The 576,716-nt window shown below is 43.2% G+C and overlaps 1 protein-coding gene and 1 non-coding gene across 2 annotated transcripts; both read right to left on the reverse strand.

Annotated features, from left to right (window-relative positions):
- Positions 1 to 8,874: 8,874 nt before the first annotated feature.
- On the reverse strand, positions 8,875 to 252,470 carry LOC124622946 (mucin-2-like). The gene is made up of 9 exons (XM_047148737.1): positions 252,410 to 252,470; positions 222,506 to 222,556; positions 111,468 to 111,697; positions 85,847 to 85,982; positions 56,867 to 57,034; positions 53,177 to 53,355; positions 27,446 to 27,581; positions 13,014 to 20,319; positions 8,875 to 9,497 (listed from the first exon to the last, which is right to left on the reverse strand). Exons 2-9 carry the CDS (start codon positions 222,536 to 222,538, stop codon positions 9,112 to 9,114), a joined length of 8,574 nt encoding a protein of 2,857 aa, XP_047004693.1. The 5' UTR covers positions 222,539 to 222,556; positions 252,410 to 252,470; the 3' UTR covers positions 8,875 to 9,111.
- A 192,718-nt stretch (positions 252,471 to 445,188) lies between these two features.
- Trnap-cgg lies at positions 445,189 to 445,263 on the reverse strand. The gene has a single exon. It is a non-coding gene; the product is annotated as a tRNA-Pro (tRNA).
- Positions 445,264 to 576,716: the final 131,453 nt, after the last annotated feature.

Below are 576,716 nucleotides of genomic sequence, written 5' to 3' on the forward strand. Positions count from 1 at the left end.
TCGTGTGCTGTTCAAGGGTAATAACTTGCTTCCCTTGGTGTAGAAACTGGGTATTTTCAGGCAGATGTTTCCTTGTCCTGATAAATGTGCTTGTGTAGAGAAGTGATAACTGCCAAGGGGCAGGTTAAGAAACCTGTAGCAAAACTGTGTCCTCTTCCTAAGCATTGAAACAGTGATGTATTCTATCCCATTTTTGTAGTGATGTTGTTGTACACAAAGAAAGGCTATTTACAGCAAAGAAAATCTTAGCTCATAAGCCCATCTGAAGAAGTTGTACATTTTCTCTTGTGGAATGACTTTTGTCAGTATGAATTTCGTAACTGTCTCGTCATGTGTCTCAAATGTTAGTGCCTTTCATGTTTGATACATGGTGTTACATTAATATTTTGTTTCATAAACATAACTACTTTTTACATCACGTGCCTTAATATTCTTCCTAGTAATATTTATTTGCATTGTTTTCCATGATTTGGAATTGAAATTTTTATTTTTATTGTTTTGTGAAATTTATGCTAAGTTGGTAAAATGAAAAGATGCATTTTACAGTGGCAGTATATTGAATTCTGTTGCTCACTTTTTTCACTCCTGGTGAGATCAAGTGCAGCATCTTGCAAACTGGCTAGGTCAACCTGTCAAGTATAATCTGATCCCTTTGGGAACTGTTATAACTGAATTGTGTGCTTTTACCTTTTCCAGCCCTCTGTTTAGGGCATACAGGTAACGTGGACACACTACTGTTCATGGTCGCTTTCTCAGCCCAGCCAGTTAAGTTCTTCAGCAAGTGGACATTTTGAGCATCTTGTTTTTACGGAATAAACATATTTTTACAGTAAATAATTTGTGTTCTTGTAATCAATAAGTTAAAAATCAGTTTAGTGTCAGCACATTACAAAATTAATAGTGCCATAAGTAATAAAATGAGAACCAGATCAGAAATCCAATATTTATAAAATGTAGTGGGAAGCTAATTGGTCGAACAAGAGTTTGTGTAATCTTATAGAGTTGTTTTATGAGGCATGAAAAGGTCAAGCATCTGTAAGAGAATCGATGTAATGTATCAGCTTTTAAATAGGAAGGCATATAAAGAAACAAATACATAAATACATGATGAGATATTTGTTTGAATAAATGATGTGAAAAATGATATATGGAGAGGCCAAGGAGCCTGGAGTAGTATTTTTATGTAGCTGTTGCAGCGAATATGGAGGGTTGATGTAGATTGAAGAGATATTTATATTTATTTATTTATTTTTGCAGCTGAAGTTGCTGATAAGTTGAGGGAGTTACATGTAATGGCGTGTATTGAATGTGAGATGTTCGAAGTATATCATTTAGCACACAAGCAACATCTGTATGTAGGTATTTGTAGGTATACAAGTTGATCTAAAGTATGCTGATAAAACAGAAAGTGTAACTCATGAGTATTGAGTAATTCATGTATACAATTAGCTATCAGAGTCAATTATGGTTATACTTAGGTTGAGCTTTGGAAGCAGAATTCTGGCACTGTGTAATAAATAATAAATATCCATATAGCAGAGTTGGATTAATGTCAGTATAATAGGAAGTATTGTACCTCTCATCTGAGCATTAGTGATAACAATTCACACATGGCAGTATAAATATTTGGCAAAATGAAATGATCAGTAATTTTTCATTGGGCAACCTCATTAGTTATAGCGATACAAATAGTTATGTAAGACATTTAGTGCAATAATGGAGCATTTAAGATTATTGAATCAATCTGTAGAGGTATGAGGAATTGTAAAACAATTGCATAAGTCAAGGTATAAATGCTATATTTCATTCTCATATTCAATGTCACTTGTGTTAAAGACTCACATGAATAAGTTGTGAATTTATTCTCTAACTTTTGTGTATGTTGACCAAGTGAGTTATAAGGTAGAGCATGGATGGCAGGAACCCCGCTGAAAGGACAGCAACCAAAGGGGTAGCTGGCATTCAACTAGTTTGTTTTCTTGTCTTTGCTGTAGCAAGTTATAAAAGATTAACCAGTAACAAATATGTAGTTAACGGCCCCTACAAACCTTTGAAAGTAAAGATTTTTGGTAATTGAATGTAAGACAAAATTTGTAAAAATATTTACCTTGCTATGTTAATTAAGATAGATTGATGTTGTCTAATGTTTCTGTAAGGGCAGTTTGCTACTGGAGTCAATAGGGTATTATTTGTGATACGTTGTAACTTTCAGTATGTGAACCAGAATCTAATGTTCCTTATCTTCATTTGTATGCTGTGTGATAATTTTTTCCTATTATTCTTTTTTGCCCGTGGCCACAAAGAAGGTTTTTTAGGGCTGGAATGTAAGGGATCTGTGATCCCATGTATATAGATATTAGTATCCGACACCTAGGTCGATAGCAGACAGGAGTCGATTGTCAAGCGCTGCAGGAGACAGTGAGATTAGTGTCGAGTGGAGGCAGTACTAGAAAGACGGGCAGGAACGGTGGTCGAGCTGAGTACGGTGTCAATTGCGGATGTGCCGACTGAGGAGTAAATTGTAAATTGACCAGAGTGTGACAAATGAGTGCATTCCCCTTATCTTCGTGGGGTTGATCTTCATCGATACTGATTCGCGAGTGATATAAAACCAAAAGTGACATGTGCCAAATTACGTGTTTCGTGTCAACTGTGTCGGTCAGCAACAACCATGGATTGCAGTGAGGATTGTTGTGAATGTTAACCATCATCATTGCATGCGACGAAGTACTTAAAATCAGCAACCAATAAAAGATATAACTGCAATTAAATGTGTAAGTCGAAGGTAACAACTGCGTCAGAATTTGTGTGTTAATAGATAATACATATCAGTTTGTATATTGCAACCTTTGTGGCCTATAATAATAGAAAAACTTTCAATCATCAACTATTCGATCTCAGAACAACCGCACTTGGTTGAAATAACCCCGAAACCACAGCAGAAAAATCAATGGCCTTTCATCCATTAAGCACACGGTCACATAATCATAATAATTAACTGTTTGTTGGCTTCGGTAAATCACACAAAACCCAATAAAGGACATAATGGGGGTGTTTCAACCTCTTCAATTTGCCTCCTATTTTGGACTAATAACCATAACGGTATTTCTCTCAGATGTTATAGGTATTTCAATGGCAAGAAATAACGCCATATAAATTTTGGACATGATGTTTACTTAATACGTAACTGTAACACAAATACAAAGAGTAATGAACAAAAGCCTACATCTGTAATAACTGCTCTCTGCCAAAACAATGATTCACCTTTTATCTCTTGCACGAACTGCTAGCACAGTAACTGATGTTGCCACACTAGCTCCCCCCCCATCTCCCTTTTTAAAGCTGGGCTCTCCAGAACTTAACCTGTTGGCCAGCCTTCATGATAACTGGTTGGAGACAAGGAGGATCATGGCAGCAGCTCGTGTCTCCTGTAAGGCTGCAGTGGCACTCAGCATTGTAGGCTCAGCACAGGCTGGTGGAAAGCTGACACTGTGGTGCTGTTGAAGTTTCCTGCTTGTAGAAGTCAGGCTTGAGTCACTCTATGGAGACTGCTGTTCCAAAAAAAAAAATGGTTCAAATGGCTCTGAGCACTATGGGACTTAACATCTGTGGTCATCAGTCCCCTAGAACTACTTAAACCTAACTAACCTAAGGACATCACACACATCCATGCCCGAGGCAGCTTTCGAACCTGCGACCATAGCAGTCGCGCGGTTCCGCACTGAGCGCCTAGAACTGCTAGACCACTGCAGCCGGCCTGCTGTTCCAGTCAATCTTGAAAGCTTTCTTCTCTTTTGAAAGCACTCTGTAGGGATCAATGGACATAATGTTGGGTGCATTGTATCATCTCTGAGCCAGAAAAGTGATGCTGTAAACAGATCTTCATGGATGAAAACTTTTCTCTCTCCCATGCCTGACAGGTTGGCTTGTATGCAAATGTCTCATCTGAGAGCTGAGCTGTCATGGTAACTCTGTTACTGTTTATGGAGCGATTGGGTGAAGTGGTGCTGGTACAGTGAGTTCACATGGCACAAACAATTGCTCACCATAGACCAAGTGGGCTGGTGAACACTGCAGATCCTCCTTTACAGATGCCTGCAGGCCTAAAGCATATACCAGTGGCAAGGCGTCCAAATACGTTGATGACTAACACATCAGCGCCGCCTTTAGAGTGTGATACAACCTCTCCACCATTCTGTTACTGATGGGATGGTAGCTACTGGTGTGAAAATGGTTGTAGTTGCATAGCTGAAGAAGCTCATTAATAGGTGTGAACCAAACTGGCATTCATGGTCAGTCATAATGGTTTGAAGAACACCAACATCGAAAACTATGTAAGGAACAATGCCTATGCAACTGTCTCTGTGGAGAAAACTGGTGTGGGAGTACCTTTGGGCCACTTTGTAAAATGATACACTACAGTAACTAGTTAGTGGTGACAATCAGAGTTTGGTAAAAGTCCTGCTATGTCCACATGTATGTGTGAAAATCGTGCTGTCGATGTTGAAAAATGCACAACCATTGTGAAGGAGGAAGGAGATTAGTGTTTAACGACCCATCAGCAGTTAGGTCATTAGAGATGGAACACAAGCTCAGGTGAGCGAAGGATGGAGAAGGAAAGCAGCTGTGCTGTTTTGAAGGAACCATTTCAACATTTGTCCTAATCAATTTAGGGAAATCATGGAAAACCTAAATCAGGATGGCCAGACATGGGTTTGGACCATCGTCTCCGTAATATGTGTCCAATGAGCTGACCACTGTGTTACCCCACATGGACTGTGCCAAGGCATGTCGGCTGACTTTACTGTGCTGGAAATTGAGGCAGAAACACGCCCACACTCAGCAGTCCTGGATTTCTAACCACAGTACCTTGCTCACCACTAACCACGCTGTAGCCCGGATTAACCTGGTGGAAGTGTATGGACATTGTTTGTCCTAGATGTGTCACACCAGAAACTCGTTGCACAATATGGAACAGAAATACATCACAGCTGCAAGGCTGTGTGTTCACTTTGGAACTAGTCATGCAGCCCTGTGTCCTCTTAATGTAGGCTAGTGCAATTTTTTGACAGGCCATCAGAGACAATGTTCTTTCTACCAGAAATGTGGTGCAATCCGTTGTAAATTGGGCAATATATTCTGCTTGTCTACACTCCCATGGTGTGTCATGATCTGCTGTGCATTGGAAGAAATAAGTTAGTGGTTCATGTTCAGTAAAAACTGTAATATGTCTTTCTTCCACAGATGATTGAAAATGTTTAACAGCTACCTCAATTGCTAACAACTTGCAACTGACAGCACATCATTCTTCACCTGCAGCATAAGGTGCTGTGAGTAAAAGGCAAGTGTTTGGCATTGACTATATCTCTCTGTTGCAGTGCTGCGGCAATTGCATTTTGGCTCGTATCCACTATTAGAGCCAATGCGGCACTAATGTGCAAGTGAGGCAGCCATGCTGCTTGTCCCAAACAATGCTTGAATTAATGAAATGCCATCTCATTATTCAATGTCCAAGATGCCTTTCAAATACTGGTTGTATGCATGCCTGAGTGCAGTGTGGTAAGTGATTCTTGCTGACTTGCCATTCTTGGAAGGTGTTGGGTAGTAATTTAACATTCCCAGAATTCTGCATAATCCTGTGTAGGTTGTTGGCAAAGGCATGTCTCGCACTGTTGCCACATGTCCAGGAAGTGGTGACAGACAGGCAGCTGAGATTACACATCCCAAAAATTGCACCTCTCACTTGCCTACACCATGTTCCTACAGGTGCTGAAAAAGCTGCCACAGGTGATTCAATGCTCGCCACAGGTGATTCAATGCTCCTCAAATGTAGGTGAAAATATGAAGATATCATTCATGTAACAGAATAGGAATGACAACCCATGCAACACTTCATGTATAAAATTCTGCCACGTCCGTTCAGCATTTCTCAGTCCAAAAGGTATAAATTTGTACTAGAAAATCTCTAAAGGTATTATAACAGTGGTTTCCTGAACCTCTTTTGGTGCTACTGGAACTTGCAAAAATGTCTTTGTACTATCAGCTACACTAAACATCCGAGCATGAACGATCGCACCATTAACAAGAGGCACAGGCTAACGATCGAGACATTGAGTGCCCTGTAATCCCCGCATGATTGCCAGGAGCCATCTTTCTTATATATCTTGTGTAGTGGGGATGCCCAAGAACTATGCCCCAGTTAATACCTGCTTTCAACAGCTCCTCAAACGCTGCTTGCTCTGCAAGGAGTTTGTGAGGCGGAAGCCTCCTCGGACAAGCTGCAACAAGTCGGCCAGATGATGTGTGGGTGTAGTGCAGTTTTGAGTGGTGACACTTAGGTGGTAGCTGGATGGGTGAACACTGGAAATTCTTGGAGTATATGCCCTAAAAGATTGCTGCCAGTTACTGTAGTACTGGTTTTCATTGGGCAAAAAACATTTAAACTCATGGTCAGCATCATGTGAGATGCACCAGGTGGTTTCCTATTTGCTGTACAGGCGTAGTTGACTCCTCATTTACCAGTACAGATGACAAGGTTGACAGATTGGGAATGCAGCTCTCTGTAATTAAATGATAGTTGACTAAATCCAGCGATAGATGTAAATGATACAAAAATCCACACTGAGTATGGGGTCGGCAACATTGGCAAAATAGGCTCATGTTGAAAACCCAAATCTAGTGTTATTCTTTGTTCACCTTAAAGTTTCAAAGCATGAATCGTTCACCATGGTGAGATTATGCTTTGTTGGTGTGGCAGGTGCAATATTCAGCTGTTTGGGGTAAACACTCACTTCAAACCCAGAAACTATGAAAAATAATGATCAAAAGTCTATATAAATAATAAATACTCTCTCACAAACCAGCAATTCATATTTTGTATCTTGTGCTGGCTACTTGCACAGTTACTGATGCTGCCACAATATCCTCTCATCCATCGCTGAAAGTTTGGTACATTGGAATGCTTCATCAGAGGAAAATACCTCTATTTGCATAGACTTCTGGTAACATTTAATGTGGTCTTGTTCCTGTCCATTTGAGTATTACTCAAAACTTTGTTGTGTCATGTTCTTCAACACTCGGCTGAATTTTGGCATGTGATGCTGCACTGAAAAAGTGTCTTATGTATCCACTGCCTTCATTCTATGAATGTGTAGGTCTGACTATTCATTGTCATTCCTTACCTTCTGCTCCAGGCATAACATTTGCCCCTGGATAATCCTGGAAGTGAAGAAATATTGTTCTCTCATTCTCTTTAGTATTTTGACTTATCCTTTCATATGAGTTTTCTGAAATGAATGTATAACAGAGAAAGGAAATGTGCATTGAACTAATGTTGATAGCATAATCTCAGGAATACTCTTAGGTTGATGTCAGGACATTTTCCACTTGATATTTGCTTCTATGTAAAAGAAACAACAGTACATTTACTGAGAGAACATCTAAAATTTATCCCACAGAAAGAAGAGAATGAGCACTAAGTTTTTGAGTCACCAGCAGCTTTACTTATTATAAAATACAACTTTGTTGGATTTTTATTTCCACTAAGTTTACCGCAAATAAGAAACTATGGTAAAATCAAACAATGGAAACTCCAGGTAGCGGTATCAGCAATTCAGGTAAAGATAGATTGCTACTTACTCGAAAGAAGACACATTAAATTGCAGGCAGGCACAATTAAAGGACAGTTACTCAAAGCTTTCAGCCACAGCTTTCATCAGCTAAAGGCATTATGGTCCAAGCTGCCAGAGTTGGTGTGAGGTGTGCTTGCTTATGGGTATGAATGATCTGTGTTTCTCTTTTGCTGATGAAGGCTGTGGCCAAAAGCTTTGTGTAAGTGTCTGTTAATTGTGCTTGTCTGCAGCTCAACATGCCTTCCTTATGGTAAGAAAATATGGTAATGTAGAGTTTAAGTTGTTTCAGCAATACTTTTGAGGTTTGGTTGTTTGAACTGTAGCAAAATGGAAGTATTACAAAATACTTAGTAAACAAAGGTACTTTTGTATAACTGGAGAAATGAGTACATTACAGCAGAGTCACCAATTTTATTTAAGTATTTGATGAAATTTTTATATGTGTTGCAATAAAAAACTGGTTTTTCACTTAGATACTGTAATTCTGTATTTGAAAATTGGCTAAGTAATGGCACAAGTATACAGTTTCCTTAAGGTATACAATATTGTGGAGAAACAAATGTTTATGTCAGAGTTTCTGAATGAATATTCCATTATGTCACAAAGTGTGCACTTGAGTGAACCTTCATGAGAGACTGAAGCACCTCAGTAAATTGAGATCATAACTTGATTTTATGCATATGTGCTCAGAGTTTTCAGGAAGAGAACTGAGGCACTGGGTTAGCAGTAGCTAGTGAACATTTAGCAGAACCCAATGTACCTGGGTGCACAGATTTAATCTGTCATAGAGGTTCAGTCTTATGTCTGTTGTTTAGAGAAGTTTTTGTTTGCCATATTAATTTGTGCTCAGGACAAAACAGTCTTGCTATAAATTTTAGAGACATTAATTTGTGCTTTTTGCTTTCAATTCTTTTTAAAGCTTTCATATTTATTGCTGAAGAACTGTCTCAGCCAGATTAAAAAACTTCAATTTAGTAGAGCAAAAGTAGGATAAAAAGCATTACTTTTATCATAATTTGAATATTGAGTGTATCAGTAACTCAATATGTAATGGAAGGTATTATCTGCTATTATCTAAGAGCACAAATTTTTATTGTTCTGTGAAAACTCCCTGAGAGCGAAGCAATTTGATCAAAATTTCACAATCAAACATCTGCAATAATCGCCTTTTATCTCATATGAATGTGTCCACACATAAAAATATTATTTTTGTTTTTCTATAATGTATAAAATACACACTGTCTGTGCTTAATTTAGGAACAATTTATATAAAAATTTATTGTGTGTTTGCACAAAACCAGTTTTCTCTTGAAGACATGTAGGTACTGGATTTGTGGTGTAAGTCAGGCTACAAGCTCCATATAATGGAGAATAAATATTACACATAACTTATACCACAAATTGTTAAAGTAAAAGATGCACTTTTGAGTGTTTCTTTGTAGAAACTCTTAGAAAAGACAGATTTGTTGATTTGAATTCGCTATTTCAGTTCCGGCATAGTTGTTATAACCCTTTCTGATCGCTGTATGTTGCGATTTTTATGAATTCTTAAAAAAATGTATGAAACAGCTGCAACTGCACTAATTATTACTGCAACTGTAGCTACAATTGTAACTGATGTATTTGTGAGCTCTCCTTGAACTTGTTGAGGATGGACATCATATTGAAGATCTCGTTTAACTAGTGAATGTGACCGAAGATCATTTTCAGTGCCAACCATAAGCCCACGTACTCCGATTGTTATGGCAACAACTTGCTGCTCAACTTCCCGTTTGGTCACGTGATGTGTTTGAGAAATGTTTTCTTCATCAATGCTGCGATGAAAAATTTTACGCCTGCGACCAATTTTTTGAGGTTCAAACAGCCCTGTGGAAAGTACTGTAATTTAGACATCATTCTTGAAGCAGTTTCTCATGAAAACATATATTAATAAAAGGTATATAAACATACATAAAAACCTAATGCTGTTTATAAGGATTAACTTTCTTACTGTCCCTCATATACCAAATATAGTTATGTATTTATGGATGATGTTTTACTAGAATATTCCACTGTCATGTATTATTCACTTAGGTATGTACATGTAATGACTGCATCACAACAAAAAGGACTTGCTTTTTATGTAAACTGCTGCTCAGTATTCATGTGATCTGCCAACTCCAAGCTAAGTAGAAAGATTTACGTTTCGATTTTGTTGTTGATTTTACACAGTTTATTATTTGAGCACACAAAATGTCTAAATCATATCATAAACTTTACATCACAGTCACAGAAATGTATAACAGTTGGTGTGTCTCTGCAGATTAGATACTCATGGAAACTTATTTGAATATTTAAAGAAATGTCCAATACTCCTTAGCATGGATGAGAATTTGTGGTGATTATCTGCAGGCATCACGCAAGAGCACACTCTGTCTCTCTCTCTCTCTCTCTCTCTCTCTCTCTCTCTCTCTCTCTCTCTCTCTCTCTCCCTCCCTCTCCCTCTCCCTCTCCCTCCTTCCCCCCCCCCCCCCCCCCACACACACACATGCAGTTAATGATGCACATATATAATTACCTAAAAATGAGGAACAGTGAAAAATGATACTGCTTTTCCATGAACATTATTCTGCTACTGGTGAACTGTTTGTGCAAATATAACAAACAGGATGATATACAGATGATTTTTGAAAGATAATACTTATTATTTGTATGAATGGGCCTTATTTACAGAGAAAAAAACTTTTCTGTAGTGAAATTATTTTTAAATTTCTCAAGATTCCCAATTTCTTGCAGTTTGTCTATGAGATATGAATAAAAAATTTTGCACAAGTGCAAATAACTGACTTTTTACCTAATACTATGATTGAGCCTCCACAAGAACATCACTTATAATCTACTTGCATATATATGAAAGTATGGCAAGATCCTCAAGGAATCCTCTGTATGATATTTAGCTGTCAACTCCACACACATAATAATTTAATTGTGACAATGCAAATGCCAGTATGTAATCAACAAATAAATAACTCTCGTTATGGTGTGGGTTCATATGTCTGGCCTTGCACCTTGCACTGTGAGTGGACCAAGGGTTTTGTCAGTGATAGGGTAGGATATCATACGTCTGAAGTCATGATTGATCTAGACCAGCTGGTCTGCCATGGGATTCTGCTGCTATGTCTCCAGACAGAACCCACAACTTCAGCAACACTGATCTATGTCCCAAAACCCATATATCATTGCCTACCTCCCTGCAGTGCCACCAGGTATTTGTCTAGGCCAGCACCATCTATGGCTTCAACATTCATATATCATTGCCTACCTCCTTGAAGTGCTGCCAGGTATTTGTCTAGGCCAGCACCATCACCTACACCTTCTCATTATTATAACCTCTGCAGTCCATAGCAACAATCTTAATTCTCTGTGCAGATAGTGTTCATCTGAGCAGAGGCGACACCTATTCCACCTCCAGTGCCACACCTGACACACAGACTTCACAGGTACACTTTTGATACAAATAACAGTGTCAACATGTCGTGGCATAGAAGCAATGAGGCCATGGTAGGTCCCTGGAGGGAGTTGGCTCCACATCTGCAGGCACAAGTCATCTAATTCCCGTAAATTCCAGAGAGGGAGTCAATGAGCTCTTATGCTAAGTTCAAACAAATCCCAGATGTCTTCAATTAGCTTCAGATCTGGTGAGTTGTGGGCCATCACATCAATTGGAACTTACCATTGTGTTCCTTGAACCACGCCGTCACACTCCTGGCCTTGTGATGTGGTGCATTATCTTGTTGAAAAATGCCGTTTCTATTGGGAAACATGATTGTCCTGACTGGGCGTATGTGGTCTGTATCTGGTGCCTGATACTCCTTGGTCATCATGATGCCTTGCATGAGCTCCACTGGACCCATGAATGCCCACATGAATGTTCACAAGAGCACTATGGAGCAGCTGCTAGATTGTTTCCATCCTGCAGTACAAGTGTTAAGGAGTGGTTCCCCTCGAACACAATGGGTTTGCGCCCTCCCATCAGTATAATAAAGAAGATATTGGGATTCATTAGACCACACAGTGCTCTGCCACTGCACCAATGTCCAGTGCCAATGGTCATATGCCATTTCAGTCAGAGTTGCTGATTGTGAGGGCCCATTGTATGAGTGTTTGGTGCACTGCATGTTCAGACATACTTGTACCTTGCCCAGCATTAAAGTCTGATGTTAGTTCTGCCACAGTGTGCTACCTGTCCTGTTTTACCAGTCTGCCCAGCCTACAACATCCGGCATGATGTTAGTTCCACCACAGTTCGCTACCTGCCCTGTTTTACCAGTCTGCCCAGCCTACAACATCCGGCATCTGTAATGAGGGAAGGCCGTGCAACCCCACGGTATCTGGATTTGGTTTCACTACATGTTGAAGATGTTCACCACAGCACTCCTCAAACATTCAAGTCATGCAGTTTCCAAAATGCTTGAGCCAAGTTTCCAGGCCATAACAATCTGCCCTCAGTCAAATTAAGTTAGATTGCATGTCTTCCCCATTCTGCACACGGACATCCCGCTCACTGATACTACATGCACTGTGCATGTGTCTGACTAGCAGTCATTCCTCACCAGGTGACAGTGCTATCGCCTGGGCATGTTTATATCAATAGTAGGTCAGAAGGGGTAATGTTCTGGCTGGTAGTTAATGATTTGGTTGTACTTGATACCCCCACCCTGTACAACTGGCTAATCCTGAAAAAAAGTGATACTTTGATAGAGATCCTAGCTCACTTTGTTCCTAAGTCATCAGTCCATATCAGGGCATTTTTAGCACCATGTGATAATTAAAGAGGGAGGGTTTTTGTATCCTCACTAAAAGACTACAGGCATAACTGGCACAAATTGTGTTGAGACTCAGGCCGCATTAAGATGCTATTCATGGTTCTGCTGTGATTTTTGGATTTCCTGTGATTCTGTTTTGGACTGGAAATATTAACCATCTGGCAGCTTCAACTTTTGGGTGGAGATTTGATTAGCCTTGCTCTTTTGACTGTGAAGATGTACCTTATGTAACCTGGGATCTACACTTGAACATGGATCACAGCACTCAGTTACTTTCACTATTAATGTTTCTATTCTTTTTTTAGCAGGACAGTAGAGATCAATAGGGTATTTCTTTAAATTCTGCATATACTAATGCCACGTAAGTGTACGATAGTGGCATCGGCTGCATAAAGAACCACATGAATGATTTTCAGAACTGAGGATTGAACTGTACACACATGAGTATGCACATATGTGCACATGCACATGTGTGTGGCTGCACACACGCACACTCACACACACACACACACACAAAACAAACAAAAGCAGAGACAAAAATTTTATCTAAAACAAAATATGTACTTTGTTGACTTACATGAATGGAATGCATGGTATCTAGGATCTTGATCCTTTCCATGAAAGTCATCCTTGGAAACTACTGGTACAGATTTCCTTGTTGTTGTCCTTATTATAGGAAATATAGCAGAACCATCTTCTCCATCAAAACAGTCTGCATCATCTGTTCCAGGGAAACATTTAGGGGGTTTCACATCTGTTTCAATATTTATTGTGCTGTCAGCTGCACAGTTCTTGTCTGGGGACCCTGGATAGCAGCCAGATGGTACCTCTGGCTTTACTCCAACTGTGGTTGAGACAACAGGTGGTAAATAACTTGGACCAGGAGTTGATGTCCGAGGTACTGTTGAGCATCTTGGATCTGGGGACCCAGGGAAGCATAGTGGTGATGAGGTTGTGTACGGAGGTGAAGTTTGGCATCTAGGATCATTTGAACCTGGAAAACATATTGGAGGTAAAATAGGTTTCTTAGTTGTCGTTGGACACCTTGGATCAAGACTACCTGGAAAACATTGTGGAGGATGTTCTGTAAGACATGGACAGTAGAATGGTGTTGTAAATGTAGGTGGTGCTATAGTTGTAGGTATTGATGGTATTTTAGGACACCGCGGATCAGGTGAACCTGGATAACATATTGGAGCACGTTCAGTAGTGGTTTGTGGGCATCGTGGATCTGGAGAGCCAGGATAGCATTGAGGTGGCGAAAATGTAGTAGTTGTAGGCCTAGGACATCTTGGGTCGGAGGATCCAGGATAACATACAAGTCTAACAGTTGTTGTGGGGATGGGGTAAGGAGTAGAAGTTTGTGGACACCTAGGATCAGAGGAGCCAGGGTAGCACTGAAGACTAGTGGTTCTTGTTGTGGTTGTTGTTGGCCTAGGGCATCGAGGGTCCAGTGAACCTGGGTAACATGATGGCTGTCTCGTAGGTGGCTGAGTAGTTGTTCTTGGACATCTGGGATCAGTTGAGCCTGGGTAGCAGACTGGAGGTTTAATAGTTGTAGGTGGTGGGAGGTAAGTGCTTCCTGGAGTACTTGTTCTAGGTCTCGTGGTCGTTTGTGGACAACGTGGATCTGGTGAGCCTGGGTAACACACAGGCGTGCTTGGTGTTGTATACGGTGGTGGACACCTTGGATCAGTTGAACCTGGGAAGCACCTTGGTGTTATGGGAGGTTTTGGACAACGAGGATCAGTTGAACCAGGATAACAAACAAGTCTTGGAGTAGTGGTAGGTGGTGCATATGTTGTAGTCTGCGGGCAGCGAGGATCTAAAGATCCAGGGAAGCAGCGTAATGGAGTTGTTGTGGTTGTGGTAGTGATTGGTTTAGGACATCTTGGATCTGTAGATCCTGGGAAACATCTTGGTGCAGGGGTGGTGGTAGTTGTTTTAGGACATCTGGTATCTGTAGATCCTGGGTAGCATCGTGGGGGTGGAGTTGAGGTTGTAGTTGGTCTTGGACAACGGGGATCTAGAGAACCTGGATAACAGATGGGTTGTCGTACAGTTGTGGTAACTGGTGGTAGGTAAGTGCTACCTGGAGTAGTTGGCCTTGTTGTAGGTTGTGGACAGCGGGGATCTGTTGAACCAGGAAAACATCTTGGTGTTGTAGGAGGTTTTGGACAACGGGGATCTGTAGAACCTGGATAGCAAACAAGTGGCTTTTCAGTAGTAGTAGTTGGTCGGTAAGTAGTGGTTGTTCTTGGACACCTTGGATCAGTCGATCCTGGATAGCAAACTGGTTTGCGAGTGGTGGTTGGTGGTGCAAATGTAGTTGTTTGTGGGCACCTGGGATCAAGAGATCCAGGATAGCAGCGTGGAGGGGGTTGTGTTGAAGTTGTAGTAGTAGGCCTTGGACATCTGGGATCTGTAGATCCTGGGTAACATCGCACTGGTGGGTTGGTTGTTGCAGGGCATCGGGGATCTGGTGATCCTGGGTAACAAGATGGTTGTCTTGTAGGTGGCTGAGTAGTTGTTCTTGGGCATCTTGGATCAGTTGAGCCTGGGTAGCAGACTGGAGGCTTAATAGTTGTAGGTGGTGGAAGGTAAGTGCTACCTGGAGTACTTGTTCTAGGTCTCGTGGTCGTTTGTGGACAGCGTGGATCAGGCGATCCTGGGTAACACACCGGTGTACTTGGTGTCGTATATGGTGGTGGACATCTTGGATCAGTCGAACCTGGGAAGCACCTTGGTGTTGTGGGAGGTTTTGGACAACGAGGATCAGTTGAACCAGGATAACAAACAAGTGGGCGCTCTGTTGTAGTAGGTGGTCGGTATGTGGTGGTAGGTCTGGGACACCTAGGGTCAGTTGAACCAGGATAACAAACAATTCTTGGAGTAGTGGTAGGTGGCGCATATGTTGTAGTCTGTGGACACCGAGGATCTAGAGAGCCTGGATAACAGCGTAATAGAGTTGTTGTGGTCGTGGTAGTGATTGGTTTAGGACATCTTGGGTCCGTAGATCCTGGGAAACATCTTGGTGGAGGGGTGGTGGTAGTGGTTTTAGGACATCTGGGATCTGTAGATCCTGGGTAGCATCGTGGGGGTGGAGTTGAGGTTGTAGTTGGTCTTGGGCAACGGGGATCTAGAGAACCTGGGTAACAGGTAGGTTGTCGCACAGTTGTCGTAATTGGTGGTAGGTAAGTGCTACCTGGGGTAGTTGGCCTTGTGGTGGGTTGTGGACAGCGAGGATCTGTTGAGCCAGGAAAACATCTTGGTGTTGTAGGAGGTTTTGGACAACGGGGATCTGTAGAACCAGGATAACAAACAAGTGGGCGTTCTGTAGTAGTAGGTGGTCGATATGTGGTGCTCGGTTTGGGGCACCTTGGATCAGTTGAGCCTGGATAGCAGGGAGGTCTAGCAGTTGTTGTGGATGGTACAAATGCAGTGGTTTTTGGGCACCTGGGGTCAAGAGATCCAGGATAGCAGCGTAGAGGGGGTTGTGTTGAAGGTGTAGTAGTTGGCCTTGGACATCTGGGATCTGTAGATCCTGGGTAACATAGTGCTGGTGGGGTGGTTGTTGTTGGGCATCGGGGATCTGGTGATCCTGGGTAGCATGATGGTTGTCTTGTAGGTGGCTGCGTAGTTGTTCTTGGACATCTTGGATCAGTTGAGCCTGGGTAGCAGACTGGAGGCTTAAGAGTTGTTGGTGGGAGGTATGTGCTACCTGGAGTACTTGTTCTGGGTATCAAAGTTGTCTGAGGACAGCGTGGATCTGTTGAACCTGGATAACAGACAGGAGTTGCTGGTGTTGTTTGTGGTGGTGGGCAGCGTGGGTCTGTAGAGCCTGGATAGCACCTAGGAGTGGTTGGAGGTTTGGGACATCGGGGATCTGTAGAACCCGGATAGCAAACAAGTGGCCTTTCAGTAGTAGTAGTTGGTCGGTAAGTAGTCGTTGTCCTTGGGCACCTTGGATCAGTCGATCCTGGATAGCAAACTGGTTTGCGAGTGGTGGTAGGTGGTGCAAATGTGGTTGTTTGTGGGCACCTGGGATCAAGAGATCCAGGATAGCAGCGTGGTGGGGGTTGTGTTGAAGTTGTAGTAGTAGGCCTTGGACATCTGGGATCGGTAGATCCTGGGTAACATCTAGCTGGTGGGGTGGTTGTTGCTGGGCATCTGGGATCTGGTGATCCAGGGTAGCAAGATGGTTGTCTTGTAGGTGGCTGAGTAGTTGTTCTTGGACATCTTGGATCAGTTGAGCCTGGGTAGCAGACTGGAGGCTTAATAGTTGTAGGTGGTGGGAGATATGTGCTACCTGGAGTACTTGTTCTAGGTCTCGTGGTCGTTTGTGGACAGCGTGGATCTGGCGATCCTGGGTAACACACAGGTGTGCTTGGTGTTGTATATGGTGGTGGACATCTTGGATCAGTCGAACCTGGGAAGCACCTTGGTGTTGTGGGAGGTTTTGGACAACGAGGATCAGTTGAACCAGGATAACATACAAGTGGTCGCTCTGTTGTAGTAGGTGGTTGGTATGTGGTGGTAGGTCTGGGACACCTAGGGTCAGTTGAACCAGGATAACAAACAAGTCTTGGAGTAGTGGTAGGTGGTGCATATGTTGTAGTCTGTGGACACCGAGGATCTAGAGAGCCTGGGTAACAGCGTAGTGGGGTTGTTGTGGTCGTGGTAGTGATTGGTTTAGGACATCTTGGGTCCGTAGATCCTGGGAAACATCTTGGTGGAGGGGTGGTGGTAGTTGTTTTAGGACATCTGGGATCTGTAGATCCTGGGTAGCATCGTGGGGGTGGAGTTGAGGTTGTAGTTGGTCTTGGGCAACGGGGATCTAGAGAACCTGGGTAACAGGTAGGTTGTCGCACAGTTGTTGTAATTGGTGGTAGGTAAGTGCTACCTGGGGTAGTTGGCCTTGTGGTAGGTCGTGGACAGCGAGGATCTGTTGAGCCAGGATAACAAACAAGTGGGCGTTCTGTAGTAGTAGGTGGTCGATATGTGGTGGTTGGTTTGGGGCACCTTGGATCAGTTGAGCCTGGATAGCAGGGAGGTCTAGCAGTTGTTGTGGACGGTACAAATGCAGTGGTTTTTGGGCACCTGGGGTCAAGAGATCCAGGATAGCAGCGTGGAGGAGGTTGTGTTGAAGTTGTAGTGGTGGGTCTAGGGCATCTCGGATCTGTAGATCCTGGGTAACACCGTGCTGGTGGTGTGGTTGTTGTTGGGCACCGAGGATCTAGTGATCCCGGGTAGCAAGATGGTTGCCTAGTGGGTGGTTGGGTGGTTGGTTTTGGACATCTTGGGTCAGTTGAGCCTGGGTAGCAGACTGGAGGCTTAATAGTTGTTGGTGGTGGGAGGTATGTGCTACCTGGAGTACTTGTTCTGGGTATCAAAGTTGTCTGAGGACAGCGTGGATCTGTTGAACCTGGATAACAGACAGGAGTTGCTGGTGTTGTTTGTGGTGGTGGGCAGCGTGGGTCTGTAGAGCCTGGATAACACCTAGGAGTGGTTGGAGGTTTGGGACATCGGGAATCTGTAGAACCTGGATAGCAAACAAGTGGCCTTTCAGTAGTAGTAGTTGGTCGGTAAGTAGTGGTTGTTCTTGGGCACCTCGGATCAGTTGATCCCGGATAGCAAGCTGGTTTGCGAGTGGTGGTAGGTGGTGCAAATGTAGTTGTTTGTGGGCACCTGGGATCAAGAGATCCAGGATAGCAGCGTGGAGGGGGTTGTGTTGAAGTTGTAGTAGTAGGCCTTGGACATCTGGGATCTGTAGATCCTGGGTAACATCGCACTGGTGGGTTGGTTGTTGCAGGGCATCGGGGATCTGGTGATCCTGGGTAACAAGATGGTTGTCTTGTAGGTGGCTGAGTAGTTGTTCTTGGACATCTTGGATCAGTTGAGCCTGGGTAGCAGACTGGAGGCTTAATAGTTGTAGGTGGTGGGAGGTATGTGCTACCTGGAGTACTTGTTCTAGGTCTCGTGGTCGTTTGTGGACAGCGTGGATCTGACGATCCTGGGTAACACACAGGTGTGCTTGGTGTTGTATATGGTGGTGGACATCTTGGATCAGTCGAACCTGGGAAGCACCTTGGTGTTGTGGGAGGTTTTGGACAACGAGGATCAGTTGAACCAGGATAACAAACAAGTGGTCGCTCTGTTGTAGTAGGTGGTCGGTATGTGGTGGTAGGTCTGGGACACCTAGGGTCAGTTGAACCAGGATAACAAACAAGTCTTGGAGTAGTGGTAGGTGGTGCATATGTTGTAGTCTGTGGACACCGAGGATCTAGAGAGCCTGGATAACAGCGTAATGGAGTTGTTGTGGTCGTGGTAGTGATTGGTTTAGGACATCTTGGGTCCGTAGATCCTGGGAAACATCTTGGTGCAGGGGTGGTGGTAGTTGTTTTAGGACATCTGGGATCTGTAGATCCTGGGTAGCATCGTGGGGGTGGAGTTGAGGTTGTAGTTGGTCTTGGACAACGGAGATCTGTAGAACCAGGATAACAAACAAATGGGCGTTCTGTAGTAGTAGGTGGTCGATATGTGGTGGTTGGTTTGGGGCACCTTGGATCGGTGGAGCCTGGATAGCAGGGAGGTCTAGCAGTCGTTGTGGATGGTACAAATGCAGTGGTTTTTGGGCACCTGGGGTCAAGAGATCCAGGATAGCAGCGTGGAGGGGGCTGTGTTGAAGTTGTAGTGGTGGGTCTAGGGCATCTCGGATCTGTAGAGCCTGGGTAACACCGTGCTGGTGGTGTGGTTGTTGTTGGGCACCGAGGATCTAGTGATCCTGGGTAGCAAGATGGTTGCCTAGTAGGCGGTTGAGTGGTTGGTCTTGGACATCTTGGGTCAGTAGAGCCTGGATAGCAGACCAGTGGCCTCTCAGTCGTGGTAGGTGGGAGGTATGTGCTACCTGGAGTACTTGTTCTGGGTATCAAAGTTGTCTGAGGACAGCGTGGATCTGTTGACCCTGGATAACAGACAGGAATTGCTGGTGTTGTTTGTGGTGGTGGGCAGCGTGGGTCTGTAGAGCCTGGATAGCACCTAGGAGTGGTTGGAGGTTTGGGGCATCGGGGATCTGTAGAACCAGGATAGCAGACAAGTGGCCTTTCTGTAGTAGTAGTTGGTCGGTAAGTAGTGGTTGTTCTCGGACATCTTGGATCAGTTGATCCGGGATAGCAAACTGGTTTGCGAGTGGTAGTTGGTGGTGGAAATGTTGTTGTTTGTGGGCATCTGGGGTCAAGAGATCCTGGATAGCAGCGCAGAGGGGTTTGTGTTGAAGTTGTAGTAGTAGGCCTTGGACATCTGGGATCTGTAGATCCTGGGTAACATCGCGCTGGTGGGGTGATTGTTGCTGGGCATCGAGGATCTGGTGATCCTGGATAACATGATGGTTGTCTTGTAGGTGGCTGAGTAGTTGTTCTTGGACATCTTGGATCAGTAGAGCCTGGATAGCAAACAAGTTTGGCTGTGGTTGTTTGTGGTGCAAATGTTGTTGTTTTTGGGCACCTGGGATCTAGAGATCCCGGAAAGCAGCGCAAAGGAGGTTGTGTTGAAGTTGTAGCTGTTTGTTTCGGACATCTGGGATCTGTAGATCCTGGGAAACATCTTGGGTAGGGGGTAGTAGTCGTAGTAGGGAATTGTGGACATCTGGGGTCTGTAGATCCTGGGTAGCATTGAGGTCTTTGAGTTGTGGTTGTAGGTGTTTGAGGGCATCTAGGGTCTAGTGAACCTGGATAACATCGTGATGGTGTCGTTGGAATTTGCTGGGTAGTTGGGATGGGGCATCGAGGATCTGTGGCACCAGGGTAGCAATTTGGTGGTAACTCTGTTTGTACTGTTGTTACCTGGGTTTCTTGACACTTCCCAGTGCATTGTCCGGAGCATATCTGGAATAAAACAAATAAATTCTTACAGTTAGTGAAGGCACTAGTTAGAGGAACTAAAAGGTGAATATCCCTGAATTTTACTTGTTATCTTAATACTGGTTTTTTAATTTATAATTTGTTATAGTGACTTCATCTCGTATGATCACTATGATATGTGTAGTACTAATTTCTATGTTGTTGAAATACATAATTGTTTGTCTTACTGCTTTGGGAAGCTGGAGTTGGATTATTTTGCAGTAAGGCAGACTGTTATTTTAAATGATCATCCAGAGCTTATAATTTGCTTCCAGGTTAAAGTTCCCTTCAACATCATTAAATTAATTGACACTGAATTATCAAATGACTTATTGTGAAGTTCAATACATTTGTATTTTGATTTCACATGTAATTTTTGCTTGTCAAAGATGGAATCTTGTAATCTTTTTTCCATTGCAATTCTGGATAGCAGCAATTATGATATTGATTCTGGTGATAATTTAACCTATAAGAGTATTTGGTAATTAATACAGCACAAATGTTCTGATGGCCAATGGAACTTTTTAATTTGAGCTCAGTTATTCCCCTTAAATGCCTGTTATGATAGTTTTTGTCTGTAGACTTTTGTGAGAGTTAATTTCTATGGTGGTAACGTGTGTGCACGCAATACACACACACACACACACACACACACACACACACACACACACACACATATATATATATATATATATATATATATATATATATATATAAAAAAAACAAAGATGAGGTGACTTACCGAACGAAAGCGCTGGCAGGTCGATAGACACACAAACAAACACAAACATACACACAAAATTCAAGCTTTCGCAACAAACTGTTGCCTCATCTTTCCTGATGATATGTGTGATCTTAAAGATCTTTAAATATGTCTGCTTGTGTCTGTATGTGTGGATGGATATGTGCGTGTGTGCGAGTGTATACCTGTCCTTTTTTCCCCTTAAGGTAAGTCTTTCCGCTCCCGGGATTGGAATGACTCCTTACCCTCTCCCTTAAAACCCACTTCCTTTCGTCTTCCCCTCTCCTTCCCTCTTTCCTGATGAGGCAACAGTTTGTTGCGAAAGCTTGAATTTTGTGTGTATGTTTGTGTTTGTTTGTGTGTCTATCGACCTGCCAGCGCTTTTGTTCGGTAAGTCACCTCATCTTTGTTTTTATATATAATTTTTCCCACGTGGAATGTTTCCTTCCATTATATTGTAATATATGTGAAATATATTTGACATGAGCATGTGTGGGAAAAGCCATAGGTAAAAACCTCATCTTTAGTTCCTGGAATGATTCCAGACAAATTTGGTACACATATTAGTTACATTCTGGAAAGAAACACTGTAGGGTTAAGGACCACAAGCCTCGTACTGGGTGAACATGATAACGTGAGGAGAGAATGAAGGAGGAGGAGATGTACAGTCGGTGGGGGGGAAGGAGGAGACAGGCACAAATAGGAGGATGAGGAGATGGATGGAGAGAAGGGAGACAAGGAGATGGACAGAATGGAAATAGGAGGTAGATAGAACCTGGTGATAGTTAGACACAGGGGAGAAAGTGATAGGCAGAGGGAGGAGGGAGGTGGAGATGAACAGGGATGAGGAGGAAATGGACAAAGGAAGGTCAGAGGAGGAGATGGATAGAGAGATAGAGAGAGAGAGAGAGAGGAGAGGAGGATATGCAGACAGAAAGGAAAGGGCAGGAGATGAAAAGGGAAGGGAGAGCAGAAGGTCGACAGAGAGAAGGGGGAGAAGGAGATGGACAGGGAGGGGGAGGAAAAGATTGGCCAACTATTTTGCAAGAGCCTTGGTACAAAGTTTCAAGAATGAGTATTAAGCCAAGAGTCTTAAGAATTGTCCACAGTCCCTTACATATTGTAAGGAAATGCAAAGAACACATTAGACTAATTACAGTGCAAAAGCATTGTAACAGTATTTTTTCCTGTATCTATACACTAATGAAATGGTAAAAATGCCTAGCAAGTGATACAGTGCCCTCTGCCATGGATTTCACACTGGTTTGCAGAGTACAGATACAGATGTACAAGCAGGGCATGAAATCTAGTGGCTCAACAGAAATGCAAGTAACTGAAGCTTGTACAGATACATACTGGCAAATGAACCTGACTAAAAACGGCTGCCACTCTCATTTTATCAGCTAATTTGATATGTGAAGCACAAAGGTTCTCAAATGACAATCAATATCATTAACAATTGCATCTACATGTTATCTGTACTCAGGTGATTCATGTGAAAAAGTTTTTGACATGATTATGGCCATGCGACGGGGATTAACAGACTTTGAATGCAGGATGTTGTTGGAACAAGATACATGGGACATTCTGTTTCAGAAACCATTAGGGAATTCAATATTTCAATATCCACAGTGTCCAAGAGTGTGTTGAGAAAACTAAATTTCAAGCATTAGCTCTTACCACAAAGAACTCGTGGGCTGATGGCCTCCTCTTAATGATAGAGAGCAGTGGCATTTGTGTAGTTGTCAGTGCTGACAGAGAGCAACATTTTGTGAAATAAATGCAGAAATCAATGTGGGGTGTACAACAAATGTATCTGTCAGACAATGTGGTGAAATAGGGCATTAATGAGCTATGGCAGCAGACGACCAATGCCAGTGCCTATGCTGATAGCACGACATGGTGAGAAACACCTCTCCTGGACTCATGACCATTTCAGTTGGACTCTAGATGACTGAAAAACGGTAGCCTGGCCAGACGAATCCTGATTTCTGTTGGTAAGAGCTGACGGTTGGGTTCAAGTGTGGCACAGACCTCATGAAATCCATGAATCCATGTTGCCAACAAGGCACTGTGCAAGCTGGTGGGGGCTCCATAATGGTGTAGGCTGTGTTTACGTGGAATGGATTGGCTCCTCAGGTCTAACTGAACCAATAATTGACTGGAAATGGCCATGTTTGGCTACTTGGAGACCATTTGCAGCCATTCATGGACTTTATGTTCCCAAACAATGATGGAATATTAATGCCACCAGGCTATTGTTGTTCGCAATTGGTTTGAAAAACATTCTGGGCAATTCAAGTGAATGACATTGCCATGCAGATTGCCTTACATGAATCCCATCGGACATTTATGGGACATAATCAAGAGGTCAGTTCGTGCACAAAATCCTGCACATTTATGGGCAGCTGTATAGGCAGCATGGCTCAGTATTTCTGCAGGGGCCTTCCAACAACTTGTTGAGTAATGCCATGTCGAGTTGCTGCATTTCATGAGGTGAAAGGAGGTCTGACATGATGTTGGAAGTAGTGTAATAGCTGTGGGTACACTTGTTACCAGTTAATGCCGATTACTACTTCTTTGTATCTTCAAACAATACTGATTTGACACGTCTGTCTGTGTGGTAGGTCATAATGCAAGCTCAGTTTGCAAAGATTTTTCATTTTTGTAGGTTTGGGAGGGGGAAAGGCCCACCCCTACCCTGCACTTTGCTGGATACACTCTTGTACCAGAAATGTCACTAACCACTCATTATGCTGGTGAAGCTTGAATGTCTGTGGAGTTGTGGTTATAGATTCATGAGTGATTTCCTTGTCCGGTAGTAAAATGTACATCCTGCACTGAGACATTTGTGTGAAGCTGCACCTCACAACATCTCATTGACATCAAAACACCAGGTATACATAACTAAAGGCAAAGGTCATCACCAAACCACTCAGGTAGTTCAGTGCACTGTGCACAAATTCTAATGTGGACAAATTAAATTATTAGCCACGTTGACCGAAAGCTTGCATGCTTAAGATACATACTGCCTGAACTTTAACAGCCCATAGCCACGAGGCTGTAGCCCCTACTCTAAGGTCAATTTTGGTAATAATGGACATAAAATGATGTGGTAATCTTCATCAGTGTCACATATCAGGCCTATCAGGTGAAGAATATAACCCAAAAACCTACTATGTGCCATTTTTTTTAGATACATTACCTTTGCTTTACAACGTATCTATATAACATTGCCGGAGCTATGTACAACAGTAGTTAGTAGAGGTCACATATTCATCACAAAATGTAACCTTTGCTATGTTGCTATGTCTACTATGTACCAATAGTTCGTCTGAATTAAAACAGGATGATGACCTTCCTTTTTGTCTATCTTGTGTCACTTGGAGTCTGTGACATCACTGAAGAAAAGTTCTTAATATCCGAATATAGCTGCGTGCCATGAGATAGGGTCTTTGAGAAGAGGAAGAGGCTGCGAATGGCATTTGTACCTGAAGACCTGTATGATACTGCAAGATCTGCTACATGTGTTAACAAATTTGAAGTTGTTGACAGAAGAAAATTTCTTCAATTTCTGTGTGCTGCAGATTCGTGGGTAACAACAAAACAGTTGCAGCTCCCAAAGGAAACAATGGTATGCTTCTCAGAGGGGAATCACAGAATCATAAAAGTGAAATATGCCTTCAGTGAGTTGGAAACTTGGAAAAATGTTAATATTCTAAAAAAGGGAGTGGAGGTTTCTGACATGAGAAATATATTATTCATTGGAACTGAAGGGGAAATAATACTTAGCAAAGAAAAAAAGGCAGACTCATTATCAATGATACCAAATTTTGATGAAATATACAGACCATTTTATGAGGAATTTTGTCCTATTAGTGGGGCTTGATTTGTACTTCGAGTTTCTTTCAATAGTGTACTGGTACTAAGACTGAAACTACCTTTGACACTTAGCTGATGTTTGAGTAAAAAGGTATAACCAGTTGCCTGTGTTTAGTATTTCTGACTTTAACAATTCATACTGCTTATGTAATATGCAATAAAATTAATTAAATATAAAATTCTGCCTACAATTGTCTTTCTGTTTCATATTAAAATTTAAAATGTAAACCCTTGTGATATATTTTTTAATATAATTCCTAAATAACGTTTTGGCACTTAGTGGGTTTTTGGGTTACACTCTTTAATTATGTTCAACAGCGAAATCCTAACAACAATAGAGCTAAGTGGAATTGTTGTTAAGGCATTGAACTCTCAAATCCCAATCCAGCCATTGCGATTCAGTTATTCATGATTTCCCTAAAATCAATAAGGTGTATTCCAGAGCCGTTTCTTTGAAACTGGGCTGTCTGATTGCCAATCTCAAACTTGCCGTATCTGAGCTCATACTTCATCTCTGATAACCTTGTCCGTGAACATTGAATTCTGCCTTTCTTGTCTTCAGTGTAGTACTCTTCATGCAGAGATTCATGATATATGAATTCTCCAAAGGATTGATATTTGTCATGTTATTGGAAACGAACATTAGTAAGCACATTATGCACTATCAGACAAGAATCATGAAGCAACCAGGATGTCAACGTAACTTGTACAAGTACATACCACCAGCTGGTATGTAAATGATTGTGGAGTTCCAATTCCCTGTGACAGGTAGAGCAATTTATAGGGAATTCAGATGTGTCAGCCTTCTGATGTTGGACTATATGGGAATGTGTGGGCTTCCATACTCGTCATCAAGTTTCTGAGGATCATCATATTGTGCTCTGAGAACATTGTCACACCTGTGTTTGCTATCTGAGAACAAGTAATGAGAATCATCATATTGTGCTCGGAGAACATTGTAACCCCTTCACACCTGTGTTTGCTATCTGAGGACAAGTAATAGACTCATTCAGTGTCATCCTGCACCATCGGTTGCTGAGTAGCAGCAGCCGGACTGGGGAATCACCATCTCGCATTCAGGCTGCCTTTACCAGCATAACACAAATGACTACATATGGAGATGTGCCATGACTGGGAAGCACAGACTGCTGATGAATGATGTCGGATTGTGTTTGACACTAAAATGTGGTTCTGCAGTATCCAGGATGACCATCATCTGCATATATTGTGGCGACCTAGGGAGAGGGCTCATTCTTTCAACATTTTAGAGAGGCACAGAGAGCTACTCCTGGCATCGCAGTGTGACTGAAGGTCACAGCTACTGGTGATTGAGAGAACAGCACATAAGTGTATCATTGACCTCCTGCATCCTCACCTCTCATGTGACAGTATTATGGTGCAGTTTCCAATAGGAGATGCTCATCCACACATGGCATGTGTCTCTGTGAATTGTCTGCATAACAGTGAGGTACTCCTGTGACCAACAAGGTCCCCAGATCTGCTCAGTGGAACATTTGTGGGACCAGATCAGACATCAAGCCCATCCCAGTGCCAGTATCTGGATATCAAGGACGAGTTACAACAGTCGTGAGCCTGCTTACCTCAGAACAGGATACAACAATGTTATAACACTCTTTCCAACCAAACCAGTGCATGCATCCAAACTTGATTGGGTACAACATCATACTGATAAGTGGGCTCATGCTGCAAAATTCTTTGTAAACTGGACTCCAGTTTTTAATCATTAAAATAACATCACATCATTTTCTCTGCCCCTTTCGGCTGCTCTACTTTTTTTGTCAGGCAGAATATTTAACTATAATAATCATTTCAGTCAATGATCATATAAACTATACTGATTACAACTGACTAGTCACTGTCAACTGCTTAGCCGGTTGCTGTGTAAAAACGTGGTAGCAGTTAACATTCCTATTAGCCTGATATTACAGGACTGTGAGTTAACTGCTAGCACAGTTTGATGCAGCCAACAGATAAGAAGTGTTTATAGGCTACTGATCGTGAGTAGTTGGTTGAAACCGTATAGCCAATAAACGGTCTATAGGATTATTGAGTGAAACGAACTTTATATTCCGATGATGCATTATGGTGGTGGATCAGGTGGAAAATTTAGATGTCCAAGAGTTTCGTACGGTACACAGCGTGTTCTTTTACAATGCACTCATTTTGCAAGATGACACTGTCAGATTTGACATTGATACCTTTTTACTGGAAGGGGTTAATGCAAATAAGTGAACTTCAGCACTTGGTCTTATTTACCCAATCACTTGACTTGAACATTATTGATCAGCTATGGTTGTCTCGATAGCATGTGTTTCGAAATATTTCTGCTCATGGCCTTATTGATATCCAGGCTACCAGAGTTGCAAAAAATGTAGGGAATCTGAAGCCTGTGCTCTGCCAAAGGAACTATCGTAACAATTCACTATTCATTCAGTAAAATTCGCCTTTATGTCAAGTTTGTCTTACCTCTATGTTACAAGTTAGGTAGACTTGCATTCTGTCAGGAAACTTGAAAGCCGAAATGTTGTTGTAAGCAATTATACTCGCATCCGTCTTTCCGACATCTGTTGTTGTCTGCCAGTAGCCGATCAGCTTTCGTTTCCTGAAATAAATATGTCATCATATTTTTAGAACACAGAGTTATAAATTCACAGTATTACAGTTTAAGTTTTTACTTTAATTTTGTAAGGCTAAAGCAGTTTCTGTACAAGCAGTGGCTCACCTTTCACTCCCTGTATTTTAGCCCTGCTATATTCAGATTTTCTGAGTGGCTTGTCACTGTAGACTAACATGGAGAGCTGCATGAAAGTGGTCTTCAAGTTGAAGACCACAACAATAACACCAAAAGATTATCCGGTATATGGGATTAATTCTGCCTATACCTTGGGTTTAGGTGTTATATTAATCATACACAATTGATTTTCCTGAGACATATTGAGTCTCACCTTTTCCTACAATAATGATGTAGGTCAAAGTCAGAATTAAAATTTGTATGAGCACCACAATTCGAATCCAGACCTCCCACTTACCAGGAAGGTGCACTGACTGTTACACCACATTGGCACTGTGAGTACCACCCCTACACAGACTATGAGGTGCATCAACTGTATGTGATATCACCCATGCTTGAGGTACAGGCAGGATTAACCCCATTTCGCTCATTGCTAAGGTGCTATTCCAATACTGGAGAGCTCTGGCAGTACTCGTGGAAGTTAAGTAGGGGATTATCAGTGGGGTGAGGAGTGACTTGGAATGTATCACGGAGGAATGCCTACTAGTGTAGCCCCTTGCAGTTGCAGTAGGCACAGTGCTAGTGTGGCATCCTGGCTCATGCATCTGCCCAGTAAGCAGCCTTCACGATAGCTTAGCATGTACTATCAGAGAACTGGATGCCTTTTGTAATAATAATAATAATAATAACTGAGTGAAGTATTCAACAGTGAACTTGAAGGGGTGCTATGTGATGTGTATCCAGAGCAAATTCCGGTAATAGTGACAAAAAAAAAGTAGTCAGGAGACTTCGGTTCAAATCACAGTACCGGTAGAAATTTTAATTCTTTGCTGCAGCCTACTCATTGTCATACGTAAAGGTGAGACTCAATATGTCTCAGGAACATCAGCTGTATATGATTAACATATCACCCAGTATAAATAAATTGACAGTCAAAGAGTGCTGTGCAATGTTTAGACCAAAAATGGCGTAAAACAGAAATTGTTTTGAACAAGTCAAAAAACAGTACGAAATGTGCCCGCACACCAGAAAATGTGGTGCAGTTCACCAGAAAATGCTTCGAAGTCCTACCAAGTCAAATCGACGGCTGTTGCAAGAGACCAGTATGGCACGTTGATCATGCGGACGAATTCTCCACAGGTGTACAAATTATCTTTCCAGCCTGCCTCCCCTATCTCCACCGCAACCATTAAAGCAGCTCAACCTCCCGAAACGAGGACACAAGGGTGCATGTGTACTGAACACTGTAGTTAAACTAGCCAACTTGGGTTGCCACAAGCCTGCAATCTTCTTGGGACCCATTCAGCCTGCTGCACCTGGCAGCAGGTTGCGCTATCAGTCCAGGACTATGTTCGTCTAGATAGTTTCACTGCAGCTCATTTATCATAAGAATAGGAGCATCAACATTAACAACCCAATCTCCAAGAAGACTGAGGAGAAATTAAGAATCGGGGAATATACAGAGTGATCCATTGATCGTGACCGGGCCAAATATCTCACGAAATAAGCGTCAAACGAAAAAACTACAAAGAACAAAACTTGTCTAGCTTGAAGGGGGAAACCAGATGACGCTATGATTGGTCCGCTAGATGGCGCTGCCATAGGTCAAACGGATATCAACTGCGTTTTTTAAAAATAGGAACCCCCATTTTTTATTACATATTCGTGTAGTACGTAAAGAAATATGAATGTTTTAGTTGGACCACTTTTTTCGCTTTGTGACAGATGGCGCTGTAATAGTCACTAACATATGGCTCACAATTTTAGACGAACAGTTGGTAACAGGTAGGTTTTTTAAATTAAAATACAGAACGTAGGTACGTTTGAACATTTTATTTCGGTTGTTCCAATGTGTTACATGTACCTTTGTGAACTTATCGTTTCTGAGAACGCATGCTGTTACAGCGTGATTACCTGTAAATACCACATTAATGCAATAAATGCTCAAAATGATGTCCGTCAACCTCAATGCATTTGGCAATACGTGTAACGACATTCCTCTCAACAGCGAGTAGTTTGCCTTCCGTAATGTTCGCACATGCATTGACAATGCGCTGACGCATGTTGTCAGGCGTTGCCGGTGGATCACGATGGCAAATATCCTTCAACTTTCCACAGAAAGAAATCCGGGGTCGTCAGATACGGTGAACGTGCGGGCCATGGTATGATGCTTCGACGACGAATCCATCTGTCATGAAATATGCTATTCAATACCGCTTCAACTGCATGCGAGCTATGTGCTGGACATCCATAATGTTGGAAGTACATCGCCATTTAGTCATGCAGTGAAACATCTTGTAGTAACATCGGTAGAACATTACGTAGGAAATCAGCATACATTGTACCATTTATATTGCCATCGATAAAATAGGGGCCAATTTTCCTTCCTAATGCCGCACCATACATTAACCCGCCAAGGTCGCTGATGTTCCACTTGTCGCAGCCACCGTAGATTTCCTGTTGCCCAATACTGCATATTATGCCGGTTTACGTTACCGCTGTTGGTGAATGACGCTTCGTCGCTAAATAGAACGCGTGCAAAAAGTCTGTCATTGTCCCGTAATTTCTCTTGTGCCCAGTGGCAGAATTGTACACGACGTTCAAAGTCGTCGCCATGCAATTCCTTGTCCATAGAAATTTAGTACAGGTGCAATCGATGTTGAGTAGCATTCTCAACACCGACGTTTTTGAGAGTCCCGATTCTCCCGCAATTTGCAGCTAAAACACCTACTTGGGCATCATCAGTGGTTGCAGGTCGTGGTTGACGTTTCACATGTGGCTGAACACTTCCTGTTTCCTTAAATAACGTAACTATCCGGCGAACGGTCCGGACACTTGGTTGATGTCGTCCAGGATACCGAGCAGCATACAGAGCACACGCCCATTGGGCATTTTGATCACAATACCATGCTAACTAGCTCTGTAGATGACGAAGAAATTGAAGAAATGTATGATGAAATAAAAGAAATTATTCAGATAGTGAAGGGTGACGAAAATTTAATAGTCATGGGTGACTGGAATTCGCTAGGAGGAAAAGGGAGAGAAGGAAACGTAGTAGGTGAATATGGATTGGGGCTAAGAAATGAAAGAGGAAGCCGCCTGGTAGAATTTTGCACAGAGCAGAACTTAATCATAGCTAACACTTGGTTCAAGAATCACAAAAGTAGGCTGTGCACATGTCAGAAGCCTGGAGATACTGACAGGTTTCAGATAGATTATCTAATGGTAAGACAGAGATTTAGGAACCAGGTTTTAAATTGTAAGACATTTCCAGGGGCAGATGTGGACTCTGACCACAATCTGTTGGTTATGACCTGTAGATTAAAACTGAAGAAACTGCAAAAAGGTGGGAATTTAAGGAGATGGGACCTGGATAAACTGAAAGAACTAGAGGTTGTACAGAGTTTCAGGGAGAGTATAAGGGAACAATTGACAGGAATGGGGGAAAGAAATACAGTAGAAGAAGAATGGGTAGCTTTGAGGGATGAAGTAGTGAAGGCAGCAGAGGATCAAGTAGGTAAAAAGACGAGGGCTAGTAGAAATCCTTGGGTAACAAAAGATATATTGAATTTAATTGATGAGAGGAGAAAATATAAAAATGCAGTACATGAAGCAGGCAAAAAGGAATACAAACGTCTCAAAAATGAGATCGACAGGAGGTGCAAAATGGCTAAGCAGGGATGGCTAGAGGACAAATGTAAGGATGTAGAGGCTTATCTCACTAGGTGTAAGATAGATACTGCCTACAGGAAAATTAAAGAGACCTTTGGAGATAAGAGAACCACTTGCATCAACATCAAGAGCTCAGATGGAAACCCAGTTCTAAGTAAAGAAGGGAAAGCAGAAAGGTGGAATGAGTATATAGAGGGTCTATACAAGGGCGATGTTCTTGAGGACAATATTATGGAAATGGAAGAGGATGTAGATGAATATGAAATGGGAGATACGATACTGCGTGAAGAGTTTGACAGAGCACTGAAAGACCTGAGTCGAAACAGAGTAGACAACATTCCATTGGAGCTACTGACAGCCTTGGGAGAGCCAGTCCTCACAAAACTCTACCATCTGGTGAGCAAGATGTATGAAACAGGCGAAATACCCTCAGACTTCAAGAAGAATATAATAATTCCAATCCCAAAGAAATCAGGTGTTGATAGATGTGAAAATTACCGAACTATCAGTTTAATAAGTAACAGCTGCAAAATACTAACGCGAACTCTTTACAGAAGAATGGAAAAAATAGTAGAAGCCGACCTCGGGGAAGGTCAGTTTGGATTCCGTATGAATGTTGGAACACGTGAGGCAGTTCTGACCCTACGACTCATCTTAGAAGCTAGATTAAGGAAGGGCAAACCTACGTTTCTAGTATTTTTAGACTTAGAGAAAGCTTTTGACAATGTTGACTGGAATACTATGTTTCAAATTCTGAAGGTGGCAGAGGTAAAATACAGGGAGCGAAAGGCTATTTACAATTTGTACAGAAACCAGATGGCAGTTATAAGAATCGAAGGGCATGAAAGGAAAGCAGTGGTTGGGAAGGGAGTGAGACAGGGCTGTAGCCTATCCCCGATGTTATTCAATCTGTATATTGGGCAAGCAGTGAAGGAAACAAAAGAAAAATTTGGAGTAGGTATTACAATCCATGGAGAAGAAATAAAAACTTTGAGGTTCGCCGATGACATTGTAATTCTGTCAGAGACAGCAAAGGACTTGGAAGAGCAATTGAACGGAATGGATAATGTCTTGAAAGGAGGATATAAGATGAACATCAACAAAAGCAAAACGAGGATAATGGAATGTAGTCGAATTAAGTCGGGTGATGCTGAGGGAATTGGATTAGGAAATGAGACACTTAAAGTAGTAAAGGAGTTTTGCTATTTGGGGAGCAAAATAACTGATGTTGGTCGAAGTAGAGAGGATGTAAAATGTAGGCTGGCAATGGCAAGGAAAGCGTTTCTGAAGAAGAGAAATTTGTTAACATCCAGTATTGATTTAAGTGTCAGGAAGTCATTTCTGAAAGTATTTGTATGGAGTGTAGCTATGTATGGAAGTGAAACGTGGACGATAAATAGTTTGGACAAGAAGAGAATAGAAGTTTTTGAAATGTGGTGCTAGAGAAGAATGCTGAAGATTAGATGGGTAGATCACATAACTAATGATGAAGTATTGAATAGGATTGGAGAGAAGAGAAGTTTGTGGCACAACTTGACCAGCAGAAGGGATCGGTTGGTAGGACATGTTCTGAGGCATCAAGGGACCACCAATTTAGTATTGGAGGGCAGCGTGGAGGGTAAAAATCGTAGAGGGAGACCAAGAGATGAATACACTAAGCAGATTAAGAAGGATGTAGGTTGCGGTTGGTACTGGGAGATGAAGAGGCTTGCACAGGATAGAGTAGCATGGAGAGCTGCATCAAACCAGTCTCAGGACTGAAGATCACAACAACAACAACAACAACAACAACCATACATCAACACGATATCGACCTTTTACGCAATTGGTAAACGGTCCATTTTAACACGGGTAATGTATCACGAAGCAAATACCGTCCGCACTGGCGGAATGTTACGTGATACCACGTACTTATACGTTTGTGACTATTGCAGCGCTATCCATCACAAGGCGAAAAAAGTGGTCCACCTAAAAACATTCACATTTCTTTACGTACTACATGAAAAGTAATAAAAAATGGGGGTTCCAATTTAAAATAACTCAGTTGACGTCCGTTTGACCTATGGCAGCGCCATCTAGCGGGCCAACCGTAGCGCCATCTGGTTTCCCCCTTCAAGCTAGACGAGTTTCGTTCTTTGTAGTTTTTTCGTTTGACGCTTATTTCGTGAGATATTTGGCCCGGTCACTATCAATGGACCAACCTGTATACCAGTCACGAAATGGAGTTCAAGTTCAGGAGGAGAAAAGCAGTCGAGTATTTATGAGGCAGGTTCAAATAAATCGGAAGGTGTCTCGCAAGCCAAATTAGAAAGTTACTAAACACTGATTCAGAAACCTCGATGATGTTACAACGTGTTTGTAACCTTCATCAGCAGCTTCGTCACTCCATAAATACTTTGAAAGAGGACAAAGTGTGTGGAAACGTGTGCTAAGGGCTTGAGGCCATGTAGCAGTATATAGGCTTTCTAAATTAAGGGCAAACATTGATTGAAACAGGAACAAAACATAGCTCAGTTGATATTAAAAACCACGTTCTGGTGGTATGCAACGTAGTGCAAAGAAGGCTTAATGAAGCTAAAGCTTCTTTTTTCAGACATGTACTTTTTAGATTAATATGAAAAATGAACTTTGTTTTCTAAAATTCATTTGGGGAGCTAAGAATGAACTATTTTGTCCTCTTAGAATGAATTCAACGAACCCCTAATACACATCCTGGGAAAGGTAATTAAAATTGGTATAATTGGTGTCATATTTGGCTGAAAACCTTATTTTAGTTGACGTTGCGATATAATAGACATTTTCAGGTACTTAGGCCTAAGTCCAAAAGACATCGATTTTCGGAGACGGTTCTACTTGATACAGAAAACATGTATTAGAGGTGACTTGGTGATGGTTCGAATTGAGAATAGGCAGGACTAGTCAAAAGAGGGTGAAGTTGCAGAGAAAACCTTTCCTATCGAAAGGAAAAAGAGGGCAGATAAAATCTACCGTTTTCTGGCCCACAATGACCCAACATGAACACATTTTTCTGGAGCCTCGTGTTGTGATACTCGGGTAAAAAATTTTTTTTTTTCATCATCTTCTATACTCTACTCAAAACAGTATAATGAAAGAGTACAGAAATACCTGCTGCGCAGTGAAGCACATCGGGAAGACAGGCAGGAAGGCAAGATTCCTTTAGCTTGCTTGGGTTGGGCATAGCTTGACTTGGAGTAAAGCGCGCTGGCAACATGCGGCAGCCTGCCCATCTAGCTAACAAGCAAGCAGGGCAGGTTAAAAGCGGAATGTGTACACCTCAGACCTGGACCTACACATGCATCCTTACTGAGTGTCTGTTGTTCATGATTAAAACCAGCAGATGCTCCTCAGCGCCTCCAATTTTGTGAGTGACTGTTAACTGAGATCACAATGAATGGCTTGGACATAGATCTGTTCTGTATGTCTGATGAAGCTTGATTTCACCTGAGTGGTTATGTCAGCTCACAGAATCAGAGGTTCTGGGCAGCAGAGAATCCACGTAACTTCCTAGAAATACGGCTGGATGATCAAAAGGTTTGGGTTTGGTGTGCAGTGTATGCATGTTGCGTTATTGGTCCCATCTTCCTTCATCAGACGCTGACTTCAGCGAGTTACATTTCCAATATTTTGAAAGCATTTGTGGCAGCATTAACGGAGGAGGGAAAGACCTACAGTTACTTCCAACAGGATGGAACAACTGGCCCATAGAGCTGGCTGAACCTTGGAGCACATTTACACAATCTTCAAGTGCTGAAAGAGTTGTTAGTAGAGGTGAGTCTGATCGAGGCCCTTGATCATCTGATCTTTTTTTGTGCGATTACTTCGTGTGGGAGCCCTCAAATTCAAGGTGGATCGCAACAACACTCATAGTCTTCAAGAACATTTCGGACGAGACTGGAGCAACTCAAGCGGTCCAGCTTCGATTCGCTTCCAGCAACTTGCTGACCAGTGCCCAAAAGTGCCAAGAGATGAATAGTCACTTCCAACGTCTCCTATAGTCAGGTCAGTACTATATTTCCGTTACTCTGCTGTTTCTTCGTACCCTGGAACTCTGTTCACTGGGCCACTTTTATTTGCCCCGCCCTATGTATCCGGGGTATAATAAGATACTATGAGGAAATGAACATTTATTTATCGTTATGTACGCGTATTTTAAATTTAATTCACGTTATGACTTCACTGCAATAGACCCATGCATATAAGCATGCGTGCATACCATGTTCATTTTATTACCATTCCTTATTACAACCCGATTAAATTTCGCCACAAATGTGTCACTATGACTGTCATTATTACATATTTTTATACTATTATTATTGTTGTCTCTTTCCGAGGATCTGTGATTCTTTGCAGCGGTGCTAGTGTTGGCACGATCAACATATAGGTACGAGGGGCGTTCAATAAGTAATGCAATACCTTTGTTTTCACGACTTATTTCGGTTGAAAAAAAAAGCGGGATTTGTTGAGGGACATCGTGGAATATCCCCTGTTTAGTCCGTATAGTTTCATGAAGTTCTGCTAGGTGGTGGCACTATATGTAGCCTTCAAAATGACATTTGCAAAGGAGGTGAGTTCCAAGCAGAGAGCTGTCATTGAGTTTCTTTCGGCGGAAAGCCAAAGCATCGCAGATATTCGGAGGCGCCTGCAGCATGCCAACGGAGACCTGGCAGTGAACAAAGGCATGCTGAGTCGTTGGGCGAGGCGTATGTCATTATCACAGCAACATTGCGCAGATCCGTCCGATCTCCTGCATGCTGGGCGGCTGCACACAGCCGTGACCCCTGCAATGCTGGAACGTGCAAACACCCTCATTCGAGGTGACCTACAGTTCACAATGAAATACCTCGCTGCTCAAGTGGACGTCTCTATTGGTAGTGATGACATACTTGTCCACCAGTTGGAGTACTCAAAAGGGTGTGTCTGAGAGGTTACTTGCCGCCTAAGACTATAAACAGCTTCCATTTGTTTTGTTCAATGAAGAGTACACTCCACAGGAAACACTACGTGGTTAATGGGGAGGTTATTGTTGTAGCAAGACGCTGGCTCCGATGCCGGCCAGTGGAGTGGTACCACGAGAGTATACAGGCCCTCCTAGTAAGGTGGCGTAAGACCGTCGCATTGAATGGCGATCATGTTGAAAAATCCTGAATAAAACCAACTTCCTTTCAGAAAAAAAATGTGTTGCATTACTTATTGAACGCCACTTGTGTTACAGAGATATTTTGGGAACTCAAATGGGAATTCCTGGAGCGAAAGTGACGTTCTTTGGAACACTGTTGAGAAAATTTAGAGGACTGGGATTTGAAGCTGACTGCGGAGCGATTCTGCGATCATCAACGTACATCTCGCGTAAGGACCAAAAACATAGGTGCGAGAAATCAGGGCTCGTATGGAGTCATACAGATAGGCGTTTTCCCTCTCACTCTATTTGAGAATGGAACAGGAAGCGAAATGATTAGTAGTTGAACGTGGTACTGTTCGCCATGCACCGTACAGTGGCTTGCGGAGTATGTATGTGGATGTAGATGGCAGCGAAGAGCAGTTGGTGCTCCATGCTACCAGCTCCAGCGGTCAGAAAGGAGTATGTGATGGTCTGAGATTTTTTAAAATAAAATATTTTACGCGGTCTGCACTGTTTGATTGTATTTTTAATAGTTGATGCAGATGTGGCCAGATTTTAAATTTCGAACAACCTTGCAGCCAGACTCTTAGTCTGCCCCCTTAGACAGTTGCTGTGTAGCTCGTTTTACATGAGCGACTTTCTGGTCAAAATCGACTACTCGTTGTGGCTACGCGCCACGTGCTTGCGTGTACGAGGGTTGGAACTTAAATAGTGGGAACTATGTATTCATAACCGATACAAAAGATTTACATGTTTGCACCTGTTACTGTTCTTCAAAGTAGTCACCAGCGTTGTGTATAAACCGTTGCCAGCGATGTGGAAGGGGTAGTGTGCCGTTAGCAGAGACTGTTCTGTTGATGGTGCGAATGGAGCGGTCTAAAGAAGATATGCTGATTCTCGTGTACGACTGTGATGGTGTTATCCTAACGCATTACTTTCCTCCACGGCAGACCGTCAGTGCACAGTATTACTGTTCGGTTTTGGAGCATCACCTGCGACCAGCTTTGCGAAAGAAACGGCGACACTTTCTGCGCAACTCACCCATCATTTTGCACAATAATGCGCGGACGCATACAGCGCAAGCTGTGGCTGCTCTGTTCGGTCGATGGGACTGGCAAGCACTGTACCATCCACCATACTCCCCGGACTTAAGTCCTTGTGACTTTGATTTGATTCCGAAGATGAAGGAACCACTTCGTGGCATTCGCTTCAGAGCTGTTCCAGAGATTCGACAGGCAGTAGACCACTCCATTCGCACCATCGACAGAACAGGCTCTGCTAACGGTATACTACGCCTTCCACATCACTGGCAACGAGTTCTACACAACGCTGGTGATTACTTTGAAGGACAGTAACAGGTGCAAACATGTAACTCTTTTGTATCGGTTGTGCATAAATAGTTGCCACTATTTAAGTTCCAACCCTCGTATATCAGCAGCCAACCGACAGTTACGTTAGTGATCAGTTGCCTGTGCTGAGTGTGTGGAGTTCTAAGATGAGTATGGTACAGACAAGGCAAACGCACAGAGGCAGGGGACTATGGTATTGCCTGTTAACATCGGAAGTTGACTTATTTTCGCAGTGTGCAGTAATAGTTTTTGTGCTTTTGTGCTTTCTTAAACATTTTTCTTCGTGGTTCCTTTGTTTTCGTGTCAGACTGTGAAGGCTGCACTACGGTCTGCTATTCCTCCTATTAGCATTCTCCTAGACGAGAAATGAAATAGCTGAAAAGAAAAAGTTTACATTGTACAATACATGGACACAGAAAAGCCCACACAATGCATAAATAAGGATTTAAGTACATGAACGTTATTTTTAATGAAAATTGTTGAAATAGTGAAAGTGAGGTCTAATAATTGAAAAAATAATTTTCGACATTATTTGGCATTTAAGAGCACAACCCTCATAGCAGAGCGGAGACCAGCAGTAGCTTAACGGTTGGACACAGTTTCCATACATCGTTTAGTTTAGTGGAATTCTAATTTACTTCCGAGTAAACTAGTGCTTACTAACTTAGCCTAAGTTTTTTGCGTAAATTTTGGTATATATCTCTGTGTAGGGCAACTTTCTCGGTTAGCTCCAAGCCTCCAGAAGTACCACATTACGTGACTCCATTTAAATCTCGTTTTATCTTGTTAGTACACAGTATATAGTTATAATCAGTGCTTTTGTGTCTGCGTATTTTTTTCTGCAGTAGCTTTTATATAAACAGAGTTTCTAGTAAAAAGTGACTGCGGACACACAAATTTTCAATAGATAAATTTATTTTTGTTTTAAAAACTTGTGGATCTTGTCTTAGGCCGTAGTGAGAAACGTCCAGAGTAGGTTTTAGTGTTTGTTTATTCTCCTCGTTAATATTTTTTACATTCGAAACTCAGTAGTGCCACAGTCAGGTAATTTTGCTTTTGCAGAGATCAGCTCGCACTTTCTCGGTTACTCTTGACTGCTTTGTATGTATTTTTTGAGATCTTATACAATTTTTTTACACAGTACGATATGGATAGGGTCTGTGCTTGTTGTGAGCGGACAGAAGTAGAACTGACTGCTGTTTTTGAACAGCTGAAAGCTGCGCTGGGCACAGTCGACAGGTTTCTGGGTGGTGCTCAAAGCTGCAGTGACATCGGGGCGCCAGTGACGAGACCTCCGAAACCTCTGGTGCCGTTGGAACCCCTGGTGACCTGGTTGTTGCTGTGTCTTCCAATATGCAACATCTGACCGAACAGTCTTCAAACGAGAGTGAGTGGCGGACACTGATGGGTACAGGCATCACTGGGCGGAAGGCGAAAGAGGGAATGGGCTGCATGGTCGGCTCCTTACATCTTCTCAAAAGGAACGAGTTGCTACCAAGTGTTGTTAATACTTCTGGGCTAGCACGGGATGCCTCTGTTGTTGGACCAGCGGTCGATTTTGCTGCCCAGTCCTGCAAACTGCACAGGACAGTTACGCTAGTCTTTGACAGCTAAAACTTAGGTCGGTAATGGAGTCCCTCTTTGAAATAGCAGGCAGGGCGTAAAAGAATTCCAGAGTGCACTTGGTCTGCTTGCCAGAGGGCCTTGTCTAAGATGTGGAGGAAGCTGTGCTAGCAGCTATCGAGTACGCTGGGTGCAACCAGCTGCAAATAGTGACACATTTCGCCGCGAATGATGCCTGCCGCTTGGGTTCTGAGACCAACCTTGATTACTTTCACCAGATGGAGGATTTGGTGAAGGCAGCTAGCATCGTATGTGAGGTGCAGGATAAGGTCTGTATTTGTAGCATCATACCGAGAGTCGATTTCGCTCCTCTGATTTGAAGCAGAGTGGAAGAAGATATAAACCAGAGATTCAGACGATTCTGGAGTGGTATTGGATACAAATTTCTCGATCTCCGCTGGTGAGTGCAGAATTGTAACGTTCCCCTTAATAAGCTAGGAGTGCCCTACACGCAGGAAGCGTCTAATATGGATAATGTGTTGCGTGCACATGGTTCTTTTTTTAGGTTAGAGGAACCCTACCTTGGGATTAGAAACGAATTGCCTGCCAAAATTGAACATAAATCAGCTGCAGTATTTGCAAAATAGAAGATAACTGATCGCGGAATAGAAAAGCAACTACAATCGCTTAGTAATGGAAAGGAATAAGAACCGGATGAGATACGACTAAGATTCTACAAAGATTATGCGAAATCACTTGCTCCCATTCTAACAGCAGTTTATCATAGTTCGCTGGAGCAACAAAATGCACCAAGCGATTGGAGAAAAATGGAGATGATTCCCATTTGGAGAAGGATCGTATGACAGAGGAATATAATTATGGGCCTATATCAGTGGCGTCATTCTGTTGTAGGATTGTGAAACGTGTGTTATGTTAAATAATTACGACGTTTTTGGAGAACTAGAGTCTCATCTATAAAAATCAACATGGATTTTCCATACAGAGAACTTGCGAAATACAGTTCGCTCCATTCCTCATGTGATCCATAGCGCTGTAGACACCGGCGTTCAGGTTGGTACTGCGTTCCTGGACTTCAGGAAGGCATTTCACACCTTCCTGCACAGCCGCTTAGTGAACAAAAAATCGAACTTACCGAGTAACGGACCAGATTTGGGACTGGATTCAAGACTGCCTTGCAGATAGAACACAACACGTCGCTCTTAACGGAACAAAATCGACAGATGAAAAGATAATTTCGGAAGTACCCAAAGAAAGTGTGATGGGAACGATATTGCTTGCAATGTATATAAATGGTGTAGCAGAGAGCGTCGGAAACTCTCTTAAGACTGATCGCAGATCATGTGTTTGTCTACGTGAAAGTAGCAACGCAAGCATACAGCATCGATTACAAAATGACCTGCAGAGGGCTGATGAGTGGAGCAGGAACTGGCAGTCAACCATGAACGTAAATAAATATAACATATTGCGCATACAGAGGAAAAGAAATCCACTAGCTTATAATACACTACTGATGACAAATTGCTGGAAAAAGTATCTGCCGTAAAATATGTAGGAGCAACTATCCAGAGCGACCTTAAGTGGAATGATCGCATAAAACAAATAGGAAAATCAGATGCCCGACTGAGATTCAAAGGAAGAATCTTAGGGAAATGTAACACATCGACGAAAAAAGTGGCTTATAAGGCGCTTGTTCGACCGATTCTTCTGTAGACCTATTCTTGATCAACATGGGTCTGTGGGACTGATAGAGGAGATAGAGAAGATCCAACGAAGAGCAGCGCGTTTCGTCACGGGGCGTTTAATCGGCGCGAGAGCGTTACAGAGACGCTCCAAAAACTCTAGTAGAAGACGTCTGTAAGAGAGACGTTATGTACAACGGAGAGATTTGCAATTGAAGGTTGTGGAGAGTACTTTCCGGGAAGAGTCGGACAATATATTACTTCCTTGTACATACAGCTCGCGAAGCGATCGCCACGAGAAAATTCGGCAAATTAGAGCAAATCTACATGCTATTCGTGAGTGGAAGAGGGCCGTTGACAGTTAGTGGTGCCAGAAGTACCCTCCGCCACACACTTCGGAAGGCTTGCGGAGTATTGATGTAGCTGTAGATGTGAATAAGATACAAAGGATGAAGTAAAAGGTGCCGTTTATTGCCTCCGAAATATTGTTTGACGTAATTGGAGAGAAATTTCACTTTAAAGACACCATTTGTTTAATTTCTCTTTATTCAGACATGTTTCAGCAATTGTATGCCACTGTCAGTGGGATTTTTTCCATGGTTCAGCCTGAAGTCGTCGTCTTTATAAAGGAGTGATACTTAGGAGTCGATCTTTTTCGTTTCTTTACAGATATAGTTAATGACACATGTTACATGATAGAGACACGAAGTGTTGTATGTTTATGCCATGTTGAGAGCTAGGCCTAAGAAACTGGTTTGGTAAACAAATATTACATGACGCTAACAAGTTTTTTCTGCTGGTAGCTTTATAACTAACAACAAAACAGTTTCTATACTTCCGTTTTTCATTTAATTCAGACCTAAAACAGCGTTATTTAGCTCTTTACTTGAGATCTTTTAATGTGTGTCCTCGTTCCTCTCATATTCGATTTGTTAAAGCACTTATATTCTTTGTAATGGATCTTTTGATGGTTGTACACGCATTTATATTTCTCATAAAAACATGATATTTCATTCGTCATCTACCGTATTACTGCGGTTGCATGAAGTTCATTCGTTGTGCGGTTATTTGAAAGGTGGCCCGCGAATTTCGAAGTGTTATTAGCATTTATTATATATTTACTGTGTGTGTGCGTGGGGGAGGAGGGGGGGGGGGAGGTATAAGAGGTGATTATTTATACAGTTCTTCTATAGTGGAAAATAGTATTTTACTGCAGAATGATGTATATTTATTTAGAGCACTTTTTTCCTTGGGACACTGATTTTTATATACAGCTGTTCCCTTCTATTGTTAATTTTTTTGCGAGCTCTTGCTAGTTTTAGGAATTTTCAAGTCGGTTTCCAAGCTTTTTGTGCGATTATTACGTGCCATTAAGTGGTCCGCTAATGTTGAGTGTGAAGCATCGCTTCGCTTTTCAATGTTCGTAAATATTGTGTATATCAAATTCCAGAGTTCTTACATGGCTGAGCCACATGTATAGACTGACTGCAACGTCAGGTTAATTGTTTACAAGTATGTGGGCCAAACATGCCAGAACTTCAGAACCAGATATGCAGAACATTTAAGAATATTAAAAAGTAATGAAATCTAAAGAACAGAAACCGTTTTGTTGTTTGTGTGGTAATTAAAAAGCTACCAGCACAAAACAGCTTGTTGGCGTCGTGTATAGCATGTGTAAAAGTAAAGAACAATATGTTTTTCAAGCTGGTATTCTAGTCCTAGCTATCGCCATACCATACACATATAATATTTCACGTCTCAGTCATGTAACATGTGTCATTAAATATACAAAGTGATTCACTTGCTGCTATCAACATCGTTTTATGCAACCAGAGATGCAATATCTGGCCTTTATACATCAACTGCGAAATTTTTCATATTCTCTCGCTCGCTACGCGCAAACTGTTAGTCTACAGAAAAAATGGATCTTTTTGTAGGAAATTTAACGTAGTTAAATTTTTTACTGGGACATGTTTTCACTGGAGGCCACAGTTTTCGAGTAATTAAAGAAATGCGTACAAAGTGACCTTCAAACGCACCTCCATCACAATACTCATCTACTCATCTCTCACGAGTAAAAATTTCTAGTGTGTAGTACGTGACACTCCCTTCTACCAATGTACAAAAATTTCCGACTACACGAACTATTCCCGACATTCAACCTCTTTTGGTCTCTATTGACTGGACTATTACGCCACCAGCATAATTGGCTATTTCGTTAACATGATTTATTTATACGTACCCGTGAGGGTAATAAAATAAAAACGACATTTGTAAACGTTAGGCTAAAACTAATTACGTTGACAATTCGATCCGAACTTAACCGTTACAAGCACAGTAGTTTCGTAGTCAGAAATCCTGAAGAATACAACGGTGTAATTGTTTATTTTATGCTGCTAAAATTCATAAAAATATTAGGTAAAATTTACACAAACATCAGTTTTACAATTTTTAAGTGCTCTACTAAGCAGGTGGAGTAATGAAGCCAGTCAATGAAGACCAAACAAGGTCGAACGTGGGAAACATTTCGTGCAGCGGCGGGAGGAAGTGCCACGAATAGCACACTAGAAATACTGACCAGTGGGGTCTGATTGTGAGTGTAGGAGCGCGTCTGAAGCTCACTTTTGTATGTCTTTCCTGAATAACACTAACTGCTGCCTTTAGAGGAAAGTATTGCAGTACAAAATTTCCTACTAAAGGGACCTGTTCATTTTTTCTGTAGGACCGAAAGTATGCGCGTAGCGATCGGGGGAAATGGAATTTCTCACAGTTGGTTTACGGAGACCAGATGTAACATTGCGAGTGGCATAGAACGACATCGGAAGGGGCAGCTCAGCGACCATGTATATGCAAACCAAGGGAAAAAAACTGACGTTCAGTTATCACTTCCTTATATACGGTGTTCCAAAATCACTGACGTTCAGTTATCACTTCCTTATATACGGTGTTCCAAAATCAATGACCTGATTTCAGAACTCCATATCTATTAATAAAAACATACTAAAACATGAGTTGAATTACAAAATGCAAAATCTTAAAGTTTTATCCATGTTATTAATGGTCTATGTGTCCACCACAACAATACGAACAACGTCTAGAAGATAGCTAAATTCGGCGTAAACCTTCTACTTTTACGGAAGTTATGGCGGCTGTTATTCTGTTCTTCAGTTCTTCTGTGTCACGAGGTAAAGGGGAGATGAACACACTTTCCTTCACATACCCGCACAAGAAAAATTACATGGGATCATATCTGGCGGCCTCGGAGGCCAAGAATACGGTGCAGTGTCTCGGGGTCCCGTGCGCCATATCCAGCGATATCTTCAAATTCTGCAGAATCAGCTTTTTCCACAGCTTAAGGAGGAATCCGATGACTCGATTTTCCAACAGGATGGAGCTCCACTACACTGGCACAACAAACATTAGTTTGTCAATCACACTCTGCCTCAACGCTAGGTAGGGCGCACGGGACCCTGAGACGTTGCCCTGCAATCTTGTCCTCCAAACTCGCTAGATATGACCCTAGGCGGTTTTGAAGAAAAGTGTGTTGGTTCAAATGGCTCTGACCACTATGCGACTTAACTTATGAGGTCATCAGACGCCTAGAACTTAGAACTAATGGAACCTAACTAACCTAAGGACATCCCACACATCCATGCCCGAGGCAGGATTCGAATCTGCAACCGTAGCGGTCGCTCGGTTCCAGACTGTAGCGCCTAGAACCGCACGACCACTCCAGCCGGCGAAAGTGTGTTCATCTCCTCTTTACCTCCTAACACAGCAGAAGTGAAGAACAGAATAACAGCCGCAGTAACTTCTGTAAAAACAGATAGACCTCTATTGTGTGAAGTTTATGTCGAATTTTGCTATTGTCTAGATGCTGTTCGTGCTGGTGGTGGTGGAGACATAGAGCATTTGTAATACCATAGTTAAAACTTTAAGACTTTGTGAATATCGTGCAATCCGTCAAATGTTTGTAGTATGTTTTCATCAATAAATATGGAATTACGAAGTTAGGTCGTTATTTTTGAAAAATCCCGTATATGCGAGTATAAATAACTTTAAACTGACATTTAAATATTGCCACATCGTAATAACTTTCAGACTGAAAAATTCAAAAATCCCACTGAATATAGCACAAAAAGTGCTGAAACATGTTTTGGTAAGCAAAAATTAAACTGAACAAACGGTGTCTTCCGTAAGACGAAATATCTCTTCTGTTTTTCTCAGCAAGGACGGAAAGAAAGAAAAAGTTATAATAAAAGGTGATTATCGTTTGACTATTCGTAAACATGTATTTTTTTGAGCTGATCACTGTAGATGTTTTGCAATGTTTGAACGACACTTTTCTTACTCTTTCAGTTCTCAGTTTTGTGTCAAGAACATCCACTACGGATTTTACATTCGTCATTAATAAACTCTACTAACATTGTTTGTTACTGCATTCTGTAACTATATTTTGATTTATTCATGAAAAAGGTGGTCACTCATAACTCCTCTTACACCGTAGAACTACACAGTAAACAGTTCCCACAGCACAAACAAATTTGGCGCTCAACTACACTCCTGGAAATGGAAAAAAGAACACATTGACACCGGTGTGTCAGACCCACCATACTTGCTCCGGACACTGCGAGAGGGCTGTACAAGCAATGATCACGCGCACGGCACAGCGGACACACCAGGAACCGCGGTGTTGGCCGTCGAATGGCGCTAGCTGCGCAGCATTTGTGCACCGCCGCCGTCAGTGTCAGCCAGTTAGCCGTGGCATACGGAGCTCCATCGCAGTCTTTAACACTGGTAGCATGCCGCGACAGCGTGGACGTGAACCGTATGTGCAGTTGACGGACTTTGAGCGAGGGCGTATAGTGGGCATGCGGGAGGCCGGGTGGACGTACCGCCGAATTGCTCAACACGTGGGGCGTGAGGTCTCCACAGTACATCGATGTTGTCGCCAGTGGTCGGCGGAAGGTGCACGTGCCCGTCGACCTGGGACCGGACCGCACCGACGCACGGATGCGCACCAAGACCGTAGGATCCAACGCAGTGCCGTAGGGGACCGCACCGCCACTTCCCAGCAAATTAGGGACACTGTTGCTCCTGGGGTATCGGCGAGGACCATTCGCAACCGTCTCCATGAAGCTGGGCTACGGTCCCGCACACCGTTAGGCCGTCTTCCGCTCACGCCCCAACATCGTGCAGCCCGCCTCCAGTGGTGTCGCGACAGGCGTGAATGGAGGGACGAATGGAGACGTGTCGTCTTCAGCGATGAGAGTCGCTTCTGCCTTGGTGCCAATGATGGTCGTATGCGTGTTTGGCGCCGTGCAGGTGAGCGCCACAATCAGGACTGCATACGACTGAGGCACACAGGGCCAACACCCGGCATCATGGTGTGGGGAGCGATCTCCTACACTGGCCGTACACCACTGGTGATCGTCGAGGGGACACTGAATAGTGCACGGTACATTCAAACCGTCATCGAACCCATCGTTCTACCATTCCTAGACCGGCAAGGGAAGTTGCTGTTCCAACAGGACAATGCACGTCCGCATGTATCCCGTGCCACCCAACGTGCTCTAGATGGTGTAAGTCAACTACCCTGGCCAGCAAGATCTCCGGATCTGTCCCCCATTGAGCATGTTTGGGACTGGATGAAGCGTCGTCTCACGCGGTCTGCACGTCCAGCACGAACGCTGGTCCAACTGAGGCGCCAGGTGGAAATGGCATGGCAAGCCGTTCCACAGGACTACATCCAGCATCTCTACGATCGTCTCCATGGGAGAATAGCAGCCTGCATTGCTGCGAAAGGTGGATATACACTGTACTAGTGCCGACATTGTGCATGCTCTGTTGCCTGTGTCTATGTGCCTGTGGTTCTGTCAGTGTGATCATGTGATGTATCTGACCCCAGGAATGTGTCAATAAAGTTTCCCCTTCCTGGGACAATGAATTCACGGTGTTCTTATTTCAATTTCCAGGAGTGTATAAACGAAAACGATCACTCGTAAGACGCAAGACTCATCAGTCAGGAATAAAACGCCAGTGGTGCTGCAGTACATTTACAGGCTGACAGTTATTGAACTATACGAAAAAAAACGTAATTTAGTTAAGAGCTGCGGCGTGCACACACTTTATTCAGCATGTAAACGTCACTACAGATATTCGGATTTAGGTTATGACATGTCCGATATGCCTGCCATCATTGGCTATGTGGCGCCGACGGATAGCGAAATTCTGCATGGCCCGCTCAAGTGTCGGAACATCGATGCTGTCGATGACCTCCTGAATGGCTGTTTTCAGCTCAGCAATGGTTTTGGGGTTATTGCTGTACACCTTGTCTTTAATATAGCCCCCCAAAAAGGAGTCGCAAATATTTAGTGCCGGAGAATATGGCGGTCAATCGAGGCCCATGCTAGTGGCCTCTGGGTACCCCAGAGTCACCAAAGTGCTCCTCCAAAACTCTCCTGCTTCGATGAGATCGAGCTACTTCTTGCATGAACCGCACCTTGTCGAAATCAGGATCACTTTGGATAATTGGGATGAAATCTTCACGTAACGTTCGGTAGTCACCGTGCCATCAAGGAATATCGCACCGATTATTCCGTGACTGGACATTGCACACTACACAGCCACTTGTTGAGAGTGAAGAGACTTCTCGATCGCGAAATTCGGGTTCTCAGTCCCCCAAATACGCCAATTTTCCTTGTTGACGAACCCATCCAAATGAAAGTGGGTTTCGTCGCTAAACCAAACCATACTAATTCCCATCATGCCCCGCGGTCAACCGTGCAGTTTGAACGTCCTAACGCAAACCGTTCAGTAGTTGATTTCGTATAGTTCAATAATTGTCACCCAATGCTTGCCCACGAGTAGTTGATTGAGACGATAAAGTCGCTCGTGTTAAAGGGGCTTAACACCGCCCCACGACCAGTGGCGCTCTCGTATGGCACGCAAACCCAATCACACAAGACAATGGATAGCATTGTCTCAGAAATAAATTAAAATAGATCGATTCCTCCAAACCGACCAAGGATTTTGGGAGGTTCATCTTGGTGATCAGGCAAATAATGGAACTGGAAATCCCCTCCACTCCCAATTGGCATTCCCTCTACCCCACTTACAGCCAGCTGGCGTATTTGGCTCATAAGAACGAAGTTCTACAAGTTAGCTGCCGCACTAAAATACCTCGGACTAACACTTAATCGTCGACTAAATGGAAGCTCCATCTACTATCCATTCAACAGAAAGACCACACTAGATTAAAATTACAAAAACTACTAACTGGCCGAAAATGGGGCTTGCACCCTTGCACAAGACTCCACACCTACAGAGCTCTGATCCGGCCGATTCTCTGCTATGCAAATATGGTGTGGACTTCTGCTCCTCATTTTTTTTTATAACGCCCTACAGAGTCTCAAACGCTATGCACTCCGCCTAGCCTTTCGGTTTCCCTTATCCTCCTTCACCCGCATCCTTCACTAGCTTATAAAATTCTAGAAGCTACGTCTCTATTATTTGAGCACCTCCGAATATCCTATGTTACCCGTAAACTCGACACTAACCACCCCCTAGTTTCCCCACATCCCTCCCTCCCTCCCCCCCCCCCCTCCCCCTCCCTCTGCTCGCTGAGCGCCTCTGTCACCACTTTCCACTTTCCCCCAACACTACACCTCCACACCTTCCACGTCCTCTCCCAACGAAACTTTAATCATCTTCCCTTACTCGCTCATGAAATCAGCCTTGATATGTACCTGTCCTAACAGATGAACCCACCCCACCTCCCCCCTGTCAGGACTCGCTTCCTCTCCACTCCTCTCCAGCCACATCCTAAACCCTCTTTTACGCGATCGACTTTCTTGTCTCAGTTGACTTGTCGAGACAAGTGTATGTACTGCATCGCCCCTGGCGTTTTGTTCCGGTGCTGAGTCTTGTCTGTTTTGAGTAGTCATTTGCATATATAGCACACGTTAGCATCAAAATTGCCGGTGTTGCGAGAGCTGTCTGCCGAGCAGTGTGGCACCTGATGTTGAAAACGAGGTTATGAGAGACTATCCTTTCTACGGAAAAAATATAGTATGGTAATAAAATGTAGGAACAAGCAACGACAATAGTGTTTATTAGCGACCAAAGCAGAATTCACTGTGAAAGTTCTTGTCAAAGGTCATGTGGTAAATTGTTCACACTCGTGAGAACTGAAAGAATCGGGAAAGTGTCGTCCCAACATTTCAGAACATATATACTTATTTGCTCGAGAAAATATGTACTAGCAAACACATCAGACAATATGTACAACGCAGTAAATAGCGCCTTTTTGCTTTATCATTTGTACCTTGTTTTCTTGCTAAGTGCCAAATAACAACGAAAATTATTTTTCTCGTCCAATAACCCTGATTTTATCACTATTCAAATAATTTTCATTAAAATATTTACGTTCTTACGTATAGATAACGTAGATGTTTTGTCTGTAAAAGGTAAATACATTTTGTTTTCAGATACGTCATATCTCTTGTAGAAAACTAGTAGGGAAAAAATACCAGGATCTTGTGTAACTTTTGAATGCGCCACGAAAACAAAGCACATAACACAATAAAGATTAAGAAGACACGACAGTACAAAATCCATTTCTATGACAGAAGTGTGAGTTCAATCAGAACAGGTTACAGCTTCGATGTTAGCAGACGTCGCCATAGCCCCTTGTCTCGTGCACCGTACTCGAAAATTTAGAACGCCACAGTCGGCTCAATGTATAGGTCATTGACATCATAGACAAACTCGTGTCGCGGTTGGATGCTGGTTTTACACGCAGGCACGAAAGGCGCATCCATTTAGAGTCATCGATTTTGAGCAGAAAGTCGCTTGTGAGGCTCGGTCCGAAACAGTGTCCCTCCTCCAAACATCCGCCCACGCAACTTCCTACGCATTACCCCGACTGCTAAGTTCACAGCCGTGTGGGGTAGCGTTGCGGTCCGCAGCTCGTGGTCGTGTGGTAGCGTTCTCGCTTCCCGCGCCCGGGTTTCCGGGTTCGATTCCCGGCGGGGTCAGGGATTTTCTCCGCCTCGTGATGACTGGGTGTTGTGTGATATCCTTAGGTTAGTTAGGTTTAAGTAGTTCTAAGTTCTAGGGGACTGATGACCATAGATGTTAAGTCCCATAGTGCTCAGGGCCATTTGAGCCATTTAGCGTTGCGGTCTAAGGCGCATTGTCACGGTCTGTGCGGCTCCCCATGTCGGAGGTTCGAGTCCTCCCTCGGGCAGAGGTGTGTGTGTTGTCCATAGCGTAAGTTAGTTTAAGTTGTGTGTAGGCTTAGGGACCGATGACCTCAGCAGTTTGGTCCCGTAAGACCTTACCAAAAATTTACAATTTTGCTACGTTCGCACGATACCCATCTCCCTAGCAGTCTGCACCGACTCATCACTTCACTTTTCTGCGTATCCGTCGTAATCAGTCAACACGCATGCTTTTCCTTCAAACTTATGCGACTGCCCATCAGTCCATCTGTCTTTTATACACTACTAGCCATTAAAATTGCTACACCACGAAGATGACGTGCTACAGACGTGAAATTTAACCGACAGGAAGAAGATGATGTGATACGCAAATGATTAGCTTTTCGGAGCATTCAGACAAGGTTGGCGCCTGTGGCGACACCTACAACGTGCTAACATGAGTAAAATTTCCAACCGATTTCTCATACACAAACAGCAGTTGACCGGCTGTGCCTGGTGAAACGTTGTTGTGATGCCTCGTGTAAGGAGGACAAATGCGTACCATCACGTTTCCGACTTTGATAAAGGTCGGATGGTAGCCTATCTCGATTGCGGTTTATCGTATGGCGGCATTGCTGCTCGCGTTGGTCGAGATCCAATGACTGTTAGCAGAATATCGAATCGGTGGGTACAGGAGGGTAATACGGAACGCCGTGCTGGATCCCAACGGCCTCGTATCACTAGCAGTCGAAATGACAGGCATCTTATCCGCATGACTGTAACGGATCGTGAAGCCACGTCTCGATCCCTGAGTCAACAGATGGGGACGTTTGCAAGACAACAACCATCTGCAGGAACAGTGCAAAAATGGTTCAAATGGCTCTGAGCACTATGGGACTTAACATCTATGGTCATCAGTCCCCTAGAAATTAGAACTACTTAAACCTAACTAACCTAAGGACATCACACAACACCCAGTCATCACGAGGCAGAGAAAATCCCTGACCCCGCAGGAACAGTTCAACGACGTTTGCAGCAGCATGGACTATCACCTCGGAGACCATGGCTGCGGTTACCATTAACGCTGCAACATAGACAGGAGCGCCTGCGATGGTGTACTCAACGACGAACCTGGGTGCACGAATGACAAAACGTCATTTTTTCGGATGAATCCAGGTTCTGTTTACAGAATCATGATGGTCGCATCCGTGTTTGGCGACATCGCAGTGAACGCACATTGGAAGCGTGTATTCGTCATGTCCATACTGGCGTATCACCCGGCGTGATGGTATGGGGTGCCATCGGTCACCTCTTGTTCGCACTGACGGCACTTTGAACAGTGGACGTTACATTTCAGATGTGTTACGACCCGTGGCTCTACCCTTCATTCGATCCCTGCGGAACCCTATATTTCAGCAGGATAATGCACGAACGCATGCGCAGGTCCTGTACGGGCCTTTGTGGATACAGAAAATGTTCGACTGTTGCCCTAGCCAGCACATTCTCCAGATCTCTCACCAAGTGAAAACGTCTGGTCAATGGTGGCCGAGCAACTGGCTCGTCACAGTACGCCAGTCACTACTCTTGATGAACTGTGGTATCTACATCTACATCCATACTCCGCAAGCCACCTGACGGTGTGTGGCGGATGGTACTTTAAGTACCTCTATTGGTTCTCCCTTCTCTTCCAGTCTCGTATTGTTCGTGGAAAGAAAGATCGTCGGTATGTCTCTGTGAGGGCTCTAATCTCTCTGATTTTATCCTCATGGTCTCTTCGCGAGATATACGTAGGAGGGAGCAATACACTGCTTGACTCCTCGGTGAAGGTATGTTCTAGAACCTTCAACAAAAGCCCGTACCAAGCTACTGAGCGTCTCTCCCGCAAAGTCTTCCACTGGAGTTAATCTACTATCTCCGTAACGCTTTCGCGATTACTAAATGATCCTGTAACGAAGGGCTGCTCGACGTTGGATACTTTCTATCTCTTCTATCAACCTTACCTGGTACGGATGCCACACTGGGTGGGCAAAAAAGTGTACTGTAACCTACTTCCTTTGTTTTCGGATTGCGTTTCCATAGGATTCTTCCAATGAATCTCAGTCTGGCGTCTGCTTTACCGACGATCAACTTTATATAATCATTCCATTTTAAATCACTCCTAATGCGTACTCCCAGATAATTTATGGAATTAACTGCTTCGTGTTGAAGCTGCATGGGCGGCTGTACCTGTACACGCCATCCAAGCTCTGTTTGACTCAATGCCCAGGCTCATCAAGGCCGTTATTACGGCCAGAGGTGGTTGTTCTGGGTACTGATTTCTCAGGATCTATGCACTGAAATTGCGTGAAAATGTAATCACATGTCACTTCTAGTATTATATATTTGTCCAATGAATACCCGTTTATCATCTGCATTTCTTCTTGGTGTAGCAATTTTAATGGCCACTAGTGTATTTTCTTTTAATTAATCAACAAATCAGCATTTTATATTTTGAGTTATGCAACTGACAATCTCTATTTTTATTGTGTCAACATTCATTATGTAAACCGTCCTGTCCAATTTTATAATAACCTTAAAATTTTTACTCTCATATGGCTTATGTCTGCTGACAGCTACCCCCTCCCATCCCACGCCTGAATGGGACGAGGAGGACGAACTGACAATAAAAAGAAAAGAAGTTCTACAGCAACAGAACTCGGACCTCGGTTTCTCGAAAGTGCTTGACAAGTGCCTCATACTACAGGAACATTTGTTACACCTACGAATGTTCCACTGTCGTGCGAAAGACGAGTAAAACATTTGACACGCTGGACGTGAGGAGCTGAGCGCGGTGACTCACTTTGGGCAGCCGTCGGGCCCGGTGAGCTGCAGCTTCTGCGTGTCGGCCGCCTCGTAGTCCTCGCTGTCGTACGCCCAGCAGTCGCGCACGCGCACGTCGTAGCGTCGCTCGCTGTCCTTGATGTACACCAGCACTGTCAGCGGCTCCCCAATCTTGATGATCTCCCCGAGCGGAGACGTCTGCAAAACAATGTTCACTAAGGGGCGGGCTCTCACGCCTAATACTACTCTCTCATACCATTGCGGTTAATCTCTATTCATTTTTAGGGTTCCTTGCCTCAGTCTGTAAAAACGGGACCCTTGTAGAATCGTTTTGTTGTCTGTCTGTCTGTGTGTCCTACTGTTAATAACCTTTCACCCGGGAACGGATAGACGTATCAAGTTGAAATTTTTTTCACATACTGAGATCTTCGGTCCCTTGGCGCTGTAAAACATTTAAGCTTCTAAGTCAATGCAATCAAAAGATACGGCCGTTTACGCCACATATTTTAATACTCTCAAACTCACTCATCGAAACCTGTGGTGTACTTCCCGTTGAACTAGTACCATAAAATTTGGCAAGAAGCAAGGTTTCACAGTACAAGTAAAGGAAAAAATGCTAAAATAGCTAATCTGTAATTATATCACACGAAAAAATATTTTTGGTCATTTTTCTTATCCATTGTTCGTTTGTTAAGCCCGTTTTTCCCTGGAACAGTTTGGCGCAGCAAGCTCAAATTTATCTCAAGTGATGAGGTCCATGGTTCCTTGGCGTTTTAAAAATTGTAAGCTTCTAAGTCAAAAGATACGGTCTTTTACGTCACGTATTTTGATACTCTAAAACTCACTCATCAAAAGTTGTAGGATACTTCGCGTTGACCTAGAATCACGACATTTGGTAAGAAGCAAGGTTTCGGCATACGTCAAGGAAAAAAAACCCGAAAATTGTTAATTCAAATTATATCACACGAAAAGTATTTTCTTTTCATTTTTTATCCGTCTGCCTGTCTGATCGTCTATTAAGACCATTTTTCTCTGAAACATTTTGGCGTATGAAGTTCAGATTGATGTCACATACTAAGGTATATTATCCCTTGGCGGTACATAAAATTTAAGCTTCTAAGTCAATGCAATCAAGAGATTCGGCCATTTATGTCACATACTTTGATATTCGCGGACTCATTCATCAAAAGCTATTGGGCTCCCCCCGTTGACATAGAATCATGAAATTCGGCAAGAAGCAATGTTTCACAGTACAAGGAAAGTAAAAAGTCTGAAACTTATTAAATTGTAATTATATCGCATAAAAATATCTTTTGACATTTGAACATCAACTGCTTGCATCATACGTTATAATCATAACGGAAAAACGTTACTGCACGCAGACATAAAATGTAAGCTTTAGTCATGTTTTCGTAAGTAAATAAAAATATATTATTAAATATTCTTTCTACATATATAAACTAAAGACCCTCTCATTTCTTTTTGTAGACCTGGTTAATCTAAGGAACGTCTGTACAGATTATGGTATGGCCTTGGAATTCTCAGGACCAATATCTTTCCAGTATCGACATACTTCTGAGAATTTTGTCCTTTCAGAATCACATATGACAGTACTGTCAGTACTCTTATATGTGGTTCTTAGCAGACAAGACGAGTTGCTGACGCAACTACTTAGATCTGAAGATGATCCAGAATGATCGCAACATGTAATGTAATTAAAAATGTGCACCTGAGACGGAACAATAAATGAGAATTATCTTCAGAATTTTAAATATTGCTCTTTTGCATTCCCTGTACCAAAAGTTTATATTAGTTTCCTCTGTAAAAATGATAATGCTAGTTCGTCCAAAAATTTTCTTCTTACTATTGGTACAGCCGTTGCGTTATAGAATACTCAGCAGTTGTTACCGAGCTAAGCACCTTTAACACTAACTCGAATAACAATGAGAATTTGAAACGCTGCTAATTCCAGAGAGTAGGCAGCTAGAATGAATGTTCACTGTGTAGTGGAGTTTGTGCTCATTTGAAACTTCTTGACAGGTTCAAGGTGTCTGACGGACCGTCACTCGAATCCAGGACCTTTGACTCTCGCAGTCAAGTGCACTACGGCTGAGCTACCCAAGTATGACTTACAGCTTTGCATCCACCAGTTTTCAGAAGATATGTACGTATGCGTTGTGTATCTCTCGGTCCTCAGCTACTTCAATTACTCAAGAGCTCGCGTGCACACAATTATTTGCCTGACAGTAAAGTGGGCTCTGGACACTGTTGCAGACACTGAAAATGTCTTCGTGAAACTGTTCACATGTTCCGTTGCTGTAAGCCTCCCAGGAACCACTTGTGCGTTGCTGAAACTGAATGCAGTGTCCCCTGAGTGGTAGCTATCCCACCTAACACAAGTGCGGTGCTGGTTGCCGGCTACGAGGCGCTTATGACGTTGTAGCTTCCCGCCTTTTTTTCCATCCTAATCTGTACAACTTGACATTATTGTATGTCATTTAGTCTAACTGATTCGCAGTCTACTCAGAACCACGTATGAGAGTACTGTCAGTACTTTGACATGTGGTTCTGAGTAGGCAAGACGGCTTGCTGATGCAAGTGCTTAGATCTGAATATGATCCGGAATGACTGAAACATTTAATTTGATTAAAAATGTGCAGCTGAGACTCAGAAATAAATGATAATTACCTTAATTTGCTAAACAGTTGGTGAATCTTTCAGGACAATTATGTTGACTGTAGCGATTTGAAATTATTCCCATCATTGTAGGAGAGACTGGAAAGCTCATCTTCTACCTTCCAAAATTCACAGAGGTTCTGCTGCAAAACTTGCGAGACTAGCACTCTGAAGAAAGGATATTTCGAAGACATGGCTTAACCACAGCCTGGTGAATGTTTCCAGCTTGGATGAGGACGTGAAGCACTGGCGAAAGTAAAGCTATGAGGAGGGGTCGTGAATCGTGCTTGAGTAACACACTTTCCCGCGAAAGGCAAAGGTCTCGAGTTTGAATCGCGGTCCGGAAATAGTTTAATATACTAGGAAGTTTCGTATTAGCGCACACTCCGCTGCAGTGCGAAAATTTTATTCTGGAAACAATCCCCTAAGCTGTGAATAAGCCATGTCTCTTCAATATCCTTTCTTCCGGTAGTAACAGTCGTGCAAGTTTCGCAGGGGAATATCTGTGAAGTTTGGAAGGTAGGAGATCACGTATTGGTGTAAGTAAATCGATAAGGACGGGTCGTGAGTCGTTCTTTGGTAACTCAGTGATTGGTTTGCATGCACACTCTGCTGCAGAGTGAAAAATCAATTCTACTGCGCATTTGTCGTATCTTAAAAAAATTGTATTAGGGACACTGTGACACCATCGCTTCCCCCCGAACCCAATCCTAGATCCGCATCTGCTGGAGTATTTGGTTAGAGTCTACTACAGGACATTCCTCTTAAAGAAGAAGAAAAAAAAAAAAAAACAAAAAAAAAACATAACAGTATGACACTGCGAGTTATCAACTATTTTGCAAGGGTAAGAATGATGATAATGACGCTTTGTGATGTTACACAAGGGAATCCATCAGTTATTCAACACGCATTTAATTAATCTGTCAGAGATGCCATAGAAATAGCTTTTCAAGCATGAGGATGCAAGTGGTGTCTCGAGACAGAGGAGTGAGAGAGTGGGTTAGAGTTGGACAGGGTAAGACAGATTACTCACGTTGGGGAAGTAGCCGCGGCGGATGTCCATCCAGCAGTCGACGGTGCCCGTGGTCACCGGCACGGAGACCACCTCGAGCATGTCGACGACGAACGGCCGGAAGAGCACCGTCTTCTCCTGCAGGCTCGCCGTGGCGCACGACACCTTGCGCGCGATGTCCCACGCCTCCTGCGAACACAGCCACGGACACCCGTCGCCATTTATAACTGCCACCCTGTCCCCACGTCATGATGACGGCGACGACGAATGTTTTTAGGTGCCAAACTGCAGGGTCATTAGCACTCTTGCATAGAACAAAACAACAGTAACAACACAAGAGCGCAAGTCACAAGTTTTAAAATAGATTGCTGCCGTACATCAAGAGCTCAGACGGCAAGCCAGTGCTAAACAAAGAAGGGTAAGCAGAAAGGTGCAAAAATGTGTAGAAGGGCTATAAAAGGAAAATGAAATTGAAGACAGAAAGGATATAAAAATGAGACACGATATTGCGAAAGGAGTTTGAGAGAGCTGTGGAAGACCTAAGTCCAAAAAAGATCTCTGGAGTAGACGACATTCACTCAGAATTATTGATATCCATGCGAGAATACCATTGGTGACAAATTCCTCGGTATGACTGAAACAAAGGACGGTTGAAAGAAAGTAAATATGTCTGGAACGGTTAGGTAGGGATTGGGGGGCGTAATGGGACAGCGGAGCTTGCGACAGGTCTGGACACGAATCTCAGTTTTGTGCCGCTCCCTGTGCATTGTCGTCACGTACAGGAGGCTCTATTGTGTTTTAATAGCCAAAAGTTAAGCATTTTTATTCTGTTATATCACGTATTTTATTTAACTCAAAATATTGAATGTCTGTTTGTGACTTTCATGTAGTTTGTAGAGTTCGGAATAATAACTAATTTTAATGTGTTACTATTACCACCAGTACTATAAACTGTATTTTGCCAAAGGTGGGGCTGGGGATGGTTGAAACAATTTTTGTGGGTACGGTTGAAACAGTCAGTATATTTATTTTTTTAAATTTATTTATTTAATTTTTTTTTACGGCGCGGTTTACTATTGAAATTCTGAGAGAGTACGTTCCGGGAAGAATCGGACAACATATTAATTCCTCCACATACGTCTCCCGAAATGACTGCAACAAGAAAATAAGAGAAATTAGAGCTGATGCAGAAGTTTACAGACAATCATTCTTCCCATGCGCCGTTCGCGAATGGAACAGGGAAGGGATATAAAAAAAATGGCTCTGAGCACAATGGGACTTAACATCGATGGTCATCAGTCCCCTAGAACTTAGAACTTCTTAAACCTAACTAACCTAAGGACATCACACAACACCCAGTCATCAAGAGGCAGAGGCCTGACCCCGCCGGGAATCGAACCCGGGGATATCAGATAGTGGTACCAGAAGTACGCTCTGCCACACGCTGTTAGATGATTTGGGGAGTACTTTTATTTATTTATTTATCGTATCCAAGACATCACCATTTTACAAAAAAAATTATATTACAATGCAAGAGAAGCAGTTATAATACCATAATACATGGTTATAAGGTAAATTAACTACAATAATATAGAAAAGTATGTAACATATAATGATAAGCGCTAAGGATGCGAAACAGAGCGATTTTCATATCCCACGTGAAGCCCAATACACTGCAGCTTGAATAGCCTTGTCATTTGCTTCAAATAGGTCTTGAGTCGAACACGGGTTGTTTAGTTTCCTGCAGACCAGTAGGTGTTGTGGGTCTTGCTGTTCTCCACACTCGCAGGGCTCGTCTGCGCTGATGTAGCCCCATTTTTCCAAGTTTGCTCTGCATCTTGATACGCCTGTTCGTAGTCTATTCAGGGCTTTCCAGGTCGTATATGGGAGTTCAGAGGCAGCTGTGGGTTCTTCCCTGGGGCTATTCCCTGGTCTTCCTGGGTCCACATTGTACCACAGCTCTTCTCGTCGTGCTCTAGGTGATAAAAGAGTTGCTTCAGTTGTTCGTAGGAAACTCTTCCTTGATTTAAGTCGGCGAGGTTGAAGATTGTATCCGAACATTGGATGCCTGGGATCTGTCTCCTGTTTATGTTTCTCGATTTCTGCGGCAGCCCTTCTTCTGATGTCTGGCGGGGCTATGCCCATGAGGTGGTACAGCTGCTTTGTGGGAGTTGGGCGGAGGCATCCTGTCACGATGCGTCCAGTCTCATTCAATGCTATATTTACTTGTTCAGCGTGGGTGGAATTTTGCCAAACGGGTGCCGAGTACTCCGCAGTGGAGAAACATAAAGCTAAAGCTGACGTGCGGAGAACTGTAGGTTGCGCTCCCCATCTGCTATTTGTTAGCTTGCGGATGATGTTGTTCCTGGCACTCACTTTCATCTTTGTGGCCAAACAGTGTTCCTTGTAGGTGAGAGCACGGTCAAGTTTAATCCCAAGATATTTTGGTGTGTCGCAGTGAGATAGATGTTGTCCCTTCCAGCTTATGTTGAGTTTCCTCCTTGCTTCCTTATTACGTAGGTGAAAAGCACAGACCTGGGTTTTTGCTGGGTTTGGCTTGAGGTGGTTATTATCATAATAGTCACCCAGCTTTTCAATCGCTAAAGTTAATTTACTTTCTACCTCTTCAAAGGTTTTTCCCTGGGTGGCAACGACTGTATCGTCTGCATAGATGAAGGAGCGAGCGTCCATGCTGATCGGTTGGTCATTGGTATAAATATTATACAGCAATGGGGCGAGGACGCTACCTTGAGGTAGGCCGTTTTTCTGGGTCCGCCATCGGCTCTTCTTCGACTGCAGCGTGACAAAATACCGTCTATTCTGCAACAGGCACTGGATGAATTGCGCCAGTCGGTAGTCTTTTGTGGTGTTATATATTTTTGATATTAACTTACTGTGGTTTATGGTGTCGTAAGCTGCTGTAAGGTCGATAAAGGCTGCACCTGTAATTTGTTTCCGCTCGTATCCATCTTCTATGTACTGTGTAAGGTTGAGGATTTGTCCGCAGCATGACCTTCCTGGGCGGAATCCTGCTTGCTCTTTAATTATATTCTTGTCTACATGTTCTGAGATGCGGTTAAGGATCATTCTTTCTAAGACTTTATAGAGCTGACAAAGTAGGGAGATAGGCCGAAAATTTTTAGGGTCTGTGGGGTTTTTTCCAGGTTTTGGTATAGCTACTATATTTGCCTTCCGCCAAGTCTTGGGGATTTTCATTTCAAGAACACATTTGTTCATCATATCTAGTAACCACCGTCTGGGAACAGGTCCGAACATTTTTATTTGTTCTGGGCGTAGATCATCTAGGCCAGCGGCTTTATTAATTTTCATTATGGAGATGGAATCTTCTAATTCTTTTAGAGTAAAGGAGGTGCCTAGGTGGTCTTTTTCTTGAGTGCCTCTCTGTAGTTTCTTTCTTGGGTGCTTCCTGTTGGTTTTACCATTAAGTAGAAGTTGATTTGCTATTTGATTTGGTGTGACCTTATACAAATTTTGTGTATTAGATGAGGGGTCATTATTGATGTTTTTAAGAAGTTTCCAGGCCTTTCGGCTATTCTGTTTCATGTCTAGGTTTGTGATTAGATTACACCATTTCATTGTTCTTGAGGCTGGTATGGCCTCGAGGAGTTCTTCTCCCGCCATAGTTGTTTCCTCTGAAAAAGGGTTTTCCTCGAAGAGCTGTTGGTAATGTTCCAGAAGAACCTTTGAGTTTCCATCAAGTCCAGGGATATAACTAGTTCTGCAGCCTCGGGGGATATTTCTTCGGGAGACAGTTTTAACTAATTCAATGAAAGCGTCATATTTTTCCGGGCTAGCATCAAGGTTCTGCACCTCTTTGTCAAGTTCTTCAGATAATTTGTCCCATAGGGCACGTTTAAAATTAAAACGTCTTTGGAAATGGGTGGTTGCTGGTTTAACAACTGCTTCAACCAGACATAATATAGCTCGGTGCTGTGTATGTGGGAGGGGGTCTCCCACATCCTTCCTGGTTTGATGTGCTACGTTTTCGCTGACAAAGATGTTATCTGGATTGTATCCACGGTTCCACCTGTTGCTGTTGAAGGAATATGGAAGTTTAGGGTCGTGTATTAGTTTAAGGCCAGTTGAGTCTGCCCAGGTTTCTAGGTCGTCCCCACTTTTGTCTGCCTGCCTGTACCCCCAGGCTGATCCATGACAGTTGAAGTCGCCCATTACTATTTTCGTTGGTTGTGAGTTGAAGTTGGTTGGCTCACTGAATCTGAACTCCCTGCTCGGAGGCTTATATATAGACGTCACAGTGCAGGACTGTAACTCTACAGTCAAGATTTCGATGTCATCTTGAGATGTCAGTTCTGCAGATATAATACCTATGCCCATTTTGGTGAAGATTGCGCTGCCATATTGCTCGTGTGGTCTTTCAATTACTAATTTAATTCCGTGGATCTTTGGTCTTCTATTTGTGGGGCCAATGTGGGTCTCTTGGATTAGTAAGAGATCACAGTTGTGAGTTTTACATGCTACAGCAAGTAGCACTTCTTTCTCATGAGAGAGCCCTTCAATGTTTATGGACATTATATTTAGCGCTGGCTTTGATGAAAGCCTTTTTGTGGTGTCTTGGTGTTGAAAGGATTGGCCGTTAGGCACAGGCCTAACGTTGTCCAGGGTACGCCCGATCGTTGTCATGATCTTCGGGGAGGCTCCTTTCGTGTACCCCCGGGGAGTACTGATGTAGATATAGAGAATAAATCAAGAAAAAAACCGTTAGTTGGCGTGCAAAACTTATGAGAAAGGCAAAGTGTCCTCGGATTACAAAAAGAATTAATAAATGTAATTCCAAAAAACGGTAGTTGCGGTCACGTGTGAATATTACCGAACTATCCGTTTAACAAGTTATAGTTGCAAAATACTGACATAAGTTATTTACAGAATACTAAAAAAAACTGGTAGAATCCAACCTTGGGGAAGATTCGTTTGGGTTCGGGAGAAATGCAGGAACATGCGAGTCAATATGACCCTAAGATTCATCTTAGAAGAAAGGAAAACCTATGTTTATAGCATCTGTATAAGGGTGATCAAAAATGTTTCCGTCCGAGGGCATTGCTGCGCCGTGTATGCAACGTAGCACGGCTTCGATGCGAGTATATAAGCACCGATATGTAGGCAAAAGGTTAATGTTGCCTTAATGTCTTTCCGATGTGTGTGCGGTAAACGCGGAAATGTGAACTAAAACGACGTTTTTCTCGAATGCGTCCAAAAAGGACTAACGTGTTATTCTTTTCTTAGCTGCCGAAGGACAAGCACCGGTAGGCATCTATCGGAGAATGAAGAACGTGTATGGGACAGCATGTCTATCGAAAACCACCGTTGTGGAATGGTGCGCCAAGGGGTGTTTCTGCTTCACGATAACGCACGTCCTCATATCGCAAACGTCATAACTGTAGAATAAGCCAACTAAAGTGGGAGACACTCGAGCACCCGCCTTGTAGTACTGATCTCTCCCCATCCGATTATCAAGCCTTCGGTCCCTTAAAAAAAGGTTTTGAAAGGTCGACCATTCCTGTTGCACGAAGATGTGCAGCAAGCAGTTACTAACTTCTTCACGAAGCAGGACACAGTGTTTTACCAAACGGGTATTTTCAACATGATGCGTCCGTGGGATGATTGCCTCAGTGCTCACGGTGATTTCGCCTGATTACCACACCGATTCTGGACAGCACGGCCTTCGAACAGAAACTTCTTGATCGCCCCTTGTAGATTTAGAAAAAGCTTTTGACAATTTCGATTGAACTAGATTGTTAGAAATTCTGAAGCCAGCAAGATTAAAGAACAGAGAAAGAAACCTTATTTACAACTTGTACAGAAACCGGGCTGCAGTTATGTCATTCGAAGGGCAAGCAATAATTGACAAGGGAGTGAGACAGAGTTGTTCCCAAACCCCGATGTTATTAAATCTGTACATTGAGTAGGCTGTAGAAGAGACCAAGGAGATATTTGGAAAGGATATTGAAATTCTGGGAAAAAAATAAACACTTTGAGTATTTAGGGATGGAAAATAAACAAACTCTGTTTTTGATTTACTACGAGGGCAGTTCAATAAGTAATGCAACACTTTTTTTTTCTGAAACAGGGGTTGTTTTATTCAGCATTGAAATACACCAGGTTATTCCCTAATCTTTTAGCTACACAACACTATTTTTCAACGTAATCTCCATTCAATGCTACGGCCTTACGCCACCTTGAAATGAGGGCCTGTATGCCTGCACGGTACCATTCCACTGGTCGATGTCGGAGCTAACGTCGTACTGCATCAATAACTTCTTCATCATCCGCGTAGTGCCTCCCACGGATTGCGTCCTTCATTGGGCCAAACATATGGAAATCCGACGGTGCGAGATCGGGGCTGTAGGGTGCATGAGGAAGAACAGTCCACTGAAGTTTTGTGAGCTCCTCTCGGGTGCGAAGACTTGTGTGAGGTCTTCCGTTGTCATGAAGAAGGAGAAGTTCGTTCAGATTTTTGTGCCTACGAACACGCTGAAGTCGTTTCTGCAATTTCTGAAGAGTAGCACAATACACTTCAGAGTTGATCGTTTGACCATGGGGAAGCACATCGAACAGAATAACCCCTTCAGCGTTCCAGAAGACTGTAACCATGTCTTTACCGGCTGAGGGTATGGCTTTAAACTTTTTCTTAGTAGGGGAGTGGGTGTGGCGCCACTCCATTGATTGCCGTTTTGTTTCAGGTTCGAAGTGATGAACCCATGTTTCATCGCCTGTAACAATCTTTGACAAGAAATTGTCACCCTCAACCACATGACGAGCAAGCAATTCTGCACAGATGGTTCTCCTTTGCTCTTTACGGTGTTCGGTTAGACAACGAGGGACCCAGCGGGAACAAACCTTTGAATATCCCAACTGGTGAACAATTGTGACAGCACTACCAACAGAGATGTCAAGTTGAGCACTGAGTTGTTTGATGGTGATCCGTCGATCATCTCGAACGAGTGTGTTCGCACGCTCCGCCATTGCAGGAGTCACAGCTATGCACGGCCGGTCCGCACGCGGGAGATCAGACAGTCTTGCTTGACCTTGCGGCGATGTTGACACACGCTTTGCCCAACGACTCACCGTGCTTTTGTCCACTGCCAGATCACCGTAGACATTCTGCAAGCGCCTATGAATATCTGAGATGCCCTGGTTTTCCGCCAAAAGAAACTCGATCACTGCCCGTTGTTTGCAACGCACATCCGTTACAGACGCCATTTTAACAGCTCCGTACAGCGCTGCCACCTGTCGGAAGTCAATGAAACTATACGAGACGAAGCGGGAATGTTTGAAAATATTCCACAAGAAATTTCCGGTTTTTTCAACCAAAATTGGCCGAGAAAAAAAATGTGTTGCATTACTTATTGAACTGCCCTCGTAATACGATATTAACAGTACAAAGATAGAGTATGTTTGTTTTTAAACATCAGATATGAAATTTTTCTACTTCTACATATACGTTTGCACTCTGCAAGCCAGATTATGGTGTGGCGGAGGTACTTTGATTACCACTGTCATTTCTCCCTTTCCTGTCGGCCGGAGTGGCCGTGCGGTTCTAGGCGCTACAGTCTGGAACCGAGCGACCACTACGGTCGCAGGTTCGAATCCTGCCTCGGGCATGGATGTGTGTGATGTCCTTAGGTTAGTTAGGTTTAATTAGTTCTAAGTTATAGGCGACTGATGACCTCAGAAGTTAAATCGCATAGTGCTCAGAGCCATTTGAACCATTTGAACCATCTCCGTTTCCTGTTCCAGTCGCGAATGATTCGCGGGGACAGTGAATATTTGTAAGCCTTGCTGTAAGCTCGAATCTCTCAGATATTGCGTCCATACTCTTTTCTCGACATACAAGTTGAGGAATCAACACAGAATGCTAATCACTTTAAAACTATATTAGATATTAACAAATGTTTTTCAACATGTGATAAGGAAACTCACAAAGTTTCTTTTTTACCTTCCAAGTGAATTAATTCTGATATCCTAGGCAAGAACAATACAAAGAATGACTTTTTCGAAAAGATTTGTTTCCCCAATGAGGCAACGTTTCGCGTATCCGGGAAACCAATCGTCATAATGTTCATACATAGGGTTCACAGCATCCTCATGTTACACGGGAAATGGAAAGAGATAGTCCCATGCTCAGTGTCTGGTGCACACAATTGTATCGCCGGTCTCTTCTTTTTCATCGAGTCTGCTGTCAGTGCTGGTATTTGCCAGGACAAGTTACAAGAGTTTGCTGTTCCACAACTGGGACACCTGCAAACCGATGTCATATTCCAGCACGATGTGGCACCACCCTACCGGTCCCTAAATGTCCGTCAATTTCTAGATGAAAAGTTTCCGGATAGGTGGACTGGACGAGATGATTCAGTTCGATGGCCGCTACGATCCTCTGACCTCACACCACCAGTCGTCTTCCTGTGGGATTTTGTAAAGGATCTGGTGTACCAAACCAAGGTTAGAGACCTACAGGACTTGAAGGCACTCATTCGCAATGTATTTGTACATGCCGCCGTGGACATCTTGAATCGTATGTGGCGAGAAATGCAATTCCGACTAGACATTACCTGCGCCACTGAGGTTGCACATATTGATGTGTATAAATGAGGAAATAAAGCATTATGAGTTATCTTATCACGTGTTGAAAACCACTTGTTAATATCTAGCAGAGTTTTAAAGATATTAAAGTCTTAAGTTGTGAAGACAGTTTATGGGAACCCTGTATAATAACTGACTCTTCTAGGAACGTTAGCTTTCGGAATTTTAACAGTGAAACACACCTCGATGCAAAACGCATCTCTTTGGACTTCTGTCAGTGGAATACGGAAGAATGTCATGAAGGTCTCCGAGATGCTTCTAAGCTTACAAAACGATCCTGTGACGAAACGCGCTGCTCTTCTTCATTTCCTCTATCAGTCCTATAGATACGGATCCCAGACTGACAAGAAATATTCAGGCATTGGTCAAACGAGGGGTTTGTAAGCTACCTCCTTTCTCAGTGGGCTACGTTTCCTGAGTGTTCTTTCGACGAATCTCTGTCTGTCATCTGCCTTACTTGCGATTAGTTTCACATGGCCGTTACAGATTAAATCTCTACATACGCATATTTTATGTATTTGACTGCTTCCAGTGATTGCTCTGCAATCCTGTTATCATACAAAAATGGGCCTTCGTGCCTCATTGTTGAAGTATCTTACATCTGTTTATGTTAAGAACCAATTTCCAGTGCTTACACAAATTATCGTCCCTCTGCAGGTTTGCCTACATTTCGGTACAATTTTCTATTACCACGACTTCTCTGTATATAACAGCATCATCCGCGAAAGCCTCGTGGAACTTCCAACGTCCTCCACTAGGTCATTTATATGCAGGGAGATTTAGCTGCCCCTACCGATAGATTTTATGCAACCCGCAAGACCTTCAAATACCACACACATGATTTTCATATTTTCTCGCTCGCTATGGGCAAACTATTAACGCTACATAAAAAGTGAACAAGGCTTTTTTGTGGAGATTTAATGTAGTTAAATTTTGTACTGAATGCTTTTTTGCTGCTTGCCCTATTTTCGAATTATTCAAGAAAAACATACAAAGGTGACATTCCAAAGCGTTTTTCTTCAATAACTCTAAAACTGTGGATTCCAGCGAAAACATATCTCAGTACAAAATTTAACTACATTAAATTTCCTACAAAAAGGTCCTGTTCATTTACTCTGTGGGACCAGTAGGTTGCCGAGCGGTTCTGGAACTGCGCTGCTGCTACCGTCACAGGTTCGAATTTTGCCTCGGGCATGGATGTGTGTGATGTCCTTAGGTTAGTTAGGTTCAAGTAGTTATAAGTCTAGGGGACTGATGACCTTAGATGTTAAGTCCCATAGTGCTTAGAGGCATTTGACTTCAACCAGTAGGTTGTGCGTAGCGAGTGAGAGAATGTGAAAATCTCACTATGTTTTTGAAGGTCTTGCGGGTCGAAAAAACACGTAGGTAGCGGCAGCTGAATCATCCTGTATATTGTGAAAATTACCGGACGTGTTGAGCCGTGCCGCGAATCGATCGATCTTGTCATGCTCTGATGTGTACTCATCTTTGGCCGTCCGCAGCTCGTGGTCGTGCGGTTGCGTTCTCGCTTCCCACGCCCGGGTTCCCGGGTTCGATTCCCGGCGGGGTCAGGGATTTTCTCTGCTTCGTGATGACTGGGTGTTGTGTGCTGTCCTTAGGTTAGTTAGGTTTAAGTAGTTCTAAGTTCTAGGGGACTGATGACCATAGATGTTGAGTCCCATAGTGCTCAGAGCCATTTGAACCATCTTTGGCCAGAGGGCGTGGCTGGCGGCCTGATTTGCCGCACGGGAGGGGCCTCGCTCTATTGACTTTCGACCATCGAAGATCGAGGTTGGCTGAGGAGCAGAGCCGGGAATGCGTCACAATTCTACTCCGTGTTGACTCGAGTGGCCTCGTGTTCTGTGTCTGTGGTTCGTCACTGAAAGCCCTCCTGGGGCATGCGGGCTATACTGACCGTGGGGACTTGGACGGATGAGAGTAGAGCCGGCTGAGTGGAGCAAGCTGCCCGGTGTTTATCGCCGTAACGGCGTTCTGGTGGGCAGCAGCTACCAGCTAAGGAGTTCTACCACTGGGGGAAAGCGGTACTTACACCGACGTCCATCTGTGTTCTCTAGCAGCTCGTCGAAACTTTCCCTGTGCTTAAGTTCGTTGTGTCGTAGCTTGTGGCCTTGGGACAAGACATTATTCTATGCGACCAATTCTTTTAATCTTTTCAGTGGCTTTAATCAGTGATGCTTGTATTACGTTCCTCGTGCTACTGACTGGTATACATTGGTTTTTCGTGGTCGGACAAGCATGCTTTAGACCGTTAAATTTGCTTGTTGTGCAACTCAACCTCCCTTAAAGTGTACTTCTGGTTCCTATAATTATTTTTTTAAAGAACCATTCCCTTCTAAATTTTATGATTTCTGAAAGAGTTCTGTAATGCATTCCCCAGTTTTGCTTCATCTATATGGGCTTTCCAATCTGTGCAACTTGTGACATACGGTGGGTGAAGTCCACAGCCCTTCCTGTGTGCGCTGATGGACGCTCTCATTCTTTCTTGGCTCTGTAACTCATTCTTAATACGACGAAGCTGTTGGGCGCATCCCGTCTCTTGTTTACTGCCATGCCATGCGAGTTGTTTGGGTTTATGTACACGGTGTGATCGAAAGTATCCGGACACCTGGCTGAATATGACTTAAATATTCGTGGCGCCCTCCATCGGCAATGCTGGAATTCAGTATGGTGTTTGCCCACTCTTAGCCTTGGTGACAGCTTCCACTCTCGCAGGCATACGTTCAGTCAGGTGCTGGAAGGTCTCTTGGGGAATGGCAGCCATTCTTCACGGAGTGCTGCACTGAGGAGAGGTATCGATGTCGGTCGATGAGGCCTGGCACGAAGTCGGCGTTCCAAAACATCCCAAAGGTGTTCTATAGGATTCAGGTCAGGACTCTGTGCAGGCCAGTCCATTACAGGGATGTTATTGTCGCGTAACCACTCCGCCACAGGCAGTGCATTATGAACAGGTGTTCGATCGCGTTGAAAGATGCTCTTCAACAGTGGGAAGTAAGAAGATGCTTGAAACATCAATGTAGGCCTGTGCTGTGATAGAGCCACGCAAAACAACAAGCGGTGCAAGCTCCCTCCATGAAAAACACGACCACACTCTAACACCACCGCCTCCGAATTTTACTGTTAGTATTACACACGCTGGCAGATGACGTTCACCGGGCATTCCCCATACCCACACCCTGCCATCGGATCACGACATTGTGTACTGTGATTCGTCACTCCACACAACGTTTCTCCACTATTCAATCGTCTAATGTTTATGCTCCTTACACCAAGCGAGGCATCGTTTGCCATTTACTGGCATGATGTGTGGCTTATGAGCAGCCGCTCGACCTTGACATCCAAGTTTTCTCACCTGGCGCCTAACTGCCATAGTACTTGCTGTGGATCCTGATGCAGATTGGAATTCCTGTGTGATGGTCTGGATAGATGTTTGCCTGTTACACATTACGATCCTGTTCAACGGTCGGCGGTCTCTGTCAATCAACAGAAGAGGTCGGCCTGTACCATTTTGTTCCGTACGTGTCCCTGCACGTTTACACTTCACTATCACATCGGAAACAGTGGACCTAGGGATGTTTAGGAGCGTGGAAATGTCGCGTACAGACGTATGAGACAAGTGATACCCAATCAACTGACCACGTTCGAAGTCCATGAGTTCCCCAGAGCGCCCCATTCTACTCTCTCACGATGTCTAATGACTACTGAGGTCGCTGATACGGAGTATCTGGCAGTAGGCGGCAGCAGAATGCACCTAACATGAAAAACGTATGTTTTTGGGGTTGTCCGGATACTTTTGGTCACATAGTGTACGCATATATGTGGTGTCTGTTGTTTCGAACATGTCCAAAAGAACAGACACCGTGTTGATGCAGCAGCCACTATAAATCAAGACACGAAGGAATTAAAGATATTAACTGTCAGTGGGAACTGATGTGCAGATGACGGAGATAATGAGCAGGGGCACTACATCAGCAGTGTGTAGTGTAAATTGAGGGTAGTCCATGCAGTTCTGTTAACCACTGTGCCCGGATGGCGTAGTGGTCAGCGCTTATGCTTTGTAAACAGGAGACCCGAATCCGAGTCCCAGTCTGGCACAAATTTTCAACTTTGTCCATTGAGATAAATAAATACCCACTGACATTTAATGTCTTTAAAACCTTTGCGTCTTGATCCGTAGTGGCTGCAGGATTAACATGGTGTTTGTCCTTTCGGACATGTCCGATAATCAACGTGATGATGGCCAATGACAACTTCAGTGCAGATGTACATCAAGGTCGACCTCTTACAGGTATCGGCGAGATGCCATGAGTAATGAGGACAATGAGCAGGGACACTACATCAGTAGTGTGTGGATACGTCGAGAATTTGGGTGTGAACGTAAGGCATACTGGGGCAGTCCGTGCAGTTGCAATGACCACTGTGTCCGGATGGCTCAGTGGCAGACCATCTGCCTAGTAAGGAGGAGACGCGGGTTCGAATCCCATTCCGGCACAAATTTCCAACTTTTCCCATTGATTTCAATCATTTCCTGCTCGCAGCCAATGTTGGTAATTTCTTTGTGTCTTAATTCGTAATGACAGGTGGATCAAAATGGTGTCTGTTGTTTCGAGATGTCCGAAAGATCGGACACAACTGATTTCTGTCACGAATGGTATTCAGGTCCTGTTTGCCCAGTCCTTCTACCCCTCCTCCCCCCTTCCCCAAGGCAACCAAGTGGTTGGCTGCGTTTCGCCTGCATCGCTCCGTTTGGGAATAGTCGAAGTTACTTTTACACTTTTACGTCTGGAGATTCCTCTTCGCCGGCCGCTGGTGGCCGAGCGATTCTGGCGCTACAGTCTGGAACCGCGCGACCGCTACGATCGCAGGTTCGAATCCTGCCTCGGGCATGGATGTGTGTGTTGTCCTTAGGTTAGTTAGGTTTAAGTAGTTCTAAGTTCTAGGGGACTTATGACCTCAGCAGTTGAGTCCCATAGTGCTCAGAGCCATTTTTAAGATTCCTCTTCGTTCAGAACCACACACTGTGTTCTGTTTGCTAGAAACTTCCTCAGTCCAGTCACACAGCTAATCCGATATTCCGTATGCTCGTATTTGGTTCATTAGGCGGCAGTGCAGAACTGTATCGACTGCCTTCCGGAAGTCAAGAAACACAGCATCAACCTGGAAGCCGGTACCCATTACTTTCTGGGTCTCGTGAGTGAACAGAACGAGTTCGGTTTATGGTTGCCGTTGTTTTCGAAACCCGTGTTGATTCCTACACAAGAGATTTTCCTTCTCCAGAAATGTCATCATACTCGAGGAAAAAATAGGTTCCAGAATTATACAACAGACCGCTTTCAGAGATGTAGACCTACAGCTTTGTGCGTGTGTTTGACGACCTTTATTGAAAACTGGAATGAGTTGCCCTTTTTTCCATTCAGTCCTACAGCGACTTACGGTAAACCGCTGTCAGAAGATGGCGAAGTTGTTTCGTATACTCTATGTAGTATCATGTTGTTAACACATCACATCAAGTGGCCTTTCATCTGTTGGAAGATTACAGTTCATTCCTATCCCATGCTCATTTGTTATTTTTGTTTTTGTGCTACGATTTGATACTGTACGATCTTCCTCAGCAAAAGAGTTTTGAAAAAAGGCGTTTACTTTTTCGGCCTTCTCTCTGTCATCTTCCGTTTCGATGCCATTATGTCCGCGGAGTGTCTTTACAGACAGCTTCGATCTGTTTATTAATTTAAAATGAAACGAAAACTTCTTAGGGTTTTGTGTGCAGTCGTTAGGCAGAATTTTCCTTTCGAGCTGGTTGAGTGTTCCATGCATGGATCTCCTTACGCTAATTTTGGTTTCACGATAAAATCTCTCTGCCATTATTTCGGGAAGAAGGCCAGGCAACATATAAAACACTAAAACTTGCACCACACTCATCTACTTAAAAATGGTGTATCGATATTGTAGGTTTCATTGTTCTCTTGGACAACATGTTATGTAAGCTCTGCCGAATTTTTAGGGAGACGTACTAAAAATTACTTCGCGATCTGAATGCTAGGGAGTTGCACCAAAATTAAAAGAACCGTCCAATAATACACTGAAACAGAATGGAAGTGGAAATGGATCGTGTACCTTTCTAAGGAACTGGCTTTATATTCGTATGAAGAGGTTTAGGAACTCCACAGTAAACTTAAGTGAGGACGACTGAATGAAAATTTGAGCCTCACTGACATCGGATACGACTTCAGAGTCATTTACTCTGTCGCTTATTACGCAGACATCACGAATCCTACGTTGTCAGCGACGTCTTACGACCTTCACGCTACTTCAGTGCAATTTGAGACGCCTGATGCGAGATTGGATGCGATTGAAATGTTTATTCCCCTTTACATCGTCTTGTTTATTTTCCGAACTAAGCAGGCGGTGACCTTCAGGATTACGCGATGTCACGGTGAGGTAACAGTGAGTTTCACAGTTACGGGCTGCAGCTGACTCGTATTTGTGGGTAAGGCAGAGGCTGTGTTGTCCGCGCGTTTGGCGAAGCGAGGCATAACGGCGGTCACTTTTTCTGAAGGAATGAGTTTCAGTTCGCTGTCCAGTCATCATAACTTAAGTCTTAAAAGCGCAGGTTTGCATACAATCTATTTCCTCGCTCTGTGTACGTTGTTGTCTCATCACGTATACAATACCTCATATATCTTTAAAGTTCATAGTCATATGACCAGCACACCAAAAGAACTAGTTCTCATCAGAGAACAATCCTTCCTATCCCGCTCCATTACACAGCCGTATTCTCTAAATTCGTTTTCTGTAGCAGAAACTCGACTTTGGAGTAATATCTCACAATATCAAAAAAACTGCATCTCATCTTCAACTCCGAGTGGCAGTTATTAATCAGGTTCCTAAAATAAGAGTAATGTCTGTACTTGTTTTCAAACACCGCTTCAGATCCCGGTCTAACATACCAGATTTACGTTTTCGATGGTTTACCTAAATCACTTAAGGTAAATGCTTGGTTGGTTCCTATGAAAGGTTAAACCGATATACATGGAGGTGACAAAAGTCATGGGATACCTCCTAATATCGTGTCGAGCCTCCTTTTACCCGGCGTAGTGCAGAAAATCGACGTGGCATGGACTCAACAAGTCGTTGGAAGTCCCTTGCAGAAATACTTAACCATTCTACCCCTATAGCCATCGATAATTGCCAAAGTGCTACCGGTGCAAGATTTTGTGCACGAACTGACCTCTCGATTATGTCCCGTAAATGTTCGATGGGATTCAGTTCGGGTGATCTGGGCGGCCAATTCATTCTTCGAAATTTGCAGAATGTTCTTCAAACGAATTGCGAACAATTGTGGCCCGGTGACATGGCGCATTGTCATCCACAAAAATTCCATAGTTATTTTGATCAAGAAGTCCATGAATGACTGCAAATGGTCTCCAAGTAGCGGAACGTAGCCATTTAAAGTCAATAATCGGTTCAGTTGAACCAGAGAATCCAGTCCATTCCAAGTGAACACAGCCCACACCATTTTGGAGCTACCGCCAGCTTTCACAGTGCCTTGTTGACAACCTGAGCCCATGCGTTCATGGAGTCTCCGTCGCATTCGAACCCTGTCATCAGCTTTCACTAACTCAAATCAGATCTGACCAGCTCACGGGTTTCCAGGGGTCCAACCGATATGCTCACGAGCCCAGGAGAGATGCTGCAGGCGATGTCGTGCTGTTAGCAAAGGCACTCGCGTCCGTCGTCTGCTGCCATAGCCCATTACCGCCGAATTCCTCCGCACTGTCCTAACGGAAACATTTGTCGTACGTCACACACTGATTTCTGCGGTTATTTCACGCAGTGTTGCTTGTCTGTTAGCACTGACAACTGTACGCAAACGCCGCTGCTCTCGATCGTTAGATGGAGGCGTCGGCCACTGCGTTGCATGTGGTGAGAGGTAATGCATGAAATTTGGTCTTCTTGGGACATTCTTTACACTGTGGATATCAGAAAATTCAATTTCCTAACGATTTCCGAAATGGAAATTACCATTCCGCGTTCGAAGTCTGTTAAGTCACGTCGCGCGACTATAATTACGTCGGACATAATTTCACATGAATCGTCCGAGTACAAATGACAGCTACCCCATGCACTGCCCTTTTATACCTTGCGTCCGCGATACTACTGCCACCTGCAAGTGTGAATATCGCTATCCCATGATTTTTGTCTCTCAATGTCCTTTCCTATCGTTCTCCAATCTGAGTTTCTGCTCTGCCTCTGATCACCACGAAGCGGGATGTTATACCCTCCGCCCTTCTGTCTTCTAACATAACTTCTACTCTGTGACAACCAAGTAACTGCCTTTCCCACCAGAGCTTCCCTAATTGCCAAAGTCTATAGCTGGGGCAGACCACATGAATTTCTCTCTATTAGAACTCGCTAGCTCATGCTTTCACATTTTTAACTCTACTCGTAAGTACACTTGAATTTTCTGCCGTCACTATTGTTGTTATTTTTACTATTGGTGCTAGCATTAGTAGTCGTATTAGTAGGACTCGTAGTAATATTGCTGTTGTTATTCATTAAAAGACAATACTGTTACTCTAAATAATCTCCGATGCATGCAACTTGTGTTTCAGGTCTCCGTCTTACTTCTGTTATTACCGATATCAGTGTTGTTTATGATTATTTATTTATTTCGTTAGTCGGTGAGTTAAGGATCACGGTAAGCTTGCCGGCCGCTGTGACCGAGCGGTTCTAGGCGCTTCAGTCTGGAACCGCGCTGCTGCTGCGGTCGCAGGTTCGAATCCTGCCTCGGGCATGGATGTGTGTGATGTCCTCAGGTTAGTTAGGTTTAAGTAGTTCTAAGTCTAGGGGACTGATGACCTCAGATGTTAAGTCCCATAGTGCTTAGAGCCATTTGAACCATTTGAACGGTAGGCTTACAACCATTATGGCCGCTGCTTCCATTTTTTTATTTTTTGTTTAAGTGAGATACTTTTTTTTTTTTTATCAAAACACTGAGTCTAGCAAAGCATTCATCTGACCACTTGGCACCAGCTGTTCTTTTCTCGCTTCAGAAACTCCGAAACGTCACTACAGCTGATCTGAATATGTACAGGTTTTGCGTGTCTTCCGGTTGTATATGCATTTCCTCTACATATTTCTTTAAGTCCATTTATCATGGTATTATTGTTTTCGGTTTAGAGTGACAGATGTTGACGATATGTTTCGTCCATTTTGAATCATTTGTTCTTTTCATGCGATCATAAAACCGAACGCTATGTTTACGCATTGTTTACGTAAATTTTAATAATTTAAAATATGTTCAATTTTTTCTGTGTGGGTCCCATTTTTTATAATTAGGACACAGTGTATTTTGTGAATTATTTGTAGCATGATTGTTATCGCAAAATTATAATTACAGTTATAATTAAATTGTGATTAAAATTTTTTGTACGTTTATAGCCCTAGTTCGATGCAACAATAGAGCTGAAAACTCTAATTCGGTCAGGTTAAATAATTATAAAAAACATAAGGTGAATGCTGGAACTGTTCCTTCAGCAAGACCATAGTTTATTCTCTTGCCATCCATTTGCAGCTCGTGCCGGGTTTCTGATAACATTGCTATGGATGGTACATACATGTCGAAAGGAATGATAGTTTCATTTTCCGTCAACTACTCATTTAAAATAATTACTGAATAAACACCGCCAATAGTCCGTTTGAAATTCATGAACTCTGCCACTAATCGGTGTGAAATTACGTTCGCTCGTGTGGTTTTCGTTTCGCTGTTACCAGTTCCCAGCGTTTGCCAAGCATCAGGCGGCGTGCATTCCTCGTTCTCTATTGTGGAGGCACAATACACTGTACTGGGTGGTTATAATTGAACTTTCCCTACTTGATGGGGCCGCCATGGAAAGCGAGTGATCGTAGCACAGTTAAACTCAGTTTAAACATGTCTAAGGACATACGGAAGAGAAATGACGAATAAACCATTGAAAGAAACACATTTTAAATTCCACACGAGAGGGGTAACAGTTGTTAATTGCGCACCACGTTACAAACTTTGCTCAGTATGATGACTATCTACATCCACGAGAGCCTGGGACCGCAGTAGAGATACCATTTCACAACTGAACTTGAATAAAAGCACAACAGCTGTTAGGTGACTATTTAATCACGACTAGTTTCGCTGCGTTACAGTAGCATTTACATTTGGTTAACAGTGTCACATACGTTATAACACAGACATATCTCCCCCCTCCCCCCTCAAAGCTCTTAGTCACGGAATCCAGTGCTATGAATAATAACCGCCACAGCAAATATAGCTGACCGCCTCCAGTGGTTTATCCTCGCGGCAACCAATTACAGGTGCTTCATCCCCTGCACTGTTCACCTCGGTGCTCTGCCTGTTATTATTTCTTGACGACTTCCCTTCTTCTTGGGGTTGGATTCTGTGAATAATAATGTTGGAGGGAGCTCCGTGTGTTAATCTATGTGACACTACTAACCCCCTGTAGATGCTGTTGTAACGCAGCGAAACCCGTCGTGATTAAATCTTCACTTAACAGCTGTTTGCAGTTTTATTCAAGGTCAATTCATCATGAATATCAGCGGCTGTGCCTGCCCGAATTAAAAAATCACAATTATAAATTTCACAATTGTTCGCAGCACTTTTCGAACGTTGGACCATGGAATATTTGTGCACTGCTTGAAGATCGTGCTTGGCGTCCAGCGATTTCGACGGTGGCAATAGTAATTTTTTCAATAATCTGAGGCGAAACTGGTGTCTCCCAGGAGCAGTTCTCAAAACACCAGTTAATTCGAACTTCTCGGTGTGAAGAGAGGACCTCTCCGAATTCCTTTCAAATTCAAGTGGCTCTAAGCACTACGGGACTTAACGTCTGAGGTCATCAGTCCCCTAGGCTTAGAACTACTTAAACCTAACTAACCTATGAACATCACACACATCCACTTTCATTTTTGAATTTTTGTGTAAGTGAGAGTTTTCGTGCTTTTTTTGTTTTTTTGGACAAATGTACAAAATCCCTAATGATGAATTAGTCCACGAATTAACTTCCGGGTTGAAAATCAGACAGTCTTACATTACACCACCACAACAACTTATGATATTGTACAATCCTTTGCTAAATATTTGCTTGTACAGAAGCTTATTTGATTTCATCACTTTCTCAATCAACGGATCTGATCTGGGAGGCCCTAATTCCTTTGCAGCTAACTTTTCCTGATCATTTTCTTTTCTGTTAGCGTCTTAAAAAGAGAATCGACAGACTTAATGTTGATGCTGTACACAAAAACCGATTCCTGCACAGTAAACAACCAACTCAGAACACAAACTGCCTTTTGTGGAAGTGAAATTCAAGTAGTAATGTCACTTGACTAGAATACAAATGAGGCACTGAGAACCATAAATGTCAAAAGCACACCATCATTGATCTCACACTTAAGTGAATATAAGAGTGAGACAGCTTTCGTGAATATTCATAAATATATTATGGGCTTACAGCACACATAAAAGTGACTCGCCACAAGATCAACAGTCATATGCATGAAACAATATCACAATCTCACAACTGATGTTGATGTGCTTTAGTGCCTTACGGTTCTCACTGCCTCAAATGGATTACTGTATGACAAATCCAAAACTTAATATAATGTAACTCATTCACAAACCCACAAATGTTCAAATGTTCAAATGTGTGTGAAATCTTATGGGACTTAACTGCTAAGGTCATCAGTCCCTAAGCTTACACACTACTTAACTTAAATTATCCTAAGGACAAACACACACACCCATGCCCGAGGGAGGACTCGAACCTCCGCCGGGACCAGCCGCACAGTCCATGACTGCAGCGCCTTAGACCGCTCTGCTAATCCCACGCGGCCACAAACACACAAACTAGGTTTTTGTATCAGTATAACTATAACATATACTGACGCCCGAAGGCAGGTTTCGAACCTCCGACCGTAGCAGCAGCGCTGTTCCACACTGAACCGCCTAGGACCGCTCGGTCACAGCGGCCGGCCCGAATTCCTTTAATGTGTCGATATTCACGAAGAGAGCGGCACTATTGCTGTTGTTTTGATAAAATAGCTTTACGCATAAAGCCCTGCTCACCTCGTCTACGCCCTTGTTTACTGTCTGCAACTATAATGCACACTGATACTTGAGTTTCAACCCCACGTCGCTGTACCAGTTCAGATGGCTCTAAGCACTATGGGACTTAACTTCTGAGGTCATCAGTCCCCTAGAACTTAGAACTACTTAAACCTAACTAACCGAAGGACATCACAAACATCCATGCCCGAGGCAGGATTCGAACCTGCGACCCTAGCGGTCGCGCGGTCCCAGACTGAATCGCCTAGAACCGCTCCGCCACTCCGGCCGGCGTTGTACCAGTACCGGAGCCTATCGGCAGTTCGTGACACTAACACTACGAGCAACGAAAATCCTGCAGCGCACTCTTTGAACAACATTCCTGTGAAGTTGGCTACCCAAAGGGTAAATAGTTTTCCGTCTACGTTGATTCAAGTAGCGAAAGTTTAATTGTGACCACACTGTCTGTCACATTGTCGGAGTGTAAACGAGGGCTATAGTGATAGAGCTTGCGCACATTTCCGCTCTTCGTAATACAAAATAGACAGTACGACATTGAAAATCAGCAGCTACGGTAAAAGAAGTCGAATTCCTTAAAGGTAGAGAAAAGTTTATTATCTCAACGATTTCAAGTAGAGGTAATCTATGACGGAGTCCTAACTTATTTGAAAGAGGCGAGGGAGTTATCGTCACAGACCATTCTAAAGGAATAAAACCCAGCTTGCTCTGTTCGTTCATGCGATCCAGAAGAACAGAGCTCAAGGCTTCTTTACTACAGTCCCGCACCACCGCCTAATGGACAAAATTCGTGTATACAAAATATCCGAACTGTTGGACAGACGTCCTAGCAGTCAAACCTCAGTATGTAATCGTAATGGGGAGGCGTGGTTAGAGGCGAAGGTAGCGTCTCATGCAGAGCAAGTGGCCCTCTGCTGTTCACGGCACACTTTCATGAGTCAAAACATTATGACGACCTACTCAGTACTGACGGTACGATATTGCAGTCCCTGCGTTGCTCAGAAGTGCGATACAATGTTCCTTCGGACATGTATGCCTAGTAAAACTAGTACATCGTCTTAGCAACAGAGATCACTAACGTTTCGATAATATCGTTACGCACCACAGAGCTGCATACACTGTGGCATGATTTCTGTAGTCGGTCACCTATTAATCTCCTGATTCTACCCTGATAAGGATCCTTCTTTAACCAGGAGGGAACTTTATAGGATGCCCTACGGCTGTGTGCAAGAGCAGGAGTTTGCTCGATTCCATTGAGGCTCTACCTAAATCAGACGCAGAGAGCAGCGGAGCACTCCTAATCGCTTATCTAACTGCAGATTCCGGCACCGATTTCTGCCCATACTCCTAAGTAAGATATACACACTACAGCAGCGAGAAAATTCCAAGTCCGAAAGGTAGTGGAGACAGACCGGTTCTAGACCTAAAATGTCCCTACGACATCTAGTAAAACTATGTCGTCGTTTGAGCTACACTGATCACTAACTTTTCGATAATGTCGACGCCCAACATAGAGCTGCAAATGCGTTGAAATGATTTCTGTAGTCAGTCATGCATGTCTGAAAGAACATGGCATCATACTTCTGAACAGCATAGGCGCTGCAAAGTCGTTTTCATCCGCCGATACCGGGCAAGCGACTTTCAATTAAAATGTCTCCCCTGTACGAGAACTGTATATATATAATGGATGTGCGAGTGCAGGTTGTCCACAGATGGTCGGTGACATTGGGAAGTTGCGGTATGGCCGTGCAGCGTACTCGAATACCCTAACGGTAAGGCGACCGCTCTGGATGAGGGGGAAATCCGGGTTCAAGTCCTGGCCCGGTACAAAGTTCTACAGTCGCCATTCCATTACCCAGCTGATGGCTGCCCATTTTCCCATCTGCGAATACATTTCATGTGCTTAATACCGTGTTGGTCTACCTTTAGAACGCAATACACAAGTGATTTTGTGTGGCATATATTTCTACAGGTCCTTGGTAGGTTTCCGAAAGTATGTGGCACTAGACGTCTACTCATACGCCATAAAATTCACGTAAATTCCGAGCCAGTGGCTTGCAGGCGCGGAACTGGCGCCCGACTGCATCGCAGATGTGTTTCAGCGGTTTTAGATTGGACCAATTTGATTGCCATAAGCATGAGTTCATTATAATGCTCCACAGACAACAGTAACAAGATTCTCGCCTCCTGCTGGAATGTGCCATTGCCGTCGGGAAAGATATCAAGCATGAAGGGATACAGATGGACCGCAGAAGTAATTCACAGGTGTCGTAGTGCGTTAGATTAGTAAGACAGGTCCCATATAAGGCCAGGGGACTGTCTCCCATAGCACAATACTCTTCCCCATCGGTCTGCATCCATGACGCGGTGTAATTTCGAGCAGCTGTTTCCCTGGATGACGGCGTATATGCACATGAAGATCAACCTGCTGTAGCACAAACCAGATGACGAGTTTTACTGATCCACTATGCAATCTCGATGATCCCGTGTCTACTGCAATGGTAACTGACGATGTCGTTGGGTCAACACAGGAACGCGTGGGGGTCGTCTGCTGTGGAGTCCTGTGTTCAGCAATGCTGAGGAAGCAAAGGCTATTGCACTCTCGGTTCAAAAGAGAATACGCAGATGACGACAGTAGGACGTTAGCAGAGATTCGGGCGTCTGTGAAAAGATCGATGCGCGAAGCATACAACAACTACCACCATCACCCCATAGCAACAGATCTGGCCGAGAATTCGAGACAGTTCTTGTTCTATGTAAAATTGCTAAGCGGGTCTAAGGGTTCAAAGTAGTCACTCATCGAGCAGTCTGATGTGGCAATTGAAGATAGCAAAACGAAAGCCGAAGTTTTAAATCCCGCGTTTAAGAAATCGTTCACGCAGGACAATCGTGCAAACATACCTCATTTGACCACCGCACAGAGTCCCATATGAATTACGTAGAAATAAGCATCCCTGGCGTAGAGAAACAGCTGAAAAAGTTGAAAACAAATAAGTCTCGCTGTCCGGATGGAATCCAAATTCGGTTCTGCAATGAGTACTCTACGGCACTGACCCCTTACATAGTTCCGATTTCTCGCGAATCTCTCGTCCAGCGCAAAGTGCCAAACGACTGGGGTAAAGCGCAGGTGACTCATACGCATAAGAAGGGTAAAAGAACGGACCTGCCAAATTACAGACCAGTATCCATAATCCCTGAACGTATTCTCAGTTCGAATATAAAAAATATTCCTAGAGAGCGAAAAGATTATGTCCACGAATCATTCCTATTTTAGATAGCATCGCTCGTGTGAAACTCAGATTGTCCTTTACTCACATGGTACACTGCGAATTACGGATGAAGGGCAACAGGCATAGTCCATTTCCCTAGATTTCCGGAACGCATTTGACACGGTGACTCACTGCAGACTCTTTAACGCAGGTATGAGAATACGGAACAGGTTCTCAGATACGTGAGTGGCTCAACGACTTCTTGAGTAATGTAATGAAGTATGTTGTCCTCGACGGCGAGTGTTCGTCAGAGACAAGTGTATAGTCAGGAGTGCCCCAGGGGATTGGGACAGGATCGCTTCTATTTTCTATATACTTAAACGATCTGCTGGAAAATGTAAGCAGCAGTTTGCGGCTGTTTGCTGGTAATGGCGTGGTGTAGGGGAAGGCGTCGCCGTTGAGTGACTTTAGGAGGAAACAAGATGACTTTACAAAATTTCTCGTTGGTGTGATGAACGGCGGCTAGCTCTAAATGTGGAGAAATATAATTTAATGCGGATGAGTAGGAAAAACAAACTCGTAATGTTCGGATACAGTACTATGCGTGTTCTGCTTGACAAGTCCTTTAAATATCTGAGCAAATCGTTGCAAAGCGGTATGAAATGGAACGAGCATTGTAAGGAGTGTGTCAGAACTCTCCATTACATTGATTAAATATTACACTGAGTATCGAAAACAATGTAGCAAACTTAAGGCTATTCTTTATGTTATGTAAGATTCTACTATTCTCTACGGAAAAAAATAAGCACTCAGATATCGATCGTAACAATCTCAGGGCGAAACATGGGAGCGCGATTCTAAGCACTGTTGTGAGACGAGGCCTGTCTGTGAGAGTGGAAATAGTAGTAGTGCCGGTCGAGAGTTCGGAGACAGAAGACGTGTCACGCTGCCCTCACGTCGGTGATGGCAGGTCTTACCACACTAAAGGCCTGATTTCATTTACATGGCCAGCAGAGATTTAGACGGGTTACCCACGCGTGAAGATGAAATTCAAGGTAAAATTCGCAAGCATAGCGCAAAGCGCAATTGCAGGGCTCGGCTCGTGATTGTTAGTCCGAGTTTGTAATAATCCCATGTTTTGCTTGTCATTTAAAGAAGCCTCCTTATCCTCCAAATAATAATAATTGTTCTCCACATCGAATTCATAAACATGCTGTGGTTATTACATGTTAATGTAACTTTGAAATTCAAATAACTTGTTAATCTGGCACTCACCCATTATTGATACTTATAAGATCATTGTCAGGCATTTCGACATTATTAATACTTGTCAAACTATTATTGGTCATGATGATTGCTGAAGTTTTAAATAGACTCAGTTTATAAAATTATTTCTTACGAGTTATTTAGTGGTTAACAGGACACAAGCAAATTCGTTTTAATTAAATTCATTCTTAGTAAGAATAAGCTTTAGCCGCTGCTGCTGCATGTTGCTGCAAATTGCTGTAAATCACTTGTAAAAAGGCAGTGATATAAAGAGGTGAGTGCAAAACTTAGGGCCAAAACAGGCACACTGACACACCACAACATGTCATGTACTCTAATCCTGTAAATTGCGTTGTACAAGCCACATTCTGTATCACTTGTAAATTCTTATTCAAATACGCAGTCAGATAGCTTATCCAAATGTTAGTTTTAAGTTTTCATGTAACGTTCTGTTGAGGGCTTAAATGACAGTGGAACTGACTCTCCTACAACACGTTAGATTCCGATTACTGATAGCTCAGGTTGCTCATTTTCACAGACGAACAAAGCCTTCACTTGCTGCAGGTACGTTACAGCATGTGAGAACTGCGGTAGGGAAGGCGAATTGTCGACTTCGGTTTACTGGGAGAATTTTGGGAAAGTGTGGTTCATCTGAAAAGGACACTGCATATAGGACGTTAGTGCGACCTATTCTTGAGTTGCTGCTCGAGTGTTAAGTATCTGCACCAAGTCGGATTAAAGGAAGACCGAAACAGTTAAGAGGCGGGCTGCTAGATTTGTTACTGGTAGGTTCGTACAACACGCAAGTCTTACAGAGATGCTTCGAGAACTCAAGTGTGAATCCCTGAAGGGAAGAGACTTTTTTTTTTACCCAGGAACACTACAGAGAAAACTTAGAGACCCGGCATTTGAAGCTGACTGCGTAACGATCCTGCTGCCGCCAACATTCGTTTCTCGTAAGGAAGACGAAAATAAGATCTGAGTAATTAGGGCCGATGCGGAGACTTGTGGATAGTCGTTTCCCCTCTGTCTGCCAGTGGAACAGCAAAGAAAACGATTATTAGCGGTAAAGCATACCCTCCGCCACGTACCCCACGGTGGCTTGCGGAATATGTATGTAGATGCAGAACAATGTACACTGAACGGGGTGCTCCAAAACAGTTTTAATTGCACCATATTCTGGTCTGTCGTCAGATCCGGGACGGATCGGCGCCTATCCTGCTTCATACAGTGAGCAACCTTCGGATTTCCATAGTCTGTGGTGAGGCGTGCGCGTCTTACAGAGTGCCGCCCACTCGTACAGTAGGTTCACCGTCCTTCAAACGCTTTCCATAGATCTTCACGGCAGTAGCACACGAACAGCCGGCCACCGTTTCCGAGATGGTCGTTTGCAGGCGCCAGGGCATAACAATCCTTTCTTTGTCGAATCGCTTAGGCCAGAGGATTCCACTGTTTATGGCCCTTATCGTTGCTGGAATGATTCCCCTTTCGTCTCTGCCCCTGTTATATATTTTCCTTATTAGGTCATGTGCCACCAGTACTATTAGGCACCATTCAGTCTCATGGTGGGCAGTGGTCGTAATGTTTGGCCCATCAGTGTATATATTGTGTACAGGGAGACAGGGAGCTGACACGGTTAGAAACTTCTTACGAAAGGTGTGAAGACTTGCAGGTAAATCAGTGTGTGATGTAAGTAACTCTAAATATAAGAAGTGATCAAAAAGTTCCCGTGTGTGGGCGTTGCTGCAGCGTATATCTAACGTAGCGCAACTCCGATGCGGGTATACAAGCACCGACATATAGGCAAGCGATTAGTGTGGCATTCACGTCTTTCTGATGTGCGTGCGGTAAATGCGGAAAATTGAGCTATGGCGACGTTATCACCAAATGCGTCCAAACAGGACTAACGTACTGTTATTCTTTTCTTGGCTGCCGAAGGACAAACACCGATAGACATCCACCGGACAATGAAGAATTTGTATGGAGCAGCATGTCGTCGAAAACCATTGCTGTGGAGTAGTGCGCCAAGTTCTGTGCTGGAGCTCCTGCTTCATGATAACGCACATCAGCTTATCACATGTGTCGTAACGCAGAATTTACGCCAACTCAAGTGGGACCCACTCGAGCACCCGTCCTATAGTCCTGTTCTCTGCCCATCTAATTATAACGCCTTCGTTGTCTTAAAAAAACCCTTGAAAGGTCGGAAGAAGATGTGCAACAGGTAGTTACTAACTTCTTCACGCTGCAGGATACGGTATTTTACCAAACGGGTATCTTCAACCTGGAGCGTTGGTGTGATGATTGCCTGAATGCTCTTGGCAATTCTTCCTGATTGGCATACTGATCCTAGACAGTACGTCTTTCGAACGGAAACTTTTTAATCGCTACTTATATCACAAAATGCATTGCAATGTGCGTATAGGCGAAAAGATCCGCTATGGTTTCTCAGTGCGGTCGGCGATCATTCAGTGAAATGAGTCACAATCTTCAGCTATGTAGGAGTATCAGTCCGGAGAAATTTAAAATCTAAGGACCACACAAATTCATCTGAGAGGAGGGGAAGGTGCCACATTCAGATCTATTGAAAGAATCCTAAAAAAAAAATGTCATTCGCGAGCGAAGTAGGTCGCTTACATAGCACTCATTAGATTAATTCTTAAGTATTGTTCGTCAATGTGGGATCCTTGCGAAGTTAATGGGAGAGATACAAAAGATTCAAAGAAGAACCGCTCTCGACAAACCGCCGGTGAGAGACGTTATAACTAAGGCGCTGTGAAACACGGAGATCTTGTTCTCAAAATTTTAGTAGAGTGCATTCTGAATGAGTCAAAAGAGATTCTATAACTTCCAATGTGCATCTCTCTTAAAGGCCACACTAAAAGTAAAGAAATTATGGCTCATACAAACTGCTGATAATAGGAAGAGGGGAAAACGATCTGCGTCACAACGTATAATGGCTTGCGGAGTGAAAGGAATCATCGAGAAAGTACCCTAAAATGTTTTAGGAAAATAACGAAACTGAAATCAGGATTGCCGACAGACATACCGGACATCCTACTGCTCAAAAGAAATGACGAACTCCAACTATTGCATCGCATACATAGTTCTTTCATTCTACATATGAGCAACTACTAAGATACTGCAATAACTGGACAACATTACCTACACTGATGTGCTTTGCAAGTTTCACTAGCTACAAACGTCGGCCACCTCTCCGTCTTTAACAAAATTACCTACACATTTTTTTTGATTGAGCTTCTCAATTTTAATGAACAGAATGTTGACGTGTTGGTGTTAGTATCAATGAAGCAGAAGTCGCCAATGAAATAACTTATGAAAGCGCCAAACGTACAATTTTGCTATAAATGGTTGATAATATGCTGTGCTGCTGTGAAAATGCGCTATGAAATAACTCAGTATTCACTAGCTGTCTATTCGCATTTTGACAATCTAAAAGAATGGTACATGAAACATTACTTTTTAACAGTGAAATGGTGTGCCAGCTAGGAACATTGTCCTAAATTGACAGCATATAAAGGAAACCAAGAAAGATAAATGTGTTAGCTGTTAGCCTATGAAGAATTTTTCAAGACTTAATTCTTTAACGCAACCATTTGGCAAGTGACACACTATCATATGACACTGTGACCCAGTCTTGATATTTACTTAAATTTGTGAGGTATTTAATATCATAGTGTGAGGCAGTTTAACTGTAATGTCTCGTGAGTAGAGTCCCACTGAAGCCAAATAATGTACCGTATTTGTTTGAAGGATTACCTGTACGTCATCTTCCGTCTGTATGACGATGATATTGTCGACTGTTTTGCCGAATCCTCCTGAAGGAACCGTTCCACAGCCTTTGACTGGAATGTTGAACTTGAAGGAAGATTTGTTGCTCCCAGCTTTCACGTATCTGCAAACACACAGAACGTTTACGTTAATACAGACAGAAAAGTGCAGCATTGCTCGAATGATCTTTATCTGCCACAAATATAGACATGTGCATTATTTCCTAAATCATTGCAGATAATTTACGCAGGTTTTTCTATCTACCATAAATATAGTTTTCTAACAGCACTACTGTCGTGAGATATTGTTTCTTCTCGTTCAGCAGTTACTTAGTCCAGGGGATTCTGTAAATGTAACGCCCACCAACTTTAAATTTCGTTCACTGTTAGTTTACTAATAAATGCGTGTCAGAATGTCAGCGTTTTAAAAATGAATTTCAGTGAATGTATATTTAGAATGAAAAACAGTTTTGAATATCTGATCGAATAGTTATATCAATGGCAGAAAATTGTAAGACCTCAAGATATTGGGACATAACAGCATCACGGATGATTAATTTGGTAATGATTATTCTTGATAATTACAGCCGATGAGCAGCGAAGAAGGCTGCAGCTTTTGAGCACATTGGTAACCATTTAAACCATAGACAGAGCAGATAATCAATAGTTCTTGCAGGAAATCGAAGGCGCATAGTTCGTTTCCGCTAGGTGTGAATTCATGGACAGAAGTTTCCATTACCATTTGATATGTTCGAACACTGTATTCGAACACTCCCTTCCATCCAAGTGGGATCACAGCAGCAACAGCGTTTAGAGACATGAAACTCGAATTTAACATAGTTCTCATAAACATGTGGTGTTGCTGCACCTCAAGAAAAGCGTAGCGAAAATGTAGAAGACATTCAGAGAATCGACGTTTGATTCAGGGACTGGTAGTTGATTCTCAACGTAAATATGCGTATCGCACAAAATATTGGTCATCCATTAAAAGAGGGCACTGGTCGCTTTGGAGTAGAACTGTCATGAGACACACCACCGCAGAGAACTCGTGTCAGTGAAGCGTTGTGTACATTCCAGTCGGTTGTATGGAATTATCGTAGTAAGATGCGTCGTCGCGAAGGCGTGACAGAACGGCAGAAAGAATATATGCGTTTGGACGTGATATTGATCACACTGTGAATCATGTTCCACTATTTTATGGTGTATCAATGCGGACTGTACGTGTCATCAAGGAATGCTGTCCTATAAGAAAGCAGCAAAGTCTGAGCTTACTATTAATATTGTCCGCAAGGTCATGAACAGCAGGGGTCACAACGCGCTTCTCAGGGTTTCACCCGAAGGGTTTATCTCATGATCACTCAATCCAAGGCAACATGCGGCGTCCCTCCTACCAAAACATTCCATCAGGATTTCTAAAATCAATGGGGAAGTGGCAACAAAACAACTATTCACGTTGGTATGTAGAGTATATGAATCTGGCAACATATCATCTGACTTTCGGAAAAATATCATCCACAGAATTCCGAAGACTGCAAGGGCTGACTAGTGTGAGAATTGTCGCACACTCAGTTTAACAGCTCATGTATTCAAGTTGCTGACAAGAATAATATATAGAAGAATAGAAAAGAAAGTTGAGATGTGCTAGATGACGATCAGTTTGACTTTAGAAAAGGCAATCCTGACGTTGTGGTTGATAATGGAAGCAAGCATAAAGAAAAATCAAGACACTTTCATAGGATTTGCCGACCTGGAAAAAGCGTTCAACAGTGTAAAATGGTGTAAAATGTTCGAAATTCTGAGAAAAATAGGGGTAAGCCATAGGGAGAGAGGGGTAATATACAATATCTAAAAAAAGCGAAGAGGGAATAATAAGATTGGACGACCAAGAACGAAGCGCTCAGATTAAAAACGGTGTAAGACAGGGATGTAGTCTTTCGCCCCTACTGTTCAATCTGTACAACGAAGAAGCAATGATGGAAATAAAAGGAAGGTTCAGGAATGGAATTAAAATTCAAGGTGAAAGGATATCAATGATGCGATTCGCTGATGAAATTGCTATCCTGAGTGAAAGTGAAGAAGAATTACAGGATGTGTTGAATGGAATGAACAATCTAAATGAGTACAGAATATGGACTGAGAGTAAATCGAAGAACGGTCAAAGTAATGAGAAGTAACAGAAATGAGAACAGCGAGAAACTTAACATTAGGATTGATGGACCAAAGTAGATGAAGTTAAGGAATTCTGTTACCTAGGCAGCAAAGTAACCAATGACGAACGGAGCAAGGAGGGCATCAAAATCAGGCTAGCACTGGCTAAAAGGGCATTCCTGGCCAAAAAACGTCCACTAGTATCAAACATAGGCCTTAATTTGAGGAATAATTTCTGAGAATGTGCGTCTGGAACACAGCATTGCATGGTAGTGAAACTTGGAGTGTGGGAAAACCGGAACAGAAGTGAATCGAAGCATTTGAGATGTGGTGCTACAGGCGCATGCAGAAAATTAGGTGACTGATAAGGTAAGGAATGAGGAGATTCTGCGCAGAAAATGGCTCTGAGCACTATGCGACTTAACTTCTGAGGTCATCAGTCACCTAGAACTTAGAACTAATTAAACCTAACTAACCTAAGGACATCGCACATCCATGCCCGAGGCAGGATTCGAACCTGCGACCGTAGCGGTCGCTCGTTTCCAGACTGTAGCGCCTACAACCGCACGGGCACTCCGGCCGGCTTCTGCGCAGAATCGTAGAGGTAAGGAATATATGGAAAACGCTGACAAGGAGAAGGGACAGGGTGAAGTACGGAGATTGGACTACATACATCAAGTAATTGAGGAGATACACTACTGGCCATTAAAATTGGCACATCACGAAGATGACGTGCTACAGACGCGAAATTTAACCGACAGGAAGAAGATGCTGTGAAATGCAAATGATTAGCTATTCAGGGCATTCACACAAGGTTGCCGCCGGTGGCGACACCTACAACGTGCTGACATGAGGAAAGTTTTCAACCGATTTCTCATACACAAACAGCAGTTGACCGGCGTTGCCTGGTGAAACGTTGTTGTGATGCCTCGTGTAAGCAGGAGAAATACGTACCATCACGTTTCCGAATTTGATAAAGGTCGGATTGTAGCCTAGCACGATTGCGATTTATCGTATCGCGACATTGCCGCTCAAGTTGGCCGAGATCCAATGACTGTTAGCAGAATATGAAATCGATGGGTTCAGGAGGGTAATACGGAACGCCGTGCTGGATCCCAACGACCTCGTATCACTAGCAGTCGACATGACAGGCATCTTATCCGCATGGCTATAACGGATCGTGCAGCCACGTCTCGATCCCTGAGTCAACAGATGGGGACGTTTGCCAGACAACAAACATCTGCACGAACAGTTCGACGACGTTTGCAGCAGCATGGACTAGCAGCTCGGAGACCATGGCTGCGGTTACCCTTGACGCTGCATCACAGACATGAGTGCCTGCGATGGTGTACTCGACGACGAACCTGGGTGCACGAATGGCAAAACGTCATTTTTTCGGATGAATCGAGGTTCTGTTTACAGCATCGTGATGGTCACATCCGTGTTTGGCAACATGGCGGTGAAGGCACATTGCAAGCGCGTATTCGTCATCGCCATACTGGCGTATCACCCGGCGTGATGGTATGGGGTGCCATTGGTTACACGTCTCGGTCACCTCTTGTTCGCATTGATGGCACTTTGAACAGTGGACGTTACATTTCAGATGTGTTACGACCCGTGGCCCTACCCTTCTTTCGATCCCTGAGAAACCCTACATTTCACCAGGATAATGCACGACCGCACGTTGCAGGTGCTGTACGGGCCTTTCTGGATACAGAAAATGTTCGACTGCTGCCCTGGCCAGCACATTCTCCAAATCTCTCGCCAATTGAAAACGTCTGGTCAATCGTGGCCGAGCAACTGGCTCGTCACAATACGCCAGTCACTACTCTTAATGAACTGCGGTATCGTGTTGAAGCTGCATGGGCAGCTGTAGCTCTACACGCCATCCAAACTTTGTTTGACTCAATGCCCAGGCGTATCAAGGGCGTTATTACGGCCAGAGGTGGTTGTTCTGGGAAGTGGTTTCTCAGGATCTATGCACCCAAATTGCGTGAAAGTGTAATCACATGTCAGTTCTAGTATAATATATTTTCCAATGAATACCGGTTTATCATCTGCATTTCTTCTTGGTGTAGCAATTGTAATGGCCAGTAGTGTAAGTTGTAATTGCTACTCTGAGATGAAGAGGTTGGCACAGGAGAGAAATTCATGGCGGGCCGTCTCAAAGCAGTCAAAAGACTGATGACTAAAAAAAAAAAAAATTGTTGTGGAGTATCTCCTCCCATTATGAACTGTTTTACTGGGTACATATATATCCAGTACGTGGTCAACAGCTCTTTTAAACTTAAACCATAGTTCTTCTACATGCTCCTGTCCCGAGCGAAAAGTGAGCCGAATGCCCAATCACGAAAATGCACCACAGACTTTAGGTACCAGCATCTCACCAAATTGCCATCTCGCAGGGCCACCTTCAACGTTTATATGCATAGCGACCATGGGTGCATCTTCCTGGATTGCAAAATCTCACGCCGATGCGTAGCTCTCGTCGCGTACGAGAGAAGTGTGCACGACTGTGATTCCCATGAGGTGTAGGCGCCCGCATTCGTGTCTGCCGAGGACAGCTCAGCACTTGGCGTGACGGGTAGACTGGCGAGTGTTGCCACCTTCGTGCCTGGCACTTCTCGCACTCGCCGCGTGCCGACACGCTGGTGGATTGCGTCTATGGGATCCTGTTGTCGGCACCGTTAACGCAGGCGTGACTCGGCGATCTGCGACTGGCGTCACGCGAGTGTCTGGCCGACAATAGGCGGTGCACGGGGTTTGGTTGGGGGACCCTGACATTTAGCTGGCCGCCCCGTGACTGTCCAGTTCCCAGTGGCCGGAGGAGCTGGCCGCGGCGGCGGCGGCAGCCGGTGAAAGGGAGGCAGGCGGCGCGTCCTCAGAGCGCCGCGGGCGGTGTGTGGAAAGCGGCTGGCATTGAGACCGCCCCCTCCTCTCCACACTCACTCACTGCACTGCTACAGCGCGAGGGCTCTCGCAGCACCGTTTATGAACGTAACGCTGCGTACTGCTGCTTACTTCCCCCGCTAGGGAAGGTAGCCACCGCAGAAAATAAGTAAATAAATAAAATCGTAGATCGACGTTAAAATGCTTTGTGTTTTAGAACATCAAGAGTGTTACCACAACGGCTCTTTCAGTCTGCAGCAGATTGCGCGATGTTTTGAAATTTCTTAACGGACCAAAACTACAAATGTTTTCAGAAATAATCGCAGACTAGTCGCCTTTTACGATGGTTTAGTTTTTATAACGGGTTGGTGCATAAGATTGTAACGTTTTTCCATAAGTTTAAGAAACACAACAGGTACACATAACAGAGACTTTAGTCATTAGTAATACACTACTGGTCACTAAAATTGCTACACCAAGAAGAAATGCAGATGATAAACGGGTAGTCATTGGACAAATATATTATACTAGAACTGACATGTCATTATATTTTCACGCAATTTGGGTGCATAGACCCTGAGAAACCACTACGCAGAACAACCACCTCTGGCCGTAAAAACGGCCTTGATACGCCCGGGCATTGAGTCAAACAGAGCTTGGATGTCGTGTACAGGTACAGCTGCCCATGCAGCTTCAACACGATACCTCAGTTCATCAAGAGTAGTGACTGGCGTATTGTGGCGAGCCAGTTGCTCGGCCACCATTCACCAGACGTTTTCATTTGGTGAGAGACCTGGAGAATGTGCTGGCCAGGGCAGCAGTCGAACATTTTCTGTATCCAGAAAGGCCGGTACAGGACCTGCAACATGAGGTCGTGCATTATCCTGCTGAAATGTAGGGTTTCGCAGGGATCGAATGAAGGGTAGAGCCAAGGGTCGTAACACATCTGAAATGTAACGTCCCCAGAGTCAAAGTGCCGTCAATGCAAACAAGAGGCGACCGAGACGTGTAACCAATGGCACCCCATACCATCACGCCGGGTGATATGCCGGTATGGCGATGACGAATACGCGCTTGCAATGTGCGTTCACCGCGATTTCGCCAAACACGGATGCGACCATCATGATGCTGTAAACAGAACCTGGATTTATCCGAAAAAATGACGTTTTGCCATTCGTGCACCCACGTTCGTCGTTGAGTACACCATCACAGGCGCTCCTGTCTGTGATGCAGCGTCAAGGGTAACTGGAGCCATGGTCTCCGAGGTGATAGTCCATGCTGCTGCAAATGTCGTCGAACTGTTCGTGCAGATGTTTGTTGTCTTGCAAACGTCCCCATCTGTTGACTCAGGGATCGAGACGTGGCTGCACGATCCGTTACAGCCATGCGGATAAGATGACTGTCATGTCGACTGCTAGTGATACGAGGTCGTTGGGATCCAGCACGGCGTTCCGTATTACCCTCCTGAACCCACCGATTCCATATTCTGTTAACAGTCATTGGATCTCGACCAACGCGAGCATCAATGTCGCGATACGATAAACCGCAATCGCCATAGGCTACAATCCGACCTTTATCAAATTCGGAAACGTGATGGTACGCATTTCTTCTCCTTACACGAGGCATCACAACAACGTTTCACCAGGCAACGCCGGTCAACTGCTGTTTGTGTATGAGAAATCGGTTGGATACTTTCGTCATGTCAGCAGGTTGTAGGTGTCGCCACCGGCGCCAACCTTGTGTGAATGCTCTGAAAAGCTAATCATTTGCTTATCACAGCATCTTCTTCATGTCGGTTAAATTTCGCGTCTGTAGCACCTCATCTTCGTGGTGCAGGAATTTTAATGGTAAGTAGTGTATATTCTTCTTCACTATTTGCTAGTCTGCCAGCGCTGGGGTAGTTTTTAGATTCCGAGACAGTAGAAATCACGTGGTTTTGAGACGAAGAGCCCATCGAACCACGTTCTGAGTGCATTTTCATCCGGGAAAGAAGTTCGGGGTTGTTCGATAGAGAGCAGAAAACGTGAAAATATGAGGGTGCAAGATCAGGTGAATAAGGGGGATGGGAAATGACTGCCCAACCCAACCCATAGTGTTTCTTGTCAGTGTGTCAGAATGCGGGCGTTATCCTGGAGTAGCGTCGCTTCACTCAGTCTTGCTGGTGGTTGTTCTTGGATTGCATTTGCTAGGCGTTCAGCTGTTGACAGTGAATGTCGGCAGTGGTGGTTACACCTCGGGGAAGCAATTCGTGGTACACCACACGGTCGCTGTTCCACCAGATGCTTAACAATATCTTTTGTGGATGCGCGAAGATCTTTGTACTCGGAGTTGCTGCTTTTTTTGGGATCAGTTGTTCCTTTATTTTCCTTATGTTAGCAGAAATACAGCTGCTTCAATCCGGTTTCTTAATTCAAGGAGGTGCGCTGGTAGCGGGGGCACGTACACACGATCCTTGATGAAGCTCCAAAGGAAAAAATCGCATGGCGTTAGGTCGGGTGAACGTGGAGGCCATGCAAAGCAAGCCCTGTCATTGGGCCCCTTGCGGCCTATCCAGCGCGTGGCTATAGACTTGATGTGTGCCGTGTGACAAATGGTGCTAACATTGAACATTTATAAGGTCCCTGGTAAAACTGCTTGAGTTGCTCTTTCATTTGAAATATCATTTGTAACTAAGTTTAACGTAATAAATACTATCAAGCGTTAAAACCCCAATATTCATCTATAAACACCCTGTATTTCTTGTCAAAAAATGGTTCAAATGGCTCTGAGCACTATGGGACTCAACTGCTGAGGTCATAAGTCCCCTAGAACTTAGAACTACTTAAACCTAACTAACCTAAGGACAACACACACATCCATGCCCGAGGCAGGATTCGAACCTGCGACCGTAGCCGTCGTGCGGTTCCAGACAGTAGCGCCTTTAACCGCTCGGCCACTCCGGCCGGCTATTTCTTGTCACCCTCAACGATACAAGATAGGTGTCGTTCATCTTCAAGTTGATGACGAGTAAGCAGAGATGCACTGATTTTCGGCATAGATCGTGCTGTACCTACACACGCGATTTTTGAACCTTCCCCACTGCATGCAAATATCGCACTGTGGTGGAATGATCAAAGTTCATCATATTTGCCCGTTCCCGATTGCACTAGCGTGTATTATTGTGGATTAATGCATTTAAACGATCTTCATCAAACCGGGAAGGTCTTCCTGAACGTAGAGAGTCACTAATCTCGAAACGATCCTCCTTAAAACGAGAAAGTCATTTACTTGCTATGCTCTGTCCAGTGGCATTATGCCGACACGCGGCGTTAAGGTTTCTGGCTCCCCTCGCTGCTACCAGCTCTCTACTGAACTCATGCGGAAGAATCCGTCGGAAACGTTCCGATTTCTCCACTTGGCACTCAATTTTTTTAGCGCCCGCAGCTCCACTCACTATCTCCAAATGCCAGATTGACAATATGCAAACTCAAATGGCAACAGTGAACTACAAATAAAAATGACAATCGATAAATAACCCATAGCTACCGGAATACCAACATACAAAACAAAAACGCTACGAACTTATGCATCAGCCTGATATGTCATGACCGGTTTCGAGTCGTAAAGCGACTCATCATCAAATGGTGTCCGTCCCTGGTGACTATGAAAAAATGGTTCAAATGGTTCTAAGCACTATGGGACTTAAACATCTGAGGACATCAGTCCCCTAGACTTAGAACTACCTAAACCCAACTAACCCAAGGACATCACACACATCCATGTCCGAGGCAGGATTCGAACCTGCGGCCGGCCGCTGTGGCCGAGACGCTCTAGGCGCTTCAGTCCGGAGCCGCGCTACTGCTACGGTCGAAGGTTCAAATCCTGCCTCGGGCATGCTTTTAAGTAGTTCTAAGTCTAGGGGACTGATGGGGAGGGGGAGTAGATTAGTGTTTAACGTCCCGTCGACAACGAGGTCATTAGAGACGGAGCGCAAGCTCGGGTTAGGGAAGGATGGGGAAGGAAATCGGCCGTGCCCTTTCAAAGGAACCATCCCGGCATTTGCCTGAAACGATTTAGGGAAATCACGGAAAACCTAAATCAGGATGGCCGGAGACGGGATTGAACCGTCGTCCTGCCGAATGCGAGTCCAGTGTGCTAACCACTGCGCCACCTCGCTCGATCAGGGGACTGATGACCTCAGATGTTAAGTCCCATAGTGCTTAGAGCCATTTGAACCATTCGAACCTGCAAGCGTAGCAGCAGCGCTCTTCCAGACTGAAGCGCCTAGAACCGCTCGGCCACAGCGGCTGGCTACGTCACTATCTTCTCAAATTTTGCCTCTTGGGGAAGAAAGGGCTATCTTTCCTCGGCAAACATTAAGACCTCTTATTCATCTCTAGCAGAGCTGACGCCACCATGGAGGCGAAGGGTAAACACACATTATTGATGCCCACTAATAGGTTTGCGGAGATTTTGATCAGATAGTGTGCAAACGACAGTAGTATCAGTCTCCAAAGTAAGCAGAGCTTGTAAGTGAAATACATGTGTAGATGAACGTGCATATGATGATAATTGCGCCGAAGACTTAGGTCCACGGTAAGGTCACGGTTTCGTTGGCGCCAAGGCTGCACAGAGATGGCGGGCAGTGTTGGGCCGGAAGGCGGCGGTCTGGTGGTCCTGCGGTCCCAGCTCCCAGGACGTTCCTGGGCCGGAGGACACGAGGTCACGAGGCGTCCTTGGGCGCACGTGTGAAGAGGAGAGGGCCCAAGGTGAGCGGCCGGTTTGACCGCAGGGCAGGGGGGCGCGCTGGTCGCTGCGGGCTGCGCACCTCTAACCTCTCGCCGGAGACGAATCCGCAACTGGCGCACGCCATTCCACGTACTCTATTAAAGTCTCCGCTTTTATGTAACCTTGACCAATGCTGATAGTGAAGGTAACGAGACAGCATAGTGTATCGTTGTCATATTTTCTGAATTTACAAGATTGAGCAGAATAATGTTCTGACCGTAAGCTAAAGAGTGCACTTGCAAGCCATCTTATGGTAGCCAGAGCAACTCAGCTGTCCAAAATCTTGTACATCACTTGTATACTATTTTTTGGTAATCAAAACATTTATTTTTGCAATGTTAATAAGGTTGGTGCGTGCATAAGTTCGTAGAGATTTTGGTTTACATGTTGGTATTTCGGGTCGTACTGGTTTATTTATCGTCTGTCATTTTCTGTTTGTAGTTCAGTGTTGCTATTTGAGTTCACATATTGTCATTCTGTAGCCGGCCGGTGTGGCCGAGCGGTTCTAGGCGCTTCAGTGTGGAACCGCGCGACCGCTACGGTCGTAAGTTCTAATCCTGCCTCGGGCGTGGATATGTGTGAGGTCCTTAGGTTAGTTAGGTTTAAGTAGTTCTAAGTTCTAGGGGACTGACGACCTCAGATGTTAAGTCCCATAGTGCTCAGAGCCATCTGAGTCATTTTGTCATTATGTCATTTAGAGACAGTGAATGGAGCTGTGGACACTAGAAAGTGGAGTGCCATGTGGAGATATCGGATTTCCGACATATTCTTCTGTTTGAGGTCAGTAGAGGGATTATAACAGCGAAGGGAGCCAGAAACATCTGTGCTGTGTATGGGGATAATACTATTGGTCAGAGCATGACAACAAAATGGTTTTCTCGTTTTAATGAGGATGGTTTTGACATTAGTGACTCTTCACGTTCAGAAAGACCTTCGGGGCTTGATGAAGGTTGTTGAAACGTATTAATCCACAATAATCCACGTCAGTGTACTCGAGAACTGGTAAATGTGATGAGCTGTAATCATTCCTCCATCGTACGACATTGGGATGCAATAGGGATGGTTCAAAATTTTACTGTATGAGTACCACACGCTGCAAGCCAAAATCACAAAAATTTGACGGTGGCCATATGTGCGTCTCAGCTTTCTCTTCATAAATGGCCTCGTGAACGACGCCGATCAATTGAAAACGTCTGGTCAGTGGTGGCCGAGCAACTGGCTGGTCACAATACACCAATCACTACTCTTGATGAACTGTGGTATCGTGTTGAAGCTGCATGGGCAGCTGTACCTGTAAACGCCATCCAAGCTCTTTGACTCAATGCCCAGGCGTATCAAGGCCGTTATTACAGCCAGAGGTGGTTGTTCTGCGTAGTGGTTTCTCAGGATCTATGCACACCCAAATTGCGTAAAAATGTCAGTTCTAGTATAATATATTTGTCCAACGAATACCCGTTTATCATCTGCATTTCTTCTTGGTGTAGCAATTTTAATGGCCAGTAGTGTATTATTGGTGACTAACCTCTCTGTTATGTGTATCTGTTGTCTTTATTAACTTATGCAAAAACTCTACGAACTTATGCGCGCGCCCGATATAAAGGATATTATTCATTTTACGTCGATAACGGCAGCGAACATGTGTTGAAGCGGCCAAATTGAGAATGAATGGGAATTCTGTGAGTGCCTATCTTGCCGCGGTCGTGTAGAATTTGGAGGTCCGTAATGGAGTGGTGTGACCGGCGAAAGCGTGTGACGTGACCGCCAAGGGCGCCGGCACGGCGACTCGCCTCAGCTTCGCGGATCCGGCTGGACAGTCGGGGCGGCACGCTGACCTTTGGCACCCCCTGGCACGGACTGGGCTGCCGTCTGCGGGCTGCTGCGTGCTGGGAACAGGCCCTCACACCTGCGTCTGCCTCCACAAGGCCACCGGGCTATTCCTGGGCAAGCCGCGGGCCGCCGACCAGCCTCCGTACCGTGTTCAACTGCATCTACATCTACGTCTACATCTATACTCTACATGCCACCATGCCGTAGCTGGCGGAGGACACGTGGGTAACAGCTTTTCAGAGACCGGTTATAAAATTTTATTGACTTAATTATTTAACTAAGCAACGTCCAGGTACAAACTTAATCATCAGGCTACAATGGCAAAAAAACCACATTTAACACAAGTAGACATAGATACAATAGTTACTCTTCACAGTCTTGGCATGGTTTTGGTCATTCTGTCGTCATTAACGTGAAATTGTCACAGTCTGTCTTACTGTAACATGCACCGTCCAGGCACATTATTGAGACCACCTGTCAGAAGCCCGAGTAGACACTTTTTTAGGAAGGGAGTCTGAGAATAATACAGTCCGCAGCTCCTGGTCGTGCGGTAGCGTTCTCGCTTCCCACGCCCGGGTTCCCGGGTTCGATTCCCGGCGGGGTCAGGGATTTTCTCTGCCTCGTGATGACTGGGTGTTGTGTGATGTCGTTAAGTTAGTTAGGTTTAAGTAGTTCTAAGTTCTAGCGGACTAATGACCAGAGATGTTAAGTGCCATAGTGCTCAGAGCCATTTGAATCATTTTTTAGAAATAATACACTGTTTAGACTACTATTAAATTAGGCCAGTGTGCCATTTAGGAACTTGTAAATGGCCAGTATGTAGCCATCCACTGGAACAAATCGTTTAAACATATCCTTTAAACTGACACGTTCCACATCATTTAGATAATAAATCTATCAGATAACCTGTGAAACATGTAACTAAATGAGACGGTTCAATTAAGTCACGCTTTGCATACCCGTTCAACAGCTGTGGCACGATTTGTGGCGTTGACGTCGCCCACAACTTGCTGAGAGGGAGCTGCATTGCCGGCTTGAGCAAACGTAAAAGCCTGCTCGGCTCCTTACCCAGCTACCTCCCCCCCGTCTTCCACCTACTAACAGCCGCTGTGGAAAGTGACGTCAAACTGACGTGTCACTCGGTGCAACAGACGCCACATTAGTTTCGTCGGGTCTTGCTTGTTTTTCTTTTATAACTTGCGGCATGCCTTCTCAATGGAATGCCGCATCGAGCATTTATCACAAATACGTCTCCATTAGTACGATTTCGAATAATTAAATGCCAGTTAGTGAAGCATTGGCGGCAAAAGCCTTCAGGACACTTTATGATGAATAGTAATATTACTGAGTGTACGTATTCATCGCGGCCGGAAAAAAACGTACTAAAAGGCGTAGAGTTACGAAACCAAAGAAAATAGGTACGCGTCCTGCGGTATGCCAATATTTTGCTTTCATCTTAGACTTTTTTAACGGGTTCTGAGACCAACAAACCTTGTGTGAGGCTAACATGCCATATCTGGTGGTTTCTTTATTTACACTTGCGTATTACGAAAGCCGCGCGGAGTGGCCGCACGGTTAGAGGCGCCATGTCACTGACTGCGCAGCCCCTCCCTCCGGAGGTTCGAGTCCTGCCTCGGGCATGGGTGTGTGTGTTGTTCTTAGCATAGGTTAGTCTAAGTAGTATGTAAGCCTAGGGACAGATGACCTCCGCAGTTTGGTCCCTTAAGAAGTCACACACATTAGTATACGAAAATACACAGTTTTAGCGACTCACCACATTAAAGATATCTCTAAAATACGTCGTTTTTAACAGGGTTTGTTCTGCTAAAGCGTGGGGAAATGTACGCAAACTTCAAATGTGTGGAGGTACTGCACTTAGTACTGAACTGCAGTTCCAGGTAGCGTTGAAGATATGTATTGTATTGTATTGTATTGTATGTTAACCGAGGACCTAGAAACGACGGAGAGGCTCCGTCCCCAGCGCAGCCGCAGTGGTCCACAACCCAACGACGACTACCGCAGTCCACGTCACCCCTCAGCCGCCCCACACCAAACCCAGGGTTATTGTGCGGTTCGGCCCCCGGTGGACCCCCCCAGGGAACGTCTCAGACCAGACGAGTGTAACCCCTATGTTTGCGTGGTAGAGTAATGGTGGTGTACGCGTACGTGGAGAACTTGCTTGCGCAGCAATCGCCGACATAGTGTAACTGAGGCGGAATGAGGGGAACCAGCCCTCATTCGCCGAGACAGATGGAAAACCGCCTAAAAACCATCCACAGACGGGCCGGTTCACCGGACCTCGACGCAAATCCGCCGGGCGGATTCGTGCTGGGGACCAGGCACTCCTTCCCACTCCGGAAAGCCTTGCCTTAGACCGCACGGCCAACCGGGCGGGCTTTGAAGATATGTAGTTTGACAATGTTTGCTGGTTTCTCATTACAACTAAGGCGGAAATTTAAAGCAGAACACGGAGTACTGACGATCAACATAACCTGAAGGAAGATTAGCATTAACACACTGGTTATATGTAAATTGAAGGAGTAGGGGGTGAACAGAAAGGCAGGGGACTGGTGATGTCAGATGTATCGGGACTTTTCGAGGAATCAGCGGCGACGCATGAAAATTTATACCGGACCGGGATTCGAACCCGGGATCTCCTGCTTACTAGGCAGTTGCGTTAAACACTGTGCCACCCGGACACAGTGTTTATCTTATTTGCACGGACTATCTCGGCACACCTCCGGACCGACCCACAGTCCCACCGAGCGCTACCTATCTGCTGTCCCTGTCCACGTTCTCCGTGCTTGTTACTCTGAGGTTCCCGGGGGCGGTCGGATGTAGTTGTGCATCTGCACCGAAGAAGGTGGATTGGTTACCCATCTAGGCGAATCAGTTACGACCTGTCACATTGGTTACTTGATAAAATCTGTTATATAGTTTTTAGAGGGAAAGAGCGTGACCCTGTATAAACCTTTATCATTAAAAATCTCTAACATAACAGTGATACATCAACAACATAATTACATGCAGCATCAACATAGGCAACGAGAAAGATCAGATCTTTCGGATATTTTTAATTTTAATCAGCATTATAGATACATATTCGCACTTATTTACTTGCACTGCATTCAGAGGTAGTCTCATTTCCTGTCGACCGGCCAACAGGGAAACACGTGATGGACAGCGTGTGCTGTACGGGCGCGGTTTGCTATGTGTCTAAGCCAGGAGTCTACTGAGACTCTCAGAACGTTTTCAGCCTGCGTGTGACTTGCGCTTTTGCCTTTGCTTGTACTTATTTATTCCGTTTCCGCTTGGTGCAAGCAAGATGATGAAATTATCGTCTTTCTCCCGTCCACAGTTGGCCCAAATTGCTGCGAGTCAAATATTTAGTTGCTGTCTCTGCGATTTCCCAGGGCCTACTCACAAACTTGAGAAAGTGGTGTCAGTCTCTCACTCAGCTTACTCGAAGTGTGCTGCTGGACACGTACACGACATTTTGACGACGCTTCCGTGTCTACCATCCGGAGCCGTGTAGGCTTTAAGCTCATCTGTCCGTTTCGGAGGTGCTGCTTTCCGAGGTAGTCTCATTTCCTGTCGACCGGCCAACAGGGAAACACGCGATGGACAGCGTGTGCTGTACGGGCGCAGTTTGCTATGTGTCTAAGCCAGGAGACTACTGGGCCCCTCAGAACATTTTCAGCCTGCGTGTGACTTGTCCGATCTTATGGGCTTGAGAGGTATCGGATTTATGGCTCCTTGGCTCGCTAGCAACCAGTTGCATCTAGGGTGCTCTGATCTGCGGATGTTGAATGAACTGCGGTTTCGTCAAGTTAAAAAGGTGACTATTTTTGGAACAAGCGCTTCCTATCCGTTGCCGATCCATAGTGAAAATCTGTGTTGCCTGTTGAAGGGCTGTTGCTGTCTGTTCTTCCGAAAAAGACCGTAATAACTGCTTACCTTTTTCATTGCTCTTGTGTTGTCTACCGTGTATTTGATGAACCTCCAATTAAGCTAGAGCGTTCCCTCACGAACTGAAGTTGGTTTTTGTAGCTGTCAGATTGAATCTCCAGTTTCATGTGAGAGCTTTGGATACTGATGTTGTTTTAAAAATATTGTTTTACAAACCTATGATCTCAATACTATTATCTTTAATTCTGCTGAGCAATCCAAACTGTTTATAAGTATATAAATAAATATAAATACGTAAATAGGCATTAGCCATAGAAATTCAAATCATAAAAATAACTCTAATAGCAAATAAGAAGGGTTGCAATTAGACAAGTTGCAGGCACTGGTGCTTCCCCACTACACACACCTCGGCGCGGCTCCACGATGTTCGGCAGCTGTCTAATGCAGTCACGAACCGACTGTTTAAACAGTTTTGCTTGATGAGCGTCTATGTTATTGCTTCTGCTTTTTAAATCGTTTTAGACTCTGATGATGTCTCCAGCACCGGAACACGAAACGTTAGGTATAGAAATAGGCCTTGGACCGCTGTCTAATGCCCTCAAAACAAAAATCAGAAAGGACGTCCTTTATTATCGTATGGGAATCGCCACTAGAAAAGAAACCTGCAAAGTGATTCTTGTGTGCTTTGGGACAGAGACCCGTTTTATGTTATGTTTACTGTTTGGAATTTTGATTTCTCCTTGTTTGTTACTATTTACAGTTGTAATTTATTTTCGAAACAGAATAAATGCCGTTATAGAGCAGTAGTGTAACTGTTTAAATGGTACATAAAGCGTCATGCAAGAGCGCTTCAATAGTGTCCCTACTGGTCGCAGAGATGCCATGCGATATCTCGATGACTCTTCAGAATACAAGTCATGTTTGTATTAGCATGAATGTTGTCAATGACCGATAACCATCTCCAGTAATAAGTTGCATTTCTCATTAGCAGCCACTGCTGTAACGGCAAACGAGCGCAGTTTTCCTGTTTTTTATATTATTTAGTGAGCGTGAGAAAGTCGCGAAAATTCTCAACAAAATGCAGTGGGAAACGGTACAAGAAAGGCACTGTGCGTCGCAGACAGCCTCATGTGGAATCGGCAGTGCTAATGCTGACCATACACGATGGTGCAATCACGACGATCCGAAGTGAACAGAGTGTAGTAATTCGAAATTAGCTGGCAGTTGGCGCTTCAGTCGTTCCGGAATGTCCGCTACTCGCCTCTAGACGGACGGGTGGCGCTACAAATGAAGATGGATGGATGGAAGTTCCGTACTCTTGGACAGAGCATAGGAGAGCGATACGGAAGACCCGCACCGCCGTACTAGGCAATGTCCTAGTGGAGGTGGTTTGCCATTGCCTTCCTCCGACCGTAATGACGATGAATGATGATGATGAAAACGACACAACAACACCCAGTCATCTCGAGGCAGGAAAAATCCCTGACCCCGCCGGGAATCGAACCCGGGACCCCGTGCTCGGGAAGCGAGAACGCTACCGCGAGACCACGAGCTGCGGACACAAATGAAGATACCTGTCGCCATTAATGGCCACGTCCCCAACGGAGCTACTAGTGTTCTCCCATGGGTGCTGCTACAAGTGAAGATGCCTGTCGCCACTAATGGTCACACCCCCAATGGGGCTAACAGTGTTCTCCCGCGGGTGGTACTACAAATGAAGATACCTGTCGTGATTACTGGTCACAGCCCCAATGGAGCTAATAGTGTTCTCCCACAGGTGATGCTACAAATGAAGATACCTGTCGCCTCTAATGGCTAACCCCCCCCCCCCCCCCCCCCCTCCTAATGGAGCTAATAGTATTCTGTTGCGCCTTTTTATAAGATGGCACATGCAGAGATCCGACAGAAGATATGACGATCGTTGGAATACTGCCATCGACGCCTGCTCCATAATAATGAGTTTCTAGAAGCGACTAGTTCTTGAACCAAGGACAGTATTCAGTTAGATGAGTAATTACAAACGCAACAGACAAAGTAAAGTATTTGCCTTTGCCAGCTTATCCACGTGCAGTTATTGTCAATAAAAATGTGTGAATTTTGTCTGTGGAACTGTATGTCTTCCGAGATCCTAAGTTTCGAAAAGCGTCAAGTAACATGTTACTTCCTCCAACATAGATATCGAGTAATGGCCATGGCGCTAAAATGAGAGGAACCCAGGCTCTTACAGGGAGTTCCTGACAGTCTTACTTCACGTGTACCATCTGTGAATGGAATAGGAAGGGAGGGAAGTGATCGTGAGATGGCAGATGGGATTGTTTTGGGTGGTTGAGAGGTGTTTGCAACAGTACTAAAAAAAAAGTTTTTTCTGTCAGTACAAAAGCATACATTTAAAACAAACTCCAGCCAAGCGAGGAAGTCCCAGTTAACCTTACAACTGCATTATCAGAATGTATAGCAATGGACTATAATTAAAAAAAAAAAAACAACAGCACTTACGTTAGATACGTGAGCTCAGGGCATTTTCGTTAGTATTCACCTAAAGATGGTCAGAAGACAGTGCCGAAATATCGTGGCAGGAAGTTGCAGATATTCGGCTGTTCTCCCGAAATTTTATGGATCATTCCGTAAGCCGGGAAAGTTTTAAATTTCGCAGTAGTGAGATGGTCGCACAAAATATTAGTCACCTCCTCAAAAAAAGGACACTGGTCGGTTTAGAGAACTGTTAATGTTGTGGAACTCGTACCAGGCTCATGTGGCCGAGCATGTCCTGCCAATGAAGTGTAACGTTCAAGTCAGTTGTATGGAATCAGCACAGTAAGACGGGTCGACGTAGAGAATGGCAGGAAGGAGCTGTCGTCTTCAGATGTACCCATGACAATACCATGAATGAATTTAATTAATACGTGGGAAATTTTGGAACAGCAGATACGTAGCAGTCAGTATTCCTGCAGTTTCGTAGCCCTGCATGAGAATCGCCAGATAGGCGGTTCTGACATTGCGGATGATGAAGGAAGGCTACAGAAAAACTAAGACACGCTCATAGGATTCGTAGACCTAGAAAAATTGTTCGACAATGTAAAAAAGTGCAAGATGTTCGAAATGAGATGCATATGAGTAAACTAATGGGAAAGACATGTAATATACAATGTGTACAGGAACCAAGAGGGAGCAATAACAAATCACTCGGATTGAAAAGGGCGCTAGACAGGGATGCAGTCTTTCGCCCATTCTGTTTAGTCTGTACATCGAAGAAGCAATAACGAAAGTAAAAGGAAGTTTCAAGAATGGGATTAAAATTCAGGGTGGAAAGATATCAATGATCAGGTCCGCTGATGACATTGCTATTCTGAGTGAAAGTGAACAACAATTGCATGATCTGCTGAATGGAATAAACAGTCTAATGAGTATAGAATATGGATTGAGAGTAAACCGAAGAAAGACGAAAGTAATGAGAAGTAGCTGAAATGGGAAGAGCGAGAAATTTTACATCGGAATTGATGATCATGAAATAGATGGCGCTAGGGAATTCTGCTGCCATGGAAGCAAAATAACCAATGGCGGACGGAGCAAGGAGGACATAAAAAAACGGTCTAGCACAGGCAGCGCGGGCATTCCTGGCAAAGAGAGGTCTACTAGTATCAAGCATAAGTTTCAATTTGTGTTCTGCTTTTAAATTTCCTCCTCAGTTGTAATGAGAAACCAGCAAAAAGATTTTTTTAACGTCTGGGTCACAGCACTGTATGATAGTGAATCATGAACAACCGGAAAACTGAAACAGAAGAGAGTCGCCACATTTGAGATGTGATGCTACCGAAGAAAGTTGAAAATCAGTGAACTGATAAGGGATGAGGAAATTTTCTGCAGAATCGGCGAAGACACAAGACACAGGATAATAGGACTTCTGCTGGGGTTTCAAGGAATAACCTCTGGGGCATTAGAGGGGACTTTAGAAGGTAAAAACTGTAGAGGAAGACAGAGATTGGAATACATCCAACAGGTAACCGAAGATTTAAGGTGCAAATACTACTCTGAGAGGTTACCACTTGCAGAGGTTGGCGTAGGAGAGGCATCCGTAACGGAACTCATCAAACCAGATGACTGACGACACAAAAAAAAAAGAAAAGTAATTCGTCTCCTAATCGAAGTTATTATCAAGGCTAGAGGCTGTGTTGCACGGTATTGAGTTGATGCCTGCTGTGGCAAGTGTGCTTATTTCTACTGCCAGTCATTGCCTCTTAAAGGGAGAGTCTCGTGTTCATGCCAGCAGCCGTTCCGGTGCTATGTCACAAGCCACGCTTTTCCATGACGTCAGCTGCGCCGTGTGTGTTACGTCCATGAAAGGCAAGCGGTCTCGTCTCCTGCAGTGCTGACAGTCGGCCCGTTTTCCTCTGCTGCTCAGTGGCGTGTCCGTTAAGGGGGGAGGGGCGTCGGGAGGAGGGGCAGCGGTCTGCGGGTGGTGCCCCGTTGCGTCACAGCGACCGGGGTCAAGGACGGCTCGTCGGCGCTGGCCATCTCGGGCGGGGTACGTATACACCGTTAGCGTTGTACATCAATGAGCCTGCAACCTGCGCAGTCGAACCGCGTTATTCTGTAAATTACCTGGTGTCGTACAGCACTGGTGCATGCAGCAGTTACCAGGAGAAATCAGACACTGTGACCCACCATTTTCGATGAGCTTCGTCTTTCTAGTAGCGGGCCATTGGTCTTGTGAAAGAGTTGAAGTCACGCTTTCGTTTCCGAAAACTTTTGGACCAAATGTCATGATGCGGGGTCCGTTTCCGACGATGTGAAATCGTTAGCCGGCCGAAGTGGTCGAGCGGTTCTAGGCGCTACAGTCTGGAACCGCGCGACCGCTACGGTCGCAGGTTCGAATCCTGCCTCGGGCATGGATGTGTGTGATGTCCTTAGGTTAGTTTGGTTTAGGTAGTTCTAAGTCTAGGGGACTGATGACCTCAGATGTTAAGTCCCTTAGTGCTCAGAGCCATTTTTTTTTTTTAAATCGTTAGACCCCTTGACATTAAGGAACTTTTATTTATCCGTATCAGGCCCGCAGTTTGATAGCTTCAACAAAGTGAGCAGTCAGTGATTACAATCCTTTGCAGATACAGTTAAGAAGTTAAGCTGCTGTTAATGTTTATGGTAGCTAAGGAGTTGAATGTTTTCTTTCAAATAGGACATATCCTGAGACATCAAGAAATAGTTATTTTGTTAATGGGGGAAAGTGTACGTATGTGGGGCGAAGCGGTAGGACTGTAGAGTGAGACTAGAATACAGAAAACGGGCTTAAGTGGATGTATTGTGCAGAAGTTATGCATAAATGAAGAAACTTACTCAGGATACACTAGCATGGAGAGTTGCATCAAATAAGACTGAACAAACAACTCATGTTGTAATACATTGTGCAAAAGTAGAGTATGACTTTTTGAACGCCCCCCCCCCCTCCATAATTGTCTCCCACTGCGACGGGTAAATTTGAAATTGAATCAAAGGCACCTTCCTCTTTAATGGTGGAACAGGAGGCGCCCTGCGCTGTAATTCTCGGTCCAGGCGATGCTTCAAACAGAGAGGTGTCGACAAATGCGAAAAAAAAACCACAGCTCAGAAGTACATGTGCGGTGTGTTAAATGACCTCACATTGGCGCCAAATTTAACCATAATACTGCCTAACGCCTCGGAGGATGTGCGACGCGATGGAAAGGTCGTCACATCCCCTTGTTACCCACATTTCACCCCTTCTTCTGACTCCTGTCCGGCGGAGATCGGAACCGCGACACCAATATTGAAATCACATGTTTTCTTATGGGTGATAGAGGAAAAAATTTCATACACTCTGCCGCTCAGAGTCGACACGAAAAGCCCTCAGGAGGGGGAATAAAGGGCGTCAGTGAAACCACCCTTTTCCGTAGGGCGTTGATTTCCACACGTTCCGCGGTCGAAAACCATAGTTCGCAGTGTGACGTTCTCGACAACGTTCGACACTGGTGACTTCCTCCTGGACGATTTAACCTTGCTGTAAGGACATCGTATGATTGCAACCCCACTGAACATGATCTGACCCATTTGGCTTTTAAGTTGTGCACTTTAGAGCCCATGTTCACCAGATTTTTTTGTTTTGTTTTGGTTCATACCACCACCTCTGGAATTCTAGTTCATCATGTACATTCTTGTCTTTTGATACTGAAATGAGCACGATGAACTGACATCGTCCAGAATTACAATGAGATGGTTACTTGCTTGCATGGCCCTTGCATAATTATACGTTACGTAGTTTTTTGGATTTACTGACGAGAGATACATTGCTACTGCATTTCTTGTGAACAAGATTAGTTTATTTGTTCGGTTTCACAACTTGATAGGAACACGTTGGAATCCATATCCATTTTCGATTCATTCATGCGAGTCTGCTATTAGTTTATCCTACTGCTTTCCCACTCGTTAAATTACATCATTGGCATTGATATGAAGATAGGAATATTTTTCTGACTTTGTGACTGTGTCGTCACGTAAAGTAATGGGCACTTACACCAATATACCCGTCTGTGGTGGTGTCGGCTACACTCGGCGTGGAATTTCATTGAATGGAGGAGAATTGCCGGCCGCGGTGGCCGAGTGGCTCTAGGCGCTTCAGTCCGGAACCGCGCGGCTGCTACGGTCGCAGGTTCGAATCCTGCCTCGGGCGTGGATGTGTGTGATGTCCTAAGGTTAGTTCGGTTTATGTAGTTCTAAGTTCTAGGGGCTGATGACCTATAGTGCTCAGAGCCATTTGAACCATTTGAGGAGAATTCTCTTCAGTGATGAGTCCTGCTTGGAACTGAGTTCAGCGAAGACAACTGTGGAAAAACGCTGGACAGCAGAGGGGTACCAACATGACTGTCGCCCGCCATGCAACCCGACAACCAGGTGTGATGGTCTGGGGTGCTATTCCATTTCATAATAGGACCCTATTCGTTACAATCCACTGTTTCCTTACAGCACTGCGGTAGGTCGACTATATTCTATGTCCCGTTTTGTTGCCCTTCATGTCAAGCTGTCCTGGGCTTATGTTTCAGTAAGATAATGCCCGCCCTCACAAGGTGAGAGTTTCTACTGCGTGCTTGCTAAACCCTATCGTGGCCAGGAAAGTCGCTGGATCTCTCCCCAACAGCTACTTGCGTAAGATAGACAAACGTCTTATTGACTTGTTCAATTTGTGAAGCTGTTTCTCTTGAATAAATCATGCAGTTTTTCTGAAACTGCAATAATTTGTTTTTGCTGCACATGCACATCGAATCTACCAATTTAAGTCCAATTCGGATAATTTCTTCATGGTGCGACGTCTTTTTATCTTACAGTGTATTTTCATAAAATGCATAAAAAGGAAAGGCAAAGGAAAATTTGAGATCGGATCTAGATTTCCACCAAGGGTATGTATATGAAGTTATCATTTTACAGTTCATGATTTACCCTTCCTAGGGTGATATTCACCATAAACGAGGGGAAGCTGTAGTTTTCTCGCCATCGTGCACAAGCTATAACCGTCGCATTTTTACACTTGGTTGTTTGAAATTTTTACAGATAAACAAAACTTGGTTTACATTCATAAAAGGTTCTCTCCAATCGCAAGTTTCGGCAGAAAACCATGCGTAAAGCATTATTTCGCTAATAATTTGCCAGGGTAGCTGGTGATATGCAGTGGTATGTATTTTGAAGCAGTCTTCTCGTGACGTGATTTCTTTTTGTCTCTCGATGAGAGAGGTGTGGCATCATGTACAAGTACCAATGTACTGGCGTCATTAAGTTTCCATCAGAGGGTGATAGCGCTCGTGTAGCATCCAGTGGACCCAATGGCTGCGCCACGCTCCAGCGCCTATGAGCGCCCTCTGCTGCCACAATATAAAAACAGACAGCGACAGCCACAGCACACATTCGCACTTGGTGCCACTTCGCTACGTGACACTACGCAGACCCCACATAGTCGTGGTTCTGACACCATCATTCGTGCCTTAGTTCAGAGAGCCTCTTCCTTGTTGAGACTGACAGCTGGACTATTTCTTACTGCATTATTTGTAATGAGTCTTCGTTCGCTTGGAGAAAAACAAGTTAAGTAACTCTTCTCTTAACTGCGTTTACTTGTTCACTTATCATTTCTACTCCTGTACAGCTTACACTATGTGATCAAAAGTATCCAGACACCCCCAAAAACATACATTTTTCATATTAAGTGTATCGTGCTGCCGCCTACTGCCAGGTACTCCATATCAGCGACCTCAGTAGTCATTAGACATCGTGAGAGAGCAGAATGAGGCGCTCCGTGGAACTCACGGACTTCGAACGTGGCCAGGTGATTGGGTGCTACGTGTGTCAGATGCCTGTACGCGAGATTTACACATTCCTAAACATCCCTAGGTCCACTGTTTCCAAGGTGATAGTGAAGTGGAAACGTGAAGGGACACGTACAGCATAAAAGCGTGGAGGCGACCTCGTCTGTTGACTGACAGAGACCGCCGACAATTGAGGAGGGTCGTAATGTGTAATAGGCAAACATCTATCCAGACCATTACACAGGAATTTCAAACTGCATCAGTATCCACTGCAAGTACTATTACAGTTAGGCGGGAGGTGATAAAACTTGGATTTCATGGTCGAGCGGCTGCTCATAAGGCACACATCACGCCGGGAAATGCCAAACAACACATCGCTTGGTGTAGGGAGCGTAAACATTGTACGATTGAACAGTGGAAAAACGTTATGTGGAGTGACGAATCACGGTACACAATGTGGCGATCCGATGGCAGGGTGTGGGTATGGCAAATGACCGGTAAACGTCATCTGCCAGCGTATGTAGTGCCATCAGTAAAATTGGTAGGCGGTGGTGTTATGATGTGGTAGTCTTTTTCATGTAGGGGGCTTGAACCCCTTGTTGTTTTGCGTGGCACTATCACAGCACAGGCCTACATTCATATTTTAAGCACCTTCTTACTTTCCACTGTTGAAGAGCAATTTGGGGATGGCGACTGCATCTTTGAACACGATCAAGCACCTGTTCATAATGCGCGACCTGTGGCGGAGTGGTTACACGACAATAACATCCCTGTAATGGACTGGCCTGCACGGTGTCGTGACCTGAATCCTATAGAACACCTCTGGGATGTTTTGGAAGCCGACTTCGTGCCAGCCGGCCGCGGTGACCGAGCGGTTCTAGGCACTTCAGTCCGGAACCGCGCGACTGCTACGGTCGCAAGTTCGAATCCTGCCTCGTGCATGGATGTGTGCGATGTCCTTAGGTTGGTTAGGTTTAAGTAGTTCTAAGTTGTAGGGGACTGATGACCTCAGATGTTAAGTCCCATAGTGCTCAGAGCTATTTGAACCATTTGAACTTCGTGCCAGACCTCACCGAACGACATCGATACCTCTCCTCAGTGCAGCACTCCTCGAAGAATGGGCTGCCATTCCCCCGGAAACCTTCCAGGACCTGATTGAACGTATGCCTGCGAGGGTGGAAGCTGTCATCAAGCTTAGAGTGGGCCAACACCATATTGAATTCCAGCTTTGCCGATGGAAGGCGCCATAAACTTGTAAGTCATATTCAGTTAGGTGCCCGGTTACTTTTGATCACATAGTGTACCAACGATGACAGTTGCCACACTACTCTGTAGCCCATTTATCCTTACCATTGTGTACGAAGTCGTACACAATGTGGAATTAGATTAGTGAAGTGCATTCTGGGGCGTATCATTTTAATAGTGCACAAGAGCAGTCTTCCTTCATCTTGAAAATACAATGTATTGAGCATTATTTCGGTTTATTTGCTGCGTAAGTAACGTAAAAGTTGGAAATAAAAAAATATGCAGAGGAGCTCGACTCCTCGACATTTAAATTACCATTCGGTACTCTTTTTGCTGCGCCAACCGCTGCCTGGAAAATACACTAACGTAAGTGGCTCATGCCTAGCCTGCCCTGGCCCAAAACGGTTGGTCATCTGAACCTCCCGTTTCCGTCACTTTCTTTTCTGCTTATAGCATAAATTTAAACGAGAAGGCGCGGACCCCTTATCAGAGCGGCCGGCACGCTTCAACTGCTGTCAGGCCTACCTGCAGCGTGAGTCGCTGAAGTGGCCCTTGCTGTAGACGACGCCGTTGAAGGGACCGTCGAAGTCGAGCGTGACGGTCATGGAGGTGGCGTCGCAGACGACGTCGAGCCTGGAGACGTGCGTGTGGTGGTGGTGGTGGTCGTGGTCGCCGCCGGCCGCGCCCGCCGTCTCGTCCAGCGGCGCCAGCGCGCTGATGCCGGCGCCCACGCGCCGCCTCTGGCCGCTCGCCACCTGCCGACATCGCAAGGGTCAGCGCTCCGAGCTTACGCTGAAGACAGCTACAGCGTCGCAGCCTACACGAAGACTTACAAGCAACCCCTCGAGTAGGAGGTCTCTAGTTCAATCTTTAGTAACTCTCATTTGAACGTTTCGTGTTAACAATGGACAGAAGAAATGTTAGCTCCTAATCATTCACCATGTGAAACAGTAGGGCGACAGAGAATGAGTGTCTGAGAGGTGCAGAGATCAACCTTCTATGGGATTTACAGAAGATAGGCAAAATAATGTGACCAGTGGTAGTATTGGATGGTTGTGTTTGATGGTCAACAACGCAGGTAAGGCACGTGTCGCGCTGGACTGTGCATGTTCAGTACGGACTGGGCATCAGTGCAGATTGCTTATGAGTAGTGTACACTTCGTATGTACATTCAGAAACCGAGGTCGACGTGCAATAAAAGACCTAACAGAGTTCCAAAGAGGACAGATTGTGGGGGCCTGATTTGCTGGAGTATCAGTAATTGAGACAGCCAGCTTATTGAATGTTTCAAGAGCAACAGTTTCAACAGTCATGAGAGCCTACACTAAACATCGAAAGACATCGTCATGTGAACGTAATTGTGGGTGCAAATCAAAACTAAATGACAGAGATCGTCGTGCTCTAACACGAATTGTGTCAAAACAACAGAAAACTACGTCGGCTAAAGTGACTGCAAAGCTCAACAGCCATCTTCGGGACCCCGAATCTATCGACACTGTCCGCCGAGAACTCCATAAAGCGAATATTCGTGGACGAGCTGCTATAATGAAATCATTGGTGACGACAACCAACACAAAGAAGCGTAAAACAAGGCGTCAGGGGCAAAAATCCTGGACGACTGATCAGTCGAAACACGTCATATGGTCTGACAGTCAACGTTTTCGTTATTCCCAACATCGAGTCGGGTTTACGTCTGGAGAGCACCAAAAGAAGCCTACTGTCCTGATTGCATGATTCCGACAGTTAAGCATGGAGATGGAAGTGTGATGCTGTGGACAGACATATCATGATATTCTGCTGGTTCCATCATTACTCTCAAAGGTCATGTTACAGCCAGCGATTATGTGAACATTTTAGGTGATCAGCTGCACCCCATGATTCAAATGTTGTTCCCTAACAATGATACCATATTTCAGGACGATAATGCACTTATTCACACAGCCACGACAGTACAATCGCGGTATAAGGAGCATACAACTGAATCACAGTGTCTTCCCTGCCCAACACAGTCCCCGGACTTGAACATTATCGAACCCTTGTGGGCGGTTTTGGAGAGCAGACTCCGAAGCAGACTTCCGCCTCTCTCGTCACCACAGGCGTTAGAAGAGGTTCTGATCGAAGAGTGGCATAGTATTCCACCGGAGACTATATAATCATTATATGCCAGTATTCCACCAAGAATCGCAGCTGTATTACGGGCAAATGGGCGTCCACCCTATTAATAAACCATTCCCAAGTAAGTACAGGTGTTCAAATTATTTTGCCTATCCTCTGTATGTATTACACTTCACAAAATGGATATCATCGACATTGAAGAGACGTTCAAAACAAAATCATTAACTTGTACCATGCACACCGAATGAAAAATGGCGTGTCACAGTAGTAACAAAGGTTCGCACCATCAAGATCGAAGGCGAACTTCCTGCGAGTTGCAAGAGGTTCAGTTAAGTATGCACTCTTAAAGAATGCGTATAGAATCATATTGGTGTAACGGGGTGATGGGAACTGATGGAATGTGATGGCATGCAACAGCAAGCGAAACAGTCTGTCGTGGAGCATATCATGAAACTGGCTATCTTTTAAAGCGTAGCTGCAGATAGTGCGATAATATGTTTTATAGGCACGGAAAAAACAAACCTTCAGAGACTGAAATCGTCCAGTGGTTCCAGGTGGTATGAAATGCAATGTCGGACACTTTTCAGGAGATTTGTTTGCTCTAAAGTAGTATTATTATTAGCGCAGACCAGGAATCAAACAAAATCAAGTTATTTTGACCAGCTATTGCCCAAAAACAGTGCTCATAATCGTAGTTATAGTTTTCTTATGCCCGTTTTCCCACTATTGCTTGCTGTGACCTTAATATTTCCTGCTGTCCTTGTAAGATCATGCACTCGAGAAAGAATGCTAGGCCGCAGAGCACTTCCAACGTATCGCAGCCAATTTGTTATCCAGGTTGTCAGTATAATTGTACACGAATGCGTTAAGGCATTGCTGTTAGTTGATCTTGATATAACTCTCTTGGTACCTCTAATTTTCAGGTTTTTTTAATATGCATTTCGTCTTAACATCCCGAGTGGTAAGAGTTAAAAACAAATTTCTTGCTGAACGACAGGATTAGTTTGTTTATCTGATTTGCAGATTTTCGGGCCATTTCGCAGTTTGTTGTGCATCGTCGAGTTGACACTTTCTTTTGAAATTTCATTATATTACGTTTTCCAATTCTATAGCACTGTTGGAAGTTAAACAACCATCCACTGCTTCCCTTGAAATCACCGTAATATATGTCGCGTGCAGTTTGATGTGCATAACGTAGTACGTCACTACGTGCACATCGCGTAAACGTGCATACTCCAGCATCTGTAACAAGTGCGCCTTGACCTCCCTTGAAAATCAGTAGTTTTTGTTTTACACTACACTGTCACATTGATGCGGACATATTCGAAATCTGTTCATAATGTTTTTTTTTTACTATTCTGCGGATGATATTCCATGCATCTAATTATGTTTAGTACCCGCTGCTTCGACCACCATTGTCCTTTACTATGTTTCACCAGAGACGAGACTTGTAGCTCCCTGTCTCATGAGGATGATGCACTATATGGCTCGACACCTGTTTCAGTATCGCTTTCACTTGTTAAGCAGGTATCGTCATCATTGTACTCCTCATATACATTGTCCGGACAGTCGAGCGTATACGACACCACAAATTCCACTGACTTTGTTTGCAGAAACGCTAATTTTTCCTCTGCCACTTACTTATCTCTCTGCGAAATTTCTTCGTTTCGTTTCTGACGAAATGTCAACTTCGGCAACTGTTGTTGTCGATATAATGCAATGTTTGCTTTGTTTACCGTCGCTATTGCTCTGCTTTGTACCAACACCACTAGCACTGTGTCACTGCTGTGAGTTACTCGTCGACTAAGCAGTGCAATTACGCCCCGTAGCCTCATGCTGTGCTCGCCGTTGGATATCTCCAGTACCGCCCCTTGTTGCCATTTGCAGCCAATAATGTCGTTGCATGGTAGAAAATATGTGGGGCGTCGAATGCCGTAAATATCATTGGCTTTTTGCGACCTACCACGCCTGGGGTTCCCTGTCAGCCTGTTTTCTGATGGAGTGTCTTCAGTCTTGGGTTGTGCAGTTTAGGATTTTCTTGCAAAAACTACGGTAGCTCGATTGGGTTGTTTCGTGTTCTTATCGCAATGATGAATATAAAACTTATCAAGAGCCTCATGATACGGTAAAAGTGATGGTGATGATACAAGGAGGGAGGGGGGGGGGGGGAGGGATAATGGGGGTAACGAAACCCCACCCGCAAAAAACATTCACACTTTTTCATCCGAGGCTGTGTGTTGTGAAGAGAGCCAGTATGTATGAAATCATCCGGCCACCTTACGGTTTAGATTAGATTAGATTAGATTAATACTAGTTCCATGGATCATGAATACGATATTTCGTAATGATGTGGAACGAGTCGAATTTTCCAATACATGACATAATTAGGTTAATTTAACAACATACTTAAGTTAATATAACAACTTTATTTTTTGTGTTTCTTTATTTTTTATTTTTATTTTTTAATTTTTTTTCCTTAATTTATATCTAAAAATTCCTCTATGGAGTAGAAGGAGTTGTCATTCAGAAATTCATTTAATTTCTTCTTAAATACTTGTTGGTTATCTGTCAGACTTTTGATACTACACTCCTGGAAATTGAAATAAGAACACCGTGAATTCATTGTCCCAGGAAGGGGAAACTTTATTGACACATTCCTGGGGTCAGATACATCGCATGATCACACTGACAGAACCACAGGCACATAGACACAGGCAACAGAGCATGCACAATGTCGGCACTAGTACAGTGTATATCCACCTTTCGCAGCAATGCAGGCTGCTATTCTCCCATGGAGACGATCGTAGAGATGCTGGATGTAGTCCTGTGGAACGGCTTGCCATGCCATTTCCACCTGGCGCCTCAGTTGGACCAGCGTTCGTGCTGGACGTGCAGACCGCGTGAGACGACGCTTCATCCAGTCCCAAACATGCTCAATGGGGGACAGATCCGGAGATCTTGCTGGCCAGGGTAGTTGACTTACACCTTCTAGAGCACGTTGGGTGGCACGGGATACATGCGGACGTGCATTGACCTGTTGGAACAGCAAGTTCCCTTGCCGGTCTAGGAATGGTAGAACGATGGGTTCGATGACGGTTTGGATGTACCGTGCACTATTCAGTGTCCCCTCGACGATCACCAGTGGTGTACGGCCAGTGTAGGAGATCGCTCCCCACACCATGATGCCGGGTGTTGGCCCTGTGTGCCTCGGTCGTATGCAGTCCTGATTGTGGCGCTCACCTGCACGGCGCCAAACACGCATACGACCATCATTGGCACCAAGGCAGAAGCGACTCTCATCGCTGAAGACGACACGTCTCCATTCGTCCCTCCATTCACGCCTGTCGCGACACCGCTGGAGGCGGGCTGCACGATGTTGGGGCGTGAGCGGAAGACGGTCTAACGGTGTGCGGGACCGTAGCCCAGCTTCATGGAGACGGTTGCGAATGGTCCTCGCCGATACCCCAGGAGCAACAGTGTCCCTAATTTGCTGGGAAGTGGCGGTGCGGTCCCCTACGGCACTGCGTAGGATCGTACCGTCTTGGCGTGCATCCGTGCGTCGCTGCGGTCCGGTCCCAGGTCGACGGGCACGTGCACATTCCGCCGCCCACTGGCGACAACATCGATGCACTGTGGAGACCTCACGCCCCACATGTTGAGCAATTCGGCGGTACGTCCACCCGGCCTCCCGCATGCCCACTATACGCCCTGCTCAAAGTCCGTCAACTGCACATACGGTTCACGTCCACGCTGTCGCGGCATGCTACCAGTGTTAAAGACTGCGATGGAGCTCCGTATGCCACGGCAAACTGGCTGACACTGACGGCGGCGGTGCACAAATGCTGCGCAGCTAGCGCCATTCGACGGCCAACACCGCGGTTCCTGGTGTGTCCGCTGTGCCGTGCGTGTGATCATTGCTTGTACAGCCCTCTCGCAGTGTCCGGAGCAAGTATGGTGGGTCTGACACACCGGTGTCAATGTGTTCTTTTTTCCATTTCCAGGAGTGTATTTGGTAAGTGACCAAAGACTTTAGTGCCAGTGTAATTCACCCCTTTCTGTGCCAAAGTTAGATTTAATCTTGAATAGTGAAGATCATCCTTTCTCCTAGTATTGTAGTTATGCGCACTGCTATTACTTTTGAATTGGGTTTGGTTGTTAATAACAAATTTCATAAGAGAGTATATATACTGAGAAGCTACTGTGAATATCCCTAGATCCTTAAATAAATGTCTGCAGGATGATCTTGGGTGAATTACAGCTATTATTCTGATTACACGCTTTGGTGCAATAAATACTTTATTCCTCAGTGATGAATTCCCCCAAAATATGATGCCATATGAAAGCAATGAGTGAAAATAGGCGTAGTAAGCTAATTTACTAAGATGTTTATCACCAAAATTTGCAATGACCCTTATTGCATAAGTAGCTGAACTCAAACGTTTCAGCAGATCATCAACGTGTTTCTTCCAATTTAATCTCTCATCAATGGACACACCTAAAAATTTGGAATATTCTACCTTAGCTATATGCTTCTGATTAAGGTCTATATTTATTAATGGCGTCATACCATTCCCTATACGGAACTGTATGTACTGTGTCTTATCAAATTTCAGTGAGAGTCCGTTTACAAGGAACCACTTAGTAATTTTCTGAAAGACAGTATTGACAATTTCATCAGTTAATTCTTGTTTGTCAGGTGTGATTACTATACTTGTATCATCAGCAAAGAGAACTAACTTTGCTTCTTCATATATATAGAATGGCAAGTCATTAATATATAATAAGAACAACAAAGGACCCAAGACTGACCCTTGTGGAACCCCATTCTTGATAGTTCCACAGTTTGGGGAATGTGCTGATCTTTGCATGTTACGAGAACTACTTATTTCAACTTTCTGCACTCTTCCAGTTAGGTACGAATTAAACCAGCTGTGCACTGTCCCACTCATGCCACAATACTTGAGCTTGTCTAGCAGAATTTCATGATTTACACAATCAAAAGCCTTTGAGAGATCACAAAAAATCCCAATGGGTGGTGTTCGATTATTCAGATCATTCAAAATTTGACTGGTGAAAGCATATATGGCATTTTCTGTTGAAAAACCTTTCTGGAAACCAAACTGACATTTTGTTAGTACTTCATTTTTACAGATATGTGAAGCTACTCTTGAATACATTGCTTTCTCAAAAATTTTGGATAAAGCTGTTAGAAGGGTCACTGCACAGCTTCCAAGCTCGTTGACTGATATTTCGGATCACAATTGTAGGCAGACCGTTATTCCCAGGCTCCGAGCTCTGTCTGCCCTGAAGAGATGTCTCCCGCCTGTTCTGCCGTTGGCATATTATAAAAAATTATGATATGGAAAAGATATAGAAAATAAGATTAAGGGTGGGGGACATTCAAGAAATTGACTGAAAATGTCATTTTTTTTGTTTATTAGTAGAACACATGGACAATAAGTTCCCATAGTTTTATTGATGATATCGCATCCGAAGTGCCTTAAACATAATTAAATGTGTGACATGACCTTCCTACCACTCCCAATTTTTGAAGCAACATTCAATACCAGCTCGGTGAACATATATTCTGTGGATTAATTCCAAGCAAACTTGCAAGGATTGCAGGTAGGAGACTGTGATATATAAACTTTGGTTTTATATTCACCTGTGACTGTTTCGTATCTTAGAAATAATAACAAACCAGCTGCTTTATTTATGAAGAAGCAATTCTTTGTCTGCCACATTTTCATGCTCTACAGCTGTCAGAATTGCAACTTATGACGCAGTTCTTGTATTTAATGATAGAAACGTAAGGAGAATGGTGGTATTGGAGAGAATGGGCTGTAAAACAGGAAATTCCACTCAGGGCTTTTCGAGTAAAATAGATTTACAGCGCCTTTCTGCAGCTGAAAAGTCAGTTGAAGACCTGGTGAACGAAAGAGGGCAGAAAATAAGAAACCAGAAGAGAAGCTTTGAAGGGAAAGAGGACTCGAGTACAAATCTGGGGTCTTTTGAAAACAGGACGTAAGAAAAAACATTCGCTTGACTTAAAATGCATTTCATGGAAATTATTTTTTTTAAGTTCATGTACGTTTTCCCCAGAACGTATGACGGTTAGAATTATGAAATTATGAACACTTACTTGTATATATCCAATAAAAGACGTCTCAAGAGTAAAATTCGAAATTCTGAGATATGGGTAAAGTGCTTGGAATTTTGCCTGGATTTTATATTATTCTTACAAAATTATAATTTTTTAAAAAATAAAAAATAAAATTCTCCTATTCGGTACGTTCAAAAAACCTCATGAGATAAGCTTACTATATGCAAATACATTAAACAGGTAAATTTTGTAGAAATCTCTTCAGTAGCTTCTAAGAAAAAAGTACATGTATTATTTTCAGAAAATAAAATTTTTAAATTCAATAAAAAGGAAGTTTAATATATATAATTTAAGGCAGTTAACAGTAAATGTGTTGATTTCATGTAAAGCATGGTACAAAAATTCATTGGCGTATCTTCAAAATTGTGCATTTGGTGCATGTTTAAAATAATGTGTATTTTTCATGAACATCCCCCCCCCCCCCTAACAAATATCAACCAGTAAGAGGAATGATAAACAAAACATTCCAAAACAAACTACTGAAGGAAAGAAATGAAAATTTTGTAAAAACATGTCTACACCTGTATTGCTGTATGGAAGTGACTCACAAATCCATAAAATACGTGATAAAAATCAGCGATAATGATATCTCTCAGGAAAGTGAGAAGTGTTACCACGGAAGACCATATAGTAAATGAGGATATTAGGAAGCAACTAGATATTTACAAAATTAATGAAAAGGTTGAAGAGAATAAAACATCTCCTAAAAATGAGTGTATCGAGAATCCCACGTCAGGGCACGCTTTACGGGCCAAGAGGATGAAGGGGTGTGGGAATCGACGCAAAACGAGATGGCAGTAAAAATTGAAGACAGATTACATACTCGTGCGTATCCCTTAGAGCGAAGAAGATCAGTTTTGAAGCTGCCTTTGGAGAATAAAATAGGGATGAAGAAAACCGACCGGTTGCAACATCGATTACGGTATTTTAGTTCTGAATAAGCGGTGTTTTTGGATATTTGTGTGGTCTCGGTTATAACAGATGTTTGTTATCTTTAATTGTAACCGCATAAAAAAATCGGAATGTGAATTAGCCACAGCAGCAGAGCTAAAATTTTTGTTTTCAAACAAACCTTTTTTAGAATGAAATTTTCACTCTGCAGCGGAGTGTGCGCTGAAATGAAACTTCCTGGCCGATTAAAACTGTGTGACGGACCGAGACTCGAAGGCAAAGGTCCCGAGTTCGAGTCTCGGTGCGGCACACAGTTTTAATCTGCCAGGAAGTTTCAAAACTTTTTTAACGGACAATGAATTTTTATTCGTTAAATTCCATTGCTTTGAAGTGTTGCATTATTAAAGAAAATGGAAGAGCGACCAGTGATATTTTCGTGACAATGCCAACAGAAAGGAGCAACAAACACATGGTATAAAAATCGGTACGGCATTGCTGAGACGATATTGCACCTGTTACCATGTGGAAAGGTCTGTTAGAGGCCACGCGTGTGCATGTAGTGTGAAGACAGATATGCCCCATCTGTTCTGTATAGTAATTACTCGCTTTCGGTGCCGAATGTCAGTTGTGTTACAGAATGGTACCATCCTTAGACTGGAAGTATTTTACAGAGTGCGGTAGCAATGAAGTACAATGCTACATTTACTTTAGAAGTTTCAAGAAAGGAGGAGCCACAAGAAACTTGCGACATCATACAGGAAGAAAACTTGAAATTTGACAATTCATTCTTAGCTTAAAATAAAAATGGAAAGTAGCTGCTCTGCTGCCTGTGTCCAAACAATATGACTTTGTGTTCTTGTACTCCTTGAAAACGGACAAATTAACGCGAAAAATACAGTTCTTCTACCGTAGTTCGCATCCTTTAGCACTAACTATTCATAATACCCAAATACTCGTAAAATCCTCGGTTACAACATGATTTTTGAGCAGAGTTTCAAAAAATTAGAATCAGTAGGAGACTTTTTGCAGTGTTCAACGAATTATCATTTCTCGAGAAAAGCAATTGACGATGGATGGACTAAATTTTCTTTTATTTGCCTGTTTAACTTAATATTTTGATTCTACCTATTTTGAAACTGCGGCAGTCAATTTTTTTCAATTTTTGTTCGATTTCTACGTTTATTACAGGAAATATTAGGAATAAAAACCGAGAAACTGTTATTTAAGAAGCCGGTTATTTGGAGCAGGTTTAACAGTTAGATTGAACTGGCGGTTTAATAAATAAATAAATAAATAAACAAAAAAACGATACAACCGAAGATGGATTGTTTCGGAGATAACAGCCATCCATAGAACAAAGTAGCATGAAAAGTAAGTTTCTTGGAAATGGCAGGGAATTCTAGAATTAACAATCTACATACATATAACATAGGATACTTTCCAGTTGCTAGTGTGTGGTCCAGCCCAATCATGGGCACATGGTCTGGCCGATAAAATTCCAAACGGGTATAGGAGCACCAACACATTCATGGGCCGACAGTACCTGGTTTCGACAACAAATCCGGCACGGTTCCTTAGTCTACAGGCAGAACCCGCAAAACACAACAACTTGAGTGAATGAGTACAGAAACGGAAGAAGCAACTTAGTAAAACAATAAAAGGAAGGCTGGATTTCGGAACGAAAGAGTAAGCTAGTCAAACAAATAGTATTCCACAATTTCCAGGCTCGCATAGCCATAGTCTGCAGACCTGTGTCCATAATCGTAGTGCTAAGTGATACGCTGATAATGGTGAGTGAATACTTCGATTTTACATGATTTAAATTATAACACAACCAAAGTTGTGAGAGTTTGTGACTGTTATTGTAGTTAAAATGACTGCATGATACACGTATTTCTCAAATTTTTGGATTATGCTTTCCATATCCTGTACATCTATGAATTGCAATTTCCTGGGGCTATGCTAAAACGGTGTAGTAAGCTTTGGAGTAAGCAAATTATTACGGTAACTAAATTTAATCCTTTCTTATTTTCATAGAAATTAAATAATTTATTGCTATCGTCATTGTTGCTGTTATTCAAATTGCGGTCATTTCTGGCACGTTAAAAGTGGGGGTGAAAGTGAGTTCTATTTGGAGGGGGGGGGGGGGAGAGAGAAAGTAAAAAAAACAAACTGTTGCAGTTACAATCCGCTCATTACAGTCCCGTCATAAATAATGTGTGCGCATCACGGGGCAAATGATTTTGAACCCAGAGCTGAGTTCTGTCCATTTTTTTTCATGCGGAAAACAGGAAGTGGCTGAGTTGTAAGATGGAGAAAACTGTGACTCGTAATGTGACAAATTTCCTGCGTTTGAGAGGTAACAGTGGGCGGGAAATCCATGGCGAAATGTCGATTTTTTTTAATGGAAATGACTGCCCGGATTATGACAAAGCTGTCAGGAGGAAAAGGCGCTTATAAAATGATCACATGTCCCTTACAGACGAGCAAAGTGCAAACGTTATTTGAGAAGATCATGCTGTCAGTTTCTTGGGACTGTCGTGAAGTGATCCACACGGAGTACCTTGCTAAGCATCAAGCCATCACGGCGGATATTACAGAAATCTTCTGGAGAAGTTGCGAAAAGCTCTGGCTAAGAAATTCCACGGTATGCTCTCCAAAAGTGTCGTTTTCTGGCCGACAATGTACCGGCTCATTCATCTAAACTTGCAGTTGACAAAACAAGGGCACGTGGCTTTAAGATCTTGCAGCATCCGCCTTTTTCTCTCGATCTCGCACCTAGCGACTTCTCTTCTTCCCAAAAATGAAGAATTCGTTGCGTGGTCGCCAATTTGACAACACAGATGGTGTCATTAATGAAGTGGACGAGTGGCTTACAACAAAATCTGTAGGCTTCTACAATGAGGGTATTCGGAAGCCCAATGAAAGCTCCCTCTCAGAATAGCAGCGCCCTCACACTGAGGTCAATATAGCGTCGAGCATGCAAGAGCTCAGGCCAGTTTGTGACACCAGCTACAGCAGCCAACACCATTGTGTAGGACAGTGACAGTTGTTAAGACTTCATATGAATTTGTACTATTGTAAATGTCGAAAATCGTACTTAAAAAGAACAATTTGTTACTTACCGCATCAAACGATGCTTCCATGGCCAATGAAAACTGTAAATTATTCACTACTTCTGTGGCAAAGAAGTGTGACAAAGTTAAGAGCTCTTTTATTCATTTACGTAATAAAGTGAACTAATACTTTATGTATTCTAGTTAGATGTGCCACCTCACTGACAAAGAACTCACAATTATGGCCTGAGGAAGACGGTTTCGTCTGGTCACAATAATAACACAGGCCAACGACGGAAAAACTTTTTTGCTGAAAATACCTTATTCTTATCTTTTTTAGGGTGGGAAATCCAAATATGATACTTAAAAAACGGTATCACCCACCATTTCTTCACAGTTTACAGTTAAATTTATGAAATTAAGCGATTTTTTTTAAAGAATTTAACAACCTTTATATTTAAAAAGGAGGTGTAATGAATGTTGATGACGTTGGTAGCACTGCTGAAAAACATATGCCGGCAAAAAAGTCAATTCTATTTTTGTGTTAACAGATGGTGTTTACTGTCAACCTAACCTCACTTTCCCGCTTCCTGTACATGTGCTTAGTACAATATCTAATCGTGGTTGTAAAAACTCTACTGACAGTTTTTGTTATATTTGTGGTGAATTTGTGATTAAAAACACCAAGGAAACATTACAGACTCTGTGAAAAAGTTTTATCTATCATACTTTGGATCTAAACTTGGTGATCAAGATAAATATTGGGCGCCGTAATAGGTATGTTATGTGTGTGTTGAAGATCTGAGAAAATTGTCCAAAAAGGAGGAAAAAGCCTTTAGATTTGCTGTTCCTATGATATGGAGGGGGCCAAGAAATCATTCCAATGATTGCTACTTTCACAGTGTTGATACTACCGATCATAATTCGAAAATCAAGAAGGTAATAAGCTACCCTAACCTTCCGTTCGCCATCCGACCAGTAGGGCATGGTGTAGATCTGCCGGTTCCTGAATCACCAGATGATTTAAATTCCATTCCAACAGAAGTATTTTTTGATGTACAATCTGATTTAGATGAACCAGATGATGATGAATTCCATTGTAATACAGAAAGTCTAGAGCGCAAATTGTTTATTCAGACCGAGCTTAATGATTTTGTTAGGGATCTGGGCTTAACGAAAGAAAAAGCTGAATTGCTTGGCTCTAGATTAAAAGAAAAGAACTTATTGGCTGTTGGAACCAGCATACACATGTATAGAAAGAGAGAGCAGCAATTTTCCAAGTTTTTTCAACAAGAAGGTTATTTTGTGTACTGCTCAGACATTCCCGGTCTGATGAATGAGTTTGGTGTTGAATACAAAAAGGAAGACTGGAAGCTGTTTATTGATTCATCCAGAACCAGTTTAAAGGCTATTTTATTACACAATAGTAACATGTATGCATCTATACCTGTTTGACATTCTGTACATACGAAAGTAAGTTATGAAAACCTAGAAATAGTGCTAAATAAAATAAGCTATTCTACTCATGGTTGGATGATATGTGGCGATCTAAAAGCAACATGCATGCTCCTTGGACAGCAAGGTGGCTCTACCAAATTTCTATGTTCCTTGTGTGAATGGGACAGTAGGGCTAGGGATCAATACTGGTGCAGAAAGAACTGGCCTGTGAGGGAGTCCTTAAAACCTGGTGAGAAGAACATTCTACGCAAAAACCTTGTAGATCCAAAAACCGTGCTCCTATCACCTCTACATATAAAGTTAGGCCTAATGAAACAGTTTGTAAAGGCTTTGCCTAAATATGGACTATGTTTTATGTATCTCTGCCAAACGTTTCCACACCTTTCAGCAACTAAACTAAAAGAAGGCGTCTTTGTCACACCTGACATTAGAAAATTGATGTTTGATGTTAACTTTGAATCCACAATGACCTTACATGAGAAAGAAGCATGGGTATCATTTAAGCAAGTCGTTACAAAGTTATTAGGACATGAAAAAGACCCAGAATATGTTTCTATTATAACTACCATGTTAAAGAGGTTTAAAACTTTAGGATGTTTAATGAACCTGAAAGTTCACTTTTTGAACAGTCACCTTGATTACTTCCCGGACAATATGGGAGATGTTGGTGAGGAGCAAGGAGAGCGTTTTCACCAGGACATTAAAGTGATGGAAAAACGCTACCAAGGCCGCTGGAACACCAACATGGTGGGGGACTACTGTTGGTCACTTCACCGAGAAGTTCAGCAAGCGACTCATGGTAGAAACAGCTACGCAAGAAGCTCCAGTGAAAACAGAGAAAGAAAATACAAACCAATTCCAGCTGACAAGTGAAACCTCTATTAACACATATCATTGTTTTAAGTAGCTTACTGTAAATATAAACCATGCTTATGTTGTAACAAAGCGTTTCATTAATTTCCCCGTTTACTGTACTGTATAGCATAGGATTTTATACTATATAATAAAAAGCATATTGCTCGAAAACTATGGGTGATACAAAAAGCACTGAGGCTAAATTTGGATTTGGCTCGTAAAAATCTATAAACATCAGCTATCAAAGTAAAAAAAGTTTATCAAAAAAAATTTTCGTTGGCCTGTGTAATAATAATAATAATAATAATAATGATAATAATAATAAAGAAAGTAATAGGTAATAGATTAGCAGTATCGAAGAAGCTAGGGGACTAATATACTAATGTATCTGATTAGGGTAGGCTACAACTTTCTAAAACCACTCAGGCCTTGATTTCGAAACGAGCATCACGAACTTAAGAGTTCGGGCTTCGCAGGGTCATTTCTGTTAAGCATGGATCATGATTTACTATAGGCACATCGACATATATGACGCAGCAGCTAGAAGGTAGTGTTAAGTAACAACGCTCATAAAGCTACGTAATAGGTTATATGTCTCCGACGGGAGTCAATACTTCTCTTCAAGTGTGGCGGCCGTTTAGCTCATTTTATAACCGTTAGCCTTAATGTTTTCCTCGTGTATCCGCTGATGATAGTTTTGCGCAAGAGGTACGGCATTTCGTCCTAAGGCGCTTCATCATGACCGCTACAAGAAGGGCAGAATTAATCCTGTGATGGGCATTTTTTACCAAGTGCGGAATGGGTTAACAAGGCACCTTCTGTGGATCGTCATTGATGGTGCCACGAAAGCTTCTTCTCGTGGCCGGACGTCAACCTACAACTGCGACCGCGGGTTTGTGTCCAGACAGATGCGCTGTTGCAAGACTCCAGTGGCTCAATCACGGGCAGTCTGAAAGGCAGCCTTGCATGCAAGTGCAGTTGGCTCGGCCTTGTAGGCACACTCACCTGCAACTTACGGGAAGGCAGCTGCTGCAGTGTGAACGCAGCATGTGTCAGACAATCCTCTACACAATAAACCGTCTTACACCAACCGAGGTACTGAAGCTCGTACTTTTATGAGGCGCATTTGAAAATTTCTAGGGAGACGAGTACAGTGATTCAACAATTGTTAATATTGGCGCTGAAACAATTCGTGTGCTGAAAGAGGAAGTCAAGGCGGCCAGAATGGTGCTGTGTAAACACAACCTAGTGGGGCTCTCGTGCCAGGCTCTGTTGTTCTAGGAGGTCTCTGACTATGTACTTGTTTCGGCTTTCCGGAGTGGGAAGGTTCCTGGTCCCCGGCACGAATCCTCCCGGCGGACTTGTGTCGAGGCCCTGTGAGCAGCCAGTCTGTGAATGGTTTTTAGGCGGTTTTCCATCTGCCTAGGGGAATGCAGCTGGTTCCCCTTATTCCAGCTCAGTTACACCATGTCGGCGATTGCTGCGCAAACAAGTTCTCCACGTTCGCGTGCACCACCATTACTCTACCACGCAAACATAGGAGTTACACTCGTCTAGTATGAGACGTTCCCTGGGAAGGGGGGGGGGGCGGGTGAGGGCGGGGGGTCCACTGGGGACTGAACCGCACAATAACCCTGAAGAGTAGTTCGGTATGAGGCGGTGGAGGGGTGAAGAGGACTGCGGTAGTCATCGTGGGGTTGTGGACCGCTGCGGCTGCGGCAGGGACGAAGCCTCTCCGTTGTTTCTAGGCCCCCGGTTAACATACGATACAATACATACAATGTACTTGTATCCGCAAATGCAGTCCACTTAAACAAGATCACGAACACACATTGTAAATAGTTTCCCTATGCCCTTTCTGGTAAGCTAGAAATGAGCATATACGAGAGCAACACTGAAAGTAACGAGCACTAATTTTTAAAAGTTTTAATCTTTAATTTTAAACATACTACGTACGTAATACATGGGAACTCATAAGGAAGAGAGGGTCGGGTTGAAGGCGAGGGGAGTGTGGGGTGGGCAAGATGGAGCACATGCCTCTCCTGGAATTTGGGGTACAGAAAATCTCACACAGGCTGTTCACGGACAATTATACGTTTTCTTTCGCGCGACGGTGATTTCAGCCTTGTCCTGCGTTAAAGGCGGATGTGAAGATCTACAGAACATTATAAAAGTAGTCCCCAAACTGTTGTCTGTCCCATCCTCATACAGTTGTTACGTGAATTCACGTGCCTATTTCCAGAATAAAATTAATGTGGGTGCAGTATACCTGCTTAGCGTTAGTTCCCAGTTTCCACAAGGACACACCCTCCCCCCTGCTGGACAATATAATCACAACAGTAATTTGCCATTTGTCTGTGGTCAAAAAAGGTCCGTCACAGCTTGCTGAAACCGCTTTTAGTTTCACAGTCACGAAGAGACCTTAGCAGTATTTATCTGTACCTATTAATACATTCTAAGGACAAAAAAAAAGGTGTATGACGAAGGAATTATCCGAACGGGACGGAAACCGTGATGCACATGGACGAACAGAAGCACTGAATGATTAGTCAAGAGAAAGAGCTTCATAAACTGAGCACGTCCATCTCTGTCTGTTATGCAAGCAGTTATTCGCCTTTGCACTGATTTGTAGTGTTGTTGGGTCTCCTCCTGAGGATATCGTGGCAAATTCTGTTCAATTGGCCCGTTATACCGTCCAAATCGTCAGCTGGTTGGAGGGCTTTGCCCATAATGCTCCAAAAGTTCTCAGTTAGGGAGAGATTCGGTGACTTTGCTGGCCAAGGTAGGTCTAAAAAGCACGCTGTAGAAACTCTACCCAAGGGCGTGTGGGCTTTGTCTTGCTGAAACGTAAGCCCAGGATGGCTTGTCGGAAAGGACAACAAAACGAGGCGTAGAATATTGTCGACGTAGCGCTGTGCTGTAAGGGTGCAGCGGATGACAACCGAAGGGGTCCTGCCATGAAGAGAAGTGACACCCCAGACCACCAATCCTGGTTAGCTAGCCGTGTGGTGGGCCACAGTCACGTCGGTAGCCCAGCATCGTCGGGGGCGTCTCCAGCAGACACGCCATTGCTGGTCATCAGGGATCAGTTCTTTACGTCTTAGATTCAATATGGACCCAAATGCATCATTCGACGAAAGAGAATACCATTTTCTGCTCTACAGGAGAGAACAAAATGGGCGAAAAATCAGTAACAGAGAGATCTGAGATGGGCAGAGTGATCTTAAAGTCCATGTGGTGTAACACACTACAGCATTCAGCCACACAGTTATGAATTCAACAGTCTAGTTGGCGTGACTGCACAATATGTGTCGAACTGGGGTCTTAGTCTACTAACAGTCGATTAGGTCTTAGTCTACTAACAGTCGATTATACCGAGCAATTTGTGATTTCGTCTTTCTTTTGGTTGGGGTGGTGGGGGGAAGTGATTTCTCATTCACTTGACGGACGCCGTTGAGTACAAGATCGGTCTCTTAGGTTTTCCGTTTTTCGGCCGGGTGACTGAGTACATTGCTATACGCCTTAAAAGTAGACACGACGACGTCAGGCGGAACCTCGAACGGGAATTCGGAAACACTGATCGTACGCAGGCCGAGACCCACGTGGTCAATCAACACATCACCTACGTGTCCGTCGGGGTGCTTAAATGCGTGGCGGCTCACAATTTCTGTACTCAGTTCGGTGTGCATCTTGACATATACAAAGTTCCCAGTGAGGGAAAAGCGAATGACAGTGACATCCTGCGGATCTACGTGAAGATCATCTCGTACAAAGTTCTCTGTTTCGTAAGATCTTGGTCGTGCAAATTCTGCGTGGAATACAATCTTGATCGTTGTCCGGCGGTAAGAGTGTGTTCGAAATTTTTGTGCTCCGATTGGAGTAATTTTCCGCAGGTTCCCTTCTTTGCCCTGATGCAGCAGGGCATGTAACTCATATGAAAACAAATGTGTATGGGGAGTGATTTCCCACATTAATCTTGTCAAATGCTTGCGCTGATTACACTCTACTTAGACATCCCAAAAATGTAGTTTTCTAAACGCATTTTATTATACTGTAACTATGTCACTCAACTTTAAAAAAAACAGAAGGCATGAAAACAGTACAATAGGTCCATTAACATCAGATATATTTTGTAAGCAAGCAATGATATTGGTGGCTTAACTTCAAAAATCGTTTTAAAGATTATTTGGAGGAGGATTAATCAGCAGCATTTTTGCTGATTATTTTTGTTAATAACTGACAAGAACTTCTCACGTTTTCAGACACTGAAAATGTCAATTTTAGAATCTTGTACCTTACTGCATAAATTTCTGTAGATGCCCATGACATCAGCTTAATCTACATTTTTTTCTGTCGCTTTTCAACATAGGTCCATTTCTTTGTATAGATCTCTTCCGTTGTTCTAGAAGTTAGGCAATACCCTTACGGAGGAACCCCCTTTCAGCTTCCCAAAGACATTGACACCCTGTTTGACGAACATGCTCCACCGTCCCGTATAGTTGTCCTCGCATTAGTTCCTTAACAGAACCGAAAAGTTTGCCGTCGGATGAAGCCAAGTCGGGAAAAATCTCCTGATCTGCTCCACAGCGACACGACCAGTGTGAGGGCGCGCGTTATTCTGTCGCAGGGTGATCTTCCCAGGGCGTTTATCGCGCAGTGCTCGACGGAGCTTCAAAAGCTCTCGATGTAGCGCGTGACATTTATGATTTGTCCACGTTCAAAGAAATCAGTCAGAACGCAATTTCACGGAGGCATTTCGATGGCGGAAACTGTGAGGCTCCTCTTGGACACTCGTGGTTTCATCTTGGACATGTATCAACCACATAACACGACTGGTGCCCATGCTGACGTCTCCACAGGCTGAAGTCTAAGATGAATTTGAGGAGAACATGTCCCCTCTTACAGAATTCAGTGTCAGCACGTTGTCGAAACGAAACATCGATGTCGACCATTTTGAAAGTACTACCTGTGGTCACGTGATAGATACTAATAACGCTACAATACACCAACATGTGATGTAAGGACGGTAGATTACGATCCTACAGTTGGTGTTGTTACTTTGTTGGAATTGCAACTTTAGCAATGGATTGTTTATAGATTTAAAAAAAATGTTCAGATGTGTATGAAATCTTATGGGACTTAACTGCTAAGGTCATCAGTCCTTAAGCTTATACACTACTTAACCTAAATTATCCTAAGGACAAACACACGCACCCATGCCCGACGGAGGACTCGAACCTCCGCCGGGACCAGCCGCACAGTCCATGACTGCAGCGCCTTCGACCGCTCGGCTGATTTACAGACTTCAATTTGGCCCTAGTAGTTCTAGTTGTCACAATCGTCAGTTGAGATATCTCAGCTGTAAGAAGCAGGGCCAAGAGGAGCCTTGAATGAGAGCTCCACCTGAGTGTGTTTAGACCACGACAACCGGTTCCAGACGCCTCTCTTTCAAATTTAGCATGTTTCTCACATAGGTTTGTGAAGAGTTCGAATGCCGACACTAGCAGCCGTTATATCATTGTACTCGCCATTTCAAGAGCTTTCGACTGTAATGATACGAGATCTATTTGGACAGTTCTCAGTTAATCCATTGTGGGTAAGGGACACCGGCCAGTCAAATATTTACCAACGGCAGTATGTTTCGAGAAGTTATTTTATGTAGACAACCAGTTTCGGCATCTCAATAATGCTGTCGTCAGGCCCCTACGGACTGTATGTATTTTCGGCGGAATTCTTTTTACGCACTAAGGAAAGCAGAGGTGCCAGTAGATCTTCTGTGAATGGTCACCATGAAAGTATGGGCTGGGGGCGCCAGACTTAATAGTTACAAAAAATGTGAGAGTAGACTTCACCTTAGAATGGCATTTCCCTTCCAGAGATCGTCATTTCTCCTACAACGCCCCCCGTAACACCCACCGCTACCGCTCTCCCCACCCTTCCCTGTCATTTGCGCATCTACCGGCCACGCCATTCTGCGCAGACTGTAACACACAACTAACTTGTAAGTGCTGAGACTTCGATGCATGGGTGGAACTGCAACTCGGAGCGCACAGCTGTAGCGTCACGTCCCCACGCACTTACTATTGCATCACGCTAGGCTGACAGACACAAAGCAGACACATGACTGCGCAGCGGTTGTCACGTAATGGCCTGACTCTCGAGGCGCAGGCTATTGCTCTCTGCTGCTAACGCTTCCTTACGTGACTTTCTGTTAGAAGACGGCTGACAGAATGTAATAATTTTTCGCGTAATCTACCGTTGTCTAGTATCTTAACAGCAGCAGCCATCTGCCACCATTGTTTCAGACTAGTGCCATTATGACGAACGCTATTTTGCATTAGTCGCGCTAAGCTCCCTAATCTGCGTGAACCTCCATTTACCTGGATCTTTGGAAGCTATTTTCTTGCTGCTCCTTCATTCGACGTACTGTATAATGTAACAAGGAACAGATCCTTCCTAACTTTCTGATAATCTCAAATATTTCCAGATCTGCAGTCTGGTCTCCACAATTAATGTATTCTGGAGAAGCTCCTATAAGAGAATTAAGTTTTAGGTGATATTTCAAATAATGTAGGCAACACTAAATTTTTCATCGACTCACCACAATACTGAGAAAAATCTTATACAAAATACTAGCACGCTTCTGGCTTGCGTCCATTAGCTACAACTGGTACCAGAACAAGAAGAACGAGTAACGACTTCTGTTTATTTCTCTTTCCGTCAGTGACAAATGCAAATGAGGCGGCAACAGAGACATATATACTTGCAAGTGAGCGTCTAATCGATATCAAAAGAAGTATGAACGAAAAACTTACGTTGCAGCTGTGAGAGATGAGAGATATTACGTATATACCCCGAAATACAAGTCCTAGACCACTGTTTCTGTTTCGGTATTGCTTTCATCACTGGGTTTTGCAGTGACTTGAGGTATTTTACCTACAACAACAGTTCGATTAAAATTACTTGATAGCTGACACCTCACGCGTTGGAGTTCTGGTTTCCTCAGTCAGAGACTGAGATTATGGAGACGAATTCCACGATGATTAACAGTAATGTCTTTGAAGGTCAACGAAGTTCAAAAAGGTGGCCTGAACGTCCATGCACAGAATGTATTCGAAGTTGTGACCATTGGTATCAATGCAGTGCTGCAGTCTTCGTACCAGGTATTGAGTGGTATTCCTGATCACTTCAGCACTTGTCGCAGCACACACTCTGACAATTCTCTCTCGTATATCGTGCAAATAGTAAACATTCGCCGAATACGGCGTATCCATCTAACGTCCGATATCAGAAAGTAAGTACCAAACTATTGCATCCCATTTTAAAAAACAAAGTTGACCTTCATATCTCTCAAGCGATCCCACCTAGCAACAAAAAACCAACGTCATATTATGGCCCCCGTTGTCCCATGCAGTTTTCGTCCCACAAACTTTTCAGCTACTATCATACTTTCGGAGTTATTCTAGGTGTCAATAGTTAGTGACTCACCCTGTATACATATATAAAGAATATCTGAAGGACAATACATCGTTGAAATCATTGAAATATACGTAATGCAAGCCTCATGTAGCTTGCGCACATTTTGGTTATAAGATACTAAACTAGTTGGAATTGATATAGGAAAGACATGTGACTCAGAAACTAATGAGCAACTATGAAAAGTAGTAAACACATTCATATAAGCAGAAAGTAACATTCTTATATCGACATATGACAACCAGGCGATATGTCTGTGCGAAGTAGCCCAATGTCCACATAAATGGTAGACGTAAAAATTGGATAAATATAGTAAGCCTGAGACTAACAATAGTATAGCAAAAATCTTCAAGCCATATTAGTCGACAATTTGTCGCAAACTGCTAGTATATGTTACGTACCCAATGTTTACACTGGACTCGCATTCGGGAGGACGACGGTTCAATCCCGTCTCCGGCCATCCTGATTTAGGTTTTCCGTGATTTCCCTAAATCGCTTCAGGCAAATGCCGGGATGGTTCCTTTGAAAGGACACGGCCGATTTCCTTCCCCATCCTTCCCTTACCCGAGCTTGCGCTCCGTCTCTAATGATCTCGTTGTCGACGGGACGTTAAACACTAATCTCCTCCTCCTCCCAATGTTTACGTGGCATGTAAACTCAAATGCCAGAAGTACTATGTGATTATCCGCTTTAATAACACATGCATCCTTGTTGTTCATAGATGTTACGTGTCATGGGTAGCTCATTCCGTAAACTGTGATGTTCATGCTGCGCTTGTGGAGTCCATATAATACAATACTTGTACATTAGATAAGACAATCTCATATAACCGAGTGAAAACTGTGTGTTTTTTTTCTGGTGCTACGTCTCTAGAATAGCGTAATGTTTTAATTGTGATCTCATTCTGCACTTGTCGAGGTTATATGATGTTACGAAACAGTGGATACGACAATCTATTAGTCTTGGGTAAGAAATATCTTGTCTCAACTTTTCCTTTTGATACGATGACGCACTGCGCCATAATATTTGTTCATGGTGTGAATATGAGGGCAGTGTAATATCCACGACACTATGTTCTAGCCACAAGATGTTAAAATGAACTAAGTGGACAAACTTCAACAAATATTATCGATACTACGTATAAAAGGACTGTATCGTGTAAAAATGACGATAATTATTTCATAATTTCTGTAATAATTTAATTTCTGTATGAATTAAAATTATCAGAGAACTACATTCATGGACAACGAAAATTATATATTTTTTTGTTATCTGTGATAATTGTGATTCAGTTGTTCTTCCTGTGCTCACGGATGAACTGTTCGGACGTGAGACGTGTGAGGTCTGTAAAGAGAAAACCTGTAATTATATATATTGTTAATTATTATTTGAAAAATAGAGTCGCTATTGGTTAGACGTGGATTTGTATTTATTTCAATTGTAATCCAATCTAATTAATATTTTTGAGTGTTAATTTTCACCTCCGCAATTAGGAGCGCAGTCATTAGCGCTAGTAACTTACAGCGGAGTTTACTAGTAGCTGGTACAAAAAATATGACGGTATTTATCATTGAATATGTTTTTAAATGCTAAAGAATAGAGAAAAAAGGCTTAAAGAGTTTTATCTAAATATATTACCTTGATAACATAAATCGAGAATAATAATAGACAAGCCGGCCAGAGTGGCCGAGCGGTTCTAGGCGCTTCAGTCTGGAACCGCGCGACCGCTACGGTCGCAGGCTCGAATCCTGCCTCGTGCATGGATGTGTGTGATGTCCTTAGGTTAGTTCTAGGGGACTGATGAACTAAGCTGTTAAGTCCTATAGTGCTGAGAGCCAATTGAACCATTTTGAACAATAGACAAATTGACTATCGTCTGTCTGCCGCCATCTTAACAAAAATATCTCCGTGGCAGTTTTGAATCGAGAATTACAACAAACATAAATGTTGTTAGGAATAAATGAATGGAAATAAATGTGCACTGGTGGTCCCGAATCTACTTTAAAAGACAGAATTCAACTCAGATTGAATCCTTAAATACAGTTGCAGCACGTTACGTAATATCAGTTTCTTATTTGCTGATGTATGAAGCCTAATTATTTCGGACGAATTACATGAAATATTTTAATAGGAGACATACGTCAGTGTTGTGCGCGGGTAGTATTTTGTGACTAAACGTTTCCTTTGCTAGAGAAAAGTGCTTCCATCTTAAGTAACAGTTGTGTGAAATCTGATAAATTATATGCAATTTAGTGCCACCCACACGACTTAACAGACAACATTTCTACACAAAGTCAAGTGGAGATTTCTTTAGCAGAGTGACAAATATTAGAGGGGATAATCATTTTTGAGATCAAACGAATTGTTACGCTGACAATAGGTACCTGGTTTTATATATTTTTTGATCTACCTTAAATATCATTTATAAGTAATTAAAGTCACGAAATACTATAAACCGGTTCCGCCACAGCAGTCAAATGAGAACCGAACATTCTCTACAGTGAGAATGTGGACTGGCTCCACTCAAAAGTGATCATCAAACTAGTTAATATGCTTATCCCATTGAGGGACGAGACGCTCAATTCCTGTTTCACAGAATGCTGTCTGCCGCTGACAGATCGACAACGGCACCCCCCCTTGCTTTTCTCGTCCGACTGAAACCGATGTCGACACATGTCCTTTTTAAGGTCGTGAAAGATGTGAAAATCGAACGGTGAAGATCAAGGCTGTACGGAGGATGTTGCAGTGTTTCCCAAACAAACCACTGAAGCGTAGCATTCGTCCTATTGGCAGACTATGGGCTGGAGTTGTCGTGCAACAGGATGATTCCGTCCGACAGCTTTCTGGCAGGCAGAGGGCAAACGGCAAAGCCAACAGTGGAAACTTCCCTCACCCGTCCCATCAATGGAAAAATTGGGGAAACACTGCAACATCCTCCATACAGCCTGGATCTTTCACCGTGTGATTTTTCACATCTTTGTCGACCTGTAGAAAGACGTGCGTGGACGTCGGCTTCAGTCGGACGAGGAAATGTAAGAGCGGGTGCGGTTTGGATCCGTCAGCTGACGACCGTGTTCCAAAGAACAGGAACTGATCGTCGCGTCTCCCAGTGGGATAAATGTCTTAACGCGTGTGGTGATCGTTTTGAATGGAATCATTTCATGATCCCGCAGTGGCGGGTGTTCGGTTTTCATTTCACTGTCCCTTTTATATCTTTTAGATGATTTTACATTAATGTTCCATCGACCTGTTCAATAAGAATGAGCTATGCAGCTTACACAAAATTTATGACTATGAGTCCTACCGGTTAGTGATTCTATACAGGATTCTTTTATCCCTGTGACACGTATTTACGCAGTGGACGTTTTTTTCCTTGCGCTATACTATTTCTCCTTATACGCAAATTTCTGTGTAGTTACAGATCTGAAGATGGCTACCAACTTGAGCTGAAACTAGTAATCAATAAAAATAATAATCTGTGCCTGACCAATGAAGTATTTTTTTTCTGAATCTGATAACTCTAAATGATTACAGATCGTGTATCTTCAACTTCACCGTGTTAAGAAGCAACAGAATTGGGATAGAAGTAACTAAGATGGAGGCCAGGCCATGTAATGAGGAGAGGACAGGAAGGGGTGGGGAACCCGGATGTGGAGAGATTAGGGAGTAGGTTGTATATAGTAGAAAATGACAGGAAGGGTAAATGTTACGGCGGATTTCATTGTCTGGAATGGGGAGGCTGTTAAAACTTCGTAACGAGAGAATGTGGAGAATGTGTAGATGTAGGTTTCGTGGAATATGTTGGTATAGACGGTGGAGAATACCAGGATTGGAAATTAGAGGAGAAACTATGGTGTTCCTTGGAGTCTAACTGGTGGAACGTGTTTGGTGTAAGGAAGTGTTTAGCGTGTAAGAGAGGGGAATGGAAGGTGGTGACCTGGTAGACTATTCGAGTTTGAGGGGTAAAGCAAGGTAGCGTGCGCGGCGTTCAAGGATTTGGTAGTTTGGGATTAGTTGTGTCAGAAGTTTGTGTGTGGTTGGATTGTGTTGTATGTGAACCGGGGACCTAGAAACGACGGAGAGGCTCCGTCCCCGCCGCAGCCGCAGTGGTCCACAACCCCACGACGACTACCGCAGTCCACTTCACCCCTCCGCCGCCCCACACTGAACCCAGGGCTATTGTGCGGTTCAGCCCGGGTGGACGCCCCCAGGGAACGTCTCAGACCAGACGAGTGTAACCCCATGTTTGCGTGATAGAGTAATGGTGGTGTACGCGTACGTGGGGAACTTGTTTGCGCAGCAATCGCCGAAAAAGTGTACCTGAGGCGGAATAAGAGGAACCAGCCCGCATTCGCCGATGCAGTTGGAAAACCGCCTAAGAACCATCCACAGACTGGCCGGCTCACCGGACCTCGACACAAATCCGCCGGGCGGCTTCGTGCCGGGGACCAGGCGCGCCTTCCCGCACCGGAAAGCCTTGCCTTAGACCGATCGGCTAACCGGGAGGGCTTGTGTGTAGTAGAAAATAGAAAAAAAAGAATCGAGAGTGAAACCTATAATAGCCTCATTAAAATTATTTGATAGTTCACGTCTGTCATTTGCAGCTACAGTGTTGCCACATCGGCTGCCGGTTACCGCTCGATTGTAAGTGACTCACAAACATGTCGGATCACTTCACAAATGCTGTTGATGTTGGAAGTGGCCACTGCGAGGTATGCCGGAAATGCAAGGTGCTCTGTCGATAGCTGTTTTTTAAGTGCCAGATAACTGAACTGCAGCAGACTATTCGTTTTGTAGCCCCAAATTTAAACTGATGTCCTAAGAAAATGAAAACCTCGTGATGTGCAATGTATCTGAGAAAGAGGCGATCAACAATGTGCAGCAGAACTAAAAATCATGATCGCTTTGTTCACGGCGATTTAAACCTAACCTTTACGAGCAAACTGAAGATAGAAAACATTCAGTTTCAGAGCCAGGTGCAAACTGTAATTTCTCACCATCATTGGTTACCTGAAACTATCCTTCCCTGGCTACACGATCTGCCACGTTACCAACCGACGAGCAATCCTAATTGGCACTTGGTTGCAGATTATATGCGACACAGGCAGATTCCAACCGAAAAAAGAATGATAGGGAGAAAAATAAGAGCAAATAAAAAAGTCAGTACGATGATGAAAATAACGCGGCCAAGTATTAGAAATAAAAAATTACATTTCAACCATGTCTCCCCTTTTTCAACGTCCAAGTGACCACTATAAATCGCGGTGACTTCAGTTAATTAATGTGTTTGAACAAAAGCGTCGTTTCTGTCCGTCTCACTGCGTATTTCTTTCTGTTACCTTCTTTACTACACTGTAGTAGTTCTTACTATGCATGGTCCACGTTTGATGGAGCTATGTTATTTGGCAATGAAACATCATACGAAAGTTATTTTCGTCATTAAGTTTTATGTACCAGTGTGTATTAAAACTATTTGTATTAGTGCTGAAGAGAGGCGTTCTGTACTACTGCCAGTCCATCCTCACTCGCGAGTGGTGTGTGTATCAAATAATAATAAAAAAAAAGCTAATGGAAAACTGACGGTACCAATTGTAGCCTACCCCACCTCTCCTATTGCAAACTGAGACTGAAATCCATTCTCTCCCTGATAAACGGAAATTCTACCATCTACCTATACCTACTTCCCAGCTATCAGTCCCTTTCCCGATATACAACCCTCATCCTTTTCCATATAACATTCTCTTCAGAACCACGCACATCCAAATTCCCTGTCGTACACTTAAAATTACAATTACAGTTACAGTCACCATCATAATCATCTTGAGCAGACAAACCGCCGTCGTCAGTACTGCATTAAGTATATCGTCATTGTTGTTACACCATAATTTTTTGTATTGCATTTAAATGGTAACAAAAACGATTTAGGTCTAATTTGGCTGTCGGCTCGCCTACCATAACAGTAATGTGAAGAAACAAATAAAGAATGAAAAAAAGATCTAATCTGAACCGGGAGTACGCTTGGTTCCTACTGGTCCACCACTCCCCATGCAAGTCTAATCCACAGACTGCTGTCCAGTCTCATCTCATTCGCCTATATACCACAGTTAACTGTACACAATTTCATCAATTTCTTCTAGATTTTAGATTCTTGTTTCCCACTGCATTTGAACTGGTAATAATAATGAGCGTATGGCATTGGTGGCCGGGAGACCCCTCGCGGGGCGGTTCGGCCGCCGCGCCACAAGTTCTTTAACTCCACTACGGCGACTTGCGAGTGAACGCGGATGAAATGATGATGAAAGACACACAACACCCAGTCATCTCTGACCCCGCCGGGAATCGAACCCTGGACTCCGTGCGCGGATCATTGTGAATATATTAACATTTGAAACCATTATGTAATACAAATAACCTAAACTACGAAAAATTAGTACTTATAGTGCATTCTGATGACAAAGTGCAACGCAACTGGCATGCACATTTCATAGCGGAACTTAATGGCGCAATGTAACTACGTATTAATGTGCTTGTGTGTTCTGAGTCTTTTATTGATGAGCTAACTTTCGGGATGTGTTGAATTTCACTGAACACAAAAAATAAAATAAGCAGCTCATAAAGTTTCTCTTGTGATAGCGATTGCTGCCAGAATAGCGAGTTAGATTGCACCGTGCAATCACTGACTATCTCCTAAAATGGCAACAGATTTACTGTCAGAAACTTTCCCATTTATCACCAGCAGCTGTTAAAATTTTTCTACACTTAATTACTATTAGGCAGTTGGCAATTTATCTTAGCCTGCTTAGGAAGTATTGCCGAGAGATTCACTCCGTCTGGAAAGGTTAAGAGTCGTCTGTGTTGCTGGAGAGAATCCGGAGCTTTCCCTCAGTGTGTCAGGGATCACACCATCTGTGTTCACCCATTGTAAAGCGGGACGCTTCTAGTGTATACAAACTACGGCCTGTTGAATAGTAACGTTATGGACACTGTTACAAGTCACCTGCTACAAGAACAAAACCGACAAGAAACTCGAACCGGAATTCCCACATCTTCTTTCACACGGACTGTACACGGGAAGATAGATTTCCATTACGTTATATGTGTGCCCTAAGCTTTAATTTTTTTTTACTACGGTGTTTGAGTAATACACAAATATGGGGAACAAGTATCTTAAGAATCTTTTGTAACGAGAGATTTTGTAATCTGGGTGGAAATTATTCACGTGATACGTGCCACGTTCTTTGCTGTTGTATACTGCTCTAGAGTTTACTGTGCACCTCGGTAATATTTTCGTGACCTCTCAATATAGGCTCCCCAAACGGTGCAGCTCAGATTTGATGTTTTACTTCATTTTACTTTATTTATATCTCCTGTGTAATAGACTATTTGGGATCCATTTGAAATGTTGCGCCCAAAATACTCGTGACGAATCACAGTCTGTCTTTTGCGTTTTTTATTGTAAGATTAACAAGCGTCATCAATTTTTGATCTGTAGCAACGGTCAGGACTTGATGCTTGAACGGATGTGCACAGATTCTATTTGAAGATGATACCATAAACTACGTACGATAGTTTCGTATAGTTGTGTGCTTTAATATGCGGTTGCGTAAGTGGATACCTCGCAGAAATCTTTCTGAGTATCACAACAACTCTGACGAGAGATCTGTCGCCTACGCAGCACCACAGCGTCCAACAAACATACACCTGAGTCCCCAAGCGTTTGGTCGTCATTGTATACAACTAACTAAAGTGTTTTACTCTGCTTTCAACTGTTCAGTATGATGATAAAGGTCTTTAGAAACGAATCGCACGTTTGAGATGTAAAGAACTGCAGTAATAATCAGAAAAAAAGTATTTAATACTGGATTATGGCGGAACAGTTGTTGGTCTCAGCGATATATCAGGTAAGCGTTTTAAGTTACTGTTCTCTAATGCATTTTGCACACAGTAATTATGATACGAGACATGATAAGCTGAAGAAGGATTTTAGGGACATTAGTATGGAGCTATCCTGGTACAGGATCTAAGTAAGTAAATGCTTGTATTAAAAAAAGTTAAATGGACATTTGTCCATAAGAGAGGGCCTCCCTGTTGTGAGCACAAATCTCGTTTATGTACTGTTTCCCCAAGAGCAAGTAAAAAATGAAGGAAGATTAGATTAAACGTCCCGTCGACAACTAAATCACCCGAAGGAAGATTTAGTTCTAACGTCCCGTCGACATTGTCATTAGAGACGGAGCACATTCTCGGGCTGTGTCAAAGACGGGGAAGGAAGTCGACCACGCTCTTTCAAAGGAACCAGTCAGGTCTTTGCCTGGAACGGAGTACGTAATCTGGATGGCCTAACGCGGGTAGCATTAAATGCAGAGCACAGCCTCGGGTTAGGAAAGACGGAGGAAGGAAATCGTCTTAAGCTATTTTAGGAAATGAAAAGATGGGAAACATAAATCTGAATGCCCGAACTGGGATTCGAACCATCGTCCTCCAGAGCAAGAGTTGTGTGTGCCCCAGCTCTCCCACTTTTCCCCACTAGTATACCCAGCAGGATTGGATGAAACTATGAATTAATTCTTACAAAAAAACTTAAAATAGTTGAAACGCTGTCCTTATTTATCACCAAACACACCAATGCTACCACTATGTAATAGGCACCTATCATACACTTACCGTTTTCAATGTAAGTAACTGCGAAATTTGTATCTATTATTTTGCTATCAGGCAGGTGTCGCTCCCACACGTGTGACTGATTTCTGTATTTATATTTTTAATAGTTTCGACATTGGCTGGTAATACGAGAAGAAACATTGCTAACTGACTAAGCTATGATAGTGAACGCTTTCAGGAAACCAGAACCGCGTTTTCGGTTACAAGGATAACAGTGGCGAATGGCGAAACGTGGCCTTTGGGGGGGGGGGGGGGAGGGAGGGGTGAGTGAGACAACTGCTCACCTTTGCCCGTCGCAGGGTATGCCCTGCCTGTACCCAGGAATTTTCAAATCTGATGCATGTATTATCATTAACCCACTTACTACGAAAGTTCAGCAAAAGTAGTACTGTACGTTGAAAGCTAAACAGAGAACTTGTGAAGGAGGAACGTGTCTTGGGTCCTGTATTCTGAAACTTCCTGGAAGATTAAAACTGTGTGACGGACCGAGACTCTAACTCGGGACATTTGCCTTTCGCGGGCAAGTGCTCTACCATCTGAGCTACCCAAACACGACTCACGCCCCGTCCTCACAGCTTTACTTCTGCCGGTACCTCGTCTCCTACTTTCCAAATTCCACAGAAGCTCTCCTGCGTACCTTGTAGAACTGGCACTCGTGGAAGAAAGGATATTGCGGAGACATGGCTTAGCCACAGCCTGGAGGATGTTTCCAAAATGAGATTTTCACTCTGCAGCGGAGTGTGCGCTGATATGAAACTCCCTGGCAGATTAAAACTGTGTGCCGGACTGAACCTCGAACTCGGGACCTTTGCCTTTCGCGGACAAGTGCTCTGCCACTTGCCCGCGATTGGCAAAGGTCCCGAGTTCGAGTCTCGGTCCGGCACACAGTTTTAATCTGCCAGAAAGTTTCGTATCAGCGCACACTCCACTGCAGAGTGAAAATCTCATTCTCCTGTATTCTGATTGGTGAGTACTGTGTCAGTTAAATCAATCGAGGTAAATGAAGCGAATTTTCCTTCAAGAAGACTTTCATTCGCTGCATGGTTTTGCTCACACGAAAGCAAATGAGGAATGAGTTCTAGTCTGTGTACGCCATCTCCAGCAAAGATATGATATTTTTCTGCAAGTGTGCGCTGCGTATTGACTTTCTGGAAGATGGCACCGCAATTAACGCATAGCGGTACGTGGACACTTCATAAAAAGTTAAGTGCGCTATCAAGTCCAGGAAAGTTGACGGATGGTAGCACTCTGTTGTAGGGAATGCCAGGCCTCATGTTGCCATGTTTGGTTCGACCACGCTGCAGAAGTTTCACTGGGAAGCCTTGACGTGTCTCCATACAGTCCCGATCTCACACCAAGCAATTTCCATATTTTTTCGATGTTGCAGTTCGTGTGTTGTTTACAAGTACGACGTAATGTTCCCCCGGACATGCATGCGTGTCCCAAGGAACAGGGACTGCGGCGACTACAGGCGTTATGAAATAAATGAAATATATTCGCAGTTGTGAATATGGACAGTCATCAGCTGTATAATAGAATGACAAAAGTGAAAATGTGTGCCGGACCGGAACTCCAACCCATATTTCCCGCATGTCGCGAGGGATCGCCTTACGATTAGGCTATCCGAGAACGTTCCACGGCGAGACCCAAGAAAAAATGGTTCAAATGGCTCTGAGCACTATGGGACTTAACTTCTGAGGTGATCAGTCCCCTAGAACTTAGAACTACTTAAACCTAACTAACCTAAGGACGTTACACACATCTATGGCCGAGGCAGGATTCGAACCTGCGACGGTAGCGGTGGCGCGGTTCCAGACTGTAGCGCCTAGAACCGCCCGGTCACCTCGGCCGGCGGGCCCAAGAAGTGTCTACAACTTGCACAGCTACATCTGTTATGTGTATTTGCATACAGGGAGAAATTTTAATTGAAAGTCGCTTACCCGGTGTCGGCGGAAAATTGAGATATTGCAGTGACTGTGTTGTTCAGAATTACAATGCAAGGTTCCTTCCGACAAGCATGAATATTCGAAGGAACAGGCACAGCGGCGACTAAAGCCGTTATGAAATACATGAGATGTATTCGCAGTTGCCAATATGGACAACCGCCAACTATGTAATGGAATGACAACACTGGAAATTTATGCAGGATCGGAACTCCACCTAGATTTCCCGTTTTCCGCGAGCCGTCGCCTTAACAGCTTCGGCTATCCGCGCAAAACTCACGGGCAGACCCAAGTTCTATATGCAGTCGTTCCTGCGTCACGACCTTTACTCATACACACATGTAATTCCCGTACAGGGGAGGACATTTTAATTGAAAGTCATTGCCTGATATCGACGGATAAATACGATATTGCAGTGCCTTTGCTGTTAAGAAGACCGATGAAATGTTCCTTCAGACCGGGCAGCGAATTTCAATTAAAATACCCTCCCCGGTACGAGAATTACATGATGTGTGTACGAGTACAAGTGGTGACGCAGCACGTATGACATATGGAAGTTTGGCTCTGGCCGTGAACCGTGCTCTGATAGCCTAATGGCAAGGCTACCACTCACGATAAGCTCGAAAACCGGGTTCGAGTCCCGGTCGCTGATGGTTGTCCATAGCCGCAACTGCGAATACGAGGGTAATCCCAAAAGTAAGGACTCCTATTTTTTTTTATAAGTACATAGACCTGTTTATTTCTGCAATGGTTTACGTCAGTTCACAGCTTGAACATTTAGCTATTTTTCGACATAATCATTATTTCTGTCGATGCATTTTTGTAGACGCTGTAGCAGTTTTTGTGTGCCCATGTCATACCAGCTCGCCGCCATGCTGTTCACAAACTTATGAACTTCTTCTTTCACCTCGTCGTAGGAGCTGAATCGCATTCCGGCCAAATGTTCTTTTAACCTAGGGAACAGGGATAAGCACTGGGGGCCAAGTCAGGACTATAGGGTGGGTGGGTGATTATGTTCCACTGAAACTGTTGCAGGAGAGCAACGGTTTGCCGATCGAGGTGTGAGCGAGCGTTGTCATGGAGAATATGTACGTCTTTGCTCAACATTCCTCTTCTCCGGTTCTGAATTGCCCGTTTGAGTTTCTTCATAGTCTCACAATACCTGTCAGCGTTAATTGTGGTCCCAGCGATTCAGCTCCGACGACGAGGTGAAAGAAGAGGTTCATAACTTTCTGAACACCATGGCGGTGAGCTGGTATGGCATAGGCATACAAAAACGGCCACAGCGTCTACAAAAATTCGTCGACATACATGGTGATTATGTTGAAAAATAGCTAAATGTTCAAGCTGCAAACTGATGTAAACCATTGTAGAAATAAACAGGTCTATGTGCTTATAAAAAAAATAGGAGACCTTACTTTTGGGATTACCCTCGTACGTTTAATGAATATCATATTTTTGGAGCTCTGAAGAAAGACATTCGTGACCGTAAATTCGCTTCGGAAGAAGAGGTGCAAGCCTGGGTAGAATCATTGTTCCGCAGGCAACCGCAAATATTTTTTCATGAAAGCATTGACCTTCTCGTCTCACAATGGGATGAATTTAACAATTATGGCGATTACTGCTGAGCCGGCCGCGGTGGTCTAGCGGTTCTAGGCGCGCAGTCCGGAACCGCGCGACTGCTACGGTCGCAGGTTCGAATCCTGCCTCGGGCATGGATGTTTGTGCTGTCCTTAGGTTAGTTAGGTTTAAGTAGTTCTAAGTTCTAGGGGACTGATGACCACAGATGTTAAGTCCCATAGTGCTCAGAGCCATTTGAACCATTTTGATTACTGCTGAAATAATAGACAGTTTACTTACATTTTTTTCCATCTGTCTCATTTTCGTTTGTCTGCCCCTTGTAAAAAACTGAACGATATGTAGATAAGCAATATGTTTGGCATATGCTCCAACTGGTTGCGGTTCGCGTCTGGCACACAGAGTTCCGGCAGCAGCAAGTACGCGTCAAGCGCGTGCACGCTACCCCGGTGGCATTTCGCCCGCGGTGGAGAGCTCACAGACGCCTTTACTCTCCTCTCCGTGCGGACACTATTAGCTGTACGCTTTCCGGTTTCGCAATGGTGAAACGCGAAACGCCGGCGCCGTTAGCTTACGTGCCGTGACGTCACTTTCCGAACAGTGAATTCGGAGGTCGGAGGTCGGAGCTTGGAAGTCGGTGAAGTCATTAGCAGGCCATGTGACAGCCCGTGGAGGGATCTCGCAATGACCTGCGTGACCCGTAGAATTCGTTTAGGTAAGCGCTAGACGAAAGTGGCGAACACGAGGACGCTGCGTGCGGTTTCTTTCTCCCATATCGCTCGTTTCATTTTTCTGGTCGGCGGCGGTCGGCAGTTGAGGACGGTGTCAACAGCTGCATAACTGCTCCTCAAACCACACAGTTTAATTAGATTACTTCTACACCTACGACTATATGGCTACTCTGCAAAACACACTTAAGTCACTGGCAGAGGTTTCACGAACCACCTTCGCCCTAATTCTCTATTATTTCACTATCGAACAGCGCGCGGAGAAAAAGAACACCTATATCTTTCCGTGCGAGCCGCGATTTCTCTCATTTTATTGTGATGACCGTTTCTTCCTATGTAGGTCTGCGTCAACAAAATACTTTCGCACTCGGAGGAGTAAGTTGGCGACTGAAATTTCGTGAGAAGATTCCACCACAACGAAAAACCCCTTTGTTTTAATGATTCCTACCTCAAATCCTGTATCATGCCCGTGACACTTTCTAGCCTATTTCGCGACAGCATAAAACGATCTGCCCTTCTTTGAACTTCTCGATGCGCTCCGTTAATTCTGTCTGGTAACGATTCCACAACGCGAGGCAGTACTCCAAAAGCGTAGTGTAGGCAGTCGCTTTAGTAGATCTGGTGCATCTTCTAAGTATTCTGCCAATGAAACTCAGTCTCCACAACATTTCCTGTATGTTATTTCCAATTTACGTCGATCGTAATTGTAATTCCTAGGAATTTAGTTGAATTTACCACCTTTAGATTTGACTGATTTATCGCGTAACCGAAGTTTAAAGAATTCCTTTTAGCACTCATGCGGATGACATCACGTTTTTCATTATTTAGGGCCAATTGTGAATTTTCGCTCCATACAGATATCTTATCTAAATCGTTCTGCAATCGGTTTTGAACATTGATGACTTTACTAAACGATAAACGACAGCATCATACGCAGACAAGCTAAAATTGTCTCCTAAACAATTTGTAAAGATAAGAATCAGCAGAGGACCTGTAACACTGCCTTGGGGAACGCAAGAAATCACTTCCGTTTTGCTCGATGACTTTCCGACAGTTACTACGAACTATGACCCCTCTGACAGGAAATCACGAATCCAGTCGCATAGCTGAGACGATATTCCACAAGCACACAATTTGATTACAAGCCGCTTGTGAGATACGGTGTCAAAAGCCGTCTGGAAATCTAGAAATACGGAACCAATTTGAAATACCTTGTCGACAGCACCCAAAACTTCGTTTGACTAAAAACCTAATTGTGTTTCACAAGAACGATGTTTTCTAAATCTGTGTTGGCTGTGTGTCAATAGGTCGTTCTCTTCGAGGTAATTCATAATGTTCGAACGCAATATATGTTCCAAAATCCTGCTGTATATCGACGTTAGTGATGTGGGCTTGTAATTTAGTGGATGACTCTTATTGCCTTTCTTGTACTGGTGTGACCTGTGCAAGTTTCTAATCTTTGGGCACGGAACTTCCGTCGAGCTAGCGGTTGTGTGTGATTGTTAAATATGGAGCTATTGCATCAGTATTGTAAGTAGGCTGTTTAGGTTTTTTTTATTGGTAACGCCACCTCTGTATGAAAATCACTGGCTGTGCTGTGTGCAGTCTGTGGCTGCTTTGCATTGTTGTAATACTCGCCATTGTAGTGTTAGGCAGCTGGCTGTGAACAGCGCGTAGCGTTGCGCAGTTGGAGGTGAGCCGCCAGCAGTGGTGGATGTGGGGAGAGAGATGGCGGAGTTTTGTAATTTGTCATGAACTGCTATATATATTATGACTATCAAGGTAAATACATTGTTTGTTCTCTATTAATATCTTTCATTTGCTAACTATCCCTATCAGTAGTTAGTGCCTTCCGTAGTTTGAATCTTTTATTTAGCTGGCAGTAGTGGCGCTCGCTGTATTGCAGTAGCTTGAGTAGCGAAGATTTTGTGAGGTAAGTGATTTGTGAAAGGTATAGTTTAATGTTAGTCAGGGCCATTCTTTTGTAGGGATTATTGGAAGTCAGATTGCGTTGCGCTAACAAAATATTGTGTGTCAGTTTAAGCACAGTCTTGTATAATTTCTCTAAGGGGACGTTTCAGTATCCTCAAAAATGTACGTAACTGGTAGGGGTCCGGAAGACTTACTTTTATTAAGTGATTTAAGTTGCTGTACTTCTCCGAGGATATCTACTTCTAAGTTACTTATGTTGGCAGCTGTTCTTGATTCGACTTCTGGAGTGTTTACTTCGTCTTCTTTGTTGAAATAATTTCGGAAGGCTGTGTTTAGTAATTCTGCTTTAACAACACTATTATCGAGAGTATTTCCATTGCTACGGCCCAGAGAAGCAAAACGATTTAAAAAATAATAATTTAAAAGAAATGTATTGACGGTCCGTTGTGAGTGCAGCTAACGATGTAGGTACGCAGGAGATATTGCATACTTTAGATGGTCATCTTAGATGATTGTAGATGGGAGAAACAGATAAAAGGGGGCGATATGACGGGATTCGCTTTGGGTGGAGGGAGGTGTGTTCTTTGAAGCGTGCAGCTCTAGAGGTGGCTGTGCTAGGATTGAAGGGTTGGCAAATATCCATCCGTCAAACAGTAAAGCAAAGGCTCCTATCTTCTTCCCTTAGCCCATGACGGTACTTTCTCTCCCTTTTTTTATTTACTTGTAATCCACCACGTTGTTCTCTCTCCCTCTTCTGTCACGTCCACTGCTGTCAGAGACCTCATTTTAAATCTGTCTGCTTGTAATTTCTCTTTGTTGTGCTACTTTTCATTTACGAATGAAAAGTGTATTATTTCTGTATTGTAGACACTACCGCTTTACTATTTCTGATCAAAAACAGTTTTGCATCACCTCGGTTCCGAAAGTTCTGGAACCTGTACAGAAAATTGTAATAGAGATTAACGTAAACATCATTTCCGCCCTTTTTATTGCTCATGAAGACCACACATTGCATGTTGTACCACTATACAGCGAGGCCTTCAGAGGTGGTGGTCCAGATTGCTGTACACAACGGAACCTCTAATACCCAGTACCACGTCCTCTTGCTTTGATGCGTGCCTGTATTCTTCGTGGCATACTATCCACAAGTTCATCAAGGCACTGTTGGTGCATATTATCCCACACCTCAACGGCGATTCGGCGTACATCCCTCAGAGTGGTTGGTGGGTCACGTCGTCCATAAACAACAGTCCTTTTCAATCTATCCCAGGCATGTTCGATAGGGTTCGTGTCTGAAGATCATGCTGGCCACTCTAGTCGAGCGATGTCGTTTTCCTGAAGGAAGTCATTGACAAGATATACACGATGCAGCCGCGAATTGTCGTCCATGAAAACGAATGCCTCACCAATATGCTGCCGATATGGTTGCACTATTGGTCGGAGGATGGCATTCACGTATCGTACAGCCGTTACGGCGCCTTCCATGACCACCAGCGGCGTACGTCGGCCAAACATAATGTCACCGTAAAACAGCAGGGAACCTCCTCACGTTAGATTTACCTACAACAAGGAAGAACAGGTGGAATATTTATTTACTTTGAACAGATAGATCTAGGGCACTACTCCACTACATTTCTTACGCGCCGTTCCTCCCAAATATTCGTGTAACACACTGATGAGCTAAAACATCATGACGAGTGTTTCATAGCGTGTTCGTTCACCTTTGGAATGCAATACAGCAGCGGTTTTGACTGATACGGATTTGACAGTACTTGGAAGATCTCCGGAGGTATGTGTCACTAGTTATGTGAGCACGCGTCACCTAATTTTCGTAAATTACATGTCTGTGGTTTGTGGGCAAGGAGCTGGTGTTCGATAGTGTCCCATGTGTGTCTCGTCGGGTTCAGATTAGGCGAAGTCAGTGGCCAAGGCATCAACATGAGTTCACTGTCATGTTCCTCAAACCACAGTAACACGATTCTAGCCATGTGACAAAACCATTTACCGTGCAGTAATATGCCATAAACGTCGTCAGAGACACCAAGCAGGAAGGGATGCAGTTGGTACGCAGTAACGTTCCCGTGGTCCATAGCTCTCATGGTGCCTTCGATTACTACCAAAGGTACCATGGAGGCCCAGGCTCTGTCTGCTGAGATCTTCTTCCGGATCATAGGGTGTTCAAGGTCAGTAGCTGAGCTGCTCAGCTAACCGTGAACACCATAAGATCCTGAAGAAGTTTCCAGCAGAGTGGTCGAAAAGTCTATCGTGTCGAAGGAACGTGACACGGCGTAATAACTTAGTAGATTTTACCTTCAATGACAACGGCCACGGAAGGCTTCACACTTACATATTTACCACTTGCTCGGTATGTACTAGGACTGACTCTTATAGTACACTGACGGAAAAAATCGCAACACCAAGAAGACGTTATGCGACATAACCGAAAGTTGGAAGGCATGTTTCTACATATGAAAGATGATGTATATTAAAATTTCGCGCCAGTCGCGTAAGAGTGGTGCTAGTAGCGTCACTATGAGGATGCAAACCAGATTTGCATGAATAGTTGTGAGAGCTAGTTATCTTTGAGATTAGACGCGGTGATTTGACGTTAGTCGAGAATGCCTTTAAAGCGACAATGATGCTATTATGAACACCACAGTGAGTTTGAACGAGGTCGTGTAATAGTGCTAGTAGAATATGGATGTTCTTTATGCGATACTGCAGAAAAGCTTGTCATGAATGTAGCCACTGTACGTGACTGTTGCCGTCGGTGGTCGCGAGAATGTACGGTCGCAAGAAGACCGGGCTCCGGACGGCCACGTCGCACTACCGAGAGGGAAGACCATCGCGTTCGGCGTATGGCTCTGGTGCATTGTAATTCATCTACAGCAGCAACCTGAGCAGCAATTGGCACCACAGTAACACAACGCACTGTCAGAAATCGGTTACTTCAGGCGCCACTCCAAGTTTGTCGCCCTGTAGCGTGCATTACACTGACCCAAATCAAAAACATTAGCGACTTCAGTAATATCAAGTGAGAGCTCACAGGAGGGCGGCGTGGAGGTCTGTTATTTATTTATTTATTTATTGTTCCGTGGGACCAAATTAAGGAAAAGTCTCCATGGTCATGGAACGAGTCAATACACGAAATTATAACACGCTAGTAGAAACATATAAAATGAAATATAAGTAACGTATTCACGCGAAAATTCGTAAGTTTAAATAAAGAAAATCAACAAATGGTTCAAATGGCTCTGAGCACTATGGGACTCAACTGCTGAGGTCATTAGTCCCCTAGAACTTAGAACTAGTTAAACCTAACTAACCTAAGGACATCACAAACATCCATGCCCGAGGCAGGATTCGAACCTGCGACCGTAGCGGTCTTGCGGTTCCAGGCTGCAGCGCCTTTAACCGCACGGCCACTTCGGCCGGCTGAAAATCAACAATGTAACACTGAAATTTACTGAGTTTTTCAGCTCTTCCAGGAGCTCCTCGACAGAATAGAAGGAGTGAGCCATGAGGAAACTCTTCAGTTTAGACTTAAAAGTGTTTGGGCTACTGATAAGATTTTTGAGTTCTTGTGGTAGCTTATTGAAAATGTATGCAGCAGAATAGTGCACTCCTTTCTGCACAAGAGTCAAGGAAGTGCATTCCACATGTAGATTTGATTTCTGCCTAGTATTAACTGAGTGGAAGCTGCTAACTCTTGGGAATAAGCTAGTATTGCTAACAACAAACGACATTAAAGAAAATATATACTGTGAGAGCGATGTTATAATTCCCAGACTATTGAATAGGGATCGACAAGAGGTTCTCGAACTTACACCACATATAGCTCGAACAGCCCGTTTTTGAGCAAAAAATACCCTTTTTGAATCAGAAGAATTACCCCAAAAAATAATACCACATGACATAAGCGTATGAAAATATGCGAAGTAGACTACTTTTCGTGTTGAACTGTCACTTATTTCAGATACTGTTCTAATGGTAAATAAAGCAGCATTTAGTTTCTGAACAAGATCCTGAACATGAGCTTTCCACAACAGCTTACTATCTATCCGAACGCCTAGGAACTTGAACTGTTCCGTCTCGCTTATAAAATGCCCATTCTGTCTGATCAAAATATCGGTTCTTGTTGAATTGTGAGTTAGAAACTGTAAAAACTGAGTCTTACTGTGATTTAGCATCGAATTATTTTCCACAAGCCACGAACTTATTTCATGAACTACATTATTTTATAATGTTTCAATATTACACACAAGATCCTTCACTACCAAGCTGGTGTCATCAGCAGACAGAAATATTTTTGAATCACCTGTAATACTAGAAGGCATATCATTTATGTAAATAAGAAACAGCAGTGGCCCCAGCATCGACCCTTGGGGAACGCCCCACTTAACAGTACCCCATTGGGACTGAACATCACTACCACTCTCAATATTGCGGAGAATTACCTTCTGCTTTCTGTTCTTAAAGTAAGAGGCGAACCAATTGTAAGCTACTCCCCTTACTCCATAATGGTCCAATTTCTGCAGTAATATTTTGTGGTCAACACAGTCAAAAGCCTTCGTTAAATCAGAGAAAACACCTAGCGTTCGCAACCTGTATTTTCTGATGAAGTCAGTTTTGCCTCGGTGCCAGTGACGGCCTTGTGTTGGCTAGGAGGAGGCCAGTTGAGGACTTGCACCCAGCCTGTCTGCGTGTTAGGTGTACTGGATCTACACCTGGAGTTATGGTCTGGGACGCCACTTCGGATGACAGCAGGACCACTCTCATGGTTATCCCATGCACCGTGACTGCAGATTTGTGCGTCAGTCTGGTGATTCGACCTGTTGTGTTGTCATTCATGAACAGCATTCAAAGGGGTGTTTTCCAACAGGATAAAGCTCGCCCACGTACAGATTTTGCAATCCAATGTGCTCTACAGAGTGATCACATGTTGCCTTGGCCTGCCGGATCACCAGATGTGTCTCCAGTCTAGCACATACGGAAAATAATCGCACGTCTCCAACGTTATCCTCAACCAGAATTAACCGTCCCTGTATTGACCAACCAAATGCAACAGGCATGGAACTCCATACCACAAAGTGACATCCGGCACCTGTACAACGGAATTCATGCACTTGTGCATGCTTACATTCCATATGCTGGTGGTTACACTGGTTGTTGATGTACCATCATTTCCCGTTTTTAATGGCTGACTCGGGCTTACATTAACCTGTGATCCTGCGATGTTAGTCACTTAAATATATTACCTAAGCAAATGTATCCCCAGAATTTCATCACTCTAAATTATTTTTTGGCACTGCAATTTTTTTGCTTAAGTGTAATTTTTTTCTGTGTCTTTTATCTCAGGGAAAGTACCCTGTCCCATGGCCCTAGAACTCCTTCCTTATTATCTGTGCATGGTCTCAAAACTGTCTCTATGAATTTAAGCTCTGTTTTATGCACCACATTTCTGATCACTTTTTCAATGTAATTGTTGTAAGGCGTTTGGTAAACAAAGTAGTATTTACTTCGTCGAGAGGACGTGCACACTAACTAAGACACTGGATTCATTTCCAGAAGGGGCGGGTCTAAAATCCTGCTTCAGATTTGGTGTGGATTTGAAGTGGACGCCAGCCTTGTTCCTGCAAGTAGGACGTGCTCGGTTTCCTTATCCAGTCGATGTAGAGCTCCAGCCCTAATGACCTGGATGTCGACAAGTAATTAATAATTTCTTTCTTTCCTATTGAAATTGACCTTCAGTGCTTTCCTCGTAAGTAATCGGAGATTTAGCTCTTCATTATCACTATTCGTTTCCTGTTTATGATCAGCTTCTGGAGTGTTTATCTATCTTTAGAGGCGTAGGTAACACAGCTTACAGCCTCCAAATGAGTTTCTACTTTCACTTGGCCTTAGCTGACCAATAATGTTGCATTTGCACGTTTCTCTTAACTCCAATCCTTTAGACAGATTCTGAACTGTTATTTACGCTACCCACCTGACATGTTAAGCACGAGTCATAAGAAATGCAGCAACAGTTACTTTTGACGCAACGTATTAGCATACAGTAATGAATATGCCGATGATATACGTACAGCATCCTCATATGGCGCCAATCTTAACGTGGCGTCACAATGGGATGGGTATCAAGTGAACGTGTTTCATCTTCTAGAACTGTTTGCTTCAAAGAGCGGTAAAGCTGCGGTTATCAAACAACAGGTAGGCGAGGGGCGGGGATGGGTGAGGTTGGGGGGCGGGGGAGGGGAGGGGGCTTAGGGGGAGCATAGAAAACAGGCGGGTCGAAAGAAAGAAGATTAGGTTTAGGCTTTAATATCCAGTCCATATCGAGATTATTAGAGATGGACCACTAGCTCGGATTGTTTCAAGGACGGGGCAGGAAATCGGCCGTGCTCTTTCAAAGTAACCAACATGGCGTATGCCTGGAGCGATTTAGAGAAATCACGGAAAACATAAATCAGGATCTTAGGACGCGGATTTGAACCGTCGTCCCCCCTGAATGCGAGTTCACTGTGCTATACAACGTGCCACCCTGCTCAGTATAGGAGCGATGGGAGAATACGAAAGACATCGCAGTGGAGAGGGAGCTGGAGGGGTTCATTACACCTCTTTCTAACTCCTTAATAGTATGCAATGCTCAAAACAGAGCAGGATTTAATTCATGCACGACATTGTGAAGGATGTGCTTGCTTTTACACCTACATCCAGACCATGCGAAATACTATGAAATGCAATTTCCTTTGTGCGCAGGAAGTATGTTTAAACCCCTCACTGTGTGCTGCGATCTCTATGGGAGTGGTACACAGGGGTTTGAATTCTACTCTTCAAAAATTGTAAGTAGACTTTCTAGGGACAGTTTACGTCTGTCTCCGAGCGACTGTCAGTGCACTTTTTTCGGTATCTCTGCGGAATTCTCCCATGGGTCATACAGGCCTGTGACTCACCGTCCAACCCTTCTCTGTAAACGTACAGCCCTGTTACTTCAATTTTGTATGTGTCCCATACATTTCAGCAATATTCTAATATGTCTGGCGCAAGTGTTTTATAAACAATTTCCTTTGACTGCAATTCCCTCCTGTCCTGTCAATGAACCGCAATCTGCCATCTGCTTTACCTACAATGAGATCTTCTGATCGATCCATTACCTATCCCTACAAAGTTATACATCCAGTTGGCCGATACTATTTGTGGCTCACTAATGTCTTAGGATTGTACACTCCTGGAAATGGAAAAAAGAACACATTGACACCGGTGTGTCAGACCCACCATACTTGCTCCGGACACTGCGAGAGGGCTGTACAAGCAATGATCACACGCACGGCACAGCGGACACACCAGGAACCGCGGTGATGGCCGTCGAATGGCGCTAGCTGCGCAGCATTTGTGCACCGCCGCCGTCAGTGTCAGCCAGTTTGCCGTGGCGTACGGAGCTCCATCGCAGTCTTTAACACTGGTAGCATGCCGCGACAGCGTGGACGTGAACCGTATGTGCAGTTGACGGACTTTGAGCGAGGGCGTATAGTGGGCATGCGGGAGGCCGGGTGGACGTACCGCCGAATTGCTCAACACGTGGGGCGTGAGGTCTCCACAGCAGTACATCGATGTTGTCGCCAGTGGTCGGCGGAAGGTGCACGTGCCCGTCGACCTGGGACCGGACCGCAGCGACGCACGGATGCACGCCAAGACCGTAGGATCCTACGCAGTGCCGTAGGGGACTGCACCGCCACTTCCCAGCAAATTAGGGACACTGTTGCTCCTGGGGTATCGGCGAGGACCATTCGCAACCGTCTCCATGAAGCTGGGCTACGGTCCCGCACACCGTTAGGCCGTCTTCCGCTCACGCCCCAACATCGTGCAGCCCGCCTCCAGTGGTGTCGCGACAGGCGTGAATGGAGGGACGAATGGAGACGTGTCGTCTTCAGCGATGAGAGTCGCTTCTGCCTTGGTGCCAATGATGGTCGTATGCGTGTTTGGCGCCGTGCAGGTGAGCGCCACAATCAGGACTGCATACGACCGAAGCACACAGGGCCAACACCCGGCATCATGGTGTGGGGAGCGATCTCCTACACTGGCCGTACACCACTGGTGATCGTCGAGGGGACACTGAATAGTGCACGGTACATCCAAACCGTCATCGAACCCATCGTTCTACCATTCCTAGACCGGCAAGGGAACTTGCTGTTCCAACAGGACAATGCACGTCCGCATGTATCCCGTGCCACCCAACGTGCTCTAGAAGGTGTAAGTCAACTACCCTGGCCAGCAAGATCTCCGGATCTGTCCCCCATTGAGCATGTTTGGGACTGGATGAAGCGTCGTATCACGCGGTCTGCACGTCCAGCACGAACGCTGGTCCAACTGAGGCGCCAGGTGGAAATGGCATGGCAAGCCGTTCCACAGGACTACATCCAGCATCTCTACGATCGTCTCCATGGGAGAATAGCAGCCTGCATTGCTGCGAAAGGTGGATATACACTGTACTAGTGCCGACATTGTGCATGCTCTGTTGCCTGTGTCTATGTGCCTGTGGTTCTGTCAGTGTGATCATGTGATGTATCTGACCCCAGGAATGTGTCAATAAAGTTTCCCCTCCCTGGGACAATGAATTCACGGTGTTCTTATTTCAATTTCCAGGAGTGTATGTGAATTTTTTTATGACTGTTGCTGTAGTTATATGGCCTTTGCTTTTGCTTTTAACAGCCGGCCGCTGTGGCCGAGCAGTTTTAGGCGCTTTAGCCCGGAACCGCGCGACTGCTACGGTCGCAGGTTCGAATCCTGCCTCGGGCATGGATGTTTGTGATGTCCTTAGATTAGTTAGGTTTAAGTAGTTCTAAGTTCTAGGGGACTGATGACCTCAGAAGTTAAGTCCCATAGTGCTCAGAGCCATTTTGCTTTTAACATGAGTAACCACTCATACACTGTGAAAGGGCACTGATGACCACGCTGTATACTGCTCCGCCATAGGATACTAGGCTTTTTTGCCTTTGTGAAGTGAACAGTTTTACATTTTGTAACATGTCAAGCAAGTTGCCTCCTTTTCATTCTTACAGAGTGACAATTGTTGAACCATATGAAATAAAATCGTCATAACTTCTGAACGATTCGCGTTAGGACGTTCAAACTGCACCATTGGGCGCGGGGCATGATGGGAATTAGTATGCGCCGTAAGGTTTGGTTTAGCGACGAAGCCCACTTTCATTTGGTTGGGTTCGTCAAGAAGCAAAATTGGCGTATTTGTGGGGCTGAGAATCCGCATTTCGCGATCGGGATGTATCACCCTCAACACGTGATGTGTGGTGTGCAATGCCTAGTCACAGAATAATTTGTGCTATATTTCTTGATGCCGAGGCGACTACCAAACGGTACGTGAAGGTTTTGGAAATTGATTTCATCTTCATTATCCAAAGTGACCCTAATTTTGAGAAGATGTGGTTCACACAAGTCGGAGCTCGACCCCATCGAAGCAGTAGAGTGCTTGATGTCCTGGAGGAGCACTTTGGGGACCGCATTCTGGCTCCAGGGTACCCAGGGGCCACTGGCATGGGCCTCGATTGGCCGCCATATTCTACGGATCTGAACATATACGACTTCTTTGCTTGGGGCTGTATTAAAGAAAAGGTGTACAGCAATAACGGCAAAACTATTGCTGAGCTGAAAACAGCCATTTAAGAGATCATCGACAGCATCGATGTTCCGACATCTCAGCAAGTCACGCAGAATTTCGCTATTCGTCTGCGCCACATCATTGCCAATGATGGCAGGCATATCGTACATGTCATAACCTAAATCCGAATGTATATAGTGACGATTACACCTTGAATAAAGCGGGTGCTCGCTGTAGATTGTAACTAATTTACGTTTTTTTTTCACTAGTTGAATAATTGTCACCCTATATGAATATTTGTGCAGTTTTTTTTTCAGATAATACTTCATTATCGATAACTGCATCACATGTTCAAAATGGCTCTGAGCACTATGGGACTTAACATGTGAGGTCATCAGTCCCCTAGAACTTAGAACTACTGAAACCTAACTAACCTAAGGACATCACACACATCCATGCCCGAGGCAGGATTCGAGCCTGCGATCGTAGCGGTCGCGCGGTTGCGGACTGAAGAGCCTAGAACCGCTCGACCACACCGGCTGTTGCATCACATGTTACGGTTAATATTGTCTGCAAGGTCATTAGCAGACAACACGAACAGCGAGGATCCCAATAGACTTCTGCAGGGGCATACCTGAAGTTAGTTCACCGTCTGTCGATGATTCTCCATCCAAGATATCATGACGTGCCCTGCCCACCAAGAACTCCCCTATCCAGCCAAAAATTTTGCTTCATTCCCCATGCGACCGTACTATCAATAATAAAGCTTCTAATACGTGACGTTCGAGAAGAGTATGCTGAACTGGGCAACTTTGTTTCGGAAACCTTCTATGCCCTCCCCTCTCCCTCCCCCTAAAACCCTCCTCCCGAAAACAAACCCAGTGCCTTGACTTCTGTACCGTCGCTCTCGTTGCCCGCACTGGAGGAAGGGCTTTGTTATGATGACGCATTCGCAGCACAACGGTGAACGGCGCGGGTCGCTACCTCCGCAAGGCGAGCGAAGGTCGTAGCGGGCTGGCGATCGCGGTCGCCTCGCAGAATGGGAGCAGCGGTTCAGTAATCCAGAGCAGGCGGTAGCGGCGCGCCAGTCGCCAAGAGAACCGCTCCGCGTTGCCTTGTGCCATCCTGTTGGGGTACAGCCTCCTTGAACACGTTGCTGGAGCGAGCTTCTGCAGAGTGGTACAGTGGGATATATGCCCCACGAGACAATATGATGCTACACGTCCTAAAATAGAGGGCGTTTCTCTCGTTATGTAGCTGCGCTGATGGCGGCAACAAGAGTGTTCGAACATTTAACAACGCAGGTGCTTCTGAAACAACAACGAACACGTGTCAAGTTTTACCATGGAGTGCTGAAGATGGACAAACAGAGTGGAGCCTTTGGTCTGGGTCGTGTATCTGGTCGCCTGTTCCAGTGACCGCGGAATGGAGTTGCGGCGATATGGAGAACCGGTACGTCCAGTGTTGCGACAGAAGACGAGGAGCTGACGGCATGCAACGCGAGCCTGTTCCGAGTCTACACGACTGGCGAACGACGCCTCGGCATCGGAAGTTTACGAAACGTAGTTGCGCAGTGCTACGAGCTTATGGCGTCAGTTGTTGTTGTAGTATTGGTTGACCTAAAGCTTATTCAGTTATCGAAAATTGTTACCAAGTGGCACGGATGCAGATTTTATAGAAATCATCACAAGGACACTAAATTTGTATTAAGCAACACGTATTTGTTAGCAGATCATTTGTTTGGGAACTGCGACCAGTCGCCTTTAACCACAGTCGTAATGTTGAACTCCAGCACGTAAGAAAACAATTGCTGTTGGAACAGGGTCTACTTTTCTCAAGCAGGTGTTGCTGTAGGTACCGCCAGTCATTTTATATATACCTCACAACTTTAACCGCGTAACACTATAAACTGCTGTTAGAAGTATTCCTTAACAGGTGACCTATTTCGACCAAAGATCATTTTCCGTCATAGCATGAGCTAACACCAAGATAAATAATAATTTATCACATCCAAGATCGCTTAAAAATTAGTGTTACCATTACCGGTTTCACCACTTGATTGAAATCTTCCCATGTGATTAATCCACTAATAGCTTCCAGGTAAGTCATGAAGTCTTACAAAATAATTCAATGGATTACAAATCATGTCATAACAAGTAAAAAGACACCGAAATTGAAATACTGTCATTTACTATTTGCACAGGGGTTTCATTAATGACTCACGTTTCTTTAAAAAATGTACTTGATTATGGTGATGTTAATAGCTTTCGATTTACATACATATAAGCGTTTTTAATATTAGCACTACTATTTTGATTGATGGGTTGTGCTATATTTTTACAGAAGTTCGCTGTGAATGTTAGCTTGGACATAAAAAGGTCTATTTATTATTATCTTAGAATATGACAGCTGCTGTCATGTGCTTATTTGTTCATATTACTTATTATTAAATTGTCTACAATTTTTAAAATATTTAAATCTTATAATTCTTTTACTCTTGCTTATACTTCTAGGCATTATTTAAAAAAAAAACTGCATGAGTAAAGTGCGCCGTTATCCGCCCAGCTTCTCTCCTGGTCTTAATTCTTCCCCAATTCTCTTTACCTAGTCTTCCATAATTTCTATATAAATAGCACACAAAGTATTTTAATTTCAATCGTTTTCAATGTGAATATGTGATGTGCAATTCGTTAACGTTTTTTATGACTTCTTGAGGCTCAGAATGCTTAACTGGAATTTTAATATATCTTGACGAAGCTGTTAGTCAATTAATCGCACCTGAAGATGGCAATCAAGTGCAGAAACCAGCAATACAACCATTCTAGTTTTTAATCTATCCTGTATGAAATGAATTATTATGTAAACATTTAAAAAGTCTCATACTTCTGTTTGGTAACTTGCCAATTTTTAATTAAGAGCATGAGTTACATTGTAACATAATAACGCCAAAAGAAGGAGACAATATCAAAAAGTCGATTGAAACTATATAGGAAGTAAATATGTATATGTGGTATAGAATACTCCCTAATACAGTTTCCAGCGGACTGCTTGAGATTGTGCTTCTTTATTGACGTCTTTGCATTACAACGTAACTGTTACTTCAAGCTGTGATGGAAAATTTTCTTTCACTGAAACCGGTCGTTCTTTAAAAAATACTTTTAACTGAAGGTGTTGCCTGATACCACTTCTAAAGTCAGTCAAAGTTTTGAAGGACGGTCAGCATACAATTACGCAAAAAAGCGCGCGCACACACACACACACACACACTATATATATATATATATATATATATATACATATATATATATACACATACATATATATATATTATATATATATTATATATATTATATATATAATTATATATAATATATAATATATATATATATATATATATATATATAATGTGTGTGAATGGGATAATCGACACTCTTTCTGCAGAGTTATGAATATAGCTTAGTTGTTGTCCAGAGAGTTAAAGCAACGAGTTATAATTTTTTAAATAGAACGTTATTTTTCCTACCTTGTAGCACATGTATTTAAACCAGCTGTGTACAAATCAGTTTTGATGAAGTTTCTATCACATTTAGCTGTGGAGCTGGAAACTTTCAAAGTTGTAGGACTGGATGCATCATGCTTGTATAATTGATTGAAATTTGATTTAAAATGATTTATACGCATTTGACTTAAATATGTCACCTACGTGACAGAAATGAATAATTTCCTATCTAAAAAAAATTTTAATTCATTGCTATAATTCTCTGGAAAATAATTAAATGAAATATGTTCATAACTCCGCAGAAAGAGTAACGTTTCTTAAGTTCGGTTATATAAATAAATATACAGTTTTGTTAGAGGGACATCCGCTGCTATTGTACAACTGTAATGGAAGTTTCAGTTATGAACAATGTAAAGAAATATTAATTTCCCTCATTATTTTGTAAGTTACGCTGGATCCAGTATTTTGCCAAGATGTCACACAATAAACTGTGGAACGTCGTGGTCGCTAATTAATTTATTGACGCATTTCCATATTTCATCATCAGACATAGCTGTGGTGAGAACATAGAAATACAAAATGCAGGAAGTCTCAGGAAAAATATACGTAACAGCGGACAACAGTTTCCATCGATACTTACAATGAAGTACAAAAACAAACCACGCCGGAGTGAGCATGTAAGGTACTGAAAAAATAGCGTTCACATATTTTGAGCCAGCTATACTTTAAGTACCGCATGTTCCCACTTGTTATTGTACTTGGTTGTAGGTTGTCCACTGTTGCATATGTTTTTCCTCAAATATTTTACATTGTATTTCTTTCTTTTAACCACAGCTATACAAGATGATGATGATGATGACGATGGTATCGAAACGCTCCAATAAATTAATTTGCGGGCAAGACCTTCCCGTATTTATTGTGTATCAACTCTGAATGGTCGCCTGCTTCCTAGATGGAAGCATTTCTCTATCAAGTGAAGAAAAGTTTGCTAAGAGGTGCACAAATTGCAGTTACAGTGAATAATGATGCCTCATTTTCGCCGCTTAACATTTTTCATTGACATGAAACCTTCGGTTATTTTCTGCTACAGCCGTATTATCTTAACTGCAAACGCGCAAATGTTCCTTCTCGCTATTATTGTTCAATCTGAAGTCTTAGTAGGTACTTAGTAACAGCGTCTTGCTTCTCATTGCAAGAAGAGATTGAAAACGTTTGTAGCTGTAGGCAGTGTGGAAGCACGTGCAGGAAGTGGGAAGCTCAAAAGAGCCCTCGCAGTTGTGTACGAGGTCGAACGCAGGGCCGTGTCACGGTCGGTGAACTTGGCACGTGGAGGATGCTGCAGCAGTGAAATTCCAGCAGCAACTGACGCCTCGTATACGACTGTGCTGTGATTGCCCAGAGTAGGTATTATTATACAAGTTCTCATGCACAGAGGGTGAAACCAACTGATCTTCCAAGTGATCAGCACTGAGCAATTTGGTTTTATATAAAAGTTAAACAGTGAAAATTGGTTTTTAAGCGTCTTGGGTGCAAATGAGATACACTGTTCACTTATATGCACCGCGTACTACGGATGCAATTTGGCGATAGAGAACACACATACAGCTGCTCGCTCTCACTTCCATCGATTAAATGAAACGTTCTGCGAACTTAAACTGCAGTGGAGTGCTGACTGGCTGCTTCTTTCATTACCGGTCCTCGTTTCTTGGCGGTGACCACAACGACAATGCGCATTCCTGTCGCCCAACAACTCCCCAGAAATGGTGCATTATATCAGTGATCAATTTTTTGTTATGGTCCCACTCTAATTACTATTTTGCGTAAGCCTTTTCTGAACATGCGAATTAATCATCAAATGTATTTCGTGAAAGTCAGCTCGTACACTATGCTATGTCTACAGCTGTGAGGACATTTGTAAGCTGCAGAAATATTATTTGTAGCTTTGTGATAGGCACTCACAGCTGGTTACACATCACGTGGTAAGGAGTTATATTTTATATTTCACTGAATAGCTTAGCAACAAATCTGGTGCACAAGGATGCAACGCTTAATTCAATATTTCTAACCGGCTTATTTCTATCCTTACATAAAAATATCACCCAGCCTAAATACAACACAAAATTCCCCAACTGCTCTGTCTACAATGTTTGTGTAAAGGTCATTTGGTATTTCCTTCTTACATACGTTGGTTGGGGCAAACGCGCTACTTTCTCACTTAGAGACTGGCGGCTCTAGTGAAATGTCTATTGTTGCAGATGAGAGTGAAGTTACTGGCAAACAGATTACTGGTTTCGAGTAACAGCAAGCTTTAGTCACACATTGCCGCAGTAACTACGGGCTAAAGACGGCGTCAAGACGTATCACTAGCTGCTAATTTTAGGTGGTGGTGGTGGTGGTTAGTGTTTAATGTCCCGTCGACAACGAGGTCATTAGAGACGGAGCGCAAGCTTGGGTTAGGGAAGGATTGGGAAGGAAATCGGCCGTGCCCTTTCAAAGGAACCATCCCGGCATTTGCCTGAAACGATTTAGGGAAATCACGGAAAACCTAAATCAGGATGGCCGGAGACGGGATTGCACCGTCGTCCTCCCGAATGCCAGTCCAGTGTGCTAACCACTGTGCCACCTCGCTCGGTGCTAATTTTAGGCTACTTTTCGAACAGTACTGTCGATCACTTTTCTTGTGACTGCCAAATATTTATATGATGTTGCCCGACCACTTAAGCAAGCACTGTTACTAAGTTAACAATTCTGATGGTTTCCTTGAACCTTCCTCGCAAACGAAACTGCATCCCGGAACCTTGGTAATAATCGTCGACAGCGGAATGCTGGGAATGCTTCTGCTAACATGTCCCTAAGCAAATGTCACATCAGTAATTCCCCGACATTGGACGCTGTTTCACTGATACTAACCGTTCATTTAATATCGACACACAGACTCCTCAACATGTAGACCAATATTTCTTCGAAATGAGTGCTCCAGCGCTCTGAGCTCAATATATTTCGTAATCTCTTCGAAATGACAGTTTCATGTCTCCAGCTGGCGATATCTTACGTTGTTAATAATTATTTTGGCTTCTAATTTCTGTGTGGAGTGATTGTGGACTTGAGTTTCGTATGTAATTCCATTTTGTGCTTCTCCATGATGATTATGATGTTTGGTTTATGGTGCTCAACTGCGCGGTTATCAGCGCACGTACAAATTCCCAACCGTTACTCAGTCCAATCTCGCCACTTTCATGAATGATGATGAAATGACGAGGACAGCACATACACCCAGTTATCTCGAGGCAGATGGAAATCGCTGACCCCGCCGGGAATCGAGCCCTGGACCCCGTGCTCGGGAAGCGACAACGCGACCGCGAGACCACGAGCTGCGAACAGCTTCTCCATCACTCCCTGAATTTTGGTCAGTCAACCTTATAATACAGGGTGTTTGTCCCTTTTAAAATTATTTCGATTAACATATCAGTCACATATCTTGTCATTGACAGTACTCTACAGGTTAGTTGTCTGTTATTTTTCTACGAGTAAAACTTCTGAAAAAAGTTAAAAGGGGTGAGGAATATTATAGTTTTATGGCTTTGTAGAGTTATACTCAGTTTTTTACTAGTGGTCTTCTGGGCGTAGTGCCATAAGAAGATTGGTAAGATTTCCGAGGATGTCGATCACTGGCTAGGAAAAATAGCCAGAGGAAAAAAAAAAAAAAACTCCCGAGAATGGCTAGCACAAGGACGGCCACGCCGTGACAAGCCGCACGCGATCCGGATGTGCGGGCCGTGTGCTGGACGAGCCTTAACCCGTCTCGCCTTTGCTCGGTCCTTCTCTGCAGTATCCGGTACAGAGCGACATTTCATTCAGTATTGCGGTGTGCCATTTTTCGGTCGGCAAAACACTCTTCATTTCGGCAGAGTCGTGGTGTCACTGCTGTTTGCCCTTCGCTATTTGTTCGTAGTATGAAAGACGTTGTCGAGTTTATGAAGGAAGAAGGAGTGTAGGAACGAGAATTACAACATTCGGAATCGATTGCGGATCTCGCATTGACTTGACTGCACACTGCCTGGACATTGCAAGGTGAGAAAGAACTTGTGTCTGACAGGATGAAAATCGCATTGTAGAGGAGACTAATTCTCATAAACACAGTCCAGGTCCCTAAGATCCCTGGAGCTGAAGAAAACGTGAATTTTAAAGGATTCATAGTGTTCTTTAACGAATTACAAGAAGAGTTTTCTAAGCGAAATTTAGAACATCCAGAATGCATTGCAGAATTCGCATTTTAAGTGGCCTTGACTGCACACTGCCAACAGTAAGACATTGCAAGGTAACTTTCTGATTTGATGGGGATGCATTTAAAACGAAAATCGAGTTTTAGAAGGGACACCTTCTGACAAAGACAAAAAGAAAATCTAGTTCCCTAAGCTCACTGGCGGTAAAGAAAGCGGGAGGTGTGAAGAAATCATTGTTGTTCAAATGGTTGAAATGGCTCTAACCACTGTGGGACCTAACATCTGAGGTCATCAGTCCCCTAAACTTAGAACTACTTAAACCTGACTAACCTAAGGACATCACACACAACCATGCCCTAGGCAGGATTTGAACCTGCGACCGTAGCAGCAGTGCGGTTCCGGTCTCAAGCGCCTAGAACCGCTCGGCCACAGCGAATTCATTGTGGCCTTGCAAGGATTACGATAGTTTTATAAAGGTTTTGAGGACATTGCCAATTTTACGTCTGTTTTAGAGCTGTTTCCGAGACATTTTCTGTTTCAGTTGAAAGCGCCGCGGTGCGTGTGCAGGTGTAATTAATTGATCTGCGACGTAATTTCCCTTTTGAAGACACTTTTTCGCTAAAACTGTCCAGAAGATGTACGTTGTTTTCCTCAGGTAGAGTTCCCACATCTCCATAACGAGGTTGCAAAAGTGTTACAATATTTCGGTCAACATATGTGTGTGTAAGACCTTTTTCGATTATGACACTAAGCACGATTACGTGGCAATCTGAGTGCGGAAATCTGTGAAATTGTCTGTACCTGTCCTTTTTACAGTGTTTTTTTAACATTGTCTTCGTCAAAAGTTTGTGTTATCTGTACACCTTCACGTTATTGTATGCCAAAGATAATATCTTCTTTTTTCTCTTTGTATTAATAATAGATTGATTTATAATTAGAAACCAATGACATTGTCAATAATCCGTTTTAGGAGAACGAACTTTACTTCATTTTTTTAATTCTTCGTTACTATTCTTCTTCTGACCACTGTCTGAATTAGACGTAATTTTCGCAAACTGTACATTATCCGTTCAGTAATAATGTTAGTACATTCAAGGTAGTGTGTAACTTTCTGATAGACGATCGTCTTTGATTCCTGTTGTTTGATTTAATATTCGGGTTTAATTTTCTCGCCATTTAAATAAGTTGATAGCAGATTGTTTGGTAACGATGAAGTGTTTTGTGCTCCCTATCATTGATTAGTTTTGATTACAACATGAATCTGTACCTATGTAAGCGAAGCTTGATAATTTCCATTTAACAATTTTATGTATGAGAATCTTAGTGAACTTACATGACACTGAACATTGGCCTGGTACGATAATTTAACAGCAATGAATATTTAATAAAATATGGCCTTTATCTACAGAAATCTCCGTAGTTTAAATAATATTAAAATACAAAATTACCGTTTTCTTTCCCATCGCTAGTGGAGTGTATCCTTTGGATGCACAATTCACGATTACGATCGAGTCATTCTCAATTGGTTGGTCGCCAGAGAATCTTATGTGACAATATCGCAAAAACTGTAAGAGGATACACTTCAGTACGCCGACAGTTTGTGCTAGATGAAAATTGAATTATGTCTTCAGCGCTCCAAAAATAATTAAATAATAATGAAAATTTGTTTTGTTTATGCTCTATTTTGTTGATAAATATCGAACGTGAGACCAAGTGGTATGCAGTGCGACTGCATTGTCATCTAAACACGGCGCGTTCTCAGTTTCGTCATCTTTCCTCTCCTCCTGCTCACACATCGTGGTGTGGCAGTGGGGAAGCGTGCTGACAGGCTTAACGCTGTGAAACGTGAGCCAGGGCCAGGTCCACGAGCAGAATTCCTGGCCACCCCTGGTCTAGCAAAGCAGAATCACCAGCAACCTCACACGTTTCCCGCTGCATGCACTTACCCCTGCTAGTAGGCGGTAATCACATGGTAACAGGTTTGAGATTCACAGGTTATACAGATTTGACCTGAACGTGTGCACCCGCTGTGAAAATTATGTGCTGTCCCATTTACGTCGTGTCGCTTCCTACCGATTACGTAATTACAATGTCTTACTACAGTAACAATCTCTTCTTCGGTTTCATTGATTAACCTTTCATAATGGTTATTGAGCTCATCAGCTGTGGACTAAATTACTTGAAGAAATACAGTAAGTGGTCAACTTTTATGCAGCTTTATTTACGCCAAGACGAGTTTCTGGATTTCACTCATCTTCATCAGTATGACAGTTTACCGACTACGTTTTGAATGCTCCAACTACCCTGTCTGAAACAATTAATGCTCTCAGAGAACACGTTTCCCGGGTTATATATTTACGTTCAATTAATACTTAACTATTTCACCGTGTAACTTGTGACTCCTTGTTTTGAATTCATGCATAATACTCACACTTTTAGCTTCATGATGCACGGATGTAATTCAGCTTTCCCTGTGTGGCCGACTTATTTTTTTGATAAGGTCGGAAATTACACCTAAAGTCTCGTTACAAGTTTATTAGACATTCATAAATAATTTCCGAAGTCGGTTGTGTTCATGCGCTTAATACTACCGACAATAAAAATTTGTTACATGCCCCTTAGGCCGGCCGCGGTGGTCTAGCGGTTCTAGGCGCGCAGTCCGGAACCGCGCGACTGCTACGGTCGCAGGTTCGAATCCTGCCTCGGGCATGGATGTGTGTGATGTCCTTAGGTTAGTTAGGTTTAAGTAGTTCTAAGTTCTAGGGGACAGATGACCACAGTAGTTAAGTCCCATAGTGCTCAGAGCCATTTGAACCATGCCCCTTATGATTTCATATTCCTTGCTTGAAGCGCAAAGTGTGTACTGTATGACCAGCGCAAAGTTATTTTACGTATCTGTTCGTTATTTTCGGTAAATTATGTGAAAATTGATTATATTAGCAATTAACACAAATGGTTACACTATACATTCATTACTTTACCTCTCTGTTGATTACTATAATAATTATTATTATACGATAAAACTAAAGAACATATACCTATAAATAGTCGTAGTCATTACAGTACACACTTAATATGTCAAACAAGGAATATAACACCTCTCATTTTTTTGTCATACATAGACAGGTATCAAATTCTAAGGTTGGCAATATAGTGAAGCTATAAGTAACAGAACAAAAGTCAGTGGTCCTAATTGAACTGAAGCTGATTAAATGTAAATATACAACCCGGGAAACGTGGTAACTGTAGGGATTATTGTTTTGCGCAGGTCAGCTGAGTGTTCAAAATGCAGTCGACAAAAATGTTGCATTGATGCAGATATACAGGTGTTATGCCATGTGAAGATGGGAGGAAGCCCAAAACGTATCTTGGCATAAATAAAGCTACATAAAAAGTGGCTTGTTCCTGTACAAGGTGAAAACGATTACTGTTTGTAACGTACCACAGTTGCAAAGGAAGTCAAGTTGAACAAGACACTTGTGGTCCACCATTCTGGAGACAGCCTCAAATTGGCCTACAAGAGGCAGCTAAGCTAACCTTTCTCTGAGGTTAATGAAAGAGAAAAGACTTTTGAAGATGTTATGTAAAAACTAATTTAGTTTACAAAGCGATCCGATATTAATCCTTACAAGCACAATAAGTCGTAGTAAGAAGGCCGGAGGAACAAAGCGATGTAATTGTTGGTTTTACGTATTGAAATTCACTAAACTGAAGCAACATTTACAGGAAAGTCGATTTTACAATTTGTAAGGGCATGAACAAGCCGGTGACGTAAGAGTACGAAATTATATACCAAAATTACGGTCATGTGGCTATCGTAGGCCAATTTGAGTCTATTTTGATAGGCTGCAAGTGTCTTATATCAAAGTTTTCGTCTCGTCTTCTCCTACACCACTGTGGTATGTTGTAAACAGTCGTCGTTTACACCCTATATTTCTTCGAGTAACCTGGTTTACAATATACTGGAATGCGTCTTGGGAAATAACCGAATGCTTCAGGATTCTGTACTCTCGTTTTTTTTATATTTTCTGGTAACTCTTATGCTGACGCTATTTTCAACAAACACACACACACCCTCACACAAGATCCCTATTTTAGTGAGGTATTGCTCGAATCTTCGTTGAGTCACTAGTGTTCATCTTTTCTTGGTGTCCAAAAAATCGGGCGAACGCTGTCATTCTTTCAGAAGAAGCTCACTGCCGATTCGATTCCTCGTCCTTGCCAATCTGAATTAGAAACAATGAAATCATTTGGCATTGTTGACTGGGAGACCACCTCACTGAAAATGTTTTCTATCTTCGCGTCACATAGCGTCCTCCCTCGTGAAGTGTGGGACTTGTTCTTATGTGTGTCTGTTGTATATCTGTCAGTGGTAAGTACGTATGGGGTTTTACTGTTGTGTTTACGCTTTTGCTGACTACAAGACACAAGCGAGTAAACTCGATGCCACTACCTATCCTTCTCCCCTAGAATAGCACCAAGGAAGACCATCTGCTGACTAAATAACCACCTGTCACATGCGCTCACTACACGATACATTGTAGAGAGGTTTGTAATTAAATCCAGTAAGGGCTGTTGATAAGGAACTGTACGTTACTACTCTTCGTAATCTTGCTTTCCAAATACTGCCGAGAAAATTCTTTTACCCGCTAGGAAAAAATAGACTCTTTGTGGAAACAAAGACAAATAAATTCCGTCTTGGAACTGTAATAAACGTCATCATCAGGGGAGAAATACACGACTCATCTGGAAGACCAAAAAAAGAAAATGCTCCTGAAGGCAAAACAGCTAATAGCAACTGTTCTTGAGAAAGCATTTAAAACATCTTGAAAATCACAAAGTGCATAGGCTCTTCATGGGAAACTGTACAGCTTTTGCCGGCCGTTGTGGCCGAGCGGTTCTAGGCGCTTCAGTCCGGAACCGCGCTGCTGCTACGGTCGCAGATTCGAATCCTGCCTCGGGGATGGATGTGTGTGATGTCCTTAGGTTAGTTAGGTTTAAGTAGTTCTAAGTCTAGGGGACTGATGACCTCAAGGCGGCCGGACCTGCCCCGTAGGAGGCCTCCCGGCCAATGACACCAAACGCTCATTTCCATTTACCATGATCGTTCAATCTTTGACGCTGTCGACGCCCCTTTATATACACTATCAGACGCGCCAACATTTTAAACACGAACAACGCTAATCCACTCTGGTGAACATTCTACTTGTCAGAAAGAATTACAACTCTAATCGTTTACATATCCACCGCTGGTATGCACATGTACGAAATTACGTTGACAGCGGACCATGCCTTCTGGATGCTTCACTGCAGCAGTGCCTTGAAGTAGATTGAAACATGTGAAGCAAGGAAGAAAAACAAGGGCTTAACGTCCCGTCGACGACGAGATCACTATAGACGCAGCACAAGCTCGGATTGAGAAGGGCGGAAGGAAATCGGCACCCTCCTATACACAGGAGCCGTCTCGACAGTCAGTGTAAGTGATGTAGAGAAACCACGGAAAACCTAAGTATGAATGGCGGACATGGATACGAACTCCGGTCCCCAGCATACGAGGCCAATATCTCAGCACTGCGTAGTCTCGGTTGGTTGGAATGTAGCGGTGTCTGTTTTTCAACAAGGCTTCGGGGCGTGCTCAGATGGGTCAGCTTGTGAAACTTTTCGATGTAAATTCCAAGTTTCATATAGATGATATTTAGGCTATCAGAGAGGTTGACGACATTACTTACTTTCAGAGTAAACATTCAGCGTACGTCATTTTTTGCTAATTCGTTTCACAACGTCTTCATGAACTCGTCCATCCGCATGCTACAAAGAACAATGTAAAACAATTATCTGTCTCAATAACTTTTATTTTCTTCCACGACGCGTTTCGATGGCTTACGCCCTCATTTTTAATTACATAACTGATGTATAGTTGCACAATTGATGCCTGCATTGCAGTACATCATCGCCAACATTGATTCATTAAAGTAAGCGCAACATCTGTTGGGAACAGTAATTACGTGAGTTAACATACAGATTATGCGAAATGTATCAGCAAAAATGAATTACTGCAATGAAGTTATGATAACAAGCGACATATAATGTATTATTTGTAGCAAATTTAAGGTTTAGACAGGCAACTGTGTAGATCCAGAAAAATAAATTCTAAAGTAATCCAATGATCGATCTGAAGATCAGTGTGAAAGTTCTCGAAACGCGTCGTGGAATAAAACAGAAGGGACTTACACAGATGATTGTTTCAATTTATCCTTTGGATGATAGATAGTCGCAGTATTGCAACCAGATTCGAACATGCACGACGTAAGATCATTCACTTTGTACTGAAATATGAGTAATTGTGCGGAATATATCCAATAAATTACGACAATAGACGAAAGCCAGAATAATACATTTGATCAGGTTCCTAAGTCTTTCTACTACTATTCTTGCACAGATCTCTTCGCATGACGACATTATTGTAGATTTTGCGTTATTCGCAGGCAAGCTGCGTAGCATTTTGGAAGTTTTCACTCTTGAATTCCTTTGTTGTAACATACTTCATGCGCGTCTATTCGTTGTTTTCATTTCTGTGAGACGTCGACGTGGTATTTCGCCTACTTCCATTATTCATCACGTTTACTTGTGACCTTAACGTAATCTTGCCCCACAACATATTCTACAACCAGCGTACAGTACGACAACTACCAAGACTACAGAAGGCGAACAAACATTTCGATGACCGGACGAACAGTTCATAATGTTGTGAAAAAAAAAAAAATGGAAATGAGAAACACGAGAAAAATTTGAACACGGCTCGTCCGCGTGGTAGCCCAGCACTGTTTTTTTTTAATTTTTTTTAAATTCATTTTGTTCGATATTGTTCGTTGCGTTTGGCCTGGGCGGCCGTCACAAGACATTCGCTCAAGTCGAACGTTGATTCTTGGACTCAGTTTTTTTATTACAGAGAGCACGCAACCCTCTGACCGAACACGCTGAGCTACCGTGCCGGCTAACACTGTAAGCTCTACACCACAACGCCGGTGCTGTTGTAGGCCCCTGTATATGGCACATCTAATGCTTCGACCGATCATTGTTTCTATTTTGCTTTTTTCCCAGTTCAGTATACCTTCCTTTTTTCATGCATATCTGTGTTCAGTATTTGACGGGCTACCCACTGACCCATCTTACCCAAAATCTGAAGGGGATGCGATAGGGGTTTCCCTTGTTAGTAAAGCTGCTTCCTCCTGATTAGGTTGCTCTAGCGACTCTTTTGTTCCCTTCTTCCCTGATATCCCTAGCGAAAGAAAGGTAAGAAACAAAGACATGAACAAAAACGTTGCGTGCGTCTGTGTCACTGCGCACACATTGGCGCCACATTCAGATTTCTACAGCAGCTAAGTTCACGCCTGGAAGGCCAGCTCTACAGTAAATCGTCACCAACATAGATTTATTGAAAGGAAGCACAACATCATTTGCAAATTGTAAGTACATGAGGTAGTGCACAAAATATGCAATATGTGTCTGCAAAACTGAACTCGTTTTCGAGTTCACCTAAATCTTGATCTTCTGTCATAAACAAAAGAGAGGGACCTTTTCGGACGAATAGTACTCTGCAAGATGAACATGTCCTCACTACAAGGAAGGCTAAGGTTCATCAGAGCCTAGAAAAGCATGAGCAACACAAACAAAGAGTGTGAAGAACTGATTGCGACTCAAACACACGTGTAAAACAAGCTAAAGAGCTACAAATACTTTTTCTGGGGGCTCTGCTACGGGTCTTAAAAAATTCATTCAAGACCGCGGAAAGCTGTCTGTTGATAGTTTTTATTATTTTCAACAAGTTTACATCTTAATCATCACAAATAAACAAACAATATGAAAACGTGAGGGGGTGTTCCAGGACGTCAAAAGTATAGGCAGAAATCGGCTGTCAACTGCATCAGGCATCATGGTTTTATAGTTCAGTTCTTTGACATCAGACGAACGACATATGAGTACCTATACTACAGTACTAAAGTGGCTCTAGAGAAATGTCGGAAAACAATAAAACTGTTAATCATGATCAAGCCGTAAACACGTCCACGTAGCAAAGTAAAATTCAAACCTGTTTACGACAAGTTTCAGTCGGGCGAGTCAAGAGAAGATAACACCACGCCCAACGACGCATCGACTCTAGTTAGTTGCGAGAACAGTTTATGACTTTGTGGTGAAGCTATTCTGGCGTTTATCCAGAGCCAGTTTCGGGCTATGCAGTCGACCCCTATGTTCTGCAAGCACGTTTGATGTCAACGAACTATCTATGTTACCTTGATAATATTTTTCAGTCCGATAATTTAAGATTGAAACAACAGAATTCTAATCGAAGGGGCCCGGGTTCAATTCTCGGTCGAGTCGGAGATTTTCTCTGCCCGGGGACAGAGTGTTATGTTATCCTTACGGTTGTATAGTTGTAATTTACATTTCATTGTTGATATAGCTGTATGGGCATGTACCGAACGCCAAAAACAAAAGATTGAAACAATGCGAAAATAATGACAGCGTTCTTGCCATTTTAAGATTTCTTTACTAAAAGTGTGATTATTCTAGGTTGTTAATGTTAGTTGTCAAGAACAGCGAATGTACAGTAGTTACATTACAGTGAGCCCTCGAAACAACGTACAATATCCTTTCCCTGCGTGTTCTGTTGAATATGCTAGCGAGAAAAAAATAGCGTCTGGCCTCGAGGATCTCGGCAAGTACGTTTGTGACGTCTGCGCTAACACCTAGCGAAGGGCTCGGCTGCAGGATCTCAAGTGTGAATCAGTGGGAAGGTCGCGGGGCGGGCTCGTCTCCGTTTAACTGTTCCCTCACAGTCGCTCTGTCATGCAAATTGAATGAATTTCACACGTATGTCAGCGACGTTTATGACAACAGCTTTTAGCGCACGCTTTGACTGAACAACTAAGCGATGACGCGTTGATTACTTAGTCATGTGATCGTAAGATGAGAGAGTAAATAACTGATCTCATTCCACGCGCAGCATATATGTGTGTATGTTTTTGCGTGTATTTGTCTACGTGTGCATCGGGAAGAAGATTTACAGGAAATAAGAAGCTCTGCAAACATAGTCCAGCCTGCAGTATTACCTATGTTATTTGAAACACGTAAATCTGTATGCATGTAAATGCTGACAATATATATTTTCCGTTGTGCCCTTTGTGTGGCGGAGTGTCAAGACAGAGGGTCTTATATTTTAAATGCTTGTATACACGTTATAGAACAATAGAGAGACCTTCAATTATCAAAACGAACTCTTTATCGAGGTGCAAAATGCGTTAAATTGGCGGTGTAATTTTTGAAGATGAGCTGTAACAGAAAATTTACACACACAGCCAGCTATTAAGGGTTACATGATGAGCTTCTCCGAACAAACCGTACTATATACAAAAGAGGGTTACAGCGGAGATGTTCTCTGTCAGAAATGATATCAGTCTAGTCTTGAACATACGAAAGTAGGGGAGAAAGCCTTTTAAAATTTTTCTGGTAGTTTTAAACCATTTGCCATTTGAGACTTGAACACGGTATCTTTCTTTTCGCGGGCAGTACTCTTCCGACTCAGGTATCCACGTGGGGCTGGCAAGTGACCGCTCCTCCTTACAACTTCATTTCTGCCCTCTGAAAACTTCACAGAAGTTCTTTTGCACATCTTGCGGGACCAACACTCCAGTAAGGAAATATGTCTACGATCTCATTACTCGAACAGTAGGAGGAAGGTGCTGGCAGATTTGAAGCTGTGAGGGTGGCTTAATAGCACTGTCGGTAAGAAAATTAGTCACGAAAAACTAGTATTTTCGCTCGAGTCCCGATCGAGCACCTAGATTTGAATCGGCCAGCAAGGCTTTGTTTTTTGTGAATGGGCATCATAAATTAGTGTTACAGCACCGGTAATCCTTTTCTGAAAGGCGGCTAAAGACAAGTTTTCCAACCCCTTACAGATTACTCATGCCTACCAGGGCCATTACTAGGTGTTTTGCCACACTAGACGAGAAATGAAAAACGACGCATCCTCTATTTTACTACAGTTGGTCTCTTCGGCACCCCCCCCCCCCCCCCCCCCCCACCCCATCTCACACCTCCAACATCCAAAGACACAACAATGCAAATACTCTATTATGTTTTAATTATTAAACTGAGGTGACAGTGTCCTCATTTTCTGGGGACAGTCCTCAATTTTCGTTCTTTTTCCACGGTTCCTTGAAAACTGACTGAGGACAACAAATGCCTTCGATTTTTTTGTCCCAAAATAACTGAAATACTATGAATATGCTGAACATTTTAAACTAGAAAGAAGAAGAAACTTACTGGCAGATAAAAACTGTGTGCCCGACCGAGACTCGAACTCGGGACCTTTGCCTTTCGCGGGCAAGTGCTTTACCATCTTAGTAACCGAAGCACGACTCACGCCCGGTACTCACAGCTTTACTTCTGCCAGTATCTTGTCTCCTACCTTCGGTAGCTCAGATGGTAGAGCACTTCCCGCGAAAGGCACAGGTCCCGAGTTCGAGTCTCGGTCGGGCACACAGTTTTAATCTGCCAGGATGTTTCATATCAGCACACACTCCGCTGCAGAGTGAAAATCTCATTCTAGGAAGAAGAAGTTCATCGTGCTCATACATAAAAAATGTGTATTTTTTATGTATGAGCACGATGAACTCCACTTGCTTTTTACTTCTTTTAGATATCTTGAAAGAGAAGTACAAACCTATCTTGTGAATACGTTATCCATTATTCACAGGAAATATCAGTAGAATTAAAAACATCAACTGAACTAACCAATACAACTGACGTTTGACAAGTGATCTGCAGAGCCAAAAACAAAAATGGTATCAAACCCCCCCGCCCTCCCCCCCCCCCCCCACCCCCATCCCCCACACACACTCGCATGAACCGTGGACCTTGCCGTTGGAGGGGAGGCTTGTGTGCCTCAGCGATACATATAGCCGTAACATAGGTGCAACCACAACGGAGGGGTACCTGTTGAGACCGAGCGAGGTGGCGCAGTGGTTAGCACACTGGACTCGCATTCGGGAGGACGACGGTTCAATCCCGTCTCCAGCCATCCTGATTTAGGTTTTCCGTGATTTCCCTAAATCGTTTCAGGCAAATGTCGGGATGGTTCCTTTGAAAGGGCACGGCCGATTTCCTTCCCAACCGTTCCCTAACCCGAACTTGCGCTCCGTCTCTAATGACCTCGTTGTCGACGGGACGTCAAACACTAACCACCACCCCCACCACCACCTGTTGAGAGGCCAGACAAACGTGCGGTTCGTGAAGAGGGGCAGCAGCCTTTTCAGTAGTTGCAGGGGCAACAGCTGCATGATTGACTAGTCTGACCTTGTAACACAAATCAAAACGACTTTGCTGTGCTGGTATTGCGAACGGCTAAAATCAAGGAGAAACTACAATCGTAATATGTTCCCAGGCCATGTAACTTTACTGTATGGTTAAATGGTGATGGCGTCCTCTTGGAGTAAAATATCTCGGAGATGAAATGGTCCCCCATTCGGATCTCCGGGACGGGACCGCTCAGGAGGACGTCATTATCGGGAGAAACAAAACTGGCGATCTACGGATCGGAACGTGGAATGTCAGATCCCTTAATCGGGCATGTAGATTAAAAAATTTAAAAAGGGAAATGAACAGGTTAAAGTTAGATGTAGTGGGAATTAGTGAAGTTCGGTGGCAGGAGGAACAAGACTTCTGGTCAAGTGAATACAGGGCTATAAATACAATGTCGAATAACGATAATGCAGCAGTAGGTTTAATAATGAATAAAAAAAAAAAAAAGGAACGCGGATAAGTTAGTACGAACAGAATATTGAACGCATTATTGTAGCCAAGATAGACAGAAGCTCACGCCTACTACAATAGTACAGGTTTATATGCCAACTAGCTCGGCAGATGATGAAGAGATTGAAGAAATTTATGATACGATGAAAGAAATTATTCAGATAGTTGAGGGAGACGAAAATTTAATAGTCCAGGGTACAGGGTAAGGAATGAAAGAGGAAGCCGCCTGGTAGAATTTTGCACAGTGGATAACTTAATCATAGCTAAAACTTGGTTTAATAATCGTGAAAGAAGGTTGTATATGTGGAAGAGGCCTGGAGACACTGGAAGGCTTCAGATAGATTATATATCGTGGTAAGACAGAGATTTAGGAGCGAGGTTTTAAATTATAAGACATTTCCAGGGGCAGATGTGGACTCTGACCACAATTTATTGGTTATGAACTGTAGATTAAAACTGAAGAAACTGAAAAAAGGAAGGAATTTAAGGAGATGAGATCTGGATAAACTGAAAGAACCAGAGGTTGTAGCGAGTTTGAGAGAGAGAATTGGGAAACAGGTGAAAGAGATACAGTAGAAGAGGAATGGGTAGCTTTGAGAGATGAAATAGTGAAGACAGCAGAGGATGAAGTAACTAAACAGACGAGGGCTAGTAGAAATCCTTGAGTAACAGAAGAAATATTGAATTTAATTGATGAAAGGAGAAAATTTAAAAGCGCAGTAAACGAAGCAGGCGAAGTGGAATACAAACGTCTCGAAAATGAGATCGACAGGAAGCGCAAACTGGCTAAGCAGGGCTGGCTAGAGGACAGATGTAAGGGCCGGCGGAGTGGCCGCGCGGTCCAAGGCGCTACAGTCTGGAGCCGAGCGACCGCTACGGTCGCAGGTTCGAATCCTGCCTCGGGCATGGATGTGTGTGATGTCTTTAGGTTAGTTAGGTTAAATTAGTTCTAAGTTCTAGGCGACTGATGACCTCAGCAGTAAAGTCGCATAGTGCTCAGAGCCATTTGAACAGATGTAAGGATGTAGAAGCATATATCACTAGGGGTAAAATAGATACTCCCTAGAGAAAAATTAAGGAGACCTTTGGAGAAAAGAGAACCACCTGTACGGATATCAAAAGCTCAGATGGAAAACTAATCATAAACAGAGAAGGGAAAGGAGGAAGGTGGAAGGAGTGTACATAGGGTCTATACAAGGGCGATGTACTTGAGGGCAATGTTATGGAAATGGAAGAGGACGTAGATGTAGGTGAAATGGGAGATTTGATACCGAGTGAAGAATTTGACAGAGCACTGAAAGACCTAGGTCGAAACAAGGCCCTGAGAGTAGACAACATTCCATTAGAACTATTGATAGCTTTGGGAGAGACAGCCCTGACAAAACTCTACCGTCTAGTGAGCAAGACATATGAGACAGGCGAAATACCCTCAGACTTCAAGAAGAATATAATAACTCCAATCCCAAATTGGTTCAAATGGCCCTAAGCACTATGGTACTTAACATCTGACGTCATAAGTCGCCTAGACTTAGAACTACTTAAACCTAACTAACCTAAGGACACCACCCACAGCCATGCCCGAGGCAGGATTCGAACCTGCCACCGTAGCAGCAGCGCGGTTCCAGACTGAAGCGCATAGAACCGCTCGGCCCCAGCGGCTGGCTCCAATCCCAAAGGAAGCAGGTGTTGACAGGTGTGAAAATTACCGAGCTATCAGTTTAATAAATCATGTTTGCAAAGTACTAACACGAATTCTTTACAAACGAATGGGAAAACTGGTAGAAGCCAACCTTGGGGAAGATCAGTTTGGATTCCGTAGAAATGCAATACTGGACCTACGACTTATCTTACAAGATAGTTTAAGGAAAGGCAAACCTACGTTTCCAGCATTTGTAGACTCATAGAAAGCTTTTGACAATTTTGACTGGAATGCTCTCTTTCAAATTATGAAGGTGGAAGGTGTAAAATGCAGGGAGCGAAAGGCTATTTACAATTTGTCCAGAAACCAGATGGTACTTATAAGAGTCGAGGGGCATAAAAGGGAAGCAGTGGTTGAGAAGGGTGTAAGGCAGGGTTGTAGCATATCCCCGATGCTGTTCAACCTACATATTGAGAAAGCAGTTAAGGAAACAAAACAAAAATTCGGAGTAGGTATTAAAATCCACGGAGAAGAAATAAAAAATTTGAGGTTTGCCGATGACACTGTAATTCTGTCAGGGACAGCAAAGGATCTGGAAGAGCAGCTGAACGGAATGGACAGTGTCTTGAAAGAAGGATATAAGGTAAATATCAACAAAAGCAAAACGAGGATAATGAAATGTAGTCTAATTAAATAAGTTGATGCTGAGGGAATTAGTTTAGGAAATGAGACACTTTGAGTTGTAAATGAGTTTTGCTATTTGGGGAGCAAAATATCTGATGATGGTCGAAGTAGAGAGAATATAAAATGTGGACTGACTATGGCAAGGAAAGCGTTTCTGAAGAAAAGAAATTTTTTTAATATCGAGTATAGATTTAGGTGTTAGGAGGTCTTTGCTGAAAGTATTTGCATGGAATGTAGCCCTGTATGGAAGTGAAACATGTACAATAAACAGTGCAGACAAGAAGAGAATAGAAGCTTTCGAAATGTGGTGCTACAGAAGATTGCTGAACATTAGATGGGTAGATCACATAACTAATGAGGAGGTACTGAATAGAAAAGAGAAATTTGTGTCACAACTTGACTAGAAGAAGGGATCGGTTGGTAGGACACGTTCTGAGGCATAAAGGGATCACAAATTTAGCATTGGAGGGAAGCGTGGAGGGTAAAAATCGTAGAGAGAGATCAAGAAATGAATACACTAAGCAGATAGAGAAGAATATAGGTTGCAGTAGCTATATGGAGACGAAGAGGCTTGCACAGAAAGAGTAGCATGGAGAGCTGCATCAAACCAGTCACTGGACTGAAGACCACAACAAGAACATGGTATCAGTTCGCAACATCATGGCAAGCCAGCGTACGTCCCTCGCTCTAGAACTCGATAGATATGAACGAAGGTCATGTTTGTTTCTGGTTAGTACTAAGTAGCTGCTGCTGTCTTTTGAGGTAGGTTGAGACAATACGTTTACTTCCGTCAGAGTAAGTAAAGACAATAAGTAACTGTTCCGTATGCTCGTGAAAATAGTTCGGTATTTCTGTGTTTCTTCTTTTTCATTCTTTCTCCTAATCTGCTCAATTTGTTCACTCTTTTATTTCAAATTAATTTTGGTCGGCCTGCCGCCCTAGAATTTTGCCACCCTAGGCAGCCGCCTAGTCTTGCCTGCTGGTAGAAACGGCCCTGATACACACGAATTACTACTCTCCTCCGATCGCCCTTACTGAGGAGCTTTACCACTCGTCAACTTGCCGTCAGTCAGGAGCTGGGAGAGCTAACAAAGCGGACGACGGCGTCTGTGTGTCCAGCGTTTCCGTGGTGCCGGCTCCAGCGGCGGAGAAAGTTAAGACGAAAGCTGACAGGCCACCTGCCGGCAGCGCCTCGTCACCCACGTGGCTCCGCTGGAAACTGGACCACTGTACCACGCCGAGCACTTCTCAGGGGAGCTACAGTGCGATTTAATCTCCTGAAGAACGGCAGGGGGTAGCCTATAGGCGGATCACTAACGCTGCAAATAACCTGCCTCCGTAGCCTTTATTGAAGCGAGAGAAAATTCCCCAGTATGTCGCCCCCAATAGGAATGCCCAAACTCAAGTGCCTCTTTCCATAAAGCCTGCACCACACGACGCAGGTGCTCACCTCTGCAGTAGCGCCCCAAGCGTACGTGTTTGGAACTGCAGACAGATTTACGTCGTACTATCACACGAAACACGCGGGCTATTTATAGAGCGAATCAACGCATGCACAGTAGACAGCAACAGCACGCGTAAATGGAAGGGCAGTATCTGATTTCTGTAAAGTCGCTGTTTCGAATTAAAATTTCTTGAGATTTCGAAGATCCTATTTATTAAGTAATTGTCGTTCTCTTGAGTAGCTATCACATAATTTTGTTATTACTGTTCTGAATATGGGTCAATTGTTGGTTGCATACAATTAGACTTGTTTGCTGAAGCATATGTTTGTATAAACTCACGTTTATACAGCATTTTGCACACGGAAGGCGCAGTTGGTTTTGGAGCTATAGCCCTGGCAGTGTCTGCTAACTTTAGTATCCCGCCTGGAAGGCGGCGCGTGGGTCTGCTCTTATAAACGGAATGGGTAGGCCGAATGTAGGAAGTGAGTAGGAGCAGGTGAGGTAAGATTCTCGGTACAGCTTTTCACGTGAAAGTACATTTAATTATTAGTCAGTGATATACGTAACTTAACACTGAAGAGCGCGTAGGTGCGAAACTGTATTCCCGTCGTAAGTAGATGCATAGTCTCAATATCAAGCTGAGGTTGAAGCGATGTTTTCAGGCTGTCTGCCGTTGATGAAATGGCAGAATCTGGAGCGGAGCTCGGAGAGCTCTCTCGCTCCGGCTGGAGTGCGCTGTCGCCTTGGTGCAGGTCTTATTACATTCGACGCCACATTGGGCGACCTGCGCGCCGGATGGGGATGAAATGATGATAAAGACAATACAACACCCAGTTCCTGAGCGGAGAAAATCCCCGACCCAGCCGGGGAACGAACCCGGGCCCCTTAGGACGGCAGTGCGACAGGCTGACCATTCAGCTATAGGGGCGGACAACGATCATGGTGAAGGACAAGGAGATGCCGCGTGCTAATGTGAGACAGCGTTAAGAACATGTGGTACTTTGATAGGGGCCTCATTGTGGGCCTCCATTTGGCCGGCTGGTCGATTCGTGCAATATCCGGATTTGTGCGGCAGTTCCCAAATTTTGGACTGCATGGGAACCTGAGGGCAGGCATACTCGCCGTCGCGGTTCCAGTCAACCACGGCTGCCCATCACCAGGCAGGACCGTAGTAGTATGCACCAAGCACGTTGTGAACCCCTTCACATCTCCGCCTGCCGTACGAGAGCAAGTAGTGGACTGCAGGTATGGCGGTTGTTAATGAAGCAACCGGTATTCGCTTATGTCTTTTCTTTTCAACGCCGATTTAACTTGAGTATTAAAAACACCCAAAATAACCAGTTTCTGAAATATGGCCACACAAATGAAGAATCTGAAATAAGATTTTAGGTTTTTTATTCATTCCCTGTAATAAATATAGGGATCAAACAAAGACTGAAAAATTTTGACATCCTCACTTTCAAGAAACACGGAATCAATATACATTGAAGAGCCAAAGAAACTGGTAAAACTACCTAATGTCGTGTAGGGCCCCCGCGAGCGCGCAGAAGTGCCGCAGCAGGACATGGCATGGGCTCGAATAATGTCTGAAATAGTGCTGGAAGGAGTTGACACCATGAATCGTGCAGGACTGTCCATAAATCCGTAAGAGTGAGAGAGGTGAAGATCTCTTATGAATAGAACATTGCAAGGCATCCAAGATATGCTCAATAATGTTCGTGTTTGGGGAGTTTGGTGGCTAGGCGAAGTGTTTAAACTCAGAAGAGTATTCCTGGAGCCGCTCTGTAGTAGTTCTGGAAGTGTGACGTGTCGCATTGTTTTGCTGGAGTTGCCCAAGTCCTTCGGAATGCACAATGGACATGAACAGATGCAGGTGATCAGACAGGATGTTTGCGTACGTGTCAACTGTCAGAGTCGTATCTAGACGTATCAGGGGTCATATAGCACTTCAACTGCAGACGCCCCACATCATTACAGAGCCTCTACCAGCTTGAACAGTCCCCTGATGACATACAGGGTCCATGGATTCATGAGGTTGTCTGCATACTCGTACACTTCCATCCGCTCTATACAATTTGAAACGAGACTCGTCTGACCAGGCAACATGTTTCCAGTCATGAACAGCCCAATATCGGTGTCGATGGGTCCAAACGAGGCGTGAAGCTTTGTGTCGTGCAGTCATTAAGAGTACACGAGTGGGCCTTCGGCTCCGAAAGCTCACGCAGATGATGTTTCGTTGAATGGTTCACACGCTTAAAGTTGTTGACGGCCCAGCATTGAAGTCTGCAGCAGTTTGCGGACGGGTTGCGCTTCTGTGCCGTTCTTGCAGAATCTTTTTCCAGCCGCAGCGATGTCGGAAATTTGATGTTTTACCAGATTCTTGATATTCACCGTAAATTCGTGAAATGAATATCCCCACCTCGTCGCTGCCTCGGAGATGCTCTGGCCCATAGCTCGAGCGCCAACTATAACGCCACGTTCAAACTCACTTAAAGCTTGATAACCTGCCATTGTAGCAGCAGTAACCGATCTAACATCTGCGCCACAGACCTGTTGTCTTATAGGCGTTGCCGGCCGCAGCGCCGTATTCTCCGTGTTTACATATCTGTGTATTTGAATGCGCATGCCTATACCAGTTTCTTTGGCGCTTCAGTGTAAAATACAGGTATTTGTTTTAATCGGGTGATTTTTTCCATCCCTTATCCACACATTGTGACATTCTGTTTCATTCAGCGCCATGGGTAGGAGACCAGTAACACCAGGAATGAGGAATTTGCCGTCCAATGTGTAGGTCGTCGTTAATACCAGAACACAAAAAAAAAAATAAAAAATAAAATGAAATGAGCGTATGGCTTTGTTGGCCAGGAGGCCCCATCCGGGGAAGTTCGGCCGCCAAGTGCAAGTCTTATTTGAGTCGACGCCACATTGGACTTGCTCCACGGTGATGAGGATAAAATGATAATGAGGACAACACAACACCAAGTCCCCGAGCAGAGAAAAATCTCCAACCCGGCCGGGAATCGAACCCTGGCCCACCTGCATTGGAGGTGAGCACGTTTCCACCCAGCTAGACAGACAGACACCAGAACACAAACCGATGCGTTTGGAATGGTGCCGTGGCCAGGAGGTATTCATTGCTCATGAATGGCATGGCATTATGTTCAACGATGAATCGCCGTTCTGTACAATCCTAGATGACCATCGTCGGTAACTACGGCGGCGACGTTGGGAGAAGTCCCATTCTTACAATGTCTTGGAGATGAACGACGGTGTTACTGCTGACATCACGGCGTGTGGAAGCATTGGGTATGACATCTGGTCACGTCTGGTTGTGACCGAGGGAACTCAACGGGACGTCACGGACATCATAAGTCCCCATGTGTTACCTGTCACGCGAAAGAGTCGTGGTGCCACTTTTCCACAGGGCAAAACTCATCCACACATGACATGTGTCTCTCTATGAGCTGTCTGCGTGGTGTTGAGTGCTCCACTGGACAGAAAGATATTTAGATCATTCCCCGATAATACAGGTGAGAGACCATCTCGGATGTACTCAGGGCATCAAGGGCGAGTTACAACAGTTGTTGACCAGCTCACCTCAGGAGAGGATACAGTCGCTTTGTGACACCCTTGCCAACCGAGTCACTGCATCCGTTCAGGCCATAGAGGGGCGGAATGTCATACCGATAAGTGTACTACGAAGTTCTCGATACATTTTGCTCGGTTTTGCAATCCCTGAAATAACATCACACGCCCTCACAACCTACAAAGTTTCGTTTTACTTACTCCTCCCCTTCTGAATCCTTCACTTTTTTTTCAGGCAGTGCAGTTAGGAGGAAAGGGTACTGCGGAGAATCACTAAATCACAACCTAAGAGTTGTTTCCACTCATATAACATTATACATATCGAACCTATACAAAATACGGCCTGAATGACCACGATTTTGTTTCAATCATGGGCTTTTGCACTCAAACACCGAAAATTCTAAACTTGTTATCAATGAAAAAAGACGTGCGTTATTTCACAGAAACAAGCATAAGAAACGTGCGGAAGAGATTTTTAGTTAAGAATCAAGAATTATTCTGCAGCTGAAGCGATCATGTTCGTGAGAGGATCATTAACGAAAGATTAAAATCGTAATAGCCTACACAGGCATTCATTATTCGTCATTTTCCCCATACCCTATGCTCCATATTTGATACAAAATGATCTAAATCTGTAGGGTCAAAATTATCTCTGTGGTTGGAGACACTAAAGATTATGTTACGATAAGGCATTAAAGATAATAAATTTCTGACTGGCTTACCCAACTCTGTTTTATTTATGTAGTTATTACAACTGGCAAAATTAGGGTCTTCAGATCCTCTCTTACATCTAATCAGATATCGTTAGTTAGTCAATGTTACAATTTTTATAGCACATGAACACTACATAATAATAATAACGGTAGTAATAGTAATAGGAGTAGGAATAGGGGCAGGAGTAGAAGTAATGGTAATACTACTACTACTAATAATAATAATAGTAGGAATAATGATATTTAGAAACATTACTATACGAACTGAACATGAACAGTACATAATAATGTTAACAGTAATAGTGCAGATGATTATAACAGTATTAACAACAATAACAATACATACAGTTGTATGCATACTTTAAGAAATTTCACTCCTATTAACATTATATTAAGCAGTTTTCTTATTACGCTCTGCCGAGTGTGACATTTAACGGAAATGCAAAACAGCAGCAGAGAAGTACTCAGATGTGAAGAAGAATTTAACTGATCAGATTAAGTGCGAGAGGTTCTAGGCGCTACAGTCTGGAACCACGCGACCGCTATTGTCGCAGGTTAAAATCCTGCCTCGGGCATGGATGTGTGTGATGTCCTTAGGTTAGTTAGGTTTAAGTAGTTCTAAGTTCTAGGGGACTGATGACCTCAGCAGTTAAGTCCCATAGTGCTTAGAGCCATTTGAACCATTTGAAGTGCGAGAAATATTATAGTAAGGTTAACAGATGAGGTGTAATGAAGAAAAACAAAAACAAAAAAAAACAAAACAAAAAAGAAACAGAAATAGATGGGGATGAGAAAAGCAAGACTAGTGTTGACAATGTAACACAAATACTGGTTCACTGTTGGACAGAAAGAAAAAAAATGGTTCAAATGGCTGAGCACTATGGGACTCAACATCTGTGGTCATAAGTCCCCTAGAACTTAGAACTACTTAAACCTAACTAACCTAAGGACATCACACACATCCATGCCCGAGGCAGGATTCGAACCTGCGACCGTAGCGGTCACGCGGTTCCAGACTGAAGCGCCTTTAACCGCACGGCCACACCGGCCGGCTGACAGAAAGAAAACTGCTGGGACTTGCCGAGAGGGAAGCTACACCGACGATGATAAATAAAGGTTTAATCAGAGCGATTTTGGATAAGACCCAGAATGCGAGGCAGTTTGTTCCAGAGTCGCGTGGCTGAAATGAAGAACGAGACGCAGAAAATTTAGTGCTATTCATAGGTACAGTCAGGATGCTGGACGTAACTGATCTGTTGTTGCATTTATCGAATAACGACAGGTACTTGATATTTGACAAGATCTCTTAGTGCACACTTACTATTGAATGTCGCAAGTGTACACTGGGGAGCACATTTACATCCACCCTCTACACTGCACAGTGAAGTGTGTTCAAATGGTACTCTGTGCCTGTTCTCCAAACGGCTGTTATCTCGCTACAGCAGGTACTTAACAGCAATAAGCTGTTTTTCAGTTAAGAATCTAGGATTATAGTGGAGTTCCATCAATAGAGTTTACGAAGGACAATAATGTAACATTAAACTCGCAGGAGTTTGCACAGTAATACGTCAGCCCTGATTTTTCCTGTTTCTCTTGCTTAATATATGATAAAATACTATGTGTATCAGTCCTTTAGGGGCAAAGCTATAGAGACTGCATATATTCCTAAATCGAGAATTTTTGGGACGTTAGGATATAAATATTTCAGGCAAAACGAGAACGTGAATGAGCAAGACGTGTGTTATTGAGAGTTATATAGATGTATACGATCAAGACGGACATTGAATGAATGAAGTGTCAAACGTGATCGGAAGCTCATTTACGATTTCGTGAATTGCTTATGTTTAATTAAATGCTACCTGTCACGTCGGCGTTGATGACTATCTCAAAAAAGCAATATAGTATTGTTTGTCGCTTTTTACATTTAATGGCTGGTTTTCGACGATGGAGCTTCATTTGTTACTAGACTTTCAGACCTGGATACAGTTCACGTGGCAATAGGATGTTTTGCCCAAAAATGTGGAACTACAGCGCTAAAGGAAAGGTTAGCATGAGTCGTACATTCCACGTCGAAGAAATTTATCGCCGTAGATGGAAATTTCCGATCAACTTCATCATTCAAGTTAGAGAGAAATGATCAAAGTTCGTGAGAAATAATTATTCGCACATGCTAATATGTAGAGTTAGTGTTGGAGAATGCGGGAAAAGATTCATCAAGCATCACTAATCTGACGTGAAATGCAGCATTTCGGAGGATACAGTGTGGGAGCTACGGGTGAGCAACAGTAACGTCATAAGCCAGTACGTAAATAATGGAAGCAAATCAAACTGAACTCAGAGTTTTGTCAATGAATCATTCACCAAAATACTGTAGTGTTGAACTTACAACAGTATATATTGCTCTATGTAACGCATGCATTGGAACTTGAGATATCACTTTCAACAGCTGTTATAACTACACTCCTGGAAATTGATATAAGAACACCGTGAATTCATTGTCCCAGGAAGGGGAAACTTTATTGACACATTCCTGGGGTCAGATACATCACATGATCACACTGACAGAACCACAGGCACATAGACACAGGCAACAGAGCATGCACAATGTCGGCACTAGTACAGTGTATATCCACCTTTCGCAGCAATGCAGGCTGCTATTCTCCCATGGAGACGATCGTAGAGATGCTGGATGTAGTCCTGTGGAACGGCTTGCCATGCCATTTCCACCTGGCGCCTCAGTTGGACCAGCGTTCGTGCTGGACGTGCAGACCGCGTGAGACGACGCTTCAAATGGTTCAAATGGCTCTGAGCACTATGGGACTCAACTGCTGAGGTCATTAGTCCCCTAGAACTTAGAACTAGTTAAACCTAACTAACCTAAGGACATCACAAACATCCATGCCCGAGGCAGGATTCGAACCTGCGACCGTAGCGGTCTTGCGGTTCCAGACTGCAGCGCCTTTAACCGCACGGCCACTTCGGCCGGCAGACGACGCTTCATCCAGTCCCAAACATTCTCAATGGAGGTCAGATCCGGAGATCTTGCTGGCCAGGGTAGTTGACTTACACCTTATAGAGCACGTTGGGTGGCACGGGATACATGCGGACGTGCATTGTCCTGTTGGAACAGCAAGTTCCCTTGCCGGTCTAGGAATGGTAGAACGATGGGTTCGATGACGGTTTGGATGTACCGTGCACTATTCAGTGTCCCCTCGACGATCACCAGTGGTGTACGGCCAGTGTAGGAGATCGCTCCCCACACCATGATGCCGGGTGTTGGCCCTGTGTGCCTCGGTCGTATGCAGTCCTGATTGTGGCGCTCACCTGCACGGCGCCAAACACGCATACGACCATCATTGGCACCAAGGCAGAAGCGACTCTCATCGCTGAAGACGACACGTCTCCATTCGTCCCTCCATTCACGCCCAGCTTCATGGAGACGGTTGCGAATGGTCCTCGCCGATACCCCAGGAGCAACAGTGTCCCTAATTTGCTGGGAAGTGGCGGTGCGGTCCCCTACGGCACTGCGTAGGATCCTACGGTCTTGGCGTGCATCCGTGCGTCGCTGCGGTCCGGTCCCAGGTCGACGGGCACGTGCACCTTCCGCCGACCACTGGCGACAACATCGATGTACTGCTGTGGAGACCTCACGCCCCACGTGTTGAGCAATTCGGCGGTACGTCCACCCGGCCTCCCGCATGCCCACTATACGCCCTCGCTCAAAGTCCGTCAACTGCACATACGGTTCACGTCCACGCTGTCGCTTCATGCTACCAGTGTTAAAGACTGCGATGGAGCTCCGTATGCCACGGCAAACTGGCTGACACTGACGGCGGCGGTGCACAAATGCTGCGCAGCTAGCGCCATTCGACGGCCAACACCGCGGTTCCTGGTGTGTCCGCTGTGCTGTGCGTGTGATCATTGCTTGTACAGCCCTCTCGCAGTGTCCGGAGCAAGTATGGTGGGTCTGACACACCGGTGTCAATGTGTTCTTTTTTCCATTTCCAGGAGTGTATAAGTTTTTCTGTACTGTGAAATCTCTCTCCTGCCTACAAGCAACCCAAAAATTTAGAAAAACACTTCCCCATTATATTAAACAAAAATAAGTCCAGTTCTTAGCCCTATGCACCTTGCAATGTTGACGTACTACGTTTGGTTAGATGGAAGAGAGACTCTGAAGGCCCCGATCGAGCCGGATGAAATAAATGCCCAAATAAATACATAAAAAACTTAACTGTGTAGGTACAATTACACTGTCGATTCTTTCGTGATGGACCATTATAACGTCGGACAAGCAAGTCTTATGGTACGAACTTTCTAAAGACGTGAGCCAAAGGTTGAGGCAGCGGGCAAACATCTAATTTGCACCTGCGTTCTCAGACATTTCAAGGACGGCTGCGCTCAAAGTGGCTCCTGGTTTTTAGGGACTGTTGATGTAACGGTTCGTGGCCTCGACTAACCCACTTCCGCCAAAGTACTAATGAAGTATTAAGACCCCGGCCCGGACCAGCAAATTTTGTTGGAAGGACGTATCTACCGACGGCCCTGGTGACCTGCAGTTGGCCAAAAGCCATCTTGAGGACTGGAATGGCTCTGCTTTTTGAGCGCGCGCGCGGCCTTTGGCGAAGCGGTCAGCGTGTGGCGTTACGTCACACGTCAGAGGCGCGCCGCGACCCAGCTTACACAGCACTCGTCCTTCTGGCTCGTCACGGGCTTACGAGCTTTCTGAGCCAAGGCGACACTTGAAATGCTCCGCTGATCACCTGTGGCTGCCCTTTAGTGGCACTTGGTCGAGTGTCGTTCACCAAATGTCAAACTGCTCATACGTTTGAAATTATGCAGGATGTGAACGACAACTGTTCACAACGTACCACAGTCGAGGAGAACATATTGACACAGGACGCTTGTGATGTGACAAGCCGGGCAACAGACTTAAAATGGCCTACAAAAGCCACTTAGTTAGTTTTCTCTTTTTCTATCGGATGGCCACAGCATTTACGAAAAGACTATGTAACAGCAGTATGTCCTTATTGTAAAGTTGTTTTTTTAATGCCATTTAGCCTGAAGATGAGGTATAACACTCGAAACATGTCGTTAAATAAACAGGTAATATAATAGTTGACAAAGTTTGTGACTGGTAGCGGTAATTTAAAAAAAATCTTTACGTACAGCGTAATATTTGTATTGTTGTGCATAAACGAATAACAATTTTGCTCTACTTTCCTTAGTTGTGGTGTGTCACGCTCCACGTTTTAGCAAAAGGTACCATAACGCTACGTAAAGTAATTATACTGTTGTTAATCGGCGGCCCGTATCCACTCTTCGCACAACTATGTTAATGAAATAGTTTTTGATAATAATCGGGTACCTCTCTTTAATCCACGGGACAATGTTAAAAAGTTGCTACATGAGCGCATGGTAGCGATCAAGACCGCTGTCCAGGAAATTCCGAGCTGTGTTAGAATTATAGAGGTCTAAGAACTCGGACTGCATCTGAACTGTCTACATTCTACATCCGCAGTCTCAACAAATAAAATGTTCTGGGACTACAGTTCAATGATAAGAAGGTCGGGAAGTCGCTCCAAAATCACATTTCAGTTCCTTACGGTAAAAATGTCGTTCATTACCCCTATAAACAAACTTTGCCAACTTTGAGATGCGTCTCCTTCATCTTACTATTAGCTAGACTAGATCAAAGTCGCCACTGCCGATCAACTAACACGGTAGCAAAGCAGTTGTAGACGAATCAAACGCGCATACGCTGAGAAGACACTGCCGTACGTTTCTCAGATCTGCCTTGAACACTTCCTGTTCCCGTGAGACTCGCCATCTTTCCGTCACTGGACTACTCAGTTTTTCGCGGGATCAGGGAAACTGTTAGACATATGAGGCCTTTCAGCCAGTCAACACTTCGGCTGCCGAATAAATCGTATGTTTCTCGTTCAAAGCCATTCTCATTGATTCATCCGCTCTACAACTAATAAAAAGTTTCTAGTCGGTGCTGTCGCCTAGCAGAACAAACTCGTATCCTAATTTTGCAGACTGACAAACAGAAAGATTTCCCTGATATCAGGTATAACCCTTTTAATACTGGCCGACCAAAGTCTAATTCAGAAAGCCCAGATTTGCGAGTGCCACACTGCGCTTAAATTTGAGAAAAAACCACGTCGTCCCCAACAGCTGCCGCTAAATCCTGTATACCAACCCCTAGTCGGTTCGGAGTGTTTTACGACAATCTCGCTGATTCTCGCGCTATTCTCTTTGACTGTTACTAATGGGCGACAAGTTGACACTCCGCACTGGAACCCGGAGTGGAAAATTGTGCCTTCGATTAAGCGACCTCCCTGGCATGACAAATATAGCACAAAATAAACTTCATCAAATACACTTTTAATCGACTGAGTAAGTATTTCTACAGGATGTCCCAAGAGGATTGGTCAATACTTGGATGTATGACAGGACGGTTATTCTAAGCAAAAAACTCTAGTAAACATGGGCTCTAAAATGCATACCTTACGGGCTCTAAGCACCTCTTCATCTTTCCATATTTTGGGAAGAGGAAATATGGACCAAAACAAGAAAATAATTTTTTGTAGACATGGGCTCTAAAATGCGTACCTTAAGATACCAGACCACGTTTTCAATAAAAGAAATGTGTTTCACAACAGCGAAAACGAAAAAAAATCCTCTTAGTCCTTAAGGTATGCATTTTGGAGCCCATATTTACAGACTTTTCTTGTGTTGGTCCTTCATACAACCTTTCAAAAAATGGAAACCGAAGAGCCTGCAGTACAAGAAATTTGTTTCACATTATCGAAGATGAAGAAGTCCTCTTAGCTATTAAGAGGGACGTTCATGAAAACACCCTCTATTTGAGATGCACAGAGTCCACAGTTTTAAGATATGGCAATGAACTTTTGTACCATGCTTTACAGGTTGAGTTACTTGGATTTTACAGATTTAACTTTTGTTATTGAATTTAAAAATATTATTTTCAGAAAACAATATGTGTACCTTTTCCTCAGAAACTACCCAAGAGATTTCTACAAAATTTCCTCTTTTTAATCTCTTTGCATACAGTAAGTTTCTCTCAAGAGTTTTTTTTGAAACTATCGGATAAGAGAATTTTAATACGGTTTAATTATAATTCTATAAGTTTAACTAAAAATTCATGGAAAACTCCACGCCCTTTGTCCCATAGCTCAGCGTACACCCCGAATTTCAAAATTTACTCTTTATACAACATTTATTTGGTTTACAGAAATAAGTGTAAAAAATTTCATAATTCTATCCTTCATAGATTATGGGGAAAAGGTACATAAACTTTAAAAAACTCAATTTCATGAAATTCAATTTAAACTTGAACCTAATGATTTTTTAACGTCACCTCCTCACAAGGCCCCAGATCAGTACTCTTTCCCTTCAGGGTTTCTCTTCTGATATCTTGTTTTTTGCCGTCTTTCCCTTACCAGAACTTCAGCTGACTATCGAGTTGCAGACAGATTGTGTAATTCCACCCTATGTTCCCAAGATTAAAGGCAAGAAATGCATCATAATCTGCAACCCTGGTAACTGTAGCAGATGCAAACGTGTTTTACGGCATCGTTTCCATATGAGTGAATGTAAAAATCCATTTGGATTCTGGGTTTTCCCACGAAAAAACGTGTTTCGAAGTTCAGGATCGGCCAGAAATCTGTGAGTGGGAGTGACAACATGCAGGATACAGTTTGGGAGCCTCTCCTTGTGAATGTAGGTGTTGTTATTCCTCTGAGCCTGCAAATATTTACACCAGCTAATGTGGCACAGACAATGAATGGGATGTTCGTCTCTTGACACTATGTGGAAATACGTAGCCCAAACTGCACTTTTCATGTCACATTTCTGAAAATGCAGTTTATTGGTTCAAATGGCTCTGAGCACTATGGGACTCAACTGCTGAGGTCATAAGTCCCCTAGAACTTAGAACTAGTTAAACCTAACTAACCTAAGGACATCACACACATCCATGCCCGAGGCAGGATTCGAACCTGCGACCGTAGCGGTCTCGCGGTTCCAGACTGCAGCGCCAGAACCGCGCGGCCACTTCGGCCGGCACAATGCAGTTTATTCAATTTCCTATAGACTCTTTGTGACTGTGGCATCATTTAATAATGAAAGACTTGAAAACTTGCGTAGATCTCTGTCAGTAGCGCGAGGCAAAACAGGAATTGCTTCTTCATAAAAAAAAGCAGCTGGTTTGTTATTGTTTCTAAGTCACGCAACAGAGTCGCATATGATCTGTAAAACCATGGAATATATATCACAGCCTTGTAGATGTATCCCGTGCAAGTTTGCTTGAAAGTAATCCACGGAATCGTTCACCAAGCTCGTATTGAAGCGTTGCTTCAAAAAGTGGGTTTGGTAGGAAGGTCAGCTAATAAATTTATTTTTCAGACACTTCGGATGCGATTTCATCATTGGAACTTTGGGAACTTATTGTCCATGAGTTCCAATAATAAAATGAAAATTGGCGTCTTCGGTCAAGTTCATGAATCCCCTTCGCCCCTCGCCTCCCCGTTTAAGGTGTACATCTTAGAGCCCACGTTTAGTTGACTTTTTTGCTTAGAACGATCGTTCTGTTAAGTGCGTGGCAGATGATCCTTCCCTTTGCACTATAAACTAGAAAAACTTCAATTTTTGCTTTTTCTGTTTTTTGGCTTTTTAAAGTGACAATTTTAGCCTCTTCTGGTGGATGGCAAACTTGGCATTTTTTCAAAAGTGAACTCCTATATGAAACGGTTACTTTTGGCATTGCAGGGAATCGAAGTAAATTTGAGAACGGTGACGTCAGAGCTTGTTCGTGTTTGCTAACCGCATTGGTCATGCAATACATGATCCATGTAAAATGAACGTACGGAGAGCGCAATAAAAATAGCATTCCTGCGCGTTTCATAAGATAGATTCCGAGGCATTTGTGCGATTGTCTAAGGCAGCCACTTTCAAGTCTCCCCATAATGCGTCTCGTCATTTTTTTTGGTTCTAATCTTCCACCGAATACTTGTATCGCTACAATTTTCATTTTCTTCGAGAAATAGCATTAATAATTAATAATAATGATAACCGTGATAGCAATATGCTTTGCAACTGCTAAGAAATAACTTATATTTGATAAGAAACAACTTACACTTGCTAAGGAGTGACTTACATTTGCTAAGGAACCACTGCCAATTGCTACAGAACAAACGAAAATGGCTACGCAACACCCGACCAATGTCAGTGAAAGGAAATGCAGAGAGCGGGACGTATTAACTGCAGCGAAGCCTGTACACGAACGTTTGAATGCAGTACGGTTTTTGAAAGAGGTTATTGTGGAACAGATTAATGCGGCATTCCGTGTGGTGTAGAAACATGTCTGCAAGACATCATACTAGTGCTTACGATAGTGGACGACCAGTTGGAAGGCTCGAGCCGGTCAAAGTGTCACTACTGTGGCCACGGTAGTGGATGTGCCGAAAAGTACCATCTTGCGATCAAATAAGCCTCTGAAGGTGGAAATGCTATACGAAGGCATGCTGGTAGCCATAGGCAGAACACCACACCTCAAGACGATAGGTACGTAGCACCAGTGGCGAAAATGAAGAGACATCTCACTCCCAGGCAGACAGTTGGAAAAGTTGCAACCGCTATCGGCACTTGTGTCTCTGCCAGAAACATTTCGCGGCGATTAAATCAGGCTGGTTTTGATGCTCAGAAGCCTGTTAAATGCTTCCCATTCAACGACGCCATCTTCGAGAAAGACTTAGTTGGTGCAGGGAGCATGTTGATTGGCGTCCGCAACAGTGGTCCAGAATGATGTTGTCCGACGAATCCGGCTACACTGTAGCAAGTGATTCTGGCCACCAGTTAATGTGGAGGGACAGAGAAACATATTACACACTACAGAATGTCTCTGAAGAGTTTGCTTGCTGTATGTAGTACATAGTGATGTAAAAAGTGTTCATATCTTTTCGCATTTAGCGTTTTCATAAGAGTAATTAGGAAACCACACTATAACCGGGAAAAAAACCTCCACATCATAAACTGCCTTCTCTGTACTTCACTGTTGGCACCACACTTCGTGACAGGTATCATTCTCGAAGCATTCGCCAAATCTAAACCTTCCTTTGGATTGTCAAAGGGTATCGCAAGTCACTCATTTTCGTCATTGATTGTTCACTAGCGTAGCTGTTTGCACTGTCTCAAGTGTCGCTTAGCACTGACTACGAAATCGTGTGGCTTACGAGGAGATTCAAAAATGGTTCAAATGGCTCTGAGCACTATGGGACTTAACTTCAGAGGTCATCAGTCCCCTAGAACTTAGAACTACTTAAACCTAACTAACCTAAGGACACCACACACATCCATACCCGAGGCGGGATTCGAACCTGTGACCGTAGCGGTCGCGCAGCTCCAGACTGTAGCGCCTAGAACCGCTCGGCCACTCCATTCTTTTTAACTCTCAAACGACGATCATTTTGCACGCTGCACTGCCGATAGCACTCTGCAACTCACGAGTAACTCTATTTGCTTATTTCATGCGATGTTTTACAAGAGCCACCCTCAATGCTCGCGGTCCCTGTCCGTCAATACATGGGGTCTGCCTGGTTTTGGTTTAGTTGTAGTTCGCTTTTCCACCTTACAGTCGCATCACCAACAGCCGACTTGGGCAGCTTTAGGATGGCTGAAATGTCCCTGATGGATTTGTTGCTCAAGTGACATCCAATGACTAGTCCGCAGCTCGTTGTCGCGTGGCTAGCGTTGCTACCTCTGGATCAAGGGGTCCTGGGTTCGATTCCCGGCCAATTCGCCAATTTTCTCCGCCGAGGGACTGGGTGTTTGTGTTGTCCTCATCATCTCATCATATTCTGGAAGCCGCGAGAATGGAACTGGAAAGATTGGAAACTTGTACGGGTGCTGATGACTTCGATGTTGAGCGCCCCACAAACCTACAACATCACCATCATCACCCAATGACTAGCCCACGTTCGAAGTCACTGAGTTCTCTTGATCGACCTATTTTGCAGTTACGGTTTCTCACTTAAAACACAATACCCTCCGCCTCCTTTTATGCTGGTGGGTAGGCTTCTCGTGACATCTAGTGGTCAATTCCGCATTACACAGGAGTGTCCGGATGCTGAGATGGTGTTCAAGCTAGAAAAGTCCTCCTTGCTGTCCCTGGGTACCAGAAGCCGCCTCTGGCTTTCACAAAGGCGACGAGCCCGTGGACGCCGCCAGGAAATGACAGGTTACAAGTCCACTACAACAAGACCACCACCTTACACGACAGCGCTACCTGACGGTCCGGAGGCAAGCAGCATGCTTACACACGTACGACCGATGCGTCGAGACGTGCCACATGGGAGATCACGTGACAGCGCTTACAAGTCGACGAGTAGGCGCGGCTGTTGACAGGCTTTCTCCGGCGCTTTCCCTGATCCGAACGGTTCTCGTCCGTAGCGCACTGCTCCTCCGGTGATAGCTGGAGGTGCGGTACGTGTTTACAGAAGAGCAGCCGCCGAGGCTCGGCCGTGGGACCGCAAGACGGCTGCCGCCGCATTGTGCAACCGTGACATAAGCCGCGCCGCGGGTCGGAGAAAGCTCCGCCCCTCCTCACCTCTACTCCCTCCTCTCCTGCTCCCTCCACTCTGCTTTCTCGCCCAGCGTTACAAAATACACCGGCCGTATGAGAAGCCACGGTTGAGCGTAATTACGCCGTAATCAGGGTGTGTGACGTCTTTGTTTCCGTCAGCGGAGACACCTGTCTGCGGCGTGAATGTCTGCGAGCGTTTCGGCATGTAATCACAGGCGTCGGGTGCCCATTAAGACAGCCGAGTGACTTACCTGTCTGTCAGGGCGACTCCACTTTCTCATCCTACACAGCAATTAACTGGGGAGGCTCGGTGTGGTGGTCACGAAAGCGACAGGTTTATGATTGATTCTATATGCAATTAGTTATTTGTTTGTACAATTTATCATATGTATACTAATTTGATATGTTGTGGAACGTATCAGTTAATTACAAATTCGGTACGTCTGATGTTTACGCGAGTGCTTTTAGAGCTACATGACGACCGCTTATACAGAATGTAAAAAAGAAAAACTATTGTTACATGAGTTTGTAATCTTCAAGATGGTACCCTTGTCCTGAGATCCATTTCTTTCGAACTGCACACATCAAAAAATGTTTTGCATCACCCGGTTCCCAGAACTCCTGAAGATAGACGTTGACTGTGGATATTGTATCACAGACACAGTCCCTTTGACTGTTCAGAGATGTCACTAAACCCGCCCAAAGATGTAAGCAACCATGCATGAGCAGCGCCTATTAGATGTATTAGATGGAGGGGGTCCGACAGCCGATCAGTTCCAGTCATTCCACCAAGAAGGAGGTTCAAGGCTGGTGTTGTCTGTAGTTCAACCATGCCTAGATGGTAAATACCGCGGTTCGATCGCGTCTGCATTGTTACTTTGTGCCAGGAAGGGTTCTCAACAAGGGAAGTGTCCAGGCGTCTCGGAGTCAACCAAAACGATGTTGTTCGGACATGGAGGAGATACAGAGAGTCATGAACTGTCGCTCGCTCAGGCCGCCCAAGGGCTACTATTGCAGTGGGTGGCCGCTACCTACGGATTATGGCTCGGAGGAATCCTGACAGCAACGCCACAATGTTGAATAATGCTTTTCGCGCAGCCACGGGACGTCGTGTTACGACTAAGCTGTGCGCAATAGGCTGCATGATGCGCAACTCCACTTCCGTCGTCCATGGCGAGGTCCATCTTTGCAACCACGACACCATGCAGCGCGGTGCAGATGGGCCCAACAACATGCCGAATTGAACGCTCAGGATTGGCATCACGTTCTCTTCGCCGATGAGTGTCGCACATGCCTTCAACCAGACAATCGTCGGAGAAGTTTTCGGAGGCAACCCGGTCAGGCTGAACGCATTAGACACACTGTCCTGCGAGAGCAGCAAGGTGGAGGTTCCCTGCTGTTTTGGGGTTTCAATATGTGGGGCCAACATACGCCGCTGGTGGTCATGGAAGGCGTCGTAATGGCTGTACGATATGTGAATGCCATCCTCCGACCGATAGTGCAACCATAACGGCAGCATATTAGTGAGACATTCGTCTTGATGGACGACAATTCGCACCCTCATCGTGCACATCTTGTGAATGACTTCCCTCAGGATAACGACATCGCTCGACCAGAGTGGCCAGCATGTTCTCCAGACATGAACCCTATCGAATATGCCTGGGATAGACTGAAAAGGGCTGTTTATCGATAACGTGAACCACCAACCACTCTGAGGGATCTACGCTGAATTGCCGTTGAGGAGTGGGACAATCTGGACCAGCAGTGCCTTGATGAACTTGTGGATGGTATGCCACCACGAATACAGGCACGCATCAATGCAAGAGGACGTGCTACTGGGTATTAGAGGTACTGGCGTGTGCAGCAATCTGGACCAGCACCTCTGAAGGTCTCGCTGTATGGTGGTACAACATGCAATGTGTGGTTTTCATGAGCAGAAATGATGTTTTGTTGATATCTATTCCAATTTTCTGTACAGGTTCCGGAACTCTCGGAACCGAGGTGATGCAAAACTTTTTTTGATGTGTATATAAGTGTGAAAGCGCTGCCTCCGAACCATCAGTGAGCGCACTGACAGTGCGTGAGAATAGCTTAGAAGGGAAATATACACCCAGGGTGTTACCGATTTTGCCCATTTTCCGCACGAATGTAGTACATACAATATCTGATAAAATTGTTCAGAAACTCATATGTAATGCGTAATTCAACATTACCTGTCACGAAAGGCGGATCCGCCACTAAAAAGCTGCGAACAGCAGAATGAGTCGCGCAGGACAGCTCTGTGCCTTCTAATGTGGACTAGTCATTGGCTGTCACCTGAGTAACAGATCCCACAAGGACATTTCAACCCTTCTAAAGCTTTCCAAGGCGGTTGTCGGTGATTTGGCTGTGAACTGGAACCACGAAGGAACAACTGCCACCTGAGTAACAGATCCCATAAGGACATTTCAACCCTTCTAAAGCTTTCCAAGGCGGTTGTCGGTGGTGTGACTGTGAAGTGGAACCGCGAAGGAACAATCACGGCTAAAGGAAGACCAGTTAGACCTCATTTACTGACGACAGATCGAGCATTGCAGAGAGTAGGTGTAAAAAACGCATGAAGTCGGCGTATGTAATTACTCGTTAAGTTCCAAAATGCTACTAGCAGTCCAGCTCTAGCACGGTTATTGCGTGTAGGTATTCGCCTTACCTACTGTTGGCTAGGTCCATGATGCTTTACCACTCAGGAACAGCCCTTGACGTAAGGACTATAGGCTTTGACTTTCTACTGATATCTACAGCATCAGAGAAAGAACAAAAGCCGGGATTGAACGATATTGCCAAAGAAGATTTGACGCAGCCTTGTTCAAGGAACCACCTTCTCTTGTACATGCTGCGATTCGGGGAATGCACAGTAGACATGATTCTGAAGTTTCCTGGAGGGTATGATGTGTGAGCTGAACTAGGACTCGCAATTCGAGTCACCTTTATAATCTCCCAGGAAGATTCAAAATAGTCCACATTACGCTGCAGACTGAAAGATTTATTTGGAATCATAAATACCGGTAGCCACTCTAGGACGTAAACCCTGGTCCTTACAAATTCTTGTCCAGTGTATTAATGAATGGTGTAAATAAATGCCAGAATGGGGAAATACAGCAATTTCATACTAGTTTCTTCTGGTAAACTGATTTGCATCGCAGCGGGGTTGTTCCCAACAGCACTTAAGACTTCTCGTGCAAACCACCGACCTCAGTTGCTGCGGCGCTAAGTTTTAACCGCAGACCACTCTACAATAACGAGGCATGTACGGTAGTAGCGAGCGGCTCTTAATGAAGCAGTAACTCTCCCACGTGGCCGTCGTCTTTAATGTGTTCTCTGCTGAGCACTCGCGTCGCGTCAGCAGTTATTGCTGTTGTTAGAGCAAGGAAAAATGGAATTTGACTCGGTCCAGCGCCTAGCATTTTATGCTTTTGTCCTTTCTTCTTCCTCAACGCTTAACTCTTATTACTTTCCTCATTCTAACGTTACTGAGATCAAGATGGCCTCGAGAATAACTGCGAAAGCGTGGCGACCGTTACCCTTTTTGTGAAGGATTTCCAGACAGTAAACTACCTTTAAGGACTACCTAGCATGGAACTGGACCACTCTCCATAAAACTGTGGGAATTCCTCGATCGGCGAACAGTGAAAAAAGAATATTACTGGAGAATACGGGAATTTGTTGAAGTGAAAGAACCTTCAACTCAGATTAACAGTGTGTAACAGGGATTGAAATCGAAATCGTGTTGTCTGCTTTTCACAAATATCGCTGTGGACTCTTAGCCATCGATGAGCGTTTAATGCTTTCAGCTTTTCAAAAACTTTATTCCACTATTTCCACCTTATCAGAAAATTAAGCTTCAGATTTCCAGTCAGGCACACAGTTCAAATCTATGTAGGATCTTCATTTCAACGTTACAGGCTTATCAGGTGTAGAAGTTCAAATGGTTCAAATGGCTCTGAGCACTATGCGACTTAACTTATGAGGTCATCAATCGCCTAGAACTTAGAACTAATTAAACCCAACCAACCTAAGGACATCACACACATCCATGCCCGAGGCAGGACTCGAACCTGCGACAGTAGCAGTCGCTCGGCTCCAGACTGTAGCGGCTAGAACCGCACGGCCACTCCGGTGTAGAAGTATGAAACCGGTATTTGGTTGCAATAATTAAACATCAGTTATTTGAAACTGATAAACAATATTTTATTCAAAATAATCTTTATTGCTATTCATACATTTCTCAAACCTTTCGTACATTTTCATACGAACTGAAGCACTGTTCAGCGAGAGTGTGTCCCAGTGATGCAAATAGATGATAATCGGACGGAGTCAAGTCTGGAGAATAAGCCGCATGCCCTAGTATTTGCCAATTGAACGCCTCGATCGTTTTCATGACCCGTTTTGCTCTGTGTGATGGAGCTATACGACTTTATGTCGCCTTTTTCCAAATTCCGGTCGTTTTTCACGTAATGTTCGATTTGAATCGATCATTTGCTATTGGTAGCGGTCAGTGTTAACGGTTTCACCAGGTTTCAGGTTTTAGCAGCTCATAATAGATGACACCCTTCTAATCCCACCAAAAAGAGAGCATTGTCTTCTTTCCAAAGCGATATGGCCTTGCAGTGGATGTCGATGTTTAGCTGTATTCATTCATAATTTACAACGAAAAAATGGCTCTGAGCACTATGGGACTCAACTGCTGTGGTCATAAGTCCCCTAGAACTTAGAACTACTTAAACCTAACTAACCTAAGGACAGCACACAACACCCAGCCATCACGAGGCAGAGAAAATCCCTGACTCCGCCGGGAATCGAACCCGGGAACCCGGGCGTGGGAAGCGAGAACGCTACCGCACGACCAAGAGATGCGGGCAATTTACAACGCTTAGGATTCTAAAAGTATATCCATTTTTCATCACCTATCTCTGTTCGACGGAGAAACGATTTTCTTTGTATCTGGCGAGCAGCATTTCACAAGTGGTCTTTCGATGTGCTTGCTGTCTTTCATTCAGTTCATGTGGAACCCATTTTCCCTCTTTCTGCACGTGTCCCATAGCTTTCAACCGAAGAGAAACGGCTTTCTGCGTCACGTTCAACAGTTCCGCGAGTTCCTGTTCAATCTGAGTGTCATCTTCATCCAATGAGGCCTACAATTCGTTGTCTTCGAACTTTTTAGGTGGTTTCCCGCTCTTGTCGTTTGTTACATACGTGTTAGCCGAAAGCTTCGACAAGCATTCGATGTGATTCTGCATCAGTTTTCTTCAAATGATAACAGAAAAGCAATTCCGTCCGCAAATCGTAGTTCGTATGCACAAAACTCGACATGTTTACGGATTTGAAACAGATACCAGTGTACGGAACTTGGGTTACTGTGTGTTGACATTCGTCGTTAGCCGTTACAGGAAGGAGATGGCACTGCAGACGCGGTTTCACGGTCCCTACACTGGCGGCTAGCAACATCTATAGGGAAATTCCGCTTTCATACTTCTATACCTGGTAGTTACTCTGACAATAAGTCTGATGATTCTTCGGTTTTTGCTTTTTTTTTCAATAATAAGTTCTTTTCATTTACGTGTCCAACAATGTTTTTCCTTCATCAGTATAGACGACGAAATCGATTATACATTTCTGAATTCTTGCGCAGTAACTTGTGTCGGTATTTGTCAAGTAAATATTGCATAATCATGCGGAAAATGAAACGCGTCGGTGGTCTTGATTTTGAGCGTGGTATACTTCCCAGTAATCTTAGAGAAACCGAGCGAGGTGGCGCAGTGGTTAGACACTGGACTCGCATTCGGGAGGACGACGGTTCAATCCCGCGTCCGGCCATCCTGATTTAGGTTTTCCGTGATTTCCCTAAATCACTCCAGGCAAATGCCGGGATGGTTCCTCTGAAAGGGCACGGCCGCCTTCCTTCCACATCCTTCCCTAAATCGATGAGACCGATGACCACGCTGTCTGGTCTCCTTCCCCAAACAACCAACCAACCATCTTAGAGAATAGTTTCATCGTGAAACTATAGGAGCCTTGTATCATTACTGTCCTCTTTTGGAGAAATTTCTAACGCCTTCGAAATGTATATGATAACATTTAAACGAAGAACGCAGTTGCGCTAATATTTTGTTGGGTGAAAAGAGAAGCGTTTAATATAGTGAAAACTACGCCTCACTGGGAACCAGCAGTTGTCAAAATATCGTTTCCAAGTTATCCGAGGTGCACGTGCGGCGTATTTACATAATATTACGAGGGTTATTCTGTATGTGAGGTCCGAATAGCCTTGGCTAATCGAATATCGCGAGAATATTCAAACACACACGCATACCGACCCCCGCATGGCTTGCTCGGCAAACGACGCGATTTCCATTGGTAGTATAACAGTGTGCTGTTTGCAGTGTCAGTTTAAAATGCGTAAAACAATTGATCCGCTCACTGCACGCTTAGTGCTTAGATTTTTAACAGCAAGGAAAGTTGCTACAGTGCAAGATCATCGACAGATAAGTGAAGTGCAAGGCCCCAATGCGATCAGTGGCAGCAAAACGTAATGAGAACTTTCAGGAATGGACGGGAAAATGTCCATGATGAACCGCAATCAGGCCGACCATCAGTGATCTCAGAAAATTTGGTCAAGGCTAGGGCGAAAAGATTCGTGAAGACCAGCGATTCAAAATTTCAACCCCTGCATTCGATTTTCCGAATGTTGCTGTAACAACTTCGCACAAAATTGTCTTTGAAAAGTCGCAGTTTCGCAAATTGGAAAGAATTGCTTGGCCTCTTGATTTTTTGAACCGATATCGTAAGGAAAGTGGTAAGTTTTGGGAGTACATTGTTACAGGGGACGAGAAGCGGGTTTCATCCCATGACCCCAGTCCACATGTCAGTCAATGGAACGGGGTCACACGACATTACCAGTCAAAGTCAAGGCCAAGTAGACAATCTCAACACGCAAGACAATAGCAGCCGTGTTTTGGGACAGACATGGAGCCTTGTTAGTCGATTCTATGCAGCAAGGGACAACAATAAACGCAGCTGCTTACTGCGCTATCAAGATTACATTTCGGAGTGCAATAGGCCTACAGAGTAAGAGTCTTTTGGGTGCGTATAGGTTGTCTACCCATCATACAGCCCCTTCAGAAATATTGAGCAATGCTGCCTCTAAAGCCACCCATAATTGCGAAAGTGTTACCAGCGCACGATATTGCACATGAACTGACCTCTCGATTACGTTCCACAAATGTGCAATGAGATTCACGTTGGATGATTTGGGTGGCCAAATAATTTTCTCGAGCTATCCAGAATGTTCTTCAAATCAATTGCGAACAATTGCGAGCCGGTGACATAGCGCATTGTTATCCTTAAAAATTCTGTCGTTTTGGAAAATGAAGTCAATGAATGACTGCAGACGGTTTCCAAGTAGCCGAATAGACCAGAGAACCCAGTACATTCTACGTAAATACACCCTACACCATCATGGTTCCACCACCATCTCACACAGAACCTTGTTGACAACTTGGGTCCATGACTTCGTGGAGTCTGCGCCACACTCGAATCCTAATATCCCTTTTTGCAACTGATATTGGTACGCTTCTGACCAGACCACGTTTTTCCAGTCGCCTAGGGTCCAGCCGATTTGATTACTGGCCCAGGAGAGGCGATGTGTCGCTGTTAGCAAAAGCACTCGCGTCGGTCGTCTGCTGCCAGTGCCCATTAACACCAGATTTCGCCGCACTGTCCTAACGGATACGTTCGAGGTACGTCCCACATAGATTTCTGCTTTTATTTCAAGCAGTTTGCTTGTCTGTTAGCAGTGACTGTTGTACGCAAACGCCGCTGCTTCTCTGTCGTTCAGAGGAGGCCGTCGCTCACTGCGTTGTCCTTGGTAAGAAGTAATGCCTGAATTTTGGTATTCTTGGCACAGTTTTCAACTGTGGATCTCGCAATATTGAATTCCCTAATGATTTCCGAAATGGGCAGGCCGCGGTGGCCGAGCGGTTCTAGGCACTTCAGTCCGCAACCACGCGGCTCCTAAGGTCGCAGGTTCGAATCCTGCCTCGGGCATGGATGTGTGTGATGTCCTTAGGTTAGTTAGGTTTAAGTAGTTCTAAGTTCTAGGGGACTGATGACCTCAGAAGTTGAGTCCCATAGTGCTCAGAGCCATTTGAACCTGGATCACTAAATCACCAGATCTTAATCCGATAGAAAATGTCTCCAACTATTAGGAGAAACTCCGAATGAAACGTAAGAAGCAACATCTCTGGAGATAGGTAGCTCTTACATTCGCTGTTTGTGAGATTTGCTCAGGCTGTTGTAGAAATATCCATGCTGTGTGGCGGTGGAGCAGAGAGGATTCCACTGGAAATATTGGATTGGCGCCATGTCTCCTTTTTTGTCCTGTGTACTTGTAAGTGATTGTTAGGACACTTCGGAACGTTTCCTCAAGCAGGTCACCATCTAATCATTCTCCCGCTGAGATTATTCTACCTTTTTATTTTTTATTTCGATTTGTTGGCTTTCGGTTCGTGCCCATTCAGCCGTGTCATAATAGAAACACGATACGACAGTGTATTGGAGACGATTGTCTTGTCAGGTATGACGATACGGACGTTAAGGAGAGCACAACGCCCAGACCCCAAGTGGAGCAAATCTCCCGCCCGGCCGGGAATCAAACTCAGTTCCCTTCGGTAAGCAATCTACCGCGCTAATCGCGCAGTTAACGGGGCGGGCCTGCTGAGATCATGCGTTGACGCGGTCGAGTCGAGCAGCCGCACTGCGAGTAAACACGGCGGGCGTCTAGCCTAGGCTGGCGGCCCGCTTTCCACGACGGCGGCCGGCAGACGGAGGTCGTCCGCGGAGAGCGACAGTGAGCTGCGGCCGCGCTAACAGCTTATCCGCAGCTTACCCTGCCGGCGCCGGGCCCCGCCTTCCCTTTTCTAGCTGCCACTTTGCCTTCCCATCTTAACGGACCAACACTACGTGGTCCCCAGAAACAGACTTGCTACGGCTTATACTTGTTGTAGCTTATCTGGACTTACAGGTTGAGAGAATCAATCCGTACATATCATGTACGTGTGTAAGATGTATGTTTCACGTCCCCTCCTAAACCACTGGACCGATTTTAACCAAACTTCTTACACCTACCAGTTACTGTCCAGAAATCATCGCTGTGAGCGTAAGAACCACCTAACTATCAAAGGAATGGCGGTGGAGCTGAAAAAGCAGGGTAGCACATGATGCGCTAATAGCCATATTTCAGTCATCCAGTATCTGAAAATGAGAGCGCTTAGTGACTTGGAAAAAGCTTTACATACAATTTCAAAACTTTACGAGGCTGTTTCTCGCTCCCAACCCCCATAAAATCATGAGAGGATAGAAGTTTATCGCTTAATACGTTTTTGCTACTCATACAGAGAAACTGCCACATGCAGCATGACGTTTTAATTTATTACTTCTTCTTTGCTAACAGTATTTGTTACTGATTTTTCAGAGAGTATTCACATATACCACTCAATGTACCACCAAATTATATCACTGCGCGGCATATCAATCATGGGATATGACGTCATAATCACTGAAATGTGTGAAAAAGTGCAGCATCATGCATGACGACCTTTACTACGAACTACACATTTAACAGACAGTAACCACATATACCATTGGATGTACATGCAAAATTATATCATTGTACAATACATATGTCTTAAACATCAACCTATGCGAAAATGAAACTGCAGGGCGAAATTCGGTAGAGATACAGGTGATATATGTGTACAAATACTTGTGAAATATGTTAGATATGTGTGAAAAATATTTGAAATGTATATACGTGGGCAAAGTCATGGATATAAAGCTCATTCTAAACCCCTGGAATGATTAAAACCAAACTGGATACACATATTAGTTAATATATGGAAAGAAAAAGTATGGCATAAGAATTACCGGTGTCCTTTTGGCGTAAGTGTGACAACGTGGAGAGAGAAGAGAGGAGGAGGAGATGCACAGACAGTGAGGGGAAAGAAAGAGATGAGTGAGGCTGGTCCCGACGGAGACGGAGAAATAAGCAGAGAGGAGTGAAGGGTAGGGACAGAGAGAAGGGGAAGGAGGGATGGGCTAATAAAATAATGGAATACGTACATACCTGGGCTATGCTGAGTGCTCACCTAGTATAAACATAAATACTGCGATCACTCGCTTCTAAACTGTTATTTCCATTAACCAATTTCTAAACATTTTCATCAGATGTGGTATGCATAAGCTACACATTCATGTTTGTGGCACTACGATGGGCGGAGCGCACACAATGTAACTCGGCCCCTACCTGTGCAGACGATGTGGTAGTGGAGGGGACTATGGTAGTGTTAGGGACTCCGCTGTGTGGAGTCACTGCGCAGTAGGGGACGTGCAGTTGAACAGCGGAAGCCTATTCACAAGCAAAACCTCTCATCTGCAGCTAACAATACCGCAAACGATCATATTAACAGATCACGCCAGTACGGCCAGAAATTGGACAAATCAGTAGTTTCTGACAATAGTACCATATAAAAAATCAGTGCATAAACAACTGAGATGACTGTTTCCACAGCTCGGCAGGTGCCAGCAAACTAAAGCAGTTGCCCCTTCGGAGCAAAGTGCCAGATATGCCCAGTGTGAGAACGAAAAGGCATTTCTGTGCCTGGGCCAAGTTATTTTCTGCGAGGTCTACTGGGGGTTGCCTTTTGCGATTGTTTCTAAATGGCTCTGAGCACTATGGGACTTAACATCTGAGGTCATCAGTCCCCTAGAACTTAGAACTACTTAAACCTAACTAACCTAAGGACATCACACACATCGATGCCCGAGGCATGACTCGAACCTGCGACCGTAGCGCCTAGAACCGCTCGGCCACTTCGGCCGGCAGTTTGCGATTGTGTTGGTGTGTGCCCTATATTAGTTGCTTGTCAGTTACAGCAACAAGCACTATTCTCTGTAAGAACTGAGTCGCCAAAAATCCACGAACATCTAGGATGTGTAGTTGTACACAAAATGCTGGATACTCAGCGGTGGAAAAGAAAGCCGTAAACAGAATATGGGGCAGGTTGCTCGGCGAATGCACTGGATGAACTGAGGAAAAGTGGCTGGACCATGATCATCTACATTTCTACTCTCAAACCGACAGTATGGCACTTCGCGGAAGATGTTTGTCTCAGTATTACAAATTTTCGGTCCTATTCCATTTGCGTATGAAGCTATACCAGTAGATTCAAATTTGTGTTCCCAGATAAAGACTTCTTAAAAAACAGAAGTCAGTATGTTGCCCTCGATAGCGAATCTTCATCAGAGACGAGAATATCGGCCGATTTTATTTTCTGTATACATAAATGGTCTGGCGGACAAGGTAGGCAGCTGTCTGCGGCCATCTGCTGAGATGCTGTGGTGTACGGGAATCCGTTGTCGTTGGTTCAACTGGGTGACTATAGGAGAACACAATATGATTTACACAAAATTTCTAGTTGATCTGGTGAATGGCAGCTAGCACCAATGTGGAAATAGTAAGTTAATGCAGATCAGTAGTAAAAACTTTTGCGAAATGTTCGGATGCAGAATTACTAATGTTCTGCGGGATACAGTCAGGTGGATTAAATATGCAGGCGTAAAAAGCTTCAAAGAGATATGAAATGGAACGAATCCGTAAGAACAATAGTGGGGAAGTCAAATGGTCGACTTCAGTTTATTAGGAGAATTTTGAGGAACTGTAACACATCTACAGGGTGGCGCAGATGGATCGGGTGGTTTTAAAATACTTGTCAAACTGTCAATTGTAAAGGTATTGGATTGAAATAAAGTGCAAAACGTGTAGTTACAATGGAAGTTTATTAACAAAAAAATAGTAATGTTAGTTTTTAAAAATTACATCCATCAAATGCCCTCCTTCTCGAGCGACGCATTCTTGGAGTCGGTCCTTAACGTTCCGCATTGCCCGCTCAAGCACATCACCAGGAATTGATGTGATTTCGGTGTGAATTGCTGCCTTCAACTCCTGAATGGTCCGGGGTTTGTTGATGTAGACCCTTGCTTTTAAATAGCCCCATAAGAAAAAGTCACATACCGTGAGGTCCGGCGAGCGAGGGGGCCAATGGACATCTCCATTACGGGAAATCAAACGGCCAGGGAACAGAGCGCGTACAGCTTGCATTGATATCCTAGCGGTATGTGCAGTTGCCCCGTCTTGTTGGAACCACATATTGCCCATGTCGTAATTGTTCTCTTCAAGTTGTGGGAGAAGAAAATCTTCAATCATGTTCACATAACGCTGCGAATTAACAGTAACCGCCTGCTCCCTTTCATTTTCAAAAAAGTAAGGACCAATTATCCCTACCTTAGAAACCCCACACCAAACCGTCACTTTGTCACTATGGAGAGGCCGTTGGTGTAGATCTCTTGGGTTAGTGTCGGCCCAGTAACGGCAATTTTGCTTGTTTACGTATCCGTTAATGTGAAAGTGAGCCTCGTCAGACATCATGATAATCAGGTTTACATCTTCCAATAACTCCAACATCTGTTGGCTAAACTGAAGCCTTTGAAGATGGTCTGTTGGGAGAATCTTCTGTACCAACAGGATTTTATAGGGGTGGAATTTCAGTTCTTCGTTAAGAATCCTTTGAAGGCTCCGACGTGACATTCCAAGAGCTTGAGCACGACGTCTCGTTGATCGACGTGGGCTCGCAGTGACATCGCGTCTCACACGCTCCACGTTCTCAGGCGTTGTTATTGTTGGCGGTCTAGGCGTCCATTTTGGAGCACATGAACCAGTAGTGCGGAAATTATGCACCCAACTCAATATCGTATCTCGCTTAGGAACACTACCGCGAGGTGGGATGTTGAAACGCCGGCGAAAGGCACGCGTCACAGCAACAATTGACTCGTTATTGCGTATGAACTCTTCCACTGCGAAAACACGATGCTCAACGGACCACGTAGCCATCGCGACTGACTGCCAGCCTGCAACTGAAACTTCCCGTCCCCCCCCCCCCCCCCCACCACAGGACGAAGTCGCCGAACACCTGGCTCCCCCCCTCCAGAAGTACAGTCCACTTCAAAACCACCCGATCCATCTGCGCCACCCTGTACAATGGAGGTTGTGCATCGAAATCTGGAGCGACCTATTTTGAGGAGTGCTCGAGTGTTTTGGATTCCCTTCAGATCGATTTAAAGGACTCCATCAAAGCAACTGAGGGTCAGGCTGCTAGATGTGTCACGGTAGGATCAATCGACAAGCAACTATTGTGGAAATGTTTCGTGAATACAAACGACAATCTCTGGAGGAAAGATAAGTGCTTTTCGTGCGACACTATTGAAAAATTTAGAGAACTGGTATTTATAACTGACTGCAGAACGATTCTATTGCTGCCAACGTTGTTGTTGTATTGTTGTTGATGTGGTCTTCAGTCCAGAGAGTGGTTTGATGCAGCTCTCCATGCTACTCTATCCTGTGGAAGATTCTTCATCTCCCAGTACCTACTGCAACCTACATCCTTCTGAATCTGCTAAGTTAAGTGTATTCATCTCTTGGTCTCCCTCTACGATTTTTACCCTCCACGCTGCCCTCCAACACTGGACTGGTGATCCCTTGATGCCTCAGAACATTGTCCTACCAACCGATCCCTTCTTCTAGTCAAGTTGTGCCACAAATTTCTATTATCCCCAATTCTATTCAATACCTCCTCATTAATTATGTGAACTACCCATCTAATCTTCAGCATTCTACTGTAACACCACATTTCGAAAGGTTCTATTCTCTCCTTGTCCAAACCAATTATCGTGCATGTTTCACTTCCAAACATGGCTACAATCCATACAAATACTTTCAGAAACGACTTCCTGATACTCAAATCTATACTCGATGCTAACAAATTTCTCTTCTTCAGAAACGCTTTCCTTGCCATTGCCAGTGTACATTTTATGTCCTCTCTACTTCGGCCGTCGTCAGTTATTTTGCTCCACAAACAGCAAAACTCATTTACTACTTTAAGTGTCTCATTTCCTAATCTCATTTCCTCAGCGTCACCTGACTTAATTCGACTACATCCCATTATCCTCGCATTGCTTTTGTTGATGTTCATCTTATATCCTCCTTTCAAGACACTGTCCATTCCGTTCAACTGCTCTTCCAGGTCCTCTGCTGTCTCTGACAGAATTACAATGTCAACGGCGAACCTCAAAGTTCTTATTTATTCTCCATGGATTTTAATTCCTATTCCGAATTTTTGTTTTGTTACCTTCACTGCTTGCTCAATATAGAGATTGAATAACATCGGGGAGAGGCTACAACCCTGTCTCACTCCCTTCCCAACCACTGCTTCCCTTTCATGTCCCTCGACTCTTATAACTGCCATCTGGTTTCTGTACAAATTGTAAATAGCCTTTCGCTCCCTGTATTTTACCCCTGCCACCTTCAGAATTTGAAAGAGAGTATTCCAGTCAACATTGTCAAAAGCTTTCTCTAAGTCTGCAAATGCTAGAAACGTAGGTTTGCCTTTCCTTAATCTAGCTTATAAGATAAGTCGTAGGATCAGTATTGCCTCACGTGTTCCAATATTTCTACGGAATCCAAACTGATCTTCCCCGAGGTCGGCTTCTTCCAATTTTTCCATTCGTCTGTAAAGAATTCGCGTTGGTATTTTGCAGCTGTGACTTATTAAACTGATAGTTCGGTAATTTTCAGGTCTGTGAACACCTGATTTCTTTGGGATTGGAATTATTATATTCTTCTTGAAGTCTGAGGGTATTTCAACTGTCTCATACATCTTGCTAACCAGATGGTCGAGTTTTGTCAGGGCTGGCTCTCCGAAGGGTGTCAGTAGTTGTAATGGAATGTTGTCTACTCCCGGGGCCTTGTTTCGACTTAAGTCTTTCAGTGCTCTGTCAAACTCTTCACGCAGTATCATATCACCGATTTCATCTTCATCTACATCCTGTTCCATTTCCACAACATTGTCTCAAGTACATCGCCCTTGTATAGACCCTCTATGTGCTCCTTCCACCTTTCTGCTCTCCCTTCTTTGCTTAGAACTGGGTTTCCATTTGAGCTCTTGATATTCATGCAAGTGGTTTTCTGTTCTCCAAAAGTTTCTTCAATTTTCCTGTAGCCAGTATCTGTCTTGCCCCTAGTGAGATATGCCTCACATCCTTACATTTGTCCTCTAGCTATCCCTGCTTAGTCCTGACAACGTACACTCTTTGACATAAAACTTGACCGGCGGCCGGCCGCTTCAGAGGCTAAGTCCGCGCCGATCGCGACATGGGACAAAAAAACTGGCCAACTCGCTAATTCTCTAAGTCCGGTTATCTGCACAATCTGGCAACACTGTAGACTGCGGCACTTCCTGGAGGAAAACTTGTCCCATGATACAGAAACTCTAGGCTGATTACGCCTGTGGTCTAGCGGTAGCGTGCGTTGTTTCTGTTCATAATGTCAGTGGATCGAGAGCAGCTGGCATAAAATATTTTTATAGCCTCTTCTGTCTGAATGCTGAAGACGTGAATGTAATGGTAGCGCAGATTCAATCTATTTCGCTTTGTGACACACCGATATCAAAATTTTATCCAGTAACGATTTTGCGGCAGATTTCCTGCAGACTGTCCTCCTCTGGACGCCGTATGCGGCAAAGCTCCGGGATCCATTTGCTAGCTACTGGCAGCGGCCGTGGCGACAGCAGCGGCGCTGCACTCCCCCGTTCTTTATCGAAAGTGCCTGCTACCGTTCATCGTTTTTGATGATTTAAAACGCCTTATTATTAAATGTTGCTCCACAGAAAATTTCTACAATTTCCATTCACGCTCAAAAGCAACGGAGACAGACGCCCTGATTAGTAGGCGGGTATTATATTACATTAATCGGCAAGAGCTGAGTATGGCCCGAAATTAATTTTATAGACTGGGACGAAATTAAACCACCTCACTACATTCGATGAATTTATAAATGCTTCATACCTCGTTTCTTTTCCTTTCAAACTCAATTATTTGTGCAACTTTTGGTCAATGTTCGGATGTTTTCGTCAAGCCAGAGTGAGCGTCTGTGGTGTAAAGTGTATTACAGTTCTTGTTTCATTCCTTATGGTAAGTCTATGCGATAAACTGCGTGAATACCTTGCAATGCATGCTCTGTAGCAGTGCAGGAACACTGCACATTTGGAGTTCCATGTATGGGTTCATGAAGTATTTATTGTTGATCGGAAGTGATAGTTAAGGTCATCAGATTTAAACCAGAAAAATTTGTCGTTTTGAAGGTTTCAGAGAACGGAAAGGAATTGCTAACGCCGGTGTTAGAAAACGTCTACTGTCAAATGCTATTGCAAAAATTTAGAACAAGGGAACTACGTTAATGAACATGTGCACTTCATAAACAACCTTCTGACATGTTAGACCTATATGACGAACAAAGCTCAAATTTATATCGTTGACAGTCGGTTTGAATCTTTTCAGGGTCTATTTTACAGTGAAGCACTTTGGAATTTGCAAAGCAGAAATCCATGATATTAACTTAATTTACTAAGTCGAAATCGGACGAAGATTGATGTTTAAAGGCATTCTTCAGATTTCGCATAAGAAATTTTTACTAGCAGTTTGCAACTCCATTAATTAAAATGGAAAATAAAAGGTTGTAGACAGCGGCTTCTACCGTGATTCGAATTGCTATGTCTTACAGTGCAAGCACTGCAACGCACAAGGGAACCTCTGAGCTAACGACACACTGGCGGCCAGAGGCGGAATATAGTCACTGCGATGTTGCCTGAGCCTCAAAACGCAACCTTAAACACACGAACAGAGGAGGTGGAGATTACTGTTTTAACGTCCCGTCGACAACGATGTCATTAGAGACGGAGCACAAGCTCGGATTAGGGAAGGATGGGGAAGGAAATCGGCCGTGCCCTTCCTAAGGAACCATCCCGGTATTTGCCTGAAGCGATTTAGGGAAATCATTGAAAACCTAAATCAGGATGGCCGGGCGCGGGATTGCACCGTCGTCCTCCCGAATGCACGCACAAACAGGTGTTACTTATGTGAAGAACGCCGTTCTTGGAGTCCAGAAATTAAATATACTTTCTAATTGTGTCATCTTGCAGTGGATTATATCGTACGAGTCTTCGATGTGGAAAACGAATGTCAAGTGAATTTAGCGAGGTAACGCCGACCTACACCCGGAAGTAAATGCACTATCAGAGTGTTGACAAATACTTGCTACGACGCTGCCATTTCTAGGCTCTCTGACGAGGCATTTTTTCAGCGAAATGCTTGCCGTGATTCTCCGATACGGTTCTTCAGAGTGGAGACGCGCGCGGACGTTTGGTTTTTATGCGGCGTTCTCCCCTGATGGTTTCTGACGTCGCCTTGTGGGCTATGTATACATATGAGACATTCAATTATCATTAATCCAGAATGATACAAGTTTCAGCTTCCGGCGTGGAAGAAGGCTGTTGACGCCGACATTATATCATTTCAACGTAGGGAAAGCAAAACGGATCATTTAATGTTTCTCATTCAACATAAAGCATGTGAGATAAATTTCCGTAACGTTCATAATCATCTAAAAATACAAACGAAGTAAAAATACACCGGAAGCTTATTCGAATTGAATATAACGCTTTGCACTTCGATGTCGAATTTGTCCACTTGCAATCTTTTGCAGCATACACACAGAATGTCATGATTACCACGAGAATGAAGAAATATGTTGGTAAGGATGGAAGCAAGAAGAGACACAGTCAACAAATATTCTATTACTCATGGCATTCATTTCTTTTGACACGTAAGAAGAGGTAAAGCGGGAATTTACTTTCGTTAACACGAAAGATATGCCGCACATATTGATAACGAGGAAGTCTGCGTCTTCATACGTTTCCTCCTTGAAATCTGTATGCTCTATTATATACGAAGTAGCCCGATCATTGTTTCAGTAATGTTACCCTCTTGTTTGACCCCGTAACGATGAACAGATTCCAAATGCATGTCTCCCTTCCTGTTTTTTGTGTTTTATTGCTTGGAATTCCTGAAGCAGACCACTGTGCCTTCCCCCCTCGTGGGTTAGGTCTCAAAACTAAACCACTTTGTATCCAATGGCATAATTTATTCAGACAGCATCAGCATAAGACTATCAAACAAAGCCTTCCATTTACAGTTGCAGCACTCTAACCAGCACTGACCAAAGTGTAATCCACGGTCATGGTCCTAAATTACCAGCTGTCTGCTACTGTGGCAAAGTCCGTACTACACTGTCGATTCCGCAGCACCATTTTATCTGGTAACACCGTGTAGTTGCACAGTTGTGCTACCAGGTCTGTCCTCACACTGTCAACTTTATGTATCTCACTTCTCCTGTAGCGTAGATCACGAGGAGCCGAAGTAAATGAGTGTATTCTGCATGACTTAACATTCAGTATTCCCTTCTTTCATAGCCACTCTTCATGTGCATCGATACCAAATAGGAATGCGAAAACTCTTGCGAGTGAGAGAATGACAATAACAATCGTAGCAAGAACAAGCAAATAATGAATGATGTTTATTCCAACGCAGAACGAGAATGGCTTTAAATATAAAAATCTGTATCTATATCTATATCCATATCTATTGATCTTTGAATTGGCACAATGCAAATATATTCTTAGCATTTAGTTACTGAATTTAGTTCTGGATGTTTGCAGAGAAAAGGAAAAGTCGGTACTTCTCGCTAGTGTAATATAATGTGAACCAGCAACTACCCTTTCCTTAGAAAACGACTCAAGCAGGTCCTCAAGTAGGTAGCAAGGCACTGCTGCATTCTGTTCCCTGACATTGCTCTGATGACGGTTAATGCAGATAGTTCCGATTATGAAATACAAAACGTATTGCAGGTTAGTTTCTAGGATAGTAACATTAAATTTGCGTTGTAGACGGCACATGAACGTGACGACTATCCATATTACTCATCAATATAAAAAGACAATATTTTGGGAATTTAGCAGGATTACTCAAAATGAATTCTGAAATTGGGCGACTGACTGCACAGGTGCTAAACGTCGTCAAGAGTATACAATGTCCTAATCGCATTAGGAATATGAAGATCGTCTTCGACAGCTCGCAACTTTCACATTGCTATCTCCACCCTACTCCAGACAGCCCTCGGTGGAGTTGCACTACGTTGCCGATGTTATGGAAGGCCTTCAAACCGACAACAGACCACATATTGAAAAATACAAGAGAATTCTCTTGCAGCGTAAGCTTATTGTAACTAATCTAAAAATTATTGGAGAGGAACATTGTCCTATTCAAAAAAAGTAAAATGTTACACACTGTTGACGTCAAACGGACATTATCTGTGTCCTGTCTTCTGTCCTACTCGTCTATAATATCAAGTGTACTGTGAAAATGATTATACATAATGGATGATAGGGTAATGCATTGATACCAGATGGTGGGGGCCGGCCGGTGTGGCCGTGCGGTTCTAAGCGCTTCTGTCTGGAACCGCGTGACCGCTACGGTTGCAGGTTCGAATCCTGCCTCGGGCATGGATGTGAGTGATGTCCTTAGGTTAGTTAGGTTTAAGTAGTTCTAAGTTCAAGGGGACTGATGACCTTAGAAGTTAAGTCCCATAGTGCTCAGAGCCATTTGAACCATTTGAACTATTTAACACAAAATGACATTAAAAATTAAAGTTATTCACGAGCAGCTAGTTGAGAATATGTATGAACATTAAATGACACGACGAACTGAAATAATATGACGAAGAGTTCAGCGCTCACTGGGAATAGAGCCCCACACATATCGTTGTTGACTACACACAAAGGGACGTCAGCTACCGAATTTTTCTCCACCAGCTGCTCAGAATAGCATCTTGAACTTACAGTCATCTCGCAAATAGTTCTGTGTCTCACTGGGAGTTAAAAACGTCAGATATCGTTAGTGTTGACAACGAATGAAAATACATTAAAAATCAAAATTATTATCCACCAGCAGATAGGTGTTCTCATGATAGAGCTTGATAATACATAATTAAATCTTTAGTGCCGGGCTAGGATTCGATCCCATTCACGCGTAATATGTGAAGGTGTTGAGGAATCTGCAGTTTTGAACAAACAACAAATTGTAGCCGAGCTGTATTGCCACGAAGGGATCAAATTCCGCGTTAAGGGCGGTCTGAGTTGCATTCCCAGTTTAGAACCAATTTTATCGACATACAAAAGCTCAAATAAAAGATGGAATAAGTGTCCTGTGACCATACATAGCGTTTGTGTCGGCACTTGAAATAAATAACTAGTATAAGAAAGGTTACTGGTGATAGAGTTTCTACATGTCACCACTCCAAACTTTATTGTGGTACAACCTACCGTCTACTTGGTAAAGAAGGAATATCATCTTTAATGTGAATTTTCAGACCACGCAGCCATTATACCTCCTTCACTTGGTGTAGCCAGGAGAGAATGGAATCTGTCTCTCCCTATCTAAAATCATCGACGGAAGTGGGAATCGAACCCAGACCATAGGTATAACAACCTACCATCCGTCCAACAGACCACGAAATCCTCTTCTCTGCGAGTCATTTTTCTATCGTAACGCAGTTGCGCCACACTGGATGAGAATTCTGACACACAGGCTCCCTGTAGTAATTTGCAGCATGTTCAGTAAATTCATTTACTTGGTTGAGCGAATCACCATGAACTAGCTGCCTCGGCTACCCAGTGCATACATTCGACTATTTTGTAATCACGGAAATAAAATCACGTAACTGCCACCTACACACAACTGCCAACAGTGTAGGATGCAGAAGTTTAAATAGGAAGTGTTCCTTTCCACTTGAGCTATTCTATTGCGCTATCTGTTACTAGAAAACGTCGTTCAGTCCAAAAGAAAAGCTGTAACTGTTTGTCTCTCAGAAGTCAAGACCTGTCCATATGCATAATCTCACAGTGCTGTGGAATCCAAAAGTTCTGGAGGAATAGTTGCCGAGCTCTGGAGCTGCTGTAGCTACGTGTCAGCTTGTAGCATAGATAAGATGTCGCGAGTTCGAATACATTCAGTGCTACTTTTTTTAAAACGCAATTCTGCTCTCTGCTGAAGGTATCAATCTAATGGAACTTTGAACATAATTCCCTTCACTTCTCAACCCAAAGTAGTCGCATGTGGAAAAAGGGCTAACTACTGTGACATTTTGTTCTATTCAGGTTTAATAGACAGCAGGCAGCAGATGCATCTCGAAGATGTGCAGGGAGAGCGCATCGTGCCATAATATGTCAGAAAAGTATTTTCTACATTAGCCGTCGTGTGGTAGTGATATTTTATTCTTCTTCAAACTTTGTTTGACAGCTTTAACTCAGAACAATTTTTCTACATGCATGTAATCAATAAACTGCATGTGCATTGTCAGACTGTCATAGGTAACATCTGAGAATTCGCATATATCGTTGATGATTAATTTCTCTCTCATGTTTACTATTGTTTTAACGACACTAAAGGAAACCTTACGAAAATTGTGCACTGTATTATAAGAAATTAAATAAAACTAACCATGATAACCTTACGACGAAAGTATCTGTACACAAGCATGCCTCTATCGACACGAATTAGTAAAATACTACTCACTTAGATTTTGATGGGGTCTGTGTTTAATTGGTATGCTGTGTCATACTCAAGAGGTATGAAAATGTGGCATTTCATAAATATAGTTATGTATTCCTAGAAACCCAAAATTCGCTTGTCAGCAGCGGAAAGAGGCCTTAGCTGTTGTGCAGCATTGTAAGTTTTTCAACATTGCACTATGAGCTGAAAGCATTTTCTTGCGATTTCCTTATTGATGTTTGATCTGACTGCTTGTAGCTCTTTCACAGAAGAGATAAAAACGTTACAGTCAGTGAGACTGGAACTGCGAACCGTAACAGACGCTTTTTCACAGGTCAGCACTTTACCACAGAGCTGGCGAGCAGGTACGGGTGTTAGCTTCCTATTACGAGGGCAATAGTAACTAGAACTCGTAAACCGCTATTTGAAGGTCGAGATTAGTTGCGGTTTCCACCTGCAACGACTTTCCTGGGCTGAAAACCGTAAATTTTCAATCTTTTGTTACCCTTCAAGCGATAATAACTCAGATTATTCAATGGAAATGACAGGTCAAATCAAGTGAACTTTGAGGCTTAATTCCGTGCACACCAGGAAGTAACTCGTCGATCACAGAGTTGCCAAACATACGTTGCCTTGTTGCCAAATCTCAGTTACAGTACCAGCAGGAAGAAGACGAACCGATGTGATCCTACAGCGGTCTGGGAAGTGACCATAGCTGGTGTCTCCAAGTCACGGCTGCTACGGCCTGGAATACGTAATGCGTCTGATTCGCTTTCTGTAACTAGGTTTAGGGACTGGAGCGTAGTTACTAATAATACTCAGAACTGACTGCAAACTGAGCATTATAAATCAGTAACCCTCATTGTTGTTTTTATATTTCTTTCGTAAGTGTACTCAAAACTAAGAAAGTCATTCACAGGCATTTTCGTGCCTCGCCGATAGTCGAGCACAACATACAAATAAAAATAAAAAAGAATGTGTGTGTGTGTGTGTGTGTGTGTGTGTGTGTGTGTGTGTGTGTTTGTGAGAGAGAGAGATAAATAAAAAGCAATGAGAGAGAGTGTAAAAAATTGTTGTAAAGAAATTGAATCATGGTATTTAAAGAAATCTTTCATTAAAATCACACGTTCCACATCATTACGAAATGTCGTATTCATGATCTATGGAACAAGAGTTAATCTAATGTAATGTAATCTAATCTAATCACATCATATTGATGATTAGCCATGAAGAGTCATGAATTACCGAAATTTTGGCCAATACCAGTAACCAAATCTAAACTTGAAAATAAAAGACGACAATTTTTGTAATAAACCGTGACTCCTATCAAGACCCTTTCGTCCCTGTTATCGAACCACGAAAGATGTCTGATATACCTCCATTCTGAAGTAACGAAGTGTGCATGCATTTAAGGATGAAGTGCATGATGTGAACTTCTGTGACGGAGATACGAACCCAACACGTAATCCGATTGTTAACTAAGAAAAATCAAATGTTACGTATCGGTTTTTCTTACGAGCCGCTAGGTGTCTGAATCTAAAATAAGGATACAAACTTTTGTACCTAAGCGACAATCGAACTGCACACCTACCGTGCATCCACGAATATAGCTTAAGTATCAGTTGCTTACTCATGAGCAGTAAGATGTGTGCGTGTTTGACCAGAAATAACGACACCTGTTGCGATTGTTGGAAACACATGAACAGACATTGAAATTGCGCGTTAATTTTCACTAGCAGGTGGGTGTGCACTTGATAAAGCTAGAAATGAAATTATAAATATTTTTGTACTGGACCAGGTTTCAGACCCACATACTTACCTTTGGAGGAGACCTAGAGAAGATTGCAGTCTTGGGAAAAGGAACGAAATGACTGAACTATACTGTTCCGAGAGATTCAGATCCTCGAAAGAGGAGATACGAATTCGAATCACAGTCCAGCACCAAATTTTTAAACGTCTCTAGTTCAATCAAGTACAAGTAAAATAAGAGCCCTGTCCCTTTAAATGGCTATCGGTTCATCAAATAAAATAAAATTTTCTAATGTAAGTAAGCTTACTGGCGACTGTATTTCTGTTTACCATGACTTCCGCTGTGTCATTTCCCAACGTAAACCGGCTCTGCCCAGTTGGTAATGAATGAACGTGATGTTTAATGCGGATTCTGGATTGTAACGTCTTTCTCTTGAGGTTACCAGAGGTAAAATAAATCTGTTTGTGCCTCTTAAAAGTAAATGCCTGAACCCACGCATTGCACCTGTGATAGCTCGTTCCACCATGCCATTGTGGCCACATTACCCAGCCCCAAGAGTGTGCTGTAACGGATGATGTGCTTAGCTTACAAAATTAGTCACGGTGGAAAAAATGCGAGTCTATTAAATGGTCGAGTAGAAGCAAGCTTCTGACGCAGAGATTATGCTATTCTCATGTCAGCAGGATGTAAAGACTCTTCTAGGCATCATAGGCTGGATGTGAAGCCATTTTGATTTTTCACAAATTCAGCAAATTTCTTAGTTCGAGAAAATCCACTGTGAAGTGTGAAGTTGCCGGATAATTCGATTATTACTGTTATTATTAATATCATTTTATTCATACCGCTGCTGGAACACGACCGTAGTCTTCGGGTAAAACGCGAGACCAGCTAATATGACGTCTGGCGTCAGAAGGTTGTTTATGAAGTGCACATGTTCATTAACGTAGTTCCCTTGTTCTAAATTTTTGCAATAGCATTTGACTGTAGACGTTTTCTAACACCGGCGTTAGCAATTCCTTTCCGTTCTCTGAAACCTTCAAAACGACAAATTTTTCTGGTTTAAATCTGATGACCTTAACTATCACTTCCGATCAACAATAAATACTTCATGAACCCATACATGGAACTCCAAATGTGCAGTGTTCCTGCACTGCTACAGAGCATGCATTGCAAGGTATTCACACAGTTTATCGCATAGACTTACCATAAGGAATGAAACAAGAACTGTAATACACTTTACACCACAGACGCTCACTCTGGCTTGACGAAAACATCCAAACATTGACCAAAAGTTGCATAAATAATTGAGTTTGAAAGGAAAAGAAACGAGGTATGAAGCATTTATAAATTCATCGAATGTAGTGAGGTGGTTTAATTTCGTCCCAGTCTATAAAATTAATTTCGGGCCATACTCAGCTCTTGCCGATTAATGTAATATAATACCCGCCTACTAATCAGGGCGTCTGTCTCCGTTGCTTTTGAGCGTGAATGGAAATTGTAGAAATTTTCTGTTGGGCAACATTTAATAATAAAGCGTTTTAAATCATCAAAAACGATGAGCGGTAGCAGGCGCTTTCGATAAAGAACGGGGGAGTGCAGCGCCGCTGCTGTCGCCACGGCCGCTGCCAGTAGCCAGCAAATGGATCCCGGAGCTTTGTCGCATACGGCGTCCAGAGGAGGACAGTCTGCAGGAAATCTGCCGCAAAATCGTTACTGGATAAAATTTTGATATCGGTGTGTCACAAAGCGAAATAGATTGAATCTGCGCTACCATTACATTCACGTCTTCAGCATTCAGACAGAAGGGGCTATAAAAATATTTTATGCCAGCTGCTCTCGGTCCACTGACATCATCAACAGAAACAACGCACGCTACCGCTAGACCACAGGCGTAATCAGCCTAGAGTTACTCTATCATGGGACATGTTTTCCTCCAGGAAGTGCCGCAGTCTACAGTGTTGCCAGATTGTGCAGATAACCGGACTTAGAGAATTAGCGAGTTGGCCAGTTTTTTTGTCCCATGTCGCGATCGGCGCGGACTTAGCCTCTGAAGCGGCCGGCCGCCGGTCAAGTTTTATGTCAAAGAGTGTACATAAGACAAATTAGGACTCTTATGGAGGCAAACAGATAGCGGTTTTTTCTTCGCTCCATTTGTGGATGAGACAGGATCGGAAATGACTAGCAGTGGTTCAAGAGACCTTCCGCAGTGCACCGTACGGTGGATCGCGGAATGTGCACAGAGATGTAGATGATATGTCACTTTTTTACTGAACTGTGATAGGCCTAAACTAAGCAAAGAAAACAGAGCCTAAACAACGCAGAGGCTTCGTTGAGTTCAAATAAACATTCTGAATAAAACTAATTGTTTAACAAGTTTTAAACTATTACAATACAGTTATGTACTACAGAAAACGTTTGATGGGTTTTATACTTTAAATTCGCTTCTCATACCGGCAGAGAAACGACAACCTTGGAAGCAGACAAGTGCGATTACTTCCCTACCGCGAGTCGATGCGACTGCCTACAGAGCAGCGGCTCGGCGAGCTGTTTACCTGGGCGAGCAGCAACAATGGCAGCCACCGCATGGCCGCCCGCCTGTGATCCTGCAACACAAAACAAGAAAAAATGTGTGTGAAATCTTACGGGACTTAACTGCTAAGGTCATCAGTCCCTCAGCTTACACACTACTTAACCTAAATTATCCTAAGGACAAACACACACACCCATGCCCGAGGGAGTACTCGAACCTCCGCCGGAACCAGCTGCACAGTCCTGACTGCAGCGCCTGAGACCGCTTGGCTAATTCCGCGCGGCCAACACAAAACAAGTCTGGTCACAATGAGCAGGGACGCCGGTCACAGAATTTCAAACTGTGGGAATCGGGAGGTTAAGTGGTTGATTATGTTATTTTATTATTTGTCTATTATTTGTATAGAGGCAGAATATGAACCTCTGAGAATGAGAATTGGAAGAGAGGAGCTGGAGGTGATAGAGGAAGTTACTTATCTGGAAAGCAAAATCACAAGAGATGGTAGAACCCGGAAAGAAATAGCGACCAGAATACAAAAGGCCAAAATCGCATTTAATCGGAGAAGTAACTTACTCAACAGCAACTACATCAGTCTGAAAATAAGGAAACGTATCATGAAAGGTTTCGTTTGGAGTGTGGCCCTATACGGATGTGAATCTTGGACAATTGGAAGGGAAGAGAGAAGACGGCTAGAGGCACTGGAGATGTGGTGCTATAGAAGGATGATGAAGATCAGCTGGAGAGACAAAGTAACAAATGAAGAGGTGCTTAGAAGAGTACAGGAAACCAGATCTCTGTGGAGTTACATCCAAACAAGAAGAGACAAACTTGTAGGGCACGTATTACGACACAACAACATGATTGGAACTATAGCAGAAGGAGCTATTGAGGGAAGGAATCGGCGGGGGCCACCAAGGATATCATACATGCAACAGATCATGAGTGACTTTGGCTGTAACACATACGTGGAAACGAAGAGGAAGGCAGACAGAAGAGACAAATGGCGCTCTGCTGCAAACCAACCTCAGGGTTGAACACTGAAAGAAACGAGATTCTTTGTCTGATGACAGTTTGAAGCAAGTCGAAACCGGTTACAGCATTGTCAAATGCACACGTGACTGAGCCGCAAAAATATAAAAGTAGAATTACAGGATCAGGGAATTTAGAAATTTGTACAGACTTATTAGAAGACAGACTGCAAGAAGGCAAATCTACGGTTATGGCATTTGTAGATGTAGATAAATGCTATCGAAGATGTTTCTTGGAACAGATTCTATGAAATACTGTAGACAGTAGTGATAAAATGCAGGGATCGAAAGCTTGTGCAGAAACCTGGAAGCAGCCGTAAGAAGGGAGTGAGACAGGGTTGTAGCCTGTTACCGATGTTATTCAATTTGTGTGCTGAACAAGCGTTGAAGAAAACCAAGGAGCAATTTGGAAAGGGCATATAAGTTCGTGGAGAAGTCAAAACTTTGAAGTTTTTCGAGAGAGTCCAATGGTTTCAGAGACTTAAAAGGAATTGGTGAAATAGTTGAATACAACAGGTAATGTCTTGAAAAAATATTGTAAGATGACATTAACCAAAGTAAAATAACGGTAATGGAATGTAGTCTAATAAATTCAGGCGATGATGAGGGAGTTAAGTTACGATGTGAAACACTAAAAGCGGTAGATGAGTTTTCTTATGAGACACTAAAAGTAGTGGATGAATATTATTATATATATAGATCGGATAATTAATGAGGAGATTCTGAATATAACAGAGGAGAAAAGAAATTTATGGAAAAACTTGAGTAAGATAAGGAATAGGTTGTTGAGATTCATCTTGAGGCATCGAGGGATGGTTATTTTTTCAGTGGTGTTTGTTGTGGGGTTTAAAATTATTGAAGGATACCGGGGATCGATAATGGTAAGTACGTTCAGATGGCTTGAGGATTGAGTAACTGTGCACAGAAGAGGAAATATTCATAGGGTAGGCCACCGTAAGGACCTGCATCAAACTAGTCAAACAACAAGAAAGTACTGCACACCAGCACAATGGTTCAAGTGGCTCTGAGCACTATGGGACTTAACTGTTGTGGTCATAAGCCCCCTAGAACTTAGAACTACTTAAACCTAACTAACCTAAGGACATCACACACATCCATACCCGAGGCAGGATTCGAACCTGCGACCGTAGTGGTCGCGCGGTTCCAAACTGTAGCGCCTAGAACCGCTCGGCCACTTCGGCCGGCTACCAGCACAATATTTCACCTTCTGCCATCTCTCATCACACATGATACTACCCTATACACACATACAGTCAGTAAAACCACTTATGACATAACACTCACACAGTGTGAGGAAAGGGGCAACTGTACGTTGAGAAAGAAAACTCTTTCTGGTCAGCCTGCTGAACCTACAGATTGGGGTTTCCCAGCTGATAATACCGTGCGACTCTTTCTTTTCTCTAGATTTATATTAATGTGTGGTGCTTGTGTCCTAAAGAACAGACACCACGTATTCATATAATTCATTCGCCTCGATGGGCAATGAATGCAAAACCTTCAGTACGGATGCCTATTTACGTTCGGCCTCCAACGGGAATCTAAAATTAGGGAGCCTGGAGGATGTAGTTGAGGACTGCGGGTAGGCAGCGCTAGTTGGGAGTGTGTGTCGGCCAGGGAGCGTACCGAGGTAGTCTGCGCATTTGCGAAAAGCACTCTGTAACAGTGGCTGACGCAATTGCCTAATAAGCAGGTAAGTGCGAGTTCTGGAGTTCAAATCGCGATCCGGCAAACATTTTCACTAGTCACCGCTGGTTCAGCATAAAGTTTCGATGCAGCTGATACCATTAGTTCCTTTACATTTCTTTCTCCCCTCTCCACCATCAGTTTACATAACATATTTCTTTTCTTTTAACTGCAGTTGTTTTCGAAGCCACAAGGCTTCATCTTCAGACATATTTCGGGAATCGACGCACATCTCATCAGTAAGCATATCATGTTAATATAAGGTAGCTCATCCACTCATGAACAGGTATAAAACACCTCAATCTGATTTTACTTGCCGGCCGGTGTGACCGTGTGGTTCTAGGCGCTTCAGTTCTGGAACCGCGTGACCGCTACAGTCGCGGTTTCGAATCCTGCCTCGGGCATGGATGTGTTTGATGTCCTTAGGTTAGTTAGGTTTAAGTAGTTCTAAGTTCTAGGGGACTGATGACCACAGATGTTAAGTCCAAAAGTGGTAAGAGCCATTTGAACCATTTTTTTCATTTGTACTTGAAGATGTAGCCTTCTGGCTTCAGTACGGTTATTTAAATGGAAATATAGCTATTTGAATACAGATACAAATAGGGAATTAATACACTGCCTGACAATAATAGTGAATTACCCAGATGTGGAGGAATAAACGAAATGAACTTCATGTGTTGAGAGGGTATGAGTTGTTATTCCAGTGACTACAAAATCTAGTTATATCTGCAAGGATCCCAATTATCAGTATGACGTTGCACTCCATCTGAGTTGAATGCATGCATTTATTTAGTTGGGAAAGGAGTCATAAAGCTGTCGTATTGTGCCCTGAGACAACATGGCCCATAACTTTTGTAACATTTCCTTCACATTCCGGATACTGGAATTGGGCGGAGTTGATGTTGGACCTGGTCCCACACATGTTCTGTTGGATACAGATCTGGAAATGTTGCCGACCACGGGAATATCTCAAAATCACGTGGACAGTTTACAGAGAGATAAATGCCATCTGTGAATTGTCCTGTTCAAATTTGCCACTACAATATTGCCGCTTGAGAGGTGACGCATGAGGACGCAGGTTGTCCATGACGTATCGTTGTGCCCTCAAACACTACCAGCTGCGACCTAAAACCATACGCAGTGGCTTTCCACACTACACCGCCAGAACTCTACTTCTTCTCCAGGAGAGTCCATGACGTATTCTCGGATGGCAGGCCCAGATGTGGGGTTCAGATGTGTTTGGTGCACAATAAGGGGGATTCTCCCATGTGGTCTGACGTGTTGCTCCAGAAGCTTAACGACTAATATCCTTTTCTCACGTTGCCACACGTTGCCACACAGGCCGCTGTCACATCCGATTGCCCCAGAAATCTAGATATTTTTTGATTCCATCAGTCAGGCAATGGAAACCCACAGTGAGACCCTTTTCAAAACCTGACACCTGCTGATAATGCCGTCCGACGCGAGTTCGAAGCATTTTCATGACCTTCACGGTGATCGCGTAACATCTGACGCAGTTCAAGCGCCTTATATACACTAGCAGCCCTGGTAACGACACTAAATACGAACGACAATAATACACTCTGATGGCCGTCCACATACAAAGAACAGTCACAGAGAACTGCAACTCTATTTAAATACCTGCTGATGGTGTGTAGGTATACGAAGATACATTGACATCCGACATTGTCTTCTTGGTGCTTCGCTTTCTTTGTCAGGCAATGTAGAATTTCTTCAAACAAAAAATACGATTCCAGTAGTCATCAGAAAATTTGTATTAATGTTAACGACTTTGTACACTTGGAGACTGATAAGTACAATATACGAGGTGTGGCTAGAAAAAAACCGGACTAGTACTGGTGAAACAATAAAACGAATGCAATAAGGCTGAAAGTCGCGTGGCCTGTCACGTGACTCTCGCTCCGCCTACTGCTCGAGTTTCATCTGCCTCCTGCACTCAGTCTGCCCGTGGCGTCTGCTTTAAGTAGTTGACGTTTTGTCTGTGCGTCGGAAAATGTTGAGTGTACAGAAAGAACAGCGTGTTAACATCAAATTTTGTTTCAAACTAGGAAAATCTGCAAGTGAAACGTTTGTAATGTTACGACAAGTGTACGGCGATGATTGTTTATCGCGAACACAAGTGTTTGAGTGGTTTAAACGATTTAAAGATGGCCGCGAAGACACCAGTGATGACACTCGCACTGGCAGACCATTGTCAGCAAAAACTGATGCAAACATTGAAAAAATCGGTAAACTTGTTCGACAAGATCGCCGTTTAACAATCAGAGCAGAGTCTGAGTTAACAGGAGTTGACAAGGAAAGTGTTAGGCAGATTCTTCATGAAAGTTTCAACATGAACAAAGTGTGTTCAAAAATGATTCCAAAGTGTCTCACAATTGAACAGAAGGAACGCCGAAGAATGATTTGTTCTGACATCCTGGAAAACATTGAAAGTGATCCCACCTTCTTACAAAATCGATGCATTGGAAAACTCCTGGTTCTCCACGACAAAAAAAAGCACGAATGTCAAAATCGAAATTCAAGGCAATGATGATTGTTTTTTTTTTTTTGACATCAAAGGGATTGTGCACATTGATTGGGTACCAGAGGGACAAACAGTGAATCAGCATTACTACATTAGCGTCCTGGCTACCCTACGTGAGCGAGTATGGAGAAAACGGAACGATTTGTGGAGAAAAAAGTCATGGATCCTTCACCAAGACAATGCCCCAGCTCACAGTGCGTTGTCAGTGAAGACGTTTTTGGCAAAACACAACATTCCCATCTTAGATCATCCACCCTACTCACCTGATTTGGCCCCCTGTGACTTCTTTCTTTTCCCTAAAGTCAAGTCAGCTTTGAAAGGAACTAGATTTGAGACTGTTGAAGCAGTAAAAGAAAAAGCGACGGAAGTAATGTGTGGACTTACCGAAAATGATCTGCAGCATTGCTATGAACAGTGGAAAATTCGTATGGAGCGGTGTAGAGACCGAGGAGGAGAGTACATTGAAGGAGATAACATGAAATTGTAAATAATTGTAAATAAATGTTTTTTCCAGCATCAGTCCGGTTTTTTTCTAGCCGCACCTCGTATATGATAAACGTACCAAAAAGGAAAAAAAGCACACTGGCGTTCTCGAAGAAGTGTATGTAGGGAGATAATAATAATTGCACGCCAGAGAAAGATGATTTATTAGGAGAAACTGCCAGTATTACCATTGTACAACTATCATAATCATTATTGCACTTAACTTACAAAGAAAGATCGATATCTAACTACACTATCTGGACAGCTCTGATAAAAGATATTGGAGTAAAATGATACACGTACTAAATGTGAATTGCCAGATTTCCATTTCCTGATGTCAATTTTGTAGCGTAATTATGCACAGGAAGAAATTTTGTTACATTTTTGTATTGTTACCATGCAAAGAATCGCGCTGCGAAATCCAAGAGCGTGAGTAGTTCTTCAACCAGTATTTCGTCTGGTTTCTACAGTGAAAAGATATGATGCACATGCTCGCTTCAAACTTGAGAAATAAGTACCCAATCTACTTCGTTCAACAGTCTAAGAGTTCGTTACTTTCGTACAGATGTACTATGTAGTCTACCAACCTTAGAACACGGATATGGTCGTAAATATCTTCAGACACAGGGATTCGAGAGGGTTACCGCTGGCTCACGAGCCACGGTGGTGGGATGTGTTAGTGGCCTAAGTTACAGAACCTCGTGAGGTGAAAGTGGTCGGCCCAACAAGTATGTAGGTGAAGCTCGTAAAAGTCTTTGAAGAATATGTGACGTTTCATTTGTCCCCGGATGATGAAGTGCCACTTGTGGGATAGCTCCTTCCCGTAACAGCTGTCTTATTCCGGTAAAGTAGCCATCTGTCCACTAAGAGTTAACAACGAGCATCAAAACGGATACAGATATTAGAGTACACAGGTTGTCGTAGCGAGATTGAATATTGTAACCCCCAAATCCTCCAAAAATAATACCATAAATATATCTATTCAAAAAACAGATAAAAATTCGCTTAATGCCTTCCTGAGAGACAATCTTCACTCCTTACAAATTAATAATACAAGAAAATATAAGATAAGGCTTGAATTCAAAGAAATAGTATCGGCAGCAATTGAGAGATTTATACCAAATAAATTATCAAACGACGGAGATGATCCTCCTTGGTACACAAAACGGGTCAGAACACTGTTGCAGAAACAACGAAACAAACAAGCCAAATTTAAACAGACGCAAAATCCCTAAGATTGGCAATCTTTTACAGATGCTCGAAATTCAGCGCCGATTTCAATGTGAGATGCTTATAAGTTTCCACAATGAAACTTTGTCTCGAAACCTGACAGAAAATCCAAAGAGATTCTGGTCGTATGTGAAGTACGTTAGCGGCAAGAAACAATCAATGCCGTCTCTCCACGATAACAATCGAGATACTATCGAAGACAGTGCTCCAAAGCAGAGTTACTAAACGTAGCCTTCCGTAATGCCTTCACAAAAGAAGACGAAGCAAATATTCCAGAACTCGAATCAAAAACTGTTGCCAACATGAGTAACGTAGAAGTAAATATTCTCGGAGTAGCGAAGCAACTCAAATCACTTAATAAAAGCAAGTCTTCTGATCCAGACTGTATACCAATTAGGTTCCTTTCAGAGCATGCTGATACATTAGCTCCATACTTAACAATCATATACAACCGTTGATTCGACGAAAGATCCGTACCCAAAGACTGGAAAGGCGCACACGTCACACCGATATTCAAGAAAGGTAGTAGGAGTAATCCACTAAATTACAGGCCCATATCATTAACGTCGATATGCAGAAGGATTCTGGAATATATATTGTGTTCGAACATTATGAATTACCTCGAAGGAAGCGGTCTATTGGCACACAGTCAACATGGGTTTAGAAGACATCGTTCTTGTGAAACACAACTAGCTCTTTATTCACATGAAATGCTGAGTGCTATTGACAAGGGATTTCAGATCGATTCTGTATTTCTGGATTTCCGGAAGGCTTTTGGCACTGTGAAACACAAGCGGCTCGTAGTGAAATTGCGTGCTGATGGAATATCGTCTCAGGTATGTGACTCGATCTGTGATTTCCTGTCAGAGAGGTCACAGTTCGTAGTAATTGACGGAAAGTCATCGAGTAAAACAGAACTCATTTCTGGCGTTCCCGAAGGTAGTGTTACTGGCCCTTTGCTGTTCCTTATCTATATAAACGATTTGGGAGACAATCTGAGCAGCCGTCTTCGGTTGTTTGCAGATGACGTTGTCGTTTATCGACTAATAAAGTCATCAGAAGATCAAAACAAACTGCAAAACGATTTTGAAGAAATATCGGAATGGTGCGAAAAGTGGCAGTTGACCTTAAATAACGAAAAGTGTGAGGTCATCCACATGAGAGCTAAAATGAACCTGTTTAACTTCGGTTACATGATAAATCAGTCTAATCTAAAAGCCGTAAATTCAACTAAATACCTAGGTATTACAATTACGAACAATTTAAATTGGAAGGAACATATAGAAAATGTTGTGGGGAAGGCTAACCAAAGACTGCGTTTTATTGGCAGGACGCTTGGAAAATGTAACAGACCTACTAAGGAGACTGCCTACTCTACGCTTGTTCGTCCTCTTTTAGAATACTGCTGCGCGGTGTGGGATCCTTACCAGTTAGGACTGACTGCGTACATTGAAATAGTTCAAAGAAAGGCAGCACGTTTTGAATTAGCGCTAAATATGGGAGAGAGTGTCACAGAAATGATACAAGATTTGGGAAAGGCGTTTTTCGTTGCGACGGAATCTTCTCACGAAATTTCAATCACCAATTTTCTTCTCCGAATGCGAAAATAATTTTTTGACACCGACTTACATAGGGAGGAACGATCACCAAGATAAAATAAGGGAATTCAGAACTCGTACGGAAAGATATAGGTGTTCATTCTTTCCGCGCGCTATACGAGATTGGAATAATAGAGAATTGTGATCGTGGTTTGATGAACCCTCCGCCAGGCACTTAAATGTGATTTGCAGAGTATCCATGTGGATGTAGAAATATGTTTGCTAAGTTCTGATACACTAAAGGCTGAATATTGTATAGTATTTCTAACATAACGAGGATATGTTATTAGGCGAATTTTTGAGCGAATCAGCCTTCACATTACATCCACTTTCACAGTTGCCACTTGTCACTATCTACCACCATAAACAACTAGGTCCACAGGCGCCAAGCTGCATGTCACGTCATGCTCTGTGTCTCAATATTGTGTCAGATCGATTTCAGTATTTCTCTGTCTCTCTCTCTCTCTTCTTAATTAGATTTCGGGGCGTGCCCATACGGCTGTCTCAATAGCCTAATGTCATTTATGACGGTACAAACGCAAGAACAACACAACACCCAGTCTCCGAGGGGAGAAAATGTCCGACCCGACCGGGAATCCAACCCGGGCCCCATTGGTCAACAATTCGCCACGCTGACCGCGCACCTGCCGAGGTGGAAATTTTTCACTGTTCCTCAAATTAATGATGGCCTCGTTTTCTTCTCACTAAGCGATATGCGTAATTCGTTCTTGCGATCAGTGGCTTCTGAACGGCACACGCAAGATAATCCGAGTCATATCAACATATCTACAGATCGCACTGCAACTAGACTCTAGTGGAATTGCTCGGCAGGAGATAACAAGTCTGTCCACGTTTGTTAAATGCTGTAGTTTTGGAGCTCGGCCGCCCCGTACGCTCTGTATCCCTCGTAGCGTAAACGTGCTGCGTTTTCAAATCTGACTCGCTTTCATAGAGGGGATCGCCAACACACGCGCAAGAGGTAGCGCTCTACTCGAAGCTAACCGGTTCGAAGTGTGGAAGCGGAACAAATTTTCGTCACTACTAGTCGGTTCGCCGGCACAGGGAAGAGATGTAGGTTCATATTCAAATTCCATATCATCGGACCTTGCGTCAATGTCCTACATCAGATTCAAAACCTTTTCGAGGTGTCTCGTGCACTGATGGCATGTGACAAGGTTGGTGGTGAACCGTGCGTCAGATGACGACTGTAAGCTCGGCGGCTCCCTTGGTGCTATTGCCAGTACTGGGATTCACCTTGTCTATTCTCTCATTCTCTCATCATTTTAATTTATTTCTACTTTTTTTTTTTTTTTTTTTTTGAAATCGTGCTTGCTATATGCTCAGCCTCTAAAAGACTTAGATATACAAACAAGATATTGAAAAATGGATTATCTATTGTTATATATGTTCTACAACTGTGCTGCGTTCTGTGTACATTGATGTACTTGTGTACTGGTGCAAGAAAATTTCAAAAAACGGTTCAAATGGCTCTAAGCACTATGGGACTTAACATCTGAGATCATCAGTCCCCTAGACTTAGAACTACTTAAACCTAACTAACCTAAGGACATCACACACATCCATGCCAGAGGCAGGATTTGAACCTCCGACCGCAGCAGCAGCGCGGTTCCGGAGTGAAGCTCCTAAAACTGCTCGGCCACAGCGGCCGGCCAAGAAAATTTCATCGAAGTTGTCCTTGCCACACACCTTAAACCACATGATGCTCCCGGAACTTTGTGACGGTAGAGAATTTTGAAAAAGTTTTGCCAATATAAGCTGTTCATTAATGTGACCACTTTTCAGATCGCCAAATAAGCACCTTTCGCAGCACGGACCGCTGCGAGTCGTGCAGGAAGAGAGTCAGTGAGGTTCTGGAAGGTACCGACAGGGATGTGGAGCCATGCCGACTCCAGAGCAGTGGCCGACTGCGCTAGTTTCTCGCTTGAGGATCAAAAAATGGTTCAAATGGCTCTGAGCACTATGGGACTTAAATGCTGAGGTCATCAGTCCCCTAGCACTTAGAACTACTTAAACCTAAGTAACCTAACCTAAGGCCATCACACACATCCATGCCCGAGGCAGGATTCGAACCTGCGACCGTAGCGGTCGCGCGGTTCCAGACTGTAGCGCCTAGAACCGCTCGCCCACATCGGCTGGCTGCTTGAGAATCCATGGCGCGAACAACCCGATCGAGGTGGTCCCACTGTTTCTGGGTTGGGTTTAAATCCGGGGGGTACACTGTGAGCTGTGTGACACATTGCATTGTCCTGCTGGAAATCGCCATCCTGCCAAGGAAAGACAAACAGCATGGTCCCTATGGTTTGGTGGATACTTCTGTTGATCTATTCAGCTTTCCAGATTGACGAGATCGTCCAGGGAATGCAAAGAAAACTAGTCTAAGACCATTACGCTCCCTCCACCGGTCTGGACACTTTCAACGATTGTTGCAGGTTGTTTGCTTTCTGGTGTTTCTGGCCGTACATGAAAAAGCCCCCTGTCTCCACTCAATGGTGCGGTGTTGGCGTGCAGTTTCCAGACTTCGTCGTCGATGAGTAGCAGTCTGTATGGTTGCTTGAACCAGGCGTCTGCAGCGGAGGCCCATATGCAACGATCGTTCAGGAGGCACTGTTCGTAGCCCCTTGGCTCATTTGGTCTGTCAGCTGTTCAACAGCTGCGCGTCTATACACCCGTACACATCTCTGGAGCTGTCGTTCACCCCAGTCATCTTATGGCTCGTGGTACACCACAGTTGCCTCGGTGCCGGTTTTGGGTACCGCCACTTTGCCATGCGCGGTGTACTTCAAATCACAGCGCCACGCGAACATGATACAGACTTGGCCATTTCAGAAATGTTTCGATCCTTGGCCCGAAAACCAATGATCATGTCCTTTTGAACGTCAGGTAAAGCGCACCGTTTCCGTGTTACAACAGCGACACTCTTTCCGTATCCTCCTCCTAACACGTTTTATATAACCTTCTGTGCTAGTGCTGCCACCTGTCGTCTGTGAGTAGTGCTTACACGTTGACGTCGTCATAGACTGTGGTTTATACTACACTGCCCGACAGAATATGTGATGTTATTTCGGTAATTAGAAAGTCGAGTCAAATTTACAAAGACCTTGGCAGTATGAGCCCACTTATTAGTATGTCACTGCATCCCCTCTGTCGTGGGGGCATGCACTGATTCTGTTGGGAAGGGTGTCAGAAAATCGTTGGACCCTTCCCTGAGGTAAGCTGGTCCACAGCTGTTGTAGCTTATTTCGTGATATCCTACGTATTGGCACTGGGATGGAGTTGACGTCCTAGAAGATCTCACACAAGTTCTATTGGGGACAGATGTGGGGGTCTAGCTGTCATCCGAGTACCTCAGCACCACGCAGACGGCTGATGGAAACACGTGCCATGAGTGAACGAGCATTGTTCTGTTGAAAAATGGCACAACGGTTCTATCGCATGAGGTGTAACACATGAGGACGTACCATTGCGCCACCAGGTTTTGCTTCAGTCTCTATCAACCATGACCCTATGGCTCCCACGGACCATGACGCCAGGGACAACACCGCTTTGCCTCTCCAAACATTGCAAATATAGGATTTTTTCCCAGATATCCGCCAGGCTCCCCGACGATGGTCACTCGTCTTAGTGCTTAGCCATGGTTCATTTCTGAACTGAGTGCGGCGTTATTCATCAACACTCCATGCCTCCTGGTCACGTCACCTTTCAAAACGCACTCGTTCGTGGTATTAACACTTTGCCGTCCGCACGTCTCGTACAATTTATTCGCTTGGCGCCGGCAGCGCTAATTCGGATTACTTGGCTTGTCGCCCGCCGCTTGTCACTTTTCCGTTTATGATAAGCTTCAAACACATTGACTTTTGTGCGCTTTAACTTTTCGGAAATCCTGTATTTTGCCGTATCATTCCACAAACTCGAATTTCCTTTTCAAGTAACTTCTCTGCAAGTTCTACACTGTTATAACAATTATCCATGCAGAGGTGATGCCACTTTCCATCAGAAGGTGCCAATAGTTCCATCACTCTTTTTGCTAAAGGCTGTCCAGCGCCGGAAAATATCTTGAATTAGGAAATGTCTTCCGTACTCGAATCACACAGCATCCGAATGAGTATGCTGTATTTCGTAATTTTAGACGGATTGTAAACTTTAAAATTTAACCGTCCACGCCACGGTATCATTCCTTCATCAATTGAGATGTTTTGACTTAGATTAAACGTTTCTTTAAACTTTTTGGAAAAATAATCAATTACGAATTGCAATTTGACAAGCCGATCGGCATTATCCGGTTTATTGTTGCTGTCGGAAAAATGTAAAAATTATAACATTTGTCTGAATCTGTTGCGTGACACCGTTTTGCTAAATATCTGTGTGTTGACCAATAATCATCGATCCTTGCTTTTTTTACAATTCCCATAAGGATAGCAAGTCCAAACCATTTTCTAAGTTCGGGTCCCGTAACGTCGACAAATGAGGCATTTTTTAAATCCAGTTTTCTTCCATTGCAATTTTGACTGTAGTACTTGTTGGTTTCGCTGCTAATATATTCAAATAGATCGTTCCCAATACGTAATTCTACGATATCGTCGACGCTCTGTGTATCTTTGAGAAATATGTTTGGACCCAGGAATCCTTCAAATTTATTATTGGTCCTCGGTAAATCAAAGTTTGACCACTGTGCATTGTCTTTTTCGTCTGATTCAGCTGAATCAGTTGGCAACCATAGCGTTCGCCGAATTCTTCTTGGATGTATTTCACGATCTTCCTAGATTCTGCTTCACTTCCATTTTTTTGATATCCAGTGCCTTCTTCCCAATCGACGAAGTCGTCTGGAACGTCAGACAAGACGTCCCTGCATTCAGCGTAAATAATCCTATTGTCTCTTTCGTCCGCCATGATGAAAGGACACAACTACTTATAAACACAAAAAACTTGTTGACGTGTGTAACTTATTGTTACTCGAACAAAACACCAACAGAATGCAAAAGATACTAAAGCGCTCTCGCTGGCCACTGCGCGATACTATGCTCACGACGCCACTGTGGTGTCCCGGCCACTGAGCGATACTATGCAGACGACACCACTGTGGTGTCGCCGGCCGTTGACCGCTATTTCGCGGACGACACCATTGTGGTGTCGCCGGACGGCATAGTGTCAACGGAAACTAACGCGTCGAACGGTAATTCTCTTGATTGGATGCTGATAGTCTCCGGCCAATGATACGAAAGATCCAGAATGTTGCAGAGTCTGAGATACCTGATACAGACGTATCTGGTGCAATACGGCGATCGTGCCTTGTGGTGGTCTGACTTGGTCGATCGGAACTCTAACGACGCGTAAGCCTGCACTCACGTTCCCGCGCAGTCCAATGCTACATCCGAATGCCTCACAAAGTTGCATATTGCACACGTCGACCAGCTGGCCAAATGGAAATCCACAATGAGGCCTCTCTCAGACTCTGTCATGTGCTGATAACGCTGTCTCACACGAGTACGCGGTATCTATGTGTCCTTCACAGTGGTGACTGGACGTCTGACGCTATTCACGCCTCTGACGTACACTACCAGGCCTGGTAACAACACTAAACACGAACAATACTAATTCTCCCTAGTCGCCGTCCTACTGATCACTCAGAATTTAGCTCCAGTTACTTACATACCCTCCAATGGTGTGCACGTGTACGAGGTTACGTTGACATCTGACTATGTCTTCTGGATGTTTCACTTTTTTGGTCAAGGAATGTGTTTCCAAAACTACAGAGGCATACGATCACGTTTTTTTTTTGTGAGTGAAAATGTAGCTGCAGGATGGAAGGTATGGTCAGTGGCATTTTTCTTGCCAGTATTCTAAAGCAATTGCGTAAGTTTTTTTTTTTTCCTTTTGCAACATTCATTACTCGAGTAATAGTTTCTGCGTCTTCTTAAATTTTAAATGAAGCATGTCTTCACATTAGGAAATATGGATTACAGGCAAAAGAAATCTCATTTCCGATGAACGGATAGGTTCTAAATTTTTATTATAGCTTCATATCATAACGAGAGCTCTTTGTATGTAAAGTAAAAAGTGCAAATGTAAATTAATCTTCGAAACTGGGATAAGATTCAGATTTTTAAGTTAGTTGTGTTTTGCAAAATTTGGCCCATATAATGAGCTGAAGATAAGTCTACACGGTTTACGCTATACTTCCTTAAGTATAGATATCATAAATTTACTATCAAGCAACAAATCCGTTACGTATTTGACTGGCTGCATGGGTCAGGTCGTAAAGTAACTGCTCTGTGAGGCGAAGAGTCCATATTTGCACCATGCAGCACGAAGTTTATTTGACTTATTTCAAATTCAAGTCAACGTTCAGCACGCGCTGTCTACAGTTCACATATAATATTATTCTCTATTATCCAACACGCATTGGTATTTTTTCTGTACAGGGTGGAAAGGAACAGTCGGGAGAGCTTGTTGGGGCGTTGCAGGGTAGGTTGTGCTGAGCAATACGTTCACAATTAATGTCAGTTGTTCTCATACCGTGGGCGACAGCGCCGGAGACCGGTCTGCCTTTGGCTCGGGCTCCAACTGTACTATCGTCTTATGTCCAGTTTTTGTATAGCTTTCTTGTTCCGTTAAAACGAAGAACACGTTTTGCGACACGTTCTATAGCGAGCCGCTTAAATGTCAGCGCTCAACTGGCTAAATGGGTAACTACAGTTCTAATTAACTCGGAAACGATGCAACGTATCGATTTTTTTTCTTAACAGTTATTTCTCATCAAAACCTACTCTGTAACACCCTTACAAGCATTTCAGACTGTTTCCGAAAATCATGTATACTGAATACATTTCTGGTCGTAAATAAGGGTGTGTTAAATCTCACATGAACAGTGACATTAACGAAATATTCCTGTTACATCGTATATACTTGACATACTACCAACCACTATCCGATAAAATGTTCTATTGCTCTGACGACGGCAGACGGTTATTCAGCTTAGTTCACTGATATCGTGGTGTTGTCTTTCCGACGATCTGCATCTCCTCCCTTACGCTCATAGACTTTCCGATCAGGTGGCTTAAATCCATTCGCAGTGTCCCAGCCACCAATGCTACACGACTCTATTTCTTTCTTTGACACTGACCAGAAACGGCTGGGCGGAGCAAGCGCGCCTAGCAGGGCGGCAACCCGCGACTCAGACCAGTTCGGCCACTGCACATGGGAACGCAGGCTGCGGTGTGGAAACTCTGCACTCACTAGGAAGTTACCCTATTACCCGAGGAGGTACCACACTATCGGGTAGCAACTATTTGCAACATTGGCCACTAAAATCGTAAAACCAACAAGGCGGCATGCGAGAAAAGTCAAACTATGACATGAATTGTGCTGCGTGCTTAGATATGCAAATGATTAGCTTTTCAGCGCAATTGCAAAGATTAGTTTGTGAAAAGATCGTGTTTGGCCTCATCTAAAAACGAGAAACTTCTAGGAGTAAGATATTGTAGTGCCAGTGTTATTCCGAATTACAATACAGTGTTCCTTCGGACATGCATGCAAGTCTGAGAACATCTCGTTTTTACAAGAAGCATGCATATACGAACAACATGGCATCGTAATTCGGAATAACACAGGCGCTGCAATATCGTATGTTCTTCCAGTCCAGCTTAACGGCCAAATATTTGGCACCAATCAGGCCTTTTTAGAAGTTATGAAATCGCTGTTATTAATGTAATCCTGGAGCTTTCGTAGTTCTGCCTAAATATGAGCCCTGTTCCTCTCTGGTCTTATGTCGTCTTCTTAGCAAAGCCATTAGGTTTTTTTTGACTCAAATAGGATACTTGCCAGTTTGTCGCTTTAAATGATAATGATGACGCATTTTACACATTTCAATGTAGCTATAAAAACAAGGGGGGGGGGGGGGGGGAGTTTACCCACATAACGTCCGTCTTCCAAGTTGGTGTGTATTTTTTAAGCCTAATAATTTTACTTGTATTTTATAAAAAAAAAAAAGTTTTCATGCTAGACGTTCTAGCTCCGAATGACGCAGTATTGAGTGTTATATGGGCGGCCTCTTTATTTGAAATTACGGTCCTGTGTTTTTAATGTTCTCGTTCTAGTGGTATATGATACGAAAAATCTGTTTATGTACTGCATCTGCGTGTTGTGGCCGGCCGAAGTGGCCGTGCGGTTAAAGGCGCTGCAGTCTGGAACCGCATGACCGCTACGGTCGTAGGTTCGAATCCTGCCTCGGGCATGGATGTTTGTGATGTCCTTAGGTTAGTTAGGTTTAACTAGTTCTAAGTTCTAGGGGACTAATGACCTCAGTAGTTGAGTCCCATAGTGTTCAGAGCCATTTTAACCATTTTGTGTGTTGTGTTATACACCTTGTTTTCTCATTTTAAATTTACCGCCTTCATTTATATTTTACTTCGTCAAAATTTTAGGATAAGTTAAGCACAGGTGTTACCCGTAGTAATTCCATCTTTTCAATGTTTTATGTGCATTACATTTATAAACTTTTAGTGGGTATGTATATCCAGTTTACGATCTCTCATTTTTATCACTGCTGCGTCGCAGCGCCAACTCTTGAGGTGATTCTGTATTAGGCTTCAGTACTGCCACACGGCGTTGTGGCGCATTATGCTTGCTACCTGAGCCCCCATCTTACTGTTACTCGCTCCTGTGAACGGAAACGCGTTATGGAGATCTTGGTGCCTCTTGCGTCCATCTAGAAAAGGTAATGATTTTACTATTTTATATTTCTAGTTTTTACTGAGTTTAACGAAGGCGATGTTGGCCTGATATATTCGACGATGCCCTTTGGCTACACTGACAAAAGGATTCTTAAGAAATACCAAATTAAGGTATTTGCTCTTTCAATAGGTGATCTGCTTATATTTTCAATAGGTGATCTGTTTATACATGCTTATAGGTTATCCAAGTTTACATAATGCGATCGCGATTTTTAAATAGATGTATTTGTTCTCTGTTTTCTATTTAGATAACCTGAAGATGCCTAAATAAGGCGAAACGCGTCGCTGAAAAATATAAAAAATTGCAACCAAGACTGTTTTTAACCAATAATATCGTATGTACACGCCGACAAGCGAATTTCAAGTAAAATACCTAACCTGAACGGGAATATACGTAATGCATGTATGAGTACTGGTTGGAGACACATAGCTCACGACATATAGAAGTTTGAGCGAGGCCGTGAGTTCTGCTAGGATAGCCAAGTGGTATGACGACCGCTCGCGATAAGCGGGAAATACGGGTTCGAATCCCGCTATGGCACAAATTTTCATTGTCGTCATTCCATTATACAGCTGATGATTGTCCACATTCGCAATTGCGAATTTATTTCATGTCTAGGAGTACGTGTCGGAAATCGACATCGCCAGAATCGTAGCCTACCCAAACTACTTTATCGTGCCGTAACAGCTGCTCGCCTCATTCGGGTTCTATATCCACATCTACGTACATACTCCGAAAGCCAACGTCTGGTGCATGGCGGGGGTTACCTTGTACCATTACTAGTCATTTACTTTCCTGTTACACTCGCAACTAGAGCCGGATTTCGCCGCCCCTATCTGAACAGGTACGTTCGTTTTGTGTTCCACATTGATTTCTGCGGTTGTTTCACGCAGTGTTGCTTGTCTGTTAGCACTGACAACTCTACGCAATACTCTCTGTTCGTAGTTTTTAAGTGAAGGCCTTCGCCATTGCATTCCGCATCGTGAGAGGTAATGCCTGAAATTTGGTATTCTCGGCACACTCTTGACACTGTGGATCTCTGCATATTACATTCCTTAAAGGTTTCCGAAATGAAGTGTCCGATGCGTCTAGTTTTACCTACCATTCCGTGTTCAGTGTCTATTAATTCCCGTCGTGTGGTCACACTCACGTCGGAAATCGTTTCACCTGAATCACCTGAGTACAAATAACATCTCCGCCTATGAACTGCCCTTTTATACCTCGTGTACGAGATACTATCACCATCTGTATATGTGCACATCACTATCCCATGACTTTCGTCACCTCGGTGCATATCATTCTTTCAAAAACCACACGCGAGTTTTTCATATTCTATCACTCGCTGAGCGCCAATTATTAGTCCTACAGAAAAAAGAACAGGATCTATCTATAGTAAATTTAAAGTAGATAAATTTTATACTGGGATACGTTTTTACTGAATGTCACGGTTTTCGAATTATTCAAATGCACCTCTACCCCCACACTCATCCCTCACCAGTCAAGATTTCTAGTGTGTTGTTGTGGCACTGCCTCCTACCACTGTACAAAAATTTCCTACTACACGAATCATTCCCGATATTCGACCTTCCTTTGGTCTCTGTTGATTGGCCTATTGCGTCATCAGCACAGTCGGCCATTCCGTTAACATTATGAATTTAAGCGTGCCCCTGACGGCAATAAAAAAGAAAACGACTTTTGTAAGTGCTACGCTAGGACTAATTGCGTTGACAATTCGGTTCAGGGTTAACCCTTACAAGCACAGTAGTTTCGCAGCCAGGAGGCCTGACGAATCTAACGATGTAATTGTTTATTATAAGCTGTTAAAATTCACAGAAGTGTTATGTATTATTTACACAAACGTCAACTTTACAATTTTTAATTGCTCGACTAAGTCGGTGGCGTAATAAGACCAGTCAAAGAAGACCAAAAATGGTCGAATGTGGGAAACAATTCGTGCAGTCCTAAATTTTATAGAGTGCTAAGAGGGAGTGCTACGAACAACATATTAGAAATCTGACTACTGACGGATAACTGTGAGAGTGGAGGTGCCTTCGAAAGTCACGTTTGTAAGTTTTTCTTAAATAACTCGAAAACTGAAGCCTCTAGCGAAAACTTATACCGATACAAAATTTAACTACATACATTTCCTACAAAAAGCTCCTGTTCATTTTTTCTGTAGGACTAATAGTTTGCGCGTAGCGTTCGAGAGAATATTAAAATCTCGCGCGTGATCTTTGAAGGCCATATATAACATTGCGGGTTGCATAAAACGACATCGGTGGGGCAACTGAATCACTCTGTATAAGCACGACTAAAATTTTCAAACTCTGTTTTCTCGAAAACAGTTGAGAGATGCATTTACGTATGATGAAGTCCTAGTCGTACATACACACCCTATCTTTATGAATAAAATTGGCGAAGGGAGATTCAGTTCGATCCCACTGTTAGTTGGTCTCTATGACCACCTGGTTTAATTCCATGGTCGCTCTAAGAGGTGGCAGTCCTGTGAATGAAATTTCGCATCTACAAATTTAATGTTGTATTCTTGCTACTATGTTGTAAAGACATAAGCTTAAACACCTTTCCTGCTCTCCTTACCCCATAAAAAATCTGAGAGGCAACAGGAATCTAACCTGGCTCCTTGTGAATCCAAAGCAGTGACGCTAACCTTTGCAAGGCTAATTTTTTTTAAATTTCTTATAAACAGGAAGTGTCGGAAGTTTATTCCATACTTTTCACAAGGAGAGCCACATTTAAAAAATTACAAAATGCCTTAAAAGGCAGAAAATTGCAACAAAATAATCAGGTATACACTCCTGAGATAAATTAAAATTACTGACTTGCAGCATTATGCCAAATAAAAGAGCATCTGAATCTCCAACTCTCTAACAGAAGAGGGCCAGCCGGCTTCTCAGAATTCACAGTCCGTAAGGATTAGTTGGTGTATCCAATCAAAACTAACTACACAACAAAACTTCTCACAACTGCTACACTCCAACTGTTGGAAAGCTTCATGAATACTCTTCTTAAAAAAAATTGACATAATGTGTTTCATATCTCGTTCAGTGCTGTATCTTCTCGTGTTGTTCGTGTAAGTACATTCAGAATTGCAACATTTCCACTCCATTTTCGTCACATGTGCGACTCACCGCCATCCCTACGATCCGAGTGATCGCATTGGTTTTTTGTCGGGGAAGTATGTCACATATTGGAAACAAAAACAAATGTTACCTCTGGGTAACGAATTACCGTCTGTGAGATCTCTGTGTAAATCTTGCGGTTAAGAAAGACTATAATACGACGTGTCAGAGTCCTCACTTCCATCGCCTTTCCATACACTAAACGGTGTTCATTCGTGTTCATCAGCCCGCAATATGTGCAAAGGAGCGGATTAGCCATGTTTATGACGCGCAGTATGGTTCGTGTGACGCACTTGTGACACAACGAGGATCGAGCCGCCGAGTTCAAGAACGGAGGGCTCACAGAATGAGAGAGAGTGGGCCAGGCTCTCATCGTATATCGCTGTTTCATCACGTTCCTCTCATTAAGAGACAATAAATAGTTCGCACTGTCGGGTTTCCGGGCGACGAAAGCTAAAGTTGAACGTAGCTATAGTCTACAAGAAACGGTGTAATGTGAACAAGTATTCGACGACATGTTGCCGATTAGGAAAGGTAGCACATACGAACATGGCATTAGTTCGTCAATCAGTGCCGATGTTATTGTATGCGTACAACGGCGCCATATTCAGAGCATCGGCCGCGTGAAAAGGGATGGAGACTTAAGGTGGACGTTTATAAGGCCAAGGCCACCGTTCCACATGTCGAATGTTAGTGGTATAACGAATCTTGAGTATCAGCCCATGGCTGACAAAATATTTCAAGGCCGTCAGAGGCGATCCGCAGTTCTCATCGGCAGTGGAAATATGTATGCAATATGTGGCAACCGCGACTCCAGATATACCGGGTGATCAAAAAGTCAGTATAAATTTGAAAACTGAATAAATCACGGAATAATGTAGATAGAGAGATACAAATTGACACACATGTTTGGAATGCCATGGGGTTTTATTAGAACCAAAAAATACAAAAGTTCAAACAATGTCCGACAGATGGCGCTTCATCTGATCAGAATAGCAATAATTAGTATAACAAAGTAAGACAAAGCAAAGATGATATTATTTACAGGAAATGCTCAATATGTCCACCATCATTCCTCAACAATAGCTGTGGTCGAGGAATAATGTTGTGAACAGCACTGTAAAGCATGTCCGGAATTATGGTGAGGCATTGACGTTGGATGTTGTCATTCAGCATCCCTACAGATGTCGGTCGATCACGATACACTTGCGACTTCAGGTAACCCCAAAGACAATAATCTCACGGACTGGGGATCTGGGAGGCGAAGCATGACGAAAGTGGCGGCTGAGCACACGATCATCACCAATTGACGCGCGCAAGAGATCTTTCACGCGTCTAGCAATATGGGGTGGAGCGCCATCCTGCATAAACATCGTACGTTCCAGCAGGTGTTTATCAGCCAGGCTGGGGATGATGCGATTCTGTAACATATCGGCGTACCCTTCAACCGTCAGGGTAGCAGTTACGTTTTGCTGTCCAGCGCTATTATCGGACATTTTGTGAATTTTTTTTGTTCTAATAAAAGCCCATGTCATTCCAAGCATGTGTGTCGATTTGTACCTCTCTATCTACATTATTCCGTGGTTCATTGAGTTTTCAAATTTGTACTGACTTTTTGATCACCCGGTACATTGAAGAGCCAATGAAACTGATACATCTGCCTAATACCGTGTAAGGCCCCATCGAGCACGCAGAAGTGCCGCAACATGACGTGGCATGGGCTTGACTAATGTCTGAAATAGTGCTGGAGACAATTGGCACCATGGATCCTGCAGGACTGTCCATAAATCCAGAAGTGTATGAGGGAGTTGAGATATTTTCTGAACAGCACGTTGCAAGGCATCCCAGATGTGCTCAATAATGTTCATGACTGGGGAGTTTGGTGGTAATCGGAGTGTTTAAACTCAGAAGAGTGTTCCTGGAGCCACTCTGTAGAAATCCTGAACGTGTGGGGTGTCGCATTGTCCTGCTGGAATTACCCGAGCCCATCGGAATGCACAATGGACGTGAATGGATGCAGGTGATCAGACAGGACGCTTACGCCCGTGTCATCTGTTAGAGCCATATCTAGACGTATCGAGGGTCTCACATCATTCCAACTGCACACGCCCCACGCCGTTACAGAGCCTTCGGCTCCGAAAGCCCATATCAATGATGTTACGTTGAATGGTTCGCACCCTGACACTTGTTGATGGCCCAGAATTGAAATCTGCAGCCATTTGCGGAAGGATTGCACATCTTTCTCGTTGAACGATTCTCTTGTCGTCGTTGCCCCCGCCCTTGTATGATCTTTTTCCGGCTGTAGCGTTTTACCGGATCCATGATATCCACGGTACACTCGTGAAATGGTCTTACGGGAAAATCTCCACTTCATCGCTACCTCGGAGATGCTGTATCCTAAATCTTGATAACCTACCATTGTAGCAGCAATAACCGTTTTAACAAGTGCGCCAGACACTTGTAGTCTTATATAGGCGGGCCGAGCGCAGTGCCGTTTTCTGCCTGTTTACATATCTCTGTATCTGAATACGCATGCCTGTGCCAGTTTCTTTGGCGCTAAAATGACATACTGCACGCGTTGCATCATTTCCAGGACTTGTAAGGAATTATGTCGCACCCTAAAGCGAATCATACGGAGTCATTCGGCTGTTCTTCCAGGGTAGTGCAGAACCGTGATTCATAGCTGATCACAATTCGACGCCATTCATTAGCAATCCAGGCTTCCTAGGCACTACACTACACCATCCGCAGCCATTATTATTGTTATACAAATGGCACACTAAGCATCGGATGGTAATTCCGTAGTCCAGCTGCTACTGGTCTTCGACCAATGGCGTGGGACGACACAGAGTGTTGCGGGGAGGTCGTTGCTTGTTTTCGGATGACAGGCGCATATGTGAAGGGGGCATATGCTTGGTACACAATATGGCTATCCTCCAAGGTGGTGGTCAGGCGTCCAACGTTGGGCCATTGTCACATCTGAATGCACCACAAATCGGTATATTCCACGATTCGACCAGGCCTGGTAACCCAACACTACTTAACACGATCAACACTAATGCACTCTGGTGGCCGTTCTATGTATCACAGAGAAATGAAACTGTAATCACTTAGATACCCGACGATAGTGTCTCACATTTTTGGCAGGGTATTTTAATACCTATGGAATACACGAGTTGTAAATATATTACAGTAGAGACATAGCTGTTTTACTTTTGCAAAAAGAGATTGTGAAGGGTGATATTGTGTGAACACGAATTATTTTATGGTAATTGAGAAAGAGGTTTTTTCCACTCATCTAGTGATGTTACTTAGCGAGCATGGAACCCTTTGACCCATGGCGAGCACGTATCAGCGACGTAAGTGGAAGGAAGGACGCTCAGAATGCGGTTGGCTCATTCCGTGAAGTGGAAGGCAGGCAACACGCGCGGCGGCTGCAGGCGGCAAAGGAGAAACGAGTACAGACGCGGCGCGCGTGGGTTTCACTTTCCGTAGCACGCGTCTAACAGCCAGGCTAACAAAACACTGTCGCTGCCTCGCGCCACGGGGCTTCCCCGACCCATTTCGCCGCCCTTCGACGCGCTCAGCCGACGCAGTGTTTTTCGTGGGTACTCACAACTGTCTTTTTAGAGTACTCGCATCTTGAGATCAGCTCGGAAATAACTACTTGAGGTCTTGAGAAACAAACATTAAACACAGCAGTCTGCGCGGCACAGGAAGGACGTGTTATGTTGTTTGACACTTGAAACGCCAAACTGTTGGTTCCGTGACGTTGGATAATTAGGACTGTAAAGTATTTTGTTTTGGAACACAGTCTATTTTCACACTAGCTCTCCCGTCAGCTGTGTTTTTTGTTTATTTACAACAGCTTTCGAAGATACTTATAGTATCATCTTCAAGTACTCACAGGTACAGAAATGAAGCAGAGCTGCAAGCCTATATTTAAAATGTGTGACTTATCCCGTCATTTCAATAAGTTTGGGAACTGGCTTAATTAAACGTAGAGAAAAGTTAAGGCTCTTGTTTTAATGCTGTGTCCTATATAGACCCCCCCCCCCCCCCCACCCACACACTTGATCACAACGCACACAAAGTTCATAAAAGCATGTGAAACTGCCAGAGAAGTCCTTCTTTGTGGTGTGGTACAACTCGTGCTTCACATTGGCTCGAATGTCGGTTATATCGTCAGAGCGATTTTCTGCAGTGTTTCGGTTTGTGGTAGGTTCGCACTGATAAAAACTGGTCTCGAAACTTGTGAAGTTGTTTCCAAAAATAATTGCGCGCATTTTGCATTTCAGTCGAGTCGCGGCAGGCGTCCGCTTGTTGCTTTTGCTCGGGGTCAAGGAGTGCGGGACAAGCAATGCACACACTTTTCCCTTCCTCAAAACATTCTGCAGAATGTCTTGAACATTTGATTTCGAAACGCTGCTCGGTTTGGATTTGTGACACAATAACTTTGACACACTACAGGGTATGTACACTACTTAACACTGTGCCTGCTCACAACAGTCTGGTTGAATGCGCATCTGTTGTTTATAGTTGTTAGTTCAAACTGCCACCGAAGTTACTGCGCTGACGTCGCTTATACTCCAGGAAAAAAATCAAACTTGGAAACTCTTTAACGGACGACGTAATCGCGATTAAGACCAGTGATCCAGGAAGATAGGGTTTGTTTAATTTCAGTCTATGGTAATAAGAAATGTCGTCAGACTATAGATTTCGGTCGGTTATGACCCTCCTCAAATCTGATTAAAACAGACGAAACCTCGTAATTAAAGCAAAGCGGTATCTTCAGTCGATCTCATCCAAATTAATTTCTTATCTTTGAACAGATATAATAATATAGAGCCAAATAGTCAACAATACCAGACCATTGTGTCCACTGCGTTACTGTTACATCAAACTTACTGCCAGACAGTAGCGCTCAAACTTTCTTTCGGTATATCTATGAACGGTAGAAGCGTTCACATAACGTTTTTCTCGGTACTGTGGCCTTATTGGCACTGTAATATTATATCTGTTCGATGACGCCAAGTTAATTTTTTCTATATCTATTGAAGATTCCACTTTCGCTTGATTATACTAGGATAATACAAGGATTCGTCTCTTTTAATCAGATCTGAAGATCGTCATTATGTGCTGAAACTGATAGTCTGGTGACAATCTTTTATTATGGACTGGAATTAAAGAAAAAAATACTGCAAGTATTTCTTGTTGATGTACCATTGTATCCATTAATGTGGTAAATCTAAGACTGAAAACTAGCGCCTAAGTGCCGAAGACGAAGCCACAAAATGCATCGAAATCGATTGCAAATAAAGTAAATAGCAAGCTGTGTGGAGAATTGAAGAGTGGAAACATCAAACGTTCTGAGTGCGAAACCTCATACTTGTAAGAGACTCAATTTATCTCTTTTTCCTCAAAACTTATTTGTATCCAAAAACCCGAGAAGATCTTCTGATACTATAAAATTATGCTGTTCACCTCATTACTGCAAAAAATGAGACAAATTAGAAAATGAATCATACATTAAGAACGTTGTAGGTGCAGTATTAAGGAACTAACTGGTTCTAAGAACCAACAAGAAAGTTCCTGATTCAGGTGCTGTTGATACTGAGGCTCCACGTTTCATTCACAATAATACAAGTGCACAAACACAGAAATAATCCTTTAATTATCAGAATTGTAGTTAGAAAAAAACCGTTGCTGATATCTTTCGTTTTCTTACAAAAGAATGAAATTAAATTCAAGAAAACATTTACCACTGTTGACTTCAGTTTCTTACATAACTCCATTCTTGTGATCAGATGTTGCAACGTTTACAAGTGCCAAATCTGTTAACGAATACATGGCTTTTCATAACATTTTAAAGTTTTTTTGTTTCTTCACTTCTCAAACATTTATTACTATTTTTGAAACCCAAATTATCTCCTTGTATTACAAAGATGTTTTATTGATACAAGCAAAACTTATATGCACCCCGTTTACCATACAAACTGTGCATCTGCTAAATGGCGGAGACGTTGACACATGGCACTACTTAGCAGATCTGTTAATGAATATTTGAAGCATTTTTTCCATAATTTGACACTTGGAGCAAGTTTAGGGACGTGCAACAGAGTACCGAGAACATAGCAGCAATGAAACCCTGGAAAAATGACACATGGAACGTTTTCCATTACCTCTCTTCAATCAGAAAGATAATAGTCTGTGAACTCCGAAACAAAATTGTGTTTTAAGTTAAATTCCAAGCTTCTGCCCAGTGTCCTATTGTATGCAGAAGAAACGTACGGACTGAAAAATGACGATCCGTGGATCACATGGGGATGTTATAGTGTGCAGTCCCGTCGGTGTTGTTGGAGAGGATTGGGCGATTTGCTGGCAGCGGGCTTTACACTCTGCCGTTCTCTCTGTTCACATCAGTCCGCACAGTCACACGGCACATAATGTAGTTTGTGCTCTAACACCCCCGCGAATCCGTGGTTCTTGTTAGAGACGGATTGCTGCCTCCGACTGTACAAAGAAGCATCCTTGTCGATAAAGCTCCTCGGCATTCGCCGGAAGCGATTTAAGCGGAAAACCAGTATCAGAACTGGAGGTCGAAGGAAGGAAGATTGCAGTTTAACGTCCCGTAGATGCCAGTGACATTAGGGACGGAGCACACGCTCGGAACAGGGAAGAGTAAAGAATGAACTCGGTTGTGCTCGTGCTTTAAGTGATTTAGGGAAAACCACAGACAATCTAAATCTGTATGACGCGACGGGGATTGGAACAGTCGTCCTTCCGATTGCGACTCCATTGTTTTAACCGAATGGATTGCAATGAGCTGGATCCTTGAACTTCTGCAGTATAAACGCTACCTGCTCTCCATGAAGATGTGCCCCGATACAGACATTTTCTGGGTACTTCCTTAATAGTTTCGATCACTGTCCAGAACACAAGAGTTAAGGGCTGCATTTTGCTCTATTCCTTTTCCAGTATATGCTTAACGCTTTCCTTGATGTTTCATTATTGATGACGATGAAACTCTTTTAAGATACAATAAAATACGTAGCATACGCTCCTTTAACGATTAATCGTACAGTGTAAAAGTGATCGAAGAAATTGTTGGTTAATGTTCAACACGCGTCTCGCTTCGAGGCACTTGGTGTACACTAGCTACTTAACATTAAAAGTGACTGAAGACATTGGACTATTACAAGTAATATGAGCTTCAGTCAGTTTCTCTCGGTTCATTAAAACGGATACTGATCACACTGTGATAGAACGTCAGGCTTCAGTATCACACACATTATCGTTACACAAGGCTCCATTGGAACATAGTAAATTACTTTCATATGTTGTCTATTCCTACGTTAACGGATGCTGTAGTGCTGTTGTATACGTATAACAGGCTTATTCAAGAACCTACCGTGTAGATGGACACGTTCATTGAGATGATGTTACACGTAGTAATATAACTTTGTTCTTGATGGCAACAGAGATATTCGGTTTTGTCGTCTAAAGCTGCAACCAAAGCAAATGACTCATTTACCGACAAAATGCCGTGCAGTTAACTCTACTTAAACGAAGCAGCGTCTGAAGCGAGGCGGACACGGCACTAGACTTCTACTACCGTGTCTGAATTTCGCGCCCTGCTCAAACAGACACAACATTTCGGACACGCTGTACGCAATGCTCTCAGTTTCTGAGCATATTTACTTTTGTTTCATAAACTTCAATTCATTCATCAACCGTATAATACTTGGCGCCTGTTTCGTAATCTACGTAATTAGCGAATTATATTGTCAATAAATCGAAGTAACATCCAAGTTACACAACCAGTTTTCGCTCGTTCTCGGCAATGCTATTCCGCCTGTATTCTTGACGACCCTTCGTGTGCCATGGTATTATTGTTTAAAAACAGGAATTTTTCATCGCATTTATGTTTACTGGTCTAAAACGCAGCGGTACACATAAAAGGATTTATACAAATTTCTGAAGTGTATTTTGTCATCGATGTTTCGGCCACAACTAGAAGGCTCTTATCGGAAACAGTTTCACTTGTTACAATGTTATTGTTGATAACAAGGAAGAGAAATGAAGGGTGTTTTCCTAAGTCTGTCATATTGCTTCTGTGTCTCCTTACATATCGTTGCGGTAGAGGTCGGACTGTTCTGTAACGTCAGAGGTGAAGACGGTGTTAGCATCTGAAACATAGTGGAGGTATGAAGATGTAAACAAAGGCTATCGACAATGATAGGAATAAGAATAGAACAGAATGTATCGTCTTGATCCCGTTTATTTTCTCAAGTATCACACACCTTTTCGCGTCTGAGCATATAGCAACAAAAGAATCGCATTTAGAAGGGTGTGAGATCGCGTCAAGTTTATGTGCACAAGCACATACCACAGACTAGTTTGTTTGAGTCTGACGCCAGCATACGCCAAAATTACAACGTAAATAAAAGCGATTATGATGGAAAATGTTATTTGTTAGTGTCATTCTAAAATTAAGTAATTTTTTTGGGCATGTTTTCTGTTTCGGTATCACGGACACATGATCTCTGATGGTTCATTACACAGTAATAATGTGATTTATTCAGCGTGTTATCTCTATTATGTTTATGTTGGTGAAAATACCTTCTTAACTGTAAAGAAACCAGTAACATGCAATTACCAAATCGTTCAATACAAAACACAAAGAAGTGCAACAACCTTCAGACGAAGCATGTACACTGTGAAGAGGTTGGCGTCGTTGCGGGAACAGTTCAATATAGCAACGTTGTGAAAATCTTCCATTGAATTCAGTGAACCCACGCACCAGAGACGTATGGGTCAACCCCTCATCAGGAAATCTATCTATACCGGTGTGTATTAGGGTTAACGTAGAACTGTCAAACGATCGAAAGAGAGAAAGAGAGAGAGAGAGAGAAGCGGTCAGTACTGAATGTAAGCTTGAGGGCGAAGAGGAAATGACGTTCCTGTTGTGAGCAGCAATTTCTCTGAATGGACGAAACAAATTTGTTTCCAAACAAAAGTCACACAGTATACCGGCGACAGTTGCACTGTTATGCTGACGTTTTCAAAGCAATACCGATACAAAGATAAATTGGGGTGACAAATCGAATGAGCTACAACTAGTCTGTAGCTAGCCAGCGGAGGCCACAGGTTCCTTAGACAAAAATACTTAGCAATTACCCCTGAACAGTCTCCGAAATGTCGGTGTTCGGTGCATCCGGTAAAATATAACGCGACACAAACGACGCCGATATATCGTTTTGCTACACAGTTACCCCTCTCGTGCTCACACCATTGTGGGGACATTTTCGCAACATCTTGATAGTCCTGTCGACGGTGCACAGCCTCGTGGTTTCGAGTTGACGTAATCGCAGGAGCAGTCGTCTGTCTGAGACGCCGGGGGCGGCGCGCCGCTGCGACGCGACGGCTCGCGCGACGCGGACTCACCTGTGCAGCTGCCGGCCGGAGAGAAAGGTCCAGACGCTCGGGATGAGCGCACGTGAGGACGAGTCCGACTAACGAAACATGAATGCCGGCCCAAAATATGCAGTGAAAGTATTTATACGGAGACGCGTGGCCAGACAATGGGATGAGACGGCGGTGGTGCGCGGTGGAGGGGGGCGGGAGCGCGCCTGCCGTGGTGGGGCCGCGCCGCGCCAATGAGGCGTCTCGAGTCTGCACGTCTCTGCCGGGGCACGGATGCGCGGCCGACCTCGGCAGGCAGAGGCTGCTGGCGCTGCCGGGGCGCGCTGGACCCTGGCACGGCCTCCTATCCTGAATCTGACGTGCGGGTCCTGCCGGGGGTGATATCGTAACGACCCACGAATTAAAAGCTTAAAACTCAGGATCACTTGTACAGCACTGTGACATTCAAACTAAACAACGGGTTGTATAAAATCCTCTAGAAATTCAGACCACGTCAAATTTAACTCGAGCCTTCGGAGAATATCGGCATTTCCTTAGTCCAGAGATGGCAGCCACCTTTCTCTTTTTCCTGGCTTTCATCCTGTGTCTTCACGAGGTCGGCATTTTAATTTGTGAATTTGACGGTGGTAGTGGTAGAGGGCTACACGCCAGGGTAGCCGAGCGCGCTAAAGTGTTGCTTCCTGGACTCAGGTAGGCGTGCCGGCCCCGGATCGAATCCGCCCGGCGGATTAACGACGAGGGCCGGTGTGCCGGCCAGCATGGATGTGGTTTTTAGGCGGTTTTCCGTATCCCGCTAGGTGAATACTGGGCTGGTCCCCACGTTCCGCCTCAGTTACACGCACTGCAGACACTTGAAACACGTCAGCACTATTTCACGATTTACACTAGACTCGGACAGTTGGGGTACACTGTATCCGTCTCTGGGGGGTACGGGGTGGCGGCATGAAGGACATCCGGCCATCCCTAACACTAACATTGCCAAATCCGTTGTAACCACGCCGACCCTGCGATCACTGCGGGACTATGGCGTAAGCGAAAGAAAGAAAGAAGGGGTAGAGGGTCACGGGATACCATTCCTATCATCAATCCGACCCCTCCCCCCCTTCACTCCCCACTCCTTGTCACTCCCTCCCTTACTCCCTCCCTCCCTCCCTCCCAGGGCGAAGGGTCCAGTATTCACCTAGTCGGGTGGGGCAAACCGCCTAAAAACCTCATCATCCAGGCTGGACAGAAAATCGGCCCTCCTCGTCAGTCCGCCAGGCAGATTCGATCTGGGACCGCGTTACCTAATCCCGAAATCAGCGTGCTAACACGCGTAGCTATCTGGGAGGCTTATCCATCGCAAAGCACTAGTGTGTTCACACAAGCCTTCCAAAAAATTTTCTCATTGGTCAGACCGCATCAAATTGGAATTACAACACAAGCTCCGGAAGATTACCACCACTTCTTCGTCAGTAGATGCAGCCACCTCCTAACGAAGAAGTTCGTGGAGTTGTAACTCCGATTTGACGCAGTGGGGCACTCAGAAGATTCTACATAAAAACGCTGCTGCGAAAAACTTTGAGGTCAAACTTTTGGTTTGAAGACAGGCTTACTTCTTTCAAACTCACCATTTAAGCCGATGATAGTTTGAGAATAGCGTGGCTGTTTTCGTAAACATCATTTAACAAACAACTGCAACGAGCTACGCTTTCTGAATGAATGACTTATTTCACCATTACACGAAGAAGTTCGTGGAGTTGTTGTTGTGTCTAGACAAGACAGCCTAGACACAATGAGAGGAAGCCAAAAGGCACGCGCTAAGCTAAAGCTGGATGGCGAGAGGTCTGAACAGGATACGTAATGAATGCTATAAAGAAAAGTACGTAGCTCCTGGAATACTTAACTTTAATCCATCATTGTATACAGCGTTCTTGATGATACAAGTGAGACTCTGTAGTTTCAGACAATATACTGCTAATGACGCCTTGCTAGGTCGTAGCCATTGACTTAGCTGAAGGCTATTCTAACTATATGCTCGGCAAAGGAGCGAAGCTTCGTCCATGTAGTCGCTAGCAAAGTCGTCCGTACAACTGGGGCGAGTGCTAGTCCGTTTCTCGAGACCTGCCTTGTGGTGGCGCTCGGTCTGCGGTCACACAGTGGCGACACGCGGGTCCGACATGTACTAATGGACCGCGGCCGATTTAAAACTACGACCTAGCAAGTGTGGTGTCTGGCGGTGACACCACAGTTGTAACTCCGATTTGACGTAGTGCGGGACACAGAAGATTCTACATAAAAATGCTGCTGTGAAAAACTTTGAGGCCAAACCTTTGGTTTGAAGACAGGCTTACTTCTTTCAAACTCACCGTTTAAGCCGATGATAGTTTGTGAATAGCGCTGCTGTTTTTGTAAACATCATTTAACAAACAACTGCAACCAGCTGCACTTTCTGTATATATGACTTATCTCGCCATAACTATTTTGGGATCTGGGCCCTTCCTCAGATAGCAGCGATGACACCTCGTAAAAATTGCGCAATATTATTTCTTTTAGAAGATCAATAATACAGGCCTCTTTGCTCTAATGTGCAAAGAAAAACTTTTGCTTAAGACAAAAATTTGAAATTCGTATAGGAAATCCTCTGTCCATCGAAATTTAGGATTACCGTGATTTACTTGAAACGCTCAAAGCAAATTCTCGGATTGTTCGTTCAAACAGGACACGACCGACTTCAAAAAAATGACTCTGAGCACTATGGGACTTAACATCTGTGGTCATCAGTCCCCTAGAACTTAGAACTACTTAAACCTAACTAACCTAAGGACATCACACACATCCTTGCCCGAGGCAGGATTCGAACCTGCGACCGTACAGTCGCGCGGTTCCGGACTGAGCGCCTGCAACCGCTAGACCACCGCGGCCGGCACGACCGACTTCTACTCCATCCTTTCTCAATCCAAGCTTGTGCCCTGTCTCGGGCGAACTTGTCGTCCACTGGACGTTGAACCCCAGCCTTCCTTCCACTTTCCAAATCCTCCTGCCCCTCCACACACACGGAAACTTATCTTGCCATCACCCTTAGATTTAATCTGCCACTGATGCATGGTGTTGTTAATGATAATACCAGTAACAATAAAATACAATAATACAGCACTCTCCCCATTAAAGGGGTTTATGCGGATCTAAAAACTGCACGAAAAACACAAAAACGTGGATAATAAAAAAAACACACATCCATTTTATCTGAAACTGCTATTCATTGTATTTACAAAGCATGCTACATGTCACATTTGACATTCCGCTACTTACATGTTACTCACCGGAAACAACGCTTTGAAAATTTTCAGGGCTGTGTAAATAGATAGGAAAGAAATCGGCTGCGCTCATATTAAAAGGGCGAAGTCCCTGTAATTTCCTGAACATGAAAAGGAAACAACAGAAAAATATTTAAGAGAGGCAAATATTGGGCTTTTTGTTAGTGTCTTTACAAGTGACAGAATAAAATTTGGTAGTAGGCTATTTCGAAGGTTTCTTGTCAACAAGGAGTGGTATCTCAGTTTCATTTTTACTCCTCTAGCATAGCAAGTATCATGTTTATGGGATATACCTTAAATATACCGTCCTGTATGCACTGTGGTGAGGCAACGATACATTTTTGCTCTTTGGATGTCTTCCTCCTCGCGGAGACAAAGGGCGACACCACAGAGAACAGTTTGAGTTCGTCAGATCGTTGAATTGTACGCTTTTGTTTTGAGCTCCACCATATATAATTAACAGCCGTTACGAGAGGCCTATGCATTTGAATATTATTGTTGAGACGGATACTGAATTCAAACCTAACTAATACAGTATACGAAAGCATGCTTGGAGCTGTGTTAACTCCCATGCTTGGGGCAATGAGAAACCAAATAGCTAGAAACGCTTTTTGTTCCTCTAATTCTGTGTTTATTAACCAGTTTAGAATTTTGTGTGCCCAGATTAATTGACCCTTGAGTGACGAAAGTAACCAACAGTTTTCTAATGTTCTACTATATCCTCTTCACCCATGCAAATAGGCGACACGGTAATTAATTGTTTATAAGTACAATAAGCGTGGGACTCGCGGCATTATATTGTCCAAGGCAGATAATATTTATATGTACAGATAATTTTCAGTTGTTGCCAAGAGAAGGAGATTTATATAATAGTACGTTTTTGCGTTAAGGGTGTTATGTGTCACTTACCCTGTTCAAAATACGTGTAGCTAAAGCTCTAAATCAATGAAAAAAGAAATTCAGAGGAATGGGTATAGATAGGCGTCCGGAATAGATCAAAAAGCTCAACACCTTAAACAAGTGATGATGATGGTGATATGGGTGAAACCTACTCGTATACGCCGCAGTTTTTGGACGACCATTTCGAGATTGCCAACGCAAATGATGATGTAGAATATATGACACGAAAACTACAGGAAACAAAGTATCTTCCAGTAGGGGCGGAACTATCCAGCATCCAACTCGATACAGAGGAAACTGCAGCTTGCCCTAGTTACACATATCTAAGAGTGGAATTTGATACCACACGTAAAGGTGTTAAAGAAATTACAAAACGAATAACGCAGGCTAGATGTCTGATTTCTTACCTAAACAAAATTCTTCCGGAGTAGTGAAACAAGAAAAAAACGGAAATGCACTATGTATCAGTCTCTAATGAAAATTTTCTTGATATATGTGGCAGACACATGGAGATTTACGGAGAATAAGAAGAGGAAGTTGAACCTCACCGAAGTAGATGTGTTCAGAAAGTCAGAGAAGAAAGGAAATACGCAACAAAGAGGTTCGATTACAAACGCATGCAGAAGGGTCTTTGAAACCTGACAACGAACGGAAACAATTATCGAACGGCCGATAAATTGGTCCCTATACATTGTTACGGGTGTAGGGTCCTTTAGTTTTAATGGGCTTTCAGTATCATGTTTATTTGCTATTGTGCTGGTAGGTCGGCTGCTGTTCTTCGTGTAGTGCTACCCTATTTGATTCGGGAGTTGGGCTGGTTTTGTCTAGTGTAGGCCTGAACTGGTTAGGAATTTCTACAGCAATGAAGAAGACACTGAGTTAGATACAGGAATGAATACAATGGGTAAGTTCTTTTCAATTACTTACCATGCTCACTATTAAGCGAAGTCCACTACTGGTAGCAGAGTGGTCAACGCGACGAAATGTCGTACCTAACGGCCTGGGTTCGATTCCCGGCTGGGTCGGGGATTTTCTCCGCTCATGGACTGGGTGCTGTGTTGCGCTTGTCATCAACATTTCATTCCCATCGACACGCAAGTCACCGAAGTGGCGTCAACTCGAAAGACTTGCACCAGGCGAACGCTCTACCCGACGGGACGCCCTTGCCACACGACACTTATTTTACTATTAAGCGAATGTACAGATTATTTCAGAAGTGTGTTCGTAGGTTCTATGCAGTTAACTTGCAATTAATATTCGTCCAGACTTATGAGAATATGCCTCCGCGTGACAAAATGAAACTGCACTTCTTGTTAAATGAAAGCTGATTATAATGTGTTAGTACAAAAGGCCGTAGTATTTCGCCATAAGTTTAAGAAACACAACAAATACATATAACAGAGGATTTAGTCATCAATAATACGTTCTTCGGGGAAATTCCCTGAAGGTTGTTCGATAGAGAGTGGAAAAGGTGAAAATATGAGGAGGTAAGATAAGGTGAAAGAGGTGGGTGCGGAATGACTTCCCAAGTCGTCTCTTGTATAGTGTTTTTTGTCAGTCTAGCAGAATGCGGGCAGGTGTTATCGTGGAGTATCATCACTTCACGCATTCTTCCTGGTCGTTGTGCTTGGACTGAGTCTGCAAGACGTCTCAGATGTTGAAAATAAACATTAATAGTGATGGATACACCTCGGGGAAGCAGTTCGTAGTACACAGCACCATCGCTGTTCCACCAGATGCGTAACATTATCCCTCGTGGATGCGTGCAGGTCATCGTGAACTGAAATGCTGTTTTGTTTGGGCTCAACCATTCCTTTCTTTTCCTTACGTTAGCTTAAAGACACCATTTCTCGTCACCAGAAACGATACAGGATGGCAACGGTCAGTATTATTCAAGAGTCAATTGATGACAAACAAGCAGAATTGTACTTTTGGCGCCGGTCGGTGTGGCCGAGCGGTTCTAGGCGCTTCAGTCTGGAACCGCGCGACCGCTACGGTCGCAGGTTCGAATCCTGCCTAGGGCATGGATGTGTTTGATGTCCTTAGGTTAGTTAGGTTTAAGTAGTTCTAAGTTCTAGGGAACTGATGACCTTTGATGTTAAGTCCGATAGTGCTCAGAGCCATTTGAACCATTTGTACTTATGACCCTCCTCTGATTTTTGTAATTTTGTCTTAGAGCATGCGGCACCCAATATGCGATTTTTTAACCTTTCCCATTACATCCAAATGGTGCACGATGGTGGAATGGTCACAAGTTATCACATTTGCCATTTCTCGAGTACATTGACGTGGATCAAAAAATGGCTCTGAGCACTATGGGACTCAACTTCTGAGGTCATTAGTCCCCTAGAACTTAGAACTACTTAAACCTAACTAACCTAAGGACATCACAAACATCCATGCCCGAGGCAGGATTCGAACCTGCGACCGTAGCGGTCTTGCGGTTCCAGACTGCGGTTCCACTTCGGCCGGCTGACGTGGATCATTGTGGATTAGCGCGTTAAGACTGGAACGTCACCAATGTCAAAAAGATCCTCCTTAAAACGCGAATACCATTTTCCTGCTGTGCTCTGTCCAGTAGTGTTATCCCCATACACATCGCAAATGTTTCTGACTGCCTCCGTTGCTGTAACCCCTCTATTGAACTGAAACAGAAGAATATGTCGGAAATGTGCTGATTTCCCCACTTGGTACTCCATTTTCTAATGTCCACAGCTCCACTCACTATCTCCAACTGATAAAATGACAATATGTAAATGCAGACAGCATCAGTGAACTACAGATAAAAAATGACAGTCGATAAATAAACCCTTAGAAGCCGAAATATGAACATGCAAAACAAAAACACTACTAAGCTGATAGTAGAGAACTTTATCTTTTCCATCCGTCGTATTGTAGATTAAAACTTTTCATCTCTTCCTGAGCTGTCAATCATTCAGTGCCACAATAGAAGCAATGCGTATAAATATTGCGTGTGATATTCATAAAATTTTCTTTAAATTATTTGTGTCCTTTACAACATTTACTTAAACTAACTGCATGCTGACTCGCCGCCATATTGAACACATATAGAAGCCGAATGAAGCGTAAATCCTATGAGATGGCACAACCAGTCAATTGAATCCGTTAAATTTTGCAATTGCAAACTACGTACAAGGCTGGCCGTCACGAAATTTGACACCTCTAGGTCACATGCGCTCCATGTAGTTCGCGGACGCTAAACTCCTGTGATTCGCCCGCCTGATAGTTTTGTTGACACACGTAAACTGTCAGCAGTGCAGTAGGTCAGCGCCAACTGGATGTTCAGTCTTTCGGTGTGACATCGTGTGTTCATGTGTGGTTTCAGTCTATTTTGGAACGGTGCGCTGATGTGTATTTGGTAGTGACTGAAATGCAGGACCAAGGGTCTACTTGTAGTGCTACCACAGTTGGTGTGCATACAGGGCGAAAAGACATTCGAAAACAACTAATATTGTCATATCGAACGTACTGAAGATCTTTTATGATGTTGTCGACAACGAAGAAACCAGGGATAGTATAAATTTTGCACAAGTTCATAAAAGTATTTCAGAATCTACTGTATTCCATATTAATATCGCAGTAACATCGGCAGAATCTATAGATGTGAGCATGAATTTTGATTCTGCAAGAAAGAGATGTAAATGAAATCGGAAATCTACGAAATTTGACGATTTTGAGAAGAAGTTAGCACGTAGAACTCTACATCGATACTACAACAGCGTAGAACATTCGACGGCTTGAAAAATATGGAGTGATCTCCATGAAAAAAATTAATTATTCTTGCTCAGAGACCGCCATTCTTTGTCTTCTCTGCTCACTGGCTCTTGATTCAGAAAGTGTAATGACGGACAAAAATTTTTGATGGAAAGCAGAGACATTGCAGCAGCAAGAACGAAGTTTCTAGTACAATGCATTTACTGCATGCTGATAACAATATTCGTGTATCACCCTTCGATAAAACTTGGGTTTCACAAAACCAAATGCAAAAATATATTTTTCTCTACTTCAGAGGAATTGTTGGCCTGAAAGTGCCTACAATTACGTTTTTGCAGCGTGTATCGGTGATCTGGGTGACTGTTTTCTTGACAGTTTTCTCGCAGAAAGTTTCTACAAAGTCCTACAGAACGCAAATTCATCAGTGACGACATTTTTCGTTACACAGGCGGAACAGTTTCATACCTCTTTTTTTATCGCGAAATACTTTTCTGTTTTCACGATAAAATATGCATGGCATGCATCTGTAATCTTTCAGGAGGTTCACCTAACATGTCAGCGCGGCAGTTACTCTGACTCAAGGAGAAGACATGTACGCCATTTTCAGATAGTTGCTGCCGACGTGTGCTTTATAGTGCTTCTTTATAATGTCAGCCGTAATTGAAATGCCGCCGGGTGCGAAATCAGTTCTGTGATTCGCTTTCTAAATGCAAAGAAAGTTAAATCAAAGAAAATTCATCGGCAAATCTGCGAGGTTTAGGGACAAAATGCTATGAGTGATTCAATGGTTAGAAGATGGGTTACACTGTTCAATGAAGGACGTGATCATGTGCACGATGAAGAACAAAGTGGACGCCCGTCTGTAGTTACTAATGAACTGGTTCACACAATTGAAGAGAAGATTAAGCACAACCGTAAGTTTACACTTAGTGCCATTGCTATGGAAGTTCTTACACCTAAAATCTGTCCTTGGTGGTCAAAACTTCAACGACGAAGACGAGCTGAAAGAACATGTTACCACATAGTTGAATAAACAGGCGGCAACCTTCTGTGAAGAAGGCATACAAAAACTTGTGCCACGCTATGACAAGTGCCTACAAAATTTCGGAAGCTATGAAGAAAAGTAGTTTAACAATTGTAGATTTTTGTACAATAAATATTTTTTCTGTATCTGTACACGTTTGTTTTGTTTAACCAAACAGAACTTACTTTGTGGACATACCTCGTACACACACGCACGCACACACACACGCATACACACACACACACATATATATATATATATATATATATATATATATATATATATATATATATATATGTTACTGAGAATATCCCATCCACCGGTATATCCGCACCCGCACATGCCTTTAGTAGCAGGAATATATGATGTGGCCAAACGTATTCACGTATGTAGGGACACTATTTGGAAGAGCACCCACCACTGCACTGTGAGAGTGTGAGAGGTGTGATCAAAAGCGTGTGGCACCGGTGCGACCTGTGGCACAACACCAACGGAAGGACTCAGAGTCATAAATTGTCTACATGTCTTCCTTGGTTAGAGGTGTTCGGACTTCAGCTGTCGTAATGAATATTGATTAAAAGAAGACTAAAACACGATGTGAGATACATCGTTATTGGCATTCTTATGTGAATGAACGCTGCTTTCGGAGAGAGCTTTAGTTAGAGAAAAATTCCACTTTTATTGCCTGCGTCATTTCTGTGAGACGTGTAACGAAATAAGGTCACAGTTATTTATAATTATTACTATAGGTGACCTAGTCCCATGATTTGAGACAGTTAGCTCCGGAATTAAGACAAAACTGAATAAATCAAATACTGGTGTGGAAGAATCTGTTTTGCTACTATAGGGATCAGAGAAAGATTCCTTGTCCTCTGTCTTGAGGCAAGGAAGCCTGCCACTCCTTTTGAAACTGAACCTGAGTGTTCACGGAAAAGTATGAGCCTGGTTTCTGCTCTGAAACATACCTCTATACACTGAATATGACCCATTAATAACGCTGTTTCAATGTGAGATTATTTTGGAGATGTCAATTAGTAGAAGGAGGGGGGCAGGGTGGTACTCGGAAGTAACACAAACAAAATTTAAGTTAGAACATTAAGGACAAACAACATACTGTGTCTTATAGGTTCTTCTTGTGTAGGACAAATAAGTTTGTCATCTATCGCCTATGTTGCTTGATTACCTATAAATCTACGAGCTGGTGTGACTGAAGAGATAACTTCCGGTGATATCGTCGCTACCGTCGCATGCCTCAAAGTACTGCGGTATGTGCTCTTACTTGCGAATGCTTAAAACTCCGTCCACAGGCCCCGGCTGGCCCATCGTACCGACCGATCGCCGCGTCGTCCTCGGCCAGCGGCGTCATTGGATGCGATATGGAGGAGCGTGGATTTACCACACCGTTCTCCCGGCCACTGGCAGTTTCCGTAACGTAAACTCTTACCAGTGGTGCTGCAAATTTCTAACAAAAGTAATTGGACAACCGCTGCGTATTTGTGCCTTGTTACCCTTCAATTAAGTGAAAAAAAGTGAATTATGCACTTTTTTATGAGTCTGATCTTACGGATCCACATATAGACGTTTGGGACCCTTAGTAGAACTCGAGAACAAAGAAATATGAGCAAGATAACAAATCTGTGAAAAACAAACGCATAAAATATGTAACATAACATCTAAGAGAGACAACAGAAATAAGATTGTCCGTAATGGCTAAATAAAAAGTATCAATTAATGAAACAACAAGTTCACTGTTACCAGTCACTGTTTATTTATCTACACGATGTCACAATTTCCTCCACAAAATCGTAACACAACACACACACATGTCATACTAACCAATGTAAATCCACCTGATGATGGAGGTTTAAACCTTTGAAAAGCGTCGTGGAGATAAATAAACAGTGACTGGTAACAGTAAACTTTTCGTTACATTTAATGTCAATAACAGTCACGGTAAAGCCTAACCTAAAACGTTCACATTACAAAAAAGTATCAAGTCAAACCGTTTAACATACCTACTAGACATCAGAGCGTGAGCAAAATTTAAAATTATGTTGTAAGCTTCTAAAACACGATCTTATAGGTGAGAGAAAGTGTTTATAAGTCACTTGAATTAACGGATTGTTAAATTAGAAACGGATAATGAGTACAACGTGTTCTGATGAGATCAAACGAGAGAACAAAGCATAACGTTCGCCACGCCAAATTCGAATGCAAAATACAACGTGAAAAGGATCTCAGTTCTGCATAATATTAAAGCACACGGACATTCCAACTACTTAAATGCAACCTAAATACACGTCGCTTGCTGAGATCTTACTGTAAGGCAGGTAGATGTCAGTTGAATGAAACCGTATCGAAAGCGCAAGACTCATATTTAAATCATGTCCATTCTATATGGTCTCTGATCTGAAATCATTGCCTCTATTAACTGAGAAGTCGATAATGCTCAGAAATATTGATCTATGACTAGTGCAAGAAAGTACGCAAACACTGCTTCTATCGGGTAGTTGTCAAACTCAAATTTTCTGCGCTGCCTGTAACTTTTACGAAACAGAAGGATTGTGTTACGTTCTAATTGATAAAACCTACCAACCTAATGGTGTACGTTTCGTAAGGACACAGCATGTCGTAAACATACAGCTTGTTTCACTAAATGTGTTTGCCTCTGTAAGTTAAGAAGTAATAGGCGGCGGAAATATTTATTGCGGTTGGTCACCGTAAGAAACATTACACTGTCTGAGGAGCTATGAATATAGTTGGTTGTGTTATTATCCAAAGAGTTACAGCAAAAAGTACAATTTTTTAAATGGAACAATAGTTATTTCTATCATGCACTGGAATCAGTAAAACCAGCTGTGTATACATCAATTTAAATTACATTTCTTTCACTTTTAATTTGGGAGCTACAACCATTCAAAGTTTCAGGGGCAGCTACCACACACGCTGCGCATAACGCAGTGCACCTTCTAAATGTGGTGCGGCCGAGTTGTAACGTCGCCGGTGTCACGGAGCGAGAAGCTACCTCGATGCGCTGTTTAGACTGCCGACTGTCGCCGCACACGGTCGTATACCTGACAGTTCGAGCCCCATAAACAAACGGGGCTCAATATACGATAGTTACTGACATCGGATGAAGATGGCATACTCGAACAACGAGTAAATTGACATGTTGCTGATGCTCGGCGAGCGCCGACACGATGCCACTGAAGCAGCCATGGCGTACGCCGTGAGATATCATAGGCGAAGAGCTCAGCAGCCATTACGTTCTTACGTGCCGACCAACGACTTCGGAAAACAGGCAGCTTGGTGATGCGCCGCAGTAACAGACGAAGAACTGCAAGAAGTGAGGAGACAGAAGTGTTTGTCTTAGCTGCAGTACACCACGATCCTCATGTCAGCTTACGAGCCGTTGCTGCAGTCGCTGGTGTCAGTCTCACATCTGTGTCGCGTATAGTACACGGCCACCAGGTTTCACCCGTACCGCCTGTCACTGACCCAGGAGCTGCATGGGAACAATTTCCGTGCGAGAGTTACATATGGTGAATGGGCCAAGCATAATTTCACGCTGCAGTCTTTACAAGGTGTTATGTTCTTTGATGAGTCCACGTTCACGAGTTATGGTGCAGTGAATCGCCATAACGTGCACTACTGGGCCGCAGACAATCCTCGGTGGTTACGACCAGTCGACCGTCAACGTAGGTGGTCTATTAATGTATGGTGCGGAATCCTTGAGGATGAAATCATCGGTCCACACTACTTCCCAGATACACTGACAGGTGAGTTATATTGCTCGTCTATAGTCGACAGTTTGAATGCAGCGCGATGGTCACCCAGCCCATTCTGCGCGTGGTGTTGTAGAACCAAACAACACGTTTGCAGGAAGATGGTTGGGGCGCCATGGTCCTCATTCATGGCACGCAAGGTCGCTGTAGTGGGACGAGAAATTGAAGCGTCACCCCTCCACTAGTGTCAGCCCAGTTTGCAGGTGAATATAGGTTTAATTTAGTTTTTTGTTTATGTATTTTTTGTAATATTTGTAATGGTTGTGAATTGTCTAAAGTTTGTATTTATTTTTTATGTTTCATGTACGGAGAGGGCGGCGCAACGAACGGAGACAGCATCTTCGTTGCCGGGACCAGAGAGAAAATTGCTGGCCACATACGTCGTGGGTCGACAGCCAAAGAGCAACAGAAGATCCTGAAACCGAGTTGTTGCGTCGTGCTTCTAAAAATTGAAAAATTGTGATTTTTTAATGTTTTGTACAACAATGACGTCATAGAAAGTTTAATCATGTGTAAATGGTCAGTTCTATCTTGTCAAGGCTCAGGTTCACGTCTATATGTATGAAGATAATAAAGTAGTGTATACTACAAAAGTTTAAATACGTGTTCCGAGAATTTATTTATGAAGAATTATGTGAATGAATTAATAATCTATTTGACAAGATCATTAATTTTGACAACGTTCATCACGAGTTTGAGTCTTGAAAGTTTATGCAATGTGGTTCTAATATTTATTAAATCAGATAACTTGCGTTAATATAATTTCTGAGAAGAAACAAACGACATCTAAATTGAAAAAGTGTACGCAAACCAATTGGACTGAGTGACGTAATTCTGCGCATATGACTCAAATGATGATGTTTTAATTACAGTTTCGTTCAAGAACCATTCAGAGACAATTTAAAAAGAGTTTAAATAATTTTTAAATGTGTTGTAACTGACGTAGGTGACGAAGTCTGCACATGGTCATATGTCCAAAGAAAATCATTTATACAAAACTTACGTCGTTACACCACATTGCCCGGTTTAACACCATTAGATTTCTTTTTGTGGGGATATCTAAAGGGTCGTGTGTATGTCACTGAGCCCTCAGCGCCAGGTGGTATAAAACGGCGCATCGAGGACGCATGTTGTCCGTGACACCAGCGATGCTACATCTCGTCCGCAGATCCTTTAGAAGGCACATTGCATTTTGCATTCAGGAACATGGCCACAAATTTGAACACCTCATTTAAATCAACTTCTCACCGCCTGAACATCCACCACCCACCACACAGCCATGTATTATGTACAGCGTGTGGTATCTGCCCCTGAAATTTTGAAGGGTTGTAGCTCCCAAACTAAAAGTGATAGGAATGTAATTTAAATTGACGTACACACAGCTGGTGTTACTGATTACAGTGCATAATAGAAACAACAATTGTTCAATTTAAAAAATTGTATTTTTTGCTGTATCTATTTGGATAATAACACAATAAATTTTGTTCATAGCTCCGCAGACAGTCTAATGTTTCTTATGGTGACCTACCGCAATAAATATTTCCGTCGCCTATTACTTCGTAACTTACAGAGGCAAACACATTTCGTGAAACACCCTGTATATGTGAATTATTTTTTTAACAGAACTGCTGTCATGATAGTCTTCTCTCGTCGAGCAGTTGGACTTCTTCTACAGGATTCTGTAAACGTAGCGTCACACACTGTTAGTTTATTGATAAGTGCAGGTCATAATTTCATAAAATGCATTGTAAAAGACTGTACACGAAAGTGGCACTTATTTTTCAAGTCTGATTTTTTCTTTGTCAGGTCCACTAGTTTGATTCCGCAGTGCAAAAAATATTTTTAATTTGGTGTACAGTCATATACACATTTTAAAAAAATACGAAAAGTATACGAAAATCTTATTTACTTTTCGTCTAAAATTATACTTAAGTAGCTGCTTAACCAATTACTTTTAACTTATTTGTTGAATTTATTGTATTAACTTTAATAACTCAATTTATAACACTACTATGTACAATGTTTGTGAGGAAAAAAAAAAGGAGAAAATATTTTTTTTTTTAAATCCGTATTCGTCTTGCATAGTCTCTTTTTTATGACCTATAAACTTAGTGCGATATACTGACAGAAGCTGAAGCACTTATTGCTTCTGTTTCTTGTCTTGTTTTTTAATATAATCTATAGAAATCCTGCGTGAACTTCACGCACCTTTCTGTAGGATCATTTCCAACTTTCAGTTCTTTCATTAGTGATAGAGCAATCTCTAAATCTTCATTTTCACGCCATTACGAAGAATCTGTCTTAATCAGATATCAGACTTAGGATCAAAATATGAGAAAGGACAGTTTCAGAAGAAATGTATTACAAATGGTTTTTCAGTATGTGTGAAGCCACGTGGAAGATATCACACTCAACCCCCTTATATTCACTGAGCTTCGAAAGCTTTGAAACTTCTTGGCATATTAAAATGCATGCCGGACCTAGACTAGAACTCAGCACCTTTACCTTTCGCGGGGCAAATGCTCTACAGACTGAGCTCCCTAGCACAACTAACGACCTTTCCTCACAGCAGTACTTCCGCCAGTACCTCATCTCCTACGTTCCAAACTTCACAGAAGTTCTCCTGTGAACCTTGTAAGACTAGCACTCACGGAAGAAAGGATATTGCGGAGATATGGGTTAGCCACAGGCTGGTGATGTTTCCAGAATGAAATTCTGATGCTTTGTCTACAGAGGGGAAGAGAACTACTCTACGGTATACACACTGAGAAGGGAAATACAAATACTACAAGTGCAGTCTCTTCTTGTGGTGGTAATCGAAATTCATTGTGCAATACGAACATTTTCAAGCTTTCACCATCCACCATACGTGATGGATAGTCCCTTGAGCACAGAAAGGTAATTGGGCATAACTTCTGACGTCCTTCTCCACTTGTAGCAATGGAATTTTTGGGACAGTGTTACAGGCTTCTGTTGCTGGAGCTACTCCTAAATCAAGTAACTAAGTCAAGACTGCAGAAACTCAGTCACCCATGTGTCAAGTCGGTCTCAGAAAAAACGGTAAGAAAGATCTGAGATAGCAAATTAAAAGATCGAAATTTACGTACGATCATCAGCACTGAATGAGTAGTGCGCTTTTCTTTTGTTTTATTTTGAAGTGTGTCTATGTATAACATTTTGAAAGGTGTGTGTTATAATTCACCAACTAGCTTAGATTATTTTTTACGTGTTGTAAAGATATGTCAGTTTTTTATTCAGTATTTTATTTACCTTATGTAATGCAATCTGATGAATTATTTGGAGACTTCTTTCTGATGTATAGGTAACTTCCTCATGTTAATGAGTGGTAGCTGTAAAAGCAATGGTAAAAAAGTTCACCGTAAACTATTTATATTAATAAAGTAATTAAAAATATAAAGAGATTTTAGTCCTCAGAGTCACTGAGAATGAAATGTACTCTTTCTAAAGAGATAAAACTATTGGACTCTACCCTAATGACTTAAAATGGCCATATCCTAATGAAAATCTTGGCCACAAAATGGTCAGATGAAATAATATAGAGATACTTTGGCTAGGTAAAATAATCTTTCGGCGTAAATAAAGTGGGTGATAAGAAAATTATCAAATTAACTTCAATTAGTAAATAATAATATGCTTGGTATGTTACACAGATGCTTCTGCCTAAATTTTTGAAGAAAGTGCGGAATGTAGAATAGTGCAAGATAATTGAAATATTTTTCTTATTTCCCTGATTTTTTGTAAATACGTAATACCTATTTGTAACAGTAAGAGAGTTGTCTCATATCAGAATAGTTATTAAGAAATTATCGGATATGTGCGTAAGTAGAGCAACAAAGTTACGGATTTAAAATGCCAGCTGGAGATGATCAGATAAATAAGAAATATGCATTTGCACTGATACATCAGAATTAATTTCATGCACAAATAAATAAGTTGGAGGTAGTATAGAATTCTAGATACGAGTCTCAAATGAATAAATTTTACTTCTACTTTATCCTTCCAATAGCTCCGCAGTTAGGGTTCTCATTCTTTTTCTCCTTTTATGAGACAGATTTCTGCATACACTGGTGCTTGTAATTTCCTTCACGTATTGGCAATTTGTTGCTTTCTCTTGTAAATAAATGAATGTATGGTATTATCCTGCTAAGTGTTATGGACGAGAATACAATATGTATTAAATTGTGTTGCCATTTGAATGGAAAGGTGACACAAAATATTAACCCTTAAATAAATCGAATCATCTCTTCCCATAAAGATAGAAAGTTACAATTAAATAAAAGATTTTAACACAGTGTAAACGCATCAGATGAATTTCTAGCTGAATAGTTAATTAAATTATTCGTCGCTGAGGCCTAATGCATATTAAGTGTTCTATAAGTAAGGCAAGATGGAAGAAATAAACTTATTTTATCCAGTCTAAGCAGTTCTTTGTGGTATGTGCATCTACGACTGTTTGTGGTGAATAAAAGATGGTAATACAAAATAACTGGGTGGCCTACTGAATAAACTACTTGAAAAAGAAAGTACGTGCCACCGAGCGGTGCTGATATATTGTGCAGGCGGACTGCAATTACAGCCGCAAAGGGAGTCGTCGCTTCATCCAGAGAACTGTGCCAGATACTGCAAAATCGGTGATCACGCACACGTCCAGAACATTAGCTGAATCGACGCTATATGTGAGCACAGGTCCTTCTGGCAGAATAGCGTGATTCAAACTGTGGCACGCACGTTGTGGTAATTTTAAATTCAATTATTGCCGGTATGTAGCCTCTGACACCTGCATTTCAATGTTCTACAAACAAAATGATGCAAACGATGCGCAGAGAAACGGCATACTGTGCAAGTGTTTGATTATTTCTAGACCGGTCCGTAACAAATAAAAACTATTTAAAACTGTGGTATTCTGCAAATAAACTGTGCTATATATTATAATATTATAGTCTCAAGTTATAGTCACTAGAATTTCTTACAAATAAATCCTGATGCAAGTAACAGCTATTATTTCCATACAAAAAAAAAAAAAAGAAACTGTACCACCGTAATATATCTTTTTCTTATCATACACGCAGATATTTCATGGCGCAACTATCCTAATCTGAATCCATTCGTTTTCTCATGTAATCCACAGTATGTGGTCGCCACCATAAACTCCAAGAAACCCTATCCACTAATTCCGAGTAAACTTCCTGGATGGTCCTGGCTTCGATGACGGGCTGCGGGACATCACGCCATAGCATCTGGAATCCCACGCACATGGTCCATCATCTGCAATGCCCCATCACCGGTCCTATTCAGTCGAATCTCCTAATTAAAATTTTAACAAATAGTATAACTAATTAAATCTTATCCAAACTTTTTAAAGAACAGACTATACATGGAATCAAACCATTGCTGATTTGGTGCTACGTATTAAATAACTGGGAGAACTAAGCTTGGTGTACATTTTCTGGTAATTACCCAACTGATGTTACTTTATAAAATTTGAGAGTACTTAACATAACGGTTCAACATACTGAAAGACAGCTTCGCCTTTTATCTTTGTGTATCTGAACAACGTATGGACTCCATAAGAAAAATAGTGAAAAACTTTATTTCTGCACATGGATAAGCACTCAGTTCAACTTTTGGTCTATTTAAGGTATTAAATATTTATTATTTACGGACACTGCAATTAATGAAAGACTTTTGCTTGATTTCGTCAAGTAAATATCATTACTTTGCCTTAATCAAAGGGGCTGTATAAGGACAGAACAGTATTTTTTCTTATGAATCCAGAGTCTGAAGAAAGTGATATAAATTTCATTATCTTTGTTATGTCATCTCTATTTTTTTGTCTGTCTTTCTTCGTGTGTCACTTCCTTCGGTACCTTTCCTCCTTCTGGCCTTGGTCTCTTAAAATGTATGTATCGTTGTAATGACATAAAAGTGCAGGTAATTATTGCTTTCTTTCAAGTAGTAAGTCTCGTTCTATTGTTTCTCAACATTAATCTGTATAATATGTTACTGATAGGTTCCCAAGTGGAAATGTGGGTGAGTCTTATTGCATGAGAGCGAATAATTGGCTTGTGCTATATTTGTTTCGACGCCATTGCGGCCATTTCACCGAGATAATGTCGAATTGTAGTAACATTTGATTTAAAAAGTCGGATTGCCCACATTTTTATTTAAATTTCGTTCCTTTCATCAATTTAATTAAATGAAATACATTTTTCATGATGGTGTCATTTAGTAACCATGAGGCCTTGCTCTAATACCTTGCATGGAAATAATAAGAGAAATGATCTGGTATCTTCAGCTTAATTATTAGTTCGATGATAACCACTACACACGTCTTGTATGGACAAATTATGTCTATTACTTTAATAATTAGCTCTCAGATGCCACTAGGTAAGTTTGCCTTGAGAATTCCAGACCACCAGTTTTTTCACCATACTGATACAATGTTCTGTGGGAACGTTGTATTACCAGATACGAACAGTCAAGAGCTAGAAACCATAACTGAATTCGCCATAATGATTACATCTTTCTTACTAGGCAGGGCTAGGTTCAATAATGAGAAATTTGCCGATTAAACAATAGTAAATAATTTCTGATCCCAAAAGGTGCCAAAAAATATCCATTGTGCTAAATAAGTGTCTGTATCGAATCATTCATGAAAGGAAGTCAGAAACCATAACAATATCATCCTCAGGGCTTTTCTCACTTGGTAAAAGGGTATCTTTAACCATGATAATTTTGTGTAAAACTTATTGACAAAACTACTAGAGTGAGTTTTACAGCTACCGTACAATTCGTTACAAATTCATAAATAAATTACTTACCGAATAATTGAATTTCATATTCGCTTCCCTCTCGCATCTTACAAGTTACGTTTCTTATCTCTCATGTTCCGTCTTTTTGAAGTAGCTGTTAATCGATTCCATGCATGAACTCCAGCCGTCCTGTCTGTCGTTGGTTATTCAAAAGCTTTTTTATTCTTCAATGGAAATGATATTTAAAAGTATTAACATGGGCCATGTCATAAAGGGCAACAAGTTTTTGAACAAAATAAGATATTTAAAGTATTGACATAGGCTATGTCAAAAATGTCAACACGTTTTTGAAGAAAAACTGTTTCTTTTCGTTTATGAACGTTCAAAGACTTTCCAGCACGTTCCTCTGGATGCTTACATTCTTGATACTGAAATTCCAATTTTGATACGCGGTTTCTTAGCTCCTATGTCTTACTTTTTGTCAATAAATCAATACTTCCTGCACAGATAGTGCGGCACTTTGGCGAGCAGTTCATTTTTTTATTTTATTAATCCTTTTAACTTCTTATTATGAGCAAAGGGCTGCAACAGAGGATCACCATCTTGTTCTGTCTCCTGCTAGTATTTTCACTTCTTCCCATCCTATCCCTTGCTGTTGACCTTCCGCTTCAACTGACCGCCTCCACGCAATTTTGGGCCTGCCTCATCTCCGTCGTCCCTGAGGGATCCAATAAAGTGATTCCTTCGCAATGTGTTCACCTGGTCTATGCCCTAACCACCTCCACTTCCTGCTTCTTATTTGCAGGTCAGTTGGCTTCTGGCTGGTTCTTGCCCAGAGCATTTCCTTTGAGACGACATTTGACCACCGTACCCCAGGATGTTCCTCAGACAACTGTTGTTGAATGTTTTTGCTGCTTTGTCACCCACATGCATATCGAAGCAAAGATTTTACATTACTTTCAAATATCTTCAATTTGGTCCTTAATGTTTTTCCATTGATCTACAAATAGAGCGGAGAGTTGTAAAAGCGCCTTTGGCTTTGTTGATGTGGCTGTTAATGTCCTCTGTTCCACAGCTATATGGTTAGCCATGCTTCCAAGGTAGTGAAACCTAGCCACTGTTTCGATTACCTGGCTCCCAAGCTTAAGATCTGCGATGTTTTTATCATTTGCCCGCATGTATTTTGGTTTTTGGGCACTAATTTTTAAACCGGCTCTCTTCGCCGCAGATTTCAGATCTAGTTTCTCTTTCGTGTCGTTGAGGCTATGGGATAGAAGGCAAAGGTTAATTTACACACCAAGAGTAAGAAAACTAATACGTTTGACAGATGACAATTTGTTTCCACTTGTTTCATGGGAGTAATACTCGATCAATGAATATTCTTCCATAAACAGCTGATGACGAAGACATTGCACTTGCTATAAGGGCTCTCCCAAGGATCTCAGTTATTGTGAAGGAATGTCTACTCCAGCGGTCTTGTTTGGGCTTGAGGCATTCAGTGCTGTATCAGTTTCCTCACGTAGTATTATATCTCTCACATCGTCATCAAGTATTTCCTATTCTTTATCTGTAATGTTGTCTTGAAGTGCATTTCCCTTGTATAGCGATTCTACTGTTCCTTCTACCTTTCTTTGCTTAATATTAACGTATCATCTGAAAAGTTGATTTCCATACAGCTGCTTCTCTTTTCCTAAATGTGTCAAAACACAGTGCCTTTAATACTTGTAGTCTTTGACGTTGAGTGCGCTAGCCGGTGAGACTTACCTTAAAGTTCTCACTATAATTACTCCTCTTTTCTGGCGGCTGGGGCTTTGTCGTGTCACATCCACAAAGCGTGCGGTGGCGAGCACGCACAGTCGGTAGCGATTTTGTGTCACAGAGTTAATATTTGGGGAGAGAGACGTGCGAATTGGATATAAGTTAAAGTGCAAAATATTTAGTAATTAAGACCGAAAAGATTTAAACCGACAATACTCCACCTCGAGCAGAAGCAATTTTACCGGGACAGATGCCAACTGAAATAATTAGTGTGAATATCAATTGTTAATTTGGATACCCACACTCTAAATAACTTGTAGCCGACCTTAGAATGCTTATAATTAGAGCGGTACTAAACCAGCATGTACGAAATGTGGCTTCTCCTGAGTAAATGAACTTTGATTTGCGAATTATATCAAGCTGAGTGAGAGGGACATAGGCGTATCCTAATGTCTGAAGATTAATCAGATAAATGAGGGTGCATTGTCTTTTATTGCAGGAAGCCTTTTCATCACTAGTTATTAATTTTGTGTGACAGTTAATTACAGGAACGTAAAGGAAAGTAGGCACACCGTTTCATCACTTTGCCGGCCGTGATCTGTCTGTCAGTTGTCTTGCTTCGAAAGATCTGATTGCCTTCCAAGTAAATGTACTGTCGTATTGAGGAAAGTCAAAAGGGGGCTTATAAGTTTCTCTTTAATTTTTCAGTAGGTGGTATCTATCTTTCCCCTAGTCATGCACGCTTCTTGTACAACTTTGCATTTCTTCTGTAGCTGTTCTTGCTTTGCCATTTTGCACATTCCGCCAGTCTCAATATTTATACGTCTGTATTCTCTTTCACCTGCAGCAATTCGCGTTTTTGTATCTTCTCTTTTCATCTTTTAAATTACCTAACGATTTCTACTGGATCTTGTCTTTTCGCCTATTTGATCCTATGCTGCCTTCACTATTTCATCTCTCAAGGCTTTCCATTGGTTCAAATGGCTCTGAGCACTATGCGACTCAACTTCTGAGGTCAACAGTCGCCTAGAACTTAGAACTAAGTAAACCTAACTAACCTAAGGACATCACACACATCCATGCCCGATGCAGGTTTCTAACCTGCGACCGTAGCGGTCGCTCGGTTCCAGACTGTAGCGCCTAGAACCGCACTTTCCATTGGTCTTCTGTTGTATTCTTTTCGGCTCTTTCAATCGTACCCTAACTCTCAACAAGCTGTGGTTTTTGCAGTTTGTTCCATATTAACCTAATTTCTACAATTTCCTCAGTTTTCATTAAATTGAGGCCGCAGTCCAGATCTGCCCCTAGATATGTATTGCAGTATAGAATTTGATTTCTTTATCTCTGTCTTATCATTATAACGAATCACAACCTTTATAGCACATATATAGCATATACTACCTTGTTTCGTTATTCTTAAACGTTAACAACGATGAAATTATTTTATGTTCGAAATTATGCTTGGTAGCTTAATCTTTCATTCCTTTTCCCCAGTCGGTGTTCTCCCACTGTTGTGAGACCACAGTGCTTAGATAAACAATTTATTCGTAGTTAACTGCGAGGCAGATCCATCCTCAAGAAACAGAGATGGATTAAATGTACACAACACACTAAATTAACGCTGCAGACGTTTGTGGACATAGCAATGAAACATAAGTTTGGGTATTTATAATTCTTTTATTAAAGACATAGATCATGCTAGAGGATTTGGTAGCTACGTTAATCATAAGAATGATCTGCGCAACTCTGAATTGATAACAAAAGTTCAAATGCATAAAAATCAGAAAAATCGTGATATAAAATTACTTACTGCACTGTCAAACATTGATTACGACGAAGTTTAGATAATTCAATTAACGGTTTGCAAAGTTAATTGGTGAGGAACTGGAATTTGCTGAACACAATCTCCGTTTACAAATGAATTTTCCACTATCTGCATAGGCATTAATAACAGCGATTGTATGGCTCAAAAGAGAAACTGAATATATTCACGTAACTGTGACAATACTGCCGAGCATGGAAAGCTAAACCAAAGATGGTGTTTAATCCATAAGTTACGTTCGTCCTGTTATTTTCTTTTACCGTACTCGTCGACGTAACGTGAGCAGTCTGCATAAGGGATGGCAGGTTGCCGTCAAATCTACACCTAGAAGTGCTCTGCTGTGAACTTGAACATGTCCATTCCGTCCACCTCCACTGCAGAGGAGAGCTGCCTCCGAAGTCGTATCATCCTGGTTGAGAGCAGTCTCCTATCACTCAGAAGCCACAGCCCTTTCTCAATCCACGTCCAGAGGCCAAGTACTTACTTTTAGAAGTTAGCACAAAATGTCTGCATTTTCTGCCTAGAATATTTCGTCCACCAATCCTTAAAAAGTTACATTTTTCCATCAATGGTGTAATTTTTCTGTTGTTAAAAATCTCCCATCAGTAACCGGCAAAATAGACAAATCCAGTAAGCCCACTTTGCTCACCTCCATTCTCGAAAACATCCACCCAGATACTGCATCATACTGACATTGCATTACAGCCACCAGTCAATGATATTTTTAGCTGCTCCATAGTTTCCTCTAGCTGTGGGAAAAGAATTAAGAGAAAAAAGCAGACCACTGGACACCTGCAAGCTGCAATTTTTTAGAGCCCTGTTTCTTGTGTTTTAGGATAGCTAACGGATCTCTGTCTCCAGGAATGATTCTCTGACACAGGTCTGACTGCTGATCACTGCTTCACCGAATTCCATGCTGCAGAACTAAAGCTTTCAGGACACCGTTCTCTGTCAGGACACAGTTGGACCTCGCCTTTTTAATGTGTCTCCCACTTTGCCAGACTGGCGTTGCTGCAGGTGCGTCCGGTCCTCAGCTTTTACACGAAGAATGCATGGAACACTTGCCATCTTTACCTGTGTCATCCTCTCACCAAATCTCAGAACACTTTACCTTTTATCCCATGAACCGTATTATACCACAGCGTACAAGTTCGCCCAAGGAAATCATTATAACAGCATGCACTAGGTTAATTGTAGCACAGTAAAGAAAATGAAATGAAAATGTCCCTAACAATCACTGTTGTCGCTTTAAGCAACATGAAAAATGTATTTGAACAATCTACTTACGTTTAATTACATTAAATCAAATCTCCGTATCAAGATGAATGAAAAGTGACCACCCGAGGTTTTTCATCACCCCCCCCCCTATTCACACTAAAATTTTGTGCTGGAGATATCAGACTGAAAAATATAGTGGAGAATAATCTATGGAAATTTTAACTATCCACTCCAGGTCTTACATGTTTAGCTAGATGATGCAACATGTCATTGTCTTAAATGAGAGTAGGAGACAAGTATCTATGTCAATAAGAAAACAAGGAATAAAACACAAATATCATCACACAATCGTCCATACGGAAATCACCTCATTCACTCACTTGTTGCTGAAGGATATTACTTGTTGTTGCAATTATTTAATTACAATATGATTTCTGTTAGCGAACATCACCAAAACTATCACAAATAAATATATGTTTACCATTGCGTCAATCGTTGGGGGCGACCTGAAGTTTATATTATTCTTGAAGAATCAAGTCTGCCAGGATCGTTAGTAATTCTTTATACTACTATTACCGTTTTCGACAGATCTACACTGTCCTCGTCAGATGTCATAACTTTATTAGATATATCGGGTGATCAAAAAGTCAGTATAAATTTGAAAACTTAATAAACCACGGAATAATTTAGATAGAGAGGTAAAAATTGACACACACGCTTGGAATGACATGGGGTTTTATTAGAACCAAAAATAAATTGCTATACCCGCGAAAGACCTCTTGCGCGCGTCGTTTGGTGATGATCGTGTGCTCAGCCGCCACTTTCGTCATACGTGGCCTCCCAGGCCCCCAGACCTTAGTCCGTGCGATTATTGGCTTTGGGGTTACCTGAAGTCGCAAGTGTATCGTTCAAATCGTTCAAATGGCTCTGAGCACTATGCGACTTAACTTCTGAGGTCATCAGTCGCCTAGAACTTAGAACTAATTAAACGTAACTAACCTAAGGACATCACACACATCCATGCCCGAGGCAGGATTCGAACCTGCGAGCGTAGCGGTCGCTCGGCGCCAGACTGTAGCGCCCAGAACCGCACGGCCACTCCGGCCGGCTAAGTGTATCGTGATCGACCGACATCTCTAGGGATGCTGAAAGACAACATCCGACGCCAATGCCTCACCATAACTCCGGACATGCTATACAGTGCTGTTCACAACATTATTCCTCGACTACAGCTATTGTTGAGGAATGGTGGTGGACATATTGAGCATTTCCTGTAAAGAGCATCATCTTTGCTTTGTCTTACTTTGTTATGCTAATTATTGCTATTCTGATCAGATGAAGCGCCATCTGTCGAACATTTTGTGAACTTTTGTATTTTTTGGTTCTAATAAAACCACATGTCATTCCAAGCATGTGTATCAATTTGTATCTCTCTATCTACATTATTCCGTGATTTATTCAGTTTTCAAATTTATACTGACTTTTTGGCCACCCTGTACATGCATTTCACAAAAGTCACATAGTGTTGTTACGTCTGATTGTAACAACAAGTGGCAGGGAACACCAGCATGTCGCAGATAAAATAGCATACTATTAAATCATAGTACATGTTGTGCTGATGTCCCAGCATACACTTATCTTCATTAGGCACTTCCAGACTGGCAACTCCTTCGACGCCCTCCAAACCCAGTTACACAAGAGCACGACTGTAGCGGGGTTCTGTCTCTACAGGTACATTTTTAAGATGCTCAGCAACCTGAACAAGCTCATGTGGGTTCTTCCTCTCTCAACAACTTCTCTTAATTATTTTACTCAGATGTGTTGGAGATGGTACTTTTACTTGATCTTATTCACATGTATTTCCTGACACTGCGCCTCATTATTCACACGGAGAAACAATCATTACTGTGTACATTACAACTGCACTACGCAATGTTACTGCTCAATCTAAATCGTACAGAAAATGTACCTCACCCTAAACTCATATACCACAAGGTAGGAAACATAGTTAAAATTTTTTGCCTCTTTTGTTTGTCCTACATCCTTATATTACTTCCCATTCTATGAAGGGTTTGATTTGGCTGATGTGAAGCACGCTAAGAGATTTTCCAGATTCGATCGTCTCTAATTCCACCTTATTGGCATGCACAATCCTTCAGATTTGTATCAGCTCAGTATACATAGAGAAAAATGTATGGCATAATTTCTTCTGTTTGTTGGAAAGACGGTATGATTTCACAAGGATTTTCTAGCCCACAAGATACTGTGTTATACTAGTTTTTTAGTCAGCAAGTTCCTTTCTTTTTCTGGATGCTGGTTGAATATTACACAAGATTCACTTCGTCTACATCTACATGGATACTCTTCAAACAACACTTAAGTGCCTGGCAGAGGGATTCATCAAACCACCTTCACACTAATTCTCTATTATTCCGCTTTCGAAAAGCCCACGGAAAAAACGAACATTTTTAACTTTCTGTGCGAGCTCTGGTTCCCCTTATTTTATTATGATGATCGTTTCTGCATATGTAAGTCGGCGTCAACGAAATATTTTCGCATTCGAAGGAGAAAGTTTATGAATGAAATTTCCTGAGAAGATCCCGCCGCAACGAGAAACGCCTGTCTTTTAATGATGTCCACCCCAAATCGTGCATCATATCCAAGAGACTCTCTACCCGATTTCTCGATAATACAGAACGTGCTGCCTCTCTTTGAACCCTACTCGATGTACTCCATTAATTCTATCTTTTAAGGATCCCATACTGAGCAGCTGTACTTCAAAAGAGGACGGATAACCATGGTGTAGTAGTAGGTCTGTTGGATCTTGTAAGTGTTCTGCCAACAAAATGCAGTATTCGGTTCACTTTTTCCACAACATTTTTCATGTGCTGTCTCCAGTTTAACTTGTTTGTAATTGTAATTTTTAGATATTTAGTTGAATTTGCGGCCTCTAGATTTGACTCATTTATCATGTAACCGATGTTTAACGGATTACGTTTAGCAACTCACGTAGATGACCTCACACTTTTCACTATTTAGGGTCAATTGCCAGTTTTCACACCATACAAATGTCATTTGTCAATCGTTTTGCAATCTGTTTTGATCTTCTGATGACTGTACTAGGCGGTAAACGAAAGTAACATCACCAAACAACCTCAGACTGCTGCTCAGATGGTCTTCCAAATCGTTTATATACCTAAGGTGCAGCAGAGGGCCTAAACACTACCTTGGGGAACACCAGAAATCACTTCTGTTTCACTCGGTGACTTTCCATCAGTTACTACGAACTGTGACAGGAAATCACGAATCCAGTCGCATACATCATTGGGCAGTAGAGCCTAATGGCTCCCTGACTCTTATCCTTCCATTTGTTCTTCAATTTAGAGAGCACTGGATCCTTAGTCTGCTCTTTACTGATATCTTTCATGGAAGTGGTGATGTAGTTCTCAAATATTGCCTTTCTGAGACAGAACAACCAAAAGTAATTTTCTTCTAGATCTTCGTTCCCCTCTTCTACTAATCCGACCAGAAAACGATACAATGCATCAGCGATAATGTTTGTTGAACCTGGTACAGAAGTAATTGTAAAACCAAATTTTTACAAATACGTAATCGATTTTTCTAACATTCTATGAATCAGTTTAGTAGTCATAAACAATTCTAGCACCTTGGGGTCCGTGTATATTCTAGTCCTGCACCCAAACAAAAACTACCAGAATCTATGCAGAATTGAATGGTATGTCCTGGGCTACATGGACGTCTAAGAATTGGTTTTCCTCGACAATTGTTTCCAAGAACTTTACAGGGCTTCTGACGCCAGATGGTTCTAAACCTTTGCACGGCATGATGTCCTATTTTATGCATTCCTCCGTTTCTCATAACCAGTAACTAGCAAGAAAGGCTTCTGTAAATTCCTTATATAAGGTACACGTTTTTGCTATTTCTCTCATTTTCTCTGGTGCTCTCCCTTCTACATATCCACATACGAATTAAAATCTATATGTCAATGGCCACGAATATAGCAGCGACAGACAGAATTGAGCAGTTCACCACTTTGGGTGCAGTGTTACAGTGTGTTACCATTGTGCTTGTAATTTTGGAATTTATGGACTGAGACAAAATGCTTTAAATCAACCGATTCTTCTTCGCTCCCTCATATGCTAACTGCTGTTTGTTAGGTTCTCATTTTATCTTCGTCTCGTGAATCAACTTTTAATCGTTACTGCTATTTTGCCTTGAACTATTTTCACTTGCTCCTCACGCATGACTTCTACTCAGCGTTACTTAACTACATCTTTCACTCGTTTCTGCTTCCCAACCTAATGTTTTCGATACTTTTCTCTTAAATATATTGTGATCTGTATCTGAAATCTCATTTCATCGCAGCTTCCATGCGTTGACCCTCTCCTGTTTCTTCTGAAACATAAGTGGCGACTGAAACTCGACAGATTTGGCTGCTGACACAGGGTTTGTGCTGTCTGTTTTGCACTTCCCTTGATAATTTCCTATGCCACAAGTTCACAGTCATGAATCTTTAATTCATCTATTATTTTTCTAATTTGCTATCAATCTGATCTTCACTTTGCCCAATTCACTCCTCAGTCTCGTCAGCTTTTTTTTTTTAATCTGTTATAGCTGCTCACAAATTTTCTTGTGATCTTATTGCATGTCCAAAAATTGCTCTTCCTCTCATTCCATTTTCTCAACTCTATACGTTAATTTACTCAAATCATTGGGAGTGGTGGAGGGATCTTCATTATTTTTCCCAGTTCTTTCTGTTGTTTCCTTTGCTTGCTTCCTTGCTTTCTGAGTTTCTTTCATTTGCTTCACTTGTTTTTTTGTTTTTTTTTCCTTGCCCTCTCTGCTCATCTCCCAGTCTTCCTTGTTTCTTCCTTTAGAACTTTTTGCACCCATATATATCTTTCTCAGAAACTCAAAAATTTCAAGGTGAGTGTCCCCTCTATCCCCTGGTCTACCTTGTGAAAGACTGAGTGGACTCAACTGAGTCTTTCTTTGGAGTGGTGTATCTGGCCTGTCACTCTCTCCTATTTCATAATTTCTAATTTTCACGATTGCTTTGGCGTGTCAAGTAATGACTCCATCTCTTTTTTGCTTCCTCCCCTTGCCTCATCTAATTCCATATTTTCTGCTGCTACTGTTTCACTGCTTTTTATGTTCAAACTTGATTTCAATAGGAAACTTTAACTGCTCTTCTATTTTAGCTCCATCTCCGTCTGGGCTTTGTTTGCTCCATGTCGCCTGTAGCCTTTCTTAGTCTGTACCTGTTCTGACTTCTCTTACCTCTTCTTCTCATTTAACAAAAACCAGTTTAAACAACGCCTTAAATTGAACAAAATACCTTGTCAAATCACATACTTAAAAAATAAACTCCTTCCAAATGTTCAACGCTGCTAATAACTATGCTGGTAATCATACGATGTAGAACAAAAGCCACAAAACTGAAATAAAAGTACATACATTAATTATCCACGTCAGAAATTATTCTAAAAATACTGTGGTTCTAAATGTTCACAAATTTAAAAACGAATCATTCAAATTATTCAAAAAAGTAAATTTCATGTCTACATCACAGAATCTTTCTATTTTAATTCGATCCTCGCGTGATAAACGGAAATTTATGTGATTCCCAGTGTTGACAAGAACAATCTGTGTCAGAATTAAGTTTAAGCGCACGAAAATCGGAAAGGCATAATATAAAATTACTTGGTGCACAATTAAACATTGATTACGATGAAATTTGGATACTTCATATAGCGGTTGGCAAAGAGAATTGGTGAGAATTTGGAATTCGCCAAACAGTATCTCCCTTTCTTATGAATTTACCACAACCACAACCTGCCCAAGCATAGTGATTGTGTGGCTCGAAAGAGCAGCTGAAGTTGTCTATGCAACTAAAACGATACTGGGAAGGCTAAACAGAAGGTGATGTTGGAGCCCCACATTCTGTTTATCTTAACATGCCAGTGCAAGTTGCTCTCACCATATCTGCTGACGTAACCTGAGCAAACCACTGACAATGTGGCTGTCAGCCATCAAATGTGTGCCTATAAGTGCTTTGCTGTGAACATGAACGTGTTCACTCAGTCAATCTCCACTGCAGAGGGGACCTTCCTTGAAAGTCTGCCGTCCCAGGTGAGAGTGATGCCAATCGTCTATTACCACCTGAGAAGCCAGAGTCCTTTCTCAGTCCACATCCGAAGCACAAGTCCTTGTGTTTTAAATTTTAGCACAAAGTCTCTATTTGTCCATCTTTACAGAGATGGTTGGACACTTGCGGCAAGTGATGATCGAAGGGATCGCCGTGTCCAAAATCTTCGGATACCAGTGACTGAATTCTGGCCCCTATTTTGACTGGCCCAGAGGCGGAAATCATCTTACCCATTGGTCAGTGGGTCTGAAGATGGCGTAATATGTCTCCGAACATGTTGCTCAGTAAAATAACAATTGGAAATTTAGGTGGCTGACAGGGGTTTTGTTTCGACATTCTTTTTAGCACAAGATGTCTGTATGTTACATCTAGAATATGTCATCTACAAATCCTTAAAAATTTACAATTTCTCTACCAAAAATGAGTTATTGTTGTGTTGTTAAAATGCTCCCATCATAAATCGGCAAAACTGTCATATCCAATAAGCTCGTTTTCCACTCCAGCGTTCTCCAAAAAAATCCTCTAAAATACTACATCATACTGACATCACTCTACTTCCACCAGTCCGTCGTATTTTTAACTGCTCACACAGTTTCCTCCAGCTGTGGGAAAAGAATTAAGAGAAAAAAGTTACTTCACTCCCTGGCAGGAGCCTGCCGACCAACTGCAACTTACTGTTTTAAGAGTCCTGTTCCCATGTATTTTAGGACGGCTAGGGGTGTCTGCCCCTCACACTGTTTCTTCGATACAGGCCCGTCTGCCCACCCCTGATTCACCGAATTCCACGCTGCAGAACTCTAGATATGAGGGCACTTTTCTCTACCATGGCATAAGCCATAAAAAGCACCTTTCCACGGCTGGACGTTTTTTTTTAATGTGTCTGCTGCCTTGACTCATATTGTTCCAGTCACTAACTTTGCCAGGCTGTAGCCGCTGGCCCTGCGTCCGGTCCTCTAGTTTCACAAGGAAAATTCTTGCAACTCCAGCCACCTTTACCTGTGTCAGCCACTTGCCAATTCTCAAGGCGCCTTGTCCCTTCCCTGCGGGGTTCCGATTCGTTCGTATTTCACTCTGAATGTACTGTCACACAAAATTAAACATGCCACAGCGTGAAAGTTCACACAAGGAAATCATTTTAACAACACGCACTAGGTTAATTGTAGTTGAATAAGGAGAGGAAATGAAAACGCCACAAACAATCACTGTTGTCGCTTTATGCAACATGAAAAATGTGTTTACATGATCTGAATAAGTTTAATTACCTAAAATCGAATCTACATATCAAGGTGAATCGAAAGTGAGCAGTCGAAGCAGCATGACGCTTTCACTTCCTTTTCCTAATACTCAATTCCGGTCCCCGTCACAATTACATTTTCGTCTTCCTTAACTGTATGACTAATTTCTTTTATCGCATCATACTTTTTACAATCTGTTCGTTATCTGCGGTGTTAGATGGTTATGAACTTGTAGCGGTGCTGGCTTCATGTCTATCTCATTTATAACAAAGCGTTCGTTGTGCTGTCCTACTCCTGCCTTTCTCATATTTAGTTTTGTATTTGTAATCTTGCTCTCGTCTGACTAGAAGTGCTGTTCCTTTCGCCAACGCATGTTATCTAACTTCAACCCATCCATGTCCCTTTTTAAATTTGCAGCCTTCTTATACAATTAAGCACTCTAATGTACCACGTTCTGGCCCCTAGAATGCTAGTTTTGTTTTTCTTGATGACAGCTCGCTAAATTATCTCCATCCGAAGATCCGATTGGGTGACTATTTTACCTTCGTAATATTTTCTCCAAAAGGGTATATTGCATTAACCCACATTGTAGAGCTTTATGTTCTCAGGAAAAATAAACTTCTGTAGTTTCCCCGTGTTTTCAGTCGTTCACAGCATCAGCGGAGAAAGAGCATGTTGGCTAATGTTACAAAACCACGTCAGTACATCACCCTGACTGTTGCCATTGCAGCTACTGAAACGACTGTTGCCCTCTTCCGGAAGCACAAACAAGTCAGGCCTCTTCATAGATACCCGTCTGTCGTAGCTGCACCTACAGTATATACGGCTATCTGTTTTCACTGAGACATGCAAGCCATCCCACCTTACCAATGTCTGTGGTCCACCGGAAAAAGCGATAAACCACATAAAAATCTTATTTTTCTTACCACAGAATATTAGTCAGAAGTAACAGCTTAACCAGTAACTTCCAGTAATCTTTCATTATTCCATCACTGATTCAACACAGTTAGGAAAACGCAATTTGACAATATAGTGAGTAAACAAGGAACTGTCAAACAGAAAACATAGCAATGATAAGATGCTCCTGCGGACCAAACAAAAACAAAGTACCCTTTGAATCTTAATCTGAAATCGATGCTTCGCACAAACTTTATCACTTTCAATTTATATATTAATATTGCTGGATTAGCTTTAATTATACGTCTGTAAAGCTGCTATGTACATCGTTAGAGAGGTAAATATGACGAGAAAATAGCATTTTATTTAAAAATACCAATTATTTCACAAAGTATCTTTTTGTGTTCTGGAAACTTTTGGCGGTACCCGGGTACTACCTGAAGCAATTAATACATATCTTTTTTGTTCATTATTCATTATAGTTCTCGATTAGTTTGGCCCGTCTCTTATGCTGATCGTTTAGAATTTTCAGTTTAATACCTAGGTGTAGAATGTTTGCGAAATCTTCATTTTTATACCACTTCAATGAAACTAGCTTAAGAAACTTGTAACTCAAATTAAACCTGCTCCAAAACACTCTTATTTTATTAGAAACAAAATGTGCAGCCCTGTTGTTGATTATTTCTGGGATTTGGTCGATTCCAACTTGAATCGTTTTCACATAGTCCTCTGATAATTTCATGGCCTTATCGATTTTCAATCTTGGCTCAGGAGACTAATAACGATAATCCTCTATCGGCAGCTGATCTCTTAAAGGTATTTCAAACAAACTGAAGGACTCGATACATATCGATTTGATCCAAGATTTCCTTGACTCTTCCGCGCTGAATTCCAGACCAAGCATTTAGATTTTTTTTTTTTTTTTATTTTTTTTTTTTTTTTTACAATTGTTGTAGTGTGACCAGTGATTACACGGCACATCACGTCCTCAAAAATGCTTATGAGAAGGATTTCGTGCATTTTATGCTTGCATTACAATCAGAAGAGGTCTTCTTCCAAAAAGTTCTCAGTCAAAACTAACACACCTCTAATAGTGATCGCGTTTCATGCTGTTTTGTCAATAATTGATGGTTAAACATAGGACTGTAAAACCCCTTAAGCGATAATTTTTAGACTACGTTTATCTCATTAATTTGAGCATAAAATACTTCATTGGGTCTACGGCCATGTTTGGCTCAATAATATACGCTTGTCTTGGTCGCTAAACTCTTTTCGTTATTACTCCTTATGACGAGTTACGCGTTACTGTACCATCGGATCTGTGGTACAAAAAAAGCTGTAGAAGTTCCGAAGCACACTTATAAAATAAAAAGATTTAGAATAATTGTGATGACGCATAAGTTGAATTACATACCTAATGACTATGTAGCACCTACTCAAAGCTAAATATCTTACTCAACATCGGATGCCAAACTGGCTGTAATCGTGCTGCGCGTTATGAAGTAAACATGTTCAGTCACCAGGTGGCTGATGACCGGCGTCTGTCGAACGTGACCTCCCACATAATTTTAATGTTGTTCCCTTACATGCATTCCCTCCCATAAACATTATAATTGCAGAATAAACATATTAAATTATAAAACAAATTGTTACTTTACAATAAACTTTACTGTGCATCATAAATGTGTAACTTGAATCATATAACGCAACACTTATAACAATAAGAAAAACAAAACCTTGTAATGGTCGCCTAGTCGTTGATCGCACTATTTCACTCCCGTTTACGGAGCTTGTTAGCACTTGATGTTTGGTTGGCGCCATTAAAATGCGTTGTAGTAATCGCTGCTGCTTGCTGGATCGCTGCTGTGTCTCGATGCTGATGCTGGCTCTAAATCTGGTTGTCTAGGGTTAAAAACATGAGGTCCCGTGTTTTTTTATGTGCTTTTGATGATAAAGAACGAGCGAAACCAACAAATATGTAAACCTCAAATATTTATTACTCAGGTGGCCATCTTAATTCCACTGTCCACCAAAGACCATGACACAAGACAAAGTAGTATTTCCGTTGCATGTTCTTTGCATTGTTTATCCACCTCAAACAATAACACACAAACACACTCTACCAAAGTGACATTCCGACTGCCCCCTCGACCCTTCCTGCTGCTTGTATTTATAACATTGTCAAAGAACTACTAAAAGGAGATATAGTTTACAAGTCACATGTACATCTGTTATCATAATTTGTGCAGAAAAGTTATTAATTTGCATCGAGTGACATAATTTAACATGTTATTAAAATGACAGACAGATTTGTAGACTTGACAGAATAATTCTTTGTTACAAAAAGGCCGTTTTTTAGAAGTTTGTCAATTGACTTCTATAATTTGCATAAATAAGTAATTAACATGAATTATTAAGAATTACATTGGTTTTCGTCTAAAACAGGATTGATTACGTGAATACTGAGTGAAAACGCTCCTAGTGAACAAATAGGTTTCACTGGGTGATTTTTATTTAAGGAGATCCAAAATACCTAAGTTGGCCACTATTTTTCGTACTTCATATTAATTATTTAAGATAAACTTAGTGTTTTTACATGATGACATTTGCTGTATCAGTGATCAAGTGATATTAACTTTTGTGTGGGTCAGTTATTCAGTATGATTTAATGGGTTGACTGTTTATGGAGACATGTTGTGCAATCATTGTTAACACACACAATAACTTTTCTATAATCATAAATACTCGTCAAACTGGTTGAATTTGGAGGGTATCGCATACTTCGGTAAAGTAAAGCCTTTAATATGTTCTGTTACAACCTGCAGCTGATAGATGTGTAGAAGAAACATGTAACTGCAATATAAATACGATGAAGCATAGGTAATGGTGTTATGTATACAGAGGTGAAAGGAACTTAATATTGAGACTGGAAGAGAAAATAAGGACATCATAGATAGAGGATCATATAAAAATACGAGTAGTAATGACAGTAATAAAGCAGTTACAAGCGGTATCGACAATAGTAACAAGCAATGCCACACAGCTGTAGGTATGGTTCAAAGTCTAACATTCTTCTACGATATTTAAATGCAGTAAAACAATACTGCGTGAAATTTATATACTACAAAAACAGTTTGTAATATCTGACGTAAACAGATGTGTAAGATATACACATCTGATCAGATATTCGACGAAAACAAAAACATCATCAGTTATGTACGATGCACGATACACGATTACAAGCGGGACAATGCACAACAAATCCTGCGTGGCGTTGATAGCCACCATTATATTTAGATACAGATAAAATAAATCTTGACGAAACACTGCTGTATGAGTAAATAATGGCTGAAAGATCACCGAAAACCTCATCAATTACAACAGTTGCATGAAAAGTAATGCCTCCACCTTCGTTAATTGTACTTGGATGGAAATATTTTAATAAATCAAACGCAGAAATAATGCTTAGAATGTGATCTTTAATTACCAATATTCACATAATCACCAGCCAATTGGATACATTTCTGCGAACGATGAACAAGTTTTCTGAAGCCGTCACGGAAGAAGTCGACACTCTGTTCCCGCAACCACAGTTTCACAGTTCTCTCGAACTTCTTCATCAGAAGCATAATGATGTCCCCGCAGATCGTCTTTCATTATTGGGAACAGATGGAAGTCAGACAGTGCTAAATCTGGACTGTGTAGAGGATGCCGTATGGTGGTGAGATTCAGTCTCTTAAGTTCTGCTGTGGTGGCACATGAATTGTGTGGTTTGGCATTGTCATGCTGCAAGAAAACATTTCCCTTTTACTTTCGGACCCTTTTTAGCCGTCGTTTCAGAGTTCGCAGCGTTGTGATGTAACAACCATGATTTTTCCGGCTGAGGGCTGCGTCTTGAATTTCTTTTTCTGGGGTGAGTCTTTGTGTCGATATTCGATAGACTGACGTTTCGTCTCCGGATCGTAGTGGTGTACCCACATTTCGTCTCCTGTCACAATTGAATGGAGAAAGGCATCACCTTCATTCTCGTAACGCGAGAGGAGTTCCTGGCAAATTTCAAGTCTCTGTGCTTTCGCTTTAGGAGTCAGCATCCGGGGTACCCACCGTGCACAGATCTTCCAATAGCGAAGCAAAGCAATAATGTGACCCACATGTTCTTGTGAAATGGCGATTGTGCTTGCAGTTTGTCTCTGAGTGATACGACGATCGTCCTGAATCAATCTGTCAACATTCTGTTTGTAAAACTCGGAGGTTGTTGTCACAGGACGTCCAACTCTTTGTTTGTCACGCAGGTCAGATGTTCCCGACTCAATATCTTTAAACTTACTCGCCCAACGATGCACAGTACTCACATCAACACAGTCACCATAAACTGCTTTCATTCTCTGATGAATCTCCTTTGCGGTGACACCTTCTGCGGTCAAGAATTCAATGACTGCATGTTGCTTAAATCGCATTGACCGACCGTCTGCGCACAGTTACATACTTTACGCTCTAACAGCACAACCGTTCAATGCTAAGGCAAACCGCCAACTACAGTTGTAGAGAAGAGGCTACGGAACACGCCAGTACTTGCCGCATACCAATGCTGCCAACTGTTAAAGAGTTACGAAGGTAGAGACATTACTTTTCAGTCTACCTTCGTACCATGTTAAGAGTAGCTCAATGTCAAACTTACGCAAGAGCAAGGACCCAATACCGAAAGGAAGCAGTTCCAGTGTGCTAAAAAACACGCCTGAAATACCATCCTGTATGCCAAAGTTTAAATGACACCATTTAATCCGCCATCCAAAAAATTCATTTGAAAACCACGTATTTATAGCCATACCCAAGAAAAATTATTCGTAGTTAAAACAGAAGCTTGCTGAAAGCGCGTAAATTGTCATGACATTGTCAAAGCCGACAAGCAATTCACCTGACATTGACACTCGCTAAAAAACAAAATGACGCTTACAGTGCCATCGAATCGAAAATTCAGTAAGTCTCCAAAACGAATCATCGAAAACTACGTCCAATGAAGATACGTCAAGAAACGTCAGCATACCATGGTGGTTATAAGTAGGAATTAAAAGCGACGCCATTATCGTTAAAAGAGTATCAACAGTCTAAACACATTTAGTCTCCGACGTTCTTTGTGCCACAGATTTGATGGTCCTGTAAAGTGAAACGCGTTATTAGGAGTAATAATAAAAAGAATTTTGTGACCAAGACAACATATTATTGAGACAACTTTTACGTGCTAGTTTCCCTATTAAGCTGGGTAAAATTATCGGCATTGAATGAGTACTGTATTTTTTGTTTTAGTTTCAAATACAATTATTTATGAAACGTATAAGTACGTGACTACACAGTTTAGTGAATTATTCAATTTCATTTTAGTTAACTCTCGCCTCTCCACGGATGTCTTTACTCGCACAGAAAGCGCTCTGCCCACATAAGTGGTGAGCGAATCAATGCATCAATATTGACCCTGCTTTCAGTTGTCGGTCGATCAAAAATTGGCTATCTTCTTCAATCTTTTCTTCAGCATTTTCTGTAGTAGCCTCCATTGCAAATCTTCTAGTTTTGGTATGCAGTTTCTCAGTTGCTGTGTTGGAATTAGTTCTTTTTCCCAGTTGTCCATCACTGTGTGCAGACGTAGTGTGCCATGTCGATGCACAATTAAGTTACGCAGCCGCAAATTACAACAGGAAACCATTCACGTCTTTCGCTGTAGATGATTGTTTACTTTCAGTTCTTAAATGAGAGTAATGCGCTAGAAAATATCTTATCTTGTGAAAATGTATGGAGGGTATTGAACTTTCTACGACTGCTGACTTCCCCTCGTGACCCCTGACATGCAAGCGTAGGTCCCCGTGATCGGACAACGGAGTGAAGCTCCCTGTGCAACCACGCGAATTAACTTTTGAAAGGTAATGAAACAAGCCAGGGAGAAACAGTAAGGGTGGAGGCAGCATCGGCCTTCAAGTCCACATTAAATCACACGTTTATGGCCATGCCAAAGGTACTTTAAGCTACTCGTTTACGGCCACGGCAAAGGTCGGTTACTTGCTTCTCTCCACCGTCTCTCTCTGCTAGGCTGTTGTGCCGAGTAAACGGAAAAAATACAGCTTCTCGCAAACAGAAGTGGACAGAATTCAATTCCCAGCTTGACCATAGGCAGTATGCGGAGCTCTATGTGCCTTTTGCAAGTAATAGTACAAATTATGAAAAGAACAAATCACTTACCCATTCATTTTGTTAATGGACCTGCAGAGTTCTATGAGTGTATAAAAGTATGAATAAAAATACACTGAAGCGCCAAAGAAACTGGTACACGATGCGTGTTGAAATACAGAGAGATGTAAACAGGCAGAATACGGCGCTGCGGTCGGCAACGCCTATATAAGGCAACAACTGTCTGGCGCAGTTGTTAGATTGGTTACTGCTGCTACAATCAAGATTTAAGTGAGTCTGAACGTGGTGCTATAATCGGTGCACGAGCGATGGCACACAGCGTCTCCGAGGTAGCGATGAAGTAGGGATTTTCCCTTACTACCATTTTACGAGTGTACCGTGAATATCAGGAATACGGTAAAACATCAAATCTCCGACATCGCTGATGACGAAAAAAGATCCTGCAAGAACGAGACCAACGACGCCTGAAGAGAATCGTTCAACGTGACAGGAAAGCAACCCTTACGCAAATCGATGCAGATCTCAGTGCTGTGCGATCAGCAAGTGTCAGCGCGCGAACCATTCAACGAAACCTCATTGATATGGGCTTTCGGAGGCGAAGGCCCACTCGTGTACCCTTGATGACTGCACGACAGAAAGCTTTAAGCCTCGCCTGGGCACGTCAACACCGATGTTGGGCTGTTGATGACTGGAAACATGTTGCCTCGTCGAACGAGTCTCGTTTCGAATTCTATCGAGTATATGGACATGTACGGGTATGGAAACAACCTCATGAATACATGGGCCCTGCATGTTGGGAGGGAACTGTTCAAGCTAGTGGAGGCTCTATAACTGGGTGGGGCGTGTGCAGTAGAGTGATGTGGCACCCCTGGTACGTCCAGATACGACTCTGACAGGTGACACGTACGTAAGCATCCTGTCTGATCACCTGCATCCATTCTTGTCCATTGTACAGTCAGGCGGACTTGGGCAATTCCAACACGACCGTGCGACACCCCACTCACTCAGATGTGCTACAGAGTGGCTCCAGAAACACTCTTCTGAGTTTAAACACTTCCACTGGTCACGAAGCTACCCAGACATGAACATTATTGAGCCTATGTGGGATGCCTTGCAACGTACTGTTCAGAAGAGATCTCCACCCCCTCGTACTCTTACGGATTTATGGACAGCCCAGCATGACTAATGGTGTCAGTACCCTCCGGCAGTACTTCAGACATTACTTGAGTCAATGCCACATCGTGCTGCGGCACTTCTGCGTGCTCGTGGGGCCCCTGTACGATATTAAGCAGGTGTACCAGTTTCTTTGGCTCTTCAGTGTATGAAAGCTGAGCTACATGAATAATTAACCAGCCTTACACCCAGATAGCGAAGATTGTGGACATAATCAGGAAAAGAAGGTCATGTTCTTCAGTCACGACACGTCCTCAGAGCGAAGCAGGGGAGCTTAACACACCATATATTTAAGCTTCTTGTGAATAATAATAGCAAAGTACGCCATAACCAAGCAGTATAAAAGGATATGGAAGAAATGGAAATACAGATGACAGAGATGCACTACAGCGTAACTCTGAAATGCAAAACTGAAACCGCTCCAGGTTTGCAGATAGGTTTATACCCAAATTAAAAACGTCAGGGACAAAGGAGCAATGGAGGTTTCAAAGTATGGGAATGAAAGAGCACTGGACTACGAGAAAGACTAGAAGAAAAGGGGATGATACGAGTTAACGTGGTTCTCAGATCTTCGATACGAAATGAAGACCAATTGTCTGTCTACAGTGATAAGTTCCTATTAACTAATATTATTTAGTCACTTTGATGGTAACTAGATTAGAGATTCCAGGATCGGGGGCAAACATGAGACTTGTGCAAAATTGAGAACACTAATACTATGATTCACTCAGTGTAAACTAAAATTCATTACTGAAATGGTTTTCAGTTTCCTGTGAAGGGAGAGTTATGTAACTGTGAATTTAGAATTCCGTAGCTGTACCAGGTAGGGTGAAGTCTTTCCATGATGAATGACTCTAGAAAAAGGACTACTCAATATGTTGAACACCTGTAACCGCAACCGTGATTTTTTTTTTTTCGGGGGAACACAGTTACAGCACCAGCCGTAATGAGTATATTCTTCTTGCCACATCTGTTGGATACTGGACAATTTTAATAACTGCAATTATAGTTAACGAAATATGGCTCTAAATGCGCACTTCGCATTAAAATTTTGTTGAAGATGGCAAAAAGGATAATAAAACTTAAAATGAGTAATGAAACTACCAATATCCATTGCAGGCGTTTCCCTTCACAACGCCACCACGGAAAAATTCTGAGATGATGCCGTTCGCTGACAGCAGAAATTCCTCTCGTATGTGAAACGTGAAATTCCTCTCCACCTCCAGTCGGTTACGATGTTTTTACGACCCTCGTTCTTATGCCGTGTTACGTGACTGCGACTGGTACACCGTTTCTTTTAGACGAGTTGGAGAGTAAGCGTTGATACGCCAACAAACCGGACTACTTCGTTCACTGTGTCGTTACGGACACGTCCAAACATTACAGCTCGTTTCAGCTGTACATCATGTGTACATGTGGACTCCTTTTAATGCGCTAATTTCTTAGAACTGAGTTGAACATACACACGACTTCGCTGTCATAACTTACTGGGCTTGGAAGAAAGTATCGAAACAAGACCAAAATATCATGCTTGAATGTAAACGCAGATGCTAGGCTAGTCTGCAGGTTACGCTGTTGTATCTGGGCACGAACAGAACCTGTGCAATGCTCTTAATACGTTGAAAGTATCAGTTGGGGTCAGAACAGTGTTCTGTGTAGATGTGAGGGCATTATGTAGGAGCTAAGTGACTTCGAACGTGGGGTAAGTGTAGGTGCCCGTATGGTGGATGCTCCTGTATCCAAGGCAGCCGAAAGCTTAGTGTTTCAAGAGTCACCACATCGAAGATTTATACCGCGTACAGAGAAAAATGCAAAAAAAGTGGCAACGCCGACTAAAGTATGTGTTGAGTGATCGTGACGGACAGTCATTGAAGAGGCTTTTGATGAAAACTAAGAGGACGACAACTGCAAAAATCACTGCAGAACTGAAGGTCGCACTCGAGAAAGCTGCCAGCACAAAAAACAGGAAGGCGGCTCTGAAATGGGCATAGAGCAAGGCGCTTGCGGACTGGTAGGGTCAGGCCCTCAAATAAGCATCATTCACACTATAAAAGAACATTTATTTAAGTTTTCCAGAACTGCGCACAACAATAAATAACAGTTAACTGGATTTTACAATGATGCAAATGTGGATGGCTCTCAAAGCCGGCACCTGTTCTTGATACTAGACGCGCCGCATTACAGGATCTCTTCTAGTGCAATGACTGGTACTTCTAGAACAAATAACAGACGAAAACCTTTTAACATCAAAAATATTCTACAGTTTTCAAGCCCTACAAAAGATGTTAACAACCAAGTTACAGGGGACTGCACTTAATCGAAGCCGGCCGGTGTGGCCGTGCGGTTCTAGGCGCTTCAGTCTGGAACCGCGTGACCGCTACGGTCGCAGGTTCGAATCCTGCCTCGGGCATGGATGTGTGTGATGTCCTTAGGTTAGTTAGGTTTAAGTAATTCTAAGTTCTTGGGGACTGACGACCACAGATGTTAAGTCCCATAGTGCTCAGAGCAATTTGAACCATTTGAACTTAATCGAAACGAGGTTTGGCAAACTGCGCTGAGCAGATTATATTCTATTTTAATATCACCTTCACTGCACAAGCTTAGTGCGAGAGACAAGTTCCAAAACGTGCTGACCGAGCATAGTTCTTTGCACTGAACAGAAGGTGTCGCAAGTGGCCATTGGTACATCAGTCTTACTCTGGCCGTCTCCCGCGACGCAGAGATTTCTTCGGTCAAAGTATGCTGATAAGACAAAAGTCATGGGATACCTCCCAGTATCGCCTCGGACCTCCTTTTGCCCGGAGTAGTGCAGCATCTGGACGTGGCATGGACTCAACAAGTCGTTGAAAGTCATCTGCAGAAATATTGAGCCGTGCTGCCTCTATACTCGTCCATAATTGCAAAAGTATTGCCGGTGCTAGACTTTGTGTGCAAACTGACCTCTCGATTACGTCGCAAAACATTCGATGGGATTGAAATTGAGCGATCTGGGTGGCCGAATCATTCGCTCGAATTGTCGACGATGTTCTACAAATCAGTCGCGAAGAATTGCGGTCTGGTGACAGGGCGCATTGTCATCCATAAAAATTCGATCGTTTGGGAACATAAAGTCCATGATGCTGTAGTATACAGAGAAGTTGCAGCATTAGAAAATTACAGCGAAATGCAGGAAGATCTGCAGCGGATAGGCACTTGGTGCAGGGAGAGGCAATTGACCCTTAACATAGACAAAAGTAATGTATTGCTAATACACAGAAAGAAGGATCCTTTATTGTATGATTATATGATAGCGGAACAAACACTGGTAACAGTTACATCTGTAAAATATCTGGGAGTATGCGTACGGAACGATTTGAAATGGAATGATCATATAAAATTAATTGTTGGTAAGGCGGGTGCCAGGTTGAGATTCATTGCGAGAGTCCTTAGAAAATGTAGTCCATCAACAAAGGAGGTGAGTTACTAAACACTCGTTCGACCTATACTTGAGTATTGCTCATCAGTGTGGGATCCGTACCAGGTCGGGTTGACAGAGGAGATAGAAAAGATCCAAAGGAGAGCGGCGCGTTTCGTCACTTGGTAAGCGTGTTAGCGTTACGGAGATGTTTAGCAAACTCAAGTGGCAGACTCTGCAAGAGGGGCGCTCTGCATCGCGGTATAGCTTGCTGCCCAGGTTTCGAGAGGATGCGTTTCTGGATGAGGTATCGAATATATTGCTTCCCTCTACTTATACCTCCCGAGATGATCAAGAATGTAAAATTAGAGAGCTTCGAGAGCGCACGGAGGCTTTCCGGCAGTCGTTCTTCCCGCGAACCATACGCGACTGGAACAGGAAAGGGAGGTAATGACAGTGGCACGTAACGTGCCCTCCGCCACACACCGTTGGGTGGCTTCCGGAGTATAAATGTGGATGTAGATGTAGAATGGCTGCAGATTGTGTCCAAGTAGCCGAACATAACAATTTCCAATGAATGATCGATTCACTTGGACCAGAAGACCCAGTCTATTGCATGTAAAATTGGCTTACGAACTGAAATCTGGAATCATCTGACCAGGACATGGATTTCCACTCGTCTAGAGTCCAACCGTAATGGCCACGAAACCAGGAGAGCCACTGCAGGTGATGTGCTGTTAGAAAAGGCCCTCGAGTCGGTCGTCTGCTGCCATAGCCCATTAAATCCAAATTTCGCCGTACCCCTAACGGATACATTCGTCGTACGTCCCTCACGGGTTTCTGCGGGTGTTTTAGGCAGTGTTGCTTGTTTGTTAGAAATGACAGCTGCTACACAAACGGTGCTGTTCTCGGTCGTTAAGTGAAGGCCGTCGGCCAGTTCGTTGTCTCTGGTCAGAGGTAATACTTGTAATTTGGTATTCTCGGCACACTCTTGACAATGTGTATCTCGTAATATTGTATTCCCTAATGAATTACCAAATGGAGTATCCTATGCATCTAGCGGGAACTACCAGTCGGCGCTCGAAGCCTGTTAATTCCCGTCGTGAGGCTACAATCTCGTCGGAAACCTTTCCTTTTATACCTTGTGTACGCGATACTACCGCTATAAGTGTGAGTGCATGTCGCTGTCCCACGACGTTTGCCTTCTCAGTGCATAGCTGCCCACTTTGTCCGCTGCCCGCACACTCGCACAGCCGCTACCTTGCCTCTCGACCGCCAGACCAAAGCCCGTTTTATACGAGCGACTTTCTGGTCAAAACCGACTCAGAGAGCGTCCGCCTTTCATGCCTGCGTATACATTAGCAACCAACCACAAAGCGAGTGTGTCTATGAGGTGAATGATATACAAATTGTGTCGAGTGTCGAGCTCTAAATAACGGAGTATCCTGCACACTGCATATGCGCAGAGACAAGGGACTTGGGCAGTGTCTGCTCATATTGGGAGTTATAACCCATTCTGGTCGAGCTCGCTCCTATTACAGAAACTGATTTTGTGCTTGTGTCTTCTCAGTCTTTATGTTTTCTGCTTTGTTTTCGCGGCACAACGAAAAATTATTTAAGGTCCTGGTATTTTTTCTTACTACTATTCTTCTACAAGAGAGATGAAATATCTGAAAGCAAGAAGTATTTACGTCTTACAGAGAAAAAAACTTACACTAAGCAAAAATAAGAATTTAAACAGATAAACGGGCTTTAGTGAAAATTATTAAAACAGTGAAAAAGTCAGATTTATTGGACGAGAAAAATAATTTTCGTTGCAAGAAAACAAGATACAAACGGTAAAGCAAAAGGGCACTCTTTGCTCTGTGTACATACTGTGAGACGTGTTTTTAAGTACATATTTTCTCGAGCAAATACATGCATAATACGTTCTGAAATGTTTGGATGACATGTTTCCTATTCTTTCAGATCTCAGGAGTATAGAGAATTTACCACACAACGGTTGGTAAGAACTTCCACTGTGAATTCTGCTCCGGTCTTTAATAAACTCTATTTTCATCACTTGTTCCTGCATTTTATTACTACATTTCGATTTTCTCGTAGAAAGGATGGTCCCTCATAACATCACTTTCAACGTTCGGATGAAAAACCACGCAGCAGAAAGTCCTCACAACACCGGCTGTTTTGATGCTGACGTGAAAACGAGAATGACCACTCGAAACTGACAAGACTCAGTAGGAGAAAAGGACGCCAGGGGCACTGTAGTAGACACGCCTGTGCCGAGTAGTCAATTGAGACGAGGAAGTGGATCATGCAAAAGGGGCTCAAGCTCGGTATGTCTGTAAAATGTTCGGCACTCCATCCGCACGGCGACTGTGGCGCCACACGAGAAGCCATTACAAGGTAACCGTCAAAGAGTCTAACCACGCACGATATCGACAGGAGCCAACACGGTTCAAGCTCGAGAAGCAGGGAATTGCAGGGTCAGCTGGAATGCAAAAGTCACTGATCACTGGTGAAAATGCCCATTACAGGAAAAAATGGTGGCAAAGCCACAAAACATGGTCTGTGGAGCAATGGAAAAAAGGTATTTGATCGGGTGAGTTCTCATTCACACTGTTTTCGACTTCTGGTAGAGTTTACCTCACAAGAACGAAACATGTTGGGCGTTCAGTGATGATTTGGGCAGCCCTATCGTGATATTTCGTGGGTCCCATGCAAGGTCACATTACTGTCAAGGAATGTGTGACCATTATGGCTGATTACGTCCCTTCCCAAGGAGAATACCATCGACCAGTATTGGTTTTGTGGGCAAGATGATGAATTGTCGCATCTCCCCTGGCCACCAATCAAGCGATCTCAATATTAATGACACTTTGTGGTCTACTATGGCGAGAAGCTACTACGGCGTAACAGCTATTCACCTTCTTCGTTATTACCTGAACTTGCCACCATTTTACAGGAAGAATTGTATTAGATTTTCTTGAAAAATTACACAGGATATTTATTTATCGAATCCGAGACGACTCAAAGCTGTTTTGAATGTCAACTGGTTTCCTACACCTTATTAGGCAGGTATGTGTGGTATTTTAGGTTTTTCCTTATTTGTGTCCTCTCCCTGTAGGTCAGCGATGCGGGGTGACACGAGGTACCAGTTATACGGAATTTTCAGCGCCACAGAGCGAATAGTGCGGTCTTTTTCTAATGCACCGTACACTGTTTTTTGCACAACTCTGAGCGATGTGGCGCGTTCATTAGTTTGCGTGTTTTAATCCACAGCGTGAGCAAAACCATGTCACGAAGTGTCGTCACCCCTCGACGAATCGTTCTGTCTCTGACTTAGGCATCTGAACTGCGATGAGGTATGTCGATAACAACCGATAAGCAAGTCTGACGATTTGCGGTACAATGGACTTTTAATTCGGCGAGTCTTGTCAGTGACTGTCCAGAGCCTTTAAAAAAATTCTTTATTTTAATATGAGTGCTATCTTCTTTTCAAGGTCTGAAAGGTCATGAAATCAAAACCACAGTGAAATTGTTGTGGAGACATATCAGAGTTGGAAGGTGTAAACAAACGTAACGAATCTCCTCTGGTAAGCAAAAAGAGCATATACTTGTAGGGGAAAAGTATCAGAGCAGCAGCAGAAATAAACTCTGTACACATGTCAACCCCCTGTTGCAGATCCCCACACGGTAGGGTGGAAGTCAGATGAACGTGTAGAACTGTGTCAGACTTTGAGTTTCCATCAAGTGCATCGCTACATGAGTCTGCAGACAAGCTCTCTGAAGTGTTAGCAGTACACAGATTTGTTTTCAGACTACGTGTTTCCAATCTGCACCACTCGCTGGGTCTCATCCAGGTACGGGGCGAGTGTTAGTATACTGTACATGGGCTTCCTGTTCAAAATGCATGCATGTAGATCATCGGGAAGAGAGGAATTCTTATGATTTTTAGTAGGCTGGTGTATAGGGCACGCAAATATCCTCGCATAAAATCAAACAGGGCATAGGTATGCCAGTAATATGACCATATACATAAGGAAAAATATCGAAAAACATGAGAAAATGACATGAAATCGGTAAAACCTCAGGGAAACCTGGTATAATTACAACTTGATGGAAAATACGTAACATTGAGGAAAATACGATGAAATATGTAAAACGGGGAAAATCTTGCAAAAATTGCTTAAATTGATTGAGAATACCTAAAATTAGAGAAAAAGTACCTTGAATTGAGACTAGTTGAGGGTGTACCTCGACACTCAAGACGGAGAAAAGCTTAAAAATTATGCTCTGTGTGGTGTCACCGCCAGACACCACACTTGCTAGGTGGTAGCTTTAAATTGGCCGCGGTGCATTAGTACATGTCGGACCCGCGTGTCGCCACTGTCAGTGATCGCAGACCGAGCACCACCACACGGCAGGTCTCGAGAGACTTACTAGCACTCGCCCCAGTTGTACGGACGACGTAGCTAGCGATGCACACTGACGAAGCCTCTCTCATTTGCAGAGCAGATAGTTAGAATAGCCTTCAGCTAATTCAATGGCTACGACCTAGCAAGGTGCCATTAGTAACATTGCATGTATCTACGGAGTCTCACTTGTATCATCAAGAACGATGTATACAAAGGATGGATTAAAGTTAAGTATTCCAGAAGCTACGTACTTTTCTTTATAGCATTCATTACGTATCCCGTTTCAGACCTCACGCCATCCTGCGTGAGCTTATAGCGTGTATTTCGGTCTCCTCAAACCACACTGTATCGGCACTTCTGTCGACACATCACTCTGGCTGCATTCAGTTTTAACCCTACCCCTCCCCCTGTAAACTACATGGGTTTTCGTAACATACTTCAACAAAGGCGACATAAGTATTACACAGAGGTGCTATATTAAAGCAGGCAAAACATATATATCCCATTCCCTAACTGTGTTCTCACATATGCAGTCGAATATCGATATTACCGAATTACGGTTGTTTCTTACGAGCAATGTTATCCCTTAAGTATTAAAGAGAAGACTCAGTGCTTTCATCGGACTTAAGCAATTCCCAAGAGCGTTCTCTAGGAGAGTGGACTGATGCCGTACATATCACATTTAACAGTGTGTGTGTGTGTGGGGGGGGGATGTACTCGAGAGACATGGTGTTAGGACGAAATCGCTATATTATCCTACACATGAACAGAATTACCTAACATCAGGCCAGGACTTCTTTGTGCAAGGCGAATGCTGCCAGAGCTGTAGTGAGCTACTGTAAACACCAATAAGACTTACATCTCCTTTGGCAACTGATCATGGTGCTTACTCCCTCATAAGAAGTTGCTGCTTCTTCGTGTGCATTTTCGTGCAGCGGTATATGGTGGTACCTCAGTGTATTAGCTACAAGAAATATTCTCGTCGGTTTTTCCTTGCTCTGTTTACTAGTGAGACATACACTATGTGATCAAAAGTATCTGGCCATACCCAGAAACAGACGTTTTTCATATTAGGTGCATTGTGCTGCCACCTACTGTCAGGTACTCCATATCAGCGACCTCAGTAGTCATTAGACATCGTGAGAGAGCAGAATGGGGCGCTCCGCGCAACTCACGGACTTCGAACGTGGTCAGGTGATTGGGTGCCATTTGTGTCATACGTCTGTACGCAAGATTTCCACACTCCTAAATATCAGTTGGTCCACTGTTTCCGACGTACCTCGTCTGTTGCCTGACAGAGACCACCGACAGTTGAAGAGGGTCGTAATGTGTAATAGGCAAACATCTATCCAGACCATCACACAGGCATTCCAAACTGCATCAGGATCCACTGCAAGTACTACGACAGTTAGGTGGGAGGTGAGAAACCTTGAATCTCATGGTCGAGCGGCTGCTCATAAGCCACACATCACGCCGGTAAATGCCAAACGACGCCTCAATTGGTGTAAGGAGCGTAGACATTGGACGATTGAATAGTGGAAAAAACGTTGTGTGGTGTGACGAATCAGGGCACACAATGTGGCGATCCGATGGCAGGGTCTGGGTACGACGAATGCTCAGTGAACGCCTTCTGCCAGCGTGTGTCGTGCCAACAGTAAAATTCGGAGGCGGTTGTGTTATGGTGTGGTCATGTTTTTCATGGAGGGAGCTTGCTCCCCTTGTTGTTTTGCGTGGCACTACCACAGCAGAGGCCTACATTGATGTTTTAAGTACCTTCTTTCTTCCCACTGTTGAAGAGCAATTCGGAGATGTCGATTGCGTCTTTCAACACGATCAAGCACCTGTTCATAATGCACGGCCTGTGGCGCAGAAGTTACACGACAACAACATCCCTGTAATGGACTGGCCTGCACAGAGTCCTGAATTGACTCATACAGAACACCTTTGGGATGTTTTGCAACGCAGTCTTCGTTCCAGGCCTCACTGACCGACATCGATACCTCTCCTCAGTGCAGCACTCCGTGAAGAATGGGCTGTCATTCACCAAGAAACCTTCCAGCACCTGACTGAACGTATGCCTGCGAGAGTGGAGGCTGTCATCAAGGCTAAGGGTGGGCCAACACCATATTGAATTCCAGCTTTAGCGCTGGAGGGTGCCACGAACTTGTGAGTTATTTTCACCCAGGTGTCCGGATATTTTTGATCCCATATTATAGCTGCATCTGTCAAATCTGATACTGCTACACAATTGGCCATTAAAATTGCTACACCTCGAAGATGACGTGCTACAGATGCGAAATTTAACCGTCAGGAAGAAGATGCTGTGATATGCAAATGATTAGCTTTTCAGAGCATTCTCACAAGGTTGGCGCCGGTGGCGACACCTACAACGTGTTGACATGAGTAAAGTTTCCAACCGAACTCTCATACACAAACAGCAGTTGACCGGCGTTGACTGGTGAAACGTTGTTGTGGTGCCTCGTGTAAGGAGAGAAATGCGTACCATCACGTTACCGACTTTGATAAAGGTCGGATTGCCCCGCGGGATTAGCCGAGCGGTCTGAAGGCGCTGCAGTCATGGACTGTGCGGCTGGTCCCGGCGGAGGTTCGAGTCCTCCCTCGGGCATGGGTGTGTGTGTTTGTCCTTAGGATAATTTAGGTTAAGTAGTGTGTAAGCTTAGGGACTGATGACCTTAGCAGTTAAGTCCCATTAGATTTCACACACAAAGGTCGGATTGTAGCCTATCGCGATTGCGGTTTATCGTATCGCGACATTGCTGCTCGCGTTGGTCGAGATCCAATGACTGTTAGAAGAATATGGAATCGGTGGGTTCAGGAAGGTAATACGGAACGCCGTGCTGGATCCCAACGGCCTCGTATCACTAGCAGTCGAGATGACAGGCATCTTATCCGCATGGCTGTAACGGATCGTGCAGCCACGTCTCGATCCCTGAGTCAACAGATGGGGACGTTTGCAAGACAACAACCATCTGCACGAACAGTTCGACGGCGTTTGCAGCAGCACGGACTATCAGCTCGGAGACCATGGCTGCAGTTACCCTTGACGCTGCATCACAGACATGAGTGCCTGCGATGGTGTACTCGACGACGAACCTGGGTGCACGAATGGCAAAACGTCATTTTTTCGGATGAATCGAGGTTCTGTTTACAGCATCGTGATGGTCACATCCGTGTTTGGCAACATGGCGGTGAAGGCACATTGGAAGCGCGTATTCGTCATCTCCATACTGGCGTATCACCCGGCTTGATGGTATGGGGTGCCATTGGTTACACGTCTCGGTCACCTACATTTTAGCAGGATAATGCACGACCGCATGTTGTAGGTCCTGTACGGGCCTTTTTGGATACAGAAAATGTTCGACTGCTGCCCTGGCCAGCACGTTCTCCAGATCTCTCACCAACTGAAAACGTCTGGTCAATGGTGGCCGAGCAAATGGCTCGTCACAATACGCCAGTCACTACTCTTGATGAACTGTGGCTATCAAGGCCGTTGTTACGGCCAGAAGCGGTTGTTCTGGGTACTGATTTCTCAGGATCTACGCACCCAAATTGCGTGAAAATGTAATCACATGTCAGTACTAGTATAATATATTTGTCCAATGAATACCGGTTTATCATCTGCTTTTCTTCTTAGTGTAGCAATTTTAATGGCCAGTAGTGTATTACTAATGATAAGCACGACTCATGCGCGAAGTGTGATTTCCGACTTAAAAAGACAATGGTCTCGCGGTTCTAGGCGCGCAGTCCGGAACCGTGCGACTGCTACGGTCGCAGGTTCGAATCCTGCCTCGGGCATGGATGTGTGTGATGTGCTTAGGTTAGTTAGGTTTAAGTAGTTCTAAGTTCTAGGGGACTGATAACCACAGCAGTTGAGTCCCATAGTGCTCAGAGCCATTTGAACCATTTTTTAAAAAGACAAATAAAATCCATTAATTTTCTAAGAGACAGAACAGTAATCTCCTGACTTCGTTCTAGTTGGCTTATAAGGAGTTCGAGCGGCGGATATACACTGACGATGACTCCCTAGGACGTCATAATAGGTTAGAAGCAAGTAGATTTATCATTTTAAATTTTGTCACCATAGTGCATTCTGCATGGCTAATACTGCTAATACCACATGGCTTTAACAATACAGCATTTTAGGTGCAGATCCGTGCAATTATAGGAGTGTGTGTTTATGCTCTATTATCATTTCTGTCATGCCGCTGCCTTCCTGGTACTGACTCTTGACAGTGGAATAATGCTTCAGAATTGATAGCACGGTTGATTTACGTGAAATGTTTCAAACACCACCCATCTGGAGCTCCATCATGTATAAACAGCTAGTTTTTTTCTTATGCACCTGTTATATCACCGTCCAACACTCTCATGTCTACAGAGATGAGAGGTGCTACCCTCCTCGACATGTCCGGGCGGAATGGCCGAGCGGTTCTATGCGCTACAGTCTGGTACCGCGCGACCGCTACGGTTTCAGGTTCGAATCCTGCCTCGGGCATGGATGTGTGTGATGTCCTTAGGTTAGTTAGGTTCAAGTAGTCCTAAGTTCTAGGGGACTGATGACCTCAGAAGTTAAGTCCCATAGTGCTCAGAGCCATTTGAACCTCCTCGACATGCACGCATCTGGACAAATCTTGAGCACTTGGATGGGTGCCATGGGTAAGATTGTTGTTGCAGGGAGGATTGGTCAAGGACAATGTGGGAGAGATCTTTCAATCTCTGACTCTATCCTACGAAGACGGGAATACTCTGTGGTGCCCATCCAGACAGAGAAATGTGGTCACTCATAATCTTAAATTCAGAACTATGATCGATGTAGTGGAAATATGTAGATAACCTAATTGTGTCGGTGTAGGGTGCTGTCTGATATACACTCCTGGAAATGGAAAAAAGAACACATTGACACCGGTGTGTCAGACCCACCATACTTGCTCCGGACACTGCGAGAGGGCTGTACAAGCAATGATCACACGCACGGCACAGCGGACACACCAGGAACCGTGGTGTTGGCCGTCGAATGGCGCTAGCTGCGCAGCATTTGTGCACCGCCGCCGTGAGTGTCAGCCAGTTTGCCGTGGCATACGGAGCTCCATCGCAGTCTTTAACACTGGTAGCATGCCGCGACAGCGTGGACGTGAACCGTATGTGCAGTTGACGGACTTTGAGCGAGGGCGTATAGTGGGCATGTGGGAGGCCGGGTGGACGTACCGCCGAATTGCTCAACACGTGGGGCGTGAGGTCTCCACAGTACATCGATGTTGTCGCCAGTGGTCGGCGGAAGGTGCACGTGCCCGTCGACCTGGGACCGGACCGCAGCGACGCACGGATGCACGCCAAGACCGTAGGATCCTACGCAGTGCCGTAGGGGACCGCACCGCCACTTCCCAGCAAATTAGGGACACTGTTGCTCCTGGGGTATCGGCGAGGACCATTCGCAACCGTCTCCATGAAGCTGGGCTACGTCCCGCACACCGTTAGGCCGTCTTCCGCTCACGCCCCAACATCGTGCAGCCCGCCTCCAGTGGTGTCGCGACAGGCGTGAATGGAGGGACGAATGGAGACGTGTCGTCTTCAGCGATGAGAGTCGCTTCTGCCTTGGTGCCAATGATGGTCGTATGCGTGTTTGGCGCCGTGCAGGTGAGCGCCACAATCAGGACTGCATACGACCGAGGCACACAGGGCAAACACCCGGCATCATGGTGTGGGGAGCGATCTCCTACACTGGCCGTGCACGACTGGTGATCGTCGAGGGGACACTGAATAGTGCACGGTACATCCAAACCGTCATCGAACCCATCGTTCTACCATTCCTAGACCGGCAAGGGAACTTGCTGTTCCAACAGGACAATGCACGTCCGCATGTATCCCGTGCCACTCAACGTGCTCTAGAAGGTGTAAGTCAACTACCCTGGCCAGCAAGATCTCCGGATCTGTCCCCCATTGAGCATGTTTGGGACTGGATGAAGCGTCGTCTCACGCGGTCTGCACGTCCAGCACGAACGCTGGTCCAACTGAGGCGCCAGGTGGAAATGGCATGGCAAGCCGTTCCACAGGACTACATCCAGCATCTCTACGATCGTCTCCATGGGAGAATAGCAGCCTGCATTGCTGCGAAAGGTGGATATACACTGTACTAGTGCCGACATTGTGCATGCTCTGTTGCCTGTGTCTATGTGCCTGTGGTTCTGTCAGTGTGATCATGTGATGTATCTGACCCCAGGAATGTGTCAATAAAGTTTCCCCTTCCTGGGACAATGAATTCACGGTGTCTTACCAGAACTGTTTCCGTCGGATAGAATGTGCATCCTCTTTCGGGCTTGCAGTCAAAGCAATAGTTCTTTTCGACTAAAGAACTTTACACAATAATACAGGGAGAACATTAATAAAACCGACAAACTGCACGGATGGATTCCTGACTGGACATGGAGGAAAAACGGTCCAGTTAACCTGTGTCCGGAAATGCATGGTTGCCACGGTAGATGGCGCTGACGAATGACGGCTCCTCTGACCACGTGCCGTATGTACAGTCGTGGACAAAATGAGCGAGACCCCTCGCCTTTTCGTTATGCTGATCTGCACAGCTTTAAAGTCTGCTACACAGCATAACAGGCAAGGCGACGAAGTGCTACCAACATACTATGCATGAAATTGAAAAACTATTCGAAATTTGTCAGATTGTTTTTAATGACGTGTAAGACTATATCAATGCTGATTAGTGTCTTAACCACAACACCTAAATATAAGATATAAATGAAAGAAGAAACGCTAATTAGTATGAACTGACCAATAAAAATGAATTTCAGCTTCTCGAGATAACATAACTGTTTTAGTAAGACAAAGTATCCCACATCGTTACGAATTAGCAAGATATGCGCATTCGGCCGCGAAATGGTCTGTGTCAACGTTCAGATCAGTCATACTGGGTTACCGTTGCTGAGCTACCATGAAAGTGTGCAAATTTAGCAATGCGTGAAGATTCATAACGAAATTCAGTTAAAAATAATTCAGTGCCACACTTAAGTCAATTCAGTTCTTGACAGAAGCGGAAAAAGTAGGGAGCAACAAGTATGAAATTCTACAAGAGTTTCATATCGACATCCACGGGGCGCCGGTGCAGAATAAAGGTAGCAATAAAACGAATTCGGGGTGCGAGAATTTCTTAAAATTCCTTTACTGATAGTCTATCTGCCTCCATCGAGATTAGAACCGAAAACAAACCAGACCTCCCCTGCAGTAGCAAATACCTTTCACCTACGCTAGCAGACAACCCAGGCAAACAGCCCTCTATTATTACCCCAGACATGAATAAACCGGCAATTTCGCAATGAAAATGGCAAAATTATATGCAGTTTCTGTTGCACAGAGCTTTCTGGATTCAAAAACATGAATTGTCTACCTTTATGTCACCGATTGTGTGACAATCATTCGGGATGTTTATCGAAATAACAAAAAACTGTTACAAGCGAGTAAATGTAGTAGGATAATTCTGCACAACCCCAGGAAATAAGGGGCGAAGTAGCTGCCAAATGTATTCTACAATGTCTCGAATTCTCCATTAGACGTGCCACAGCCAGAAAACGTTCATTAGCCGAAGTGTTCCTTAAGGTAGCTAGCAATGGGAATGCTCGCACATCTAAAACGCGGTGGCATTAATAGTGGGATCTGAATTATCACGTGTATAGGCAAATGGATTTTATTTGCATTCCTATAAACGTGATTTGGATCGAAAGCGTAGCTACGATTAATATGCTGATGTATCGACTGCAAGTGGAACATTTCGAATAAAGAGTAGGGGAAATTATCATGCGGCCCTCATCTTCAGTAACTGTGGAAACTTTTCGTTGTTAGGATATCGTCACGTAAATCGGTAAAAATGGAACGCTACTAGTCTCCCTTTCTTGCCCGTCTATCTGTCTACCCAACCCTTAAAACCCGTTTATCTCGAGTACGGGTGGACATAATAAGCGGAAATGTATCGCACTTCCTGCGGTATACGGTCCCTTGGTGGTGAAAAAAAGTGAGCCATGTCAACGCAATCTAAAGATACGGCCGTTTATGTAAAGAAAATTTACGCGAAAGGTCAAAAAATGACTCTAAGAACTATGCCACCAAACTGCTTAGGTCATCAGTCCGCTAGACCTAGAACTACTTCAACTTACCGAACCTAACACACATCCCTGCCCGGGGAAGGATTCGAACTGACGGCGCAAGGAGCCACGCGGTCCGCGATATGACGCTGTTGAACGCACGGCTAACCCGCGCCGGCAAGCTGTTAATATCATCTAGTGTTACTAAAAAGTTATTCACTTTTGGTGAATGATTTTCTGCGCAGTTCATTTAAGAAAGAATAACTAAAATATATTTGACGTTACGGAAGAGGAAGGACGCCTAATTCATTTCCCCTTGTCTTTATTCATGATGTTGGATTCGCAATCTGAGCATACGTACTATCCATAACCACACATTAGATCCAAGTCATAGTCACAGATATGCGAATACAACACGTTGGGTTATACTTGAGGTATTTCGTTTTTCACGAAGTGGAGGCAAACGATGCTGTGGCGTCTTCGAAGCGCGAGTTTCCTCAGTGCTAGCTACCTCAGCACGTCAGCTGAGCGAACTTGCATAGTATGTTGGTAGCACTTCGTCGCCTTGCCTGTTATGCTGTGTAGCAGACTTTAAAGCTGTGCGGATCAGCATAACAAAAAGGCGAGGGGTCTCGCTCGTTTTGTCCACGACTGTACCTTGAGTCTTGCAGGCTGTGTGATTGGCGCAGCGTGCTGTAAGCAGCAGAATGGTCCAGTATTCATGTGGGGAACAAACGAGATGATATTTGTGTGTGGCCTAGTAGATGGAAACGGTCGAGAGGCGGCACTGCTATCTCAAAACAAGTATCCTCACAGATAACCATCACATCACACAACATTTCTAGCTCTTTTTGGGCGTTTGTGTGATTGTGGGTCCTTTCAGACAGACGAAAGTGCAGGGAGGTGGCGGACTGTGCGTACACCAGATTTGGAGGGTCGGATTCCACAGTATATTGAAACGAACCATAATACAAGCTCCAGGCAAGTGACGCGCCAACATGGTATAAGACAATTATGTGTATCCTGCATAACAACCGTTACTAACCATATCACCTGTAGTCCCATGGAGATAGCTTTGAACATCTGTTGTGACGTGGCTGCGATGCAACTCTGTGCTGTGTTCCGCAACTATTAGTAGTTCATTTCCTCCATCTCCAGTCAGGAATCCGTCGCTGTAGTTTGTCGGTTTTATTAATGTTAATCCTGTATTTCACGGTTTCGATTCAGTCGCCGACTCACCTTGAAGATGGCTGTGCGATTAACAGTCGAAATATCCGAAGAGGGAATATTGCTGACACTGGTTCTTACTCGAAACATAGTTACAATTCTAGTTCTGTGAACTGAACGGTATAATCACCTTGTCGAGATCGATAATGAGACAAAGAAAATTTCTTGCTAATCTTTTCCATTATCACTTTCATCAGAGCAGTTGGTATGTTATATTTCTGACTGATACATGTGTGTCCATAGATGAGGCATAGTACAATACACATTCTGTGTAATGTGGTCACTTTCCTCTTGCTTTTCTAGAGTTACCGTGCCATTTTATTCGTGAATGGAGTGTCATAAAGCGGACACAGGTCTCGTCTGTGCACTAGAGTACCTGTTAACTGGCTCTTAATTTATTTTTTATATCATTCCTCGGGCCACCCCTCCCCCCTGCCCCGACAGTTTGGTTCCACTCCACATAAAGATTACGTACTTGAAATTTTGAGTCAGTAGGTTAAAGGGAAGGCTGCCGTGGACCTTTAGAACCGGGAAATTGGAATATCTAGAAAAGAAAAGAAAACTAGAAAATTAAAAAGATGATTCTATATCACAAACATTCATTTCTAATGAAGAACGTGTATTCATTTCAGAGATCGCTTTGATCGAGTGATGTGCAGGTGACGCTAAGATAGACTTAGAGAGACCAAAGCATGCAGAGCCATTCCTTCTTGCCACCCAATTTGCACCGCTATAATCGTGTTTCAAAGGAAGAGAAAAAGTACAATGCAAGTACTCGTACAATGCCTTCGGTTTCTGTTCGTTCACGGGAGAAAATTTGTTTGCTCGGATATTACCCGCATGAAACGACTGAAGGCAAACTACCTACGGTCAAATAAACGTTCATGGTTTTCTTTCACGACTTACTGGTGTTAAGTTGATTGCGCGTCAAAGTGCGTCACACTAGCTGCAAGTTCTAGCCGAAGCAACAGTCTGGTGGAGTACCTTTTCCTGCTCCAGTAGGTAGCCTTCATTTAAGGTTTGGGACAAAAAGTACTTATTGTTGAAAATGTTTATATTCTGTGACGACTGAATTATCGTGACTAGAAGAGAACACCAATTGTGAAATTTGTGTTTTTCATGTCAGTATTTATATCGAAACGAGGTTCTTACCCCTTCTGCAGACAAAGGATCTGGATTTCAGTATTCTTTTAAATATTATTTTACACTTATATCTCTCGTGTGGCCTTTCAAGAACTATAAATTCTTGCATTATACTTGCCTTATGCCTATGGAGGCTTGGTGGTCTTTGATCCTAACCTGCCTTTTGAAGAAAAACTAAAAGTGGTCAATGCAGTAAATCGTAAAATATTTTAAAATGATACCAGAAATTATCATAAATGTGATTGAACACTTATTTTTATTAGAAAAGGACTATTTATATCAAAATTAACTTGAGCGACGTGTCTTTTAGTACAGATCCTTTACAGTGGCGTAAGAACGTAGATTTTTGTCAGCGCTGTGCACCTAGTTAATAATTTGAGAGTTGTAAATGATCCGGAAGACAGACACAATGGCAGATCACAATTTCCGCTCAGAATGGACCATACCTAACATTATGACGTGACTTTAGTAATTGTAGTCATCGTAAACAGTGCTCCTCTAGCTAATGTACTTATTTGCATTGTATGCTACGATTGACACACGCTGTGCTGTACCGAAAGTCACGTGACGAAGTGTCGTATGCGATGTCAATGGAAACGTAACAGGCATTAGGCGTAAGAGCAAGGAAACCAGTGTGATAGTGACACTTGTCTGAACTGCGCCAACCTCGACAGTTAATCCGTCCGTTTGTGGTGTCACCGATTTCGTAGCGCGTAACGTTATTCTGTCAGCATGTTCGTGTTATAATCAATCCTGCAAATACAGTGAGCATGATTGTTAGCCATCACAAACACAAAAGAAGATCCACAGAAAGGAGAGAAATGCAGCTGCATTCATAATCAATGTGATAGATGTAACAGTGACAACCAATAGTAACAATATATATCATGAAAATGAAATAGACTATACCGAAGAATATGAATACGCAGAAGAAGGTGTGTCTGATTGTGAAAAACTTATTGATGATACAGAACCTGATAGTAACGAAGAGTTGCTACGAAATGATGGAAGCCAGTCGCCTGCTAATCTGACAAGCCTACCAAAGAGAAAGAAGTCGGGTGATATGTCTTTTGAAAAGGTAAAAGAAGTAATTGTATTCCATGAATCTGGTAAAACTAACAGTGCAGACACGATATCGTATGGTCCAAGACATATATCATCTACGATATTTACGTCATGTGGTAGAGAAAGGGGAGAAAGGCCATCGCTCATAACTTCTCGTGCTTGACGACTATGTAGCTGAAAAATTAAGATTTGCGAAAACTGTTCTAGGCATATTCGTGGTTGGGGTTTGGAAAAGGCCTGATGAATAAGACTGTCTAGATTCACAGGATACATCCATGGATAGATTGCAAAGTTTAATCGGAGGCACCATCTTGGTTCACGGGCAATAACAAAAGGTGTAACCACTAAATCCTCGAATACAGATAGTGACGTGAATGAAAGATGTGACAAGTTTCAAAATGAGGTCCTTAATGAACACCATGCAACGTAGACAAACTGATATACCGATCAAAGTGGTGCACGGAAAGAACTTCTCATCGCGAACTCTACGTTTCAAGGGAAAGAAGTTGGTAAGTAGTTAACTGTGGAATGATCATGCAACAACCCATTCTTACACCACCCAACCCCTTGTGTCGGGAAGTGAATACGTTTTTCCAAAGATGCTGGTAATTTACTAGGAACAAAATGGCTCTGAGCACTATGGGACTTAACTTCTGAGGTCATCAGTCCCCTAGAACTTAGAACTACTTAAACCTAACTAACCTAAGGACATCACACATATCCATGCCCGAGGCAGGCGCTACAGTCTGGAACCGCGCAAGAAAGAAAGTTATTGCTTTAACCGCTACTCTATACATTTGTGCAGGGATAAAAATATTAGATTTTCATGCAATATTTCAGATCTTTTTCAGACTTGGGGCAAGGAAGCACCCGTTCCACTTTTTTCTATTGGGCCCAAGTTACATACTTATTTTTTTCGCATGCTCGAAATTAATTAGGGGGTAGCAATGAGAAAAAATCAAACTTGATAAGTAAGAGCCACCATAGTGTCCACAGACGAATTATATGCTATTGTGGCGATTAAACTGCGCACCTCCTGTGATGGTGTTGGTGGGGGACGGGATCCATCTGGGGACTGACGATTCTCATGCGCGAGGCACACCGAAGCTCTTTTATATCGTGCTGGTGAGGACTAAATGAAGTGACGCTCGTCCAAGGGAAGCGACAGATAAAGACTTGGGGGTTCTCTTTTGGCACTGTTCTGCCAAGATCCGCATCCACGTCTTTCTGGGATGGCGTCAAAATACCAAGTGATACGAAAATGTATATTTTACTATGGATGGCATCAAAACCAAACAGCTTTAAATTGCGTAGCGATTGCTGTAACGCAGTATTTCCGAGTAAGATCGCCAACGTATTGTCAGAACAGGCTAAACCTTCCGATTATTAAAACTTCAGTCATTTCTAAAAAGGCATGAGAATTACTTTGCAGTGAGTTAGAATTCTTTACTTCTCAGTTATATCTAAACTGCGCAAACCATCTGATAGTGTGTGTTTTGGATAATATTTTCTGTCCCACTGTCACTTTCCCCCTAACCTGTTCCAGTCCCAAATGACCGATCGTCGGTGAGCCTCCGTGTGAGCTCTTAAAGTCTCTAATTTTACTTTTAGGGTCTTTCCGCGAAGTATACGTAGGAGAAAGCGATATATTTGTTGACTCTTCTACGAACGTGCGCTTTCAGTGATTTAATAATAAACCACACCATTTTGCACAACACCTCTCTTGTAATGTCTAGCAATGGAGTTGGAAGAGGATCTCCGAGATGCATCCCCACCTACGAAACGAAGCTGTGACGAAATGGATCTTCTGTATTTTCTATCTTAGTCCTGTCTGACATAGATTACAGATGGTGAAGTAAAATTCAAGTATCAGTGGAACGAGGGTTTTGTTGGTTCGTTGGATTAAAAGAGGGGGAAAGGGACCAAACTACGAGGTCATCAGTTTCTTGCTCCGAATAAAACACTGCCACAAGTCTGAGAATAAAGCAAACGTGACTGACAACTCAGAACGGAATGAAAGGAAAAATAACAAGGACGATGAAGGGCAATAAACATGTAAATAGGCAAAAGGGGACAAGAAAACCACAGAAACGCAATAAACGGAATGAAGAGATTAAAAGAAAGCAGATTACCATGGCTGGCTGACCATGAAAATAAAAAAAGAGAAGCCAGCCACTATACAACACATTAAAATCTCCACCCTAGAAGCACTAGGGTGGAGGACACAGAGGGACAAAGGACATGCGCTAAAATTAGATCAAATGATAAAACCTACCCTCACACATAAAATGTGAAACTAATTCAACCGATGAGGCGTTGTCAGATAAAATTAGCGGCAACGAGTCCGGTAACCCAAGATTTCGTCGCTGGGCAGTCAAAGTGGGGCAGAGCACCAGAATATGGGCCACTGTCAACCGGGCGCCGCACTGACACTCATGCGGGTCTTCACGGCGCAGGAGGTAACCATGGGTCGCCCAGGCGTGGCTAATGAGGAGCCGGCAAAGGACAACTGATTCCCTGCGAGAGGCCCGCATAGAAGACTTACACACATTCGTAGTCTCCTTAATAACACGCAGTTTGTTGTGCATACTGTTATGTCATTCCGTCTCCCAGAGCTGTAAAACACTACGGCGTAAGTCAGAACGCAGGTCAGGCTCAGAGATGCCCATCTCCAGAAGCGGTTTCCCCGTAGCCTGTTTAGCCAGCCTGTCGGCAAGTTCGTTGCCTGGGATGCTGACGTGTCCTGGGGTCCACACAAACACCACTGTACGACGGGATCGGACCAGAGCATAGATGGACTCCTGGATAAACGCTACCAAAAGATGGCAAGGGTAGCACTGGTCGATAGGTTGTAGGCTGCTCAAGGAGTCTGTACACAGAAGATACGATTCCCTGGAGCATGAACGGATATACTGAAGTGCACGAAAGATGGTGACCAGCTCTGCAGTGAATACACTGCAGCCATCGGGCAAGGAATGCTGTTCAAAATGACCTCTGTGGACGTAGGTGAAGCCAACATGACCATCAGCCATCGAGCCGTCGGTGCAAACCACTTCAGAGCCCAGGAACACCTCAAGAATCGAGACGAAGTGACAGCAGAGAGCGGCAGGGAGTAACTGAGTTCTTAGGGACATGCGAAAGGTCCAGACGAATCTGCGGCGTAGGTGTACACCATGGAGGTGTATGCGGACGGACCTGTATGGGAGGTGGTAAAGGGAAGGACTCCAGTTCAGACAGAAGGAATCGCACACGAACCACAATCGTTAGCTCTGGCCTGGGCCGCCGATGCGGGAGATGAACTGCATCGGGTAATTCGGATGCTCAGGAGAACTACGAATGCGTGCAACGTAAGTGGCGAGCAGCTGTGCACGCCAGATCTGCAATGGAGGGACTCCGGCCTCCACAAGGGCGCTGGCCACCGGACTCATCCTACAAGCTTCTGTTGCTAGGCGAGGGCCACAGTGGTGCACTGGGTCGAGTACACGCAACGCTGAGAGCGCCGCCGAACCATAGTCAAGGCGGGGTTGAACAAGGGCTCTGTAGAGCTGCAGCAGCCAAGAGCGATGTGCACCTCAGTAGGTGTTACTCAGGCAGCGGACGGCATTGAGGTGCTGCCAGCACTTCCACCTAAGCCGCCGAAGGTCAATCGAGCGTCGAAAACCAGTCCTAAGAATCGATATGTCTCCACTACAGTGAGTGGATCATTACAATAATACATTACATCCAAGAAGTTGGGTAGTGCAGTACGATAAAGTGCTACCAGAATTGGGGCCACGGAATGGCGTAGGCGACATACGAAGAAACGAAAAGGAAAGGAGACAGAAGTGTGGAATGAAGTACTGATGCTAATTAACTGAGGAGTGAACATTAAGTAGATAACAGAGTACAAGAGACAAAATAAATCATAAGAATCAGTGCTAATACACACATATCAAAAAAAGTTTTGCATCACCTCGATTCCGAGAGTTCCGGAACCTGTACATAAAATGGGAATAGAGATCAACATAAACATTATTTCCGCCCATTTTATTGCTCATGAAAGCCACACACTGCGTGTTGTACCACCATACAGTGAGACCTTGAGAGGTGGTGATCCAGATTGCCGTACACACCGGCACCTCTAATACCCAGCAGCACGACCTCTTGCATTGATGCATGCCTGTATTCGTCATGGCATACTATACGCAAGTTCATCAAGGCACTGTTGGTCCATATTGTCCCACTCCTCAACGGCGATTCGGCGTAGAGCCCGCAGAGTGGTTGGTGGAAATTGGAAATTTGTGGTAAGTTCTTATGGGACCTAACTGCTGAGATCATCGGTTCGTAAGCTTGGACACTACTTAATCTAACTTAAACTAAATTACGCTAAGGACAACACACACACACACACACACACACACACACACACACACACACACACACACCAATGCCCGAGCCGAGCGGTTCTAGGCGCTTCAGTCTGGAACCTCGCGACCGCTACGGTCGCACGTTCGAATCCTGCCTCGGGCATGGATGTGTGTGATGTCCTTAGGTTAGTTAGGTTTAAGTAGTTCTACGTTCTACGGGACTGACGACCTTAGATGTTAAGTCCCATAGTGCTCAGAGCCATTTGAACCATTTTGAACCCATACCCCAGAGAGGACTCGAACATCCGACGGGGGTAGCCGTGCGGACCGTGACAAGGCGCCTGCGACCGCGCGGCAGTGGTTGGTGGGTCACTCCATAAACAGCCATTTCAATCAGTCCCAGGCATGTTCGATAGGGTTCATGTCTGGATGTCTGGAAAACATGCTGGCCACTCAAGTCGAGCGATGTCGTTACCCTGAAGGAAGTCATTCACAACATGTGCACGATGAGGACGCGAATTGTCGTCCATGAAGACGAATGCCTCGCCAATATGCTGCCGATAGGGCTGCACTATCGGTGGGAGGATGGCATTCACGTATCGTACAGCCGTTACGGCGCCTTCCATGACCACCAGCGGCGTACGTCGGTGCCATATAATGCCACTCCGAAACAGCAGGGAACCTCCGCCTTGCCGCACTCGCTGGACACTGTGTCTAAGGCGTTCAGCCTGACCGGGTTCCCTCCAAAGTCCGGTTGAAGTTGAAGGCATATGCGATACTCATTGGTGAAGAGAACGTGATGCCAATCCTGAGCGGTCCATTGGACCTATCTGTACCACGCTACCTGGTGTTGTGGTTGCAAAGATGGATCTCGCCATGGACGTCCGGAGTGAAGTTGCGCATCATGCAGCCTATTTCGCACAGTTTGAATCGCAACACGACTTCCTGTGGCTGCACGTAAAGCATTATTCAACATGGTGGCGTGGCTGGCCTCGGCGGAGGTTCGAATCCTCCCTCGGGCATGGGTGTGTGTGTTTGTCCTTAGGATAATTTAGGTTAAGTAGTGTGTAAGTTTAGCGACTGATGACCTTAGCAGTTAAGTCCCATAAGATTTCACACACATTTGAACATTTTGAACATGGTGGCATTGCTATCAGGGTTCCTCCGAACCATAATCAGTAGGTAGCGGTCATCCACTGCAGTAGTAGCCCTCGGATAGCCTGAGCAAGGCATTTCATCGACAGTTCCTGTCTCTCTGTATCTCCTCCATGTCCGAACAACATCGCTTTAGTTCACTCCGAGACGCCTGGACACTTCCCTTGTTGAGAGCCCTTCCTGGCACAAAGTAACAGTGTGGACGCGATCGAACCGCAGTATTGACCGTCTAGGCATGTTTGAACCACAGACAACACGAGCCGTGTACCTCCTTCCTAGTGAAATGATTGGAACTGATCGGCTGTCGGACCCCCTCCGTCTAATGGGCGCTGCTCATGCATGGTTGCTTACATCTTTGGGCGGGTTTAGTGTCATCTCTGAACAGTGAAATGGACTGTCTCTGTGATACAATATCCACAGTCAATGTCTATCTTCAGGAGTTCTGGGGACTGGGGTGATGCGAAACTTTTTGTGATGTGTGTACTAAACTTCCAGGAAAAATACACTGACATAACATTTCCAGTAATTAACAAGTATTGTCGCATTTAACCTTAGACAGAACAAAGAAATCTGAAAATGTAATTGCAGCTGAAGAAGAACCCCTCATTTTGGAAGTACTGATCTGTTACGTAGCTGTGTTCAAAAGCGTTGCTGTAAAGCTTTGAATCAGAAATGTTTAAGGTGCTTGTCGCATGAAAACTTAATTGTCTTCTCACGCTTTTTAGTACTATCGATTTAATCTAAGTGCGCTGTCGACAAGTTCCTTCATTGTTAGTCTACGTTTTTTTTAGAACTCCTACAAGAATTAAAAGTAACTGGTATGTGGAACTGAGGCAAAGTGCCATCGTTTGGATTCACAGGAGAATCCGTGGAAGGCGGCTTCGTCGCTATGCGGTTGGTTACGTCCGGACAGTGGATAAGCTTGACATCTGTACTATGTTTGGTCATCTATTATGTGGTTCAACATCCTAGTCCGTATCTAAACAAGTCGGGTGTACAGCTGTTCACCTATTTCAAGAGTCCTGTCAACATCTGTCAGCGTCGTAAAACAGTATTAGCTGACTGGAAGACCTTGCAGACCATTATTTTACATAACGTTTCTGTTGTGCAAGTCACTGTTTGATGTGCAGCAGACGCTATGAATTACGAATGACATATGACTGTCCAGCTGCTATGTACCGATTTCTTTTTTAAAAAAAAGAGGTGGAGCTCTTTCACGCCCACATTGGCATGATGGCCAACACAAAAGGTCTACTGCCATTTTTGGTCCCGCAGGATGTGGGTAGTGCGATGTTTGTGTAAGTCTGGTTATGATTAACCATTATTACACGCTAATCTGGAGATATATTAGGTCGAAATTTGAACGAAGGGTAGCAGTTTGAAGGGCAGAGGAAAAAAAAGTGCCAAGGCAATAACAAAGGGGCAATAACAAGGGACTGCTTGCTATCTGCGACAGATTATACAAGGGTTGGGTAAGTAAGTGTTGTGTATCATGCAAGCGGATACCTTTGATGTTGTGAGGCGTTGTTACTCGGCGGCTGTAGCTGGGTAGCGGCGTCGAATTCTCGACCAGCATCAGCATACCTATAGCAGTTGGGTTCATCATCGGTTAGTGTCATATACCGGATTGACAGTGTAGGGCAGTGTTGGCGGTTTGTCTGTACGTTAGTGTGCGAGCTTGTCGGCTTCCCTGCTGTTGCCTGTTGGTCGGCTTTGATAGCAGCTGTCAAATCCAGTCAGTATTGCTAATGTCCGGGGGCTTGCTGACGTTATCGCTTGTGAGTGTGTCTGGCCTCGCCATAGATGGTTATGCCCTAGCTAGCAGTGTCTTTGGTCGCTTATGCTTCCACCTATGGTTGCGATCATACTTCCCCAGAGTGAGGATGAGAGGATTGTTGGAGTGGGAGGCACTGTCTACATCTACATCAATATTCTGGGAAGCACTGTGAAGTACATGGCAGACGGTACTTAGCATTGTACTATATACTAGTGTTTTTTGTCATTCCAATCAAATATGGAGTGCGAGATGATTGACTCCTTAAATGTTTCTTTGCGCGCTAAAATTAATATAATCTTGTCTTCGGGGAAAAATACGTATGACATTGTAGAATATTTACAAGTTCCTCTTTTAATCCTGGTTTGTGAAACTCTGAAATTAGACTTACGTGGGATACTTGCTGTCTACTTAAAAGCGTCTGTCTGATAGGTCAGTTTTTCGGAATCTCCGTGATGCTCCACACTGGACTCGTATTCGTGAGGACGACGGTTCAATCCCATCTCCGGCCATCCTGATTTAGGTTTTCCGTGATTTCCCTAAATCGCTTCAGGCAAATGCCGGGATGGTTCCTTTGAAAGGGCACGGTCGATTTCCTTCCCCATCCTTCCCTCACCCGAGCTTGCGCTCCGTCTCTAATGACCTCGTTGTCGACGGGACGTTAAACACTAATCTCCTCCTCCTCCTCCGTGATGCTCTCCTATAGGCGAGACAAACCGTTGACCAAGCCTTCCTCTCTTCTTTATATACATTTTCTAGCCCTTTACAGATCTGTATGGTGCAGGTTTCAGGCCCTTGAACAATATTCTAGGATGAGTCATCTGGAAGTAATATCCCTGACAGACGGACTGCATTTTCCTAGTATACTACCAATGAGTCGAACAGTACCATCAGCTTTACATATAACTGAGGGTATATGCTGATCCCCTTTCATTTCCCTGCAAACTGTTATAGCCAGGTATTTATAGGATTTGACGGATCCGACGGATACTAATTCGTACTGTAAACATAGGATAGTACGCTTTTTTCGTTTTGTGAATCGCACAGTTTTACATTTCTGAACATTTAAAGCGAATTGCCTGTCTTTGAACAACGTTGAAATTCTGCTAAAGCAATAATTCTTCATATACTACCTAGTTTTTTCATACTTTATTGCGAAAATAACGAACGCATACCTATTTTGTGCAGAGTGATTCAAAGTGAAACTGTTCAGTTTGTTAGAGATTATAGTATTCCGCACAAGAGCATGACAGATAGGCTATGTAACCTGCAATGCGAAAGTCCACGCGAATGACATTGTGACTAAATGAAAGAGTGCTCTTAAACTTCCAAGAGAAGAATTCCCAACACAAGTCAAGAACGTTAATTCCTTCTACATACTTCTCGTATAATGACTAATGCGGTAAAATCAGAGAAATTTGGACTTGTGTTGAGGAAACGTCGTGATCGTTCTTCCAGGACACAAACCACGAACGAAATTATAATGGTGTAACGTGATACAAGCGTACATTGTACTAAATTTAATACTCTGCTTTGCGGATTATACTATTTTAAAACACGCACAGGTGGTAGAACGTATTGTACTCGTAGCTCTCACCTAGACGATAACGGGGCCAATATCGGTTACGATAATTAAATCGAAACCCTTCGCTGCCGACAGGTGTTGTTGATATACATCAATGGGGACAGCTGAAAATGTGTGCCCCGACTGGGACTCGAACCTGGGATCTCCTGCTTACGTGGCTCTGTCCATCTGAGCCGCCGAGGGCAAAGAGGATAATGCGACTGCAGGGACTTACCCTTGCACGTTTCCCTGAGACCCACATTCCCAACTGTCCACAACCTACATTCGTAGTGTTTCTAATAGATATTTGCCCATTCACTCATTACTCGCGCCAGACTAAGCTGACGAGTCCCGTAAGAATTCGGGCAAAGCATGCGTATTCTTACAGAAGAAAGTCAATGGCCGGGTAGCCTTTAACTACAAGATGGTATCTGTTCCCGAAAGAACAGATACAATTGATGAGCGTGCAGCTTCTCTAGAATGAAATGATAATTAAATCGAAACCCCTAGCTGCCGACAGGTGTTGTTGCTATACATCAATGGGGAGAGCAGAAAATGTGTGCCCCGACCTGGCGGCAGCTAAGGGTTTCGATTTAGTTGTCATTTCATTCTAGTGAAGCTGCACACTCATCAATGGTATCTGTTCTTTCGGGAACAGATACCATCTTCATATATAATATCGATAATAGTTCATATTATTCCATAACAAGGGACAGGGTTTCTGAAATCGAAACAGTTTGTACGGTACTGCCGTTATTACTCATATTAATGCTCATTGTTGATACGCTTGTACACAGTACAACTTCATCATAGTTCTCATTTAGGTACTAGAAAGCGACATCACTACAGCGAAATTTCCGAAAAGACGTCAGGTTTTAGTTTCGCTGGCACGACAGTAACAGTATTTAATGATTTATTGTCTGTACTCCAATCCCATAATGGAACACACTATTCCCACCTTGACGCCTTTCCTTAAAAAAATATTACTTTCCGTAATTCGTATTCGGTACCATACCTTTTCACCTGTAGCCATTAATCTTCACTTTATAACAGCGATTATTTCAATACTTCACATAACAGAAGGCTTACGCGATTCCTCGCGCCTGCATACTTGACAGGTGACCTTTCACGACGACGTGCGACCCCCTCTCATGATAAAGCACGACTGCGCAGTGCCGAACACGTGCAACAATACCCCATTAAAAGACACGACAAGCAACGTACGCAAGAACTTGCCGAAAAGGCTTAGGCACTGAAGTAGCCGACCGGCCGCTGTGACTGAGCCGTTCGAGGCGATTCAGTCCGGAACCGCGCTGCTGCTACGTTCGCAAGTTCGAATACTGTCTCGGGCATGGATGTGTGTTATGTCCTTAGGTTAGTTAGGTTTAAGTAGTTCTAAGTCTAGGGGACTGATGACCTCAGATGTCCCATAGTGCTTAGAGCCATTTGAACCATTTTGAGCTGAAGTAGCCAACTTACGAAACAAGAGGTGCCACAGATAGCTAGTATGACTCAAGGGTGACAATGCAATGGAAACAGATCGTTGATCAAACACACACTGCAGCTTCTTTGGGGCCACATCTTCCTGCTTCAGATACTTACCTAGTTTTCCACTTCCTGCTTCAGATACTTACCTACTTTTCCAATGTTTATAGTCCTTGTAGAACAAGTGCCGACTTCATAATCAGCCTCCACTGAATGCGCCATTTAGTTGTTTGCATTGAGTTCTGACCAAGCGAGGTGGCACAGTGGCTAGCACACTGGAATCGCATTCAGAAGGACGACGGTGCAAACCCGCGTCCGGCCCTCCTGATTTAGTTTTTCCGTGATTTCCCTAAGTCGCTTCAGGCAGATGGTTCCTTTGAAGGGCACAGCCGAATCCTTCCCTAACCCGATGGGACCGATGACCTCGCTGTTTTGTCACCCCCCTCCGACCAACCAACCATTGAATTCGATTCAACCACGAGTTTACGATATAAATCTGGCATCCCACAGCGAGATCGACATCTTGCGATGTCCATCGTCGCTGGCCGCGGTGGCCGAGCGGTTCTAGGCGCTGCAGTCCGGAACCGCGCGACTGCTACGGTCGCAGGTTCGAATCCTGCCTCGGGCATGGATGTGTGTGATGTCCTTAGGTTAGTTAGGTTTAAGTAGTTCTAAGTTCTAGGGGACTGTGGCCTCAGATGTTAAGTCCCATAGTGCTCAGGGCCATTTGAACCATTTTGTCCATCGTCAACGACTCCGCTGGCGGCCAGCAAGAGGCGCCAGAGAGCTGTCAAATGCGCCTGGCCGATGATGTCAATCCGAAGTTTTAGCCCGGTCGCCGATCTGCTGCAAGACACCTCGAATCGTACTGCGATACTTTAGTGACTAGGATATTTACTGGATTTCTATTGGAGTACGTTTGTGGAGTGCCGTCCTAAGGGCTACTCATGGATTTGCTGGACGCGGACTGTCTGGATAATTCTTTTGGTGTGTACTGCAATTTACGACGACGTGCCACGGACTGGCGTTGTCAACTATCAAATAATTACAGCGTACCTATATCTTCTGTGTAAGTTAAAGTGTGTTGAACCATAGCAGGTGCAGTATTAGCGACAAGGACTCGAACGTAGGGTCTATGTGACGACAACAGACTAAAGTCAGTGGTCATAGATCTGAAATTCATGAAACTAAGGCAGCAACAGCTGCAGCTTCCATTGTGGCACAGCAAGAAGGACACCGACAGAAACAGATTCAGCTTCAAATGCAGTGTCAGGCACGACGAGAACAAGAAATGCAATTATATAAGTTCGTAGGCTTTCATGGCCGGTGTGATTTTGAATATAATAATTTTGGATGCTGGGCAGCGTCATAGTAAACTACTAACGCAACTAATTGCCCAACTTTTCGGCTGACTTACTGCGGCCTCTTCAGTGAACCGCCCTGAAGAGAACCGTAGCAAGTCGGTCGAAACGTCGACAATTAGTTGCTTTACTAATTTGCAATGGCGCGGCCCATAACCCAAAATTATTATATTCAATACAAATTCAGTTACTTTCACAACGACCAAGCGTGGACTTTCATTGTGAATTATCAAGTAATTACAGTGTATCCATATTTTCTATGTAATGGCATGTACAAACGAGTACTTTATGATACTACATTTATGTCATTAGGGAATTAAGTAAATAAAATTAAAATAAATTAGTGTTGTCTCCAGATTTCTATACGTCCCCTTTGCGAGAGAGAGATGGAAATTCCACATCGTCACTACCTCTGTACAGAAGTAATTTTGGGCCAGGTTAATTTTAATGCAACTTCTTTCGAACCGTAATTGTTGCGGTCACCAAGATGGTGATGAGCGTTAAAGAACTTCCTTCACGTGAAAAAGAAGGCCTTCCTGGAAGATAGTTGGTGTTTAGGGCAGCCAGGTAGTGACATCCTAAACATATCTGGAGAGTACCTTCACAACTCACACCAAGTGTCTCTTCAACGACCTTTCAGCAAGCGTTGCTGCTTAAGCGTATGGGCTTCCACAACAGGCTTCTGGTTCATGCACCAGTGCTGACTGCTGTTCATCGGTGACGACGGCGTAGGTGTGGCGACAGGTGGCCTTTTCAGATGAATCACGTTTTATGCTCCATCGGACTGAAAGGAAATACCCTGCAACAATAGTCGGAAGGGTCTAGGCCAGAAGAGGGAACATTATCGTCTGGGGCATGTTTTCGTGGTGTTTCCTGGGTGATTTCGCCATTCTGAGGACGTAATGGATCAACACAATGATGGATATATCCGTTGGGAACATGCCCACCCCTATATGCAGTTTTTTTTTTTCCTCGGCACGATGACCGTTACCAGCAGGACTATGCAACTTGTCACAGATCACGCAGTCCACGTGCTTGGTTCAAAGAGCATCAGCTTGAGTTAACTCCTCTCCCCTGGCCAACAAACTCCTCGGATTTAAATCCAATCAAGAATATGTAGGACCACCTCGATTGAGCTGTTAGCGCCACAGAACTTCAGCCGAGAAATGTAGCTCAGCTGGCCACGCACCCCTCTCCGACCTTTCAGAACCTGACTGACGCACTTCATGCTCGTCTCGCAGCGATCCACGCTGCGGAAGGTAGTTATTCAGGTTTTGGGCAGGTGCTTACATTTACTTGACTGGACACTGTAGATTCGAAACTGGTCTTATATAAAAAGCTACTGTTAAAAATAAAGTAGCAGAAGGTACCCTAATATAGCCTGCAGGGTGACGGGTAGGGGGGGAGGGGGGGAAGATAGGAAATCGTAGCTTAATGAGGCAACATTAGTAGCACACTGTAAATCAGAAAATGTGAGTAGTCCATCATTAAAAGGAATGAAACGTGTAATCATCAAGAACTCTGTTCCTCCTAGTCGCCGGCGGTGAGGCCGTGCGGTTCTAGGCGCTTCAGTCTGGAACCGCGTGACCGCTACGGTCGCAGGTTCGAATCCTGCCTCGGGCATGGATGTGTGTGATGTTCTTAGGTTAGTTAGGTTTAAGTAGTTCTAAGTTCTAGGGGACTGATGACCACAGATGTTAAGTCCCATAGTGCTCAGAGCCATTTGAACCATTTGAAACTCCTAGTCAGGCAGCTGTTTGACACTTTCGTAACCGTTAGATTTAAATATCGAGCTCCAGACTTTAAGTGTGTTCGCCCACCATGACGGTACAGAACGGCTTGCCCACGGGCACTGCGTGACTTGTTACGTTTCCAATTCACCCTTTTCCACATATTGATGTTCGTAGACGCCACTACACGTGTCATGGCCGAGCACACTCACATCTGGCCATGGCAAAGTGGATTGTGCTGTTAACGTAATTTCCAAAGTACTACACAAAGAAGGATGGGAGTCCCATCCTACAGTAATGTATTTTGTTTACTTTATGATATTGTTACAGATGAGAGACATCCGCTCATCTGAGTTCCGTTTAAGTACAGAAAAGTCAAAGTTTAAAGGCTATCATTCCTCTCCGTAACAATATTTTTCTATTGCAGTTTGTAACGACCAAAAAATCTTGCTCATCGGTTTCAGTGTATTTACAGAAATGTGTTTCTTCATTCAACATACTATTTTTAAAGAATTTCATTTATATGTCAATTCAAATGGCTCTAAGCACTACGTGACTTAACATCTCAGATCATCAGTCCCCTACACTTAGAAGTACTCAAACCTAACTAACCTAAGGACATCACACACATCCATGCCCAATGCAGGATTCGAACCTGCGACCGTAGCAGCAGCGCGGTTCCGGACTGAAGCACCTAGAAGCACTCGGCCACAGCGGCTGGCTTATATGTTAGTCTTCACATCAAGAAAGATCACTGGATGATGTAAAATTTATGAGTGACAATGTACATTTTAACTTCTGCATAATTATTTCTACAATAATTGATAGCACAAGGAGATATCAATGCAAATAGCTAGAAATACTGTACCTGAATTAGTTATGCCGGGGCATCCTTCTGTAGAAGACTGACGAGATCATTAGTCAGCAAAGTGCACTCCATCTTTGATTTTAGTTTCTTGGGTTATCATTTAGGTTGATAAGCATTCTTAAAAAGTTATGAAACAAATAATTCATCCGACTCACACATCTGGTAACACAAAATTGCGCGGTTCCCCCGCGTAGAAATTCAGAATATTATTCTAAGACCATATTAATATTTTGGTAGAATAAAATATTAGGGATCACTGCATTATCAATATGAGGGAAGTACTTGCGAACATCGTGGCTGACAGAAATTTTCAATTCCCAATATTTCATTACTTTGGGCGAAATGAAAGTGTCAGATTGAATCATGAAGCGCAGTTTCCACTGTTTCTCGTCAGTATTTCATGTCAAGTATGTCCGTGTTTTCACTTTGAAAAACATGGCGTTTGCTGTAAATTTTGTCTTTTTGTTACATTCTGGTATTTTCTGCGTTCCTGTTTACCAGAAGTGCAAGATCTCAATTATCCCTGTCAGTGAATTTTCAGAAACAGCTCACTAATTTTAAGTGAGTCTTTTGATCCAAGCAACCTGGTCCCAAAGGCATCTTACTTTTTTAAAGTTTTATACCTAGTTTTAATACATCCCTCTACAGTTGCTACGGTGTGTTATGCAGGTGCTTGTTGTTTCATTACAACATGTCTTCCTCACGCTTTTATTCGGAGTCGGACTTTGCACCAACGCTGTGATTACTTCCGATCGGAAACGTTGGTCAGAGATACGCTTCCAGTCGGGCCCACGTGACGTATGGTGCTGCCCTCTACTAGCTCTGTATAAGCGGGACCTACACGGCCTGGAAGCTGTAGTGTAATAAATGTAATGTACTAAATCGACTGTGAGAAAGCTGAGTGTCAAAGATGTTATCTGAGAGACTCTATGATAATTATCTCGTTGACTCGGAATATTAATTTCTCTGTGGTTTACTCGTAACTAAGGGTAACTAGAGTTTTCTGTTCGCTTCTTTTGATGTTATGTGGAGAATTGTACAAGAGACAAAATAAACCGTTATTATTTCATGAGAACAAAGGTGAGCGTCACGACCTTTATTAGTATGTTTGGAAGTATTTAAATAGCAGAATTGTTTCAGATTGAATGCGACGTGTACGGGAAGAGACGTGGACAACAGCACTCGAACCTGCAAGCTCATGTATGAATAGTTGCTAAAAATATCCAGCCGTCTCTCCCAAGACTTCATACGCGCAACAAACAGCAATTCTTTTAACAGCACTATCAGAGACAATTTTATCACGTTGTTACGACCTGTTAATGGATCATAATACATCGACAACAGAAAAAAAACAGACAAACACATAAAAGAATCTACCCCAAAGCCAGTCGTAGACTCACCTCGGAAGGTGTTGCCCTCAGTTGGCAACGAAACTTCAGGAAGAGGAAGTTTAACAGATCGACCACGGCCTCTCAGCCCGGAAGTTTTAACTAATGAAGACGCCAGCCGTGAAAGCCTACACGTTATGATTAGACGCATCTACGGGGAGGATATGTCGGTTATGGTACAACTACTAGAGGTTCTACGTAAGAAGAAAGCACAACAGCTTTGTACGCTCACTTTTTTGCTACGTTGTCGTGACACCGAAGATTTTGAAGGTGAGAAGACTGTTCCACTCTGCGCAAGCTAACCGTTATCTACTCACGCATGGAAATGGCGATGCTACGGGAGTGAATTCATCAAACACGTCGAGGACTGGCGGTAACTAGCTGTCAACTGTTAAATCTCCATTTATTTATTAGCAATACAATGCAGTTTTGTTATTGGAATAAGGTGGCCAGGCCAACAATTAGATGTATGGAACTAAGTTCAGAAGTATCTTCTAATCGGCAGAAGAAGAAGAAGTTCGAGAATTTACCGAAGGGCAGTTACAGATGATTCCCGTGTGGTTATTAACCTGTCGGGAAGGGAATAACCCTAGGAAAAATTTCTGTTCTCTCAAAAGGAGAAAACTGTGCAATTACTCTATCAAAGTTTCCTACGGAGGATATTATGGCTAATATAGAGGCGAGGATTCTGCAGTTATCACCACATTCTGCATTTCCTGTAAAGAACATCATCTTTGCTTTGTCTTGCTTTGTTATGCTAGTTATTGCTATTCTGATCAGATGAAGCGCCATCTGTCGGACATTTTTTGAACGTCTGTATTTTTTTGGTTCTAATAGAACTGTGGTGTCGCCGCCAGACACCACACTTGCTAGGTGGTAGCCTTTAAATCGGCCACGGTCCATTAGTATACGTCGGATCCGCGTGTCGCCACTGTCAGTGATTGCAGACCGAGCGCCACCACACGACAGGTCTAGAGAGACGTCCTAGCACTCGCCCCAGTTGTACAGCAGACTTTGCCAGAGATGGATCACTGACAACTACGCTCTCATTTGCCGAGACGATGGTTAGCATAGCCTTCAGCTACGTCATTTGCTACGACCTAGCAAGGCGCCATTACCAGTTAATATTGAGATTGTAAAACATGTACCGTCAAGAGCGATGAACACCAATTATGGATTAAAGTTAAGTATTCCAGCAGCAACGTACCTTATTGGCTATATTAATTACATTGTCCTGTTCCAGACCTCACGCCAGTTTGCGTGAGCTTAAACGCGTGCATTTCGGCCTCCTCTAGCTACACGGTGTTGGCTCCTCTGCCAACACATCAAGAACCCCAAGTCATTCCAAGCACGTGTGTCAATTTGTACCTCTCTATCTACATTATTCCGTGATTTATTCCGTTTTCAAATTTATACTGGCTTTTTGATGTCCCGGTATATAAAACGGAAGCTTACCCTCCTAGATTATATGGGCCACCGAAGATACATAAACCTAATGTCCCATTGAGACCGATAGTGAGTGCTATTGGATCGCCTACTCAAGAGTTGGCTGTTGCTACAATCGCATATTGGTAAAACTGATTATCACATTAAAAATTCTGTACACTTTATAGAAAAATTGAAGGATATTACTGTCAGCCCAGGTGATATCGTTGTTACTTTCGATGTGGTATCCCTGTTTACCATGGTTCCTGTTGACGAAGCTCTTTCATGCATAGCTGATATGTTTCCTACTGATATAGTAGCTCTGTTTCGACATTGCCTGTCCTCGACTTACTTCCAATATAATAATGAGTTTTACAAACAAACCGAAGGAGTGGCCATGGGCAGCCCCCTGACTGCACCGGTTGCTAATCTATTCATGGAATGTTTTGAACAGCAGACGCTGCAGTCTGCCATTAAAAGTTCTTTGAAGTGGTGTCGGTATGTGGATGACACTTTTGTGGTACGGAATCATGGTGAAGAGGAATTGCATGGTTTCTTGGTGCACCTAAATAGCATTAATCCAAAGATAAAATTTACTATGGAGTATCTTACTGTCGTATCGGCCGCCGCACAGCAGCCGTCAACTCGGCGTGGCGTGCTACAACACGCGCGGCACACAGCGAGTACCGCTGGCGCCGCACACGATGTCAACAACTTGCGCAAGTGACCGCGTCGTCGCGGGGTTAGCGGCAGCGTACACACCACTATCGATACGGATTACCCTAGCGGCGCTGCCCTTGCCACCAGAGTGAGCAACGGTATAAGGGCGCCATCTACCAACACTCTGATTGGCCGGACCTGCGGATTTAAGCGAGCTCCCTGAGCCCGTTTAACCAGTTCAATCTTCGCCGATGACTGTGCTACTACCCGGCTGCTGGATTCACGATGACCGAACCGTACTGTGGCCTCCCTGGCTGGAAACTTGCGACGCGTCGGTATCGACTGGTTGGCAGTGTTTTGGACTTGTATTCTCTACTAGTGACTCTGATTTCTCCTTGGCGCTACAGCCAGCGAAGTGTTGTGTAGTAGAACTTAAGTTTTGGTTTGAGTGACAGAAGGTCAAATAAATTTGGTTATCACGGAATATTCGTTGTGTTATAGTGCGGACATAACACAGCAGAAATGGCGACGAAGGAGGTCGAACCAACGACGTTGGAAGCGTTTATTGTGCAACTGATAAATCAAAAAGCCATAAATCAATCACAGCTGATGAGCAAGTTGGAAACAATACTTACCAGTATCGCCCTCAACCAGCAGAAGCAGCAGATCCCTGCTTTTCCATCTTTCGACGAGTCGCTGGAAGAATGGGACTCCTGCGAAACCAAACTGCGGGAGCATTTCCAAGCGTTTCAGGTATGCGACGCCAAGTTAATAAAATCTCTTTTCCTGTCTTGGTCCAAACCTACAGTATACCGGCTCTTGTGCAAGTTAGCTCCGCTCACGCTTCCTTCGGAACTCTCCTTCAAGAACATGTGTGACTTGCTAACGCAGTTTTATCAACGTCATTCTCATATCATTACGTCCCGAGTTCAATTTTACCAACGCAAGAAACAGCCCAATCAGTCTCATAGGGAGTGGGCAGCGGAACTACAGGGCCTCAGTCGGAAATGTCGTTTCGTTACCCCCCAGAACAAGGAGTGCTATGCAGAGGAAATGATTCGAGACATGATTATGCGTGGTGCCCCTGATAGGGAATTCCGAAACAATGCTTTACAACTGGAAAACCCGACACTCGATAAGGTCCTAGAATTAGCCCAAACGTTTGAAGTGTCCAGTGCCGCAGGAAAACGGTTAGAAACTTGGGCCGATATCGCCGCAGTATATACTCCCGTTTGCGGCCGCGAGACCGAGGAACTGCAACGCCATTTCCGCACGGAAGACGCAATAGATGTTGATGCTGTTCAGAAAGGCCGACCTCCTCCACGATCACGTCGCACGGTACAAAAAACCTTCTATAAGCGGCCGCCCCGGAAACTGCCTTCCTGCCCTGACTGTTTCAAACGACGTGAGAGAGAGGACTGCCCTGACAGGTGGGCCTACTGTACAAACCGTTCACTAAATGGCCATCTCGCCACCGTCTGTCGGGGAGCAAATCAGCGGCAAAACCGATATATGGCGGAACAACCGATGGACGTAAACGTGGTAGCTTCCATTGAATTCCAAGACCCAGCGAACAAACTGTGCATAGACGTCAGCATTCGTAATCATTCGATAAAATTACAAGTGGATACGGGGGCTGCCGTTAGTCTGTTGAATTCAAAAGCGTATGCTCGCCTCGGCGCCCCACCTCTCCAGGAACCCACCAGGCGGCTGGTAGCTTATAATAAGATGAACATTCCACTTCGAGGCCAAGTCGACCTGCAAACTACTTATCGTGGTGTGACGCGCACCCTAACTTTTCTCATTGGACACAGCGATTCCACTGCCATCCTGTTTGGACTGGATGCGTTCAGAGCGTTTGGATTCTCCATCAAAGACTCACTTAACTTGATCTCCGATGAAGTACCTTACGCAGAATTGGACGACTTATGCACAGAATTTCAGGAATTATTCAAGTCAGAATTGGGAACAGCGAAGAACTTTGAAGCTCACATCACCTTGAAAACTTATGCGCGGCCCCGATTTTTTGGTGCTCGCCCAGTGCCTTTGGCACTACACACTGAAGTCCAGGAAGAACTCGACCGTCTCACTTCCATGGTGGCTTTAGAACCAATTTCATACAGTTCCTAGGCGACGCCCTTAGTCGTCGTCAAGAAGCCATCTGGGAAAATCAAACAGTGTAGTGATTTAAAAGTGGCCATAAATGCTCAGACAGAGATCGACACGTATCCCCTGCCTCGCCCAGAAGAATTGCTAACCAAATTCCAAGGTGGTAAATATTTTTCCAAAATTGACTTGGCAGAAGCATATCTACAATTGCCTTTGGATTCGGCATCACAGGATTTTATGGTCATTAACACGCCTTATGGGCTGTATCGATTTAAACGCCTCATGTATGGTATCGCCAGTGCCCCAGCTATTTACCAGCGGTTCCTCGAACAACTGGTCGCTGGCATTGACGGCTGTGTCAACTATCTGGACGATATCATTGTGACGGGACGCACACCGGCAGACCACCTACGCAACCCTCGCCACCTGTTTCAAGTATTATACGATACTGGTCTTCGCTGCCGTAAAGAGAAATGCTGTTTTTTTTTCCAGCGGGAAATTGGATACCTCGGACACCGTATCTCCCAGGGCGGCGTCCAACCTTTGGACAAACACATAAAGGCTATCCTTCAGCTTCCACGACCGTCAACGCTCACTCAACTCCGCTTATTTTTAAGAAAAATTGCTTACTACAGGAATTTTATACCGGATGCAGCAACCAAAACTGCACCGCTCTCTCACCTATGCAAAAAGAACGTCCCATTTATCTGGTCACCCGCTTGTGAGCAGGCCTTCCAGTCCCTAAAAAGTCACCTTCTCACGGCTCCTTGTCTGGCACGGTTTGAGCCGGGCCGACAGGTACTGTTAGCAACAAATGCATCGGACTTCGGCATTGGTGCTGTCTTGACTCACAAATATCCTGATGGTTCCGAGCGTCCTGTCGCCTATGCTTCGAAAACTCTCACAGACGCTCAACGCGGATATTCACAAATTGAAAAAGAGGCATTGGCGATTATTTTCACCCTCAAGAAGTTTCACGTTTTCTTGTACGGAATCACGTTCCACCTAATTACCGACCACAAACCCTTAACAGCCCTTTTCAATCCGGCATCTAAAGTTCCGAACAGGACTGCTCATCGCCTGCAACGGTGGGCGCTGTTTCTAGCTCGCTACAATTATTCAATCCACTACCGCAAAACCTCAGAACATGCCAACGCCGATGCCCTGTCGCGACTTCCTTGTGGCCCAGATCAGGATTTCGACTCTGAAGAATTACTTTGCTTTCAGATCGATGAGGAGGCACAGGCTGTGGTGGATGCTTTTCCTATCACCAGTTCCATGGATGCAACGGCCACAGGCACCGATGAGGACCTTCAACTAGTCCGCAGCTTGCTCATCAGAGGTTGGCCAGAGCGGCCACCTCCACACTCTTCGCCTGCTTTCCGCCAATTTTTCTCTTTGAAACATCAGCTGCTCTTAACTGATGGACTGATTTTGCTGGCATCGGACGATGGTCATCCGCGGGTTGTGGTTCCCAAATCCCTCCGCCTGCAGGTGTTGAAATTACTTCATGTTGGCCACTGGGGCATAACAAGAACCAAACTCCTTGCTCGTCGTTTTGTCTACTGGCCGGGACTAACCACCGCCATCGAAGATTTGGTACGCACTTGCCCCGCCTGCCAGGACCAGCAGGCGGCGCCACAGCAGATGTTCACCTCTTGACCACCCTGCTCCCGGCCTTGGGAACGCGTGCACGCCAATTTTGGGGGACCTTTTTCCAACGAAATGTTTTTGGTACTCGTCGATGCTTGCTCCAAGTTTCCGTTCGTGGTTCGATGCAACTCCACGTCCGCCTCTGTCACTCTCGCGGCAATGGAGAAGATTTTCGCCATTGAAGGCCTGCCGGAAATACTTGTGACAGACAATGGCCCACAATTCGGCAGCCATGAGTTCTCTCACTTTTGCCTCCATCATGGCATCCGCCATGTCCCGACACCACCGTTTCACCCTCAATCTAACGGGGAGGCGGAACGCATGGTGCGAACCTTTAAGCAACAGATGAAGAAGTACGTGATGGAGCATAATACCGATACTGCACTAACGCTGTTTCTTAGTTCTTATAGATCCACACCCACGGGCGACAAGAGCCCAGCGGAGATGCTCCACGGCCGGCAGCCTCAGACACTGCTGAATCTCCTGCTGCCTGCCCCGAAGCCCGCGCCACCACCGCAGATGCCACGCTTCCGCCCCAGCATACATGTCTGGGCTTGGGGGTTCGGCAACCAACCTAACTGGGTGCCGGGCCGCATCTTACAACAACGTGGAAGGAAAGTCTTCAAGGTTCAGCTCTAGGACCGGGAGGTGATGCGGCACTCAAATCAACTCCGCCTCCGGTCTATGCACTCACAGACCGCGGACATCAAACAGCGGGAACTCCGAACGGCTGTGTCCCGGCCACCTCGCCCGCCTCCACCAATATCTGATCTCCTAGTTCCAGCGGGAGGCCTTCAGACAACCTCGGAGAGTAAATTGCTGTCGCGGACATCCATTGTGCGGCCCCCAACCTCTCCGCCATTCCGCCGCTCCGCACGTCTCCGCGGCGAACACCCACCACCATTGACGGGCTCGTTTTGGCAGCGCTCGGGTGGCCTGCACCGCATCCAAACCAGCCTCACGGCGACGGAGGAAGCCGAGGCCAGCCAGCCATCACATCCCCCTGCAGTCGACTCGGCTCCTGCACCGCCCCTCGCTGGACCTGCCCGCGTACAGCAGGAATATCCTCCACATAAGTCTCTTCCATCATCTGAGGAGGAAATGCCGTTACACCCACCTTGTTCCTTCCTTCCTCCCCGACAACCACGAGTCCCTCGCCACAAAAAAGGTCATTTCCAACCCTATTCCACAACCCGCCCTCATAGCTCTGATGAGGAACCAATGGATGTGTCATTCATACATTGTCGCTGTTTTACAGCTTCTCAAGGGGGGAGGAGTGTCGTATCGGCCGTCGCACAGCAGCCGTCAACTCAGCACGGCGTGCTACAACACGCGCGGCACACAGCGAGTACCGCTGGCGCCGCACACGATGTCAACAACTGGCGCAAGTGACCGCGTCGTCGCGGGGTTAGCGGCAGCGTACACACCACTATCGATACGGATTACCCTGGCGGCGCTGCCCTTGCCACCAGAGTGAGCAACCGTATAAGGGCGCCATCTACCAACACTCTGGCCGGACCTGCGGATTTAAGCGAGCTCCATGAGCCCGTTTAACCAGTTCAATCTTCGCCGATGACTGTGTTACTACCCGGCTGCTGGATTCACGACGACCGAACCGTACTGTGGCTTCCCTGGCTGGAAACTTGCGACGCGTCGGTATCGACTGGTTGGCAGTGTTTTGGACTTGTATTCTCTACTAGTGACTCTGATTTCTCCTTGGCGCTACAGCCAGCGAAGTGTTGTGTAGTTTTGGTTTGAGTGACAGAAGGTCAAATAAATTTGGTTATCACGGAATATTTGTTGTGTTACAGTGCGGACATAACACTTACTATGACTAATAACATTCAGCAACAACAACTGCCAGGTGGAAGACTTTCCTTCCATTTATTCGCAATATTACGGACCGTTTAGGGGAAAGTTCTGGCCAAGAAGATTAGTGAGTGTTTTAAGATCGGCGAAAGACGCACGACACCCCTTAGCAACTCCTGGGGTGTATAAAATTCCGTGTAGCTGTGGAAAGGGTTATATTGGAACACCGAAAAGTGTCAATATCCGCTTAACCGAACACAACAGTAAATGTCGACTAGGACATACAGACAAATCAGCTGTAGCGAACATTTTTCTAAGAGGGTGATCATGAAATAAAATTTAGTGAAACGAGCGTGCTAGCCAAGACATCGCATTATTATGCACATATGTATAGGGACGCTATAGAGATTGAGAAACACCACAATAATTTTAATAGAAAAGAGGAAGACCTAAAGTTAGACAAGATATGGCGGTGCGACAATCTATTACCTTCGACCGAGAATAATGACGTTAGTCAGAGATACACTTACAGTCCACCCCACGTGATGTATGGTGGTGCCCTCTACGCTCTCTATATAAACGTGGCCTCCAAGGCCTGGAAGCCAGTCGTTGACTCACCTCGGAAGATGGTGCCACCGACTCTACATACGCCCCCAAGAGTCGGGATGCGCTGGCGGTCCCCGCGAAGTGACGACGCGGCCGTCAGCTTCCAAAACACACGTAGGTGTCAGTTCGGGTCCCGCAAGGATGAGGTGGTGGCATCTCTTTCACACATGACACCCGAGAAATACCTGTCGAAACACGTGTTCGCCTAGACACCGTTGCTGGCGCGATGACGCATGCCTGCGGTGCGGGTCCAGCGCCGAGAGAGATGCTGCACTGCTTCCCGGAATAGCACAGGGTGCATTATTCCTAGCAATTTTAGAACAGGGAACGAGAGGTGATATCATGATCGCATGGGTAGAAGTGACATAAAAAATTGATAGAATTGCGAAAAATGACGGAAAATACGTATAAATTGCTAGAAAGTATACTGAAATGTGGGAAAATTGAGGAATCACTTGCGTGTCTTCTGATTGGCGCAGAAGAATTTTTGTACTTGGGAATGTGTATGCGACAGCAAGAGTAAAAAGAGAAAACGTTGGCATGGAAGCATCGGGAACCAGGGAAACAGTCACTTTTTCCTAGTGAGGCTACATTCTACTGTATGTCTATTGAGGTAATAGTGATACACCTGAGTTGACAGCTGTCTTCGATGCTTTCCTGAAAAAACAGAGAACCATCTCCCTCTAAACTTACTTGCATCTGTGTTGAAGGATGACACAGAATAGATGGGATGGTCAGTTGAGATGGAGTTGTAATGACGTAAGTTTTAATGGTAGACTTATGATGCACTATATAGAGAGAGAGGGTGAACTTGCTGCAGGTCAAGTTTTCTGCTGTTCTGTCAGGATGCAATGGGTGCATGACGTGGATTGCATTTGATTCATATACAACCACGTGTTCTGTGTGGGTCTTAGAGCAGCGTCTACTTTCGATCGACTTATCGGTCATCAGAGGACTTCCATCTCATGTGTGATGAAACGTGACACATTCATCTAAACGAATGCAATGTGCTCCATTCCCCTATCGCATCTTGGATATAAAATCAAGACTTCAGTTTCATAACTAAGATGATTCTAAGTTAGTGATAGGTGTTTGTGAGGCACTGCAATCCCTGTGTGTACATTTGCCTGACAGATGTCGTGTTTACACAGTTAGTGGTAGCATGACGTGTAATTTCACATGTCAAGCGCCGCTGCTATGTGTTTATCTGTTTCCTTCTAATAGATATTCTCCTTTACTAATTATTATTTTATATAGGACTGATGCGGGCGTAGCATAGTTTCTGAACCGTGATCGGATGTGAACAGTGGACGCTATACATGTCTTTAAAGCTGTATTGTGCACAAATCACACAGAATCGACATTTCAAGGAAGTAGTTTTTTTCATTTTACGGTTTGTTACCATAGTTTATCGATGAGAAACCGGCAAGAAGGATGTATGTCGTACGCTGGAAATATATTTCTTACATTGGAATATTAATAGCGTTACAATCCATATGACTAATAGGTCGGAAACTGCAGCGATCTAATATTATAGCCTGTTTTAAGCGCGGAACCTTACAGCCTTAGGGGTGTGTTTATGTTCTCTCTTACCAATATCTTCCAGGTACTGATCCCAGACTATAAGACAATACTTTAGAGTTGACAGCATGGTTGATTTGCGTAAAAATGCACAAAAACCAGTCGTTTCTTGTTCTTCTTAACCGTCTGCTATTACATCACAACGCTTTCAAATCTGTTACTATACACCAATAAGGGGTGCTAACCTCCTCAACAAGGGCATATCTGGAAAGATCTTGTGTACTTGGACGGGCGAGGATTCGGCTGGCACCATTCATTCACGAGACGCGGAATATAACGGTCTACTTCTGGTCAGCTACAGATTAAATCGGTAACAGTGCTGCAGGGCAGCCTGGTCAAAGACAGTGCGAGGGGGTCTTTCAGTCTCTAATTTTATCCTAAGACTGCGAGAATGCTCTGTGACTCCCACCCACATAGAGGTAGATAGTAAATTAAGCACTATGCTCGAGGTGCTAGAAATATTATAGCACTGTCTGATATACTTTGATGATGTATGTGTTCGAGAATTAACAATCAGTGGACATACTGCACAGTCATCTGTCTACATTCGCAATGATACTCACAAAGTAGAGAAGGGGTGCTTTAGCTATGATACTGAAATTGGGAAACATGCTGACGCATCATTGGCCGGTGTTGAAATTACTGTAAAATTGCCGAAATTGTTCGCACTATCAAATGTGATGCTTATTATTGCAGCAGATCGATGGTGCCTTTTCCATCCCATCCGTCCACTGGTATGCTGTTGGTTACCACATAATGATTCACTGACCTCGCTTTTTTGAGGTGGAGAAAGAGTTTTTGTGGAGGGGCAACACCTTCTGGGGATGGCTGGCACCAAACCAGTGATTGCGTACATGACTGCAATATGAGGAATCAGTCAAAATGGAATGCAAGGCCATCAGTTATTCCGTCACTGTGGCAGATGAGTTTAAATGTAGAGGTCGTCAATCACCTTTGAAGAGCAGTTTGGAAACTCTCCATAATGCCGCCAAACTCTTCCAGTCCTTATGTTGACACTGTCTTTTATTTAAAATCATCCAGTGTGTTTGGTGTGTTATGGTAGCAGCGGTTACAACATGACTTATACCGTGCGACGTCTAGTTTTCTGCGTGAGGCAATGGATCAGAACGAGCTAATGTCAGTTTAGAACCTGACTTAGACCTCGAAGTCGTGGCGGAGAAACAAAACGTATCGCTGTGTATGAAGCATGTTACAGCAGAGAAAACAATGTTTCAACCAACGACACATGGTCACAGGGAGAGTCGCTTAGACTTATAGTATAATTTGTGAGATATGGTCATCCTCCTACAGTACAGGCAACTTTACACTGGTCCGTGCAATGGACCAATAGTTGTAAATTTAATAGGATCGTCACATGTTGAAAGGTCTCTGTTGGATTCCTTTCATGTTTAATTTCTTAAATCTGTTGTCATTTACGGCATAAATTCCTCTTCTAAATTTACTGTGGCGTTTCTGACTATCTGGGAGGAGACTGAGTAGTGGAACGTGTTACTTTTACACATAAACAAGAACGATCTGTCACACTACTACACTTTAAAACACAGTTTATATGTAATTAATGTCACACAGTCTCATACGGAACCCACATCCGCTTTCTTTTATATACTGTATATGATAAGATACTGTCATCCCCCTTCCCTTCTGTGTGAGAGGATGAATGAGCAAATGTATTTCTAGTTGCATGCTTGAGGGTAGCAGACAAGCCTGTCTGCTAGAGAACAGTAGGACCAACGTCGGAACAGGTAGCTACGCTTTCTAAAAGCAAAGAGGTTTCTATCCTTAGTATGGTCCTGTCCGTCTGTTGTCATGTTGGTATAGGAAGCTGCCCCTCTGGCCACTTCCGTTTGTATTTGTGAGCCACCCCTCAGGAAGGGACCAGTCAGTCGGTCCGTGGCGAGCGTCTGAAGTGGTAAGATCTCCGGCTAAGCGCGTGTCTGCTAAGTCCATAGGACAATGGATTTCTTAAGTTCAGCCTAACTGAAAATTTAATCACCTTTATTTCAGGTTTAGCTCTAAAATATCTAATGTTATCTTAAATTGCAGCGCAGTGTAATTCTCGTGTGAAGTTCAGAATATATTCCGGTAGTTGCTTTGTCACTACTTTGTGAGTAAAGTGGAACCACGTGTTGATCAGTAACTCTAAGTTCATCAATCTTAAATGCGAATGTGCGTGAGATTAATACGTCTCGTCTTGACAATATTTTTCAATATAGCAACTTTTCTTTATGTTCAACCCACGTGGGGTGTACTTTGTGAAACCAGTACCACGTGCTTATACAATTGTTTGACCCATCAGGTTAATAGTAAGACGATAGTAACCAGTTCGAGGTTTTTCTTTTGTAAATTGCTTTTCGATCTAATTTATTTTAATTATCAAAATTATTGTGGAGTTACACTCTTTGTGTGAACCAAGTTGACCACGTGAAGCGTGTGGTGTAATCATCAAAATAGCCCTCAGCTATTCTTTTCGGGAAGATTTCACAAAGAGTTAATATGAATTTAGTATACTAGTGTGTGGTAATTACACGACGGACAGGATTGTGCTACGAATGTAACTTCTTTGGGTGAAAATTGAATCGGTTGGTTGTGGTTAATTTTCTCTTGCATATGTTTCTACGTTCTTCGTGTGTTATTTTATGAATGCAGTGTTGTACGCTGTCTCCCAATCTTGGCCCCCTATTTGATGTGTTCCGTAAGATTACAATCTTACATTTTCACAGTCCTAAATAAGGCACCAGTTTATTTATGAATCAAATTTAATAGGCTGAAATTTCAATGATCAATGTTAAAATAAATTTCCAAATATAAACTCATTTATTTCTTTTTATTTAAATTCTCTTTTTATATATATATATATATATATATATATATATATATATATATATATATATATACGAGGGCCGTTCAGAAAGTAACCTCCGGTTGATTTAAAAAAATACACCAAGTTAAATAAAAATATTTTAATATATACATCTTACAACTACATCTTTGCACTATTTTTCTACATAGTCTCCATAGCGATTGAGGCACTTATCGTATCTCTTCACAAGCTTTGAAATTCCTTCTGCATAAAAATCACCCGCTTGTGCCTGGAGCCAGCCTGTGATCGCATCTTTGAGCTCTTCGTCGTCATGAAACCGCTGTGACCCGAGCCATTTCTTCAAATGCATGAAGAGGTGATAATCACTTGGCGCCTGGTCTGGGCTGTAAGGTGGATGGTTGATAACGTCCCACTTGAAGGACTCAAGAAGGGCCGTTGTTCTGCGAGCAGAGTGAGGACGGGCGTTATCGTGCAAAAAAACGATACCGGAAGTCAGCATACCACGGCGTTTGTTCTGTATAGCCCGTCGTAACTTTTTTATTGTTTCACAGTACACGTCTTGATTAATGGTCGTACCACGTTCTATGAATTCAACCAACAACACCCCTTCGGCATCCCAAAACACCGTTGCCATCAGTTTTCTGGCAGAAAAATCTTGCGAGGCTTTTCTTGGTTTGGTAGGCGAATTTGAATGTGCCCACATCTTTGATTGTTCTTTTGTCTCAGGGTTCACGTACTTAATCCAGGTTTCGTCACCGGTCACGATTCTGTTTAACAATGGTTCTCCTTCGTCCTCATAACGTGACAGAAAGTCTAATGCAGAGGCCATTATTTGAGTTTTGTGGTGGTCAGTAAGAATTTTGGGCACCCATCGTGCACAGAACTTACGGTAACCCAATCTTGCTGTCACTATCTCGTACAAGAGAGTCTCAGAAATCTGTGGAAAACCAGTAGACAACTCCGACATTGAGAAACGTCGATTTTCACGAACTTTTGCATCAACTGTCTGAACGAGTTCGTCAGTCACCAATGATGGTCTACCACTCCTCTCTTCATCATGAACGTTTTCTCGTCCACTTTTAAATAAACGTACCCATTCACGGACAACTCCTTCACTCATAACTCTTGGTCCGTACACGGCACAAAGCTCACGATGAATAGCTGCTGCAGAATATCCTTTGGCTGTAAAAAACCTTATGACAGCACGCACTTCACATTTGGCGGGGTTTTCTATTGCAGCACACATTTCAAACTGCCACAAAAACTAAACTAGCGCAGGTACGACGTTCACTCGACCACGGCTTGATGCCGACTGACCTGTTGAGTGCGTGAACGCACAGATGGCGTCGCTACTCCCCCCACAACCCACACTGTGACCAATCGGAGGTTACTTTCTGAACCGCCCTCGTATATATATATCACCGGTTATCGTATGCCTATTAAAAGATTATAATTCATGTTAGTCTGGTTGGGAATTTGGTAAGCTAAACTGGATACCTGGTGAAACAGTTGCTCAGTAATGCAAGGTTAACTTCCCCAGACAGCTCACAGCTTTTAACCCGCTTTTATTGTCTATCAGTACCGCTTTCGTGGAAGAATCAAAGCAACAACGTTACAATGTGCTCGATGCCAACATGCAGATGGTATTTGTTTTCGGTATATGGGAGGAGAGAGATGCGGCAAATATCTTATCGAGCTCTCTATCGGATAGAGTTAGTAGAGCTTTCATAGTTCGTAGTTTTTCTTTGTTGGAGGTACAGAATAACGATGATAGCATGTATGGGTGATAGCTGTGAATGGGCCCTGAGGGACGCGGATCTCCTTCGGACACAGCACTTGTATGTAGTTTGGGGGTGAACCACAATGCAGTAGCAAAATCCTCATTCTTCCCCCCTCCCCCTCCCCTACCCTCCAGTTCCCATACTGTCTTTTATACTACTTCGTGTTGCAGGAGCAGGCTTCGTTTTGCGCTGATCTTACACTTCGTACATTGTTGGCAGAGCTACGACAATATGTTCCCATTTCCACCGGATGGTTGAAACATGGTCCTGTCACACTAACTCAGGTCACTGTTTCTACACACGTTGCAGGAGGTGGCAGATACAGCTCTCTCCGACTTCTGCTCAGTTCCTACTTAAACTGGAACAATCACATGTGCAAAGCTGCAAAAATGGCGGCAGCTGCAAGAGGCATAGGGACTATCTAAAATTTTACTGTAGCTGATAGGTTCGAAAAAGGTGACTCGTTTCTGTATATGAGAGTGCCAGAAATATGATTCACTAGTGGCTGTAATCATTAAAGGACTTTTCTATAGGATCCAACGCAGGATGTGGTTGAATAGAAAGACTTGATTCCAAATCATTGACATCATTTCCACCCGAAAGCGCAGCACTAAAGATCCTGAAAGCTAGTGTACATTTCTTACGACCTCAATCAGCACACCATCTACTGTTTGTGATCCTTCTCAATTAATCATCGCCTATAATCCAGTCGATATATCACCGAACCTCTGACATGTCATCGAGACAGAATGCGTTACAAATACTGGAGAAATATCAAGCGGTGGAGTGAGGGTTGTTGCAAATACCGGTTTCATACCACGTTCCTTAGCCAAATCACTTTCTAAATTCTCTAATTCTATTAGGAGGTTACACCGTTGGCAACGGTGTAACCGCACTGTTGGTCTGACAATACACACCCTGGCGATTACCGTCTGTATTCAGTGTCACCGTATTTGCCTGGAAAAACCACTTCATGTGGAGGTAATGCCAGTATAGCTTTTAACATGGATACTTGTGTGCACCAGTAGAACCAAGACAGCTTGTGATGGTAATATGGTTGTGTTTTTTAACATCTGGCGCTTTGTAAGACGATTATGCCTCTCTTTCTAAGACACAGTGATACCACTCGCAAGAAAAATCTTATGACCCATCGCTGATTTTCGGTCAGTATTATTTCGTATCATCAGCAATCAGCTATTGGCGTAGTATTATACTTAGTAGCAGGGCTTGCGTGATAGGTTCGCCTTGAGCATCAGGCATATAAAGTATGTGTTTGTGCTCTAACATGTGCAAAGGAATTGACTATTCCAGTCGTAAGGAAGGTATGGATTTGACGTGAAATATTGTGATAGCAAAGGGAAGAGTATATCAAGTCATAAGAATGGTACAGATATTTCTATTTCCAGAGCTACAGCCGTCAGCAGGGTATACTTCGCTCACTGTCGAATGCCATTCAGCTGAGACAGCAGTCATAGCATTTAATTGTAAGAATAGCGATCAAATACACTCCTGGAAATTGAAATAAGAACACCGTGAATTCATTGTCCCAGGAAGGGGAAACTTTATTGACACATTCCTGGGGTCAGATACATCACATGATCACACTGACAGAACCACAGGCACATAGACACAGGCAACAGAGCATGCACAATGTCGGCACTAGTACAGTGTATATCCACCTTTCGCAGCAATGCAGGCTGCTATTCTCCCATGGAGACGATCGTAGAGATGCTGGATGTAGTCCTGTGGAACGGCTTGCCATGCCATTTCCACCTGGCGCCTCAGTTGGACCAGCGTTCGCGCTGGACGTGCAGACCGCGTGAGACGACGCTTCATCCAGTCCCAAACATGCTCAATGGGGGGACGCATCCGGAGATCTTGCTGGCCAGGGTAGTTGACTTACACCTTCTAGAGCACGTTGGGTGGCACGGGATACATGCGGACGTGCATTGTCCTGTTGGAATAGCAAGTTCCCTTGCCGGTCTAGGAATGGTAGAACGATGGGTTCGATGACGGTTTGGATGTACCGTGCACTATTCAGTGTCCCCTCGACGATCACCAGTGGTGTACGGCCAGTGTAGGAGATCGCTCCCCACACCATGATGCCGGGTGTTGGCCCTGTGTGCCTCGGTCGTATGCAGTCCTGATTGTGGCGCTCACCTGCACGGCGCCAAACACGCATACGACCATCATTGGCACCAAGGCAGAAGCGACTCTCATCGCTGAAGACGACACGTCTCCATTCGTCCCTCCATTCACGCCTGTCGCGACACCACTGGAGGCGGGCTGCACGATGTTGGGGCGTGAGCGGAAGACGGCCTAACGGTGTGCGGGACCGTAGCCCAGCTTCATGGAGACGATTGCGAATGGTCCTCGCCGATACCCCAGGAGCAACAGTGTCCCTAATTTGCTGGGAAGTGGCGGTGCGGTCCCCTACGGCACTGCGTAGGATCCTACGGTCTTGGCGTGCATCCGCGCGTCGCTGCGGTCCGGTCCCAGGTCGACGGGCACGTGCACCTTCCGCCGACCACTGGCGACAACATCGATGTACTGTGGAGACCTCACGCCCCACGTGTTGAGCAATTCGGCGGTACGTCCACCCGGCCTCCCGCATGCCCACTATACGCCCTCGCTCAAGTCCGTCAACTGCACATACGGTTCACGTCCACGCTGCTACCAGTGTTAAAGACTGCGATGGAGCTCCGTATGCCACGGCAAACTGGCTGACACTGACGGCGGCGGTGCACAAATGCTGCGCAGCTAGCGCCATTCGACGGCCAACACCGTGGTTCCTGGTGTGTCCGCTGTGCCGTGCGTGTGATCATTGGTTGTACAGCCCTCTCGCAGTGTCCGGAGCAAGTATGGTGGGTCTGAAACACCGGTGTCAATGTGTTCTTTTTTCCATTTCCAGGAGTGTATATATGTGGCCGATTTCTTAGGACAATTCTGTCTATGAGTGCATGGCGTGAGAGTGGTGGCCTGTATTCACGTTCCCCGCTAACGGCAGGAGCCGTCCGAATGGAGAGGCCTGTTGCGATGCAGGATTGTAGTTGACTTAGCCATGTCGTCCTATAGACGGCTGCATAGCGGACTAATACTTTGTATGTGTTGGACAGTTTTCGTGATCACGTGGAAATTTGAGAAGATTGAATATGGACATGTGTTTGCATTGAACTATTATTCCCTCCCATGTAAATTGCCTGACTGACTGCTTCTCCTCATTTAGCACCTTTATTTAGATGAGAGAACATCGATTGTGGTGTGTGCATCTAGCAGGTGAAAGACAGATGGAAGACATGTTTGCTGGTTCTCTAGACATGAGAAACACCTTAGTTGACTCTGTAAATTATAGGGATGATTTGGAATCCGTTACATCACTGACATGAGTATTCACGAGAGGAAATATCAGTTTCCTCAATTTTTTTCGAGTTTTCATGTAAAGGTGATTGCAGACGGGATACGTTTCTAGTTACTTTGTGGTTTACAGCACGCTCCACCTCGCTAAAGTTTCGGGTTTGTAGAGAAATAATTTCCAGTCTATATCATTGGAATTATGTTGCGCAAGCAGTACTGCTGTGCAAGCGATATTGCTATGTGCTTGATATCGAAAGTATCACGTAAATGGTACGATATTCTGGCAGACCATATGAAATTATATATGTTCCTGTAATCCCAGAGTCTGGAGATGTGTGTAGAAAAGCTAGCGAGCAAGCAGGTCAGGACCAGAAACAGTAACGTGTTTGTGTCGACCCCAAATTTATGGAACAGTTCTGAGAGCGACTTCCGTCCACAGAGTAAACTCTGGTTATGCATTGGGAGCAGATGACCTGGCGGGAAATATGTAGTGCAGCGAGGAGTATACCTATGGTGCATGTGCTTATGCTGTCTGTCTTCATGGTATATATGTATGAGTGTCTGGCAGTCAATAGCTATACAAATGATGTAAAAGGGGCGATTTTGTATGGTATAGAATACGAATTCTATGTTTACTACATTGACACAGTACACAGTGGCATATTGCCGGGTTGGAGATCGGTTTCATGCTCTAATATTTAAACTACCACCATCAGTGGCAGAGCGCTGTAACTGAGTAAGAATCTTTGCGTATTTCACACTTTGCAGGACGTCCCTTCATCAACACCCAGAAGCATACCCTAGCATTTTCCTTGTTGTTCTACCGATAGTGGTGTTGATTACAGTACACAGCCCACATCGGTGATGTCTTTCCAAGCATTACATCTGTGGGTGTGGTATTCATTATCACATGGTTGCAGACACCTGTCCTTCATAGCACTTGTTTCAGAGAATCTTGGCAGGATGCACCACATTCCAGAAGCGCTGATTCAAACACTTTGTCAGATAATTTCCTAGGACTGAGGAGAATCAAGACATATAGCCAGTGTGAGTGTAGGTATACCATAACTTTTCTGAGTGCTGTACAGATATGAAAGATAACTGCACTGTTTGCGTAAAATGTGTATATATTGCAGTGTAACGTTACTGAGGCTTATGTTGTGGCATGACCAGAGAAAATGAGTGTGTGTCCTATCATGAGGGATGTGTAGATTCAGCGCATTGATAGTTTTGAGGGTATGAGAGAGATCTCTATGTGGAAGCTTATGTGTGCTATAGATACTGACATTCGTTCCAGAACCACAACAATGAAGGGGAGACATTACCTGTATATTGATCGGTGTCAAAATGGTTCAAATGGCTCTGAGCACTATGGGACTCAACTGCTGTGGTCATCAGTCCCTTAGAACTTAGAACTACTTAAACCTCACTAACCTAAGGACATCACACACATCCATGCCCGAGGCAGGATTCGAACCTGCGACCGTAGCAGTCGCACGGTTCTGGACTGCGCGCCTAGAACCGCGAGACTACCGCGGCCGGCAATCGGTGTCAGAATGCAGCAGCAAAAGTAATATTTAATTGCAGATACACTGGTAAATATGTTCCTGGTTCCCAATATTCTTGTGAGTCTTATATGATTTTTTAATCTTTAGATAACTTTTGCGGGTTTAACTGCCAGTGCAATATGGCAATGTGTACAAAATAGTTTTTTTGCTGCTGAAAGTCTCGTCTGCAGAAAAAAAAGTGGACAGTACTCCCACACTGGCAGCAGCAACAGTTTGAAGTGTAAACCCAATGACAGACAGGCTGTCCCATTAGGATTGCAAGGAAGAATGCACCTTGCGCCATTCTGGGAAGCACTGCAATATCTCTCTTAGCATTGGACCTGCACTGCAGCTATGCGTCATCATGCCAGCAACGGTGCCTAGGTGAACACATGTTCCAACAGGTATTTCTCGGGTGTCATGTATGAAAGAGATGCCACCACCTCATCCTTGCGGGACCCGAATTGAGACGTACGTGTGGTTTGGCAGCTGACGGCCGCATCGTCTCTTCGTGATGACCATCAGTGTATCCCAACTCTTGTGGGAATGTGCAGAGTTGGCAGCATTGGGGTTGGGCATCGAGTGGGGGAATGTGTTTTTCGTTATCGATCTTTTGTTTAAACTATATTCCATCTACTTCGCCTACCAATAGGATACTTCAGAATAAAAAAAAATTTGCCCCATACATGTGAAGAATATCGAATTAATTAATTTTCATAAATTTTTTATATCTATGTGGTGTTAGTGGTACAATAGTTAAGGGAAGGGTGTGTATGAGTGGGTGACATGGAGCAGAACAGCAGGTTAAGTGCAGAACACTGGGTTAATTTGCATAATTTTTATGTAAAATGCAGTACAATAGTTTAAAGGGGTGGGTTACAAAGAAGAATGCGTCAGAAATTACCTTCAAAAACATGTGAAATTCGAAAAGTGTATCAGAAAATAGTGGGAGGACATAACTAATCACTTAATTTGGTATCAAAGGCGGTACAATAGTTTAAGGAAATGGGGGTGACATGGAAAACCACTTAACAGAACAATAGGTTAGTGCCAATAAGGGGCCAAACATTAGGTTAAGACACCGAGAGTACAGTGCTGAACATTAGGTTATACAACATGTTTGCTCCATGGAATTACTTCTTACAAGACCTACATGTATCCCAACAGCAGAGAATAATGAACAAGAGAAATCCAACCCCACAAACTGAATTTTTTATAAATAAACAATATACCCTTTAATTTACTGTTATGAGATCCTTCCGACACACAAATTTCCTTATATTCCATACGCTGCCTTGAATCCCCTAAATTGTTTAAATAAACAATATTCCACACAATGTCTAAATTGTGTAAACAGTATTCCATAAACTACAATCGAAATCCCTCCAAATGACCGATAAACTGAGTCTTCTTCCCGCCAGTTTCTGGGAGGATGGGTGGGGACGGGTTTACCAGAGGGGGAGAGGTTAATTAATTGATCAATTTAATTAAGTAGTCTATCATATTGATAAGACAGAGAGGGGCTATTCCAATAACTCCTGAAAGTGTACCTGTAGCAGCGAGGGTGGGGGGAGGTTTCCTGAGGGGGGGAGGGGGGTGGGAATGGATGGGGGAACAATAGTTCAAGCGCCTGTCGATCAAAAGGAGGGATCCTTTTAGCAGAACAATAGTATAAGAACCTGTCAATCAAAGGAGAACAATATGATTGTCCCTGAGCGCATACCTCCCCCTGGTGTAGGCAACCCACAGTAACAAAATGTGCCACAACGTACTTTGCCCTATTACTGACATATCCTCATGTGATGAGAGATGGGAACATGTAATGCAGCCAGTCATTGATATGAATAACCTTTAACACAATCAGTGGTGGGCTGCGAGTGTGAAATGGCTGACATGTATAAAATAATAAAAAAAGAACCTAATTAGTACCAGAACCATATCCTTCAAGGTTCATTCATGTTTTACATCAAGGGATGTGATACTGCCAAAAAAATTAATGTCAGTTACCATAAAACCTGTAAAATATATGTATAGATAACACTTCCGAATGAAAGCTAAAATCAGATGAAAATGCAGTAGGTAAAAATCGCACTTCAGTAGCTTATAAGTCAAACTGTTTTTAGTTCTAGAAGGTACACCAAAATTGTAAACATATTTCATTTCACATCACTATTGAGGTTTTAAATGCATACAGTGAAGCGCGTTTCGTAGAATAAATACTCATTTGTGGCAGTAGCAAATACAGATTTTTAAACACCTTAAAAATGAATATTCTAGTTTATTATCAGCGGTTTGGCACCATAAGAAACGGTCAAGAACATACGACAGCTATGATGGGCGCCTATGGCCAGTATTTGCAGCCATGTGCTCCGTTAATCACTAATCGATGGTCCTTCATGCAAAAAATAGAAATTTACGAAGATTACTTCATGTTGTTGTTGTTGTGGTCTTCAGTCCTGAGACTGGTTTGATGCAGCTCTCCATGCTACCCTATCCTGTGCAAGCTTCTTCATCTCCCAGTACTTACTGCAGCCTACATCCTTCTGAATCTGCTTAGTGTACTCATCTCTTGGTCTCCCTCTACGATTTTTACCCTCCACGCTGCCCTCCAATGCTAAATTTGTGATCCCTTGATGCCTCAGAACATGTCCTACTAACCAGTCCCTTCTTTTTGTCAAGTTGTGCCACATACTCCTCTGCTCCCCAATTCTATTCAATACTTCATCATTAGTTATGTGATCTACCCATCTAATCTTCAGCATTCTTCTGTAGCACCACATCTCGAAAGCTTCTATTCTCTTCTTGTCCAAATTATTTATCGTCCATGTTTCACTTCCATACATGGCCACACTTCATACAAATACTTTCAGAAACGACTTCCTGACACTTAAATCTATACTCGATGTTAACAAATTTCTCTTCTTCAGAAACGCTTTCCTTGCCATTGCCAGTCTACATTTTATATCTTCTCTACTTCGACCATCATCAGTTATTTTGCTCCCCAAATAGCAAAACTCCTTTACTACTTTGTCTCATTTCCTAATCTAATTCCCTCAGCATCAACCGACTTAATTCGACTACATTCGATTATCCTCGTTTTGCTTTTGTTGATGTTCATCTTATGTCCTCCTTTCAAGCCACTGTCCATTCTGTTCAACTGCTCTTCCAAGTGCTTTGCTGTCTCTGACACAATTACAATGTCATCGGTGAACCTCAAAGTTTTTATTTCTTCTCCATGGATTTTGATACCTACTCTGAATTTTTCTTTTGTTTCCTTTACTGCTTGCTCAATATACAGATTGAATAACTTCGGAGAGAGGCTACAACCCTGTCTCACTCCCTTCCCAATCACTGCTTCCCTTTCATGCCCCTCAAGTCTTATAACTGCCATCTGGTTTCTGTACAAATTGTAAATAGCCTTTCGCTCCCTGTATTTTACCCCTGCCACCTTCAGAATTTGAAAGGAGTATTCCAGTCAACAATGTCAAAAGCTTTCTCTAAGTCTACAAATGCTAGAAACGTAGGTTTGCCTTTCCTTAATCTTTCTTCTAAAATAAGTCGTAAGGTCAGTATTGCCTCACGTGTTCCTATATGTCTACGGTATCCAAACTGATCTTCCCCGAGGTCGGCTTCTATCAGTTTTTCCATTCGTCTGTAAAGAATTCGCGTTAGTATTTTGTAGCTGTGACTTATTAAACTGATAGTTCGGTAATTTTCACATCTGTCAACACCTGCTTTCTTTGGGATTGGAATTATTATATTCTCCTTGAACTCTGAGGGTATTTCGCCTGTCTCATACATCTTGCTCACCAGATGGTAGAGTTTTGTCAGGACTGGCTCTCCCAAGGTCGTCAGTAGTTCTAATGGAATGTTGTCTACTCCCGGGGCCTTGTTTCGACTCAGGTCTTTCAGTGCTCTGTCAAACTCTTCACGCAGTATCGTATCTCCCATTTCATTTTCATCCACATCCTCTTCCATTTCCATAATATTGTCATCAAGTACATCGCCCTTGTATAGACCCTCTATGTACTCCTTCCACCTTTCTGCTCTCCCTTCTTTGCTTAGAACTGGGTTTCCATCTGAGCTCTCGATATTCATACAAGCCTCTACATCCTTACATTTGTCCTCTAGCCATCCCTGCTTAGCCATTCTGCACTTCCTGTCGATCTCATTTTTGAGACGTCTGTATTCCTTTTTGCCTACTTCATTTACTGCATTTTTATATTTTCTCCTTTCGTCAATTAAGTTCAATATTTCTTCTGTTACGCAAGGAGTTCTACTAGCCCTTGTCTTTTTACCTACTTGATCCTCTGCTTCCTTCACTACTTCATCCCTCAGAGCTACCCATTCGTCTTCTACTGAACTTCTTTCCCCCATTCCTGTCAATTGTTCCCTGATGCTCTCCCTGAAACTCTGTACAACCTCTGGTTCTTTCAGTTTATCCAGGTCCCATCTCCATAAATTCCCACCTTTTTGCAGTTTCTTCAGTTTTAGTCTACAGTTCATAACCAACAGATTGTGGTCAGAGTCCGCATTTGCCCCTGGAAATGTCTTACAATTTAAAACCTGGTATCCAAATCTCTGTCTTACCATTATATAATCTATCTGATACCTTCTAGTATCTCCAGGATTCTTCCATGTATACAACCTTCTTTCATGATTCTTGAACCAAGTGTTAGCTATGATTAAGTTATGCTCTGTGCAAAATTCTACCAGACGGCTTCCTCTTTCATTTCTTAGCCCCAATCCATATTCACTACTATGTTTCCTTCTCTCCCTTTTCCTACTCTCGAATTCCAGTCACCCATGACTATTAAATTTTCGTCTCCCTTCACTACCTGAATAATTTCTTTTATTTCATCATACATTTCTTCAATTTCTTCATCATCTGCAGAGCTAGTTGGCATATAAACTTGTACTACTGTAGTAGGCATGGGCTTCGTGTCTATCTTGGCCACAATAATGCGTTCACTATGCTGTTTGTAGTAGCTTACCCGCACTCCTATTTTTTTATTCATTATTAAACCTACTCCTGCATTATCCCTATTTGATTTTGTATGTATAGCCCCGTATTCACCTGACCAAAAGTCTTGTTCCTCCTGCCAACGAACTTCACTAATTCCCACTATATCTAACTTTAACCTATCCATTTGCCGTTTTAAATTTTCTAATCTACCTGCCCGGTTAAGGGATCTGACATTCCACGCTCCGATCCGTAGAACGCCAGTTTTTTTTTTCATGATAACGATATCCTCCTGAGTAGTCCCCGCCTGGAGATCCGAATGGGGCACTATTTTACCTCCGGAATATTTTACCCAAGAGGACGCCATCATCATTTATCCATGCAGTATAGCTGCATGCCCTCGGGAAAAATTACGGCCGTAGTTTCCCCTCGCTTTCAGCCATTCGCAGTACCAGCACATCAAGGCCGTTTTGGTTAATGTTGCAAGGCCAGGTCAGTCAATCATCCAGACTGTTGCCCCTGCAACTACTGAAAAGGCTGCTGCCCCTCTTCAGGAACCACACGTTTTTCTGGCCTCTCAACAGATGCCCTTCTGTTGTGGTTGCACCTACAGTATGGTCATCTGTATCGCTGAGGCACGCAAGCCTCCCCACCATCGGCAAGGTCCATGGTTCATAAACATAGTATACTGCGAAGTGGCCAACTTTGTTTGTGCTGCTAGCTTCTAGCCTAAGAACAACTCCCACATAGTGCCCATGGCAAACAGTGCACTGGATGGCCTATCCATTAAGCTCTGCTCTCTTGTCTTTAAATATTACTTTAGGCTGAACAATGACAGCAAGCTTATTTTGATTAGGAGAGAAACCAAAACTATGTAGTAATCCATCAAGTGGCCTCGCAACGCTTCATAACAAAAACAAAATTTCATTCAGGCCGAGAATCTTTTCTCCTTAATATAATATTTCCCAGCGATAAAATGTTATTAACATCGTTCTTCTTATAGTGTGAGGGAGAAGCACAGATGACGAAGGATCGCACCTTTTCTGGATAAATTGGCTGTTGGTAACAAGGACTGGGAATCTCAATAGCTGTCTCGGCTATGTCTACTGCAAGCACATGAGAGCAAGTGCGTATACTATGCAAGGCGTCATTGTGTGATACATTCGACCATTAATCACGGAGGGATCTTGTAACATAAACACCTACTGCACAAGACAAATCCTCAGGTGCTTATGTTGCTGCGAGAATACTATGGCGACAAATAAGGGTTGTTTTTCGTGTACTGATAAAGATTTAGAGACTTTTATTTCTTCTTGAAGTGTGAGTTGCACTAACTCTAAATGGCATTATAAGAGGTTTTTCATTCCATTTACACGTTGTATCATATCACACGTTACACAATGGTTCTTCCACTCAAAAGCGCCATTTTGAAACATCTTAGCAAATTAAAACTGTGTGTCTGACCCGGGCTTGAATTCAGAAGCTCGCCCTTCCAGGGCAATGATTTTCTCATTGAGCTATCTAAGCATGAATCAAGCCCCATACTAGTACCTTTATTTCTGCCAGTAAGTCTTCCCTGACATTCCAGACTTAGCAAAAGCTCTCTTGCTGGGTTAGCACTCCTGGAAGAAAGAATATTTCGAACAAGTGGCTTATCCAAGGCTTAGAGGATTATTTTCAAAATGTCTGAAGAAGTTTCAGAACAGTGCACATTCAGACGCAGTACTAAAAAGTCCTTCTCCAAACAACTTCATAAACTGTGGCTTAGTCACTTTTCCATAATTATCTTTTTTTCCAAGAGTGATAGTCCTGCAAGGTACGGAGGAGAGCTCTAGATTTGAGTTTTTAATTCAAAAATATGAAAAAGCTCTGAGGAACTGGAGGTAGAGTTACGACTAAATATTTATATGAGAGTAATACTGAGTTTAAATGAAGTACATTATCATAATAGTAGTAGGGGTGAAAGTGGTATCGTGGGCACCAGCTAGTGATTTGGGGCCTCTTAATATCTACTAACAAAGCCATGCATCCTAGTGGTGAATGTATCAATTACAAGTACCAGTTCGTAGTTACGCCTGTAGAGCGCCCTCCTGCAGTAGCCAGTTTTACCTGTGAGCAATGAGGCTATCATGGTTTCATTGCCTATAAAAACTTTTAGACACAACCATTTGTGTCAATATCACTACACCTATGCCTATGAAAATACTCATTATTATAGTTTCGTGTATTACATGCCTATCAAGGTTTAAGTTCCAGTATTAATACTGTGCTTTATACTAAATGTTAGATAATGTTGAATTTTTGTTTACAAAGATGGTGTTGGCATAATGATCCCTTTGATGCTGCGACCATAGGTCTCAATATAAAAGGGCATAAATTATAAGTATTACTGAAATTCTGCTCACTTTTGTATTACAGATAGCTTGTAAACAATTAACTCAGAAGAAAACAAAACAGAAAGATTTGTGCTAAACAAGACATGATAATAGCACAATCAAGTAAAGGATGGGTCTAAAGAGGTAGCAAAATACGGGGACAGCAGTCAATAAGAATTTTACATTGTTTAATCCTATACATGATTTAATAAAAATGCTTCTCTTGTAATTTATTGCCTAATTTTTTGACTTTATCTCATACAGTCCACATTAAAACTGCAATTATTTTTCACAGAACCTGTAAGATTCTGTAAAACAAATTATTTTTTTTTGTGTCATGCATAATATCTCAAAAAATGTGTGATGAATAAATGACATGCTCAGCAAGTTAGAGATAAACAGAAAAGAAATTGTGGCAATAAGCACAAAAAAACAGCATTTGGGGACTATTCTTCCACTGCTTCCTGTAGTAGGAGTAGCAACATGTTTCATGAATGAATAGCTACTGCTACATGGCCATTCATTCATGAAAAATCTTTATAAAGATATGGGACATCTCATAGTATTACCGGTTCATAATGTTAAAAAAACATATTCGTATTCTTGCAGGTCTAGTTTCACAAGTACCTGACAAGGAGTCAGCCATTCCTTAGAAACCATATCGGCATGTACTTTAAATAATTTAGGAACACCACAGAAAATCTGTATCAGAATGCCCAGATGTTGACTAGAGCATCCATCTTTCAGAATAAAAGACCTGTCTCTTTAAAACAGGGCTGTCTGCAACTTTTATCCTAGTCACAATATTCACAGACATAAATGTTATACAGATATTAACTTTAATTGTAGTTTACTCAAGTAAATTTACAAGTATTATTGCAATTTTTTAAGTTTTTCAAGAGGAAAACCGATCATTTTTGGTACTTCATGTCAGGATCATCATGCTGCATGTTGTATACAGGCAATACATTATCTCCTGGAAATTCATGGATTAATATTTTTAACTTTCTAAAATTTCACATGTTTGATGAAGAAAACTACTTAATTATTACCTCCACATTGTTCACCTTTTAGTACTCTTCGTCATTCTAACCAATCGAAAATGTAACTACTTACCAATCTCACAATCCTCTTACACAAACATCTCCCACGGAAAAAACTCACGACAACAAGTCACATCAAACAAAATTGAATGAGATGCATTACAAGTATCAATTTTTTTTGAGTTAATATAAATTAATCTTGTTACTTTACGGTTTTTATGTACTTGTAACAATAATTTGAAATTATAAGAAGAAATAATGACTGCATATTGCAACTGGAAAAGCTAAATAAATAAAATAAAAAATACCCACAGTTGGTTTCTTACATGTGACAGAGAGAGATGTAGAATGATTATACATGCAATCCCTGTTTCATAAATGAATCTACAGTGACTTAGCACAAATCTGCATACAAAGCTAACAAATTGAACTTACTGGTACAGTGCAATGATTTACAATAATGACACTAATACCTGCTGAAATTAAGTGTTGCATCTTAGAGATATGACAAACGTCATTCGGTTTATCTCTAGAGTACAATAGTGTCTCATTTATATATCCTTGCAAAGAAGCAGAAAGCTAATGCTCCACTGTTCACTAATTTCTCAGCAATAATCACTGACATATTATTTCATAAAGAAAAAACCTGATGTTAGACTGTTCCTTCATATCTCAACACCAATAACTTCAAACATTACACACACACAATTGGCTGGCAACATGTCCACGACAGTAATGTTTGATTTACGTTTCTTGTACCATAACTTCCCATTTGCTTCCTTGAAAAACTGAGTCAGCATCACTCATTAATGAGCGAAATATTGAGGTCAGAAAGGTGTTAGACTTATCCATTGTGCAGCTTTGATTTAGTGTAAGGTTTTAAAGGAAAGACAGAAAGAAAATGCGAAAGTGTGTAGTGAAATGACAGGTTCTTCGTAATTGCAAGTCATTTTTTACCAAACCCCTACTCTGGATTATCAAAGGAATATTTCATTGTACAGAATTTATTGCTTACAGTAGTTTTAACAATCTTTTTAGGTAAGTTCATTTTAGGAATCTCTTTAGCATTTTTAAGCAACTGGTTGTATGATTAATTCCTTCATAGCAAATGCTATTCTAAGATTTATTGTTTATTATTTCTTCGTAAATGCAAGTTCAGTCTACATCTGCCTGTGTAATAATTGTCAAGGTTTTTATGCACATAGCTCATTGGTTAATCTACTTACATGTTATTCATGAAGTACTTGATATATCGTTGGGGCATCAAGGATTTGAAGAAAATGGCTGACTGTGGTATGATTCTAAATTTATGATCAAAACCCTTAAGCAAATTCTTTTGTGAACCATATCAGCATAGTTAATTGCATAGGACATAATTTACACCAAATTTGCTGACTCTAGGAGAATTTGATCTTGCTGATGTATCTGGAAGGAAACCACACACATCATTATTAAGAGAAAACTGTTTTGCATTTATGGATTTGTGTCTTCTGTTACGAACGAAAGTGATGTTGCTTCTGTATCCTTAGAGTTTCAATACTTTGCGGAATTGCAGATATGAAATAGGCTAAATGTTATCTCAAACGATAGCAGAACAGAGTCTGTTGATGATCAATTTCATAATCATTACGAGAATACCGTTATCATCCACGAAACTACTTCATAACATACCTCAGAGCAGAATGGTAAAGCTGAATGTTGTATCAAGCCTGTAGTCGGAAGTGCTCGTACAATGGTTCTCGACTCTGGCCTTCTGGAGACACTTTATATAGAATCTGTCAACATGGCAGTCTACACATTACATCTCTATCTGTCTAAGCCTGCTTTTGACAGATACGTTATTGGAATCGGTTTGGGAAGGAAACATCATCAAAGCGTATGAGGAGGTTTAGAGCTGAATGCATGAGACATACTCCCAAACAGTTTCAATCCAAAGTATCAAACCAAATAAAATCAAAGAAGATGGTAATGGTTGGTTATAGTGATCATAGTAACAGTTTATAGACTGCATGAACCTGTAACAAATAAAATAAGTGTTTCATGAGAATTGAACACCACAGAGTACCCGACAGGATTCATGACAAACTACATTACATATGAATACAAGTTCCTAATAGGTGCAGAAGGAAGTGAAATTTAACAAACTATGGAAAATGGAGAAGTAGTTGTGCAAGATCAAGGGTCCTGTTCTGCTGAGAAGGTTTTTCAGCTAGGAATGAATATTAAAAATCGTTATGAAATTCGTCCTCAACTTGGTTTCCAAAACTATGTGGCTTGCACAGCAATTGTTGATGATGATAAATTTTCGTGTGGCTGATGACATTCAAAGGCTCTGAGAAGACAACAAAGCAATGAATGACCAAGTATTCTTACTGATAGTACATAATACCTGGATCTACCTTCAGATCGACAAAACCATAGGTTGTAAAACTTAAATGTAAAAACTTCAACATTAATCAGATAGTAGTGTAATAGGTATAAAGCAAGGTTATGTGCAAAAGCATATTTCCACAAACTGGTACCTTATTATAAAGACCTTTTTTATCTGTTGGTAGGTATGAATCAATTCGTATTCTTTTAGCTTTGTCTGGAGTGTATGATATGCACAAGAAACAAGTTGATGTGAAAACTCCATTTCTCAATGGGGATCTGCAGAAGGACATTTTCTTGTAATAGGCTGAATCATAATGCACTCTTAGTCTGTAAATTAAAGAAAAGTCTATGAACTGAAGAAGTCTGCTCGGTTGGACTCAAATACTTGTTCAGTTAACATTTTTTTTAAAATTTCAAACAGTTTTATTTGGACAATTGTCTGTTTTGTGCTCAAGCTGACGGCAAAGAAGAGTTCTTAGCATGGACTAATTACTACTGAACCAAGCGCAGTTATAGATAAAATATCCGTTCTTAAATCAGGATTCATTTTCAGACTGAGGTTGATGATCCCAGTTACTTTGTAGGATTGTAAATTGGGAGAGACCGAACTTAAATACCTGTTCGTCTGCCAAGAGCACTATGTTAGTCGTCTCTTAGTAACACTCAACATGAACAACTGCAAGCTCTATGCAACACCTACTGATTACAGTCGCATTTGAGATAGTTCCCAGGTAATAAAAACAAGAAATCCATAGAAAATTTTCTGTGAGAGTAAGTGTGATGATTTACGAGACCAGATATAATATTTTGTGTCAATCAAGTAGGTCGGTTTCTCATTAACCATGTATTTGAGCATTGGATTGCTGTTTAAAACAGTGGTTCCCAACCTTTCTGAGACCACTAACCACTAGGTGCAATCGAAAGTTAGATAGTAAGCCCCCATCACCAACATCATCAACAATAGAGTCTGACTAAACTTTAGAACGTAAAAGAGTTTTATTTTTATTTCTAAAATGACGAAAGATGAGTGATATTTAGTTTTGTGGGGATTTTATTAAAACATGAACTAATGAGTCAATGGGACGAATATTTCGATTTTTCTTTATAGACTGATAAAGCGATTCTCAATGTGTCACAAGCGCTAACTGCAAGTCCTTCTCAGAAAAGTTGCAAAACACGCTTTCTCTGCACCACGCCTCTCCTTTCCAATGCTTGCTCCACCCACACTCTGCATCCCATTTAAAATCAACCACGTTTAAATGTGTGCACTGCATGGTTATTTTTTTTTCTAAATCACTTAAATGCTGGACTATTTACTTCTGAACTGTAAGAAGTTGGAAGACTTCAGGCTGCCAATGCTTTGTGAACAACCACTGCCAATAAAAATAATAAAATACTATGTATGGCCTACAGCATTGTAGTTATCATTATGTAGTTACTGTTATGTTGTGCTGTCAGACAGTTCGTTGTGAAGTGAATAATGAAGCAATTTCTGGTCCATTGTGAGAGCTACCTAAACTCAGAAAAGGAATTTTCTAGAGATATATAAGCGTATATGATGTATACATCTCGGTTTTACTGCCACAGACACATGATACAAAATACAACGTTTGTGTGTAGCGGGAAGACGATTTGAGCAAGACGTTGCTGCCGCGTAGAGTGGCCACGCAGTTTGAGGTGCCATGTCATGGATTGCATGGCCCCTCCCGCTGGAGGTTCAAGTCCTCCCTCGGGCATGAGTGAGTGTGTTGTTCTTACCATAAGTTAGTTTAAGTAGTGTATAAGTCTAGGGACCGACGAACCGATGACCTCAGCAGTTTGGTCACTTAGGAATTCACACACACACACACACACACACACACACATACACACACACACACACACACACACACACACACACACACACACACACAAGATGTTGCTCATACATTCGTTTCATAAGGTGTAACCTCCACCAAATTGTGATGTTAACAATTTAGTTTCGTGACCGAAACGGAGTCGAACCCTTTTGTTTTTACCCCACAGAAAATTTCATTTCACCCCTTATTGAGTAATTATTCCCCTTGTTGGAAACCACTTTCCTAAAATATCTTCGAAGTGCAAGAGACAAAAGTATTAAATACAGTGGTAGTAATCTTAAGCTGATTCGACAATGCAGTACATCAGTTTATTCAGCACTGAACTTGTTACCTGTACATTTCACAGGCAAAAACCTTTGGTCAGATCCACAACAAAAGCAGTGTATGTTGCAGCATCCAATACAGCTGTTAATCACATGGCTTCATGCGTTCTCACTGTAGCCTGATGTCAACATGGGGTAGCTGTGGACAACCAAAGTGCGTTACAATGAAGAACAATGAACATCACAAAAGGGCCAAACACATAGACAAAGTTTATTATTGATATAATTCTCTCAGGTTTCCACCCAGGTCAAGTGGTTTAAAATCCACGACTTCGGCCAAGCACTCCGAGGCAATTGTCACCAGTTTCAAACAACTTGTCACAGTTGTGTCTTTATGATCAGAAAACAAGGATGGGGGTGTTGGGTAGTTAGCTTGTTGTGCTAATTATATTTAATCGTCTGTGTACAAGTGGATATAATTTTTCAGCACATCTGATGTATCTTTGGGGTTTCTGACTGATACACGGTTTTTCATTCCAAAGTGTACTTTTTCTTGTTACCAGTGTTAATAAGTGTTCTATTTCTTGGGTTTCAAATGCCTTTCTTTTATTCAAGAAATAAAACTTGTTCATCATAAACAGTTTTAACTCGGTTACAGTCTGTCCAATAATGAGCAGTGTAACATTATTGTATATTAACCAGTCATCAACGTCCTTGAGAGTTTTATTTGCTTTCACTACGAGAATTTTTAATTTTTTTTTCTAGAAGATGATAATTCCTTTGCGTGTAACATCTGTCGATTTAAGAGGAGACAGTGGCAGAAATCATGAAGAAAATTACAAACTTTATTTTCTTATTTTGCAGTAAATATAATTGAGATTATTATCCCAAATTGTTTCTTTAGAATTCGAACTACAAATGGTATAAAAAAATAAAGCCATAATCAGTGTAAAGCACCTAGCGGAGGAACGTTTTGTTGTTCAATTTAGCCTGTGAACCTGGAAAATATAGCTTTAGAAGGCTGTGATTTTTTGTATACAACAGCAGGGTTGTATAGAAAGCTGTGGAGCCATTTCGTGGCCCAAGCATTGTGGTATACAAGGCTATGGAGCTTTGCAAACAAGTTTTGTGCTGTTTGGTTGAATTTGAGTGACGTTGGATTTATTGTGTCACTCTTTGCGCCAGGTTGAATATATTGATCGTTTTTTACAACGTCTAGGCCTGGTAAAATAAAAAAATATAGGTCCCATATTTTCAATATAAAGCGAAAAATGGATGTTGAGGTTAGGGTAGGGCCTTCAGATCAAACATTAACTTTATTGAAGTGCATCTAAACTAAAACTTGGAAAAAATATTGTGTCAGAAGAAACAAATCATGATTGAAATACAGATTTCAGAATTGTGGGCCTGGAATTACTGGGAGACGCACTTAGTAAAGCATGCAACTGCTCCTTTTGTGGAGAAAATGTGAATTTGGTGGATGATGGAAAGAGAGAAGGTTTTGTTTGCGCACTGCACATTTCATGTCAAAACAATGATGCTGACACACTATTCAAGACTTCTAAGACCATTAATAGAATGTATGAAGCCAATATCTGATTTTCTTATGGACTAAGAGATGGAGGAAAACTTTTATGTGGTATTACGAACTTTCCTGGTCCTGCCATAAAATTTACTGCAATGAACGCTACTCTCCTCCATGTACTTGTAGAAGTAAGTGAAGAGAGCATGAAAATGGCAGTCCAGGGGGCAATTCAAGAAAATTGTAATTCAACTAATACCAGAAATATAGTAGTTTTCTGTGACAGTTGCTGGATGAAGAGGACTTCATTGTATGGAGTTTCAACAGTCTTTAGTGACGACATTGGAAAAGTAGAAGATTTACAGGTGATGTCAAAATATTGTTCTGCATGTTCCTTGCACAAGAAATATGAGGCAGGTCAAAAAAACAGAATGGTAAGATGCTCACAAAGCTGTTTATAGCAGGAATTATGTAGGCTCCAGTGGTGGTATGAAAGTTGCTGGTATGAAACTCATTTTCCATAGGTCTTTGACAAAGTATCGAGTAAGCTGCTCACAGTATTTAAGACATGGAGACTCTAATGCTTTCAAGAATGTAGTTGAAAGTTAGACCTATGGAAGAGACTACGCTATTGAAAAACTGGGGTGCTTAGGCCATATTCAGAAGAGGATGGGTGGATGACTCCGACGACTTGTTGCAGACAATAAAGGCAAGCTACTAGAGGATGGGAAGACACTGGAAGGTAAAAACAGACTAACAAAGAAGAGAATTGACAGCCTGCAAGTCTATTACAGTGCTGCAATGAGAAATAACCTCACAGATTTGGCTAGTATGATGAAGGTGTTATGGTCCATTTGGTTTCATTACTTTTCGACAGACGCTATACCTCAATATGGCTATGTTTTAATGAATGATGCAAATTTCTGGAAAGCAAGGAAAGTGTAAAAGCTTACAGCCATAAAAAGAGCCTCCTTATGAAGCTGCAATGGCCATTAAGTTAAATTTTCGACCACTGGCTTCACCACACTCCTGGAAAAATGTCTGTATGCAAAACAAAGAACCCAAATGAAAGTTTCAATGCTCTTATTTGGAAGAGATGTCCGAAGACTTTGTTTGTTTCCAATTTGGTGGTGAAGATTTCTGCTTTGGAAGCTGCAGCAGTGTTTAATGATGGGCATGTGGCAAGACTTCACATCCTCAGCAGCGTGGGCTTTACACCTGGACTCTTTACACAGCAGATCATCGATAAGCAACGAATCGTGAAGGCGAGGTCTTCGGTACAGAATACAGAACAAAATTGGTAAGCAAATGAGCAGAGGAGTTGAAAGAGCTGCAGTGCATGATGAGGAAGAACTGGAATATGGAAATGGGCAGTTTTAGCTATGGTATAGTCATAAAAAATTTTAAAATATTTCATCCAAACTTTAAAATGATTTTTCTGCAACTCAAGGTTTTCTCATTTCAGGAAAACATATATCGGAGGCTATAGGAAAGATTTCAATGAAATTTGGCACACCTATTCTTTTTCATGGAAGCTATATTTAAATGGAACAAAATTTTAACCTAGAGATTATAAACAGTCTTAGTGTTGAAACATATGGAAAAAATTTGTCCATAAAATATGTTCAAATCCAAGATATCACAGAAAATAATAGACATAATTTACCAAGAAGCTGCTGCACTTAATTGTACACTTATTAGTGTAGATTACATTACCACAGAAAAAATTTGCCAAATTGGCCTGAAAATAATGAAAAATTGTACCCTCAAATAATAAAGAAATAAAAAAACTCTCTCTCAGCATTAAAATTCTGTAAAAATTATTTAAAGCATATTGGATCCCTATACATAAGCGTGCAAAATTTGAGTCAGATTTAACAAAAAATGAGAGAGATATGGATTTACAAAGACATCAATGCAAGACTGCCACTGTCTCCCCTTGATCAGGAACAGTATTTATTCTAATTTGCTACTCTGAGCAATTCCTTCTTTTACATGTTTTTGTTCTGTCTCCAGTCGATTAGCTTTATTTCATGTTCGTATTATCTCTGCTCTGTGTCCTTTCCGCCAGATATAGTCGACTGTCATTAGTTACACGTCAGACATTCAGTTACATTCTTGAAACCTCTAGACTCTCCATCTCCTAAGTGGGGTGTGTATCTTTCTCTATACTTTCGCAAAGACCTATGGAAAATGGGTTTCATACGAGCAGCTTCCATCCCGCCACTGGAGCTTACATAATTCCTGCTATAAACAGCTGTGAGATTCTTACTATTCTGTTTCTTTACTGCATGATTATATTTCTTGTGCAAGGGACATTCCGTGTAAGTCTATTACTTTTCCAATGTGGACTCTAATGACTGATGAAACTCCATGCAGTGAAGTATCCCCCTCTTCACACAGGAACTGTCACAGAAACTGCTATATCTTTGATAATAGCTGCATCACAATTTTCTTGAACTGCCCCTGGACTGCCATTTTCATGCTCTCTTCACTTACTTCTGCAACTGCATTGAAGAGAGTAGTTTTCATTGCAGTAAATTTTAGAAGAGGAACAGGCATGTTCACAATACCTCATAAAAGGTTTCCACCATCTCTTCCAATCCCTAACAGCTTAGTCCGTAAGCAAATCTCATACTGGCTTCATACATTCCATTACTGACCTCTTGTTCCTAATGCATCTAGCTTATTTAATAGAACCACGTGGTCAACAGTATTAAAAACATCGGTTGACATCATGAGATACCCCTATGCGTCATTGAAGGGCAACTTTCATTCAAAATTCAATAGAGCTATCAGACAGTGCGTAACAGTTTATGGCAGTCCGACATGAAACTATTTCGACAATGACGAGCTTGATGAAGTGGAGCTTTTTTTTTTTTTTTGACACCCTCCTTTAATTCCAAAGCCTGAGAACTGTAGACGAACATCTGATTTTTGAAAGTTTTAATAATCGCCACACCTCAAAATCAGCTGACAGTAGTACACAAGTGGATAGTTGAGTAAACAAATTATTTTTCAGAAAATTAATATTTCTTTCTTTATTGCAGTCATTTTTGTCAAACCGAGAAAGTGAAATAAATGGAAAACTTCATAATAACTTCTGTCCTCCGTCTCTATAGTATTTTTACTAAGATAGTGTGCATTTCGAGGATACTGCTTCATCATCAATGCCTTCTCTTTGTTAAACTTTTGCTCTTTCCGTATGAAAACCATATGATGACATGATTGATCGTATGATTGTTCATAAATTCATTTATATATTTTTAAATTGTGATACCAATGTTCCTGTTTAATTTTAACTGTTGACAAAAATAGACGATATTATTTTTTCTGACAAATACGTGTGTAAAAAACTTATCAGTACTAAGTTGTATAACACGGGAAGTATTTATTATCTCTGTAGTACTGAAATTTCCACGCAATTTTTCATGTTATTTGAAGCTTGTAATTTCATCTTTGAAAACTGTGTTGTTGAAAATGTGGAAATGGTTTCCTTGGGATGTCATATGCAGAATAAATCAACTACATCCGCAGGACTTCTGTAAATTTTAAGGAAAGCTACAAATATTCCTTTGAAACTTTGTATACATACACCGCAGTTTCTCAGACTGCGACTAAGAATGCTCTATAATTCCCATAGATACATGTTGCTGTAATGAAAATCCTTACTTTACGACGGAAAACCCTGACGATGACGCAATGTCTTAGATATGCACAATGGCCTAGTAAAAATACTATATGGACACTAGACAGAATTTATTACAAAGTTTTCATTTGTTTAGCTGTCTCAGTTTGCCAATAATAGCCACAATGGCTATAATGAAAAAAACAATATTAACTTTAAAAATTTTATACATCAGAAAGCAGCAATATGATATTAAGTTCCGAAGATTTTATTCCAGAGGCGGGCTAAAGCTCAAGGAAATTCGTCATGGCTGGTGCGACTATATGGCGTAGATGAAGTTAACAGGCAACGAGCAAAACACTTAATAAGGTTCTTTTCTGTTCAAAGTTTCAGCATGTGTCAGGGATTATTAATCATATCGTTGTGGACTCCTAATCTTCCTCCTTCATTCAGGGATTACCAGTGATAGTACTTCACTAATAAAGTAAATATGTTCCACACTTTCTGAGTAACAGAAGCTGGCCACCTTCCATACGCATATCCAAGGGCTTCGGCTACACTCGACAACAAAACTACTTTATAATGTTTCCTATTGATTCTCTATTGAATATGTAATATCTAAGGACATTAATACACTCCTGGAAATGGAAAAAAGAACACATTGACACCGGTGTGTCAGACCCACCATACTTGCTCCGGACACTGCGAGAGGGCTGTACAAGCAATGATCACACGCACGGTACAGCGGACACACCAGGAACCGCGGTGTTGGCCGTCGAATGGCGCTAGCTGCGCAGCATTTGTGCACCGCCGCCGTCAGTCTCAGCCAGTTTGCCGTGGCGTACGGAGCTCCATCGCAGTCTTTAACACTGGTAGCATGCCGCGACAGCGTGGACGTGAACCGTATGTGCAGTTGACGGACTTTGAGCGAGGGCGTATAGTGGGCATGCGGGAGGCCGGGTAGACGTACCGCCGAATTGCTCAACACGTGGGGCGTGAGGTCTCCACAGTACATCGATGTTGTCGCCAGTGGTCGGCGGAAGGTGCACGTGCCCGTCGACCTGGGACCGGACCGCAGCGACGCACGGATGCACGCCAAGACCGTAGGATCCTACGCAGTGGCGTAGGAGACCGCACCGCCACTTCCCAGCAAATTAGGGACACTGTTGCTCCTGGGGTATCGGCGAGGACCATTCGCAACCGTCTCCATGAAGCTGGGCTACGGTCCCGCACACCGTTAGGCCGTCTTCCGCTCACGCCCCAACATCGTGCAGCCCGCCTCCAGTGGTGTCGCGACAGGCGTGAATGGAGGGACGAATGGAGATGTGTCGTCTTCAGCGATGAGAGTCGCTTCTGCCTTGGTGCCAATGATGGTCGTATGCGTGTTTGGCGCCGTGCAGGTGAGCGCCACAATCGGGACTGCATACGACCGAGGCACACAGGGCCAACACCCGGCATCATGGTGTGGGGAGCGATCTCCTACACTGGCCGTACACCACTGGTGATCGTCGAGGGGACACTGAATAGTGCACGGTACATCCAAACCGTCATCGAACCCATCGTTCTACCATTCCTAGACCGGCAAGGGAACTTGCTGTTCCAACAGGACAATGCACGTCCGCATGTATCCCGTGCCACCCAACGTGCTCTAGAAGGTGTAAGTCAACTACCCTGGCCAGCAAGATCTCCGGATCTGTCCCCCATTGAGCATGTTTGGGACTGGATGAAGCGTCGTCTCACGCGGTCTGCACGTCCAGCACGAACGCTGGTCCAACTGAGGCGCCAGGTGGAAATGGCATGGCAAGCCGTTCCACAGGACTACATCCAGCATCTCTACGATCGTCTCCATGGGAGAATAGCAGCCTGCATTGCTGCGAAAGGTGGATATACACTGTACTAGTGCCGACATTGTGCATGCTCTGTTGCCTGTGTCTATGTGCCTGTGGTTCTGTCAGTGTGATCATGTGATGTATCTGACCCCAGGAATGTGTCAATAAAGTTTCCCCTTCCTGGGACAATGAATTCACGGTGTTCTTTTTTCAATTTCCAGGAGTGTATATTCTGATATGACACCTCATTTGAGATTTGTTTATTAATGCTGCAGTTGAGTAATTCCGTATCGCAGTCATTATGTAAATGTGTGGAGCGAGATGCTGCTATTGGTTTGTAAACATCTATTACATCATGATTATTGAATTATGCGACAGTGCACACACCTATTTTGTTTTGTTTGAAGCTCATTTTGCTATTAGCAGTAGGCGAATTACGCTTGTGCAGCTGCTATTTGAGGTACGAGTGCTATTGTAATTGCTCTAATCCATGTCTTAATTTCACGTATCTTGCGCTGAGCTTTAAAAATTCCGAGCTTACATAAGCACTTTTTGTTCGTTAAGCAGTTTGCCTGTGCTATATTGTCAGTGCTGCAGTGTATGACTAACGACTTGCTCTCACTCTTTCACTAGAACTCCGTCGTGCACATTAACTCGTGATGAAGCACCTTTAGTGACTAGCAGCCATTCTCGAGGTTTTCTTTAAATAAGCCTGTAACGGTTTGACCACTAAGTTGGTTGGAGCCCATACTTAGACGTTTAACTCAGAGAAACTGTAGATATTTAAGAATTTCCTGAAAAGATACTTCCGACATTACTCTGCTGTGTGGGAACCATGAGAAGTTCTCCAATCCTTTCTAAGTATAACGAAATATAAGCGACATCTCCTACATTCGATGGGTGATGTATTTCCACGAACGTGGGGCTCGTGAAGGTGGTGGGCCGTCCAGAGAAGTCCCGCATTCGGACACAACTGAGAATGGTGATGGGCCGCCATCAACAACTGAAAATGCGGAAATATAGGACCATAATTCAAAGACCGATGACGCGATCACAGACAGAGCTGATGAGAGTAAAATATTGCGACATTTCTGGGAAGTGAGCAATCCAGTCATTATGAGGACAGCGTGATTTGGGAAAATGTTTGTCCTGAAACATCTTGTAAGCTCCCTACCATAAATTATCACAACTAAATTAATTTTTGACATTCGGACTATTTAATTAGTCGTAGAGCTCACATCTGTTGATCGTGTTAGTTGTTTTTAATAATGGTGTCATTATTTTTGGTATGTATTATTACTGAATGGGAAAATACTGAATAATAACAGTTCAGGTCAGGGTTTACGGAATATTTACAATTTTTTTCAGATGTCATTTAATTCGATGCACACTGTTTACATGTATGAAAGGTAGAATTACAATTAAAAGTCCATCATATACGTAAGTCCACTACCAGTGATGATTCTTCAATTCTATGAAACCTTCAGCGTAAGACGCGCTCTGCGTTAATCAGTCACGATACCATTTTATTTCTATCCTCTCAACTAATTGTGTTGTATCCACTCTAATATCCTTAACGTAACCACGAGCCTCACGTCCATATTATTGTCCCCTGACACGACAAATTCACACATTTACCTCAGACAATGCCTGTCACCGACTGCAAATGTGCCTTGGGTCAACGACAACCAACAGCAGAAAAAAGGTACACCAGCCTGACTGTGGTATAAACCCCAGCCATGTTTTTCTGTTTGCATGTGTAGTTTAATCTCAGGAACTAAGATAGGTATTTTGATACGATTTTCACTACCAGATACAGGGATTCACGAAAAATTATATATTAGTGTCAGCAGCTCCATATTTAACTAGCGCTTGGAGTGACATTTCGTGGCACTGATGGGTGGTATGAGCTGGTCAGCGGTAGATGAGGCTTTATCTGGTGGGAACAGCTGTAACGGAAATAACCACCGCAAGACAGCAGGGAGGCTTGACCACGATCTGTATATATACTATCTAATCAAAAGTAACCAGACACTCCTATGTAATTCGAAATTGCGCCATTAGATGTCACTAGAGCCGCACCTGTCAGTATGAAGGGAAGCGCGGAGCACTGTTTTATCAGCAGAGAAACAGTAACAGCAGAATGGGTCGGTCAGGAGAGGTCAGTGACTCTGAACAGTAACAAATCCATCAGGGACATTTCAATCCTTCTGAAACTGCCCAAGTCGACTGTTGGTGATGTGACTGTGAAGTGGAAACGGGAAGGGACAACCACAGCTAAACCAAGAAGAGGAAGACCTTATGTACTGACGGTCAGAGACCGTCGAACATTGTGGAGGTTGGTTAAAAAAACGCATACGAAATCACCGGAAGAAATCACTAATGAGTTTCAAAGTGCTACCAGCAATCCAACTAGCCACAACTTTTTGTAGTCAGTGTTAACTGACGCCTGAGGTGGCGTAAAGAGCGAAGCTACTGGACAACGGCTGACTGGAAATAAGTGATTTGGAGTTATGAGTCACGTTGAACCCTGCGGCAATCTGGTGAAAGGTCTGGGTGTGATGAATACCTGGAGGACGTTCCCTGTCATCATGTGTAGTACCAATAATGAAGTAACAGAGGAGATGCTGTTTATCGTCCTTAGATTATGTTCCCGTTATTCTGCTTAAGAAAGCGCTAAATGCGGAAGGATATGGACACATTTTACAGGAATGTGCATTGGATACAGTAGAGGAACACTTCGGAAACGAAGATTATTTGTATTTGTTTGACAATGCGCCCTGTCATAAAGCAGCAACTGTGAGACCTGTGAGACAATGGTTTGTGGCTAATAACATTCATCAGATGGAGTGGCTTGAACAGAATCCTGACCTTAACCAAATGGAACACTTTTGGGATGAGTTAGAACCTCGAATTCGCTCGAGGTCCCATCGTCCAACATCACTACCCTCCCTTGCTTTGGTTCGCGAGGAACGATGAACTGCCAGCCCTCGACAGGCATTCAGAGACCTCACTGAATGTGTCCCCTCCATATTTCAAGCCGCCATAAGGGCGAAAGTGGACACATCCCATATCAACGTCTTCTAATAGGTGATCAGATACTTTTGATTAAATAATGTATGGGACTTGCTTTGAACCATGTTCTCATTTTTTATGAAAAAAACACCAGCACATTTGATGGTCAAATAAACAGAAGTTGCTGAATAGTGTTTGACAAAACAGCCGTAATCCGCGACTATTTTTCGACCCCCGATTAAAGCCAAGGTTTTTAATTACCAGAAGGATCTCTTAGCTTGTTGCTCTTTCTCCGTATAGGCTCACTGGACAAAAAATTACTCATCCCAAGGGAAAAACATGACAAGCCTTCTGCACTTGTCAACCACCTGGATACGTTTAGGAACTGAGTCCAAGAGGTTTCGCAGGTACGTGGCATCCAGGTTAAGCGACTCGCTAAGGATTTGATCCCACAGTTCCACAAAATTGCGAGGATGCTGATGTCGGCGTTTTACCCACTGTTCCAACATGTCCCACAGATTTTCTGTAGGGTTCAAGTGAGGATATTCTTCATATGTAAAGCATGGGGTGGGGGGGGGGGGAAACCAGACACATATTCTTCCAGCCTGATGAACTTTTGCTGTTGTCGTCATTACGTGGTTATGTGAGCAGTGGCCGCTTGCAAGGGGACCGACTCCACTTGTTCATCGCAAGCAATTGCCGTCACGGTGTCTTTTTTAGTCACTGTGTGCAGAAATTCCTGTCGGGCTTGGAAGCGATTTTGATTCACAAGCTGTGACACGCGTCTCCAGTCACTCTCAGTCAGGATGATTTTCCGACACCACGTTTGGTGACCACGTGTGTTACACCACTGCCTTTAAACAGGTTGGACAGTCCGCTGAGAAACATTAACAAATCCGGCAACTTCACACACCGTATAGCCATGGTCACGGTCAAACACGATTGCTCCTTTTTGCCAGCCTGTTACCGTCCTTATATTGATCAGCCAGATTATTATGACCACTCACCTAATAGCCCGTACCTCCACCTTTAGCATGGATAATAGCGGCGACGCGACGTGGCATGGAAGCAACGAGGCCTTGGCAGGTCGCTGGACGGAGTTTGCATCAAGTCTGCATACACAAGTCACCTAATTCCAGTAAATTCCGGGCAGGGGGAAGATGAGCTCCGACACCATGTTGAATCACATCCCAGATGTGATCGATCGTGTTCTGATCTGGCGAGTTGGGGTGCCAGCAAATCAATTGGAACTTGCTACTGTGTCCCTAGAATCATTCCATCAAACTCCGTGCCTTGTAACACGGCGCATTATCTTGTTGAAAAATGCCACTGTCATCCGGAAACGTGATCGTCATGAAGGGGTGTACGTGATCTGCAACCAGTTCAAAATGGCTCAAAAGGCTCTGAGCACTATGGGACTTCTGAGGTCAGCAGTCCCCTAGAACTTAGAACTACTTAAACCTAACTAACCTAGGGACATCACACACATCCATGCCCGAGGCAGATTTCGAACCTGCGACCTTCGCTGTCGCGCGGTTCCAGACTGTAGCGCCTAGAACCGCTCGGCCACTCCGGCCGGCTGCAACCAGTGTACGATGCTCTTTGGCCATCATTGTGCCTAGCACGAGCTCTACTGGACCAATGGATGCCCACGTCTATGTTCCTCATACACAATGAAGCCGCCGCCAGCTGGTCTCCGTCCCGCAGTATAGGTGTCATGGAGCTGTTCTCCTGGAAGACGTCGGATTCACGCCATGGCATGATGAAGAAGATACCGGTATTTATCAGACCACGCAACGCTCTGCCACTGCGCCAACGTCCAGTGCCGATGCTCACATGCCCAATTCGCTCGTAGTCGCCGATGGTGTGGCACATGCATGGGTCGTCGGCTGTGAAGGCCCGTCGTTAGGAATGTTCGGTGCGGTTTGTGTTCAGGCACATTTGTACTCTGCCTAGCATTAAAGTCTGACGTTAGTTAGCCACAGTTCGCCGCCTGTCCTGTTTCACCAATCTGCCCATCCTACGACGTCCGACAACTTTAATGAGGGGTGACCGCCCAACCCCACGACGTCTGGATGTGGTTCCACCTTAGTTTGACCACTGCTGGAGACATTCACCACAGTACTCCTCGAACACTTGAGAAGTCGTCCAATTTCCGAAAGGCTCGTGCCAAGACTCCGGGCCATCACAGTCTGCCCTCGGTCAAACTCAGATAGAGCCCGCCTTCCCGTCGTACACCTGAACAGTACGTTCACTGATGCTACATGCACCGTGCGTGTGTCTGACTAGCAGTCATTCCTCGCCACGTGTAGCTGCTGTCGCCTGCACGGGTTTACATCGATATTTGGTTCTGGCTGAAAAGTGCACACTTATCGGTGTTGGCTTATAATGTCCAACTGAACACTTACTGCCTTCTGCTCACATGTAGGCAGTGCGCGCGGTTGAGCACGTGATCCGACCGCTGCGCCATCTGTAAAGGCCTAACGATTCATCTGTGCGCACGCGCTGAGGTGACTAATTTTTTGTCTGGTGAGGTTACTTGTTACAGAAGGAGAATGTCAAGAACATTAGATAGTAGATCGATTAGTGGACACATTCTGTTACTTGTTTTATTTGTCTTCTTTATACTGTTCGTCGCCCACGATACTTAGAGCCAGTAGTAAAGAGGAGTTTTATTTTTGGGGTTTGGGTTACGAAGACACTATTGGTCACCAGCATTTGCCGAGCATACACTAAATAGCTACATATGAAAACAATAACTAAAATACACAAATGCAAATTAAGTACCGAAAATAAAAATATCATAAGGTGTAAAAATATGAAATACACTGATAATAACATACAAATAAACAAATACAATACTATACATATGCAAATAGAAATTTTCATAGCCTCACAACCACGTATTTCAAATGAAACAATGAGTTCTATGAACAGACGGATGATGTAGCTATGAGGGCCCCTTAAGCCCAGTTATAGCGAACTTCTTTATGGAAAAATTCGAGGAGCAGTCATTGGAAACTGCTAACAAGAAACCGAATATTTGATTCCGGTACGTAGACGGTATGTTCGTTTTGTGGCGGTATGGCAGGGAGGAACTGGATCGTTTTCACAAACATCTCAACGCGATCAATCCGAAGTTTCAGTTTACCGTGGAGGAGGAGACAAGCGGAAGATTGAATTTTCTTGATGTGCTAGTTTCAAGAAAGAACACGGTAGATTGAGACACACAGTTTACCGATAAGCCACGCACACAGGCCGTTACCTACACCGGGATGCGAGCCACGACTCACAACAAAAGCGAAGTATCATAAAAACGTTGGCGGATAGAGCAAGGAAAATCTGCGAACCGGACCTGCTTGACGCAGAATTAAAACATCTCGAGAATGGTTATTCGTTCGCTGAGGTGAAAAGAGCGTTAAGACCACCGTCTAGAAATCATAGCGATGCACAAGAGCCGCTGAAATCTGAAATTTTCCTGCCTTTCATTGAGGACGGACACTTAAAACGAGGTACGAGTAGTACTTGAAATGGAGGTGAAAAACCTCTGTAGCTTATTCCCTATTAAAACTGTCCATTAAGCAAGTAGTAAAGAAATCCTAGGAGAAATGTAAAAAAAGATTAACAGCTTCATGACTTGTCGATGACACTGTAACTCTGTCGTGGATGACAAATGAAAGTTGAAGATCAGTTATTTTGAGAAGAGATAATAAGAGAACATAAAACAAAAAGTAAAACAAAGTAACAGAGTGTATTCTAACAAAGTCATTGAGGCTGGGAGGGAGGGAGAAATTAGATCAGAAAATGAAATGATAAAATTATTATGTAGGCGTCGCTATTTCGACAGCAAAATAATTGAGGAGGAAATAAGTAAACTGGTTACAAACAGCAGAATGGCAACCGTAAGAATAGCCGAGTGACGGATTGTCTTGTGCAATCAACGCTTGCTTGTGTTGCATAAATGTTGTGTTCTGTGTGGTCGCCTGAGTGACGGATTGTGTAGCGTTTTAAGTGGTCCCTTGCATGATGGTCCATGTTCAATGATGGAGTGCTCGTCCCTGTGACGGGTAATGTTGTGCGCCAGTGTAAGCTCTTCTATGACCAGTTTCTTACACCAACAGAGCTATCAATAAATTTTAACGTGGTGACCAGTTGTATCTTTTATGTGCCAAAACATGCCTGCTGTACGTCCTATGTGAATTATCTCAAACGGACCACTGCCCACCATCAGACTGAATACTGCGTTGTAGCGATGCGAGCACGCGGCACAGTAATTCCGCGCGGGATTAGCCGAGCGGTCTCAGACGCTGCATTCATGGACTGTGCGGCTGGTCCCGGCGGAGGTTCGAGTCCTCCCTCGGGCATGGGTGTGTGTGTGTTTGTCCTTAGGATAATTTAGGTTAAGTAGTGTGTATGCTTAGGGACTGAAGACCTTAGCAGTTAAGTCCATAAGGTTTCACACACATTTGAACATTTGCACAGTAAGGAAAGTATATCACAGGAACAGAGGCGAGTGGGAAATCAATCTAGTGACGATAAGGACCGCAACTGGGTAAATTCATTGACGTAAGCGATTCTGATAAAGGGCACATAGTATGGACCAACACCTTCGTGTCAGCGTTTCGCAAACAGTGAAGCTGGTCGGCTGTTCGTGGGCACCTATAGAAAGTGAATGAAGGTAGGTGGACCACGACTGAGTGACAAGGTGTTGGACGTCCAGGCCCAATCTCAGAAAGTGGGGACCGGAGGCTTGCTCGCTCACGAGGAGAATACAACAGGTGCCTTAACCATATTTCCCAGCAACTTTACTCATTGGACTATTTATGATAAAGGCTCAGTCAAATTTCTTGAGGTACTTTGTGTGCCTTTCAGGACATAACCACTTCAGCTGAAGCTTTGGCGCAGAGGGTAGCGTAGCGACTTCATGCTTTTACGCCCCGTGTTCAAAACCCAATTACGGTTTTTCTTTTCTTTTTTTTGTTTATCTACCAAGGTCCGTAGAATGTTACTACACGAATGTGTAAAACAATAAATGAGTGAGAAAAATTTGAAATTGTTTTAGGTCAAATCTCTGTTGTGTTGCTTGTTTATTATATTGGTAGTGTTGCGTACTTGTTCCCGAGAAGTGGGTTTCGGTCGGCCAGCAAGTACACCCGTTAAATACTGCCGGCTGAAACGAGTGTCTCGTATTCAATAGATTCTGATCCGTCCAGCTGGTTGTCTCCTCTTGAGGGAATCAGTAAGAAAAACACATAATTCCCGAATTAGTTCTCAGAATGGACCATACACAGGTTATAATCAATGAATGACACTTATTGTTAAACCTATTTGTTACTTAACTATTACACCCTTGTAAAGCCCAACTTGATAGGAAATAGTCTACGGACACGGACAGATAAATGAGAAAGAAAAAAAAACAACAATTGGGTTTCAAACATGGGGCGCTAAAGCGTGAAGCCCTGACGCTATCAACTGTGCCAACGCTTCCGTTAAACTTATCGCCCGATAGAAGATATCTAAATTGCGTCGAAAACCTTGACCGTTGTTTTCCTAGAAACGGTCCTTTATCTACGAATAAATCGAGACACGTATTCAATAATTTTGAACCCTCTTCCACTGACTTAAGTTTCTAGAAAACTGGGTGATGGCGTTTGCCGTGTTCTCCTTACGAGGAAAGCAGGAATGTTGCCCATAGACTACCAATCGTAATTAACGGGCATTGCGTAATCTGTACGGAGACCTCTGGTCCAATATCTACCAACTACTTTTTCGAATCCGTACCATGCAGAACGGCTATTGAACTGCATTTCGGAGGTTGATCAAAATGATATTTAGTAGCTGATCATAACGAAATAATTTTTTTGCAGGTACTGACCATAAATGTGTGGCTTGACGAGCAAGAAGATCGCGGACGACAAACGTGACAGTTGTGGCCACATGATATGACATCATTGTTTGGGAATATGAAGTCCATGAACTGCAAATTGTCTCCAGATAACCGACATAACCATTTCCAGTCAATGATCGGTTCAGTTGGATCGGAGGATCCAGTCCGTTCCATGTGAACACAGCTCTTACCTTTGTGGAGCCACCACCAGCTTGCACACTCTCTTGTTCGAAATTTGGGTCCATGGCTTCGTGAGGTCTGTGCCACACTCGAACCCTACCATCACCTCTTAGCAACTAAAATCGGGACTCACCTGACCAGCCCGCGGTTTTCCAGGGGTCCAACCGATGTGGTCTCGATCCCAGGAGAGGCGCTGCAGGCGATGTCTTGCTGTTAGCAAAGGCACTAGTGACGGTCATATGCAGTCATAGCGCATTAACGCCAAATTTCGCCGCACTGTCCTAATGGAAGTGTTCGTCGTACGTCCTATCGTGATTTCTGCGGATATTTCACGCAGTGTTGCTTGTCTGTTAGCACTGACAACTTGCAAATGCCGCTGCTCTTAGTCGTTAATTGAAGACCGTCGGTCACTGCGTTGTCTGTGGTGAGAGTTAATGGCTGAAATTCGGTACTCTCGAGACATTCTTGGACTGTGGATCTCGGAATATTGAATTCTGTAACGATTTCTAAAATGGAATGTCCCTTGTGTTTTCCCCCAACCACCGTTCCGAGTTCAAAGTCTGTTAATTCCCGCCGCGCTGCCATAATCACCTCAGAAACCTTTTCACACGAACCACCTGAGTACAAATGACATCTCCGCCAAGGCACTGCTCTATACCGTGTGTATGCGGTACTACCGCCATCTGTAAACGTGGACGTCGTTGTCCCATGTCTTTGTCACCTCAGTGTAAACCTCACTCATTTAAAACAATTTCGTTACACAAATATTACAATAAAATATAGAAACGCCCTTGAACATTGCTTTGGTCACAGTATTTCAAACAATAACGGTCCGGTTAGTTTTCGTGTGAATCCCATGTGGGACAAGACTTAAACCCGCCCAGTAACTCCAGGAACTGGACGCCATGTAACGGGAAGCAGCCCAATATAATGCAGTAGACAAGACTTCTGTAAAACACAGATAAACCTTTTCACTATCTTAACAGACGTGAGCAGTTAAGAAAAATTTATGGAATCACAAGACTCTGGAAACACATAACAATGACCTCCATAGGCAGGAAGGCGCTCACTTTTACCTTAAATTGATTTAAATATATAGAAAATGAAACAGATCATCATGGGTAAAATTAATCTTTTAAAAAATAAAACTCTGATTAATAAGTTTCTGGATGCGTTCACTTGTATGAATTAAATCTTATAAGCACTTGATAGTAACGTCTAAGCTAAGATCTACACATATGCAAACATTTATATAGCCAGTACAAAACAACAATGCCTCCTTATGCAATCATAAGACTTTATAAATGCATGAAAATCAGGGTGTATACCAAAAGAAAACAGTTTAATCAAAAAATGCGAAACTGGTACTACAAACGCACACCGGCTAATGCTTGCCACTAAAGCGATTCAGACAACAGTGCGGGTAATGAAACTCATAACTACGGGAGAAAAAACAGTTATCAACCTCAAAACTTTTTCGTAAACAAGACCAACCAGCTGCACCAGCAGATTAAAAACGTTCATTTCAATCAGTAACCAAAACACACAACAGGGTGCTTCGTGAGTTTAGTTGACCGAGAATATTGTTCGATTCAGTCCCGCCAATTAAGGAAATCTTGAACACAGGCTGTGGGGACGTAAACTCATCTAACATCCCTAACCAGCACTGGCTCCCCGTAACACACCTGAGTTTAAATACAAAATCCCACCAGACACTTCCATTTGTCAACAACCGGGGCAAACCCTTTTCTAGCAAAAGATGCCGGTGACGCACTTACACCACAATGCAAACGTTCCAAAGTCGCTCACCAAGTTCAGTTCCAATGCAACAGCTCCAGAGAATGCTGCAGGGTGTCGAGCAGAATCCTGGTGCTGCTCGCGTCCGCGACCAAAACCCAGCACCTCCGGACAGGAAGTGGCTCGCTACTCTTCCGCCGACGGACTGCGGTTGAATCGTGTGCTGCTCCTGTGGCTTCTGTGGCCCAGACTGGCCTGCGATGCCTGCGGTCGGTCTCTGAGTAGCTGGCTGTTCGCTGCCAAAGCGCAGAATGCCCTCTTCTCGCACCGCTGGTCTGCAGAAAAACTCGGAAATGTGCATCTACATCTACATTCTACATTTATACTCTGCATGCCACCCAACGGTGTGTGGCGGAGGGCACTTTACGTGCCACTCTCATTACCTCCCTTTCCTGTTCCTGTCGGGTATGGTTCGCGGGAAGAACGACTGCCGGAAAGCCTCCGTGCGCGCTCGTATCTCTCTAATTTTACATTCATGATCTCCTCGGGAGTTATAAGTAGGGGGAAGGAATACATTCGATACCTCATCCAGAAACGCTCTCTCTCGAAACCTGGACAATAAGCTACACCGCGATGCAGAGCGCCTCTCTTGCAGAGTCTGCCACTTGCGTTTGCTAAACACGCTTACCAAATAACCCTGTGACGAAATGCACCGCTCTTCTTTGGATCTTCTCTATCTCCTCTGTCAACCCGACCTGGTACGGATCGCACACTGATGAGCAATACTCAAGTATAGGTCGAACGAGTGTTTTGTAAGCCACCTCCTTTGTTGATGGACTACATTTTCTAAATGAATTTCAACCTGGCACCCGCCTTACCAACAATTAATTTTATATGACCATTCCACTTCAAATCGTTCCGTACGCATAGTCCCAGATATTTTACAGAAGTAACTGCTACCAGTGTTTGTTCCGCTATCATATAATCATACAATATACGATCCTTCTCTGTATGTATTCGCAATGCATTACATTTGTCTATGTTAAGGGTCAGTTGCCACTCCCTGCACCAAGTGCCTATCCGCTGCAGATCTTCCTGCATTTCGTTGCAATTTTCTAATGCTGCAACTTCTCTGTATACTACAGTAGCATCCGCGAAAAGCGGCATGGAACTTCCGACACTATCTACTAGGTCATTTATATATATTGTGAAAAGCAATGGTCCCATAACACTCCCCTGTGGCACGCCAGAGGTTACTTTAACAACTGTAGACGTCTCTCCATGGAGAACAACATGCTGTGTTCTGTTTGCTACAAACTCTTCAATCCAGCCACACAGCTGGTCTGATATTCTGTAGCTCTTACTTTGTTTATCAGGCGACAGTGCGGAACTGTATCGAACGCCTTCCGGAAGCAAAGGAAAATGGCATCTACCTGGGAGCCTGTATCTAACATTTTCTGGGTGTCATGAGCAAATAAAGCGAGTTGGGTCTCACACGATCGCTGTTTCCGGAATCCATGTTGATTCCTACAGAGTAGATTCTGGGTTTCCAGAAATGACATGATACGCGAGCAAAAAACATGTTCTGAAATTCTGTAACAGATCGATGTCACTGATATAGGCCTACAGGCTCTATCTGCTCGACGACCCTTCCTGAAAACTGGAGCTACCTGCGCTGTTTTCCAATCATTTGGAACCTTCCGTTCCTCTAGAGACTTGCGGTACACGGCTGTAAGAAGTGCGCCCTCTAAGCGGGCGGCGGCTGAACCTTAGTTACATACGCTGACGGGATAAAAAATTGCAACACCAGAAACTAAGTAATGTAGAGTAATGAACATAGGAACGCACTTTTATAGGTAACATACAGTCCTGGAAATTGAAATAAGAACACCGTGAATTCATTGTCCCAGGAAGGGGAAACTTTATTGACACATTCCTGGGGTCAGATACATCACATGATCACACTGACAGAACCACAGGCACATAGACACAGGCAACAGAGCATGCACAATGTCGGCACTAGTACAGTGTATATCCACCTTTCGCAGCAATGCAGGCTGCTATTCTCCCATGGAGACGATCGTAGAGATGCTGGATGTAGTCCTGTGGAACGGCTTGCCATGCCATTTCCACCTGGCGCCTCAGTTGGACCAGCGTTCGTGCTGGACGTGCAGACCGCGTGAGACGACGCTTCATCCAGTCCCAAACATGCTCAATGGGGGACAGATCCGGAGATCTTGCTGGCCAGGGTAGTTGACTTACACCTTCTAGAGCACGCTGGGTGGCACGGGATACATGCGGACGTGCATTGTCCTGTTGGAACAGCAAGTTCCCTTGCCGGTCTAGGAATGGTAGAACGATGGGTTCGATGACGGTTTGAATGTACCGTGCACTATTCAGTGTCCCCTCGACGATCACCAGTGGTGTACGGCCAGTGTAGGAGATCGCTCCCCACACCATGATGCCGGGTGTTGGCCCTGTGTGCCTCGGTCGTATGCAGTCCTGATTGTGGCGCTCACCTGCACGGCGCCAAACACGCATACGACCATCATTGGCACCAAGGCAGAAGCGACTCTCATCGCTGAAGACGACACGTCTCCATTCGTCCCTCCATTCACGCCTGTCGCGACACCACTGGGGGCGGGCTGCACGATGTTGGGGCGTGAGCGGAAGACGGCCTAACGGTGTGCGGGACCGTAGCCCAGCTTCATGGAGACGGTTGCGAATGGTCCTCGCCGATACCCCAGGAGCAACAGTGTCCCTAATTTGCTGGGAAGTGGCGGTGCGGTCCCCTACGGCACTGCGTAGGATCCTACGGTCTTGGCGTGCATCCGTGCGTCGCTGCGGTCCGGTCCCAGGTCGACGGGCACGTGCACCTTCCGCCGACCACTGGCTACAACATCGATGTACTGTGGAGACCTCACGCCCCACGTGTTGAGCAATTCGGCGGTACGTCCACCCGGCCTCCCGCATGCCCACTATACGCCCTCGCTCAAAGTCCGTCAACTGCACATACGGTTCACGTCCACGCTGTCGCGGCATGCTACCAGTGTTAAAGACTGCGATGGAGCTCCGTATGCCACGGCAAACTGGCTGACACTGACGGCGGCGGTGCACAAATGGTGCGCAGCTAGCGCCATTCGACGGCCAACACCGCGGTTCCTGGTGTGTCCGCTGTGCCGTGCGTGTGATCATTGCTTGTACAGCCCTCTCGCAGTGTCCGGAGCAAGTATGGTAGGTCTGACACACCGGTGTCAATGTGTTCTTTTTTCCATTTCCAGGAGTGTATTATTACTGCATGGGAAAATACTGAATAATAACAGTTCAGGTGAGGGTTTACGGAATTTTTACAATTTTTTCAGATGTCATTTAATTCGATGCACACTGGTACATGAATAACCGTTGTAACCGCCAGAATGTAGAATGCAAGCTTGCAAACGTGCTTGCCTTGTGTTGTACAGGTGCCAGGTGCCGTATGACAGTTTGTGGGGTGGAGTCCCATGCCTGTGGCAGTTGGTCGGTCAATACAGGGGCAGCTAATGCTGGTTGTGAACGGGGCTGAAGCTGTCGTCTGATGGTGCCCCATGTGTGCCCGACTGGAGACGGATCTGGTGATCGAATAGCCAAGGTAACATGTCGACACTCTGCAGAACACGTTGCGTTACAAGCGTGCTATGTGGACTAGCGTTATCCTGTTGGAAAACACCCCCTGGAATGCTGTTGATGAATGGAACCACAACAGGTCGAATCACCACACTGACGTACGACTATACAGTCAGATCACGTGGGATAACCACGAGAGTGCTCCTACTGTCATACGAAATCACATCCCAGATGTATTTCCAGTGTGTCGATCATGCAGACAGGTTGTTTGTAGACTCTCAGCTGGCCTTCTTCTAACCAATACACTGGCATCGCCGCCACCGAGGCAGAACCAGCTTTCATCAGAAAACACAACAGACCTCCGCCCTGCCCTCCAATGAGCTCCCGTTTGACACCACTGAAGTCACAAATGGCGGTAATGGAAACGAGCGTTTGGCGTCATTGGCCGGGAGGCCCCTTACAGGCCAGGTCCGGCTGCCTTGGTGTAGGTCATATTACATTCGACGCCACATTGGGCGACCTGCGCGCCGAATGGGGGTGAAATGATGATGAAGACAACACAACACCCAGTCCCTGAGCGGAGAAAACCCCCGACCCTGCCGGGAATCGAACCCGGGCCCGTAGGACGGCAATCCGTCACGCTGACCATTCAGCTATTCGGGGCAGACACAAATGGGTGGTGGTTTGGGATCAGTGGATTGCACGCCACGCGGCGTCTGGCTCGGAGATGTCCTTGAAGTAACCGATTTGTACCAGTTCGTTGTGTCGCTGTGGTGCCAGGTGTTGCTCATATTGCTGCTGCAGATGCAGTACAGTGCGCCAGTGCCATACGCTGAACACGATGGTCTCCCTGTTATTACTGCCACGTGACCGTCCGGAGCCCGATCTTCGTGCGACAGTACATTTTCGTGACAACTGCTGCCCGTAATCATGTACAGTGGCTACATTCCTGCCAAATCATTCTGCAGTATCGCAGAAGGTACATCCAGCTTCTCGTAGTCCTATCACACGACCTGGTTCAGACTCAGTGAGGTGCTGATAATGGCATCTTTGTCGCCTTAAAGGCATTCTTGACTAACACCAACTCTCCATTTCTAAACTCAAAGGTAAGTAACGCTCACAACCATTATAAAGTGCATTTAAATCAAATCTGTTCTTCACCCTCATAGTGGCGCTACTAAGCCCCTCTTACGCGACTGGTGCGAAATTTGAATAGATATCATCAGTCATACGTAGAAACACGTCTAAGAACATTCATTTATGTGGTACAGCTCATACTTGGTGTTTTTTTAAATGTTAGTGTATATAGTCAAAGGTATACAGGACAGCCAGTTGATACTAGCCGGAACGCAACAATGATGAAACTGTAGGATGAGACCAAGGGTTGGCTGAATACAACAAATATGTTTAAGTAGAAGAAGGTTACAGTAGCCATACTGAGATGTAGAGACTTGTACAAGGTAGACTATCCTACAGAGTTACATCAATCCAATCTTCAGACTCAAAAGCACAAGAAGACAAATGCTGAATAAGAAGTTTGCGTACAAGTACTACACACGATAGCCTGCACCAAAGAAATAAATTAGAGACTTGTATTACCATCGTCTTCAATCAACTGAAATTCGAAAAGTAGGTAATCTGCATCTACACCCACAAGCTTTCTCTGCAGTTCGCAGTGAAGTGCCTGGGTTGTGTTGTTTGGGAGAGGAGACCAGATAGCGAGGTCATCGGTCTCATCGGATTGGGGGAAGGACGGAGCAGGAAATCGGCCGTGCCCTTTCAAAGGAACCATCCCGGCATTTGCCTGGAGTGATTTAGGGAAATCACGGAAAACCTGTATCAGAATGGCCGGGCGCGGGATTGAACCATCGTCCTCTCGAATGCGAGTCCAGTGTGCTAACCACTGCGCCACCTTGCTCGGTGAAGTGCTTGGAAAAGGGGTCATCGAATCACCAGTCAAACAGCGGATACAGTAAAGTTATGTGCATCTTTAAGAAAAAATTTGTATAAGACCCTTTCCCAATTCCGCAGTTTTTCTTAAAGATAATGAAATTATACGGCTGTAGGAAGTGATAACCTGAACGGATTTGAGTATACAATGTCGAAATACTTGAAAAGCAAACCAGAGATATGTATGTTAAGGAACCGATTTCTGGCCTTCTCTCTGTTAACCCGTACTATGTACTAAAACGGATCTGTCTGACAGATTTATTCGTGTACTGCACTAACAAAAACTGGTATACTTCCGGAGCTATGTGGTTTCATAACGTTTTATAATATTTTACTCACACGTAGATGGAAAGACGAGAACGCGGTAAGGAGTATTAGGCGTAGCGAAGAAGTCAGATCTATAATCTGGCAGGAAGTACTGCATTACGCCCTGAGGAAGAAAAAACAGCGGGTGTACATAACGTCTGCCAGTGAGCTGCCAAATACGCCTCGCTGGAGAAATCACCGAGGGAACAGCAGCTGTTAACGAGTGAGCACGACCGCCGATATGACCGCCACTTGCGCGGACTTCCGCAATAAACAGCGCGCAGTCTCGGAGGGAAAGCCTCCCATCAGTCGGGTGCGTTGAGCACACCAGGCGCCCACTGAAGCGGCGTGCTGCGTCACCCGTCAGCGCCGGCTCGGCTCGCCGCTGTTTCGTAAATAATATGCAACTCGGCTTTCCCACACTTATAGTGGGTGCGTCTGTTGAAACAATGGGAGCGCGTCTGCTATTAAGCATTGGGCAACTGCAATTTTTTGTACCTAAAGAAAGTATCCTGAGCAACGAATATGCGCTGCAGGTCATTAGATGGGTAGATCGAATAACTAGTCAAGAGGTACTGCATCGAAATGGGGAGCGTAGAGTTCTACGATTCAAATTGACTTAAAGAAGGAATACAATGATGGGCAGAAGCAGATCTTAGTTAACGCCTCTGAAGCGGAGCTCCCCAAATTATGTTTAAAAAAAGTGTAACGTATTCCTACAGAAAGTAGCATTGGTAAAACGTACAAGAAAAGTTTCTACAATTATAGGTACAGAAACCGATACTTGTTCGGCTTTTACAATAGACTGCTAAAAATGGTTCGAATGGCTCTGAGCACTGTGGGACTCAACATCTGAGGTCATCAGTCCCTTAGAACTTAAAACTACTTAAACCTAACTAACCTAAGAACATCACACTCATCCATGCCTGAGGCAGGATTCGAACCTGCGACCGTAGCGGAGACTGCTAAAGATCCGCGGTTCGTAACCCGTATTTTGTTCACAGATGAGGCAGGATTTACAATAGATGGCAGAATAAATTACCACAATACGCACGTGTCAGCAGATGCAAATCCTCGAACAGTCATGGAGGTAAGGCGTCAGTATTGCTTCAGTATCAGTGTATGGGAAGGAATTGTCCGCGACAGGATCACAGGGCAATAAACTTTACGAAAGAGGTGAACAGGTGCTCTGCATCACAGATTTCTCCGTGATGAATTACTAGTGCTATTGGAGAACGTTACCCTCCCTGAAAGACAACGATTGTGGTTTACGCAAGTCGGGACAACACCCCCTTTTCCACGGATCGTACAACAGTAATTCACCGCAACGTATCATGGACGAAGGAATGGTCCAGGAGTCCATTAGCACGGCCTTACCATTCATCGAACCTGAATCCGTTGGATGTCTGTTTATAGGGACTTTAGAAGGCATCGGTGTCTGCCCAACCCATTGACAACGTGCAGACGTTACATCAGTGTGTAACGAATGCATGTGATGCATCCGAATGGAGCCAGAGCCTAGCTCTAAAAATGTAAGTTAATGTAGATGAGTAGAGGAAACAAGCCCGTAACGCAGTCTCGTCGATTAAGTACCTAGGCATAACATTGCAATGGAACGAGGATGTAAGGATTGTCGTGCGGAGGGTGACTGGTCGACTTCGGTTTATTGGGAGAATTTTCGGAAAGTGTGGTTCATCTGTAAAGGAGACCGCATGTAGGACACTAAAGGCCCGTTCTTGAGTTCTGCTCGAGTGTTCGGGATAAGCACCAGGACACATTAAAGGAAGACTTCGAAGCAATTTTGACGCAGGCTGCTAGATTTGTCGCCAGTAGATACCAATAGCATGCAAGTATATATTACAGATATGCTTCGTAAACTCAAACGGGAATCCATGGAGGAAAGGCGACGTTCTTTTCAAGGGCCGCTATTAAGAAAATTTAGAGAACCTGCATTTGAAGCTTTCTCCAGAACAACGTACATTTCGTGTATAGACCACAAAGCTAACATAACAGAAATTACGGCTCGTACAGACGCATATAGATAGTCGTTTTTCCCTCGCAGTACTTGCGATTGGGGCAAGAGAGGTAATGACTAGTATTGGTGCAGAGTACCTACCGCCACGCACCGTTCGGTGGCTTGCGGAGTATGTAAATAGATGCAGAACCAATGCGTGATTCACAGCGAAGAAGGGCTGAAGGACGTGTTAGGATGTCTGGTAACCACGTGATGCACTATGTATGGTGTTTACTTCTACGTGACAGACAGATGGGAATGAGAGAGCAATTGGTCCATATCTCAACAGGTATTAGTTTCCGGACATATTACGGAACTTTTTTCTGGTTTTGACTAATGTTAACTCCTATAGGAATGTTGAACACTTTTTTTAATAAACGCGGACTGAAAATATATTCTTCTGTGATGTACTACAGAATTTAAATTATCAGGGACCATTCTGAATAATTTCCATACGAATCAAAATAATGACAGTCAACGACTTTAGACCTTTTGATATCGATTGAAGTTTTACAAACTGGTAGTAGTTAGTCTCAGGGTGAGCCCTGAAATGCCGGTTAGCATCACGTAGCTGAGGTTCTACAGTGTACAGCTCTTATGGGCTTCTGGAAAGCTCAACTGGTTCAGTATAAAGCAGTCAGCATACGGACCGTGCTTTGGTAAGTCAACGATCAGCGTGGCGAGTTCAAAGCGTTGCTGAAAGCTCAGAAACGATGAGACTTGTCCATATGGCGCGTATGCCTCCGAGGTAACATCCCATAGATGTTCGGGCTCACAGGCGGTTCCTCTCCGTCGATATGCCTTGGCTCAAACTCGTCTAGGGGTTGAACCGCACGTGCCGCATTACACGCCCTAAATTAGGCACCTGCCGGCCGGTGTGGCCGTGCGGTTAAAGGCGCTTCAGTCTGGAACCGCGTGACCGCTACGGCCGCAGGTTCGAATCCTGCCTCGGGCATGGATGTGTGTGATGTCCTTAGGTTAGTTAGGTTTAATTAGTTCTAAGTTCTAGGCGACTGATGACCTCAGAAGTTAAGTCGCATAGTGCTCAGAGCCATTTGAACCAAATTAGGCACTTGTGTCCTTTTGGTTCAATTGTCTGACTGATGACAAGTTTGCGAAACACAAAGGTAGTATATAATAACAATAATAATAATATCGGGAACTAAATTAACGGTCCGCAGCTCGTGGTCGTGCGATAGCGTTCTCGCTTCCCGCGCCCGCGTTCCCGGGTTCGATTCCCGGCGGGGTCAGGGATTTTCCCTGCCTCATGATGACTGGGTGTTATGTACTGTCCTCAGGTTAGTTAGGTTTAAGTAGTTCTAAGTTCTAGGGGACTGATGACCATAGATGTTAAGTCCCATAGTGCTCAGAGCCATTTGAACTAAATTAACGACCCATAAATGATGTAGGCTACACAGTTGCGATTTGGTTAGAACAATGTTTATTCAGAAAGCAAACTAATAGCGAAAGTGGTCGTACTTAGAATTAATATTACAATCGAGAGCATATCTATTTGACACAGCACGATCATTCACAATCTCACAGCAAAATATATCTACGTTAAAAGTTAAGAGTTCGCATCAGGCGCGCGGCTGCTCACTGCTCAGAGACTAAGTCCCACGATACCCCAAAACGCGAAATTTTCTAAGTCGTTTCCCTTCCTAGCTGCCTAAAGACCGACCGTCCGACTTCGCGTCTCCACCAGCACCGTACCATTTGGTGCCTATACCAGAACTGTCCCTCTGCCCGTCCCCGGCCGCGTTTCCCGCGCACCGAATATCCTCGCTCAACTGACTAGGGCAGTTCCCTTTCCTGAAGCCGTCCATCTGATTGGCTACAGCTTATTCTACGTTATTTTACATTTTACCATTTTTAAATAATCAAAGCTTGCCCATTTTCACGTTCTAAATAAAGTAACAATAATATCCATTGTTAAATTCTTTTACATAAAACCAATACAATTTCCTTCTCAACTTTGAATGTCACGGCCAGTAGCCTTGCAGCAATGTGCTTTCTGATAAATAAATAAAGACAAAAAGTAACTATTATGCACTAAACTTTACAACAAATATTCTTTTACCTAATGATTCAATAAGGTGTCATGTTGTCACCCTTCAATGTGTTTTGTATGGAGGAAATGATGATCTGATGCTTAACTGATAATACTGATGATTTAAATTCACTATCTCTTTTAAATAAAAAATGGTTCAAATGGCTCTGAGCACTATGGGACTTAACTTCTAAGGTCATCAGTCCCCTAGAACTTAGAACTACTTAAACCTAACTAACCTAAGGACATCACACACATCCATGCCCGAACCTGCGACCGTTGCAGTCGCGCGGTTGCAGGCTGTAGCGCCTAGAACCGCTCGGCCACCCCGGCCGGCCTCTTTTAAACAAATAAAGTTACAGAGCTGATATTTACAACATTTGTCATTTTAATGATTCGCTTCTATATGAAATGTCGATCGTTAAGATCGACCAAAGCGTTCAGATTTTAGCATTCAGGTCTTTGTTACAAAACTTGCAAATTTCACTTTAACAGTAAATCCTAAACTATTATAGATATGATCAATATTCAAGTTTTATTGGGATCACAACTAAAATTTATGAAGGATGGTAGATTAAAATTCATTCCCTGAATTACTACAGAATTAAATAGTTTTCATAAATATTTCTCTTTATGGCCGATCTTGGGTCCGCAATATTTAACACTGTTTCGCTTCCTTGATCACAAACAGCTTCTACAGGGTTTCCCTATCACGTAGGTTCTCGTCTGTCCCACTCGCACACTACAGCGCTTAGGCCTCATTCAGCACAATAGACGTCTGTGAATTTCCCCATCTCGTGGCGAATCTGCGCTCTTTGTGGCACATGCTCCTGAACGACAGGGTTCGTTTCACTATTCCTGAAGGCTGACTCTTTCGGCCATACACTTAAATGAGAGCGAAATGCTCGTTAACTCACGTACCAAAACGTGGTATACGAGACTGCAGCGCGCTTCAGCGGCAGTTGTCGGCTGTATCTGGCTCGCACATCACACTGTTTACGATACGCAAGGGCGTAAAATTCCTACGTTAGCTCTGTTAAAACGTACTTTTCCTCCCTTGTGCATACGCTACTTGGCGTTGCTCTGTCTGTAGTAGACATAAAGAAAACCGTCACTATCCATGAACACGTTATAACGCAAAGAGAAAATACCACGCCCAGTCAATACGGATATTAGCTTATATAAGTCCCATTACAAACAGTGCGATACAAATTTAAAATAGTTCTCCACTTAAGATAACAATTATTTCATAATCTCTACTTTTCAATGAAACCCTAAGTTCATTCTTATTTGATCATTGTTCCTATTCAATAGTAGAATCTCTATAATGTCTTACATACAAAACTTGAAAGAAGATAGTGCAAATTATCTTACTGCAAGTAGCGCAAGCTGTCTTATAGGTAACAAACTCACTCGTCAAGAAGGGTGCTCTCATATTCACAAAACATCCGCTTTGTAGCATGTACTTCTATTAGCCTAATAGGAAAGTACCAGGAACCTACCAAAGAACGCGAAGTCTCGTAAAAAGAAAAAAAAAGTGTTTGGATGCAGTGGAACGCGAAACACCAAAGACACATCGTTTGCACCACTTAACAATCCAACGTCCCTACTTTTTTTATCATCTGGGATTTGAACCCGGCACTACTAATTGCGCTATACCAAAGATAAATAAAATACGACTGTACTTGGCATCTTCCCATCTCCTGAAAATTTTTATAATACTCAAGTTACAATAATTCTTTAATCATCAATAGGACATTTCCCGTCGTTTTATTACAACAAATTGTACAATTAAGACGCGTTTTCGAGAAAACCTCAATTTGGTGGTGCTTGGAAACGGCATATATAATATATGTACGTATGGGCTGCAACTGAAAGGCATTACGGCGTCCCCAGACATGTGCTGGAGAGAGATGGCGCCATGTGACGTAGGTGCGTTCTTCCACCTCACTGATCTATGTTTAAACGCACATTCAGAATGTCTGACGTGCTAGATATTGCTCTCCACGCACAGAAAGACTCACTAATTTGTGTTTTTCCCGTTCCGCTGTTTACAGTAAAGAGAAAGCAATAGAGTATCTGAACTTGCATATTCGAATCTCTGTCTGTATCTCTCTTGCGTTGATTTGTCATTTAATCAGCAGTTAATATTGAATGTATTAATGGAATACCTCAGATCAGACATTTCAAGTATCTTCAATAATATGAATTTGACCCTCACTACTCCAGCGGAAATAATGTCCATCATAAAGTCTTTAAAATCAAAAACATATAGTGGGTATGATGAAATATCAACAAAGTTAATTAAATAATGTGATTCTAAGCTAAGTAACATATTAAGCTATCTGTGTAACCAGTCGTTTATCAGTGGAATATTTCCTGAATGGTTGAAATATGCTGAAGTTAAGCCACTGTTTAAGAAGGGAGATAAGGAAATAGCATCAAAATTCCATCCAATTTTATTGTTGCCAGCATTCTCAAAAATTTTAGATAAAGTAATGTACAGTCGGCTTTATAACCGTCTTATCTCAAATAACATACTGTCAAAGTCACAGTTTGGATTTCTAAAGGGTTCTGATATTGAGAAGGCTATCTACACTTACAGTGAAAATGTGCTTAATTCATTAGACAAAAAATTGCAGGTAACTGGTATATTTTGTGATCTGTCAAAGGCATTTTGTTGTGTAAATCACAATATCCTTTTAAGTAAATTAGATTATTATAGTGTAACAGGAAATGCTGCAAAATGGTTCAAATCTTATACCTCTGGCAGGAAACAAATGGTGTTATTAGGAAAGAGACATGTATCAAGCTATCAGGCATCATCCAACTGGGAACTAATTACATATGGGGTCCCACAAGGTTCCATTTTGGGGCCCTTACATTTTCTTGTGTATATCAATGACCTTTCATCAGTAACATTACCAGATGCCAAGTTCGTTTTGTTTGCCGATGATACAAACATTGCAATAAATAGCAAATCAAGTGTAGTCTTAGAAATATCAGCTAATAATCTAATTTTGGTCATTAATCACTCGTTCCTAGCCAATTCTTTGTCACTAAACTTTGAAAAAACACACTACATGCAGTTCAGAACTTGTAAGGGGTGTCCCACGAGTATATGTCTAACATACGATGACAAGAAGATAGAAGAAGTGGACAGTGTTAAATTCTTGGGATTACAGCTTGATAATAAACTCAACTGGGAGGAGCACACCACCTAACTGTTGAAGTGTCTTAACAAATTATTTGCAATGTGAATGTGTCAGACATACGGGATATAAACATGAAAAAGCTGGCATACTATGCTTACTTTCATTCCATAATGTCATATGGGATTATTTTTTGGGGTAATTCATCAAGCCAAGCTAAAGTTTTCCAGGCACAAAAACATGCAGTAAGAGTTATATGTGGTATGAACTCAAGAACATCCTGGAGAAGCCTGTTTAGGGAACTAGGGATACTAACTACTGCTTCCCAATATATTTATTCCTTAATGAAATTTGTCATTAAAAATATATCACTTTTTCAAACCAACAGCTCAATTCATGGAATCAGTACTAGAAATAAGAATAATCTTCACAAGGATTTAAAGTCATTTAGTTTTGTACAAAAAGGTGTGCATTATTCAGGAACACACATTTTGAATAACTTGCCAGCAGCCATAAAAAGCTTAACAACCAATGTAACTCAGTTTAAGAGAAGCCTAAAGGATTTATTGGTGGCCAACTCCTTCTACTCCATTGATGAATTTCTCAGTAAAACCAACTGATTTGTGTATATAACTTCTGCACAATTTCAGTGCAGTAATGTCTTCATTGTAAATATGTGTGTGTGTGTGTGTGTGTGTGTGTGTGTGTGTGTGTGTGTGTGTGTGTAAGTACAATCTAACTTCTGCACCATTTCAGTGCAGTAATGTGTTCCTTGTAAATAAGTATTATAGTAGTTGTATTACATGTTTATTACCTTATACATAAATAAAAAAACTTTTTTATTTTAAGTTCAGTGCGTTAGTATTTGTAAAATGACTCTTTCATATAGTGTTCATTAAAAAATGACGATCATTCCACTTGGGAGCTGTGGAATGGTACATTAGTTTATTTGTTTTAGTTGTAAATATTTGTCATGTATTGCTGTATTTCTGACATGTTCTACATCCTGGAGGACCTCCTCACTACGGATCAATTGGAATGAAAGTAAATCTAATCTAATCTAATAGTGTTGAAGATACTAATATGTTTGTGGCATTAGTGCATCCATCCACTGCGGTAAAGAAATGTTAAATTTGTAACGTCTCGCAAGATTGCACTAGAATGTGATAACACGAGTGTCACCACCTAGCGAAATAATGACGCGAAACCTGACTCGATATTTCCAACTGATAAGACGTTTTTTGCTTGATAACGATGACTGCTTCATAAAATGTATTATTTAAGACAATTTTTACTGTCATTATTTGATGATTTTTGCTATGTGCTCATTCGATAGAACTGATAAAACACTTGTTTTGAGACATAATTAAAGGAGAGGATGAATCGGTAGGTACGACAGACGAGAATGTGACCACATAGGCAACAGATTCGCAGTCTTCCCCAATCCGGAAGCAACGAGCCGCGTTTCTTGATGAGACACATCCCGGGGCACATGATTATTTGTGGAAGTATGGAGGGTAATAATTGTAGAGGGAGGCAAATGATTGATTACAGCGAGGAGACTATGGTGGACCTAGGTTGCAGAAGTTAGGCAAAGAACAAGAGACCTCCATAGGACACAGTAAAGTGGAGAAGCTGCATCAAACAAGACTTCGGATTGAAGTCCACAATAACCCTAATGACTTGATTCTTCGTAAATCCACACCACTTCAGTCGAACTTTCCAAGCATGCGAGATGTGTAAGAAAAGCAAGAGACTGACAACACTGCGAGCAGTCTTGGTTGGTTGGTTGGTTGGTTTGGGGGAAGAGACCAAATTACGAGGTCATCGGTCTCATCGGATTAGGGAAGGACGGGGAAGGAATTCGGCTGTGCCCTTTGAAAGGAACCATCCCGGCATTTGCCTGGAGCGAATGAATGTACGCAAAAGAAACAAATTTTTATGCTTTCACGGCTAAAATCGTCAATAATACGTATAGCAAATGCTGCTGAATTCAAGCGTTTGAGAAAATCAATTGAATGAGATTCTCAAATCAGTTTTGATCACCACTCACACAAACGAGTAGTGAACGAACAGGTTTACATATTTCCTTTTCCCTATGCTGTTTGTTATAGATGATGATATCTGTTGTCGCTTCCATTGGCAGCGGATACAAGTGACTGGTGACGCTCGATGATAATGACGATGATGATGATTATGATGATGTATCTTCCGCTTTCAATTAGTATGACCGAAGATTAGAGAATTTAGACAAAGTCGTACTAATGGTTAAATGCATGAATATAAACTCAAAAGAAGTGTAAAAGCACTGTTTGACCAGTACGGTGTTGTATTTGTTGTATTGTAGCATATTTAATTGTAATTTAGTGTAATACGAATTCGTCAATTGGTTGTAACGTTGCAGTATGTTCGCCCCCTAAGAAATGTGATGACTCGATATTTTGCCGAGTCGCCCAGTAACCGGCCGAATATTTAAAATTCCAGTATTAAAGTTTAATGTTAGGTAAGTACAGCGAGGCCCACTCAGTCGCAGTCTAATAGCAGGGCTCGTCATGCTATAAAATGCTAATCGTCTGTCATGGGATAACACATGTGTGGTAACACATACAGGAAATGCTCAGGTCGCTGTATGTTGCAGTGTCCTCAGGCGGGTATTTGTTATTATCATCAATAACTTTCGTTTAGTGTGTACTGACCGAAGACGTAAGTGGAGTAACCTTCAGCTGCAATAATAACATTTTGCCAGAGACAGTTGCAAATTATAATGAGTACGACGGTAGATTAGGGGACTTAGAGGCGCATCAATAAGCAAATGCATGAATGTAAATTGACACTATATGATCAGAGACGTGTTATGTTTTTTGGACCGAAGCACATTTAGTTTAACATATATCCACCAGGAATTTGTAATAAAATAGTCCGTCCATCTATAGAGATTTGTGATGACACGATATTTCTCTGAGTCGCTAAGCAACAAGACAATGAATTGGAAACACAATATTAAATGTTTACTGTCAGGTAAACAGGAACAAATACAATATGTGTGAAACCCGTACGAAGTTACGCCGACTCGCGACTTACCGAGCAACACTCTAACTGGAGGGCTATTCGAATTATGGAATACAAATAGTCTGCAAGGGATAATACTTGCAAGAAATACGCAGGTCGCTGTAAGTTGTAACATCGATTGTAACGTCCACAGGCGGTATTTATTAACTTTCATGTAGTGTATATTGGCCAAAGACATAAGTGGAGGGAGCTTCAGGTGCTATAACAAAATTCGTTCAGAGACATTTGCAAAAATCCCACTTTGTTTAGGAACAATTGAAGAGACTTGGACTATTGTATTTTTTTCTTTTTTTTTTTTTTCTTCATCCCTGTCTCGGTAGAGGTCAGACGTAATTAGCTGTTTGCTGCCATTGTGCGCAGGCTGAGGGCCAACTCTTAATAAACCAGCTGATACATCAAAAGCTTTTATCATTTATAACGAGCAGTATAAATCAGCTACCTGTATTTACGTATATTACCGCCATCGGAGAGCAAAGCTCGTCCGGATGTTCCGTGCTTTACTTAATCCGTAGGGAAGTACAATGTCACTTCGAAAAACATGAATCCAGCCCCACCAAAGATCTATTAGAATTTGTAGGTTACTTTGCCACTCAGTACAGGCAAAAGTCGAAAACATACCAAGGTAGTTAAAAACCGAATGGAAGCGAGAGAAATACACCTTAAAAGCAACCAAATATATTAATTTTTATTTTTGTTTCATTACATCTACATCTACATCATACTACGCACACCACCAAACGGTGTGTGGCGGAGGGTACTTTCGGTACCATTATCTGATCCCTCCAACCCTGTTCCATTCTCGAATAGCGCATGAGAAGGGTGATTGTCGGCAAGCCTCTGTATTGGCTCTAATTTCTCGAATTTTTTCCGCATGGTCAATACGCGAGATGTATGTGGGGGGAAGTAATATGTTCTCTGACTCCTCCTGAAAAGTGCAGTCCAAAAATTTCAATAGTAAACGTTTCCATGATACACAACGCCGCTCTTGTAACGTCTGCTAGTGGAGTTTGTTTAGCATCGCCGTAACGCTCTCTCGCCAGCTGAACGAACCCGTGACGAAACGCGCCGCTCTTCGTTAGATCTTCTCTGTCAGTCCTATCTGACAGGGATCCCAGATAGATGAACAATACTCAAGAATCGGGCAAAGAATCTGAGTTTGGTGTCTGCGTTTCCCACTATCTGTTTTATATGGTCATTCCACTTAAGGTCGCTCTGGATAGTTACGCCTAGATATTTTACGGCAGACGCTGTCTCCAGCTGTTTGTCATCAATAGTGTAGCTGTACAGTAGCGGATTTATTTTCCTATGTACGCGCAATATGTTACATTTATTTACGTTCAGGATCAGCTGCCAGAGTCTGTATCATTTATCAATCCGCTGCAGGTTGTTCTGCAAATTCTTATTATTTTCTGGTGTTGCTACTTTAGTATAGACAACTGTATCATCTGCGAATAGCCTTAAAGAACACCCGACGCTTTCTACTAGATCATTTATACACTACTGGCCATTAAAATTGCTACACCACGAAGATGACTTGCTGTAGACGCGAAATTTAACCGACAGAAAGAAGATGCTGTGATACGCCAATAATTAGATTTTCAGTGCATTCACACAAGGTTGGCGCTGGTGGCGACACCTATAACGTGTTGACATGAGGAAAGTTTTCAACCGATTTCTCATACACAAACAGCAGTTGACAGGCGTTGCCTGGTGAAATGTTGTTGTGATGCCTCTTGTAAGGAGGAGAAATGCGTACCATCACGTTTTAGACTTTGATAAAGGTCAGATTGTAGCCTATCGCGATTGCGGTTTATCGTATCGCGACATGGCTACTCGCGTTGGTCGAGATCCAATGACTGTTAGCAGAATATGGAATCGGTGGGTTCAGGAGGGTAACACGGAACGCCGTGCTGGATCCCAACGGCCTCGTATCACTAGCAGTCGAGATGACAGGCATCTTATCCGCATGGCTGGAACCGATTGTGCAGCCACGTCTCGATCCCTGAATCAACAGATGGGGACGTTTGCAAGACAACAACCATCTGCACGAACAGTTCGACGACGTTTGCAGCAGCATGGACTATCAGCTCGGAGACCGTGGCTGCGGATACCCTTGACGCTGCATCACAGACAGGAGCGCCTGCGATGGTGTACTCAACGACGAACCTGGGTGCACGAATGGCAAAACGTCATTTTTTCCGATGAATCCAGGTTCTGTTTACAGCATCATGATGGTCGCATCCGTGTTTGGCGACATCGCGGTGAACGCACATTGGAAGCGTGTATTCGTCATCGCCATACTGGCGTATCACCCGGCGTGATGGTATGGGGTGTCATTCATTACACGTCTCGGTCACCTCTTGTTCGCACTTTGAACAGTGGACGTTACATTTCAGATGTGTTACGACCCGTGGCTCTACCCTTCATACGATCCCTGCGAAACCCTACATTTCAGCAGGATAATGCACGACCTCATGTTGCAGGTCCTGTACCGGCCTTTCTGGATACAGAAAATGTTCGACTGCTGCCCTGGCCAGCACATTCTCCAGATCTCTCACCAACTGAAAATGTCTAGTCAATGGTGGCCGAACAACTGGCTCGTCACAATACGCCAGTCACTACTCTTGATGAACTGTGGTATCGTGTTGAGGCTGCATGGGCAGCTGTACGTGTACACGCCATCCAAGCTCTGTTTGACTCAATGTCCAGGCGTATCGAGGCCGTTATTACGGCCAGAGGTGGTTGTTCTGGGTACTGATTTCTCAGGGTCTATGCATCCAAATTGCGTGAAAATGTAATCACATGTCAGTTCTAGTATAATATATTTGTCCAATGAATACCCGTTTATCATCTGCATTTCTTCTTGGTGTAAAAAATTTTCGATGCTATGTGGGTATTATGTGACTATCTTTAGACAAACAGGATGGCAGTATTTCTAAGTGGTATGAAACATAAAGAAAATGTCGTTCCAGCTATTGTCCTTTGAGTGCAACAACCGCGAACGTAATACGGAAGTGTAATTTACGTAGTGTACCGTGAGCTACATAGCTTACGGTGGCTCTCGAAGTACAGATCAAATATAGATTTTGACAATAAGACGTGCTACTCCCGTTAGAAATAGTGCATTTCCCTGTTAGGCAGTGCCGATGCAGAGGGGTCACTGAATGAAAAGGAAAGCCGACTACCGAGCGCAGCTACTTGTCGTCCCACGTGTGTGTATCCCACTAGGAGCTCCAGAAGCGGCGGCAGCCGAACCTAGAATTGCGTAAGTTTGCGCGCAGGTGAAACGCATCTCTCAGAAGCAGAGGACAAGAGGCTGTTGAGAGAAAGTGGGGTCAGCCGGCGAGCGCCGAGACGCCGGAAAGGTCGGCTCGCAGCCGGCGCTCGGCTCGTTCCGTCCCATCATCACTCGCGGCCCATATCGCGCGCCCTTGATCCCGCAACCCGCGCCACCAGCACAGTGGCCGGCCACTCCCACACCGGTCCTCCGGCACCCATAGCGGCGACTCTACTCTCTGGAAGGAGATCCCGCACTGCCCACGCAGTTCGCAGCCCAGCCTGGCGCTACTGAAACCCACTCACGTCCACATCTCGGTCTTTATAAAAGGCGGCGCAAAACAACACCGACAACATTTAGTTTGTTGTGCGCGAAGACAAACGGATCGTTTATCAAGAAGAAACCCATACCGGTAACACACGACTTGGGCGCTGGAGAGCGTCAAAATCCGAGAACGAACTGTTGTGATGGTTTCTTCCGAATAAGGCAGTGATAAAATATCGATACAGATCGGCGATTCTCTCCCCGATATATCGATATCAAAATGGCAATGTCGAGAGCCGATATTTTTTTAAATTTTTTTTTCACAATTTGCCGGCCGCTGTGTTCGAGCGGTTCTAGACGCTTAAGTCCGGAACCGCGCTACTGCGACGGTCGCGGGTTCGAATCCTGCCTCGGGCATGGATGTGGGTGATGTCCTTAGGTTAGTTAGGTTTAAGTAGTTCTACGTTCTAGGGGACTGATGACCTCAGATGTTCAGTCCGATAGTGCTCAGAGTCATTTGAACCATTTGAATTTGAAGAAATAACACACCAGTTACGTTAAAAACCAATTTTTAACGCAACTGTGTACTATTTCCTCAAGTCGGCATTCTCCAAAAGCAGCTGCTGAAAACAATGAACAAAAATGTAAATGCCATCGGACACTTTTATAAACGGCTCAGATGGTTCTGAGCACTATGGGAGTTAACTTCTGAGATCATCAGTCCCCTAGAACTTAGAACTACTTAAACCTAACAACCTAAGGACATCACACACATCCATGCCCGAGGCAGGAGTCAAACCTGCGACCGTAGCGGTCGTGCGGTTCTATACTGTAGCGCCTAGAACCGCTCAGCCACCTCGGCCGGGACACTTTTTATAGCGCCACGTACATGCAGTTACCAATGTTAGCAAAGTTGTTATCGACAAGGGTGAATGTACATCTTTTTCCTTTCACTTCCTGCTCTAAGGGGGATAGGCAGGCTGCTAGCTTGTTGATGCAAAGGATATCTAATAACATGTATTTAAATAATATATATTTAAATATACAGCTCTAAAACCGGCGGAATATTTACAATATGCAGCCGATATTTTTCTAGGCCGGTACTTCGGCAATTCTTCCGTCGATATATCGATTATTCTTTTCTATATATCGAGATCCGATAACGATATTTTTTAAATATCAACAGTCCTCGTTCCCACCCGTTTTGGTATGCAACCCTTTCGCCATCTTTGTACTGCGGATGGACGTCCAGCGCCAAATAACATTCCTGCGCATGCGCTATTTTCTTACACGCACCCGTTGTGCGTATCCTACTGCGGACCTTATGAGGTCTGCCAGTACAGTAACGTTGTTGACAGTAGTGTGACATGTACCAGTAGACAGTTAAGGAAATGACCGATGTGGCAAAGTGGATTGCAATGGGAGAGCGGCCTCAAGATTTTCCAAACAAGCGTGCCCTTCATCATTCCACTTAACGGCCATCGAGAGGCGCCTCAGAGAATCCGGAAAGTTCCTTGTAGGTATTTTCTGCCTGGGGTATGGCCATTACAGAGTAAAGGAGCAGCGCTTCATGCTTGGTACTTGCGAGTGCTATCCGCAATCAACTGTTTGTCCTCCGGTAAGTGGCAAAATGTGATGCGGATCGTCCACGCTCGGCGTGAACTCTACAATTGGACTTGGACGTGCTGACAATGTTCGAAGAGGACACAGGCACCAGCACTCAGCAGGTGGCACAGTACTGCACAGGGGCAAAATTGCCGTGTGGTGTGTTGTACATGAACACTGTCTCCTCCATGCCATCTGCTGAAAGTCCAGGCATTACAGATGAAGGACCATCCGCGACGGGTACAGTTTGCGCAGTGGTATTTACAACAATGCTTACTGCAGCTACAATTCCCGAGCTTCCTATATACACAGATGAAACCACGTCTACTAGAGACGGTATGTTAAACATGTACGACATGCAGGGTCGGCATAAACATCTGGGCTGGGGTAATTGATGACCATATCATTGGGCCATATCTACTGCCAATCAGACTAACGAGTCCGAATTACCTCACATTTATTAGATATGGACTAAATGTTTGAATAGACAAGAGGCTGCAACACAAAGGAGCTCCAGTACACTTTGTTGTCAGTGTGCAGAATCACCTCAACGTCGCACATTGCAATCGATGAACTGGTAGAGACGAACCAATTCCATGATCAGCTCGGTCGCCAGATCTGACACCTCTCTGTGCGGTATGGCGTATGGTACACCTGTAACGTCAGTGGAGGCCATATTGCTCGTGTTCAAGGAGCGATTGAAATACTTAAAGGAGCTGCACGTTTTGGGTCATGTGTATGAGGTTCGGCACCGCCAGTGTAGGTTATGCATTGAAAAAGATGGTACACAGTTCGTAGCTCATTTGTAATGTAGACAGCGCAATGTGTTACTCATGTTGGGTTTGTTGATGTAATGTGGAACGCACGCCCACCTCAGACTTCCACGCACTGCAGAGCCCAATCCGATGAGTGTGGCTTCCCACACAACATACTAAGCGTTGTCGGTGTTTTTTGGGACGCCCTGTATACACTGACGAGCCAAAACATTAGGGCCACTTGTTTTACATCTTCTTGGTCCACTCTGGAACGGAAAACAGCAGCGAGTCTGCGTGACACGGAACAGACAAGTCCATGGTGGGTTTTCAGATGTATGTACACCAGATGGCTATGCACTGGTCAAGAAATTCCCTTAAATTATGGGCCAGTGGTTTGTGGACGCGGAACTGATGCCCAGTAGCACCCTCGGTGTGCGTATCGGGTCTACAACAGGTAAATTTTCTCCCCAAGACGTCAGCATGAGTTCACTATCATTCTCCTCAAACCTCTGCATCTTAATTCTGACCTTGTGAGTCAGACAGTCATCCTACTGGAAAATGCGATGGAGTTCAGGTAAGACATCAAGCCCGAAGGGTTGCAAGTGGTCCTCAATAACGTTCACATAGTCCATTGCTATTACGGTGCCTTAGAATACTACCGGATGACCCGTGGAAGCCCAGTCGAATGTCCCCTATAGTATAATACTGCCCCATGTGGTCTGTACCAGTATTGATGACTTCGTAGCTGTACACGACCGTCAACTTGATTGATAAGGGTTGTGATTCATCCCAACCGGCGAAACGTCTCCATTGATCCACGGTCCAGTCTCGGTGATCGCGTGCCCACTACATTCGTAACTGACGGTGTCGTTGTGTCAACGTGGGAACACGTAAGGGACGTTTGCCGCAGATCCCCATGTTTAACAATATACACAGAAAAGTGTGCTGCGAAACATTTGTGCCCGTCGCTGCACTGTATTCTGCCGTCAAGTCTGCCACTGTTCGCCGTCTGTACTGCTTTGCGGAGCAGGCATGACTGATATCCATGTTCTCTAATGAGACGTAGACGTGCAACTTCTAGTGACCCGCTCGTGGTTTCACCCTCGTAAAATCACTTTCCTGAGATGCTGATGACAGTAGCACGCGAACAATGCAGCAGTTTCGCCGTATCCAAAATTTTTGTTCTCAGGTGACGAACCATAGGAATTTGTTCTTTATTAAAGTAGCCTATGGTAGCGCATTTCCCCATTTGCGGCCCGTATCTTCACTAGCATGGTTTCCTTTTCAAACTTTCCTTAATGCTTCGCGTGGCCACAACGCAACCAAGCAACTTTCATTATCGGGCTGGGCAATAAAATGATCCTAATTTTTCGACTGGTCAGTGTATACTCTGAAAGCTACTGCACAAGTCACGGCGGATACGTCGTACAAATATTATCTATTTTCTTTACCATGCCATTCGTGTATTGAGCGAGGGAAATATTACTGTCTAATTCCCTCCGTACGTTCCCTAATCTTTCTTATTTTATTCTTTGCAGAGCGGGGTGACGCAGTATTTAGCACACTGGACTCGCATTCGGGAGGACGACGGTTCAGGCCCGCGTCCGGCCATTCTGATTTAGGTATTCCGTCATTTCCTTAAATCGTTTCAGGCGTATGCCGGGATGGTTCCTTTGAAAGGGCACGGCCGATTTCCATCCCCATCCTTCCCTCATCCGAGCTTGTCCTCCGTCTCTAATGACTTCGTTATCGACGGGACGTTAAACACTAATCTCCTCCTCCTCCTTTATTCTTACGAATCCCACCGAGGAATATAATAGTGGCAGCAAAATGGCAGCATAATCTCGTTCGAATAAATCTATTCAATAGAGTATAGTGAGAGATACATCGCCTTGGTTCCGAGGATTCCCATTTCGGTTCCACCAAGATTCCTGTTACACTTTCCTATGGTCTATACCGAACTGTTACTCTCCCTGCATTCCTTCGAAGTATACTGTCATCTATACTTTGTAACGACACAAAACACTTGAACAATGTCCTACAATTGGTCGCACACGCGTCTTGAGTATGATTTACTTTGCATATGCATTGCATTTTCCCGGAACCCTTCGCACAAACCAAGTCTCGACCTTTACCAGTATTGGCTTGGTTCAAATGGCTCTGAGCACTATGGGACTCAACTGCTGAGGTCATTAGTCCCCTAGAACTTAGAACTAGTTAAACCTAACTAACCTAAGGACATCACAAACATCCATGCCCGAGGCAGGATTCGAACCTGCGACCGTAGCGGTCTTGCGGTTCCAGACTGCAGCGCCTTTAACCGCACGGCCACTTCGGCCGGCTTTACCAGTATTGATTTTGCGTGATCGTCCCATTTGGTATCCCTTCTTAACCTCGCAGGACAAAAGGTTACTCACCTCAGACGCACGCACAGACGAATCGTTAAGCCTTTACAGATGACGCATCTTTCGAATCATTTGTTCTACAGCGTCGCACTATCTCTACATGAGCATAAGACAATGTCGACCAGTGAGACGTTTATGTTTCGAGTGGACATTGTAAGTAAACACGGGTATATGTAAGGACGCGGTAGGGTGGCAGAAAGTGACCATTGTGTTTGTCAATGTCATTGGCCATACGGTGTGTGAAGTTGACGTCTTTGTTCGTGTTTCGCGGCAGACGTGTCCACAAGCAGATGTGTAACACATAGGCACGAAACACTACGTCAGAATTGTGGTCGGAAAGAGATCTTGACTGAGAGTGTCTGGAGATGCGTTTTACCGCTTGTAAACCAAAATCGAATCCAAACCCGAGAGGAATTCCTGCAGGGGGTGAATGAGGCTCCATCCCAACCTGTTAGCGAGCGAACATTGTGACGGGAACTGCATACGGTGAACATATGGAGTCGATCACCTCGAAAGAGGCCATTGCTCACACAGACACATAAAGACGACGACAGCAAAGTTCACTGAATATATGACTGGTTTTCTGAAGAATCCTCCATTCCCACAGCCTGCCACATCTCGATTGGCCTGAAAAATCACCAGACTTGAATCTCATACAAAATCTGTGGAACACACTGCAACAGCGTGTAAAACTCCGACACCAGCATCCTCTTAGTTTGGCGAATTGACGATGTCACATCCTGAGCGAGTGACTAAACCTGAAGCAACGTACCTGATGTTACATCCTGAGCGAGTGGCTAAACCTGGAGCAACGTACCTGCGCAATCTTGTGGACTCACTTCCTAATAGAATCCAGGTGGTTCTCAAGCCGAGGAGCTGAAGTACACGGCATTAAATGATACTTGTAATAGTTTCTCTAGGACTGACTAATTTTTGGTCCTATGAGCTTAGTATTAGCTCCAAAACACTTACACGGTGTGATGTGCTCAAGATGTTCACCCCTGATTTTGAAATTGGATATCATTGGTTTCTTTCTCTTTGTTGTCTGCATTACATTACATTTATCCACATTTAAAGAGCGCTGTCAATCATCACACCAAGTGAAAAAGTTTGTCCACGTCTTTCTGTGTTTCTTTACGATCGCCAAACGACGACACTTCCTGTACCCAACTACATAGTCAGCGAACATTCTTATTGGTTGCTCATCTTTCTTCTTCTTCTTCTTCTTCTTTATTTCATGGAATGTCTTCACTAAAGCCACCTTTTCCTTGGTCTCCTGCATGTCTCTATCCTTTACGTCCATAGTCTTATACATGTTGACTAATCTTTCTGCCCCCGTTCTTTCGATAAGCTTCTTCCGTTTTCATTTATGCAAAACACGTTTTAATTCTTTACTTATTTCAGGACTGTTCATTTGATCTCTAAATTACATCCTTTTAATTTCCTTAAAAAATTACTTTACGGCTCACGTTATCCTCCTTTGACCTTTCTTTACTGTCCAAGTCTGACTTCTGTATGTGAGCATAGGTGTTGCCACTCCTTTGTTGAACTTCGTGCTTTCCTGGTCATATTGACTAATGCTCTGTGTGTAATGACTGCCACATATCAGTTGAAACTTGTTTAACTTATTGGAGATGTCAGTATCATATGAATAACTTATATCACAACCTAATAACTGAAAGTGAGATAGCTGTTCAACTGATTTCACATTTAGCATTACTTTAGTACGTACTGACTAGTTTCCAATTAAAAGTCATATCTCTGGTTTTATTTTCAGATATTCTCAGGTTACAGAGTTAGCCTCTTAAGCCTAAGCGATGTAGATGAAATTGTTATTCATCGTCCGTCGTTTGTAAAATTATTTGGTCCATCAGCAAAGAATGTAATATTTAAATTTGTTTTTCTAGGAACTAATTTTATTACTGGATTAACTTTATGGTTCCATTGTCTAACAATGTTGTCGTATATACGCAGGGTGATCAAAAAGTCAGTATAAATTTGAAAACTGAATAAATCACGAAATAATGTAGATAGAGAGGTACAAATTGACACACATGCTTGGAATTACATGGGGTTTTATTAGAGCCAAAAAAATACGAAAGTTCAAGAAAAGTCCGACAGATGGCGCTTCATCTGATCAGAATAGCAATAATTAGCATAACAAAGTAAGACAAAGCAAAGATGATGTTCTTTACAGGAAATGCTCAATATGTCCACCATCATTCCTCAACAATAGCTGTAGTCGAGGAATGATGTTGTGAACATCACTGTAAAGCATGTCGGGAGTTATGGTGAGGCACTGGCGTCGGATGTTGTCTTTCAGCATCCCTAGAGATGTCGGTCGATCACGATACACTTGCGACTCCAGGTAACCCCAAAGCCAACAATCGCACGGACTGAGGTCTGGGGACCTGGGAGGCCAAGCATGACGAAAGTGGTGGATGAGCACACGATCATCACCAAACGACGCGCATCTATCGGAATTCTTGTGAACTTTGTTTTTTTTTTTTTTTTTTTTTTTTGTTCTAATGAAACCCCATGTCATTCCAAGCCTGTGTGTCAATTTTTACCTCTCTGTCTACATTATTCCGTGATTTATTAAGTTTTCAAATTTATACTGACATTTTGATCACCCGGTATTTTAAATAAAAGAGTTGGGAGTGCACCCTTGTTGCACTCCTCTGTTAATTTTCATCGGTCCTGTCTTTTCTTTACCAGTAATAATTAAAATTTCATTGTTTAAAGATAACATTTTTGTGACTTGTGCTAAATGTTTAGCATAACCTCGCATTTCCATTATATTCCATAGGATACATCTGTTCCTCCTATCACAGGCTTTTTCATATTCTACAAATGCAATATGCGTCTCTTTCAATTAAATACCACACTGCCACTGCATGATCGTACTTTTCTAAAAACAGTTATTATTCCGCGGGTTATCTTTTCAGTCTGTTGTCAATTATTCGTGCATATAATATAAAGCTAGTGTTCAACAAACTTATTTCTCTGTGATTTTCATAAGCATTTCTAGTTCCTTTTTTAGTAGATCCTGTCTGACAAATCTTTGCATTATACCGGGAACGATAGAGGTCATATTACACTTCCTTGGGGCACATCCGATGTTGCTTTTTTGCTACAGAACATTCGCTGTCCAGTACATCGCATGCTTATCTAAACAATCTCGCACACAAAAAATCGCAACATCAAGAAGCAGTTGTGCGACATAAACGAAAGTTGGTAGGAGTGTTTTATGTTTGAAAAGTAATGTCTATGCAAATTTCGCTCAGTTGTATAAGACTGGCGCTCATAGCGGCACTATGAGGATGCAAATCAGATTTGTTTTAAGTACACGCTATAACAGTTGTCAGTGTTAGTTAATTTGAGCCAGCCGCTGTGGCCGAGCTGTTCCAGGCGCTTCAGTCTGGTTCGAATCCTGCCTCGGGCATGGATGTATGTGATGTCCTTAGGTTAGTTAGGTTTAAGTAGTCCTAAGTCTAGGGGACTGACGACCGCAGATGTTAAGTCCCATAGCGCTTAGAGCCATTTGAACCATTTGAAGTTAATTTGAGATTTGGCGTGGCGATTCGCTGTTAGTCAAAAATGCGTTTAAGGCGACGAATACGCCATTATCAAAATCTCACTGAGTTTGAAAAAGAGCTTGTACTAGGGCTACGAGAAGTTAGATGTTCCTTCTATGATGATGCAGAAAGACTTGGCAGGAATGTAATCATTGATCATTTTCGCTGGCAACGGTAGTCACGAAAATGTACGGTCGCAAGGAGACCGGGCTCCGGATGGTCACGCGGCACTACCACAAAGTAAGACCATCGTGTTCGGCGTATTGCTCTCGCATCCCATTCCATCAGCACCAATTTGAGCAGTATTTGGCACCACAGTCATAATGAACTGCTACAAATCGGTAATTTCAAGGATAGCTCCCAGCCAGACGCCGTGTAGCGTGCATTCCACCGACCCCAGATCACAGCTATGTGCGACGTCAGTTGTGTCAAGCTTGTTCTGCTTCGGTGCCAGTGATGGCCGTGTGTTGGGTGGAAGGAGGGCTGTTGACAGCCTGCAACAAACCTGTCTCTGCGCTAAACACGCTAGACCTATAACTAGAACTATGGTCTGGGGTGCGATTTTGTATGATAACAGGAATACTCTAGTGATTATACCACGCATCCTATTTGCAAAGTTGCACGTCAGTCTGCTGATTCGACCTGTTGTGCTGCCATTTATGATCAGCATTCCAGAGGGTGCTTTCCAACAGGATAACGGTCGCCCTCATTCCACTGTTGTAACCCAACGTGGTCTACAGAGTATCGACATATTGCCTTGGCGTGCTCCATAACCAGATTTGTTTCCAGTTGAGCGCATATGGGACATCATCAGACGACAACTGCAGCGTCATCCACAACCAGAATTAACCACCTCTGAACTGACCGATCAAGTGCAAAAGGCATGGAATTCCATCCCATAATCTGACATCCGGTACCTGTACAACACAATTCATGCACGTTTGCATGCTTTCATTCAACACATTCTGGAAGTTACAGAGGTTATTAATGTACCAGCATTTCACATTTGCAATGGCTTATTTCGCACTTACATTAACCTGCGATCTTGCAATGTCAATCACTTAAATATGTTGCCTAGACAAATGTATTCCGGAAATTTCATTACTCTACAATATTTATTTCTTGGGGTTGCGATTTTTTTCCCCATCAGTCTATTTGCGAAGATACTCCGTTGATCGTATCTTGATTAATTATCGTCGATACTGTACAGAGTCGAACGGCTATCAGAAATATAGAAAGACAGGATCTATCAGTTTCTAACATTCTGCGTGGTTTCTGTTGTTCTATGTCGTGTCTCCCTACCACTTTCGTGCAACGACGCTCTGAGCGTGTTTTTTAGGGAATTGACTAGTTTGAACCTGGGACCTGTTGCTGGTAAGGAGACGCCAGACCACACATGACGTGTAGAGTTCAGAAGAGTTCAGTGAGACTAGCGATGATATAACCAAATACTTAATGATTTCAGCGTCAGCTCCACTGCACTCCCTGTAAAAGAATCTCAATACTAACTAAACTTACTGGAAGGGGTCCAAGGCTTTCCTATTTTTAGTTAGCTGGTAAAATAACGTCGAAAAAGCAGTTAAGTTTACCATTGGAAATTTTATTCTACTCACAAAACATTGTTTATAAATTGCACTATTGATAAAAGGAAATGTTTTAATACAGGATGATAAAAACCAACTGCGTTCAACAAAAATGTAAACGAATATTCCCTGAATAGGTTTCCAAGTTCTACAATGGATCGAAGCATGACCTATGCCATATCACATCTATAATCTAGGTTAATATTAAATTTCACAAAAGAGAAAACTCTCAAAATGGTCTACAGTGACCTTCAATTATCTTTAATTACTTATCTAACTTGTCGTAAATTACAGTGGCTGATGTGGCTTCTCAATAATTATATAACAGAAAAATCATCGCGTTTCAGATTTTAACTTACGTAGCAAATGTGAATACCATGAGCTTCAATTGACGATCGACTCTAGTATTACGTAAAAAGGGGATGTAACAGATGAGACTTCTGCAGTTCCGAGTGAAGCATTATGCGCTCAAAAATGCGGCATCGCGTGAGTTCATTACCTTGTCGGTGTTCGTCAGGGGGCAGCGGCCGGCGCAGCTCCATACAGCTCGCCGTCTCCAAAGCAACTCTTTTCTAAATTCTCCTTACTACAATTTACCGAAGTTGGTTTAAAAAAAAACTGTCTGACTGTGTTTTCATCTGACCAAACAGGGTCTTAATGTTAACTTTAAGCTCCGCCTACAAAAATTCTGTCTATCCAATGAGAAACGTTATACTTTTCGTGATGGGGCAATATTTTTAAAGTTTGTAACGTAACAGAGACGCGAAAACTGTCTCACGCTAAAACTTGCAGCTGGTGTGGGCCTTTTAGTGTTATCGTAAGATCTATACTGATCTTCTGGAGGGCTCTATCTTTTAACATGGGCTGGGGGATAGGCCTGTCGCTTACTTTTCGTGATGGGGCAATGTTTTTAACTTTTGCAACGTGACAGAGACCTGAAAAAGTCTCACGCTAAAACTTGCAGCTGGTGTGGCCCTTTTTGTGTTATCGTAAGATCTATACTATTCTTCTGGAGGGCTCTAGCTTTTAACATGGGCTGGGGGGTGGTCCTGTCGGTTAGCTGGCGACGTGGGTGTCTGTCCCTTATCGTAGTGCCTTCTAGCTTAACACGGTTCTGCTCTCGGCTTCTGTTCTCGTTTCTCCCCTCGGAACTGCGTCTGTCTCACGGTGGGAAGGTATGACATCCATTTAGGCATTCTTGTGTTAGTCTGTGGTATTCCATTTGCTCACTCGTTACTCGTATTATTTTGGTTAACTTTATGTCACGATTTATTCGGAGCTATGTGACATACTACTGGATTTGCTTATCATGTCAGGGTTTTCATGGAACGTGTTGGATTTGCCTGACATCTTACATATCACCACCCTTCGAACTTAAATTTTGCACTGAATTTAGGCAATGATTGAATCGTTGTCTAAGTCAGTCAAAAATTATTCCTTTATCTAAATTTTGTTGCCTACTGTTCAGCCACATTATTCTGGTTCTATGTTAGTTTGTATTACTAATTTATATTTTTATATTCTTCCATATTATTCTCAAAAATATGTTTATATTAACAAGAGAAGAATATTTTTATTCTATTATAATTATTATTTTTTAATTATTTTCTTTCTTTATTTAAGTGTGAAGTTTGTTTTTTAAAAAGTTTGTTATCGAAAGTCAGGAGTCTTTCACGTCGATTTTCTTAGAATTTTTTTTTTTAATAAGTGTAGTAATTAAGTAATATTTATTCCTAACACATTTTCTAAATATCATATACAAGTAAAATGTTTTTGTTTCTAGACACTCATTTCAACATTGTTACACTAACAAATAAGAATTATTTCCAAGAATTGCTTTGACAAAGAAATATAAATACACAAGTATTGAGATATTATCCTAACAAATGGTACAATTGTTTAAAAAAAAGGGAAAACATCGAACAAGATAATTTTTTATTCTTTGTTTTTATAAGGAGAAAATAAGTAAAATATAGTTATTCTTTTATTTTTGTGAGGAGAAAATAAGTGGCATATAGTTTTAGTGTTTATTATGCCTTACTTTTGTTCTTTATATACTGTCCATTTCAGAACTAATGACTTATTTTTATCGATAGTCTATTTTTTACTTAAGTCCATAGTCAATGACTGTTATTTTGTAGTTTATTAGCTGTCTGGTGTGTTTAACTTATTTAGTTTTTCACATGTTTCTTTTGCACAATTCTTACATCACATAATTTGATTTCACACATTCACTCAATCCTATGAATGTTTAAGCATGAGGTTGGCGAATGTTTTTGCACGAAGGTGATGGACTTCAGCGAGATGGATGTGGGCAAGTATTTGATGTACAGCTTCGTTCGTTGTTCCTCGTTGGCTTTGCAAATGTGTGTTGCTGTTGTGGAGGTCCCATAATGGAATGGAGCTGTGAGTGCAGAATCTGGTGGTTTACTGGCTTTGTATGCGTGAAAGTCATCGTTATGTGTCGCTAAAAGCGGTCGTTTTTCGTTGTAATACTTTGCAGACGATTAGTTTACAATAGGATAGGGATTTGGGAAGGTATGTCGTCTATTCTTCACCCACCTCTTTCTTGGTCTCAACCTTGTGAATCTTCAACTTCTGTTCTTCCTGCTTTTTCTCTGCTTCTTACTTGATTCTTGGTTCTTCTCTGGGCAGGATATGGAAATATTTATTGATAACTAGTCGCTTTGAAGTCCTCCTCTTAGTAGCAGTTTGATAAATTGTTTGGGCATGTCATTTTTACTTTGTGGAAGTTTTCTTCAGTTTCGTGCATCAGTGTGCTGTTTAATAGCAGTATTGTGACTTTTACACATATTTTTTTGCCAGTGATGGCTTCCCCAAGTGGTCTTCTTGTCAGGCCGTTTTTTGCTCACTCCACTGAGTCGGGGCGTCCCAAGACCCTCTTGACCTTCCGTGTTCTGCCACAGCAGGGTTCCACTTAGCGGGCAGATTTACTGCCCACATCAGATACAGGGGCCCTCTGTTGGTCTCGCTGTCCTTTCCCTTCTCTCGACGCTTCTACCTTGTAGGAATCGTGTCCTGCTAATTATGTCCTTTTCTTTCTTGATACTTTTCACGTTGCAACTTGTGGGTCGTTGCATCTGGTCTTTGCTGGAGTTTTTACAATGGTTCTTACAAAAAGTTTTACTTATAATCATCTAACATACGTCTAGTACCTACATTGTTTTACGCCTTCTTAAAAAGCTTTACAAATTTCGGCGCCCCTTCCATGTTACAATTCTAAGATATTTTGAGTCTTAACTTCTACAATAATCCTCAAATTCGTTTTTTATTTTTGTGTAGTGTCGTGGTGTATAGCATTTTATTATTTCATGCTGTTAGACTATCTACGCTTTATCCCTTCACCTTAATCTATGGTACTATTGGTGTTATTTTTGTTTTTGTTTTTATTGAAACTACTTTCTTTTTCCCACCTTCCTCTCTCTTCATTCCTCTTTCTCCTGGCGATCTTATCTGCAACATAATCTTGAAATATTGTGCTGATTATTTACCAGTAATAAAATTAATCTTCAAACTTTTTGATATGGCTCACATGGTGAAGTCCTAAGGTTTTGCCTGTTTTACTTCAAACTTGTACTGAAAGTGTTTAATACTGCCAGTCTTAGGTAAAAATACCTCTGCTTTATCTCGTAAAATACCCTCTAATTCTCTTTTACTGTGTTCCGAAATACCTTGAACTTCTTGCAATTTTTCGTCGATTTCTTTATGGACTTCTAACATGAGTTGAGGCGATTCCTTCTTTTGTGCATACCATTCTAATTCTTCTTCCTCTTTATCTCGCATCATTCTTAATTGTTTGTTTATAATTGGTATTTCTTCTAATTTTAGCTTTTGCTCAAAGAGAAGTGTGACATTCCCGAATGTTACGCTACCTTTCCCCGTATCTATTATCGCTCATCTCTCATTTAAAAAATCTGCACCTATAATCAAATCTACAGTTAGTTTAGGTATAATCACGAAGTTGGCTTGTATCTTTTGACCTTGACGTGAAAGATTTAACCTTGTTTGTCTCGTAACTTCCGCAGCATTGTTTCTAATAGGACCTCTTACTTTAATCTTACGTGTTTTCAGAACTGGCAATTCCTCATTGGCATTTCACTGCATGAATAAATTTTCTGAGATCGCAGTCAGTTCACTTGCGCTATCAATTACAATATTGACTGGGATATGCTTTACCATGGTCTTCACAATTGGTTGAATTTGAAAGGGTTGGTTCTGTTCTTCTTCTTCTTGCATCAACGAATCCTGCACTGAATCATACATGAGTCTTTTCTGGAATTTCCCTTGTGAATTCGAACTTTCTGTGGGATAAGCTTCGACTGCTACTTCTCTCTCTTTTATTTCCTCTTCTCTATTTCTTCCTTCATTTACGCTTTCTTCAACATCCTCTACTTTTTCCTCATCCTCGTCTATCTTCTCCTTCTTCGTCGCTACTTCCACATAATCGCATCTAAATGCTCTAATTATCGCTTCATAATTTCCTTCATTATATATGTTGGGTTGTGTGCCCACTAGTAACTTATTTTCAACTTCTGTCGACTGCGCATTATCCTCATTGAATTCGCTTTCCCTGGTTTCCATTTCAAATAGCTCTGCAATACTCATTATTTCGTCCTTTCCTCCTACATTCGTTGTGCATGCCTCTGGTAATTCATCTTCTCGTCAGTATTCTCCCAATTAATTTCGTCCCAACACGATATTGTTATTTTCCTGTCTTCGTTTTCATCTGGTCCCTGCGGATTTGTTTCTTCCTTCTTCTCTTCTTGTGATAAGATGTTTACTTCTCTATTCAAGGTGCTGCAAATGTCCTGGGTCGGTGCGTCATTCTCTTTGGCATGGGCGCTTAGCTGTCAATTCGAACGTTTATCGGGGTTTGGTGGTCTTACCTCCACCTCTTCTATCTGTATTCTCTTTTCTTGTTTAGCTTGTTGATAGTGGTTTTTTGTTGATAATTTGTCGGTCTATTGGTTCTCCAGTGCCCGTTCCGGTTGTCGTTATTCCCTCTGTAATAGTTGTTGCCGTTCCTGGGTGAATTATAGTTATTGCCGTATTCTCTTCTAAATCCATAACCGGTTCTTTGTTGAAATCTATTGTCGTTTCTTGGTGCGAAGTTATGACGTGGTTCGTAATTATTGTTTCTTCGTACTGTGTCTTGTGGATTCCACTGCTTTTTGCTTTCGTTTTCACGTGCGCTTCGTCTTTTTCTTGCGTCATCTTCCGAAAATATGAACTCTAGTTCCCTTAGAATACCTTTAAATGCTTCGACGTCATTGCCTCCGCGACCTACTAATGATTGCTGGTATTTCAATGATAAATTCATCCCACATAATTTAATCAACTCTCCGTCACTGTATGGTACATCTAAGCATTGATTTTTGTTTGCCATTACTTCGAAAAATTTCACGGGACTCTTCTCTCCTGAATTTTCAAAATATGGGTTCTGTAATAATTCGTACTTCACTCTGTTCTGTGCTTCGCTGGACCAATATCGTGAGAGAAACTTCTCTCTGAAATCTTCGTACGATCGGCATGTCGCTGCAACATTTTGCATGGTTTCTGCGACTGTTCCTGACATGCGTGCACATATAAAGTCTAGTTCGTGTGCTAGCGTCCAGTGTTCTGGTAATCCTACTCGGAATTGATCAATAAAAGTTCGTGGATGTAATGAGTGTCCTTCTCGAAAGTGTTGAAATTTTCTGACTGTGAGGAAATGATCGTTATCGTACTTTGTCATAGTTCCATATGAAATTCGCGATTCCTCGCCACTTTTGTTTCCGATCATTTCTCCCGTCGTTCTTTCCGGTTGTGGTAGATCCATTGGATATTGTCCACTGTAACTTTCGCCTACCCTTGCGTAGTATCGTTGGAGTGGTACGCAATAATTTTCTTCCATCGGTTGTGAACGTGTAGCTGAATGCATTGCACTGTACTCTTCGCGACCTGGCTTTCCATTGTCATGTATTGATTCGGTATCTTGTCTGGCTAACCTTGCCGCTTCATTGCACGATCCAAACTGTCTACAAACATACATTTGTAGTTCTGCATGTGTTTGTGGTGCCGTTTGTTCATCAAGAATTTCGAAACGTGTTTGTTGCTGTGCAGGCTGTCTGATTTCACGTATGCTACTTTCCGCCTGTGATTCGAATCGCAAATGCGTAATATCTTCGTTAATTGCTTGTTTTTCCGGTGCTGTTACAGATACGGATGTGGTTGCAGACTCAGTGCTTGTTCGATCCTGTTCACTACGCTCTTCAATGGTTTGCAACAACTCTGTTCGCAATTTCTGAAATTGTCGCTTCGTTTGCGCTTCTATTTTGACTATGCGGTTATCATATCTTTTCGGCGCTGCTTTTGTGATACGTTTGTGTAACACACTGTTTTCAACAATTTCACGCGCTGTACCTGCTGCTTGTCTAGTAATTGGGTTTATCTGTTTCTCTAGTTTGTTGACTTTTCCCTGCGTGTTGTTACGTAATGCTTTGATCTCGTCCTGAGTGTCATTGCGTAATGTTTGTACGTCCGCTTGTACCTTGTGAATGTCTGTTCTCAATTGATTGTGACCTGTTACTAAGTTTCCTATCACTTCTCGAGATTCTTTTGGCTCGTCTTCAATACGACTTAGGTGTAACTGAATTTTTTTGTTTTGTTCTTTAATCTCACGCATTTGTCTCGTGGTTTCTGCAATTTGGTTCGTCGTTTCTGCATTCTGAATTTTAATTTGGTTCGCAATTTCTTTATTTTGTCTTGTCATGGTTTCCGTGATTAATTGTAGTATTTCTGCCAGATTGGTGGGTCCTATTGCGTTTTCTTCCGACGTCCTACGCTCTGTGTTTTCGCCCAGGTGTTGGTTTGCAACCGATTGCATCGAACTGTGCGGTGACACGTTTCTGCTCGAATTCCTTGTACTCTGTGGTGAGGGAGTTCTCATTACTTGTACTATGGGTTCTACGTATTCAAGACGCAAGTTAGAATCCTCATCGGCTGTCTCTCTACTTTCCTGCTCCTCTGTCGTATGCTGACCTAGGTTTTCTGTGCCTTGACGTACATTATCCTCGTTATGGTGCGTTATCTGTACTATTTCTCGCGATGCTGCATCGTCTGTTGTACTGTCCTCTATTCTCTGTCCATCTTCATGTTGGGTCTCTACCTCAATTCGGTCAAGGTCTCGATCTGCCATTGCTAATTTTTCCGAATCCCTTATTTTCTGTTTTAAAAGCAATTCACGCGCCCTACTTCGCGTCAACATGCGCTCATACGATCTCACGCGTTTCATAAACTTTTTGCACACACGACTTGAAAATCAATTCACTTACTTGTTGGGTCAGAACCAACTTGTCAACGATGTATCCGCCACCTGTGCGCTTGCATTGGAGAGAAAACTTAATTCTAACAATATTAAAATTCATAACTTAATTATGCTATTGTCTCTGCCAGAATTTCTCACTTTCTATTGAATACTTTTGCTATCTATCGCTGCAGCTACTGTTTTCGACGGCTATGTATAACTTTAGGAAAAAAAATTTATTACAAAAATTTTTCAACAAGATATTTTTCTGACCTAGTTAGGCATGTGGTCGACCTTCAATCATGGTATTTTACCATCCTGGCAGGGTCGCCATTCTCTAACATTCTGCGTGGTTTCTGTTGTTCTATGTCGTGTCTCCCTACCACTTTCGTGCAACGACGCTCTGAGCGTGTTTTTTAAGAAATTGACTAGTTTGAACCTGAGACCTGTTGCTGGTAAGGAGACGCCAGACCACACATGACATGTAGAGTTCAGAAGAGTTCAGTGAGACTAGCGATGATATAACCAAATACTTAATGATTTCAGCGTCAGCTCCACTGCACTCCCTGTAAAAGAATCTTAATACTAACTAAATTTAGTGGAAGGGGTCCAAGGCTTTCCTATTTTTAGTTAGCTGGTAAAATAACGTCGAAATAGAAGTTAAGTTTACCATTGGAAATTTTATTCTACTCACAAAACATTGTTTATAAATTGTACTATTGATAAAAGGAAATGTTTTAATACAGGATGATAAAAACCAACTGCGTTCAACAAAAATGTAAACGAATATTCCCTGAATGGGTTTCTAAGTTCTACAATGGATCGAAGGATGACTATGCCATATCACATCTATAATCTAGGATTATATTAAGTTTCACAAAAGAGAAAACTCTCAAAATGGTCTACAGTGTCCCTCAATTATCTTTAATTACTTATCTAACTTGTCGTAAATTACAGTGGCTGATGTGGCTTCTCAATAATTATATAACAGAAAAATCATCGCGTTTCAGATTTTCACTTACATAGCAAACGTGAATACCATGAGCTTCAATTGACGATCGACACTAGTATTACGTAAAAAGGGTATGTAACAGATGAAACTTCTGCAGTTCTGAGTGAAGCCTTATGCGCTCAAAAATGCGGCATCGTGTGCGGTCATTACCTTGGCGGTGTTCGTCAGGGGGCAGCGGCCGGCGCAGCTCCAAACAGCTAGCCATCTCCGAAGCAACTCTTTTCTAACTTCTCCTTACTACAATTTACCGAAGTTGGTTTTTAAAAAAAAAACTGTCTGGCTGTGTTTTCATCTGACCAAACAGGGTCTCAATGTTAACCTTAAGCTCTGCCTACAAAAATTCTGTCTATCCAATGAGAAACGCTATACTTTTCGTGGTGGGGCAATTTTTTTAAAGTTTGCAACGTAACAGAGACGGGAAAAAGTCTCACGCTAAAACTTGCAGCTGGTGTGGCCCTTTTTGTGTTATCGTAAGATCTATACTATTCTTCTGGAGGGCTCTAGCTTTTAACATGGGCTGGGGGGGTGGTCCTGTCGGTTGGCTGGCGACGTGGGTGTCCGTCCCTTATTGTAGTGCCTTCTAGCTTAACCCGGTTCTGCTCTCGGCTTCTGTTCTCGTTTCTCTCCTCGGAACTGAGTCTGTCTCACGGTGGGAAGGTATGACACGCATTTAGGCATTCTTGTGTTAGTCTGTGGTATTCCATTTGCTCACTCGTTACTCGTATTACTTTGGTTAATTTAATGTCACGATTTATTCGGAGCTATGTGACATACTACTGGATTTGCTTATCGTGTCAGGATTTTCATGGAAGGTGTTGGATTTGCCTGACACCTTTCAAGTTGACCTACATCTGTTTGCAAGATGTCGGGTACTAACGAAGCAAGCCGTGTTTCATACTAAGGCCTGTTGCTGGATCCATGCTGACTGTTCGAGAGCTGCTAGTTTTCCTCTAAGATCGTCGTCTTGCTTGAGGACAGAATTTGCTCTAGGATCCTGCGAAATACGCACATAGCAATACCAATCTGTAATTCTGTGCTACCAATGCTTTACTTCTTTTGTCTCAAAAGTGTGATGCACTGTAATTTTATTTATTTATTTTTTTTTTTTTTTTGACACGCAACTATTCTCTGTGCAGGAGATTCTCGATAAATATGAACTAGCAAAAGAACTAATTCGCACTGTGTAAAATATAACTGAAATTCTTTCAGAGGCTGGAGCATTGTTCGTTTTAAGTACTCTTAATCGTTTTCAGAAATAACTGCAACCAGCCATCTGTTCAGATAGTCCAATTTTTAATGTACCATGATCGATTTAGAGTCTCCTAGCGATTCTTCGGCAGATTAAACACATTTTTAAATCCTAGCACACCCATTAATCTGAAAAACAATTTATGTTTTCCAGTTATGTTAAATCTGCAGGACTACACAAACTTTGCCACAGACAACAACGCTGATGTGCTATACAGGCTGCAAAAATAAATAAATAAATAAAATAAAAGATAGCTGAAAAAACTTAATACTTAAGGTTTAAAGATCTTACGTGTTTGTGAAGAGTGATAAGGGGTGTCTGTGTGTGTTTTTTTGGGGGGGAGTGGGGGGGGGGGGGGGGAGAGAGTTGGGATGTGTGAGTGTGTGGGCGCGCGCACACAAAGGGATAGAGAGTAGGTGCGAGGCAGAGTGGGTGTTAGCGCCGAAAGTAATTCGTGACTCGTGGAGCTCCTTCTTCAAACATTCTCTCGCCTTACTTTGTAAGTCTAGACGCCAGCTCACACTGCAAATCTCTCTCTCCAGCGGGTATTCGATTACATCGACGTTCTGCAGGGAACTGTCTTTTGGACAGACTTTTGTTTCATCCTCTACCTCGGACGTCATTGGAAAGTAATGCTCGAGTGTCTTATGGTTAGCACACCGATCTCGTAGTTGTTAATGTCACAAAAACCGTAAGAGTTTCTATCATGGCGGCCATCCGTATCGAGGACGATTCCTGTGAACAACCGCAACTCTGCCCCAGACTCAGTTTTCGCGGAAATCTCTTTTACAAGAACCGATCTTCACAATGGGCTGGATGTCAAGCATTTCGAAAACTCGCACTGCTAAATCTTTAAAATTTGCGCCAGGATCGAACCATTAACTCACTCTGATCACTTCATGGAAAGTACGTTCCCAGTGCTAGGCCAGGCCTATCTAATTGGGACAAACTTGACTGGAAACATTATTCGATGCTATTAAAAGAGCAAAAAGACAATTTCTGTCCCTACCTCATTTGATACAGGCCGTATGACTGATCCATGGTGAGAGTTGTTTCGAAGAAACACTGTTTACCCCATCTCCCCCCCCCCATAATTATTTAGCAACATACGTGTTGGAACCAACAACGCTTTTGGACTGTTGCTTTATGATCAGCATTACCAGGAATTACAACAGCATTTTGGAAATGTGCCTACATACAAACAAGTCGACGCTGTGGTCGAGTGATTTTTAAAGCAGCGGCACTGATATGACGTACCGTACTTAAAGTTAAGTTATAAGCAGGAAATACGTGCACAACGTCACAGTTACTGTCACAGCCTGGATAAAAAGTCTTGCGAACACAGTCTACTCGTCATCTATCAACCTGCTTCCTACTCTACTGCATATCGGCCCCTCATAAGCCTTGTGCACCTCTGACACTGGTCCTGTGTTCGCCAGTTGCTGGAAGAAACGCTTTACTGCATATTGACGCTGCTATGAGTTTGCTTTTCTGGACTTACCAGGCACCGCTGGAACATCATTGCCGCTTCCTTGTCTCCTACTGTTTAATGCTTGAACTTACGAGGCGTGTTTTTTAAGTAAGTACCGTTTTGAAATTTTAAAAAAAATGTGCTAAGATATCTCAATAATTTTATTCTTACATGAAAGCCTGTACCTTAATCTAAGCACTGACGCAATTACAGCCTGATTCTTCCTTGTTTACGTTGTGTACTGAGTGTTTGATATGCCTCCGATAGTCGTGAGTCCCGGCGACTGTGAAGTACGGGTTGTTATAAGATTTCTTAGTGCTAAAGGCCTAAAAAGCATCGATATTCATAGTGAGATCTGTGCAGGTTACGGAGAAAACATTACGAGTGATAGAATGGTAAGAAAGTGGGTGAGAGCGTTTAAAGATAGCCGCACAAATGTGCATGATGAACAACGGAATGGGCGTCCTTCGGTCGTTAATGAAAGTTTGGTGCAGGAAGTGGACAATAAGGTGAGAGAAAACAGACACTTTACGATTTCCTTCTTGCGGGATGACTTTCCTAATGTTTCTCGTTGTGTTTTGTATGGCATTGTGACCGAGCAGTTGAATTACCGAAAATTGTGCGCACGTTGAACTGAAAATGTTAACGGATGTGCACAAAACCAAACGTTTAAACAGTGCATTGACTTTCCTTGAGCGGTACCACAACGGCGGTGATGATTTATTAAGCCAAATTGTTACGGGCGATGAAACATGGGTAGCCTACGTCACACCAGAATCAAAGCAATAGTCCATGGAAGTTGATCAAGGACATCGTTTTGCTGCAAGACAATGCCCGTTCGCATGTGACGAATCAGACCAAAGATCTCACCACATCTTTTCGATAGGAAACTATCATCCTCCGTACAGCCCCGATCTTGCGCCCAGTGACTACCATCTGTTCCTGCACTTGAAGAAACACCTGAGCAGTCAGCGTCTTCAAGACGATGACGAAGTCGAACCAGTGGTGATGCAGTGGTTAACAAGTCAGGCGGTAGACTTCTATGAGGAGGGTATTCAAAAACTGGTACAACGTTATGGCAAGTGCCTCAATATTGACGGAAATTATGTAGAAAAGTAGATAAAGGTACAGGCTTTCATGTACAAATTAAATTATTAGATATCTTAGCATGTCTTTTTTTAATTTCAAAACGGTACTTACTTAAAAAACACGCCCCGTAAATGCAGATACTAGCCAAGCCATGAACGCCTCCTGTGCAGCAGGCTCCCTCAGCATTGGAAGGATCAGTCGTGGTCATACCAGTGTTCTGTGAAGTTTTGTGTGCACTACGTTGGAGCTAACTGAACTGGAACATGGGCAAATTATTGGTACTCGTATGCAGGGTGTTTCCGTTACGAAGGTAGCCGAAGTGTTTGATGTTTCAGGAGGCACTGTATCGAAGATTTATACCGCATACAGGGAAAGCGGAAAAACGTGATCCGATAAGTGCAAACGCGGACGAAAATGTGTATTGAGTGATAGAGACAAACGTGCAGCAAGGAGAATTGTGACGAAAAATAAGGGAATGATAGCTGCAAAACCACTGCAGAAGTCACACGCGAACACCAATACAACACGAATGGAGCTACTTAATCTGGGAACTGCAGGGAGAGCTAGAATTCCGAAACCACACATCAGTGATGTAAATGCCCGTAGGAGGAAAACATCGTGGCGCCAGCCATAAAACTTGAAATATGGAGCCATGAAAGAAAATCATTTGCTAGGATTACTCTTGTTTCACATTGTTTCAAACTTCTGGCCGAAATACCTCTGCATACGCCGTCCCAAGCCTACCGTGCAGAACGCTTCTTGTCTAGAGCGAAACATAGCGCGGGTTCGATGAAGATTTAGGCAGTCATACTGTGGTATTCCAAGGGCCCTATGGGTACTCTGCGAGGTCGCATTGCTGTATTATGACCGTTTTGGTTGATCAGGTCCATCCGAAGTTACAATATTTGTTCCACAATTATGATAGTCTACATGTACATCTACGTGATTACTCGGCTATTCAAAATAAAGTGCCTGGTAGAGGGTTCAATGAACCACCTTCAAGCTGTTCCTCTACCGTTCCCTTCTCGAAAGGCGCGCGGGAAAATCGAGCACTTAAATTTTTCTGTGCGAGCCCTGATTTCTCTTATTTTATCGTGATGATCATTTCTCCCTATGTAGGTGATTGCCAAAAGATTGTTTTCGCAATCGGAGGAGAGAACTGGTCATTGAAATTTCATGCCGCGCGGTCTCAGGCGTCTTGTCACGGTCCGGGCGGCTCTCCCCATCGGATCGGAGGTTCGAGTCCTCCCTCGGGCATGGGTGTGTATGTTGTCTTTACTATAAGTTAGTTTAAGTTAGATTAAGTAGTGCGTAAGAGTAGGGTCCGATGACCTCGGCAGTTTGGTTCCATAAGCACTCCGTCTTCAGACCACAAGTGGCCCATTGGGACCATTCGACTGCCGTGTAATCCTCAATGAGGATGCGGATAGGAGGGGAGTGTGGTCAGCACACCTCTCTCCCGGTCGTTATGATGGTTTTCTGTGACCGGAGCCGCCATTATTCGGTCGAGTAGCTCCTCAATTGGCATCACGAGGCTGAGTGCACCTCGAAAAACGGCAAGAGCGCATGGCCGTCCGGATGATCACCCATCCACTTGCCGGCCACACTCGACAGCGCTTAACTTCGGTGATCTGACGGGAACCAGTGTATCCACTGCGGCAAGGCCGTTGCCCTGGTCCCATAAGACCTTACCACAAATTTCCAATTTGAAATTTCATGATAAGATCCAGTCGCAACTAAAAACGCCTGTTTTAGTGATTGACACTCTAATTCACGTATCATGTCTGTGGTACTATCTCCCCTATTTCGCGATAATACAAAACGAACTTCTTTGAACTTTTTCGATGTCATCCGACAGTCCCACTTGATGCGGATCCCACACCGCACAGCAATACTCCAAAATAGGATGGACAAGCGTGGTGTAAGCAGTCTCTTTAGTAGACATGTTGCACCTGCTAAGTGTTCTCCCAATGAATTGCAGTCTTTGGTTTGCTCTACCTACAATATTATCTATGTGATCGTTCTCTTTTAGGTTATTTGTAATTGCAATCCCTAAGTATTTAGTTGAATTTACAGCCTTCATATTTGTGTGACTTATCGTGTAATCGAAATTTAGCTGATTTCTTTAAGTACTCATGTGAATAACTTCAAACTTTTCTTCATGCATGGTCAATTGCCACTTTTCGCACCATGCAGATATCTTATCTAAATCATTTTGCAATTCGTTTTGGTCATATGATAACTTTACAAGGCGGTAAATGACAGCATCATCTGCAAACAATCTAAGAGGGCTACTCAGATTGTCTCCTATGTCGTTAATATAGAACAGGAACAATAGGGGAGCCTGTAACACTTCCTTGTGGAACGCCCGATATTACTTCTGTTTTACTCGATGACTTTCCGTCTGTTACTACGAACTGTCACCTTTCTGACAGGAAATCACGAATCCAGTCGCACAACTGAGGCGATATTCCATAGGCACGCAGTTTGGTTACAAACGCTTGGAGGAACGGTGTATAAAGCCTTCTGGAATTATAAAAATATGGAATCAATTTGACATCCCCTGTCGATAGCACTCTTTACTTCATGAGTGAAGAGCTAGTTGTGTTTCGTAAGAATGATATTTTCTGAATCCGTGCTGACTGTGTGTCAATAAATCGTTTTCTTCAAGGTAATTCATAATGATCGAACACAGTATATGTTCCAAAACTCTGCCGCAAATCGACGTTAGTGATATGAGCCTGTAATTCAGCGGATTACTCATATTTCCCTTTTTGGGTATTGGTGTGACTTGTGCAGTTTTTCAGTCTTTAGGTACGGATCTTTTTGTGAGCGAGCGGTTGTATATAATTGCTAAATACGGAGCACGCCAACCATTCACACAGCTAGCATCGTCCAGAACTGGTTTTTCAGCACAAGAAGGTATTGGCGCCTCTGCCCTGGCACCGCAATCATCAGCTCTCAGTAGTACGGGGTCTCTGTCGTCTGCTTTGGAGGGAAGGGCGCGTGATCGCTAACCACCTGCATTAACGCTACCTGACCTTGCCACTATTTTGTAGGAAGAAAGGTATAAGATTCGTTTCAGAACAATACAGGACCCGTGTTTATTCATTCCGAGACGACTGGACACTATTTTGAATGCCAACAGTTCTCCTAGACCGTTTCAGGCATGGTAATATGTTCCGTTTTTGGGGTTTATATATTTTTCTGAATTTCTCTTAATCTTAACATTTTTCTAATGCTTCCCACACTGTGTTCCATTCTTTTCCTGCACTCTCCTGTATTTATTTGTTTTACTTTGGTTGTCTGTGTACTGTACTCGCTGTATTCTATTCTTACAACTGTCAGTTCCACTTTTGTACTTTGTTTCTTTACCACTTTCCGTATGTCATACCTCATCAAGCTGTTGTTCAGTATTGTTGTCACTACTAGTTTTATTTTGTTGGAACTGTTAATTTAAATTATTGAATAGTCACTGCTTTTTCGCATTTAGCGTTAGTTTTTCTCATTTGTTCCCTTTATATTTATCTTCTGTTTAACATTTTGATTGGATTGCTGCTGCACTGTCAAAGACGACTTTCACTGTGTGTTCGTATTTCACTTTCGATGTAACATCTTTCTCAATGCTATTCACGAATATCGTAGCTTCTTTGACGGCGATAGTTCAAGTCTGATGATGGCCTTGTAAGCCGAAAACTTGTTAACAGGACAAATTAAAAGGGCATCTATTTTCATTTGTCAAGAAACCATAGTAGAATTAGTTTATAAATATTAATGTCTGTTTTCTTGAACTATTCAGTTCAGTTGGACTGCTTACGCTCACAAACAGCCAGCATTCATATCGATAAAACGACATTGCGATTAGAAATCACGACAAAGTCAATTTTCCAAAAGTCAGATTTGCACAACAGTATTACTCAATTTCACACATCTTACCGAACTTATGTCCCTCAGTAAAATCTGCAAAACATGTCGTGCTATGTTACGACCTGTAGGAAGAGAGCCAAATTTCACTTTAACCAATAAAACTCTCATAAAAACTCTCTAAATAGGATATTAATGATCATGTCCGCTCTCTAGACCTGCACCTACAAGATGACTGCAATTCACAATTAAGTGCCTGGCACAGGGTTCATCGTACCTTCAAGCTATTTCTCTACCGCTTATCTCTCTAACGGCGTGCGGGAAAAAGGATCACTTAGATCTTCCTGTGCGAGCTCTGATTTCTCTTTTTTTTGTATCATGGTGATCATTTCTCCCTATATAGGAGGGTGCAATCGGGCGCAGTCGGAAGAGATAGCGACTGAAATTTCACGGGAAGTTCCTACCGCAACGTAAACCATCTTTTTTTTGCCACCTGAATCGCCGTATCGTGTAAGTAGCACCCTATCTTCTGTCACGAGATAATACGAAACGAGCTATCCTCCTTTGACCTTTTTCTATGTCCTCCGTCAGTCCCATCTGATGCGGATCTTACACCGCACAGCAACATTCCAGAAGAAGACGGACATACATGTTGTAAGCGTTCTCTTCAGTAGACCTCTTGCACTTCCCAAGTATTCTGACAATAAATCGCAGTCTTTGGTTTGCTTTCCCCACAACATTATCTATGCGGTGTGAAACGCCCTGCTTAAGTCCGTAGAACAGAACCGGTAGTTAGAATTGTGGAAAGGGGCCAAAAGGGGGCTGTCAGTTACACTCAAACAGATATAATTTTATTTAGTTGTCCAAACAATACAGCAAAAGTTTTTGAATTTAGTTATCGGCTGAATAGGCCACACTATCTTGTGCCTTAAGGGCACAACCACTTAAATTTAAAAACGGCTGAAAGTCATTAACTTAAAATTCAGACACAAAACAGAATATTTAGAAGGCAGAAGGCCTCACGTAAGTAAGTTCCATAACTTGGCTGAAGGCCCAACAAATCTAACACTTGAAAGGCAAACAACTTTAGTTTAAGGACGGCTGAAGGCCTATGATTTAAGACTGTAGGTAAAATTAATAAAAAAAAAGACAAGGCAGAAGGCCTTATCTTCAATTAGGCTGAAGGCCCCGCACAGTCTGATACTTGAAAGACAAGAACTTTAATTTAAAAACGGCTGAAGGCCGATTACTTAAAACAATTAAATAATTTTTAGTAGGCAGAAGGTCCAAGGCTTTATCTTTAAACAATATTTTACACAGTCTGAAGGCCCAAACAATCTAAGATTTAACAAGTAAGGAATTTAAATTTTAAAGCGGCTGAAGGTCCATTATTTAAACCCCAACTAAAAGCATACAAATTCAAACCATCGGCTATAAGCCATTAAAATACAAAATAAACACTAATAAGAAAAGGCAGTACCGCCAGCGGCGCTCCTAGGTTTCCGGGGGCGGTCAGCACTTGAAATATTAACTTCCGCTTAGGGGAGACAGGTAGTCGGCCCAAGTATATCCGATCCGCCGGCAACCCAACCAAGAGACTGTCAACGGTCCCACCAACAAGACGACTTCCTTTCCACCCGACCAGTGCACAAGGAACTCCAAAGCCAAAACGTAAAAGGCGTAGCCGCCCATAACCAAGTATGCATAAGCTGTCAAAACTACACACACGTGTTGGACAGCGACAACACGGTGAGGAAAGGACACTGCCTGAATTTTACGTCAGCGGCCAGGGCAGGTAACCGGAACGCTAACGGCCACAAGGCAGAAAGTTCCGCTGGTGCACTTGGACTTCAAATAACCAAAATACAATTAAACTCAACCGGATAGTGGCCAAACTTTCACCAACTCCAACACTCGCTGTTGCTCACGGGAATACCCCCCAACAGCTAACCATGAAAACCAACGTCACAATGTGAACAGACTGGCTTCGGTAGTTAAATCACCACCCAACCTTGATGTCCTCGGTCGGTGAGCCACGAACCTCTTAGAAATTGGAACAGCTCCCACACACTCCGACACTCGTAGAGACCGCCAGTGGGCCCGGCCCACTACGCCGCGCGGTGATTTCCTGGCTGATCCAGACCAACCGACCGACATCCCATATCAGCACCAAGACAGCACTAAAATAACAGCAGTCGACATCACAAGCTACACACAGTTTCACGAACACTTGCACGAAAGATTAGACAATACTAATGGCAGCGACTGTGCAATAACAAGGACGAATCACGAGTCGGCACACGCAGGCAACCCATGGGCGATCGCCGGCCAAAATACACGTCGTCCAAACTCAAGTGATATGTATCGGCAACCGTCGGGCGAGTCATGGCTGTCCGGACCTCACTGCAGCCGCGCCCCGACTGAACTCCTGCAGCGTCTTAAGTCAAACACTGCCAGGTCCGAACTGCACTGCTAGCGCCTCCCAAATCATTGGCAGATCCGAACTAACTCTGAACACACGACAAGCTGGAAGTAATAGCAGTCAGCAAAGATAATACGCCACGGCTTATATCGATAAGCGCCGCTGCTGTCGCTCACGGGTAGACAAGGCGGCAATTCAGTGACACCAGTAATTGAAATTAACATAACGGGGCGGTAGTACAGTAAAAACAGGATGCCAAATGAGATATGGCACGAACACGAGCCACGCACGGCTCACGGTGGTTCCAATTTAAGTTATTCATAATCGTAACCCCTAGATATTTAGATGAATTTACAGTCTTTACATTTGTGATTTATCGTGTAACCGAAATCTGAAAATCACAGCACTCCATCTTTCGGTAACGTCTGTGTCCTCTCCTCATTATTATCCAGGTGAGCTACCTTTACATTCCTAATACAGATATCTTGTCTAAATAATTTTGTAATTGGCTTTGGCCATCTTATGACTTTATAAAACAGTAAATGCAAACAATCTAAGAGCGTTGCTCAGATTGTCTCCTATGTCGTTAATGTACACGAGGAACAGCAGCGTCACTACAACATTTCCCTGGGGAACGCCAGATATTATTTCTGTTTTACTCGATGATTTTCCGTTAATTACTACGAGATATGATCTTACTGACAGATTCTCACGAATCCATTAGCACAACTAAGACAATACTCCAGAGGCACGCAATTTGATTAGAAGTCGCTTATGAGGAAAGGTGTGAAAATTCTTCTGGAAATCTAAAAATATGGAGTCAATTTGACATCCCCCGTCGATAGTGCTCATTACTTCGTGAGATTAAAGAACTAGTTACGTTTCACAAGAGAGATATTTTCTGAATCCGTGCAATTTGTCAATAAATTGTTTTCTTCGAGGTACTTTATAATGTTTGAACACGGTGTATGTTCCAAGATCCTATTGTAAATCGACCTTAATGATTTTGGTCTGTAATTCAGCGATTTACTCGTACTACCCTATATTGTTTGAATTCCTCTGCTCCTCAATAAATGCGTTTTCCGGCAGGTAACCAAATATTTTCAAGAGCCATTCGAGGCACGTCCTTCATCTCCGAGAACTAGATCACGACTCCACCCCTATTTCAAATCGTACAGTCAGTCTGATGTTTCCAGAACTCGGGACATCGCTTTTTTCTAGTTGTGTGAAACAAGCTATGACGAAAGAGCATTGTAACTGTTCAATTCGCCCCTCTTAAGTCTTTAATGAATTTATATATTTGCCAAAACATTGTCTAAAAATTCCGGACGAACTAAAAATATCTTTACGTGTCTGAAAGCCAGATATAGGATATTATTTTTTACGTAAATACCTACTTTTTTATGCCACGCCTTTATATAGCTTACGTGGCCCACTACACGACTGCTCATTTTCAAGATTCATTCTTACGAACTCATTTGATTGACACCACACACACACACATACTGACAGCATGAACACTGTATATTGTCAGCCAAATACAAATATAAGCGAAAAACAATGTTCTGAAATTTTTTATAGAATAATCTTCGTTTCTTTTTAAAGCTCTGTTTCTGCCGATTAACGGTAAGGTGTTAACCTATATTTTTTCTATGATATGTATACAGTGTCATACCCATGTATCATAGAGCTGTTCGTAGGACAGTAAGAATTTAGAGTTTTAAATAAATTTCTATACTTTAGCAACTATTAAAACCACAAAATTGACGCTGAAACTGAACTACTTTTACTATTTGACTACGTTATATAAAGTTTTGTTACAGTCAGTAAATCATTTAACGACTCGATATGTGCACAGACTGCAACGTACTGACGTATGCATAGCATGGGAACAAGTATCTCACGCACATGTGCAAACAGTATCTACACAGGCAGTCACTTCCGCACCTTAAATGCGTTAGTATACATTTCTAAGGCACAATATGTTTTCTACCCAAGCACGACTCATGCCCCGTCCTCACAGCTTTACTTCTGCCAGTACCTCGTCTCCTACCTTCCAAACTTAACAGAAGCTCTCCTGCGAACCTTGCAGAACTAGCACTCCTGAAACAAAGGTAGAGCACTTGCCCGCGAAAGGCAAAGGTCCCGAGTTCGAGTCTCGGTCCGGCACAGAGTTTTAATCTGCCAGGAAGTTTCAACACATTTCTTTATTACGGAACAACTATGAGATACACATTTTACACATTTATTAGTCCAAGAAACGATTTTTCAATATATTTATATGTTTTAGATCAGTACCATCAAACATTTTTGCTCAAGAGCCACTACTGGCGTGGTGGGGCGGCACTTCGGACGGCACATGTGCCATTCTTATTATTAATTTAAAAGCTACATAATTTAGTATGTTGCGAAATGCTCAATGACTACCTGTAGTATGGGCGTAATTAGTTGGCTGCAGCGCCCCTAGTGCTGATCCTTACAAGTCGGCAACACTGGAAACACCGTGTCGACTGTCGTCTGTTTCACATTGCTGCCACCCTCAGCGACCACATATTTGTAACACTGCAATTGCCCGACGAAGTAGTGTTGTATTGTCTGGGAGGGGGTGTGATTAAGTGACTAATAACAGAAACTGTACTAATATTTAAATGAATTATGGAATATGAGACACGATCACATAAGTTTACTAAATGTTGAATGTCATTTCTGTCGTACTCATTGCGTTGTATTACAACAGACTCGATTTATTTTCACGTTCCCTGCTACAGATATGTACCTCATTTGGAAATGAGTGTGTCTGTAATGCACATTCTCTATTCCTTGTCACAACCTGTGTCAGATACAGCAGGTGACCGGTACGAGTCGCGCGCGCCCATGAGTTATCAGAACCGTAAGACAAACAATAAAACATTCCTCCTCTCACATCACTTAGCCCGGCCGTGGCCCCACTGCCCCTGCGGCGAGCGGCCAACTATACCTCGCTCACGGCCGAATTCTCTAACGTTAATTAAAGTTAAGCACTTCTTAAAGTATTACTGTCTCTGCAAGTATTTTTGTTTGTTACTGGGCGGGAAAACTACACTCTTAAAGAAGCACTTAACGTTAGTTTATGTTTTTGTATTTGCCGTTAGGTGCTAGACGCGTATTATTATAAAAAAAAGTCTGCAGTTTGACGATCACTGTCCTATGCACTTTACCTGCGGATGGCTGGAATACGTTAAACATCTCTCGACACACCTAACACGTATTCGCGACATGCCAATGTGTCGCTACACAGCGGTTGAGAAATGCTGGTATGTACCACGGAATTGCCACTGTGATCACGTGACAGTCACCAAAGCTGCCAATCCTCTTGTACCTGATGTGTCCCTGTTTGTTTATGTTGACATCATTATCGAGACAGTCCACTACAGGTGCTCTAGAGCATCCAACAAGAGGAGCCTGTTGTGACATATGAACGTCAGCAGCCTGAGCAAATAGGACTTCTACTAGCGGTAAAGAACGGCAAAACGCTCTGTTTACCTTCACAGTCTAACGCTCTCTGCGTATTGGCTGACAAGTTCTTCGCTATGTGGTATGAAGTTACGTCACAAACCTCACATCCTTAAAATGACTGAATATTATGATGTCCCAAGACTGTCTGCAAAAGTGTTCAAGTCATACCTGTTGTGTACCACTTCGTATACAATGGTAAGAAGTCGAGTACTGAGTGGTGTCGTAGGAAAGCTGGTCAGGAGTGGAAATGATTGCCAACAAGTTAACACAATAAACAGAAGATTTATTTAACTTGTATTTCTCCAAACGTGCAAAGACTCATTACAAATAATGCAACAAGAAATATAGTCCAGTTCTAAATGTCAACAAGGAAGAGTCCTTCTGTACTGAAGCATGTACAATGTCAGTGCCGCGACTAGGCGGCGTTTGTGTAGCCTTCTGTAGCGAATTGGCTCCAAGTGCACTCGTGGTACGGAGCCGCTGCAGGTGTCTCTCAGTGGGCGTGCTCCATTGGGTCTGATGGGTTCTGCCTGGCCGCTATCGGAGTTTCACGAAAAACTTGCAATTCCTTTGACAACTTGATACATCGGTTGGGAAGTAGTAGATACCACAATACCTTTAATGCAGAAAGTGGCTGTAGGAAAGAATCCTGTATTCAGCTACCTGTCTTTACATGGATGAGAACTAATAGCATGTGGTATCCCACAAGGTTCCATCTTAGAGCCCTGCTTTCTTGCTATCCATATTAATCACCTGTCTTCAGTATCATGACTAGATGCTAAATTCGTTTTGTATGCAGATCGTACATCCGTTAAGATAAATAAGAAATCAAATACAGTTTTCCTTTTACGCACATCCAACCTGGATTTGGATCTTCCATTTGCTACTTGATCTTCCAGCAGTATGTCCTGCTCACTGCTTTAATTTGGTTCAAAGGGATCTTAAACCCCCTTTTAATTCGTCACATTTAGTTCTACAACTACGACTATCAATTAGTATTCATCTTGTTTCCATTTTTTGTGTTAAAACCCAGGACTGCTAATCACATTTAAGAATTTAAGCTTTTTCTCTTTCAGTCCAATGTTTTATGTTCATTATTTGTCTGTTTCCCACTGCTGCCTGTTACTGATTAATAATATCTGATGTGGCTATTCCAGTAAGATAATGTTTAAATTTATCATCGGTTCTTCACTGTCTACTTCGTGAGTTTTGGTGGTTTGAAATTAATATACAGAGTATCCCAGGAGGAATCGACACTGTCCAGTGATATGACAGGAGTGATGGTCTGAATCAAGAAACTTCATATGGACGTCTGCCCTATTATGAATAGTTTCCAAGACAGAATACATGTGATGTACGTTATTATTTATTTTCTGTGTTATTCATTATATTGCTATGTTTACACATGTACAACAGGTAGTAAACAATAGAACATGTTTTTACAAAGTATCAATTGCAAAATACATTTGCACCTCTGAGTACTGTTGTACACACGAAATTACAAGTGTTGTATATTCCACAATATATGTTCGAATATCCCAGAGCTGACGTCAATAAATCTATGCACTCATGGGACAACACGTTGTGTTGCTTGTTTGAGTGCATCTGGCGCTTCCTAATAAGGGCAACAGCGTCCATGACGCGATCAAGCAGTTCATCTCGCGTATCCAACCTTCGTTTGTACACCTCAGACTACATCCAAACCAATAAAAAAACTCTAATGGCGTAGTCTGGCGATCTTGGTGGTAATTTAATTGAAAAACTATGATCAATCCAGCGGTCAGGGTTGAAATGTTCCGGCACCTGTCTGTTACAATGTTGAAGGTCTCCATCGTGCTGAAAGTACATTGAAGTCCGAGTGACCAAGGGAACGTCCTCAGGGTGTCCAACAAATGAATTTTTTTGGAATGTGCAAGTGATTCTGCCCCGTCATTCGCTTGTGTAAAATCACTGGACCAACCAACATGCTATCGATCATGCCGCGTCAAACATGGCTCTAAACATGAACATAGAATTTGTTTCCACTCTAGCGTTGATTCCAACGGTCGTGACTTCCTAACTGTATCGTATTAAGGGAAGCAAATGATGGTTGTGTTTCAAACAGTGACGAAATTTAAGTCGTGTGGTAGTTTCACCGATGTAAGGATTGTTGGCACGTTGTATGTGAAACGGGTGCAGGTTTACCGCATGTCATGTTTGCCATACACGTGTTTGTGGGACTTCTATATGTGCAGAAAGTAGTAGTTTGCTGGTAGGAGGACTACGCTCCACGATTTTGAAAATATGTTGTTGTCCCTGCACAGGTTCTTGAACTGCGCTTTCAGAAGAAAAATGGGAACTTGAAAGAATGCCTTTTCCATGTAATGTGCTGAAGATTCTGGAAAACACTCTACGACCAGGAATTCGACGTGGCTGAAAGTGCCGGTGCTGTAGCAAGATGAGCACTATCATCGGAGAAGCCGTAAACATACACCATAACTGCACATTGTTAGTTACTGCACATCAATGACATTTTAGCCAGCGCGTGTACAATCACAGTTAACCGACGCTTCTCTCCGATACAGACTCAGTCCCTCACTCTACTTCACTCACAACACACCACGGACAATTGTGCGTTCAAAGGACTAGTTTAATGGAAGTTAGACTTCCCGAGAAAAGAGCTTGAAAGCAACGAGATAGGTTGGGCTAGAATAAAACGTCAATGAGGTTGGGTTGGTAAGATACGCACGTGTCTTAATGTGTTCTGTCTGGGATTCCATTCGGAATAAGGCATATGTCCATATCAAGTTTCTTGCTTCGTTCCTATCATATTCCTGAATATTGACCACTCCTTCTGGTCATCCTTTACAAGCAAGCTATCTTATTCGCTTCGTTGAGTTCCCCCGAAATCTTCTGTAGACCGTCTACATTATTTGCGAACGTCAGTTGCAAATTCAGGTGATTTTGTTTCTTTCCTACTATGAAGATTCATTTGCCCGTCCCTAATATCATAAATAAGTGTTCCAAGGTTGACGTACAGTTTGGTTCACCTTGCTTGATTACTCTTTCAGTCTTACATGTTTCGCTTAGTCGTTCAATATTAATTTAGAGTATGCTACTGCACGAAACATGGTCATACGAAGGTAATCAAAGTTTTAACAACAACCAAAAAAAATAATTACGTAGTTTTTCGTTTATTTGCAGGTGTTTGTCAGCACTCCTCGTGCACTCTGAAGTCTGCGGACACGTCGCTACAGGGGCTGTAGCAAAATGATGCGGCCCGCTGATAAAACGGCTGAACGTGCGTTAATTTGTTTTCTGCATTTGAAGCGGAACAACACTGAAACAGTCCCTGCTGAGTTGGGGAAGTGTACGGCAACTATGCACCATCACACGAGGTGTGATCCAAAAATACAGTGAGTGAATTTGTTCAACTGCAACTGTTGACGCCACAACCATTTGATGTACTTTGTCCGATAGCCTCATTCGTTGAGAAAGGCAGCGTCAACGGTTCACAGTCATGCAAAATTTTTAAAGGACGTCTTATGCGCTATTGACTGTAGAAATTATTTATTTCGCTATTGCAAAATCTTTTGCAATACCACTCGAAAATGGCCCAAAGGCCGAAATTGCATTAGTGAAATAAATAACTTCTACAGTTAAAGTCGAATATGATGTCCTTTAAAACATACTGAGTTATCAGTCAGCGTCCAGAGACGCTAGAGTGAGGCTGTGTGTCGCGTATCATGGATTTCGAAAAACTGGTGAACATTAAGTTCTTTTTGAAGTTGCATAAAAGTGCCAAAGAAACTTATGAAAGGTTGTAACTGGTGTACAGCGATAATACTGTAATTTTGAAGACTGTTTTCAAGTGATATTAGCGACTTAAAAGCGGAAACGAGTCGGTAGAAATCGAGGAACGTTCGGTTCGTCCATTAACTTCAAAAAACAGAAGAAGACCTGCAAGTAGTGGCAAAAAATTGTTCGTTCAAACAGGCGAATAATTATCGACAGCTTACCGAAGAACTTAGCATTTCGTACGGGTCCATGAAAAGCACATGAACCTGTAATATAGTTATGAGACGAGAAAGTGCAAAATTTGTTCCCAAACTCTAAAATAATGAACAGAAGAAAAATATTTTGTCAGTTTGGACAGAGTTAAAGGATAGTCTTCATTCAAGTCCGGACTTCATGTCCAAAACTATTACTAGAGAAGAAAGTTCGATCTATGGGTATGACCCTGAGACGAAAATTTCGAGTTCCGAATAGCAAACCAGTTAATCTTCACGTTCTAAAAAGGTACATCACTCGAAATCTGATATCGATGTCATCCTCATTATTTTTTAAATATTGAGGACATAGTACGATCAGAGTAAACGCCGAATTTTAAAAGCGTTTGTTGCAAAGTTTGCGAAATAATGTAAGAAGAAAGTTGATGATAACGATATTTGGTTCGTTGGGCGCTCAACTGCGCAGTTATCAGCGCCCATACAAATTCAGAATCTGTACTCAGTCCAATATCGCCACTTACATGAATGATGATGATGATGATGAAATGATGAGGACAACACAAACACCCAGTGCCCGGGCGGAGAAAATCCCCAACCCGGCCGGGAATCGAACCCGGGACTCCGTGATCCAGAGGCATCAACGGTAGCCGCTACGAAGAAAGAGACCATCAAAATGGGCCAATGACTCCCTTCTTCCTCACAACAAAGCGCCGAGCTATACATCGCTTTCGATCCACAAATTTTTGCCGGAGGAAGTGTTCCTGTCTGTCGACATCGGCCCTACTCGCCAGATTCAGCACTGAGCGACTTCTGGATTTTCCAAAAGTTATAACTGTGCTTAAAGGAAAACATTTTGGCATCATTCGTGACACTGAGAGGGCCACGACAGAGCAGCTGAGTGCCCGTCCAAAAGAAGACTTCCAGAGACGCTTCGAGTCACTGGTTCAGCGTTGGGATAAGTACATTGCTAGACAAGGACAGTACCTTGAAGGTAATTACATCAAATTCCGTGTACGCTTTCTACTTCGTTGCTAACAAGATCATTCACCTTAGTTTTTGATCACACCTCTTACGATACAGTGGTTAGTGGCGCAGACGCTTTCACTGTAATCAAACAAGTCTGAATGAATAATGAAGTGCCAGGCTGTCTCTCCATGAAAGGCTGCAGAGTGCAAGAGAATTGGAGGTTCTAACAACCTTACCACAACAAAGGTCAGCATTTAATAACGATTGTGGTGTTGCTCACGCTGCTAAATACTGCATTTTCGGGCAACAACAGTCATATTATGTGGCAGGTGTCATTAGAGCACAGTTAATAAAGTCATTTCATGTAATAATCAAAAAACTACGCACTCATCTTTTTGTGTTTCCCACGCTGGTCTCGTCGTAAAATCATGACTCAATCGTTGAAAATCTAGGTGGTTATGATTCCAAGCTCGGATGCAAAGGGGCCTAGGTTTCATTCTGCTATATTCAAAAGTTCTGTAGATGCGCTTCACAAACCATTCTTGGAGATTAAGCCTTTCAAAGTTAGCACAATAGTGATGTAAAAAAAAAATAATTAGCACTCCGAATTTAAGTTACACTTCCTTTTAATTGCTTTTATTGCAATATCACGTAAACACAAAACATCACTTCACAATACAAAACATACTTGAAAACATCTTTCTCACAGTCACTGTTAAAGTTCACATTTTATAAGCTGACGACAATATTCGTGCCGGCCGAAGTGGCCGTGCGGTTAAAGGCGCCGCAGTCTGGAACCGCAAGACCGCTACGGTCGCAGGTTCGAATCCTGCCTCGGGCATGGATGTTTGTGATGTCCTTAGGTTAGTTAGGTTTAACTAGTTCTAAGTTCTAGGGGACTAATGACCTCAGCAGTTGAGTCCCATAGTGCTCAGAGCCATTTGAACCATTTGACAATATTCGTCTTTCCAACATGACGTCCACAACTTGACTTTTTCAAGGTCCGACTCTCTAACAAGTTAACAACCAACTAATAATCGCTTACGTGCCCAAAAATCAGAGTTACAAGTACGTCAAAGATCATAGTGACAAAAGGAAGAACACACATAAGAATAATATCATTGCAACATAAACATATCGATGTATCACAAATGAAACCAAATCTGAATGTTGTCTCAGAAATATGTTAACTACTTTACAGAAAAACAGTAGAATATTACAGGTATCGAGAGGTTCAGGTGAGGTGCCGTAATGGTTACGTAATTCAAGTACCATTACAAGGTCATGGTGGTCGAAGAACGGCGCATCAGAATCCAGGCTACAGGGGTAAACATGAAAATCAGCGATGAGTTAATTTTCAACGTCTTGCAGGAAATTCTGAATATAACAAGCGTCCCACCGCGCAGTCATTCAAAAAGCTGTCCGAACAGAGGCAGCAGTGGAAATGTAGCAACAGTGCCGGACCAATCCAGATGACTTGTTTAGCCACTTTATCATCCTGGACGATTCCTCGGTGTATGACTGTTACGCAGACGCAAGGAGCAATGCTGTTGAAACTTGCAGATTCGTCACCGCTGAAAAAGGCGAACATTCAGTCGCGGAAAAGTTAATTTTTTCGACCGGCATGGCGTGCTGCCAACAGGTTATGCTCGTAAAGTGCAAACCAACACAGGAGTATACTACGCTGTCTCCTGACTAGATTACTGTCAAAACAAAGCGTTGCGAGAATCTTTCCAAGAAGGAGATTTTTCTTGCTGTGTCGTCCGAACAAGGTACAACCAGGGCAAAAGAAACACAGGCGCAAAGATGAGAGGTGGTGCCGGTGCCATAGAGACTCGCCACTTGCCCGAGTTCCACCAGTGCCACGGGCGGCGCTGAGGCTGAAGATACCGACTTGGCCTCGGCCAATTGCCGGCCGAGTACAAGCCGCCAATGACCGGACGACAAGGGACAGAAGTCTACTCGGAAGATAGAAGAGTAGCTCTCGCCCACTTGGTTATATATCATCGTCCAGGCCTGACTTAGACAGGGAACGTTGTTTAGTGAACTCTTAGAAGTGAACAGACAGTATAACTTTAAATGCGAACATTTTAGGTTAGGCTTTACCGGGCTGTTATTGACATTAAATGAAACAACAAGTTTACTGTTACTAAAATGTAAACTTTCACGGCCGGAAATATCATGTCCATTATAATTATCCGGGCTGTTATGCCGTGGTCGGTTGATGAATTCTGAGGTGATTCTCAACGTTTCGTCTCCGACTGTGGGAGACATCTTCAAGGGGGTCCGTAGCTTGATGGAAGCGGGGTGTTATCAAGACGTTAGCGGACAGAGCTAGAAATATTTGTGAACCTGAGTTGCTCGACGCTGAGATGGAACATCTCCACAATGCACTAACGAAGAACGGATATTCGTCCGCCGAAATAAAACATGCGTTGAGGCAGCCACGCAGAAATCATACTGACGTACAGGCTACTGCAAAATCTAATGTTTTCCTGCCGTTTGTTAAAAATGTAACGGAAAGAATAGGGAGGATCTTGACGAAGCGGAATATTACCGTAATTTACAAGCCCACCAGGAAGATACAGGAATACCTTAGGCCTGCCAAGGACGCTCGCAAACCATTGGAAAAATCTGGAGTGTATAGGATCCCATGCAGCTGTGGTGATGTTTATATGGGTACCACCAAAAGAACTGTTTCTAAACGTTTGGAAGAGCACAAGGGAAATTGTAGAAGAGGAGAAACGGAACGATCAGCTGTTGCGGAGCATGCTTTCCAGCCAGGGAACCACAATATTCGTTTCGAGGAGACGCAAGTACTAGCGGCCACGAGCGGATACTACGAAAGGCTCTATAGGGAGGCAATCGAAATCGCTAAACACCCAAATAATTTCAACCGAAAGGAGGAGGGCGTCAAATTAAACGGTATATGGATGCCGGTGTTAAAGAAGATGTGTACCACTCGTCCACTACTGGGTGATGGCAACGGCGATCGACGGCGACGGACAGCGGCCAATTGCACTGACGTTTTCAAAACACGTGACGTCACGCCGCGGCGCGGGGGCGCGCGGACACGGAACTTAGCGGCAGTCAGTAGCGAGCCAGTGTGTGTGTTGGACCTTCCATCAAGCTACGGACCCCCTTGAAGATGTCTCCCGCAGTCGGAGACGAAACGTTGGGAATCACCTCAGAATTCATCAACCGACCACGGCATAACAGCCCGGATAATAATAATGGACAAGTTTACTGTTACCAGTTACTGTTTATTTATCTCCAAGTCACGTTTCAAAGGTTTAAACCTCCATCATCAGGTGGACTTACATTTGTTAATATGACATTTGTGTGTGTTTTGTGTGACGATTTTTTGGGGGAACTAGTGGCACTGTCTAGTGGAGAAACAAAACAATATTTCTGAACATGGTTTTGGGTTTCTTTTGACAAAAAATTAAACTTGTATCTAACGGTAAACATAAAATAAATAAAATAAAGTACATCCAGTGATCACAGGTCACAGTCGTAACACGTCACATGTATACTATCATATTTTGTAAACAAATATGGCTTCGGAATCTATGGGGTGTATGGATCATATAGCAGAAGAGAAAACATTGTCGCAAAGTCCAAAAAATATACGTCCTAACAAAATAAATTTTGTAAAGGATTTGGAGGTGTTGTTTGAAGTGTTGAATGCATTCGTTGGAATAAATACTTCAGGTGGTATATAAATCCGATTCTGACAAGTTAAAATAGCTTAAACTTCATACTCATTTATACAATCAGGCGAAGTGTTACAAACATTTAAGTACAGTAATCATATTGGCTACAGTGGCAAAATTATACACAAATAACAATTTTGGTTGGCATTGATAGATACACTCCTGGAAATGGAAAAAAGAACACATTGACACCGGTGTGTCAGACCCACCATACTTGCTCCGGACACTGCGAGAGGGCTGTACAAGCAATGATCACACGCACGGCACAGCGGACACACCAGGAACCACGGTGTTGGCCGTCGAATGGCGCTAGCTGCGCAGCATTTGTGCAACGCCGCCGTCAGTGTCAGCCAGTTTGCCGTGGCATACGGAGCTCCATCGCAGTCTTTAACACTGGTAGCATGCCGCGACAGCGTGGACGTGAACCGTATGTGCAGTTGACGGACTTTGAGCGAGGGCGTATAGTGGGCATGCGGGAGGCCGGGTGGACGTACCGCCGAATTGCTCAACACGTGGGGCGTGAGGTCTCCACAGTACATCGATGTTGTCGCCAGTGGTCGGCGGAAGGTGCACGTGCCCGTCGACCTGGGACCGGACCGCAGCGACGCACGGATGCACGCCAAGACCGTAGGATCCTACGCAGTGCCGTAGGGGACCGCACAGCCACTTCCCAGCAAATTAGGGACACTGTTGCTCCTGGGGTATCGGCGAGGACCATTCGCAACCGTCTCCATGAAGCTGGGCTACGGTCCCGCACACCGTTAGGCCGTCTTCCGCTCACGCCCCAACATCGTGCAGCCCGCCTCCAGTGGTGTCGCGACAGGCGTGAATGGAGGGACGAATGGAGACGTGTCGTCTTCAGCGATGAGAGTCGCTTCTGCCTTGGTGCCAATGATGATCGTATGCGTGTTTGGCGCCGTGCAGGTGAGCGCCACAATCAGGACTGCATACGACCGAGGCACACAGGGCCAACACCCGGCATCATGGTGTGGGGAGCGATCTCCTACACTGGCCGTACACCACTGGTGATCGTCGAGGGGACACTGAATAGTGCACGGTACATCCAAACCGTCATCGAACCCATCGTTCTACCATTCCTAGACCGGCAAGGGAACTTGCTGTTCCAACAGGACAATGCACGTCCGCATGTATCCCGTGCCACCCAACGTGCTCTAGAAGGTGTAAGTCAACTACCCTGGCCAGCAAGATCTCCGGATCTGTCCCCCATTGAGCATGTTTGGGACTGGATGAAGCGTCGTCTCACGCGGTCTGCACGTCCAGCACGAACGCTGGTCCAACTGAGGCGCCAGGTGGAAATGGCATGGCAAGCCGTTCCACAGGACTACATCCAGCATCTCTACGATCGTCTCCATGGGAGAATAGCAGCCTGCATTGCTGCGAAAGGTGGATATACACTGTACTAGTGCCGACATTGTGCATGCTCTGTTGCCTGTGTCTATGTGCCTGTGGTTCTGTCAGTGTGATCATGTGATGTATCTGACCCCAGGAATGTGTCAATAAAGTTTCCCCTTCCTGGGACAATGAATTCACGGTGTTCTTATTTCAATTTCCAGGAGTGTAGATATGAAAGGCTGGAGGCCAAGGGGGAGGAAGAGAAAGTGAAAGGGTGGAAAGAGTGATTGTATGAGAGCAAACTTTACAAGGCACGGGGTCTGCCTTTAGGCAGTTATTACATGTAACAGATATGTTACATGTAATAACTACCTAAAGGTTGCGGTAATACTGTGGTTAATGCTTAAAAATACGCAGATGGATGTGCAGTTTGTGCCAGTACTTGTACACATAGTTACAAGCTGACAAGGGGCACAAGCTGTTGGTGTGATGATATAACTGTAAATGAGGTCAATGTCTTGTACACACACACACACACACAAATATTTACCATAAATATTTAGATATGTTACCACAACAACCCCCGAGTGTAGGAACAGACAGTTGTTGTGAACTGCATTTGCTGTATACTGTGAAGTTTACCTATGATTATTTGCACTTAGCCATTGAGGGTCTTTTTGTGTTACATGACGTGCAGTGTTGCAGACTTCATTATTCAACAAGTCATAAATATAAGTAAACACTTTAACTCATTTGTGTGACTTTGTTACTAATTTGTTGGAGTGTTGTAGAATCTTCGTTCTCCTATCCTGTTACCCGACCCTAGGGTATAGTTGTGCAATAGTGTCAGCGAAAAATTGTCTTAGCGGTGTACTGCACCAGAAGCCGTTTCACTAAATCACAAACTCGGCCTACCGTAACAACAGTGGCAATTCGGCCTCCACAGCAATACCGACGAGGCCTTTACAAACCTGGTGACGACGGTTTACATGCTATTACATTTTGTCTCAACCCTGCACTCGCCTGTATTTGCACACAATGGCTACTTCTTCTTTCCTCAAAGCAAAGTACCCGCTAAGTCATTAAGCCTTGCGAAAAATGCGTCGTACTGAAGGGTGAGTATATAGAGAGAAGGATCAATACAAGCACTAATTTTCATCGTCGTAGCTTGATTTTTTTTCTAGGTAATAATTAATACGTTATGACTGCCCCTTGTACAGAATGCAGGTATGTTTCGTTGCCAAGACTACGACTAACGCTCTGTGAAACCGTGAAATCAAAGTACAGGAATGCATCTTTCACAACAGCGAGGAGCTGGAACCGGATAGCGGCGTCTCACATGCCGTCGCACTCGTCGTGAGCTACAGGTTAGCAGGAGCCGACATTGTGTGCCGAGGTGCGGAGAAAGTCCCAGCGCGACGAGAATCACTGAATCTCTACTTCTCTCTCTGTCTCTGTCTCTCTGCCTCCCTCTCTCTCTCTCTCTCTCTCTCTCTTTACGGGTCCTGCACTAAGATGTCACTATCGCCATGCTGCAGGTTTCCACTGTCGTGTATGTGGATATGTTGGTATCAGACAGACGGCGAGACAGCGCTAAATACACTAGGGCGTGCTGAAAAGTAGTGCCTCCTAATTTTTTTATGAGAAAACTCTTGGAGCTTTTTTGAATAAAACAAACGTTATTAACATTCTACATTCTTGTTCCGCATGAGAGCTCCGCACTATAGCATGTGAGATCGTGAGAAACAGAGTGCTGTAATCGAGTTTCGAATTCGAAGAGTTCGTCCACACATGGAACGTCCTCCCCTTCGCCATGACAAAGCCACTCCACACAAGAGCGCTGCGACATCTGCACCAATGCGACATCTTGGATTCCCTGTAATCGGTCATCTTCCAGTCCCAACTTGGTCCCATCCGATTTTCATCCGTTTCGAAAACTTAAAGAACACCTCCGAGGACTTCACTTTGATAGTGACGAAGCTGTACAAGCAGAGGTTGTCGCTCCATCAACAACGGTAAATATTCTTCAGTGACGGTACTAACAAACTAGTCTGTCGTTGGAGAAATGTGTCCGGCGCCAGGGTGCGCATGCTGAGAAATAGATATGTAGGCATGAAGAATAAACATGTCGAATGTTAATAACCTTTGTTTTATTTAAAAAGCCTTTAGAGTTTTCACCAAAAACAGTTCGGAGGCATTACTTTACAGCACCCACTCGTATATTCTGCAAAAGTAGACGAGGTCGAAGTTTCAATGCCCGCTTCGTAGTGCTGCTTTCGCCGCAAAAGTTGCAACTCTACTTCGGGTAAATAGATATATTTCACCTAAAGTCATGACAGAAAGTCAGATTTATGTGAGAACGTAGTCTGGTAGAGACAACAGCTGAACTCTCAGACGGAGACATAAAAGCGTATAACGAATTATCTTCCTCTGACACTACATTTTTTACAGAAATAACCGATACCATGTATACTATCGATTCTTGCATAGGTTAAAATTATCTCAACTGTTTCACTAGAAGCATTCATATGATTCTGAATACGATGTATTATATTTCAGGCTAAAATGTATAAAAAAAGAAATTAATGTGTTACAATCGATATGTACCAACAGTTAAAATTACTGTTCTTTTAAGAATAAATGAAATTACAAAATTTCTGTCATTCTTAAAATTCAAATTATTAATTGCGCAATCAAAGGCTAATTATTAAATTTGTTTCTAGATTTATGATATGCCAAAAAGATTCTTCTCGTGTCGAGAAAGTGTGTAAACTCTTTTGTTTTGTAAACTCTTTGGAAATTGTGAGTGCCGCAGAATGTAAGTAGTGGTGAACATGCCTCTGATGGAAACGCACGTGTTTTGCTAAACTTGTCAACAACAATGTAGGTTTTGATGTGACAGAAGTGAAAATAGTGAAGTTGGTGTGATTTAGGAGAATGGGATAAAATAAAAAGGATATTCATAGCAACAGGCAAATCTTCGTCAGTTACTTAAAGCAACAAGAACCAGCAACGTTAAATCAAAATTTTCAGCAGCAAGAACGTATTCCTAGACATAAAAAGATTTTGAGCCAGCAACAGTAACAACGAGATAATCAAGGTAAGTACAAAAGTTCTTCTTTTGTAATCTTATTCCTCTCGTAGTTTTCAAAATTTGTGCAAAAAATGAGAACTTTAATGGTGATGTGTGGGAGGGTAAGATTACAAGCGTCACAGCGAATTCCTACATCCAGCATAAGAACACTACCACAAACTGACCGATGAACTTAATATTAATCTAAAACACACAGGGGCTGGACATAAGAGGATTCGAACGTGCTCAAATTGTTGGTGCTTATATGGTGCGTGCTTCCGCAACCAACGAGCCAAAGTGTTCGCTGTTTCAAGATGCACCATGTCGAGGGTTTATACGGTATACAGGGAACGAGGAGAAACATCGTCCGCTAAGTCATAAGGCGAATAAATGTAATGAGTGATGGTGATGGACCGTAATTGAAGAGGACTGCGACGAAAAAGAAGAGGACGACAGCCAGTAAAGTCACTGCAGAACTGAATGTCGCACTCGAGAACCGTATCAGCACCAAAACAACAAGAAGGGAATTCCATGAGTAACGAATTCCAGGGCGAGTTCGAATTCCAAAACCACTCATCAGTGATGGAAACGCCCTTAACGTGCTGACGAATCCATAGAATCTGTACTGTGGAGCAATGGAAGATTCTTACTTCGTCGGATGAGTCTTGTTTCACACTGCTCCGGTCGAGTTTTCCTCCCGGGAGTAAAACGCGGCTGGGGTTCGGTGATGATTTGAACACCCATATCGTGATGATAGTCCATGGGCCCCGAGCTTCCTCTGCAAGGCCGTATTACTGCCGAGGATTACGTGTCCATTTTGACTGTTCCATGGTATGATGTTTGTTCCCCAATGGTGATGCTGTTTTCCGAGACGACAGGACCCCTCTTCACAAGCTATCGTCATCCAATACTTGTTTTGTGAGAATGAGAAAGAACTGTCCCACCTCTCCTGGCCACTACAGTTCCCTGATCTCTGTATTATTGAGGCTTTGTGGTCTAGTTTGGAAAAAAGCGTGCGTCATCGCTATTCAACTCCTTCATCGTTACCTGGAACTGCCAGTATTTTGCGGTGAGAATGGTGCGAGACACGCTTGAAAATCATGTAGGACCTGTAAGTTGTTCTGAACACCAACGGTTTTCCTGCACCGTATTAAGCATGGTAAGGTGTTGCGTTTTTGGTGTTCCATATTTTTGTCCACCACGTTCATATTGTCAATGCTAAGAGAGTTACTGTGACCGCATGAACACAACGTTTATGCTTGTTGATTGCTACATATTCCTTGGAACATTTACTCGATTGCTGTCGTAATGAAGTGGAGCGAATCAGATTAGAGCCTACGACACGCTGACTTCTTTGTGTGTATGGTTCGTATTGGTAGTGGTAAGTCAGTAGGCTAGCATTTTGGAGGTCAGTGGTTCCTATTCCTGTCTAGTTAACCAGATTATGGTTTTCCGTGCTTTGCCTAAATCATTTAAGGCAAATGAGCCTCGAGTTAGTCACGCCATAGAAATATCACAGAGGAACAGTGTGTGGCGATATGGGATGCAATGATCACATACGCTTTGCTGCAAAGATACCTATCGGTATGATACTGAGATAATGGAGTTTGTCTCCCAGAGAGAGCACAAAACTCTTGTATGACCCACAGTGAGCTACTGTTCAAGCTTGTTCATGCATGTTATATTGGACAAATGGAGGATAGTATTGGTATGATACTGAGATACTAGAGCTTGTCTCCAAGAGAGAGCACAAAACTCTTGTATGACCCACAGTGAGCTACTGTTCAAGCTTGTTCATGGTTATATCGGACAAATGGAGGATAGTACTGGCATGGTACTGAAATACTAGAGCTTGTCTCCAAGAGAGAGCACAAGACTCTTGTATGGCCCACAGTGAGCTACTGTTCAAGCACGTTCATGCATGTTATATCGGACAAATGGAGGACAGTATTGGTATGGTACTGAGATACTAGAGCTTGTCTCCAAGAGAGAGCACAAAACTCTTGTATGACCCATAGTGAGCTACTGTTCAAGCTTGTTCATGGTTATATCGGACAAATGGGGGATAGTACTGGTATGGCACTGAAATACTAGAGCTTGTCTCCAAGAGAGAGCACAAAACTCTTGTATGGCCCACAGTGAGCTACTGTTCAAGCATGTTCATGCATGTTATATCGGACAAATGGAGGACAGTATTGGTATGGTACTGAGATACTAGAGCTTGTCTCCAAGAGAGAGCACAAAACTCTTGTATCACCCACAGTGAGCTACTGTTCAAGCTTGTTCATGCATGTTATATCGGGCAAATGGAGGAAAGTGGCAAAACGTATTTGGTAATAAAAATACTAGTAGTTTGGGTAACAGGCGGACCTGAATTCTGATAATTTAGTTTATAAATGCGGCTGGTGTTATAGCTTTCAAATCAAATGAAGATGGGAGGATATCGGGTAAATACATATAACAGCAGTATAAATGGACACAGTCATATTTGCCTCACGGCATCAAACCTACCTCAGTCCACTAGGTAAACTCACCAAACAAAAAATTAACTACCCATAGAGAGAAATCATTACGCGCATCATTTAACATAGCGTAATTCCGTCCCTGCACTAGATAACCGCCTCTATTCGGTTAGGACGTGAGTCCACAAGGCTGTGCAGGTTCGACTCATCCTGGTTAAGCCCCTCTCTGAGACTGACTGCACAATTCCTTCAAAGTCGGCACTATACCCACTGTTTCAAGGTGTCCCACATATTTTCTATGGGGTACGAGTCATGTGACTTTGCAGGCCAATCGAGATGTAATATGGTGGAAGTGCGTTCACATGTTCTTCCAGTCCAATGAAGTTTTCTGCTGTCGTCTTGTAAAAACAGGGGTGACAATAACACACTCATCACGCAGGTGTTGATTGAAAGGCCACATATCATTATTCTGAATGTTTAAATAGGCATGCTGGTTCACGTCAATGGTTCAAATGGCTCTGAGCACTATGGGACTAAACATCTGAGGTCATCAGTCCCCTAGTCTTAGAACTACACTACTGGACATTAAAACTGCTACACCAAGAAGAAATGCAGATGATAAATGGGTATTCAGAATGAGATTTTCACTCTGCAGCGGATTGTGCGCTGATATGAAACTTCCTGGCAGATTAAAACTGTGTGCCCGACCGAGACTCGAACTCGGGACCTTTGCCTTCCGCGGGCAAGTGCTCTACCAACTGAGCTACCGAAGCACGACTCACGGCCGGTACTCACAGCTTTACTTCTGCCAGTACCTCGTCTCCTACCTTCCAAACTTTACAGAAGCTCTCCTGCGAACCTTGCAGAACTAGCACTCCTGAAAGAAAGGATATTGCGGAGACATGGCTTAGCCAGAGCCTGGGGAATGTTTCCAGAATGAGGTAGGAGACAAGGTACTGACAGAAGTAAAGCTTCAACACGATACCACAATTCATCAAGAGAAGTGACTGGCGTATTGTGACGAGCCAGTTGCTCGGCCACCATTGACTAGACATTTTCATTTGGTGAGAGATCTGGAGAATGTGCTGGCCAGGGCAGCAGTCGAACATTTTCTGTATCCACAAAGGCCCGTACAGGGCCTGCAACATGCGGTCGTCCATTATCCTGCTGAAATGTAGGGTTTTCCAGGGATCGATTTGAGGATAGAGCCACGGGTCGTAACACATCTGAAACGTAACGTCCACTGTTCAAAGTGCCGTCAGTGCGAACAAGCGGTGACCGAGATGTGTAACCAATGGCACCCCATACCATCACGCCGGGTGATACGCCAGTATGGCGATGACGAATACATGCTTCCAATGAGCGTTCACCGCGATGTCGCCAAACACGGATGCGACCATCATGATGCTGTAAACAGAACCTGGATTCATCCGAAAAAATGACGTTTTGCCATTCGTGCACCCAGGTTCGTCGTTGATTACACCATCGCAGGCGCTCCTGTCTGTGATGCAGCGTCAAGGGTAACTGCAGCCATGGTCTCCGAGCTGATAGTCCATGCTGCTGCAAACGTCGTCGAACTGTTCGTGCAGATGGTTGTTGTCTTGCAAACGTCCCCATCTGTTGACTCAGGGATCGAGACGTGGCTGCACGACCCGTTACAGCCATGCTGATAAGATGCCTGTCATCTCGACTACTAGTGATACGAGGCCGTTGGGATCCAGCACGGCGTTCCGTATTACCATCCTGAACCCATCGATTCCATATTCTGCTAACAGACAGTGGATTTTGACCAATGCGAGCAGCAGTGTCGCGAAACGATAAACCGCAGTCGCGATAGGCTACAATCCGACCTTTATAAAAGTCGGAAACGTGATGGTACGCATTTCTTCTTACACGAGGCATCACAACGACGTTTAACCAGGCAACGCCGGTCAACTGCTGTTTGTGTATGAGAAATCTGTTGGAAACTTTCTTCATGTCAGCACGTTGTAGGTGTCGCCACCGGCGCCAACCTTGTGTGAATGCTCTGAGAAGCTAATCATTTGCATATCACAGTATCTTCTTCCTGTCGGTTAAATTTCGTGTCTGTAGCACGTTATCTTCGTGGTGTAGCAATTTTAATGCGCAGTAGTGTACCTAACTCACCTAAGGACATCACACACATCCATGCCCGAGTCCGGACTCGAACCTCCGACCGTAGCAGCAGCGCGGTTCCGAACTGAAGCGCCTAGAACCGCTCGGCCATAGCGGCCGGCTCACGTCAATGGTCACCTCTAAGTGTAAGGAAATAGTCCCATTGACAGCCACACTGTGGTGTCTGGTGTACGGATTCTTCCGACGTAGAGCGCTCTGTCTCGAGTGTGCTGACGTGACGAACATTATGGCCTCCGAGTCTCCGTTATAAAACGTCTGCATACGGTAACGTTCCGCTCGAGAGGATATGCCTCATAAACAGGTGTGTGAGTCAGCAGGTCAGGAGCGTTGCGAGAGGCTGAAGGTCGCACACCCGCGGCTCCGGCCTGGGAAATGCTCTCCGTCTCGCACAAATTAGGCGCTAAGCGTGCGCGCCAAAACCGGTTTGCCTGCGGACCGCCTCCCGTTACACAACGGGACGCCGCTGCTCATCTTGGGTCCGGGTAGCTACTGCGCCACAAAGTGCGGGTTGTATCTCTCATACGGCAACCACGGGTCATCAGTCCTGTGGCGGAGTGCTCACGTTTTCAGCCTCACTAAATTGAGGTGGCCTCTCTAGTATTCGCCATAGAGCGCGTCTTGGGCTTTTTTCAGTTGACACGTTCCATGAGTTGACAGTCAGCGGCTAACCCTCGACGGGTTATCGCTGTAACAACGGGTTTTCGGTTGTATCGGTCTGTTTCCATGCCATTTTAATCTGACTGTTAAAACCGCTCAAAATAACCCGTTTCTGAAATCAACGATTTTCTGTTTTTAATTCTTATTATTTCCTGTGATAAACGTATAAATCGAATAAAGATAGAAAAAACTTCTACTTTCTCAGTTTCAAGATGCGTAGAATAAAAATATTAAATTAAATAAGCAAATAAAAGAAAACTTAGTCCGTCCACTGTTCACTGCTTGTCTCGAAACGTGATAAGTGGTTGAAAAACATAAAAATATTACCAGTATCGTCTACTGAGTCTAACTCTGCTCAAAAATCATGTTGTCATTGAAGATAATGCCACTGTTTGAGCATTACGAATAGTCAGTGCTAAAGGGCGAAAACTGGTAGTGAAGAAATATTTTTTGGTGTTACTTTGTTTTCAGTGGCTACAAGCAGATAAAGGTGTATTATGTAGATACAGGCAACAGATTTTCTACTCTCTATTTTAATTGTAAACTGTAAATCAATTGCTGTTAAGTTCTTAATTTATCACTGATAACATAATTTACTTCCTCTTTTATAATTTCACAGAAATAGTAAACAAATGTTTAATTTTTTAAAGCAAATAAAGAGTTGTACCTCATTGATATATCAATCTGTGCTATATTTCCAGAGTAGAATTGGTGTCATTTTGATATACAACAGGTGCCCAGCGACGACAGTGGGAATTTATCACATAGACAAGAAGGACCAAGTCCTGAACATTGCTTGTACCCACATACAATCTAATAGCCCTTGGCACATGGTAACAGATGCTTTATAGTCTCATCAATGCTGTTCCAGTTCCAATGCCATGTGCTTGTTGTTCGTTTCTCTCGGCATTATTAGTGTACCAGTAGTAAACACTTTTCCCATTTTGTATAAAAACGCAATATTCCACAGCCATACAGACTGTACCAATAAATTATTAATTTAAAAAAGAAAGGTTTATTTAAAAACGAGAAAAATTAGCACTGTCGCTATGGCTAACTGATATTTCGGTTTTTTACCTGGTTACCACTTATAACAGAAACCAAATAAATACAGAAAAATACCGGTTATTCAGAATTAAAATACCGGTATCGGTTTTAGCCGGTTGGTTTTTCCATCTCCAGCTGCTGCACGGACGTTATATGGCCTGCTGCGCGGACGTTGTACATGCATGTGCACTTGTGTTGATGTCCTTGCAAACGTAGAATATCTGCATTTACATCTTCATATCTACACTGAAAACTACTGTGGAATGCATGTCAGAGATACTTCCCATTTTATCCTCCGCATCTTTTTCTGATACACGGGATTAATGTCCAACACCAAAGTCTATACACGCCAAATTAACTTTAAATATGAAACAGCCGATCAGGTAACTAAATCTAAATACCAGAACTTGAACTGAGTCTTATCATCTACATAAGAAAAATTCTGTCTTTTGCAACCGATTATTTTACTTGCATTTATTAATCATGATTCTTCTACTCATGCTAGGCAGTTTCAGCAGCCTATAATGAAAAGAAAATTAATTACTAGCTGAGTACCTGGAGTTGCCCAGGTATGTATTTATTTCAGTTCTATTAGTTTCCTCCCTCTCCCTCTCTCTGTCCGTCTCCTCTGCCACCTCCCCCCCCCCCCCCCCCCGCCCCCACTGTCCCTCTCCTTCTCTCCATTCTCTCTCCCCCTTCTCTCCCACTTTGTCTTCAAAAAATGGTTCAAATGGCTCTGAGCACTATGGGACTTAACAGCTGAGGTCATCAGTCCCCTAGAACTTAGAACAACTTAACCCTAACCAACCTAAGGACATTACACACATCCATGCCCGAGGCAGGATTCGAACCTGCGACCGTAGCAGTCACGCGCTTCCAGATTGTAGCGCCTAGAACCGCTCGGTCTCTAAGGCCGGCAAGTCCCTAAGTGCTCTCATTCTTAAATAGTGGATAAATAAAATCTGGATATTCGCTCGTCGTGGCCTACACAGCGTTTTCACGGCCATCTTTAACCCTTCCATAGGTAAGTGGTTCTTACCTGCACAGCAGTGATTTGCAGACGGAAAGCGATACATCTAAAAAGTTTGGTTGAAATTGATCCAGTGGTCTCTGAGGAGATGTGGAACATCAGTATATACTTACACTTTTATGCACATATACCTTATTTTCGTGATCCGATTTTGATGAAATATAGCCCATACGGCGCCCCTAGCTACATTGAAGTTACCAGTGAAAACTTCATAAAAATCCATCCAGTAGTTTTCGAGATTAGCGTGTTCAAACAAACAGACAAGAAAGTTTTAGTAAAATATTAAATTACTCTTTTTTTCGTGATCCGATTTTGATTAACTAAAACCTATACGGTGCCCTAAACTATACTCAAGTTGCCTGCGAAAATCCCATAAAAATTCTTCTAGTAGTTTTGGAGATTAGCTTGTTCAGAGAGAAACACAAAGATACGACGGTTTTATATTTATTATTAGTATACAGTGTGAGGGAGAAAAAACTACCAATTAAAAATTATTTATAATTTTTTCAATGGCTAACCAGTTTACATTAAACGAAAGACTTTTGTACCTGACAATGGTAGAAGTGTTACGAGTTGTTAAAAGTCGACCTAAAGTACCACCATTATCTACCAGTTTCCGCAAACGGTTGTGAATGTTTGCGACAGAATTCTGCAGAGGAACCAGCGGTACGTTTATGAGAACTTGGTGAATTCCCTCCTCTAGTTTTTGATTTTCTGAGATAAACTTCCTTTTCGCCCACCCTCAGAGGAAGAAATCGCAAGGCGTTAGGTCCCATTGTGTCCCGAATGAGATAAGGGCCCACAAGATCTACATCTACATCTACATCCATACTCCGCAAGCCACCTGACGGTGTGTGGCGGAGGGTACCCTGAGTACCTCTATCGGTTCTCCCTTCTATTCAAGTCTCGTATTGTTCGTGGAAAGAAGGATTGTCGGTATGCTTCTGTGTGGGCTCTAATCTCTCTGATTTTATCCTCATGGTCTCTTCGCGAGATATACGTAGGAGGGAGCAATATACTGCTTGACTCCTCGGTGAAGGTATGTTCTCAAAACTTTAACAAAAGCCCGTACCGAGCTACTGAGCGACTCTCCTGCAGAGTCTTGCACTGGAGTTTATCTATCATCTCTGTAACGCTTTCGCGATTACTAAATGATCCTGTAACGAAGTGCGCTGCTCTCCGTTGGATCTTCTCTATCTCTTCTATCAACCCTATCTGGTACGGATCCCACACTGCTGAGCAGTATTGAAGCAGTGAGCGAACAAGCGTACTGTAACCTACTTCCATTGTTTTCGGATTGCATTTCCTTAGGATTCTTCCAATGAATCTCAGTCTGCCATCTGCTTTACCGACGATCAGCTTTATATGATTATTCCACGTTCGTGTATATCATGCTGCACCTCACTGGGCGATGTTGGCTTTGTTCAACAACCTCCCTCGGATCATCTGGTGTCCAATAACAAAAACTATGCCTGTTCATAAACCTCTCGACATGAAACACGGCTTCATTAGACAATAAGGCACTACCGAAAATATCGGACAAGTCTTCATATCAAGCAAGCATCACCTCCCAATACTCCAACCGATGATGATCACAGTCTTCCGGTGATAACTCTTGGCAGTAATGTGGTTTCCATAGCCAAAAATTCAACTCTTTCTTCAGAACCGTTCGGATTGCGGGTCGGGTTAAACCTCTTTAGCGAGGTGCTTGTGTTTGCCGTTTCTGAGGAATTCGAGTGAACATTTCCTGAACCAATCCGCAATTTTTCTCTGTCCTGGATGTTGAGGATCGACAGCTTCTCCTAACGTCTGATACAGAACAAATGTCCATTAGCGTCGAATGGCATTTCCTTGTAGTCTCCGCATCTATCGAGGCACGAGGTCCTTTCACACTTTGTCACCATCTATGCACTTATACCACGGATTGCCATGCTACGTAACGGGATGCCATTAAGCCCGCCACGCAAAGTTAGGCGTTGCGCCATGGTCGGCCGCTGTTATCTGCAATGACATAAGTGAGATCTAATGTAGTATATATATTTTATAAGAGGTCTCTAGTGATTCTTGACAGCACATTTAAATCTAATGCTTACAACAGTATGGTTGTATTTTTACATTTACATTCATTTTATGTGTTTTTCACGTCTAGCATGAACAGGCAAAGCACGTTTGGTGCATACAAATAAAACATTCAATTGCAAAAGACGGAATTTTTCTTATTTATATCATAAAATATGCCTGAAGTCGTAGTTGAGGAGAACTGCAAATATTAACAACATTAAATCTACATCTGCATTAGTACCCTGCAGGCCATATGACGGCGTCTGGCGGAGGTTACTTCTGGTACCACTAACTGATCCCCTCTTCCCTATCCCACTCGCGAGTCGCGCATGGAAAGAATGATTGTCTGTAAGCCTCCGTATTGGGTCAAATTTCTTGAATTTTCGCAACTTGTACGTAGAAGGAAGTAATACGTTGTCAGAGCCTTCCTTGAAAGAATTCTCTCGAAATCTGAATAGTAAACCTCGCCGTGATGCACAGCGCCTCTCTTGTAGCGTTTGCCACAGGAGTATGCTGAGCATATCTGTAACGCTCTCACCCCGAAAAACGGTCCCGTGATTAAATGCGCCGCTCTTCGTTAGCTCTTGTCTATCTCTTCCATCAGTCCTACACGGTAAAGGTGGCAGATTGATGAACAATACTGAAGAATCAGTCGAACAAGCGCCTTATAAACCACGTCGTTCCTCCTCCGTTTGCCCCATAAGTGTTCGGTGGGATTCGTGTTGGGCGATCTGGGCGGCCGAATCATTCGCTCGAAATGTCCACAATGTTCTAACGAGTCACGAAGAATTGTGGCTCGGTGACATGACATCGTTGTTTGGGCACATATTCTTCCTACGAATCTCAGTGTAGTATCTGCTTTTCTTACTGTTTGCTTTATGTTGTCATTCCACTTTAAGATTGCTCTGGATAGTTACCGCTAGATATTTTACGGTAGGTATTGTTTCCAGTAATACTTCAACGAATACGCCGAATCGAGTAGACTAGAGAGAAGCGTTAACCACGAAAGCCAGGGAAGTGAGGAGCGTCTTCCAGAGCACCAAAGACATAAGTACAAAACAGGCAACCATTTGGAAAAAAAACCGGATTTCGACACCAAGACTATAGGTGTCATATAATTATGGATTTTCAGATGAAAACATCCATAGTTGCTGTTGAAAACTCGTAAAAGTAAAAAAAGAAATGTATAAAAATTCATTATCATAATACTGTCATCACGTTGATAGTTCTGTACGCATTTGACTGCCTTCGCTTATACAAAAAATGCTTGGTTTCTGAATGAGAACGAAAACATGGGGATCCTAAAGTCCTAAAGAATGTATTTGAGCCATAATAAAAACTGAATCAGCGTAGGACAGTTCACATATAAGAATAACCCAGAATAAAGAAGAATACAGATACAATACACAAACGCAGATCTCAATTCTAGAGTCGTATAGTATAAGACATAGACAGTGCCTGGAGGAATAAAAGCAATTATAACATCACTGAGCTGAGACATGAATAACAATATCCCTGGTACATTCAAGTCAAGACTGATCTTGAAGGAAAAAAAAAGCGTACGATCAGAAGACGCACAGAATCAACACCTCTTCAGTACTGCCAAATGGAATGGAACACATAAGGAGACACAACATGTGATGTCAGGTGCCGTCGCTACGCTCAAATATGGCGTGAAGAAGAATGCAGAAGTGAAAAATATTGTCCAGACATGCTGGACGAAGATTTCAAGAGCTACAATAGCTCGTTGTGAATGAGCCGATGGAATGCGGCTCGAGGGATGTTGCTGCAAGGGCCGGTACCAGGCTGAGCCGTTGATCGCATGGGGAGAGGAGCCCAGCAATCAAGGTGGCTCTGCGCGTCCAACAATAGCAGTTCGACAAAGGATGAGCAAATGACTCGCAGTCCTGCATTTAAAATGTTTATGTCCAATTTAATATAAAAAACTGCTTTCTAAATTCAAGATATACAGTCAAAGTGGCTCAGCCTCCCATCTTCTGAGATAATTACTTCTCCAAAATCGCAGATAATGTAAAACCACATTAAAACCTTGATTATGGAAGGACATACCGACCCCTGATGGGCTGCGCAAACATTCGGTTTGAGAGATAGTCAGGTACACCTCCTAATACAGTGTCAGACCTTCTTTTGCCCTGCGTAACGCAGCAACTCGACGTGGCATGTACTCAACAAGCCGGAAGTCCCCTGCAGAAATACTGAGCCATGCGGCCTCTATAGCCGTCCAAAATTTCGAACGTGTTGCTGGTGCAGGGTGTTTGTCCCACAAGTGTTGCAGCGGAATCGTGTCGAATCATTTGCTCGAAATGTCCAGAATGTTCTTGTAACCAGTTAGGAACAATTGTGGCACGGTGACATGACATCGTTGTTTGGGAACGTGAAGTCCATGAATGGCTGCAAATGGTCTCGAAGTAGCCCAGCATAACCAACAAAGGCAGTCGCTTTGGTCGTCTGCTGCCACAGCCCATTAACGCCAAGTCTAGCAGCATTGTCCTAATTAATACATTCATCGTACATCCAACACTGATTTCTATGGTTATTTCATGCGATGTTGTTTGTCTGTTAGCACTGACAGCTCTGCGCAAACCTCTCTGCTTTCGGCCGTTAAGTGAAGGCCGTTGGCTACTGCGTTGTCCGAGGTGAGAGGTAATGCCTGATATCTGGTATTCTCGGCACATTTTAACTCTTTTGATCTCGGAAGATTGAATTCGACGACGATTTCCGAAATGGAATGCCCCATGCGTCTAGCGCCAACTACTACTGCGCCTTCAAAATCTGTCAATTCCCGTCGTACGGCCATAATCAGGCCGGAAACCTTTCCATATGACTCACCGATGTACAAGCGACAGTTCTGCCAATGCACTGCCATCTGTATAGGCGCATATCGGTATCCCATGACTTTTCTCACCTCAGTGTCGAGTCACATTAATGTGACCAACTGTAAAAAGCCCGAATAGTCGCCTTTTGCAGCGCAGGCCGTTGTGAGACGAGCAGGAATTGAGTCAGTGTGGTTCTGAAAGGTATCCATAGGGACGTGGAGCCATGCCGACTCCTGCGTCGTTGCCAGCTGCGCTAAGTTTCTCGGTTGAGGATCCATGGAGCGAACAGGCCGATCGAAGTGGTCCCGCTGATTCTCTATTGGGCTTAAATCCGGGAAGTTTTGTGGCCAGGAGAGTACGGAAAACTCATCCTGGGTTCTCTTTGAACCACTCACGTACACTGTGTGACACGTTGCACTGTCCTGCTGGTAGATGTCATCGTACGAAGGAATAACAAACTGCATTTAGGAACATATAGCAAATGGTACCCAAGGATAATATGGCACCCGAGGATAGATGGGGTAAATGGTACCCAAGGATAGATGCATACGTGTGTTGGTCCATTGTGCCTTCCACAATGACCAGATCCTAATGGCACAAATACCTTCCCCACTACCACAACACTCCCTCCTCCGGCCTGGCCCCTTCCGATTATTGTTGCAAGGTGTTCGTTTCCAGAGGTTCCGCGCCTATGGAGCATAACACTTGATACTTCTGAAAAGGTCACCTGTCGTCACTAGTGCAAGTACAGTTGCGGTACTGGCTGAGACGTGGTGCGCCTTTTCTGGCACACCAGCTCTTTGGCAGTACAATCGATTACCCGAATGTACTACGATCTTTACCCCTGTTTTGATCTGGCGGTGGGTGTTTGCGGTAGGGCAGTTGGTTTTCGGTCTCGCTACGAGGCACTAGGACGTGCTTCAAGGGACGAAGCAGCAAAACACGCGGGCTCGCCCAGCAGCGGCGCGGCCGGTCTACCTTGCAGGATGGTCGCGTGTTAGTGGTGCACCTGCCTGATCTCAACTCCGGCCGCTGCTCGTCGCCTTGACTTGGTACCTGTTTTCTCGAACAGACCATTTCCTCGAGACCATCTCGAACAGCGCTCTCCATCGGAGGTGTAAGTGGTTTTGGTGCCGTCGTTTCGTAGAACCATTTGCGTTGTAGCGACTGTCATTTGTGGGATGGTTGGTTGGTGTAGTGTATGTGTTGATGAAATAAGAGGAGTCGGCAAGAGGCGTGATCGGAAGGAAACCAGCAGTCGATACTTCCTTCAAGACATCAGTATCCCCGAAAGATGTAGTGACTGCAAGTTATTGAAGATATTAGGTCATAGTCTAGTTGTAATTTGCTGCATACCAAACTTAAACAATTCAGTAACATTGCAGACCTGTACAAGGAAATTAAGGTGCCCAAAACCTAGTTTGTGCTGAAGTTCTGCATTTGAATAACGTAATATTATCTTGAAATTTCTCCATTTCGTCTTGTACACATTGTCGGTCTTTATCATATGTGGAGATATTGTTTGGAAAACTATGAGTGTAAAGATCTGATACTATATTTTCAGCATTGGATTTGTGTACATTTCTTGGTTTAAATGTTTTACAGCATTGATATTGCTGCAATATCTGTCACTTCTATTAATAGCACTTATTGGTTATTTAATTTATATTATTGATCTCTTAACTTATATTAATTGACGTTTGTTTGGTGTTTGCCGTGTTTTCTGCGGTCTGTTTGTGTTCCAGTTTTCTGCGAGTTGGGGTGTCTGGGAGCGGCGCTACGCTCTGCTTCAGTGCACAGAAGCTGCGGCGTATCGTCTAATGGGAAGTGACTCCCGATTGGGTCCCGGCGTTTAGGTGTTGTTTTGGACGACTTAACCCTAGGACGCCCAAGCCTTTTTTTCTAACTTGGATGCCTAAGAGGGGGTTCGGCGAGCCCACAGGTATTAAATAAGTTTACTGACGAAAAATTACAACTTTCAAAATGGTTTATGAATTTTAACTAGGGCATCGGTCTATAAATGTTGTTAATTGTTATAAATATTGGATTGAGTGAATAAAAAATTGATATATTGCAATACAAAATACAGATGTGTTCATATACAGTAGACTACTCTGAGTCCTCAACTTCAAGGCAAGAGACACACTTCACAATTTTTTTTAAATGTGTGTACACACATGTTTATGACACTGTCCACAGTACTGTTTTGGTTTACTTAGATTGTTGTACTTCTGCTTCTTTGTTTTAGCTTTTCTTACACAAATATGCCACCGACTTTTCCCTGCAGGAGGCTGACGTGCTTCTGTTGTCACGTCTTTGATTTCCTTTTGTAGAATAGTCTCCACTGATTGAACAATTTGGTTAGATATCGCTCTTGCATTGGCACTTCTTTCTTCTACCTGCAATTTCACTAGTTCCATCCCAGCTTTCAGAAGATAAAGTTTCCGTTTGTTGTGTTTCTTTTCGTTCCATCTTGGATGTTGATGGATGTAAATGGTGGTTGCATTGATAGCACAAATGTCGATGAGAGAGTAAAATACAGAAAGAGGCCATCTCTTTGTTCCCCTCTTGCAGGTGTACATACGCGCCATTTGATCAATGGTATCAATTCCACCTCTAGTGGAATTATAATATGCATTTATCTCGATTTTATTCTTTCCTCCTCCAACAGTGCCTTTATCTTGGTGCACTGTTGCCAAACATCAGTAAGTTTTTACTTGGTTTCGTTTTTGCTGTGTAGGACACCAAAGTTACTGGAGGCCTACGTGTTGGGAACTGCACTAACTCACTGCAAGTTTACAAGATAAATAACAGCTGACTGACATCAACAATCACTTCCTCTGAAAGTAAACCGATTGTTGTGAATATCAAGAATACCAACCAACAAGAAACTAACTTACATTGTTGTAGAGATGAGAAATACGAAATCGTACTAAGGGAAATTATCTATAGCATGGTAGCCTAAGGGGGGGGGGGGTTGTTGGACCCATAATAAGTTTTTTTTTTTTTCAAAGCAGGAATTTTCTATAAAATATATTGACACTAACGTTTCATAAAATAGCCAACAAGCAATAACTCAAAGGGAATATGTAGTATGAAAGTTACTTGGGCAAAAGCAGGGGACATAAAAAAATTGTGGGTTCAACGAACCCCCCCCCCCCCTCCCCCCTTAGGCGTCCTTAGGCGTCCTTAGGCGTCCTTAGGCCACATGTTGGTAGTATATTAGCTTTTTGATTAATGTGGTCTAAAATAAATTCTTAATTTATTTCGTGAATTGCTAGTTGTGTTTAAGGAGTGACATTATAGAGGCCTTGACCTTCCACGCTAAGTGTACCCTTCATCCCCACTTCCTAAGTCACCGTGGCGTCTAAACTCCTGCTCTCATCGGCGCTGAACAGCGGTCTGCATGGGTGATGAACCAGACGCCTGCTGTGGAGGCCCACACGCAGCAACGTTCGCTGAACGGTCGTTGAGGAGCCACCGCTGGTAGCCCCTTGGGTTATCCGGGCTGTCAGTTGCTCTCTTTCCGCCTGCACAGAGCTCCACAGCCGCCGTTTACCCCTATCACCCGTGACCCGTGGTGCACCATAGTTGCCTCTGCGCTGTGTTTGGATAACATTGTATTGCCAAGCAAGTACACTTCAAACAAGGCGGCTCCCGAACAGTTCAGAAAATTAGCCGTTTCGGAAATGCTTCCACCCTCGTCACGAAAGCCAATGATCGTGCCCTTTTGGTCGTCAGCTAAATCGTTCCGCTCCTGCAGTACGCCAATGGCTGCGCTGTTTTCTGCGTCGCCGATACGCTTTATATAACCCCCCCCCCCCCCCCCCACACACACACACACACACACAGCTAGTGTTGTTAAAAAATGATTCAAATGGCTCTGAGCACTATGGGACTTAACATCTGAGGTCACCAGTCCCCTAGAACTTAGAACTACTTAAACCTAACTAACCTAAGGACATCACACACATCCATGCACGAGGCAGGATTCGAACCTGCGACCGTAGCGGTCGCGCGCTTCCAGACAGAAGCGCCTAGAACCGCTCGGCCACTGCGGCTGGCGCTAGTGTTGTCGTCTGCCGTCTGTAAACAGTTACCGCAAGTTGACGTCGAACATAGCCGGAGGTCGCATTAATGTGACTGGGCCGGCTATTTCGTGAAAAACATCGTCCTGGGCACTCGAGAATGGCGGATGCGCAAGATCTCTTTCTTGTGACCTAAATTAGAATCGAGCGAGGTGGCGCACTGGTTAGCACACTGGACTCGCATTCGGGAGGACGACGGTTCAATCCCGCGTCCGGCCATCCTGATTTGGGTTTTCCGTGATTTCCCTAAATCCCTCAAGGCAAATGCCGGGATGGTTCCTTTGAAAGGGCACGGCCGTCTTCCTTCCCCGTCCTTCCCTAATCCGATGAGACTGATGACCTCGCTGTCTGGTCTCCTCCCCCAAAACAACCCAACCCAACCTAAATTAGAATTATATTGATACCTTCAGCTGCTTACGGGCGTTGATACATATCAACGGGGGCAGGAAAAATGTGTGCCCCGACCGGGACTCTAACCCGGGATCTCCTACTTACAGGGCAGACGCTTTATCCATCCGAGCCACCGAGGGCACAGAGGATAGCGTGACTGCAGGGACTATCTCGCGCACGCCTCTCGTGAGACCAACATTCTCACCCATTCTCACCTTGTATATCCACACACTACACTCGTAGTGTCCCACCCCAACACACTCATTACTCGTGGAAGACATTCTTACCAAGTTCCGTAAGGATTCGGGTAATATGTGTGCATCCGCACAGAAGAAGAAGGTCATGGCCGGTATTGCCAGAACTATTTCTTATATGGATATGGTGTCTGTTCTTTCGGACATCTCCGAAAGAACAGACACCATATCCATATAAGTAATAGTTCTTGTGACCTGGTGAATTTGACTACTGTATTGCACAACGTTGGTGAGATGTTGTGTAGAAGTCACCTGGCTTCGCTGACATTGGTTTTCCCTGTTCAGGAACAAATCGCCGCCTTACAGTTTTAGTGCAAATAATGGCACCGTAAGGTATAAGTAATACATCCACAAAAATTAAACAAAATGTATTGCAGGTGGATGTGACAATTATAGTAAAAGCAGTCTTATCCTCATTTAGCGTTGTTTATTCCGGGTTGTGAACCCGCTGGCGACCTTAGCGTTCCTATTATCGTGTTACACATGCTGTACGCAGACTGTGGGATGCATCCGTTGTGCCACAGGGCACAAAGGCGCAGCTAAAGAAGGATGTCAATTGAGTTTGAGAAGCACAAAGCGGATTCGGTCCGCTGCTTTCTGCAGTTTATGAAGTACAATATAACAATAGCATTTGAAACTCTAATGCAGCATCTAGACAGCTACATTAGCTCTCGGGACTTTCTGAGATGACAAAGAACTGACTAGCGCGAAATGGAAAGATCGACGTCGTGCGTTTACGAAATAGAACTGAGTCAAGAGGAAACTAGGCAAGTGTCGAAATTCTAAATTGAGTTTATCAGAATCCCCAACTAATATTTAGGGAAAAAAAATTACAGTAAATTGTTATAGTTATTGCGAAATCTGGTTATTCAGAGCGTTGCAGTTCCTCTGCAGTACAGACTCGAACTTTTCCCATGATCAGGAAGTAACATGGAAGAATCCAGGGTAACAATCAGATTTTAGTGCTGTAGATAACCACGTCCTATTGTTCCTTATGGGAGGTTGTCCTCACTGGTACCCAGTATCTTACCTACTATGCCATCTCACAACGTATGATCTTCAGCTGACGTGAACTGTCGCACTAGTAATTTCGCCCGTTGGCTACGTTTTTTAAAGATCTATTTAACTATGAGTTTTTGTGCGTGCGTGTGTGTGTGTGTGTGTGAGTGTGTGTGTGTGTGTGTGTGTGTGTGTGTGTGTGTATGTGTGTGTGTGCGTGTGTGTATGTGTGTGGTCAAAAAATTGCTCTGAGCACTATGGGACTTAACTTCTGAGGTCATCAGTCCCCTAGAACTTAGAACTACTTAAAGCCAACTAACCTAAGGACATCACACACATCCATGCCTGAGGCAGGATTCGAAACCTGCGACCGTTGCGACCGTAGCGGTCGCGCGGTTCCAGACTGTAGCGCCTAGAACCGCTCGGCCACTCCGGCCGGCTCTGTGTGTGTGTGTGTGTGTGTGTGTGTGTCTGTGTCTCTCTATGCGTGTGTGTGTGTGTGTGCGTGTGTGTGTGTGTGCGCGTGTGTGTGTTTGTGTGTGTTCCTGCAAGAGACTAGAATTCCAGTCCGCAGCTCGTGGTCGTGCGGTAGCGTTCTCGCTTCCCACGCCCGGGTTCCCGGGTTCGATTCCCGGTGGGGTCAGGGATTTTCTCTGCCTCGTGATGACTGGGTGTTGTGTGATGTCCTTAGGTTAGTTAGGTTTAAGTAGTTCTAAGTTCTAGGGGACTGCTGACCATAGATGTTAAGTCCCATAGTGCTCAGAGCCATTTGAACCAACTAGAATTCCTGTAAAAATCTCCTCGCACGCGAATAATGTGGAAAAATAAGTACTTAGAGGGTAAGACGCCCCTAGGATTCCTAGGTACGAGGATGGGATCTTTGTAACGGCTGATTCAGTTCGAACTGAACACGCTCACCTGTGAATAACTACTTGAGACAAAAAGTACTGTGCCGGCGAGAGAGACCCCTCGTGCTTTAGTAGTACAGTAGGTCTGGCGATGGAGGGCGAGCCGCTTATAAAGCTAAAAATAACGCTAGAATGTCTCCAGTAATCTCACCCATACTTACAAGGGAACCTCCCCATCGCACCCCCCTCAGATTTAGTTGTAAGCTGGCACAGTGGATAGGCCTTGAAAAACTGAACACAGATCGATCGAGGTTACTGGAAGAAGTTATGTGGAACTATGAAATAATAGGCAAAATATACAAACTGAGTAGTCCATGGGCAAGCTATGCAATATCAAGGACAGTCTGAGATCAAGAACGGCCTTGTCCCGTGGTTAGAGTGAGCAGCTGCGGAACAAGAGGTCATTGGTTCTAGTCTTCTTTATTTTTTCAAAGTTATGATCTGTACGTTCGTTCATTGACGTCTCTGTTCACTGTAGTAAGTTTAGTGTCTGTGTTTTGCGACCGCACCGCAAAATCGTGCGATTAGTAGACGAAAGGACGCGCCTCTCCAATGGGAACCGAAAACATTTGATCGCAAGGTCATAGGTCAACCGATTCCTCCCCAGGAAAACACGTCTGATATATTCTATACGACACTGGTGACGGCATGTGCGTCATATGATAGGAATATGTTGTCGACCCACCTAACTTGCACACTTGGCGAATGGTTAAAAAGATTCTTCTACCTTGCCCGATTTAGGTTCTCTTGTGGATGTGATAATCACTCCCAAAAAAGTGATGAAAACATAAGAGTTTGTCACATGAACTGAAAATAAAAAATTAAACTTTTTACACGAGGGAAGACTTGAACCAAGGACCTCTCGTTCAGCAGTTGCTCACGCTATCCACGGTACCACGGCGCTCCTGACCCCAGAGTGTCCTTGATGTTGCCTATCTTGCGCATCAACTACTTAGTTTGCATATTCTGCTTATTTTTTCATAGTTCCACACAACTTCTTCCTGTTTTCTCGATTGATCTGTGTTCAGTTTTTCAAGGCCTATCCGCTGTGCCAACTTATAACTAAATCTGAGGGGGGTGCGATGGGGAGGTTCCCTTGTTAGTACACATATGAAATCCTAACAGGAGTATATACCGTGGGGGTAAACAAACACAGACAGCATGTCTTAGTGCAAGAGTGAGAAAGAAACTGCATTAATTTCCAAAATTAAGTTCCTTTCACAGTATGCTCATGCAATTGCTCCATACCTAAAAATCATATACAACCGTTCGCTCGACGAAAGATCCGTACCCAAAGACTGGAAAGTTGCACAGGTCACACCAATGTTCAAGAAAGGTAGTAGGAGTAATCCACTAAATTACAGGCCATATCAGTAACGTCGATATGCAGCAGGGTTTTGGAACGTATATTGCGTTCGAACATTATGAGTTATCTCGAAGAGGATCGTTTATTGATACACAAGCTGCTTGTAGTGAAACCGCGTGCTTACAGAATATCATCTTAGTTATGTCACTGGATTCGTGATTTCTTGTCAGAGAGGTCACAGTTCGTAGTAACTGACGGAAAGTCATCGAATAAAACAGATGTGATTTCTGGCGTTCCCCAAGGAAGTGTTGTAGCGCATCTGCTGTTCCTTATCTATATAAACGATTTAGGAGACAAACTGAGAAGCCGTCTCAAGTTATTTGCAGATGATGCTGACGTTCAAAAATGGCTCTGAGCACTATGGGACTCAACTGCTGAGGTCATTAGTCCCCTAGAACTTAGAACTAGTTAAACCTAACTAACCTAAGGACATCACAAACATCCATGCCCGAGGCAGGATTCGAACCTGCGACCGTAGCGGTCTCGCGGTTCCAGACTGCAGCGCCTTTAACCGCACGGCCACTTCGGCTGGCGATGCTGACGTTTATACTCTAGTAAACTCATTAGAAGATCAAAACAAATTGCAAAACGATTTGGAAAGGATATCTGAATGGTGCAAAAAATATCAACTGACCCTAAATAATAAGTGTGAGGTCATCCACATTAGTGCTAAAAGGAATCAGTTAAACTACTGTTACATGATAAATCTAAAGGCCGTAAATTCAAGTAATACCTAGGAATTACAATTAGAACAATTTAAATTGGAAAGAACACACAGAGAATGATGTGGAGAAGATAAACCAAAGACTGCGTTTTGAGGGCAGAACACTTACAAAATGTAACAGATCTATTAAAGAGACTGCCTACACTATTCTTGTCCGTTCTCTTTTGGAGTACTGCTGCCCGGTCTGGGATCCTTACCAGATAGTATTAACGGAGTACATCGAGAAAGCTCAACGAAGAGCAGAGCCATTTGTATTATCGCGAAATAGAGGAGAGGGTGTCATGGACATGATAGAGAATTTGGGATGGACACCATTAAAACAAAGGCCGTTTTCGTTGCAGCGGAATCTTCTCACGAAATTTCAATCACGAACTTTCTCCTCCGTATTCGAAAATAATTTGTTGACACCGACGTACATAGGGAGAAACGATCATCATAATAAAATAAGGGAAATCATGGCTGGCACGGAAAGATATAGATGTTTGCTTTTTCCGCGCTGTTCGAGATTGGGATACAGGTAATAGAGAATTATTGTGAAGGTACTTCGATAAAGCCTCTGCCAGGCACTCAAGTGTCATATGCAGAGTATCCATGTAGATGTAGAAAATTATCGGTATTGGTCTCGAATCCACAATTTGATTCCCGACGGTCCCGATGACACTTAAGTGAAATTATATTAGGAAAGATGTAAAAATGTTATGAAAAGGAAAGTTGCTACTCACCATATAGCGGAGATAATGACTCGCAGATATGCGTATCTGCGACTCAGCATCTCCGTTATATGTTGAGTAGCAACTTTCTTTTTCATACTATTCTTGCACTCCATCCTAGATATTCCATTGTTTGACTATAGAAGAAAAGAATAAGAGAAACTGAGTAGAACCCTGCAACATTTTTTGATACGAACAGAACGCTATATAGTCTTCCAGAATAACTAAACGTGCACGCACTTTCATGTTCTTAAAAAATACGTAAGCACAAAATGCCTGGTAACTAGCTAGTTTATTTGTAGATCAGAAATTTTAATTGTCGCGTAATTAATCACTACCGGTTTTTTTGACTAATGTGGTATCGCGCGAGGGAGAACGTGATGTGGCGGTTGGTAGGAGCACTTGGTCGCTGAAGAGAATTGGTAAACATTTGTAAAAATCATTGTGTTTAGGACGCTGATTTGAGCGGAAGCTCTGAAATACTGAAGCACTGTATCTCATATAATATTAGGTACAGAAAGCTGGTTTAAAAGTTGAAATTGATAGTAGTGAGATCTTCGAGAATAAATTTCAATGAATTCGGAAATGCTAGGAAAACGAGAAACTGAGGTGGTGTATTTGTCGCAGAAAACAAGAAAGTCAGATCCGCCGAGACAGAAATTGAAGCTCGGTATGATATTGTTTGGACAAGTCTCAGTATCAAGAATGTGCAAAGAATTATGTTAGGATCCTTCTATCGATCACTTGATTCTTCTCCTGATGTAACCGAAAACTTTAAAAACAACCTCTCTTCGCTTGTACATACATTTCCTAATGATACTGTGATCACTGGCGGAGACTTCAATCATCAACAATCAACTGGGGTAAGTATGGTTTTGTTCTTGGTGGGCGTAACAACGTAACAAGCCCTTCTGTGTAACGTTACTAAACACTCTGAAAACTAACTAGAATAAATAGTCAAAAGCCCCACTCATGATGAAAATATATTAGATCTAATGGCAGAAAAAGCCCTGACATCTTTGAGGAAGTCCACATCGAAAGTGGTACCAGCTACCATGACACACGTGTGACAATGAATAACAAAACTCAAAGGGCAACTAAAACAAGCAGAAAGATTTATAGGTTCGGTAAGCCAAACAGAGGAACAGTAGAGTCGTACCTTAATGAGGAAACAAACTTCTAGCTCAGGGCAGAAGTATGTAGATGAATTAGGGCATAAGTTTAAAAGAATAGTTGATCATGCACTGGATGGATATGTACCAGTAGGACAGTTCGTACTGAGAGTGATTCTCCATGATATACAATACTGTACAGAAATATCTAAGAAACAGAAACTACTGCAAAGAGGTATAAAACAAAGCATAGGGCTGTAGACAGAAGTGCTGAATGAAATGCTTTTGGCAATCAAGACAGCAAGTCGTGAAGCCTTCAATGACTACCGTAGAAGACTAGTGTAAAAGATCTTTCACAAAACCCAAAACATTTTGGTCATATATAAAGGCTGTTAGTAGTACCAAGGTTAGTGTCCGGTCATTCATGGACGAGAATAGACCTGAAATTGATAGTATCAAAGGAAAAGCAGGAATGCTTAACTCTCTTCTCAAACGTTCTTTCACAAACGAAAACCCAGAAGTATTGGCCCAACATAATTCTCATACCACTGAAGAAATGAGTGAAACAGAAAGTGCCTGTGGCTTTGAGAAACAGTTGAAATCGTTAAAACTGAACAAAACCCCATCGTTAAAACTGAACAAAGCCCCAGGGCACGATGGAATCCCTGTAAGATTCTATACCCAATTCGCGGCCGAGCCCCACACTAACAAAAAACTGTGCCCAGTAGATCTAAGAAAGCACAGATCACACCTGTTTAAAAGCAAGGTAGCAGAAGTGATCCTCAAAACTACCGTCCGCTATGAAAGTCTTTTCGGGTTTGCTGCCGGATCCTAAAATCAACTTGACTCGATATTTCGGCGATCCAACTGTTCGCCATCTTCAGGAAATGCTGCTTCTGCTGATGAGTCCCGCTGAGAACTGACGCAAGATTGCAATTCGACGTCCTATATAGGCCACCGTTCAGTACCCGGCGCATGCGCTGCCCATCACGGTTTCTCTTAGCAAAACGTGGAATCCTGTATTATCTCGCATCAAAACTGAACGTTCTTCGGTGCGGCCTTGATTGCGATATACCGTTGCCAGCTTGCCAGCAGTGTTTCACTAAGGGCGGCGCCACCTCCCTGTTTTGGAAGTGAGAAACCGTGATGGGCGGCGCATGCGCCGGGTACTGAACGGTGGCCTATATAGGACGTCGAATTGCAATCTTGCGTCAGTTCTCAGCGGGACTCATCAGCAGAAGCAGCATTTCCTGAAGATGGCGAACAGTTGGATCGCCGAAATATCGAGTCAAGTTGATTTTAGGATCCGGCAGCAAACCCGAAAAGACTTTCAAGACTTATTACGCCGGGAAAGCCTACGTAGTCACATACCGTCCGCTATCCTAAACATGCATTTGTTGTAGAATCATAAAACATATTCTAAACGCAAACATAATAAGATATCAGAACGGAATGACCTCTTCCATACCAGCCAGCGTCGATTTTGAAAATATAGATCATTTAAGAACCAACTCGCACTTTTTTCATATGAGAGCGTGAAAGCCATGTATCACGGCAGTCAATATTTTTCGATTTCGAAGAGCATTTGGCTCAGTAGCACACTTCCGCTTATTATCAAAAGTACGAGCATAGGGGGTGTCAGGTGAAATACGTGAGTGTATGAAGGATTTCTTGGTATGGAGGACGCAGCGTGTTATCTTGAATTGAGAGTCATCGACACATGTAGAAGTAACTTCAGGTGTACGTCACGGAACTGTGTTGGGTCCCTTGCTCTTCATATTGTATATTAACGACCCTGCGGACGGTTTAATAGGAACCTCAGACTTCTTGCACATGATGTAGTTATTTACAATGAAGTACAGTCTGTCTATTCAATCAGATATCGAAGGATTTCAAAGCGGTGCAATGAGTGACAGTTTGCTTTAAAAGCTCAAAAATTTAAAATCGTGCATTTCGCAAAACGAAAAAATCAAGTGTCCTTCGAATATAACGTTGGTGAGTCACTGTTGGAATCGTCTAATTCATGAAAATAAACTGACGGAAAAAAATCGCAACACCAAAAAGTAAGTAATATAGTGTAATGAAATTTCTGGAGTTCATTTGTGTAGGTAACATATTTAAATGATTAACATCGAAAGATCACAGGTTAATCTAAGTGCGAGATAAGCCATTGCAAATGTGAAATGCTGATACGTTAATAACCGGTGTGAAAACCAGAATGCCGCATGCATTGTGTTGCGCAGGTGCCGGATGTCCGTTTGTGGAATGCCTGTTGAACTTGGTCGATCAATACAGGGACAGTTAATGCTGTTTGTGGATGGCGCTGGAACTGTCGTCCGCTGATGTTCCGTACGTGCTCGATAGAGACATATGGTGATCGAGCAGGTCAAGGCAACATATCGATTCTCCTGTAAAGCATGCTGGGTTACAACAGCGGTATATGGGCGAGCGTTAATCGGTTGGAAAACACCTCCTGGAATGCTGTTCATCAATGGCAGCACAACAAAAAAAATGGTTCAAATGGCTCTGAGCACTATGGGACTTAACTGCAGAGGTCATCAGTCCCCTACAACTTAGAACTACTTAAACCAAACTAACCTAAGGACATCACACACAGTCAGGTCCGAGCCAGGATTCGAACCTGCGACTGTAACGGTCGCGCGGTTCCAGGCTGTAGCGCCTAGAACCGCTCGGCCTCTACGGCCGGCAAGCACAACAGGTCGAATCACCTGATTGACGTAAAAACATCTAGTCAGGCTGTGTGGTGTAGCCACGAGAGTGCTCCTGATGTACACGAAATTGCACTGTAGACCTTAACTCCAGATGTGTGTCTAGCAAACACATTGGTTGGTTGCAGGACCTCAACTGACCACCTCCCAACCATCACATGGCCATCACTGGCACCGAGGCAGAACCAGTTTTCATCAGAAAACACAACAGATTTACACCCTGTCCTCCAATGACCCCACGCTTGACATCGCTGAAGTCGTAAATTGACAGTGGTTTATGGTCAGTGGAGTGCACGCTACACGGCGTCTGTCGCGGAGCTGTCCTTAAGCAACCGATTTGTAACAATTCCTTGTGTCACTGTGGTGCCAGCTGCTGCAGATGCAATACGACGTGCCAGAACCACATGCCGAACACTATGGTCTTCCCTCTCGGTAGTGCCACGCCTTCGTTCAGAGCCCAGTCTTCTAGCGACGGTACATTGTCGTGACCACCGCTGCCAGCAAACACGTACAGTGGCTACATCCCTGGAAGTCTTTCTGCAGTATCGCAGAAGGAACATCCAGCTTCTTGTAGCTCCATTATACGATCCCGTTCAAACTCAGTGAGATGTTGACAATGGGGTCTTCATGCCTTAAGGCATCCCTGAGTAACATCAACTCGCCACGTCCAGTCTAAAACGTAGCTAACGCTCACGTCCGTTACAGCGTGTACTTAATGCAAATCTGATTTGGATCCTCATAGTGGCGATACTAACGCCATACTTAGGCGACTGGTGCGAAGTTTAATTACACATCACCTTTCAGATGCAGAAACACGCCTGCCAACTTTCGTTTATGAAAGGCAACTGCTTCTTGTTGCCGCAATTTTTTTCGGTCAGTGTACTTGGGTGTAACACTTAGTGGGGATATGAGGTGGTACGATCATACAGGCTCATTCGTGGGTAAAGCAATAGCACACTTCCATTTATTGGTAGAATACTAAGGAAATATGATGGGTCTACAAAGGAGATTGCGTCCAGAGGTCGGTCTTCTTGCGACCGTACATTCTCATGGCCAAAGTTGTCAGCAATCATGTACAGTGGCTACATTCGAGTGACCCATCCCAACTGCTCAAGTGTGTACAACCCGTACCAAATAGCGCTAGCGGGGAATATTGAACGTACAAAGAGAAGAACAGCACGAATTATCACAGATTTGTGTGACCCGCAGGGGATTGCCAGTGAGATGCCGAAAGAACTGGACTGGAAGACTCTTGAAGATAGATGGAAACTATCCCGAAAAAGTCCACTAACAAAGTTCCAAGAATCAGCTTTGAATGATGAGTCTAGGGATGTACAACAACACCTTACATATCGCTTCCATAGGGATCGTGAGGATAAAATTAGATTAATAACCGCACGCACAGTGGCATTTTTACATTCATTTCCCCGCGCCCCATACGTGAATGGAATGGCAAAAAGCCTCACTGATGGTACTGTGGGATGTATCTTCTGTCATGCACTTCACAGTGGTTCGCAGAATATAGATGTAGAACGTGCTGATGCCTCCATTGCTCTCGGACCCCTCCCGCCCCGTCTTTACGACGTATCTGACTGCTGTAGTAAAGAAGAGTTCGCACAAACGGTCTTTTCACTATGTAGACATGGCTTCCACCACTCTACTTTCCTTGGTTTTAGCAACTGTTATTTTTCCTGATGAAGGCCATACTATTTTTTTCCTTCTACACGTGGTAAGTTTTCTTTCGGACACGTCCGAAAGAACAGACACCACATAGACAATTAATGCGAGGCTGGCCAACGATCTCTTCAGTGCAGATGCACATCAGGCTCTAACCCTTAGAGGAATCAGCGAAACGCGTCGAGTAATGACGATAATGAGCAATGGGCACTACATCAGTAGTGTGCGGCCAATTGGAGGGTTTGGGTCTGACTGGAGGAGTGCTATGGCAGTCCATGCAGTTGCGCTGACCACTGTGTCCGGAAGGCTTCGTGGTCAGAGGATCTGCCTGGTAAGTAGGAGACTTGTGTTCGACGTCCAGTCCAGCACCAGTTTTCAGCTTTCCCCCTTGATGTAATCACTGCCCTCTATGCAGCTAAATGTCGTCCATTCCTTTGGGTCTTACTTTCCATCTGCGAGTTGTTTGCTGTTGTGGTCTTCAGTCCAGAGACTGGTTTGATGCAGCTCTCCATGCTACTCTATCCTGTGCAAGGTTCTTCATCTCCCAGTACCTACTGCAACCTTCATCCTTCTGGATCTGTTTTGTGTATTCATCTCTTGGTCTCCCTCTACGATTTTTACCCTCCACGCTGCCTTCCAATACTAAATTGGTGATCTCTTGATGCCTCAGAATACGTCCTACCAACCGATCCCTTCTTCTAGTCAAGTTGTGCCACAAATTTCTCTTCTCTCCAATTCTATTCAATACCTCCTCATTAGTTATGTGATCTACCCATCTAATCTTCAGCATTCTTCTGTAGCACCACATTTCGAAAGCTTCTATTCTCTTCTTGTCTAAACTATTTATCGTCCACGTTTCACTTCTATACATGGCTACTCTCCATACAATACTTTCAGAAACGACTTCCTCACAATTAAATCTATACTGGATGTTAACAAATTTCTCTTCTTCGGAAATGCTTTCCTTGCCATTGCCAGTCTACATTTTATATCCCCTCTTCTTCGACCATCATCAGTTACTTTGTTCCACAAATAGCAAAACTCATCACTGCTTTAAGCGTCTCATTTCCTAACCGAATTCCTGCAGCATCATCCGATTCAATTCGACTACATTTCATTATTCTTGTTTTGCTTTTGTTGATGTTCATATTATATCTCCCTTTCAAGACCCTGTGCATTCCGTTCAGTTGCTCTTCCAAGTCCTTTGATATCTCTGACAGAATTACAGTTTCATCGGCGAACCTCAAAGTTTTTATTTCTTCTCCATGGATTTTAATTCCTACTCCAAATTTTTCTTGTGTTTCCTTTACTGCTTGCTCAATATACAGATTGAATAACATCTGGGAGACGCTACAACCCTGGCTCACTCCCTTCCCAACCACTGCTTCCCTTTCATGTCCCTCGACTCTTATAACCGCCATCTGGTTTCTGTACAAATTGTAAATAGCCTTTCGCTCCCTGTATTTTACCCCTGCCACCTTCAGAATCTGAAAGAGAGTATTCCAGTCAACAATGTCAAAAGCTTTCTCTAAGTCTACAAATACTATAAACGTTTGCCTTTTCTTAATCTAGCTTCTAAGATAAGTCGTAGAGTCAGTATTGCCTCACGTATTCCAACATTTCTACGGAATCCAATCTGATCTTGCCCGAGGTCGGCTTCGACCAGTTTTTCCATTTGTCTGTAAAGAATTCGTGTTAGTATTTTGCAGCAGTGGCTTATTAAACTGATAGTTCGGCAATTTTCACATCTGTCAACACCTGCTTTCTTTGGGATTGGAATTGTCACATTCTTCATGAAGTCTGAGGGTATTTCGCCTGTCTCATACATCTTGCTCACCAGATGGTAGAGTTTTGTTAGGCCTGGCTCTCTCAAGGCTGTCAGTAGTTATAATGGAAAGTTGTCTACCCGCCTTGTTTGGACTTAGTTCTTTCAGTGCTCTGTCAAACTCTTCACGCAGTATCATATCTCCTATTTCATCTTCATCTACATTCTCTTCCATTTCTATAATATTGTCCTCAAGAACATCGCCCATGTATAGACCCTCTATATACTCCTTCCACCCTTCTGCTTTCCCTTCTTTGCTTAGAACTGGGTTTCCATCTGAGCTCTTGATATTCATGCAAGTGGCTCTCTTTTCTCCAAAGGTCTCTTTAATTTTCTTGTAGGCAGTATCTATCTTACCCCTGGTGATATGTGCCTCTACATCCTTACATTTGTCCTCTAGCCATCCCTGCTTAGCCCTTTTGCACTTCCTGTCGTTCTCATTTTTGAGACTTTCGTATACAATTTCGTCCACTTCATTCACTGCATTTTTATATTCTCCTTTCATCAATTCAATATCTCTTCTGTTACCCAAGGATTTCTATTAGCCCTCGTCTTTTTACCTACTTGATCCTCTGCTGCCTTCACTATTTCGTATCTCAACGCTACACATTCTTCATCGACTGTATTTCTTTCCCCCATTCTTGTCAATCGTTCCCTAATGCTCTCCCTGAAGCTCTCTACAACCTCTGGTTCTTTCAGTTTATCCAGGTCCCATCCCTTCAATTTCCCACTTTTTTGGAGTTTCTTGAGTTCTGCGAGTATTCAGATTAAATCTTTACTGAAGGACACATTACTTTTTTCTGTTTTCATTAATTATTTCCGGCTTCAGGCAAACCTGCATTATTTTATTTAATTTTAGTAATTTCTGCCGAAATGAGTGTTTGATCGCCAAGCCTTTCGCTGATTTCCTTAAAGATGAGGACTTGCTTGCGGTATAATGCCTAGCAATTGCTTTCGTCGTGGAGATATGCGCAGCCGAAGTCTCGCCTACGTGATGGAGCATTGTGGGCATAATTCGTGCTATTACATCCATTTTTTGCTGTAATTTGATTAGTTTTTCTATTCTCTTACTCGACTGACTGGCAGACTGACCTACTTCACGGCTACTCTAGGTTCAGAGGGGGACGCACAAGTGATGACAGGCGAAGGTTGGCAGAGGTTCGTGCGTCTGTCAGAGGATCTGTGCGCGAAGCGTACGACGTCTCCCACCGTCACACCTTAGCGGAAGACCTGGCAGGGAACCCGAGAAAATTCTGGTCGCATGCAAAATCGCTGAGCGGGTCTGGGGCTTAAATTCAGTCTCTTCTTGACAAGTTGAAGACAGCTAAACGGAAGCCGAAGTTTTCAATGTCACGTCCAAGAAATCATGCACATGGGAGAACCGTACCAAGATACCGTAATTTGACGACCAGACAGACTCCGTTATGGACGACTTAGAAATAAGCATACCTGGCGTAGAGAAACAACGGAAAGATTTGAGAGCAAATAAATCACCAGGTCCGGATGGAATCCCAGATTGATTTTATGAAGAGTACTCTACGGCATTGGCCCCTTACCTAGCTAGCATTTATCGTGAATCTCCCGCCCAGCACGAAGTCCCAAGCGGCTGGAAAAAAGGGTAAGTGACTCCAGTACATAAGAAAGGTAAAAGAATGGACCCGCAAAATTACAGACCAATATCTTTAATTTCGATTTGCTGCAAAATCCTTGAAAATATTCTTAATACGAATATAATAAACTTTCTTGAGGCAGAGAAGCTGATGTGCACGAATCAGCATGGTTTTAGAAGCATCGCTCCTGCGAAACTGAGCTTGCCCCTTAGTCACATGATACAAGGGTCACTCCAAAAGAAATGCACACTATTTTCTTTAAAATCCAACTTTTATTCTACATGTTTGAAAGGTTTACAGTGTTTAGATACATCCTTTAGGAACAATATTTTCATTTCTCCACATAATTTCCATCCCTCTCAACTGCCTTACGCCATCTTGGAACCAGCGCCTGTATACCTGCACGGTAAAATTCTGGACCAACCTGTTGGAGTCACTGTTTCGCAGTGTGCACAAGGGAGTCATCATCTTCAAACCTTGTTCCACGAAGAGAGTCTTTCAGTTTCCCAAAGAGATGATAGTCACGTGGAGCCAGATCAGGACTGTAAGTCGGGTGTTTCAGTATTGTCCTCCGAGTTTTGAGATCGCTTCCACGGTTTTTTGACTGACATGTGGCCGTCCATTGTCGTGCAACAGCAAAACATCCTGCTTTTGCCGATGTGGTCGAACACGACTCAGTCGAGCTTGAAATTTCTTCAGTGTCGTCACATATGCATCAGAATTTATGGTGGTTCCACTTGGCATGATGTCCACAAGCAAGAGTCATTCGTAATCGAAAAACACCATAGCCATAACTTTTCCAGCAGAAGGTGTGGTTTTGAATTTTTTTTTCTTGGGTGAATTTGCATGATGCCACTCCATTGATTGCCTCTTCGTCTCTGGTGAAAAATGATGGAGCCATGTTTCATCACCTGTCACAATTCTTCCAAGAATTTCATCTCCACCATTCTCGTACTGACCCAAAAAAAATTTTTTGTTTGTTTGTTTGTTTCTTTGTGAGCCACTGTCAACATCCTGGAAACCCACCTGGCACAAACCTTTTTTAACGTCAACACTTTCAGTATTCTGCAAACACTTCCTTCCCCTATCCCAACGTAGCGTGACAATTCGTTCACTGTGATGCGTCTGTCAGCAGTCACCAGTTCGTTAACTCTCTGCACATTGTCTGGAGTGTGTGCAGTACGAGGCCTGCCGGTGCGAGGACGATCCTCAATATTGCCGTGCCCGCTTTCATCAGGTGACCTGCTTGCCCACCGACTAATTGTACTGCGATCGACAGCAGCATCTCCATACACTTTTTTCAACCTCTTGTGGATGTTTCCCACTGTCTCGTTTTCACAGCAGAGGAATACTATGACAGCGCGTTGCTTCTGACGAATGTCAGGTGTAGCAGCCATCTTGAAGACATGCTGTGACGGCGCCACTCACGGGAATACATTGAACTAAGTTTGAAAACAAGCGGTAAGGATGTATCTACACACTGTAAGACTTTCACAATGCAGAATGAAAACTGTATTTTTACAAAAATAGTGTGCATTTGTTTTGGAGTGACCCTCGTATATTGAGGACTATGGATGAGGGGAAACAGGCAGACTGCTTGTTTCTAGATTTCCGGAGAGCATTTGACGCGGTGCCCCATGGTGTTAACGAAAGTATGAGCAAAGACTTCTTAAATAATAGGACCCAGTATGTCGTCCTCGACGGCGAGTATTCATGAGAGACAAGGGTATCGTCACGAGTGTCCCAATGAAGTGTGGCAGGTCCGCTGTTCTTCTCGATATACATAAATGATTTGGCTGTCAGGGTGGACAGCAATCTGCTGTTTGTCGATGATGCCGTGGTGTACGGTGAGGCGTCGTAGTTAAGTGACAATAGGAAAATACAAGACGACTTAGACAAAATTCCCAATTGGTGTGATGAATGGCAGCTAGCCCTAATTGTGGAAAAATATAAGTCAATGAGGATGAGTAGGAAGAACAAACCTGTAATGTTCGGATACAGTATTACTAGTGTCCTGCTTGATATAGTCAAGTCGTTTAAATACTGACACCTAACGTTGCAAAGCGATATGGGGTGGGACGAGCATGTGAAAACTGTGGTAGGTAAGGCAAGTAGTCGACTTCGGTTTATTGGGAGAATATTAGAAAAATGTTGTTCTCCGATGAAGGAGATCGCATATAGTACGCTGGTGCGACCTATTCTTGAGTACTGCTCGAGTGTTTGGGATACGTACCATGTCAGATCGAAGGAAGATATCGAAGCAGTTCAGAGGTGGGCTGCTAGATTTGTTACCGGTAGGTTCGAATAACACGTATGTGTTACGGAGATGCTTCGGGAACTCCAACGAGAATATGTAAAGGGAGGGCGACGTTCTTTTCGAGAAACACTATTGATAGAGAACCGGCATTTGATGCTGACTGCCGAACGATTCTACTGCCGCCAACATACATCGCGCGTAAGGATCACCATGATGAAATACGAGAAATTAGGGTTCATATGGAGGCGTACGAACAGTCTTATTTTCCCTCGCTCTATTTGCGAGTGGAACAGGAGGGGGAAATGACAAGTAGTGGTACAGGGTACCCTCCGCCATGCACCTTACGTTGGCTTGCGGAGTATATTTGTAGATGTAGACGCAGATGTAGATCGTAATGATCTACTTTTGTTTGATTGGCAATCTTTACATAACATAAATATGAAAAATCAGAATCCCTAACATCGCTATAAAATTCATAATTATGAATCCCATTTTTAATCTGATTTACTGAAAATTTTATTAAGTTTATTGAGCTCAAAAAGACTACCTAGCAGCGGCTGGCCGTGTTGTTATTGATGCGCGTTCAAACTTCCGTATTGACTCCCCAAAAATTTTCTCATTGCAGTAATTAACTAGAAGGGGAAATTTTGCTTAAAAAACTACAGCTTGAATTTTGAATTATCTATAATTTGGTGGGAAGCAGGATAGAAAGGAATAACTAAGTTTTTTCTTTACCTTGCACGCAGCTCCACCGACGCAAGCAGCCTCCTCGAGGCGCAAACATTGCATCAAATTGTTGGTTAAAACAGCTTTTCTTTGTAGCTAATTGGTCTCCACGCAAATATGTTTTTAGCTTGAAACAGAAAAGACAATAATCAATTGAAAAGCAGAAGTTAATGAAAACTCATATCTGATTTGCATTGTTATATGTGTACTGTCACCATTTAGCAATTTTATAAAATATATGCCGGCCGCGGTGGTCTAGCGGTTCTAGGCGCTCAGTCCGGAGCCGCGCGACTGCTACGGTCGCAGGTTCGAATCCTGCCTCGGGCATGGATGTGTGTGATGTCCTTAGGTTAGTTAGGTTTAAGTAGTTCTAAGTTCTAGGGGACTGATGACCATAGATGTTAAGTCCCATAGTGCTCAGAGCCATTTGAACCGTATAAAATATAACAAAACAATAATTTGTGGTTATCATATATTTGACTACAATTCAAGTATTAATGCAAATGCAAAAAACAGGAAAGAATACTGGTCGTAATTACGATTAAAATACCATTGAATGGGTGATTCTTAATGTTTCACTTGGATTTCGATTACTACTGTAGGTCTTTAGTCCATATAAATGATCATTCAAGTTCTAGAAATAAAAACTTTAATGCAAGAGTTAGTCATAGGGCTGCAGCCAATGAAAACTAGCGCAATTCCAGGTACTAAGAATAATAATTTGTAATACCTTTATAATTTAAGCTAAAGACGCAAGAAAGAAGACTAAGGAGAGCGATTTTACAACTGACGCGTATTTCTCTCTGGAAATTATCGATACCAGCGATTCCTACTCCACAAGTTCCCTACTGAACCACGATTGATTTACGTGAGACTACACGTTTAAATAAGAAATCCTCTTCATTAATCACCAGAGTCAGGTAGCAGAGCTTCACATCCTTTATATACAAAAAATAAAAATCGTTGTGAGGGGAGGAACCAACTGTTTTCTAAGCTGCAAGCACAACTAGAATCGTATTAGATATTTGGTACTTAGTCATTAAAGTTAAGACGACTAAACCATTATTTCAGTAGGTAGGTATCACGACGTTCTCTTAGAAATCATTGTAATAGTCTTTCGGAAAAATATAGATTATTTTTATAAAGCAATTAAAGTAAATATTTGTTATTACATTTGACAAACACTATCCTATTCCTTGATGTGCTGAGCAAGTACCGTTTGTTCTGTTGTTGTGTAATAAGTAATGAAAGGGTTTTAAGGTGCAAATTATAGTCCGAAAAGGGGAGAAGGGAGGGAAATGTTCTGAAAATACATATAAAAAGGTGCAAAAACGATGCTGACAAAACTACTTTATTAGGTTTTCAACCAACTACGTTAACCTTCTTTGTCTCATTTACGGGGCTCTGTTACACTGGATCACGCACATTATTTCAGTGCTTTTGATACTATGTCGCTGGTACTTAAGCTTAGTAGCTCCTTGTATATGGAGAAACCCTGCTCGGCAACTACAGAAGCCCATGGAGCATATCTTGTCAGCACCCTAAAGGAAGTTCAGCCAAAGTTGCAAAGGTTTCCACGTCAGAATTTTCCTTCAAATTTAATTCTAATTTTTCTTTAGCAGATCCATCAATGATGTCCCTAATACTCATCAACTTCTTCCACTGTTCTTCCTTCTCCATCCCTTCTCCCAAACTCCGAATCACATCAGACAAATACTTGTAGCCATATACTGCAAAACGTTCAAAAATTTCCAACTATAGGTCTACTCGATGGCTGCTACGTCTATTGAGTCTAGGCACATATGACGTGTTTGGTTTTATAACAGTTTTCGTACAAGTAAACTGCTCATCTTATCAAAGTACCCCACCTTGTGATGACAGGAAATGGTAGAAGATGAAACTCTGTCATTCCTTGGTACAAAACTTGACGACTGCGAGCCTTCACCAGAATTTTCTAGAGCAGAAATGAACTCATTTAACCTTCAGTAATTCTCCCTGATACTTTCGCAAACAAAGTGAGACCTTGTCCAATACATGCTCCATCGTCGAGGATGGGATATATGAACTACAGTTGTTGGAAAGTCGAAAGCCAGTAGAGTGCTTTGTCTGTCACCACAGCTCTAAGTTTTTCGTGTTGTATGCCTCTGGCCACAGGTTGATACAGAGTCGTTGAATATTGCATTTGGAAAAACCAACACATTCAAAATAGATCTCTGCAGTCCATCAGTTGTTTCATCTAAAGCAAATCTCACTTCATGTTTTTGCCGACCGCCTCTTTTATTTTCTCTGTAAAATTCTCATAAATTAGCTGTATGTACTTCCTCAGAGTGCTCTCATCCGGTATTTACCTTCGTGTGTGCATCTCAAGCAATGATTTGAATGCAGGATTATTTACCTTGTCTACTGGAATACCTGTTTGGGTTAATGCCATGGCAAGATCCGCACTAAACTCATTCAACGACCGCTGCCTTTCTGATCTTGAAGCGAAGGCGTATATGAGAGTAGTTTACTTAGATTTCGACTTGCAAAGTTCAGAGTTCTTTACATGTTTTTTGTTCAGGATGTGATAGTTTATTTTGTTTCTTTGATGCTTGTCGTCGATTGCAATATTTATTTCGCGGACGGCACAACACAGGATGACGTCATCAGTTTCAATAAACTGAGTCTAATTCTTCTGAAAGTGCAAATAACTTTTTTCCTTACCTTCGGCATGATTTTGCTCTGAAAAATCCGTCCTGATAAAACAATAACACGGCCAACAAGACAGCACACAGTCGATAGATAGGAACCATTAAATTCAGGCCAGCAATAACTGAATTTACGTTTCAACTGTTACAGCGCGATTGCTTCAATATGATTTGATTTTATAGCTGCAGATTGACTATTGTTGCTTACTATTGTTCTAAAGTTGGCCATTGTTGCTGGGGTATGAAATGGTTTCCTTAAATTATATTTTAACATGTATTGACCATACTTGATTTATGATTAAACAAAATATTAGAATACTGTTCAAGAAGACAAACTTGTTTAATCTATTGGAAAACGCAGATAAAAATGGAGGAAAAGTGCTTAGACAAGGAACAGAAGGGTAAAGAAAAAAAATGGTTCAAATGGCTCTGAGCACTATGGGACTTAACTTCTGAGGTCATCAATCCCCTTGAACGTAGAACTACTTAAACCTAACTAACCTAAGGACATCACAAACACCCAGGCCCGAGGCAGGATTCAAACCCTCGACCGTAGCGGTTGCGCGGTTCCGGACTGTAGCGCCTAGAACCGCTCGGCCACCTCGGCCGGCAAGGGGAAAGATGCCAAATGTAATTTCTCAGCAAGGTGCAACACACTGTCCTTATTTTGCTTCATTTCAAGTCCCCAAATGTACATATTCACCTTCCTGTGTGATGAAAATAGCTGTATTTTTGGAAAGATGTTGCACCTTAAAATCCCTTCTTTAGTAATAAGCTTCGTGATCCTGCTCGCTCTGAATGATACATACCTGTTACGATTCTGACACCAAGGGCAATAGCACGAGCATTTCTTTGTTTCATACTACCTACCCCATCGCCACTGAAACTATAAGTGTTTATGTATGTGTTTCCGGCTGAACAAATAAGCTTTTTTTTTATAACTGTATTGCGAACGTAGTTGCCAAATGGCTGATTTGGATGTCGCATAAGCTCACGAAGACTACTGAGAAACTCTGCATTAACTAAAGTACATCAAATGTTTTAATTACGTTCAGCCAGGTATCGAGACCCATCAGTTAAGAGATGGTACAATAGCAAGAACAACAGACTTCTGTTCATGAGAATCTGGGTCCAATTCCTCGTTCAGTCACCCCAAATTTTCGTAATAGGAATAAATCACTTGAGAGGAATGTTGGTATAGTTTCTTTATTTTATACCATTTACATTTTTACACTTTCATTGTTCTACATTCTCAATAAGTAGATATTCTATGTATTTCAGATAATTTTTATTTTTTATAATTTTAAAGTAAGTGTATCTCTTTTACACAAGTTACTATAGTATTTCAACGCACGTAAGGCCGGTAAGCTCATGACAGACCTCCCACGCCTTGTCTCAGCATTTTGTGTCAATTCCTCTCGCACCATTTTTTCTTATCTCTCCCCACTTTTGCCCCATCTCTCCTACCGCCACTATTCACCTATGTAAGCCATAGACCACATTTGTATACCACAATATTCTCATGCGTAGTTTCTGTATAGATAAGACGAGTTGCTTAGACACTACAAAGGTAAATTAAACAGTCATGTACAATACTTTTCTCGAGAAAGTACATACATAATTTCTTACTTTGCTTTTGCAGATCTGAAAATGATCGAAGCTACTCATATCGTACAAATGAGACGGAAAAAATATATATCAAATATCAGCACCGTTTCTCAGTTCTCTGTCGTGAGGCGTATGTCGACTACAGTGAGAATTACGGAATTCCTGTTTCTTTAATCATTTACTATAGATTCAAGTCTTTAAGTATATGTAGACATATTATTGTTGATGCAACAGCTCTTGGTGTTTTCTACCAGACAGAGTAAGTAGTAACCTAAGACGGTTCTGAATACCTTAAATAATTTTAAGACAGTATTTCCCAATGGCGGTTTTTTGAAAATACACTCCTGGAAATGGAAAAAAGAACACATTGACACCGGTGTGTCAGACCCACCATACTTGCTCCGGACACTGCGAGAGGGCTGTACAAGCAATGATCACACGCACGGCACAGCGGACACACCTGGAACCGCGGTGTTGGCCGTCGAATGGCGCTAGCTGCGCAGCATTTGTGCACCGCCGCCGTCAGTGTCAGCCAGTTTGCCGTGGCATACGGAGCTCCATCGCAGTCTTTAACACTGGTAGCATGCCGCGACAGCGTCGACGTGAACCGTATGTGCAGTTGACGGACGTTGAGCGAGGGCGTATAGTGGGCATGCGGGAGGCCGGGTGGACGTACCGCCGAATTGCTCAACACGTGGGGCGTGAGGTCTCCACAGTACATCGATGTTGTCGCCAGTGGTCGGCGGAAGGTGCACGTGCCCGTCGACCTGGGACCGGACCGCAGCGACGCACGGATGCACGCCAAGACCGTAGGATCCTACGCAGTGCCGTAGGGGACCGCACCGCCACTTCCCAGCACATTAGGGACACTGTTGCTCCTGTGGTATCGGCGAGGACCATTCGCAACCGTCTCCATGAAGCTGGGCTACGGTCCCGCACACCGTTAGGCCGTCTTCCGCTCACGCCCCAACATCGTGCAGCCCGCCTCCAGTGGTGTCGCGACAGGCGTGAATGGAGGGACGAATGGAGACGTGTCGTCTTCAGCGATGAGAGTCGCTTCTGCCTTGGTGCCAATGATGGTCGTATGCGTGTTTGGCGCCGTGCAGGTGAGCGCCACAATCAGGACTGCATACGACCGAGGCACACAGGGCCAACACCCGGCATCATGGTGTGGGGAGCGATCTCCTACACTGGCCGTACACCACTGGTGATCGTCGAGGGGACACTGAATAGTGCACGGTACATCCAAACCGTCATCGAACCCATCGTTCTACCATTCCTAGACCGGCAAGGGAACTTGCTGTTCCAACAGGACAATGCACGTCCGCATGTATCCCGTGCCACCCAACGTGCTCTAGAAGGTGTAAGTCAACTAACCTGGCCAGCAAGATCTCCGGATCTGTCCCCCATTGAGCATGTTTGGGACTGGATGAAGCGTCGTCTCACGCGGTCTGCACGTCCAGCACGAACACTGGTCCAACTGAGGCGCCAGGTGGAAATGGCATGGCAAGCCGTTCCACAGGACTACATCCAGCATCTCTACGATCGTCTCCATGGGAGAATAGCAGCCTGCATTGCTGCGAAAGGTGGATATACACTGTACTAGTGCCGACATTGTGCATGCTCTGTTGCCTGTGTCTATGTGCCTGTGGTTCTGTCAGTGTGATCATGTGATGTATCTGACCCCAGGAATGTGTCAATAAAGTTTCCCCTTCCTGGGACAATGAATTCACCGTGTTCTTATTTCAATTTCCGGGAGTGTAATTTAACAAATAACTTCCATTTGTTCTGACAAACTTATTTGGAAAATGCTGCACATTTCACGGTAGGAAATGCAAAACTCATATTTTATACGCTCTCCTGTTATCGTGTCTTCTGTATTGCTGCGAGGCTATTGAGACGTCTCGAGGCTTCTCATAAATACGAGGGAGAGTCAATAAATAAGTCGCAAACTGAGACACATCAGAGCCGCGTGTCCCAGCCTGAAATTTATTTTCCTTTTTAGCATTCCCCCCTTTGTAAATATAAACACTTAGCCCATCGGTCGACAGGGCGTTGAAAGTCTGCAGAAAACAGTTCCTGTGGCAGGGTTCGCATTTAACGAGTAACATCTCGGGATATGACAAGCTTTTTGGTTCCTTAACGTGCTGCAACCCACAAGACCCATGCGTCCTGGGGGTAGCGAAATATCCGTAGACTGGGAAAAATGTGCCTTCACTAGATAAGCAGGGCGCCAAGGCAGCTCCTTGTTTTGTGAGTTTTTATTGTCCTTTGCTGAATTCCTGTATGTAATTGAACAAAAATTTCATATAAAATTCAGTTATAACAGTATATGGGACGAATTTCGCTACGGACATGCTCTGCGGACAGTCCCTCGCCTCCTAAACGTAGCACGGTTCTAGTCGTGTATACATTTATAGCAAACCTGCCGTCTTGGTCTAACCAAAGATCATTGATCATTGGCCGTGGAATATTGTGTACCGCTACATTTACTGTCACCTTCCAGATACGAACAGGTGCGAAATTTAAAAGAATATGCGGTATTCTGGAGTTTGCGAATTATTTATTGACTCACCCTCTTAATTCAACTAAAGCTGTGACTACCTGTACACGTTATCTCAGATTACTCACCATCTGTTCAAAAACGCATCTAAATTTATTTTTTCACTTGCAGCTGCAACATGAGTGGTCCATCAGTCATACAACTGCGCCGCAAACTGGGAAACAGCAACGTTGCCGGACGGTTTCCCTCTCTCTCTCTCTCTCTCTCTCTCTCTCTCTCTCTCTCTCTCTCTCTCTCTCTCACTCCCTCTCAGAACAATTCTTTACCATCACCGCCTTCCCGGTTCTTATGTACGGAATTTCCCGTTGGTCGAGCTTGCTTCGTTCCCTTCCTCTCATCTCCCGGTGTACAAGCGCATGATATTAATGAGGCAGATGAATTACTCAGGGTGTTGGCTTGTTTGTCTTGACAGCCACGACACGAGTGATGCTTTCTTTTTTAACTTTTAGCGCCCTTAGTACCCACAGACCACAGTTTCACAACGCGTTGTCTTCTACATCCGGTTTGCTGCGGTACTATACTTAGTGGTCTTCCAGTTAGAGTCAGTGAAATGTCCCAATCCGCTCTGCAAATGATAAACAAAGCAGGACAGTATTTCATCCAGTGCGCAGAGGAAAGTGGGCTGAAATGAATATGCCTCATGAATAAAAACGAATGTCGGAATAAGTATCGAACTTGGATATTACTGATCGACAGACTGCTATCGAAAAAGTTAAAGTGAAGCACAGCAAACGATCATTGCGTAATATTCACTCATACAACTATCAGTTCCGAGCGTTAAATCCTATCATTAGTTGGAGCAATACGAAAGAAAAGAGGCTTCCCCTTTGTTAAGGACTTAACATAGTAACCTATTATTACGCGACCCTTTTCCGGCCTTGAACTGATCTTTGCCATAGGCTTCCCGTAGTGGCAAAGGCGGGGTGTGGTGGGGGACGGCGGCGCTGGAATCTGTTCAAATGTGTGTGAAATCTTATGGGATTTAACTGCTAAGGTCATAATTCCCTAAGCTTACACACTACTTAATCTAAATTATCCTAGGAACAAATACACAAACCCATGCCCGAGGGAGGACTCAAACCTCCGCCGGGAGCAGCCGCACAGTCCATGACTGCAGCGCCTAAGACCGCTCGGCTAATCCCGCGCGGCTCTGGAATCTGTCAACATTCTAATTAGGCGCATACTTAGCATTGCAGACGGCGGCTGTGACTTCAGCAACTACTAAACACTGAGATGACAAAGCCATGGGAAAGCGTCATGCACGTATGCAGATGACGGTAGTTTAACTTAGACGAGGTATAAAAGGGCAGTGCATTAGCTGAGTTGTCGTTTGTACTCAGGTGATTCACGTAAAACTGTTACCGACGTGGACGAATTAACAGAGTTTGAACGCGGAATGATAGTTGCAGCTAGATGTATGAGGTATTCCATTTCAGGAGTCGTTAGAGAATTCAGTTTTATGAGGTCCACAGTGTCAAGAGAGCGCCGAGAGTACCAGATTTCAGTCATTACCTCTCACCGTCGACAACAAAGTGACCGATGGCCTTCATTTAACGGCCGAAAGCAGCGGCATTTGCGTAGAGTTGTCAGTGCTAACAGACAAGCAACACTGAGTAGGGCGTAGACAAACGTATCGGTTTGGACAGTGCGGCGAAATGTCGCGTTAATGGGCTGTGGCAGCAGGCGACCGATGCGAGCGTCTTTGCTAACAGCACGACATCGCCTGCAGCGCTTCTCATGGGTTCGTGATCGTATCGGTTGGACGCTAGACGATTGGAAAACCATTGTGTGGTAAAATGGGTCCCGACTTCAGTCAGAAAGAGCTGTTGGTAAGGTTCGAGTGTGGTGCTGGCTCCGCGAAGCCATCGACCCAAATTGCCAACAAGGCACTGTCCAAGTTGTTATTTGCTCCATGATGGTGTGGGTTGTGTTTATATGAAATAGACTCTGTCCTCTGGTCCAACTAAACTTTGTGGAGACCATTTGCAGCCATTCATGGATGTTATGTTCCCAAACAATGATGAAATTTTTATGGATGACAATGCGCCATGTCACCAAACCGCAACTGTTCGCGTTTGATTTGAATATTCTGGACAGTTCGAGCGAATGATCTGGCCACCCAGATCGGCCAACATGAATCCCATAGAACATTATGGGACATAATCGAGAGGTCAGTCTATGCACAAAATCCTACGCCGGCAACACTTTTACAATTATGGACGGCTACAGAGGCAGCATGACTCAGTATTTTTGCAGGGGACTTCCAACGATTTGTTGAGTCCAAGCTACGTCGAGCTGCTGGGTTACGCCGGAAAAAGAACGAGGTTCGACACGTTAGCAGGAAGTTTCCCATGAACCTATTGTCACCTCAATGTGCAACTCAGGTTTGCTTACCGGTCATGCTCTTCACGAGAAGTTGTGCCATTTCGTTACCGCAGCAGTGCGAATCATCAGAGAACACTCTGCACTTCCTTTCTCTGTCCCTTATCCGTAAAGCCCTTACCGAAGTGAAGGAATGGGCATGGTGTGGAGAACACTCTTCTCCTCCCTCACCTGTGCAACATTAATTTGGCAGTAGCATAGCTGATTGGCATCTGTCTTCAGTTCCCGACAGAAGAGTCACCGTCAAGCTGTAGGCCTTTCCTCCATAACTATGACAAACTGTACCCAAGAATTTAATATTTGGGGAGTATGTTACTAAAGCAACGGTAGTATGTTCTAGTACTTAACTTGTGTACAGAATACACATAGTCCTCCAGCCGGAGGTTCGAGTCCTCCCTCCGGCATGGGTGTGTGTGTTGTTCTTAGCATAAGTTAGTTCAAGTAGTGTGTAAGTCTAGGGACAAATGACGTCAGCAGTTTGGTCCCTTAGGAATCCACACAGATTTGAACATTTGAATAATACACATAGTGCAGCTACTCGACGTGGTAGGGACTCGTCAAGTCGTTGAAGTCCCCTACAGAAATATCGAGCCATGATGCTTCTATAGCCGAACTGCGAAAGTGTTGCCGGTGCAGGATTTTTTACACAAACTGACCCCTGGATTATGTCCCATAAATGTTCTATGAGACTCATGTCGGGCGATCTGGGTGACCAAATCACGCTTGAACTGTCCAGAATGTTCTTCAAATCAGTTGTGCACAAATGTGGCCAAGTGACACGGCGCATTGTTATCCACAAAAATTCGATCGTTGTTTGGGAGCATGAAGTGCGTGACTGGCTGTCAGTGGTCTGCAAGTAGCCGAATGTAACATTACCAATCAATGATCGGTTCAGTTTGACCAGAGGCACCAGGGCATTCCGTGTAAACACAGCCTACACCATTATGGAGCCACCACCAAGTTGTACAGATCCTTGTTGACAACTTGGGTCGATGACCTCATGGGGTCTGCGCTAAACTCGAACCCCACCATCAGCTCTTAATAACTGAAATCGGGACTCAAGCGACCAGGTCACGGTTCTCCAATTGTTTAGTGCTCAACCGATACGGAGAGGCGCTGCAGGCGATGTCGTGCTGTTAAAAGTGAAACGCGCGACGGTCGTCTGCTACCATTGCCCATTGACGCCAAATGTCGCCGCACTGTCCTAACGGATACGTTCGCCGTAGGAGCCACACTGACTTCGCGCACTGTTGCTTGTCCGTTAGCACTGACAACATTACGCAAACGCTGCTACTCTCGGTCGTTATGTGAAGGCGTCGGCCACTGCGTTGTCCGCGGTGGGAAGTAATGCTTGTGATTTGGTATTCTCCACACACTCTTGGCTCTGTGGATGTCGGAATATTGAGTTCCCTAACGATTTCTGAAATGGAATAGCCCATGCGTGAAGCTCCAACTATCATTCCGCGCTCAGAGTCTGTTCATTCCCGTCGTGCGGCTATAATCACGTAGGAAACCTTTTCACTTGAATCACTTGGCTACAAATGACAGCTCCGCCAATGCACTGCCCTTTTAACCTTGTGTACGTGATACTGTCGCTATCTGTATAAGTGCTTATCGCTGTCCCATGACTTTTGTCAACTCGATGTACAAGTGGGACTTTTGAGTCCACTTACGATACGCTCCTCGTATCTGATCAATCATTTACTTGTTGCATTAGTAATATCAATTTACATTACCTAAAGCAATAAGTAACCATATTATAAGCATAAAAACACTCACAGCAGTGTCCTTTCACGTCATAGAGGTCCGTAAGTTCTTATGACGAAATGAACAACAATGCAGAAGTACGATGCTCTGTGGGCAGAGATATTGAACTATCACTGTCAAAGAGTTTCTTGTGCTACAGCAGAGGTACACAGTTGTCCTGTGCATGATTTCAACTCAATGTTTTTTTTCTGACTCTCTTAAGTCCCGTCGGACAGGAAAGCGTTAATATCAACCGTTGTTTCCTCCAAGCGCGGGCCTGCGGCGGCTTTTAGAGAGATTACGTTCAGTTTTCCACGGCAGTGAGATTTTAGTAGACGCTGAAGAACTCCACCATTTGAAACGGTAGGTGCTCTAATACGTGCTTCATATGTGAACACAAATGTAACAGATGGAAATAGAAAAGTCATTTTCTACGATAGAAAGAGAAGAAAACCGGCCGAAGTGGCCGTGCGGTTAAAGGCGCTGCAGTCTGGAACCGCAAGACCGCTACGGTCGCAGGTTCGAATCCTGCCTCGGGCATGGATGTTTGTGATGTCCTTAGGTTAGTTAGGTTTAACTAGTTCTAAGTTCTAGGGGACTATTGACCTCAGCAGTTGAGTCCCATAGTGCTCAGAGCCATTTGAACCATTTGAAAGAGAAGAAAAATGTGGAAAAAGATCTCCATTCCATAAGGTGGAATCTTATGGATCGTTGTGGAGTCCAGTACAGCAAAACAGCCATACATCCACGAATTTAGTAATCCATTTGGCATGGCTTCACAACAACTTCTGTTTCTGTGGGGACGAGAACCGTCATCGTAAAACCAAAACTGCTAACGCAGTTATAGTGGCCAATTTGAGGGCTGCTTTGGGTGGTTTCCCACATTCAGCTACTTGGGTGCGAGCCCTGGGCTACACTTTACTGATACAACCCAAGAATGCAGCTTCCATAACATATTTAGTTCAATTTTAACTATGCCATTCAACATCATGAAATAGAAGGCATGACATTAATCCAATAAATCCATTAACCGGGTCCCATGTATAATTTTGCAAGAAACTAAAGTATTATAGATGGCGCCAAAGCTGTATAAACTATTTTCCTTAGTTTATTTCTTGTTTCTCCTCTCTGGAAAGTTTTACTGGCTTTCTTCGCTAGTTATATTTGACACCTCACAACAAGGATTGGGATAATTTTAAGGAAAGGACATGGAGGGTGAACCCATATATTTAGTCATTTGCTGTTTTATGTAATACACCTTATTGTTTAACAGCAATTACTGTAATTCGAAATTTAAACTTGTCAAGAAATGAGGGGGCCCACACTAATTAAAAAATTGAACAGGATCAGTTCATTAATTTAAAAAAACCTTTATAATCTATGCCATTAAGAACAGGGCTTAAAACAAGTGGGCAAATGCAAGTAAGAACTCACACCAACTAGACGTGCATGCAAGCCGGTTCAAATAAATTGAGTTTACCGGTAAGATAAATACAAATGAGGGCCACTAAAGGCACTAACAATTCACATGCATCGGTAAAATATTAAGCAATAGATAACAACAACCCAAAATACAGTAAGGCTAACACCTGATTGTGTCTGCTGGAAAGTCCTTAACAATTTATAACATTAATAAAACCCCTTAAGCTACAAAATACGCAATCCCCCAAAACACAAGAAAACCTGGAGAGGCATGCAATTTAAATGTGACTTCCACCTGACACACAACAACAGAAACATTGACACTTGAACAAATATACAGTCGCCGAAAATACAAGATAAGCTGGGAAGACATGCAGTTTAAATGTGACTCCCAACTGGTACACACCATCAGAAACATTAACAATGATCCTTAAATAAATATGCAGTCACCCAAAACACAAAAAGGTGGCAAATCGCAACGCACTGCTATCACAGCCAACAGGCAACCAGCAGGCAAGTTTCACAATGAATAGAGATACACTACGTGATCAAAAGTATCCGGACACCCCCAAAAACATACGTTTTTCATATTAGGTGCATTGTGCTGCCACCTACTGCCAGGTACTCCACATCAGCGACGTCAGTAGTCATTAGACAGCGTGAGAGAGCAGAACGGGGTCCTCCACGCAACTCACGGAATTCGAACGTGGTCAGATGATTGGGTGCCACTTGTGTCATACGTCTTTACGCGAGATTTCCACACTCCTAAACATCCCTAGGTCCACTGTTTCCGATGTGATACTGAAGTGGAAACGTGAAGGGACTCTTACAGCACAAAAGCTTACAGGCTGACTTCGTCTGTTGACTGACAGACTGCCAACAGTTGAAAACGGTCGTAATGTGTAATAGGCAGACATCTATCCAGACCACCACAAAGGAATTCCAAACTGCATCAGGATCGACTGCAAATACTATGACAGGCGGGAGGTGAGAAAACTTGGATTTCATGGTCGAGCATCTGCTCATAAGCCACACATCACGCCGGTAAATGCCAAACGACGTCTCGCTTGGTGTAAGGAGCGTAAACATTCGTTGACTTTACAATGGAAAAACGTTGTGTGTAGTGACGAATCACGGCACACAATGTCGTGATCCGATGGCAGGGTGTGGTTATGGGGAGTGCCCGGTGAACGTCATCTGTCAGCATATGTAGTGCCAACAGTAAAATTCGGAAGCGGTGGTGTTATGGTGTGGTCGTGTTTTACACGGAGGGGTTAGCACCACTTGTTGTTTTGTGTGGCACTATCACAGCAGAGGCCTACATTGATGTTTTAAGCACCTTCTTGCTTCCCACTGTTGAAGAGCAATTCGGGGATGGCGAATGCATTTTTCAACGCGATCGAGCACCTGTACGTAGTGCACGGCCTGCGGCGGAGTGGTTGCACGACAATAACATCCCTGTAATGGACTGTCCTGCACAGAGTCCTGACCTGAATCGTAAAGAACGCCTCTGGGATGTTTTGGAAAGCCGACTTCGTGCCAGGCCTCACCGACCGACAGCTATACCTCTCCTCAGTGCAGCACTCCGTGAAGAATGGGCTGCCATTCTCCAAGAAACCCTCCAGCACCTGACTGATCGTATGCCTGCGAGAGTGGTAGCCGTCATCAAAGCTAAGGGTGGGCGAACACCATATTGAAGTCCAGCATTTCCCATGGAGGGCGCCACCAACTTGTAAGTCATCTTCAGCCAGGTGTCCGGATACTTTTGATCACACAGTGTAGCTAATGAATGTGGATGGAAAAGGAAAAGCTCAACAGTTCATACTCATAAGTAAAGAGCTTTAAAAGTTAACATGCTCCAGAATAGCAATAAGGGTGCAAGGTTTAACAAATAATTAAAGAGTAAATATAGAGACAAGGAACTACGGGCTTGCAGAATACAGCTTAAAGCTTATGTGCTTGCTGAATTCTCAACGTTAAATACATCATGAGCTCCAGATTTAACTGATGGAACTCCGCCGTGGCACGTATCCAACGATCAAATTTACTTAAATTGAGCCAACACGAGCCGCCAGGTAGAGGCGCCTGATTGTGAGGCAACCTAGACGTTGTACGATGACGGGAGTGACGCCGCAGAGAAAAAAAAAGAAAAGTCTCTGCTCCGAGCCCAAGAAACAGGAACGCGTCGTCTGCTGCCACAACTACCCTGCCAATACACATCAGAAGCGAACAGTAATCTGTCCAAATAAGGCTAGAAACGAGAACGTCTAGGACGTAGGCAATATTAACTTATTCCTGAAGTCACTACACATACAAGTTACAAGCTTAACACCCTTCAAAATTGCTTGAAAAGTAACAAGGTGAAACATCAGCACCTGCAAATCCAATTACTGGAGCATACTCGTCTATAAAAAGTTCCTTACCTTCGACACATACCATGTTACAGTGTCTTCAGTTCAATTTACAACAGAGAATGCTCGTTCGCTTGCACGGAATATGGCCTGGAACAACAAATTATTATCAGTCACATTGACCGATGACGACCCACACAATCACTCGGAGGCGCGCTAATATAACTGGTCTAATTCCACATTAACACAAAATTTGCCTTACGATAACAAGTACCAATAAAAGAACAACACTTAACTACACTCAGGTGTGATGGAGTCGTGACTTCCGGGATCCCAGGCAGAGGTGTTATTGTCCCCAGTCCGTACAGGTAATCTTCCAGGTGTCGTAAAACTTAAGCTTCCAGAGTCAGCCCGGAACTTGCAGATCAGGTTGCACGCGACGTCCGCTGCTCTTCTCGCATCTGGCCGCTATCAATCCTTAAACCAGCTGTCAAAGCTTGCCTCTGACCGATTTAACCACTCGCGACTTCTCGAGGCGTACCAGACAGCAGGAGACCCCAAAACCAACAACCTGCCAGCCACGTGCCCTCCATCTAACTCAGTACCGGCGCCGGCCGAAAACCAACAACACACCCCTCGACCAAAGACCCTAGCCCCCGACATATGATCAGGGTCGATATCGGCAGCCCAAGCAATTAATGGCACCAAAAGAGTGCCATGCCCGCCAAAATTAAACCCACCACGGCTCAATATTCATTGATATGTAATAAGATTTCTTTCTGTCGTTCTGGCTCTTTTAATTTTCATTTTCATCGAGATATTAATAGAATATGAAAAAGAATGTTTTGTGACTGTGTTCTTGTTTTACATGCTACCTCGTTCGATACCTCAATTTAATCATATGAGAACGTAATTTCGGATCACTACATCAGGGAAGGTGACATTTACAATCATATCAATGATATCCAAAAGTATACACTGCATATTCTGATGAAATATTTTTGGCTTTTATGCATCAACGTAATTCAAAAGTGGGAATTTCATAACCTTATCCGCTCTTGGATGAATTTCTATGAACGCTCGTGGTGTTTACTCCGTGGTGCGGAAGCTTAATTTGTGTGCAACTGAAGTGATGTAAATCTTGGCTGTTAGTTTTTCCATAACTGTCACTTCCTTCTTTCTCACAGGTAAGTAATGTCTTAACTCCAGACAATTTCTCCTGTCGTCATGAGGACGGCAGCGTGGAAAATACCCTTGCTGTATTTAACCGACTTAAGAGCCCAGTTTATCCGCGATTCCATAGGAAGTGGTACAGGTGACGTATGTATAACTGGTTATGCCTTCCCAGCCGAAATTTCCTAGTTAAACTAACCCTTTCGTGGATTATCTTAATGAATAGGATTTCTTCCTATTTGTTTTCTGTAAATCTCTCGTAAATTTAGATGCTCGAAGCAGTCTTATAGCGCAATGGATTTCTCAGAAGATTCAAGTAGGCTATCTGTGATTATAACGGGACATGTAGATAGCTAATTTACTTGAAATAAGTCTTGAGATGCCACGACGAAGCGTTTATTAGCGAACGTCGTAAAACAGTAACACTTTAATTTTTTTGAAACGATTGCTCTCGGAAATTTAATAAACTTCGACAGCATGGTGAGACCGACTAGCACATAAAAATAGGTTCCGATTATATTCTGTCACTGACTAGCGAGACTGGTGCATCATAAAATTTCGTAGCTCTTCACACTTCTTTGAAATAATTTAAGAATATTCATTTGTCTACTGAATTAATTGGTTTACTGTATAGCGATATTATGTTATTAAAGCCCTGATAACCAATAGGCTACTACTGCTATTTGCTATGTCAAAAGTGGGACTTCAGTAACTAATATTTAATAAAGAAAATTCTGAGTTTGGCGCCAGAACACTTGTGATTGCCGTACGTATTGACTGCCAGCCAATATTCTGTCTCAAGGCTCGCGTACTTATCCTCACTCTCATTATTCACTATTGCGCCATGTGATCCACTGGCCACAGCTTCGTGGGAACCAGCTTCATACTCGCTGCCATCATATTCTCCAGTGCTTATTAAGGTAGCGATTTCCTTCTGATATCTGGCGAGTTCTAGGTAACGTAAAATTTATAAAATAAAATACATTCCAAACCAGAAGGAACCTCACCAGTGTCAGGCTTCTTGTCTTACTGCAGATCTTCTTGCCAAAATCTGATGTTTGAATTTACAGGTACAGATGGTTAGCTACTAATGAGTCCCAGCATTGCTCTGGTATGTATTTATTCCAATCTTATAGTACATCTCTACCTTTTCCTTCTCTCTGTGCATCTCCTTCTTCACCCCCTGTTCATCTCCTCCACATCCCCTCTCTGTCTAGCTCCTCCACCACACTCGCTCTTCATCTGCTCCTGCCCCTCTCTCCATCTCTCTTTCTCTCTCTCTCTCTCTCTCTCTCTCTCTCTGTCCATCTCCTTCCACCCACTCCGTCAATCTGCTCCTCCCCCACTGTCCATCTGCGCCTTCCCTGTCTGCCTGTCCCCCAGACCCCCATCTTATACCATCTCCTCTTCCACCTCTCTTTTTCCATCTCCTTCTGCTCCCTCTTTCTGCCATCTCCTCCACCCCCTCTCTCTCTCTGCCCTCTCCCTGTTCATCTCCTCCTCTTCCCTTTCCCCATCCGTTTCCTCCTCTCCCTTTGTCTGTTCCATTCCTCCTTCCCCCCTCCCTACTGCCTATCTCTTATCACCCTGTCTCTGTCCATGTGCTCCTCTTTGCTTTCTCTGTCCATGTCCTTCCCTCTGTTCATTTCCCCCTCTGCCTGCCCATCCCCTCCCTCCCCTGTTTGTGCCCATCTCTTCCTTCCTCCTCGCTATCTGTCCATCTTTTCCTCCCCCTTCTCTCCCTACTTTATCACGCTCACCCCAATAGGAGACTGGTGGTTGTTACACCAACAACATTTCTTTCTGGACTGTAACTAATTGTGTACCAAATTCGGTTGAAATCGTTCCAGGGGTTTAGGATGAGCTTTTAAACATGACTTTGCCCACGTGCGGACAAGTAAAATATATTTCACATATATTTAGAATATTTCTCACATATTTGTAGGGACTGATGACCTTCGCTGTTTAGTCCCCCTTAAACATCCAACCACCACCAACATATTTGTACACACATTTTACATGTATCTCTAGCAAATTTCTCCCCTGCAGTTTTATTTTCACGCGGCTCAATGTTTATGAAGTCGTATCTCTTAAAGCATGTGCAATGATACAATTTTGCCAGGACATCAAATGGTTCAAATGGCTCTAAGCACAATGGGACTTAACATCTGAGGTCATCAGTCCCCTAGACTTAGAACCACTTAAACCTAACTAACCTAAGGACATCACACACATCCATGCCCGAGGCAGGATTCGAACCTGCGACCGTAGCAGCAGCCCGGTTCCAGACTGAAGCTCTTAGAACCGCCGGGACATCTAGTGGTGTATGTGGCTACTACCTGCGAAATGTGCTGCGAATAGAATCTACATCTACATCTACATTGATACTCCGCAAGCCACCCAACGGTGTGTGGCGGAGGGCACTTTACGTGCCACTGTCATTACCTCCCTTTCCTGTTCCAGTCGCGTATGGTTCGCGGGAAGAACGACTGTCTGAAAGCCTCCGTGCGCGCTCTAATCTCTCTAATTTTACATTCGTGATCTCCTCGGGAGGTATAAGTAGGGGGAAGCAATATATTCGATACCTCATCCAGAAACGCACCCTCTCGAAACCTGGCGAGCAAGCTACACCGCGATGCAGAGCGCCTCTCTTGCAGAGTCTGCCACTTGAGTTTATTAAACATCTCCGTAACGCTATCACGGTTACCAAATAACCCTGTGACGAAACGCGCCGCTCTTCTTTGGATCTTCTCTATCTCCTCCGTCAGACCGATCTGGTACGGATCCCACACTGATGAGCAATACTCAAGTATAGGTCGAACGAGTGTTTTGTAAGCCACCTCCTTTGTTGATGGACTACATTTTCTAAGCACTCTCCCAATGAATCTCAACCTGGTACCCGCCTTACCAACAATTAATTTTATATGATCATTCCACTTCAAATCGTTCCGCACGCATACTCCCAGATATTTTACAGAAGTAACTGCTACCAGTGTTTGTTCCGATATCATATAATCATACAATAAAGGATACAATAAAGGATACAATAAATTAAAACGTCAACCAAGATGTGGCAAGTTTTTCATGCATCTCAATATTTGATGTCGTTTCTCATGAACTATGTGTCGCTCAATGCCATTTGTGACATTTTTCTCCATTATACCGTGGTATATGTGAACACTGTCTACAAAATGTCACGAATACAGTTAGTAGTAAAGAAGTAATGAATTAGAACGCCATGCTTTATGCGGTAGTCTTACTGCATAAACAGCGAAAAAGTAGTGATAAACTTTTCTCCTCCCAGCATTATGAGAGGGTAGTCAGTGAGAAAAAGTTTCGTAGAGGTTTGCTATTGTGCGTAAGTTCGTTGCAAGTGTCTAAGTGCTCTCATTTCCAAATACTAGATGACTACAGTACGGCTATTCGAGTGTCATGGGCTACTCTGCTTTTTCATGCCAAATGCCGCCCCCTTTCATACGAAGGTGGTTCATACCCCGACAGCGATGATTTCTAGACAGTAAGTGATTTGGACAAAGTTTAACTGAATCGGCGGGGCGGTTTAGGAGGATACATAGGTACGCACAGCCATTTTTATAATGTGTATGGATATTACTCGATATGAATTTAAAAAAATAAGGCAGCCTTTTCCTTTTGAGAGCCGCTAATCCACATCAGTGGGTTATTTGTGGAAACAGCTCTGTCGCAAGCTGGAAACTGTTCGAACAGATAAGCATTAAAACGACAGGAAGTTTCCCCCCCTCCAGCCCATAGTAAATTAGAAACGGAACGGCAAGATGGAAGTAATAAATTGCCAGACTTGCGTAAGAAACGAAAAAATCATTCTAACTCAAAATGCATTCAGGGAAAGCTATGCTTAGAGGGAACTGGAGTTTGTAGCTATCCATGAGAATACCAGGGATTCATTGCAGGTGGCAACATAGACTGTAGCGCTCTCAACGTGTCCACTGCACGTAGCTGGGCTCTAACGTCGACCCCAGACGTGTATTGTCTCCACTCTAGCGGTTGTCGATGCTATACTCTCGCAATGTGACGGATTTTATAGTAAGCATGAACTCCGCAGGTCTGACTCCAAACAAATGGAAGTCAGAGCATGGTGGCAGACTGCTGGGCTTATGTACTCAATGACAAGAAACGCATCCAACAAGTGAGACGAAACGAGTGAGTGGACTGGGCCGTGACCCGAGTGAGCGAGCAGTTTTAAGCCCTGGGTAGAGTAGCTCGACGGCTAAAAAAATAGTCTGTGTTGCCAACACTACGCAGTAGCTGCACCGAATTACCCCTGTTACGTCTTTATGGTAGGGCGACGACTGTTTTAAGTCTAGGGCTGCCCGCTCCACGGGGGAGCCAACGCTAAGGTACAGAGATAATCGTCTCCGTCCGCGATCCTATGGGCCACGCACAAAATTTGAACGTAAAGGCCACAGCCGAGTTGGAATTTTTGAGGTAAGCAATTTATGCTCATCAGTGTCTGATGTCCAACCCTTCCACAACACATTAGTTGTTTCAGATCTTTGTGCGTAATTGGTTCATTGGAAGGTATTTGCATTTTAAACTTACGTACTTTCTTAATATGTCCAACATCTGACAAACTTTCACCCTGCAAGTTTTCCACCCCGATCACTACAATGACAGACTCTTTCTACACCTAGGAAAACAACAGAGTATTTGTGATACATGCATAGTATACTTTCCAGAGGTGTATAGCGCCCAATACTCACATACAGTTACGGTTCAGAAATTATGCTATGCTCGAATCAATCCTACAAACTGATCACCAGCAATGAAAAATGCATCTGATGAGGAAACAGACAAATGCACAGCAGCAGTGTTTGACATGTGAAATTACACACCATACTGCACTAACTCTGTAAAGAGGACAACTGTCAAGCAAATGTACACACAGAGGATTTCCAGTACCTAACAAACTTCTTTCAGTGACCTGGAAAAGCAGTTTGAAACTTTTTACTTACATCACTTGTGCTAACAATTCTGACGTATTGTTCTGATGTATGGTGTCCATATCAAGAAGATATCATGGAATATAAACACATTACAAGGGCTACCCAGTTAACGACACTATAATGCTTGAGCTATGCGGTTTCCGACCTATTACTTGTGTGGAATGAAAAGCTGTAAATATTCGAATGTAAGAAATATATTTCCAGGGCATAACGTAGATCCTCCATATAAGTTTCTCTCCGATAAACTATGGTAACAAACCGCAAAGTGACAAAACTACTAACTTGCTCATAAAAAAAAACAGCAGTTCTTTGTAAGACAAATAGTACAAAAGTATAAGTTCCCAGAGGTGCATGACGCCTGCTTATGGAAGTTCAAGCCCGACTACGGTTCGTAAATTACGACATTGACAACAATCATAAAATGATAGTCGGCAGCCGAAAATGCATACGAAGAAACAGTGACTTCCTACGAGGAAGTAAACACCACAGTCAGTAGCCAGAGGAGATCGTATTTTATCACCGTCCCTGGTAACATTCCATTTACACACACACAAGTCATGGTCCGATGTTATGTGGGTAATATTGCCGTTTTGCCTTGACACCACATCTGTAGAAAGCCTCCTCTCTCCACCGTTAAGATGTGCACAAGCAGCATCAGTCCACTCACCTCTTCCAGAATACGCAGTTTTATTAATTCTCTCAGTACTCCTTTCATGCTACTTTTTCTCTAATTTTATGTATTCTCATGCAATTTCCGTAATTTTTCTAGGTTTTCGTGACCTTACATATTACATCGCTTTTTCCTCAATTTTTACGTATTTAGCGCCAATGTTTCGTGATTATAACAGGCTTTCTTCGAATCTTACAAATTTTATGTCATTTTTCATATGTATATGGTCATTTTACTGACATACTCACGTGTTGTTTGATTTTCTATGAGAATATTTGCGCGTCTTATATACTAACCTACTAAAAAGTCTAAGACTTCCCCTTTCACCGATGATCCACACACATCTATTCTGGATAGGACGATTATGAAAAACATAGTAACAGTCACTTCGTACCTACATGAAGCTCAACGAGTGGTGCAGGTGATGGATGTACTGGAAACTCGAATTCAGCAAGCAGTTCTGTGTACTGGTCCGATCCTTCAAAGAGCCTGTTCGCAGACTCATGTAGTGCTGCTCTTGATGGAAACTTAAAAGTCTGGAAACAGTTCTACATGTTCGTTTGGCTTCCACTCCATCGTGTAGGGGTCTGCAGCAGGATGTCACATGTGTACAGAGTTGATTTCTGTTGCAGCTCAGACTCTTTTTCCGTAAGAGTACGCTCTTATTGCTTATCAGATGTGCTTCGTTATTTCTGTTTATACCTTCCAACTCTGATATGTGTTACAACCCTGTCAAGCCATCTACAAACTATAGCTTTCGGGTATTTAATTTTATTACCCCAGTAATACGTTATTCGTTGGTTTATAGTGTTTCGACTGCAGATAACATATTGGGCCGTAAGAATTGATCTTCTCTACCTACAGAGTGCGTCTCCGCCGGCTGCGTCATTCATAGATGAAAGAAAAGTTAGCAAGTTATGCGTTCGAACGGCACCATCCACCACTGATAGCTCCACACACATACACGTGGAGACTCTGCACGCATATTACCAATCGCGAAGTCTCGATTTCAACCACCTGTACATTATTTTCAACAGTGCTACAGCTCTACAAATTGCGAAATACTCTTCGCAAAAAAGTTCTGCAGCGTGTGTAAGCATATTTGAATTCATCCTGCTAAAGAGTATAACACCTTCGATATAATCTATATTACCAATTTTTGTAACAAGATTGTCTAGATTCTCCAGTAATAACAATCATCAAAGGCGTCCCGCTGCGCGTATCACACCTCCTTTTATACTCTAAAGACCCACAATGACGTCAAATGAACACACCAATCATGCTATTTTGTGCGCTAAATGTCCATTGGACGGAAGTAAACAGTCCCTCGTGAGTATCATTCTTATGTACGAGACAGAACAGCACATTAGTCGGACAGTATAATATAGCATAGTAATTGAATGCATCCAGTCACTTCCAACCACGTATACTACAGTTGCATTGCATTTGCTCTATTTTCCGTATGATTGTGTCGCAGATGGCTTCGATGACCCACAGCAGTTCGTGTTCGAGTGTCAGATGTCATATCTCTTTTCTTGCCGTATGGAGTGTAGCTTCATCAGTGAGACTCCTGCCGGCAGCCACATAAATGGGCACCTTACTTCTGGAGCAAAGGTAGAAGATACGAGTATACCCTTTTGGATTTGGATGAACCTTTTTGAAACATTGCCTTGCATACAGGACAAACACGAAAAGCTAGAGTATGGGCGTTCATGGCATTGCTAAACTTGTACACAAAGACGAAGTAGGTGCTCGACGCGTTTTAACTGAAGCGATGAGAATTAGCAAAATACAGGCTGGTCGGAAATTCCCGTTACAAACTTCTAGGACATGCATACGGTAGTGAGAACACAATATTCTGAATAGGAACCCATGTCCGAGAACGTATCGCTCCCGTTCTACGACAGTTTCAATTCAGATGTGTAACTCGTCAACGTCTGCTTAGTGCAAGAGAAACGCCTCCTTCCATCCAAGCTCATGGGTCCCGCAAACTTAGTCTTCCTACGACATGTAATGGACCCGTTCTTGGAAGCTGTGCCATTGAATGTCCGTCAGGAAATGTGGTTTCAGCGTGATGGAGCACCACCTCACTTTTCACTGGCTGTACGGAGACATCTCAACAGACGGTATGGTGAAAGATGGATAGGCCGTGGTGGTCCAACCGCGTGGCTACCACGATCGCCGGATTTAGCCCCTATGGACTACTTTTGTGGGATCGTATGAAGAGCCTAATTTATGAGACACCTGTAGAGACAGAGGAAGATCTGCTGGCGCGAGTTCTGGCCGCTGCACAAGACATTGCAGCGACACCGGCTGGGATGGAGAGGGTGTACCGGAACATACTTCGGAGGTACAATGCGTGTAACAACGGTGGTGGCCGCCACATCGAGCCGCTTTTGTAACGCATCGGTACGTTGCGGCTGGTGCCGTAGATCCTAGGTTCTTGTTGTTGTCGACTAATGTAAACCATAATGCGTAAGTTTTAATACAAATGCGTAAGTAATGGATTGCAACCATTGTACTGGATCACGCCTAAGTACATTCCTCACGTTGGTGTGGATGAGATAATCATCTGCATTGAAACTGTCGTAGAACGGAAACGATACGTTTCCGGACATGGGTTCCTATTCAAAATGTTATGTACCCACTACCCTCTACATGTCCTAGAAGTTTGTAACGAGAATTTCCGACCACCCTGTATGTGAGAAAATGATGGCAAAACATTTGTCGGTATAAGAAAAAGTAAGGAGGAAGCAGGTTGTCCTGACATTTTGGCACTGATTACCAAACAAACCAGTTTTTTAAAGTATGGTACTGTTGCAGTTTGAACTTGCGTTTTCCAGTACTGTCCGGAAATCAAACCCATGCACTAAAAATCATCTTCCACAGGAGCGCAAAAACTGTGAATGAACTGTTCGAAGATCAAGGCAATACTTGCCATTGTTTCAAAATCATTAATGTTGAATGGATAGCCAGTGGTGAAAAGTAAACCACCAAAATTGTGCAGGAGTTACGGAAATAATACGTCAGCATGTGACAAAGGAACGCATTCGGTTGTTGAGGAATTGATGGATATTGTTTGTTGACAATGAGACTGCCCACAATGCCTCAGCTGTGAAGCAATACTTGGCAAGTAAAAACATCGTGATCTTTAGTATCCAACTTTTTCAAGTAATTTGATACTGTAACTCTTTATCTCTATCCGAAAATGAGATCTCCACTGAAAGAGGCTCATTTTGCTACAGTGGAAAAGATAGTGGCAAACCCGCAGGAGCTTCTGTGCAGCCTCGTGCAAATAATTTTGATGTCGCGGTCTCTGAAATTAGTCTGTCAGTGGTACGAATAAATTAGCGACGGAAAATGCATCTCTCATCAACGAAAAACAAAATGCTAGGGGTTTGCATGGACCAAGGGGTAGCCGAGATCGTGAACAATGAGAAGGCCGACCAACCGGCGAAGGAAGCAGCAAAGAATATATTGGGAAGTATAAGTAAGTGTGCTTCTAGCGCGATAGCGATGTGCTGATTCACCTCATTATGCAGCAAGAGAGCGGGGGCATTCCACCATCCTCCTTGTTGGAACCTGCGTGAGACTGCAGCTCCGGCTTCGCAGTTAGCTGTTGCGCAGTACCATCTCATTAGAATTATTGCTGACACATATACAAAAATGCTATGAGGTCTTCATAATGTGTACCAAAGTAAAGTCCGCAGAGTTCGAAGCCAGCACAATTTACGACAAAATCAGATTTTTTTAATAAATTTGAATTCCATAAAATACAGAAGGTAAAAACCTAAAATTTCATTGTTTTTCAAGTTATTCAATCAAATGTGTATTTCTGATGCAAAACCAGTACTGTCAATCCTTTTTGTTTAACTTATAGACTAGAAATTTATTAGATAATAAAATAAAACTCACAAATTTCATGTTTGTAATTATAACACCTAAAAGGTACATAAAGGTTTAGTGACCATATTTAAAAGTGAGACCATGCAATAGTTTCGTTTGAAAAAAATATGGTTTCCGTACTGGTTTGGGTAAAAGACTTTAATTAACTTTATCATATCACTAACTCATTCTTCTAGTCTGGAAAAAATTGGCATTAGCTTTCATTAATAATTAGGAGAGCTATTTAGATTTTTCTTGGCATGAGGAACTTTCGACTTACACTTACAATGGTATCGCGTGGCAGTCAGGTTTTTGTTATCCAAACTAGTGCTCATTCACGACTAAACCACTGAACCGATTTTGATGAAATTTGATATGGAGATAGCTTGAACACTGAGGAAGAACGTAGGTTACTTTAGATAATACGTAGCACAACACATGTATTGTTCTGGAGAATATAACGCGAATTATGGAACAATAAATACTCATTGAAAAATCTGTATGCTCTTTGACTTTTTAGCTTTATTACGTAGTGTTGGTGAAAATGCTTTTGTTGTTACAAATGAACTATAAAATATAATTCAAAGTAATGAATGCAATGCTTATAAAGTCCTCTCCGTGTTTAATCCGTACTTCCTACAAATTTTAGTCACAAACCCATTTCATTTTAGCCACTGAGAATCACGCGTCTCTTACAGCGTGTAAACCATGTGGGCCTACTAATAAGAGTTAACAGTTGGTGGTATTGTGGTAGGCGTTCATGACCTTCATCCGTGGAGTTGTGGGTTCAATTCCCAACAACGGCGCATTTTCCCGCAATTTTACTATCGTCGACCCGCAAGCAGCCCAAGTGGCGTCAAATAAAAGAAATTTACCAAGCGCCCGAACTGCCCCAACGGGGTCCCCCGGCCAATAAAGCCATACACACTCACATTTCATTATATTTTACTGATACGCGAGCGCAGCCGCGGGCTACAGCTAGTTTTTTTGTGTTTATGTCACATCAAATGAAATATCAATCCGCCAAAGTAGATCTAGGATCAATTCCTAGCTGATACAAATGTTTCAACAAAAGTGCATGTTCTAGGAGTATTTCCGTGAAGGGTAAAATACATAAACATGAAAAATCTAATTAATTTGTGATGTTTTTTTAAATTTAAACAATCTTTATTAGTAATCCTATACAACAGAACGGCAATTAAGAATTTATAATTGCAATAAAAATGGATTTTTGTGTGTGCTATGTAATCAGATATAAGAAGAAGTGCATTTCTCATAAAAAAGACAATTAGATATGGGTTAATGAATTTTATGTTTAAATGACGTGGGGATTCGATATTAACAAAAAATGTAAGGAGCAAAATCAGACTCGAATCAGAGATTACCAGTCTCGAGCGCAACTGATTTTTCCATCTTCGTGTAACTTACACTTCACGGAAATGCTCATAGAACTTACACTTTCTTTAAAAATTTGTTTCGGCTGGCAATCGGACCAAGCCCTCGAAGTAGCAGGCGAGCACGCTACCACAGATCCACGCTACCTCTTAAAAATAAATAAATAAGTGAGAATTGTGATTAATATGTTAAAGACGCTCGGTAAACCTCAAAGTCGATTTTCTCGAGAATTTTTGAGAGTTGCATCTGCTTTGGCCAGTTGATATTTTAGTTCTGAAATTCATTGTACATCTGCATCTACATCCATACTCTGCAAACGAACCGTGAGGTGTACCGTAGAAGGTACGTCCCATTGTACCAGTTATTATGGTTTCTTCCAGTTCCATTCACGAATGGAGCGCTCGAAGAATGATAGTTTGAATACCTCTGTGCGACAGTAATTACTTTAATTTTATTCTGAACCTCTGCAATCATTCCGTTTCATATCCCTGCAAAATGTTACACACAGATATTTGTATGACTTGGCCGTTTTCAACAGTGACTCACTGTTGTTATAATCATACGCTACTACGTTTTTTCGTTTTGTGAAGTGCAAAATTTTACATTTCTGAACTTTTAGAGTAAGTTGGCAATCTCTGCACGACGTTGAAACCTTATCAAGATCTGACTGAACATTTATGCAGCTTCTCCCAAACAATACTTCATTATGCATAACTGCATCATCTGCAAAACGAAGTTACTTCTACATCTCAGGACGACTCTCCATTCAAGATATCATGTTGTGTCCTCCTGACCAAAAGGTTCTCAATCCAGTCACAAATTTCTCTTGATACCCCATATGATTGTACTTTTGACGATAAGGGTAGATACGGTACTGCGTCAAATGTTTTTCGGAAAACAAGAAACGCTGCACTTACTTGGTTGCCTTGAACCAAAGCTTTTAGTATGTCATGTGAGAAAAGTGCGAGTTGGGTTTCACATGATCGATGTTTTCGAAATCCACGCTCGTTGCCGTTGAGGACGTCATTCTGTTCAAGATACCTCATTATGTTTGAGCTCAGAATATGCTCTAAGACTCTGCAACAAATCGATGTCAAGGAAAGTTGACGGTAGTTTTGTGGATCACTTCTACTAGGCTTCTCGTAGACAGGTGTGAGCTGTGCCTTTTTCCAACAACTGGACACGGGTTTTTGTTCGAGGGGTCTACGGTTGGTTGTAGTTACAAGAGTGGCTAATTCACCGCAAATTCAGTATAGAATGTGACAGGGATTCCATCGGGGCCTGGAGCTTTCTTCAGTTTTAATGATTTCAGCTGCTTCTCATCACCACGGACACTAATACTTATCTAATTTATCTTTAGAGCTGTACGATGATTAAATTGGAGCAATTCTTCTGGGTTTTCCTTGGTAAAGAAACATTCGAAAACGTAATTAAGCATTTCAGCCGGCCGGGGTGGGCGAGCGGTTCTAGGCGCTACAGTCTGGAACCACGGGACCGCTACGGTCGCAGGTTCGAATCCTGCCTTGGTCATGGATGTGTGTGATGTCCTTAGGTTAGTTAGGTTTAAGTAGTTCTAAGTTGTAGGGGACTGATGACCTCAGCAGTTAAGTCCCATAGTGCTCAGAGCCATTTGAATCATCTGAACCATTTCAGCTTCGGCTTCGTTACTCTCAGTTTCAGTTCCTATCTCGCTAGGAACTAGACTGTTTCTTTGGTGCAACTAACAGCCTTTACATACGACCATAATTTCTTTGGATTTTGTGAAATGTCATTTGACAATAATCTGCAACAGTATCACTCAAGACATCACCCATTGCTCTCTTGGCAGCCAAACGCGTTTCATTCAGCATCTCTCTATCTATAATCCTACGCTTTGTTTTACACCTATGGTGCCTTAATCTCTGTTTCTTTACACGTTTCTTTAGAGTGACTGTATGTCATGGAGGTTCCCTCCATTATGAACTGTTCTACTGGGTACATATCTAACCAGTGCATGGTCAACTATTCTTTTAAACTTGATCCAGAGTTCCTCTACATGCTCCTGACTTGTGCTGAAATTTCAAGTTCCTCATTGAGGTATGACACTACTAAGTTTTTATCTAGTTTCTGAACATAAAAATCTTTTTTCTTGCTTTAATTGTCCTTTGTATTTCGGTAATCATTGTTACCACAACCGCGACATGGCACATACCAGTTTCGATATGGACGTCCACAAAGACGTCAGGTGTGTTTGTTGCCATTAAATCCAATATATTTCCATCATGAGTGGGATTCCTAACTACTTGTTCTAGATAGTTTTCAGAGAAGGGATTTAGTGAAGTTTCACAGCATGTCTTACCATGCCCACCACTAACAAAACTGGAAGTTTCCCAGTTAATTGTTGGATGATTAAAGGCTTCACCGATGATTACGGCATGATTGGGGACCTTACACACAAGTTAACTGAGGTTTCCTCTGAAGTTTTCGGTTGCATCAGGAGATGAGTCTGGTGGGCGATAGAAGGATCCAAGTATTTTATGGCCACCCGTTATACTGGGTCTAGCCGAAACATTCTCACACGTAGCTTTAATTTCAATCTCGGTGGATTTGCGACAAATACACCACCTCCATTTCCCATTAGCCTATCCTTTCGATATGCACTTAAATTTTCCCCAAAAATCTCACTGCTATCAGTTTCAGGTTTGAACCAGATTTCTGTACCTAGCATTATGTGAGCTTCACTGCTTTTCATGAGCGCTTCAAACTCGCCCTTCGCTGTGTATGCTTTGGCAGCTTACCATTAGGATTTTAATACTCGCACCTGTGGGAGACAATTCTTTCGATCTTACACCGGTACTTCTGGGTTTCCTACAGCTATCTTTATCTGGATCGATTGAAGAGTCGCCTAATCTAAAAACCCTTGCACTCGCCCAACACACAGCAGGATATTGCGCACCTGGCGTGTTTAGGGGTACCCTGCAGTTGTCAACACTATGGTGCAAATCCAGGAAGTCGCAACCTAGCTGGTCACAGAACCTTTGAAGTCTCTGGTTCAGTCCTTTCACACAACTCAGAACCAACCACGATCAGTTTTGGGGACAATGCTGCAAATTGTGAGCTTCGTTGAAACTCCATACGCAAGGTTGGTCTCTCAACCTCCTCTGTCCGTCACTGGAGTCGTCCAAAAATGACCTTGGAGCCCAGACGAAAGGCATCATTTGTTCCAATGTGCACCGCAATCTGCAGTTGGTTGCACCCTGTTCCCAAAGTGGCTGCCGGAATAGCCTCTTTAAGTCGTTGAATGAGGTCCACAGACGTACACACTGAGTGCACCCGATGTCCTTTTCTCTCTCTTTCTGTTATTTCCCTAAGAGGTACCATGATTCGCCGTACGTTTGAACTGCCGACGATTAATAGACCCCGACCCTTTAGCGTTTGGCTCTTCTTCACTCCGGAGAAAACAGGTTTCTCCGAAATAGGTGAAGTGAATCCCACTGGGTCAGTTTCTGTTTCAGTGAAAGACAGCACCACAAACTTGTTGATTAAGGGGATCGATGCAACACCCCGAGTCCTCTCTTGTACCCGTCCACCCTGTACGGGACACCTAATTCTACCACTGACACGCCACTCACAGTCATTGTCTGATCCTGTACTTCCTGCAGAGGGGACAGGATCCACAGGAGAGGCTAGCACTTGAGGAACCTCCGGTACAGGTATGACGGGTACACTCTCAGGATCTGTTCCGACACACCGTTTCGCAGCAGCTGCCAATCGTTTGACAGTAGTCAGAGCGATTTACAGCTGTGTCAACCAACTCATCCCGTGTTTCAGAACAGCATTCACAGTGGGGCTACATTTTGGCTGGTGCAATGTATTACAAGACAGTGAACAAATACCTTTAAATTAAACCAGCTGTTTATCTTTTAATGTGTTGAGCTAAAAAGTTGCTAATTCCCTACAAGTATTGAGCAAATACATGAAAAGAGATTTCTATTAAGGCAACACAGAAACCTGTAGTAAAAATTACTAATTTCTTAAAACGTTTTGATGTTAATTGTAGTTGTTACAGATTGCTCGTAGACTATGCAAAGGACAATGATAGCTTCCGAAAATTCTCAAAAACGCACGTTTATTTGCATTGATATACAATGAAATTCAGGGGTGATGTATACTTTGGCTAAACTGTGAATTGCAAACGCTGATTTGCTACGAATTAAATTACGTGTACAAAACACTCGTACCACTTATTTACGAAAATATAGTTTTGTAAGCGTCGGAAAATTCTGAAACTAACCTATTTCTCAAGTAATTGTCCAATGAAATTAGAGAATGATTGTTCTGAACGAGGATATGCCTACTGTCTTCAAAAACTTTAGCAGAGCACAATTTGGTTTAAGCCTACAATTAACGTTAACAGTACTCGCGAATGTTCGAAATTTCTCAATATCACATTATAAACGGATATTGATACAATCAATAAAAGATTTCGCAGAAGAAGCGACACGAACAGTAAAATATGCGAATCTAGAACTTTAAATTGAAACAGAATCTTGTACAAGTGGTCCCACGCAAAGAAAAATTCCGAAGTCGGCTTTTATATATAAATAAACGTGCATATTACACGGAGTTTTCAATTACCTGATTCTGTGCACACTTCTACGTTGCCGTGCCGAAGAAGAAAACTGCAGCTTAAGTTTATCTCGATCAAAATTGCTAAAATATGCTGCACCCCTGATGTGCAAAAGTTGTTTGACTTAGACCGCTTGTGGAAAGAAAAGTGAATGTTCCGTTCGCGCCGAAACAATCTGGGCATACTGTGCTCCACGCGTACATTCAATGTGATTGCAACACATTGCAAGAATGGTTAGTCGCACACTCTTCTGCAGAGTGAAAATTTATTCTGGTAACAATTCCCCAGGCTCTGACTAAGCCAGTTCTTCCAGGAGTGCTAGTCCCGCAGAGTAAGCAGAACTTCTGCGTGGCTTGGAAGGTAGGAGATGATGCACCGACGGAAAGAGAGCTGCGAGGATGGGCCATGAGGCGTGCTTGTATACATCAGTCGTTAGGGCGAATGACAAAATGTCCCAGGTAGGCATCGGGGTCCGTCACACAATTTTAACCTGCCAGTGGTTAGCTATTTGTGTAGGTGTCCTATAGTTGTCTACTGTCTACGTTTCAGTATAATGGACGTTGAATGGACTCTGTATTTTAAACAATACCAGTGAGACACAGAACTATTTGTGGGATCACTGTAAGTTCAAGGATGTTATTCCGAGCTGCTGGTGGAGAAAAATTCGGTAGCTGACGTCTCTTTGTGTGCAGTGAACAACGATATGTGTGGGGTTCGATTACCAGTCAGCACTGAACTCTTCGTCATATTATTTCTAGTTCAAATATGCTCACATGTCGCTGCTGGTGTAACAAACCCATATTTGACGTTAGTTTTCTCTAGAATATAACAGCGATAGATGCCGGGTTGGAGTCCTGGGAAGGAAAAAAATTATATTTCGTCTCGTGATTTCAGTTAAAACATTTTGCTACTGCCGAGAAAATCCGATATGTCACAGTTGATTGCGCTTCGATAACAATCCGATTAGGTTCTGGGTTCGAATCCCTGTCCGACACAAAGCTTTACCTCACGGCACTTCAAGTAAGTTACTTGTGAAGAAGCAATATTTAACATCTCTTGTAGTTCATTAACTGGGACAATAGATGCTGGGTAGAAATTCGCGTCCGTTAAAAATGTTTACGTTATGTAATTTAAAGTTGATATTTCCTAACTGATACTATCGAGTTATATCACTCTCTGTATGCCTAGTCAGGAATGACTGTTAGTTTCCGTCAGTCACGAAATCTTTGCTTAGTCTGCATGACCTGGGCTCGAATCCATGTGCAGAACGAGACGGTTCGTCGTGTCATTTGAAGTTCAAACATATTCTCAACTAGCAGATCGGGAAAAACTTAAATTTTAATGCCATTTTGTGTTAAATAATAAGTGCGGTATGTTACTTTGAAGAAGAAATCAAGAATACGACGAAATTACTACGTGCATTACCTATCTGACGTAATAATGAGAGTGGTAACATTTCAGGTGTGTCATTTTTTGTAATAGATGTGAGCTTACAAGCCTTAAGGACAGTCTTATCTGTGATAAGGTGTTCCCTATATTTGTAGTATCGTGGTATTACTTTATATCTTGAGTTATTGCGATACAGAGCAGTGTTTTCTAGTGGTGATTTGTTGGAACAATTTTCAATAGGGAAACGACTGTACCGAGGAGCGATTAGAGGACCCGCTAGACAGCTGCGTTATGAGGGTTGTATGCGAATCAGGCGAAATGCAATTCAGGTCGACCGGATACTTTTGAGCACGACTGTACATTCCATAGCATATTGCTTTGTAATGTTACGGCTGGATATTTAAGCGCCATGACTGTGTCAAGCAACACACTACTAATGTTTTCGGTAATCGTATACACATAGAGGAAGGGTATTTTCCGGCCACCATAACAAAATTTAAAAAATACAAATTTCGTTAATTGTAAATCAGTTTTATTCACAACATACTTTTTAAAGATATACAGATGTGTAAGAGGATTTCTAAGCTTGAAAATACGAATAAGTCATATGTTGCAGAAAGTCGCATTCATGACTAATACTTTAGTTATTGGGCCACTTTTTACCGAAATACTCAAAATAATTCCGAATTATGGTATAGGAAATGATTAAAAACAATTTTTTTCAAAATCTTGAATTATAAAATACATGACTAGATTACAATATTTTCAAACTGTGGGTTGAAGCACCGCCGACCCCCCCCCCCCCCCCCCCCCCCTTGGTATTTCCATGGTTAATATCACCATTTATAAATTGCTCCTGGAATTCTTGTTAAAATTGACATTAAAATATAACCGAATAGTCCCGGTCTGAATGCGTTCGCTCACTAGCGCGTGCGTAAAACTCTGTGTTTGTGTGTGTGTGTGTGTGTGTGTGTGTGTGTGTGTGTGTGTGTGTGTGTCTATTTTGCCTATTTAGAAACTTGTACGTTAACCTACGATGCAGAGATTTTTTGTCCATTGGTTATTTAAGTATTGTCGTTAATCTCAATGAAACTTCTGTTTTAAATTACTTATCAATTTGTGGAAACGAGAGATTGATGAAAACCATTTCTTATTTGGTGCACTCAGAAGCCAATCAAAAAGCCTCTGGGGGATCAAGTGCAGCAGGAACTGCAGTCGCAAAGTATCCGAAAGTTTTCCATCGAGGCTGCAAAAATAACTGTACCGATGCTATCAACATCTCCAGTCATCTGCGTCAGAGGAGAAGAGAATATCATATGAAAGCGGAAGTGTGTGTGAAATCTTATGGGACTTAACTGCTAAGGTCATTAGTCCCTAAGCTTACACACTTCTTGACCTAAATTATCCTAACGACCAACACACACACCCATCCCCGTGGGAGGACTCGAACCTCCGCCGGGACCGGCTGCACAGTCCATTACTGCAGCCCCTCAGACCGCTCGGCTAATCCCGCGCGGCATCATATGAAAGCGATTTGCGTTGGATTTTGTACACGATACTACACAAACCGGAGCCTAATGATACTATAAGAAACAGCCAGTTTATGAGAACTGTAAGGCCATTACCGAACAAGATGACGGAGTGTCAAATCGAATTTTTAAGAGAACAATAAATACGCAGAATGATCTGGCGAAGCCCAGACGTCCAGCGTGAGAGCCAAACGACAATTTCTGTCGTGCCGTTTTTTTTCTGTTAGGCGAAGCTTGACATGTGTGTCTGGAATTTTAGTCAATACCACTACCTCGGTCGAGGTGGACGGCAAACAGGGGTTTAATTAGCAGAAGACGTGACGTTACTAGAGTTACTACGTAGTGAAGTTCCGCCATATATACATCGAAGCTTGGTCACGTCGGTGGGTCTTCAGCTTTTGACCTCCAACTTGTCCGTCTAGCAAGTGAGACTTCTGCTTGTCAATGATTGTGAAGTAACGTAACCACAGTCTGCGAGAGTATCAGAATTTAGAGTATGGGGCGACCACTTTAATGTCTGTCGTATTACCCACGCGATTCACACAGAGCGCTTCCAACGGAGTTGTGAAACTTGCTTCTTTGAGACCATGGTAAAATTATGCATTTATGTTCATTGTTTGTGTAAGTATAGATCCACGAAATCGTCCAAAGGTTTGTTATCTTTTGCTATTTGCACAAATTTCCGCCAACCACATGATCTCAAACTAATCTTTCTTGGCCTGATCGATTGCCTGGCGTTTTATCGACTGGACATGAGTAACTTACGAATAGGCAGCGACAGACTCTTCAGGGTAATTCTGCAACGAGCGGAAATCGTGTGGATTGCGATCCAAGAAGCCTTTCAGAAAATATCTGAGACACACGAAAATCATCCTTTTGTCAATGTCATAACGCACAAGTTGTTAAAATCTCATAGTAATGAAATGTTGGACCATTTTAGGTCTAAACCTTAAACTGTTAACGATTGAAGATATTTGCGCGTAATATCAGTGACGTATTAATTGATTAATTAATTAACTAATAAATAAGTAATTATTTTTTCAGGATTATCCATTACGGATTATTGTAGCAATCATACGATCTGCACCAAGAAAGAAAAATATATAACTAATTTAAACACTGTGTTACAGTATAAAACAGTTTACATACAATTTTAATATTAATGCACACCTATTCGGTTCAGCACATAAATGCTCCGTCAGAATATTTGCATCATCACAGATGATGGAGGGTTTACCGTTGTTTATATAAGACCAAGTGGTGTCTGATGCGGGTACCTAAAGGCACGACTGTTTACTGAGTGTCTGGGGGTACTGACAGCATTGTGGCTCAAAATGGTTCAAATGGCTCTGAGTACTATGGGACTCAACTGCTGAGGTCATTAGTCCCCTAGAACTTAGAACTAGTTAAACCTAACTAACCTAAGGACATCACAAACATCCATGCCCGAGGCAGGATTCGAACCTGCGACCGTAGCGGTCTTGCGGTTCCAGACTGCAGCGCCTTTAACCGCACGGCCACTTCGGGCGGCGACAGCATTGTGTTGTGTACATAGTTCCGCGTAGTCAGCGCGTACACAACTTTCCCACTAGAGCGCGCCCCGCTAAGCACAACGGCGCAGGCGCAGCGCAGGTCCGTCTCCGCACTAGAGACGAACCAAATTCTGCTTCCGCCGATCAGCGTATTAATATTTAACGCAGCCAATGAGATTGCTGCTAACGTAGAACCTTTTCTCCTCGCGCGAGGTATTATAACGAGTGTACAGACCTCCGATTAGTCAGTCTGCATTAGTCTGCAATAGCCTGCATTAGTCTATAGTCAAGTTTCAGTCTGCGCCTGATAAGATTATCATATTCCTGTATATAGCCATTAAGAGAAATGTATAGACACTTTGTCAAGTATCAGAGATATGTGAGAATAAGATTAACGTACCAAGACCAAAGCAACTTCAGATTGCAATTGTAAACAGCATCCAGAATTAAGTTACGTAATGTCTATCCTTTTTATTATTTTAATTAATGTGTGTGAAAATTAATCAAGTTCTGTTTAAAGTTGGTCACCGTCAATCTGCTACTCTAAGCGTGCAAGTGGCATTTCTATCGTCTGACCTAACGGCAGAAGACAAACACGCCACGATAAGACCACGAGACATATTGCTGACACTCGCCTACTTCGTTAGAGCGACAAGTCAAATAATCTGATGGTGTGTGTACCGAAGGTCTTACAGTACGCACCCCACACATTGATACTCACGACTGAATAGTTATGCAAGGATTTTATGCTGAAGCACAAGGTTTTGTTTAAGTTTATGTATATGCACTGAAAGCTGAAACGTAATGTTTCAAACTACGTCGATATTGCAGTATCTGGTACCTTGATTTGTGTGATTATTGAAGAATTGTATATTTTCATTAGTTGGAACAAATTTGACAATGGCAACAATAAGCAAATATGGTCATCCCTGCAAAAATTGTGATACAGACTGCGAAAAGACAGAAAGGTGTAAGTTAAATCGTTTACCCACACTGATGGAGTGATCAAAGAAAGCTTAAGCGCCTTTAACGTCTCTTCGACAACGAGACCTTTAGATACGAAGATCAAGCTTGGAATGGACAAAAATAAGGATGGGAATTGACCGATGTTCAGTTGAAGAAACTATCGGAGAATTTTCCTGTCTTGGGAAATCGGAAAACGGAAATAGGAAACGAGTTTAATCGCCTGTGAGTCCACTGTACCACTGAAAGAGGTAACACACATTGATCATGCGGGAAGAATATGACGGTGTGTGGTATTGTTTAAAATACAGAGTCCATTCAACGTCCATTATACTGAAACGTAGACAGTAGACAACTATAGGACACCTACACAAATAGCTAACCACTGGCAGGTTAAAATTGTGTGACGGACCCCGATGCCTACCTGGGACATTTTGTCATTCGCCCTAACGACTGATGTATACAAGCACGCCTCATGGCCCATCCTCGCAGCTCTCTTTCCGTCAGTGCATCATTTCCTACCTTCCAAGCCACGCAGAAGTTCTGCTTACTCTGCGGGACTAGCACTCCTGGAAGAACTGGCTTAGTCAGAGCCTGGGGAATTGTTACCAGAATAAATTTTCACTCTGCAGAAGGGTGTGCGACTAACCATTCTTGCAATGTGTTGCAATCACATTGAATGTACGCGTGGAGCACAGTATGCCCAGATTGTTTCCTTTTCATCATAACTGCCTGTTTCTGGAGCTCAGGTGCCACCTATTTATGTCCGACATGTGCTCGATGACATTAGAGCTACGTGACCTTAGAGGATTATATTAGAAGGCGTGGACTGTATATGGTACGCATTGGGACGAGATATATCCTTCTGGGAGGCTATGTTCCGCAAAGTGTACCGAGTTGCGTAGTAGTGATGACATTATAGATGCACAGGCTACTTTCACTGTCTCCTGAGTGAAAACGATAGCTATTCTGTGCCTGGGAGTTCCACATATTGCGGCATGTGGACGCTTAATGAGGGATGAAAGCACATGGTTGAAGTCCTCAGGTCACTGACAGGACCAAGGATTAGGTCGTGACTGTCACTTTTATCTGTTTCAGTTAGGACTCTCTCTCGACATCAAAGACACTATTACTAATGAATGAATATCGAGAGTAAACACATCTGGACGTCCAGAAAACAATTGGTTATTGCTCGTGCGGACACAAATTTCATTCACGGTCGACTTCTTGTTGCCGGCTCTTACTGAACGAAACATGTGTCCAGGTGCTCACCAGTACGTTGTGGTAGCTACAGTGTGTCACAACAGCAGTGGAAGCCCTCCCCTCTATCCAACACTGTCTCCTCCTCCGATGGACTCCGGTGGTGATGGCGATGATTATGATGATGATGATCATAATGATAGATTTGGGGCGCTTAACAGGTGTCCTTATTCGATACAAAATACACATTTTGTGATTTGAACAATGTTCATTCTTACACGCGAAATTGCTGCAACGATTTTCCATGAACAAATATTAGCAGGTATCTTCGCACTACGTTGACTAAAATATGTGGTATGTCGCTGATATAATAAATTTGTCACTTGGGATGTCATGAATTAAAATCCATCAGTCATTTGAGAAAACGGCGTTATGATACCAAGTTTATATTATTCAACTTAACTGTTACCACGATTGGCAGATAATCATAATTAGTGGTGCATTTATATAGGGTGCTCTCTTTCCCAAATACTGAATGAACAAAGCCTGGGTATCTGCGGGTCATGGGCTACATTTTTTCACCCTGACCACCACCCCTTCGATATGTAGGTGGTTCTTACGCCGCAGCTCTTCTTTCCAGACAGTGATACGTGCACAGTAATACGTGTACCAATTCCGATTCAAATCGATCCAGTAGTTTAGGTGCAGATGTGGGACATAAATGCGTACAAACGCTCAAATACGTCCACTTTTATAATATATAAGATTATGTATTTCAAGCTTTTCTAATTTTTACAAACTAATAAGACATCTTTGTGGTAGTAACGCAGCCCTGGGAGCTATATTAAGATCTGTTTGGTGTTAATATGTCTTTTAACAGTACATTTATCGTTAATTCAACTTAAGCATAGAAGATTTGTATTGCTATTGTTCCTAATTCTTCGCGTTTTATTTCTTCATTTGTTATGCCAGAACTACTATCTTTGTCAAAATACCGCCTAAAATTTTAGACAACATGCAAAATACCTTTGTTAAACTTGCATGTGTATATGTTTATGCCACAACACCATTGATAGTCGTCAATGTCTTTGTATGTTCCTCTGTCTTTTCCCTTAAATTAACTAGACCTATCACTCAGTATTTTACATATGTATCAATCTACACTAGGATTAAAAAGGCCTTAGTTAAACTTGTGTCAGTCTTATCTCATACTCTGTTATAAGGCCAAATAAATAAAAAAAATTCATCATCATGGTGAGTTAGCTGTGGATACTCCCGTCTTCCAAGATGATGATAGCTGTTTTCACAGCGCTGAAAGCGTATGTTCCTGACTTAACGAGAGCTCAAGAACCGTACTGTAATTCGGTAGCTCTGTATGATGCAATTATCAATGAGTGACCTACTGAAGATACATGTGGTCTCTCATCCTGGCTGAATTGTGGCCATTACCAAGGTTACAGGTGGGTGTTACTCGCTATTGGCGCGAGGCCGATGTGTAATTTTTGGTCCGATGTAGCTGGTTACTATGTCATCCCGCACAGGGAAAAATATTTCTGTGTCCGGTTACGAAAGTGTTAGTGTTTCTCATTCGCACACAGTTTTTAAAGACATCGGTATGCTCGGGACCGCACAACTTGACAGTGACTTAAGCAGATTTCTCTCAGTACTCAGTGTTGACATTTGTTCAGTGTGGCCAACATCTCGATGCCAAAGACTGCATATGAGTGTTTACAGAACTGCTTCTACAGCGAGAAAGTTGGTAAACTATGTACGTATTATTCTGGGGAAGTTTCGTTCGCTACGTAGACATTTTCAAACGCCCAATGAAATTAACATCTGTTTGCAGATCTAGAAATGTGTAAACGCTTCTTATTCACTCTCATTATTGGTTGCGAAACTAAATCTAGCGTGACATTAATTATATACGATGATTGGAACTTTAATAGTGGCAACTATTTATTTATAGCTCGTACAAAATAGATACGTGTTTCAAAGTTTTACTGACCTTCAAAGTAGTCACCAGCATTGTGTGTAACCCGTAGCCAGCGATGTGGCAGTCGTACGATACTCTTAGCAGTGCCAGTTGAGTTAACAGTTCGAACGGCGCGGTCTATTGCCCGACGAATTTGTAGCAGTTCTGAAGCGAATTATGTGAACTGTTTCCTTCAGTTTATAAATCGAGTTGAAATCACAAGGGCTTAAGTCAGGGGAGTGCCGTAGGTGGTATAGCACTTAGCAGCCCCATCAGTCACACAGATCAGTAACAGCTTGGACTGTAAGCGCTTGAGCATTGTCCTGCAAAACAATGGTACGGACCTGGAGAAAGTGTCATCACTTCTGTCTCTAAGCTGGTCGTAGGTTGTGTTCCAAAAATAAACAGCATAGAGAAAGAAATGATGACACTTTCTGCAGAACCTGACCATGATTTTGCAGGACAATGCTCAAGCATTTACAGTCCAAGCTGTTACTGATCTGTGTGACTGAAGTTGCTGCTAAGTACTATACCACCTACTGCACTCCCTCGACTTAAGCCCTCGTAAATTCAACTCGATTTCTAAACTGAAGGAAACACTTCACGGCATTCGCTTCAGAACTGCTACAAATACGTCGGGCAATAGACCGCGCCGCTAGAACTGTCAACACAACTGGCACTGCTAAGAGTATCCTACGACTGCCACATCGTTGGCAACGGGATATACACAATGCTGGCGACTATTGTGAAGGTCAGTAAATCTTTGAAACACGTATTTACCTTGTACGTGCTGTAAATAAATAGTTGCCACTTTTGAAGTTCCAACCCTCGTATAAAGGTTTATTCGTACACTCAGGACACACAAAACGATTCGTTCAACCATTTGAAGGCAAAAGTGATGGATAAATCTCCTGCCAAAGGGCATTACTGGAAAAATTTTATCCAAAGAATGAGGATATTTTAGAAGTTACTGTCACTTAACACAGACTATGTGGTCAAAAGATTCCTGTCATCACAACGAGAGGCAGACGCCCAATGCAAAAGGAGCAGGGAAAAGCAAACCCATGATGTTCGACTAGAACATTAGTAGTGTGTTGCTTGACACAGTCATGGCGCTTAAATATCCAGCCGTAACATTACAAAGCAATATGCTATGGAATGTACAGTCGTGTTCAAAAGTATCCGAACGACCTGAATTGCATTTCGCCTGATTCGCATACAACCCTCATAACGCAGCTGTCTAGCAGGTCCTCTAATCGCTCCTCGATACAGTCGTTTCCCTATTGAAAATTGTTCCAACAAATCACCACTAGAAAACACTGCTCTGTATCGCAATAACTCAAGATGTAAAGTAATACCACGATACTACAAATATCAGGGAACACCTTATCACAGATAAGACTGTCCTTAAGGCTTGTAAGCTCACATCTATTACAAAAAATGACATACCTGAAATGTTACCACTCTCATTATTACGTCAGATAGGTAATGCGCATAGTAATTTCGCCGTATTCATGATTTCTTCTTCAAAGTAACATACCGAACTTACTATTTAACACAAAATGGCATTAAAATTTAAGTTTTTCCCGATCTGCTAGTTGAGAATGTGTTTGAACTTCAAATGACACGACGAACAGTCTCGTTCTGCATATGGATTCGAGCCCAGGTCATGCAGACTAAGCAAAGATTTCGTGACTGACGGAAACTAACAGTCATTCCTGACTAGGCATACAGAGAGTGATATAACTCGATAGTATCAGTTAGGAAATATCAACTTTAAATTACATAACGTAAACATTTTTAACGGACGCGAATTTCTACCCAGCATCTATTGTCCCAGTTAACGAACTACGAGAGATGTTAAATATTGCTTCTTCACAAGTAACTTACTTGAAGTGCCGTTAGGTAAAGCTTTGTGTCGGACAGGGATTCGAACCCAGAACCTAATAGGATTGTTATCGAAGCACAATCAACTGTGACATATCGGATTTTCTCGGCAGCAGCAAAATGTTTTAACTGAAATCACGAGACGAAAAATTAATTTTTTTCCTTCCCAGGACTCCAACCCGGCATCTATCGCTGTTATATTCTAGAGAAAACTAACGTCAAATATGGGTTTGTTACACCAGCAGCGACATGTGAGTATATTTGAACTAGAAATAATATGACGAAGAGTTCAGTGCTGACTGGTAATCGAACCCCACACATATCGTTGTTCACTACACACAAAGAGACGTCAGCTACCGAATTTTTCTCCACCAGCAGCTCGGAATAACATCCTTGAACTTACAGTGATCCCACAAATAGTTCTGTGTATCACTGGGAGTCAAAGACGTCAGATATCGTTAGTGTTGACAACGAATGAAAATACAAATAATCAAAATTATTATCCACCAGCAGATAGGTGTTCTCATGCTAGAACTCGTTAATACATAATGAAAACTTTAGTGCCGGGCCAGGATTCGAACCCATTTACGCGCAATATGTGGATATGTTGAGGAATCTGCAGTTTTGAACAAACAACAAATTTTATTCGATCTTTATTGTCACGAAAGGATCAAATTCCAAGTTAAGGGCGGTCTGAGTTGCATTCGCAGTTCAGAACCAATTTTATCGACATACAGAAGCTCAAATAAAAGAAGGAATAAGTGTCCTGTGACCCTACATAGCGTTTGTTTCGTCACTAGAAATAAATAACTAGTATAAGAAAGGTTACTGGTGATAGAGTTTCTATATGTCGCTACTCCTGACTTCATTATGGTTCAACCAAATGTCTACTTGGTAGAGAAGGAATATCATGTTTAATGTGAATTTCAGACCACAGCGCCATTATACCTTCTTCATTTGGCGTAGTCAGAAGCGAATAGAATCTGTCTCTCCCTATCAAAAACCATCGACAGAAGTTGGAATCGAACCCAGACCATGGGGATATGTATTTATCAGCAATCCAACAGACCACCAAACCCTTTTTTTCCGCTGTCGCTCATTTTTCTACTGCAGCGCCGTTGCACCACACTGGATGAGACTCCTGACACACAGGCTCCCTGTAGTGGTTTGCAGCATGTTCAGTACATTCATTTACTTGGTTGAGCGAATCGCCATGAACTAGCTTCCTCGGCTACCCAGTGCCTACATTCGACTCTATTTTGTAATCACAGAAATAAAATCACGCAATGCCATCTACACAGAGTTGCCAACAGTGTAGGATGTAGAAATTTAAGTAGGAAGTGTTCCCTTCCATTTGAGCTATTCTACTGCGCAGCCTGTTTGTTGAAAACGTCGTGCAGTGCAAAAGAAAAGCTGTAATTGTTTGTATCTCAGAAGTCTACTTCCGGCCATATGCATAATCTCACAACACTGTGGAATGCGGAAGTTCTGGAGTCATTGTTATTGACTTCTGGAGCTGCTAAACCTACAGTTCAGCGGGTAGTGTAACGGTAAGTATAGTGCACAGTAAACAAAATGTCGCGAGGTCAAATACGTTCGCTGTTACATTTTTTGAAACGCAATTCTGTAGTCTTCTGAAGTTATCAATCTAATGGAACGTTGAACATAATTCCCTTCACTTCTCAACCCCAAGTAATTTCATGTGGAAAGAGGGCCAACTACTGCGACATTTTGTTCTTTTCAGGTTTAATATACGGCCAAGCAACAGATGCACCTCGAAACTTTTGTATGATGTATGGGGACAGCGCATCGTGCCAAAATAGTCAGAAAAGTATTTTCTACATTAGCTGTCGTCTGGTAGTGGCATTTTATTCTTCTTCAAACCTTGTTTGACAGTTTTATCTCAGAACAAGTTTTCTACATGCATGTAATCAATAAACTACATGTGCACTGCCAGACTGTTTTGGGAACATCAGAGGATTCGCATATATCGTTGATGATTAATTTCTCTCTCATGTTTACTATTGTTTAAACAAAAGTAAAGGAAATCCTACGAAAATTGTGCACTGTATTATAAGAAACGAAATAAAACTACCCACAATAACCTTTCGACGAAAGTCTGTTTTAATACAGTTGAGTATCTGTACACAAGCGTGCCTCTACCGAACCGAATTAGTAAAAAACTTAGATTTCGATTGGGTCTGTGTTTATTTGGACTGCTGTGTCATACTTAAGAGGTATGCAAATGTAGCATTTCATAACTAAAGTTATGTATTCCTAGAAACCCAAAATTTGCTAATCATCAACGGATAGAGGCATTACATGTTGTGCAGCACTGTAAGGGTTGGGTGGGGTTGTTTGGGGAAGGAGACCAGACAGTAAGGTCATCGGTCTCATCGTATTAGGGAAGGATAGGGAAGGACGTCGGCCGTGCCCTTTCAGAGGAACCATCCCAGCATTTGCCTAGAGTGATTGATGGAAATGACGGAAAACCTAAATCAGAATGGCCGGACGCGGGATTGAACCGTCGTCCTTCCGAATGCGAGTCCAGCGTCTAACCACTGCGCCACCTCGCTGGGTTGCAGTAATGTAAGGTTTTCACCATTGCACTATGAACCGAAATTATTTTCTTGCGTTCTCCTTATCGGTGTTTGATCTGACTGCTTGTGGCTCTTTCATAAGGGGGATAAAAACTAAACACTGAGACTGGTACCACGAACCAGCACCAACGCTTTTTTACAGGCCAGCATGTTACCACAGAGCTAGCGAAAAAGTATGTATCGCAATTTTCTATTACGACGCCAATAGCGACTAGAACTCGTAAATCGCTATTTATAGGACCAGATTAGTTGCGATTTCCACTTGCAACGACCGTAAATTTACAATCTTTTGTTACACCTCAAGCGATAATAACTCAGATTATTCAATGGAAATGACAGGAAAAATGAACCGAACTTTGAGGCTTAATTCCGTGCACACCAGGAAGTAACTCATCGATCACAGAGTTGCCAAACATACCTTGCCTTGCTGCCAAATCTCAGTTACAGTACCAGCAGAAAGAAGACGAATCGATGTGTTCCTACAGAGGGCTGGGAAGTGACTGCAGATTGGCATTATACATTGTTCAAACAACTATTGAGGTCTGCTTGACGTAAGCGTTTTCTGGTTCTCTGTTCAATTGCGGTGTCCGGTGACACATACTGGCCACTTTTAAACTAGCACAGTGTGTTTTAATAATTTAAATAAAGATACTGGAAAAATCAGTAAACTGTTCATTAATTGAACCACAAGTATCATGACAAAATATGAGGTATTGATGCTGTGTTCATTTGCTATGTAAACGTGGCGGATACGATGTTGGGACATAAATTTGTATAATGAAACATATAAAAGACGTCGTAAATCAGTAAAGGAAACAGATATAGATACGTAGCTTTCAGGGATGATAGCTATAGTGCAGTGCTATCGTCTGAGAGAACATTTGTTGTGGTCTTCAGTCCTGAGACTGGTTTGATGCAGTTTTCTATGCTACTCTATCCTGTGCAAACTTCATCTCCCAGTACTTACTGCAACCTACATCCTTCTCAATCTGCTTAGTGTAGTCATCTCTTGGTCTCCCTCTACGATTTTTACCCTCCATGCTGCCCTCCAATGCTAAATTTGTGATCCCTTGATGACTCAGAACAAATCGGTCCCTTCTTCTAGTCAAGTTGTGCCACAAACTCCTCTACTCCCCGATTCTGTTCAATACCTCCTCATTAGTTATGTGATCTACCCATATAATCTTCAGCATTCTTCTGTAGCACCACATTTCGAAAGCTTCTATTCTCTTCTTGTCCAAACTATTTATCGTCCATGTTTCACTTCCATACATGGCTACACTCCATACAAATACTTTCAGAAACGACTTCCTGACCCTTAAATCTATACTTGATGTTAGCAAATTTCTCTTCTTCAGAAACGCTTTCCTTGCCATTGCCAGTCTACATTTTATATCCTCTCTACTTCGACCATCATCAGCTATTTTGCTCCCCAAATAGCAAAACTCCTTTACCCCTTTAAGTGTCTCATTTCCTAATCTAATTCCCTCAGCATCACCCGACTTAATTCGACTACATTCCATTATCCTCGTTTTGCTTTTGTTGATGTTCATCTTATATCCTCCTTTAAAGACACTGTCCATTCCATTCAACTGCTCTTCCAAGTCCTTTGCTGTCTCTGACCGAATTACAATGTCATCGGTAGACCTCAGAGTTTTGTTTCTTCTCTATGGATTTTAATACATACTCCGAATTTTTCTTTTGTTTCCTTTACTGCTTGCTCAATGTACAGATTGAATAACATCGGGGAGAGGCTACAACCCTGTCTCACTCCCTTCCCAACCACTGCTTCCCTTTCATGCCCCATGAAGGGATTAGAAGTTAATTCAGAGGCTGATTGTGAAAACGTTTATTCACTGTGAAATATTAACTTATGTAGTTTTATAGCTACTGAAATATTGTTGTGTCATTGGATGTGCCTCATTTTTATTAAGCCGCGGATGTCTTCAGATTTGCATTAATATTTAACTGAGTTAATGTCGAATATCAAAGAGCTGTAACTTGGCTATATTTAAGATTCGCTGACACTCTGCCATTTCTTAGAGCATCTCCTGCACAAAGACCATGCGAGTAGAAGCTGTCAGAATTCCCAGATCCGGAATTTTCCCATTTCCGGCGACGCTGCAAGTCTTTCTACTTGGACTCGCTCATACTGGTCACCTAGGCGGAACTGCCGCGGCGCGCCCTGAGACTTAGGCCCGCTATCGTTGAGCCGTACAACGAATTCAGCTCTTCTTGTACTATTTCTAGGCGGTTGATTAACTCGCCAACATCCACGTAACAGAAGAACAAGAGTTAAACTAATTCACACCTTACCATAAAAAATTGACACACGCTCACAATACTGCACGAGCCACGCTCTCTCCAACACAATCCCACTCAGCTCTCATCCTCTATAGCTCCTGAAGCGTGTGTACAAGAAATGCGCAGTGTGCTACAGGATGGGTTATGTGCAGAGAAAAGTTTAAATGTGACATATCAATTGGAAGAAATGTGTACTGTGTGCGTTTCGTACAAACAGAACAAGAAACGTATACATGAATAGGACATCAAATAGAATGTAAGTGAAAAAAGAACACGACGATAGCCTGTAGTTGTAAACAGAAATCGTTAGATTTAAATGAACTGCCGTGAGTCAGTACAGATCTCTTATCGAAATATGTGTAATTAAAGAACTGTCTTCTTATTATAGACCAGTGAAGATGCGTAGCATGGATAGGCGAAACATGTTTGGTAGCCGCAAATAAATTCAGTAGCAGAAGACGGAATTTTTCTTATTTGTGCAACAAAGCAAAAGCAGCTGAGGAAAAATGACATTAAATATTAACAAAACTATCATTCTTCGCGCCCATGATTTGCAACCGAAACAGGAGAGGGAGGGAAGCGACAGTAGTACACAAAGTACCCTCTGCCACTCATTGAACGTGGTTTGTAATGTATAGATGCAGATTTCCACGTAGGAATGGTTAGGGCGTTAAAATCCAGTCACGTCTCATGCTATTCGTGTCTTAAGAGTTATTCTCATAATGTTAAAGACGCAGCTGGCGCGCCCTGGAATAAGTAATGCGTTTGATTCGCATCTCTGTAACTAGGTTTAGGGACTGGAGCGTAGATACTAATAATACTCAGAACTGACTGTAACTAAGCATCATAAATCAGTAACTCTCATAGTTGTTTTTATATTTCTTTCGTAAGTGTACTCAAAACTAAGAAACTCATTCATGGACGTTTTCGTGCCTGACCGATAATCGAGCACAACAAACAAATAAAATTACTTTTATTTGTGTGTGTGTGTGTGTGTGTGTGTGTGTGTGTGTGTGTGTGTGTGTGTTTGTGTGTGTGTGTGATTGCGTGAGAGAGAGAGAGATAACTATAAAAAATAATGAGAGAGAGAGAGTAAATAATTGTTGTAAAGAAATTGCAATATGGTATGTAAAGGAATCTTTCACTAAAATGACACGTTCCACATCATTACAAAATGTCGTATTCATTATCTATGGAACAAATATTAATCTAATCTAATCTAATCTAATCACATTGCTGATTATCCATGAAGAGTCATGACTACCGAAATTTTCGCCAATATCAGTAACCAAATACGACCTTGATAATAAAAGACCACAGTTTTTGTAATGCAATGGGACTCCTGTAAAGACCCTTTCGTCTCTGTTAACTAACCACGAAAGATGTCTGATATACCTCCATTCAGAAGCAACAAAGTGTCCATGTATTTAAAGATGAAGTGCATGATGTGAAGTTCTGTGACGGTGATACGAACCCAACACGTAATCGGATTGTTAACTAAGTAAAATCAAATGTTATGTATCAGTTTTTCTTACCAGCTGATAGGTGTTTGAATCTAAAATAGGGATACAAATTTTTGTGCTTGAGCGACAATCGAACCGCGCACGTACCGTCCGTCTTTATGATCCACGAATATAGCTTAAGAATCAATTGGTTACTCATCAACAGTAAGATCAGTGTGTGTTTGACCAGAAATAACGACACCTATTGCAAATGTTGGGAACACAAGAACAGACATTACAAATGCATATCAATTTTCACTAGCAGGCTAGTGTGCACGTGAAAGTGTTTGAAATGAAATCATGAATATTTTTGTACTTGATCAGTATTCGCACCCACATACTTTCCTTTGGAGGAGATCTAGAGAAGATTGCAGTCTTGGCAAAACGAACGAAATGCCTGAACTATACTGTTCCGAGAGATTCAGATCCTCGAGAGAGGAGATACGAATTCAAATCACAGTCCAGCAACAAATTTTTCAACTTCTGTAGTTCAATCAAGTACAAGTAAAATAAGAGCCCTGTTCCCTTAAATGGCTATCGGTTCAAAAAATAAAATAAAATTTGCTAATGTAAGTAAGTTTACTGGCGACAGTATTTCTGTTTACCATAACTTCCGCCTATGTCATTTCCCAACGTAGACCGGCTCTGCCCACTTGCTAATGAAGGAACTTCATCTTTAATGTGGATTCTGAATTATAACGTCTTTCTCTTGAGGTTACCAGAGGTAAAGTAAATCTGTTTGTGCCTCTTAAAAGTAAATTCGTGAACCCACGCATTGCACCTGTGATAGTTCGTTGTGGCCACATTGCCCAGCCCCAGGAGTAAGCTGTTACGGATCATATTCTTAGCTTACAAAATTAGTCCCAGTGGAAAAAATGCGAGTCTATTAAATGGTTAAGTAGAAGCAAGCTTCTGACGCGGAGATTATGCTATTCTCATGTCAGCAGGATGTAAAGACTCTTCTTGGCATCATACCCTCGATGTGAAGTCATTTTGAAATTATCACTAATTCAGCAAATTTCTTAGTTCGAGAATATCCACTGCGAAGTGTGGAGTTACCGCATAATTCGATTATTATCGTCATTATTACCATCATTTTCTTCATACCGCTGCTGGAACACATGTGCTTGAACATCATTTAATGCCTTTTGGTCATTATAGAAGTAGTTGCCCAAGAACAGGTTATTTCCCTGTCTATGGAATTCTTTTCACGTTAATATCAAACATCAGCAATTGCTCGTATATTACACTAAAACTGAAGTAATTGATGAAGACGTCACTTGATAACAAGAACGCGCTGTCTTTCTTCATTTACTTTCGCCTAGGAATGGCTGTCGAATACTGCCAAACCAAAAGCCAAGGGATCATACTGCCTTCCGATATACATCGCTGTCTGTTCTTCCATATGATTTGGTCGACGTGACCTGTTTCAAGTTGTGAATGACAGAGAATGTTTTAGAAAATCAATTGTTTTCCTTTGCAACAGCCGGCCGCGGTGGTCTAGCGGTTCAGGCGCTCAGTCCGGAACCGCGCGACTGCTACGGTCGCAGGTTCGAATCCTGCCTCGGGCATGGATGTGTGTGATGTCCTTAGGTTAGTTAGGTTTAAGTAGTTCTAAGTTCTAGGGGCTGATGACCACAGATGTTAAGTCCCATAGTGCTCAGAGCCTTTTGAACTATTTGAACCTTTGCAATAAACAGAGAGATTTTCATTCTAAGCTATCCAAGTTCAAAATTTTCACAGTATTAGTTCACATTTAATATTCGCTTCTGTAATGTGGGAACGTATTTCACAGTTGCAAAACCCGCAACCGACCCATTGACCATACACTTAGTCGCTGACCATAAATTCTAGCTCAGAATTACACCAGTTTAAGTAACCTAATGTGGCGAAGACTGTTTGCCAGTGCTCTTTCTCATCGGAAAATACGCAACTAACCCATTGGGCTCCATAAGTACACTGGAACAGTAATTTCTGTGTGTGTGTGCAATGCATACGGATTGTTGAATATAGTGGTGCTCTCTCTTCCACTTTCTGTATACAATATGCCTGATCTAAACGGGCCCTTTATCATTACAGGCCCTGGGCAGTGCAGCATCATACTGACAACAGTAATGTGCTTTTACTGACAACCTCACTGTTCTTTTTACCTGATTTTGTAACCATTTAAATAAAACAAGATGACTTTCCAGTGTACGTTTTTTCTTATAAGGCGCATAATGGCAATGAAGATTGAGGCATCAAAGAGAGACCAATTATGGTGTTTATTTTTTCACCTTTTCTGTTTATGCCAACGTGAAAGCAGTGCACGCAATTCAGTTCTCTTTACTTTGGTGCAGGGACACGCAAGTGCCAACGCAGGCACAAACAAGTGATACTTAATTTTGATGCCAAGCAGAAGCCACAGTGGTGGCTACATGGTGACCAAATGATAAATAGCAAGACTATGAGTAGAAAGGTCTCGGCTTCGATCCCTGGTCAGTCTCACGATTTTTATCTCCCATTCTACACTTATTTCCCCTCGGGCAGTGTTTGTTGACGTGAAAAATGCCGAGTTGCACTGTGGTGCGAAAGCCACATTAAACTGTAGGTTCCCCTATTAGCTGTGTAGACAACTCAGCTCAAAGGTCGGGGGAAAGCATCGGCATACCACCTCAACAGGACTGTGCCTATTAAAGCACTGTGGTGTTCAAACCAAACTTCTAACTGATGACTGCTTTACTTTACTATGGGTTCCAAAGTTAATGATCTCCAGGTTATCAACATTTTTGTGTTTTCATGCTGTAGCTTTGATACCAGTAAACCTAAGTAACCGGCCGAGCACTGTCACCGTTCGAGTTGTCAAGGTGGTAGACGACGATGCTGTCGATCCCAGTTACAATCTTGTTCATGGCTATGTTTCAGTCGAATACTCTTTTGTGCCTTTCTGTATATTTCAAGATGTACTTGGTACGCATCGACATTGATATCTGATAGAGCTGTATTTAGCAACATGAATCAGATGTGTTTTCCGAGAAATATATCAGACAATACGTCAGTGCAACGAGATTTGGTTTGTGTGTTGCGCATGGTGCAAGAAATATTTGTGTTTTGCTTACTTCTGTGATAGGTTTCACCCCACTGAATGCGCGCAAGCTCACGAATAGACTATCAATAATTGGAATTAGGCAATAACACACTTAAAAGGTGTATTTTTGCATTATATAACCCGATGAAAATAACTGTAAAGAGATTATATGCCTACTTGCTTATTACTCGCGTTTCTTGATGCTTTCCTCAAAAAATAAAAATAAAAATAAAAATAAAAACAGAGAAAGAGAGACAGAGAGAGAAAACAGAAATATCCGCTTGGTGACGCCATGTTCGTCTCGTGATGTAAAGCAAGGGTAGTTGTACTAGCTACAGGGTTCTCTCATTTCCCTCTGCAAGAAACCAGAACAGAATTCAGTAACAAAGTGGTAAGAACACCTATGCAGTGCGCCAATTAAACACTTAGCCTTTCTTGGTTATTTTGGTAATCGTTAACAATTGTCTGTAATGCAGTAAACATCCTTGATTACTGATTTGTTACAACTACCTTTGTTATTGTTATTCGTCACCTCACAACAACTTTCCTATCACTCATTGCTGCCGATGCACGTTACGAATGGGTCAGGATGAATGGAATGTGGGATGTTTCGTCACGGAGAATATACACATTTATCTCAGCGTCTTGTGTTCAGGGTAATATGAAAATCTCAGTACGAGAAGACAACAATGGGATGCCGGTGATGCAGGCAATAATACCCAACTATTTCTGTCGACTTAACACCATACCGACAGACAAATGGGCGTCTCAATGTATTTTGATTATACTTCGTTAGGCTTCTTGTAACCTCGTTCTAATACCTCGTGGGAGCAGGCATAACATTGTGCTTTTTGAACACCGAGCAATAACACACAAAGGTAGTAGATGGAAGGATACAAAGAAACTATCAGACTCATGGGTGATAATCCAGTTCATCATTAGAAGACTAAACAAGAGGGAAACATTATGAAATCAATGAATACGTTGGTTAGTATACAGATCTGCACAGTGCCCCCATCTGCAGTAGAGTTTCTGTCTTAATGGGCATAATTTTTAGTTTCTTCTGTTCTGAATTTTCAAATGTATTGATTATTATATGCCACAGAATAATTAGTTAACTATGTTTCTTATAGCTTCCATTCCCACCAACATTTTTCTACATTCTCGAGCAATTCATGAAATTCTACTTGTATGATTTCGAGGTGCAAAGTGTTTCATCTTTTTTTCGAGACGGGTGGGCAATGTTGATTTCCAAAGACTTTTTATTGTACTGAAATAATCTTTCGTCACAAAGTAACAGGGTAAGTGTTTTATTCGTATATATTTGGTGGGAAACTGTAATCGTGGTTGAAGTTTATACACCTGAATGTTTGACACAACTGGTAGGAGAAAACACTGCATGATAGCCAAAGCCCGCGCCTCCTCTCCATATCCTCCTATGACACGAGCACAGGATTCTCCTTGCATAGCGCTACACAGCTGATCCTAGCACAACTGAGAATTGGCAACATCATCACAAAAATTTGGTAACACTGTGACAGTGCAATCACTTCCACGTATGGTACTGAATTGACTCGGTAAATTCACTTGATATTCCCTTTCCATTTGAATGGTGCTATATAACCCCTAGACACTGAGACAGAAAATTCTTGGCTATTCTTCACGTAAGTGACAACTTCTATTATCGTTGACGTGCGTCATGAGGCTGAGCGACCAATATCATGATGAGAGTGGCGTGCTGGCAGCAGCGTGTCCGACCCAATGAGTCGTCAGTTCTAACCGTGGCAGGGATCAGCGTGTGTGAGCTTTTTTTCTGATTTATTTTATGGAGCTGCGAATTTCCAGAAAAAATTCTGTAACGAATTCGGAAGAAAACCTTTACACATCAAGTCCTCTTGGTAGCTCGACACAGCAAGTTATGTTAATGGTCATAGATCTCGGCTTTCTGACTGCCAAGCTGCTTCACAATACAAGCATCTCTGAAGAAATTCGAATCGACCGTCAACGATACGAATTTCAGTATTGTTCTTCACTTAAGACTCACATGCCAGGGTGATAAGTATGAAGGAAATGAACCTCTTGATTACTTTAGGGCCTCTATGCTAAATTTCCACAGTAGCAATTAGGAACTTTCTGCAGACATTTTGGTAAGAGTGGCTCTAGCAACTTACTTTTTCTGTGGGTAGCTTCAAATATGGGCAATTCTACCGCCTAAAATCCAATTGAATATTTTAAATATCACTTATGAACAGTGTTCACTTCTCCATTAATTAATGTATGGACCTAAAAACAAGTAATTTGCCTGAGTAGCTATAGAGCAGGTTCTGAAAGGTATTGACACAATGTTTCGCATGCATTTACCACAGGGAATCAAAGAAAGAAACCAAACACATTACATTGCATTTATTCTCTGTGCCTTGGCTAACACATATGAATCCATGACAAAAATGAATTATTTCAAGAATCTCCTGTGAAAAGAAAAAGAAAAGGATGTGATGCTTCAATTACAGCACACTGGATCAGGAACTATGAAATTAATTCTGCATCACATTGATGTACTGCGTACTGGTGTAATAAAATACTCATCAAATAAAAACGGTTTAGTGCCTCCATTGCCATCGAGTGTGAAACACAAACTGTAGACAGATTTTATGGGTCACCACTCAACAACATTAAAGCTTGTTTCACCGTCGAGTGTGAGGAGTGGAGCAGACGTTGTCGGCAGAAGGCGAGGCAGCGCAGTGCCTCAGCCCCCACCGGTAGGCAGCAAATGGGTCCCAGAGAACTCAGATGCATGTAGTGTTCAGAGGCAGATGGCCGGCCAAGAAATCTCACGCTAAAATAGTGCTGAACCAAACTGTTATTACTAATGTGACAGAGAGCGAAATATATGTAGATTCGCTTGAATTACACTCATAGCTTCAGCACTGAGAGGAAAGGGACGATAAAAGTTTTGTCGACGTGTGCTTTCTGTTGCCAGAGTCGTATTAGCTAGTCTCGTGTTTTACCTCAAGACAACAGTCGTAGTCAGACTGATACACTCAGAACGCAGTTAAGACTTCCTCCGGAAAGTGCTGTAGTCTACGATGTTGCCAGATCGAGCATAGTGCCGGACATAGAATTCTAAGGGGAGCACGACTGTATTCTCTACCATACGTGAACGACTTGGCGGTCAATTGTTTTGTCTAAGACTGTATCTACGACACATATTGCACGCTGAAGACCCAGAAGAATTAAAAATACAAAATTAGTTTATGAGAGCAACGTTAATTATAGCGTCCGAAGTATTCATAGTATTGTATACGTGTGTGTAAACGCGTTCCAATGCCCACTTAAGGAAGACGAGGATACACAGTCTAACTTCAATATTATAAATACGCCTCAGTTTGTGAATTAACTCAGTCTTAGTTTGATATTAATTTTGAATATTCAGCAGTACTGTACCCATTGGTGTCAAACTCGTTTTCAACCAATGATTCCCACAGCTACAGGAACACTACTTGTGATACCTCTTAGGCAAAATACTTAAGCAATGCTATCAGACGAAAAGATCAACTTGACACAAACTGTGGGAAGTTTGTTTTACAACCTTCCTACCTGGATAAAGAGCTTTCCTATTTGAGATACCTGTGAACGTTGCTGCATAAGACGATCTAAGAAGAAACTAAATTCCTTCAGCTACGACAATGTTTTAAAAAATGGTCTTAACGGCACTAAGTCGTGGTTTGTGAGTCGTTTACTGCCGCATTTCGCTGGCTGGAAGGCAAAAATCTTACTGACAAATTTCACAGAAAGGAAAGAGGGGACGAAATGTCTCACACTGGAAGATTGAGTTGTTTTCTTTAAATGATTACAAAATCAGGTAAAACGAACAGTGAGGTTGTCAGTAAAAGCACATTACTGTTGTCAGTATGATGTTGCACTGCCCAGGGCCTGTAATGATAAAGGGCCCGTTTAGATAAGGCAAATTGTATACAGAAAGTTGAAGAGAGAGCACCACTATATTCAACAATCCGTATGCATTGCACCCACGCAGAAATTACTGTTACAGTGTACTTATGGACCCCAATGGGTTAGTTGCGTATTTTCCGATGAGAAAGAGCACTGGCAAACAGTCTTCGCTACATTAGGTTACTTAAACTGGTGTCACTCTGAGCTAGAATTTATGGTCAACGACTAAGTGTATGGTCAATGGGTCGGTTGCGGGTTTTGCAACTGTGAAATACGTTCCTACATTACAGCAGCGAATGCTAAATGTGAACTAATACTGTGAAAATTTTGAACTTGGATAGCTTAGAATGAAAATCTCTCTGTTTATTGCAAAGGAAAACAATTGATTTTCTAAAACATTCCCTGTCATGCACAATTTGAAACAGGTCACGTCGACCAAATCATATGGAAGAACAGACAGCGATGTATATTGGAAGGCAGTAAGATCCCTTGGCTTTTGGTTTGGCAGTATTTGACAGCCACTTCTAGGCGCAAGTAAATGAAGAAAGACAGCGCGTTTTTGTTATCAAGTGACGTCTTCATCAATTACTTCAGTTTTAATGTAATATACGAGTAATTGTTGATGTTTGATATTAACATGAAAAGAATTCCGTAGACAAGGAAATAACCTGTTCTTGGGCAACTACTTCTATAATGACCGAAATGCCTTAAATGATGTTCAAGCACATGTGTTCCAGCAGCGGTATGAAGAAAAGGATGGTAATAATGACTATAATAGTCGAATTATGCGGTAACTTCACACTTCGCAGTGGATTTTCTCGATCTAATAAATTTGCTGGATTAGTGATAATTTCAAAATGGCTTCACATCGAGGGTATGATGCCAAGAAGAGTCTTTACATCCTGCTGACATGAGAATAGCATAATCTCCGCGTCAGAAGCTTGCTTCTACTTAACCATTTAATAGACTCGCATTTTTTCCACTGGGACTAATTTTGTAAGCTAAGAATATGATCCGTAACAGCTTACTCCTGGGGCTGGGAAATGTGGCCACAACGAACTACCACAGGTGCAATGCGTGGGTTCACGAAAGATTTACTTTACCTCTGGTAACCTCAAGGGCAAGACATTATAATTCAGAATCTGCATTAAACATTAAGTTCCTTCATTAGCAAGTGGGCAGAGCCGGTCTACGTTGGGAAATGACGTAGGCGGAAGTCATGGTAAACAGAAATACTGTCGCCAGTAAACTTACTTACATTAGCAAATTTTATTGTATTTGTTGAACCGATAGCCATTTAATGGAACAGGGCTCTTATTTTACTTGTACTTGATTGAACTACAGACGTTGAAAAATTTGGTGCTGGACTGTGATTTGAATTCGTATCTCCTCTCTCGAGGATCTGAATCTCTCGGAACATTATAGTTCAGGCATTTCGTTCGTTTTGCCAAGACTGCAATCTTCTCTAGATCTCCTCTAAAGGAAAGTATGTGGGTGCGAATACTGATCCCTACTGGATCTGTTCGAGTATTTGGAATCTGCAACAGGTCAGATTAAAGAAAGGCATCGAAGCAATTCAGAGGCTGGCTACCGGATTTGTTACCGGTAGGTTCGAACAACACGCATGTATTACGGGGATGCTTGAAACTCGAATGGGAATCCCTGGATGGAAGGCGACGTTCTTTTCGAGGAAACGGTTCTCTTTTAGAGAACCGGAATTTGAAACTGACTGCAGAACGATCCTACTGCCGCCAAAATACATTTCGCGTTAGACCACGAAGATAGGGTACGAGATATTAGGGCTCATACGGAGGCATGTAGGCACTCGTTCAACCCTCGCTCTGTCTGCAAGTGGAATAGGATAGGAGACGACAATTAGTGATACAGAGAACCTTCCGCCGCGCATCGTACGCTGGCTTGCCAAGTATCTATGTAGATGTAGATATAATGACGCCTTAATTTCATACTGTACTGCCCTAATCTCATTAGCAAATTTTGTTTTGGTAATTGAGAAGAGATTGATACAGGATTGTAGCCTACCTCCGATGTTTTCTTTACACGAGCAAGCAGCTCAAGAAAATGGTTCAAATGGCTCTTAGCACTATGGGACTTAACATCTGAGATCATCAGTCCCCTAGAACTTAGAACTACTTAAACCTAACTAACCTCAGGACATCACACACATCCATGCCCGAGGCAGGATTCGAACCTGCGACCGGAGCAAGCAGCATAGAAAATGAAATACAAATCTGGATATAAACTGGAGGTTGAAAGAGAAAAAAAATTATGGTTTGCTACGACATTGTAATTCTGTCAGAGACGGTAGACGACTTCGAGCAACATTTGACGGGAACGAACAGTGTCTTGAAAAGAGGTTGTAACATGAACATCATAAACGTAAAACAAGGATATTGCACTGTAGTTAAATCAAATAAGAAAATGTTGCGGGGATTAGATTTGAAAACGAGACACTGAAAGTAGTAGCTGAACGAATTTCGGTAACTGAGCAGAAAATTACCTAACGACTGCCGAATTGCAAAGGACATAATGTGAGGCAACAAAAGCCGTGGGATAGCGGTATGCATATATACATATGGCAGCAGTATCGCGTGCACAAGGTATAAAAGAGCAGTGCATTGCCAGAGCTGTCGTTTGTACTCAGCTGGTTCATATGAAATGGTTACCGTCTTGATAATGATCGCACGACGGAAATTAACACACTTTGAACGTGGAATGTTGGTTGGACCAACACGCATGGAACACCGCATTTCGGAAATCGTTAGAGAATTCAATATTCCGAGGTCCACAGTGTCACGAGTATGCCGAAAATACCAAATTACACGCATTACGTCTCAGCACGGACAACGCAGTTGCCGACGGCCATTACGTGACTACAGAAGGCAGCGGCGTTTGCGTAGAGTCATCACTGTCAACAGACAAGCAGCACTACGTGAAATAACTGCAGGAATCAGTGTGGGTCGTTCGGCGAACGAATCCGTCTGGACAGTGCGGCAAAATCTGGCGTTAACTGGCTGCGGTAGCAGACGATCACGCGAGTACCTTTCCTAACAGCACGACTTCGCCTGCAGCGCCTCTCCTGCGCTCGTGACCATATCGGCTGGGTCCTTGACGACTGGAAAACCGTGGCCTGGTCAAATGAGTCCCGCTTTCAGCTGGTAAGAGCTAATAGTTTGGTTCGAGCGTGGCGCAGACCCAACAAAGCCACGGACCCAAATTGTCAAGAAGGCTCTAGTGCAAGATGGTCGTGGCTCCATAATGGTGTGGGCTATTATACAAGGGATGGACTGCCTCTGGTCCAACTGAAACGAAATTGTTATGATCGGTTACTTGGAGGCCATTCGCATCCATTCATGGACTTCATGCTCCCAAACGGCGATGGAATTTTTTGGGCGACAGTGCTGCATGTCACCAGATCACAATAGTTCGCGATTAGTTTGAAGAATATTCTGGACAGTTAGAGCGAATGATCTGGCCACCCATCGAACTTTTATGTGACATAATCCAGAAGTCAGTTTGTGCACAAAATCCTGCACCCGCAATTATGGACGCCTACAGAGACAGCACGGCTCTGTGTTTCTGCAGGAGACTCTCAACGACTTATTGAGTGCATACCACGTCGAGTTGTTCCTCTACACCGGGAAAAAAGAAGACCCCACACCACATTAGGAGACATCCCATGACTTTTCTCACCTCACTGTAAAATGCACACTGGCAACAGCGAGAAAAGCATTTCTGAAAAAGAAGTCTTTTAAAAATGTAATTGTTGGGAAGTCTTTTGTAAAAGAATTTTTTCTGAAGTGTATAGAACTGAAAAGTGGGCGTCAAACAACTCCAATGAGAAAAGAATAGACGCTGGTGAAATGTGTGCTGTATAAGAATTTTACGAACCGTTTCCGTCTACAATTTCTCCCCTCCTATAGGCCCTTTCATTACCAAATGGGTTATTTCTTGATATCTCAGGATGTGTTGCGTTACAGATTCCAACTTTTGATCAAGTTGTGACCCGAATTTCTTTTGTTCTCAGTAAATATCCACTCCTGTAAATATCCGATTTATAAGTCAAACCTTTATTCAACATTCTTACGGTTCGTAAATATTATTAATATTTCTGTATCTTCAGCATTCAAATAAGAAATAATACTGGCAAGAAAAAGTAATCACCGACAAATTAAACCAAACAGTAAAATAACAACAAAAAATTTACGAACAAATCGGACGACAGTAGCTGCTATTTTTTTATATCACACAGCATTCCACCAATGACCATCTACAAACATATATTGCCCTGTTTGGTGAGATTTCTGGAATACTAACATATATTTCGTACTTTGTGGCCTGGTGTTGGGCTGCATTAGTCTAGGTATTTTGAAGCTTATTCGAAGGCGAAGGTCGAGACGCAACTACCTTCCTGAAACAAAATGTGTGTTGAAGACAGCGTAATTTTGTAACAGGTTTAATCATCGTTTCGGTCATTATTGAAAGTGACCTTCGTCGACGATTGTGTTACAGACCCTAATGATCACCACTTGCAATAGTGATGATTCACCATTTCACAGTATGTATGTAATACGTGCATTACATATCCTAATGAACTCCACTTCTAGTAGCGGCCGAAAAGATCAATTTACAATGTTTCAAGTCTACAACACATTAGACTTTCATGTAAGCTGACTCTTGCTTTAAAACTCTACCAACATACAGGAATTCTTTTTCATTTATACACGACAGTAGTTGATAGTGTGCCTGCCACACACATGATACACATAGGCCTTGACAGTGTGCCTGCCCTAGAGATGACACACATAGGCTTAACGACGGATACACCATGGTTAGAACTAAAGAATATCGCCACTCTGAAGTAGTTCAAACACTGCAATGATTACCATCACGTGCAGTTGCCATTTACACTGGAGGCAAGCGTAGGGTTGTTATTAGACGAAGGAAGGTGGGCTCATGATACAGTTCCAATATTGTGGAAATTGAGTATTAGACCAGAATGGGCAAGAATTGAGGAAAGAGGTGATCGTCATTGCTCCGAACGTACAGTTCAGACATTCGCTTGAAGTAGTTTAGGGAAGCCTATCGTAAAACGACCAGGATGGAAATTAACGGATCTTATGTACGCCGCCGGCCGGGGTGGCCGAGAGGTTCTAGGCGCTACAGTTTGGAACCGCGCGACTGATGACCTCAGAAGTTAAGTCCCATAGTACTCAGAGCCATTTGAACCTTAGGTACGCCCCCTCCCGAGTACAAGTGCAATGTCCCAAGCACTGTGCTGAACCTCTCGCCACATTAGAAGAAAGCGCAGAGCATGGACCCATCTGAGAGCTAAAATACGACAAAATCTGATTGTAGACATTGTCGTTATGTATTAGACAGTATGTGGAAATACATAACTCAGGTTCCACAGACTTACTGAAGTACGGATGGCTAGTGTACTATCAGTATGCCTTTCATTTACCGTGTGAGTGATGGAGTGTTAACTAGTGGAAAGCAATACTATAACTTCTCGCCTTGAACACAAGCAAACGATTTTACTGTAATCAAAAAGTCTGCTACCATCCCTGTTAGTTAAGATATCGTTGTTTATTGAGAATTCTCGCTGGCATGAAGAAATCGGCTGCCGTCACACCCTGTGCTTATCTGTACGAACTACTAAATACCAATGAGCAGCAACTGAAATCATATTAAGGAGAAGTATTATCAAAAACTAGTTACAAGCTAAAAACTTTTTCAAACAAAAGCTTTTGTCAACTAACACAAATTTTGACTTTATAGGAAGGGAAAATTGTTAAGATCTTTAAGAAACTCAGTTCATTTGTAAACACCACGCTCTCCATAGAGACATTCTTTTTCAAGGTACAAGATAGTGCTCGACTGACGGAGTATGGCTTAACCTTCCACACGTTATTTATCTAGTTTTAAGAATAAATAGAATTATACTCTCCATAAAACTCTGTTACTGAGAAATTAACAATATCTCAAACTAGCTTTAAGATATTATACAGCGGTCAAATACGTGGAATTCGTAATATTTACAAACGCTGCACAAAACAGAGTGCCATGTCTCACAACAAACCATTACAACACACCGGAACCTGTTTATAATGGACTCCAGTGCCCGTTCCTTCATGTGATTCTAAAATCAGACAGTAGGTTGAAACACGGACCAGAGAACATCATAAATTCCCAGGTACACTATCCTGCAGCAGCACTTTCCGCTACACCGCAACGCTCCTGGAGACTAAAGCATTTTCTGCAGAAGGCCAGTCGGATACAAAAGCTGCCGTGAAACGTAAGACTGAGGCTATGTGCAAAATGATCCACGCAGAAATAAACCTTCAGGACCCACAGAATAAGGGAGAAGTTCTTTCTGCAAACGAGGAAAGTCAACCATTAGACTATGCAGTAAATACTAAGTGATTTACTTCTACTTGACTCCATAATTATTGCGACAAATCTAACGGAATGTGTCCTTTTCGACAGATTCTCTCTGGGCTGCTGCTAGTTATGTATCCCCATCGAGCTGGATGCGAGGACTGTGCGCTAACAACGTTTGTGCAGAAGAACTAACCACTTGGTGGCCGCCACAGCACTTACCCCCCTCCCCCTCTCCACGGTGCCCCATGCCACCCTTATGTTCGGCCGCTGTATCCGTTGTCCGTGCCCAGCACCTGCCCTGCCATCATAAGGCATCGCCGTCGTCTTAGGTTCACGCCTAGGTACGCGTAATGTCAGCACATCTGCTGTTCCTCTGCCTGCCCCCGAAATCACTTCGTTGCAGGGTATCTCCTTCCCCCTCTTAATAACGGGCACCGCTTAGCAGTTTTAAAGATGACCTCGGACTACAAAGATCCAGGGTCTTTCACAAGGAAGCCCTTGAGTGTCAAGTCGGAAAAGGCCAATTGTATTTACGGCATGCGACGCCCCTCATATTGCTGCCGTGCAACCACCATTTTGACTGCTAATGCCGACAAGGGGTGGGATTGGGGGTATCCAATGGTACGAGAACAGCATGAGGTTACAGAGCGTAGTTGAACAGCTTAGTCGACGAATAACTCAAAACAGTTCTACAGTGCTAGTGGTGTTGGTACAAAGCAGTGCAATGGCAACGATAAACAAAGTAAACATTGCATTATACACTCCTGGAAATTGAAATAAGAGCACCGTGAATTCATTGTCCCAGGAAGGGAAACTTTATTGACACATTCCTGGGGTCAGATACATCACATGATCACACTGACAGAACCACAGGCACATAGACACAGGCAACAGAGCATGCACAATGTCGGCACTAGTACAGTGTATATCCACCTTTCGCAGCAATGCAGGCTGCTATTCTCCCATGGAGACGATCGTAGAGATGCTGGATGTAGTCCTGTGGAACGGCTTGCCATGCCATTTCCACCTGGCGCCTCAGTTGGACCAGCGTTCGTGCTGGACGCGCAGACCGCGTGAGACGACGCTTCATCCAGTCCCAAACATGCTCAATGGGGGACAGATCCGGAGATCTTGCTGGCCAGGGTAGTTGACTTACACCTTATAGAGCACATTGGGTGGCACGGGATACATGCGGACGTGCATTGTCCTGTTGGAACAGCAAGTTCCATGGCCGGTCTAGGAATGGTAGAACGATGGGTTCGATGACGGTTTGGATGTACCGTGCACTATTCAGTGTCCCCTCGACGATCACCAGTGGTGTACGGCCAGTGTAGGAGATCGCTCCCCACACCATGATGCCGGGTGTTGGCCCTGTGTGCCTCGGTCGTATGCAGTCCTGATTGTGGCGCTCACCTGCACGGCGCCAAACACGCATACGACCATCATTGGCACCAAGGCAGAAGCGACTCTCATCGCTGAAGACGACACGTCTCCATTCGTCCCTCCATTCACGCCTGTCGCGACACCACTGGAGGCGGGCTGCACGATGTTGGGGCGTGAGCGGAAGACGGCCTAACGTTGTGCGGGACCGTAGCCCAGCTTCATGGAGACGGTTGCGAATGGTCCTCGACGATACCCCAGGAGCAACAGTGTCCCTAATTTGCTGGGAAGTGGCGGTGCGGTCCCCTACGGCACTGCGTAGGATCCTACGGTCTTGGCGTGCATCCGTGCGTCGCTGCGGTCCGGTCCCAGGTCGACGGGCACGTGCATCTTCCGCCGACCACTGGCGACAACATCGATGTACTGTGGAGACCTCACGCCCCACGTGTTGAGCAATTCGGCGGTACGTCCACCCGGCCTCCCGCATGCCCACTATACGCCCTCGCTCAAAGTCCGTCAGCTGCACATATGGTTCACGTCCACGCTGTCGCGGCATGCTACCATTGTTAAAGACTGCGATGGAGCTCCGTATGCCACGGCAAACTGGCTGACACTGACGGCGGCGGTGCACAAATGCTGCGCAGCTAGCGCCATTCGACGGCCAACACCGCGGTTCCTGGTGTGTCCGCTGTGCCGTGCGTGTGATCATTGCTTGTACAGCCCTCTCGCAGTGTCCGGAGCAAGTATGGTGGGTCTGACACACCGGTGTCAATGTGTTCTTTTTTCCATTTCCAGGAGTGTATTTACAACAACAGTTGTCGATGTTCGCATTTCGTCACAAAGGAACCCAAGTAATTTCGCAGAGTGAGAAAGAAGTGGCAGATGAAATATTAGCATTTCTGCAAGACGAGTCAATGGAGTGTGTGGCATCGTATATGCTCGACTGTGAAGACAAAGAACGTGATGATGATACGTGCTTAACAAGTGAAAGTGATACTAAAACAGATGTCGGAACATGTAGTTCATTTTCCGTGTCGGACAGGGAGCTACAAATCCCGTCTCCGGTGAAACGTAATAAAGGACAATCATTGTCCAAACAGAGGGTAATAAATAGTTACATACACGGAAGATCATCCGCAGCATAGTAAAAAAAAAGTTATGGACCGATTTTGAATACCTCTGAAGAAATATAAGTGTAGCGCATACGAAAAATTACAGGTAGTCAAGAGAGGACAAAACGCACTTGGTACAAAAACTGGTGTTCGCGCGTTTCAAGGAGGCTCGATACAGTTTACAGGACGTGTATGATGCGGCCTGCTACGTTATGCAAATCAAAGCGCACGTGACATAGATTATAGCGATTTCAAGAAAAGCGGTGGATGGTTGCATAACTTGAAACAGTGCTACAGAATAGAAAGACGTAAGATAACGAAATACCAAACAGAGGGTCAACTTGACGATGCACAGTAAACTGCGGAATCGGCCCAAAAATTTGTAGGCCAGATAAACAAATTTATCCCACTGTTCAGTAAGGAATTTGTTTTCAACTCTGGCTAATCGGGATTTAAAGAGGAAATGCATATGAAAGGAACCGTGGAAATCAGAGACACGAAGGGAGTTGTATCAAAATCGTATACAATTAAGCCGAATTTTAATCTGGATGGCAAATTGAATGGCAAGTTAAACTAAAGTGCCAAAGAAAGTGGTATTGGTATGCGGATACAAATACAAAGATTTGTAAACAGGCAGAAGGCAGCGCTGCGGTCGGCAAAGCCTATGTAAGACAAGTACAATGGCAGATTATCAAGATTTAAGTGAGTGTTCACGTCGTGTTATAGTCGGCCCACGAGGGATGGGACACAATATCTCCATGGTAGCAATTAAGTGGGGATTCTCCCGTACGATCATTTCACGAGTGTACCGTGAATACCAGGAGTCCGTTAAAGCATCAAATCTAAGTCATCGCTTCCGCCGGAAAAAGATTCTGAAAGAACGGGACCAACGGCTACTGAAAAGAAACTTACAACCTGACAGAAATGCAACCCTTCCGCAAACTGCTGAAGATTTCAGTGCTGGGCCATCAAGAAGTGTCAGAGTGCGAACCGTTGAACGAAACGCCATCGATGTGGGCTTTCGGAGTCGAAGGCCCACTCGTGTACCCTTGACGACTGCACGTCACAAAGCTTTACGCCTCGCCCGTGCTCATCAACACCGACATTGGACTGTTGATGACTGGAAACATGTTGCCCGGTCGGACGAGTCTCGTTTCAAATTGTGTCGACCGGATGGACGTGCACGGGTATGGAGACAACCTCACGAATCCAAGGACCCTGCTTGTCATCAGGGTACTATTCAAGCTGGTGGAGGCTCTGTAATGGTGTGATTCGTGTGCAGTTGGAGTGATATGGGACCCCTGATACGTCTAGATACCACTCTGATAGGTGACACGTACGTAAGCATCCTGTCTGATCACCTTCAGTCATGTCCATTGTGCATTCCGAAAGGCAATTCCAGCAGGACAATACAACACCCCATACGGCCAGAATTGCTACAGGGTGGCTCCATGAACGCTTTTCTAAGTTTAACACTTCGGCTGGCCAGCAGACTCCCCAGACATGAACATTATTGAGCTTTTCTGGGATGCCTTGCAACGTGCCGCTCAGAATCGCGATGTCAGTTCCTTCCAGCACTACTTCAGACATTAGTGAAGTCCGCGCCACGTCGTGCTGCGGCACTTCTGCGTGCTCGTGGTGGCCCTACACGATATTAGGCAGGTGTACCAGTTTCTTTGGCTCTTCAGTTTATTTACTGTGCTGCGAGAAGTCGGAGGTGCTCTGCCCCCCCACGATTCTTTCTCGTGTGCGTGATATTGCAAGGGCAGTAGGGAATATTTACGTGACAACAAGAAATTGTCGCTAAATGAGCTTAAGAGAGCTACAACTATACTATGAGCGCTGCTTTTGGCGAATAGCTCGTCAAATAACTTGCTTTTGCTTGATTCCTGGTCTGCATGTAATATATACTCCTTTAGAGTAAACTGTCCCTCCTGAAAAGTGTGTGACATTGCAGTTTATACCACCTCAAAACACTGGACGAGTACAACCTCTGGATCTTTTTTTTTCTGTGGGTAATATACATTATCGCATAACTGCAGTTACGCCTTAAAAGATAGCCAGTTTCACGATAAGATCCACGATCCACTGTTTCGCATTCGGTTGCATATCATTAAATTCTATCAATTCTCATCACCGTGTTACACCAATATAATTCTGTATGCATTCTTTAATAACGGATATCTACCTGAACTTCCTGCACGGTTTGCAACTCCCAAGAAGTTCGCCTTCGACCTTGCTGGTGCGAATCTTTGTGATCACTGTGACGCGCCATTTTTCGAACTGTGTCCGTAGTGCAAGTTAATGGTTTGTTTTGAACATTTCTCGCGTGTCCAAGATGTCTACTTCGTGAAGTGTAATACAAAGTATATACATAACACAGAAGATTGATCTCTGCAGCTCCAGGACATTCATTTTCTGTCACTCTTCTAATGCAGATCGTGAGTCATTAGTAGCTTATATTTTTACTGTTTTAATTATTGACACAACACTTTTAAATGAATCTTAGTAAAGACTGAACTTGCGACCTCGCCCTCAGGGAGCTCCTTGTCAGACACGCTGTCAATGTGGCAAGACATACAGGGTGTTTCACTAAATGTGTTTGCCTCTGTAAGTTACGAAGTAATAGGCGACGGAAATATTTATAGCGGTAGGTCACCATAAGAAACGTTACACTGTCTGCGGAGCTACGAACATAGTTTATTGTGTTATTATCCAAAGAGTTACAGCAAAAAAATACAATTTTTTAAATGGAACAAATGTTGTTTCTATCATGCACTGGAATCAGTAACACCAGCTGTGTATACATAAATTTAAATTACATTCCTACCACTTTTAGTTTGGGAGCTACAACCCTTCAAAGTTTCAGGGGCAGATACCACACACGCTGCACATAACGCAATGCGCCTTCTAAATGTGGTGCGGCCGAGTTGTAACGTCGCCGGTGTCACGGAGCGAGAAGCTACCTCGATGCGCTGTTAGACTGCAGACTGTCGCCGCACACGGCCGTATACCCGACAGTTTGAGCCACACAAACAAACGGGGCTCAATGTGCCACAGTTACTGACATCGGATGAAGATGGCATACACGAACGATGAGTACGTTGATATGTTGCTGATGCTCGGCGAGTGGCGACACGATGCCACTAAAGCAGCCATGCCGTACGCCTTGAGATATGCTAGGCGAAGAGCTCCGGCAGCCATTACGTTCTTACGTACCGAACAACGACTTCGGGAAACAGGCAGCTTGGTAATGCGCCGCAGTAACAGACGAAGAACTGCAAGAAGTGAGGAGACGGAGGTGTTTGTTTTAGCTGCAGTGCACCACGATCCTCATGTCAACTTACGAGCCGTTGCTGCAGTCGCTGGTGTCAGTCCCACATCTGTGTGGCGTATAGTACACGGCCACAGGTTTCACCCGTACCGCCTGTCACTGACCCAGGAGCTGCATGGGAACGATTTCCGTGCGAGAGTTACATTCTGTGAATGGGTCGTGCGTAATTTCACGCCGGAGTCTTTACGAGGTGTTATGTTCTCTGATGGGTCCACGTTCACAAATTATGGTGCAAAGAATCGCCATAACGTGCACTACTGGGTCGCAGACAATCCTCAGTGGGTACGACCTGTCGACCGTCAACGTAGGTGGTCTATTATGGTGCGGAATCCTTGAGGATGAAATCATCGGTCCACACTACTTCCCAGGTACACTGACAGGTGAGTTATATTGCGCTTTTATAGACGACAGTTTGGGTGGTCTCCTTGAACATGTGTGTCTACACACCAGAGTCCATATGTGGATGCAGCACGATGGTCACCCAGCCCATTCTGCGCGTGCTGTTGTGGAAGAACTAAACAACAGGTTTGCAGGAAGGTGGTTGGAGCGCCATGGTCCTCATTCTTAGCCCGCAAGAACGCCCGATTTAACACCATTAGATTTGGGGGGGTGGGGGGGGGTGGGGGGAGGGAATATGTAAAGAATCGTGTTTATGTCACTGAGCCCACATCCCCAGATGATCTAAAACGGCGCATCGAGGACACATGTTGCTCCGTGACACCAGCGATGTTATATCTCGTCTGCAGATCCTTTAGAAGGCGCATTGCATTGTGCATTCAGGACCATGGACACACATTTGAACATCTCGTTTAAATCAACTTGCCACCGCCGGAACATCCATCACCCACCACACAGCCGTATATTATGTACAGTGTGTGCTATCTGCCCCTGAAACTTTAAAGGGTTGTAGCTCTCAAACTAAAAGTGATAGGAATGTAATTTAAATTGATGTATACACAGCTGGTGTTACTGATTCCAGTGCATGATAGAAACAACTGTTGTTACATTTAAAAAATTGTATCTTTTTGCTGTATCTCTCTGGATAATAACACAATAAACTATGTTCATGGCAACGCAGACAGTGTGTAACGTTTCTTATGGTGACCTACCGCAATAAATATTTCCATCGCCTATTACTTCGTAACTTACAGAGGCAAACACATTTAGCGAAACACCCTGTATGTAGGTTAGACGCTGTGTATTGTCTAAGATTGTTGCCGACAACAACAAAGGTGCACCAAACTGCAGCAGCCTAACACGTCGGCTGTCGCGAAACTTTGCCTATAGGAATCACGCGGAATGGATTACGGCTATACTAAAGTTATGACACCGACATCTAACTTTTGAGACTTTGTCATGAAAGAACCCAGCGACATTCGAGTAAGGAGCAGCCGATCAAACGTGGTAGCAGCTACACCCAAAGTAAGGGCTGTGACGCCGCAAGTAGTACGATTAAGAAGAGGAAGGAGATAACCCACAACGAACCGCCTTGGGAAGCAGACAGAGGAACAGCAGAGGTGCCGCCAGCACGCATACCTGAGGCCGAGCCTAGAGTGGAGCTGCGTGTGGGCGGGAGGAGTGGGGGAGGAGATCCTGGGCGCGGACGGTGCAAGCAGCGACAGATCGGTGGGAACGGGGGGAGGGGGGGGGGATGGGGAGAGAGAAGATAGACTTAGAAGCGCCGTGACAGCCCTTGTGCAGTTAAGACATCCAGAGTTTTAAATGTCCCACCAACATCAGGTGTGGCTCGACGCAGCTTACCCATTCATGCTCGGATTCCCACAACAGTCCGAAAAAGGTTGACTCCAATACGGACAGAAAAACTGGTGCCATTGCAGTAGAACTTCGAAAGCAATTTTGATACGAGCTCCTCCACAAAATAACTCAAACTGAGCCAATAATTTTGTGATTTATTTATTTGACATATGAAGTGATCACTCCATTGAAGTTGTGGGTTAGTGCAATTATATTTTGTTTGCCGCAGTTATGTCTTACTAGTCCAAATGTAAAGCCGTTTTTTGGAACAATGTAAGCAAACCTGTGAATAAATCTTCCGGATTTAAAATAACTACTTTACACAGTAAGTGCAAATTCTGAGCCCGAAATATAGAATATAAAATCGAGAAATAATTTTTTCCTAAGACATTGTTCTTTCCTCAGTCCATCCAATTGTACCATTCAAATACGTTAATAAACGGTTTTAAACGAACTTTTTGTTTTAAACTAACCTTACTGAGCCGTTCTAAACCTTCGGCACATCTCCGCGGTTGAGGTTTTCCATGCTGTGTCAGTTCTATGGTAGAGCTGATCAATAGTAGCGTCTGCTGAGTGACGGCATGACAGTATGTTGGCAATCCGTTAATAGATTTTCTTAATGGGTGAGAGATCTGCAGAAACTGCAGACCTTGTCACCAATTGAACACCCTCTGTATCGAGATAGCTCGGGGACAACACGGGCAACCTGCAGTCTTCTGTTATCTTGTTGGAAGATAATGTCACGGAGACTTCGAACACAAGGCACAGTCAGTGCCTTTAACGGAACGGCTACTGTCAAAATTATCGGCCATGTGAAGCGGAGGTGATGGGCATGTGTACCCAATGGCGCCCCATACCATGACGCCAGGTCCGATGACGCATGCAGTCTGGCGACGTTCATTCTCCTAGGATCCTCCACGCACGGATACTTTCACCGTGATGCTGTACGCAGAACTGGGACAACGTGTCGTTACTGCTGAGTCCAGTACCACGGTTCTCTCTCTGCGCCCGCATGAAGGGAAGCCGCAACAAGGGTCGCCGTGTCGAGAGTCCCTGATGTCCGTGTAGGGCAGTGGTTCCCAACCTGGGAGCAATTACCCCCTGAGGGGTAAAATGAAATTTTCTAACGGGAAAAAACTAAACCATTCAATTCTGTTTCAGTCACGAATTTAAATTATTTTTAAAAGTTCGTTACTATTATCACAATGTTCTAAGACTCTTAATGTTGATTGTATAAGTTATAAATAATTATTTTTACTCAGTTAGCAGCATTAATACGGTGGGAGTTACAGATTCCTCACATAGTCCACCCATTACACGCATCCCGTACATCGTTGATGATAAAAGTGAGAAATATACATACAACAAATATCTCAAGAAAATGTCTTCTCCAAGTTGTAAATAGTACCTATAGTAGTCCAAAAATTGCTTCATTACTCACTTCGAAACAGATAAAATAATTAACTGAAAGGCTGACATAGCAATAACTACTTAAGGTCTTCTATAGTGCTGTACACGATGTTATTATTATTGTTATTATTATTAGAGTAGTTAGACACAAGGCATTAACAGCCTGAAGTCGTCCAATTTTGGCCAGTTCAGAAGTAAAGAACGCAGCAATGAAGTGATTTACCAACAGTAAGTATAGTGCACACACCTGAACTTGTTTTATTTTAAATGGGGTTGCAGTGTGCAGGTCAAGCAATGGAGAGGAGTAATGCAGGGGGAGCATATTGGAAACAAGTGTATACCCTCAATATGGATAGTTAGCTTTCTTTTTTGACAAGGAGTTGTGCGCTGAGAAGGTTCCAAGGATCGGCCTGGGAGGGTAACACTAACGCACGTTTAGGTGAGACAGGCAGCCAGACCAACAACCTCTTAATCGGAAGGGAGCCCAGCCGAAAGCCAGCTGATGAACCAGCCAACAAGATCAGTTCTGCTCAGCAAAACGACAACAAGATGTCAATAAAACAACGTTCTGGATACTGGTGCCCAATTCAGCCAAGTATAAACGCCCAAAACTACTAGCAATACCTCAGCTGTCGAACTACACGCTATGCTGGACAGCATCAACACAACGAGGAAAATACACTGCCAAAAACTACGTCAACGACCAGGGCAGGTCACCGGAACGTCGACGGCCACAAGGCAGAAGATACCGCTGGCACACTTCACTAATGAAGGAATGGAGTAAATAAAGCTAAACACCACACAGGAAGACGACTGCAATTCTAGCCGACTTCAATGCACACACATTGTCACTCACGGGAATCTCCCAGAAAGCGACAACCAGGATCAAACGAAGAGATGTGATAGCAGTTGAGGCTTGATAGTAGGTAAAGTGAGCACTCAAGTTTAGTGTCCAGGATGGGTGGGCTACGAGCTTTGTAACCCTCGCAAGAAGCGCCTCACAACTCCAACCCCGCATGCACGCCGCCAGCGGCTGCGGCCTGACCACGCGCCACAGAGACTTCCTCCCTGCTCTGCCCCAACCGACCAACTGCCACACACAGGACACCTAGAAAATATATCCGACACACCAAAGTTAGTACAGCAGTACGAGTATCGATACACGCTGCTGCTGTCACTCATGGAGAGAAGACAGCAACCTTATGGCGGTAACCGAAGAAGAAATAAGACACCATTGGACTGCAACCGACGATAAAGAAACAAGGTATGACGAGAGCCAGCCACGGCTCAAACAGTTCTTCTAAATCTTCGTTTGCAAAGTTTCGGAGTAGAAGTGGATCGAACTAGATATCAAGGTACTCCATAAGCACACAACTTGAAGACAGCATACAGCAAACATGAAACTGATACGAGGTGTACTACATTCTGTGATACGAAAATGATTAGCTTCTCAGGGCAGCCGCACGAAGTAGAAAGGAGGACTGCAAATACATTCATTATTTAAAGAAAGACTACGCAGCGGGCTTCACACTCGGAAATGGCATCTGAATATTGGATTTCTGTGGAAATATCGTGTTGTGTCTCTTGAAGAACTCGGAAACGTGTACCACCACTTGTCGGGAACCGACAACAGCATTATTATGGCCTGTTGGGACTGCGATTTATCGTTCCACACTACTGCTGCTCACGTTGGGCCATACTCAACACCTGAACGACTGGACAGACGTATTAATCGCTCGGCCTTGCAGGATCGTACACCCATGTCACGTTCTTTGGCAAGCACGAAGACAAGCAGTAGAAACTTTCCCCGTGTGCGGGCACGCATTATCTTGCTCCATTGTAAGCCCAGAATGGCTCGCCGTGAAGGGCAATGAAACCTGGTGTAGAATAGCGTCGACGTATCGCTTTTCTGTGAGGCTGCCGTAGGTGACAATCGAAGGGGTCGTGTTATGAAATGGTATGACACCGCAGACCATCAGTCTTGGTTGTCGGACCATATGGCGCGTGACAGTCACGTTTGTACCCCACCGCTCTCCAGGCGTCTCCAGATACGTTTCGCTGGTCATCGGGGCTCAGTTCGAAGCAGGACTCATCACTGGAGGCAATTCTACTCCATTCAGTGAGTTTCCAAGCAGACGGCGTGTCTGTAGACGCTCCTAACAGCGGTGGGATACGAACCTACTTTCGCCCGCCATACGGCCCCACAAACAGGAGTGATGGTCTGGGGGTACGATTTCTTTTCATAGGACGCCTTTGGTTGTCATCCGCGGCACCCTTACAACACGTCGGTATGACGACGATATTCTACGCCCCGTTTTGTTCCCCTTCATGCCATGCCAACCGGGCTTATATTTCAGGAAGATAATACGAGCCCACACACAGAGAGAGTTTCTATTGCTGGTCTACGTGCTTCCCAAAACCTATCATGGCCACAAAGGTAGCCGGCTCTCTCCCTAACTGGGAACGTTTGAAGCATTGTGGGCAGGGTCCTCTAACCAGCTCGCGATTTTGACGATCGGACTCGCCAATTGGACAGAATTTGCTATGATAGCAATGGAGATACTAGCGCGATAGCAGTGGAGATACTGTCGAAGACAGTTCTGCCAAAGAAGAGCTACTAAACACAGCCCTCCGAAATGCTTTCACAAAAGAAGACGAAGTAAATATTACAGAATTCGAATCGAGAACAGCTGCCAACATGAGAAACACAGAAGTAAATATCCTCGGAGTAGTGAAGCAACTACAATTGTAAATGCCGTATGACTAGCGCCTTCCGTCGGGTAGCCCGTTCGCCGGGTGCAAGTTTTTCGATTTGACGCCACTTCGGCGACTTGCTCGTCGATGGGGATGAAATGATAGTGATAAGGAGAACACAACACGCAGTCCCTGAGCGGAGAAAATCTCCGATCCAGCCGGGAATCGAACCCGGGCCCTTATTCTGTCAGCTGACCACTTTTTTTTTTGTATTTGGTCATAGCGGACGTCACATGACATCCGTTGAAGTTCGTTGTTGATCCTTTCACTCAGATTTTTTATTAGAGAGACCAGCCGGCTCTCTGACCGAACTCGCTGAGGCTCCTTTCAGAGGATGCTGATGCATTAGCTCCATACTCAACAATCATATACAATCGTTCGCTCGACGAAAGAACCGTACCCAAAGACTGGAAAATTGCACAGTTCACACCAATATTCAAGAGAGGTAGTAGGAGTAATACACTTATTTACAGGCCCATATCATTAACGTAGATATGCAGCAGGATTTTGGAACATTTTTTGTGTTCGAACGTTATGAATTAGGCCCTACCTCGAAGATAACGGTCTACTGACAAACAGTCAACATGGATGTAGAAAACATCGTTCTTGTGAAACACAAGTAGCTCTTTACAAACACGAAGTGCTGAGTGCTATTGACAAGGGGTTTCAAATTGATTACGTATTTCTGGATTTCCGTAAGGCTTTTGACACTGTACCACACAAGCGGCGTGTAGTGAAACTGCGTGCTTCTGGAATATCGTCTCAATTGTCTGACAGGATTCGTGATTTTTTGCCAGAGAGGTCACAGTTCTAAATAACTGACGCAAAGCCATCGAGTAAAACAAAAGTGATTTCTGGCGGTCCCCAAGGTAGGCCCTTTGCTGTTGCTTATCTATATAAACGATCTGGGAGACAATCTGAGCAGCCGTCTTAGGTTGTTTGCAGATGACCCTGTCGTTTATCGACTAATAAAGTCATCAGAAGATCAAAACCAACTGCAAAACGATTTAGAAAAGATATCTGATTGGTGCGAAAATTGGCAGTTGACCCTAAATAACGAAAGGTGTGAGGTCATCTATACGAGTCCTAAAAGGAACTCGTTAAACTTCGGTTACACGAAAAACTAGTCAAATCTAAAGGTCGTAAATTCAACTAAATACCTAGGAATTATAATCACGAACAACTTAAATTGGAAAAAACACATAGAAAATGTTGTGGGGAAGGCTAACCAAAGACCGTTTTCTTGGCAGGACGCTTGTAACAGATCTACTAAAGAGACTACCTATACTCGTCGGTCCTCTTTTAGAATACTGCTGCGCGGTATGGAATCCTTACCAGATAGGACTGACGGAGTACATCTAAAAAGTTCAAAGAAGGGCAGGAGGTTTTGTATTATAGCGAAATATGGTAGACAGTGTCACTGAAATGATACAGGATTGGGCTGGACATCATTAAAAGATAGGCGTTTTTCGTTACGACGGCATCTTCTCACGAAATTCCAATAACCAACTATCTCCTCCGAATGCGAAAATATTTTTCTGACACCGACCTACACAGGGAGAAACGATCACCACGGCAAAATAAGGGAAATCAGAGCTCGTACGGAAAGATATTGAAATAATAGAGAATTGTGAAGATGGTTCGATGAACCCACTGCCAGGCACTTAAATGTGATTTGCAGAGTATCCATGTAGATGTAGATGTAGATGTAGATGTAGATGTAGATATCCATCAGCACATACAATAACTCCACCAATCAGTGCCATGCCGAATAACTGGCTCAATAATTTATTGACTAGCTCAATTTGTGAAGCTCTTTTCCTGAATAAATAATTTATTTTTTCTAAAATCTACCGATTTCCGTCCCATTCGGCTAATTCCTTCGTGGCGCGTCGATCTTTTTTCTCAAGAGCGTGCACAGACCTGATAATACACTACGCGACACAGTTAAACGGTCACTTTTTGCGAACACCGTAACTGTTCTAATTGCGACGCAGGTTTGAAATTTATCTGGAAGGTGCCTACAACCTTTCTCTGTAGTTGTGCAAAAGCGTGACGCCCTGTGACCTTATACTGGGACTCGGCAAAGCTTCAAGCACCAGCCTGTCGACACATGCGAAAAGCGGATAGTGCCCAGAAGTTCATGAGAGGTGTAAAGTGAATTAATGGTGTCACAGTGGCACCAATTTTCAACACGATTCCGCCTAACGTCACTGTGGACGTGTCACACGATGGGAAGGTCATCACATCAACCTTAACCACATTTCACCCCGTCTCTTGACGCTTCTGCGATGTAGACCAGAAACGCGATGGTCACGTTCAAATCACGTAGTGTTTTTATGCGTTGGGTGGCGAAAGAATCATTTCAGAAACACCTCCGCTGAGATCAATACGGAAAAGCTTCGGAGGATAGAGTGAAGGGCCTCAGTGAGAGCACCCCTTCCGTTGGGGTATTGATTCCCACACTATGTGATCAAAAATATCCGGACACTCCCAAAAACACACGTTTTTCGTATTAGGTACATTATGCTGCCACCTGCTGCCAAGTACTCCGTATCAACGACCTCAATAGTCATTAGACATCCTGAGACCGCAGAATAGGGCACTCTGCGGAACTCACGGACTTGGAGCGTGGTCAGGTGATTGGGTGTCATTTGTGTTATACGTCTGTACGCGAAATTTCTTCGCTCCTAAACATCCCTAGGTCCATTGTTTCCGATTTGATAGTGAAATGGAAACATGAAGGGACACGTACAACGCAAAAACGCACAGGCCGACCTCGTCTGTTGACTGACAGAGACCGCCGAAAGTTGAAGAGAGTCGTAATATGTAATAGGCAGACATCTATCCAGACCATCACACAGGAATTCCAAACTACATCAGGATCTACTGCAAGTACCATGACAAAACGCGAGAGGTGAGAAAACTTGGATTTCATGGTCGAGCGGCTGCTCATAAGCCACACTTTACGCCGGTAAATGCCGAAAAACGCCTCACTTGGAGTAAGGAGCGTAAACATGGGACGATTGAACAGTGGAAAAACGTGTGGAGTGACGAATCACTATACACAATGTGGCGATCCGATGACAGGGTGTGGTTATAGCGAATGCCGGTGAACGTCATCTGACAGCGTGCATAGTGCCAACAGCAAAATTCGGAGGCGGTAGTGTTATGGTGTGGTCGTGTTTTTCATGGAGGAGGCTTGCACCCCTTGTCGTTTTGCGTGGCACTATAACAGCAGAGGCCTACATTGATATTTTAAGCACCTTCTTGCTTTCCATTGTTGAAGAGCAATTCGGGGATGGCGATTGCATCTTTCAACACGATCGAGCACCTGTTCATAATGCACGGTCTCTGGGGGAGTGGTTACATGACATTAACATCCCTGTAAGACTTGCCTGCACAGAGCCCTGACCTGAATCCTATAGAACACCTTTGGGGTGTCTTGGAACGCCGACCTCGTGCCAGGCCTCACCGACCGACATCGATACCTCTCCTCAGTGCAGCACTCCGTGAAGAATGGGCTGCCATTCCCCAAGAAACCTTCCAGCACCTGATTGTACGTGTGCCTGCGAGAGTGAAAGCTGTCATCAAGGCTAAGGGTGGGCGAACACCATAGTGAATTCCAGCATTACCGATGGACGACGCCTCGAACTAGTAAGCCATTTTCAGCCAGGTGTCCGGATACTTCTGACCACATAGTGTACACATTTCGCGGTCGAAAACGATGATTCATCGTTTCTCTTGAATACTTTCCGTAAGTATTCAAGTAAAATGGCACATTAACACACAAATTTCGGAACCATCTTTCCGAAAACATGTAAGTAGAAGGCTCCCGAGGAAGGAAGAAGTTTGCGTTTTTGCTGTTCTGTGACATTGTAACAGGAAAGAATAGCCGACTCCTAAAGAGGCATAAAGTCGATTCAATCTCCAGACCTCCAGCAAAAAAAATTGACAATTTATGAGATCTTTGAACGTCGATTTAGGGCTCAGAAAACCATAGATATATAAAATACAGTTTTTATAGGGCAGATTGTGAAGGAAGAAGGAAGAAAGATTAGGATTTAACGTACCGTCGACATCAAGGCCATTAGGGAAGAGCACAGTCTCTGACTGTTTCAAGGATGGGGAAGGAAATCGACTGTGACCTTTCAAAGGAACTGTCCCACCATTTGCCTGCAGCGATTTAGGGAAATCTAAGTCTAGATGGCGGGATGCGGATTTGGAACGTCGTGCTCTCAAATGCGACTCCAGCACGCTAACTACCGTGGCACCTCGCTCGGTGACAGACAGTACGTACTATTGAACCGCGCTGTGTAGAACGCGTCGGGTGTTTGCGCCTGCGGTACCGTGATAAATCGACGGTAACAGAACATGCTCTTAAAAACGGACACCGAATTTTAATCGATACACATGTGTTAGGAAAGAGATGTATGGTTTCTGGGAAAGCATCAGAAAAGAATTGATCGAGATAAACATTTCTGACAATAACCTCAATAAAGGCGGTGGTCTACAGGTGAGCCCAGCTTGGGATGCGGCCATCGAAATGTTGAAGTGCGCAAGACGGGCGCTAAACGAAAACACTACCATATATGGCGCTGGAGCGAGTAACAGTGACGTCATAGAAGGTAACTATATCAGGACGGTAGCAGCGATCACACGGCAGTCATCACTTGACAACGGCCGAGGAGAGCTCGGCCTAAAGCTCGTGGATTTTAAACCATTTAACGTGGCTGGAAGCCAGAGAAAACTTTATCAGTATATATCGCTGTGACATCATCCATTCGAACATGAAACTTTTGTGATTGAATAGTGAGGCTTATTACGGATGTTATCATCTTACCATCTAGACATTTTACAGTAAATGAACATCCCCCAGTCGACGACGACGATCGCAGAAGACTAAACTAAATATCAGATACATGTGAAGATAGTAACTGTTCTCGAAAGAACAGACACCATTGATGACCGTGCAGCTTCTCTAGAATGAATGATAATTAATTGCTGATATACGAGTACCTCGATGGGGACAGCTGAAAATGTGTGCCCCGACCGGGACTCGAACCCGGGATCTTCTGCTTACAGGGTAGACGCTCTATCGATCTGAACCACCAAGGACACAGATGAACAGAGACCCACATTCCCAACTGTCCGCAATCCACATACGTAATGTTCCTAATAGATATTTGCCCATCCACTCATTACTCGCACACACTAAGGCGACGATTCCCGCAAGAGTTCGGGAAACCTGTGCGTATTCGCGCAATCAATGGCTGGGTAGCGAGCTAGGGTTAAGTCCCTGCTGTCGCGCTATTCGTCTGTGTCCTCGGTGGCTCAGATGGATAGAGCGTGTGCCATATAAGCAGGGGATCCCGGATTCGAGTCACGGTCGGGGCATACATTTTTAGCTGTCCCCGTCGAGACATATCAACAACACCTGTCGGCAGCTGAGGGTTTTAGACAGGTCGAAGCTAGCCATTTTGTAAAAATCAAAATAGTCATTTTGATTCTATAGGCCTCACGCAATCAAGCCCAGAGTGTAATACACAGTGCACAGTGCAGCTCTGTGATAAACCATTTATTTGCTTCAAAAGTATCGTAGTTGTTATCCGACATAGTAGCGAGAGAACATGTTAGAAAGACTCCCGCAAGGCGGACAGTCGCACACCGTTTTATTTCTATTGGCAGATATCTTTCCTGCCACCGTCAGACTGTAGGAAAACCACTTCATTACTACATTCAGGCAGACTGGTGTAACGCATCAATGGTCATTAATTACGTGAGTGGATTCAATGCTGGTCTCCCTCACCCTCTATCGCAAACCAGCGCTCTGCACCTTAAGCTATTACGACCATTTCCCATAACCGTTTCTAACATCAGAGTTGTTTTCCCAGGGCATCTACATTGTAGTCTACACATCAGTACATTTTCTTTCAACGAAGAAATTTCTGCAGCACATTTCTGCCACTGCCAGATTCTACAGAAATTTCAGCACAGTTGTCCACTCACTTTACTGTAGTGTAGTACAGTATTCAAGCCCATGTTCGCAAGCCTACGAGTGGTAAGGACGGCGGTAACAGTGAAACCTCCTCGAAGAAGCACCTATTACCCGTTGCTGCTTCAATTCCGGTTCTTGATTCATTGTGCCGTAAATACTCGCCAGAGACATAAGCGAGCTGTAGATCTCCCAGTCGGGCTAACAGTTCTTCGTAGCCTTTGTGCAGAGGAGAACTCTGACATAACTGACTTTATGCTGCAGAGCTCTGCTAAACCATTATCAACTACATTCCGCAATCGAACCCCTTGCACCAAAAATACCAGAAGTTATTAACATTTAGACAGTTCACCCCACCTTTGGGTGAGGTAGTGGTAGTGGTAGTGGAAATATCAAAAATTAATGTTATTTGTGGTTCCTTAGACCAGATACATTAGTGATTCAAAATATTGTTACTTTATTCGTTTCTGAAGATTACCAGGTACCCACCAGACAAGTCCACGGTGAAAAATATTTACTAATAAAAGTGGCCTATTCTTTTCGTTTTTAAAGAGCTGAATCAAAATAAGTTAACATAAAAATCCGATAAAATATTTTTTCCTATGAAAAATGAATTTTTAAAAATGAATTTTCATTATTTTAGTAGTATACATTTCAAATACAAAACGTGAGGTTGGAATTTCGGTGAAAGTGATTCTCATATATCACAAATGCTATGAAAGGTCTTCGGATCTATTTATTTAATTATAGCTTTCCTTTCCTAACAACGTAACCTCATTTCTCCCATTGATATACAACGCTTTCCTCCTTGTAGATGATTGTAACAATCGAAACAGGTAGAAAATAAACATAAAATTATACGGCTGATGGCACAAAGAATCCTTTTTCGAAAAGAAATTAAAGTGAAACGAGTAGGAGCTCCAGAGGGCCAAGGGATTAGAAAAAATAATATTTCTGGCACAAGTTCGGCGACTCATGAGCCATTTATGTGAGCATAGTTTCCAAGCAATTGTTGATGCTACGTGAAGAGTACGGAACGGTAATACGGAGGTCTTGAAGTCGAGCACCTATGCAGAAACTGTTGTATTTTCAAGTTACTTACACTGCAAAAAAGCCGAAATAATGCTCAATATCTTGTATTTATTAATAATTATACATTATATAAGTAAGAGTACAATTTGCGTGCCGCTAAAACTCTGAAACGAGTCCTGGTCGATCAGGAAAGCTATATTGTATTGTAAGGCTTTGATGACAGAACAACAACTGTGTAAGCTGTAAATATATTTGATTTAATGTTGCAATCTTACTACAGAAGTACACGCATTTACACAGTTTACAATGTGACAATGTTACGACAGTTGTCAAACAAACGCATCTCGTCCTCAGAAAGTGAAATGATCCTAAACACAACAATGGTAAATTTTAACTAGAAGTTTCATTACAAACTTATTCTTACAACTACATCATGATGTTGGCCAGTACTACGATAAATCATCCCATTTTGGTTCAAAGTTCGGTACTATTTAGGATGACAATCAAGTCTTCGGAGGATGGTTAGTTTTGTGACAAGCTGAGCAAAAGATTACCCAAGGTCGCTCGAGTTTAGAGTAGACACAAGCTGGTGAACCAACTAGTTTATGCCTCTGCTCGCGGTATTTACCTTAGCTGCGATTGGCTGTCGTCTGCATGGCTGCTCTTGCCCTTTGAAATTCCTGTAAAGACTAATTAAGCCTTTGCTGATTTTTTCAGCAGAAACTCTTCCTATGTTTCTCGATATGCAAGAAAACATGTACTCATCCCTAGTCTTGCAATATGGTGATACGCACGCACATGGCTGGAGCAGCGTGCATATTAAAATGCCCTCTCAGTCCTCGCAAGAACAATTACCTAACTGGCTGGTTCGTTTCTCCACATTTGGAGCTCAACGAAGCTTCAGCTAATATCTAGCTGAATGTCAGCCGCAGTGAATGCAGTGTTCACACAAATTTCTCCTCTGTATCATACAGAGCGTTATGTGCCCCATTCTGCACTTGACGCCATTTCAGAGAAGAGTCCCCGAAAATTTCGCTCTTGTCTTTCTTGTAGCCAAACTGTCTCCCCATCTGGATTCTTTCGTTCTCCACGTCACTACTTTTTCCGACCAATAGGAGCGTTCCTCTTATTTTTGTGGAAACTCTTTCTGCCAATCGCAGGGGCCCTACCATTAAACTGTGTCGAAATCTTAGCACTTTACTCCTTTCTAGTTCGTTTCCACCTATCGGACGTTTTGTGCACGCTCCGGACGCCTAAAAGTTACACGCATACAACACATGTGTACATTTGCTGTACACGTGATCAACTGCGTCAGTGATTTTCTTCATATCCATTTGGAATTCCGAAGCGCAGCTTTCTAAAGCTTCTTTCTGTCCTACTTCTGGTGGCCCATTACTTGCTCTGCAGTATGTGTCACCTATCCGGTCGCTGACTCCCATTGCAGGCGCCCTATAAGATGTTTTCGTGGTGCCTCCCATGGTGCAGCCTCTGCTTCTGCCCACACCTCCTTCCACACAAAACGCTTCCTCTCACTGCTTGTTTCATCTTCTGCTCATTGACATGCATTATTATATAGGAGCGGTATGTTAATACTGTCAATTGAGTGCCATCCCTTTTTAATTACATACTTATAGGCAAATCTGCTCATTACTGCCAAAGTAAGTTATGTGTCATATTCACCTTCCCGTTACGATGTATAAAACTCTTTTGTAAGGTACGAGATTGACCTTAATTTTTTCTGCTCCCTTACATATCCTCCTCCTTCCATGTTCAATTTTGCACTGGGTTAATCAATAGTTGAGAAATTGATTGAAGTCAGTGCGAAATTGTTAGCAACTGCTGACTGTAGCAACTGACATATTTATTGACCAACTTCCTATTTTAATATTTTGTATATCTCAAACAGTGGTTCGACTAATCTCCTTATCGCTCTATTTTACATTGTACTTGATTTCATGTTTATGAATTTGAGCTCGTACGTGAAGTTCTATTTCTTTCAAAATTTAACATTCTTTCTAATTTTCTGATCTCTTGAAAATTCGATTTAACTAGTCTAAGGTCCTTTTCTATCAATATAGTTGTCTACATTTAAATTTTAATGTAAATTCAAACAATTTGAGCTTATCTATAAATTTGTATCATCCCTAAAAATTTTAACTTTGAGACTGATCTGGCTTTTGATTACCTAATTTATGTTAAATGATGATGGATACGTACTGAAGTTGAGGAAACCCTCATTTAACCTTATACTCTCCTTTTTCAATATTTTTCACTTTATCTCTGGCTTTGATATGAATCATAATCTAAGAAAGTTTCATTTCTTACAATAAAGCTTTATTGTCTATATTAAACCCAACCAAATCATTCCCATGACTTTACAGGCATAATCCTATTCATAAACATGTATATATTCCCCAATCTATGCACTATAACTTTAAAGAAATTTTCAGATTTGACTTTTACAAATTCATTAAATTTCTAATCCTGCTAATTGCTTTACAAAATTCAAACTGACATCATGGAATACCTAAACCCATTCATATTTATATATCCTCTATTTTTGACGAAAATATCACACATTTGAATCCTAAACTCCTAAGAAATGTTAATATTAGATTTTCTTAATTTAAACATTCTGAAAAATATGAAATACAAAGAAATATTATTGATATGTCAAGGTTAAAGTTTTAAAAACATCGTTAATAAAGATCTATTGCTAACACCTTAAAGTCTTCAAATTCAAATATTTTCTTTTTTAACACAATCATAAAAATTATCCCTTTTTTTGTTCGGATAGTAGTCTGTCACAGTTCTTTCTCCTACATCTTTAACATAGTTCATTGAGATCGTCACTTTTTTGATCATGTGTTTCGACGTGCCTCCGCGGAACACAGAATGACGGTCGGCCGTGTGCCTCGCCGTGTCTCCGTTGACCATGGAATGACGATTGGCATGCGCCTTGCCTCGTTTCTGCTGAGTATGAAATGACGGTGGCAGAGAGAAAGGCTGCTGAAGGTCTGAGCTTGTTGTGAATGCGTGGTTGCCTTAGCTCCATTTTTCATGTGCCAATGGTGACGTTGTATTGGAGATCCGTTTTTGGCAGTTTAAAATTTTTCTTCTTCATTCGTCGAATCTTTATGTCGGTTCATCGTTGGTCTATTCGTTTCTAGGTATTCATACGAGTAGTCATCTCCTATTTCTCGATATTACAGCTGAGGATGTTGCGGTTTGCCATAGGAATATCGAATATTTGTACTGCTAGAACAGATAAATTGGATTCTCGTTGTTCGTTAAATGCCATAATGGTCTTGTATGGGAAGGGATTTGATAAGGTTTCTTGATCTGATCCAGGCTCTTCCTTCTTCTAAATCTTCTGCGTGGCATCTTCTGTTCTTGGTGCATCTTGCTGCTTTCTCACTTGTGTCCTTATTCTTCTCTGAACTGGGAATTGGGAGTGAAGACCTGTTCAATCTCGTTATCGTTTAATCCGTTCTTATGGCGTCTTCTTTGAAATTGCAGGAGGTAGGAGACGAGGTACTGGCGGAATTAAAGCTGTGAGGACGGGGCGTGAGTCGTGCTTGGGTAGCTCAGTTGGTAGAGCACTTGCCCGCGAAAGGCAAAGGTCCCGAGTTCGAGTCTCGGTCCGGCACACAGTTTTAATCTGCCAGGAAGTTTCATATCAGCTCACACTCCGCTGCAGAGTGAAAATCTCATTCATGTTCGCTATTGTTGTATTGCATAGTTCTAAAGCTAAAAATTTTTTATTCAGTTGTACTTATCCCTTTCTCCTTTTTCTCAATAGGAACTTTTATGTTCCTTCCTTTCCCCATCATACTCTTCCTTATTGAAATCTTTTATGGGTTTATCTTACTTCCTACTGTTTATCTCCTTCCACAAAATAACATATTTCTTGCTTAGCTTAATAATTCAATTCTCTTTCCTAATTATTACCTCCTAACGACTTCTTATATTTATTTCCCACATATCTTTATTTCAGTATCAGTTTGTGGTACCTTCCACAAATCATACATGCTTCACATATTCCCCCAAAATATCTCCTCAATTATTTGTTCACCGACCTCAACGGAACAAAATAGAAATGACTATCTCCTTCTTACCTAATTCTTTATTTCCTTCCTACTTCTTAACTTCCTTTCGTCCACAAAAATCAACTTCCTTCTGCTTCCCACCACGTCTTTAAGAGGGAATCTACTACTATTTTGTCCAACTATCCACATGCTGATCTCTATCTCCCTCCTTGCTTTCTACTCTTTCCCCAGAACACACTTTGTTTGCAGAAGAATTACTTTAGTTGTTACTTTCCTGTCTTTTCTCCATAATATCCTTTTACCTTCCTACGAAATTTGTTTTATTTAACTGAGATAATTACAATTTAAAAGTTTTATCTGTGTGAATTTTTTATCTTTCATACTCTTTGATTTCTGGACATTTAATACAACTAAATTCTGGTGTGGAGTTACTCTTTTTTTCTTTTGTTTGCCCTTTATACAATTTCAAATGACCCACATGGTGCAAACCCAATGATTTTCCTGTTTTTGGGTTAATCAGTTCGACTGCACTGTTATAGACTACTTCACTCGCTTCCATGGGGCCTTTGTATATAGAAAAGTATTTATAGCTTTGGTGTTCTTTCCTGCTAGAGAGATGGTGTGCTTTTAGTAGTAACTTTTGTCCTAGTGAAAATACTCGTGAGTTTGCCGTTCTGTCCGCTCAGTTCTCTTTAACGCTGCATTCTTAAAATTGTTCAGTGCTAATTTTAGTAGATGCTGATGTTGTACTCTTGGTACTGGTGGGAATTTAGTTATTTCTCAGACTTTATTTGGTCTGGTTTATTTTTCAGAATGGTGATTGGAGGTAATAACAGACTGCTATGTGGCATTTCGCTTATAACATTATGGAAATCAGACAGATGTCTGTCCCACATATTATGCTGCTTGCTACAATACAAACGACAGAGGGTTCCCAAATCTTTCATCGTTCGTACAGCTGGGTTGGTGCTTGGCTTGTATCTGGAAATATAAATAGGTTTAATTTTATGTCGCCGCAGCGTGCTTTGCCAACCTGTCAAAGGAAATCTCGTGTCAGTGCTTTGCTTATGCTCCTCCCTGTTGCTTTCTTCAAGGGTGTAAATGTCACGTATTTTGACGTTAATTCTAGAACTACGAAAATGAATACATGAACTCTCTGCGTACAGGGTAATGGATCCATAAGATCTGTTGTGCTATGTGTCTCAATTTCTCCAGAATGATAGGGAACATTGGTGGTCTCGTTTGAAAAGTTACATGTTTAGCTCTCTGGCATATCTTACATTTAGCTATAACCTGTCTGATCCTTCGCTCCATATTTGCGAAATTACAAGACATCTTTAATTTTTAAAAGTATTTCTTAGGACTAAAATGGCTGTTACTCAGATGAGTGTACCAAATGTACTTACTTTCAGTTCCTGTGGAATACAAGCTACCCATAAACATCTATTTGCATTACGTCTGTAGAATAAGGCATTTTCCATTATGAGATAGAATTGTCCAATGTCCCGTGATTCCCTGTTTTTCCACTTAATTTTAACCTTGGCTAGGTCTGGGTCTTTGTATCTGAAATATCCTTTACTTCTCGCAGCTTATTATCGATCTCTTCATGAATTTCCACCATTATCTCGTCATCTACAGGTATTGTTTCTTTTACCCTCCTATATCGTGGATGTCCATCCTCCGATTGATACAGATCCAGTAGCATAGTAAGTTGTTTGTAAGCCTCTGGCATCTCTTCATGTCTGAGTTTCTTTCCAAAATTAAGACGCACCTACCCGAGCATCAAATACCCTTCATCCACATTGAGTGTAACTCGATTTTGACTCATGAAATCGGCTCCTATGATTATGGGTACAGAAAGTTTTGGCACAGTAACCATGTTCGCTTCTATTTCATGTCCCTGACATGAAAAAGTTACACGCCATTATTTACTTATTACCGCTGACGCACCCATGGCCAGTCCTTTGACTTTAATACGTTTTGTCCGTAACACTGGTAGTGCCTGTTCAGCATTATATTTCTCAAAAATTTCTTCCGAAATCGCCGTCATTTCGCATCTCGTATCAAGAATGGCGTCTACAAGCGTGCCACCTACCTCAGTCCGAACGATCGGTTGCATCTCATGAGGAGCTTTAATTTCATTTTCGTGTATTAATGCTCCCTCGATCGAGTCATAGGTTCACCTGTCAATATGTCTAGCCTGATTCTCCCATTGGTTTGTTATCATTACTTTATTCTCCTCATTACTTTTAAAACCTGTCATCTGAATGCTTTGGGATGAAATTGTTTGCCCATAAACTTTATTAAACACCTTCATTACTTCTTCATATGTTCCTGTCCTACATACGTCATCTGCCTTAGGTATCACTATGGCGTTATCAATGGTGCTTTATCCTCTTGGCATACTATTTCTCTCTCCGTTTCTTATAAATGAGCTACATCTTTTACAATTTGGCCAACATCAGTTTTTGTGCTACCATCTGCATTCACCGTTAACAACTCCTGTTCCTCATCATCGGTCGATTCCCAGTCAACTGAATCCCAGCATGCTGGTGTTTGTATCCGATTACCCCCTAAACCTACTTCAGAATCTTGCTGATCAAAACTAAGTCTATTTACGTGTTTAATTATATAATTAACTTCATTTTGCTACTGAATCACTTCTTACTGGTCTTCGTACCGTTCATCTCGTCAATTCTGTCTTTTACCTGGGTTTGGTGGCCTTGAAAGGGTACAGTACCACCCGACATTGAAAATAGGTACAACATTCTTCGTTATACTTGTCATAACAACATATTTTTTGTAATAATAACTCAATTTCACTTAATACACCGAAGCCGGATACCAGTGTAGGAAAGAATGACAATCTATTTATTTAATTGATCACATGTGCACTCCCACAAAATAAATCCCTACATCCAATTTGGTGAGATTTGTGAAATGAATGAATGTATGGTCGTCTGCTAACCGCAGATAGTGAATGTGAATATGTGATCATCTTTGAGACGGTCCTTTGGTCACCTTTGGTGGAACCAAAGAGATGAAATTTACCTGAGCTTTGAGCGCCTGAAATGTGGCTGACCAATAAGGTAGCATGGTGCTCCCCCACCTTGGCGGAGGTGCGAGATCGGCCATGTTTCAGCACTCTGCCGCTGGATCTAGTGTTGGTAAGACCTGTCTTAGATGTGCTCCGTAAAGACAAAAGAGTGAAGACAAGGTATGCGTGTGAAATACTTAAGAGTAGTTTGGAATAATAATATCTCTATTTCAGGAACTTTTGTGGGGAGAATTAAATATCAGGCAGGTAATATTAAGTGGATCATAGTAATCTTCGGAAGTGACCAACGATCACAATGAAATCATGTGCAGCAATAAGTTGAAATACTTCCGAGTGCTTAAGTTAAGCTGAATTACTAGCGTGTGTACTATAAGTTGGAACTATTTAAGAAATGGCGTGTGCAGGACTTGAAATTAGAGACGAGTACTTCCACGTGGTGAGTACTGTGTGAGTCTCAATCTGTGTGTGAGACAAAGGATAAAGAGAAGTACTCGTCCATGGTATCAGTTGAGGACTCGCGTGTATGATGAATATGTTCTTAATATTACTTTGCGTGTTATGTTTCCGTATGACGCTTGATTCAAACTATAATACTCTGAGAGAGAAGCAAGGTGAGTCAGCCGCCTATCCAGCAACGCCACTTGGCATGCATTGCACAGGAAGACGTGCACATATCCTCCAGGGTCCATAGCAGGAAAGAAAAGTTATGAAGTGGGGCAGTGCCGTGTGAAACTGGGATAAATAATAATTGAAGTGGGAAAGCTGAAAGTGATGTGATTATAACGTTGTGACTATTCTTTGTATTGTATGTTGCCAGTGTGATGTGTTTCATGAAATTTAAGTATGTGTGGTTGGCAGGGGAGAGTAACAAGATAGTTTCAGAGGCCGTGGGTTATGCATGTTCCTTTTTGTACTACTCGGTCTGGAGGAAATTTCTGTGATGATGGATGTGAGAGTCGAAGTGTGAGATATAGCAAAAGATCCACCATCCTATCCAGAAAGTGCACTGTAGCGTTAAATAATTACGAGACCATAAGATAGAGAATCACCAATGCAAAGTCATGCCGACTGGGCGGAATTTCTCATGTGTTATTGTTGTAGGTTATAGAATTTGTGTGTTTAGATTATAGAATTTATCGGAATAAATAAGATAGTGAAAAGAAAAAGATTGGTGGCCTTTTCCTTCGAATAGTATGTTGTCATGATACCCAGGATTTATAATGTGTGCGCCATTCATATTCAGTGCGATGGCCACGTGTTGATCAAAGCCGTTAAATAAGAAAGAAAATGTGGTATTGCCAGTGCGTAGTGAACAGTCAGAGTTGTGTAAATTACTAACAGTCAGATGTGCGTTATCCGTTGCGTAATATTCAAACAGGAGAGTAACTTGTAACTTAATTGTTAGTACTAGAGTTCATGTTACTCGATAAATAAGAATGAGTCCACTCGCTTGGCAGACCACTCATCTTGCAGGCCTGACTGCTTGATGCCACAGTATGAGCAAGGCATGTGGGTGCCTCTTAGCCTCAATTCGATTTCCTGTACCGGTTCATTTCGCGTATTTAGTCCTGCTTAAGTTGATTTCGTTCTGTCCATTCCATTTCCACCTGAGTAACTTGGATTTTGTTGCCGAAAACCTCTAAACCTTCCTGCCTCGTTTGCGCGGTGATTATATCTCGGATCATAGTTTCCAAAAAAAAAAATGGTTCAAATGGCTCTGAGCACTATGGGACTTAATATCTGAGGGCATCAGTCCCCTTGAACTCAGAACTACCTAAACCTAACTAACCTAAGGACATCACACACATCCATGCCCGAGACAGGATTCGGTCGCGCGGTTCCAGACTGAAGCGCCTAGAACCGCTCGGTCACCACGGCCGGCCGTAGTTACCACCGTAGTTTCTAGGACCAAATCTACTATTGTAATTCGGAGGCCCATAAAATCCATAATCATTATTCGACCTCTGTGATTTTACAAAACCATAGATATTATTGTTATCCCATGGGCGATTGCCCTCCTTTCCAAAACGATTACCTCTTTCTACGTTATTATTGCCATTGTAATTATTATTAAAGCCTAATCGGTTGCTATTATCCCCCCTACCATCGTTTACTCTCACTGTACGGTTCTCTTAACATCTCTTTAAATGCCTGTATGTTATCTCCTGCCCTATCAACCAATGACTGCTGATAACGTAACTGTGACGTCAATGTGCACATACGTATCAGTTCCCCATCACTGTACGGATTGTCTAAACACTGATTCTTTTTTGTCATTTTCTCGAAAATTCTAACTGGTTTCTTTTCTCCTGAATTTTCGAATAACTCTTTCTGTAACAATCTATACTTTATTCTATTTTGGGTTTCCGTGGACCAGTATTTCCCTAAGAATGCGGATTTAAATTGCTCATACGATTGACAGTTTGCAGCTACTCTTTGCATGGTTTCCGATATTGCGCCGTCCATATGCCCAGAAAAGAAGTCCAGTTTATGGCTAAATGGCCAATGCTCTGATAAACAGATCTGGAATTGATTTATAAAGGTACATGGGTGTAAACCGTTACCACTTTCTTTGTAATGTTGGAATTTTCTGACTGTCAAAAGTGATCATTGTCTAATTTTTCTATTCTACCATACGGCGTTTGTGTTTTCACAACATTATCCGTTCCCTTCAACAGTGTCACGTTTTCTTGTATTCGTTCTACCATATTTGGGTCTTGAGATGACAGATTTACGTCCCATCTAGCATCGTATCTAAGCAGTGGTGTGCAGTTATCTAAACCGTACCGTTCCTCGTGTATCGGACTGAAAGATTCGTTTAAATTTGCCGTTACTGGATCAGTGTTTTGTGTTCCTATTTGATTCATATTGACTTGCGGTCTATAATCTGTTGTACGCCCCTAGTAGCTGAGTGGTCAGCGCGACGGAATGTCATACCTAACGGCCCGGGTTCGCTTCCCGGCTGGGTCGGAGATGTTCTCCGCTCAGGGACTGGATGTTGTTGTGTTGTCGCCGAGAGGTTCTAGGCGCTTCAGTCTGGAACCGCGCGACCTCTACGGTCGCAGGTTCGAATCCTGCCCCTGGCATGGATGTGTGTGATGTCCTTGGGTTACTTAGGTTTAAGTAGTTCTAAGTTCTAGGGGACTGATGACCTCAGATGTTAAGTCCCATAGTGCTCAGAGCCATTTGAACCATTTTTTTATTGTGTTGTCCTTATCATCATCATTTCATCCCCATCGACACGCAAGTCGCCGAAGTGGCATCAACTCGAAAGACTTGCACCAGGTGAACGGTCTACCCGACGGGAGGCCCTAGCCACATGGCATTTCATTATAACTTGTTGTACTATAACTTGGAAATTGAGAAATTGGTACATGTGTCGTCGCAACTTGTTCTGCTCTCGCGTCACTCGCGTACGTTCGGAGATCGGCTGCCGCTCTGTTGGAATGCACGCATTTACCGTTTCTCGCTGCATTGACTGTTGGGGCCGCACATTACCTGCTTCGCTCACCTATGTTAACTGTTCTCTTCCCATTTGCTTCTGTTTCGTTCCGGTAATTATTGACGCAACCTCTTGTGGATATACGACTGGAATCTCATGACTTTTTTGTGTTTCCGCTACTGCTATGGAAGATAGCACAGCTGACTTGTTTATTTCTGGATTTCTGTCCATCACTATGTCGAATGATACTACCGATTCCGTTACCTCACTACTGCTTTCTGTACGGTTCTCAGTACACTATTTCAGTTCTGTACGAAGCTGTTCATACTGTTTCTGATTTTTCGAGACGATGATTTAAATCCGTGTATCGAATATTTTTAATGCGGCTCGCGTGACACATTTTCTGACATTGAGTTCTTCCACGATTTGTTGCGCCTTACCAAACCTCTTACGTGATAAATTATCAAGTCTTTGATTAACATTAGACACCGCACCTGCACCTGGTCAACGTCAGAACGCATCTTTTCTGTTCAGCCATTAACGATTGTATAAACTCGCGCGATTCTCTCGCCTCTCTCCGGTTCAAAAATGGTTCAAATGGCTCTGAGCACTATGGGACTCAACTGCTGAGGTCATTAGTCCCCTAGAACTTAGAACTACTTAAACCTAACTAAACTAAGGACATCACATACATCCATGCCCGAGGCAGGATTCGAACCTGCGACCGTAGCGGTCGCGCGGTTCCAGACTGTAGCGCCAGAACCGCTCGGCCACCAGCGGCCGGCGCCTCTCTCCGGATTTTAGTAAACTGTTCATTAATTTCCGTTCGTAGTTTTTGTTGATCTTCGCGGACTTTCTCGAATCCAGCACACGTTTCAAATTTGAGACTGTCTAAGGCAGCATTTGTCTCTGTTTTTAAATCTGCTAACCTTGCATTTGTTTCAGATTTTAAATCTGATAACCCCGCATTTGTTTCAAGTTTTAAGTCTGCTAACCCTGCAATTGTGTGATTTACGACCATAGTGAGTTGCTTCAGTATTGCGAACACACTATCTGACTCTTCGCCATCGTCACCGGTCACTATTTGATGTAAATTTTGCCGTTCGCGTCTTTCACGTGGCGTCTCTCCGACTTCCGTACACAGTACGGACGCACTTACACACATTCTTTTTCTTGGAAATTGTCCCGTATAATTTATAATTACTATCTTTTGTTCGACGTACTGAAGTTTCCCGTCCTCTGACTCTACTTCTGACCCACTAGATCCATAATTTGTTTGTTTTTGTGGATTCTCCGACTGTGATACCAATCGCGAAACTACCACCATTCCCTCCGCACTATCGCTACATTCCGTTCCGTGACTCGCACTCGAAACTTTTTGTTGTAGATCAACCTCTAGCCTGTCAAGATCTTCAGTTTGCCCTGTCTGCGATAATCTCCAATCTTCCGCCATCTCCGATCGTCTAACTAACCTCTGTCTTTCTCGAATTGCGCGAGCCTGAGTTCTCGTCACATCTATTATATGATCTTACACGTTTCCAAAATACCATACAAAGTTTCTTAGACTATGTACAAATCATTAACAACACCGTTCACTGTTTGTAGAATTTCAAACCACCTCAACAATGCCGTGTATAACTTTGCGCGCGCCAGCAAGGTCATGCAAAAGATACTTTTACACCAAAATAAACATTATTTTATTTATTAATTTAACTTTTCTACACTTTGGATCACACATTTACGGAATTCTGACCACTATAAATGGACATACATTGGATAACCTCGTCACAAAAACAACAAAACAAAAAAGAATTTTTTTTTCAATTCAAAAATTTTAATTTCCCTTTCTAATTTGACTAATTGCCATCCAGGCAAACCAATTGCCATCCTGCCAGGGCCGCCATTCTGTAAGATTTTGATGACAGAACAACAACTGTGTAAGCTGTAAATATATTTGGTTTAATGTTGTAATCTTATCACAGAAATACACGCATTTACACATTTTACAATGTGAGAATGTTACGACAGTTGTCAAACCAACGCATCTTGTCCTCAGAAAGTGAAATAATCCTAAACACAACAGAGGTAAATTTTAACTAGAAGTTTCTCTACAAAATTATTCTTACGACTACGTCATGATGTTGGCCAGTACACGACTAGGTGTTGGACGTCCACGGCTCATCGCCCCCTTTGTAAAGTAGGATGGGCTGCGACCTGTGACAGATCTCACCAACATGAGGCTTCACAGCGGACGCCAGTTACATGTTTCCATGTTGAACCGCCGGTACTGTCGACTACAATTGCTGTGGGCACAGTCACCGAGACGGAATCGTGGATCAATGGGAACGTGTCCCATCGTTGAACAAATCACTTTCCTTGTTCCAGTTCGATGGTAGTGGCCGTAACCGCCGTCATCCGGGGGAACGGCTGCTTGAGAATATCCGCCAAACTGGTCTCTCTCTGTAGTGTTTCTACTGGGGCATCGTACGCGCTGACGTTCTGAGATTACAATCGTTTACATATAATACAGGGTGTTCATAAGATAATACCGCAGTTATAACTTGTAATAGTATCAGCTGTAAGAGTTGTAGTGTGTTGTCACAATTAAAGAGTAAATAAAGCAGTTTTTACATGAGGGCATGCGCAAATACTGCTTTGTTGTTATCCCGGTCGAAGCCCCACATATGGCATATACAGGGTGTTTCAAAAATGACCGGTATATTTGAAACGGCAATAAAAACTAAACGAGCAGCGATAGAAATACACCGTTTGTTGCAATATGCTTGGGACAACAGTACATTTTCAGGCGGACAAACTTTCGAAATTACAGTAGTTACAATTTTCAACAACAGATGGCGCTGCAAGTGATGTGAAAGATATAGAAGACAATGCAGTCTGTGGGTGCGCCATTCTGTACGTCGTCTTTCTGCTGTAAGCGTGTGCTGTTCACAACGTGCAGGTGTGCTGTAGACAACATGGTTTATTCCTTAGAACAGAGGATTTTTCTGGTGTTGGAATTCCACCGCCTAGAACACAGTGTTGTTGCAACAAGACGAAGTTTTCAACGGAGGTTCAATGTAACCAAAGGACCGAAAAGCGATACAATAAAGGATCTGTTTGAAAAATTTCAGCGGACTGGGAACGTGACGGATGAACGTGCTGGAAAGGTAGGGCGACCGCGTACGGCAACCACAGAGGGCAACGCGCAGCTAGTGCAGCAGGTGATCCAACAGCGGCCTTGGGTTTCCGTTCGCCGTGTTGCAGCTGTGGTCCAAATTACGCCAACGTCCACGTATCGTCTCATGCGCCAGAGTTTACACCTCTATCCATACAAAATTCAAACGCGGCAAACCCCTCAGCGCCGCTACCATTGCTGCACGAGAGACATTCGCTGACGATATAGTGCACAGGGTTGATGACGGCGATATGCATGTGGGCAGCATTTGGTTTACGGACGAAGCTTATTTTTACCTGGACGGCTTCGTCAATAAACAGAACTGGCGCATATGGGGAACCGAAAAGCCCCATGTTGCAGTCCCATCGTCCCTGCATCCTCAAAAAGTACTGGTCTGGGCCGCCATTTCTTCCAAAGGAATCATTGGCCCATTTTTCAGATCCGAAACGATTACTGCATCACGCTATCTGGACATTCTTCGTGAATTTGTGGCGGTACAAACTGCCTTAGACGACACTGCGAACACCTCGTGGTTTATGCAAGATGGTGCCCGGCCACATCGCACGGCCGACGTCTTTAATTTCCTGAATGAATATTTCGATGATCGTGTGATTGCTTTGGGCTATCCGAAACATACAGGAGGCGGCGTGGATTGGCCTCCCTATTCGCCAGACATGAACCCCTGTGACTTCTTTCTGTGGGGACACTTGAAAGACCAGGTGTACCGCCAGAATCCAGACACAATTGAACAGCTGAAGCAGTACATCTCATCTGCATGTGAAGCCATTCCGCCAGACACGTTGTCAAAGGTTTCGGGTAATTTCATTCAGAGACTACGCCATATTATTGCTACGCATGGTGGATATGTGGAAAATATCGTACTATAGAGTTTCCCAGACCGCAGCGCCATCTGTTGTTGAAAATTGTAACTACTGTAATTTCGAAAGTTTGTCTGCCTGAAAATGTACTGTTGTCCCAAGCATATTGCAACAAACGGTGTATTTCTATCGCTGCTCGTTTAGTTTTTATTGCCGTTTCAAACATACCGGTCATTTTTGAAACACCCTGTACTTAGAATGGTGACTTCTGAGATTAAAGCGTGTTGTCTTCTGCAGTTTGCTTACAAGGTGACGATACAAATTTCCCCTCACAGATTTGATTCGTATTGACAGGGTGGTTTATGGTGTGGGTTCCTGTTGTCTTGTCCTAGTTCAAGAACCAGGGGCAACGTATGAGTGGCCAAGTAAGTGGTCCCGACAGTCGGGATACCAGTTACTTTGGAATAAGGCTGGGCATCTCGGACATATTCTGAGTCGTGGTCACCTTTGTGCTCAGACGGCAAAGACTACCAAATCCACCGGTTAGTCCCTCAACCGTTAGGGGTAAAACCCAGTGGGACCCGGGGCAAGTAAGGCTAGCAACGTGCTTCCCTGGTACTTCAAATATGATGCTGGCAACAATCAGAGCAAAATGCCTCGGGCCTTTGGAGGTGACAGAGTCCCACCTCTAACTGACAAACCAGGGACTCCTAACATACGACTTGGCAAACAAATGGTAATGAGATGGAGAGCTATTAATATCAATGGGGGCTACTCTGGGAAGAAGGTAGAGCTGGCAGAGGCTGCAAGTAAGATGGGGCTGGACGTTTTAGCTGTTATTGACATTCGGGTAAGGGCTGAGAAAGAAGAGGAAGTGGGAGAATACAAGGTATACCTGTCAGGAGTCAAAGCAGGAATAGCACAATGGGGTGTAGGGCTTTACATCAGGAAAGAAATGGAACCCAACGTAGTTGCAATAAGGTATGTAAACGAACGACTGATGTGGATAGATTTGACAGTGTCTAGCAAGAAAATTAGGATTGGGTCAGTATATTCGCATTGTGAAGGGACAGATCAAGATAAGATGGATAGTTTTTATGATGCACTCAGTGATGTAGTTGTTAGAGTAAAGGACAAGGACAGTGTTCTGCTCATGGGTGATTTTAATGCCAGGATTGGAAATCAAACAGAAGGGTATGAAAAGGTTATGGGTAAACTTGGAGAGTATATGGAGGCCAACAGGAACGGGAAACAACTCTTGGATTTCTGTGCCAGTATGGACAGTAGAGAACCACTTGTATGAATATCAAGAGCTCAGATGGCAACCCAGTTCTAAACAAAGAAGGGAAGGCAGAAAGGTGGAAGGAGTATATAGAGCGTCTATACAAGGGCGATGTACTTGAGGACAATATTATGGAAATGGAAGAGGATGTAGATGAAGATGAAATGGGAGATAAGATACTGCGTGAAGAGTTTGACACAGCACTGAAAGACCTGAGTCGAAACAAGGCCCCGGGAGTAGACAACATTCCATTAGAACTACTGACAGTCTTGGGAGAGCCAGTCCTGACAAAACTCTACCATCTGGTGAGCAAGATGTATGAAACAGGCGAAGTACCCTCAGACTTCAAGAAGAATATAATAATACCAATCCCAAAGAAAGCAGGTGTTGACAGATGTGAAAATTACCGAACAATCAGTTTAATAAGCCACACCTGCAAAATACTAACACGAATTCTTTACAGACGAATGGAAAAACTAGTAGAAGCCGACCTCGGGGAAGATCAGTTTGGATTCCGTAGAAATACTGGAACACGTGAGGCAATACTGACCATACGACTTATCTTAGAAGAAAGATTAAGGAAAAGCAAACCTACGTTTCTAGGATTTGTAGACTTAGAGAAAGCTTTTGACAATGTTGATTGGAATACCCTCTTTCAAATTCTAAAGGTGGCAGGGGTAAAATACAGGGAGCGAAAGGCTATTTACAATTTGTACAGAAACCAGATGGCAGTTATAAGAGTCGAGGGACATGAAAGGGAAGCAGTGGTTGGGAAGGGAGTAAGACAGGGTTGTAGCCTCTCCCCGGTGTTATTCAATCTGTATATTGAGCAAGCAGTAAAGGAAACAAAAGAAAAATTCGGAGTAGGTATTAAAATCCATGGAGAAGAAATAAAAACTTTGAGGTTCGCCGATGACATTGTAATTCTGTCAGAGACAGCAAAGGACTTGGAAGAGCAGATGAACGGAATGGACAGTGTCTTGAAGGGAAGATATAAGATGAACATCAACAAAAGCAAAACGAGTATAATGGAATGTAGTCGAATTAAGTCGGGTGATGTTGAGAATATTAGATTAGGAAATAAGACACTTAAAATAGTAAAGGAGTTTTGCTATTTGGGGAGCAAAATAACTGATGATGGTCGAAGTAGAGAGGATATAAAATGTAGACTGGCAATGGCAAGGAAAGCGTTTCTGAAGAAGAGAAATTTGTTAACTTCGAGTATAGATTTAAGTGTCAGGAAGCCATTTCTGAAAGTATTTGTATGGAGTGTAGCCATGTATGGAAGTGAAACATGGACGGTAAATAGTTTGGACAAGAAGAGAATAGAAGCTTTCGAAATGTGGTGCTACAGAAGAATGCTGAAGATTAGATGGGTAGATCACATAACTAATGAGGAAGTATTGAATAGGATTGGGGAGAAGAGAAGCTTGTGGCACAACTTGACCAGTAGAAGGGATCGGTTGGTAGGACATGTTCTGAGGCATCAAGGGATCACCAATTTAGTATTGGAGGGCAGTGGTGGAGCGTAAAAAGCGTAGGGGGAGACCAAGAGATGAATACACTGAGCAGATTCAGAAGGATGTAGGTTGCAGTAGGTACTGGGAGATGAAGAAGCTTGCACAGGATAGAGTAGCATGGAGAGCTGCATCAAACCAGTCTCAGGACTGAAGACCACAACAACAACAACATGGACTTAGTAATCACAAACACCTTTTTTATACATAAGAACATTCACCGGTATACTTGGGAAGGCAGGGGAACCAGATCTGTCATTGACTATATAATAACAGATCAGGAATTCAGGAAGGCTGTAAGGGACACACGTATATTCAGGGGATTCTTTGATGACACTGATCATTATTTGATCTGCAGTGAAATTGGTATTGTGAGGCCGAAAGTGCAGGAGGTCAGGTCCATATGTAGGAGGATAAGAGTGGAGAAACTTCAGGATAAGGATATCAGGCACAAGCACATAACAGTGATCTCAGAAAGGTACCAGTTAGTTGAAAATGGTTCAAATGGCTCTGAGCACTATGGGACTTAACATCTTAGGTCATCAGTCCCCTAGAACTTAGAACTACTTAAACCTAAATACCTAAGGACATCACACACATCCATGCCCGAGGCAGGATTCGAACCTTCGACCGTAGCAGTCCCGCGGTTCCGGACTGCAGCGCCTAGAACCAGTTAGTTGAATGAAGTTAATTACAGTCATTGGAAAAGGAATGGACAAGGTACAGGGTCACAGTACTAGAAGTGGCTAAAGAATGTCTTGGAACAGTAGTGTGTAAAGGTAGGATGAAGCAAACAGCTTGGTGGAATGACACAGTCAAGGCAGCCTGTAAAAGGAAAAAGAAGGCGTATCAAAAATGGCTACATACTAGAACTCAGGTAGACAGAGAAAGTTATGTTGAAGAAAGAAACAAAGCCAAACAGATAATTGCAGCATCCAAGAAGAAATCTTGGGAAGACTTTGGAAACAGGCTGGAGACTTTGGGTCAAGCTTCTGGAAAACCATTCTGGAGTGTAATTAGCAGTCTTCGAAAGGGAGGTAAGAAGGAAATGACAAGTATTTTGGACAAGTCAGGAAAACTGCTGGTGAACCCTGTGGATACCTTGGACAAATGGAGGGAATATTTTGAAGAGTTGTTCAATGTAGGTGAAAATACGATGAGTAATGTTTCAGATTTCGATGTACAATGGGATAGGAATGATCATGGAAATAGGATCACATTTGGTCAATAGACTGCAGTGCAACAAAGCAGCTGGGGTGGATGAAATTAAGTCGGAACTCATCAAATACAGTGGAATGTCAGGTCTTAAATGGCTACACAGGGTAATTGAAATGGCCTGGGAGTCGGGACAGGTTCCATCAGACTGGACAAAAGCAGTAATCACACCAATCTTTAAACATGGAAACAGAAAAGATTGTAACAACTACAGAGGTATCTCTTTAATCAGCGTTGTGGGTAAAATCCTCTCAGGTATTGTTGAAAGGAAAGTGCGAGTATTAGTTGAGGATCAATTGGATGAAAATCAGTGTGGGTTTAGGCCTCTTAGAGGTTGTCAGGACCAGACCTTTAGCTTACGGCAAATAATGGAGAAGTGTTGCGAGTGGAACAGGCAATTGTATCTACGCTTTATAGATCTAGAAAAGGCATATGACCGGGTTCCTAGAAGAAAGTTATTGTCTGTTCTACGAGATTATGGAATAGGAGGCAAACTTTTGCAAGCAATTAAAGGTCTTTACATGGATAGTCAGGCAGCAGTTAGAGTTGACGGTAAATTGAGTTCATGGTTCAGAGTAGTTTCAGGGGTAAGACAAGGCTGCAACCTGTCTCCACTGTTGTTCATATTATTTATGGATCATATGTTGAAAACAATAGACTGGCTTGGTGGGATTAAGATATGTGAACACAAAATAAGCAGTCTTGCATATGCGGATGACTTAGTTGTGATGGCAGATTCGATTGAAAGTTTGCAAAGTAATATTTCAGAGCTAGATCAGAAATGTAAGGACTATGGTATGAAGATTAGCATCTCCAAAACGAAAGTAATGTCAGTGGGAAAGAGATATAAACGGACTGAATGCCAAATAGGAGGAACAAAGTTAGAAAAGGTGGACGGTTTGAAGTACTTAGGATGCATATTCTCACAGGATGGCAACATAGTGAAAGAACTGGAAGCGAGGTGTAGCAAAGATAATGCAGTGAGTGCTCAGCTACGATCTACTCTCTTCTGCAAGAAGGAAATCAGTACCAAGACTAAGTTATCTGTGCACCGCTCAATCTTTTGACCAACTTTGTTGTATGGGAGCGAAAGCTGGGTGGATTCAGGTTACCTTATTAATAAGGTTGAGGTTAGGATATGAAAGTAGCTAGGATGATTGCAGGTACTAGTAGATGGGAACAATGGCAGGAGGGTGTCCACAATGAGGAAATCAAAGAAAAACTGGGAATGAATATAGATGTAGCAGTCAGGGCGAACAGGCGTAGATGGTGGGGTCATGTTACATGCATGGGAGAAGCAAGATTACCCAAGAGACTCATGGGTTCAGCAGTAGAGGGTAGGAGGAGTCGGGGCAGACCAAGGAGAAGCTACCTGGATTCGGTTAAGAATGATTTTGAAGTAATAGGCTTAACATCAGAAAGGCACCAATGTTAGCACTGAATAGGGGATCATGGAGGAATTTTATAAGGGGGACTATGCTCCAGACTGAACGCTGAAAGGCATTATCAGTCTTAAATGATGATGACGATGATGATGATGATGACAAGGTGTGTCTGCACGACTAGGACTTCAACATGTGTGAAGAAGAAGACGCAACTCTCAGCTGTTTTCGAGAAAATCGAGTTTGAAAATTTTAGTCGTGCTTACATATTTTGTATGATCGCTAATAACCAACGCGCCCTAAGCCTAGAGAATAAGCGCTTAGTTTCATAAGCACGAGATTTTTGTTGGATCGAATTTCGCTGCCGGAACTACCTTTTTTTGTGACTTATCTGCACCAACATTCGGTGCTATGCTTTGCTATCCGTGATACGCATAACGCATTGTGTGACGACATAGAAACGTTTACGAATGTAAACAAAGTTTGTTTTGCAATAGACATACTGAAAAAAGCCAGTGACATGAAAAATTCGACGATCCTTACACCTACTGTATGTCGCGAAAATTGTTGTTTTCCATATACTTA

The sequence above is a fragment of the Schistocerca americana genome, chromosome 7, assembly GCF_021461395.2.
Source record: "Schistocerca americana isolate TAMUIC-IGC-003095 chromosome 7, iqSchAmer2.1, whole genome shotgun sequence".
In the NCBI taxonomy this organism is placed as follows: domain Eukaryota; kingdom Metazoa; phylum Arthropoda; class Insecta; order Orthoptera; family Acrididae; genus Schistocerca; species Schistocerca americana.

Bases quoted from the DNA above. Each gene is read 5' to 3' on its own strand.
- LOC124622946 (XM_047148737.1), bottom strand. From the start codon at position 222,538: ATGCGGTGGCTGCCATTGTTGCTGCTCGCCCAG. The intron at 111,698-222,505 runs GTAAACAGCTCG...CGATGTCGGCAG, and splicing joins CATTGTTGCTGCTCGCCCAG to GTGGCGAGCGGCCAGAGGCG. The intron at 85,983-111,467 runs GTAGGCCTGACA...GTGTGTTTGCAG, and splicing joins TTCAGCGACTCACGCTGCAG to ATACGTGAAAGCTGGGAGCA.